The sequence below is a fragment of the Meles meles genome, chromosome 15, assembly GCF_922984935.1.
Source record: "Meles meles chromosome 15, mMelMel3.1 paternal haplotype, whole genome shotgun sequence".
NCBI lineage: Eukaryota > Metazoa > Chordata > Mammalia > Carnivora > Mustelidae > Meles > Meles meles.
In genome coordinates this window covers 60,601,079-61,177,794 of record NC_060080.1, presented here as the reverse complement: position 1 = coordinate 61,177,794, position 576,716 = coordinate 60,601,079, and the positions used below count along the sequence as shown (strand labels likewise).

The following is a 576,716-nucleotide window of genomic DNA, read 5'->3' as shown; positions in this document are numbered from 1 at the left end:
GAGGAGGGTTCCCCTTTCTCCGCATCCTCGCCAGCATCTGTCATTTCCTGACTTGTTAATTTTAGCCATTCTGACTGGTGTGAGGTGATATCTCATTGTGGTTTTGATTTGTATTTCCCTGATGCCGAGTGACGTGGAGCACTTTTTCATGTGTCTGTTGGCCATCTGGATGTCTTCTTTGCAGAAATGTCTGTTCATGTCCTCTGCCCATTTCTTGATTGGATTGTTTGTTCTTTGGGTGTTGAGTTTGCTAAGTTCCTTATAGATTTTGGATACTAGCCCTTTATCTGATATGTTGTTTGCAAATATCTTCTCCCATTCTGTCAGTTGTCTTTTGGTTTTGTTAACTGTTTCCTTTGCTGTGCAAAAGCTTTTGATCTTGATGAAATCCCAATAGTTCATTTTTTCCCTTGCTTCCCTTGCCTTTGCCGTTGTTCCTAGGAAGATGTTGCTACGGCTGAGGTCGAAGAGGTTGCTGCCTGCATTCTCCTCAAGGATTTTGATGGATTCCTTTCTCACATTGAGGTCCTTCATCCATTTGGAGTCTATTTTTGTGTGTGGTGTAAGAAAGTGGTCCAATTTCATTTTTCTGCATGTGGCTGTCCAATTTTCCCAGCACCATTTATTGAAGAGGCTGTCTTTTTTCCATTGGACATTCTTTCCTGCTTTGTCGAAGATTAGTTGACCATAGAGTTGAGGGTCTATTTCTGGGCTCTCTATTCTGTTCCACTGATCTATGTGTCTGTTTTTGTGCCAGTACCATGCTGTCTTGATGATGACAGCTTTGTAATAGAGCTTGAAGTCCGGAATTGTGATGCCACCAACTTTGGCTTTGTTCTTCAATATTCCTTTGGCTATTCGAGGTCTTTTCTGGTTCCATATAAATTTTAGGATTATTTGTTCCATTTCTTTGAAAAAAATGGGTGGTATTTTGATAGGGATTGCATTAAATGTGTAGATTGCTTTAGGTAGCATAGACATTTTCACAATATTTATTCTTCCAATCCAGGAGCATGGAACATTTTTCCATTTTTTTGTGTCTTCCTCAATTTCTTTCATGAGTACTTTATAATTTTCTGTGTATAGATTCTTAGTCTCTTTGGTTAGGTTTATTCCTAGGTATCTTATAGTTTTGGGTACAATTGTAAATGGGATTGACTCCTTAATTTCTCTTTCTTCAGTCTTGTTGTTGGTGTACAGAAATGCAACTGATTTCTGTGCATTGATTTTATATCCTGACACTTTACTGAATTCCTGCACAAGTTCTAGCAGCTTTGGAGTGGAGTCTTTTGGGTTTTCCACATATAGTATCATATCATCTGCGAAGAGTGATAGTTTGACTTCTTCTTTACCAATTTGGATGCCTTTAATTTCTTTTTGTTGTCTGATTGCTGAGGCTAGGACTTCTAGTACTATGTTAAATAGCAGTGGTGATAATGGACATCCCTGCCGTGTTCCTGACCTTAACGGAAAAGCTTTCAGTTTTTCTCCATTGAGAATGATATTTGCGGTGGGTTTTTCATAGATGGCTTTGATAATATTGAGGTATGTGCCCTCTATCCCTACACTTTGAAGAGTTTTGATCAGGAAGGGATGCTGTACTTTGTAAAATAGCTCTTATTAATACCATAATTTTAAACTTTCTCCTATTTTTGGACATTTAAGATTGTTTCTCGGCAGATTCTTTGTGTTGGAGTCCAAGAATTATTACTCCCTCTTCAGGATCTTGATCTTTAGGTTTTAAATTCCTTATTTTGAAGTTTATCTAGGCTGATTAAACCTCAGGGCATTGATTCATAAGGGCTGATTAGTAAATCAAAAGGCCAAACTGAGCAATACATGTATCGGTTGCTTAGAATGCATTATCCTTAATATTTTGCTGAAAGCACACTTACTGATTCTTGCTTTGTGAGTCTTTATTTTTAACGTTGTATTGTCCATTCCCCTTCAGGTTGTATTGATCATGAGTGATGTCACCACGGCCATGGACTATTTCAGAATAGTGTAATAGTGTAGTGACTACACAATGGGATTGTGTAGTCAAACTGCAATGCGGAATCATGTTTCTGAGATTTCTTGTTGAAAATCAGTACCATCTGTATCAGTCAGGATCCAGGAAGCAGATGGCACCGTCAAACCAAGTCATTAAGGAGCATTTAATAAAGAGGTTATTTATAAAGACAAGATTTGGGGGGAAAAAAGAAGGGATGGTGTAGTGCCCCAAGGCTAGTAAGAGTAGGGAGCAGTTTCCACACTTTGAAAGGGCAAGGGGAAGGAACGGTTGCTGAACCTTTGAGGGTGAACTTCGTTTGAGGGCAACATAACAATGATTTTGGCAAAGGGAAACAGTCAACCTATGGCAACATGGAAAGGAGGGAGCCAGGGAAATAAACATCCCTTCCTCACTCCCTCACTAACTTCCTACCAGTCCCAGCCCCGCCCCTTCCATTCAGTGAACACAGATAGAAATTGGAGAGCAGGGAGCCCAGTGCTGCAGTCCATACAGGTCAGCCTCTCAGGGCACAGAGGAGGCAGCAGAATGAATCTGAAAGGAAAAATAATCTCTGGTGCATAGATTCTCATTAAAATTAATCAAAGTGTCACTTTCCAGGCCTGAGTATTTTGGCTTTTTCATCCTTTTTTTTTTTGCCTCCGTCGTTACATTTTGGATTTTAGGCTTACCTTCTTTTGCGTGAATAGCCCTCTGTTCTACTAAAGTCACCCCCGCCAACCTCCCCGACTCCCCACCTTGGAAGAGTCAAAGTATAATCACCTCTGAGCTGCTGTTTATTCCAATCAAAACTACAGCTGCCCCTGGAACGGAAAGCTGGGTCCTATAAGAAGGACAAACATGGTTTCAACATGGTTGCCATAATTTAGGTAAAGTCCTACAGGCCTGTGAGGAAACCACCAGACCCCCGAAGCCAGCCCTCCCCCAACTGGAGAAAGTTCGCTTGCAGCAAACCTATCTGAGGGGGTTATCATCACTCGGACAGATAGGTGGAGGCTTCATTCAAATTTCCACCCGAGCAAAACTATCAGAAAATAATTAAAACTAGCTAAATGGAAAGGATACTCCATTGACCATTTTCTGCTGCTTTTTTGGCTTTGATGGCTTTTTCAGTTTTTGTCCCTGGCAAAGTAAGAGACCTGGTCTTCTTTGTAAGATAAATTTTGGTGCTGAAGATTGATCGATAAAGAACAAGCTAACTGTATTATTTGTGGTATCTAAATGCGGTGGGAGCCCCCAAATGTGGGGTGTCGATCGGGTGGAGGCCAGTGGCACAGGACTTGAAAGAATTTACCTGAGGCAGAACAAAAGAGATGGAAGGTTATTGAACACACCGCAAGGGATTCCCAGACAGAGAAGAGGACGTCTGCATCCAGATAGTGGGACCAGGGCTGTTTTTAAAGGGGAAAGAAGGAGATATCGCGAGTTATGGAATGTTCCCTTTTTTGGTAACAGTGCCTGGTTGTAAGTAACCCATTGTTTAGTTAGGACCTACAGATATTTTGGCTCACCTGATGGGCTGGTCTGTATTTAGCTGGGGGAGGTAGGGTCACTGTGGGCCTTTCGACATTCCATTGCTCAAGCCTGTTTGCGTAAAAGTGGCCTCTGCATTACTGACACATTAAAATTGCCTTCTACCAATACATCCTTTCATTAATATTAAAAATCAAGAGTTGAAAAAAAATTTTTAAGTAAAAATAAATAAATAAATGCCAACAGTTGTTGTAATTGTGGAGCAAGTAAAATGTAGAGTAAGTATGATGTAACTTCTTTTTGTCAATAGCCTTTTTGTGCACAAAAGTGTATACAACTTTTGTAATTCTTTTCCTTTTTCTGTTATGTTTGTTCTGATTATACTTATTGAAATGCAAAAATAAAAGTCAACAGCTGATGTTGAATGAGAATTTATTATTTTATTTTATTTTTTAAAATAAATCTCTCTCTTTTAAAAAAGATTTTATTTTATTTATTTGTCAGAGAAAGAAAGAGAAAGTTCAAGAGAGCTCATAAGCAGGGGAGCAACAGGCAGAGAGAGAAGCAAGCTCCCTTGCTCAGCAGGGAGCCTGATGCAGGACTTGATCCCAGGACCATGGGATCATGACCTGAGCAGACCCTTAACCACCCAAGCGGCCCGTTGAATGAGATTTTAAGAAAATCCTGGGTGCCCAGGTTAAGCATCTATCTTCTGCTCAGGTCATGATCCGAGGGCCCTGGGATCAAACCCCACATCAGATTCCTCACTAGGAGAGAAGCCTGCTTCTCCCTCTCCCACTCCCTCTGCTTGTGTTCCCTCTCTTGCTGTGTCTCTTTTTCTGTCAAATAAATAGAGTCTTTATTTAAAAACAAACAAACAAACAAACACCAAAACCCCTGAGATGTTTCTGATTCCTCTTGAACATTTTGAGTTGTTTGAATAAATCTCTAATAATTTTGATGTACAAAGATTTATATTCCAAAAACAGATTAGAAAAAGATAATCTTCAAGATACATTATTTCTGATGATTTCAAGTTCCTGGGTAGGTTTTACAGTGCTTAGGAAAAGAATACATTTCTCAAATCATAAAGGCTTACAGTACTATTGAGTGAGAAAAAACATTATTTTGTCTTTTAGTTTCTATACATAATTTTAAACTGTCTCTATTTAATTAGTCATATTTGGAATCAAAATTGTTAGATAGTTCATTGCTACATGAACCTAGACTAGAAAGAGAATGATATCCAGAAGAAATTATTCTATCTATTGACCAAAAACAGCACCATCACCCTTTCCGTGCTGGCATTTAATTTCTTCCCTTTTCTCTACTGGCAAAAAAGCAAAAGGGTATTTTGTTCATCGATATTAATGTATGATTTGAGAAATATTCAAACTTCTTTTTATAGTATCTCCACATATTAATAAAAATCTTTAAAACTAGTAACAGATATTATCATTTTTAAAAAGCATTAAATATTGTGTCTTTTCTTGGTTGATTTTAAATTACAGTTTCCCTACGCACTCAAATATTTAGCACAAATAGCTCCATGGAGATGACAAAATGCAGCTCAAACACAATTCAATTCTTTTCTTCTCCAGTGTGTGTGATCTGTTTCCATGGAAATTTCATGTTGACCAGGAACTGTAAAAATACTATATGCAAACATATCTCAGAGGCAAACCTTTTTGAAGAATAATTGTGATTTAATTTGAGCCACTCCATTAAAATTGTTCAAATAATAGAAAAGGCTATTCTTCTCTGGCAGAGACCATTCTGCTCTTTCCCTTAGCTCCATATATTAGTCTAATAGAGTTAGAGATTATAGGGACTTTGATTTGCCTTTTGATAAGAGTAAAATTAAATCTTAATGATTTAGATAAATTTGTTCATTCAAAAAAGATGAAGGTCTTAGTATGAGCCAAGTATTGTTGGGGTGCTGAAAGGAATACAAAGATGTATACCAACACAGTACTGGTGTGAAATGGAATGAGAACACACTCTGGGAGTAGAGAGGAGGAAGGGGAAGAGCAAGGAAATCTTGGATGAAAAGACATTTAAACTGGTCTTGAACAATGAGAACGTGAGGAGAGGACCTTTCTAGTGAGGGAACCATCTGAGCAAAAGCCGAGGTCATGTTTGGGGAATGATGGTGAGAAATTCATCTAGGTGGATGGGGAGCTGGGGGAGATGAAATGAAAAGCTAGGCTGGGGCTAGGTTTTGTAGGGCCCTGAATACCACGCTAATTCAGATACTATGGTCAACAGCAGTAGTGTTCAGGAAGGAAATAGATGTCTGGACTGTCAACAGTTGCGTACTAGGTGGTGAGACAGTGGGGGAAGGGAGCGATCCCTGCTTTGAGAAGCATGGCAAAGAAAGGAGTAAGGAAGCAGGGGGGTAGCTTGAAGAACTAGCAGGCTTTTTGTTTGTTTGTTTTAAAGATTATTTATTTGAGAGAGAGAGAGAGAGAGCATGAGAAGGGAGGCCAGAGGGAGAAGCAGGCTCCCCACGGAGCTGGGAGCCTGATGAAGGACTCAATCCCGAAACTCCAGGATTACAACCTCAGCCGAAGGCAGTGGCTCAACCAAATGAGCCATCCAGGCGCCCCAAGAACTAGCAGGTTTGAAAGAACAGTTTGAGGACACCTAGGTAACTCCCCCAGATACGCATCTGCTTTTGGCTCAGGTCATGAAGCCAGGGTCCTGGGATCGAGCCCCAGCTTGGGCTCCCTGCTCAATGGGAGTCTGCTTCTCCCTCTGCCCCTTCCCCTCACTTGTGTGAGCATGCTCTCTTTCTCTCTGTTGCAAAAATAAACTCTTTTTTTTTTTTAAAAAAACAGCTTGAGAGATGTGGTAGGTTTAAAATATGTCTACAACTTCTTTGATATTCCTTTTTCGGAGAGATAGAAACAGTTCTGCTCCTTTGAGTGTGGGCTGGATTTGGTTACTCACTTCTAGTGAATTGAATAAGGTAGAAGTGATGATATGACCCTTCTGAGACCAGGTCCTAAGTGGCACTAGGACTCCCTCTTGCCTTCTTGGATCACTTGCTCCGGGGGAAGGCAGCTGCCATGCTGGGAGGAAACTCAACCTTGGAAGTAGATTCTGTAGCCCCAAGACAGGCTCTTGGGGACATTGTGATTGCAGCCACAGGAGAGGCACAGAGCGAGAAGGACCACCAGCTAAGTTGATCTTATATTCCTGACCTACAGAAACTGTAAGTGTTGCTTCAACCTGCTAAATTTTGAGGAAGTTTGTTATGCAACGATAACTAATATAAGAGGTGAGGGAATAAGGCAGTCTTGAACATGTTTGTGGGTTGAGAAGAAGCAGCCAACAGACCCTGGGATTCTGCAGATTCTGCAGGAGAGAGAAAATCATGGTTATGTCAAATTCTGGAGGAAGTTTGTAGGGGAGAGAATCATCAGGGAAGGACGGAGACCTTATTTTTGGAAAGGAAGAGCAAGGATCAGAAAAAAATTCAGATGGGAAGGATGGAAGGTACAATCTCACCAGACCTCCTTGATTCTTGTACAGGAGGTCGGGTCACCTGCAGAGATGAGGGAGCTTCTGGGACCAGGAGCTCCAGGAGAGTAGGAAAAATTGGAAGAGCCGCTATGAGACACCACACAGAGAATCAGGTAAAGCAAAGAACATCATTCTCTTCAGGATGCTTAGCACCCCAGGAGAGTAAGCTGAGAAAGCAGACTGTGGCTTTTACCAGGATCAAGGAATGATAAGGCAGATATGAAAGATCAAGTGGGCAAAGGATTCTGAGATGCCGATATAATTGAAGTGGCTAGACCAAGTACAAGGTCAGGTGAAACTCTAAGGGGGTTAATAAACCCAGACCCTGAAAGGGTGGGTCTTCTATAGCAACCATCATCTGTACCACACATTTCACATTAATTCAAAAACTACCTCCTGATCATGGAACTTCTTGGGTGTGTACATCCAGTTGCCCCGGTGAGATCACCGGCTTAGGAGAGTGACCGCCGTTTGCACGTTCTGCACTCTCTTAGCAACGAGTGATTGCCTCATAGGGCCTCACGTATTTGTTGACTCGCCGAATAAAATCATTCTAGCATTCTGTGTGTTTTCTCCTGAGTTGTTTCTTCCTTCACAATAAGCATCTGATTGAAGCTAAAGGTCTGCTCCTTTTAGATGGTTGAATGTGTTCCATCCTTTTCTCTAAGAGCCGGGATTTTGGGATGTTTTTAAGAAGCATTACATAATTATGAAAAGGGGGACAATACCTGGTTGGCTAAAAATAATAAGCCTAATTATGCCTCTGTGAAGCAACCTTGAAATAAACCTTGCGTGATTTAGATCTGATAGAAATGGGAATAAAAGTGAAAAGGTTTAGAGGAAAAAGAGAGAGAGAGAGGCGATCATTCTCTTGGGAAAAATGAGGGGAAGCAGAGGCCTCTATTTAGAGGAACCTCACAGAAGCTTGAGTCTTGAGTGAGAGCTCTGAGCGGGACATCTAGTTTTCAGAGATGACCGGTACAAATGGCTCCCTAGCCTCAGCGGACATTTATGTATTCTTACCCAGTGCACTCTTCTCTCATTGCTTCTCTGGGAACACAGATTTGTTCAAGTCTGGCCAATCTCTTAAGAAAACATTGAAAATAGCCTTCTCAACCCCAGACTAGGGTCACTGATTGCAATGCTATATACATGGTTCTTCATATTTTTACCCCCATCCCTCTATGTATTATAGTCACACCCCCAACCCACCGTTTCTTCAGTTCAGGTTCTTAAATATCAGTTAATGAATTGATATTTTGAAATATTATATGGTGAGACAGCCAAGAGTTTCGTTTCAGTTTTGATAGTCACAGTCACTACCTTTGTCGATGAGTCTGTATAATCATTTGAATATTTTATTGCATCTTGTCCTTCTCTTATTAAAATGAAGAGAAACAGAGGTGCCTGGGTGGCTCAGATGGTTAGAGGCTGCCTTCACCTCAGGTCATGATCCTGTAATGGAGCCCCAAGCGTCAGGCTCCCGGCTCAGCAGGAAGTCGGCTTCTTCCTCTCCTTCTGCCTGCTGCTCCCCCTGCTTGTGCTCTCTCTACTGAATAAATGTTTTTTTTTAAGCTTTTATTTATTTATTTGAGAGAGAGAGACAGCGAGAGAGGGAACACAAGCCAGGGGAGACAGAGAGGGTGAAGGAGGCTTCCCGCTGAGCAGGGAGCCAGATGCAGGCTTGATTCCAGGACCCCAGGATCGTGACCTGAGCTGAAGGCAGACCCTTAACAACTGAGCCACACAGGCGCCCCTCTACTGAATACATTTTTTTTTTTAATCTTTAAACTGAAGGGAAACAAAAATGAAAGTGTGGGTCCCAGTGAAACCAAGTTTAGGTTTCATACACTTAGTACAATTAAGACAAAGATGGAAATCACTCAACTGTCTAAAAGGAACAGAACTTACGGAAACCTGGGTGGCTCACTCAGTTAAGCATCTGCCTTTGCCTCAGGTCATGATTCCAGAGTCCTGGGATCAAGCCCCACATCAAGCTCCCTGCTTGGTGGGGAGCCTGCTTCTCTCCTTCTCCCTCTGCTCCTCTGCCTGCTTGTGCTCTCTTTCTTTGTCAAATAGATTTTTAAAAATCTTAAAAAAAAATAAAGAAAATAAGAAAAATAAAGGGTAATAGGCGCTTTATAGTAACTTTTAAGTCTTAGATCATGTAGTTCTACTTGCAGATGGTCAAAGATATTTGAGGACACATTGTTAGAAAGAAGGGAACTGCCTCAATCGCTTTGTGGCCCAGGAGGCCGCCTGAGCTGCTGCAGAGGCTGAGGTGAGGGCCAGGCCAGCCGAGCTGCAGGCCTCCCACCTGGGTATCAGCTTCCACCCAAACAAAGCTCCTTTTCTGCTTTACATTACTGATTCCGAAAAGGATTTCTTTCAAAGAAAGAGTTCCCACAGTACACAAGTTTGAAAATCACTGCCTTAGCTGGATACAGTATTTATACAAGAATATTTAGTGGTTCCAGCCTTTGGAGGGACTCTTTGACAATATCTGTTAAAACCCAAACAGTCATACTGTGGGACTCAGCAATTTTACCTCCAGCAACTGATCCTCTGTAAATAATCATTCAAGAGCACAAAGATCTATAGATACAGGATAGTTATTGCAACAACGTTTATGATAGCAAAAGATTGAAAACAATGCGGGTATCTATAAATGTGGAATTGGTTAGCATCATGATATTCATGTATTGAGATACTACACAGTCTTTTAAAAGAATGACACGGAAAGTTGTCCAAGATATACTGGTAAGTGGAAAAAGTATTATAAAACAGTATGATCCCTGGGTCCCTGGGTGGCTCAGTGCATTAAGCGTTTACCTTCAGCCCACGTCAGGATCCCAGGGACCTGGGATCAAGCCCTGCAATGGGGAGTCTGCTTCTCCCTCTCCCTCTGCCTGCTGCTCTACTTGTGCTCTCTCTCTCTCTCTCTCAAATAAATAAATAAAATCTTAAAAAAAACACCTCAAAAACCTCTAAAGACATTCCACTGGGAAACATAATGGTTTTACTTGCCTCCTTCTAATTAGAAAGATTCCTGTCTTATTCTATGTACTGTTGATCCCCAGAGAGATTACAATTGTGAGACTGGACTGCCTAAGGAACACTCATCATCTGGAAAGCAACTTAAAGCCTATGCTGTCATCAACAGGGCTGAGGTAAATTTAGTGTCACAGACAAAGGAACAGGCTTTACTGGGAAAGTGGCAAGGCACGAGTCTGCAAGAGAAGGCACAGGGGATACACTGGGAGCTCTGTTGGACATGTCATAAGGGAGCATTCCAGAGAAGGAACACCTTCTCCCTTTTGCTCTCTCCATGACCAAAGCTGTGAATATTCTTGTCAGTGGGGTCCACACAGACTCTTTGGTATCAGGCTGTCAGGGTTTGATGTCAACTGTCAGGAGTTATCTGAGAGAACCAGCTGCCTGTGTCTAGACTCTGGGGGTGGGGATGGATGGGGGTGGGGGGTTGTCTTTGGGAGGTCGCAGCCTCTTCCGCTGGGAAGGAAAAAGCCACTGGTGCTGTGGGAAGCTGAGTTTGGAAGAAACAGGGAAGGGAGACCATTGGTCACAGCTGGTTCATTGTCCAGGAAACCCACAGTGATCTTCTGGGATCGTCTGCAGACTGGTCACCGCTAGCATTGGTTAATAGCGTCATATTTTTATATTAAAAAAAAAAACAAACAACGGGAACTTTAAGATTCTGTTTTTATAAAATGTTGAGGTGCTTGCTTCTGCCACAATTATTTGTAATCCCAAGGACCTTATGTAGGCCTTCCATTTTGTGCCAATGTTGGCATTTAGTTAAGAATTTTACACATTTAGTGCCCTTCTGGCTTTGGCTATGAATGGGCCTCTTTGGAGTTTTGTCGCTTACATGTTGCCACCTGCCGGAGAAGAGAAGGAGTGCAACTGAATGCTTTGCATGGAAATCATACTTGCCCTCAAAGAAGTAGCCCCTTATTGTCCCAAGTGAAGGCAGAGGAATGCATATGGTTGGACTCCGAGAGAAGGAGCTTCTCTGACCTTTCAGTTCCTGAGAATGTGCTGCAACCTGCATCCATCCCTTTACCTCAAGAGAATGGAAGGTGTTGGGAGTGCGCTACTACTAAGGTGAGCCAGGAAAACATCAGGGAAATTCACCTATGGGTTCTGAAAGCCAAGAGAAGTGCCAGTGGTAATATTATTGGCTGCTTCAATACCTATAGTTTTGGGGATCATAGCAGCTTTGATACGTTTCTATACTCTGTGGGAAGGTTAGGTTTACTTATTTAGGCTTGTGTCAGATGACTTTGGAATAAAACTTACAGAAAGCTCTTGTCCATCACATTCTTTACATATAAACTCATTCACAACAGACCACTAAAATTTTTCACGGTTCCATGAAAGTATTTAACTTTATTGTTTGTTTTAAGAATGTTACTAGGTGAAATTATTTCTCAAATCTGCCGACTTCCTCACAGAGCTCCAATTTAGGTAAGTAGGCTCTCCCATGGACCCCCCCCATCCCCACCCCACCCTGCCCCCACTCTCACCCCCGCATCCTGACAGAGCTCTGCTTCCAGTCTTGCCAACCTCCAATCCATTCTCTCCCTGCAACTAGAATGATCATTATAATATACAGATCTCAGCATACTACTGCTCTTCTTTAAAATCCTTCAACGGTAGGGGTGCCTGGCTGGCTCAGTCTGTAGAACATGCACTCTTGACCTCAGAGTCATGAGTTCAAACCCCTTAATTGGATATAATGATTACTTAAAAATAAAATCTTCAAATTAATTAATTAATAAAATTAAATCAGAGAAGTCCTTCGATGGGGTTTGAAGTCCAGGCTCTTTAATAAGCTTAGGGGCCATGGAGGGGCTGGCCTCCCCTCTTCTTTTAACTCAGCCCTGCCCCTTTCAGGTCTAGCCAGGAACTACCTCCATTTCCCAAGACCTAGACTTTCTCTTACTTCTGGACCTTCACACCCCCCACCCCCGTCACTGCGGTCTCTTTGAGCAACAGTCTGACTTTTACCCAGTCTTTCGGCAGAGCACGGGCACACTCTGGGAGGAACAATATCCTTGTCTCCATTCCCTTTACACCATAGGCTTTCTGAGGGCAGAGACTAGGTCTTGTTTACCTTGGTATCCCCAGTGCCTGGTACCATCACCGGCACATAATGTGTGTTCAAAAAATAAATGCCCATGTGAATAAATGAAACAGCATACTTGAGAAATTTTTAATTCTTGAGAAAAAACACATATGCTGTCAATTTTATGGACCTAATTAGAATCAAAGTCTTTAAAACTAGGTTTTCAGGTCAAGGAGAAATTCACAATTTACTCTCACAATTTTACTTTGAAAAGTACTAACGCAAAAATAAAGTTAAACAAAATTAAAATGCTCCTCTGAATTCATTATAAATGAAATAAAACTCATGAGAATCATTCAAATCTTTTTTTAGTTAGACCTGACCTTCTCAATAGAATATATTACTTAATAATGAGATTTTTACAACAGCAAAATACTATTATGAAAAATAAGTGTGACTTTATACACTGATTAAATTTGACCATATTTAAATAAATCTAACTAAGAATATTCTTTCCCACTAAAGAAGCAGTGAAAATATTTTGAATAAAGTATAGGAGAAAAAAATTTATAGAATACTTTTTTCCTCTTAAGAAACCAAAAAAAACAAGGCAAATATAAATTCTGGGCTTGCAAATCAAATTCCAGAGAGGCTTGGGGCATCTGGGTGGCTCAGTCGGTTAAGCTTCTGCCTTTGGCTCGGGTCATGATCCCAGGGTCCTGGGATCCAGTCCTGAATTGGGCTCCCTGCTCAGCAGGAGCTGAGCTCATGCTCATGTTCTCTTTCTCTCTCTCTCTGTCAAATAAATAAAAAATCTTTATTTAAAAAAAAAACAAAAGCAGGGGGGCACCTGGGTGGCTCAGTAGGTTAAAGCCTCTGCCTTCGGCTCAGGTCATGGTCCCAGGGTCCTAGGATCAAGCCCTGCATCAGGCTCTCTGCTCAGCGGGGAGCCTGCTTCTTCCTCTCTCTGTGCCTGCCTCCCTGCCTACTTGTGATCTCTGTGAAATAAATGAATAAAATCTTTAAAAAGAAAACAAAAACAAACAAACAAAAAAACCAAATTCCAGAGAGGCTTAATTGCATCAAAATGGCTTTATTTGTGAATGATGCTTGTTTGTCCTTTATCATAGGGGCTCCCAAACACACCAAAGGCTGCGGGGCTCCAGCTCACCCTGTGAAGCCAGACCCCTACTCTGTTCATTGGCATTTCTCAAGCACCCTAAGGTCACAGCCTGCTTTTGTGAGGTGGAGATTTTGACTCTAAGTAGTGAATGGTAAGGATTTCATATTCTGTCTGCAAATCATAATGAGATCTCATGGTGCAAGGTATAAAACAATTTGTTCTCAAATATTGCTTTGCCACCTCCACTGTTCATTAACTTAATTTTGTGGGAGTTTCTTGATGGAAGACAATCAAACACATTTATGTGTGAGTCACAAATACGACTCCACTGATTCTCTGGAAAATAGAATTCTATTGTGAAGATGAAAATAAAGAGTCATCGCCTTTCTTAGTTTTCCAGAAATAAACATGTTTTCCAGGAAGAGGAGAAGACAAAAGCATAGAGATAAAGATACGTCGCGGTATTCTCCTGACAGGGACTTCCCTTCATCTACGAGAACGTTAGTGTGGTAGGCTGAATGACGGCCCCCAAAGACATCAGGTCTGTTCCGAGCAACCTGCAGACGTCGTCTTATCTGGGAGAAAGGTTTTTGCAGATATGATGTTTTTCAGATGGGGAGATTATCTTGGATTATCGGGTGGGCCCCGAAAGCCGTCATATACCTCCTCACAAGAGAGAGGGAGACAGATTTGTTGTAGGCACAGAGGAGAAGGTGATGTAAAGACGGAAGCAGTGATTGGAGTGATAGCCTCACAAGCAAGGAGGGCCAGTAGCCTCCAGAAGTCGGAAGGGGCGAGAAATGGAGTCTCCTGACCAAGCCTTTAGAGGGAGAAGGCCCGGCTGACCCCTTGATTTGGGCCCAGTGACATGATCTCCTACTCCCAGCCTCCAGAACTGTGAGAAAATAAATTTGTGTTGTTTGAAGCCACCCAGTTTGTGGTCATTTGTTACCCAGGGCACTAGTATGACGAGGATCTCATTAACATGCATTATAATGAGCTTAGGGGGCAAAATGTTTATTTTAGTGGATTGATTGTAATCTTGAGGATTGAGGATTTGCTCAACAAATATTAAATCAAACACTTACTCCATGCCACTAGAATATAAGCTCCACCGAGCAGAGATTTTTCAGTTTTGTTCACTGCTATATCCTTATCATCTCGCAGAGGCTCGGTAAGTTTTTGAAAGATGTTTGCTAACCACTCCTCTAGGACCTGGGATATAGCAGTGAACAAAACAGATGATGTCTCTGTACTTGTGGAGCTTCCATTGGTGTGGAGGAAAGATAATAAATAAGCAAATAAGTATATTACATAATGCTTAGTAATGACAAATGCTATGTGGGCAAAGCAGAATAAAGGGGTAGAGAGAGACTGGGATTGCAAGGTAGTGCCGTTTTAGACATGGGAGTTAGGAAGGCTTCCCAGAGGAGGTGACATTTGAACAAGGGTCTGAATGAGGTGAGACAGCAGCTCTGGTGACTGAGGAAAAAGTATTCTAGGCAGAGGGAAAGCTATGTGCAAAGGTCCTGTGATGGGAGAGGGTTTGGTGTATAAGAAGAACTGGAGGAACAACAAAAAGGCCAGTGTGGCTTTGGAGTAGAATGTGTAACAATGGAACTGTGGGAAATTAGACCAGAGATGGGCAAGGCAGGAGCAAGATCATAAGGGACCATTTTTTTGGTTAGGACTTGGCTGATATAGAAGGGGAAAAAACACACCAAGTTTCTACAAAGAATTTGTAAATGATCCCAAATTTTCTGAACTTCATTTAGCTAAAAGAAACAGGGAGCTTTTACATATCTACCTTTCTCCTCACTCTTTTTGTCTTCCGAGTTCTCAGTTTTTAGTGTGCTCTTCAGTTTTATGAATGGATAGAGAGTTTAGGTTTTTCTTCTAGTAGGAGTGGAGCTTGGACTTACTAACGATTGTAGTGGTGTTGTCTTTAAATGAGTAGTACTGTTGTTCATCGTGAGACGTTAAAGATGCATGAAAGATTCTGCCCAGCCCATGCTTGCTCACTTTGTTTAGAGATTATTTAGGAAGACAGGAACTAGAAAAGACTTGCTCTGTGGGATAATTTGTTTCCAGAATTCATTGCGAATAGAACATATGGTTACTTGCAAAGGTGTGAAATGACTTCCTTTATATAGAAAACACTACTATGCACAAGACTTTTCTCTGTGGCCAGGCCAATGGAAATAAAACATTTTTTATTTCCATTATTCAGCGCATTTTTTTAGAAGCCCTAATGATACGATTTTTTTTAATCTACCCAGATTATTAATGGTAGTCTTGAAAAGAGTTAATATCTGTTCCTAAGAATCCAGCATTTCTGCTTTAGTGGATATATGTATTCCTCTTCTAAAGATTCAATTTTACAAGATCGCTCTCTAAAAATCATTTGGACTTAGGGGGAAAATGGATCTGGTGCAAACTTTTAAAATTCTATGCAATGCTGTAACCAGAACACTAATGAAAACAATAATAATTCTGATAAAAAAAAATTAGCACATCCAACCTGCAGATGCAGCGGCACCCACATTCATGCCCTGTCAGGTCTGTTTGTTTGTTTTTTTTAAAGATTTTATTTATTTATTTGTCAGAAAGAGAGAGAGAGTACAAGCAGGGGAGTCGCAGGGAGAGGAAGAAGCAGGCTCTCTGCTGAGCAAGGAGCCTGACGTGGGACTCAATCCCAGGACCCCGGGATCATGACCTGAGCTGAAGGCAGACACTTAACTGGCTGAGCCATCCAGGCATCCCTACCCTGTCACTTTTTGCAGCACCAATCCCTAGGGCTCGCATGGCCTCCTCTGGGATATACATGATGAAATGATGAAATTAAAGATCTTCTCTGGAGGGAACAACTCTTCTGGAATTAAATGAATTATATGTAGGCCCAGCTTCTTCAGCTGCCCTTTGGTTGCCTTGTCCAGGACAGTTTAACACTGAGGGAAGATTGGCAGTTCTTAAGGCCACTGAAGTACCACTACTTGCATTAAAGAAAGGCATTTCTGTAAGATTTTGAGTTTTTCCCTTGAGACTTTCATGAGTTGCTTCAAAATATGAATACGCTGTGAAAAACAGTGTATAACTCAATGGGACTTCCATGTCATGCTGTTCTTTTTCCCCTATCTGCCAATTGCATGTAAGCTAATGACTGTCACAGAAACACATGTCAGAGAAGAATGAATTGTAGTTAATAAGTTGGGCAGGGGAAGACTTCCTATAGTAATGGTCCTGTTGTTTAGTCTTCTCAGTGGAGCTTTAAAGAATGCCAAAAATGGAAATACCCATTAACGAATGGGTCTCTCAGGCATTGCATCTGGATGCATGCAAATAGAAGACCAACTACAATGGCTTCACCAAATAGGGATGGTGGCAAGAGGGCTTCTCCACTATCAAGCATTATGTCCAGGAGTCAGGCAGGAAGAAGAGGGGAAAGGCAATGGGTATGTTCCCAGAAGCTCCACCAACCCACTGTTTATAGAATTGAGAATTGGCCAGAACTATGTTATTATAGGGTATCCACAACTACCAGAGAGGCTGAGAGTTCATTATTTTAACTGGACACTCTGTGCCTAGAATAGGATTGTATTCTGTGAATAAGAACAACGGCTATTGGGCAAGCCACTTGCAAGGTCTGCCACATTGGCATACTATGTAACTTAAGGACGCTAATCACAAATCTGATATTTATTGAACTCTGTAATTTCTTAGGACGACAGGGTAGAAGCTCATAGGAAACATTAATGCTTCTGTGTGGGGCAACATTAAAGAACACCACTCCAAAAATTATTAGAATACATTCTCCAGGGGCGCCTGGGTGGCTCAGTGGATTAAGCCACTGCCTTCGGCTCAGGTCATGATCTCAGGGTCCTGGGATCGAGCCCCGCATCGGGCTCTCTGCTCCACAGGGAGCCTGCTTCCTCCTCTCTCTCTGCCTGCCTCTCTGCCTACGTGTGATATCTCTCTCTGTCAAATAAATAAATAAAATTTAAAAAAAAATACATTCTCCAGACCCTCTTAGATAATGTTACTAAGGGACTCAGAATAGCACCACCAGAAGTACTCAAGGAATGTAATACAACTTTAAATTAAGGCTCAAAATGACAAACACAAAAACTTGTATAATTTGCATTCTCCTCACAACTCTTTATTTATGAACTGTATTAAGCCGAATCAAAATACATAAGACACATAAATCAAATTTAACTTTCAGCCAGAATAAAACTGCTGATATGCTCTCAGGGTAAAATTTATTAATCCCTGAAAACATGCTATAAAATGAACTTGTAAAATACAACTTTGTTACAGCATGATCCCTTAAAAAAAAAAAAATTCGATTTTAGGATAGCTGGGTTTGAGTGCCATTTGGTGACCACAGGGGACATAGTACTGACCCAGGATGCACTCCCACATTCTTACATTCCAGTAGGACCCAGTCTTACTCAAGCATCATCTTGCCCCACCAAGCCCTGGCATTTTAGGAGCCGCTGACCCCATCCCCCACACCACAAGTAATCCCCCTTCTCTTGACAAGTAGTTTGGTCAGAAATGGGCATTAGTCAGTATAACTTAGGATTTCTATTATTAGTGGCCAAAAATATTCTAATTAATAACATGAATGCTGAACAAATTACTTAACTGCTTAGCATCCCAATGTTTAGTCTATAAAATGGGGGTGATATTATCTTCCCTATCTATCCAACATAATCACTGTAAAAGTGCATTTTATTCAAGAGGAGTCAAGAGGCGGAGAAGTAGCAGGCTGAGACTACATCAGGTAGCAGGAGATCAGCTCGATAGCTTATCTAAACATTGCAAACACCTACAAATCCAACGGGAGATCGAAGAGAAGAAGAACAGCAACTCTAGAAACAGAAAATCAACCACTTTCTGAAAGGTAGGACTGGTAGAGAAGTGAATCTAAAACGATGGGGAGATAGACCGCGGGGGGAGGGGCCGGCTCCTGGCAAGCGGCGGAGGAACGGAGCACAAAATCAGGACTTTTAAAAGTCTGTTCCACTGAGGGACATTGCTCCAGAGGCTAAACCGGGGTGAAGCCCACGCGGGGCCAGCGTGGCCCCAGGCCCCGCAGGGTCACAGAAGGATCGGGGGTGTCGGAGTGTCGGAGAGCTCGCAGGTATTAGAACGGAGAAGCTGGCTGCAGAGACAGAGCCGAGGACTGAACTCTCAGCTCGGGGTTACCTTGAACTGGTCGCGGGCTGGGTGAGCTCGGAGCACGGCTAGAGGCTGGGGATACGGGAGTGATTGGGTGCTGTCCTCTGGGGGCGCACTGAGGAGTGGGGCCCCAGGCCCTCGGCTCCTCCGGGCCGGAGACTAGAAGGCCGCCATTTTCATTCCCGTCCTCCGGAACTCTACGGAAAGCGTTCAGGGAACAGAAGCTCCCAAAAGCGAACCCGAGCTGATTACTTAGTCCGGCCGCCGGTAAGGGCGGTGCAATCCCGCCTCGGGCAAAGACACTTGAGAGTCACTACAACAGGCCCCTCCCCCAGAAGATCAACAAAATATCCAGCCAGGACGAAGTTCATCTATCAAGGAAAGCAGGTTCAATTCCTAAGACAGCAGTGCAATTCCAGAGGAGGAGAAAGCAAAGCACGGAACTCATGGCTTTCTCCCCATGATTCTTTAGTCTTGCGGCTAATTCAATTTTTCTTTTTTCAGTTTTTTTTTCTTTTTTTCTTTTTTCTTCTTCTGCTAAATTTTTTAAAACTTTTACCCTTTTCTTTTTTAACGTTTTTTGACTAGTTTATCTAAATATATATATATTTTTCTTTCTTTTTTATATTTTTCTTTATTTGTTTTATTTTTTAAAATTTTTTCTTTTTTTTTCTGAAACTCTTTATCCCCTTTCTCCCCCCCCACAATTTGGGGTCTCTTCTAATTTGGTTACAGCGCATTTTTCTGGGGTCTTTGCCACCCTTTTAGTATTTTATTTGATCCTTCATATCCTCTTATCTGGACAAAATGACAAGGCGGAAAAAATCACCACAAACAAAAGAACAAGAGCCAGTACCAAAGGCTAGGGACCTAATCAACACAGACATTGGTAACATGTCAGATCAAGAGTTCAGAATGACGATTCTGAACATTCTAGCCGGGCTCGAAAAAGGCATGGAAGATATTAGAGAAACCCTCTCTGGAGATATTAAAGCCCTTTCTGGAGAAATTAAAGAACTAAAATCTAACCAAGTTGAAATAAAAAAAGCTATTAATGAGGTGCAATAAAAAATGGGGTCTCTCACTGCTAGGATAAATGAGGCAGAAGAAAGAATTAGTGATATAGAAGACCAAATGACAGAGAATAAAGAAGCCGAACAAAAGAGGGACAAACAGCTACTGGACCACGAGGGGAGAATTCGAGAGATAAGTGACACCATAAGACGAAACATTAGAATAATTGGGATTCCAGAAGAAGAAGAAACAGAGAGGGGAGCAGAAGGTCTATTGGAGAGAATTTCCCTAATATGGCAAAGGGAACAAGCATCAAAATCCAGGAGATGCAGAGAACCCCCCTCAAAATCAACAAGAATAGGTCCACACCCTGTCACCTAATAGTAAAATTTACAAGTCTTAGTGACAAAGAGAAAATCCTGAAAGCAGCCCGAGAAAAGAAGTCTGTAACATACAATGGTAAAAATATTAGATTGGCAGCAGACTTATCCACAGAGACCTGGCAGGCCAGAAGAGCTGGCATGAGATATTCAGAGCACTAAATGAGAAAAACATGCAGCCAAGAATACTCTATCCAGCTAGGCTATCATTGAAAATAGAAGGAGAGATAAAAAGCTTCCAGGACAAACAAAAACTGAAAGAATTTGCAAACACCAAACCAGCTCTACAGGAAATATTGAAAGGGGTCCTCTAAGCAAAGAGAGAGCCTAAAAGTAGTAGATCAGAAAGGTACAGAGACAATATATAGTAATAGTCACCTTACAGGCTAATAATGGCACTAAATTCATATCTCTCAATAGTTACCCTGAATGTTAATGGGCTAAATGCCCCAATCAAAAGACACAGGGTATCAGAATGGATAAAAAACCAAAACCCATCAGTATGTTGCCTACAAGAAACTCATTTTAGACGCGAAGAAACCTCCAGATTTAAAGTGAGGGGGTGGAAAACAATTTACCATGCTAATGGGCATCAGAAGAAAGCTGGGGTGGCAATCCTTATATCAGATCAATTAGATTTGAAGCCAAAGACTATAATAAGAGATGAGGAAGGACACTATATCCTACTCAAAGGGTCTGTCCAACAAGAAGATCTAACAGTTTTAAATATCTATGCCCCTAACGTGGGAGCAGCCAACTATATCAACCAATTAATAACAAAATCAAAGAAACACATCAATAATAATACAATAATAGTAGGGGACGTGAACACTCCCCTCACTGAAATGGACAGATCATCCAAGCAAAAGATCAACAAGGAAATAAAGGCCTTAAATGACACACTGGACCAGATGGACATCACAGATATATTCAGAACATTTCATCCCAAAGCAACAGAATACACATTCTTCTCTAGTGCACATGGAACCTTCTCCAGAATAGATCACATCCTGGGTCACAAATCATGTCTCAACCGGTATCAAAAGATTAGGATCATTCGCTGCATATTTTCAGATCACAATGCTCTGAAGCTAGAACTCAATCACAAGAGGAAAGCTGGAAAGAACCCAAATACATGGAGACTAAACAGCATCCTTCTAAAGAATGAATGGGTCAGCCAGGAAATTAAAGAATTGAAAAAATTCATGGAAACAAATGATAATGAAAACACAACGGTTCAAAATCTGTGGGACACAGCAAAGGCAGTCCTGAGAGGAAAATATATAGCCGTACAAGCCTTTCTCAAGAAACAAGAAAGGTCTCAAGTACACAACCTAACCCTACACATAAAGGAGCTGGAGAAAGAACAAGAAAGAAACCCTAAACCCAGCAGGAGAAGAGAAATCATAAAGATCAGAGCAGAAATCAATGAAATAGAAACCAAAAAAAAAAAAAAAAGAAAAAAATCAATGAAACTAGGAGCTGGTTCTTTGACAGAATCAATAAGATTGATAAACCCCTGGCCAGACTCATCAAAAAGAAAAGAGAAAGGACCCAAATAAATAAAATCATGAATGAAAGAGGAGAGATCACAACTAACACCAAAGAAATACAGACAATTATAAGAACATACTATGAGCAACACTACGCCAACAAATTTGACAATCTGGAAGAAATGGATGCATTCCTAGAGACATATAAACTACCACAACTGAACCAGGAAGAAATAGAAAACCTGAACAGGCCCATAACCAGTAAGGAGATTGAAACAGTCATCAAAAATCTCCAAACAAACAAAAGCCCAGGGCCAGACGGCTTCCCAGGGGAATTCTACCAAACATTTAAAGAAGAACTAATTCCTATTCTCCTGAAACTGTTCCAAAAAATAGAAATGGAAGGAAAACTTCCAAACTCATTTTATGAGGGAAGCATCACCTTGATCCCAAAACCAGACAAGGATCCCACCAAAAAAGAGAACTACAGACCAATATCCTTGATGAACACAGATGCAAAAATTCTCGCCAAAATACTAGCCAATAGGATTCAACAGTACATTAAAAGGATTATTCACCACGATCAAGTGGGATTTATTCCAGGGCTGCAGGGTTGGTTCAACATCCGCAAATCAATCAATGTGATAGAACACATTAATAAAAGAAAGAACAAGAACCATATGATACTCTCAATAGATGCTGAAAAAGCATTTGACAAAGTACAGCATCCCTTCCTGATCAAAACTCTTCAAAGTGTAGGGATAGAGGGCACATACCTCAATATTATCAAAGCCATCTATGAAAAACCCACCGCAAATATCATTCTCAATGGAGAAAAACTTCCGCTAAGGTCAGGAACACGGCAGGGATGTCCATTATCACCACTGCTATTCAATATAGTACTAGAAGTCCTAGCCTCAGCAATCAGACAACAAAAAGAAATTAAAGGCATCCAAATTGGCAAAGAAGAAGTCAAACTATCACTCTTCGCAGATGATATGATACTATATGTGGAAAACCCAAAAGACTCCACTCCAAAACTGCTAGAACTTGTGCAGGAATTCAGTAAAGTGTCAGGATATAAAATCAATGCACAGAAATCAATTGCATTTCTCTACACCAACAACAAGACAGAAGAAAGAGAAATTAAGGAGTCAATCCCATTTACAATTGCACCCAAAACTATAAGATACCTAGGAATAAACCTAACCAAAGAGGCTAAGAATCTATATGCAGAAAATTATAAAGTACTCATGAAAGAAACTGAGGAAGACACAAAGAAATGGAAAAAAATGTTCCATGCTCCTGGATTGGAAGAATAAATATTGTGAAAATGTCTATGCTACCTAAAGCAATCTACACATTTAATGCAATCCCTATCAAAATACCACCCATTTTTTTCAAAGAAATGGAACAAATAATCCTCAAATTTATATGGAACCAGAAAAGACCTCGAATAGCCAAAGGAATATTGAAAAAGAAAGCCAAAGTTGGTGGCATCACAATTCCAGACTTCAAGCTCTATTACAAAGCTGTCATCATCAAGACAGCATGGTACTGGCACAAAAACAGACACATAGATCAGTGGAACAGAATAGAGAGCCCAGAAATAGACCCTCAACTCTATGGTCAACTAATCTTTGACAAAGCAGGAAAGAATGTCCAATGGAAAAAAGACAGCCTCTTCAATAAATGGTGCTTGGAAAATTGGACAGCCACATGCAGAAAAATGAAATTGGACCACTTCCTTACACCACACATGAAAATAGACTCCAAATGGATGAAGGACCTCAATGTGAGAAAGGAATCCTTCAAAATCCTTGAGGAGAACGCAGGCAGCAACCTCTTCGACCTCAGCCACAGCAACATCTTCCTAGGAACAACAGCAAAGGCAAGGGAAGCAAGGGCAAAAATGAACTATTGGGATTTCATCAAGATCAAAAGCTTTTGCACAGCAAAGGAAACAGTTAACAAAACCAAAAGACAACTGACAGAATGGGAGAAGATATTTGCAAACGACATATCAGATAAAGGGCTAGTATCCAAAATCTATAAGGAACTTAGCAAACTCAACACCCAAAGAACAAACAATCCAATCAAGAAATGGGCAGAGGACATGAACAGACATTTCTGCAAAGAAGACATCCAGATGGCCAACAGACACATGAAAAAGTGCTCCACGTCACTCGGCATCAGGGAAATACAAATCAAAACCACAATGACATATCACCTCACACCAGTCAGAATGGCTAAAATTAACAAGTCAGGAAATGACAGATGCTGGCGAGGATGCGGAGAAAGGGGAACCCTCCTACACTGTTGGTGGGAATGCAAGCTGGTGCAACCACTCTGGAAAACAGCATGGAGGTTCCTCAAAATGTTGAAAATAGAACTACCCTATGACCCAGCAATTGCACTACTGGGTATTTACCCTAAAGATACAAACATAGTGATCCGAAGGGGCACGTGTACCCGAATGTTTATAGCAGCAATGTCTACAATAGCCAAACTATGGAAAGAACCTAGATGTCCATCAACAGATGAATGGATAAAGAAGATGTGGTATATATACTTAATGGAATACTATGCAGCCATCAAACGAAATGAAATCTTGCCACTTGTGACGACATGGATGGAACTAGAGGGTATCATGCTTAGTGAAATAAGTCAATCAGAGAAAGACAACTATCATATGATCTCCCTGATATGAGGACATGGAGAAGCAACATGGGGGGTTAGGGGGATAGGAGAAGAATAAATGAAACAAGATGGGATTGGGAGGGAGACAAACCATAAATGACTCTTAATCTCACAAAACAAACTGGGGTTTGCTGGGGGGAGGTGGGATTGGGAGAGGGGGAGGGGGTTATGGACATTGGGGAGGGTATGTGCTATCGTGAGTGCTGTGAAGTGTGTAAACCTGGTGATTCACAGACCTGTACCCCTGGGGATAAAAATACATTATATGTTTATAAAAAAAAAAAAATTGGAAGGGGAGGCGAACCATAAGAGACTATGGACTCTGAAAAACAACCTGAGGGTTTTGAAGGGTCAGGGGTGGGAGGTTGGGGGAACAGGTGGTGGGTAATAGGGAGGGCACGTTTTGCATGGAGCACTGGGTGTTGTGCAAAAACAATGAATACTGTTACGCTGAAAAAATAAATAAAATGGTATATGAAAAAAAAAGGCTATGCCAAGGCTATGACATAAATAAACTCTTCAGTCAATGAAAAAAAAAAGTGCATTTTATTTTATAAAATGGGCTATATCTAGAAGAGGGTGTTATGCCAAAATAAATAAAATTAGACCGAATAGCTTGGGGCATTTCCTATAAACTATCAGATTATTATTGGGTTTACAAATTATGGAAACTATTTTGAAAAACAACTATTTTAGGGGCACCTGAGTGGCTCAGTTGGTTGGCCATCTGACTCTTGGTTTTGGCTCTGGTCATGATCTCAGGGTTGTGAAATCGAGCCTGCATAGTGGCCCTGTGCTGGGTGTGGAGCCTGCTGAAGATTCTCCCTCGGCCCCTCCCCTCCCAGACAAAACAAAAAACCCCCCACAACTATTGCAAATATATGCATTAAATGAATTTCAGGTACTTTAAGTTAGTACCCCTGTGAACGGTTGCTTTGATTAATTCATCCAACCAGTGTTTATTGGACACCTGCTGTGTACCAGTCACTATAGTAGGTGTTGGGGTACAATAATTGGGCAATTGGTCTCGGTCACCATCCCTAGGGAGCTGTAGCTGCCAGTGATGCTGCAGTGTCCGGAACACTTGGGGCACAATGGACTCGTCTCAGAGGCAGCGTCTGAGCAAGGCGGGAACACCTGTCTCATAGGCTTTTTTTGCTAAGTCAGTGCCAACCGTTATGATCGCCCATCTTATTCACTAGACTTATTATCAAATTCTTTTGATCGGTTTTTTAAAAAAGTAACCAGTTCTCAAAGAAGAAATATTTGGCACTATTGAGATACTCAGAAGAATATACCCTGGAGGGCATCTGGGTGGCTCAGTTGGTTGAGCGACCAACTCTTAGCTTTGGCTCCGGTCTTAAACTCATGGGTCATGGGATGGAGCCCCATGCCTGCTCCGTGCTCAGTGGGGAGTCTGCTTGAGATTCTCTCCCTCTGCTCCATCCCCCACTCTCCCTCTCTTTCTCTCAAAAAAATAAATCAATAAATCTTAAAAAAAGAAAAGATATACCCTGAGCTCAGAAAGCAATTTCAATCCAGAAAGATGGTTCTAAGTATGTTTTGCTCTCCCATGGCTCAGAACATATTCAGAACCATTCTTCTGAAGGAGACATCACCACTTATCTAAGTGCATGTTGAAGTTCTACTGAGAAACTCCCATTATTTTTTCAGTCGTGGTGTACAAACCTGGCATTACTTGACCATGAGCAGGCTTCGGGAGTGGCGGTGACTACACTGGGCTCCTATTATCCTATCACTGTCAGTGCGAAACGTTCATTTTAAACACCTAGGAAACAGGAAAATTAACCATGCCTTAAAATCAGGGAAAAACCCAGCAGCCTTGGAAATGTAATACTAAGTCTCAGATTCTATTTAGAAGTAACTGTAGGGAAAGAGGATTTTTTTTTATCATGAAAAAATTGTATTTAGATTTAGCCAGCTGGACTCAGTTTAGATGATTCCAATTTTGTTGGCAACATCCAAAGCATCATAGTCAGGGGCCAGTCGAACGTATGCCTTCTTCTCTCCATCAGGCCTGATTAAGGTGTTGACCTTGGCTACATCAATGTCATAGAGCTTCTTCACAGCCTGTTTGATCTGGTGCTTGTTGGCCTTGACATCCACAATGAACACAAGTGTGTTGTTGTCTTCTATTTTCTTCATGGCTGACTCAGTAGTCAGGGGGAACATGATTATGGCATAGTGATCAAGCTTGTTTCTCCTGGGGGCGCTCTTTTGAGGGTATTTGGACCTACGTCGTCAGAACGTAGGTGATGTGCGGATCTTTTTTTTTGTGTGTGACGCCTTTCAACACCGCTTTCTTGGCCTTCAAAGCCTTTGCTTTGGCTTCGGCTTTGGGAGGGGCAGGGGCTTCCTTCTTAGCTTTCCGCGCCATCTTGGGGAAAGAGGATTTTTTACGAGTAATTGATATTAAACAGCTTAAATCATGGGTCTGTATTTCTCACATGAAAGCAGTTTTGCCTTTCACATCTTCTTGTTTGAAAGAATCAAAGCTCACATTTGTCAGATGAAATTGCTGCCTGAATTATCGAAGATGATTTTCACATTCTTTTGTGGAAATCAAATTTGGTAAGGTCTTAGAATTAATTTAGAAATGACAGTGGTATGTGTTTTCTTCCAGGAGAGCGTTGCTAATTACAGTTGAAGCATTAAATGTCCTCCTGAAAACACTCAAGCTAATGAGGTAACAAAAGCCCGGAGGACAAAAATTAAGCAAAGCAAGTTAGTTCTTGAAATGAGACTCTTGAAACCCCAACTTGAGAAAATAGAGAAGCGGGAAGAGAAGAAATTAGAAAGAGAAAAAAAGGACAGAATAGGAGGCACTTATGAAAGGAAATATTTTTTGTTAAATTATCTGTTTGGCTTTTTCAATTACATGCATTGCAGAGATTATACTGTGGTTTTGAAGTCGTAAAATGTGTGTTGGGGGAGGGGGTGGTGTCCAGGTGGTTCCACGGTTCAGCGTCTTGTTTTCGGCTCAGGTCATGATCTCAGGGTCATGAGATGGAGCCCAACTTGGGCTTGTGGTTGTAGAGCCTGCTGAAGATTCTCTCTCTTCCTCTCCCTCTACCCACCCACACCGTGCACACTTTCTTGCTCTCTCTCTCTGTGTCTCTCAAAAAATAAAAATAAAGATAAAAATAAAAATAATAATAATAACAGAAGTTGTAAAATGCATTCTCTTGCTGCTTTAAGATGTGAAAAAGAGGGGCGCCTGGCTGGCTCAGTCAGTAGAGCACTCAGCTCTCTACCTTGAGTTTGTAAATTCAGTCCCCACATTGGGTGTAGAGATTTTTTTTAAGTAATTAAAAAGAAAAAAAAAGATCTTTTTAAAAAAGTGTGAAAAAGAAAGACTTCCCCCTACCTGTGTCTTAGGTGTGCAGGATTGCAGACCCAGATGGCTACCCGGTGGATCCCAGAGAAGGCTGCTCCAAATGGAGGCACGGGTGTCCTTGGAAGGGTCAGTCGCTCTGGGCTCCACTGTCTGTGGGCTGGGGAAGTGCGGGCCCAGCGCTACTAGACATTTCAGATATTCAGAAGGACGCTGTTTGGGCTCTCCCCCAAACCAGCCCTGAGACAGGGATTTGGGAACAAGGGTTTATTTAGGAGGGGGTTGCAGGAACTGATGGCGAAGTGGGGAAGCCCTGCAGCCCCAGCCATCTGGCAACCACCGGAAAGAGGGACTGGGGAAATTGCCTCATCTTGTCAAAGGAACTTTTTGGAGGTTTCATTCATTAACAGTACAGGTACTGAAGGCTTCTTAGTAATTGTTTGCGGACAATGGAAAATGTTTTCTGAATGTGCCCTGAACCCAGGATTTAAGGTAGGGTCTTTTTCTTTTAGGCATAGGATGCAGTATTCGGGAAATTAGAGCATTATTGTATCTGGAATGCATGACAAGAATAAGTTCTGGAAGACACGGAGGGGGAAAGGTAAATTATTACTCCTGAGGGAAGAGGACAAAAACACTTGAGGCCCGCAGGGCACCTGGGTGGCTCAGTTGTTAAGCATCTGCCTTCCGCTCAGGTCATGATCCCAGGGTCCTGGGATCAAGCCCCACAATGGGAATCCTGCTTCTCCCTCTCTCACACCCCCTGCTTGTGTTTCCTCTCTTGCTGTGTCTCTCTGTCAAATAAATAAATAAAATCTTTAAAAATAAAATAAAATGTGAAATACTTATATATTTTTTAAAAATGAGGTCTATAGCTGGCTGGTTAGCTCAGTTGGAGAGAGTGTGACTCTGACACCGCCAACATTGTGCGTTTGATCCCGTCCCCAAACAGACCAAGAAAGGCATTAGCTCTGGTGTTTAATAAAAATTAATTAAAAAATAATAATAAAGTGAGGTATGAATAGCACAGCAGAATTGGTTTGGGGAGACAGTTGGTAATACCTGACCACCAACTAACTGTAAACAAGAAATACAACGCTGCTTTCCTTTTAAGTGTGACGTTTAAAATGGTCTGATCCTCTAGCTCCTTTGGAGAGCCGGCAGTAATTCCTGTATGCAGGACAGGGGTACTCTGCTGCGTATGTGCCCTTTGCCCTCCTTGGCTTCCTTCTCGACTCCATCTTGATTTACACACCTGCCCCAAAGGCACATGTTCTGCTTACCTCTGTCTCTGAGTTGCAAAATAATTTTTTTCAATTAGCAATAATTGCGCCTCGGATAAACCTCATTGGCTACGATACTGCCACTGCGCAAAGCTGCAAAATAATTTTTTTTTTTTAAAGACTTTATTTATTTATTTGAGAGAGAGAGAGCAGGAAGAGGGGGAGGGGCAGAAGAAGAAGGAGAAGAAAACTCGGTGCTGAGCAGGGAGAGCACAACCATGGGGCTCGATCCCAGGACCCCGAGATCATAACTTGAGCCAAAGCCAGGCATTTAGCTGACTGAGCCACCCAGGCGCCCCGCAAAATAATTCTTAAAAGTGAATGAAGAAAAAAACAATGAAGATGGATGTTGTTAAGTAATAAAATTCAATCAGGTAAGTTTGAAGATGTAATTGGCTTTATTAAATGATTCATGAATTGGGCAGCATCCCATCAAGCAGATAGAGAGGCACTCCAAGGAGTTACACAAAATGGAAGGTTTTTCTAGAAAGAGCGTGGGGGCAAGAAAGTTATTAGGAGAAGAATAGAATTAGGAGAGGGTGCTCTTTAGGGAGGAAACCAAGGTGTTTTATCAAGCAGATGACTTCATCTTCTTTGGGGGAGGGAGGGGCCCAAGAGGCAGACTCATCCACAGGGACTGAAATATTCCCGGCCAACAGGTTCAGACTGTATTTCTAGGGGAGGTTGAAATTAAAATTCGATTACATATTAAGCATCAGTTTGGGAACTCAGTCTAAGTAACAGCATTTAAGGCCTGTGGTTTTTTTTAAAACAATATAAAATGCTGACATAAATGAATCAGTGAGCCCAGGTCACTTTATACAGACAGTATATGGAAGCTCCCCTCATCACTGTTTATCTCTCAGATACACTCTTTCCTCAGCCTTCAGGACACCAAGGCTACTCCTTCTCAGCGTCCTTGGCTGACCCCTTACCCTCTCCTTAAATACTCATCACTGGTAGCTCAGGACTCAGTCTTCTGACCTCTTCTCTTTACACATGTTCTTTATATGCTTTTATCCAGGTCTATGACTTTCAATATTTATATCTACTTCAATGACTCCCAAACTGAGTATTTCTAGCCCAGACCTCTGTTCTGAATTCCAGACTCATATATCCAAATGCTAATTCAAAATCTCTCTTTGGCTTTCTCCAATAAGCATCTCACAGTTTGCATACCCAAACTAGAGCTCTGATGCCTACCCATGCCCATCTTAGTTTCTGTTCCCCAAAGAGCAGACTCTGAAACAGGGAGCTGGAACAGTGGTTATCTTGGGGAGTGGGGGAGATGGGGAGATTGTGTGCAAAGACAGCTAAGGTTTCCTCCCTTCCCATGTGCACAGGCAAGAGGACCCTAATGTCCCTTCCAATAAGAAGTGGGATTTATCACTTCACCCTTTGATTCAGGCCCTGCATTGTGACTAGCTTTGACTAAAAGAATGCGGTAGAAGTGACAGTGTGGGACTTCTGACCCCAGGTCCCAGGATGCTTTATGACTTCTACTTTTGCCCCCCTTAGGATTCAGCTCTGAGACTGCCTTGTAGAGCCCCAGTCTATGCCAGGGGAGGATGAGAAGGCTGGGGGAGTAGATGAGCCCTTCCATCTGAAGCCTCTTAAATCAACCAGCTGACAACTAGCATCTACCATGTACCAGCAGAGGTTATCTCAAACCATTCAGCACAGTCCAGCTGCCAGTTGATTATAGCCACTAACTGATGTGGGCAAGGCCAGCAGAAGGATCACCCAGGGGGTGCCTGGGTGGCTCAGTGGGTTAGGCCTCTGCATTCAGCTCGGGTCATGATCTCAGGGTCCTGGGATCGAGTCCCGCATCGGGCTCTCTGCTAGGCAGGGAGCCTGCTTCCTCCTCTCTCTCTCTCTGCCTACCTCTCTGCATACTTGTGATCTCTCTCTGGCAAATAAATAAAATCTTAAAAAAAAAAAAAAAAAGAAGGGACCCCCAGCAGAGTCCAGACCAAACTGCTGACCCACAGAATCGTGAGCAAAAATAATAGTTGTTTGAAGCCACTACCTTTTGATTATACTTGTAATAATAGAAATAATAGTTGGTTATGCAGTGAAAGCTAACTTATGCGGAAGGCTACTCCAGAAAGTCTAAGCAAAGTTCCCCAGCCCTTCAGTTTGGCTGAACAAGTCTCCCAGCAATGGAGGAGTCCCCAAGGCAGGGAAGCAGAGGGATGAGGGTGAACTGTTTGCCGAGCTGCAAGTAAACTCAGAAGTAGGCCAGGGGAAGGTGGGATAAGGCACAAATAGCATTTGGTAACTCCCCAAACCCATTTCTTCCCAAATCTTTTCTTTCTTTCTTTTTTTCTTTCTTTAAGATTTTATTTATTTATTTGAGAGAGAAAGAATGAGAGAGAAAGAGAGGATGAGAGAGCAGAGGGTCAGAGAGAGAAGCAGACTCCCCGCTGAGCAGGGAGTCCTGGTGCGGGACTCGATCCTGGGACTCCAGGATCATGACCTGAGCCAAAGGCAGTTGCTTAATCAACTGAGCCACCCAGGCACCCCACCCCCAAATCTTTTCTAATCCAGGGCTAACTCCATTCTCTTCTTGTTCAAGGTAGAAACTCTATCCTTATACTCATCAATTTATTTCACACTCTACAGTAAAATCCTTCTAATGTTATCTTTAAAATATGCCCAGAATCCAAATATTTCTCATTATCTCCCTCATGACAACTTCTAGTCGAAGTCCTCATCATCTCTCAGTTGAATTGTGGCAAGAGCCAGAATGGCCATTTAAAGATGAGCCTGGGGGTGCCTCAGTGGCTCAGTGGGTTAAAGCCTCTGCCTTCGGCTCAGGTCATGATCCCGGGGTCCTGGGATCAAGCCCCGCATCGGGCTCTCTGCTTGACAGGGAGCCTGCTTCCTTTCCTCTCTCTCTGCCTGCCTCTCTGCCTACTTGTGATCTCTGTCTGTCAAATAAATAAATAAATAATCTTTAAAAAAAAATAAATAAAGATGAGCCTGGAGCAGGGAGGGACAGTCGCATGCTGACTCTTTCTAGGGCACAAGTCCCTTAACATTCCAATCAACATTTTCCTTCCCTCTGGGGATACATGTGGGATTTGCCCACTATGGCTATAAATTATTGTTATCTAGTAAATCACCCCAGGTTCTGGGAGGACCTTTCTCAGATTGTACATAATTATAAAGTTATGTGGAAAAAAACTTTGTCTAAAAGCTGTATTGGCAAGCTGCTTCACGGGGTGCTGGGAGAGCAGAAGGGAACCTGCCCCAGAAGGAGCCTCAGGGTGGGGATGAGTCAGGACTACTGACTCATCAGGCCACTCCGGTGGCCAAGTGTTCTTTTCCAGGAGAGCAAACACTAGCGGATGCAGAAGTCTCTCTCCTCAGAGGCCAACTGTCCACCCTCTGAAAATGGTGTGAGTGTGTGTATGTGTGTATGTGTACACTTGAAGATGAGCCGATCTTACTGCAGTGGAAACCAGGTGGTAAAAGCGAAACATTATGTACTATATTCTGTACAGACAAGGCAGAGCAACTGATTACTCCTTTGATTGGTCTCTAAGTCTCATGTCCTGAAAATTCCACCATATCATTATTTCCTCTCAAAGGGAAGGTGTGTGTGTAGAGGGGGCGGGATGGGGAGAAAGAACTAAATTAGGCTTACCTGAGGAATTCTGGCAAGTGTCTATAGTTTACCTCCTTACTGGGAAAACACACAGAGAGAGCCCCTGACAATGTTTAAGAGGTTCTTTCCCAAGTAAAGGAGAGCGGGCAATGGAAAATTAGGCCTTAAACTCTACTCTTTTGGATCCATAAATGCTGGTTCTCCTTCAGTTCTCCTCTCCCTTATTTCCCAAAGTCCCTCCTTTAACCTCTCCCTATTTTCTGTCCCTTCTTCCCTACTACACCTTCCGTTACCACTACCAGGGGTAACCAATACTCCCAACAAAAATAATGCAACCCTTACCCCCTTCTTTCTTCTGTCTTGCAAATGTTGCATCCTTGGGCTTCTACTGAAAATCAGCATCTTCTCCTGAGCCCTTAATCCCAGTTCTGCTGGCTCTGCAAAAAGGAAAGGGAAGCTGAAGCTTTGCTTGCTTCTCCCACCCCACCTCTTGAGGAGTGATAAGCTCTGGATCCTAGGGGGCCAGTGAGACCTCCACTCCATGCTGGCTTCCTTCCAGAGCATAAAACCAAACACACCTCCACAGCGAAGGAAGCATGTTCTTCGGAAGCCCTGCATGTCTTCTACACAAAGAATCTTACTCCTATTCACACATTCTCTCACCTCATTACCTTATATCTGCCCTCCCCCCTGCCTGGGTCACATTAAAGCACGATGACCTGGAATGACACCATGACAGCAAAAGCATCCCTTCACTCTTTGCCCAAATCTCTGAGGGGCAGGAGCAGGGGTGGACGGAGCTCAGAGCTCTGGTTTACTCTGCCTCTATGCTGCCCAGTTGTAAAGTGGGTTTAACAACAGGTTTGACAATATGTGCAGCCACCTTGACTTAGAACACGTGGCTCTTCATTCTCTGTCCCACTTGCTTCGCAACCACATTCTTTTTTTTTTTTTAAGATTTATTTATTTGACAGACAGAGATCACAAGTAGGCAGAGAGGCAGGCAGAGAGAGAGGAGGAAGCAGGCTCCCTGCTGAGCAGAGAGCCCGATGTGGGCTCCATCTTAGGACCCTGGGATCAGGACCTGAGCCAAAGGTAGATACTTAACCAACTGAGCCACCCACGCATCCCTATTCTTTTTTTTTTAAATTTAGATTTCATTTATTTATTTGACAGAGAGAGACACAACGAGAGAGGGACCACAGCAGAGGGAGTGAGAGAGGGAGAAGCAGGCTTCCCGTGGAGCAGGGAGCAAGATGCGGGACTCGATCCCAGGACTCTGGGATCATGACCTGAACCAAAGGCGGATGCTTAATGACTGAACCATCCAGGACCCCCTTAATTTTATTTATTTATTTATTTTTACTTTATTATTTTATTTATTTTTTTCTCTTTTAATTTTTATCTTTTATAAACATATAATTTGTTATTAGCTCCAGGAGTACAGTTCTGTGAATCGCCAGGTTTACACACTTCACAGCACTCACCATAGCACATACCCTCCCCAATGTCCATAACCCCACCACCCTCTCCCTCCCCCCCCCCAGCAACCCTCAGTTTGTTTTGTGAGATTAGGAGTCTCTTATGGTTTGTCTCCCTCCTGATCCCATCTTGTTTCACTTATTCTTTTCCTACCCCCCAAACCCCCTACGTTGCATCTCCACTTCCTCATATCAGGGAGATCATATGATATTGTCTTTTTCCGATTGACTTATTTCGCTAAGCATAATACCCTCTAGTTCCATCCACGTTTTTTTTTTTTTTTTTTTTTTAAAGACAACACTTTATTGTCACCACTGGGAGCACCTGGCTCCCCCCCACCCCCGCAGTCTGCCCTTACTAATCAGAATACTTAATTTATAGTCAAATATCAAGTAATTTTAAAGCCTGTGTCCCTATCCCTGGCTAGGGTTCTATCCCCAGGCCCAACATATTCCTTGAGAGTCCGAGTCGTGGATAACTGCATAAAAGTGGCAGTATCCCACCTCAGGAGGCTGTAAAGACGGGACGGAGAGGGAGCGTGGCAGCTGAAGGAAGCCACAGGCAAAGTCCAACAGTCAGTAGAGGGCAAGACATGCCCCAGATGTCAATAATCACAGCGAAACGGAATCACTAAATATAAAATCTGGGGGAGAAGAAGAGGTGGTGGGTAGAGGCCTGGGCCAGGAGGCATTCCTGGTCAGGAAAGAGGTTGGCCTGAGTCAGGAACCCTGCAGATTGTGCAGTGCAAATGGCAAGATTTCATTTCTTTTGATGGCTGCATAGTATTCCATTGTGTGTGTGTGTATATATATATACGTATATACATATACATATATATACATATATATATACATATACATATATACATATACATATATATATATATATATATATATATATATATATATACACACACACACAACATCTTCTTTATCCATCCGTTGATGGACATCTAGGTTCTTTCCATTGTTTGGCTATTGTGGATATTGCTGCTATAAACATTTGGACATTTGGGTGCACGTGCCCCTTCGGATCACTACGTTTGTATCTTTAGGGTAAATACCCAGTAGTGCAATTGCTGGGTCATAAGGTAGCTCTCTTTTCAACTTTTTGAGGAACCTCCATGTTGTTTTCCAGAGTGTTTGCACCAGCTTGCATTCCCAAAGTATAGGAGGGTTCCCCTTTCTCCGCATCCTTGCCAGCATCTGTCCCCTTAATTTTATTTTTAAAAGTAATCTCTACACCCAACATGGGGCTCCAACTCACAACCTTGAGATCAAGAGTCTCATGCTCTTCCAACTAGGCCAGTCAAATATCCTGAGTAGGATCTATTCTAAGGACCAAAAAAATCCTGTGCTTTCCTTGAAAGAAACTACTGTTTGGTTTCTGAGTCTACTTAGAACATAAACTGATTATGTCTCGAAGGTAACATTCTGTAAATTGTAGGGGGAGTTGGGAGCAGTTGAACCAGCAGAGGACTCTGAGCCTGCTTTTATCATTAAATAGTTGCACAATATAGCTTTTTTTTTTTTTTTTTAACAGTATAGCCTTTGCCTGGGATATTTAATTCCTTCCTTTGCAAAATGGAAAGGATACTCTACCTGCCCTCACAGGTTGGATGGGAATCCCCAATGATACGATATGTAATACATTGAAAACTACAGTGTTACACAAACAAAAGATTCTTATTATTTGCTGTTTTTAAACTTTCCTCCTTTCCTCTTTTTATCACACATGTACTTCCCAAGTGATTCCAGAAGTGATGATAGGCCCTGGAGAGTCTTCTTGTCTAGTGCACTTGCCCATCTGATCTGGAGATGCTAGTTCACGGTCTCCTTGTGAAAGAAAGAAATGCTGAGGCAAAATACAATTTCTCTCTACTCCCTAGAGAGCAAATCAAACTTACAAGATCCTATCAAAAATATAGGAGAAAGAACGTCTGAAAATTTCTTGATGAGCAAGGAAAATAACAGAATGAATAGTATGGTACTCATTATTCATTACATATATATATCCATAATGCCATCGATACAACCCTTATTTAGTGGGCTGTTTTATAATGGTGAACATTTTTAGAAGTGTACTTTGTTTGGCTTCCTCTTGGCCTATTTTGGTTCCTGTCTCCATCTTTCTCATGAAGTATTTCAGTCCCTCAGCCACACTTTCTTTTGGCATAGTTTTCAAGAATATAACGTTTAGGGTTGGCAAAAGGACACTGTAGTTTACTCAGCCCATCTGAGTGCCACAGGGTAGCTTATTTTCATAATAAAGTATACCATGCTTCTTTTTGTTAGTAATTCAGGATGAACAGGGTCCCTGACTGGCTCTGTTGGTAAGGCACACGACTCTTGACCTTGAGTTCAAGCCCCACACTGGGCATAGAGATTACTTAAAAAAAAAGAAAAAAAATTAGGATGAACAAAAGTATTTGAGAAGGGCTCCATTGTTTTTCTTTATAATGTTGATTCCCCATTTTGCATTTCTTCCCTAATAGACAAATGCAGGGGATGTTTTTCTTTTTGGAAAAAAGTGAGCGTTTTTCAAGAAGTAAAATACAGGCCTCAGTGTACATGTTTAACATCACAGGCACTTGTAGCTTGTGGAAATTCAGAAATGTTACTTCTTTCCGAAGCATGTTTCATGATGGGCTGGGTGCCGCTGTTGAATTGAGAACTGTGTTCTGGCACATGTGAGTAAGTGACTGAGGCTTAAACAAGAAACAGGAAAGCTCAAACAGATTTAACACAAGAGTTTGGATGTTAGCCTTTGCTTTGTCGATTCTGTGGCTCAAAGTTGTGAGGGCCATAGTTTCTCAGATTTCCCTCAGGCTTTCCCTCATGCTGATGACTACTCTGGTTCTAACCCCCACATTCAAGTTCCAGGAAGGAAGGAGAAGAAAAGAGAAAAGGCAAAGACCAAAAGTCCAAGCCCCCCAAATCTTTCCCTCCTGAAGGCCTTACCTGAAAACCCACTTACCTCTCTCTGCCCGGGATGGTATCACATGAACTCCTAGCTGTAAGGAAGTTTGGGAAGTACAATTTTGTGTTGTTTTGTCTTCACCTGGGCGAATTGCCACCTCCGGCAAAAGTAGGGGACTAATAATAAGGAAGTAAGAGAAAAATAGTTTCGCCAAACAACTGACAGTTTCTGCTACACTCTTTTCCTGGAAAAATATCACTATCTCAAGATTATGTCTACAACCTAATGGTTATTTTCTAATTATAAAGAGCAACATAGGAGTTGTAAGAGCCGGTATGAATTTCTCAATGCTATCACTAAAGCAAGTCAGTTATCTTGTTTGGGGGGAGTAGTTTCTAATGGAAATATTATAGACCCAACACTGTAGTTGGTGGGTCTTGAGAGGATTTTTGGTTTTGTTTTGAAAGGATATTTTTATGGCTTGTTTGCAATAGAGTGGTTTTGAGGAGAAAATAACTACCCATACATCGTAAGTATAGTCTCCCTTATGACTGCTTTAGTACACAAGGTGTAATGGACGGAGAACTGGCTTTGGAATTAGACACACCTGGATCTGCCCTATGGGCTATTTTTAAAAGTCTCTTAAGTGACCTTCCTGCTTTCGCTCTTGCCCTTACAGGCCCTTCTCATCCAGCTGCAGAATGACCCTAATGCTGTCAGATTATTCTCCCATCTCACCAGAAGCCCAGTCCTTGCAGCCGCTTTCAAGATCCCCTCCTTCTCTGCCGGCCCCCACAACCCGCCCCATGTCTTTCTGACCGTATCTCCTGTCTTTTCCTCGTCTTCTGCTCCAGCCGCCACGGCCTCCTCACCGTTCCTTAGACATCGGGGCACAACCCGCTCGGAGCTCGGCACTGGCTCTTCTTTGTCTGCCGCGCGTTCCCCACTGATGGCCACTGGGGCCACCCCTCACCCTTTCAGGCCTTTGTCGGAAGCATGAGGGGCCCCTGGTGGTGTAGTCAGGTAAGCATCCGACTCTTAACTTTCAGCTTGGATCGCGGTCTCAGGTGAGATGGAGTCCTGGGTCTGGCTCCGCCATCAGTGTGGAGTCTGCTCAGGATTCCCTGCCCTTCCCCTCATTCGCATGCGCTCTCTCGCTCTCTCTCAAATAAACGAATAAATAAATAAAATCTTAAAAAAATTTTTTTGCAGCATGAGCTCCCCCCCCATCTCCCTTCTCTGCTTCATTTGTTTCCTATAGCACTTGAATTTATCAGCACCATCTTTTCGTTTCCTTTAAGTGGTGGAAGGGAACTAAAACTTTGGCTCCTAGTCCAGTATCTTCTTTTTTTTTAAGATTTTTATTTATTGACAGAGAGAGACACAGCAAGAGGGGGAGTGGGAGAGGGAGAATCATGCTTCCCGCCGAGCAGTTAGCCTGATGTGGGGCTAGAACCCAGGACCCTGGGATCATGACCCTAGCTGAAGGTAGACAATTAACGACTGAGCCACCCAGGCACCCCTCCAGTATCTTCTTTTAATTAAGTTATTTTTTTCTAAGTAATACAAGGAAAAAAAATTCAAACAGTTCCAAAAGTACCCAGGCAAACTGTGTGAAGAAGAGGCAGAGTCAGCAGCCTAGTGTTGAAATTGTCCCATCGCCACCTATCGGAAAGGACAATGACAAAACCAAAAACCCTCAGCTAACATCTACAAGGGATAAGATAGAGCCACAAATATCAAAATGGAAAAATAAGACCCTCGTGGTGTCAGGGAGAATGTGAAAGGAAGTGGAAAAGTCAAAGGCACTTTAGGAGGCACCGAGAACCCGAAAGCCCTAAAATTGGCAAGAGTGGAGGAGGATGAGGACAGTAGCAGAAACAGGGGCATACTTCGTCATCTCCAATACACAGTTGAGTAGGAAGAGTCTACAGGAAGGTCTGAGAATGCTGAAGTGGTCTGGGGCCCCAAAAGAACCAAAGCATCCTCCCAGGAAAAAGTCCCACACTGAGGTGACATTTTTTGTTTGTTTGTTTTTAAGTAAGCTCTACCCCTGATGTGGGGCTTGAACTCACAAACCTGAGCTGGATACTCTACGTACTGAGCCAGCCAGGAGCTCCTGGCTACTCAGCTACTCTGAGTAGGGACAACAGCAATAATAATCAATATGGGGGCGCCTGGGTGGCTCAGTGGGTTAAAGCCTCTGCCTTCGGCTCAGGTCATGATCCCAGGGTCCTGGGATCGAGCCCCACATCGGGCTCTCTGCTCCGGGGGGAGCCTGCTTCCTCCTCTCTCTCTGCCTGCCTCTCTGCCTAGTTGTGATTTCTCTCTGTCAAATAAATAAAATATTAAAAAAAAAAAAAAAGCTCATGGGTGAGCAGAGTAGAAAAATCTCAAAGTTCAAGCCCTTATTTTATTTTAATAACATCATACAAACAGCAAAGTTTAAAGCTGATGGAGAAGGGGTGCCTGGGTGGCTCAGTCAGGTAAGTGTCTGACCCTTTTTTCCCCCCAAGATTTTATTTATTTATTCACGAGAGAAAGAGAGAAAGAGGCAGAAGAGAAACAGAGTCCTCGCAGAGAAGGGAGCCCGATGTGGGACTCAGTCCCAGGACTCAGGATCACAACCTGAGCTGAAGGCAGACAATCAACGGACTGAGCCACCCAGGCGCCCCAGGTGTCTGACTCTTGATCTCAGCCCAGGTCCTGATCTCAGGGTCCTGAGTTCAAGCTCTATGTTGGGCCCCATGCTGGGTGTGGAGCCTACTTAAAAAGGGGGGGGGAGCGGTTAGAGGAGGTAACCTGCCACAGGCCCAGAGAATCCAAACACATTCTTGCTAGATAAACCAGGATGCAAAGTCCTAACCGCTATTTACCCGGGGTCATTTTCTCAGGGTTTTTTTTGTAGCAAGCAAGCTTCAGGGCTGAAGTAATGTCTCTCCCATCTCCACCTCCAAATTACAGTCTTGTTTCCACCTCCTCGAAAAGTTGCAACTCCCCCCGATCTCAGTTCTTCTCTTACAACACAGGCCACCCCAATGTGAAGGCATACATACACGATGGTCTCTTCGCATCTCCCCCGTGGAACTCGGGGGACGAAGGGAACCAGCTCAAATAGACAACATGCTGACACGTCAGCTATTGCTTTTACTATAACAGTCCTTTGTCTTTGACACAGGAGTCTCATGTTTTCTGCCAACATCCATGAGACTGAGGCATGCTAACTCAGGAACTGACAAGTGTAAAGTCCTAGACCCTGAACAGTTCGGAACAGAAGCTAGAAAAGCTGTCCTGGGCTGCTTCTAACTCATTTCACTAAAACATTAGCAAAGTAAAAGGATCACAATTGAATCCTATTTTAAAAAATTGTTTTTAAATTTTTTTAGAAGATTTTATTTATTTATTTGACAGAGAGAGTATATAAGCAGACAAAGCAGCAGGCAGAGGAAAGGGAGAAGCAGGCTCCCTACAGAGCAGGAAGCCTGATGCGGGGCTTGATCCCAGGACCTGGGATCATGACCCAAGCCGAGTGCAGATGCTTAATCAACTGAGCCACAAGGGCACCCCCAATTTTTTTTTTAATAAGAGAACAAGAGAAGAATAATGTCTCTTTGGGCAATGAAGGCACAGAAGAAAAAAAATACACACAAAAGAAATTAAAACTATAGCCATCATATTTCAGAATGAGCTAAAAGAAAATGCTAAAAACTGTAAGAGAAAATTTGTGAGAAAAATTTGAAGTAAAGTGATTTGAAAAAGATTTAAAAAGAGAAGAAAAAAAAACCCCAGGAAAGATCAGAAGTAAATGAAAATAATCATTTCAAAAATGAAGACTGGAGAGACTAAAACACAAAAAATAATGTGTTAAGGGGTGCTGGCTGGCTCAGTCAGAAGAGCATGGGACTCTTGAGCTTGAGATTGTGGGTTCAAGCCCTACGTTGGGTGTAGAGATTACACACATACACACACACACAAAGCTTAAAAAAAAAAAAAAAGACACAGCGTATTCCTGGGGAAACTGGGTCAGGAGGCCAACACTGAGACACAGTCTATTGATAAAGTACTGGCCTTCAAAAAAAGAAAAACTTTGGCTACACCAAGTCACTTACAAAAGCAAGAAAATAAGGTTTCTATCAGACCATATGATATTTTACGCCCGAAGACAATAGAGATATATTTAAGACACTTAACATGAGGTAAAGCTTTTATATCCAACCAAACTGATTTTCAAATACAAAGAACATAGACAAACAGTTATGAAGTTGTTAAGGAATCAGGGACTATTCTCTCCCTGAGCCCTTCCTAAGGAATCTACTTAGAGAAGGGAGCTTCAGATAACCAAAGTGAGTGGAGAGATACTGGCAGGAAGAGTGGTAGCAATGTTCAGCGATAGCAGATCATGTCACCAAAAGAAAAATCATTAAACATCACTTCCTGATAGAAATGCGCACCACCACCTATGAAACGACCCTGTCAAAAACATCAAATACGAATCTGATCAAGCCTAGATCTAACTACTAATTTACAGGAAATACAAAGAACAGATGAACACATTAAATGACAGAATTTATAGTGGGATACTGAGCAGGACAAAGCACCTGGTCTCTTCAACAATAAAATTGCAAGAGAAAAGAGATATATTAAAAAGAGACTTCTGATGGGCACCTGGGTGTCTCAGTCAGTTGAAGGTTGGACTCTTGGTTTTGACTCGGGTCATGATCTCAGAGTCATGAGATTGAGCCCCGTGCTGTGCTCCATACTTAGTGGGGAGTCTGCCGGAAGATTCTCTCTACCCCTCCCCCCACATACGTGTATGCACATATGTGTACTCTAGCTGTCTCAAATAAATCTTTTTAAAAAAAGAGACTTCAGAGGCTTGTTAACCAATTGCAATGTTTGGATCCTGATTCAAATAGACTGTATAAAATGTATAAGACAACAAGTTAAATGTGAACACTAGTAAATAACTGGTATTAAGGAATTACTCATTTCATGTGTGTGTTAAGGCAGGAGAATTTTACCTTTTCAAGATATATACTGAAATGCGTACACATGAAATATGGCTATGATTTGCTTCAAAACAATTAGGGAGCAGTGGATAGAAGTATAGAGGAAATAATTGTGATTTGATAATTACTGACATTGGGTGATGGGTATATGGGGTTCATGATCATTCATTCTGCTTTTGTGTATGTCCAAAATATTTCATAATACAGTTTTCTTTAGTACCAAGAAAAAAGTGTTTTTCTCTTTTCTTGCTACCAGGATACTATAAATCCATGAGTAGAAAATAACTTCCAACAAGACTCATTTATATATATATATTTAATATATGTTGAAAAGGAAAACAAAAAAGCAAAAAAACTAAGTCTTCCACTGCCCTCTCCCAGACTGTCCCAGAGGCAAATTGTTACCATTTTGTGGTATTACCACCTTTTCAGAGTTAAATATAAACATGCATATTATTCCTTGACTTCTGACAGTTATATAATAGATTTTACTATTTTTATTCTCAAATTTTTATCCCCTCTTATTGAGATTCAGAACTTGCTAAAGAGCACAAAGTCTTGGTAGTTACAGAAAGGATAAAAGTTATAGAAAGGATAAAAATTGGGAAAGCTGGTAAAAGGTACAAACTTTTATAAATAAGTACCGGGGACATAATGTATATGGTGACTATAATTAACACTACTATATGGTATATTTGAAAGTTGCTAAGAGAGTAAATCCTAAAAGTTCTCAACATAAAGAAAAATAATTTTTGTTTGTTTGTTTGTTTGTTTCCATACGAGATGATGAGTGTTAACTAAATTTACTGTGGTAGTTATTTCACAATATATGGGGGTCATTATGCTCTATACTTTAAACTCACACAACGCTCAATGTCAACTTTATTGCAATAAAACTGGGGGAAAAAACCCTAAAAGAATTAAGGAGAGGCACCTGGGTGGCTCAGGTCATGATCCCAGGGTCCTGGGATTGAGCCCCACTTTGGGCTCCCTGCTCAGAGGGGAGCCTGCTTCTCCCTCTGCCTGCCACTCCCCCTGCTTGTGTTCTCTCTCTCTCTCACTCTGTCTCTGTCAAATAAACAAATCAAATCTTGAAAAAAAAATCAAAGCTTAAAAAAATAAATAAATCAAAGAAATAAGGAAAAATAACTAGAGTAAATATTCTAAATATTAACATATCTGCTTTCAGAGTTAGGAAAGCTCATAAACCATGGTTTGTTTGTTTGTTTTAAAGATTTTATTTATTTATTTGACAGACAGAGATCACAAGTAGGCAGAGAGGCAGGCAGAGAGAGAAAGGGGGAAGCAGGCTCCCTGCTTCCATGCGCCCCAACCATGGTTTTGTTTTTTCATTTACTAGTTGCTAGACAGATTCTGAATATTGGGATTTTTTAAAAATAGAATTTAAAAAACATACCATATACTGGTTTTTTTTTTTCCCTCTGTAGAAACAAATAAAAAAAATTCCTATAAAAGTTATTCCTATAGCTTTTCTAAAGGATGATACAGATAAATTGGCCAACCACAGGCCACATTAGCACAACTTACAAGCTATAAGAATTGAGAATGCCTAGAGCATTTGGATAAAGTAATCACTTTCTTTAGACCATAATATATTGACAAAGCTTTACTGACCAAAACTTCATTTCACAAAACCTTGTTTCCTTCTATAACAACCACCAAGAACACACATCTACACACAGGCATATGAAGGTTGAGAAGGGTAAAAACAATTTTTTTTTTTTAAGCAGTAAGGCAGCATATTAAGGCTGATGATTTTTATTGCTTATGTCTAAATGTTGAAATCTTTGCTACTCTCAAATTATTAGAATTAACTTAAAAATATCATCCATGAAAATAATGCCTTTGAGGCATGTGAATTTTATTGTGTAGACTAAATAAATGTGATAAAAGTAATTTCTAGGGCCGCCTGGGTGGCTCAGTGGGTTAAAGCCTCTGCCTTCAGCTCAGGTCATGATCCCAGGGTCCTGGGATCGAGCCCCGCATCAGGCTCTCTGCTCCTCCGGGAACCTGCTTCCTCCTCTCTCTCTGCCTGCCTCTCTGCCTACTTGTGATCTCTTTCTGTCAAATAAATAAATAAAATCTCAAAAAAAAAAAATCACTCATACTTAAAAAGTAATTTCTGGGGCGCCTGGGTGGCTCAGTGGGTTAAGCCGCTGCCTTCGGCTCAGGTCATGATCTCAGGGTCCTGGGATCGAGTCCCACATCGGGCTCTCTGCTCAGCAGGGAGCCTGCTTCCCTCTCTCTCTCTCTGCCTGCCTCTCTGTCTACTTGTGATCTCTCTCTGTCAAATAAATAAATAAAATCTTAAAAAAAAAAAAGTAATTTCTAAAATTTTCTATCATATACATACATATACTTGTATGTGCTTATGTAGTATACATAATATATATCTTATATATACTATATTATATGAAGATAAAAATTTAGTATATATAGTTAAGTATATTAAAGTTATTACATTAAGTGTATTTATCTATGTAGAATATGCATACATATATATGTAGAATATACATATTAAGTGTACATGTATGTGTGTGTATATATTATATATAATATATATATAATAAATAAAATCACTTAATCTCTTAATCACTTAATCCTTCAATATCCAGATGATTTCTTCTGAAGAAATATATGTTTGAGGCCACTAGGTAACCCAGTAATATTTTCTTATTTAAGGGGAAAAAAGCATAACCTTCTTCTTGATGCTAAGCGAATCTTGAATAACAGACAATCCCATAAGTGAAAAGAATTATGGAGCAAATTCTTTTTTTTTTTTAAAGGTTTTATTTATTTATTTGACAGAGAGAGATCACAAGTAGGCAGAGAGGCAGGCAGAGAGAGTGAGAGGAAGCAGGTTCCCTGCCGAGCAGTGAGCCCGATACGGGACTCGATCCCAGGACCCTGAGATCATGACCTGAGCCGAAGGCAGCGGCTTAAACCACTGAGCCACCCAGGCGCCCCTATGGAGCAAATTCTGATGATACTAATGCACAACATTCTCAGTTACCGACCACCTGAAATCTATATTTGATTTAATCTTTAAGACTGACTTCTGCCCATCCCTATGTAATGCCACATGATAAAGAAATGCTTCAGTTACCAATCTGATATCTTCTAAAAGAAAAATTTTGATTTTGCATAGAAAGGTTTGAAACTGCCAGTGTCTTATAAGTTTGGCTCTGAGTTACCAGATCACTGTCTTTAAAAAAAAAATTTTTTTTAAAGATTTTATTTATTTATTTGACAGAGAGAGAGAGACAGTGAAAGAGGGAACATGAGAGGAAGACTGGCTTCCTCTTATGTTCCTCTTCAAAAGGAGAGGCAGGCTTCCTGCTGAGCAGGGAAACCAATGCCGGGTTTGATCCCAGGACCCCAAGACCATGACCTGAGCCGAAGGCAGCCTCTTAACTGACTGAGCCACCCTGGCGCTCCTTACCAGATCACTGTCTTTTAAAAAAGTGGCCTGGGGGGCGCCTGGGTGGCTCAGTGGGTTAAGCCGCTGCCTTCAGCTCAGGTCATGATCTCAGGGTCCTGGGATTGAGTCCCACATCGGGCTCTCTGCTCAGCGGAGAGCCTGCTTCCCTTCCTCTCTCTTTGCCTGCCTCTCTGCCTTCTTGTGCTCTCTCTGTGTCAAATAAATAAATAAAATCTTTAAAAAAAAAAAAAAAGTGGCCTGGGGTGCCTGGGTGGCTCAGTTGGTTAAGGATCCGACTTCGGCTCAGGTCATGATCTTGGGGTCCTGGGACTGAGGCCCATGTGGGGCTCTGAACTCAACAGGAAGTCTGCTTCTCTCTCTTCCTCTGCCTCTCTCCCTGGTCATGCGCTCTCTCTTTCTCTCTAATAAATACATAAAATCTTTTTTAAAAAAGTGGTTCAAGGGGTGCCTGTGTGACTCAGTGGGTTAAGCCTCTGCCTTCGGCTCAGGTCATGATCTCAGGGTCCTGGGACTGAGTCTTGCATTCGGCTCTCTCTTCAGGGGAGAGCCTGCTTCCCCTCTCTCTCTGCCTGCCTCTCTGCCTACTTGTGATCTCTGTCAAAAAATAAATAAAATCTTTTTTTTTAAAAAAGTGGTTCAAACATTCCTTCTTTCTTTTTTTTCTCTCAAAGATATCTATTTATTTATTTGAGAGACAGGGAGAGAGCATGTGGGAGTGAGGGGTAGGGAATAAGGAGGGGCAGAGGGAGAAGAAGAGAGAGAATCTCAAGCAGACTTAGTGTTGAGCACGGAGCCCAACTCGGGGCTCCATTCCACGACCCTGAGATCATGACCTGAGCCAACTGAGTAACCCAAGTGCACCCAATTATTATTTTTAATACAATATTTAAATCACTTTGTATCTCATTGAAATACAAGTATGGTTAGTTAACATTTCTTCGGAATATTCTGTCCTCTGACATTAATCATTCACATAGCCTAGTTTCCAAAAAGTTTTTTCCCATACATGATATCATTCAATCCTTCCTACAGCCACCCAAATAGGTACTACTCCCATTTTTAAAGAAAAGAAAACTGAACATTGGTCCTGAAACCAAGTCCCACACTGTTCTCATGAAACTCAGAAGGGACAGAATGAGGAGCAAATCCTTGGAAGCAAGTCACATTTTAAATATTACAACTTGTGAACTGTGTTTCACAGGCTTTCAATACATTAAAAGGGAGATAATTTTAATCCCATGTGTACTCATTCTGAAATATAATTAAAAACCATATTCACCTACTTACAGATCTAAGCCTTTATTAAGTGCCAACCACATACACAATCCTGGGCAAAATATTAAAGGAACACAAAGATGAATTTTAAAATGGATCCAACTCCCAGAGAGTTTAGAATCTAATTACAGTGACAAGTAGTTTTAACACAAACTGTAGGAAGGAATTACAAGGAAACATGTGCCCTTGAGAAAAAATCAATTTCTTAATTTAAAGCATAAATTTCCACCTGGGAAACACTGCTATTATAAACACCTTAATTAGTTCATTCTCTTTAGAGGAGGTTGTTTTTAGAAAAGAAAATGTCTTATCCTATCACATCTTTATGTCTGGTTTGAAATTTTTAAAAGCAAAAATTTGCTTAAAGAGGAAAAATGATAGATTATACAAATTACCATCATGCACAGAAAGACAAGATATATCCACAATAATGTATAAAAATTTGAGCACAACTGGGTCTACTATTAAAGAGTTAAATCTGAATTACTTTGGAGATTTGCCTTGGACAAATTATTATGCACAATTTCATCATATATACAAGTGTGGATATTTACCCCCAATTAAGATTTTAACACAGATTTTTATAATTACCTCTGTCATAATACACAAGGTTAAAAAAAAAAAACCTGGTATAAAAACTTCTCTAATAATTTACATATCAAAAATAATTTGGAATAAAACTAGGGATAAAAAGAAAAAGTTATGATAGTGTCGATAATTTAACAGCAAACAGTACAGTAATGAATGCAAATTTGTAAGGACCTTTTTTTTCTATATTTTATTACTTTTTTTAAAAAAGATTTTATTTATTTATTTGACAGAAATCACAGGTAGGTGAGGGGGGTGGGTGGGAGGGTGGGGAAGCAGGCTCCCTGCTGAGCAGAGAGCCCGATGTGGGGCTTGATCCCAGGACCCTAGGATCATGACCTGAGCCGAAGGCAGAGGCTTTAACCCACTGAACCACCCAGGCACCCCTATATTTTATTACTTTTTAAGAAATGGCTCAGATAAGAAACATTAAATACCCAATAAAACAAGTGTGAGGATTCATTTTGTGAGATGTATCACAGAGGAAAAGAATGGGCAAATAGTATAATTGGAAGATTTATTGATTGACTTTCCAGAAAAAGATTTTTGAATCACCAAAAGCCAATACTTCTTTCTGCTCTCAATGACACGCCATTTGTTTCCACCTCAAATACAGAAGTAACATATACTTTTCTAACCAATCGGTTTGTGACAACTATGATTTTCAAATGCTTTTTTAAAAAATACAAGTAAGATCAAAGTTGCAAACCTATCAGGAGCGATTAAAAAACCTGACTAAGCCAAGCCTTACCCTAACTGACCCGACAACCATTTGGCTGGACTTGGCCTTTTCAGGTTACAGATGACTTTGCTCAAGAGCCCCGTACCTATTGGAGGGCTCTCATAGATGTTCTTCACGCAAGCATGGATGCTTAGGCCCACGGTCGCCATCGACGGTGCAGGCACAGATGGGAGATCCACAGGTACTCTGTTACTCCTTAACAGATTTCTCTTCTCCGCTCTCTTCATCAGCTTCCTCTTCTTCCTTGTAAGAATCCTGGCTGTTCGTATCAATAAAATGATTTTCCTCCCCACTCTCTCTTTCTTCTCCTTTTTCTTCTTCCTCAAAGCTGGAGGAAGAAATTTATTAATCTTTCCAAGGAAAAATGATTTGGTTTAAAGGTCAACAAACCCTTTGCAACGTATGCTATCGTGCAGTCTTCCTTCCTCAAGAGTATGAGCTCTGATTTATCAAGAAAACTCTATAAAAGGGCCAATTGGGAACTTATCTATTTCCAACCTTGAGTGACTCTTTAAACTTCATTTGAAAACATCTTATTATTTTCATCTTTCATATCAGTCAGAAAGTTAAATTATTCTCCTTTAAAAACAAGATACTTCACCACCATGTCATTTTGAATGTGCCAAGTGTTAAAATATCAATGTTTTACAAACAGTTCACATGTATTTTGTTAGGTTAAAAGAGCTTTTAAAAATATAGGACAGAATTTTATGCTTTCTGGCAGGTACCTTTTTCAAAGGTAAACCATTTAGACATCTTATATATGTTACCTTTCTTTATCTTCAGCGAAACTCTTCATCTCTTGATTGCTGAAGTACTCAATTATTTTTCCACTTTGGCCTTTCTTTGAAACAAACTCATCAGACAGTCCTAGTGCTTTTAGGGTATTAGAATAATGCTTTTCTGCTGCCATTCTTGCATTTTTCTACAGGAAAGACAGAAGACTTTTTTAGAGAACAGAAGACTTTAAATTTCCATTAAAAACGTATGGGTTAAAAGCTCCAATGAAAATTAAACCCAATAATCACAATACGCAGACAATACGCAGACCTTCTGACCAGCAATCCCACTCCTAGGCCTATACCCAGAGAAGCGCCTACATATGTGCTCCAGAAGACCTGTACCAAAATACACAGGACACCACTGTTTGGAACAACCCCAAACATCTCTCAACAAGAGGATGGATAAATCGTGGTCTATTCATACAACAGAGTAAAATAAAGCAATGACAATGAATGAACTCTAGTTGTACATGACCATATGGACAGATCTCATGAACATACTACTAAGCAAAAGAAGCAAAACACAAGAGAATACATATAGTATGTATGATTCATTTACATAAAGTTCCCAAATGGGCGAAACTAAACTATACCGTGTGGGGATAGATACTAAACTAAACTATACCGTGTGGGGAGGGTAAAACTGCAAAACACAAGCAACAATAAAAACAAAAACAAGGAAGAGTTAATCTCAAAAATTAGAATGGTGATTACCTCTGGGAGAGTAGGAGAGGGTTTTGATCTGGAATGGCACAAGGGGTTTCTGGGGTGCTGGCAATGTTCTGTTTATTAACCTAGGTAGTAGTCACATGAGTTTTGGTCTATAGTTATTCTTTGCACTCTACCTGTTTTATATACTTTAAAAAAAATACACCATTATGACTATTGAAGACTATCTAGAAACAACAGGAAGAAAATAAGTTTGTGATAGGTGTCAGAGGGTTCTTTTAATTTATGTACCTACTGTAATTTTTATTCTTTACATGCTATATCTCTAATCCCTCAAAGATGATAAATTCATCACTGTTGTTATCTTTAATCAGGAGGAATCAATGGATACAGAAAAAAACAAACAAACAAGAATTTAGCACTTGGTTCAAATCTCCAGAATGTTGTTTCCTGGCTTTGGCACCTGTGAAACTGTGATGAGTCTCTCACACCTGAAGCAAGACAGGAAGGAGTCAACACAGTTCCTAAGACCACGGGCTTCCCAGGGTCACAGGAGGACTGGAGTTCACACCAGTGTCTCAGCTTTGGTCACCTTTTACCTCCTATGAGTATAGGGCCAAGAATTGCCATCTTGTCCTCCAACTGAAGCAAGGTGACTAGGAATGGGCTAGTTCCAGCACACCAATGGCACCCCATATTAGAGAGGGTGTGGGAGGGCACCCCGTCTTACCCCCAAATTTAACAAATAAGGAAACCGAAACACTCCCTCCACTCCCACTAAGGTTAAGCAGTTTGCTTAAGGTCACAAGGATAGTGAGTGGTAGAACCAAGTCTCTTGACCATTTCCTGGGTCTTTTCCATGGCACCATCCTGCTTTCTCTAAGTAGTAGTGCTCATCCTGGAGTGTGAAGGTAACTTAAACCTGACTTCAGCAAAGCAGGTGTCAGATATTTATTTGGCTAACCTAGGGACTCCAGCGTCATGAGGGGCCATGGCATCTAGTGTTTCACAGGAGAAACCAAAATAACATATTGATTACAATGGATAAACTGTCACCGGTGATTCCTGATGCTCTGGAAAACTGAAAACACACTCAAATTGTTGCAAAATGCACCCACTATGAATAACAACAATTTTCAGAAAAGTTAATAAAAATGCAGCCAGGGGGCACCTGGGTGGCTCATTCAGTCAGTTAAGCTCAGGTCATGATGGCAGGGTCCTGGGATCAAGTGGGACATCAGGCTCCCTGCTCAGAGGGGAATCTGCTTCTCTCTCTTCCTCTCCCCCTCCCCTCCTGCTCTTGTTCTCTCTCGATCTCAAATAAATAACATCTTTTCTTAAAAAGATGTTATTTATTTATTTGACAGACAGAGATCACAAGTAGGCAGAGAGACAGGCAGGTGGGGGGTGGTGGTGGAATGCAGACTCCCCGCTGAGCAGAGAGCCCTCCCGTGAGGCTCTATCCCAGGACCCTGAGATCATGACCTGAGCTGAAGGCAGAGGCTTAACACATTGAGCCACCCAGGCGCCCCTAAATAAATTAAATCTTTTAAAAAATGCATCCAGAAGCTATGAACACCAATACACAAGCTTTGAGAAACTGAAAGTCATGGCAAAGTGAGAAAATAAGAACTGCTCGACAGACAGTAAAGCAGAATAAAGAAAACCCAGACCCAACTCTAAATGCATTAAGAACAGTATATTCTGATGTAAGCAAATTAAATATAAAAGAGATTAAAATGATACCCAAGTCGGTGCTCATAAGTCTTCATTTGAACTTGGTTTAGGATTTAGAATCTACTCAATTAATAAACGCTGTGATTTCCAAGAAACAGGACAACATGGTTTGTTCTGTCCCAGATCATAGGCTTACTCTGCTAGAGAACAACTCAACAGCAGCAAGATCACAATTAACACTAATAAATGGATAATGCACAAAGTTGTGAGTGAATTTATCAAATAACAGCTGCTAATTAGCAGCAATAGTCACAGCAAAACAGACTGCAAGAGAAAGCTGCACTAATTTGTGTTAACAAAACCAAAGCAATGGTGAGTCACTGCCAGTCACTCTATAGACAGAATTAATTACTTTTACATATTTTCTATCAGGGCGAATAGTATATAATTACTTAACTGAAATATACATTTCCTCCTTGCATTTCACCATGCAAAGAATTGCACAGACTATGAGATAAAAGGAACAATTAAAATAACTGTATGATTATTTGATTTTACTATCAAAGATTGCAAAAAAAAAATTAGTGTTACTTCTTCAGGAAACCAAAATAACATGCAATGATGAAAGTTTTTCTACAATCGGGGAAAAAATACTTACTTTTCATAACCATAAGTTTCATTTGTAGTAATTCTTTTACTTATTTAATTACTGAATACTTCTTGGGGCATCTGGGTGGCTCAGTGGGTTAAGCCTCTGCCTTGGGCTTAGGTCATGATCTCAGGGTCCTGGGATTGAGCCCCTAATAGGGCTCTCTGCTCAGCAGGGAGCCTGCTTCTACCCCCAACCCCCAACCTCTCTGCCTGCCTCTCTGCCTACTTGTGATCGCTGTCAAATAAATAAATTAAATTAAAAAATCTTTAATTACTGAATACTTCTTTTGTAACAAGTCCTCATGGGAGGTGGGGGGGGTATATATGGAGAAAGAAGTATTTTTGGACAAAAGGACCAGTATATGTGAGGGCCAGAAGTGGCAGAAGTAGAAATGAGCTGTGATACTGATCTATGCTTTCAACATTTAAAATTTCTCTCTGTGTTTAATTTCACACACGCTACATATTCAGCCTCATTTTCTCTGGTGCTTAGAAGCAGCAGGATTCACAGCATGGCACAAATGCTCACTCCTGCTGAAACTCATCACTAAGACGGGGGAGCTCTCACCCCCCCAACCCCCCCCCCCCCCACTCCCTACCACTAATCCCAGAAAAAAAGCAAGACGTCACAGTCTGGCTAATTTGATCCTGACAGTTCAGTTTTGGTTCAATAAATGTTTATTAACATCTCCTCGTGCCAGACGTTATCCTGGATGCTAGGTGCTGGGAATACAAAGATTTGAACACAACTTTTAAAAGGAACTATCTAGAAGGGAAGAGAGATCCTGAAACAGGTAATTCCCACACAGGGCGGCAGGAGTGAAGACAGAAGTATGCAAAGGGTAATGAAAAACACAGGAAACACAGGAAAGGGCACCCAATCCCACGAAGACTTGAAGACTTTTATACGAAGACTTGAAAGATCAGGAGGAAAAACAGGAAGAGGCTCTAAGAGTGTTCAGAAACAGCATGAATAAAGATTGCAAGTTTGAAACTAGTGGTCTGGTATGGTCTGAAAGTAAAGGGTGTCCATGGTGAGGGGGCGGGGGCAGTGCTATGGCTGATGTATTTGGTTTAGAATTTAGAATCTACTCGATTAAAGGTTAACAGGGATCAGAGTGTAGAGGGGTCTACTCACTACACTGAGACTCGTGGAGGTATCTTCTGGGAGAAGGCAGGACAGCTTAGTCTTAACTGTTTGGAAGCAGATGGACTTGGGTCCAATCCTAGTTCCATTACTGACTACCTATAAACCTTATTAGTTACTTACCTTCTTTGAACTTCAGTTTTTTCCTCTGTAGTACAGGGATACCCACTTTGTAGTATTGTTTGAAGAAGTCAGTGACAAGACCTCTTGATCCCATTCATTGAAAATGAGAACGAGTACAATCAATGAAAATGCACAATTGTCACCATTTCCAAAGGTTATTTACTACCTACTCAGGGTTAACATTTTGGCAAGGGAATGGGAATGGTAAAGAGAAAATATAATGGGTGGCTTTGCAAAGAGCAAGGCTGGAAAACCAGTCAAACAATTACAAAAACTCAGAGAGAAGACAATAGAGGCTTTACAAAGCATTTCACCTTCAGGAATGGGAGATAGGCAGATTCAAAAATTATTTAGGAAGAAAACTTGTCAGGTCTCTCAGCGGCAATTGAAAGAGGGAGGAAAAGTGGTTCCCAGCCACCAAAATTGTGGCCCAACAAAAACAGGAAATCAAAGAGGAAGATCTAGTTTAAGGCAAGATAAATGTAGATGTCTGTGGGAAATCTGTAGATATAACCACCAGACAGACAGACAGACAGACAAAACAACCTGCAGCTGGGAGCTGGAAAGAACTACTTTGAGCTTAAAGTCAATCACTTTCCACTAGGTAATACAGAATTTTTCTGTATTTTTCCCTCCAAAGTTGAAACTGAGATATTAAAAAAAAAAACCCCACCCTTAAAATGAAAAGTGTTACATAAAATTATATCCAAATTTTAGTATATGTGCTGCCGAAGCGAGCACGAAAATTATATCCAAATTTGTAGGTAAAGGGTTCCCAAAACTTTGAGAGACTGAATATGTAAGTTCACCTGAATATGTAAAGCCTCGTCCCTGTCCTCGGTGCATTGAGAAGGGTGGTCCTGCAATGCTGGCAGGAAGCTCCAAATGCAACAGCTTGAAAATCACAACACAGCACCTGTAACCTCCAGGGATCCTGTCTATTGTTAAGCTATGTTACCCAAAAGAACACCTACCTTCTGAGTACAAAGGAGAAGATGATGCGAAATGCACAGATATCTCTTAGAGGAAGATCGTAAAACCAACTATAAATTTAGTAAAATCAGGACTCACTGTCCATAGGACCAAATTATTTTCCCAATGAAAAGGAACTCCTTTCAGTAATTGTAGATAAGAATGAAAATTATAGGCTCGCTTAAAAAAAAAACCGATCAGCAAAATGAAAAGGCAACCTACTGAATGGAGAAAATATCTGCAAATGATATATCTGAAAAGTGGGTTAATATCCAAAATATATAAAAAAGTCATAGAAGTCAATAGCAAAAAATGAAATAATCCAACTTAAAATGGGCAAAGGATCTGAATAGACATTTTTCCAAAGAAGGTCAAATGGCCAACAGGTGCTCAACGTCACTAATCGTCAGGGAAATGCAAATCAAAACCACAATGAGGTATCACCTCACACCTGTTAGAATGGCTAGTATCAAAAAGAAGAGATAACAAATGCCATGCTCATGAGGATGTGGAGAAAAGGGCACCCTTGTGCACTGTTGGTAGGAATGTAAAATAGAACAGCCACTATGGAAAACAGTACAGAGGTTCCTCAAAAAGTTAAAAACATAAATATGATACAATCCAGTGATATCCAACTTCTGGGTATTTAACTGAAGGAAACAAAATCACTACGTTGAAGAGATATCTGCACCCCACATTCACAGAAGCATTAGTTACAATAGCCAAGAGAGGGAAACAACGTAAGTATCCATCAAAAGACGAATGGCTAAAGAAAATGTGGTGTATGTGCAAGGAATACTATTTGGCCATTAAAAAGGAAGTTCTGCCCTATGCAATGATATGGATAGACTTTGAGGACTTTATGCTAAGTTCAATAAGTCAGACAGAGGAAGACAAGGGCTACAGATCTCACTTATATGTGGAATCTAAAAACAAAAACAAACTTGTAGAAAAACAGATCAGATTTGTGGTTACCAGGGGAATTGGATGAAGGCGGTCAAAGGTATAAGCCTCTAATTATAAGATAAATAAGTACTGGGAATGTAATGTACAACATGATGACTGTAGTTAATACCACTGTATGGTGTATCTGAAAGCTGCTGAGAGAGTAAATCCCAAAAGTTCAGATTTTAGTAAATCCTAAAATTTCGGTATTATATGAGGTGTGGGTTTTTTTTTTTTTTTTTAAGATTTTATGTATTTATCTGACAGACAGAGATCACAAGTAGGCAGAGAGGCAGGCATAGAGAGAGAGGGAGAAGCAGGCTCCCCGCCGAGCAGAGAGCCCGATATGGGGCTCGATCCCAGGACCCCGAGACCACGACCCGAGCTGAAGTCAGAGGCCTAACCCACTGAGCCACCCAGGCGCCCCCCCCCCCCTTTCTAAAAAAATATTTATTTTTCAGATATGGTTCAGTGAAATACTATCAGTAAGATATCTGAATTATTTTTTTTTAAGATTTTATTTATTTATTTGACAGAGAGAGATCACAAGTAGGCAGAGAGAGGAGGAAGCAGGCTCCCTGCCAAGCAGAGAGCCCAATGCGGGACTCGATCCCAGGACCCTGAGATCATGACCTGAGCCGAAGGCAGAGGCTTAACCCACTGAGCCACCCAGGCGCCCGAGGTGTGGATTTTTAACTAAACTTATGGTTGTAATCATTTTGCCATATATGTATGTCAAGTCACATGCTGTACATCTTAACTGTACATGGTGCTCTAGGTCAGTTATATCTCAATGAAACCGAAAAAAAAAACTGGCAGAAAGAAATCTGATTCCATTAACATTTTGTTTCATTTTTTTAATTCTTCAAGGACTTCCAAATCATATAGCAAAGACTCACCTTAATATATGACTAAGTTGGTACTAAAAAAAAAGAAAAGACCAGCCATGAAAAACAGGTTATGAAACTATTATTTTGACTATGACTGCTCAGCAGCACATTCTGTATCAAGCTGACATGCCTCCTTGACTAGCTTTGATGTTCAGATTTAAGCACAAACTTACTTGACTGATTTGATGAACCTGTCACAGAAACAATAAGATGTCTCAATAAATTATATAACATGTAAGAAAAACGGACTGTAAGTTAGGAGCTAGAGATGTTTAAAAAAAAAAAAGGTTGACTGAAGCTCTTAAATTCCAACAAACACAACCTGAGCAACTCTTTCAAACAGTAGCGGCCTGTGTTTTAATTTTTCTTCTCTTTCTTCTAGTTCTCGTTGGTATTCTCTCATCCTTTCCTTTTCACTCTTTCTAAAATCAAATAAAAGGAATGGAATTTTAAAAGAAATAACAGCTTACATATAGAACATTTAGCTTAGATGACAAATCAGAAATTACTGATTACAAGCATGGCTTACAGTTTACCACAATTCCTTTCCTAGACTGGTAAATTTTTATGGAATGCAGAATAAAAACCCTAGGTTGTGAGAGCACACGTTTTACATCCTGGGAACTGTCTGGACACTCTGATTTTCTGAAATTTTCAAAATATAATGTATTAAATTGGCTTGAAGAGATGAATAAATGCCCTCTTAACTCAATTTTAAGTGCAGAAAACCAAGAAAATTTAGTCTAAAGATCTCCTATAAGTTGGTGGCAAAGTTAATTAAATTCGAGCAGGTCAGGGGAAAATAGAGAATAAGGGAATAGGACATAGGGAGGAAAAGGAACCAAAACACATAAATTCACTGTAAATGTACTTACTATTTGCAGAAGATCCTATAGTGAAAAAAAAACGCTTTTTCCTCTATGTAAAACATACTAACTCTACTAAGATAATAAGATTTCATGGATTAGAAAAGATAATTGTACTACAGAATGATAATTATGCTTAATTAAACACAAAATTGGTATTATGAAAAATCCAGTTTACTTTCTTAGGGTGAAGAGTATATTTCTAAAAAATTTTTGCTCAAGTTCATCAAATTTCTCCCTCTATCACGAATTACACTGATATACATTATAAGGAATATAAACATAATATATATTATAAAGGAATATAATTATTATTATAAACACTACATATTTTAAAAGGAATAACTCATAATTAAAAGCAAATATAGATCTGGGTGGTACTTATAAATCAGATTAAAAATAAATCATATTACTTACCCAGCTTTGGGGGGAGATATTTTCCTATTTAAACATGAACATTTTTACAGAAAAATGTTCCTCTGGAACACTGGTTTTCAAACTTTGTAAAGCAGAATTCCAGTGCTCTGTGAAAGGGTTCTGCAAATATTTTTATTTATTTATATTTCTTTATATTAAAACTACAATGAAATGCAACACACATGCTGAACACACACACGTGTTAACTGACACATCACATAACTGATGTTAATTGACATCGTGTTCATTTGTGTTATCAGATTTCATGCAGACCTTAGAACAAAGCTCTCTGACAGATCAATTTATTGAAGAATATTCTGAGATTACATGGCAAGCTATTAAAAAAGACCTTTATCTGTATGAATCAAGATTTTTCTGTTAACTATACTGGAATTACAAGAAAAAAACTTAAGGGGCGCCTGGGTGGCTCAGTCATTGGGTGTCTGCCTTTGGCTCAGGTCATGGTCCCAGGGTCCTGGGATTGAGCCCCACATCGGGCTCCCTGATCAGTGGGAAGTCTGCTTCTCCCTCTCTCACTCCCCCTGCTTGTCTCTCTGTCAAATAAATAAATAAAATCTTAAAAAAAAAACAACACTAAAAAGAAAAAAGATTTTTTTTCTCAATATTGTACTGGGCTATCAAAAATAGTATAAAGAAGGGGCCCCTGGCTGACTCAATTGGTGGAGCATAGAACTCTTAGTCTCAGGTCGGGTCATATTGAGCCCCCACATTGGGCACGAAGCCTACTTAAAAAAAAAAGGTAGTATAAAGTAAAAGAAAAGATTAGATACTGACATACAGTTACAACTATTAACTATGGCCATGATATAAAACGTTTCAGTTCATCAACATGGCATTATAGTCCTCACCATGAGGTGAGGTGAGTGAGTGACTGTGAATGTGTATGTGTCTGTGTGTTGAGTGTAACTGATAGCAACTTGAATCCAGAAACTAAAATACTAATTAATCTGTTCATATACTGTATCCGCTGATTAAGAAGGAAAGTTTGAAAACCAATGATCTGGAGGTTCAGGATTTTTTTATGATACCTGAGAGATTTGACTCTGGATTTAGACATTTGAGCTAAACTTTGATGTGAGTCATAAGCCTTAGCCCGGATTGTCAGGAGTTTCTGCAATTCTTTCATTCTTTGCTTCTGCTTAGTTAGGATCCGATTTCTCTCTTCTTCCAACATTTTCTTTTCCTCAAGTGATCTCCTGAGGGCAACAAACTAAGGCTTAATTCACTTTAAGCCGATGAGAATGTGATTTAGCAAAGATTTAACATGGGGAAACTTAAACACTGAAAAAAGGCTCTGACGTGTGCAACTGGAAATCAACAGGCTGACTATCTTTTCTATCCCCGGAGATTCATAAAATGGAAAAGATACTCATTTCTTAGAAGGACACTCTCTGGCAAAATGCTCTGCTTCATATAGTAAAATATATTACCAAGTCTATTTCTTCCTATTTTCCGACTGACCAACACAAAAATCAATAGAGCTACAACACTCTTTTAGCAGCCGTGAGTCGGCTGGCGCTATATCCTAGTCATTTACCTCGTGGCTTGCTCTCTTCCTCTGGAAGACACTGTGGGCATGGGAGGGTCGCAGTGACAAGGCACAGGCTTTGCACTTGCACTTCTTACTGTCAGTCTGTGCCTTGGAGAGACATTAGGCCGTGTTTCTTTTAAATGTTCTTCATCTGCTGCAATGTCTGCCAGAATTTTCTCTCTTTTAGCGGATGCGTTAGAGGCCGCATGAAGACCAGACGGTTTACGGCCAACGGTTAGGAGTTTTGAACACTTCTGTTCTGAGAGGTGTTTCCGGTATCTCTCAGGAAGGTCTTCCAAACTGGCAGTCTGGCATCTCAACTCGTGTTTACACTTCAACTTTTCAACCTGTTCAGGACACTTGAGCTTCCTCGGAGCACAGCTTCTGTGACCTGACCTACAAGGCAGAGGAGATGAAGACTGTAAAAGCTCTTGGGCCCTCAGCTGCGTCATAATCTCTCTATAGAGCTGCTCTTCTTTTAACTTTTCATTAGAGGTTGAGCCATAAGTAGATCGAGGTATAGGTCTGGCCTTAAATTGATTTGTTTTCTTTTTAGACTTACATAAGTCTCTCAGCTGCTTCTCCCGGATTGCTTGTTTCTGTTCCTCCCTTGCAATAAACTTAAACGGTTTTTGGGAGGCCAAAAGAGCTTCTTTGTTTTTTTCCTTCAAACGCCTCCTGCGTTCTTCATTTTGCTTGACTATGTCATGATAAAGGGGGAGGAAGACAAATGCAGGAACTGGATTGGCTCGGAATTGTTTCTTACACTCTGATTCTTCTTCCTGTTCTCTGAGCACTTGGTGTGCCATTTCAATATCTGATTTCGATTTCATGTTCTCTTCTTTTTTCCTCTGTTCCCTAATCATCATTTGAAAAGGCTCAGGTACTGTAATCCTTGGCACCCATTCTCTTGGTTTCTTCTTTGTTTTTTCAACTGCCGGGAAATCAGCGTCTTTATACCGAATATAATCTTCAACAGAAAAATTTGTCCACATGTTGTTAATGAGTTCTTTAGCATAGCTCATCACCCTCTTCTTCTCAGGATACTCTTTTTCTGAGTTCGGCAACTCATCTTCAGAGGAAGACATAATCAAGGAGGAAGCCTGCCCTAAATCAGGCTCTGAAAATGATGTTATTAACGAGATAGTGTGATAGGAGTTCTTTTCTGAATCAGACCTGTATGAGAAGAATAACAAAGTTACACTCTCAGTTGCCTGTGACCAGATATAAAAATTAAGAACTAAAAGATCAAGGTATACTCAGAAGATAGGTGCTGGATAGACAGGCCTTATAATTATCACTTTTATTTAGAACAGAGCTAAGAGATGCCTATAAATTATCTAATTCAACTCTCTCATTTTACAGGGGAACCTGAGGCAGCAGAGGCTCCTTGTGGCTAACCTCTATTAAATTCTCCACATGTTTTCCAGAGTCACCATCTTAAAACATATATCATGTCACTCCCCTTCTTGAAACTTTTCTATGATTTGCCATTGTAACAAAGTTTAGATTATAAAGTCCTTCAAGACTCGCCCCTGTCTGGGTCACCTTGGTGGCTCAGTTGGTTAAAGTCTATCTTTGGCTCAGGTCAGGATCCCAGGGTCCTGAAATCAAGCCCTGTGTCAGGCTCCCTGCTCAGTGGGGAGTCTGCTTCTCCTTCTCTCTCTGCCACTCCCCCACTTATGGACTCCCTTTCTCAAATAAATACATAAAATCTTAAAAAAAAAATATGGGGTGCCTAGGTGGCTCAGGTGGTTAAGCATCTGCCTTCAGCTCAGGTCAGGATCCAGCGTCCTGAGATCAAGCCCTGCATCAGGCTCCCTGCTCGGTGGGGAGTCTGCTTCTCCCTCCCTCTGTCCTCTCCCACTTATGCTTTCTCTCTCTCTCTCATTTTCTCTCTCTCTCTCTCTCTCTTAGATAAATAAATAAATAAATAAAGTCTTAAAAAAAAAAAAAGACTAGTCCCCTTTTACCTTTCCTGTTTCACCTCTTGCCTCTCTCTACCTTCAGTTACCAATCTTGAGTCATATCCAACTATATGAAGTTCCTCGTATACACCATGAAGTCTCATACTGCCATGCCACTGCACACATGGTTTCTGTGGCTTAGAAGCCCATTCCTTACCTCCTGCATCTGCTATAGCTACTTCTCCTTTAATACTGAACTTGGATATGACAGTTCCATAGAAATTCCTGCTTGCATCCCTCTACCAACACCATGACATGATCAGTTGCTTCTTCGGTCTCCATAACACTGTTACATAGGTTCTATCACAATTTTTGGTTCTCAGTTAGTTTTTGAGCTCAAGGGCAACTTGATTTTTGACTCCTCAGTGTCCAGGCAAGTTCTGGCACACAGGAGATGCATAATTAGCACTGACCAACTGGATGAGTTAAGAGACCTGCCTCTAGTTTCAAAAACAAGAGAGTTCATAGGAGAAATGGGTCCAGAAATTACAGACTATTTTGAAACCTGAATCAGATTTATGTCTTAGTCCTGAACTGTTTGTGTGTGGGAGTGTGTGTGTGTAATTTATTTTTTTACTTAATTATCTTTTCAAGTAACAGAAGCAGGAAAGTTTATCAAAATGAAAAGTACAGGGCGCCTGGGTGGCTCAGTGGGTTAAATATCTGTCTTTGGCTCAGGTTATGATCTCAGGGTACTGGGATTGAGGCCCGCATCGGGCTCTCTGCTCAGCAGGGAGCCTGCTTCCCCCTCTCCCTCTGTCCCTCTACCTGCCTCTCTGTCTACTTGTGATCTTTCTCTCTCGGTCATATAAATAAGTAAAATCTTAAAAAAAAATAAAAAAGAGAAAACGAAAAGTACACTCTTGAGATATAAGAAGGGGAGCACTCAAGAGAGAGAGCTGTTCCTATACTTTATATGTTTAATGACTTGTGTTTTTTGTGTTGTTTTTTATAAGCAGGCTCCATGCTAGGCATGGAGCCCAAAGGCATGGAGTTCCAACATGGGGCTTGAACTCACAATCCTGAGATCAAGACCTGAGTTGAAATCAAGGGTAGGATGCTTAACCTACTGAGCCACCCAAGTGCTGCTGAGCTCATGTTAATCCACATAATATAAAGGATTCTTAAAATGAAATTTTAATATTTATCATTTAAAAATGGCCCAGACTAGGGGAGCCTGGCTGGCTCAGCTGGTACAGCATGAAACTCTTGATGTCGGGTTGTAAGTTTAAGTCCCATATTAGGTGTAGAGAATACTTAAAAATCTTTTAAAAAATAACAATAAATAAAAATTAAAATGGCCAAGACTAAATATTTTGATACATATCTATAGTTCTTTGAGTGGCAGGTCAGCGAGAAAAGACTAAATGACTCTCAAAACAAGAAGCTATTGGTGGATAAGCCATTACACATTTTGAATACAGTCCAACCTCTGTATATCATTAAAAGTACAAAGGGAGAGTTGAGAGAAAATATTCTGAATAGTTTGGTTCTGCACTTTTAAGTATACATTTTACAGCCCACAAATAACGTTATGTACAGACTTACCTGGAAGAGACACTAGAAGCTTCTTCCCTGATGATCACTGGCTGAACTTCTTTTAAATTTAATTTATTCTGGAACATCTTCTCTAACTTTGCCATAGTTTCCAAGTGGGCAGCTTTCAGTTCTTCTAGCTTCCTAAAATACTCTTCATTCAAGTGGTATATATCAGAAAAGTCCACAAAGTCCTCCTTGCTTGTATGTGTTTGTTCGTCCACCTCAGAAATGTTGCTGTTAAAATCAGCCTGGTAGGAAGTAAAAAACCTGTTATATGGTGTTTAGAACTGAAAGATGAATTAAACTGACACTGATTCCCAATGTTGCTTCTTAAAGCATACACTTAATTAGGTTATACGTTACTTGTAGGCTACATACACATAATGGATTATAAGTTACTTGTGGACTATCCCCCAATGATATTTTATTAAGAATGAGAGATGGGGAGCCTGGGTAGCTCAGTCAGTTGAGTGTCTGACTCTTGATTTTTGGTTCCAGTCATGATCTTGGGGTTGTGGGATCGGCCCTGAGTCAGGCTTTCTGCCCAGCAGGGAGTCTGCTGGAGATTCTCTCTCCCTCTGCCCCTCCCCCCTTTCTCTATAACAAGTGAATAAATATTATTAAAAAAAGAAAGAAAGAAAGAGGGAGACAGACAGACACCAAATTGCCAGAAAATAAATGCTATTTAATTCATTTTATAAAGGATGGTTAAATTCCCAGTTCATACACCATAACAGGATAGACCCAAACCACCCTTTATAAAGAACCTCCTTCTGAGTTGTAAGTTTTAACTGAGATGAAGAAAAACAGTTCTTCCTGCTGCAAACTGGCCAAACACAGCCCAATACCGACCCCTAGCTGGGGTCCTGAAGTGTGGGCCCCAAAGGTGTGCCACTGGAGAAAAGACAGGGAAAGAGAGAAGTCAGGGAAATGGGAGAATGGGGACAGGGGAATAGGGGGAACAAATTTCTCACTGGGTCACCAAGGGGTCAGGGAGAAGGCCTCCTTGATGCCTCAGGAGGGAATAGGAGGGTGTGGGAGAGGGTAGGAGGGACCATCAGAAAAGCCACTTCTGTGGCAACAAGAGCCAAGAGCTCCCTTGGGTGACAGAAACTTTGAGGACGACAAGAGAACAAGAGCAGTACAGTACAGAGACTGCACACAGTACAGCTATGTTATAGACAGACCATGCCTATACCTCCCTCACTCCTTCCACATACCTTTCAAAGTTTTTTTTTTTTTAATTTAAGATTTTATTTATTCATTATAGAGAGAGCGAGAGACAGCAGAGGGAGAGGCAGAGGCAGAAGGAGAAGCAGACTCCCTGGTAAGCTGGGAGCCCAATGTGGGGCTCAATCCCAGGACCTGGAGATCACAACCTAAGCCAAAGGCAGACACTTAACCATGTGAGCCGCCCACGTGCCCTCCTTTCAGAGTTCTTTAACTGAAACAACTAAGGAGGTAAAATCCCATTTTCTCCATAAATAAAAAAATCTTAATAGTTTCTCAGTTGAGAAACAGTTTATTTATGATGGGGTGCATATAAAAGGCTGCTGATCATGGTTTTAAATATAATCTACTGCCTGAAATAGACTCAAAATGAGAAAAGCTTATTTGCCATAGAAAATTATAAATATATAACAATCTGGTAACACTCTAGAAAATAAAACTGAGAAGCTTCTCTTAATAGGAAAACTCAGAACACCAACTGTATACAAATACTTACAGGTGTGGTGTTTTTGTTTTTTAACAGACTAAAAAGAGTATACAAGAGGCAAGTGTTGCACCACTTGGGGTAACTTAAAGAAAGCAAATGAAGAAAAACAAGTTTTTCTCAAAAGAACTCGTATGCAGAAATTTATTACCAACAAATTTGTGACTCAGAGAATTGCTTTATATATGTCCTACAACTCAAATAAAAATTTTTTCTGATTCTTCTGTTGTTTCTGTATGTGTTCCTCACCATTACTTTCTCAGCTGTGGGGATAAGAACTTTGTTAACTTCCTCATCCATTAAATATTTAGAGACATCCAGCATTCAGCTGGCTCCTGAAAGATACAAATCAGATAAAAACTCTACTTTCCAGAAGCTTCCAGCTAGTTTAGCAGAGGACATGTAAATAAATCAATAGTAGACTTTGAATAAGACAGAACTCCTGACCACAAGCTGCTCCCAGCTGAACAGGGAGACAGATAAGTGACCGTGTATGTCATGATATAAGACACCATGAGAACTCAGAAAGGATGGCTAATTCTAACCAGGGAAAAAGAGGAGGCAGAATTTAGAGAGATGAGCCAGACTGGAGACATAAGGATGGGTGAGGAATGTGCCAAATCAAGGAAGTGGTGAAAAACAAAGAAATCTGAGGCACAGTGCTAGAACACTCATCATGTCACCTCATGACAATGCAATTAGTAGGTAGTGTCATCTCAAGGAAACTGAGGCTCAGAAGAGTTAGGTGACCTGTCTGCAGTCACACAGCTTATAAGTAGCAGAGCTGGTATTCAATCCCAAATCTGTTAGCTCCAAAGGCATACCACACTCCTCTCAAGGGCAGGAGGGTTTTTTTAGACTCAAGCAGAACAGGCATTATGTGCTCAGAGAGAGGTAGTCTGAGTGGCGGTGGGGAACAGGGTATATGGAACCCAGAAGAGGGCGGGAAACAAGGTGAAAAAGGTAAGTCAAGAGCCCTAACCAAGAGCTCAGGCCATAGCCAACAGGAACATTGAAGGATGTGAGCAGAGGAGTGATATGGTAATGCTCAGAAGGAATCTTCTCATAGGAGAGAGGGAAGAAGGGTAAGTTTGGCAGTAGTTAATGGGCTACCGCAAAGGTCTGAGTTGGATATCCTATGGGCAAAATGAAGGGAGCAGTGTCAGGAACAAAAGAAAGGAGGCTGCCTTGGGAGACTAAGGAGGCTGAAGTTTCAACTTGATGATGGCCTGGGTTGTGGGCAAGAGAGTAAAAAGATTTCTGTTTGGAGTGCTGTCTGTCTAGGTAGATGGTGCTGCCATGCATCAATATAGGGAATACAGCGGAAAACTGTATAAAAGCGGAAAGGAAACTAATTTCTTAGGACACACTGAGTTTGAAGGGATAGTAGGGGCAGCTAGATGTCCAGGAAATGGGGAGTGGAGGGGGAGAATGCATTTGGAGAGCTAGTAATAAGGCTGGGCTGGAGAGGGAGATATGGCAGGTACCAGTGCACACAGAAGTGACAGGTACAGCTTTGAATGTGGGTAAGGTTGACTAGGGAGAATGGAGTAATGAGAGACAAAAACCTGAGGATGGAAACGCTTGCAAACACCAACATTTAAATAAACAGGAAGAGGAGGACTGATATGAAGGAAAAAGTGGTCATGAGAGATACAAAGACCAAGTGATAAGGATATTCAAACAAAAAGAGCTTTAGTTTGATTTGAGTTTGGAAGATAAAGGAAAGCTTCCTAGAGGAGGTGATATTTGAGATGAGTCAAAAAATGGAAGAATCTGGGGGTTCAGAGAGAATGTAGGGGGCAAAAGGAAAATACTCCAGATAAACTTCCAGATGAAGCTGAATGACATTAGTAAAAGCAGCAGGGGTGGACAATATGGTGGGGAGGAAGGTGCACAAAGTTGCAGGATAAGAGGAGAGTAAAATGCATAAAGCAATTTGGGGGAGGAAGCAGGATGGTTCCCATTTCTCATCTAACTTCTGGCTCCCCACCACTCACTGGTTAACTGGTTTTACCTTCCTTATAATCTTAGAACCCTTCAATAAGAAACACCCATATGGAAGCTAAGTAACTTTTCAGTTTGGAGCGCTGTCATGGCTTGGGAGAAAGATTACAGGCATGATGTTAGAATTTTCATTTAAGCCTAGGTTCTGCACTTCTTAGCCGTGTGACATGGGCACTTACCTTGTGAACATTAATTTTATGACACATAAAGTAGGTGCGCCAGGTGTTAAACTATTGTCTCTTCGCTCCAAGGCCACCCTTCTAGGCCCTGTTACGTGATACTAGGGATGGGATTCTGCAGTGTTTCTGCTTTGCCAGCTGTTCCCCGCTGGACTCTGCTAAAAGTAACACTAGAGGGAAACTGCATGGCTGGAGAGGAAGGGACTTTTATACCTTCCTGTTAGTTCTCTGTCTGCTTGAGCCTTCCCAGCAACGGTTCTTCCCTTGGGCAGCAGCAGTAGTTCATTTTAGTAGCAGAGGTTGATTCCAGTTTGCAGTTTTTCCAATGCTCAGAGAATCAGGAAAATCACCTCAGGACCTTTGCACTTGCTGTTCTCTTTCCCTGGGATGTTCTTCCTCCAGATATCTGCACGGCTCACTTGTTCAGTCCTTTAGATCTTAATGAAATGTCATCTTCTCAACAAGGTCTTCACTGACTACCCTATTTGAAATTACAACCTCTCCCCCACTCATTTTCAGCCTCCCTTTTCTGCTTAATTTTTTTCATAAATACTCACCACCAACTGACATTCTACATGACTTTGTGTATTTTGTGTCTGTCCCTACCAAAAAAGAAGCATCACAAATACAAGGATTTGTCTGCTTTGTTTATGGCTGTGTTCCCAGTGCCTAGAAAGTTCTTGGCCAGTGGCAGATACTCAGGAAATATTTGTTGGATGAATGAATGTAAGCTAAAAAAATATTAAGTTTCCACATGCAGAAGAAGAAAGGTATTCCCTCCCAGAAGACTGAATCTTTTGAAGAAATACTGGCTGCCCTAAAGAGCTATATTCTACTCAATATTAAGGAAAGTGCTTATTTTCCAAAAACTACAATAAAAACCAAGAGGATATTCCAAAGAACTGTTTTTGGCAAAAGCATCCATACACTCTTCATTCATTCCTTTACAACATCCCTTAAAAGGAGGCCTTATAAAAATCATTTTCACAAAAAGGATAAAATGTATTTGGACCTGAAAAACTGAAAAATTATAAAAGGATGAGTAGCTTCTGATGAGAGGCACAGGTCTCACAAACTTTAGTTAGGTGCTGACTTTTGCACAGTATCCATTCCATTTCAGCTTAATACTTCTAATTTTTCAGATAAACTGATCTCAGTGTTTTCTTAAACAAGTGAATGGTTAATAAGCAACTTCCAATTCTAATTTCTTTTTTAAAAAGATTTTATTTATTTATTTGACAGACAGAGATCACAAGTAGGCAGAGAAGCAGGCAGAGAAAGAGAGAAGCAGGCTCTCCACGGAGCAAAGAGCCCATGCGGGGCTCAATCCCATGACCCTGGGTTCATGACCGGAGCTGGAGGCAGAGGCTTTAACCCACTGAGCCACCCAGGCGCCCCTCCAATTCTAATTTCATCTTTTATTATCTCCACACAGAAAAAAATATTCAGTAAATCAAATAACATAGGCTGAGGACATTATTTTCCAAAAACCTAAAATAGTACCCTTTCCCTTTAATTAATTCTTCAGCTTTCTACGGAATGTTGTGCATGTAGCTACCAGATTAGAGGATAATCTTTCCTAGATTGGCTTGACCCATTTAGATAATGACTCCTTCTGGCACATGTTGCTTCATCAGTAACAAGCACTCATAATTATTTGTGTTCTAGCCTATGTAGTACCATCCGCAGTTCTGGAATTTTTATTTAAAAACTTCTTTGCGGGGCGCTGGGGTGACTCAGTTGGTTAAGTATCTGCCTTCAGCTCAGGTCATGATCCTGCGGTCCTCGGATTGAGACCCGCTTCCACCTCCGTGGAACAGGGAGTCTGCTTCTCCCTCTCCCTCTGCCTGTTGTTCCCCCTGCTTCTGTGCTTGCTCGCTCTCTCTCTCTGTCAAATAAATAAATAAATTTTTAAAATCTTAAAAAACAAAAAAACTTCTTTGCATTGAAAAGATTTCTAAAGAATAAGGTAGATTTATATATACTAACATGGATAAAACCCCAATAAATGTAAGAGAAAACACCAGCTACAGAAAAATATGTATATATAAAATGTGACCGGGATGCCTGGGTGGCTCAGTCTGTTGAGACACTGCCTTCGGCTCAGGTCGTGATCCCAGGGTCCTGGGATCGAGTCTTGCATCAGGCTCCTTGCTCGCCAGGGAGCCCGCTTCGCTCTCTCTGCCTCTGCCTGCCACTCTGCCTGCTTGTGCTCGCTCTCTCTCTCTCTCTCTGACAAATAAATAAATAAATAACATCTTTATAAACAAACAAATAAATAAATAAATAAAATGTGACCATACATTAAAATACTATGTACACAGGAAAGAGAAAAAAGCCCAGAGACTATATATTGGCAAAAGAGTGGCTACCAATGTGGGGGAGGCAGATTTTCTTTCTGCGGGGAGAAGTGGTAAAAGGGCCTGTGCCTTATTTGTAGTATTTAAAATTTTTTAAGATTTTATTTTTAAGTAATTTTAAGTAATCTCTATACCCCAAATGGGCTCAAATTCACAATCCCGAGAGATCAAGAGTCACATGCTCTACTGACTGAGCCTGCCAGACACCCTTGCAACATTTGATATTTAAAAGGAAAATGTGCTCATATATTATTTCCACAATTAAAATATAAGTTAAAAAAATTTAAAAAGGGGTGGCTGGCTTAGCTGGTTAAGCATTTGACTCTTGGTCTCAGCTCAGGTCTTAATCTCTGGGTCATGAGTTCAAGCCCATTTTGGGTGTGGAGCCTACTTAAAATTAAATAAATTAAATTTAAAAATAAAATAAAATAAAAAGAATGTTTTGTGAATATTGATACTAAATTTAAAACTGAACAATTTCTGGGGTGCCTTGGTGGCTCAGTCGATGGAGTGTCTGGCTGCTGATTTTGGCTCAGGTTCTGATTCAGGGTTGTGAGATCAAGCACTGCATCAGACTCCCAGCTCAGTGCGAAGCTGGCTTCAGAATCTTTCTCTCCCTCTGCCCCTCTCTCCACTTCCTCTCTCTCAAATAAATACATAAATTTAAAAAAAGAGAGGGGAACCTGCTACCCCCCAAAACTGAACAATTTCTTTTCTTTTCTTCTTTTTTTTTTTTTAAGATTTTATTATTTGAAAGAGCGAGCACAAGCTGGCAGAGAGGCAGAGGGAAAGGGAGGAAAAGACTCCCCACTGAGCAGGAAACTCAAAGCCAGGAAACTCAAAGCGGGGCTTGATCCCAGGATCCTGGCATCATGATCTGAGCTGAAGACAGATGCTTAACCAACCAAACCACTCAGGTACCCCCAAACCGAACAATTTCTAATGGATACTTGGTCTGCCTAGCACTTCCCCCATTCCTTTTCGAAGGTGGCTCTCACTTTCCTCTGCTCTTCTACCTGCTCCCACCCCCACCCCCAATTACCCAAGAGAACTCTTTTCATTTCTTCAAGAAAATAGAAACCATCAGGGGGAAGTTCACTCATATTCCCATCTACAAAGCTGCCTACTTTTGCACCCTTTCTCTCCTTCTCTCCTGTTTCAGAGATGAAATATTCCTTTTCTTAACAGCATTTAACTCTTTTCTTCATCACTAAAACCAATGAATGGGAAACTTAACCCCTTCTACTACCGTAGCTGGTCCTTAATCTCTTCTGTTCCCTTTTTCTTTACTTTACTTTTCTTTTTTTTCCTTTAAGATTTATTTATTTGAGAGAGAGAGAGAGAGCATGAGTGTGAGGGGTGGGGGGCGGGGAGCAGAGGGAGGAGAGAATCTCAAGCAGATTCTCTGCTGAATGCAGAGCTGGATGGGGGGAGGGTGCCTTGAACTCAGAACACTGAGATCACGACCTGACCTGAGCCAAAACTGAGTCTGACACTCTACTGACTGAGCCACTCAGGCACCTTTTTTTTTTTCTTATTTGACAGAGAGAGACACAGCAAGAGAGGGAACACAGCAGCAGGAGGGGGAGAGGGAGAAGCAGGCTTCCTGCTAAGCAAGAAGCCTGAAGTGGGGCTCGATCCCAGGACCGTGGGATCATGACCTAAGTTGAAGGCAGACACTTAACGACTGAGTCTCCCTGGCGCCCCCTTTTTTAAAATACATATATTTTTAAATAGGTTCCACACCCAACATGGTGCCTGAACTCAGAACCCTGAGATAAAGAATCCCATGCTCCGCCTACACAGCCAGTCAGATACCCCTTCAAGGCTAGGTTCTTCAGAGTTTTATAGTAGACCCTTTCTCCTCTTTCTCTAAATTCTGTCCCTAAATGACTTCGTTCATTCCCATTGTCTTAAAAAGGCTGGAAACTCCCAGACAGAAGTCTATGGTCCAGACTCCACAGGACTATGGTTTCATAGGCCCAACTGCTTTCTACATATTCTTACTTGGTAGTTTCATAGGCATCTCAAATTTATCATGTTAAAAACTGAAATCCTGGGGGCACCTGGGTGGTTCAGTGGATTAAGCCTCTGCCTTCCGCTCAGGTCATGATCTCAGGGTCCTGGGATCGAGCCCTGCATCGAGTTCCCTGCTCAGCGAGGAGCCTGTTTCGCCCTCTCTCTGCCTGCCTCTCTGCCTCCTTGTGATCTCTCTCTCTGTCAAATAAAATCTTAAAAAACAAAACAAAACAAAACTGAAATCCTGGGATGCCTGGGTGACACAGTCTGTTGAGCATCTGACTTTTGTTTTGGCCCAAATACTGATCTCAGGATTGTGAGATCAGGGTCATGAGATCAAGCCCTGCTTCGGCTTCGTGCTCAGACAGAGTCTGGTTGAGATTCTCTCTCCCTCTCCCTCTGCCCCTCCTGCTAGTGCTCTCTCTCTCTAAAATAAATAAATCTTTAAAAGAAAAGAAAAAAAAAACACCAGGTGGCTCAGTGGGTTAAGCTGCTGCCTTCGGCTCAGGTCATGATCTCAGGGTCCTGGGATCGAGCCCCACATCAGGCTCTTTGCTCAGCAGGGAGTCTGCTTCTCTCTCTCTCTCTGCCTATTTGTGATCTTTCTCTGTCAAATAAATAAATAAAATCTTAAACAAACAAACAAAAAAACCTCAGACTCTGAATCCTACCCAGCTTGTAAACCTATTCCTCCCCTAGTTATCCCCAATTCAGTAAATGGCATTACTTTTCATACAGCTGGTCAAACCAGAAGCCTGGGCGTGAATATTCTTCATTTCTTCTTCTTCCTTGGCCTTCACATCCAATCTAACAGTAAATCTTATCCAGTCTAAAGAAATCTGTCCACTTCTTGCCACCTCTCCTAGACTAGGACCAAGCTACCACCACTGGCCCCTGAGTCACTGCAACAGTCTCCTAACCAATTTCCTTACTTCTGCTTTGTCAAAGCCTCCAAGCATTCTCCAGAGAGCCATCAGTCATCTTTTTTTTTTAAAGATTTTATTTATTTATTTGACAGAGAGAGATCATAAGTAGGCCGAGAGGCAGGCAGAGAGAGTGAGAGGGAAACAGGCTCCCTGCCGAGCAGAGAGCCCGATGTGGGACTCGATCCCAGGACCCTGAGATCATGACCTGAGCCGAAGGCAGCGGCTTAAACCACTGAGCCACCCAGGCGCCCCATCAGTCGTCTTTTAAAAATGTAAACAGAAACATGTCTGATCTCTTAAAGTCTTCAAGGACCTCCTGTTATACCTGTACCAAAAATAAACATAAACTCTTTATCTTGGGGGCGCCTGGGTGGCTCAGTGGGTTAAAGCCTCTGCCTTCGGCTCAGGTCATGATCCCAGGGTCCTGGGATCGAGACCCGTATCGGGCTCTCTGCTCTGCAGGGAGCCTGCTTCCTCCTCTCTCTCTGCCTGCCTCTCTGCCTAGTTGTGATTTCTCTCTGTCAAATAAATTTTAAAAAAATTAAAAAAGAAAAAAAAAACTCTTTATCTTGGTCCAAAAGGCCCTGAATGTTCAGGCCCAGCTCACCTCTCTAACCTCATCTTCTTCCCTTCCTCCTCTCTTTTCAGACCCTCAATCACACAAAACTCTTTCTCTTCCTATCTTAGGACCTCTGCATATGCCGTTCCCTCTGCTTGGAACGCTTTTTCTACCCCTAGTCTTCAAATGGTTGCTCTTTCTCATCTACCAGACATCGTCTTCAAATTTAATTCATTTAAGTAGGTTCCTAGCTACTTTTTTTAATCATAGATGTCTGTTCATTTCTTTCCCAGCATTTCTCATCTTATAATCATCTATTATATATCTAATATATCAAATATATATTGGATATATTATATATATGCTTATATATAATTATATATAATATATTATATAATATATTGGATATATTAGATATATATCCAATATATTATAGTCACTATTCATTTTGTATTATCTAAATTCCCCACCAGACTGGAAGCATTGTGACAATGTGCTCTATGCCTGCTTCACTCACACTGAATGAAGTAACCAACTCTTAATAACTGCTGGATATTTGTTGAAAAAGGTCACTCCATTAGGAAAGTCAGTGAAACTTTAACAGTGAATTAAAGAATACTGCTTTACCCATGTCATCATCAACCACATAACAAGGCCTATGGAGCGCTATCTTTAACTGAGGCTAGATTCAAGGAACATGCCTCAGAACCCAATATGGGCTCAGAGTCCTGCAAGGGGTGTGTGGGGGAGGGGGAGGGAGGGTGGCTTTGGCAAAGCAAAGGACTGAAAGGAACACTGTGACAACTGGTTCTCTAATTAGTCTTTTTTAAAAATTAGGCTCCATGACCAGCATGGAGCCCAGCGTGGAGCCCAGTACAGGGCCTGAACTCACAACCCTGAGATCAAGGCCTGAGCTGAAATCAGGAGTCAGACACCTAACCAGCTGAGCCACTCAGGTGCCCCTCTAATCAGTCTTGTGTGGCACACATAGTATCTGAGTTTCCTACTGTGAAGAACACAAGCTTGGCTCCTGAACCCATTCCTGCCTTTTCAGGGCTTCTTCCTCCAACCGGTACCCTCTATCGGGTCTACGCACAGCTCATCCAGCTTTGCTTTTGGATCCTCCAAGTGTGGTAGTCTTAGAACAGTGTCAAACCCATAAGACTTAGCTCCCTTTTCTGTTTGCTTGGTAGGATCCTGTCCCTTTAAAACTAGCTTATTAGATAAACTAATCCCTCCTAAGGTACTAAATTTCTAATACAAATCTGCAGTTTCGCAGGGCACTCTGGAAGTATGCCTGCCACTACAGAAATGACGCACTCCTCTAGCACAGCAAAGCCAAAGGAGATTTAATCTTTGGGTGAGCTGTTCAAATCACTGGCAGTTATTATTGTTACGAATTTATATAAACTGCTCTTAGATATGAAACAAATCTACTCATTTGGTTCTCCTAATATCCTGGTGAAACAAGAGACATTTATTACAGTTCTTTCACATTTAAGGAAACTGAATTTGAAGAAAGTTACATCTTAGTAGCACCTAGCAAATGGCAGAGAACGGATCCCAGTCCTCTTCCTCCATTCAAATTTTTTTCCTCTATCACTTTGTCTCCTTTGTTGGGTACTGAGATTTGTGCTGTGGGAAGCTTTATCACAAATGAAATTGTTCTTAGGACTCCCACCCTGGTTCATGTTCAGGGTCTCAATCTGCCTTACTCTGGAGGACCTCAGGGAGTTTGTCTCTTGGTGAAATTGTGACCATAAAAGGCTTGCTACAGACTTTCTCATTAACAGTTTTAGTGTAAACAGGTTAGAATTCCAAAATATCCAGTGATTTTATTAGCCATAGGCCATAATGGTTTTGTATCTGAGCAGCTTTGGACAAATGATATTAAGAATCTTAACTGGGGGTAAGGAGATTTATACCTGCACACTGCTAGTTAAAATTCAATGTTCCCATCTTTTAAATGAATAGAGTGGATGGCAGACTCAGCCCTCTACTTGATGGGCAGGTGTTCACGACACATTTGACACCAAAAATTGATCAGTGAAAAGGCTTTCTCACCCTGAAGAGTCGTTTTGGAAACTGGAACCTCAGTAATTTGCTTCTCTGGATGCCTAACTTTAATCTGTGTATCTAACTGCCCACTGAACTCTTAAATGATTTTAAACACCACCCCTCATGACAATGTATTAAAATGCACTAATAACCAAGACTTTAAAGTGACAAATAAACACATAAACGACAATAAAACAAATAAATAAACAAATAATAATAATAATAATAAATAAAACAAATAAAACGACAGCACAGCTGATTCACCTGAGTTTTATGGGTTATCCACTATGGGGTACATCAGTTTTTCCCAAGTTGAAAAAGAAAAAAGCAACAGCTACTTCCAACAGATGCTGAAGCAGAAGGAGTAAACTTCTGTACCTTATACCCTCTAGAAATGCTCTCCAAGAAATTCTTACAATCTCTTCGTTGAAAATTAAAAGATTTTCCAACGCCTCCGTTCTGAGTATCTTCATGGGGGCAGAGAGAAACCTGGCGGGCCACGTTTACTGGGTAGGGCGGAGGTGGACAGGGCAGCCAGTTTCCCAGCGGGTCCCTCAGCCCAGCGGGGACGCAGATCAGCCCTCAGCCCGCGCCCTGAGGACACCCAGCTCCAGCCTCCGTCCCGCCCCTGCATTACCCGCGCCTGCGCCGGCAGCACCGCCTTCTCCTTCTCTTCGTCGCCTCCCTCCTCCTCTAAAGCCGCCGCCACCGACGCCGCCAGGGCCTCCGAAGAATCTTCGCGTTCATTCTGGGCGACCTGCGCTCCGATGCTGGGATTTTCCGGAGTTTGGAGACTGGAGGCCTCCAGCTTCGCCGCTCGGTGCGAGGCGGCCATCACCGCGCCGCCGAGGCCTGAGCGCCCGCGCTGGCCCCGGTGGGTGGGGAAGCTGGCGCCGACTCTGGCCAGCCAGCGGCTCCTGGCTTGGGACAGGCGGTTACTAGGGGCACAGTAACCAGGGACGCTACAGGGGCCGCGAGGGGCCAAAAGTCACTCAAACTCCTTCCGCTGCGGGAAACCCGAGATGGGCGCTTCCTGAACAGTGGGAGTGAGTCCTGAATCTTCGCTAGTTTAGAGGGTTGGCAGGCAGAACAGCACATCTCTTCGCCAGCTTCGCGCCTCACCGCCTAAACGCACACTTCTCACATTGTATCAGTTAAACAACTTGCTTTGTACACAAAAAATAGCGCATTTTCATTCATTGAAATATTTGTTGAAGCCGGCGGCGGCAGAGGAAAGCAGGGGATGTTACTGTGTGGAGATCTCAGAACAGTGGCGTGGTTTTCATGTTACCTAACATGGCTCCCCTGAGAGCCAGCGAACGGAAAGGAGTGAGGTACATTCTACTTTGATTGACTTGAGAGCTCACAGGAATCAACCAATCCGAAGGAGTTTGCTAGTTATCGCACTCGGTTTTTTTCTTTGTTTGACTAGTAAAAGCCCAGAGTTGGGTGGAGCCGGACCCACCCACCAGTGAGTGACACTGCAGTGTATGAACAGGGTGTTTGTGGTTGGGTCCATCAACTTTATAGTGATGGGGTTGAAGGGTGCAAGCGCCCGACAGTAACCACAGACACACCCCATCTCCACCATAACCCATCAACAGCTCCCTCCTCAGGATCTGGGCGTTTCAAATGGCGCCTTCCCTCTACAGCATTTCTCTGTGGTAGTCTCAGCCACCTTCTAAGTCTACTACCTCAGGCGGAAGCTGCCGAAACCCTCTCCTCCCCATCCTTTGGCCTCCTCTGGCCCCTGCCCTACAACCAGCCATTGCCACCCTACCTAAAGTTAAGGTGTGTAGTGTGCATTTCCTAGAACCTATCTGTGAGGTCTGAGCCCTTTTCCTTTTTAAATCTTTTCTTTTAACCGAGCCCATCATGGAGACTGAACTCAGGACTCAGATCTAGTCATATGCTGTTCTGAGCCAGCCAGGCACCCATGAGCCCTTTTTACCAAGCCTTTCTTGGTCACGGGGCTGGAGTGTGAGCACCTGCAAAAACCATTTCCCCACCTCCTTCAGGCTGTTCTTTTGCCTGAGACTTGCTTTGCCTACTGGAACAAATAATGGCTCAATTCCGAGCAGAAGGCAGAACCAGAAGTTCATGAGGTATGGGTGCCTTAAGTGACCAGTGTAGGGACTTCTAGTTATGCACATACAGATCGTTCTGTGGCTGCAGGTCGCCCTCTTGGGATTCGGTGTAAGCCTGACCCTAAAACAGCAAGACAGGCCTACATGCTGAAGCACCACAAATTGAAGATTAGAAGGAATGAGTTTGAAGAATAAGTTCAAGGACAGACACATCGTGTGTCTGTATGTGTGTGTGTAGAAGAGCAGACAAGCTTTCATTCACTAACACCTAAAATCATGATAATGCAGAATTATGTGAGGGAAACCATAGGACTTGTAGTTAAGGGCACAACACTCAGGTTATAATCCCATGGTCCTGTTTCAACACCTGATGTGGATGAGTATAGCTTAACAGTGAATTGATGTACCAACCTATACACTTAATTATTGACATTATGGCATACATACTGCTCAGCTTCTCTCCCACTCCCCCTGCTTATATTCCCTCTCTGTCAAATATTGTAAGTTGCAGGTGTCATTGCAAAGTAATGTGGTAGGAGGAGGGCTCCATCTCACAACCCTGAGATCATGTGAGCCAGTCAGACACTTAACCAACTGAGCCATTTCTGCTTTACATACTTTGCAGCTCTATCATTAGATATCTGTAAATATAGAGGATAGTTTTGTGTCCCAGTGGGGCAGAGATTTGCATGCTTGTTTTTTTTCCTCTTGAGTGTTATTTTTAACCTTTAAATTTTTATTATGAAAATTTTCACAAAAAGTTTGAAGAACAGCATGTATCACTTTGATTTGCTATTTTAAAAGTTAACACTACAGGGGCACACTTAATGTCTGAGCCACCCAGGCACTCCTATCCGTTCATTTTTCAGGGTGATGAGCATATTGGGCCATTTAAAATTTCTCAATACTTCTGTTTAAAAAAAACAAAACCCACAAAACTTAAAGCACTCAGGACTGAGACTTAACAAAGTCAACAGGCAAATAAATATGAACTCATTCTCTTCTTACATAGCTTTTTCAACAATATGAGAAGTAACTGAATGTTGGGAGGGAAGAGCCAATAAATTAATCTGCTTTTTGAAACCAAACATTTAATATTTTAATTAAGTTTTGTCAACACAATTTTAAGCAAGTGCCACTGGAAGACCAGGCCCAGGAATTCACAAAGGAAACAATCTTCCAAACAGCAAGGAACACCAAGGTGATCTTCCACTCCAGAAGCACTTTAGGGGCCACAGTCATGCCAGTCGGCCAGTGTTCATCCAATTACCGAGTGTTTACCTGACAAGAAAAAAACCCGAGTTCAACAACTTATAATAATAGAATTTTAATGATCAAAGAAGTTTCGTGCAATTACCAAACTGCCCGATTACCAAATCCTATTTTCACAAGTGAGAAATGACTGTAAAAAGTATGAACTGTTGTTATCCACCTTGATGGCCAACAAAGTAGTATGTATCGCCCTGTTCCCCTCCCAAAACCCTTTAAAAAATATACCTTTTTGACCCTGTAGGGAAAATTCATAATCTATACTTACCACATCATCGATTTTCAGAATGCTCCGGACAGTTTCAGTTGCTAGAGTCAGTGCACTGACTGAAACCAACAAAGGTTGGACAACCAGTTCCTCCAAAATGTTGGAAATACCACCCTGCCAAATAGCACAATTGCTTTTAGTGTCTGTGATTACATACCTCACCAATTACACTGTTACCAGTATGACACAAGGCCTTTCGAACCTAGTTTTCCCTTGTTCTAGTCAAAAGTAAAATACTCTATTAAGCTCTTCTCTATATTGGATGTTCTATTTAAAGAAAATTTGGAAAAACTGAATTTTTAGTTTTGGCGGAATTCTGGATTTCCCCAATCCTAGACCCCAAACAACTCCTAATTATCTTGGGAAAAAAAAAATTTTTATTTAACAGAGAGACAGCGAGAGAGGGAACACAAGCAGGGGGAGTGGGAGAGGGAGAAGCAGGCTCCCTGCTGAGCAGGGAGCCTGACTCAGGGCTTCATCCCAGGACCCTGGGATCATGACCTGGGCCGAAGGCAGACATCCAACGACATCCAGGTGCCCCAACAACTCCTAATAATCTTTAATTTAAAAATACCCAGGCAAAAATTCTAAGATCTTTAATGCTCAAATTATCCCTGAACCCTAATTCTGAATATGGCCAAGGCTGGTCTGCCCTGCCTTTACATCTAAGATCTTTAATGCTCAAATTATCCCTGAACCCTAATTCTGAATATGGCCAAGGCTGGTCTGCCCTGCCTTTACATCTCCCTCAAATCCCACTTTTAAATTGTTACTGCAACTATCTCAGTCTCCCTTCTCTCGGGATTGCTGCATTATGTGATGATGGCCATAGGCAACCATGCCTCCAGTCTTCCCTCCTAAAAATACTTTATCATCTTAGCCTCTTGGTTAAAAAAAATTAGTAGTTCCCAACTACTGGAATAAAAGCAAAATAAAACTCCTCCACAACTGCCCCAATACTCAAAAGGCCTCCTCATTCTAGCTCTTGTTAAAGTCCACTATATGACCAGCGTATAACCCTCTAGACAAAACAAGTAGTTTCTTGGTTCCTTTCACCTATAAAACATTTGTTTCCCCACCTGAAATTTCCTCATCTCCTACCAAAGTTGTACCTTCATAAAGCTTTCCCTAACCAGGCAATGCCCTTCCTTTTGAGTTCGGTATTATTTAAAAAAATAATAATAATAAAAATAAATAAATAAATCTATTTATCCTTGGATTGTCAGTTATTTTACATTATTTATCATTCGTCTCTTCAATAGAGACATTAATAAAGCACTAATACAAAAGGGAAGATTATTAGTTATGTTTACGCTACACAAGTATACTAGGCTACTGGTCACAAAAGCAGCAACAATTAATATTTATGTAATGTTTACCCTATGCCAGGCAACTTAGTAAGAGCCTCCTACCTGGTAATAAATTTAATCCTCACAACAGGCCTTTGAGGAACTATTAATTGTCCCTGTTTTTACAACTGAGGAAACTGAAGCACAGACCAAGTAACTCACTAAGAGTTACACAATCAATAAGTAGTAGAGTAATGAACAAACACTACTTTTCACTCAAGACATCCTCTTCATTCTTACTCAATGGCATACATTATTTGACCTGCGGTTCTCATACTTGGATCTGAGATTACTTTTTTTTTTTTTTTAAAGTAATCTCTATGCATAATGCAGGGCTTTGAACTTACAACATGAAGATCAAGAGTCATATGCTTTTCCAACTGAGCCAGGTGCCACTAAACCCAAGATTACTTTTTTTAAAAAGAAGATTTATTTACCTGAGAGTGAGTAAGCACGGTGGGCAGGGGCAGAGGGAGAGGGAATCTTGAGCTCAACTCCCCACTGAGCAGGGAGCCTGACCCCACAACTCTGAGACCATGACTTGAGTCGAAATCAAGGGTCAGACATTTAATCAACTGAGCCACCCAGCTCCCCCACAAGATTACTTTCGATTAAAAAGCTTTTCATCCAGGCAACCCTCTCAGGTCCCCTTCCTCTCTGGGAGCTTTGTACTCTACCATTCAATAAACTTTACAAATTGCTCAATAAATCTTGCTTTGCTGTCCACCAAAAAAAAACCTTTTTTTCAATAGACAATTATGAAGTTGTTAACATTCTGATCAACATTTTCTGTAATAATTAAGGACTAAATTATTACTTTTCGGACATTAATGCCGGTAGTTTTTTCTCCCTGGGCGTGCCGGTTTCTTAGTTCTGTTACTGTAGAAATGGGATTCAGGCCAGCATTTTCAGCTAGTGTAGATGGAATGACTTCCATAGCATCTGCAAAAGCACGAACGCAGTAGGATTCCATGCCACTCAATGTTCGTGAATATTCAGTTAACCGTAGGGCCAATTCTATCTCTGGAGCACCACCGCCTGCAATAAGAGCTCTGAAATTCACAAATATATTTTTAGCTTATTGTATCCAACAAAAAGCTATTTTTAATAACTTACTATTTATACCTTAAAAATAGTCCAAATAAAAACGTTAACATTCAAAATGTTACTCAGTGACTTGTATTACCTCTTCTTCACTAAACAGCGAATAACACACAGGGCATCATGAATGGAGCGCTCAGCTTCTTCAATCACCAATTTGTTAGATCCACGGACAACAATTGTAACTGTTTTTCCAGGGTTTGTACATCCTGTAATCTATAGTAAACACACTCCGAATTAGGTACAGAAATAAAGGTTAAAACAAACAAAAACCCAAGTAAATAAAAGCTTTATTACAATACTATTACCTTGAGTAGTTTGCCAGAACCATTTAAATTGACCTCCTCAGCTAACTCAGCTGATCCCAACATGTCGGCAGTAAATTGGTCAATATGAGCAACTGGCTTGGTTCCAATTGTCTGGGAAAAATATCAAACCCACAAATTAATACAACATTTGATTACTGGATATTTTCACACAGAAGCTACAAATATTTTACCTTACAAATGAATTCGATGTCTTCTCTTTCAATATCCTTAACCACCATAATCTTCATTTTGTTCAGGAAATGTAATGCAAGATCACTAAGAGCATCTCTAAAACACAAAATCAGTGATTAGGTCAATGCTAGATTAAATAAAAATGCTGTTAAACTGTTTTTTAAGCTGTTCATCATTACTGTTTAAATGATGAATAACTCAGTTAGTACAGGAAGACGCTTTAAATTTAGTTGACCAAGTTTATGAGCTCAAAACTCTTTGAAGATTTCCAATGGATCATATTAAAATGTACCCCAGGCAACACTATTTGTAAAGAATACAATAAAAGGTAATTACTGTCATAGTTTTTAATACTAAATGAGTGTATCTTTGATAATTGAAACTTTATTGATATTTGATGAATTTAGACATATGATTAATTCAAGACTCCACAAATTTATGCTTTCTCACAAATTATCTGAACAAAGCTCCTGACAACCCTGTGACACTGGAAGAGTGGATATTCTGATCCCTGTTCTACAGATAAGTTAACTAAAATTTTGAGAAGTTTACTTAAGGTCACTACCTATAGTATGACTTGGTAGGAGAACCAGGTAATCAAACTCTTCATCAAGGTTTCTATATAAAATAGTCACTCCTAGTATTTTCTCACATAACATTTATTAATGAGAGTACAAGGGACTACATCTACTTATTAGAAGAAAACACTGAAGGAAATAAAAGGGATCAGTTCAAACTTTGGAAAATTCTTTTGATCCACGAACTATCTTGCAATCCCCCCAAAAGAACTGCTAAATTTCAAGGCAAGCCAATTCCATGGACCTTTAAATAAACGCCTCTTTTAGCTAGCTAACCAATTCTAATCCAAACGTATCAAAAACAAAGCATTCCATTTGCTCAATATTTAGGAACTTGGTCTAGAAAGAACATACAGCTGACCCTGGAACAATGAGAATTAGGGGCACCAACTCCCCCTCTCCAGTAAAAAATATGCATATAACTTTTGATTTTCCCCAAACTTGACTACTAATAACCTGCTGACCAAAGCCTTACAGAAAACATAGCTAGCCAATATGCTGTATTCTTAAAATAAAGCTAGAGAAAAGAAAACATTAAGAAAATCATAAAGGGGCGCCTGGGTGGCTCAGTGGATTAAGAAAATCATAAGAAGGAGTGGCTGGCTGGCTTAGTTGGAATATGCAGCTCTTAATCTAAGAGTCATGAGTTCTGAGCCCCATGTTGGGTGCAGAGATTACTTAAAGAGAACTTAAAAACAACAAGGAAAATACATTTATAGTAGTGTAAAAAAAAATTTATGTACTGTAAAAAAAAAAAAAAATCCACATGTAAGTGGACCCACATAGTTCAAACCTTGCTCAAGGGTCAACTATATATCCCACACAGTTAAATCATCACAGTGGAAAGAGAACCCACTTTAGAAGATTTATCAGAATACAATGTCCCAAAATGCAGATTCATTCTAGATTTCTAGTGATCTACCCACTCCAAATGTTTCTTAAAAAATTGCTTAAAAAAAATTTTGCTAAAATGAACTTGTCATTCAAAGCTGAACAAAATAAATAGCTCCCACACCTCAGAATAGACTTCTGTATGAGAAGGACATTACATCCTGTTTTTTTAATTTGCTTCACTAAATTGAGAATATAGGCTCTCTCCTCACGCAGCACTCGGTCCATCTGGACATAGTCAGAAACTACTATCTGATTATCCATCTGTTGAGAAAAAAAAGAACATTGTATTAATAAACTGCATTCTTAAGAGTTTTGTGGTCGGTTTCTTGGGGTTTTTTTGTGTGTGTTTAAAAGAGTTTTTAAGTAAAAGGACAGACTTTTAATGAAAATATTACATATCATAATAAATTCAACCAAAATCATGCCTAACAACAAATTAGAGGCATACATAGAAAAGGTCTAGGAAAATGAATATATATACCAACTGTAACTCAGGTCTTTAACTTTCATCTATATACCTTGCTGTGTTATTTATATTTTTTGCAAGTACACTTTGGCAATTTTAAAATGGTTATCCTTATTCCTGAATATGTCAATTTTTTTCATAGAAAGATATGCATTACTGAAATTTCAGTTGTATCCTTTTAACTCTATGGCTTATTAGAAAAACTGGTATGCTAAAAGGTGGTATTAGGGACAAATCTTATTAATTAAACGTGTATAAAACATTAATTTTTCTATGGGTTTAACATTTGGGAAACACATGACTCAACAGGAAACCTATATGCCAATACAATGTAAAAGAAGAGCAAATCTGAGCAAAGTGACAAGATCAACCACTCCCTTTTGGAAAAAGCACTTACGATTAAAAGATAATACCTTAAAAAATATTTCTTTAGAGTATAAATAGTAAGCTGGTTTCAACTTTCATTTGTGTAAATATAGGACAAAAGATCTGTCTGCTGCTACAGGATGGATGGCGATTTCTCAGAAACCTACCAAGAAACTGGAAATTCCACTTACTCTGTAACTTTTAGATAACCTAATTTTATTATTTCATACATAGGGCCCCTACTGTTACTTGCCTTCATCTATGAGGCAACACTCAATTTCAATGACAGCCAACTGAAGCCATAGATCTGTCATGTCGCATCCAATAATTTCTTTTGTCTCAATCCAACTAATTCTTTCAGAATCTATGATCTTTACCACTAGTATCACTATACTGTATTTTTATAATATTGAACAAAAATCCAAGCTATTAGAAAGTTACATACATAAGGAACTAATTTCATTTCCTTTTACTTACATCTGTTTTGGGAGCAGATAAACAAAACTGAATAAGTCCAATCTTAGCCTTTTCAACTCTGGTTATGCCAGAATTTGCCACCTTTTGAGTAAGTACCAGCCCTTCCACCAGCTCACAGTCATCAATTGTGCCACTAAGAAAAAAGGAAACAAGGAGGACACAGTTAACAAAGGGTGGAAATCTGTAAGTTTAATAGGTTGCTAACAGATTAAAAATCATCAGTCCAGTAGAATACAAGTCAGTCTCACATTTATTACTGCCCCAATTCCTAAAATTCTTTGATCATACTAATGCCTTGCCATCATAACAGAATACAAATTCTTGAGATTCCCACATAAATAAAAGTTCTTAATTGTTAAAAAAAATTTATTTGTCAGAGACAGAGAGAGCACACAAGCAGGGGGAATGGCAAGCAGAGGGAGAAGCAGGAGCCTGACGCAGGACTTGATCCCAGTACCCTGGGATCATGACCTGAGCTGAAGGTAGAGGCTTAATCGACTAAGCCACCCAGGTGTCCTTTTAATTTTTACTAAAATCGTAATTAGAAATGCTTACCCAAGTTTCTTAACGATTTTAATGTCTCTAAGATCTACACTAGTAGCTGTGGCTGGATCAATCACTTTCATCACTGCATTTACACTCATTGGAGAAAGCAGACTGGAATACTGAGAGACAACCTAGAATTAAGAAAATTAAATAAAGTCACTTTCTCTCACACACACACACACACAAATCCTAGTTCTTTAATAACTAAGATCTTCAAGATGAAATCTTAACCACTTTTTTGGGGTGACAGGGAGAATGGGAACACGACACAACATTCCATACAAACTGTCTTCTCCACTCAGGGGTCCATCACCAAGGGCACAAAATATGTAGGGTTCTTTTCCTAGTTTATTAACCTTTTAGATGGGACTGTCTAAATTAGCAGCTCGATAGAAAATCCAAAAATCAAATTATATGTAGACGTTTCTTACCTAAAATCAATCTGTGAGCAAATGCTCTGTATGTGCACACATAATACTGAGGGACTAATAAAAATAACTTCTGGCTAACACTTTACTAAGAGCTTATTGTATGTGAGACAATGGTCTTAGCCCTTTATGTTTATTTACTCGCTCAGTCTTCAGATGAAGAAATTCAGAGTCACACAGCTTAGTCAAGTGATGAGCCCAGCAATAAACCAAGCAATCTAGACTCTGTGACCCTGCTATTCTGTCCATATTAGGTCTGAGGACATTCAATAGTTATCATGTATGTCACTAACACTATCCAGCTCACTGAAAGAAGATGAATGTATCAATATAATGCTGATGAAAAAAAATGGGGGGGATGACACAGAACATGACAGAAAACAAGAACGTTAAGTTTGCAGGAAATTAAAAAAAAAAAAATCAATGCTTTACACTTGAAAACTAAAAAAGCAGCACTGGCTATGAGTTAAGAGGGACCACGGACGGGTAAACCTGTCCTGGGTTCCAATCTCCACTTATCCCTTACTGATAGGTCTTGGATTAGTTACTTAACTTCACTAGATCTATTTTCCCGTCTATAACATGGACGTACAGTTTATCTGACAGCCCTGAAGAAAATTTGATGTTAACTAATTCAGTTGTACAGATTACCTCAATTACCCAGACACTCCAGACCTTACGTTTATGAACTTCACAGCATCAAAAATCACAACCTAAGAGTTACAATTCTTAACAAGCTTTAAAAAGTAATTTAAAAACGATCCCTTAGTACTGGTCTCACCTTTGAGTTCAGGGAAGTGGTGGCACTATTTAATAAGGTTTCTCTGTCACTCAGTTCCACAGGTCGAGACATGTCAGTCAAGACTTCTATACCCTTTTCCAAAGCCTTCTGGAATGACTCAGAAATGATGGTTGGATGAATCCCTGTCATTTGTTAAAATTTAGTTATTACAACACATAAACTAGGTATGACACCCCTTAAGATTTTTTTATTCATTATAATTTCATAGTAGTCATAATTTTTTAAATGAACTCTATTAACTTAGGCTTCAGTTATAAATAAAACAGTCTGAACAACCTTAACTGCTATTATGGCAAATAACTTATTTCCATTAATCTGGAACAGTCAATTCTGCACTCATGCGATATTTACACTTTTCAAAACCACAAATCTATGTTATAAACAGAATAAGTGACTGGAGAGTCTCCACTATGATTAAGCAGCATTTACCAGAAGAAACTATACTACCTTTCCCAAATCATCATTCTCATCTAGAATCTAAGATCAGTTCCACCACCACAGCTTATTTTAGAAAAGCAAAAATTTTATCAAGTTCCATTCAAAATGAAGGCTGGTTGAGGGAAAAAAAAAAAAATGAAGAAACAAAAAAAAACAATGTTCTTATTCATATAATAAACACAGCAAAATTTAACCTAAAAATTCCTAACACAATTAGTTATTCCAAATCAAATACCAAATCTATTACTCAGTAACTTTTGGCCTTTATTTAGTAATAAAACATGTCCTATGTCCTACCTACCTTTCTGAAGAAGCTTGGTACAGGAATCTAAGAGAGAGCCAGCAATGATGACCACTGATGTGGTGCCATCTCCTGCTTCTATATCTTGTGCCTTAGACAGCTCCACCAGCTAAATAAAAGAACACGCTAAGTTGGTCAGTGAGGAACGTGAGGACCCAATAACGTCTAAGTGAAATATAAATAAATGGCCTTCATATCAGTGTCAAAAACAATTTATTATCAACACTGTAAGATTCAATATAATTCTTTTTTTTTTTTCAAAGATTATTTATTTATTTGACAGATAGAGATCACAAGCAGGCAGAGAAGCAGGCAGAGAGAGAGGAGGAAGCAGGCTCCCTGCTGAGCAGAGAGCCCGATGCGGGGCTCAATCCCAGGACCCTGAGATCATGACCTGAGCCGAAGGCAGAGGCTTTAACCCACTGAGCCATCCAGGCGCCCCGTAATATAATTCTTGACTTCTTGGGTTTCATTTTATTTATTTTTGAGTTTCATTTTAAAATGATTGATATATTTGTGACATGCAAAATTTTGCTCATATACTCTCTATTTTTGGTTCAGACTATGGTTATACATTTTTTCTCCCCAGCTATTAAAAGTTCCTGTCAGAAAATGTAAATGATGTTGCACCAAAGGTACCCTGTAGACTTGGAAACTAAAGAACAGGGGATTCTGGAAGACACACGTGTCAGTTTGGAGTCCTTTGGTAGTTTATCTGAATTGACCCCGGATAAGCCTAATCTGATTCATCTTAAAAGTCACCTTTACGTAATCAAACGTAACTTTTTGACAGGAATTTCTTTTTGCAGATATGGTGACTTCTCACTTATACTAGAATCATCATCACACTTAAGCTGGATTGATAACTGTTTTTAATAAACCTCAGTATTTTAGACACTTGATTTTGCACACAATTAAGATTACACTGCTCTCTTCCAACTAACACCCACTGAACTATTAAAGCCATTTCATGTTTTTATCTTCTTCTTCCTCTACTATACAGTACATTCCTATGGACAAGGAGAGTCATGTTTTATTACAACCTTGCACTGAAGAGCACAATGTTAGGCACACAATGTATCCTAAAAACATGCCTGTTTTAACACAAAAAAGAATTTACAGTGTTTAAATAATACAATGTGATCAAATAAAACAGCATTAATTGTTTACAAATATCAAGCAATACACTTAAAAAAAAAGCAACCTCATCTAAAATTATACTTACCATTCTGGCTGCTGGATGTAACACTTGCATTTGTTTCAGAATGGTGGCTCCATCATTTGTAATGGTCACATCACCTTTTCCATCTTGAATCTGTAAAGTTTCGTTTTTTAAAAAAGCTGTTATTTAAAAAATTGTTCTTTACCCAGCACAATGACACCCTAAAAGCTCTATTAATTTTAAAGTTTCTTGGTAGAGAAGTTAATTTATGTCTGCATAGTTTACAACTGTGCTTAATTTCAAATTTTCTTGCATTACTATAGTGATTTAAGAAATATGCAGCGTCTAACTTTACAAATGGAAATACCTGGCTTTACTCCAGCTATTTTTTTTCATTTGTTTCAAAGTGAAGGAAATCTAGACACACACAACACAAAGCAGAAATACTACTAAGAAGAATTACTAACACTACTGGGTTCATATCCATCATAAGAAATGATACCATGGAACCCTCCTACACTGTTGGGGGAAATGCAAGCTGGTGCAGCCACTCTGGAAAACAGCATGGAGGTCCTCAAAAAGTTGAAAATAGAGCTACTCTATGACCCAGCAAGGAATGCAAGCTGGTGCAGCCACTCTGGAGAACAGCATGGAGGTCCTCAAAAAGTTGAAAATAGAGCTACTCTATGACCCAGCAATCGTACTACTGGATATTTACCCTAAAGATACAAATGTAGTGATCTGAAGGGGCATGTGCACCTGAATGTTTATAGCAGCAATGTCCACAACAGTCAAACTATGGAGAGAACCTAGATGTCCATCAACAGATGAATGGATAAAGAAGATGTGGTATATATATAATGGAATACTAGGCAGCCATCAAAAGAAATGAAATCTTGCCATTTGCGACAACGTGGATGGAACTAGAGGGTATTATGCTGAAAAAATAAGTCAATCAGGGAAATACAATTATCAAATATCTCTGATATGAGAAATTTGAGAGGCAGGGGAGAGGGCTGTGGGGGGTAGGGAAGGAAAAAATGAAATAAGATGAGATCGGGAGGGAGACAAACCGTGACAGACTCTTAATCTCACAGAGCAAACTGAGGGTTGCTGGGCGGCGTGGGAGTAGGGAAGGGGTGGTTGGGTTATGGACATTGGGGAGGGTGTGTGCTATTATGAGTGCTGTGAAATGTGTAGGCCTGATGATTCACAGACCTGTACCCCTGGGGCACATGTTATTAACATCTTATGTTAATAAAAATAATTAAAAAAAAAAAAGAAAGAAAGAAATGACACCATGGATTTTCAAAAAGCACCACAAACACAGTAAATACAATTCTTACATTCAAAAAAGTAACTTATGTCTTAGTATTTTCAACAAAAGGTAAACAGGCTCACTAGCAGGGACAGATTTTAAAATATCTACATGGAATAATAATCTCTGTATCATCCAGATAATCCCTCATATGGTTTCTCTCTCATTTTGGATGTTAATTAGCACTGAATTTGAGGGTATAATTCTCAAAACTGGATGGTCTGGAAAGCACTGCAATGTTTTATGCTGCCTGTCAATCACAATAGAACAACTGAAATTCCACAGAACCATGCAGGGTCACAGTTACAGCAATAAGAACACTGAACTCAAGCATGTATAGCTACAGCGTTACTCTACTTCCCATGTAACAACACAATAGATAACAACTTTTGTGTATGTACTTTCATTGTTTAAAGATCATTAAAAAAATATGAATTATACTTAAGTCCTGCTCATCCCAAAGCAATCTATTAGTCTTCTAAACTCTCAAAGTACCCTTCTAGCACTTTTTGCTCTTTAGGCAGCGTATCTTAACCCACTATTGAGAATCTGCAGTGTGGACAGCAGCACCCAATATGTAATGAATAATCCGCTGGGTTTTTTGGTTTGTTTGTTTGTTTGTTTTTTACCATTTTGTCCATTCCTTTTGGTCCAAGGCTTGTTCTAATAGCATCAGCAACAGCTGTAAACAGAAAGAAGAAATCAGGACCTCTTGAAAAAAAGCAACATATTTCTCCTCTCAAATGATCATCTGTCCTTATTAGGATATGGTGTGCAACCATTTATTGTGTCTATTAAAGAAAATTTACTGTGTAATAATAATCTACTGGAAACACAGTAATTTATTCCTTTAATTGTATGACACTCACCTTTTGTTGTTAAAGTCACTTTACGTAATACTTTGTGCCCTGCCTATGGTAGAATAAAATTTGAGGATTTACCTAACCTTCCTCTAAGTATCAAAATAAGCACAATGTAGGTATGAGCTCAAAATGGAGACTGCATTTCTTCTCCATTCCTTAAAAGAACACAAGCAACAGGAGAGGCAAGACTTCCTACTATATAATTCCCCTTATTTGTCTATTCTGTCTTCTCCAAATAGTGTAATTTTTGAAGGCTAAGACTTGTCCACCAATGGGAAGCTGGTATAAAGATGGCCCGTCTTTACATACCCTGCCACCCACTAAACCAAAACAAAAACCCTAGCTTTCAGTCATCATCGGTACATTATGAAACACCACTGGGTATATAGTTTACCATTCTGAAACTACTTACTCTTATTTACTTCCCTACGAACGTTTATTGGTCCACTGAAGGGAAACTGGATTTGACTAACAGTCAAGACAAATACCTTTTCCTTGAGAAGCCCAAGACAAATAATTAGACCCTCCCCTTCCTCACATACCACCTCACCCCATATACACAGGGCTGAGATTGTGCCCTAATCATCATATACTCCACAACCAGCATACTTCCTTTTACTGCACGAATAATACATAAAGACCTCAAGGACAAAAAAAACCTGCTATAATTTAAAGTTATTTTCTATTTAATTGTCTCATAATTTTGGACTGCTATTTCTAATTATCCAGTCAATATTAGCCTCTCAGGAGATTTTAGTGGACCCCATGGCCATGATTCTACCAATAGACCAATTCACTTTAAGAATGCCCTCACACTCATCTACATGAAGTTAGGAAAACACACCCTATCCAAAAAATAAAAGATTTTAGACTGCTTACATCTCAAGAGTCTGATGTTTAAAATACAGTATGGCACACAGTAGGGTCTGTTAAAAGGACCTCCTCAAGATTACTAGAACTAGTATTACTTTTCTGTGTTTATGGTTTTTACATTATCAACCAATCTGGGGTGGGGGCATGTTTTTGAGATAACATCCAAATAAAAAACTGACTCCCTGAATTATCCTGAAAATGCACCTAAACTAAAGCAACTTTTCTCTATCAAGTTTGCTGGGTTTTGTCTAACTTGGAAAGACTAGTTGTGCCCCTATGAGTTCTCATTTAAAAAGGTCAGGTTCTAAACAATGAATTCTGTTACACTTAAAAGAAATTAAATAAAAAATAAAGAAAAAAAAATGGTCAGGTAATTCAGGTGGCCTCTGCTCACCAGGCCCTTCAAGATTTGGCCCCATCCTACCCTTTCAATCTTCACCTCTCAGGTCTTCTTGCACTTTAATCTCTAACTGTAATGAAATACGCACTATATTTCAATACTCAATATTCATCAGCTAAGATCTCTAAGTCTTCGTTCTCATTTTTCCAGGCTCTTCTGTCTCAACAACTACTCTTAATTCTCACAACTCCGGGGCGGGGGGGGGACGCCTGCGAACACTTATCTTTAATTTTATGGGTGAGGAAACGTTGGCTAAAGGTCGAAGGTCACAAAGCCACTCAGTAATGGTAAGAGAACTGTAACTCAGATTTTCATTTCTATCATATACAATTATAGAAAACAAAGAAACACCAACAAATCGTCCATATTTCTAGACTTTCTTGGGTTTGGCTGCACACGCAGGGAGAACGTAAATGCACAACCTGGCTTTCCACATGCTCCATCAGGACGTGTGAGTCTTCCCCACAGTCCAGTACAAAGGGCCCCGCCCCAATGTAAGCGCGGAGTTTACCAAATTCGTTTCATCAGTTGCGCCAGAAGCATCTTTAAATGATATTTTTATAGGAACATTTGAAAACTAAAATGTATTCTGCAAACAACATTCTACCACCAGTGGAACCCATAAGCAGATAAACGGCAGCGCTTATGTGTCAGATCCCAAGGGACGGCTGCTTGCGGTCCTCGGCATCTTTCTCCTGAAGCGTGATCAGAGACCGGGGATGAAAAATTACGGGCGTGTAAGACCCACAATAGGGCCAGCCCCAAGGTCTCCATACTTGGCCTTGGGAATAACGGCAGAAAACAGTAAAGATCCCTGCAACTGAGCTGTCATCCCTGGAAGGACAAGATTATCTCAAGTAACAGAAAAATGAGCTTTAGCAACCCAAGTTCAGGATGAGAGTATAAGCTCGACCCCGCACGGCCTCGGGTCGGACTCAGGGAGCGATACCTTTGGCCGCGGAGATGTTGCTGAAGCGGATTTGGGCCGGCTTGTCACGGTCCTGATAGGCGCTTTTGCTGCGGCCGCCGGCAGTCCCGCCTGGCGCCCCGCTTCGGGGTGCCACGTTCTCGGGCATGGCAAACTTGGCTGGGTCTGCGTGGGCTCGGGAAGGACGGATGGACCCGGATTCCAGCCGGCCGCAGGCTAACGGAACGCGCCCACCGCCTTCACGAAGCTTCCAGAAAGCGGCGCGGACGCCGGGAGGAGGAGGTGGAGAGGGGGCCTGCCAAGCGGCGCGGCGCCGACGTGACGTAACAGGCTGTCCGCCGCGCGCCGGTTGAGGTGGCTGTGGCTGCCAACTGGGGGTTTCCTGGGAGTGTTGGCCCCAGGCCCGGGGTGGAGGCGCGCTGAGGGAGGACGTTTGCGAGGCAGCCAGGACAACCCATGATTTTAAAGGCGGGTGTTGGGCACCAAAATCGCCCAGTGCCCTGGCCAGGGTCGTGAGGTCCCTTCCGTTAATTCAAACCCTACGCTTCTCAGAGGTGTTGTGGGCTTCCGGATTACACCTGAGTGGTCGGGGCTGAGCTGGTTTTTGCTGGGCGGCTTAGTCCTGTATTTTGTTCAATTTTGTTCGTTTTGAAAGAGAGTTGGAAGAGAGGTTTGGGATGGGTTCCTGTTTTCATTTGGCATAAGTGTTGTCTCCTATTGATTGTTACTGAGGGGTAGTTAGAGATATAAATACTTCCTTGTTAAATTGCAGAGACTTTTGCTTTGAACCTGTGATTGCCTGCCAAACCAGGACTGCCTGTCTTACAACGCCCTCGTTGTTACTAGTTTCTTTCTTTTTTTTTTTAAAGATTTTATTTACTTATTTGACAGAGAGAGAGATCACAAGTAGGCAGAGAGGCAGGCAGAGTGAGAGGAGGAAGCAGTCTCCCTGCAGAGCAGAGAGCCCGATGCGGGGCTCGATTCCAGGACCCTGAGATCATGACCTGAGCCGAAGGCAGCGGCTTAATCCACTGAGCCACCCAGGCGCCCCTGTTACTAGTTTCTTACACGTAACATGAGACACTCACTCACGGGGAACCAAAGTATTTTAGTTAAATTGTGCGCTAGGTGCATTGCCAACCCCTTTAGATATTTTTTTTTTTAAGATTTTATTTATTTATTTGACAGACAGAGATCACAAGTGGGCAGAGAGGCAGACAGAGGGGGTGGGGGGGAAGCAGGCTCCCTGCCAAGCAGAGAGCCCGATGCGGGGCTCGATCCCAGGACCCTGGGATCATGACCTGAGCCGAAGGCAGAGGCTTAACCCACTGAGCCACCCAGGCGCCCCCCCCCTTTAGAGAGTTTATCTCTTTTAATCTTCACTATAATTTTATGAAGTGTACGCTGTAATAATAATAATTATTATTATTAATTTTTAGTAGATAAGGTAGCCAGCCAAAGCACAAAGAACTTACAGGTAAACCTGTAAGTAGATTGAAACCGTATTTCCATTCAGAGCAACGACTCCCCAGATCATGAGCTGAACTGCTGGGCTCCTGTTACCACTTTTCATTATGGAATTTCATGTAAGTTAAGTTCATTTAATGTTCTTTCACAAATAAATATTAAGCGCTCATAAAGCAGGGATGTCTGGGATATACTGAGTACTTAATCCTGTTGATCACTAGGCACTTTTACACACCATGAGGAAATGAACATTAGAGGATGACCCTTCCTAAGTGTTTTCTACTCATATGCCTCTGGTGCTGACTTTTATTTTATTTTTAAAGATTTATTTACTTATTTTAGAGAGAAAGAGCATGAGTGCGTTAGCGAGTAGGGTTGGGGGGAGTGAGGAGTGACAGGGAAAGGGAGAGAGAAAATCTAGCAGAATCCCTGCTGAGTGCAGAGCTCATAGGGGGCTCCATTTTATGATCCGCCCCCATCATGAGGCAAGCCAAAACCAAGCTGATTTCTATTTTAAAAGGACCAGACTTCTTTGATGTAGCTCATAAATATCATATGATTACTTGTTAAGACAACTGATGTGCAGTCGTGGAAACAGGTGTGTGATGCTGGAAATCCTGGCTTCAGAGTTCTACTCTGCTACTTATTAACTATGGGATCTTGGGCAAGTCAGTTAAGTTCTTTGGGTCTCATTTTCCTCACCTGTATAATAGGATTAAAAAACATGATCTCTAAAGGCTGGTTAGACCCTACTAGTTTTATTAGTGTAAGTTGTAGACCTATTAGCCATAAAAGAGCATAATTTGGAAGATGCCATTACTGGCTTTTTTGTCCCCATGGGGTAACACAATTGCTTTAATTAAAGTTTTCAAGTTCTAAAGATATTTTTTTCTTTTTCTGTGACAAATTGGAATTACTTTTTATCCCCTCAACTTACCCAATAAATAAGTGCTGAAAATTTGATTGCTTAAAAGTGTCAATATGCATTACTTCCCCATTAGAATGGGATTACATTAAGTATTAAAATGTGCAAACTTGTGTATGCTATGCAAAGCACTGTTGCTAGTGAAGAATGGAAATATTGAAAAAAAAATCCTGTCAGATCCAAGCAGACACAAAGCATATGTGAGAATGTTGGCAATAGCAATAGCCTTATAGAGTTTCTTTAATGATTTGTAAAGTAGGTTTTATAAAACAGTAATACTTGGCCATCCATCCAGGTGAGGGTTGTCTTGCCTGGTGGATGGTAAACCACTTGCTAAGCGTCTAATAGCAAAACCGAGCTAGGCTGTGCTTGGGTTGGAAAAGGGGAGAGGGATGTGTATATGTTTTCTCAATTTTCCACAGCAAAGACAATGTTTTTATTGTTATTATGTATAATCTGTTTTTCTTCTCTGCATTAGTTTATGTCATTGAGACAACAATTTGGCCCTATTTTTCCTAAGCCATATTGCTTGCATCATTCATTTTTTTGTTTGCCTTGCAATATTACATGAAGCAGAGCCCTGTTTTCCTTAAATTTAATTTGATTTTCCTAATTTTCCCTGAAATATTCTAGTTGACATTTTTATCACTTTGTAAGCTTTCCAGTGAAATGTGTCTGAAGATGGGAAAAGGAAAAACCAAAAGAGGATGCTGGCAAACTTAGAAGCTTCATGATCTGTTTTTGTTTTTTTCCCCCAAGATTTTATTTATTCACTTGACAGAGAGAGAGAGAGAATCACAGGCAGGCAGGCAGAGAGAGAGAGAGGGGAAAGCAGGCTCCCCGTCAAGCAGAGAGCCCAATGCAAGGCCTGATCCCAGGACCCTGAGATCATGACCTGAGCCAAAGGCAAAGGCTAAATCCACTGACCCACCCAGGCACCCCACTTTGTGATCTGTTTTAGGTAAACCAGATTTTCTATCTAAAAATAGTAATTAACTAATATTAATTACTGCAAATTTGTAGGCAAAATAAATTATTGTTGTTTTGGAGGTCAAGTTATGGGGCACAACATAAGAGAGGCAAGCAGACATTAGATACTTCCCAATGGAAGAAAAAAAGAATTGAACCTAAATCTAATGAAGTTCCTAGATCTAATTTTTAATTTACAGGTTTACAGGACATACAGGATAGAGTATGGTTTTTAAAAATGATACCCCATGAGGATACAATCAATAAAACATAGAATGTGGGAAACTCTTTAGGATACATGACCTGCAAATACATTGTAAGAAAAGAAAAACAATAGCAAGATGGAAGGGGAACGTACAGAGGAAACTTCAGATTTAAAAAAAGGAATGAGTGTGCATGACTGGCTTAATCAGGGAGTGGTCTGACTTTTTGGTCTTGGAGTCATAAGTTCAAGCCCCATGTTGGGTATAGAGATTACTTAAATAACTAAATAAACTTAAGAGAATTAAAAGAATGATGCAAGCAATATGACTTAGTAAAATAAGCTTGAGGCACCTGGGTGGCTCAATGAGTTAAGCCTCTGCCTTCTGCTCAGGTCATGATCTCACGGTCCTGGGATTGAGCCCCACATCGGGCTCTCTGCTCAGCGGGGAGCCTGCTTCCCCCTCTCCCTCTGCCTGCCTCTCTGCCTACTTGTGATCTCTCTGTCAAATAAATAAATAAAATCTTTTAAAAAAATAGGCTTAATGATGCTCTCAATAGCAAAATATACAAGGGAAAACAAAGCTAATCGTTCCTTGCTGGTTAATTAAGTACTTAAATATTCAGACAGGGGGCACCTGGGTGGCTCAGTGGGTTAAGCCGCTGCCTTCGGCTCATGATCTCAGGGTCCTGGGATCGAGCCCCGCGTCGGGCTCTCTGCTCAGCAGGGAGCCTGCTTCCCCCCCCCCTTTCTCTCTGCCTGCCTCTCTGTCTACTTGTGATCTCTCTCTCTGTCAAATAAATAAAAAAAATCTTAAAAAGAAAAAAAAAATATTCAGACAGACAGTTAAAAAATATGAAGTTTGTGAGAGAAGTTTGAGTATGGATTTATAGTTGTTGAGTGTGGATTTATATTTTATGTGAATAATTATGGTTTTTAAAAATATCTTTATCTTTTAGAGAAATATAATGAAATATTTACCGATAAAGAGTTTATTTTATTTATTTGTCACAGAGAGAGATAGAGAAAGCAGAAGCAGAGGAGGTGGCAGGCAAAGAGAGAAGCAGGCTCGCCACTGAGTAGGGAGCCGGATGGGAGACTCGTTAGTCAGACCCACATCATCACCTGTTTGCTTTCAGTGATAGTCTAGCCTTGGCCTTCCTTGTTCCTTCACAACTCCTTCTGGTGGGTATGTGCCACCTACACACAGAGGAATCTTAAAAACGCAAATGTGATGGGTCACCTGGGTGGCTCAGTTGGTTAAGCCTTCTGCTCAGGTCATGATCTCATGGGTCATGATCTCTTGGGTCCTGGGATGGTGCCCCATGTTGCGCTCCATGCCTGGTGGGGAGTCTGCTTGAAGTTTCTTTCCCTCTACCTCTCCCCCAGCTTCTGTGAGCTTGCATGACCATGTACTCTCAAATAAATAAATATCTTTTTTTTTTTTAAGATTTTATTTATTTGACAAGGAGAGCACAAGCAGGGGGAGCAAGAGAGGGAGAAGCAGGCCCTCTGCTGATCAGGGAGCCTGATACGGGGCATGATCCCAGGACTCTGGGATCATGACCTGAGACAAAGGCAGATGCTTAACTGACTGAGCCACCCAGGCAACCCTCAAATAAATAAATCTTTAAAAAAAAAAAAACCAACACAAATCTGATCTTTTACTCCCCTGCTTACAACTGTTCAGTTACTCCTCAATGACTAAGTATAAAAGCCAGCATTATGTGTAAATTCTCCGCTTTATGACACAGACTCTGTTCATCTTTCCAGACTTATTACCCTAGGCTCCTCCTTCTATTCATGCTACAGTAGGGGAGGAAAAATCTTTTCCCTTCTGCACTTCAAGCTTCTTGGCTGGGGCTCTGTAACAAAAGACAGATCAACAAGAGAAAAGCGTACAAATTTATTTAATATAAGTTTTATGTGACATGGGAGGCTTGATAAAGAGAAGGAGACCTGAATAAGTGGTTAAACTATGTTAGATTTGATGAACAGTGGAAAGTTGTGGGAAAAAAATGTGATAGGACAAAAAGATAAAGAGCTGAGGGTTGTAAACTGGGAAAACTCAGCAAGGCCTGTTTGTTCAGTTTCCTCTTGGCGTCCTCCATCTTTGGAGATAATAATGCTCAGGTACAGGGAGAGCAACTCTCACATGAGAGTCTTCTGATCTACTTCAGAAGAAGGGGGAGATCATGGAGTTCTTCCCGTACCTGTTATTTCTTAGGTTTTGTTTCTCGTGTTTTGTCACATATTCACTATGCCAAGGTTCTGTATTTTGGTGTGGTGTGTCCTGTACCCCATCATTACACCGTGGAGTTCATAGTGTACCTCAACATCCCACTCTTTCATGTCCCCATACATAGGAACATGCTATTTCCCCTGCAACATGTCAGGTTACTTGTTGGTTTGAAACCTCACAGATTCCTGGGTGAAATCTGAAACTAGGTCCTGTACATGGAGGGCAGGAAAGACTAAAGAAAGGCATACCACTCAAAACTGGCAGTAGGTAGTTTTATTTTTTTAATTTTTAATTTTTTTTAAAGATTTTATTTATTTATTTGACAGAGAGAGAGAGGAGAGAGATCACAAGTAGGCAGAGAGGCAGGTAGAGAGACAGGAGGAAGTAGGCTCCCTGCTGAGCAGAGAGCCCCATGCGGGGCTCGATCCCAGGACCCTGAGATCATGACCCGAGCTGAAGGCAGAGGCTTAACCCACTGAGCCACCCAGGCGCCCCTTTAATTTTTAATTTTTTAAAGATTTTATTTATTTGATACAGAGAGCTCACAAGTAGGCAGAGAGGCAGGCAGAGAGAGAGGAGGAAGCAGGCTTCCTGCCAAGTAGGGACCCCAGTGCAGGGCTTGATCCCAGGACCCTGAGATCATGGCCTGAGCCGAAGGCAGAGGCTTAACCCATTGAGCCACCCAGGCGCCCCAGTAGGTAGTTTTAGTAAGTGAGGAAATTTACTTATGAGGCTTTTCTTGGGTGGCTCGCAAGATGAGTAGATCTCTGGACCTATCATCTTAAAGTTCATATAGAAGCTATAAGTGAGCTCAGTCACATATACCATCCAGATGGTCTCAACAACACCTCTCTACAGACCATGTCCTTGGAATAGATCCCACTGTGGGAACTGGACAGAATGTACATTTCAGGGATGGGAAGGGGTGAAGAGCCTCTGATTGCCCAGCTCCAGTTTATGGGTCAACTAGTGTCACGTCCTCTTGATTACCTCCTTCAACACTATTCACCATTAAGCTACTCTGACCTATACAAGCTGAGTTTGAGTTAATTTTTCTTTCTTCTACCACCAAATCTGATAGTTACTTCTAGGTACTTAGTAGTAGTAACCCTTAGTTCCTTGTATTTTAATCATTTGTTTAAGTAAAGGAAGAAAAAATAATTTTGTGTCTAATAAGTTCTTGGCAGGGACCCCTAAACAAAAGATAGACTAATGAGAAAAACAGAAGTTTATTAACATGTATATCTTATATATACATGTGAGGTACCCAGGGGAAAATTAGTAACTCAAAGCAATGGCTTAGAGCTCCAGTTTATATGCCATTTTCAGCGGAAGAGAAAGAAAATTCAGGAAGACCAGTCAGTTATGGGGTGATGACCAGGAAAAGCCCAGTAAACAAGAGATTTGTTGCACAGCAGTTTTATTTCCATGCCTTCTTCATTGGTAATGTTCTAAAGTTGTCTCCTGGGATTAACTCTTTTCTTTCTTGTAGACAGAGGAAGGAGACCTTTGAAAATTTTTGTCCTGCTTTTAGGTAAATAGGAGGGCCAGAAGCTTTTCTTGTATCTGCTTCTCATTGCCTTTAGCTCAAAAAAAAATCCTTATGCCAAAGTGGCACATTTTAAGGCAGCATATTCTGCCCTTCATTTACATATCATTTTCCTTTACCAGAATGTAAGATTTTAGTACAGAGACTGTTTTGTTCATTTCTGTATCCCCTGGAGCCTAGCAGAATGGCATAAAGCTCTCCACTAATAGCTGCTGAGTGGCTAGCTGAATGGAGTGCATGGTAATTAAAATAGAATTTGAAAAGGTAGAGACAGGGAGCAGGAAGAGTTTATTGCAAAACTTTGGGCCATTGTGTTTGCACGTTATTTTGGCCCACATTTCTTATTTTAACTTTTTCAGAAATGGAAAATCTTAGAAAAACTCCTATTTCTGGCCCTGGATCAAACAGCCTGTGAGCCATAAAAGGAGGAGTTTAAAAGAAGTGACCAGTTGGCTAATGGAACTTAGAATGGAAACCTAGTTTCTGGGAAGGCTGTATTGGTGCCTGTATTTTCCATTTGAGCCAAGGCTTCTGGATCTTTTCTTTGCTGCTGCCTTGCCTTAGGTAATCCTTTTAATGGGACTGTGCCAAGGTTATCTGTGAAACAGGTTGTGTTTTGAAATTTAATAAAATAAAACTTTGTGTTTTAATACTTTCATTTGGAAGGCACTCCAAAATGCAGCTATTAACCAACCTTAATAGCTGCATTGGCAATAGCAGCTCCTGATGGCACAGGATGATTTTCTTGTATTGATCACATTGGTATTTTGGAACTTGCTGTAGGCTTAGGCAGGCAGTGGTATGTCCAGGTATTACATACAATAGGATAAGAGTTAAATGGTGGTAGTGATGTACAGTAGTTTCCATTGTTGGTTTTTTTTTTTTAAAGATTTTATTTATTTATTAGAGAAATCACAAGTAGGTAGAGAAGCAGACAGAGTGGGAGGGAGGGCTCCCTGCTGAGTAGAGAACCTGATGCAGAGCTTGATCCCAGGACCCTGAGATTATGACCTGAGCCAAAGGCAGAGGCTTAACCCACTAAACCACCCAGATGCCCCAGTTTCCATTGTTTTTAAGCCATCTATTTCTTCTGAGTTTTAATTAGACCTGAGAGCGCTGAGAGGGAGTTCTTAGGGCCAGTAAAAAAAGTAGGTTTATAGAAAGACTTCAGAGGGGTAAATTAACCCCTAGATATTGTAGGCTACATTTGGTGTGTATTTTGGGGGGAAAGTATCTGAGGTTTCTATTGGATTCTGAGAGCATGTTCTGTTATCAAAACATTCAAGACACACTATGTAAGGTATATGGCTTCTCTCAGTCATGTAGAACACATATGTTCTTTTTTAAAAAAATATTTATTTATTTGAGGGAGAGAGAGTGAGAGAGGGAAAGCATAGAGGAAGAATGAGAGGGAGAAGCAGACTCCAGGCTGAGCAGGAGCCTGATGTAGGGCTCGATCCTAGGACCCTGAGATCATGATCTGAGCCAAAGGCAGAGGCTTTAACCCACTGAGCCACCCAGGTGCCCGAACACATATGTTCTTTAAAGGTTTTTATTAAAAGGATTTTAATTTTAGGACATACTACTTATCTTTTCATTATATAACCTTTTATTACAGTAGTATTGCATGTGTACTCTAGACATTTAGAAAAATTAGGTAAGCAAAAGAAGCAAATAAAAACCACTCTCGGGGTGCCTGGGTGGCTCCGTAGTTTAAGTATCTGACTCTTGGTTTCTGCTCAGGTCATGATCTCAGGGTTGTGAGATCTGTGCTGGGCGTGGAATCTCTTGGGATTCTTTCTCCCTCTCCCTCTGACCTCTCTCCCTCTTTAAAAACAAAAACAAACAAACAAAAAAACCATTCTCAATTATTCAGAGATACACTCTATAGCAAGTTGTGAATAACCTTCCAGACTTCTATGCAGGTTGACAGATCCAGCTATCTAAACCTAGGAAAATGTCTCAATATAGGTGAGAATCATTCATATTCCTAGTGTATAAGAGCTCTACTGAAATGACGGAAACTCTATAGAGAAGTGTCAAGAAAATCGGAGGAAATACAAGTAGTCAATAAATATATATTAAAAAGTATTCGTTCTCAAATTTAAGAAATACAAGTGAAAATAAGATAATACTTCTCATCTATCAGGTGACAAAGATCATAGAGAATAATATCAGACTGTTAGGAAGGTTTCATAGAAATAGAAATATGTGGTACTTTCATAGAAATAGAAATAAATGGTACTTTCTGGTAGGTAATTTGGAAGTTATGCTTGGAACTTGCTGTAGGCTCAGGCAGGCAGTGCTGTTTCCACTCATAACCCTTTCCCCCCTTATGTTGACCATTTTCTGCAATTCCTGTAGGCATACTTAACACAATGTATAATTTATCTCTAGGTTTGCTTTTCTTGGAGCTGTGAAAGCATCTCTGAATTTGCCTTTTAGAAAACTAATTCCTCTAGGGAAAGAAATACATCTTTTCTATTATAAAGAATGCCTCTTGATTTCATACACTGGATAAACATTAGATCAGTCTAGATCAGTGATTCTCAGCACTGCAACAAGGTGGCACTATGCCTTGAGAAGAGATGTCAGTTGTCCTGACAACAGAAAGGGAGGGATGGCCTAGGCTGGACAGGGCCAGGTGTATAAGACATCCTGCTATGCATGGGGATATTCACTTAGGTGGAAAACCTACATGTTTATTATTGTCTGAGTCTGAAATGGAACTCAGCTACACCATTGTTTTTATGTTCTTAACATGGTTTTAATATACACAGAACATTCCTGGTTTACAGTTACTGGGTAAAGTGAGGAAAGAGTGTTTTTGTTCTGAACAACTACCAACATTTGTTCACATTACAGAAGATCAAGTTACCAGTAGCAGCTTTTCGCTCTGGAATCACCAATACAGCATACCTCTATCAATCTGTATTTGTCACGGAAGGTTCAACATAAAGCTGCAGGGATTTGGCTATCCCATATATCTCCTAGTCACCTACTATAGTTATACCCCAACACTTAACACATTGAAACACATATGCTTAAATTAATTTCCTTTTGTTTTTATTCTAAATTATAATTAGGTCAATATGTTGACTTTTTTAAAAAAATTAATTAATTAATTAATTTGACAGAGAGAGAGATCACGAGTAAGCAGAGAGGCAGGCAGAGAGGAGGAAGCAGGCTCCCCGCTGAGCAGAGAGCCTGATGTGGGGCTCGATCCCAGGACCCTGAGATCATGACCTGACCTGAAGGCAGAGGCGTAACACACTGAGCCACCCAGGTGCCCCTATGTTGACTTTTAAATTGAAATATAATTAACATTGTGAAATTCATCTTTTAAAGTGTATAATTCGGTGGGTTTAGCATATTCACAAAGTTGTGTAGCCATACCAATATCTAATTCTAGAGCATGTTTGTCACCCCTGGAAGAAATCTATTACCCATTAATCCATTCCCCCTTCCTCTAGGTGTCTGGCAACCATGAAGTATTTCTGTCTCTATGGATTTATCTTTTCTGGACATTTCATGTAGATAGGATCTTTTTTTTTTTTAAAGATTTTATTTATTTATTTGACAGAGATCACAAGTAGGCAGAGAGGCAGGCAGAGAGAGAAAGTGGGGGAAGCAGGCTCCCTGATGAGCAGAGAGCCCGATGCAGGGCTCTATCCCAGGGCGCTGGGATCATGACCTGAGCCGAAGGCAGAGGCTTTAACCCACTGAGCCACCCAGGTGCCCCTGTAGATAGGATCTTACCTTATCTCACCTTTTGTGTCTGTCTGCTTTCACTTAGCATGTTTTTAAGATTCATCCATGTTGTAGCATGTATCAGTACCTCATTCCTTTTTATAGGCAAATAACATACTGATTTTTTGAAATCATATGGGTAGAAAGTTACATAACCTGTGCATTTCATTTCAGGATTGTAGAGAAAGTGTTAGCAAAATCTTTATTATAGAAAGGAGCATTGGATCAGAGCCACACTGATTTAGCCAGAAAGACAGGACCCATAATTGTAAAAAGGCAAGTAACAATCCTAGCAAACACATTATGTTATCAGGGGATAGTTAAATTTTCTGGGACAAAAGGTGGTGAGGTAATGATTAGGCAGAGATTAGATACAAGTGATAGATCGATATGAGTGATCCTATTCAGTTAGCGAATTGGTAGGGCCTGGAATGAGATGCCACCGTTCCAAAGTTAAACTGCTACCTTCATAGGATAGTTCCCCATCTCAAGTGATCTCCATTAAGTAGACCTTTCCTTTCAGCAGACCCTGCGGTGATGAAGGGAATCAGTAAGTAGAGTGATTCTTCTGAACTGAATGGATGGCTCCCTGGTGGCAACCTAAGGGGATGAGTTTTGCGAAGCAAAGCTGATAGCTGCCAATACCGACCTCTGGTGGAACTTAGCCGCTATTTGTCTTTGCCCAAGCCATTTAGGCCCATCTCGGGTGCCGTACTGGGGCCCCTCGCTCAGCAGTTGCGGGGCGGGGCTGCTGCTGACCATGGCGGGCGAGCTTGAGAGCTCCAAAGCTCTGAGTGGATTGCTGAACGGCCTGGCCCAGGAAGCTTTCTATGGGCACCAAGGCATCACAGAGGAGCTGCTGCGGAGCCAGCTCTATCCCGAGGTGTCACTCGAGGAGTTCCGCCCCTTTCTGGCGAAGATGAGGGGGATTCTTAAGGTATCCGTCCTCCCTGCAGCTGCGGTCGCTGAGCTCAACCCCTTCCCCTCCGCTCTCAGATTGGGCACCCCAGAAGCTGAGAAAGCTTTCCTTCTTACACCTCCAGTCCGTGGGCTCTACATTATACTCCTTCAGATGCGGGGCGCTCGCTCCGTCGCCGCCTCTCACTTTCTTAAGGGTGATCCCTTTCTGCTCAAGTTCCCTGCCCCGGAGCAGACGCGAACAGGCTGGACTCTGAGCTTTTTCTCGATTTTTTTCTCTATTGTTGTGTGGGCAGCAATTTCGAGTTGCTTTGGCGAATCTGTGCGCTCCAGATTAAAATTAAAATTAAAGAGCTGTTAAGTCTAGCTTTCCGAGGTTGTGGAAGTGGGGAGTGTTAAAGTGAGCCACTGCATGCTGGGATAGCGGGTGGAGGGTTCGCGGGAGTGAACCCGTGTCAAGTAGTGCATGGTATGGTTAAAAGAGCGCATTTACGGGGCACCTGGGTGGCTCAGTGGGTTAAGCCGCTGCCTTCGGCTCAGGTCATAATCTCAGGGTCCTGGGATCGAGTCCCACATCGGGCTCTCTGCTCCGCGGGGAGCCTGCTTCCTTCTCTCTCTCTCTCTGCCTGCCTCTCTGTCTACTTGTGGTCTCTCTCTGTCAAATAAATAAATAAAATCTTTAAAAAAAAAAAAGAGCGCATTTACTAGCTTAAAGTCAAAGTTAGCCTGTCCAGTAAACATGTAATTAGAGTTAAACGTTTAATTAAAAATTTTCTAAAAGCCACATTAAAAAAGTTAAAAAGAAGCAGATGAAATGAATTTTGTTACACTTAACCCAGTGGATCCAAAGTATTATCTCTTTTCATGTAATCGACATACAAAATGTTAATAAGGTATTTTATTTTATTTTTTTCGCCGAGTCTTTGAAGTGTATATATTTTACACTTAAAGCACATGTCATTTTGTACTAGCCAGATTTCAAGTGACCAGTAAGTTACCTGTGGCCATTGAAAAACACAGTTTCAGACTGAGAGAGCTAGCCACCTGAATGAATCCAGTGCCGAAGTATACTCTAGAGATAGACAATAAAAATGATTTTCGATTTTTGTGGGCCTTCTGCAAGGAACTGTACTAGGTGGACACCCATTTTAAAGAATAGGAAACAGGCTCAGGGCGTCTAAGTTTAGCTAGTCTAAAATCACACTTTGATTAAAGATAGTTTTGAAATTTCATCTGTTTTTTGCATCTGCTATTTGTTTTGAAACTGCTTAGGCTTTAAGAGGCATTCTTTTTTTTTAAACTGCTTTTGCTTATAGGATTTGAATCTGGGAGCGGGGGGAAAGGCAAACCAGTTATTTCACAAAAAGTTAATGGACTGTCTTATGGAAATATTAGAGGTATTATCTCAGGTGTGATCCTAGACATTCTGAGTAATTTTATTTTATTTTAAAGATTTTTAATTATTTTTTAAGATTTTATTTATTTATTTGACGGAGATCACAAGTAGGCAGAGAGGCAGGCAGAGAAGGGAAAGGGGGAAGCAGGCTCCCTGCTGAGCAGAGAGACTGATGGGGGCTCTATCCCAGGACTGAGATCATGACCTGAGCCGAAGGCAGAGGCTTAAACCACTGAGCCACCCGGTCGCCCCTATTTTAAAGATTTTAAAGAAATCTCTATATACCCAGTGTGGGGCTTGATCTCACAAACCCAAGATCAAGAGTTGTGTGCTGTACCGATTAAGCCAGTCAGGCACCCCTATTCTAATTTTAATTGATATCATAAAGACTAATGAATGTCTTTTGTTTCTATCAAATCTTATTCTCCAAGTGGTCAGAAAAGGTTTCCTAGAGAATTTGACTTCTTACCTGGGCTTTTGAGGTGTTTGCTAAGCCTGTAAGGGGGATGAGGATGAGGGACTGTAGGCCAAGAAGTAAGAACAGCACGTGTGTAGGCAGTATCTTAGGAACTCCAAACACTGGGGGCTACTGCTCTTTAGGTGGACAGTATGATTATTTTGCTTGGTAGTGAGGTAAGAATTGCAGGCCACCCAGAGAAGACATTGCCTGGAAATGCTCTCTTACTTACTTTTGAATATATTGACGAATAGTATCCAAGTATTGCTCTTTCTGCTTTCAGTCTTCTGTCCGAGGATGGAATACTTCAGTTTTCTGAGTAATTTTGAAGAGCTGAAGTAATTTTGAAGTAGTTGAAGAGCAGGCATGGCTCAGTTGGTGCTGGGAGTAGAACAGAAGATTTATTTGCCTGTGCTTTGCAGAACAGCCTCTGTATAGCCAATTGAGATACCAAGGGGAAAAAAACCTTTGATTTTTTGACCTAGGCCTGAAACTATGGGTTCTAGATGACATCTGGTTCCAATCTTCACTTACCTTTTAAGCAACACTGAGTTACAAACATCTCTCTAATTTTTGAGAAAGCATAAAAAGCAAACAGGATTTTTATATAGAAGTCTTCGAGCATGTTCTTCTGCAGTTAAAGAGAACACACACAAGCAGTCATGATACAAGGTTGCTGTAGTATTTGGAAATAGCTGAGTAAGATACTGTGGACAGAAAGAGGCAATAGCTCTTTTGGGCAGGTTCTTGGAAATGCCATTTTTACTGCTCTTGAAGAAAAGTGTAGAATATTTTAGACTGAAATGAGGGGCAACCATATAGGGCATTCTAGGTTAAGAAAATAGCAGGAGTAAGGCAGGAAAATGGTAACTAGTCCAATGGAGCAGGTTCAGGAAATAGTAAATATGTTCAATTTGATGATAGCATGGTGGTATCCAATATGTATTGGTGGTGGAGCCAAGAAAAAAATGAAGAAACCTTTTATTTCTTTATTTCTGCTAACCATAGGTTCTGCTCTCAAGCGGGGCATAATTTTTATTTATTTATTTATTTATTTTTGCGGCAAAATACTTAATAACAAAATTTATCATTGGGGGCACCTGGGTAGCATAATCTGTTAAGTGGCCATCTCTGGGTTTCCGCTTGGGTCGTTTTCTCAGGGTTGTGGGATGGAGCCCCATGTTAGGCTCTCCACTCAGTGGGGAGTCTGCTTGGGACTCTCTGTCCTTGTCTCCTTCAACCCCTCTCCTCCTGCTCATGCCCTCTCTAAAATAGATGAATAAATCTTTAAAAAAAAGAAAATTTTTTATTGTAACCATTTTGAAGTATACAGTTCAGTGGTATTAAATACATTTATAATATTGTGCATTCATTACCACCATCCATATCTTTAACTTTTTTTCATCCTGTGAAACTGGAATTCTGTACCCGTTAAACACTAACTCCCCATAACCGCCATTCTACTGTTTCTATGATTTTGACTACTCTTAAGAATCTCATGTAAGTGGAATCATAAAGTATTTGTCTTTTTTTGTGTGTGTGGCTGACTTACTTTGCTTAGCATAATGTCATCAAGGTTTATGTTGCATAGTCAGAATTTCCTTCCTTTTAAAGGTTGAATAATATTCCATTGTATGTATATCCTACACTTGCTTTATGCATTCGTGTCATTGGACACTTGTGTTGCTACCATGTTTTAGTTGTTGTAAATGATGCTGCTGTGAACACAGGGTTGCAGATACCTCTTTGCGACGCTGCTTTCAGTTCTTTGGGGTAGATATGCAGAGGTGGAATTGCTGGTAATTCTATTTGTAATTTTTTGAGAACTGCCAGCTATTTTCCACAGTGACCATACCATTTTACATTTCCACCAACAGTGCATTAGAGTTCTCATTTCTTGGGGCGCATGGGTGGCTCAGTGGGTTAAAGCCTCTGCCTTCAGCTCAGGTCATGATCCCAGGGTCCTGGGATCAAGCCACACATCAGGTCTCTCTGCCCAGCAGGGAGCCTGCTTCCTCCTCTCACTCTGCCTGCCTCTCTGCCTACTTGTGATCTCTGTCAAATAAATAAATAAAGTCTTAAAAAAAAAAGTTCTGATTTCTTTACAGCCTTGCCAACACTTGATACTTTCTGGTTTTGTTTTGATACGAGCCGTCCTTATGAGTATAAGGTGAGCAGGGTATACATTTTTACATGTAGATAACAGCAGAATGAAAAACATTTTTTTCTTTTGTCTTTGTGGAGTCGCAGCTATCTTGAATTCAACATGCAGGCTAGAAGAGCAGAGAAGAAAGTAAAAAAATGAAGGAGTCTAAGCAAAGTGAAACAAACTGAGGATAAAAGTGGAGTAGTACCTCATCTCATTTGGTTGCCACACCTTTCAGTCATCTGTAGAGAATCAAGTTCTGTGAAGAAAGTGAAAGTGAGAGGAACAACAGGAGTAGGAGGAAAGGATGTCTAACTCCCAGCAGGGAATAGGATATACATGTTAGGTTCCTTATTGCATTCATTCATAGGCTGTGTTTCAGATATCCCGAACTGCAGTCTTTCCCTCTGACCTTCACATTGTGTGCCCAGATGTACTGATTGTGGCATTTGTACTAGTCTCTGTTTTCCGTTTGGAAGTTTTCCTATCCTACTTGGCTGGGACATGGATCCTCTCTAGCCTTACCTATTGCTCACAAGAGGGCACACCTTTCATCAATTTGTAGATACCTGAAGCTGGCCATTTGTTTGCTCCAGTTTTGTTTTTGGTAGCTCCTGAGGGGCAGTGAAACCAGTAACCGGGGAGTGATGTGTTTAGTTACGGAGATGACCTCATATATAAATTCTCTGCCATTTTAACCCATCTTTTGGTTTATTTATAATTTCAACTTATTCTAGATATGCATTTGCATATTCTTTATTTCTTGCCTCTGCTGTTAACCTTGCAAGGGATGCTTCTTATCCTAGTTTACTGGAATTCTAGAGAAATATTACTTAACTGAAGCTACATCACCTTTTGTACTTACCTTCTGTACTCACCACTGGCCTATGTCTGTATTCACTACTGCCCTCTTTTGGTGATAATTTTATTTTGTGTCCCCTCACTGAGGTTTTATATTGAAAATTTTTTTATTAAGTTTTTATTTAATTTATTAGGGAGAGCGTGCGCACGAGCAGAGGCAGAGAGAGGCGGAGAAGCAGACTCCCCTGATGAGCAGGGAGCCTGATGTGGGGCTCGATCCCAGGGCCCTGGGATCATGACCTGAGCTGAAGGCAAATGCTTAATTGACTGAGCCACCCAGGTGCCCCAAAACCTAACACATTTTCTGTCGGAAGCTTTACAGAAAAAAATGTGCTGATTCCTGTCTCAAACATCTGATTTTAAACTCAGGTTTAATATTTGGAAACACTATAATATATAAATTATGTTTAGAAGTTGGTTACTTGATAAAAATCCGAAAGCTGGAAAGAGGGATTATTTGGTGTTTTATCCTCTGAGGAATTTTGCTGCTTGTTCTTTAGGTTCATGAGGTCTGTGGTAAATAAGAAATGAGCTTTAATGTTTCTGTGGTACTCAGTGTATGTTCTTCATAAGACATAGAATTTGAATTTTATTTCATATTGAATATGTGAAGTTTATGTGTTTATTAATGTAATATAAGGTAATACACAAGTATTACCAAGGAAAAACTATCAACATGAAAATTGGTTTAGGGCGCCTGGGTGGCTCAGTGGTTTAGGCCACTGCCTTCGGCTCAGGTCATGATCTCAGGGGCCTGGGATCGAGTCCCGCATCGGGCTCTCTGCTCTGCAGGGAGCCTGCTTCCCTCCCACTCTCTCTGCCTGCCTCTCTGCCTACTTGTGATCTCTCTCTGTCAAATACATAAATAAAATCTTTAAAAAAAAAAAAAAAAAAAGAAAATTGGTTTAAACTTACATAAGAAAATAACTTACCAATAACATAATAATGTTTAGGAGCACCTGGGTGGCTCAGTCAGATGAACATCCACCTCTTGGTTTCAGCTCAGGTCATGATCTCAGGATTGTGGGATTGTGCCCCTGTTGGGCTCCACACTCAGTGGATAGTCTGCTTGAGATTCTCTATTTCCCTCTCCCTCTGCCCCTACTCCCCCCAAATAAATAAATAAGTCTTAAAAAAAGAAATATAAGGGGAACCTGGTGGCTCAGTCGGTAGAGCATGTGACTTTTGAGCCCAGGTTTGTAAGTTAGAGCCCCATGTTGGCTATAGAGGTTGCTTAAAATCTCTAAGGGATACCTGGCTGGCTTAGTTGTAATAGCATGACTCTTGGTCCTGAGATTATGAGTTCGAGCCCCACATTGGGCGTAGAGATTACTAAAACAAACAAACTTAAAGAAAAGATTTATTTATTTTTAAGATTTTATTGATTTATTTAATTGACAGAGAGACAGTGAGAGAGGGAACACAAGCAGGGGGAGTGGGAGAGGGAGAAGCAGGCTTCTTGGTGACCAGGGAGCCAGATGTGCAGCTAGATCCCAGGACCCTGGGATCATGACCTGAGCTGAAGGTAGATGCTTCACGGACTGAGCCACCCAGGCGCGCTGTAAAGATTTATAATAGTAAAAGGCTATAAAAATATTTCTGTTTTAAAGATTTTATTTATTTTAGAGAGAATGAGCAGGTGTGAGTGAGCAGGGGAGAGGGGCGGGGAGAGAGGGAGAGTAAGAATCCTAAGCAGTCTCTGCCCTGAGCATGGAGCCCCACAGAGGACTTGATCTCATGACCCTGGGATCATGACCTGAGCCGAAATCAAGAGTCAGATGTGGGGTACCTGGGTAGTTCAGTTGGTTAAGCATCGGCCTTTGGCTCAGGTCATGTTCCCAGGGTCCTGGGATTGAGTCCCACATTGATCTCCCTCTGCCTCTCTCTCTCTCTCTCTCATATTTCAATAAATAATATCTTAAAAAAAAGAAGCGTCAGATGCTTAACCAACTGAGCCACCCAGGTGACCCCCAAATATTTCTATTTGAAATACCTGGTTCTGTTTCTCTTCTTGAAGCCATGAAAATTTGTAATTTGTTTGAGAATTAGATTGATTGGAAAGAAAGGACCTGTGTTGATATGAGTTCCGTGTGTTTTGTAATTCAGGTATATCATCTGAAGAATTCTGGATTCAAATTTTCTTTTTGTTTGTTTTACAAATATTTAGCTACCTATATGCTTTCCCTTGTTAATTATTATTTTTTATTAATTATTTTTATTAACATATAATGTCTTATTTGCCCCAGGGGTACAGGTTTGTAAATCATCAGGCTTACACACTTCACAGCACTCACCCTATCACATACCCTCCCCAATGTCCATAACCCAAGCACCCTCTCCACACTTCCCCTCCCACCCCCAACATCCCTCAGTCCCTTATTTTTATAATAAGCGTTATTTAGAAATGTGAAATGTATAAAAAAACTCATAATACGACATGCTGACATAACCAGTATTAATGTTTTTGTGCACTTATTTATACCACGGACATTTTAAAGCATCTCAGTACATGCCATGCCCTATGCTTGGGATGCAGCAGTAAACGTCACAGCTACAGTCCCTGCCCTTGTGGAGTTTAGAGTTCCTGAAGAATACAGACAGTAAGTCTGTGGTTAGCTTTTGAAAAGGCAGTTAGAAGGTGCCAATTTATGCAGACTTAGGTAGTTTAGAGTGGTTCCTAGCCCACTCTACAACATGAACAAAGAATGAAAAGCAGGGAACGGCCTACTTATTAGGTACAATGAACTGAAAAGAAAGGACAGACAGCACACAAGTAATTTTCCTTCCTTTAGTTGTCTTCCGCTGGTCCCAAGGTAGGGGTTTCTCATGAATATGGTTGATTATAGTCATGGTAATGTCTTTCCTGCATGAGGATTTGACTTCTTTGGGACCTTATTTTAGGTTTCTTGACATGGTCTTCGGGCCAGATTGGCTGTCAGAAGCATCACCTGAACAGTCCAAGATGTACACTTACAGTGGCTCTGTCTTCTTGCTGGTTTCTCCTTACTGTCGGGGTCTCTTCACAGAGCCTGAAGCATGTTTTCAAGTAGCTCCTTAAGAAAGGGTCACTTTTTTCTTTTTTTTTTGTTTCAAAAATTAATTAATTAATGTTTAAATTAACTTATAATGTATAATTTGTTTCTGAGGTACAGGTCTGTGATTCATCAGTCTTAACACAATTCACAGCGCTCACCATAGCACATACCCTCCCCAGTGTCCATCACCCAGCCACCCCATCCCTCCCACCCCCCTCTACTCCAGTAACCCTCAGTTTGTTTCCTGAGACCAAGAGTCTCTTAAGGTTTGTCTCCCTCTCTGGTTTTGTCTGGTTTCATTTTTCCCTCCCTTCCTCTATGATGCTCTGTCTTGTTTCTCAAATTCCTCAAATCAGTGAGATCATATGATAATTGGCCCTCTCACTTTTTTCTTTTTAAGTTTTAAAAAAGTGTCTTTATTCTAGTTCACACTTAATTGCTAGTTTGGTTGAGAATATGTTTCTAGGTTGTGATAATTGACTTAGTTTTGAAGGCATTGTTTCATTCAATGTGACCTTTTTCTCTGAGCTTTTAGGATTTTCTTTCTATCCTTTATTTCCGTGAGTATCCTTTGTGTGTGGTTTTTATTTCATTATTTCATTATTTTGGCCACTGTGGACCCTTTGAATCTGGAGACTCATGACTTTTAGTTCTGGGAAAAGTTGTATTCTTACTTTGATTTTTCCTCTAGTCTCTTTCTAGCACTCTGATTTCATATGTCAGACCTTCTAGACTGAATTCTTGGTTTTCTTTTATTTTCTCTATTTTCCATTTTTTGGTTTTTTTTTCCTTTTTGATAGATTTCCTCAGCTTTACTAGCATTTCCTCAATTTTACTACTGTTTACTTCCGCTAGCATTTTAATTGCATTTTTCACTTGGTCATGTTTTAAATTTCCAGGAATTTTCTTTTGACATAGACAGTATACTATGTTTAGTCACTGTAAGGGAGGAAAAGGTTTCTTCTTGATCCTCATAGGGTCCCTGGCCATGTCTGAAAATAAACTGACAAAGACAGATTAACAGGGGAAAAGCATACAAATATATTTCTTATAAGTTTTGCGTGATACTGGAGCTTTCGTAAGGAAATGAAGATCCAAAGGAACAGAACTGAATATTTTATTTTGGGTTTGATGAAGAGTTAAACGTAGTAAACTGGGGAAAACTTATCAAGACCTATTTGTAGGATTCTTCTTGGTATCTCTGTCTTTGGAGATGAGGATGCTCCTTTCTTCTGGAGGCATCTCTCACAAGTGGGTTTTATGACCTATTTCAGGGTAAGGGGCTGGGGGAAAAGGTCAAAAAGACCTTGCTCTGCCTTTTTTCCAACTACTTCAGTTTCCAAGAATCTGTATGCCAAGATGCTGTATTTTGGGGTAGCATGCCCTGAACCCCATCACCAACAATCTCCCCTTTCTTTCTTAAAACACGAGGTGGGGGCATAGACTATATAATTTTCTGCATTTGGCTTTTAAAAAACTTATTTATCTTGAGTGGTTTTTGTGTGCTATTTTCAGTATTAAGAATTTGATATACTTGTACTCAGCCCTTGTGAAAGCTTTTTTTGGCGACTTTTAATAAACATATTGCTGAGATGTTTTGGGATATGATGAAAGTAGAAGATGTTACATTCTCCCAGAGAACTTAACCTTTTTAATATTCTAATAGTTTTATGTTTTGCAAATTGTGGTGTATGTTTTTGGTTTTCTATTACTTGTTCATATTATTTTATTTTTTTAAAGATTTATTTATTTACTTGACAGAGAGAGACCACAAGCAGGGGGAGCGACAGGCAGAGGGAGAGGGAGAAGCAGGCTTCCCGCTGAGCAGGGAGCCCGATGCAGGGCTCCATCTCAGGACTCTGAGCTGAAGGCAGATGCTTAACCAACTGAGCCACCCAGGCGCCCCTATTTATATTATTTTAAAAGCACAATTTGATCCTAGTTTCTGAAAAACCAGGAAAATTTTGTGAGAAGTGTCTATAGTAAAAGCAGAAGCTTTAAAGTACATTTGGTATTAAGTTTATAAAGGGATTTAAGTTGACTGCCTATTAGTAATAATTCTTTTTGTATTGTCAGAAAATGGTATTTTCAGCTTCCATTTGAGATTTATCTTGTGGAATGTATCTAGTGCTTCATTCTTGTGAAAAAGCCAGAGTAATTTTTAGTTTTATTTAAGTTTATTTTTTTTCAGAATGCTTTTAATATTGAACTTTCTTGTGTTACAGTAGGGTTTCTGCATTTATTATATACTGTAGAAAGATTTTACGGTGTAAAATTTTTTAATATGTTATTGGTCTCTCTTTGCAATGAAAATGTAAAGTGATATCTTTTGAGCACTGTAAGAATGAACTCCACCCTTACACATTTCAGACAGTAAATATTAAATAATAAGAAATTATCTTGATTATAAGAAAAGAATGCAAAATATCTTGTCTTTAAATGTGTAGATTAGAAGAGACTGAAAACATTGATTTATTCTGCCATACTTTCAGGATTCATTTGTCTTCTGTCTACATTATTTTAACTATAAGCACTAGTAGTTGTGCTTTTCTACGCTAGGTGGCAGTAGAACATTGGCTTGCTAACACTGCAACTTGGAACGTGATACTTGAAATGTTCTTGAATGTTTGAGTTCAGAAAACAAAGTTGGCTACTCAACAATAAGAATTTCTTATCCAAAAAGAAGTCTAAATGCTTGGTTTGATATTTTGAATTTAGAAACTCCATTTTCTGGAAAATTTAAAGCTCTATAAACAGATTCCTTTTGCTGTAGTTCTCTGGTTTTTGTATAACAGAATTTTACTAATTTCATTGAACAGTTTTGAGAATTTAGATGATAACTTGTGAGATACATTTCTATTTCTCTGAAGGATTGGCAGGCAACTTTTGGTAAGATGTTACATGGACATCACAAGATAGAGTAGCAATTACAGATTACCAGCTGGAGTTTATTTTAATGGGCTCTGATGACTTATATAAAGGGCACTTGGCTGGCCCAGTCAGTTGAGCATGTGACTCTTGATCTCGGGGTTGTGAGTTCAAGCCCCACCTTGGGCATGGAGCCTACTTAAAAAAAAAAAAAAGAAAGAAAGAAATCAAATGACCAGTATGAGGTGTTCTAAAAGTCTGACTGGCTCAGTTGGAGGAGCATGTAACTCTTGATCTTGGGGTTGTGAGTTCGAGTCCCACACTGAGTGTAGAGATTTTTCAAATACATTTTAAAAAACCCCATGCCTTAACCCCTCTCCCCCATATTAATTGAAGATCCATTTTTGGTTCTCAAAGTGTTTTGGATCTGCAGACTTAACTTAATTTGAAAGAGTTCCTGGGAGATTTTAAGGAGAAAAAATTTTTTAGAAGATTTTATTTACTTATTTGAGAGAGAGTGAGTAAGACAGAGAGCGTAAGAGGGAACAGGGGAGGGCTCAGCAGGAGAGGGATAAGCAGACTCCCCGTTGAGCAGGGAGCCCAGTGTAGGTCCTGATCCGAGGACCCTGGGATCATAATCTGAGGCAAAAACAGATGCTTAACCAACTGAGCCACCCAGGTACCCCTAAAGAAAATTTCTATCTTTGATTTATCTATCCAGTACTTACTGAGCCCATAATTGTACTGTACCTGGCTCTGTACACAAAGGTGAATATCACGGTCAAAGAATCCTTTATTGTATGGTAAATGCCATAAGAAAGGTATCGATGACGTCTTCTAGTGAAGTGGATCCTTATTTTAAATTATGGACACATGAAAAATAATTTTTTTGTCCTAATAAAGTACCTTCATTTTTGGCTTTGTATTAACTAAGTGAACAGTTAACTTAGAATGTATTTTTTTTTTAAGAATAATTTTTGTACATTTTGACTTCATTATTTGTTTTAACTAATCCTCTTAAAAAAAGCCATATTATACTAAATTGAAGATATTTTGGTATGGGTTGTGTTATGTGTACTTTATATGTGATAAACTTTAATATTGCCAGTATGGAATTATCTCTGAAAGGTATTCTGTATATTATTCTCTGTCATGACATCTAATTATGGTATAGCTTTCTTGCACAGTTCTCTACAGAACTATATCTAAACAAAGGTACCATTTATGAAATCCTTAAATTTCTATTATGTTTATCCTGAGGGTATGTTACTTGAGAAGAAATGAAATCATTTATCATATGTTTAAAATGTGTTTATTTTTTTCAAATAAACATTTATTGAGCACCTACCTGCCAGATCTTGTGCCTGGCACTGGAAACATCAGTGGACCAAACAGAAAATTTTCCTATCTCCTCGATGTTATCATTTGAGGAGGGCAGGGGTATCCTTTTTTTTTTTTTTTTTTTAAAGATTTTATTTATTTATTTTACATCGAGAAAGAGAGAGAGAGAGCACAAGCAGGGAGAAGGGGCAGAAGGAGAAGCAGACTCCTTGCTGAGCAGGGAGCCCAGTGCAGGACTCCATCCCAGGACCCTGAGATCACGACCTGAGCCAAAACCAGAGTTGAAGGCTCAAGCAACTGTACTATCCAGGTGCCTCATTCCACTTTACTTACTTCTAATACTATAGTTTAGTTCCACCTGTTTGTGAACTTTATATAAATGTAGTCTTATAGTATATACTCTTTTGTGTCTTTCACTCAAGACACATATACTTGTGGGATTCAGCATTGCATATAGTTGTAGATCATTCATATTGCTGTGGAACACAGATAAGCAAACTGTGACCCACAGGCTAAATCTGGCCCCTGTGTGTTTGTTTGAGAGAGGGAGAGAGAAAGATGGGGGGGGAGGGGCACACGGCACAGGAGAGAGAGAAGCTTAAGCAGGCTTCACACCCAGCATGAAGCCTGGGGCTCAATCTTAAAATCCTGAGATCATGACCTGAGTGGAAATCAAGTCATATGCTTAATCAAGTGAGCCACCTAGGTGCCCCATGGCCCCTGCATATTTGTGTACAGCCCATGAGCTACTTTCTTACATTATTAAGTAGTTAAAAGAATTCATAAAAATATGAAACTTAAATGAAATTCAAATTTCAGTGTCTATACTAAAGTATATGGTTAATTTTGTTCTACAAGGGCAGAGTTAAATAGTTGTATCAGAGAAGAGATGGCTGGCAAAACCTAAAATAATTACTCTTGGCCTTTTATAGAAAAATTTTGCTAACCCCTATTGAGTATATCAGTGTTTGAATATATTACAGTATGCTTATCCATTCTACTATTGATGGGGAACTGAAAAGTTTACAGTTTTTGCTTTATTATGGGTAGAGGATACTGTTTTTTCTTCTCAAAATTTAGCCACCATTATTTTCTCATTAGGTTCTTGTATTGAATAGAGAATTGTATTTTTTTAAAAATTTCATTTATGTATTTTGAGTGAGAGGTCTGAGCTGGGGGAGAGGCAAAGGGAGCAGATCTCAAGAGCCACCCAAGCACTCCAAAGTAGAGAAGTATTTTAATTCATTTTTTAGTTTTACTTTATTGTGGTAAGACTTAATAATAAAATTTTAAGTACAGTATTGCTCACTCTAGGTGCAATGTTGTACAGCAGATCTCAAGAGCTTAGTCATCGTGCGTAATTGAAACTTTATGTGTACTGATTAGTGATTCTCAATTTTCACTCTCTTCAACCTCTGATACCATCAGTCCATACTGGGATTCCATGAATTTGACTATTTCAGATGCCTTATTATATAAGGGGACTCATGCAGTGTTAGTCTTTTTAAGACCAGCTTATTTCACTTAGCATATTGTCCTCAAGGTTCATTCATGATGTTGCATATTTGCAAAATTTTCTTCTTTTTTTAAAAAGATTTTATTTGTAAGTGATCTCTACACCCATTGTGGGGCTCGAACTTAAAACCCCAAGAGTAAGAGTCACATGGTCTACCTATTGAGCCAGCCAGGTTCCCCAACACTTCCTTTTTTTTTTTTTTAAAGATATTGTTCTTATTTATTTATTCATTTATTTATTTTAGATTTTATTTTTGAGTAATCTCTATACCTACTGTGGAGCTCAGACTTAGTACGATGAGAGCGAGAGTTGCCTGTTTCTCTGATTGAGCCAGCTAGCCACTCCAAAATTTCCTTCTTTTAAAAGTCTGAATAAGGGGTGCTTGGGTGGCCCAGTTGGTTAAGTGTCTGACTTGTGATTTTGGCTCAGGTCATGATCTCATGTGTCATAGGATTGAGCCCTGTGTTGTCGGTGTCCCTACTCAGTGGGGAATCTGCTTGAGATTCTCTCTCCCTCTCTCTTTTTCTCCCCCAATTTGTATTTTCTCTCTGTCTCTAAAATGAATAAATAAATCTTAAAAAAAAAAAGCCAAGGCTGAATAATACTCCATTGTACAAGAACCACTCTGATCCACTCACAAGTTGATTTGACAAGTTTTTCTATATATTTTTTTTAGGGTCTGTTTTATCCTTACAAATAGTTTGGAGGTAAGAACCGTGCCCTGAGTTTTATTTCTTTTGAACTCCAGTATACATAAGACACATTCTGCTTTGAGGGTACAAATAATGAAGTAATTATTCTTCTCCTCAAGCTTTATACCTCTGCTCTCTTTCGTCAACATTTTATAGCCAGCCCAATAGTTCTCTAATGGTCTTTATTAACTGGTACAGCTAGTTTGGCATTTTTCTTTGTGTTTTCACTCATTCTTACTTTTCTTTATTTTAAAGTTATTTAAATTTCAGCAGGCTCAGGACTTCCTCTCCTATTGCATACTTTTAAATTTAAGCTGGCAGTGGGGCTCTGGTTATAATGAGATGACCTCTGAGCAGTTCTGTTTCTCAAACAGTAATTTTTTTTATATATATAAATGTTAATTTATGCACTTGAGTTGGATGCTACACTAATCTTGTGCTCTTTCCCAAGAGAAAGGTTTATGGTCTGTCAATAGTACTGCAGAGGAAGAGAAGAAGGGGTATTTTTTTACTTTGTAATTGCTTCTGGAGACTTTCCCACACTATATCTTTGAGCTGGCCACAAAATGTTCTTTGAGAAAAAGCTAAATTCTTTCTCCATTAAGTTAATGGCTGATGTGTTGCCTGGAGTGTTCAATAGAAGGAAACATTCATTGTGCTTCATGGATTTTTTTTTCCCCTTGCTAACTGAGATAGGAATCCTTCCTACCCAAATCTTTTTTTTTTTTTTTTTTAATATTTTTTTTATTTATTTGACAGAGAGAGAGGTCACAAGCAGGCAGAGAGGCAGGCAGAGAGAGAGGGAGAAACAGGCTCGCCACTGAGCAGAGAGCCCGATGTGGGGCTCGATCCCAGGACCCTGAGATCATGACCCGAGCCGAAGGCAGAGGCTTAAACCACTGAGCCACCCAGGCGCCCCCCTACCCAAATCTTGAAGAACACAGATGATGAGTAAGGTACTGCATTGAAGTAATTTGACAGAATGAAAACCAGTAACAGTGAGCTTCTACTACTCTTGTAATTTGGAAATATCTTGAAATTCAGTGCTCTTCTTGTGGCATAAATAGCCACTTAACAACAGATTCAAATAATTTTGATTTTCCAGAGATAGAGGGAATCCTAAGGCTAACCGGAGAAAATCTGGTTTTACTCAAAAATATACTTTCTTCAGTTATACTTCTGTGAGGTAAAGATTTGTAATGAAAAAAAAGTGTTAAATTCTTGAGTTTAGTCATTTACAGAAGTATTGAAGTGTCATGTAAATACATCCTGTTGGTCATTGTTTCTGAGAATTAGTGTAACCAACCGTATTATTTTGGGACAGGAAGGGTGATTGATTAATTTGCTTTACTTTTTTTTTTTTTTTAAAGATTTATTTATTTATTTGACAGACAGAGATCAGAAGTAAGCAGAGAGGCAGGCAGAGAGAGAGGGGGAAGCAGGACCCTGCTGAGCAGAGAGCCCGACGTGGGACTCGATCCCAGGACCCTGAGATCATGACCTGAGCCAAAGGCAGAGGCGTAACCCACTGAGCCACCCAGGCACCCTTGCTTTACTTTTCTTAACCTACTTGTTTTGCAGGAATTTTTTTCATCTTGGTCTCTAAGAAGCAGTCCAAAGTTGGCAGTTCTGCTGTTTCCTTTATTTCCTTTATGTACTATGTTTTCTTAATTACATAGGTACAGACTGGAAATTTAGTTTTTGAACCCTTATTTATTATTTTAAAGATTTTATTTATTTTAGGTAGAGATAGAGAGTGGGAAGGGGGAAAGAGAATCCCAAGCTGACTCTGTATTGAGCGTGGAGCCAGATAGGGGGCTTGATTCCAGGACCCTGAGGTTATTTCCCGAGCTGAAATCAGGAGTCAGGCACTTAACCAACTGAGCTACCCAGGCACCCCTTGAGCCCTTATTTATACAATTTTTTTCTTGTGATGGGTTCTACAGAGCATTTTGGACTTGAAGATTATATTTGTTAGCTTTTTACTATAATAACAGACTATACAAGAAGAAATATAGATGATAATAATTAGGTTTTAGCTCTTTTAAGACAGAAAATGACCAGGCCTTATTTTATGTTTTGTATTATGACATTAGAAAACTTGGTGAGTTTTGGCATTTAAAATTGACATGGGATTATTTTTTGGAGGAATCTGGCCCAGTGCAAGAAGCATTCTAAAGATTTTTCCTGAAGACAGTATCTTAAATTCTCAGTCTGTGTTTTTTCATTTTTTGTTTTTTTAAAGATTTTATTTTTGAGATGCCGGGGTGGCTCAGTTGGTTGAGTATCTGAATCTTGGTTTCAGCACAGTTCACGATCTCATGAGTGGTGGGATCAAGCCCTAACTCGGGCTCTGCGCTCAGCGGAAATTCTACTTCAAGATTCTCTCTCTCTGCCCCTCCCTCTACTTGTGTGCTTGCACACAAAAGCCCTCTCTATCAGATAAATGAATTTTGGAAAAAAAGATTTTATTTTTAAGTAATCTCTACACCCATTGTGGGACTTGAACTTAACTTAAATTCATGGTCTGGTTTTTTTTTTTTTTTTTTTTTTAATTTTATTTATTTGACAGAGAGAAATCACAACTAGGCAGAGAGACAGGCAGAGAGAGAGGAGGAAGCTGGCTCCCTGCAGAGCAGAGAGCCCGATGCGGGGCTCGATCCCAGAACCCTGGGATCATGACCTGAGCCGAAGGCAGAGGCTTTAACCCACTGAGCCACCCAGGTGCCCCTCATGGTCTGGTTTTTAAGGTTCTCCTTCCACCTTATTTTTTATAGCTTTGTAATTATCTTATAAAAGTCTATGAGGTTTACTTTTTTTTTCCTTCTTTCTTTCTCTCTCTTTCTTTCCTTCCTTCCTTCCTTCCTTTCTTTTATTCATTTTTTGACACAGAAAGAGCACAAACCGGGAGTGGCAGAGGGAGAGGGAGAAGAGACTCCTTGCTCAGCAGGGTTGTGGGGCTTGATCCCAGGACCCCAGGATCATGACCTGAGCCAAAAGCAGACATTCAACAGACTGAGCCACTCAGGTGCCCCTAGTTTTTTGTTTTTTTTTTTCCTTTTAGAATTTTAGGGAACTTAAATTTAATTAAAATAGACAAATGTTTGAGGGTTCCAGAGGTACTATTAATTGTAACTACTTTAAAAGACTCTTTATAGGCCTCTAGTCAAAGACTGTGTATTACCCATGTAGGAGAAGGTTAAGATGGGGATAGACATCCACTTGGAAGAAAATGATTAAGAATCAAATTCATAGAATTACCATTGACTTTGCTTTTATGATTTCTGGGATAGCATGTAAATTTGTTCCAGAGTGACTGAGACTGTAGGTCTTTTTGTTGAATAACAATGTAATTTAATATAATCCTAATGTTGATGTTATATAATTAGACTTTGGTAATATGGAAGGCAGCAAATTGGTTTCAGGATACATAGCCTCAAGAGATTTCACTGAAGGAGATACTAGGTTGCTCTTTCGTCTGAAAGAATATTAAGATTTGAAAGTTGGCTTAATTCGTGGACTTGAAAACAGAAAACATCACTTTTTATAGAATATATGCTGAAATTTTGTCATTATCAAATTGTAAACCCTTTTAGTACTCTGTGAGCTTAGGCCTAATCATTATTTTTCTTCTGTCTAGGTGGGTAAACTGAATGACAGATGATACAGTGTTATTCATTTTGTTTTTTTTATTTTTTAAAAGATTTTATTTATTTATTTGAGAGACAGAGTACAAGCCAGTGGAAGGGGCAGAGGGAGAGGGAGTAGTGGACTCACACTTCCTGCTGAGCAGGGAGCCCAACAGGGGGCTTGATCCCAGGACCTTTGGTCATGACCTGAGCCAAAGGCAGATGCTTACCCACTGAGTCACCCAGGTGCCCCCAGAGTTACTCATTTTAATCAGATGATGAAATAAGTGCATTCTTTCATTCATTCCTGTATTCATTAAACTGTGTGAAAAGTATTGTGCTCAGTATTTAGGGGAATATAAAATGAGTAAAGTGGTTTGTGTTTCATAAGGAACCTATAGTTTACTGGGTAGGTGAACATGTATGTAAATGATAAGAATTAAAAGCAAAATATATAAAAAAAAAAAAAGAAAAAAACAAAAACAAAAAAAACACCAAAAAAAGCTAGCAAAATATAAAACCTAATCAATGAGTTGTAATTAATTTGAGTTATTAGGATGTAACAACATTTAAGTTTGGTCTAGAAGGTGATATTTCCATAAGCAGAGTAAGGGTGTCTTATGGTGTCTCTTCTTACAAAGGCATTAATACCATAATGAGGGTCCCACTCTTGTGGCCTCAGGTAACTCTGATTACCTCAAAGAAGCGCCATCTCCAGATGCCATCACATTGCAGCTTAGGGCTTCACTGTATGAATTTTGGGAGGATACACACATTTAGTTCATAGCACACTGAAGACATTTTCCCTCTATAATAATAAATTGTTTTGGTACCATGGGTTTGAGGAAGAAATTAATCTTTATGGTTACTTTTTAGTTTATATATAAGTTTCTCCCCGGGAAGTTAATAGCCATCAGAATCTTTTAGCTAATGAGTTTGACATTTTTCAGATTCACATAGTCAAAACCTGTGGGATGCTCTCATTCTGAAGTCTACTAAGTTTAAATTGTTTTACCTGCACAGAGAGAACAAACAGTAAACAGAATAAGAGCTAGATATGTATTTATGATGTAGTGCCAGCTTGTTCTTGTCTTTTGACTTTGCTAGAGGTAGGTAATAATGTCAGTTCCTGGGAAACAACTGTCTCCTGCTCCCTTTTAAAAATGAAACCTTAGAAATTTTTCTTTTAACCCTGTGAGTCTCCTGATATGAAAGCATGCATTTAATGTTTTTGTGGTAACAGATTATTGAAACAAATTACTGTTACTTAAAATGTAACTAGACTTAATTTTTAGAGTAGTTTTAAGTTCACAGCAAAATTAAGGAGAAAGTACAGCGTTTTCATATATTCCCTGTTCCCACACATGCATAGCCTTGCCCATTCTCAGTATCCCATTTCTGAGTGGTACATTTTTTCCAGTAGATGAACCTACATTGACACATCATAATCACCCAGATACTATAGTTTATATTAGAGTTCATTCTTGGTGTTGCACATTCCATTATGGTTTTGTTTTTAAAGATTTTTATTTATTGATTTGACAGACAAATCACAAGTAGGCAGAGAGGCAGGCAGAGAGAGAGAGAGGGGGAAGCAGGCTCCCTGCTAAGCAGAGAGCCTGAGGCAGTGCTGGATCCCAGGACCCTGGGGTTGTGACCTGAGCCTAAGGCAGAGGCTTTAACCCACTGAGCCACCCACGCACCCCTGTTTTTTGTTTTTTTTTTTTTAAGATTTTATTTAGTTATTTGACAGAGAGAGACACAGCGAGACAGGGAATACCAGCAGGGGGAATGGGGGAGGGAGAACGGTGGTGGATCTCAGGACCCTGGAATTGTGTCCTGAGCCTAAGGCACATGCTTAATGACTGAGCCACCCAGGCGCCCGTTGTTTATTTTATTTTATTTTTTTAAGCTCTACCCTCAGTGTGGGGCTTGAACTCACAACCCCAAGATTGAGGGTCTCATGCTCTACCAACTGAGCCAGCCAGGTGTCTCCCTCACCTCCCTGCCCCGCCCTTGGTATGGGTTTTGACAAATGTATAATGATGTGTATCTAGCATTATAGTGTCATACAGAATGGATTCACTGCATTAAAAATCTTCCGTTTCATCTATTCATTGCTTCCTCCCCTTTTTCCTTTGGCAACCACTGATCTTTTTATTGTCTTCACAGTTTTGTCTTTTCTAGAAAATACAGAATTGAAATCTTACAGTATGTAGCCTCTTCTGATTATTTTCTTTCACTTAGTAATATGCATTTACGTTTCCTCCATGTCTTTTTGTGACTTGATAGCTCCTTTTTTGGGATGGATGGATGGATGGATTGATTGATTTATAATGTGTGTGTTGTGGGGTGGGGGGAAGCAGCAGAGGGAGAGAGAGAGAGAAAAACTCAAGCGCTGATGCAGGGCTTGATCTCAGGACCCTGAGATTATCACCTGAGACGAGATGAAATCAAGATTGGGTGCTTAACTAACTAAGCTACCCGGGCTCCCATTTTTTGTTTTGTTTTATTTTATTTATTTATTTTTTTAAAGATTTCATTTATTTATTTGACAGAGAGAGAGATCACAAGTAGGCAGAGAGGCAGGCAGAGAGAGTGGAGGAAGCAGGCTCCTCGCAGAGCAGAGAGCCCGACGCGGGGCTCGATCCCAGGACCCTGAGATCATGACCTGAGCCGAAGGCAGCGGCTTAATCCACTGAGCCACCCAGGTGCCCCTTGTTTTGTTTTGTTTTAAGAGGAAAAGGATTCATTTGTTTTTAATATTAAATAATATTCCATTATGCTAGTTTGTTTATTCATTTACCTACTGAAGGATTTCTTGGCTGCTTCCAGGTTTTGGTAATTACGAAAAAGCTGCTATAAATGTTGCGTGCAGGTTTTTGTATGGATATAAGTTTTCATCCTATTTGGGTATATACCAAAGAGTGTAATTGCTGGATCATATGGTAAGTGTATGTTTAGTTTTGTAAAAAACCACCAAATTGTCTTCCAAAGAGGCTGTACCATTTTATATGCTACCAGCAATGAATGAGAGTTTATGTTGTTTCGCCTTGTCCATGTAGTAGGTACGTTGCTGTTAACTTTTTGATTGGCAGTTTGTTTCTGAAAGTCCTGGGGACTGCTTGATTGTGTGAAAGTGTTATTAATATCTTACATGACATAGACAAGTATATTTACCCAGAGTAGAATCTAACTGCAAGTGCCAAAAAGTCTGGAGTTGTGTCTAAATGTTTATATTGCTTTAAAGTATATCTATGCTACGATTGTATGTAATATATGCATATAGATGAGCTGGAAGGGAACTTTATTTTTTTAAGATTTTATTTATTTATTTGACAGGGAGAGAGAGATCACAAGCAGGCAGAGAGAGAGGAGGAAGCAGGCTCCTTGCTGAGTAGAGAGCCCGATGTGGGACTTGATCCCAGGACCCTGAGATCATGACCCGAGCCGAAGGCAGAGGCTTAACCCATTGAACCACCCAGGCGCCCCATGGAAGGGAACTTTTTAAAAACGTGATTTGTTGGCCTACCTTCTGTTTTCATTAGAGTTCTAATGTTTGTAAAGGAATGTAAGGGAAAGCTTGAATAGTTTACCTTTTAGGATGTGTTTTAAATATTTGATATTTGAGTTGATTTTAGTTACAATCCAGGCCATTTATGAAGTCTTTGTGACATTTGTTTTGTTAGATACACATTTGCAAACTTTTTAAAAACTTGGTCATTTTTTACTGTCTGGTTTTTTTTTTTTAAGATTTTATTTATTTATTTGACAGACAGAGATCACAAGTAAGCAGAGAGGCAAGTAGAGAGAGAGGGGGAAGCAGGCCTCCTGCCAAGCAGAGAGCCCGATGCGGGGCTCGATCCCAGGACCCTGGGATCATGACCTGAGCCGAAGGCAGAGGCTTTAACCCACTGAGCCACCCAGGCGCCCCTTTTACTGTCTGTTTGATTATATTCCAGAAATATGACAACTTGAGAGAAAATGGGATATGGGCTACCATGGATTTTAATGACTTTCTACATTTAAAATATTAATGATGCCTAACATATCTAAAATATTGTACCCATGGGTGTAATTCAGGTTGTTAATGACTTCTCATCTTAAAATTCTTAATCCACTCTTACATGTATTTTTAAGTTCCTTTGAGATTTGACAAATGTTCTACTGGATTGTGTTTTTCTTCAAACAAAGCAAGAATAAGACTTGAAAATGAATTATGTCGTCAGTGTATTAAGTCTTGTTGAAAGAGAAGAAGATCACAGATTCACAATTTAAAAATAAAGATTTTGCTATTATAAGAATTGGATTGCAGGAAAGAAGGAGGGGAGTGCTTACCAGTTACAAGTTGAAGATTTCCACCCCATTTCTTTAGTACATCAAGTTATATATATATATATATAACATCTTTTTAAGTATTTTAATATATAAAATCTTTATATATATACATCTTTTTAGGTATTTTAATTTATTTATTTGTCAGAGAGAGAGAGCACAGGTAGGGGGAGTGGCAGGTAGAGGGAGAAGTAGGCTCCCCACTGAGCAGGGAACCTGATGCGGGACTTGATCCTAGGACCCTGGGATCGTGACCTGAGCCCAAGGCAGATACTTAACTGATGGAGCTACCCAGGCATCCCAAATTTTATATGTATATGTGTGTGTGTGTGTGTGTGTGTGTGTGTGTGTGTGTGTGTATTCATATATATGTACACACATATACATATATACACACGTATATATGTTTATGCATATATACGTATATATGTGTACATACACTCACATATATATATATATTTTAATTAACATGTAATGTATGATTTGTTTCAGGGGTACAGGTCTGTGATTCATCAGTCTTAACACAATTCACAGCACTTCTCATAGCACATACCCTCCCCAGTGTCTATCACTCAGCCACCGCATCCCTCCCAAGCCCTTCCCCTCTAGCAACCCTCAGTTTGTTTGTTTGTTTGTTTTAAGATTTTACTTATTTATTTGACAGAGAGATCACATGTAGTCAGAGAGGCAGGCAGAGAGAGAGGAAGGGAAGCACGCTCCCTGCTGAGCAGAGAGCCTGATGTGGGGCTTGATCCCAGGACCCTGGGATCATGATCTGAGCTGAAGGCAGAGGCTTTAACCTACTGAGCCACCCAGGCACCCCCTCAGTTTGTTTCTTGAGATTAAGAGTCTCTTATAGTTTGTCTCCCTCTCTGGTTCTGTCTTATTTCATTTTTCTCTCCCTTCCCCTATGATTCTCTGTCTTGTTTTTCAAATTCATCATATCAGTGAGATCATATGATAATTGTCTTTCTCTGATTGACTTATTTTGCTTAGCATAATACCCTCTAGTTCTATCCACGTCATTGCAAATGGCAAGGTTTCAGTGTCTGATGGCTGCATAATATTCCGTGTGTGTGTGTGTGTGTGTGTGTGAGTGAGACATTTTCTTTATCCATTCATCTGCTGGCTCTTTCCATAGTTTGGCTATTGTGGACGTTGCTGCTGTAAACATTGGGGTGCAGGTGCCCCTTTGGATCACTAAATTTGTGTTTTTGGGGTAAATACCCAGTAGTGCAATTGTTGGATTGTAGGGTGGCTCTATTTTCAACTTTTTGAGGAACCTCCATACTGCTTTCCAGAGTGGCTGCACCATCTTGCATTCCTACCAGCAGTGTAGGAGGGTTCCCTTTCTCTTCATCCTTGCCAACACCTGTTGTTTCCTGATTTGTTATCAAATTATGTCTTTTTAATAGTTATAAAACTATAAAAGACATAATTATGTCTTTTTAATGTGTTTAAGGGGTCATGGAGAATGAATTGATTTCCTTCCTGACCCTCAAGTAAGAAAGAGGAGACTTGAATCTCTGGTAGGGGATGTGAGATCTCATGATACTCAGCCTTGGAAAAGGGATAGAGGTGGAGCCAAGAGTCTTATCTTAGCAAATTTGAAAAAGACTATTTGTTAAGCAGACTGACAACAAACATTTGGAAGAAAAACTTTTGTTTTTGTCTGGTAAAACATTACAGGTTTATCTGCTGTTTAATTCCTTTTCTTTTTTTAACCATTGAAATTTTGCTGTTTTATTATGGAAGGCCTGAGTTTTTCATGTAATTCAGGCAGTACTAAAGTTTTCACAGACTACAGACCCTTCAAGTTCCTTCCCACTCCCTCCCCCATCTGGTTATTTTTTGGAAAAACAAAAAGCGTTTGGTGATCAATTATCGTTGAAATATGCTACATACTATATTCCTTTCTTAGAGATGGGCATTAACATATGAAAACACCAAGACATTCTCATTAAAGAAGCATGTTTAACTTTCTTAGGGTTTCTCAAACTTATTTTGATCCATGGAACCTCTCTTCTTCTCCCCCTCCTCACCCCCAACAGAGCAGTCAGTTTTCTGTGGAACAAGTTGTCTATAATAGTTAATACTTGTATAGTTCCTACTGTATGCTGGGTGTTGTTTTAAGTGCTTTGCATATAATTACCTTCTTAATCTTTGCTATACCTAGTCCTTTCCTCTTTTTCTCCCTACCCCAGGTACTAGGGCCTCAAAAACTGTGATCCATGAAACTAGAGGCAGTGTAGTATAAAAGGCAAGTACCCAGATTTGGAGCTAGGCCCAGATTCGGATTAGAATCCTAGCTATGCCATTTACAGTTTTTGATCTTGAGCAAGTCATTTAATCTGCATTTCAGTTTTTTAAGGATAGAAACAAAAAAATTTTGAGTCACAAAAATCTGTTAAACAAAATTCAACCGAGTAAATTTGAAGATCTAATTAGCTTTATTCAACAATTCATAAATTGAGCAGCATTTCATCAAGCAAATAGAAAGTTACTCTGAGGAGCTGTGCAAAAATGGAAGGTTTTTATAGGCAGAAGGGGGCAGTAAAAGGAAGTTTCTAGCAAAGAGTAGATTGTTTCAGATAAGGTTACCTTCCTGTGGGGTATGGAAGGGGTCTGTTGAGTGGATTAGCTTACTGGTGTTATCGAGGTAATACCAGATTGACTGGTTAAAAGTTACAATTCTGGGAGAGGCAGAAGCTGCAGTTAGGTTATATATTAAATCTTGATGTGGGGCGTAGTCCAAGTGACTCCATTTTGTGCCTGTTTCTTTTTTTTTAAACAGTTCAGACATAAGAAAAATAGAGAATGGTATACCTTTCATTAAATTAACAATTGTTAACATTTTCCTACATTTTCTTTCCCTTTTTTTACTGGAATATTTTAAAGATATGTCATATTTCACTTTAACTTTAGTGTGTATTTTAAACTACATAACCACAATATGATTATATAACTTAACACAATTAACAATAATTCCATAATATTCAGAGTTCCCCTAATTGCCCCTGGAGATGTCTTTTATTGCTGATTTATTCAAACGAGTATCCAAAAAAACCAAAAAACAAACAAACAACAACAAAAAAAATACCCCCAGTATCTGAGCACAGATTTGGTTGTTATGTCTGGAAGGAAATTTAGAAGTAGAAATCAGGTTGAGGGAGCCATTTTTAGATTTGATATGATTTGATTTTTAAAATTTTACTTAGTGAGCACATTGTGCACACAAGTTGGGGAGTGCGGAGTGGGAGGGAGAAGAAGAGAGAATATCTCTAGCAGACTCCAGGCTGAGGGTGGAGCCCAATGCAGGGCTCCATATCATGACCCTGATATCATGACCTGAATCAAAACCAAGAATCAGATGCGCAACCAACTGAGCCACCCAGGCACCCTAGCCATGTTTGGATTTTAGCGATGAAGTTGTACCTGGATTCCCTGCAGTGATTGAGGAGAAGGAAGGGGGATTTGGAGTTTGGAGAAACTGGAAAAGATTTAGAATAAATATAGTTAGAGATGGGGAAATAGATATTAGGTAGATTTGGTGTACAAGAAATCCAAGCAACAGAAGCTCTGAGAGTCAGTAATCAGATGTTCAAAGTCAGCATCCTCAAGAGACAGAGTGACATCTCTGCTTCCTACACAGTATTTCTGCTCAAAAAAAAAAAAAACAAACCAAAAAAACAAAACTGATTCTAATGAGGAATAATCCTTGCACAGCAGCATACCTAGACTCTTCAAAAAGTCAAGGGAAGACAGGATCATTGGGAGTAATCGTGGAGGCTGGCTACTGTAAGGAGGAACACATTTTCTAAGTAAAGAAAACCATTTATTTTGGGATAGTCAAGTGAAGATTCTAGTGGGTTTAAATACAAGGAATACTAAGTTTAGGAAAGATCAAGATTGGAAGTCATCATGATAACAATGATGATAGTGATGTGGGAAACAAAGGCAAAAGAAAAAATTTCCTTACTGCCTATAGCCCATTGACAAGCCTTTGAACAGGCAGAGTGACATTCCTCTAGGAACTCTGTTGCCTGAATGTTCATAGTTTGCTAAGGGCAATAGGCAATCTTAGCCCCCCCCCCCCCCCCCCCCAGGATGCTGAGTCTATTCAAATTTTTGAGTATTTTGAGACTCAAATTATATTGAGTCTACTACAAAAATTACTTTGGAGGGGCGCCTGGGTGGCTCCGTGGGTTAAAGCCTCTACCTTCGGCTCAGGTCATGATCTCAGGGTCCTGGGATCGAGCCCCGCATTGGGCTCTCTGCCCCGCGGGGAGCCTGTTTCCTCTTTTCTCTCTGCCTAGTTGTGATTTCTCTCTGTCAAATAAATAAAACATTAAAAAAAAAATTCCTTTGGAAACTTCCTTTATCTCTACCCCCACAAGACAGATGTTAGCAGTCATCTTCCAAGCATATGGCCCCCTGATACACATCTGAAGGGTGTTATGGTTAAGGTTTCACTAGACAGTAATAAATCACCTTTTCCTAACAATAGCTAGCCCCCTCAAAGTCCTGGAAACCTTGCTTCCAAAATTACCCTTAGAGACTTGCACTATCCCTACCCACTCTCAGCTCTTTCTGCCCATGGGTCCTGTCCCTGTGCTTTAATAAAGCCATGTTTCTCCACCAAAGATATCTTATGAATTCTTTTTTGGCCATCAGCTCTGAACCCCAACATTTCCTACATCATTAATAGTGTTAAAATGTAATTTTCCAAAAAAGTTCAAAATCGTGACTCCAAGCTACAAATGTAAACACATCTTAAAGAATTTATTTTATTCATATTAAATAAAGCAATCAGACAGATATTCAAAGGAATAAAATAAAAATATCCCACATTTTTTTAAAAATGTTTTTTTAAAAAGATTTTATTTATTCCTTTGGCAGAGACAGAGAGAGAGATCACAAGTAGGTAGAGTGACAGGCAGAAGGAGAGGGAGAAGCAGGCTCCCTGCTAAGCAGAGAGCCTGAGGCAGGGCTTGATCCCAGGACTCTGGGACCACGACCCTAGCTGAGGGCAATGTCCAACCAACTGAGCCACCCAGGTACCCCATAACAGCCCACATTTATATAGAGTAAAGGAATGGAGAGGAATTGCTAATTGAGGCCAGACAAAGCTGATGCTTTCCTACTCCCTTAGGAGGGAGATGTCAATTAAATTAGTATTTGACAGGACATAATTTATATATCTATCAGTAATCTACCACATGGAAAGAGTTGCTAGATAGCTCAAAGGCATTGAACTGGACTAGAATCTGATAGCTTGGCAGACTGGGTGGTAGAGGATACATAGGGTACATAGGATTTGCTCTGTGTTCCTCAGTTAATTCTCACTACAATCCAATAAGGGAGATGTTCTTATTTCTATATAAGAAATGGCAAAATTGAGGTTTAGAATAGATAAATAACTTGCCCAAGGTGTTATTTAGGGAAGTGGCGTTAGTACTGAACACAGATTATTTTGACTCTTAATCTCTAGTTTTAATCACTCAAAACGATGTGGAAATACTGTGTAGATAAAGAGGAGGAAACCACCCATTTCCTGAGCTGTGTTCTAAGTGAGTTGGAGACAAGATGAGCGTTGTAGAGGGTATCACAGCCAGAAGCAGCAGCATGAGCCACAGCATCGAGTTGTAAAAAATCATGGGATATTTGGGAAACAATAAGTAAAAAGAAATGTCAGAAATTTCCATTTTCCTACTTATAAAAAGATACACCCCATTGGTGACTGGAGAAGAGGTTTGGAGACCACCTAACTCCTTTTAATGAATTTGTGAATTTTACGAGGCAGTTATTATGATAATAATAGGATCTAGGAACCAGAAATACTTTAGTTAAGAATCTCAATACTATAGTTTACCACACAAGCAGGGAGAGCAGCAGGCAGAGGGAGAGGGAGCAGCAGGCTCTCTGCTGAGCAGGGAGCCGATATGGGACTCAGTCCCAGGACCCTGGGACCAGACGCTTAACTGACTGAGCCACCCAGGTGTCCCTTGCTTAATCTTTCTGAGCCCCAGTTTCTTCATATGAAGAATAAGAAAAATAATTTATGACTCAGCTGCAATTAGTAATATATGTAATATATACATAATATATATGTACTTCCTAAATAGCATTTGGCATACGGTTTATATTTAATAATTGCATCTCTTATTGTATTAAAATTCTGTGTGGTAAATAAACAAAATTCTGTGTGGTAAAGTGTTAATTTTCTTTACTCCTTCAGGAAAGTCATTTACTTCAGAGATCTGTATTTAGATCCACTGGATCCATAATATATTACAAGGGTCTTTGATAACTAAAAGAAGAGGTCAGTTGTAAAGTTAGTGTTTTTAAAATTAAACCTAAGCTTTGCATAAATGTACAAGTAAGACTTTCCTCATTATATAGTTAGATTTTAGTTACTTGTCTTTGAGAGCCATGTCTGTCTTCAGTAGCATACAGTTTTAGGCACAATGGTAACAATCCTATTAGCAGTTAATACTCAAAGGCTTTTAAATATCTTTTTTCAGTATCCTAAAGAGATAACTAAAATGTTCAATTTTGGAGAAGAAATTTGTCATGTATTACTCATTTTTGGGGGGGTACTGCCTTATCTATATAATCATGACCACATATTATTAAAATTACAAGTGACTGCTCTTGAAGTTCAAGAAAAGTAGGACCCCCCCCCAACAGACAGAAGCTAGCTGACTTCTATGACAGTCATCTTTGCAGGGCAGAACTTGAAGAATCACAAGGATTCAGCCTTGATGCTCTGTAGACTTTTCTCTTTTGTCCTGGCATCCAGAACTCGTCAATTTCTCAGAGAATGATTTTTTTTTTTTTAAGATTTTATTTATTAGAGAGCAAGAGAGAGCACGAGCAGCAGGAGGGGTAGAGAGAGAAGCTGACTCCCCGCTGAGCAGGGAACCCCATGCCAGGCTCGATCCCAGGACCTGAGCTCAAGGCAGATGCTTAATCACCTGAGCCACCCAGGTGACCCGATTATGATTTAAGTAGACTTCTAAGGGACTGTTAGATAAGCTAGAAGGCATTTTTGGCACCTTTGGTTGAACTCACCTGTTCATTAATTAAAGTATTTGTGTCCATCATTTGAGACCCCTCTTTCTTGCATTATGTTACATGGAAGGTTAAGATAATAATTTGATGGTTGCTTGCATTGCAACAGAGGGAATTGAGGCACTGTGGGCCTTTGGGGTTCTTTAGTATGCTGAAGATCTAGGAGACTTGGTTGAAAATTAAAGTTCCAGAAGGCTTGGTGAAAAATGTTAGTGTTAGTTAGTAAAGGCAACTTGGGGAATTAAAATCTTGAGAAGATAATGTGCCAAAGGAACTTTGGTATCTGAGAATGTAGCTGGGTATTGCAAGATTTCTATCCTGATTGTGCATCTCTAAGACCCTTGAAGCAATCCGTGGTCTTTATCAAGCTCAGTGACTTGAACAGCAGGCGTATTCAAGCATTTGTTAAATAAATAAACCTTTTATTTTATTTTTTTTAAAGATTTATTGGGGTGCCTGGGTGGCTCAGTTTGCCTTCTGGTCAGGTTGTGATCTCAGGGTCCTGGGTTGGGCTCCCTGATCAGTGGGGAGCCTGCTTCACCCTCTCTTCTGCTTCTCCCTGCCCCTTGTACTCTCTCTCTCTCAAATAAATAATCTTTTTAAAAATATATATTTGTGAGAGAATGAGAGGGAGAGAGTATAAACGGGGGAGGAGTAGAGGGAGAGAGAATCCTGCAGAGAATCCCTGCCAAGCAGGGAGCCCTTCTCGGGGCTCGACTGATCCCAGGACCCTGAGATCATGATCTGAGCCTGTATCAAGAGTTGGCCGCTTAACCACCGGAGCCAGCCAGGTGCTCCTAAACATTTTAATTTGTAGTAGATAGTGAAATATTCATAGCTTCAGGGTCTTCATTGGTTCAGATAACCCTCTCTTTGTCTTCCATTGTTTCTGTTCCATGTCAGTATCTTGGGGTCTACTGGTGTAGTTCTAGAGGTAGACCATAGGCCTCCAGGTCCCCAAAACTAGGTTCTCCATTTTCCTGAAATAAGGCCCTAAATTTCAGTCTGGACAGTCGCATTTGACTGTGTAGTTATACTCAAGTTAAAGTTTAGTAGATTATAAATAAGACAGAAAGCACTCTCTTTCCCCATTTGTTTATTATGGTTTAGAATTTCCTTCTTTTATCCATTATATACATAGAAACTCCAGGTAGCATTGCAGAGACTGTGCTTGAGTCTTTCTTTTACTATTTACTTTTTGAAATTTGACATTGATGAGAATGAAAACCACCTTCTTTGCAAATCCTGACAGTTTGAGAGAGCATGTTTCCTTTGTCAGAAAAATGACTATAAATATTTTTTTTCCTTTTCTGCTGACATTCTTAATTCTTATCTGACAGTAATGTGTAAGTCTGCAAAATTCTTTGGATAAAACGTATACGAAAGCCACAAGTGGATTTTTGTAAGATATAGTACACTCATTCTTGGCATAGTCTTGTTATTTCAGTTTGTCTGAATTGCTAAGAGATTAAAATACAACCCATGTTTTATAGACCCTTCAAATAGTAAAACAGGCAGCTATATTTCATGTGCAGAACTCAAATGAGACAGGTGAAGTAAAAATCTATTGGGTTTATGGTCTCTGCTCCCTCTTTTCAGTTCTTAGTTCACAGACATTGCTGAAGCTGGCACTAAGTCTGAGTAATGTGGAAATGTTGGGGTTTGGAGCAAATGGTCAAGAAAGAGGCATCTTGAGATGCCCTTGGTACAGAAAAGTGGTTTTATTAAAGCACAGGGACAGGACCCATAGCAGAAAGAACTGCACTGGGATTATGAGGAGCGATTGATTATATACTTTCAAGTTGGGAGGGGGTTAGGGATAGTGTAAGTTCTCTAAGGAATTTTGGAAGCAAGGTTTCCAGGACCTTGAGGGGGCTAGCTCTTGTTCGGAAAAGGTCATTTATTACTGTCTAGTAAAACCTTAATCATAGATCCTTCAGATGTGTATCAGGGGGCCATATGCTTGGAGGATGATTGCTAGCATCTGTTTTGGGGGTTGGAGATGAAGTTTCCAAAGGAATTTTTATATGTTAAAGTAGACTCACAGGATCCTGTGGGGTAGGGCTGAGCAAAGTTACTAACATCCAGGCAACTGAGTTCCTAGAGGTATGTCACTCTGCCTGTTTCAAGGACTTGTCAATGGGCTATAAGTGGCAAGGAAATTAAAAGCTGTCTTTTGCCTTTGTTTCCCAAGGCATAAGGAGCAAAGGAAAACAGGGAAACATTGCAACTTTTGTTTTTCTTTTTTGGTATAATGCTAAAATACCTAAGTCCAGTTTAAGCTTCAGCAACTATACATTTAAGAGCAAAATGAATTGGTGGGGTGTTTGTGTGTGTGTGTGTGTACATGTGTATATGTGAGTGTGATGGATGTGATGTGAGTGGAAGTAAACTGAAAAATAAGTTTTCGTTATTAGTAGGCCTATCCCTTAGATGGAACAGTTGGGCAACCTACCTTGGAGGGGCTGTGGGCGTGCTGCTTTGTAAAGAGAGCTAGGATATATTCATCCCTCACACATTAAATGAGTTTTCTCTCAGGCTTGTGCTCTTCTAGGCTAGCAAATGAAGTAATAAACTCATAAATAAGACTTATTTTTGTCTTTTGAAAGGCTTAACAAGTTATGGATTGAAAGTTTCAATTAAGGGAGAAGGTCAGGGACATGAAATTGAGAAGTAAACAAGATAGACAAATGACTAGTGTAGCAGTTACTGGTTTATCAGTTAGGTTTTATGAATTTGTGAAGGATCCGCCAGAGCCACATATTATTCTCCGGAGTGTTCATAGCCTTCAGAGTGTTGAGGTTATTTGTATCTACTAGACTGTATTGAGAAGAATTATCTTTCCTGTTTCATTGCTTGATGTTGAGAGTAGAACTTAAACTTGGGTCCAGTGGTTGGGCCCTGCAGATTAACTGACAGTAGACATAGCAATAGGATGGAAGACTAGGTTTATGGACCATCTGTCTCCATGGCAGCTGTATTTGTAGTAAACTTGGGGGGAGGGTGGTGGTGAGAGCAGGATTAATGGCAGCTATGTTTGTGGGAGGCTCTGCTTTGAGTCAGATAAGGACAGTTCAGATCAGATTTCTTCATCTTCTTTAGCTCAAATGCTTTCACTTTAATATAAGCTTTCTATCAGTTCTAAGGGTCTGAGAGAGTTCCTGCATTTCCTCCATCTGAAACTTACCTAGAACTTTCACCAAAATAAAGGTACATTGATTGATGTGGAGAGAAGATTTGAGTTAGAAATTGAGAGGTAAGAGATGGGCAAAGAGAAAGAAAACCATAGATTAGAATGGGGAGACGAAAAGAAAAACAAAGATTAATGGTTGGAATAGACTATAGTCCGCTTTTTGAGTCCAGAGTGCAGCCAGTTGAGAAGTTATCTAGATGTTGGGTTCAAAGCATTTTTATTTATTTATTTCATTTAAAAATTTTATTTATTTATTTGGCAGAAAGATCACAAGTAGGCAGAGAGGTAGGTAGAGAGAGAGGGGGAAGCAGGCTCCCCGCTAAGCAGAGAGCCCGATGCCGGGCTTGATCCCAAGACCCTGAGATCATGACCTGAGCTGAAGGAAGAGGCTTTTACCCACTGAGCCACCCAGGTGCCCCTCAAAGCATTTTTAGACAATAGAGAAGACATCAGCATCTAGTCATTTCCCAGAGCAGAGCATGGAAAGTATGGGTGTTTGAAATTCCTGAGAGGCCCAAACTGTTGTAGTAACAAAAAAAAGCTATATGAAGTTAATACCAAATCATCCAACATTGGTATGCAGGGACTTGGGACAAGACAACTTAAGAGTCTGAATAAGAATCTGGGAAGTCAGGTTTTAGTTCTTAGTGATGTCAAGTCAGAGAGTGAGAGGAAAATTGTAAACATTAATTACTGACAAAACGTCGAAAATGGCATGATCCATTTTACAAGGGGATGAAAAATAGCTCAAAGACAATGAACAGAACCAGTATCTGATATAACCCAGTGGGTATACTTTCCTATTGAAAATTTTCGTCTCTGTAATCATAAAATTTCCCTCTATAGTCACTTCCATTTTGATCAGTGATATCAAACTAAGATAATCCTTGTTTATAAAGTAAATCTAGTCTCATTAAATTTGGACTAATTATACATAGAAATACAGCAAGAATGGTAACTGATGACAAAGGCCTTTTAAAATTTGCTTTGCTGGGACTTTTATAAGGAATCTCAGATTATATTTAAAACTCTCTCAAGACTAGGACGTCAAGCCAAGAACTCTTCATCAGACCTTACCTGCAGTACACTATAGATTTGGATGAATTCCTCTTTTCTTGAGGTCCCCGTAATATCCTAAAGTTCCTGAGTTTGCCAGCATGACCTTCCCTTAGTTACCTATAAGGTTGGAACCCCATTAAGTAAGGTACTAGGCTGTTTTTTTTTTTTTTTTTTTTTAAGATTTATTTATTTGGGAGGGAAGGAGAGAGAGACAAGAGAGAGGAAGAGCGAAAATTTGTGCGAGTAGGAGGGGTAGAGGGAGAAGGAGAGAGACTGTTAAGCCGAATCCATGCTGAGCCTAGAGTCTTGGATGCGGCTTGATCTCACAACCCTGAGATCAGGAATGAACTAAGCCAAAACCAAGAGCTGAACTTTGAACCAACCTGTGCTACCCAGAAAACCTAGGCTGGTTTTCTCAAGAGGACTTTATGAGCCTTAGCTCTCTAAAGTCAACTGTAGTTCCTTAAAACTGTCTGGTCATATCTGATTCTATGCACATCATTCTTGAGCATGGCATTCCAGTCTAAGCCTTGGTAATATAACTAGTATTCCAATTGTGTCCTGATACAAGGATAACAAATTTACTGAGCTTGTGAAAATAGCTATATTGCCATGAAAATAAGAACATTCAATAAGACTTGCCAAAATTTGGAGGGATCATTCTTATTTACAAAGGTATAATCTACTAAATTATTTTGAGTTATTGGTAGCTTAAGAGAAAAGAGAAAAGGGTTGTTCAGATCTAGAGAATAAAACATTAAATAACCAGCAATGTTCCAAACAAAAAAAAGTCATAAGGATTATAATAATTGTTTGTCAGTTGATTTAGTTCCATGTAATTAATTTTCATTTTAAAAGCATAATCTTGGATTATTAGTTTTATGAACTCATCAGCTCCTCCACTAAAATTCTCAAAATCCTTGCTCAGTCCAGTGGTATGATCTCAAAATTACTGAAGCAATGCCATCAAAAGCCTGTATCTCAGATTACTTGTCCTAGTCTTTTCCATAGATCTCTGAAACAATCCTCTTATTGAAGATGAAGCATTTTGGTTTGTAAGTGATTGAAGAACTTTTTTTTTTTAAAGAATTTATTTATTTATTTGAGAGAGAGGGAGAAAGAGTGCTTGTGTGAGTTGGGGGAGGGGGATGCAAAGGGGAGGGAGAGAGAAAATCCCAAGCAGACTCTATGCTGAGCATGGAGCCAGACCCGGGGCTCAGTCCCACGTCCATCAGATCATGACCTGAGCCAAAATCAAGAGTCAGGCGCTTAACTGACTGAGCCACCCAGGTGCCCCTGAAGAACTTTGAAGAAAGCATCAGAGGGGCGCCTGGGTGGCTCAGTGGGTTAAGCCGCTGCCTTCGGCTCAGGTCATGATCTCAGGGTCCTGGGATCGAGCCCCGCATCGGGCTCTCTGCTCAGCAGGAAGCCTGCTTCCTCCTCTCTCTCTCTGCCTGCCTCTCTACCTACTTGTGATCTCTCTCTGTGTGTCAAATAAATAAATAATAATCTTAAAAAAAAAAAAGAAAGCATGAGAATAAGAGAAATTTTTGTGAATGACAAAAGACTGTTTTAAGCCATGGTTAAAGATTTGATGAGAGATCATTATAAAAATAATGCAGTTGACAAGAAATTTGGTTATTTCTGTGACATAACCATGCAGTTTAACATATCAAGTAAGCTGAATTATTTTAAATTATTTATTATTTGAGACAGAGAGAGAAAGAGCATGCACACATGCACGCATGCACAAGAGAGGGGAAGGAACAGAGGAAGAGGGAGAAGCGGACTGCCCACTGAGCAGGGAGTCTGATGTGTGGCTTGATCCCAGCGTCCTGAGATCATGACCTGAGTTAAAGGTAGATGCTTAATTGACTGAGCCACCCCGACTCCCCAAGCTGAATTACTTTAAACATCTCTCTTTTTGAAAGGTGAAAGAACAAGCCCATTGAGATTTTCCAGATGTTCTCTTGGATATCTCAAAATCACTTCAAGATGAAGATTTTATTTAGGGTTTGATTTTGGGAAGGCAAAATATCAAAGTTGTCAAAAAGTTTGAACTGTTGATTTAATAGGATCATAGATCACTTTTTATTTTTTATTTATTATTTTTAAATATTTTATTTATTTATTTGACAAAGAGAGAAATCACAAGTAGGGAGAGAGACAGTAGAGAGAGGGGGAGAAGCAGGCTTCCTGCTGAGCAGAGAGCCTGATGCAGGGCTCTATCCCAGGACCCTGAGATCATGACCTGAGCTGACCGCAGGGGTTTAACCCACTGAGCCGCCCAAGCACCCTAGGATCACAGATCACTTTTTAAAAAAGAAGACTCCATTTTCCTAAATGACTGGGGACATAATAAAGCACTGGAAATTATTCTGGTAAGGTAGAGAATCTTCGTTTCATTGGGCGAATTACAGAACAGCTCAAGAAAAACTTTTCACATTCTCTTAAAAGGAGACCAATAATCCAAGAAACTGTCCTTTCAAGAGAGAAAAAGCAAATTCTGACTTGCATCTGTACACTACTGTTAATCAAAGCTCATTTTAAAACCTTATAATAAATCCATTCAATCTTAGCCAGCTTGACCATGTGTGATAAATTTCTCTTGCTCTTGCTTTATTTTTCTACAGAACCTTTACAACTTTTTATATCAATTTAAGTTTTTTTTTCCACTTTCCTCTTTCTCATTCTGGAAGAACATTTGTTTGTTTATTCATTTAGTGTAAAAGGTGATTTTATTAAAGCCCCATTGGCAGAAAGAGCTGCTGCCCATTTTGGAACAACAACTTTTAAACAATCTCTAAACACCTGTTTTAGGACAAAATAATTCTTTTTTCCCTCTTTACAGAATCATAACCTAAATTCCTTGAATACTTTTTATCCAGATATATTGTCGTAACCTTTACTGTTTCTAGTAATTTCATTTACATATAAAATGGATTATATTTTTTAACTACTAGTCATGTTTATTTTACAGTTGCAGTAGACAACTGAATTGCCTGTCATATTACCAGCATTTTTGTAACAGATTAGCACATTTTATGAATATATTATCTTACAACTTCTATGCATATATTCTTCATAGTACAACTTAACTTCTCAGTGTGGGAAAAAGAACATGTTTATTAACAGTCCTAAGTATCTTTAGTCTCACAGTAAAAAATTTGAATCCCAAAACGTAGAAATTTAAACATAGGGGCATCTGGCTGGCTTAGTTGGAAGTGCATGTGACTACTTTTTTTGTTTGTTTGTTTGAAGATTTTATTCACTTATTTGACAGACAAGATCACAAGTAGGCAGAGAGGCAGGCAGAGAGGGGGAAGCAGGCTTCCTGCTGAGCAGAGAGCCCCATGTGGGGCTTGATCCCAGGACCCTGAGGTCATGACCTGAGCTAAAGGCAGAGGCTTAATCCACTGAGCCACCCAGGCGCCTGGGAAGTGCATGTGACTCTTGATCTTGGGTTGTGAGTTTGAGGCAGACAATGGGCATATGTAGAGTTTACTTAAAACAACAATCCCTCCCAAATCTTAAACTTATATTTAGTAATTAATGTTTCAGTGTTTTATTTTATTTAGAAATGATCTGGATTTTTAGTAAATATCTATCATTAAACATAACTTAGGATAACTAAGTTTCAAGTCACCAAAAATATTTTGGAAACTACTTCTAAGCAGCTATATTATAAAATAATTTTTTTTTTAAATTTATTTTATTTGACAGAGAGAGAGGTCACAAGTAGGCAGAGAGGCAGGCAGAGAGAGAGGGAGAAACAGGCTCCCCACTGAGCAAAGAGCCCGATGCGGGGCCCGATCCCAGGACCCTGAGATCATGACCCGAGCCGAAGGCAGAGGCCTAAACCACTGAGCCACCCCGTGTTGGAGCTCCTAGGTGACTCAGTTGGTTAGGTGTCTGCCTTCCACTTGGGTTGTGATCCAGGGTCCTGGGATCGAGCCCTGTATCTGGGCTGGAAGCCTGCTTCTCCCTCTGCCTACTGCTTCCCCTGCTTGTGCTCTCTTGCGCTCTCTCTCTCTCTCCCCCGTGTCAAATAAATAAAATCTTAAAAAAAATTATTGTTGAAATAAAATTTGTCAGAACTATGACTCGGTTTGATTAAAGTAAAAACTATTATATTTAATTTAATTATTTATTTATTTTAAAAAGATTTTAATTTATTTGACAGACAGAGATCACAAGTAGGCAGAGAGGCAGGTGGAGAGAGAGGAGGAAGCAGGCTGCCTCTGAGCAGAGAGACTGATTGGGGGCCCAATCCTAGGACCCTGGGATCATGCCTGAACCGAAGGCCGAGACTTTAACCTACTGAGGCACCCAGGCACCCCTTTATTTTTTAAAAAGATTTGTTGGGGTGCCTGGATGGCTTAGTTGGTTAAACGTCTGCCTTTGGCTGAGGTCATGATCCTGGGGTCCTGGGATTGAGCTCTGCATCGGGCTCTCTGCTTAGTGGGGAGCCTGCTTCTCCCTCTCCCACCTGCTTGTGGTCTCTCTTGCTGTCTCTCTCTCTCTCTCTCTCAAACAAATAAAAAAATCTTTAAACAACTCATTTAAAAGAGAGAGAAGACCCAAGCTAGGGGAAGGGCAGAGGGAGAGGGCGGGAGAATCCTCAGACTCCCCCTGAGCATGGAGCCCAACACGGGCTCAATCCCAGGACCCTGAGACCCTGACCTAAAGAGTCAGACACCTAATCAACTGAGTGATGCAGGTGCCCCCAAACTTTTAGTTTTATAATCTTAAACATCTAACTTATTTGACTACTAAAGCCAAGTAGAATAAAATATATGTATGTGCCCATTAAATGGACTCAGTCCTAATAACTCTGAGGACATTCTTGTTTTACTAAACCAACAATATTAAACTAGTGCTGTTTACCAAAGCTTTATCCAAATCACATGAACTTGGGAAATATTTAGGTTAGTGCCCCTATTTCTGAGAATTTTATAATACTTTATATGAGCATTTTTTCTCTAGGCCAACTAGAATAGTCTTTTATTAATTTGGTAATACTGGAGGTGGGGAAAATATATATTTTACATATATATATAAACATTGTGTATGTATATATATGTATATATTGTATATACACACACCCAGATGCAAGTAGAGATTTTAAAATTTTACCCATGAGTCAGGCATAAATATGGTAATATGGAATTCAGTAGTTTATATATGAGTTGGTTCTCATCGTTGTCCTGCTTTATATTTTAACCTGAATTGTGTTTGTAGTGGATGGAATAAGTTGTTACTTGTTCAGTGTAAAGGCTACGGTTTTTATCAATATTTGTGAAAGAGATTTTTAAGATTTTCTTTTTTCCTAGTGTATAATCTTATGGATACTGTGGACTAGGGTTTGTTCCAGTTAACCTTTTTACCTAGGCTACTGCTTTTGGGGGGATCCCTGAGTCCCTTGAGGGAGGGGCCACGGCCTAAAGTTCCAGTGATTTTACAGGTTTGAGGGGCTGGAGCAGGGAGGGAGAGGTCTTGGAGGAGCCAGCTTAAATTTTCTCAAAGAAGCTATTTAAATTCTAAATTATTCTTAGTAAAGTCATGCCGACAAGATAGGAAGCAGGCAGAGTTAGTTCTGTGGTGACAGAGAATGGATCAAGAAGGGAGAACGGAGAGGCCTTAAAACAAAAATCCCAGAACTTGGCGGCCTGAGAGAAGAGAACAGAGAGGCCTTGACCAAAGCCAGGGAAGAACTTTTGAGCCCAAGAGTTAATTCCAAATGAAGCAGCCTTGGACTGTAACCCAGCTTCAGAGAGTATACTCATTTAAAATGTGACTGAAACCATAAGCCTTTTTTATTTTTGTGGCTTAACTGTGGATCCAAGAAGCATACTCAAGGTACAGCCACCATGATCTAGTCATTCTCAAAGACAGCCAAAGAGAGAAAACAGAGACCCTGGTGCCAAAAGCAGTAAGAATGGTATTTGAGAAAACTTGTCTCCATTTTCCCACAAAAGTGAGACACATCTGACCACTGATCTTTTAATCTGTGACACTGGGCAAGTGATACTGAGATGGGACTTCTCAACAAGGAGTGAGAGGATATAGTTCCTCATGGGCTGAGACCCTTTACCTAGAAAAAGTCTCCTCAAAGCTAGCGCAGTTGGTGGGAAAGTGTTTTGGGCCCCCAGCTGGTGGCTGGCTGCTCATAGACACATGCCCAACAATCTGCACCTGCAGAAGGTGGAACATCAGTGAGTTCTCTCAGTGGATGCAAGCCGTGCTCTCAGGACAGAAAATAAAACAGATGGGACACAGTGGTTATCTCTGGGAGGTAATGGATCTATAATAAGATTACTCAGACCAGGAATCACAATACCAAAGAACTAGTTTCTACCAGTGTTTCTAAAGGCTTTTGCCACCCTTGCTCACTGGACCCTGACCTCTTTGGTCAGAGGGCTTGAGATCTCAGCTGTAGTTTCCAGAGTAAGCAAGGAGTTCCAGTAATCCCATCCTCATTGTCAAAACTGTTGGGAGGAAAACTTTCCCTCTTCCAACATTCCAGGTTGGTCCATTTCTTGGAGGTCTGTAAATTAACTGACAATTGGTGGATTAACAGAAGACACAAATTTTATTTGCCACTGATAAGGTAGTGCTCTGTTGTAACTTACTCAGTAGCCACAGATTAAAAAGTTTATATACTAAACAAAGTTGGGGAGCTGTTTAGGCTTCAGTGGGAAGATACAGAAGGTTCTCTTGGGCTTTTTTTTTTTAAAGATTTTATTTAAATTCCAGGTAGTTAACATGCATAGTACTATTTTAAGGCATATAATATTGTGATCCAACACTTCTGTATAACTCCTGGTGCTCATTGTAATGAGTGTATTCCTTAATCCCCATCACCTCCCCCTCTGATAACCATCATTGTGTTCTCTAGAGTTAAGAGTCTATTTCTTGGTTTGCCTCTCTTTTTCCCTTTGCTCATTTGTTTTGTTTCTTAAATTCCACATATGGGCGCCTGGGTGGCTCAGTGGTTGGGCCTCTGCCTTTGGCTTGGGTCATGATCTCAGGGTCCTGGGATCAGGCCCCGAATCGGGCTCTCTGCTGGGCGGGGGGGCCTGCTTCTCCCTCCCCCTCTGCCTGACTCTCTGCTTACTTGTGATCTCTCTCTCTCTCTGTCAAAGAAATAAATAAAATCTTAAAAAAAATTCCATATATGAGTGAAATCATATGGTATTTATCTTTCTCTGACTAACTTATTTAGCAATAATACTTTTTTTTGGTTAAGACTTTATTTATTTATTTGACAGACAGAGATCACAAGCAGGCAGAGAGGCAGGCAGACAGAGAGGAGGAAGCAGGTTCCCTTTTGAGCAGAGAGCCCGATGTGGAGCTTGATCCCAGAACCCTGGGATCATGACCTGAGCTGAAGGCAGAGGCCTAACCCACTGAGCCACCCAGGCACCCAGCAATAATACTCTTAAACTCTATCCACATTGTTGCAAATGGCATGATTTCATTCTTGTTTATGGCTGAATAATATTCCTCTGTGTGTGTGTGTGTGTGTGTGTGTGTGTGTGTGTGTGTATCTATACCTATATCTCCATTATCAAGGATGTTTTTGGTTTTTTTCCAAGTAAAAACTTGCATGAGAAATTTTTATGTCATTGCAAAATGGATGGGAAAAAGATGGCTTTTAAAAATTTTAGTTCAGATCTGTTTCACAAGGTCAGAAAATAATTTAATTTTTACTTCAAGAATGAAATTATTTAGATTTCTTCCAAATATTTATTCATCTAATATTAATTCAGATCCATAAAAGAACATTAAGGGAGGACATTAGGAACATTAAGCATCTAACGCTTGATTTTGGCTCAGGTCATGATCTTAGGGTCATAAGATCAAGCCTGATGTTGGGCTCTATGCTGGGTATGGAGCTTCCTTAAGATTCTCTCTCCCTCCTCCTCTCCCTCTGCCCAGCACCACCACCTCCTCCCAGCATGGGCATGTGCCTTTGTGCATGAATGGCATACTCTCGGGGAGGGAGGCGGGGAGATTATTAGGGGAAGGGACGCTAGGGAAAAGTTTTAAATAGTCCCCTTAAGCTTTGCTATTTAAAAAGTAAAACAAGCAAACCTCCCTCAAAAAACCATCTCTAATATTCACTTTAAGATTATTAGTGAAGAAAATTAAAAATGAAGGTAGAAGCACATGTTGAAGCCCCCCTCACCCATTAAAACAAAACACATAACTTTCTAGATTCATTCCTGTGATAATACCTTTTCTTTTTATTAGAGCATGGTTTTTGTTTTACTTCTTTGTACCTCTTTGAACTACCTTCTGAAATATTTTAAATTGCCATCTAGGTTTGAGTAAAACGGTCTTTTTCCTGTGTAAGGACAGGATTTGCAGTCTTTTTTGGAGACTCATTTTCTATTTTTGCCAAAAACTTTTACCTCAGCTTTTTTGGTTTGCTTGCTTAGTTGGCTGAGTTGAAATCTCCATAAACTAATGTCATCTTTAAAATCTTGATCTTAAAATAAAAGCAGACCAATAAAAGATTTGAAACTTAAAGGGCATTCCACTTGTCAACATTTTACTGTTTCTTTGACATTAAAAAACCCAACTTGCCTTATCATTTCTATTTTAGAATTTTGATTTTATTACTGAACCCTTTCTCTAACAAGCCCAAATGACTGTAGTCTTTTCTTCAGTTGCCATTAAGAGTTGTGAGTAAAGATTTCTTTTTTTTTTTAATTTTATTTTATTTATTCATTTGAGAAAGAGCAAGAGATAGCATGAGGAAGGGAAGGGTCAGAGGGAAAGGGAGAAGCAGACTTTCTGCCAAGCAGGGAGCCTGACACAGGACTCGATCCTAGGACCCCAGGATCATGACCCAAGCTGAAGGCAGATGCTTAACCGACTGAGCCACCCAGGCACCCTGTAAGTAAAGATTTCTAAAGAATTATCTGCCCCTAAGAAACAGGAAACTGCTCATGGAATAACTGTAAATGAGAAAGGGAAGCAAAAAAGAAAAATGTTTCTTGAGTGCCTGCCTTGTGCTGGATGCTTTTATATATTATCTCTTTTAAATCTTGCAGCTGTCCTTTGAGATTAGCATTACAAATTGCATTTGAAAACAGAAGAAATGGAGTCTCAAAGAAATTTGTTAATTTGTTTAGGATTTTGCATTTGGTAAAGAAGAAATCTTTTTAATCCTGAAGCCTGTGTTCTCATTCTGGGGTATTCTCAGGCTGAGTGTTTTTTATTTATTTATTTATTTATTTATTTTTAAAGATTTTATTTATTTGACAGAAATCACTAGTAGGCAGAGAGGCAGGCAGAGAGAGAGAGAGGAAGGGAAGCAGGCTCCCCGCTGAGCAGAGAGCCCGATGTGGGCTCCATCTCAGGACCCTGAGATCATGACCCAAGCCGAAGGCAGAGGCTTTAACCCACTGAGCCACCCAGGCGCCCCCGGGCTGAGTCTTTTTTTTTTTTATATATATATATATATTTTTTATTTATTTGACAGAGAGAAATCACAACTAGGCAGAGAGGCAGGCAGAGAGAGAGAGAGGAGGAAGCAGGCTCCCCGCAGAGCAGAGAGTCGGATGTGGGGCTCCATCCCAGGACCCTGGGACCATGACCCGAGCTGAAGGCAGAGGCTTTAACCCACTGAGCCACCCAGGCGCCCCCGGGCTGAGTCTTTTAAACAGAGTTGGAGTTTGGCAACAAAAATTGAAGTTGGGAAAAAGAACAATTACATATTCAATCCTGTTTTCCATGTTGTGTTTCATGTGCTTTATTTGAAAAATTGGAACAAACAAATGGAGGCCAGTAGTTTGCTGTTGAGAGTACTTTCAGGTAGTTTCATTAGTAGTTGCAGCGTTTCTGCCCACTTCACAAGTTACTGTTGATACTATAATAAAACTAAGAGGAAATCTAAAACCTGAACCTTTTGTCCCCACATGGCTCATGCCTGTACAGAATACTTATTTCTATTCTGACCATTTTAGAAATAATAAAGCAATGGAATAATGAAGGTATCTTGCTTTCTTTTTCATAGAAAGCACACACAAATATGTGAATGTGTGTGTGCTTGGGTGCACACACAGAAACGTACACATACACAAAGACAGATTAACTGCTGTTAAAAGATAAGCTGAGGCATATTAAAAATTTTAAGAGTTTAATTGAATGAAAACTGATTCCAGTTTGGCAGTGCCCAAGCTTGAAGTAGTTAGGAGTACTCTACTGACAGAAACTAGGGGAAAGATATTCATAGAGAAGAGGTGGAAGCAAAGCAGGGAAATTATTTGATTGACAATGGCTTAAGCAGTTGTGTTATTTGGGAAAGCCTTGTTGGCTGTTTGTGATTTTTTGTTCTTAGGTTTTGATGTCTTAGACTTGAGGCATTTCAAACTTAGATTTTGGTTTGCTTATGTAGGCTACTAAAGGCATTAAAGCCACCTCAATCTAATGGCCTCCTTATTTCATTAAACAGTTCCTCCTTTTTGGTCATCTTCTCATACATGAGAGATTGAACAGTAATTTGGTATTAGAGTTCTTTCTTAGTCATGATCATGGTTAAGCTGTTCTTGTCATGAAAGTTATAGGTTATGATGTTAGGTCTGTGGAAGAATTTTTTAGATTGTATTTTAATTCCATTGTAGTTAACATACAGTGTTTAGTTTCACGTGTACAATGTAGTGATTCACCATTTCTATACATTATTCAGTGCTCATCACCATAAGTACACTATTTTTTCTATGTTTTAAAAAGATTTTATTTATTTATTTGACACAGAGAAAGATCGTAAGTAGGCAGAGAGGCAGGCAGAGAGAGAGGGAGAAGCAGGCTCCCTGCTGAGCAGAGAGCCCCATGTGGGCCTCCATTCCAGGACCCTGAGATCATGACCTGATCCTAAGGCAGAGGCTTAACCCACTGAGCCACCCAGGTGCCCCATAAGTGTACTATTAATCCATTCACCTGTTTCCCCTATCTCCCCACATACCTCCCTTGTGGTAACTATCAGTTTTCCGTAGTTAAGAATCTGTTTTTTGGTTTGTCTCTTTAATTCTTTGTTCATTTATTTCTTAAATTCCACAGATGAGTAAAATTATAAGGTATTTATCTTTCTTTGACTAACTTATTGCACTAAGCATATGCCCTCTGTCTCCATCCATGACATTGCAAATGGCAAGATTTTATTCTTTTGGTTTTAAAGATTTATTTATTTATTTGGGAGAGAGAGTAAGTATGAGTGGGGGTAAGAGGCAGAGGGAGAGGAAGAAACTGACTCCCTACTGAGCAGGCAGCATGACCAGGGCTCGATCCCAGGACCCTGAGATGATGACCTGAGCCAAAGGCAAACACTTAACTGACTGAGCCACCCAGTTGCCCCTTCATTCTTTTTTTTTATGGCAGAGTAATAGTCCTCTGTGTATCTATGTGTGTGTGTGTTTGTGTATCACATCTTCTTTATCCATTCATCTATTGATGGACATGTGGGTCATTTCTATAATTTGCCTGTTGTGAATAATGCTGTAGTAAACACTGGGTGGCATAGATCTTTTTGAATTAGTATTTTCAGATTCTTTGGGTAAACACCCAGTAATGGAATTACTGGATCATGTGGTAAATCTGTTCTTAATTTTTGGAGGAAACTTTATGCGATTTTCCACAGTGGTAGTACCAGCTTATATTCCCACCAACAAAGCATGAGAGTTCCCTTTTCTCCATATCCTTGCCAACACTTGTTGTTTCTTGTGTTTTTGATTTTAGCCATTCAGACACATGGGAGGTGATGTCTCATTGTGGTTTTGATTTGCATTTCCCTGATAATGAGTGATGCGAAGCATCTTTTCATGTGTCTGGTGACCATCTGTATGTCTTCTTGGAGAAATGTCTGTTTATGTCTTCTGCCCATTTTATAACTGGATTGTTTTTTGATATTAAGTTGTATAAGTTCTTTATATATACTTTAGATACTAGCTTTTTATCAGATATGTTATTTGCAAATATCTTCTCCTATGCAGTAGGTTCTTTTAGTTTTGTTGATTGTTTTGCTGTGCAAAAGCTTTTTATTTTGATGTATGTAGTCACAGTAGTTTATTTTTGGTTTTGTTTTCCTTGCCTCACGAGACATCTAAAAAAATGTTGCTATGGTCGATGTTAGAGAAATTATTGCCTGTGCTCTCTTCAAGGATTTTTATGGCTTCATGTCTCACATTTCATTTCTTAATCTATTTTGAGTTTATTTTTGTGTATGGTGTAAGAAGGTGGTCTAGTTTCATTTTTTGTCATGTAGCTGTCCAGTTTCCCAACACCATTTGTTGAAGACAATCTTTTTTCTTGTTTCCTTTGCTGTAGATTAATTGATCACATAATGGTGGAATTATTTAGAGCTCTCTATTCTGTTCCATTGATCTGTGCATCTGTTTTTTGTCAGTACTGTTATTGCTTTGATAACTAATTTTATCATATATGTTGAAATCTAGGATTGTGTTACCTCTGGTATCTTTCCCAAGATTGTTTTTGCTACTTGGAGTCTTGTGGTTCTATACAGATTTTAGGATTATTTGTTCTAGTTCTGGGAAAAATGAGGTTGGTATTTGGTAGGGATTGCATTGTAGATTGTTTAGGGTACTATGGATTTAACAATGCTTGTTGTTCTAATCCATGAGCATGCAATATCTTTCCATTTTTATGTGTTATCTTTAATTTCTTCATCAGGGTTTTTCTTTTTTCTTTCTTTTTTTTTTTTAAAGATTTGTATTTATTTGACAGAGAGAGATATCACAAGTAGGCAGAGAGGCAGACAGAGAGAGAGTGGGAAACAGGCTCCCTGCTGAGCAGAGAGCCCGATGTGGGGCTCGATCCTAGGACCCTGAGATCACGACCTGAGCAGAAGGCAGAGGCTTAACCCACTGAGCCACCCAAGCACCCCCATCAGGGTTTTTCAACAGGACTTTTTATCTCTGTGATTAAGTTTATTCCCTAGGTATTTTGTTATTTTTGGTGAAATTGTAAATGGGATTGTTTTTTAAATATCTCTTTTTGCTGTGATATTAGTGTATAGACATGCAACAGATTTCTGTATATTAATTTTGTATCCTGTGATCTTATTGAATTCATTTTTCTGTTATAGTAGTTTTTTTGGTGGAGTCTTTAGGATTTTTAATATGAAGTATGACGTTATCTGTGAATAATGAAGGTTTACTTCCTCCTTATCAATATGGATACCTTTTGTTTCTTTTTCTTATCTGATTGCTGTGGCTAGGATTTCCATTACTATGTTGAATAAAACTGGTGAGAGTGGATGTCCTTGTTTTGTTCCTGATCTTAGGGGAAAAGCTCTTAGTTTTTCCCCATTAAGTATGGTGTTTGCTGTGGGATTTTCATACATGGCCTTATTATGTTGAAGTATGTTCCCTCTGAACCTCATGAATGTATGTTGTACTTTGTCAAATGCTTTTCTGCATCTTTTGAGATGATCCCACCGGTTTTATCCTTTATCTTGTTGATCTGATGTATAACATTGATTGATTTGTGAATATTGAACCACCCTTGCATCTCAGGAATAAATCCTGTATGATTGTGGTGAGTAATTTTTTAAAAATATATTGTTGGATTCAGTTTGCTACAGTTTTGTTGAGGATTTTTACATCTTTTCATCAGAGATATTGTTCTATAGTCTTCTTTTTTTGTAGTGTCTTTATGTGGTTTTGCTATCAGGTTAATGCTGGCCTCAGAATGCATGTAGAAGCTTTCCTTTCTCTTCTGTTTTTTTGGATTAGTTTGGAAAGAATAGGTATTAACTCTTGTTCAAATGTTTGGTAGAATTCACTTGTGAAGCCTTCTGGTCCTGGACTTTTGTATGTAGAGAGGTTTTTTTTGATTACTGATTTGATTTCCTTGCTGGTAAATGGTCTGTTCAAATTTTCTATTTCTTAAAAAAAAAAGAAAGAAAAAAAAAAAAGAAAGAAAGAAAAAAAGAAAAGATTATTCCTGATTCAGTTTTGGAAGGTTATATGTTTCTAGTAATTTATCCATTCCTACCCAGGTCATCCAATTTGTTAGGATGTAAGTTTTCATGATATTTTCCTATAATCCTTTATATTTCTGTTTTTGTTGTCGTCTCCTCTTTCCTTTCTGATTTTGTTTGAGTTCTCTCTTTCTTTTGATGAGTCTAGCTAAAGATTTACTAATTTTATTGATCTTTTCAAAGAACCTACTCTTGGCATTGTGTTTTTGTTTTTGTTTTGTTTTAGTGTCTCTTTTGTTTATTTCTACTCTAGTCCTTATTATTTCCTTCTTTCTACTGGTTTGGGGTTTCATTTGTTCTTTTTCTAGCTCTGTTAGGTGTAAGGTTAAGTTGTTTATTTAACATTTTCTTGCTTGTTGAGGTAGACCTGTATTGTTACAAATTTCTCTCTTAGAACTGGTTTTGCTGCATCCCAAAGATTGTGGACCATTGTGTTTTCTTATTTTATTTTATTTATTTGAGAGATAGTGACAGAGATAGCAAGAGAGAGCAAAAATGGGGTGGAGAAGGGGAAGTGGGTTTCCAGTTGAACAGGGAGCCCTTCACGGTATTTGATCCCAGGACCCTGAGATCATTACCAGAGCCAAAGGCAGATGCTTAACCCACTGAGCGACCCAGGTGTCCTGACCATTGTGTTTTCATTTTCATTTATCTCCATGTATTTTTTGATTGCCTCTTTGTTTTCTTGCTTTACCCAGTCATTGTTTAGTAGCATATTATTTAACCTCCATATATTTGTACTTTTTCCAGATTTTTTTCATGCAGTTGATTTCTAGTTTCACAGTGTTGTAATCAGAAAAGATGTGTGGCATGACTTTGATCTTTGAATTTGTTGGTATTTGTTTTGTGGCATAATGTTGTGATCTCTTCTGGAGAATGTTCCACATATACTTGAATGTGTATTCTGTTGCTTGAGGATGGAATGTTCTGAATATATCTGTTAAATCCATTTGATGCAGCGTGTCATTTATTTTTTTTAATTTTTTTTTTAAGATTTTATTTATTTATTTGACAGAGAGAGAGATCACAAGTAGGCAGAGAGGCAGGCAGAGAGAGAGGAGGAAGCAGGCTCCCTGAGGAGCAGAGAGCCCGATGCGGGGCTCGATCCCAGGACCCTGAGATCATGACCTGAGCCGAAGGCAGCGGCTTAATCCACTGAGCCACCCATGCGCCCAGCAGCGTGTCATTTAAAGCCACTGTTTCCTTGATTTTCTGTTTGCATGATCTGTCCATTGATGTAAATGGGGTATTAGAGTTCCCTACTATTCTTGTATTATTATGGATTACTTTTTTCTTTTCTTTAAAGGTTTCGTTTTATTATTTTATTTATTTTTTAAAAGATTTTATTGATTTGAGAGAGAGAGCAAGCAAGCGAGCATGAGTGGGTGAAGGGGCAGAGGGAGAGAAGAATATCCAAGCAGAGTCTTCCTGAGCAATGAGCCCCACATGGAGCTTGATCTTATGAGCCATGAGATCAGTATCTGAGCCGAAACCAAGAGTCAGACGCTTAACTGACTGAGCCACCCAGGCACCCCTAAAGATTTTATTTTTAAGTGCTCCCTATATCCAGTTTAGGGCTCAAATTCACAACCCTGGGATCAAGAGTTGCTCACTATACTGAGTTAGCCAGATGCCCCTTGCTTGCTTACTTTATTTTTTTAAAATTTGTCCTCCTAGAGTCTTTTTTTTTTTAAAACTATGATTTTATTTATCTGATTGTCAGAGAGAGAGAGCACAGCAGAGGGAGTGGCAGACAGAGGGAGAAGCTGGCTCCCTGATGAGCAAGGCACGCACTGTGGGACTCCATCCCAGGACCCTGGGATCATGACCTGGGCTGAAGGCACTTAATTAACATCACCCCTTGATTACTTTCTTTGTGTTTGTTATTAGCTGTTCTTATTTATTTGGGTGCTCCCATGTTGGGTGTATAAGTATTTACAATTGTTATAACTTCTTGTTGGAATGTTTTCTTTATGATTTAGTGTCCTCCTTTTCTTTTGTTCCAGTCTTTGTTTCAAAGTCTGCTTTGTACTCTACAAGTATTGCTACCCTGCCCTTCTTTTCACTTCCATTTGCATGAAAAATGCTTTTCCATCCCTTCACTTTCAATCCGCATGTGTCTTTAGGTCTGAAAAGAGTCTCTTGTTGGCAGCATGTTGATGGGTCTTACTTTTCTATCCATTCCATTACCCTATGTCTTTTGACTGGAGCATTTAGTTTGTTTACATTCAAAATAATTATTGACAGGTATGTACTTACTGCCATTTAAAAACTTGTTTTATGGTTGTTTTTGTAGGTCTCTGTTCTTTTTTTTTTTTTTTTTTTTTGTTCTCTTCTCATAGTTTTCTGGCTTTCTTTAGTGATATACTGGGATTCCTTTCTCTTCATTTTTGGCATATGTATTACTGGTTTTTAATTTGTGGTTACCATACTGTTCTATATATAACATCTTATGCATATAAAAGTCTATTAAGTTGATGGTTGCTTAAGTTTGAACCCATTCTTTACTCTTCTCCCCCCACGTTTTGCGTTTATGGTGTCACACTTTACATCCTTTTTTTTGTGAATCCTTGGGCTGATTTTTATAGATATAATTTTACTGCTTTTGTGCTTCCTACATTTCTTACTTCTGTTTATGGTCTTTCCTTTCTACTCGGAGTCCTTTAATCTTTTTTTTTTTTTTTTTTAAGATTTTTTATTTTTAAGTAATCTCTATACCCAGTTTGGGATTCAAACTCACAACCCCAAGATCAGGAGTTGCATACTCCACCAACTGAGCCAGCTGGGTGCGCCCCCACCCAGCCCACCCTTGACATTTCTTGTAGGGCTTGTTCAATGGTGATAAATTCCTTTAACTTTTGTTTGTCTTGGAAACTCTATATCTCCTACTCTGATAGCCTTGCTGGATAGAGTTCATTTCAGGTTTTTTTCGTTCAGTACTTTGAATATGTCTTGACACTCTCTACTGGTCTGCAAAGTTTCTGTTGAAAAATCAGGGGATAAAGTTTAAGGGTGTGTCTTTTTTTTTTTTTTTCTTTTTACGATTTTATTTATTTGACAGTGAGAGAGAGAGAACACAGGTAGGAAGAGTAGGCAGAGAAAGAAGGCTCCCCACTGAGCAGGGAGCCTGATGTGAGGCTCGATCCCAGGACCCTGATATTGTGACCAGAGCCAAACGAAGGCAGCCACTTAACAACTGAGCCACACAAGCGCCCCAAGGGTGTCTCTTTTATGTAACTGTTTTCTTTTCTCTTGCTGCATTTAAAATTCCCCCTTTATCACTTTTTGCCATTTTAGTAACTATGTGTCTTGGTGTGGACCTTTTTGATTTTAACTGGAGACTCTTTGTGCCTACTAGATCTAGATTTCTAGATTTGTGTTTCCTTCTCCAGATTAGGGGTGTTTTTCAGACTTCAAATAAATCTTCTGCTTCCTTTTTTCTCTTTTCTCCTTCTGGGATCCCTGTCATACAAATGTTACCATGCTTGATGTTGTTGCTGAGTTCCCTTAGGCTGTTTTCATTTTTTATTACTCCTGCTCAGCTTGAGTGCATTCCGTTACTCTGTCCTTGAGATCACATATCTGTTCTGCTTCCTGTAATCTACTATTCATTCCATCTAATATATTTCTAATTCCATTTATTGAGTTCTTTATCTCTCTTTAGTTCTTTTTTATGTTTTCTGTCCTTTTTTTGAGGTCTCACTGAGGTCCTCCACTCTTCTCCAGTCCAGTGAGTATCTTTATGACCATTGCTTTACATTCTCAGTCAGGCACATTATTCATCTGTGTTTTGTTTAGCTCTTTTGCTGCAGTTTTGTTATGTTCCTTCATTTGGGACATATTCCTCTGTCTCCTCAATTTGTCTATCTCCTTGTGTCTGTTTCTGTGTGTTAGGAAATTCAGCTATGTCTCCTGCTCTTGAAAATTTGGCCTTATGAAAAATAGGTCTTGTAGTAATCTGCAGTACACGGTCCCCTGTTCATCACAACCTGGCACTTCAGGGGTGTCTCCTGTGTGTATTGCATGCTCCCTGCTATTGTTACTGAGCCACATTTGCATTCAGTCCAGTCTCTGCAATGGCTCTTTTTGCCTGTGCTGGGCAGGGTTTGGTCCCTGTATATTGTTAGTGGCCTAGTCTGGGGCTGCCTTGGGTTTGAGTTGAGTCATGCTAGGCATTTGCCAGAGACATAGTAGTACTGAACTGTATTGTTTCCCTGTGTTGTTCCCTGAGAAGCTTCCACTGGTGGGCCAGGCCTGCAGGTGTCTTCCCCAGCTTCTGCCAGTACTGCAGTCAGACTAATGTGTGTGATTCTAACCCTTTCCCCAGGGCAGAAGTTACTTTGGAGTGGTGCTGGACCCTGTCTGGGCTGCTTGCACACGGCCCAGCTTGTTACACCACTTTGGTTGGGCTCTGACCAAGGATGTATTGGAGGGAGCAGTCTGCAGGAGAATGCGGGGGAAGGGCTTGTTTCCAGGAAGGTCCCTGAAGGTCTGCTATGGGAAAGGGCCTTCAATTGTCAGGGAAATACCTGCAGACAGCTAGGTTAGAGGGGGCAGATGCACAGAAGTATGTAAGGGTGGTATGCGCTGTTTGTTAGTAAGCTAGATGGAGATTGTTGGTGCTGTGCTGTTTCCTGCAGGTGTTTGTGTATCTAGCCTTGAGGGTGAGGCAGGGCAATGACACCTGCCAGCCCTTTTGTTCTTGGAGAATTCTCTCAAGGATCCTGCCCCTCCAGCACACACTCTGAGATTAGTAAACAAATCTCCCTCTTGTGTAACCCAGGTGTTTTTCACACTACTGCTCTAAGCTGTGTCTCAGCAGGGCTGTTTGTTGTGCTGTATCTTTAATGGTAGAGACTCAGTTTCCTATTACCCTCCTGGCTCTCCTAGAGCACTAATTTTTAAAGTTCTAGGTGCTAAGTCCCACTGATTGTAAGAACTTGCAAAGTAGGTGTCTGTGGTTTTTGAAGCCACATGTTGTGGGTATTCATTTTCCCAGTGCTGATTCCCTGTGCTTGGGGTGCTTGGGGTTTGTTTCTGCTCCTTTTCCCTATGTGCCTGTCATGTCCCTCCCTCCTGCAGACAGTCCTTTAGGTCCATTTTGCTCCTGACTATATCTCTGCCCTTCCTATTCTCTTCAGTGTGGCCTCTTCTCTTCATTTAGCTGTGGAGAGTGTTCTGCCAGTCTTTTGGTCATTTTCTGGGTTATTTATACTGATGTGGATATAATCTAGTTGTATCTGTAGGACGAGGTAAACTTGGGATTTTTCTACTTGGCTATCTTTCACAGAATTGTTTCTGTTCTTCCTCTTATTGTCCATCCTGTGTCTGTTTCTCTAAGTGCAGTGAGACCATCTCGTGGCTGTGAATATGTGTTTAAGACCATTATTTTAAAAAATTTTTAAAAGATTTTATTTATTTAAGAGAGAGAGAGAACAAACGGGGGGAGGGGCAGAGAGAGAAAGACACAAACTCCCCGTTGATCAGGGACCCCAGTGTGGGTTTAGATCCTAAGACCCTAGGATCATGGCCTGATTCAAAGGCAGATGCTTAACCAACTGAACCATCCAGGTGCCCCAGATTTAAGACCTTTGAGAGAACACTGCACACCAGGGAGAATATACAATGATGACTATCAGGAGGATAATATCAAGAGACTGAAGTATGCTCTTTAGTCATAACCCTCATGAACCAGACTAGTTGATATGAAATAAATCAATGTGACAAGTGAATTTTTTGTTGCTTTCTTCTGTTTGTATGACACCAAAGGTACTAGTCTTGTATAGCAAGAGGTATTTGTTATGGTACAGGCTCCTCTTTGTTCAGCCAAAAGACAATCTGAAACAATTCTGTTATCTAATACCACCTCATCCAGGGAGTCTGGGGATTTTTATTATATATCTGTGGACTTAGGGGTATATTCAGTGATGGTTGTCAGAGTTAAGTAGCATTGTCTCCTTGTGCGTTAACAGAGTAGAGAAGTGTAGTGGAACAGCAGATGAGATGCAGTTTCATATTGGTCATGAAGATCTTGATCTGTTTTGTTGGGAGAACTTTGTACCTTAAGGTGTTGTTTGCTTTGGTAGTGGAACCCATCCAGTCAGTTTTAATTTTAGATCTCCAGTTAGTGTACAGTTTTTATAGTTTGGAGGAACCCTTTGTAATTGGGAGATGTGGACCCAGTGTTCAAGGTCCTGTAGTTAGGGCTGTTCTCTGGGTAGTTACTGGGTATGATCCCTTCCAATGAGGTTTGAGGGCTGTCTTTGTTTTTAGTGATTTCAAGTTAGAGTGTGGGAGAAAATTGGAAGCATTAGCTTAGAGAGCTGTAGCCAGATATTCCAGGAAACTAAGAATTCAGTGTCCAGTCCAGTTTACAGGTAGATAGCAACGCCTCAAAGACAGTGAACAGGACCAGAACCTAATACCACAAGGGTGTGCTATATTTTTCCATTGAAACATTTTTTTTCTCTGTATCGTTATCCCCATTTCTATCAGAGTTAATCAAAAAGTAAGACTCGTTTGCACAAAAGTCTAGGCTCCTTACGTGTCCTGATTATTTTCTAAGAATAAGAATTGACCACAAAGGTTATATTTAATCAACTTTGCTCTAACTTTTCATAAGAAATCCTTGATTTGGGGATGTGAGGGTGATCTGTCTGCGACATCTGTCACCCCATAGATTGCTAGGGTTGATTTGGCTGATCTGGCTGGCTAGGCGGGTGTCCCCTTCCTCCCTCACCGCTCCATGTGCATCCCTCCCGAAACTGCATGCTTGGTTGAAGAGGACGACCTTCTCCGATAGAGGAGAGGACCATTCTTCGGTCAAGGGTATAGGAGTAGTTTTGCTCCCCTGCTAGAACCTCCAAACAAGCTCTCAAGAAATCCTGGGTTAGACTTTTAAGGAGACTCATGAAGCTAGGAAGGCAAGGCAAAGACTTACCATCTGGCATTGTCTAGGATACCTATAGATTGGAGTGAATTCCTCTTTTCTGCAAAATATCCTGCTGTTACTGGGGATGCCAGGAAGTGACCTTTCTTACTTACCTAGTAAGACTTGGAAACCAAATAGTCCAAGCAAGGTACAACACAGTTTTTTCCAAAGGGCTTTATTGGTTCTATAAAGTCAACATTAGGTTTTTTGTTTGTTTGTTTGTTTTTAAAGATTTCACCTATTTGACAGAAAGAGACACAGCAAGAGAGAACACAAATTGGGGGAATGGGAATGGGAGAAGCAGGCTTCCTGCTGAGCAGGGAGCTTGACATGAGGCCTGATCCCAGGACGGATCCCAGGAACGATCCCAGAACCCTGGGATCATGACCTGAGCCAAAGGCAGATGCTTACTGACAGAGCCATGCAGGCGCCCCCAACATTAGTTTCTTAAAAATGTTTGGACATAACTATTTTGTGAACATTGTTATCAAAGATAATGTACCAGTCGGGGCGCCTGGGTGGCTCAGTGGATTAAGCCGCTGCCTTCGGCTCAGGTCATGATCTCAGGGTCCTGGGATCGAGCCCCGAATCGGGCTCTCTGCTCTGCAGGGAGCCTGCTTCCTCCTCTCTCTCTGCCTGCCTCTCTGCCTGCTTGTGATCTCTCTCTCTGTCAAATAAATAAATAAAATCTTTAAAAAAAAAAAAAAGATAATGTACCAGTCAAAACCTTGGTAACATATCGAATGTTTCTAATTGTGTCCTGTTATAAAGAAAATAGATTTTCCTTGCATTTATGCAAATAACTATATTGCCATTAAAATAAGAGTAAGTTTCCAAATTCTGGAGGGATCAGGTATGGAGGAAGAGTAAATGTTTCAATTCTGTTTGCAGAAATACACTTTACCAAATAGCTTTATGTTGTAAATAGCTTAAGAGGAAAGAGAGAAAGTTTTCCTTAGATTCACAAAATCAAAATATTGAAGAGCTGGGTCAAACAGAAAGTCATTAAAAATTATAACTAACCCTATCACTTCATTCACTCTCATGTTATTCTTATTTTAATTGAAGCTACTTTTTCCATTAGAATTTTATTTTATTTTTATTTTTTATTTAAAATTTTTTAAAGATTTTATTTATTTGACAGAGATCACAAGTAGGCAGAGAGACTGGCAGAGAGGAGGAAGCAGGCTCCATGCTGAGCAGAGAGCCAGATGTGAGGCTCGATCCCAGGAACCTGGGATCATGAACTGAGCTGAAGGCAGAGGCTTTAACCCACTGAGCCACTCGGGCACCCCTCCATTGGAATTTTAGAAATTACTGCCCAGTTTAGTGGTATAACCTTAAAGTTACCAGAAACCTGTATTCTAGGGTACTTTTCAGTCCTTTCCATAAATTTTTCTGAAGATGAAGTACTTTGGCAAATGCATCAAAGTAAAAACAGTAACTGTAAATGATAAAAAGACTTAGAAAATGGCCATCTTAAAGATCTGATGAGAGTTTATTTGATAAAGAAATTTATTTCTGTGACATACTGAGAATATTGACAATGTCTATGACCTTAAAACAATTTCTGAAATACCTATACATGTGTATATATATATATATATATATATATATATATATAAATAAATATATAAACAGTATACTTCCCAACTAATTTAACATGGAAATAAACCTAATTAACATCTCTTTTTTCAAAGGTGAGAGAGAAATTCTTTGAGATTTTCTTGGGACCTTCTGGGAAATCTAAAAGTTAGTTTGAAGTCAGAAGAACTCTACTTAGAATTTGGTTTGGGAAGTTGTCAACAGCATTAAAGGTTTGAACATTTGATTAAATATGATCATAGATCATTATGAAATAATAATTATCTGTTTAGGGATGCCTGGCTCAGCTGGTTAAACATCTACCCTTAGCTCAGGTCATGATGCTGGGGTCCAGAGATCAAGCCCCACATCAGGGTCCTTGCCCATCAGGGACCCTGCTTCTTTCTCTGTCTGCTGCTCCCCCTGCTTGTGCTCACTCTCACCCTCTCTCTCTCTTTGACAAATAAATAAATAGAAAAAAGAAAATTGTTTAAAAAATAATTATGTGTTTAACTAAAGGGATAATAGATTTTAAAGGCAAAGATAGATAGTTACAAAACTTTGCTTTTTTAATATTGAGAAGACTTCATTTTTCCAAGTGATCAAAGATTTGATAGACAACTTAAACAGAAAATGAACTTGGTAAGACACAAAAATCTTTGCTTTCCAGGCAGATTACCCAAAAGTTAACGAAATACCTCTCGTAATCTCTTATCAAGAGCATACCAATAGTCCAAGAACACTTTGTCCTTTTACAGAGAGAAAACCACATTCTAATTTTGCACTAATGTACATTAAATCTTTATTCTTTAGGGCATCTGGGTGGTTCAGTCATTAAATGTCTGCCTTCGGCTCAGGTCATGATCCCAGGGTCCTGGGATTGAGCCCCACATCAGACTCTCTGCTCTACGGGAAGCCTGCTTCTCCCTCTCCCACTTTCCCTGCTTGTGTTCTCTCTCTCACAGTCTCTCTGCCAAATAAATAAGCAAAATCTTTAAAAAAAAAAAGGAAAAGGAAAAAAAAAACCTTTCTTTAAAAACTCAGAGAAATTCTTGTCAGTCTTGGCCTTCTTGACCACACATAAATTTCTTCCTGAAGATTCCTTCTCCACCAACTTTCTGCAGCTTTCTTTTATATCCATTTGGGTTTCGGCCTATATATTTCCTCTTTTTCATGCAGTCATTCTACTTTAGGACAAAATTACTCTATTTTCCCTTCACAAAAACATATTTATAAATTTCTTTATCCCAAATACTTACTCTACTTTCTTTACCAACTTTTTGTACATAGTTGTTTCTTTTCACCCTTATTATTTCTAGGAGTTTTAATTACATATATTAATTAGAATCTTAATCTAAGAAACCTTAATTCCTAGTGAAAACTAGGATGCAAGTAATTGTCGAATGAGTTATACAAAGCAGTCTGTGGATTCACAAATTTTAAAATACATTTCATAGTTTCTAGAAGTGTGTCTTTCTCATAGTAAGTTTTTCAGTGTAACATTATGATGTATTTACTAATAGACCCAAATATTTTTAGTTCCTCAGTAATGAACCCGAAGTAGATAAGCTTATGTTTAGTAATTAATGCATTACTATTTTATCTTATTTGAAAATGATTTAGATAGTCAAATATTTATCACTTCACTTGATTTGCTGTAATTTTAAGGTTTCAAGTTATCAAAAAGACTTTGGAAACTCTTTTTAAGTGGACATACTATAAAACATAATTGTTGAAAATTTCATTTATGAATTTTTGTCTTCCATCTTTTTAATATATTTGTTCTTAAGTTATGTTTAACTTAATCGTGAAAGTTTTATCAGACATTAAACAGCTAGCCATCTTCTTAAGTTGTATTTCTTGCTTAAAAGTTCTGTAACAGTTTGCATGGACTTATTCAATTTTTAGTAAACCAGGTAGAATAAAAATTGTATGTCTACTTATGTTTAATGTTAATAAGCCTAAAGATATGCCTGTTTTAATTAAGCCAACAAACATAAACTAGCCTTTATTTACCAAAGATTATTGTAGATCACATGAACTTGAAAAACATTTGGGTTAGTTTCTATATTTCTGAGACAAAAATTTATAAGCACTTATTTTTCTTCAACCCAATTAAATAGAGCTCTTTTATAAATTAATTTTGGCAATACTATTTGGAAGTAGAAAAATGCACACATCTATTACATACATAGATAGGCATACATAAATATATATACATAGGCATACATAAATACTCAGACACAAGATATTTTATAGCTTTTGTTTTAAAATTTTAGCTAGGGGTAGGTACAACAATACAAAACTAAATAGTTTATAGAAGGACACTTGGATCCAAATTTTATTTCTGTCAGATGATGTAAGATTACCTGCTCAGATTGCTTAAGCTTTTTACTATTATTTGTAGAGAAGACCTGAAACAGTTTTAATTTGCCTGGTTTCCAGATAGCTTCCTTTTTGTCTGGATAAGAATGATCTCCCTGAAGTTTGCATTTCAGGGAGATGGCTTTTGGTTTGTACAGAAGACCAGGTAGAACACTTACATCTCAAAGGCACAGGGAAAGATTGTAAGTTTTCTCCAAAAAAGGAATTTTGTTTTTAATGGCCAGATCTTTTACAATATCTGCAAGCATTTTGAGATGAATAGGGGAGGTTTGGGATTGAGAAAAAGGATAGGTGAGTTTGAATTGCTTCTAGAGTTGGATTTCTGTTCTTATAAGGGTACAATTTGTAAGAAAAGAGCAGTTGTTTTTAATTCTTCAGAGAATTGGGTTGCAATCTGAGTGATATCATGGGGCTCACCCACTCTCCCAACTACATTATGTTCAATTTACTTCTTTAAATTTGGGAGATTTCCAAAATAGGGAATTCATAAGATTTCACTGTGTATTTTATCTTAGGGGAGAAGACCTAAAACAAAACTTTCTATCAGTATCTGAATATCCATTTCCAATTTGGCCACTTCTGTCCATAGAACTCATTAAAAATCTTTTCAGATATCTTATTATCAAATTTTGGCCAGACAAACAAAATATTCCTTGTAGTACTACACTCTTTTTAAAAAATGATTATTTTTCCCTTTTTCTTTTAGACCACAGGCATGTCTGTGACTCAAAACCAAAACTGATAAGCCTTTTATGGCCTAACTGTGGATACAAGAGGTGTCCCCAAAGAGGGTCAAAGATGCAGCTCTCTGAAGATCCAGAACCATTCCCAAAGATAACCAAAATAAAGAAAGACTTATATCTTATGAGAGCTGGAAGCAGTTGATGAGTTACTTGCTGCAGTTGTGTTGCTTCCATCTGGTCAAATTCTTGGGGGCCCCAACTTTGTAGTTAAGCTGCCTATACAAAGAAGAATTACTGGCCTACAAGCCCAGACACGTGGAAAGTTAAACCAAGTTCCCAGGACATAAAACAAGACAAACAAGAAAGCAACTGCTGTTTTTAGTAGGAAAGGATCAATAAATAATGAATATACCCCCAAACCAAACTCACAAAGTATGAATTTGGAAAGAAGGGACATTGTGAAATTTTACCTTCCTCTCATGACTGGTTACTATAGACAGAGATCAAGAGAGCTTCTTTGATAAGAGTTCTTACCCTTTTCTGGCTTCTGCCGGTTTTCCCAGGATCTCATTTGCAGTCTCCAGAGTGACTTAGGTATCTTAATAGGTCCCATCCTGGTCATCAGAAAATATAAAGGAAGAAAAATAATCTCTTTACCCTGGCTGAGACCTTTTTATCTCTAAAGTACCTCACAAATGAGTAAATTTATCTAGGTTAAAAGTTTTCCACTCTGGTCACTGTAATTCATGGTTATCTTTGGTAAATGTAACCTACTTGTTCAGAAAAACACAGGTCTAGGCCTATAATTTATTCTTATTTATTTATTTATTTATTTGTTTGTTTGTTTATATTTTTACTTATTTATTTGACAGAGTGAGAGAGCACAAGCAGGGGGAACAGCAGAGGAAAAGGGAGAAGCAGGCTTCTCGCCAAGCAGTGAGCCTGATGCAGGGCTCTATCCCAGGACCCCGGTACCACAACCTGAGCTGAAGGCAGATGCTTAACCATTTGAGCCACCCAGGCATCCCTAGGCCTGTAATTTTTAATATTTACAGTTAGCTGGAGTCCCAGATAGAAGAGACCTTAGACTCTTTGGACTCAGAAGAACTTGTTTTCTCTCTTTTTCTCTCTTTTTCCCTAAAATTTGATTTTCCTGAGGCCTCATACTGGATCCAGTCTCGTTTATTAGTCACAGTGTGACTCTGGACCTAGTCTGGACAAAGAAATGCTCTAATAGAGCCTGAAAGGTCATAACACAAGAGCTATGGAACCCAAATATCCCAGAGGGACTTATTGAATCCCAAATTCAAGGAGAAAGCAGTGAGCATATGGGCTCAGTGGGTACTTAATGGTTTCATTGTTTATTGTTCACTGGGACTGTCAGTGATCTCTCTTAGGTTCCTCTTTTGATACCCAAAGTGTTAAAAGATAAACTGAGGCATATTAAAATTTTTAAGAGTCTGAGCAAAAATTGCTTAGAAGCAGACAGCAATTCATTAAATTTGTTCTATTAAAATCATGAAAACTGGTTCAATATAGCCCCTTAAAACTATTTATGACAATTTTGGCAAAAGATTAACTATTCACAATTTCTTTTTTGTTGTTGTTATTTTTTTATTTTTTTAAGATTTATTATTTATTTAAGAGAGAAAGAGAGTACACAAGTGGGGAAGTGGGGAGGAGTAGAGAAAAGCAGACTCTTCTCTGACCAGGGAGCCTGACTTTGGGCTCAGTCCTTGGACTCTGGGATCATGACCTGAGCCAAAGGCAGACATTTAACTGACTGAGCCACCCAGGCGCCCCTAACTATCACAATTTCATTGTTCTACCAAAGCAATTTTTTAAAGGTTTTATTTATTTTTAAAATTAGTTTATTTATTATAGAGAGATAGAGTGGGGGGAGGAGCAGAGAGAGAGGGACAAGCAGACTTGTTGCTGAGGACAGAGCCCAACGCAGGACTTGATCCCATGACTCTGAGATCATGATATGACTTAATCAACTGAGCCACCCAGGCATCCCTCTACCAAAGAAGTTTTCATTTTAATAATTCTTTCTAGGGGCGCCTGGGTGGCTCAGTGGGTTGAGCCTCTGCCTTTGGCTCGGGTCATGATCTCAGGGTCCTGGGATCGAGCCCCGCATCGGGCTCTCGCTCAGCGGGGAGCCTGCTTCCCCCTCTCTCTCTGCCTGCCTCTCTGCCTACCTGTGATCTCTCTCTCTATCAAATAAATAAACTCTTTAAAAAAAAACAATTCTTTCTATTCTTTGTTTACATGTTAACATAAAGTTTTATGTAGTAACAGTCATAATATATACATTGTAAACTGATTTTTTTCAAAAGATTTATTCATTTTAGAGAGAGAGTACACATGCAAGAGAGTACCTGTGGGGCTTAGGGGCAGCGGGAGAGGGAGAGAGAAATTTAAGTAGATTCCATGCTGAGCACAGAGCCCAACTCAGGCCTCCATCTCATAACCAGAGCCAAAACCAAGAGTTGGATGCTTGACCAACTGTGTTACCCGGGCACGTCCAATCTGATTTTTATACTAAAATGCAGGGTCCCATCTTAGATATTTCTGAGGACAGGCCTTATTTTTGTTATCCTCCTGTCAGAATATTAAATTAGAAATTAAATAATCTTTTGGTTTAGAAATACTTTTGATCATGTTTCTGTTAGTGTTAGTAATTATTTTTACTGACCATTTAACATTTTATTATACTTATATTTTACTTGTTTAGTACATGTTTGAATTATGTCTAGAATTTCTTATGGATAACCTTTCAATTTGTGTTTTTATACATAGTTTTTACTTCTGTTGAATTTTGTATTTGGTTTATTTCTTAGGAGTGGGTTATTAGATGAAAGCTCATGAACATACTGTGTTTTGACATGTTACTTTCCATCAGGTTTTTCCACTTTATAAATAACTCAGTGTACTGGCTTTACTGTTTTGGGTCAGAATTGTTTAAAATTATTTTTTGTGTGTAGTTTTTGTTCATTTAGTGTCACAAGGTATCTTAAGATTTTGTAAATCTGTGTTGGAGTTCAGGACATGCTACCCCCAAATATGGCATGTTGGCATATTGATTTTTTTTTTTAATATTTTATTTATTTGACAGAGAGAAATCACAACTAGGCAGAGAAGCAGGCAGAGAGAGAGGAGGAAGCAGGCTCCCTGCGGAGCAGAGAGCCCGATGTGGGGCTCGATCCCAGGACCCTGGGATCATAACCTGAACCGAAGGCAGAGGCTTTAACCCACTGAGCCACCCAGGCGCCCCCATATTGATTATTTTAAGGAGTTTGAGACAAGGAAGAGCAGGAAGCTTACTTTGACCTCTCTTGCCCTTCTTCCTTGAAACAGGCCATTAATCCTATTGTGATAGGTGCCCTTTTTAAACCCAGAAGAAAGGAGCATTCTTGTATCCACAGACAAAAGGATACCAAAAAGAATCCTGACAAACAGGCCTTGCTAAGTTACCAACAGTTCATTGCAGTTGCTTCTTACTCCTTAACATATCATATTCCTCCATGAATGTCCACTCTTCATCAAACCTACTATAAAAGAACACAGGTCTAACTGTTCTCTTTCTTTGGGCTTTCATTTTTTTGTCTTCTCTTTCTTTTTTTATTTTTGCAGGGGGAGGGGGGGCCTTCATTTTCTATTTTTTTCTTTTTTTTTTTTTCCAAAGGTTTTATTTATTTATTTGACAGATAGAGATCACAAGTAGGGAGAGAGGCAGGCAGAGAGAGAGAGAGAGAGAGAGAGAGAGAGAGGAGGAAGCAGGCTCCCTGCCAAGCAGAGAGCCCGATGCGGGGCTCGATCCCAGGACTCTGGGGTCATGACCTGAGCGAAAGGCAGAGGCTTTAACCCACTGAGCCACCCAGCGCCCCAAGGCCTTCATTTTCTTATGACGCCTCCAACGTTACTTAAAACTTAGTTAAATAAATTTGTGCTTTTTTCTTCTGAATCTGGTTTTTTTTTTTTGTTTGTTTTTTTTTTTAGTTTAGTTTTCAAATCCAGCCAGGGAGCCTAAGTGAGTTAAGGAAAACATTTTTCTCTCGTATTAATGCTTTGGTCTTAATACTGTTGAGTATTGTTTCCCAAGTGTTTATTATTTGTATATTCTCTCATGTAAATTGTCTTTTCATATCCTCCCCCTCTTTATGTATTGAAATCTTAAAGCCTTACCTAAAAATGGGATATTAATTTTTTTTTTAACTTCTAAAGATTCTCAGGAAAACAAATGATCCTAGGGCAAGGAAGAGATGTATGATACGTTAGAAATCTTATATAGGCTATATAACATACTATGAGTATTGGAAAAAGAAAATTTTTATTTGTAGGAAATAATGCATGATTAATAGGAATAAGGCAGGGCAATTAATATTTTTTTGAAACCCCAGTTAAGTTGAACCTTAGGGCAGACCCTATAAATGTTATTTTGTTTAATTCTTATAGCACTGCAAGCTTGATATTTCTCAGTTTTACAGGTGAGGAAACCAAGATTTAAGCAGCTTTCTTTAGCTTACATAAAAGCACTATTAGTGAATTGGTTAATTTATTCATGGCTGAGAAATATTACCCATAAGCTCTACACTTTGAATCTAGAAATGCATGTCCTTTGGTTGTAAGAAATCTAATTTCCTTCACACTATTTCTTTTCTAATTTTGGAACTCAGGGTTAGGGCTTCTTGCCAGATTCCTTTCATGTTCTTAATCTTTTTTTTATCTTCTGTCTTTTTAGATCTTTGCCTTTTTCAGGAGTTTTCTGAAAATTTTCTCAACTGTCCTCTTTTGAATTTTCTATTTCTGCTTTTTAATTAATTTCTAGGAATTCTTACTTCTTTCTTAATGTTCCAAAAACAAACAACCAACCAACCCACGAAAAAGGAGTTAGTATTTGTTATATGGGGAGTTCTTTGTGTATTTGTGGTAATTTTAATAATAGGCTATTTTTTTATTAAAAAAGTTTACTGAATTTTCTGGTTTTCTGAATGTCTTTTTTCTCTGTTTATTTTGGTCTCTGTCTTTCATGTGAGATGCTTTCCTCAATTTTTAGGTGTGTCTTTACTATTGTTAATATTCAAGAGTGATGCATTAAAAGATTGATTGGAAGGCTTGAGAGTATGAGTAGGGCTATGTCCTACTGAATCTGGTTATAAGGTGCTCTTGTATGTACCCTGCAGTCAGTGTCTATAAGTCAGTTTTTAAAAAAATATTTTATTTGTTTGAGGGAGGGAAAAAGAGAGAGAAGGAAGGAGGGAGAGAGAAAATGAGCAGAGGGAGAAGTAGTCTCCCCCATGAGCAGGGAGCTCAATATGGAACTTGATCCCTGGACCCTGGGCTTATGACCTGAGCTAAAGGCAGAGGCTTAACTGACTGAGGCACCCAGATGCCCCTCTTTTTTTTTTTTTTTTTTTTTAAGATTTAATTTATTTTTTGAGGTTATCTCTCTACCCAGTGTGGAGCTTAAACTCACAACCATGAGATCAAGAGTCACTTGCTCCACCAACTGAGCCAGCCAGATGCCTCTCTATAGGTCCATTTTTTTGGTCAGGTTGTTCTGTAGAGAGAAATTTTCCAATACTCCAAAAGTCTTACTGCCAATTTTCTTGGAGCCTGTTGTATAATGAAGTATTTGATTGGTCACTGCTCTTAGTTTTTGGGAGAGAGGTCTTAAATCCTGACATTTCTAGAGTGAACGGAGTAGTGTTTTTGTTATTAATAGTAGGGGTGTCAGACCAGACTTGATAGTTTTTGCTATCAAGGTGACTCATGGTGAGCCCCTAGATGTTTATGCTGAGGTGACTCCAGACATGGGCTTTTAACTCCAGAAAGACCAGTCACTTGGTTAGAGAAGGGCTTTGACTCACCAGATATCAGCCCCACCTTCAGGGAGGGGGAGGGAGGTTGGAGATTGAGTTAAATCAAATGGCCACTGATTTAATCAACCATGTCTCAGTACTGAAACCCTAATAAAAACTCTGGAGTTTTTATCGTAGGGTGAATTTTTCTGACAAACAATACTCTATGGGGGTACCTAGGTGGCTCACTTAGGTATCTGACTTTAGCTCAGGTAGTGATCTTGAGGTTCTAGAATCAGGGCCCATGTCAGGCTCCTCACTCAGTGGGAGCCTGCTTCCCCTCCTTCTCCCTCTGTCCCTCCCCATTTGTGCTTTCTCTCTTTCAAATAAATAAGTGAAATCTTAAAAAAAAAGAAAAAAACCCCAATACTGTGTGTATCTTATTATACATTGATGTGCCAGGAGGGTGGTGCATCTTGATTCCCTTGGGAGAAGACATGCAAACTTTGCATTTGGGACTCTCTTAGATCCTGCCCTACGCATCTCTTATTTTGTCCAGTCTTGATTTTCTATCCTTCCTTTATATAGTAAAACTGTAAAGTAGAGTGCTTTTCTGAGTTCTGTGACTTATTCTGCTAAATTATTGAACTTAAGGGGGTAGTGGGAATCCTCAAATGCGTAGCCAGTTGGTGTGAAGTACAGGTGGCTTGGAATTCTCCAGCTGCATGGCTGGTGTCTGAAGTTGTGTCCTCCTCATGAAGCATTGTGCCATTGTGAAGTTTGGCCTGCCTTGGGTAGTTTGTGTCACAGTTGCATTGCAGTCAATGAGGGAAGGAAGCTGGGTACCCCATTATTCAGATGTAGAATTACACTTCGTCTCTCAGTTTTCAGAGTGAGTCCCTTACCCTGAGTTGTGCCTAGAGTCCTTGAGTCCAGAGCCCTTTGGGTCACTCTGTAGAATGGAAACTCACAGTCTTCCACCAGGGTTTGTTGATGGGGTGCTGGCTAGATGAAGTACCCATTATTACTTGAATTTTCTGCTTTCAGCTAGTTGGCTTTGGAGTGTTCAAGATGTAAATAAATGTTCTGTTAATATTTAGAATAGCAGGTGGCTAGGTGTATTTACTTTGCTGTAGGTGACTATAATTAAAAATTCTGAAATTACTATGATTAGGTTTTTATAAATATGGAAACATACATTGAAATAAATTTCACATAAAAATGTTCTGCAATATTTTTTCTTTAATTTCTGTAATTTCAAGGTGATAGTTTTACTTAATAGAGAAGACTTTTTTTTTTTTTTTTTTAGGATTTTATTTATTTATTCGACAGAGAGAGAATGGGAACACAGGCAGGGGTAGTGGGAGAGGGAGAAGCAGGATTCCCGCTGAGCAGGGAGGCCAATTTGGGATTCAATCCTAGAACTCTGGGATCATGACTTGAGCTGAAGGCAGATGCTTAACCTACTGAGCCACCCAGGCACCCCGATAAGACTGTATTAACAGTTTGATTTGTTTGCCATGTCTAACTAGCAAGTGAAACTGTTTCAAAAACCAGAGCTAAAACTATTTCAACACAGAAAATCATGGATAGGATCTGTAGGCCTTCTACTAGGCTATAAACATAGTGTGAGCAGGTATTTTAACATGATGTCAAGCATTAGTAAATAGTTGGTTATCAGTTGGTCAATTCTGAATAAAGTTTAAAAGTCTTGCATATGACCAAGAAAAAAGCCAGATGTAGTATTTTCAGTATCTTTAAGAATTTTCAGGCATACAAAAAGGTAAATTGCTGATAATGAAGTATTAAGACTTGATTTTATTAAGGAAGAACGTAAATTCCATAAAACTGCCCTGAAAAATGCCAGGAAGTTGACTAGGTTTGCTTACTAGCTAGTACTACCTACCTCCTCCTCCTAAGATACGTGTTTAAAATTCCTATCTGAGCAGAGACCAACTGCTGTGTATCAAAACCTTCCCAGTTGCTTAAGGTTGTTTTGAAATTGTGGATGTTCAATCTTTAGTTGTCATGAGTGTTCTGTTACATGCTATGTGAATGTATTTAACCAGATCCACATTCTTTTTTTTTTTTTTTTAAGATTTTATTTATTTATTTGGCAGATGGAGATCACAAGCCGAAGGCAGAGGCTTAACCCATGAGCCTCCCAGGCGCCCCTAAATTTTGAAAATTTATGGGAGAAACATTAAATAATACACAGTTTCAGAGTAGTATTGTGACTGAGCTATTTGACTAAAGATGGACTTAACACAGCTAACATAATGCATTTGTTTAACAAAATTTAGTTTGTGCCTCTATGGACAAGGCATTATACAGTTATAGTGTATCAAGCCAAGCCTGGCTTATAAGGCATTGTGAAATTACGTAAGATTTCATCAGAGGATGAATTAATTTATTTTCTTGTTTCATTATTTAGTTTAAATTTCTTTAATTATTTTTATTATTTCCCACCATGAAATTAAATATTTAAGAATTAGATTCTAGTTATTGATACAGAATTTGAGTGACATGGAATTTTTAACAAGTAGATTTTTCTGATACTTAATATTTGTAAAAAGGATATTTTTGTTCTTTTAAAGAGCTTATTCTCATCCCTGTCATTGAGGACCCTTTTTGAAAGCCTATTCAGTGGTTAATAATCATTGTTTTTTTCTGTCATTATAGTCTATTGCATCTGCAGACATGGATTTCAACCAGCTGGAGGCATTCTTGACTGCTCAAACCAAAAAGCAAGGTGGGATCTCATCTGACCAAGCCGCTGTCATTTCCAAATTCTGGAAGAACCACAAGATAAAAATTCGAGAGAGTCTCATGAACCAGAGCCGTTGGGACAATGGGCTTCGGGGCCTGAGTTGGAGAGTTGATGGCAAATCGCAGTCAAGGCATTCAGCTCAGATACATACCCCTGTTGCCATAATGGAGCTGGAAATAGGGAAAAGTGGACAGGTAAATCAAACTTAATTTCCTTTTCTAAACTATATTTCTCATTACATGTTAGCTATATATTCAGATTGATTTTATGTAACAGTCTTCTTTGCAAAGATAATAAGAATAATAGGAACAGACCCTGTTTCCTAGAATCCCTTTTCAGAGATGGAATCATCTGAAAATTTAGATATTCCCAGTTTTGGATAGAATCTGGACACCAGCCTCATGGTCCTGGCAGCTATCTCAGAAGTACGAAATGGGTCATTGAGGTGATTGCACAGAAGTTGGCTGCTGCTCCATTTTGGTTAGATTTCAGAATTCTTGGCATTTGGTCAGAATCTCTAAAGCGGTGATAGAGATGCTGAATAAAGAGCAGAAACAGATTAAACAACACAGAATATAACTGTCTCACCCAGTCATCTTTATCGGCAGTGTACCTTAATTACAGTAATGTATTTGTTCCTAAAGACCCTAAGTGTGCAATCTCTGTCCTTGAGCCCACAAATACTTTTTAATTTGATCTTGATTATTTGCAAAACAGTCCTCTTTTTCTTGCATTTCCAATAGTCATTATAGCAGATAATTTTGGCATCTACATTGTTTTTTTAGAAATCATTTAGTTTGTGCTTCAGATGACTGCCAGATCAGACTTTTAATGACCTGGTATATGCCTTTTGGGAAAAAAGGAAAAGAAAAAAGCAGCAACCCATAATTAGGAAGAGAAAACCCAGATCACTGGATTAGCTAACCAGATGTATTTTCAGATAAATAATCAAATAAGTGCTTCTATTACATCCTTTAATAAAAATTTATTTTTCTTCTACAGATGAGAGTATTTTTTTTAGCTGTCAATTTCCGTCACATATTCCTTTCTTAAGTTTCTTAGGATTTTTCAGTGTTTGTAATTCCAAGATGACATTAATTTTAATTTAAAAGGTAATTCGTTTGAAAAAAATAATTCTTTTTAAAAATGCATTTGGAGGGGCGCCTGGGTGGCTCGGTGGATTGAGCCGCTGCCTTCGGCTCGGGTCATGATCTCAGGGTCCTGGGATCGAGCCCCACATCGGGCTCTCTGCTTCCTCCTCTCTCTCTCTGCCTGCCTCTCTGCCTACTTGTGATCTCTCTCTGTCAAATAAATAAAATAAAATCTAAAAAAAAAAAATGCATTTGGAGAATCTTTTATACAGTTATTGTGAAATAATGCTGTTGCCTTAATTGACTTTGGTTTTTCTGACCCTGAAGTCTTTTCTCTTAACCATATGGCTTTCTTCCTACTGTTCATAGACCAAAAATGTGACAGATTAGAAAGGTGTGGTAAACATACTTGCATATCTAAATTTCACTAGCCATTTGTACAGGCTGTTCAATTTTTATCTGGCAGTAGTGATTATTTCATTTTGTCTTTAAGTATTTTTCATTTGGGCAGGAATATCAAAACACGTATATCTATTTTAAGACGTTCCTAGAGAGCTACTATAGTACTTCTTTAACTTGATACTTTCCTGTTTTTTCTTGGACTCAGTTTATAATGTGCCTTTTGATTTTAGTGACTTACATGTCATCTGGATTTATTGGGTATCACCACAGGGATTTTTAAATCTACTTTAAAATCTTTAAATTTTTTTCTTTGATTTTGTTACCCAAAGTGGCATTCAGCTGTTTGTTTGTTTGTCTTTTGGTTTTTAGTGTAGAAAGATTCTGCCAACAGTAAATCTAAACATCACTACAAATAATTTGCTGGCTAGCTTCAGGGACATTTTGTGATCAATTAGAACAAGTTGGTGTAAGGACCTATTTAGCCAGAGTGCTTCCATCCATCTGTTAAACAATAACCTTGTTGTTTAACCTTTAAACTGTCCCTGCCCCCCCCTTCCCCCAAGGGACTTACTTAAAAACAAATCCCGGAATCTAGTCCCAGGTAACAAAGCCCAAATGAAAGGGTGGGTCTGGCCAGGTGGAGACATCCCATCAGTGGGGAGTTGCATACTGTCTCCCTAGTTACTAAGGAGTATGGGCCCTGCCCTTAGGGAGCCTTTGGACGCCAATTCTGACCAAGGTGATCGGCTAATTCAAATATCTACTAGGGTAAATTGTAATTCAGTTGGTCACTGTGCAGCTTTCTCTGTGTATTACAATTTCATTGGCCACCTGTGCATGGCCAGGCCCAACCGCATGACCTTTTCCCTTAAAAGCTAGTCTGTGAAACAGAGAGAGGTCGCCCTCTCTGTAAGACACACGGCCCTGGCCAGTCAGTTTGGTTCTTGATGCTTGGTGCAAAATAAAGCTTTGCTTGACCTTCGCTTTCTATCAGTCTCGCTCCTTTAATCACGGACCCATTATTGGGGGACCTAACAGTTGGCAAATTTTTTTTTAAGTGGCCAGATAGTGTGTGCTTGACAACCATATAGTTTCTGTCATAAGTACTCAACTTTGTTGTTGTAGCTCAAAAGCAGCAACAGACAATATGTAAATAAATGGACATTGATGTTTCTAGAAAGTTTACCTATCACAGTGTAATCAACAGGTATTAGAAGTCAGAGTTCTTAAGCACTTACCTGATGAATTACACAGGTGAAATAGTCTATCCCCATTTTCTAGAGAAGGTGTCTGAGATAGATATGACTTCCTTTAGACAGAGGTACTACGTGGTAAAATGAAAACTAAAATGGAGATTACCAAATTGATTTTTTTTCCAAAAACTATTGACACCAACTTTTAGGAGCCAAAAAAACGTGTTCGTAATACAATATGGTAGTTAACAGCATTGATACTGAAATTGCTTTTCAACCCATAAGTCCTTTGAATTCTTAAATTAATATATCAATATATAACCTAGGCTGGCAATAAAATATACAGCCCAAATCCTATAGGAAATATTTTTGTGAGACCTGGATCCTTGGTTAGTACTTCTGTCAGCCTCTAAGTGAATATTATTTCTGAAGTACTCTACTATATCAAATTCCCAGTTTTTAGAACATTTATAGGCAACAAAGTCAAAGTTATTTTCATATGTAGACACTGAATGAACTTGTGAGAGGATTAATGATTCTAGGATACTGAGTGGTTGCTTCCAAGAAGAATGACCTACTTTTTTGAACTCTGTATATGTTATGTGTGTATTGATATACCCCAAAGTAACTAAATTACTGTCTTCAGTTTATGTCGTTTTAAATCATTTGTTCTCGGGCGCCTGGGTAGCTCAGTGGGTTAAGCTGCTGCCTTCAGCTCAGGTCATGATATCAGGGTCCTGGGATCGAGTTCCGCATCGGGCTCTCTGCTCAGCGGAGAGCCTGCTTCCCTTCCTCTCTCTCTGCCTGCCTCTCTTATGATTTCTCTCTGTCAAATAAATAAATAAAATCTTAAAAAAAAAATCATTTGTTCTCAATGATGGCTGCACGTAAGAATCACTTATGGGGCTTTAAAATTTTTCATGCTTAGGATGGTGTTGAGACCAATTAAATAAGAATCTGTGGGGATGGGACCTGGATATCAGTATTCGTAAAAGTTAATGATTCCAGTATTCATCCAGAGTTGAGAACCACTGTATAAAAGGTAGCCAAACAATGTGATTTGAAGTGTAAATAGGGCTTGTATCAAATTTTTATAGTGAGAATTCAATGTATGTTGGCATAGTACTTCTAGTTACCGTAATATATGGAGTGCTTGGGGACTGTCTTCAGGAACTAGATGTGGTAATGGTGGGTTTTTTGTTTTCCCTTCTGTATTTAAATTGCTTTCTCCTGCTAGTTTGTCTGTGTTACTTATTGCTTTGGTCCAGAAAGTACATTTGGTGATCAGTGGCCAAGTACATGCATTGACTTTTTTCTTTTAACACAATATAGTACATTTCAGGAAGATGAAGAAGCCAAAGTAATAGAGAAGTAACTAAAGCAGTATATGTTTATGGAAATCTACAGAATTAAAGAAAATGAGTGTGAACTGGTGAACTAATTACTTTTCTTAGAATGAATGTTTTTCTTCAACAGAAATAAAAAATTTTGCAAGAATAAATCATGAATTCAGTGGTGAGAGGACACAAAACTTTGAGGTGAACATTTCATGTACAAAGGAAAGAGCAAGTACTTTACTTGTATGATTGAGATCCTATCATATTTGGTCATAAATCACCGAGGGTCCCTAAGCCTTGAGGACTGTTGGACTCTGGCAGATGTCTTTACGAAAATTTTGTTGTTTAACATACTTAATTAACTCCATGTTATGTTTTTCTTTTCTGGAACTTAATTATCATAGAATGTTTTCTCTTTAAAATAGTAAATTTTGGGGGGGATAATTTGTATGTTTAGTGGAGTCTCATTAATGGTTATTTTTTAAAGACTGAATTTTGGTATTTTATAAAGATGTGTTGGTTTTTCTTTTGTGACTTTTTTTTTTAAAGAGTTTATGTATTTTTTTTATTTTTTATTTATTTATTATTTTTTTTTTTATTTTTTTTTTATTATTTATTTTTTAAAGAGTTTATGTATTTTGTTAGTAATCTCTATACCCAATATGGGGCTCAAACCCTGAGACCAAAAGTTGCATGCTCTTCTGAATGAGCCAGCTAGGCACCCCTCTTTTGTGACTTCTTGTTTTACAAGACCAATAAGACATTTTCTGAGAAAACATCTAGCCACAACCTCAGTGCTAAACTATTCAGTAGTAAATTGTTCCTCTTATCTTCTAACAAATTGTTCTTTCGTATATATTTTGAGGTACCCTGCCTATAGAGGTCATAAATATAAAGCTCTGTTTCTTTTTTGTGTTTTAAAAATGGCTAGTGTTACTGCCTTTTCTAGACTAGGTTTTAGTGTGCCAGGCACTCCTCTAGGTTGGAGTGTGTTTACAGCAGATACAGGGAAGAAAATAGTGTCTGTCTTTATTGATCTGATTTTTTTTTTTCTGACCAACTCATCATATGTTTAGCTCTGTCATTTGTATGCAGTTAGATAATAGGAATATGCAGTGGTCTACTCACTCTCATTTACAGAATCAGGACAGGTTTAGACTCTGGATTAAAAAGTCAACATTTTATCTGAAGGCTAGGTAAGCATCTAATCTCTGAGGAAAGCATTCACTTATATTTAATTTCCATAATTCCTCCTAGAACTAAATGTACTGGGGTGCCTGGGTGGCTCAGTTGATTGGGCATCTGCCTTAGGCTCAGGTCGTGATCTCAGGGTCTTGGGATTGAGCCCAGAATCGGGCTCCCTGCTTAGTGGGGTTTGCTTCTCCTTCCTCTGCCACTACCCCCTTTGCTTGTGCTCACTCTCTCTCTCAAATAAATAAATAAAGTCTTTTAAAAAATAAAATAAAACGAAATGTACTGATCTGTGTGTGAAATTCTGGCTAATGAGGAGTAAGTACCTGCTAAAACCTGTGGTTAATAATCAATTTAGGGACGCCTGGATGGCTCAGTGGGTTTAAGCCTCTCCCTTCAGCTCAGGTCATGATCTCAGGCTCCTGGGATCGAGCCCCTACATCAGGCTCTCTGATGCCCTGCAGGCTTCCCCCTCTCTCTGCCTGCTTCTCTGCCTACTTGTGATCTCTGTCAAATAAATAAATAAAATCTTTAAAAAAATAATCAATTTAATTTTTTGGAGAATTCACATTTATTGAATAATTATGATACAACATGGAATTTCTGAATTCCAAATAAATAAATTTCACTTTACAAACATTTGTTACTTTTTAGTACCAACAGGCTTGGTAACAGCCTCAAGTTGACCTGACAAGGAATGACAACCTCCCCTCCTTGGCCTTCTGTCTACTTAATAATAAGTCCTTTGCCTCTTCTGTGACTCTTCTAGGGGATAGCCTACTATTCTCCTTTCTGTACAGTGTGGGCATACTAACTGGTGATAGTAGTGTCAATGAAGCAGTCCACACAACTAGAGAGACAGTTTTCAGTGGGAGAGTCTAGGCGATTCCCTGGCTTCTCCACACCTTATTTCCAGCATAGCTCCAAGATGTGATACACCTGTGCAGTGAACTGCAGGTGCCTTCTGCTGTTTGGCTGCCCCCAGGTGCTGCAGCTCCACTTCATCTGCCTCCAGGTCTGCCATTATCCTCCTTAAGCTTGGGCGATTAATTTATTATTATTTATTATTACTGTTTAGCAGCTGAGCTCTGTTATGCTCCACTGTAGCTTCACCAGCTTGAGCAGTGCCACCACAACTCCCTGCTTTGTGTCATAGGAAAAGAAAGATTAAAACACACACACATTCTCTGACATGCTCTTTCTCACTTATATAGAGACATATGTACATACCTACACTTTATGTGTGTGTGTATAAATATATGGAAAAATATAAGGATGGGGCACCTGGGCATCCAACTGTTGATTTCAGTTCACGTCATGATTTCGAGGTCATGGGATCAAGCCCCACTTGGGGCTCCACGCTTGGTATGGAGTCTGCTTGAGATTCTCGCGCACTCCCTCTGCTGCTTCCCCTGCTCATGCTCAATACATACATATATACATACATAATTTTAAAAAAAATGAAATATAAGGCTAGAATACAGAGAATAAATAAAATGCCATTGTTTTTGTCGGTGCTCAGTCACCATTTTAAGATCATATTGCCTTACTCCAAAAATCTGCCAAGGGGAGCTTAGATATCTCATTTGGTTATAAAAGCTGTAATGGTTGGCCTATTTCTGATAATTCTTGTATTTAAGCTTGTTTTCACTCTTAGCAATGTAATAAAGAATAACTTCCGCAGAAATTAGTGTAGGTAATAAACCACTCTTCATCACTAGGGATTGATGAAATTTAACAGTTTGGGGATTATTAAATCAGTTTAGAATGCATTTTTTTTCAAATAAATTTTTCATTTTATATTTTATATCAGGTTTAGAACATGGAGTTTATTTAAACTTTAGTTCTGAACGGACCAACCCTTTTTTGTAGCTCTAAGGTATGTTTCATAATAGTTCATGTTCTAAAGTTGTGGTCCTGAATTTAAACTCCAAGATTTCATTTATAGAAGACAATGTCTAGAGTCTGTAGCCACACAGAAAAGAAAAAGAGTAAGAAATTTTATCTCCCTCGAAAGCCTTTGTGATTTTTACTGAGTTCACATTTGCTGAAAAACAAACATGGAGATCTAAAATTCAGTATTTAAATTCTGACTACCTCTGAATTAGCTGTTTACAAAAAATACCTTGTACAGAAGGTAATGTTTACCAAAACAGAAAAAAAGATGCAAAAAAAGCTTTTAACCTTTTAAATTAAAATGGATAGTTACATAACAGAGAATAGGTTATAGTTAATGGGGGAAAATGTAAGTTTAAAGTGGTCATCTAGTTATGAAAGATTAAAATCAGAATTATTCAGTAGCTAATAATTTACCAGTTGAAAAGTAGACATTTTGAGTATGTTTTATGTATTACACTTCTTATTGTGTAGTAAGTGGTATTTCATATTTTTGATGTGTTAAATATTTGCTCTATTATTAATGTAGTACTTGGTTTTCTTATTCAAGTCACTGTTTAAAAATTTATATAATGTTTTGCATGTATTTTGGTCTTAAGTAATACCCTTTTGAGATTGCATTGAGGTTGAGATTGACCAATAAGCAGTATTTGACATATCTGAGTTCTCTTTCCTTTGAAACACTTGTCCTTCCGGGATACCACATTTGCCTGATTTTCCTCTTAGCTATCTATTCTGTTCTTTCCTTTCCCCTTTTTAGATATCTTTTGCTGGCTCCTTCCATTTCCCTAACATGTAAATGTTGGAGTGTCTCTGGCCACAAGTCCTTGGTCCTCTTTTCTTCTTATGTACAACACACTTCCTAGGTTATCTCATCCATTTTCATGGGTTTAAATACCATTTATATGCTGACAGCTCTTGAATTACATCTCCAAACTAGATTTTCCCCCTAACTTCCAGATAGATATTTATGACATATTTGAGAATTCTACTTAAATATGAGAAGGTATGTAGTTCCCCATACTAAGTTCCCCATATGCCTTCTAAACCTATTCCTTCTTCATTTTTTCATCTCAGTTAGTGACACCTCCATTCTTCCAATTTATATATCCTTTCTTTTTCTCACACCCACATCCAGTCCATCATCAAATCCTGCTAGCTTTAATTTTAAAATATGGTTTAAATTGTACTGTTTCTCACTAACACCCCACCTCACTATTCTGTTCAGGTCACCAACACTTCTTTCTTAGATCGTAACAACATCCTCCCAGCTGGTCTGTTTGCACCTGCTCTTTAACTTATTCTCAACACACAGTAGTATATCAACAGAGTATCTCTCTTAAATTGTAAGTCAGATCATGTATTCATGACTCTTACATCACTAGTGGCTTCCTGTCTCAATCAGATTAATAGCTAGCTCTTTCCCTTACTCAGTCTTCTCTAACTACACCCAATGGCCTTCTTATCAATTTGTGGAACATGTCAGACATGCTCCTTTTTAGGGTCTGTATATTTGCTCTTCTTTCTCTCTGGATTGATCTTCCCTCAGATATCTACAGTAAAAGCTTTTCCACTTTTCTGACATCTTTTTTTTTTTCTTTCTAATTCACCTTCTCCATATGCTTTCACTGACCATCTTTCTAAAAGTTCATTCCTCTATTATCTGCTTTATTTTTTAAAACTTCATTGAGATATAATATCCATATATAATCTATATCCATTTGAATTGTCTGATTTGATTAATTTTGGCTGGTATATACACTTGTGAAATTACCACTTAGTCAAGAGGCAGAATGTGTCCATCATCCCTCAGAAATTTCCTTGTGCCCCTTCATAATCCGTCCCTCCCTCTACCCAAATTCCTAGGCAACCAGTAACGTCCCTTTTGTTATCATAGATTAGTTTTTCGTGTGTGTTTTTTCTTCCTGCCACTTACTATAACTACCATACTATATATTTTGTTTTATTTAGTAATCTTACCTGTGCTCCTCATCAGCATATAAGGGGCAAGGATTTTTACTGTTTTGTTTACTGACGTATCCTCAAGGTCTAGGATGCTGTCTGGTACATGATGTTCAGTAAATATTAGTTGAATGAATAAATGAATCACCGAATTCAGTATTTACTAAGCACCTACAATGTGTTAGATTCTGTAGAGGTATTGGGGATATGTCAGTGAACAACACAGACAAATCCTTTATCTTACAGAGCCAACAGAAGAAGAAAAACAGCAGTGATTAATGTAAGGAAGTATATCAGAAACTGAAGAACCTTACTAAAGCTCAGAGTTAGGGAATGCAGGTGAGCAGGTAACATTTGCATATGATTTCTCTGACAACTTCAGCTCTTCTGTTCAGAGCTGAGAGTCATGAACTAAGAAAAGTTGGTACAGGCAGTACAGATTCTTTAGAGTTCATGAACATACCCCTTGCATTTAACAGATAGCTACGACCTTTGGTGGGGTTTAGTACAGGTTCCTGATGATTGTCATTTCTTTTTTTATCACGTCCTACATGCTGGTTTTCCAGTTTCTCAACCCACAGGCAGTACGAAATAGCAAGAAGTAAATTGGCAGAAAAATTATTGCAAGCAAAAGCAAGACTCTTAGTGCACTGGTCTTAGCATCACTGAGTATCAGACTTACCCACGGATCTTTAAAAAATTATGGCTGCCAGATCCCACCTCACAGTAAAGGGCTACTGCTTGAGCTTGAGTGAGGAAAGGCTTTCTAAGGAGGCAGGCTGATTTAGAAGTGGAAAATGCAGAAGAAATAAAAGGCAAGAAGTTGGTTTTGGTAAGAAATTTGGATTTTTATTCTAAGTGTAATAGGAAACAGAAGGTTTCAAACAAAGGAATGATGCAGTGTGATTTATGTTCTTATAGGATCACTTTGACTCATGTATGAAGGATGGATTATAGTATAGTCCAGAGCGAAGCTATGATACCAAGGACCACCCCCCCAAATCACTGATTGGTTTTTTGCACATTAAAAGCAATGCTCTTTTTTGTTTCCAAATATCTGTGTGATAATATATAGGTAAAATGGGATCTCAGGATGAAAACAAAGCAAAAATCAAAACACTCCATCCTTCATTATGTTAGCAAGGCTAAGTATCCAGAATAAACAGAGCAAAATTAATACTCTACTTCCAAATGGGTTATGTAAACCTCTGATAATCTCCATTCCACATTTCCACCTCTGTTCCACAATTTTGACAGTTCTCTTCCTTTTTAAAGGAATTAGTAGTGATGGGAAATGAAAAGGAAAATTCTTTTTCATTGTAGCATGTTCCAAAATTTGTCAAGCCCAGGGATAACTAATAAAACAGTATTGTTCCTCCATCCCCCCAAAAAATTAAAGTCAGGAGAACACTTAGAGCTATTGTAGTGGTTTGGGTGAGATGATATTAGCAGAGCAGATACAGAAATAATTTTAACAGTCAAGGTGGAAAGAAGTGAGCAGACAGAAGAAATGTTTTGACTGTAGATGGGTTGCTTTGAGGTAAGTTAGAAGGCATGTGGAACAGAGAAAATGAGAAATTAGAGGTAACTCTGGATTTTTTGCATGAATATGTTAGTATAAGTAGATGAACTCAGTCTTTAATAATCTTACTGCTAAGTTGACCATCCAGTACACAACTTGAGCTTTTCAATAGCTATGATTAGCCCTTCGATACAGAAAAAAAAATTAAAAGTAATGATTTAATATTTGTCAGTTAAGAAAATGCTGTTTGTGCTGAAGTAATTTTATTTTTAAACTCCAGATTTATAAAGAGATGCATTTGAGATTACTGAGCTTAAATTTTTCCTAATAGGTTTTAAAAGAAATCATTGTTTCTTATGATGTACCCTTTTCTGTATGTATATTATACTTTAATAAAATGACTTAGAGAGGGAGAGAGAGATTTGAGTGTTTGTCTTTGTAAGCTCATTGACCCTGCGAGAATGGGGCTTTGGCACTGCTGAAATCCTCAGCTTCTGACTAGAAGCCTGCCAACAGACAGCCTCTGGTGTTGGACTTCTTTCAGCTTGTTGCTGTTCAGACTCTCTGTATTCTTGTGGACAGATGGGGTGCTTGAAAGGAAGCCAGGAAACCAAGCCTTACTAGGACTTGGAAATAATTTTTAGATTTAAGTTCTTTGTGCTGAACTCAGAGTGACAGTATATCCTTCTCAGCAATGTTGAAACTGCTTGTGTTTGGCTAGTATTTGTATATTGGCTGGTTGGCTGTGGGCTTCATTCCATGTATGCCACTGCTCTGCTGCCAAGATGAATGTAGAAGGCCTCTGGCCCAAACTCATTCTTAGCTCTTGTTTTTTTACTGTGTAAAATATACGTAACATAGACTCTATCATTTAACCATTTTTAAGTGTAGAGTTCAGTGATATCAAGCACATTCACAGTGTTGTGTGACCATCACTACTAATCCCAAACAGAATAATATATCCATTAAATAATAATTCCCTATTCCTACCTCTCTCTGGCTCTTAGTAACTTCTATTTACTTTCTGTATCTATGAATTTCCCTATTCTAGGTACCTCGTATAAGTGGAATCATGCAATATATGCTCTTTTGTGTCTGGCTTATTTTGCTTAGAATAGCATCTTAAGATTCATCCATGTCATAGCATGCGTCAGAATTTCATTCCTTTTAAGGCTGAATTATATTCCATTGTATGTATTGCCAGATTTCATTTATCCATTAACATACTGATAGACGTTTGAGTTGTTTCCACCTTTTGGCTATTGTGCATAATGTTACTGTGGACATGGATGTATAAAATTGGTTTGAATCCCTGCTTGTAATTCTTTTGGGTGTATACCTAGGAGCAGAATTGTTGGATCATATGGTAATTCTGTGTTTACATTTTTTGAAGAACTACCAAACTGTTTTGCACAGTGGCTGCACCATTTTACATTCTTTCTAGTAATGCAGGAGTATTCCAAATTTTGCACATCCTTGTCAACACTCCTTCTTTCCTTCTTTCCTTCCTTCCTCCCTCCCTTCCTTCTTTCCTTCTTCCACTTTACTTCCTTTTTTTTTTTTTTAATAAAATTATTTATTTATTTATTTGACAGAGAGAGAGAGACAGCGAGAGGGGGAACACAGATGGGGGTGTGTTTGGGAGAGGGAGAAGCAGGCTTCCCGCTGAGCAGGGTGTCTGATGTGGGGCTTGATCCCAGGACCGTGGGATCATGACCTGAGCTGAAGGCAGAGGCTTAACAACTGAGCCATTCAGGCACCCCACTTTCTTTCTTTTAATCAATTGCCATCTGTGCGTGAGCGGCTCAGTTAGTTAAGCATCCGACTCAATTACTACTCAGGTCATGATCTCAGGGTCTTGAAGACCAGGCTCTGTGCTGGGCATGGAGGCTACATAAGATTCTCTCTCTCCCTCTGCCCGCCCCCCCCCCACCTGCTTGCATGCTCTCTCTCTGTCTCTCTCAAAACTATAAATAAGTAAATAAATAGCCATCCAAATGGGTGTGAAGTGGTATTGTGATTTTGATACCCTAATTATTAGTGATGCTGAGCATCTTTACATATGCTTATGGGTCATTTGTAGATCTTTGGAGAAATAGCTATTCAAGACCTATGCCCATTTTTAACCTGTTTTTTGTTGTTGCTTTTGGTGTTACTGAGTTGTAGGAGTTCTGTATGTATTCTGGGTATCAATCCCTTACAGATACATGATTTGCAAATATTCTCTCACATTCAGTTGGGTTCCTTTTCACTTTTTAGATGCACAAAATTTTTAATTTTAATGTAGTCCTATTTATCTTTTTTTTTCTTTTGTTTCCTGTGCTTTTGGTGTCATATCTAAGAAATCATTGCCAAATCCAGTGTCATTGAACTTTTTCCCCTGTGTTTTCATCTAAGAGTTTTATAGTTTTAGCTCTTATATTTAGGTTTCTGATCCATTTTGAGTTAATTTTTATAAATGGTATAAGGCCATTCTTAGCACTTTTGTGTGGATTTTAATAAAACAATTTCTTAATTGAGGAAGGAGAAAGTGGGACTTTTGAACTTGGAAGCTAACTTGAACTTAGCTTTTCTGAACTTTCCTGATAGCTCTTTGTGTAATTAATTAAAGAGAACTTAGTAGTATCACCCAAAATGCAGGTAGCAGTAAATGATGAGTGGTAGTCACTAGGAACCAGCTCAGAATAACTGCTGAATAAGTTCAACTTGCTATTTATTGCCAGGGTTATTATTGTAAGTAGATTAGAGGAAGTAAAAAACAAAGGAAGTATATCTAAATTTTAATAAGTCATTTAATAGTATTATGGATACAGTAGAGAAGCATGAACTGAATTATGATGATATAGCTAGTGAGTACATAGCTAAGTGAGTGGTCACATCCAAACAGTATTAATCACAAAATGAATTTGGTCTGTCATCCTGTGATATCGCCCCCTCATACACTCTTAGTTTAAAGAGAACAGCCTAGTTGTCCAAGTTGTCCATTTTCTTTAGGCTTCTATGCTCAATCACTTGTTTGTATTGTACAGTCTGACTAAGCAGGACTGTGTTTTCGGTACATGTATATCCTTTCCTCCTGCTGCTTGGAATGTTCTTTATCCACTCCCCATTTTTCACTTAGAAAAATCTCTCTTCCTCACAGTCTGTAATACTGAATACCTCTGTTTTGAATTTCTCTCCAGTTATGTCAGCTGGCTCTGATAATCTGAATTCTCAGGATATTTTGAACTTGTCTTTAGTATTTGATACAACTTAGATTTAAAAGACAAAACAAAACACCTATATTATTGTCTAACTTAATTAAACAAAAAAGGAGGTTAGTGGGTTATGTACTTAGAAAGCCCAAACGTGGTTCCTGGCTTTAGGTACCTCTTGGCTTTGTCCATGTCATTCTATAAACACGCTTACCCCCCATAGAGGTAAGATAATGGTTATCAGTCCCAGATTCATCTTTTCAGCTTGGAATACCAGGGGAAATTTTGTTTCTTTCTTCCCAGTATATGTGTATTGTTTAAAGACTGATCCTTATTTTTCCTGCTTAGGTCACATGGCTACCCATGGAGAAGCCACTATTTACAGGAATTAGGGTATTTTTTTTTTTTAAGATTTTATTTATTTATTTGACAGAGGGAGAGATCACAAGCAGGCAGAGAGAGGAAGAAGCAGGCTCCCTGCGGAGCAGAGAGCCTGATGCGGGCTCTGGGATCATGGCCTGGGATCATGGCCTGAACCGAAGGCAGAGGCTTTAACCCACTGAGCCACCCAGGTGCCCCAGGAATTAGGGTATTTTAAGCTTGTAGTATTTGTCCAGCTTTGTCCAGCTCTTTGACCAAGGGCAAGGTAATTTGTAGGTTGACAGCTCTTAGTATATGGAATAGGTGAGGAGTAGTTTCCCAAAGGAATTAGGCATTCTGAACAAGCTAAATCAATATATGTCTGCTACAGTGTCTTGTTAGTTCATACCTTCAATAAATTTTTGAGTGAATTAAGGGAGAGGATCCACATATTAGTTATCTACTGCGATTTAACAAATTACCCCTAAAATTAGGGTCATAAAACAACAAAAAAACTCACATAGGAGTTGGGATAGGAATTTGGAAGGACCTTAGTTAAGTGATTCTAGCTCAGGGTTCCTGTTGAGTTGCACTGGATATTGGACAGAGCTATAGCTACGCCAGGGATTGGGGCTGGAGGATATGCCTCCATGTTCACTCATGTGGCTGTTGAAAGAGGCCTCGGGTCACTTTTGGTTGTTGGCCATAGAGTGACATAGCAACTGGTTTCCTCCCTGGTGAGTGATCCAAGAAAGAAAGAGGAAGCAGGAAGCCACAGTGCCTTGTATGACTTAGTCACTGACTTGTATACCATTACTTCTGCTTAAAAAAAAAAAAGTATATGTCATAGTTTATTTTTGCTGGGAAATAAAGAGGAATGGAACAGTATAACATGTATGGAATTAATGAATTTAGCTTTTGTTGGTTTGTTGTTATGTTTTAATATTCATCCGTTTAGCAAATGTCTACTAATGCTTAATATAAGAATAGTAATTGCTTTTATTTAATGCTCCAAGCATATGCATTGATTCATTCAGCCCTCTTACCAACCTCTGAAATAGGTATGATTTGGGGGGAGGGGGTGGGAAGGTTATAGATTAACTTTATTTTTTCAATAATTTTAGTTTTACACTGAAGTTGTAGAGATAGTACAATGAGTTCCCTTATTCTCTTGTCTTCATCCAGTTTCCCTGTTAACATTTTGTATTACCACGGTACATTTGTAAAAATAACAAAACTGGCCCATTGTTACTAATTAAACTACAGATTTTATTTGTATTTCACCAGTTTTTCCATTAATGTTCTCTTTCTGTTCCAAGATCCAATTCAGGGTACCACTAAGTTGCTGACTAAACTACCTAAATGCATTTGGTTGTTATATCTCCCTAGTTTCCTCTGGTCTGTGTTAGTCTCTCATCTTTCCTTATTTTTCAGGACCATATAGTCTTGAAGCATACGGGCTAGATACCCTGTAGAATGTCCCCCAATCTGGGCTTGTCTGTTTTTTTTTCTTTTTTTTTTTTTTTTATTTATTTATTTGACAGAGAGAGAGATCACAAGTAGGCAGAGAGTCAGGCAGAGAGAGAGGAGGAAGCAGGCTCCCCGCGGAGCAGAGAGCCCGATGCGGGGCTCGATCCCAGGACCCTGAGATCATGACCTGAGCCGAAGGCAGTGGCCTAATCCACTGAGCCACCCAGGCGCCCCTGTTTTTTTTTTTTTTTTCTTATGGTTAGACTGGACTTACAGGTTCTGGGAAAGATTGCAACAGAGGTGAAGGGCCTTTCTCGTCACACCATATTGGAGGATACATGCAGTCCACATGACCTGACTGTTGATGTTAACTGTCATCACATCGTAAGATAGTATTTACCAAGTTTTTCCATTGTGAAGTTAACCATTTCTCCCTTTTCCTACTCTGTCCTTTGGAAGTAACTTTTTTTATTTTTGTTGTCACTGAGTCACTAAGTCCAGCCCACACTCAAGGGGAAGGGACCTAGGCTCCACCTTTTGAAGGCAGTGTCAAAGAATTTTGAACATATTTTAAATCACTGCAGTACATTCCTGGCCAAAATTATTGATGTTCCTCTCATATGTAAAATATACTTGCCCACTTCCCAATATCCTGCAAGTCTCTCCTTTTATAATATCACCTTGTGGTTCAAGATATCATTATCTAAGTCAAGTCGAGGTTTGGATAAGGCATAGGTATAGGCCTCATTAGGTGTGGTTCCTTAATTTCAGCTCCTTGAGTACATTACCTCTCTATCTGAGGATCTGTGAAACCGAAGAGGCAAATTGTCTGTTCCCTATACATTCAGAATACAGTGGTCAGGCCAGACAGACTAAGATAACCCCAATAGGCTGTCTTGTTCAAAAAGAGGGAAAATGTCATAAAGGTGCCGTTACTTCATACCACTTCTCAAATTCCACTGAACACAAGTTGGTAGTTCTTTGATTAGAATTTGAAGTCTGGGAATTTTTCCATGGCTCTTAGCTTTGTCTTCTGGGCTTTTGGTTCTACACTTTGGGTTATCTTTCCTTTTCTGTGAAAGGTAGCCTGTTTATTTACAGTTGTGTAGTTTCTTCTAACCATTTCCTGCCTGCAGATGTTTGGAAGTCTAAAGGACTCTTCGTTTTATACTGTTTGTGTTTCTTTTAGTCCAAATAAGCAGTGTTTCTGCTCGTATAATTCTCTTAAAAACTTTATGGATCTTCTATAAATTCTTATTTGAGCTCACTCCATTAGTTAGAAGCCACACTTAAAAATCTCTATAAGATAATCCATTTTCTATCTTAGGACTCTGCTAAGGGACAGAGGCTTTTAGCTTATTGGAAACTCTAGTGCTTGATTAAAAGAATTTGTGAGTTGTACTTTAAAAATCTTTAAAGGCCTTTTGTTTAATTGAATAGTACTCAGAAGCACCATCTCAGAGCTTTCTGAAGTATGACAAAGAATTTTATAGCTACATTCTCAACCTTATCTTTTAGACCATGTTTTTTTGGCAATTCCTTGGATTTGGATTTTGCTTGGAAGCCATTTCTTATTTTAATATTTTTTGCATCTAGAGAGACTGAGAATCTTCAAAAGCAACAAATTCTGGCTACTTTTTTGGAACTGTTCTTGCCTATTTTTATGAGGAGTTCAGAAATCTGTGGTCTGGGTTTCAGTGGTATAGGCTTGGCAAAAGGAGAGGTCTGGAAATTAAGAGCATTTTTTTAGTGGTCATTGAATTCAGGAGAGTACTGAGGAACAGAAGGTAGGCCAGGAGCAGAACTTTGAGAAATGTGGACCTTTAATGGACACGTGAATAAAGACTGAGGGAGGTAAAGTTGGAGAGGGTCAGTGATAGATTAGAGAAATGAAGAGTATAGGATTGGAGAAGTATTGACAATGGCATGGCCTTAGTTATTTTACATGCTGGATGGTGAGAAAATTTTCTGTTTCCTCTTTATATAAACTGTTGTTGTTGTTACTGTTATTATTATTATTATGCTATGTTAGTCACCATACAGTACATCATCATTTCTTGATGTAGTGTTCCATGATTCATTGTTTGTTCATAACACCCGGTGCTCCGTGCAATACGTATCCTCCTTTTTTTTTTTGTATATGTGTTGCCGAAGCGAGCACAATATGTGCCCTCCTTAATACTCATCACTGGGGGGCGCCTGGGTGGCTCAGTGGGGTTAAAGCCTCTGCCTTCAGGCTCCGGTCATGGTCCCAAGGTCCTGGGATCGAGCCCCGCATTGGGCTCTCTGCTCAGCAGGGAGCCTGCTTCCCTCTCTCTCTCTTTCTGCCTGCCTCTCTACCTACTTGTGATCTCTGTCAAATAAATAAATAAAATCTTAAAAAAAAAAAAAGAATTCTTTAAAAAAAAATACTCATCACTGGGCTAATTCATCCCCCCCCCAATCAAAACCCTCAGTTTGTTTCTCGGAGTGTATAGTCTCTCATGGTTCATCTCCATGCTATTCCTTATGTTCCACAAATAAGTGAAACCATATGATAATTGACTTTCCCTGCTTGACTTATTTCACTTAGCATAATCTCCTCCAGTCCCATCCATGTTAATGTACAAGCTGGGTATTCATCTTTTCTGATGGCTGAGTAACAGTCCATTGTATGTATGGACCACATCTTCTTTATCCATTGATGAAAGGCATCTCCGCTCTTCCCACAGTTTTGCTATTGTGGACATTGCTGCTATGAACATTCGTATTAACTCTTTGAGTCACAGAGATTAATACCTTTTATATCATAAAGTTTATAACATTAGCCTTTCTATTAAGGTGAAAGATAAAAACACAGACACAACTTGGGTTCTTTCCAGTTTACCTAGTTTTTCTTCTGTTATTCATGTTTTGATGTCACACCTAAGAATCCATTGCCAAATCTGTGTCACAAAGATATATATATATATTTTTTTTTTTTAAAGAGATTTTATTTATTTGACAGAGAGAGAAAGACAGTGAGAGAGGGAACACAAGCAGGGAGAGTGGAAGAGGGAGAAGCAGGCTTCCCTCCCAGCAAGGAGCCCATTGTGGGGCTCTATCCCAGGACTCTGGGATCATGACCTGAGCTGGAGGCAGATGTGTAATGACTGAGCCGCTCAGGAGCCCCACAAAGATATACTTCTGTGTAACTCTTACAGTTAGGTCTTTGATCATTTGAGTTAATTTAGTATATGGAATGAAGTAGGGTTTGAGTGAATTTTTCTTTTTGAAATATACTTTAGGTAATGGAACCCCAGCCTGTGGATGTGTAAGTTTGCTTTTATACATGGAGTACAGGGAGTGTCTAATTCAGGGTGTAGGTGTTTATTAATTTTTTTCTATAATGTAGTTTTTAATTCTTCTGTAGGTCCCTAAGAAAGTTGTTAAAGGTAGTTCTTGAAATTCGTTTTTGCCCTTTTTTTTTTTTGGCCTTTTGAATTTTGATTGTGAAGGAGGATGGTTCTAGAAAGTGTAAGTCAGATATTCTAGGATCAGTTTTCTACTATTATTTACCAGTGCTTCCTTTCCCTTCACATGATATGGGGAACAGTGTACTTGGTGAACAAATCATGAGGGTAAAGTATTTCTAGCAGTATATTTAGCCCTTATCTTTGGAATGCTTTAATTCAAGTCTCCAGTTTTTATTTGCTTTTAACACCTGAGTGGAGGATACTTAACCTAATTCTTGTAAATATATACTTTGCACCCCCCTGCTCTGATAGAAGTGACAAATAAAATAAAAAGTAGAAACTGAAATGACATAGTCACATTAAAAAAAGATAAACTTCTCTGTGAACCTGAAATGGAATCAGAGCAAAGTGATGAGTGGGGCTAAAGCCATGCGTTTTTTGATCTCCGTTGTAAATGCTGGTAAGTGATGGTTTGATTTCTATGTAGTCAAGGGAAGTAGATGCACTTCATGAGCACCATTTATGTGAAGTTTTGAAAAATATCCAGATCACTTAAAAATATTCATAGGAATGTTAGACAAAATTCAGAATAGTAGGTACCTGAAGAATAGAGAGGAAAATGGGACAAGAGAGGGGAAAAAAAAATTGTGGTGGCTTTAATGTGTAAAATTTATTACTTAAAAAACATGAGCTGTGCGTGTGTTGTGGGGGTAAAGTGGACTCATAGGAATTTAGCCTAAGAAAACAAACTGAGATTCAACAAATATTAATGTAAATATTTATGAAAATTACGTGGCAGAAAATTAGAAAGAGCTGAATGTCCATTAACAGAGGAGTGAATGGGCCAGGGAGGGAAAGTAAAGGAATAACCATATAAATGGTTATACCCACTCTACAAATAAATACTCTAAGCATTAAAAAAATTAATGTTTTTACAAATTATTTAAGGAACAGTTATTTATAATTTTTTATTAGAAAATATGTGTGAAATAATGTTCAATATGGGGAAAAAGCAAGATAGATAACTGTATACATAGTATAATCAAAGTTAAAATTTTTGTTCTGGTAAAGTGCACATAACAAAATTTAACCATTAATGACATTTTAGAACATTCACAGTGTTATGCAACCATCATAGTACAAATTTTATAAATACATTTGTACTTGAACAGGGAAAAATTACCAGAAGAATACACAAAAAATGTTCTAGAAGATTATTTTTGGGTGAGGAGATACCTGTGTTTTTTATTCTTCATCCTAATTTTTTTTTTTTTTTTAAGATTTTATTTATTTATTTGACAGACAGAGATCACAAGTAGGCAGAGAGGCAGGCAGAGGGAGAGGGAGAAGCAGGCTCCCCGTCGAGCTGAGAGCCCGATGTGGGGCTCGATCCCAGGACCCTGGGATCATGACCTGAGCCGAAGGCAGAGGCTTTAACTCACTGAGCCACCCAGGCGCCCCCTTCATCCTAATTTTTTGTATTTTGTGGTGAAAATGCTTTGTTTTCCTATTCCTTTAAAGTCATTCTAAGCTTAAATAATAATGCTTATTTCTCTTATTTTTAATCTTTTTTTTTATTTTTTTAAGAATTTATTTATTTATTTGAGAGAGAGAGGGAACACGATTGGGGAGAGGGGCAAAGGGAGAGGAAAAAGCAGACTCCCCGCTGAGCAGGGAGTCCTATGTGGAGCTCAATCCCATGACCCTGGGATCATGACCTGAGCTGAATGCAGATGCTTAACTGACTGAACCATCCAGGTGCCACTTATTTCTCTTATCTTTAATCACTTTAATAAAGTGGTTATTTTCATTTTGTTTTATTAAAATGTTGCAGAAAAGACTAGAGGGCTTGAATAATTTATTTTTGACTTGTGTCCAAGAAAATGCTTTACTGCATTAGGTTAATAATAAGCAGAAAGGTTAATTGAGAAGTTCAGTGAGATTTGGGATTAGACTTTGATAGAACATTTCAGATTTTTTTCTTGGATGTTGGACATTCTAAGAAGTTAAGATTACTATTTCATTGAGTTTTCAAATTTATCAATACTTGTGATATATATATTTATGTATGAAATACTAATAAATGTTTTAATACTTCTTGGTCATAAAATGCTCTCCCTTTATGTTTTATATTACAATTAGCAGTAGTTAAGTGATGAGCTTATGGAAGAAATCTTTGCACTGTTTTTGTATTTAAATCTGCTGGAGACAGTAGTTTATTTTACTTGTAATCTGCACAAGGAAAAGCCAGACCTATAGTCTTTTTCAAATAAAGGGAATGCCTACAAATTTTAAATTACAAGCCTAGTCAATTTCCTTATAGTGTATGTGATTGTACTTATACATAAGTAAATTATACATAGATCCTTTGCTGTTGATGGTTACAAGATGGTTACAAGACAATTTGAATAGGAATTTTGTATTGAATCTTTTGGGAAGAACTTTGAAGTTTTATTTTCTGTATATGTCAGAGTATCTTCTTCAGGGCCTGTCAGCTCTATATCAGCACAGTATTTTGAAAATTTAGAATATTTACTATATTTACTATAATATTCTTTTCTACCCAAACTTATATAATACCACTCTGACCTGGTATTTCTCTTCCTGTCAATGAAGTTCTCTTCTCCCAATTTTATTGAGATATTGACTTAATTTAAGGTGTCAACATGATGATTGATACCCATATGTATTGTAAAATGATTATCACAATAAGGTTAGTGAATACCTCTACTCCCCATAATTACCTTTTTGGGTATATATGGTGATAATACTCAAGGTATACTCTTTCTTAGCAACTTTTGAGTCGATAGTACATTATGTCGTATATACTTTATTCACCATGCGTACTTTAGATCCCTAGAATTTACTTATCTTGTAGCTGGAAGTTTGTACCCTTTGACAAACATCTCTCTATTTCCCCTACCTCCCAACCAACATTCTACTATTCTACTACTCCCTATTTTTATGAGTTTGGCTTTTGTAGATTCCTCATGTAAGTGAGAACATACAGAATTTTTTTTTTATTTCTGACTTATTTTACTTAGCATAATGCCCCCAAAGCCCATCCATGTTGCAAAAGGCAGGATTTCCTTCCTTTTTTTGTGACTGAATAGTATTCCACTGTGTGTATGTATTTGTATATACCATATTTTCCTCCTCTGTTTATCCATTAGTGGCACTTAGGTTGTTTCCATGTCTTGGCTATTGTGCATAATGTGGCAATGAACATGGGGGAGTAGGTCTCTATCTCTTCAAGATAGTGGTTTCATTTCCTTCACGTATATACCAACTTCTATGAGATTGTTAGATTATGTGGTACTCCTATTTTAATTTTTTTGAGGAACCTCTGCTGTTTTCCAGTAGTGGCTCTATCAGTGTATGTTCCTACCAAGAGTGCACAAGGGTTCCCTTTTCTCTACAGCCTCTCCAACATCTGTTCTCTTGTGTTTTTTTTTTTTTTTTAAATAGCCATTCTAACAGGTGTAAGATGATAGACACCTCATTGTGGCTTAATTTGCACCTCCCTGATGATTGGTGATTTTAAGCATCCTTTGATGAACCTATTGGCCATCTGTGGAAAAATATCTATTTAGATTTACTGCCTATTTTTAAAATGGATTGTTTGGGTCTTTTTTTTTTTTTGGCTGTTGATTTATATGAATTCCTTATATATTTTGGATACTAACCTTCTATCAGAGAGATGGCTTGTAAATATTTTCTCCCGTTCTATAGGTTGCCATTTCATTTTGTTTATTATTAGAGACTTTTGACTTTGATATGGTCCCACTTGTTTGTTCATTCATTCAAGGTTTAAAAATCCAAAATAATTGGCACACGTGGGCATTTAACAGGAAGCAGTCATTAATGCTGTTATAAAGTCTCTTACTTCTGTTCTTTCGCTCTCTGAGCAACCTAGAATTTTCCTGTTTCCTGTGTAATACTGATACGCTTTCTTTGTTTTTTTTTTTTTTTTTTTTTTAATTCAGCCCCAGGGAAGAAAGTAGAGGAGGGTACTAAGCCAATAAGTTTTAGAATATTATTTGCTATTTGGCAGATTAGCAAAAGCCCAGTACGGATGTTTTGTTCTTATCCCTCCTTTGCACATGGGGAAACTCAGGCATGAAGAAGTGAAGTAACTTGCCCAGGATCATACAGCTAGTAGAAGAGAGAACCAGAATTCAGACACGGGCCTGTTTGAGTCCAATCAGACTATATGTTGTAACTCAACAATCCATTTAACTGCCTGTTCCTTTGTGATCAGTTATCTTTCTCAATTTTAGTCATCCAGGACTCTCTTCTTTTGGAGGTAAACCTCACCATTTGAGACCAAGGGCAGTGTGTTCTCTAGGGAGATGATACTGTGAAAGATACAGGAGAATGTCACAGATCCTGACATTCCTGGATTTAAATTCTACCTCTGATCAGCCACCTGGGTGGCTCAATTGGTTGAGTATCCGACTCTTGATTTCGGCTTAGGTCATAATCCAGGATTGTGAGCTTGAGCCCTGTGTCTGGCTCCACACTGGGAACGGAGCGCTTGAAATTCTCTCTCTCTCTCTTTTTTCCCTCCCTCTCTGTCTGTCTCTACCCCCTCACACACACATACACACACTATCAATCATTTCCACCTCTGATACTTAACTAGCCAAGTCACAAAACCATTATGGCACATCTCTACAGTAATTTGATTTAATGAGTTGACTGTGTTATTACTAATCTTTAGAAGAGCACAGGTACTTAATCCACTAAATGATTATTTGGGGGAGGGCACCTGGCTGGCTCAGTCAGTAGAGCATGCAACTCTTGATCTTGTGAGATCAAGCGCCACGTTGGACATAGAGCTTACTTAAAAATATTAAGGGGTGCCTGGGTAGCTTAGTCGGTTAAGCGTCCAACTCTTGATTTCAGCTCAAATTCTGTAAAAATTCTGATCTGTAGTTCTCATTCTGTAAAAATCATGATCTCATGGTTGTGAGATTGAGCCCCATCAAGCTCAGTTACTCAGTGTGGAGTCTGCTTGAGATTCTCCCTCTGTCCCTCCCCCCACTCATGCTTTCTCTTTCTCATGTAAATAAATAAAATCTGAAAAAAGAATGATTTTTTTTTAAAGTAACATACCCTATATGAGGTTGTCTTCACTCACATATATCAAGTAAAATTTAAAGACAACATGGAAGTACTTCCTTTAGAACCATGTAGAATTTGCTTTGCCTATTTTGGAAACATTTAAATCTGCAGCATAATTTGGAACAGAAAAGAACATCAGTGTTTTCAAGTTCTGTGCCGTAGTCTAAAAATGGGTAGTAATAGCAACTAAGTTAATTTCCCAATTTTGATAGTCCATGTTAGCCACTTTCCGGCATTAAAGGAAACAGCAGAGTGGAAAATCCTCTTCAGTTTAGAATAGTTTACCTTAGAGGCCTAACGATCATACCAGAGTACTCAGGAAGAACATAGTATGAATTAAGAGTTACTAGAGACAATTCTGCGGCTCAGATGACTTCATTGATTATGGCTTTCTGGAAGAATCTTTGCAGAGGGAGGTTTCCAGCATCATCACTCTGTCTTTAAGTTTCTGCACAGGTGTGCAGTAAGGTCTTATTTTTCCAGTAGGAAGGGCAGGGAAGGGAAGTCATTTTCTTTTTTTAAAAAAAGACTTTATTTATTTGAGAGAGAAAGAGCATGAACAGGGGAAGGGGCAGAGGGAGATGGAGAAGCAGGCTCCCCACTGAGCAGGGAGCCCAGCGCAGGGCTCAATCCCAGGACCCCAAGATCATGACCTGAGCCAAAGGCAGCCATTTAACTGAGCCACCCAGGTGACCTGGAAGTCATTTCCTGAGAGAAGAGAGATGATCTCTTTCTCTGAACTTTTATAGAGGCTTGATCTCCAGTTTTGACACACTTCAAGGTATGGTAATAATTTAGCAAAACATTACTTTTTAAAAAAATAACTTTTAGTGCTTTACCTAAACTATAAAGTATGTATCTTTTATAATTCAAGAATCCAGTAGTTTTTTTGGCACAGTTATTTTGATAGATTTTTTTTTCAGTTGACTGATAAAGCTTTTTGGTTTTCATCAAAATTTTCAGGTGGATTATTTTGAAGCAAATTCCAGAAATCATTTATTTTGTAAAAATTTTATACACACACACACACACACACACACACACAACCACAACACCGTTATGACATCTAAATAAAAAATTAGCTGTAGTATCTTATCAGGTATCTGGCCATTGTTAAGATTTTTCCAATTGTATAACTTTTTTTTTTAAGTTGTTTTGTTCTAGTCTATACATTACCTTTGTTTGATAATGATTTTTTAAGAAGATTTATTTACTTATTTATTTGAGGGATGCTTGGGTGGCTCAGTCAGTTAAGTGCTTGTCTTCTTCGGCTTAGGTCATGATCCCAGGGTCCTGGGATCTAGCGCTTCTTGCTCAGCAGAGAGCCTGCTTCTCCCTCTGCCTGCTGCTCCCCTTGCTTTTTTTTTTCTCCTAAAGATTTCATTTATTTATTTGACAGAGAGAGAGAGAGGGAGAGCACACAAATATGCAGAGCTGTAAGAAGACAGAGAGGGAGACGTAAGCTCTCCACTGAGCAGGGAACATGATGTGAGGCTGGATCCCAGGATCCTGAGCCGAAGGCAGCCACCTAACTAATTGAGCTGCCCAGGTGCCCCTCCCCCTGCTTTTAAAAAAAAGATTATTTATTTATTTATTTATTTATTTGAAAGAGTGAGAGTGAACAGCGGGGAGTGACAGACAGGGAGAGGGAGAGAGTCCCAGGCAGAGTCTGCCTGGAAACATGGAGCCCAGCATGGGACTTGATCTTACGACCCTGAGATCACGGCCCAAGCTGAAACCAAGAAGCAGTCGCTTAACTGACTGAGCCACCCAGGCCCCCAGTTGATTTGAGTTTTAAGTCTCTTTTACTCCGTAGATCCCTCTGTCCTGTTTTTTTCCCTTGTAATTTATTTGTTAAAGAAATTGGGTCTTTTGTCCTTTGAAGTTTCCCAAGTTCCAGATGTTGCTGATTGCATTCTCATAAAGTTCTTAATTTGCATGTTTCTCTGACCCCTTTATTTCCTGTTAGACCTAGGGAAGGGTTTCACAGTCTCCATTCTTGCTATTGATTGTTGATAGATAGATGGATGGATGGGTTATTTTTTGTTGTGGGTAACTGTCCCTGGTCATTGTAGGATGATGTTTAGCAGATTGCTTGTCTCTAACCACTAGAGACTCCCTGGTTGGAACAACCAAAAATGACTATTGACATTGCTTAATGTCCCCCAGGGGCAAAAATTCCCCCCATGGAGAACCACTAATATAAGAGGCTTGATCAGATTTGGGTTCACTGTCTTGGGAAGAATTCTTCATCTGTGGTGGTGGTGTTTCCTCTCTTTCCTGAGCACCATTTTTTCTTGTTTTGTCATATACATAGTCTTTTAATAGAACATATACTGAAAATATTCCCTGATGCTTTAGCAGCCTTAATTTTAACATTTGGCATTTATTTGAGCATATTCTTTACTAATATCCAAAATATATTGTTTTGCCATTTATTTTGACCTTTAGAAAGAACCAGTGTATTTTACAAGCCTCCAGGATTTCAGTGTATGTTTACAGTTTATATATGCAGATGATTCTTTTTTTTTCCAGTATTACCTTAACAAAGACCAGTTATTCAAAAAGTGTTCATATGTAGTATCATTAATTAGAATTCCAAATTATTAATAAAGGGGAGTATACAGGCTAAGTTTATCTTTGAGGTGTTATGAAATGTTTTCTTGGTGTTTCATCTCCTGGCCATGTTGGTCATTGCCTCACTACTCTTTCAGCTTTCTTAGCAATTGATCTTGGTTTCTTGACCTCATAATTGACTATCCCTTTCATCTTTTATAGTACTGAGAACTTGCTTGTTCCAGTAAAAAAGTAAAAATTTGAAAAAAAGCATCATGTTCATCTCATTATCTGCCTCTGTTTGCCTTTATCTTTTCTCTAAGGATCTGTACTCAGTCTGGCCCCACACCTGCCAACCCCAGCTCTGGTTGGGTTGCCTTTGTTTTTGACTTCTTTTTTTTACTACCCTTTGTAAATCCTTACAGTAATTAGACACAACCAACCCGATTCTAGTGAACAAGTCCTCATAAAATAAAATACGATTAAGTCCTAAATGAATGCTGCTGTGTTAATGAGTACTTTTTCTTTTTAATCAGGTTTACCTGGAAAATTCAAATGCATCCAGTAGATACTGTTTCATATTTAATCCTTTAAGTACCAGATTCTATTATTAAAGATCTTAGATATTTTTTAATCCCAATTGTTGGCCTGACTGAAATATTTTTAAGAAGCCTAATACTCAGAGCACCTGGGTGGCTCAGAGGGTTAAGCCTCTGCATTTGACTTAAGTCATGGTCTCAGGGTCCTGGGATCGAGCCCCGCAAGGGGCTCTCTGCTTAGCAGGGAGCCTGCTTCCCTCTCTCTCTGCCTGCCTCTCTGCCAACCTGTGATCTCTCTTTGTCACATAAATAAAATCTTAAAAAAAGGCGGGGGTGCCTGGGTGGCTCAGTTGGTTAAGTGAGTCCCTTTGGCTCAGGTCATGATCCTGGAGTCTGCTGCTCCCTCTGAACTGTTCCCTCTCATGCTCTCTTTCACTCTCATTCTCTCTCTCTCTCAAATAAATAAATAAAATCTTAAAAAAAAAAAGAAAAGGAAGCATAATACTCACTGGTAGGGTGAAAACAAGAAAACACAACTTATCCCTAAATGTGCTTCACCATTGCAAGTTGTTGGTAATTAAAAATTTATCAATTCATATCCGGTTTTTCATTTTTACATTAAACTGAAGAACCAGGGTATTATCTTTCATCCACTTTATGTTAACCTAAATTTATTTAGTTTATGTTAAACTAAATTTTATTTGGTTACTTATTTTAATAATACTACAATTGGGGGCACCTGGGTGGCTCAGTGGGTTGAGCCGCTGCCTTCGGCTCAGGTCATGATCTCAGGGTCCTGGGATGGAGTCCCGCATTGGGCTCTCTGCTCAGCGGGGAGCCTGCTTCCCTCTCTCTCTCTCTGCCTGCCTCTCTGCCTACTTGTGATCTCTCTCTGTCAAATAAATAAATAAAATCTTAAAAAAAAATAATACTACAATTGTACTGAATTTTGTTTTTGAAGTCTTTTACGATTTTTGATGGGTTTTAAAATAAAAATGGTTTTGTGTTCTGAGAAACAGAGTTTAATCTCTAGTGAGTTATGAAGAAAGGGCTTAGATGGTAGGACTCCATCCTTCCTTAGTGATCATTTGACATAGACAGAAATTGCATTGCTTTAGCTTCCTTTAAATTTGCTTTTAAGAACATCTGCTGTCACACTGATAATAGTCAATTATTGCTGCTGTGGAAAGATCTGTTTTACTACATGTTTCATTTTCTCTTCACAGTCTCCAGTGCCTATATAGGCGCTTTGGTTTGTATTGACACCATCTAACACTTAGTTACATGTCCCTTTATAATTTGTGAGTTCTTCCACCACAGGGTTTCTTACTTTTCCAGTTAAATTAAGAATTTTTTAATTAAAAAATTTAAAAAAAAAGATTTTATTCGTTTATTTCACACAGAGAAATTGAGAGAGTGTGCACACAAGCAGGGGGAGTGATAGAAGCAGGCAGGGAGCAGGGAGCCCGATGTAAGGCTTGATCCCAGGACTCTGGGATCATGACTTGAGCTGAAGGCAGATGCTTAACTGACTGAGCCACCCAGGCACCCTAAATTTAAAATTTTTGAGCACAGGAATTGTCTAATACATATCTTACACTGAACAGATAGAAAATACTCAGAATATGCTTTTGATTGATTGGCAGATAATTTAAAACTGCCCATAATATGCAGATTTTGTGAAATTGGTTTTAAGAAGAATTACTTCAAATTTGATTCCTCTAAAAACCATTGACTCATATTAGTAAAAGTGCTATATCTGCTTTCCAAAGCCCACAGTACGTTCTTTGAAATTGAAAATTGTTTACTTCAGTGGAACCTAATAGATTCATATAGACTTCCCCTTTTGCTCTTTTTATATTGGTTTAGCCTCTTTAAAACAGGGCAGAAATAAAAGTATATTACCTTAAATTTTTTTTTTTTTATTCTTGGGTCATTTGTGACTTCTCTGTATTTAGTTTTTGTTCTTTTTTGTTTGTTTTACTGACTTAAAAAAAAAAAGATATTAATATAGCAGGACCCGAATTTTTACTTCCCTATTTCTTTAGAAATAAGAATATCAAACTATAAGATACCTAGGAATAAACTTAACCAAAGAGGCTAAGAATCTATACACAGAAAATTATAAAGTACTCATGAAAGAAATTGAGGAAGACACAAAGAAATGGAAAAATGTTCCATGCTCCTGGATTGGAAGAATAAATATTGTGAAAATGTCCATGCTACCTAAAGCAATCTACACATTTAATGCAATCCCTATCAAAATAACATCCATTTTTTTCAAAGAAATGGAACAAATAATCCTAAAATTTATATGGAACCAGAAAAGACCTCGAATAGCAAAGGAATATTGAAAAAGAAAGCCAAAGTGGGTGGCATCACAATTCCGGACTTCAAGCTCTATTACAAAGCTGTCATCATCAAGACAACATGGTACTGGCACAAAAACAGACACATAGATCAGTGGAACAGAATAGAGAGCCCGGAAATCGACCCTCAACTCTATGGTCAACTAATCTTCGACAAAGCAGGAAAGAATGTCCAATGGAAAAAAGACAGCCTCTTCAATAAATGGTGCTGGGAAAATTGGACAGCCACATGCAGAAAAATGAAATTGGACCACTTCCTTACACCACACACGAAAATAGACTCCAAATGGATGAAGGACCTCAATGTGAGAAAGGAATCCATCAAAATCCTTGAGGAGAACGCAGGCAGCAACCTCTTCGACCTCAGCCGTAGCGACATCTTCCTAGGAACAACGGCAAAGGCAAGGGAAGCAAGGGCAAAAATGAACTATTGGGATTTCATCAAGATCAAAAGCTTTTGCACAGCAAAGGAAACAGTTAACAAAACCAAAAGACAACTGACAGAATGGGAGAAGATATTTGCAAACGACATATCAGATAAAGGGCTAGTATCCAAAATCTATAAGGAACTTAGCAAACTCAACACCCAAAGAACAAACAATCCAATCAAGAAATGGGCAGAGGACATGAACAGACATTTCTGCAAAGAAGACATCCAGATGGCCAACAGACACATGAAAAAGTGCTCCACGTCACTCGGCATCAGGGAAATACAAATCAAAACCACAATGAGATATCACCTCACACCAGTCAGAATGGCTAAAATTAACAAGTCAGGAAACGACAGATGCTGGCGAGGATGCGGAGAAAGGGGAACCCTCCTCCACTGTTGATGGGAATGCAAGCTGGTGCAACCACTCTGGAAAACAGCATGGAGGTTCCTCAAAATGTTGAAAATAGAGCTACCCTATGACCCAGCAATTGCACTACTGGGTATTTACCCTAAAGATACAGACGTAGTGATCCGAAGGGGCACGTGTACCCGAATGTTTATAGCAGCAATGTCTACAATAGCCAAACTATGGAAAGAACCTAGATGTCCATCAACAGATGAATGGATAAAGAAGATGTGGTATATATACACAATGGAATACTATGCAGCCATCAAAAGAAATGAAATCTTGCCATTTGCAACGACGTGGATGGAACTAGAGCGTATCATGCTTAGTGAAATAAGTCAATCGGAGAAAGACAACTATCATATGATCTCCCTGATATGAGGACATGGAGAAGCAACATGGGGGGTTAGGGGGATAGGAGAAGAATAAATGAAACAAGATGGGATTGGGAGGGAGACAAACCATAAATGACTCTTAATCTCACAAAACAAACTGGGGGTTGCTGGGGGGAGGTGGGATTGGGAGAGGGGAAGGGGGCTATGGACATTGGGGAGGGGAGGCAAACCATAAGAGACTATGGACTCTGAAAAACAACCTGAGGGTTTTGAAGGGTCAGGGGTGGGAGGTTGGGGGAACAGGTGGTGGGTAATAGGGAGGGCACGTTTTGCATGGAGCACTGGGTGTTGTGCAAAAACAATGAATACTGTTACGCTGAAAAAAATAAATAAAATGGGAAAAAAAAAGAAATAAGAATATCAGGTATCAGGAGTAATTCACCAGAGATGATGAGGAAACCATAGTTCTTAAATGATTTCTGCTGAGAGGATATGCTTTAGTTACACTTCTCACTTTTCTTTTCTTCTTTTTTTTTTTTAAGATTTTATTTATTTATTTGACAGAGATCAACAAGTAGGCAGAGAGGCAAGCAGAGAAAGAGAGGAGGAAGCAGGCCCTATGCAGAGAACCCTATGCGGGGCTCTATTCCAGTACCCCAGGATCATGACCTGAGCCGAAGGCAGAGGCTTTAACCCACTGAGCCACCCAGGCGCCCCTCAGCTCATCAATTTATAATTGGACCATATCTAACCTTGACCAGGAAGTTGTTAAGAGTATAAAATACATAGCAGTTGCAATATAATAATGAGTCCCCAAAGATATGTTTCATGGATCACTGGTAATGTTTTTTCAATCTACACAGCACTGGAAGTGCTTTGCCCTTTGATTTATAAGGAGAAATTGTTAAAAAAAAAAGTCTCATCCTATGATTTTGAAGGCTAGACTGAGAGCTCCAGTTTAACCATATACTGCGTAAGAAGTCATACTGTAGGCAGTTAGCACATGAAACCCAGTTCACATGCTTTATCATCATTCTTTTTGTTCTCAAAACAGCCAAAAACTGTTGTGTGTAAGACATTTCACATGTTTAATTCTTTCAGTTCTTCTAACAGGAAGCTTAGAACAAGATTTCAGTATTTAGGTACGCGATAACAGTTTGTGTCTGGGGTGCCTGGCTGGCTGAATTGGTGGAGCATGTGACTCTTGACCTCATCAGGATTGTGAATTCAAGCCCTAGGTTGGATGTGGAGCCTACTTTAAAAATTTGTGTGTGTGTGTGTGTGTGTTAAATTGCTTGCAGGCCGTCACTGCAGCACAGACCTCTACAGCACAGGACCTTGGACAGGGTGGAGTAGGAATTCACTGCCATGCTTGAATGAGTTGTATCATTTTGTATACTGATAGGCATTCTTTCAACAAGATAACACCTCTCATTTAATGCTTTCTCTGAAAGTTTTCATTATATCTCCCCGCTCTTACTTTAATACATAATTTGTTATGTGAGAATTGAAAGCTCAACTGAGTAATTGCTCAGGCAATTGAAATAAGTTTTTATTGACATTGACCTCTGGTGAAGATTTTCAGTTCTGTATCTATAATGCTGAAAGAAAGCTGAAGTTTGTTATACACAAGCTATCTTGGCTATTAGGATAGGACGGTTTCTCAGCATAAAGGTATAGGGATTTTTCTTCTTTAGTTAATGGTAAGTTAGTACGGGATCTTTTCAAGTTCAGTTAACAGATAAATTACACCTTCTGTTTGCAATGACTGGTTGGTAAAATGGGTATTTTTCACAATGTACAGGTTACGTGATATTTAGGATTTTAAATCATGCTTTGATGTACATTATCAGATAATTATGATAATACTATGAGGTAAGTGGTATGTTTGTTAGAATCCCTTATTAACAAATGAAAAGGCTGCGGGACAGAAAAAAGTATTTGCTTCAGCTCCCATGGGTAATTTGTAGCACAGGCAAGAAGAGAACAGTTACTTTCCAGTTTGCTATCCTTTTTGGAAGACCATAGTCCTTTAAAGTTTAGGGTGTTACAACTTTAGGAATATTAAATATTACAACTTTAGTGAATATTTTTGGGTAAACAGCTGGTTTATTGGACATAATGTATTTGGTAGTAAGAAGGGAGTGGAGCTGATAGCTTCTCTGGAGCTGATACAGGGTGCGTAGGGGTTTTTGTTTACTTTGTATGATTTAAACTTTGACATCATCAGCTCTTCCCTGATGCTTTTTGTATATGTTGTTCTCATTGTTTGGTGTTTTTGTGTATACACTATTAATCATCTCCATCCTGGTTCTCTTCTGAATTTAAGTTTTATTTTCAAAGGTAAAGTAAGTTTGAGGTTTGCTTTCTATCTGGCACTTGCAATTAATAAACTTGACCTGCTGGTTGATTACTGCTTGAACCCTGATAATTTTTAAAAATAATACTTCTTTGTTTTATGAGCCTTGTTTATGCTTTTGGCAAGTAGTCCTTTTGCAGAAGCTTACAAAGAAGTGGTATTATAATAGTTTACTCAGGTGGGTGTGGACAAGAAGTTTATACTCAAAGCTCTACCTTGCTCTCAAGTACATTTATTTATGCCTATTGTTGAGAAAGAAAAGTTTTCCCTTACTCTTGAAGGTTCTTTTGGGTGGTCTAAGAATTAAATTGACATGAGATAGGTTAACAGGAAAGAAAATCAAATTTAATTACTTCCACAAGGGGACTTCATAAGAAAATGAAGCCCACAGAGAGTCAAGCACATGAGGCTTATATGGCACCCATAGCTAAGGAGAAAGGGGTAGGGGTCTGGGACCTCAAGGGAAGGAAACAATTCACAGAAAGATGAAAACGATTAAATGTTTGGTAAACAAATGTTTGCTGGGCCATACAGAAACAGTGGGACAGAGAGAGGACTTTCAACAGACTCCTAAATTCTTCCGTCTACCACACCTGGTCCATATTATGCTGTAGTCAGTCTGTGGTGATAGCTCCCTTCTTGGAGGAGGTCCTCTATCTAAATTGTTTTAGAAATTTAGGGGGGGGACGTCAAAGTTTGGTTCTTCCTAAGACTTTTCTTTCTTAAAAATAATCAGCCTAAAGTAATCCACATGCCAAAGAGACACATTTTGGAGTGGTAAATTTGTTCCCCTACACTGTAAGTGGTGTTGCCTCTGCTTCAGATGTCAGTCCATCAACAGCGTATACTGGTCACCATTTATATTTCAGGTTTTGCTCAAAAACCTTAAAATAATCCTTAACTTTTGTTAGTTCTTCCTCCATTTTAGGGTTCCTACAGCCTTCGGTTGCTTTAGAAAGGCTTATTAGCTGACTCTTCATGCCCCACACTTTGCCCCCATTTAGCTAGAATAGCTTATAAAATGCCTTCATTATAAGATTTTATCTAAATTGTATTTGAAGAAAGGTATCTGTATTGGAAATAAATAGCTTAGTGTTTTCATGTCACAATTGTAAATGAGGCAATAGTTATGCTAAAGCAATGAAATATTCCTCCCTTCCTATCGCATCATAATAGTGCATGAGAGTAGTTCAGTAATTAGTAAACCCTATGTGCCCTTTATCTTTGTGTTGTGCCTGAGTTTTTGCGTCCGAGAGACCACCAAGGAGCCAAGCACTGATGCAATCACACGAGGGTTTATTCGACAAGCTTAAGCTTGGGCCCAAGTATACTCGATGCAACAGAGTAGGAACTTGGACCCCAAGCTTAGTTAAGGCAGGGGTATTTATGGGCTCCTGTTACTAAAGCAGGGTGGTGGGGGGGGTGGGGGGGCGGGGGTGGGTGGGGGGGGTGGGGGGAGCGGGGGTGGGGTGGGGGGGTGTCTCTGGAACCAAAGCAGGGTGGGGCTTCCTGGAACTAAAGTAGGGTGGGGGTCTTTAGAACTAAAGTAGGGTGGGTCTTCCTGGAACTAAAGTAAAGTAAGGAGAGTTCAGCCCTTGGGCACAGGGGTCTGAAATGGCTGTACATATGCTAAGGCTAAACCTGAGGTGGGATGGCCTTGATTTTTCTCAGCCTCCACATTTGGATGGTACAAATGGAATGTAACTTTTACTTTTACTTCCACCAATATATATTTGTGACTTTAAAAATCTTACATATGGTAGCTATGACAAGTGTTATTTTATTAGTGATTAGTCTTGTTCATGTTTGGATTCGAATTTAACTCTATGGATTTCCCATAGGTAATGAGTCAGAAGAGATGATCTTTGATGGTGGTATTTTTCCAATGTGTTCTTTGGAGTTATGATGATCCCCAGAAATGCCTCAAAGTCTATTGTGGATGAGGAAAGGGAGAGCTTAGGTATACAGGGCTCTAGCCCCAGTATCCACTTCATTTGGAGCAGCTACAATTACATCTGTTCAATTAGTGGAGTTCCACAAAAGATATAGTTTGAAAGAGGATTCTGGGGCTAAAATTTGAAACCATCAGATTTTTAGTAAGACCTAGGAGTCAGAGAACCTAGGGTCCATTCCTGGCTATCCCGGTAATTAGTTTTATAGTATAGGCAAATCATTTGACATATTTTTCTCAGCTTTTCATAAATAAAATAAAAATAATTTTGTCTCAGAACTGTTTTCTGATAGTGATTTTAATTTAAAAAAATAATAAAAATACTATTAATAATGTCAGCAATTCCCAAGAACTGAGAAATCTGAAGTGGTTTGAATTTTGTTGTAGAATTTATAATAATAACTATAGGTTTTCTTTTTCCAATTTTCTGTGATCTAGGCATTGTTATTCTTTTAAAGAAACAAAATTTGTTGGCAGCTTTCCTTACAACTTGATTTCTAAAAACATATACACAGTATGTGTATATTTTGAAAAACTTTATATTGATTTTCTTCTAGTTTCTAAGAACATAAGTAGATAAATAAAGCTTATTTTGGAGAAAACTTTTAGCTTTCCCTACATTTCTAAGAGAAATCAAGTCCAAGATGCTTGTATTTATTTACAGTCCTTGAAAGGGTAGAAAACTGCACCTGACATTGGATTAGCACATTTCTGCATCTGATGTTAAGTTACTCTGCATGGTTGGGTTGGATACCATTTCTTTTCTTTCTTCTTTCCGTTAAGCAGAGAATTTCAGTTTCTTCAGGAACCCCTCCCTAGCCTGTATGTTTATTTAAATCCCACAGCTTGTGAAAAAATCTCTTGGGACAAGCATAAAGATAGAGCCTATTCGGAAAAGGCTCAGTAATTGTGGCCTCGCCTTGAGGAGAACAAGCCTTTGTTCTTCTCTTTCATCTGTTGGAGTGTTAGAATGGCCTCTCTTTAAGGAGTTAATTAGCCAACTTGATTCAGAGAGGAAGTAAGAATAACACTGTAGAGTTACCTTTAGATGACTTTTTAGCTCTTCCAGTATATACATGTTAAATATCGAGCAAATAAACTGCTCCTTGTATTGCATCACCTGAGTTGGACAGCCCAAGTTACAATTTTGAGCATAGCTGGTCAGTTTCTGGTAGGCAATTATGACATATAGGAAAGCACAGGAGAGGAATGTATCTATCTGCCTATAGATTATTAAATGTGAGATATGTCAGAAAACTATGTCCTATCTTCTGGAAGTTATTAACAAAATTAAATATCTGAAATGAAATATTATTTTTGTGTATTCCCTTTCAACTGAACCAAAGAAATCCTAGAACCAGGAATCCATAGGAGTTAAGAAACTTTTAACTGGTCACTTATTTTTTGGCATAGTGTAAGGGCCTATTTAGCCAGAGTGGTCCCACCTTGGTTGAACAGCCATTTTGTTGTTTATGCAGTAAAACTTAAATTGACCCTGCCCCCCCAGTGGAACTTACTTAAAAGCAAGTCCGGGAAACCAGTCCTAGGTAACAAAGCCCAAATACAGGGTAGGTCAGGTCAGGTGGAGATAACAGCCCAAATGCAGGGATGAGTCGGGTCAGGTGGAGACCTCCCATCAGTAGAGCGTAGGTACTGTCTCCCTAGCTACCAAGGAGTGTGGGCCCCGCCTTTTGGGCGCCAATTCTGACCAAGGTGATAGGCTAGTTCAAATAGCTACTGTGGGGTGAATTGTAATTCAATTGGCCACCCGTGTGTGACCTAGCATGACTGTGCAGCTTTCTCTGTGTGTTACAATCTCATTCACCACCTGTGTGTGGCCAGGCCCAACTACATGGCCTTTGTTCTATAAAAGTTAGTCTGTGAGGCAGGGAGGGGTCGCCCCTGCCCTAAGGGGTGGCCCCAACCGGTCTGGTTGATGGTGGGTTTGATTCTTGATGCTTGGCGCGAAATAAAGCTTTGCTTGACCTTCACTTTGTATCAGTCTCGCTCCTTTGACCATGGACCCATTATTCGGGGACCCAACAATAGTAACCTGTAGTTTTATTGACCAAAAGTTCTCCTGGGAAAAATTTAACAATTCCATAATAATTTCTTTCTTTTCTTTCCTTTCTTTTCTTTTTTTCTTTCTTTTGGATTTTATTTATTTATTTGACACAGAGAGAGCACAAGCACAGGGAGCAGCAGACAGAGGGAGAAACAGGGAGCCCAGTGTGGGGCTTGATCATGACCCTGGGATCATGACCTGAGCCAAAGGCAGATGCTTAACTGATTGAACCACCCAGGCACCCCCATTTCAATAATTTCAATAATAGCCATTTGTTGAGTACCTCCTATGGGCCACTTCTTAAAATAACGTATTCTTTTTTAAAGATTTTATTTATTTATTTGACAGAGATCACAAGTAGGCAGAGAGGCAGGCAGAGAGAAGGGGGGAAGCAGGTTCCCCGCTGAGCAGAGAGCCTGATGCAGGGCTCGATCCCAAGACCCTGAGATCATGGCCCAAGCCAAAGGCAGAGGCTTAACCCACTGAGCCATCCAGGTGCCCCTTGAGATAATATTTTAAGGTATATAACTGAGGAGTTAAGTTTCAGAGATGTTAAAATAATGTACTGAAGGTTGTTCAACTCAGTAGGGGGAGAGAGTTGAACACAATGCTCCCCAGCTGTACAACTCCTATTCTTTCCCTAAACCCATGTTCTCTCTCACTGAAGACTCATTTAGGAAATACATCTCTTCTTTTCACAGTACAAATTCTCTTTAAAATAATTTATGTCAAGTGAATCCTACTTTACTTTTACTTTTCACGGTGAAATTAGACATAATATACTTAAAAATTAAAATCCAAAAGACTAAATTATTTCAAGAAGAAAGTAAGGTTGGCATCCTTGAAATTATATATGCCCAGTATTGACTTGCCTTACTGAGAGTTGTAGTACATCCATGTCAGCCTGCTTCTTGTTTGTGTTAATGTTCTATAGTATGAGATTTTTCCTTGGCCATTGAGCACCATCTTCCTCTTCACACTGCTATACTCTCTACTGCTATGAAATTTTGGGGATCTTTTTGGTCCACACTGTGGTGTCTCTCCCGATTGGGTGGGATGGTGGTGATCTAGGCTGTGAAAGAATTCACCTGAGGTAGAACAAAGGAGATAGAAGTTTATTGAATACACTGCAAAGAAGTGGGGGATGGGACAGCAAAGGAGAGACTGTCTGCAAGGAGGCAGTGGGTAGGGGCTTTTTTAAAAGCGGGTAGGTGAAGAGGTATGGCACGTATAGAATTGCCTGGTTGTAGGTAACCCATTGGTAATTTAGGGCCTGTGGATATTTTGAGGTGAGTTGCCTGACAGCTTGTCTCTGTTTAGTTAGGGTCACTTTGGGCCCTTTCTACATTCCATTGCTCAAGCCTGTTGCCTAGAAGAGACCTCTACACACACCACCAAAAAGTGCTCTCGCTGCAGGTACCCATGACTAATGCAGTGATGCAATATTACATTTAGTCAGTAGGTGCCATCATCTAACGTAAGATGTGCTTCACCTGAAATTTCTTTTATTTATAGCTTTAGTTTATTTTAAGTGGACCCATTTCTATTCTCTGGATCAAACATTTTGGGCTTTTGATTTGTTTATAATGAAAGATCTTCTAAATTTCTTTGGTAAGTTATATTTGTAAAATTGATGTGTGTCGTCTTCTTCCTGTTTTTTTGTTTTTTTTTTTTAAGATTTTATTTATTTATTTGACACAGAGAGAGAGAGAGAGAGACAGCAACAGAGGGAATACAAGCAGGGGGAAAGGGAGAGGGAGAAGCAGGCTTCCCTCCAAGCAGGGAGCCCAATGCGGGGCTCGATCCCAGGACCCCGGAATCATGACCTGAGCTGAAGGCAGACGCTTAAACTGAGCCACCCAGGCGCCCCTCTTCTTCCTGTTTTATTAATAAAAGGAGTTAAGTAATCCTGTGCTGCTTTTATATATTTTATATGTTGGCATTGGGGTAGTGGTGCCACTGGTAAGAATAACCCTTGAATGAAGGTGAGATATTAGGCCAGTCAATGTTATTACAGTCTGAAGGTATTTAGGAGAAATTAAAATACCTCATTTTATTTTCAAGGCCAAACAGTACTCCACACCCATTTTTCTTTGAAGATTTAGACACTGGAGAAGATTGTCAAGTATCCTTTAACTTTGATTAAAGGAATACTGAATGTTCTGTCTTTTACCTATGAAACACACACAGTTTTATTCAAAGAGGCTAATGCCCTGTCATCCATCATCTTGAGGTTTGCCTATGAGTCAAGAGCCTTTGGGATACTAGCTAAGCCAGTGATACTGGTTATAGTTTTAGGCAAAGGGAATAGTTCATATCTTGACCAGTTGGAGGTTAAACAAGAGTAGCAGTTGCTGTTCACTGAAGATGCCTCTACTTAATAATGGCTCAGTGATCTAAGGATGTCTCTTTAAATTCTCAGACTTGAGTTCACTGCTTTATTTCATATTTGTTACCTGTCCTCTCTTCAGTTCTTTGCATTTCTATGCATTTTTAGAACCAATTCTCTTGGAAATCAATTTTAAATTCCATAAGGGAAGATTTTTGGATGTTTTTGTTATTTATTATTATATGCTGAAAGTATGTCCCTATTTCCTCTGTCCTTTACCTCTAAATTTAAGTTAACTTGAACTTTATTTCTGGAAGTTAGGTCCTACTAAGTCTACCTACCAAATGATTGGGAGAGTGGCAGAATAGACTTTTCTTTTTAAAAAAGATTTATTTGTTTATTTGTCAGACAGAGAGAGCGTGTACAAGCAGGAGGAGCAGCAGGCAAGGGGAGAGGAAGAAGACTTCCCGCTGAGGAAGGAGCCTGATGTCGAACTTGTTCCCAGGACCTTGGAATCATGACCTGAACCAAAGGCAGGCGCTTAACCCACTGAGAAACCCAGGCATCCCAGAATAGACTTTTCTGTAGTATTCTCTTTTCTGCTCATATGTACAAGCTATCAGGATGTCCTAGGGTTTGAAACACCATGAACCTGAAACAAAGATGGCAAACTGGTGTAAGAGAGAAAGTGAAAGAGTACTATTACTCTTCATATGAATAGCAAGGAGGAAGTGTATTGCTTATCCTGGGAAACTAATTCTTTTTTTTTTTTTTTTTTAATTTTAGAGATAACAGACTTTATTGTCCAGTAATTAAAAGTATTCAAACATGTATTTTTCTACATAACTTATTGTGAGGTGATTGATGTTAAATGAAATAGTAATTTTCATCATCTGCTTCAATTCATGTCTTTTTTTTTTTAAAGATTTTATTTATTTATTTATTTGACAGATCAGAAGTAGACAGAGAGGCAGGCAGAGAGAAAGAGTGGGGAAGAGGGTCCCTGCTGAGCAGAGAGCCCGATGTGGGGCTCGATCCCAGGACCCTGGGATCATGACCTGAGCCGAAGGCAGAGGCTTTAACCCACTGAGCCACCCAGGCGCCCCCAGTTCATGTCTTCTTGACGAGTTCTTCATTTTCCCTCACAACTGCCTGCCTTTGAGGCAATAAAGAATTTTTAACCACCATAGTTATGGATTTGAGTATTCATCTGCGGCTACTGATACGCTCATTACATGTGGTCGTGCTCCTATTGGTTTTGTTATAGCTATCCTCTGTGAGATATGTTTTTGGAAAATATCAGGACAATCTTCATCTCAATAGACTCTATTGTACCTCAGAGAGCTGAATGACTGGCTGGCAAGCGCTACTGCCCAGCCCGCATGGCCCGTGGTACCTCATGTGCCCTCATTCAGAAGCACGCACAATAGCCCTAATTAAGTCGTTTTCATCCTTCATATCTCAGATGTCTCTTGATTATGGAGATGTTTCCTTGACTTCCATGTCTCGATTAGTACCCTTATACTACTTCCATAGTTCCTCCCTTTCCTTTTTTTGTAATGCCTTGTCTCATTTGTAGTTACTTGTTTACTTTGTCTCACCAGACTTGAAGGGCCACAAAAGTAGGAATTATGCTATTCTTGTTGCTTGTTGAATCATGGGTGCTTATGACATCATCAGACAGAGTGATGCCAGATAGAAACTTGTTGCACTAAATTAGAGTAGAAGCATGTCCAGATATTATGAGAGGCTAATAATTTTGGGTAAGGACTAGCCTAACTCATTCTCCCCAGAATTTTAGTTCCCTAAATGAAGAACTCCCCGCCAAAATTTTAGAACTACAGTTGACATTTGAACAAGGTTGGGGCTCTAAACCCCCATACAGTCAGTTATCTGGGTATAATTTCTGACTCCTTAAAAACTTAACTGCTAATAGCCTACTGTTGACCAGAAGCTTTTCCAATAATAGTTGATTAACACTTATTTTGTTTTATGTATTATATATTGTGTTCTTCTAATAAAGTAAGCTGGAGAAAAGAAAGTGTTATTAAATTCATAAGGGAGAAAAAAAGTGCGATATGCATATTTGTTGAAAACTATCTGTATTCACACTACTATACTCTCTAACCCTATGAAATTATGGGGATCATTTTGGTCCATACTATGGTGTCTCTCCCGATTGGGTGGGACGCCAGTGGTCCAGGCTGTGCAAGAATTCACCTGAGGCAGAACAGAGGAGATAGAAGTTTATTGAATACACTGTAAGGAAGTGGGGGGCAGGACAGCAAATGTCAGTTTTTTGCTTTGACCCTTTTTTACTGATTTCTTTGATAGCCTCATTTTTAAAAAGTACCAATTTAAATTGGAAATTAGGCATAGAATTTAGAAATGTGAAAGTAGCTCTTTAAAGATTTTGTTTGCATAGTGCAAACTCCAAAGTACTTGCTGATTTTAAGTGTCTTCTTTGTTTTCTTGGCATCTTTGCAAAATAGATTTTAAAGGACTGGAATTATTCTGTTTCTTTTTTTACATTCTTTTTTTTGAAGCCTGAGCCAAGCATTGTGATAAAGCAACCAGTGTCAAAGAAAAGTGAAAAGAAGTGACAGGATAGGACTTTAGTTCCATTCCTTCTTCCATTGTCTACCAAAGAAACAATCTGGTGAGAGAGTGGGCTTCTGCTTATTTGTATATAGGACCTCCAAGGAACAGGCTCCTGACCATGAGAAGAATGGCCTCTATTTTTTCCTATCTAAACTATCAGAGGCCTTCTGTCACCCTGTGCACATTGATGTGATCCATCAGACATTAGCGTACTGGGATTATTGGTACTGTTTTTATAGAAGAAGAAATTGAGTCCTAGATTAGTTATTTAACTCCATTGTATTTCAGCTGTCCTTTAGCAAATACTAAATATGTATCTAATCTGTGCTTCACAGATACACTACACAGAACCTGGTTTGGATAAGGAGATAAGATAGGGGACTGTGTATGCAGTTTTAACCAGTAAAATTTATGATAACATGTCTTGAACAACTATGGACAAAAATACTACACAACTCAGTCAAGGGAAATGAGGCTAGTTAAAAAAAAATGGTGACTTGACCTGGGATCCAAAAGAGGGTAGGATTTTCCAGAGCTCCTTGTCTTCTAATAGAACTGGGTTTTACTTGATGTTTACCTTCAAAATAACACAGCCACTATTGATTTATTTGGAAATAACAGAGTAACTGCAGTTCAAGATATGTAAGCTATGGCAAACCATAGGCAAGTCCTGAGAACAAAGGGTAGGACTGCTCTTTTATAGAAGACAGGAGGGAATGGGGAGGAGGTTTACAAACAAAGGTTGCCTGGAAAGCTTGAAGTGTGGTGGCTTTTCATTGGATGAATTGTGACAATTTCTCATTGGCTGGACCGTTGCTAGGCAAAGAGAAAATCTTCATCTTACTGGGGTAGGAAATTGTAGGCATCTTCCTGTTGGGATCTGAATTGAGGGTGAGGGGTAGGGTGAGAGAACTTCCCCTTCTGGCTTCCTGACTTCATTTTAAGTGAAATTTCCCTTATTCAGTTGCTCATGGAATTACTACATTTTATGGTATTAACAGCAAATACTAATGGGCATGCAGGAATGAGAGAAACCATTGTCCATCAAGATTTTAGGAGATTCATGAACTCCCTGAAATTATGCAGTAACCTTTGTATATGAGTGCATTTTCCTAGGAAGAGTGTTCATTGGATTTTTTTCTTTTTTTTTTTTTTTCCTTCAGTTGATGTATAATAATAATAGCCATTTATTTAATCAGATTTTGAAAGTGAGTTCGTGGCTCCAAAAAGAGTTTTAAAACTATTTGACTAGATTATTTGGAGAACACTGAAGGGAGTGAGGCCTTGAGATGAGATCTGAATAATAAGCCAAGCAAAGAGAAAGCATTTGCACAAAAAGGTGACAACACCTTAAATTTCTTCTTTCTCCTTGATTTTTAAAAGCTTTATTCTTTTTAGGATTTTATTTATTTGTCAGAGAGAGAGTACAAGCCGGGAGAGTGCAGGCAGAGCAGGCAAAGGGAGAAGCAGGCTCCCTGCTGAGCCAGGAGCCCAATATTGGACTTGATCCCAGGACCCTGGGGTCATGACCTGAGCCAAAGGCAGATGCCTAACCAACTGAGCCACCCAGGCATCCCTCTTTTCTTCTTTAAAGGGATTCCCTGAGTTCCTAGATTTTCACAGATTCTAGATGGGGCTTACTTTCTCTCTTACACTAATTTTCCATGGCATTGTTCCTGCTTCCCTTTCCTATCTCCCATGCTCCAATTGGTTTGGATATAGTAGTTACATAATAGTTCTTAATAATTAGTTTTTAGATGTGACATGATAAGTATAATTTTTTTTGTAATTAAAGTGAGTGAAATACATTTAAGAAAGGACAATACATAGTAGAAATCAGGAGAGTTTAATCTGAAAATTTAGTAGTAATTGCCCAATAGGGAAAGTATAGTATCTACATGTTCACTTCATTTAATAAACATTGTCAAACACTACCATGGGCCAGAAACTGCTGTGAATACAATATCCAGGAGAAGAAAAACAGACTTAGCCCTTCCTCTCATGGGACTTTCAAAACAAAGCTCATAAATTTGTCCATAATTTATAAACTCGGTTATACTTTTCAGTGTATCTTTTTGGGAAAATCCCAGGTAAGATCATTGACCTCTATTGAAAGGAACTTTCTGATGATTGTTGTTTCCCTAGACCAGTGATTCTCATTGGGGCTTGCAGCAGAGGGGTTGCCCCCATAGGATATCTGGCAATTTTGGTTTTGGAAGATTTGGCTGGGAAGATATCTAGTAGGCAGAGGCCAGGAATGATACTAAAACTCCTACGATACACAGGGAAGCCTCCACAACAAAGAATTAACCAGCCGAAACTGACAATAATGTTGAGAATGAGAAACCTTGCCCTAAATGGATATTTCAAAGTAAATGAACAGTCAATGTTGCTGAAAGGTCTTAGTAAGAAAGAGGCAGGGCTTACTAAGGCATTCTGGTACTGTAATATTATGCCACCCTAACTACCCTCTAGTGTTTCCTCATTAGTGGGTTTCAGCCTTTATTAAAGATTCTCTGGTAAACTCATATCTGTTTTTGGCTCATCTCAGTAGATGTAGTTAATGTAATAGGGAATGATGGCTTGGATTTGAAATTTGGAACTATGCTTTCCTTTAAAATGTTACCCTGATATAGTGGCATAATTAATATATTCCTATTTTCATTATCTCTTATTGTCAATATTTATTGAATTGCATGAATGAACCTAACAGGTAAGTCCAAAAATGTCATCATTGTAGACTAACATATAGGAAGAACTTGGGAATTGACATAGGTGTTTACTTTTAGATAAATTCTCTGTAACAGTGCTTCACTAGCTTAATGTGCATATAAACATCTAGAAATCATATTAAAATGTAGGTTCCGGGGCGCCTGGGTGGCTCAGTTGTTAAGCATCTGTGTTCTGCTCAGGTCATGATCCCAGGGTCCTGGTATTGAGCCCCACATCGGGATCTCTGCTTGGTGGGCAGTCTGCTTCTCCCTCTCCCCCTGCTTGTGTTCCCTCTCTCACTGTCTCTCTCTGTCAAATAAATAAAATCTTAAAAAAAAAATGTAGGTTCAGTACATCTGAGGTGAGGCCTGAGATTCTCAATTTCTTTTTTTTGTTAAGATTTTATTTATTTATTTGGGAGAGAGAAAGCACAAGTGGGCAGAGGGGCAGTGGGAGAAGCAGACTCCCCACTGAGCAGGGAGCCCAATATGGGGCTCGATCCCGGAACCCTGGGATCATGACCTGAGCTGAAGGCAGATGCTTAACCAACTGAACCACCCATGCACCTCTGAGATTCTCTATCAAGAGTTTGGTTTGCCATACAAACAAGCCTAGATGAAGCATTAGTTTGTAGCACAAAATAAGTATGCTTAAAGTACCACTGTTCTCCCAACAGGAGAAGAAGATTAATTTTTAAAAGGCTTTTCCTGCTTTTAAGTTATTTGTAATTTCACTGTTCAGTTATAAAAGTGATAAAACTAATGTTGGAGAAAAGCTGAAATACAGGAAAAAGGGAAATCTCTAGTTCTGATTTCTACCACCCCAATGAAGTTGCTAGCATTTTGTGTATTTTCTTTCAGTTATTTTATCCTAAGAACTTCAGAAAATATACTTAGGGGTGCCTGGATGGCTCAGTTAGTTAAGCATTTGCCTTCCCCTCAGGTCATGACCCCAGGATTCTGGGACTGAGCCTGTATCAAGCTCCCTGCTTACTGAGGGGTCTGCTTGTCTCCCTCTCCCTTTGCCCTTCCCCCTCTGCTCGTGCCTAAGTAAAAAATATATTTAAGCAGAATGTATGCATTATACAGTTTTGCATCTGTTTTTATTGAAAAAAAGGAAGGGGAAAACATTCTTTATTTTTTTTTTCTCACTTTCCTTCTCTTCTCTCCTAATGCATTTTATCGTTGAGCTTTGAATAATTCAGTTTAGGAAAGAATTTATCACTTAGGAAGAGGCCTGCTGAGAAGGATAAAGGATCACATGCTTTGCTGTAAAGACTTCATTTTGTAAGATGACTTATGTCACGCGGTGGTTAAAAATATATTTCTTACCGTTGGAGAAAACAAAGCTGAGGAAAGTCTGCCTCTTCTTTTACATTTAATTTTCTTTCTCCTTGGAGATGTATGACCGATACTTTGGAACTTGACCTAGTCAAAGAACATGCCATTTCTATTTGAAATTGGACATGCCTTTTTTCATTAAGGAACTAACTTTTCTTCCTTGTAACTGGAAGAGCAGCAACAAATGTGAAATTTAAATATAGTTACTGAAATATGCAGTTACTGAAAATCGGTGAGTTGAATATTTGTGATTGTGATTCTTATTTTCCATTTACTTATGTTACTGGTTCAGAAACACTCTAGTGAGAAGATTATAAAGAAATTTACAGATTGCTAGAGAAAGTACCCTCTGCTGTATGCTTTTGATGCAGTTTATTTATATTAACCTACTCACCTTAGGTAAGCTCAGTATATCTCTGATAGGCTTCTAGATTGACAAAGTTTATACTTTGGAGTTTTTTATTCTTTTTTCTTTTCTTTTTTTTTTTTTTTTGAGATTTTATTTATTTGTGAGAGGGAGAGTTTGAGAGAGACTGAGCACAAGTGGGAGGAGGGCAGAGGGAGAAGCACACTTCCCACTGAGCAGGAAGCCCAACTTGATGCCGAGCCCATCACAGGAGACTGGGATCATGACCTGAGCCAAAGGTAGATGCTTAACTGACTGAACCACCCGGGTGCCCTGATTTTTTGATTATTTTAAAAGTCCATTTAACTTCTAAACATTTGAGTCCTCTGAAGCTTCAGTGATTCATATAGACTTCTCTGATCCCAATTTGTGATTTGTAGAAAGCATAAGTTTTTTAAAAATTGTAGAGTCATTTTATAGAGTTGTAAGAAATTTTATTGCTATGCTGGAAAGTTCACCATTTTTTCATATTGCATCTTGTTAGTCTAAGTCAGTGATTTATAAAAAAAAACTTTCTTCCACTTTTAGCTTCAGTCTTTGTTTTCTATGACATTTGAGTCTTTCAAGCCTCTTGATACTTTCTTTAAATTGACGAATTTCTGAAAGTGATTACATACGTATACCATTGGTTGTTTAGCCCTGTTATGCTGAGAGTGATTTTTTTTTTTTTTTTGCAGATTTTCTTAGTTGTGGCTCTTTCAGAAATTGATTTTTATGTCTCCTATGGTTATATCATAATTGGTTCCGTTTGAGCCTCCTGGAATTGATTAAAGCCACACTGTGAATAGTCCAGAGGTTTTTAAAGCCATATGTTCTGTAAAGCCTGTTAATGGTTTGGTAAGCTCATGTACTCTGTCAAATATTCAACATGATTAAGCTTCATAGCAACTATCAGCATTCTGTGAATATGCCAAAGACTTAAGCTCATTCACTTAGCTGAGTTCCCTCTTTAAAGGTCTCTTAATTTATGCTATACAAACAGCTCTTCAGATCTATTATACTGAAGGAATAGTAATTAAAGATTCTTCATGTCCTTTCCTAGAGAATATATCATCTCATTCTTTAGGGGAATGACTGTACAGCTCAATGAAAAGGAATGTCAGGGTACCTCTGTGGCTAAGTCGATTAAGCATCCAACTCTTGATTTCGGCCCAGGTCATGATCTCAGTGTTGTGAGATCGAGCCCCACATCAGGACAGGACATGGAGCCTGCTTAAGATTCTCTCTCTCCGGGGCGCCTGGGTGGCTCAGTGGGTTAGAGCCTCTGCTTTCGGCTCCGGTCATGATCTCAGAGTCCTGGGATCGAGCCCCGCATCGGGCTCTCCACTCAGTGGGGAGCCTGCTTCCCTTCCTCTCTCTCTCTGCCTGCCTCTCTGCCTATTTGTGATCTCTGTCAAATAAATAAAGTCTTTAAAAAAAAAAAAAAGAGTCTCTCCTTCTCCCTCTGCCCCTCCCCTACAAAAAAAGGGGAAAAAAAGGAACTTCTACTATTCTCTTTTTCCTAACTTATTCTGTTAGTTGGTATTAAGTTCAGCTGTCTTTCACAGAAATCCAAATTAACAAAAGCTTTAAAAAGAGAAAAGTTTATTTCTCTTTTATGTGGAAGTCCCAAGATAGGCCCTGTTCTTCACAGACCTCAGAGTCCTGGACTTTTCCATTGGATCATTCCATTGTCCCTTGGGTGTGATCCTTGTTCTCATGACCCAGGAAGCTATTATATTCACATCGCAGGTAAGGGTCAAAGAAGAAAGGGGCAAAGGTACATATTTTCTGGCCTTTACGTAGGATTCTTTGAAGCTGCCACAGCTGTTTTTCCACTTACATCCTCTTGGTTAGAACTTAGTCACATGGTCATTCTTAGCTGCAAGGAAGAAGGGAAAGACAAGTTCTTTTTATTCTGGGTAGCTACATATCCATTTATTACTATGGAAGGGACAGTGGATATTGAGGAACAACTAGCAGTTTGTCGCACTGTTCATGATTTCTGTGTCATCCACTGTCATCGAGTAGAAAAAATTTTAAGACAAATATCCCAATTTTAGCATAATATCTTTGGGATATTACTAATAAGTTTGGTTATGGTAGACTAAGATACGGGGGGAAAAACAGAACTGACAGAAGCTTTGTAAGTGTATTCTTACAGCTCTTCTCTTTTCTGATTTTCATATATCAGTGCAATATGTTTTCTCACTAATCACTACAATTTCTTAATTGTTGGTCCAAAGAGACAGCTGATCAGAAGTCATATTAATGGAAGATCCTTCTACTAGTCTTCAGACTCCTGGGCATGAAACCTAGACTTACTTAAAAGTATCATTCTCAATGTTTAAATTCCGATGCCCACCTCACCTCCTTAGAAAGGTGTGTGCTCCTGAATGCACCAGAGCATTAAAATAAAAGTCACAAAATAATGAGAGGAGATGAGTGTGGGAGCGATTACAGGGGGAAAAAATGACACAAATAGTTTTAATAGAAAAGTTTTCCTTGTAATGCAGGGCATGTAAGGCAGAATACTATCCATAGAAACAGAATATGGAATCAAGAGAAATTCGGATCCCTGGAAAAGAAATGAAAACCAAGAACAGCTAATGGGAAATAATTTGTCCCTGTATTTTTAAAAAGTATTTTATTTATTCATTTGAGAGAGAGAGAGAAAGAGAGATAGCTCATGAGCAGCGGCGGGGAGAGGCAGAGGGAGAAACTGGCTTCTCATTGAGCTAGGAGCCTGATGCGGAGCTTGATCCCAGGACCTAGGAGTCATGACATAAGCTGAAGGTAGATGCTTAGCCATCTGAGCCACCCAGGCACCCCTGTCCCTGTATTTTGAGAAGTACTTATATTTCTTTTTAAGTGTCATATTTTTATTAATAGGGCTTTGTACAAAGAAAGGAAATGGGCTGATGCTTCCATTTTGCTTTTCCAGTGGATGAGAGAAACAATATTCTCAACTCCTGATGATCTGAATGTATTTTGGAGACTAACAAGCTGACTCTGAGATTGGGACTCTGAGTAAAAAAAATAGAGAGGGCCAGTCCTGCCTTTTCAGTTGTCTGAATTAGCTCAGTGAGATCATAGGGAATTGTTTCAGCAATTTAATTTCAAGGAAGAATGAAGTGGTTGATTTGGCCATAATATAGTGCAGCAAGACATTGGAAACACATTTGATCAAATTTCAAGAAGCAATGGTCATGTCTATGGATATCACATTGATATACCCTTGACCACAGAGAAAAGAGCTCAATGTGAATGAGGTATTATGGTTGTCATATTTTTTATGTCCCTAGAGTAGTTACATATTGAAGAATGTTTCATTTTAATTTCTGTTCATTTAAAGTGAGGCCTTGGGGTGCCTAGGTGGCTGTCAGTTAAGTGGCTGCCTTTGGCTGTGGTCATGATCTCAGGGTCCTGGGCTTGAGTTCCTGCTCAGTGGGGAACCTGCTTCTTCTTCTCCCTCTTCTGCTCCCCCTACTTGTGCTCTCTTACTCTCTGTCAAATAAATAAATAAAAATCTTAAAATAAATGAGGGCTAGAAGAGTGTTTGACTGGCTCAGTCTGTGGAGCATGGGGCTCTTGATCTCAGGGTTGTGAGTTTGAGTCCCACTTTGGGTTCAGAGATTACTTAAAAATAAAATCTTTTAAAAAGATAAATAAAATGAGGCTTGGAAAACCAAGCATTTTAATGTCCTTTATTAAATTGTGGATCCTTTAGAAATACTTCTAAGGCAAGCTGAAAGGCACATTTCCTACTCATGGAGCACTTTTCAGATATCTCTAAGTGTTTTAAAAGTAATTTTGTATTCAGAAATTTAAATGAATTTAAATAACTTTCCCAAGACAATGCAGAGTTATTGTACCTAAAAAATGAAAGACAACACATTATAAATCTAAAATAAATCCAAGGAACTAGTGGACATGTTAACCAAATTTTAAGAAACATAGTTCTGTGTATCATGAATGGGGTAGAAGAATGCAAACCTGTCATTAGGTCTTTCTACCACACAGTTAAGTCTACATACCACAGATGGCTGCCCATCTGCCTTGATTTTTTTGAAAGTAATTTCCCCATGAATTTTGTTATGAAAAAATTTTAAACATACAAAAAAGTTGAAGTATGCTGGCAACACCTGTATACCCACTGTGGAAAACATTTTGCTGTTTTTGCTTTATCACTCTCTCTCCACCCATCCACCTTTTTTTTTTTTAATTTTTAAAATGTTTTAAAAGATTTTATCTATTTACTTATTTGAGAGAGAGAGTGTGTGTGAGCAGGAGAGAGAATCCTAAGCAGACTCCACACTCAGCATAGAGCCTGATGCAGGGCTCAGTCCCATGACTATGAGATCTTGACCTGAGCTGAAACCAAGAGTGGGAGGAGGCTCAAAGGACTGAGCCACCCAGACACCCTTCCACCTATTTTTTAATGGTTTTATTTCTATATTTTAGAGAGAAGGACAGAAAGAGAGAGCATGCATGAGCGGAAGTAGGCGCAGAGGGAAAGGGAAAGAGAGAGAATCTTAAGCAGACTCTTCACTGAGTGCAGAGCCCAGTGCCGGGCTCAGTCTTAGGACCCTCTGATATCACCTGAGCCAAAATCAAGAGTTGGATGATTAACTTAACTGAACCATCCCAACACCCTGACTGATTTTTTAAGTATTTTTCAAAAGTCAGTTGTAGGGGGCGCCTGGGTGGCTCAGTGGGTTAAGCCTCTGCCTTCGGCTCAGGTCATGATCTCAGGGTCCTGGGATCGAGTCCCACATCGGGCTCTCTGCTCAGCAGGGAGCCTGCTTCCCTTCCTCTCTTTCTGCCTGCCTCTCTTGTGATTTCTCTCTGTCAAATAAATAAATAAAATCTTAAAAAAAAAAGTAAGTTGTAGGCATCAGTATGCTTCCTAAATTCTTTTGTATATGTTCCATTAACTAGATATGTTTTTTGTTTTTTGTTTTTTTTAGGTAGACTATGCATGCACAGAAGTGCTTAAGTCTTAAATATAAATTACACTTGATATTCCCTATCAAAATACAGATTTCCGTCACATTAGAAAGTTACTTTGCCTCTTTCTAATTATTTCCAACCCCCCAAAACAATTGCTATTCTGATTTTTTTAAAAAATCATAAATTCACCTAACATAGAACTTCATTTATCATAAACAGATATCTGTATATGTATATGTGTGTGATCTTTTTTTTGTAATTGAGGGTGATACTATTTTTTTTTTGAAGATTTTATTTATTTATTTGACAGAAGTCACAAGTAGGCAGAGAGACAGTCAGAAGAGGGGTGGGGGGAGCAGACTCCCTGCTGAGCTGAGAGCCAGACGCAGGGCTTGATCCCAGGACCCTGGGATCATGACCTGAGCCGAAGGCAGAGGCTTAACCCACTGAGCCACCCAGGCGCCCCTATGTGTGTGATCTTATGTTAAACTACCTTGTATTCCTAGCTCAAGATATATTACCTTTTTAATATATTGCTGAATTTGCTTTGCTAATGTTCCATTAAGGTTTTTTGCATTTGTGTTTATGAAGAATTCCATTTAAAGCTATTATTTTCTCTTTGAGCTTTGTTTTAAACTTTAACATAAAATTTCGTATGTTGCGTTTTCATTATTCAGTTCAAAATACTATTTTTTCAAACTACTGTGATTTCTTCTTGATTCATGGTTTATTTAAAAATATGCTTAGGGATGCCTGGGTGGCTCAGTCAGTTAAGCATCTGCTTTCGGCTCAGGTCATAATCCCGGAGTCCTGGGATAGAGTCCCACATCAGGCTCCCTGCTCAGTGGGGAGCCTGCTTCTTCCTCTACCTGCCACTCCCCTTTCTTGTTCTCTTGATCTTTCTCTCTCTCTGACAAATAAATAAGTAATATCTTTAAAAATACTATGCTTGACTTCCAAATACTTGATGTTCTGTTAGGCATGTTATTAAATACTTAATGATTTAATTCAGTTTATTCAAAGAACATATTCTATATAATTCTAATATATATTTTCAGTAAATCCTCTGATATTTAGTGAAACTCAACTTCTGGCTTGGTATTTGGTCTATACTGTTGAATTAGACCATGCACACTTGAAAAGACATGTTGTCTGGAGTATTTTACAAATGTTATTTAGATTAAGGTGGCTAATAGTCCTGTTCACATCTGTATCCATAACTGATTTTTTTTTGTCTAGCCATTATTTCAGTTACTATGAGATTGGTGTTAAGTTCACATTCATAGTTGAGAGTTTTAAAAATATATATATTTTTTCCATATAACTCTTTCAGATTTTCTTCTTGTAGATTGAAGATTTGTAACAGACATATACACACTTATAATTATATCCTTCTGATGAATTGCCCATTTTTTCATTATGAAATGTATCACTTTCTATAGTACTCTGAGTCTATTTTATCTGATATTAATATAGCCACCCCAGCCTTGTTATGCTTATTTTTTTGCATAAAAACATTTCTTTTGACCTATCTTCATCTTTGAAGATGCATCTGTTGTAAACCATGTATAGGTTAGTTCTGCTTTTGAAGTTCTTATTCATTTTTGTTTAGTGTTTTGCTTTTTCCCCCTGGTTATCTCCATCTGTTGGGTTTTTGTTATTGTTTTTTTTTTTTTTTTGAGAATTCTAATTTCTCTGTTGTCTTTTTAGCTACATCTCTTAAAGGGGTTATAGTAGGGATTGCATTATATATCCTTAACTTTTCATGGTATATTTAAAGTGAAACTGTACCATTTTGTATAGAAAATGACTTACAACTATAGAATTCTGTTCGTGTCTCATCTTTTATGCAGTAGTTAGTATAGCTTTTCATCTTCATATGTGGTAAGACCCATATTTCAATATTTACAACTTTTGCTTTAAGTAGTCACATGTATTCCTAAGAAGGAACACTAAAACATAGCCTTATATTTAACCATATTTTTACTACTTCATTGCTCTTCATTTCTTTTTGAAGATCTATTTCTACATCTGGTTTACTTTCTCATTAGTTTGAAGAATTTCCTGTAGCATTTTATATTGTGCAGGTTATGTGGGCAATGAATTTGCTTGGGTTTTGTTTGTCTGAAAATATATCTTTATTCATATTTATTTTCGATAGATATTTTAGCTGAATATGGAATTTTGTGTTTTTCTTTCAGGACTTTACATCTATTGTTCCATTGTTTTAGATTCCATTCTTTCCAGTGTGATGTCAGTTGTCATGTGTATTATGTCATGTGCCGTTTTTCATTGACTACTTTCCCAATTTTTCTCTTTATGTTTATCTTTCCACATTTTGAATATGTATATATACATATATGTATGACATATATCATACAACATGATATATGTAGGTATGGATTTCTTTGTAGTTATTCTTGCAATTTATTGTTCTTCTTGAATTTGTTATTTATGTCTTCAAAAAATTTGGGAAACTTAATTTTTTTTCAAGTACTTTCTCTGCCTCATTTTTCTTATGGAAGTCCATTTACACATATGTTAAAAGTTTTAATGTTGTACTATTTGTTCCTCTGTTTCTTTCTTTCCCCCCTCTTTTTTCCCCTCTGTGCTTCAAACTGGATGTTTTCTATTAATCTGCCTTCAAGTTAACTGACTCTTCTTTTATCTCCAATCTGCTGTTTTGACCATTTATTGAATTTTTACTTCAGTTACTAAATTTTTTAGTTTTGGAATTTCAGTTTCTCTATTTTATAGTTTCTGTTTCTCTGCTGATTTTCTATCTCTTCGTTACTTTCAAACATCCTTTTCTTTACATTTTTAAGTGTAGGTATCATAGTTGTATCTGCTAATTCCAGCAATTGGGCTTTCCAGTTTAGTCTCTATCCACTGTCTTTTCTTTTGAGTATGTTACATTTCCTGTTTCTGGAGAAACCTCTTGTTTCTTCATATGTCTAATAATTTTATTTTATAATGGACATGTGAATAATGTATCATAAATACTGTGGATTTTATTATGAGTCTCTGAGGAATATTGATTTTGTGTGTGTGTGTGTTCTTAGGCAATTAACTTGGCTGTATCCAACATCAGATTCCCCTGCAATGGGTAGCAGCTAAAACTTCTGTTCAGATCTTTCAGCTTTCTCTGAGCTGCCTAGATCTGTCCCGTGCATGCAGTTTACTTGTCAGTGAGTTCAGTAATCTTTGTGTGCACAATGTAGGACTTTTCTCTCTAGTTGTCTTTTTATTTTATTTTTTAAAAGATTTTTATTGGGACGCCTGGGTGGCTCAGTTGGTTGGACGACTGCCTTCGGCTCAGGTCATGATCCTGGAGTCCCAAGATCGAGTCCCGCATTGGGCTCCCAGCTCCACGGGGAGTCTGCTTCTCCCTCTGACCTTCTCCATGCTCATGCTCTCTCTCACTGACTCTCTCTCACAAATAAATAAATAAAATCTTTAAAAAAAAAAAGATTTTTATTTATTTGATAGAGACACAGCAAGAGAGGGAACACAAGCGAAGAGGAATGGGAGAAGGAGAAGCTGGCTTCCCACTGAGCAGGGAGCCTGATGCAGGGCTCCATCCCAGGACCCCAGGATTATGAATTGAGCCAAAGGCAGATGCTTAATGACTGAGCCACCCAGTTGCCTCTGTAGCTGTCTTTTTATTCGTTCACCTGATGAGGGAGAGAGAGAACATAAGCAGGGGTAGCAGGAGAGGGAGAAGCAGGCCCCCTCCTGAGCAGGGATCCCAATGTGGAGCTTGATCCCAGGACCCTGGCATCATGACCTGACCTGAAGGCAGATGCCCAACCAACTGAGCCACTCAGGCAACCTGGTAGCTATTTCTTTTTTTGTTTTTTTTTTTTTTAAAGGATTTTCCCTTAATTTCTGGGTGTTATGATAACCTCAAACTCCGTCCTCTTGGTTCCTGAAGCCAGAAAAACTGAAGATTTCTGAATTTTAGCTTCCAACCCAGCATTTACTGGAGCCTACCCTCAGGGAAAAGCTGTTTAAAATTTAAAAAGAGGGTTGGGACACAACAAACTCTTTCAGCCATTCTTAGATGTTGACACCCCAGCAATTTCTGTCTGCTGTTGTTTTTCATTGCCTTCAGAAAGTTAGATCTTGTTGTTTAGTTTTGGCCAGTTTTTTTAATTCTCATCTGTGAGATGGTAGGTTAAATAAAGGAACTCCACCATTAGTGGAAGTGGAACACTTTCTTTTTTTTTATAAAGATTTTATTTATTTATTTGACAGAGAGAGAGATCACAAGTAGGCAGAGAGGCAGATAGAGAGAGAGAGGGGGAAGAAGGCTCCCTGCTGAGCAGAGAGCCCAATGTGGGGCTCGATCTCAGGACCCTGAGATCATGACCCGAGCTGAAGGCAGAGGCTTAACCCACTGAGCCACCCAGGTGCCCCGGAAGTGGAATACTTTTATTTGGTTTGAACAAAAAAGGGGGAAGGCCAACTAAAGCTATTTTTTGAGAAGAGCATGGGTTAGAGGCCTCCACGCAATAACTTAGGCTTCTTCTCCTTGACCATTCTAGGCACCAAGACATAGTCTTATTGATATTCTATACTCATTACTAAAAATTAGAAATGAGAAGGCAATATAATATAGGGGAAAAACCTGTGTGTGAGTGGGATGGCAAGAGACCTATAGTCCAGCTCTTACAATGACCAGGTGTTTTTTTTATGATTCCAATATGTATTTAATTTTTCATTTCCTACTTAAGAAAAAAGTGTCCCTGTTCATTTATATTTTTAGTTTTATCAGTATTCTCATATGGCTTTGTCTAGCCCTTCTAGTATTACCAGATGTGTTTTTAAAATGTTTTATGCAAGTAATGTTAGTATTTGAAACATCCATTTGAGTCCATAGAATTTAAGTTGTGAGAATAGAAGAAGTAACATAGCTCGATGAAAAACAAAAAATAGTACTTAATGGAAAATTGAGACTATTCCTTGAACAAGGAAGAAAGTAGAACAGTGTGCTTGATACTTACAGTCTCACCTTTCAAAACACACATTCCAACACTATTAATATCAGTAAAATTAATCTCTATAATTAACTCAATTTTTAGACTTAAATTATTTGAATCTCATCAGAGGTCAACAGAAAAAATGTTGCAGTTTAGATTTTTACATTTTTCTCATCCTATGGAGCCTATGAATTTATGAGACTTCTTAAAGTCTTCAAACATTATCCTGGTGCTGTTATAACATATCTGTTACTTGTGGTATTTGTGTCATCATGACCCAGTAGTAAGATAATACATTGCCCACCAATTGTCTTCCATTTACAATACAAAACAACAAGCAACAGAGGCACACCTGTGTAACCAGCTGCTGTTGAGTAAAGGTGAATCTCATAAACACATCACACCTGAACCATCCCTGGATAATCAGCTCACTCTAATTGACACCGGCACTTTTGACTTGTTTTTCCAGTAGCAAACATGTACTTGTATACATCTCCTGTATAATTTTTTCTGAAGTAGGCTCCACACCCAGTGTGGGTCTTGAGCTCACAATCCTGAGGTCAAGAGATGCGTGCTCTACTGACTGAGCAAGTGAAGCACCCCTCCTCTACATTTTCTTGCATCTGGTGGCATGTGTTTATGAGAAAAGAATCTCTAGCTAATAAGGTTTTAGAACGTAATAACTTCACATTTATATGGTTCTTTACACTTTGCTTTTCATGGGCTATTTTTTTCTATTCTAACAACTCAAATTCTCTGGACCTAAAAGAATGTTTAAAATACTAACATTAGTTGCTTCCAGTATTATAAAAACATTTTCTTCAAAAGAGCAAAGGAAAGCCAGGGATAAGGAATTTAAATCCTAAATATTTCTGTTCATGATGAAATAATGTAAATAATGTGTGGGGTTAGCTCTGCTGAAGAGTTTTGATAGGTCTATAATACTGAGTTGGAAGGTCACCAAAGACCATTTTGGAGCAGAAGAATACAGACATTTGAATAAATTGTTCACTATGGCACATTTGGATTGCTACAAAGTTAGTGAACACAAAACAGTGTGTCCCAGTATACTTGAGTGTTGTGCTGCCTGAGGAATACCAATTACCGTGATTCTTGTCTCCCAAGAATGGTGAAGAGTCTGAGATTTTACCCCACTTGCAAACTAACAAGTTAATCTGCTGCAGTTCAATGGTTGCTGGCAGGTTCCTGGATCAAAGACAAATGATTTTATTTACTCATGGTAGTAGGGATTGTAGCCAGAGCATCAGCATTTGCACCATTTGCCCAAGTTCCAGTTCTACCAGAGCGATGCTAAGGGGTCAGGTGACACCTGCACATGCAGTTGGTTATGTTGTTGGAGAGAAACCCTGAGCCCTAGGCATGTATAATAAAGAAAATACTAGATAGTAAACAAGCCTGCTGTCTCTTCCAAAGGATGAATATCTACCAGAGCTGTTTACTCTACTATCATTTTTGAAAGATGGTCTAGAACAAAGGAAGTCAGGGCTTTGGCTGATAAGACGTTTAGAAATGTGAGAGACCTATGGAGAATTGTCTCCCAATGGTTTCCTTTAGGATTTTCACTTGAAACATTTTAGATGATCCACCAATAAAGGACAAATCACATGAATAACTCTTTTATTCTTTTACTTTTAAAATGTTATTTGACCGGTTACTTCTATCCGTATAGCACATTTAGGCTTATTTACTTCTATTTTTGTGTTAGTATAACAGTTTCTTTAGGAAGTTAGTAGAGTGAGCAAAGTACTTAGATGAGAAATTGAGAGACAGTATATCAGTGACAAAAGTATTCTGATTGCCAGTCATGCATTTCTTCATTGTTTAGTCTATTTGAACCTTAACATAAAAATAAAATTCTTTTACAATCGCAAGCCAAGTATTACCTCTTTTCATACTGAGAGTTGTTAAAACTTACTTAATTTTATGTATTATCTGCCAAGCACATAGGAGGTCCTTAGTAAATATTTCTTAAATAATTAGATGAATGATCAAGACAGCTCTTCTTACAGTAAAATCAAATTATTAAGTTCTAGAGCATGGGACTGTATTCCTTAAAGTAGTGTTGCTCCATTAATAACTCTAAATATTTTGGGGTAAAGAATTTGGTATGTGTGTTTGCTAGAATTTTTTATGCACAAATTAAATTAAGAATCTTTTATGTAAATTTGGACATCAATGTGGGCATTTTTAACATTTTCCTTTGAAATTAGAGCAGCCACTTGAATTTAGTGATTATATTTCATTCCTAGAAATCCTATTTGGATCCTTTTCAAGGCTGTCTGGTCATTTAAAATGATACATTGTTCTTCATTCTGTATCTTACTCCATTTTGTGAAGTTCTTGAAGACCTAAATTCTATGATTTGTTTCTGCATACTCTCACTCATGGTTATTGTATTAGTCAGGGTTCTTTAGAGAAACAGAACCAGTAAGATAATACACAGCTATGTGGATAGGAGATTTATTACAGGAATTGGTTCATGTAGTTATGGAGACCCAGAGTCCCATGATCTGTCATCTGAAGCTGGAGAACCAGGAAAGCTCATGGTATATAATTCAGTCGGAGTCCAAAGATCCAAGGAGCAAGGGAACCAATGGTATAATTCTCCATCTGAGGCTGAAGGCTTAAGAACCATGAACTCCCATGTCTGAGAGCAGGAGAAGATGGATTTCCTAAATCAAGACAAGAGTTAGAGAATTCATCCTTCTTTCTCCTTTTCGTACTATTGGACTCTCAGTGGATTGAACGATGTCTACCCACATTGTTGAAGGACTATCTTCTTTACTCAGTCTGCTGATTCAAATGCTAATTTCTTCCAGAAACACCAGCACATACATACCAAAAATAATGTTTTACCAGCTATCTCTTAGCCCAAATTGACACATAAAATTAAACATCACAGTGGCTTTTTTCTTCCTGTGTTTTATAATTTGGAATTGGTATCTCATGCGATCTCATTGTTCCCTTCTCTTAGGTAGAGCAGATTTTTTACTTGTTAACCCTTTTGCTGAGGAGGACAAGTTCTGAAAGTTGTAACTTTATCCAGGAGTCTCAGTTCCCTCCCTGGTTTTTTAACGGATGGACCTTTCTTCTCTTCTTCTTCTCCTCTTCTTCTTCTTTCAAGATTTTATTGTATTTATTTACTTGGGAGAGAGAGAGCGTGCATGAGCAAGGGGAAGGGCAGAGGGGGAAGGAAAAAGAGAGAATCTCATGCAGACTCCATGCTGAGCCCCACTTGGGGCTTGATGTCCTGACCCTGAGATCATGACTTGAGCTGTAACCAAGAGTTTGGTTTTTTTGGGTTTTTTGTTTTAAAGATTTTATTTATTTATTTGAGAGAGAGTGAAAGTGAGAGAGATTATGGAGGGAGAGGGAGAAGCAGACTCACTGCTGTGCAGAGAGCCCGATGTGGGCCTTGATCCCAGGACCCCAGGATCATGACCTGAGCCGAAGGCAGCTGCCTAACCATCTGAGCCACTCAGGTGCCCCTAGTTGTTAATTTGTTTTTAATAAAAGCCCACTGAGTAAAACTTTTGATAGATTGTAACTCAAGGCAAAAATTAACCTAGATGTTTCTGTATAATTCAGAGGAAGAGGAACTATTTAACCAGAAAATTCTTTGTGAGAATTTGAACTGTGTTATGTAGTTTGATTATTAAATTAAAATTTTAAAACACTGTGAAGGAAAATAAGAGAAAAAGAGAGAAGAATGAGAAACAGCTAGTCACCAGGAAAGGAGTGTATGTGACAAACCTGGTGGGTTGGTGCAGTGTTTGGGTCTTTCCATATACCACCCTAGAAGTACAGCAAAATTAATAGCATTATTTCCTGGTCAGTTTGACTGGTTTTTGGCAATTAAACTGACATCACTCAGGCTTAATTTGATTTTTTTTTTAAGATAAAGTTGGTAAAAGGATATTGGATTCTTGAATTATTTATCTTTTCTAATTTCACGGTTATTTCCTAAAATTGCTAATTGAAAAGAAACTCCCCACCCCACCTTTCCACCCCCCCCCCCGCTTTTTTTTAATGAGTGTTCCTAACTCTTAAGATGATCTTTGTTTAACATTTCAATACTTATACTATAGACTGAGGGAGAAGAGTGCAAAATCTGCATGGAAGTTACTATGAAAATGCCTAAATTCCCAGGGAACAGTGAGGGGAACTTTTGACTGCATGTGCTTTACTCCTATAATGAATTTTCAGGGATGCAGATCAAGACCAGATTTATACAGATTTTATAGACTATTTGTTTTGCTTAAAGTCCTAGGTTAAAGTTTCAATATTCAGATGTGGAGAAAATGATAGAAACTGGTATTTACAAGTACTTAAAATTAGACTTCTAAATGAAAAATTAGAAAAAGTATTTTTTGTAGCCCATTCAAGGAATTTTTCTGTTTTCTCACTTGGCCTTCAACAATCACATGCAATAGGTATCATTATCCCCAAGACACATAGAAGTATGTGATTTCAGTTCATTGATGATGGCACTTGTACTAGAATTAATTTCTATTGATTCTTAATCTCGTGTTCTATTTATAGGATGCTGATTACTGTCTCTAATCCCAGTTAATGCAGAAACACACTGATCACAATATAACCACCAAATCAAAATCATTTGGTTTATAGTCCCAGTTAGTTGAAAAAGAATAAATACACAGGTCAATGCAAGAAAACGGTCCAGAAAAGACTCACATGTACATAGTCAATTGATTTCAACAAAGGTGCAGGGGTGATTCAACAGAGAAATAGTAGTCTTTTCATGAAAAGAGCAAAGGAGCATTTGATATTAGAAGTGACTCCCAGATGAGAGGAGTCCACGATGCAGAGGAGTAGGACACCTTAATTTCATCTAGTTCCAGGAATTCAGCTGGATCAAATTATTCTGAACACCTGAAAATTCAACCGGAGATCAAAGAGAATAATAGATGCAATTCTACGAATAGAGAAGTGACCACTTTCTGCCAGAATGACAAAATGGAAAAGCTCACTTCAAAAAAGAAGAATAAGAGGCAGTACTGACTGCCAGGGACCTAATCAATATGGACATTAGTAATATGTCAGAGCTAGAGTTCAGAATAACAATTATAAAAATACTGGCTGGGCTTGAAAAAAAAGCATAGAAGACACTAGAGAATCCCTTTCTGGAGAAGTAAAAGAACTAAAGTCTAACCAGTCCGACTATAAAAGGGCTATTAATGAGGTACAATTAAAAAATGGAGGCTCTAGGGGCGCCTGGGTGGCTCAGTGGATTAAGCCGCTGCCTTCGGCTCAGGTCATGATCTCAGGGTCCTGGGATCGAGCCCCACATCGGGCTCTCTGCTCCGCAGGGAGCCTGCTTCCTCCTCTCTCTCTGCCTGCCTCTCTGCCTACTTGTGACCTCTCTCTCTGTCAAATAAATAAATAAAATCTTAAAAAAAAAAAAAATGGAGGCTCTAACTGCTGGGATAAATGAGACAGAAGAAAGAATTAGTGATATAGAAGACCAAATGATGGAGAATAAGGAAGCTGAGATAAAGAGAGCTAACAACTACTGGATCATGAGGGGAGAATTTGAGTGATAAGTAATACCATAAAGCAAACAATATTAGAACAGTTGGGACCCCAGAAGAAGAAAGAGAGGAGCAGAATGTATATTGGAACAAATCATAGCAGAGAACTTCCCTAATCTGGGGAAAGAAACAGGCATCAAATCCAGGAGGCACAGAGAACCCCCCTCAAAATCAATAAAACTAGGTCAACACCCTGACATCTAATGTAAAACTTATAAATCTCAGAGACAAAGAGAAAATCCTGAAAACAGCTTGGGACAAGAGGTCTATAACCTACAAGGGTAGAAACATTAGCTTGGCAGCAGACCTCTCCACGGAGACCTGGCAGAGTAGAAAGGACTAGCATGATATATTTAGGGTGCTAAACAAGAAAAAAATGCATCCAAGAGTACTTTATCTAGCTATGATGTCATTCAAAATAGATGGATTGATAAAAAGCTTCCAGAACAAACAAACTAAAAAAATTTGTGATCTCCAAACGAACCCTACAGGAAATATTAAAAAGGGGTCCTCTAAGCAGAGAGGCCCCAAAAGTAACATAGACCAGAATGGAACAGAGACAGTATACAATAACACTTTACAGGCAATATAATGGCACTAAATTCGTATCTTTCAATAGAACTCTGAATGTAAATGTGATAAATGCCCCCAATCAAAAGACACAGGGTATCAGACTGGATAAAAATGCAAGACCCAGGGGCACCTGGGTGGCTCAGTGGGTTAAAGCCTCTGCCTTCGGCCCAGGTCATGGTCCCAGGATCCTGGGATTGAGCCCCGCATCAGGCTCTCTGCTCAGCAGGGAGCCTGCTTCCCCTCCTCTCTCTCTGGCTGCCTCTCTGCCTACCTATGATCTCTGTCTGTCAAATAAATAAATAAAAAAAAAATGCAAGACCCACTGATAATGCTGTCTATAAGAGACTTATTTTAGACACAAAGACATTTCCAGATTTAAAGTGAGGGTGTGGAAAACCATTTATCATGTTAATGGACCTCAAAAGAAAGGTGCGGTGACAATCCTTTTATAAGACAAATTAGATTTTAAACCAAAGACTAGTAAGAGATGAGGAAGGACACTATATCATACTTAAAGGGTCTGTCCAACAAGAAGATCTAACAGTTGTAAATATTTATGTCTCTAACATGGGAGCAGCCAATTATATAAGCCAATTATTATTTTCTTTCCTTTTTTTTTTTAACGTAGAAAAGCAATTTATTCCATTATAAGCACTTACACAGTTAGTCATGGAGAGTAACAGGCCTGCTGGTGAAACAGGTCACCGAAAATAGAGATGGTACCAAACTAGTGGTCAAGGACTAACTCCTAAAAAAAAAAAAAAAAAAAAAAAAGCAACTCTTACCTGGGATTAATTTAATTTTAAAAACAAATACAAGCTATCAATTCACTCTTCTCAACTCAACTGGACAGTCTACCTGTGGTATGTCTGTCAGGTAAAAACATACATCTTTACAACTTGGTGGTCCCAAGTTTTTAAAAAAAAACATTTCACAGAAAGGAAAGAAATATGAAAACAGCTCAAGAAATACACTAACAAGCAAAAATGTATGGGGAAAGAGGAACACATAGTTTTGACTTAACTGAAGAAACTGAGAGGAGACTGGTCTACATAGGGAAATGTGCATCCTGGAAAGTCAGGTGTGAAAACTTTAGAATAGGAATTTATATGACTTGAATCTCCCCCATTTCCTGAATAAAAATGACATCTTGTGGTATTTATACTTCATGGCTCAGACACCTACCTCACTTGGCTCTATCCTTCCTCACTTTAGCCTTTACTTAAAAGGAGTCTGTAAAACTTGGGGATATAGCCTAAGAAGAAAAATAATCACACCCAATATTCCCCTTTCTGTGGCTACTTTAGACCTTTGTTACTAGAAAATTCCTGAAGAAAATTTAAATATAAGTCTGTGGCTTTACTGAATCAATTCCCCCAGTTAATATTTAGAAAACACCCTCTGTTTGGGCTAGTAACATCGTTGATGGTACCTATCATAGAGGGATAGCCAAACAAAGTCTGTGTCTCAAAACCAGTGTTAAATCAATCTCAGGGTTGAGAGGGGGAAAAAAGGGGAGTCTAAAATCACAAGAAGTGCAGACATATCTAGGACCCTTGTCCTTCTGGATCCACGCTTCTTCAGGATCTTCATCATTGTAAATGTTCTCTGCCATTTGCCACACTTGTATGATATTGTCTTCTGATACAGAACAAATCACCCAAGGATCATTGGGATTCCAGGAGAAATCAGATATCTTGGCAGTGTGACCGCCATGAATAAACAACAATTCTGGTGGCCCATCTTCTGCATCTTCCGGGGATTGTTCCTCTCCAATTTTACTTAAATCCCAAACATTCAGTCTGCGATCAGTACCACTGGAAGCCAAAATGGTCTCATTGTGAGGTGACCACTGAACCTGGAATATTTCATCCTTATATGATTCAAAGGAATGCAACTTCAGTTTCAGATTTCTCAGATCCCACAAGGCAACAGTCTTGTCAGCTGATCCTGTGGCCAGAATGAACTCACTGTAAGGATTGAAAGATAGGCAGTTTACTTCAGCAGTGTGAGCATCAACTGAGTGGCTTGGTTTGGAAGTATTGTTTGAATGAGTATCCCAGATCATAAGTTTCTGATCATCAGCAACTGACCCAAACAGAGACTCATGGAGCAGATGCCAGGAAACATCTTCTACTACTGCTGTATGCCCTGTAAAGATGGTCTTCGCATCCACAACTTTTCCTTCCTTTGGAACAGCACTGATGTCCCAGAGGCAGATGGTGTGGTCGTCTGAAGCGCTAAGTAAATGCCCACTGAGATTTGGGTTCCAAGAAAGTCCATAGCCTTCCTTCTGATGTCCACGGAGACGCAAGTCTGGGTTGCACTCTCCAGAAGGGTCTGGTTTGGAAGGATGTTTTGTATAGTCAAAAACAAGAACATCAATGGATGGAGTCTTTGTCACAATGATGCAAGGGTTCTGGGGCATATAACGTGCCCGGTTTACTTCTCCTTCATGGTTGATCTTGATCTCTATTTCAATTTTTCCACTAACTGAGCCAAAACCTCCAAATTCTCCTTTCTCACTGTCGTAGTGTGAAGCATCAAACTGAGCATCATCGTTAGGGAGCTGCACACTGGCTATCACAAGATGGTTTTGTTCATCGGATGTGTGTGTTCCCAGGACAAGTCGATGAATGCTGAAGTCTTTCCCTTCTGGGCTGGTTACATCTGGAAGCCACTGCACAGTTAGGCTAGGCCACTCCAGGGCATGGGTCATCACCAAATCGTAAAGAAAAGGGGTGTTCTTTTTCCATATTTTGTACTCTTCGTTGATCACACATTCTTCTACTGCGTCATCAAAGGCTGCTTCTTTGTCGGCCATGACGGGCAGGCAAGCCGGGGGGATCCCGGGGTCGAGCGTTGCAGGAGGGGTGGGGAGGCTACGGGCCCAATTATTATTTTCTAAAGATTTTATTTATTTATGACAGAGATAGTGAGAGAGGGAATACAAGCACTGTAGAGCTGATGTGAGGGAGAAACAGGCTCCCCGCTGAGCAGGAGGGCAATATGGGGCTCAGTCCTAGGATGCTGGGATTATGACCTGAGCCAAAGGCAGACGCTTAATGACTGAGCCACCCAGGTGCCCCCGTATAAGCCAATTAATAGCAAAATCAAAGAAACACATCCATAATAATAAAATAACAACAGGGGACTTTAACCCCCCTCAGTGCAGTAGACAGATCATCTAAGCAAAAGATCAACAAGGAAATAAGGGGTTTGAATGACACACTGGACCAGATGGACTTCACAGATATATTCAGAGCATTCCATCCTAAAACAACAGAATACACATCCTTCTTGAATGCAGATGGAACATTCTCCAGTATAGATCACATACTGGGTCACAAATAGATCACATACTGGATTGCGTATCTAAATATTGGGATCATTCCCTGCATATCTTCAGACCATAAAGCTTTGAAACTGGAACTCAAATCACAAGATAAAAGTTAGAAAAAACTCTAACACATGGAGGCTGGAGAACATCCTACTAAAGAATGAATGGATCAACCAGGGAATTAAAGAAGAATTTAAAAAATTCATGGAAACAAATGAAAATGAAAATGCAACTGTTAAAATCTTTGGGATGCAGCAAAGACAGTCCTAAGATGGAAGTATATGGCACTACGAGCTTTTCTCAAGAACAAGAAAGGTCTCAAATACAGAACCTAACTTACATCTAAAGGAGTTGGAGAAGGAACAGCAGCTAAAGCCTAATCCAAGCAGGATAAGAGAATTAATAAAGATTAGAGCAGAAGTCAATGAAATAGAAACCAAAAGATCACTAGAACAGATCAACGAAAGTAGGAGCTGGTTCTTTGAAAGAATTAATAAGATCCATCAACCCCTGGCCAGGCTTATCAAAAAGAGAAGAGAAAGGACCCAAATAAATAAAATCATGAATAAAAGAGATCACAACCAACAGTGAAGAAATACAATTATAAGAACATATTATGAGCAACTACGTGCCAACAAATCAGGCAATCTGAAAGAAATGAATGCATTCTCAGAGATGTATAAGCTACCAAAACTGAACCAGAAAGAAACAGAATACCTGAACAGACCCATAACCAGCAAGGAAATTGAAGCAGTAATAAAAAATCTCCTGACAAACAAGAGCCCAGTGCCAGATGACTTCCCAGGGGAATTCTACCAAACATTTAAGGAAAAATTAATACCTATTCTTCTGAAGCTGCTCCAAAAAATAGAAACGGAAGGAAAACTTCCAGACTCATTTTATGAGACCAGCATTACCTTGATCCTAAAACCAAAGACCCCACCAAAAAGGAGAATTACAGCCCCCCCCCCAATATCCCTGATGAATATGGATGCAAAAATTCTCACCAAAATACTAACCAATCCACGTACATTAAAAGGATCATTCACCATGACCAAGTGGGATTTATTCCTGGACTGCAAGGTTGGTTCAACATCTGCGAATCAATGTGAAACACTAAATAAATAAGAGAAAGGACAAGAACCATATATATGATCCTTTCAATAGATACAGAAAAAGCATTTGACGAAGTATAGCATCCTTTCTTGATTAAAACTGTCCTCAGTGTATGGATAGAGGAAACATACCTCAGTATCATAAAAGCCATCTACAAAAGCCCACAGCAAATACCATTCTCAGTGCAGAGAGCATTTCCCTCAAGATCAGGAACATAACCAAGATGTCTACTCTTACCACTGCTGTTCCACATAGTACTAGAAGTCCTAGCCTCAACAATCAGACAACAAAAAGAAATAAAAGTCATCCAAATCGGCATTCTTTGCAGATGACATGATACTGTATGTGGAAAACCCAAAAGACTCCACTTCAAAATTGCTGGAACTCATACAGGAATTCAGTAGAGTGGCAGGATATAAAATCACTGCACAGAAATCGGTTGCATTTCTATACACCAACAATGAAACAGAAGAAAGAGAAATTAAGGAGTCAATTCCATTTAGTTACATGCAACTCCATAAGATACCTAGGAATAAACCTAACCAATGAGACAAAGGATCTATACTCAGAAAACTATAGAATACTCATGAAATAAATTGAGGAAGACACTATGAAATGGAAATACATTCCATGCTCATGGATTGGAAGAGCAAATATTGTGAAAATGTCTATGCTATCTAGAGCAATCCACACATTTAATGCAATCCCTATCAAAATACCATCAACTTTTTTTCACAGAACTGGAACAAATAAATCCTAAAATTTGTGTGGGACCAGAAAAGATCCTGAATAGCCAAAGGAATGTTGAAAAGGAAAACCAAAACTGGTGGTATCACACTTCTAGATTTCAAGCTGTATTACAAAATTGTAGGCATCAAGACAGTATGGTACTGGCACAAAAACAGACACATAGATTACTGGAACAGGATAGAGAACACAGAAGTGGACCCTCAACTCTGTGGTCAACTAATTTTTGACAAAGCTGAGGTGGGGGGCAGGACCCATGGGCAGAAAGAGCTGATGAACAGAGGTTTTGAGGGATGGCTGATTATATACTTGGGAGTTGGGGGAGGTAAGGACAAAGGGAGGTGTCCAAAAGGACTTTCATATGCTAAAGAAGATCCTCTGGAAAATCCAGGCTTGGCTATTACCAAATTAAGGTTGCTTTTCCTTCTAGTAAGGAATTAACATTAAGACAGTTGGGAGCTTCCTGGGGGAATATTATGCTCTGTCTATCTTAAGTCCTTGTCAATGGGCTGCAGGTCATGAAGAAATGTAATTTTGTTTACTTTCCCTTTTGCCTCGGTTTCCCACATCACTCATGGAAGGGAGGGTGATGTTGGGGCTCCAGAAAATTGAGTTATGGGTCTCTGGAAGTTAGGCTATTGATAAGGATGCTTTTTCCTCGTAAATCACTAAGACATTGATTGGTACACTATGGAGACTCATCTCTTGCAGGACTGTGTTCTCTGTTAGTTAAACATTTGTTTTTCCCTTCCCTTAGTTTTAGGACAGTCCTGAATCTCTGAGGAATGTCATACATTTCCCACCTGGGAGTATGTGTGGGGGAGAGTTAGCAGGGGTATCAGCTTGTGCTTTGTCCTCAGCTTGCCTTCCGCTCCCTTATCAGAAGGGGGATGCAGGAGCTTCAAAGATGTTGGTATTGTATTAATTCTTCAGTTAGGTGATAGGATACTGTGCTTTATTACTCCTTAAGTCCTACCTATATGTTGTATGTATTTCCAGAATACATGACTAAATTTCATTAAGAAATACAAATAAAAGTGAATTAATTTTGTAAGACTACTAAAGACTTATAGAAAATGAGAGTACCACTGTCAAAACCAGTTAGTCCAACTTCATTAAATAGTTTTTATCTAGAGCTGTAATATTTGGGATTTAGGAAAACTTGCCTTTGTAATAACAGACGCCAGATATTTTAGATTCTGGCTTTCCTTTTAATTTTTCTGGTGTTGACATCAAGTTTTAATATGATACTAGCTATGTGTTTTAGGAATCTGCAGCAGATTCCTAAAGGACAGAGGCAGATATAGTTGAGTTGGAGATTTTCAGTAAGATAGCTAAAAGAATAACGGTCTGATAGTGAATGATATGACAGGAAAGCCCTCATTGATTAAGGCCAGGCAGTATGACTTGAGAAAATAATAAGAGCTTGGGTGGTGTTAGGAGTAAAAACTCAGACAGGAGGCCTATCATATGAAGGAGTAAGGGGCTAGTGGTAGTGGTGGGAATGGCAAAGACTAAAGGTGAATGAAAATAAGTAATAATACACATTGCTGGGGCATGAAGGACAAACCCTTTTTGTTGTATTTCTTTCTGTAACAAGTTTTCAGTGGGTAATAAATGTTAGTTTTCCATTTTGCTTTAAAAAAGTGATAATTTCCAATTTGACTTTGTCTTCTCATTGTAACATATGACATCTGCTTTACTAACATCATCATTTATGGCTGAAATACAAGCTTTTTAGAATATAAGTGAGTGGTTGGTTCCTGATTACTCCAGAAATTAGAATTTTCTCCAGCACCAAGAATTAAGAACTGCCAAAATATATATGTAGTGCTAAATCTTATACCTATGAAATATTCTCTTACAATAACCACAATTTTCAATTCTGATACTAGTAATCACCCAGAGTTAACACAGACCTTACGGATTCAAGGCATAGTCCCCAAGAGACTGCCTTCACCTCAGCCTCTGATTGGAAGTTTTGAGGTCCCAGAACACCCACATTTCTAATGAACTGGTTACAAATATGGGGGGTTTCCCACAAGACCCTCTCAGGTTCAATAAATATCTGGAAGCTAGAACAATTCACAGAATTCAGGAAAGCTCTGTCCTCATAGTTTAATTATACAAGATACAAATCAGGACCAGCCAAATGAAAAATTACATACGGTGAAGTCTATGAAGGTTCATTCCCTCTGCCCTTAGAATCAAGGCATGCCACCCTCCTGTACAAAGTCCTCATAGCTTCTGTGTCCAGAGTTTTTATTGGGGTGCATTATCTAGCCATATAAGTTATATCATTGGGCACATGACTGAACTCGATCTCTAGCTCTCCTGCCTTGCCCAGAGGTTGGGCTGATATTAAATGGCTCAAAACCAGCCCCAACATGGTTGGGCTGTGGTCATGTGGTTGGTCTTTCTTGCTTGGCTTGTTCCCACCCTGAGCCATCTCTTTCTCGCATTAGCTATCTAGAGGCCCACAGTGAGTGACCTTATTAGTGCAAACTGTCATAGCCCGCTCATGAATAAAAAGACATTCTCATCACTGGGGGAAATCCAAGGGTATAGATGTTCCATCCAAGGAACCAGGTACAAAGACCAGTCAAATTTTGTGTTAGGCAACACTCTGGATCCAGAAGGTTAAACAGTATTCAGGGATTTTGCTTTCTATGTCTGGCATTGTCCCTGGAGAGCCGGGTCTAATTTGTCTTCTTTATTTTGTTTATTATCAGTTTCTCAGCACAAGTAAAACTAAGAACCACATGATGAAACCAAAAGCATTGGTTACCTTCCACTCCCTTGAAGTTTCTAGCAAGAGAACTGTGTTTACAACTTCTGCCTTCCCTCTGAGCCATTCAGGCGTAGATTACAAATTGGTGACTTGCAGGTTTTAGCAGATGTTTTATTTGGTGGACACATTAAAACATTTTTTTTTAAATTACATTCTAGTGTTTTAAGAAACTGGGGAGTTCACAAGTCAGAAAGTGAACTTTCTAACTTGTCTTAAACTCAAAAACATGGCAGGACCTGTGTTCCTATTTAGCGGTACTTGGTTGAAGTGGAATAGTGGCCATCCCCTTTAAAAAGCCATTTAGAAATTTCTACAGCTTATCACAATTCTTATGTTCCTGCATTAACTAAACTTATCCCACAACTTGATCTGTAAAGAATCTGAGTTAAAAAGAAAAATTTTTAAAAGCCCATGCATAATATATCAGCCTCTGGCTAGAGCCCTTTGTTGATGTCCTCTCTGTTAATTTTGGATATAATCCTATGAGATAAGCATTTTAACTCCCATTTTATAGTTGAACAAAATGAAACTGGCTAAATGAATTTCTGAAATAAATTTTCCAAGGCTTCATAGTACATGGAAGAATTAGAATTCATACCCCATTGTTCACTGGTTATAGTTCTGCTAACCTGGCCCCATACCCCTGGCTCTTAGCCCATTCTTTAAAGGCAGGTTCTAAGCCTTACTCTTCATTGTATCCCCATACACATTAGCACAATGCCTACAAAGGTAGTGGTTTTTCCATAGGTGAGTATTGATTTCAGTTGGATTTGTTTGGGCAGAATTGAAATATTTGGCAACTAATTGTATGTTAGCCATAAGGAAAAGGAAGATGTCAAAGAGGGCCAAGGGAATTTGAGGTTGATGACTGGAAAGATAGTGATACTCTTTGGAGAAATAGAAAACAGAGTAAAGAGCAAATTTGAGAGACAAATGGCTAATGCATTTTGAATGATTTCTGTGTGTGAGTCATTATGCTCATATATCTTTACATGCATCACCTTATTTAGACATAATAAGCTTTTGCTAAAGGAACTATTCTTTTCTGCATTTTATAGAGAAGAAAATAGGCTCAGAGATTTTAAGTAATTTATCCATTGTCTCATAGTTAGTAAAGTGGTGGAACCAGGATTTCAACCCAGGATTATGTGGCATGAAAGTTCATTTGGGGGGGACATATTTATTAGATTCAAAGCACTAACATGGTGGCTTATGGCAACATCTAGCATATAGCTGAAAATAAGGAGCTGTGCTCCAGAGATATGTTGGGCCAAAAATTATTCATCTGAAAGTAATCTGCAGAGAGTTGATTGTCACAGTGACTGGTTTGTTCACATTTATCCAGGGAAGGAGTAAGGAAGCTAAAAGATTCAAAGCCAGAAAATTGAACATCTGTTTACTGAGTAAGGAGTGAAGATCCTTTTTACCTTTTGGAGAATAAAAGTAATTTTGCATGTATTACTAAGAATAATTCTTATGAGGCAAGGTCATTTTCACTAGCTAGCAGTACATATTTAATTTGGTTTAAGATAGGGGAAGTTATTTTCATTGTTCCAATTTTGTAATAAAGTTACAAAATTAATTTTACTTTGTTAAAGTATACTTAGAGTTAATATTATAAAAGACATAGTAAACTTTTAAAATTGAAATATATTTAACATATAACATGTAAATTTAAGGTATATAACATGTTGATTTGATTTATATGTTGCTTATATGTTTATATACTTATTTATATATTGTGCTTTCCAATATTCTGTCATTTAGGTCACTGATCTGTTCTTCCGCTTCCTCTGTTCTACTGTTGATTGTATCTAGTGTTTTGTTTTTTTAAGTAGGCCTCATGCTTTATCTAGTGTATTTTTAATCTCATTTATTGAATTCTTCATCTCTGATTGGTTCTTTTTTTTGAGGGTCTCACTGAGGTCCTCCACTCTTTTCTCCAGATCAGTGAGTATCTTTATAATCATTACTTTAAATTCTCTATCAGGGATATTAATAATTGTCTCTGTTTCCTTTAGTTCTCTTGCTGTGATTTTGTCCTTTTCTTTCGTTTGGGACATATTTCTTTGTCTCCTCAATTTGTCTACCTCTGTGTTTGTTTCTGTATGCTAGGAAAGTCAGCTATGTCTCATTCTCTTGAAAGTAGTGGCCTTATGAAGACTAGGTCCTGTAGTGCCCTGCAGTGCGCTATCCCCTGTTCACCAGAACCTGTTGCTATTGCTTCAGGGGTGTCTCCTATGTGTGTTGTGTGTGCCCTTCTGTCGTGGCTGTCCAGTCATCTGCAGTGGCTCTTTTTGCCTATTATGGGCAAGGTTTGGTCCCTGTATTATTAGTGAGCCAGTCTGGGGCTGCCTTGGGCTGGAGTTGAGTCAGACCAGGCAATTGCTAGAGCTCTGGTAGCACTGAACTGCAGGGCGCTTTTTCTGTTTCGTGCCCTTAGAAGCTTTCATTGTTGGGCAGGCCTGAAGTAAGACCAGGTGTCTGCCTGCAGCCTTCTGCTGGCGCTGCACTTAGACTGATGTGTGTGGTTATCTTCCCTTCTCCCCTGGGCAGTCACTTTGGGGTGATACTGGTTCCTGTCAGGACTGCCTCCCCACTTCCAGCCTACGGCCCCACTTTGGATGGACTCCTGCAACACTCATGTTGGAGGGCAGCAGTCCACAGGAGAATGTGGAGGGGTAGAGTATGGCCCAGTGCCAGCAAGTTTCCTGCTGGTGTGCTGTGAGAGGGGACCTTCATCCACTGGGAAAACTCCTGCTGAGGCCAGGTGGGTTGGAGGGTCAGATCTGCAGAAGCCTGAGAGGGTGGAATGCTAGGTAGAGAGTGTTGGCTCTGTGCCAGTGCCCATGTATTTAGTGTGTCTAGCTGAGGGTTGAGGGAGGGAAATGATTTCCCCCAACTCCTTTGCTCTTGGATAAGTCTTCCAAATATCCCGCCCCTCCAGCACACACTCTGAGATTCGTAAATAAACCTTCCTGTATACCCCTTGCATTTTTCAAACTGCCACTTCTGTGCTGTATGTCAGTGGGGCTGTTTGTTATGCTGTCTCTTTAAGTGTGGGGACACAGTTTCCTATTGCCCTCTGCCTCTTCTAGAGCAGAATCCTCTGATTTATGAAGTTCCAGATGCTAAGCCCCACTGATTGTAGGCCTGCCCCTCTGATTTTCATAGGCAAATGTTATGGGGATTCCTCTTCCCAGGCCGGTCCTCTGTGCCTGGGATGCCTGGCTCAGGGTGTGCTCTTCTCCCCTCTCCGCATCTCTTCCTCCCCTGGACAGTCTTAGGTCTGTTTGGCTCTCTACAGCATCTCCAGTTTTCCTGTCCTCCTTTATGTGGCCTCTTGTCCACATTTAGCTGTGGAGAGTTTGTTCTGCTAGTCTTCCAGTTGTTTTCTGAGTTATTTACACAGATGTGCGTGTTAACCTAATTATTTCCATCAGACCAGAATCTTTCCACTCGGCCATCTTCCCTGGAAGTTCTGTATTTTAACTTTAACTCTTTTTTTTTTAAACATATATCACTTTTTTTTTTCTTTTCAGCATAACAGTGTTCATGGTTTTTGTACCACACCCAGTGCTCCATGCAACACGTGCCCTCACTAATACCCACCACCTTGTTCCCCCAACCTCCCACCCCAACCCCTTCTAGACCCTCAGGTGGTTTTTCAGAGTCCATAGCCTCTCCTGGTTCACCTCCCCTTCCAATTTCCCTCAACTCCCTTCTCCTCTCCATCTCCCCATGTCCTCCATGTTATTTCTTATGCTCCACAAATAAGTGAAACCATATGATAATTGACTCTCTCTGCTTGACTTATTTCACTCAGCATAATCTCTTCCAGTCCCATCCATGTTGCTACAAAAGTTGGGTATTCATCTTTTCTGATAGAGGCATAATACTCCATCGTGTATATGGACCACATCTTCCTTATCCATTCGCCCGTCGAAGGGCATCTTGGTTCTTTCCATAGTTTGGCGACCGTGGCCATTGCTGCTATAAACATTGGGGTACAGATGGCCCTTCTTTTCACTACATCTGTATCTTTGGGGTAAATACCCAGTAGCGTAATTACAGGGTCATAGGGAAGCTCTATTTTTAATTTCTTGAGGAATCTCCACATTGTTCTCCAAAGCGGCTGCACCAACTTGCATTCCCACCAACAATGTAAGAGGGTTCCCCTTTTTCCACATCCTCTCCAACACATGTTGTTTCCTGTCTTGCTAATTTTGGCCATTCTAACTGGTATGAGGGGTATCGCAATGTGGTTTTAATTTGAGTCTCCCTGATGGCTAATGATGATGAACATTTTTTCATGTGTCTGATAGCCATTTGTATGTCTTCATTGGAAAAGTGTCTGTTCATTTCTTCTGCCCATTTTTTGATATGATTATCTGTTTTGTGTGTGTTGAGTTTGAGGAGTTCTTTATAGATCCTGGATATCAACCTTTTGTCTGTACTGTCATTTGCAAATATCTTCTCCCATTCCATGGGTTGCCTCTTTGTTTTGTTGACTGTTTCCTTTGCTGTGCAGAAGCTTTTGATCTTGATGAAGTCCCAAAAGTTTATTTTTGCTTTTGTTTCCTTTGCTTTTGGAGACATATCTTGGAAGAAGTTGCTGTGGCTGATATCAAAGAAGTTACTGCCTATGTTCTCCTCTAGGATTCTGATGGATTCCTGTCTCACGTTGAGGTCTTTTATCCATTTCGAGTTTATCTTTGTGTACGGTGTAAGAGAATGGCCGAGTTTCATTCTTCTACATATTGCTGTCCAGTTTTCCCAGCGCCATTTGTTTATTTTTTTTTTATTAAAAGGTTTTATTTATTTATTTGACAGAGAGAGAGATCACAAGTAGGCAGAGAGGCAGGCAGAGAGAGAGGGGGAAGCAGGCTCCCTGCTGAGCAGAGAGCCCGATGTGGGACTCAATCCCAGGACCTGGGATCATGACCTGAGCTGAAGGCAGAGACTTTAACCCACTGAGCCACCCAGGCTCCCATCCCAGCGCCATTTATTGAAGAGACCTGTCTTTTTTCCACTGTATATTTTTTCCTGTTTTGTCAAAGATTATTTGACCATAGAGTTCAGGGTCCATATCTGGGCTCTCTACTCTGTTCCACTGGTCTATGTGTCTATTTTTATGCCAGTACCACGCTGTCTTGGTGATCACAGCTTTGTAGTAAAGCTTGAAATCAGGTAACGTGATGCCCCCAGTTTTGTTTTTGTTTTTCAACATTTCCTTAGTAATTCAGGGTTTCTTCTGATTCCATACAAATTTTAGGATTATTTGCTCCAGCTCTTTGAAAAATACCAGTGGAATGCCCATTCTCACCACTCTTGTTTAACATAGTACTAGAAGTCCTAGCAACAGCAATCAGACAACAAAGAGAAATAAAAGGTATCCAAATTGGTAATGAAGAAGTCAAACTCTCTCTCTTCGCAGATGACATGATTCTTTATATGGAAAACCCCAAAGACTCCACCCCCAAACTACTAGAACTCATACAGCAATTCAGTAACATGGCAGGATACAAAGTCAGTGTACAGAAATCAGTGGCTTTCTTACACACCAACAATGAAAATACAGAAAGGGAAATTAGAGAATCGATTCCATTTACTATAGCACCAAGAACCATAAGGTACCTGGGAATAAACCTAACCAAAGAGGTAAAGGATCTGTACTCGAGGAACTACAGAACACTCATGAAAGAAATTGAAGAAGACACAAAAAGATGGAAGACCATTCCATGCTCTTGGATCGGAAGAATAAACATTGTTAAAATGTCTATACTGCCTGGGGCAATCTATACTTTTAATGCCATTCCTATCAAAATTCTACTGGTATTTTTAACTTTAACTCTTAACAGTTATTGCTTAATTACTTTTCAAAAGGTTTTAAGAATTCACACCTCTCGAGGCGCCTGGGTGGCTCAGTGGATTAAGCCTCTGCCCAGGGTCCTGGGATCAAGCCCCACTCCTGCACTCTGCTCAGCAGGGAGCTTGGTTCCCTTCCTCTCTCCTTTCCTCTCTCTCTGCCACATCTCTGCCTAATTGTGATCTCTGCCTGCCAAATAAATAAATAAAATCTTTTTTAAAAAAAAAGAATTCACACCTCTCCCAGCAGTACGTAAGATCAGTCCATTCCTACATCTTTACCATCCCTGAATGTTACCACTCTTTAATTTTTTTTATCCTGGAATTTAATAAAAGATACCCCATTATTGCTTTATTCAGCATTTCCTTCCTCACTAGTGAGGTTGAGTCTGTTGTTCCAAATGTCTATTAGGCATTTAGATTTCCTCTAAATCTAAATCACACACTGCCTGTGTGCATTCTGTGCCTGGTTTTTCTTTTTCTTTTTTTTCCTTAGATTTTATTTTTAAATAAACTTTACAGCCACTGTGGGGCTTGAACTCATGACCTCGAGATCAAGAGTCTCATGTTCTTAGGATTGAGCCAGCCAGGTACCCCGTGCCTGTTTTTTTTCTGTTGGATTTCTTTATCAATATAGAGAAGCTTTTGTATTAGAAATTTTAAATCAGTTAAGTGGTATAGTTGCTATTCTTTTTTATTTTGTTAATGTGATTTTTTTCCTTTGAAATATTTCAAATTTCTATATATTCAGATAGGTCAGTCTTTTTTAGATGTCCTGATTTTTGTTAGATCTCCTCTAAAAATTCTCCTATTTTTGTTTTTATTTTTGTTTATCTTTTGACATTAACGTTAAGTTTGTAACCTATTAGGAATTTGTGTATAGTATAAGTGAAGGGTCTAATTTCCCTTTTCTGGTAGCTTGAGAAGTGTCATTTAAACCTATATACTATACTTAGTCGGCCTCAAAATTAACCTGTACCCACTAATTTTATATAATTTATCACTAGATCAGAGGTTAAAAATTGGATGTACAACCCTTTAAAAAAAAAAAAAGACAAAATTCCAAAAGTTTGTGTGAATTTGTGATTTGTGATGCTGAAGAACGGAACAAAAACTTTTTTGTCCAGTTCTGAACATGTATATACCTTACTACTACTTGAACCAGGATTAAATAAATTTTCTCATATTGTATTGTGTTGTGTCCCTTCTATCTCTGTTCATTTAGAGCAGGGGTTGAATTTTTTTTTTTTTTTTCTGTGAAGACCTGGATAATAAATATTTTAGGCTTTGGTGGGCCATTTTGTCTCTGTCACAACTGTTCAGCTGTGCCATTGCAGTGCAAATGCATCCATAGATAACATGAAAAGGAATCGACCTGTCTTCCAATAACACTTTAATAAAAAGAAAAGAAAAGAAAAACCAGGGGCAAGCCACATTTGGCCCATGGGATGAGGTTTGCTAATTTTTTAATCTAATGCATTACTACCACCTTTTCTTTCCTTCTCTTTTCTTCTTTTTCTTCTCTCTCTCTCTCTCTCTTTTTTTTTTTTTTTTCCTTTTTTATCGCCCCTCCAAGAGTCTAAACCAGTGTTCTTATAGAACGGCTCACTTTCTGGATATCTTCTATTCCTTGTGTGTCATTTAACTTATTTTTTTCTTTCTGTGTTCCCTGTAAAATGAAAATTAAGTCTAGAGATTTGATTTGTTTCAGATTAAACTTTTTTTTTTTTCAATTCGTATGTGAAGTTCTTAGCAGAAGTTTTGTTCAAGGGGAGAAAGGAAAAAATTTTTTAGGTTATAGAGTTTTGTGGATTGACACCCAAACTCTTAAGGGATCTAGCATCTGTGAAAGGTTGGTCAGAACACTAGGAATAACAGAAAATACCCCTGGGTACTGGAGACAAAGAGCTTTTTAGTTTTTATGAAGCCATTCCTATATATTGATTATTCATGAATGGACACGTTACACTCAGTATTCAGTCTGATTGGCTACTGAAATTTGGGCATTTAAAAACTTAATTAAATACCTCTATTCTTGGGACGCCTGGGCAGCTCATTGGGTTAAAGCCTCTGCCTTCGGCTTAGGTCATGATCCCCGGGTCCTGGGATTGAGCCCCACATCGGGCTCTCTGCTCAATGGGGAGCCTGCTTCCCTTCCTCTCTCTCTCTCTCTGCCTGCCTCTCTGCCTACTTGTGCTCTCTGTCAAATAAATAAAATCTTTAAATACCTCTATTCTCTCCTGAGTGAAGCACATTTTAAAACGTGGAATGGTTTCTGGATTGGTCTTTTTTTGTTTTCCTTTATGGGATCAGCTTTAAACACAACTTCTATTGTCCTAAGTCAGGAAAACAGATGACTTCAGCAGTGACTTTCTAATTCGTTATTAAAATGTTCATTTTTATGTGTAAGCCTGTTGATTCACAGACCTGTACCCCTGGGGCAAATAATACATTATGTGTTAATTTAAAAAAATAAGAAAAAAAAGTTCACTTTTATGACCTCTCGAAAAGGTTCATTTGATCTTTTTTGTAATTAGGTAAAATATGCCACCATCAGTTTTCTTTTTTCTTTTTTTTTTTTAAGATTTTATTTATTTATTTGACAGCGAGAGAGATCACAAGTAGGCAGAGAGGCAGGCAGAGGGAGAGGAGGAAGCAGGCTCCCCGCTGAGCAGAGATCCTGATGTTGGGGGCACAATGGGGGGCTTGATCCAGGACCCTGAGACCATGACCTCAAACGAAGGCAGAGGCTTAACCTACTGAGCCACCTAGGTGCCCCAGTTTTCTTTTCTAAGTGGTTTTCTGTTCTTTAAATGGCAGCCATTATTTCTATATATATCTTATCTAAGTAGTAGTCTTTTAAATGCTGTGCATAGGCTCCATAATAATTTTAACTGGTCTATACCTAGATTAGACAAGTAAAGACTTCTATCTAAAGTTTTGTTTTGTTTGTTTGTTTTTTAATTTAGTAGCCTCTTCCAATCACAGACTTTAGGTAAACCTGAGGTAGGAAAAATGACATCAGAATAATTCCACTGATCATTGATAATTAAGGCCTTTCATTTGTGCTGTTCAGAGAGCTACAAGAACATTGTCTCATAATTCTCTGAAGTGGACAGGGAAATGCTTTTACCCTAACTTACAGATTTAGGTTGTGGTCTTTAAAAAGTTAAGAGAGTTTAAAAAAAAAAAAAAGGGGGCGCCTGGGTGGCTCAGTGGGTTAAGCCTCTGCCTTCAGCTCAGGTCATGATCTCAGGGTCCTGGGATCGAGCCCCGTATCGGGCTCTCTGCTTGGCAGGGAGCCTGCTTCCTCCCCTCTCTGGCTGCTGCTCTGTCTACTTGTAATCTCTCTCTCTCTCTCTCTCAATCTGTAAAAAAAAAAAAAAAAAAAAAGTTAAGAGAGGTGTTTCACATAGAATTAAAAGCAAAAGTAGGGATGAATTTTAAAAACTGTTTCTTCATCTTTTCTAGATGACTCTAAGTCCACCGTTGCTCTTTTCAAAATTACAAGGATTATTGTAATGTGTTTGAGATTTTTCTAGTCAAAAGATAAAAACATGAAATGAAAATTTCAGTCTGTTCTGGTTAGTGCATTTCATACGCAACTAAACATTTCTAGTGGATGCTTACTAGATAGTTAATGATGCAGTCTCTTATCAAAAATACTTAAGACTTTACAGAGAACAGTGGACACATTGTCATTTATTATGTATCACCTAAACATTTTCAGTGTTAATAACTTTTTGTTCTTAAATGTTCCCTAGGACTACAGAATATACCAAGCATCCAAAACCAGTTTGGGGTGCAGGTTATTAATATTATTAACTTTTTAAAGAAGATTTTATTTATTTATTTGAGAGAGAGAGAGAATGAGCAGGGAGGAGGAGCAGAGAGAGAGGGAGAAGCAGACTCCCTGCTGAGGAGGCAGGGAGCCTGATGTGGCGCTTGATCCCAGGAACCTAGGATCGTGACCTGAGCCGAAGGCAGACGCTTAGCCAACTGAGCCACCCAAGTGCCCCAATATTATTAACTTTTGAATAGAGACGTTTCTACATAGGAATGTATTACTGTTACTTCAGACGTATTTCTTTCTCTTATTTCCTGTTTGAGTAAATAACATTGCCATCATACTTTTAACCCAGCCTAAAAATACCAGTGATCTTCATTACTTTTCTCTTCCTTACCTCCTGTCCAATTGGTTACCTGGTCCTATATGTTTGTATTACTTTGCATACCCATCTATCATTCATTCCCATGGCCACTGCCCTAGGTCAGGTCCTCTTCTGGCTTCTAATCTTTTGCTTTTCTAGTGTTTCATACTGCTTCCTGAAATAAATATCTGACCATTTAACTCTTTTTGAATGGCTTCTATCACCTGAAATCCTAATGCTTTATTATGAAATCTTATCTTGACTGTATCCCATCCTGATTCTCCTTCCATCAGACTAGACTTTTGAACTTCATGTAAACACTCTTTGTACTGTTTTTGTACTTGTACTGTTCCTCTACTCAGAAATACCCCTTCCTCTATTTCTTTCTATAAAAATCCTAGTTGAAATGCCCTCTAACTTTACAAACTCATTCAGGTGCTGGAAGAAATTGACATAGGGTAACATTTAACTTGAACAACACTTTAAAAAGTCAACTTGAATCTTAATTGAAATACCCTATATTTCACATTGGATATATGACCCAATTCTAGCCTTTTGTTTCTTTTTTAAAAAGCAAAGGCAGTAAAGCATTACATTGTGTAAGACAGCAACCCTTAGTGTGTTTCCTAAGATTGAGTCTCTTATGGTTTGTCCCCATCTGGATCCCATCTTATTTCATTTTTTCTTTCTCTGCAACACTTCTTTTTTTTTTTTAATTAAGATATAATGTATTATTAGCCACAGGGGTGCAGGTCTGTGAATCGCCAGGTTTACACACTTCACAGCACTCACCATAGCACATACCTTCCCCAGTGACCATAACCCAATCACCCTCTCCCTACCCCCTTCCCCCCAGCAACCCTCAGATTGTTTTGTGAGATTAAGAGTTTCTCATGGTTTTTCTCCCTCCCAATCCCATCTTGTTTCATTTATTCTTTTTCTTCCCCCTAACCCCCCCATGTTGCCTCTCAACTTCCTCATATCAGGAAGACCATATGATAATTGTCTTTCTCTGATTGACTTAGTTCACTAACCATAATACTTTCTAGTTCCATCCATATCATCGCAAATGGCAAGATTTCATTTCTTTTGATGGCTGCATAGTATTCCGTTGTATATATATACCACATCTTCTTTATCCATTCATCTGTTGATGGACATCTAGGTTCTTTCCATAGTTTGGCTATTGTGGACATTGCTGCTATAAACATTCGGGTCCTGCAACACTTCTTAATTTCACTCTTAGAAGATAAATCATACAGTGCATAAAGCATATCAAAATAATACTAACTCATAAATAAGGAATAACAATAATAAATAATATGTATGTAGTCCCTCTTCTCTTGAAGGCATATGTGTGGAACAAAGGCTAAAATGTGTGTGTAAACTTTTAAAGGCAAATTACAGTTACTTTCACTGTTACTCTTATCCTACACCTTTCTATTTTTTTAGCAGACAGTTTTGCAAATATTTAGTATGAGTGCTGACTTTTTTTTTTTAACTATAGCTCATTTTTTTGGAAAGAGAATAGAGACGTTGTATTTCAAAACCAAGGAAGGTTGTGACACTTAATTCATGGTATTGCCATTTTAGTGGAATCTCAGTGAATCTCATGTATATAAATAAGAAAAAAAATAATAGAGACTTTCAGTGGTCCAGTATGACCCATACTGTCTCACTCTGTAAATCCTTCAGGTCAGAAGGAGAACTAATGGTATTTTGAAACAAGTGTACACATCTAAAAGTACCTTCCAGAATCCAGTGGTCTCAGATTGAATTAGAAAAAGAAAAGGTTCATTGCTTGCCAGGGGCTTATTCCCCATTTTTCATTTCTGTTTGTAATTCCTGTCATCTTTGTTTCTTATGCTTTGGCTAAGAAAGGGCAAGTCATATTTATTGGAACTGGGTTTCAATAAACATTATGCATTATGGTAGAAAAAAAAAATCCTAGCTGAGATGTCATTTCCTTCATGAATCTCTTTAATTCTTCCAGTGAGGCTTAATGTCTCTTTTTTATATACATTTATAATACCGGGCCTAAACCTTTTCTATTATATCAATGGAATTTATTCTGAATTGTAGTTCATTGTATACATACATCTCTTCTATTCTACTGTGACCTTACTATGGGTGGAAACTGTATATAGAACAGAGTCACACCTTAAAAACTTTGTATGTAGGGGCACCTGGGTGGCTCAGTGGGTTAAAGCCTCTGCTTTTGTCTCAGGTCATGATCCCAGAGTTCTGGGATCGAGCCCCGCATCAGGCTCTCTGCTCAGCAGGGAGCCTGCTTCCATCTCTCTCTCTCTCTGCCTGCCTCTCTGCCTACTTGTGTTCTCTGTGTGTGTGTCAAATAAATAAATAAAATGTTTAAAAAAAAAAACCACTTTGTATGTAGTAGTCTTTACTTTCAACTTTTAATTGAATTCTATAATCCATTGAGCAGATCAATTGAGCATTTTTTATTTTAAAGATTTTATTTATTTATTTATTTGACAGAGAGAGATCATATACTTAACCCACTGAGCCACCCAGGCGCCCCGCAATTGAGCATTTTTAAAAATTGATTCATCTTTATACTACATACATCTTTATACTACAAAATTATTAGAGTAAGTTTGTTTCACAGCTGGTATAAGATTAGGAAAAGGTTGCTGTCTTTGTACATGTTTCCTGAAATCAGTAAGTGTAGATAGAAATGGACTCTTCTGTTATCTATAAACATTCTAAACAATTAAAATTTTGCAGTTATATGTATTCTACCTATCTTCTGTGAAATTGTTGTAGGACATAAATAAAGACTGACAGAATTCAAAACATCACTTAGTTTTTTCCATCCTTCCCACTGGCCATTCATTTATCATTTAGAATTGCCTACTGTGGGGGTGCCTGGGTGGCTCAGATGGTTAGGCATCTGCCTTCAGCTCAGGTCCTGATCCCAGGGTCCTGGGATCGAGCCCTCCATCGAGCTCCCAGCTCAGCAGGGAGTCTGCTTCTCCCTCTCTCTCAGCTGTTCTCCCTGCTTGTGCTCTCTTGCTCTCTCTGTCAAATAAATAAACTCTTAAAAAAAAAAAAGAATTGCTTACTATGTTCCAGGCACAATTCTAGATGCTAGAGATACAACTATAAACAAACACAGTCTTGGTTTAGGAAATGTATAAAGAAAATAAATATATACAATACAGTAGTAAATTAAGAGTTGTACAAAATGGTAATAGTGCTAATGCTGTTTCTATACAATTGTCAGAATCTGGGCTAATGGTTTGCTTTGAGTTTAAATTTATATTTAAATATTTTAAATAAATTTATATTTAAATCCTTACTTGTGTATCACTTCCCTTGCTTGTGCTAAATTTTGTTAGGGTTTGTATTTTAGGTTCTAGATTACATGGTGATGTATAATTATTAAATCTAAATAGAATTTATTAAAGTTAAATATAATTTTTTGAAATGTGTGATTCATGTTAAGTAATATGTAAGCTCCTAGAAAACATTGTATGAACATCAAATTTTTAAATTTTTTTAATTAAAGGTTGTTTTTTTATTTATTTGAGAGAGTGAGAGAATACAGAGGGAGAGGAAGAGAGAGGAAGATTCTCCACTGAGTAGAGAGCCAGATGTGGGGCTTAATCCCTGAGATCATGACCTAAGCTGAAGGCAAATGCTTAACTGACTGAGCTACCCACGTGCCCCATGAGCATCAAATTTTTTTTATTTTTTTTTTCAGCATTAGAGGATAAGTTTTTAAAAGATGTTGTTTATTTATTTGACAAAGAGAGAGAGATACCACAAGCAGGCAGAGGGGCAGGCAGGAGGGCGTGGGGGCAGGGAGCAGACTCCCTGCTGAGCAGAGAGCCCTAAGCAGGGCTCAGTAGGGGACTTGATCCAGGACCCTGAGACCATGACCTCAGCTGAAGGCAGAGGCTTAACTCACTGAGCCACCCAGGCGCCCCAGAGGATAATTTTTAAAAGACTGATAAGAGGTGTCCACATGGCACTGTCATCTAGGCGTCTGACTCCTGATTGCGCTCAGGTCATAATCTCCAGGTTACAGAATCGAGTCTGGCCTCTGCCTCTGCGCTCAGCATGGAATCTGCTTGGGGTTTCTTTCTACTCCCGCAGCCCTCACCCCCAAATAAGTAAATAAATCTTTAAAAAAAAAAAAAAAGACTGCTGAAAATCTTTAGATGTTAAATAGTCATTTTTCATTTCTGTAACATAAGTCTTTATATATGGTATGCTTGAATGTAGGTGCACACATATACATACATACATACATACATACATACATACATACACACATATCATAGCTAGATTAACAGTTTGTTTCCAGTGGGTACCACTTAATTTTACATGTTTATAATCTTTTTTTTTTTTAAGTAGTTTGTATTTTTTTTCCAGTTCTATTGAGAGGTAACGTGTTTGCTAATTTTAAAACATCCATCTCAGTTATTTGGCTGTAAACGTTCTCTGTGCTCTACCTAGCATAGCTTACTTTTTGCTATAGCAAAATATGTCTGTTGTTGCTGGGCCTACCCTGGGAATTGACCTAAGATAAGCTACTTTCCCAGCAGTCCTTGCTGTATGACTAGTAAATCATTGCCAGCTTCTCAGTCTTACCCACTGGCCCAGCTCATTAGATCAGAGGGAATGCTGGACAAGGGTTGCTTACCATTCACAGGCTAAACAGGTATTTGTGACATGATTTGGTGTGACGGGCTCTGCTCAGGCAAAGATAGTAGTTTTGGGGTGAAACAGATTCTCCTTAGGATTTTCAGTTTATTGATGTAAGGAAGTTGTTTAATGGTGCTAAGCTCTGTAACTGAGAGGTCACATAGAGCTTACATTAGGGTAGTATTTACTGGCTGTCTGTGTACGTAGAAGTTTTCTGGGAAGGAGAAGAGAAGAGTACTGATGGACAGAGGCAGACACTGTGTGTGGAATACCCACATGCATGTGTATGAAAGTTTGTATGTATGTAAGAAAAAGGCACATACCTGATAGAGTAACAGCACTTCTTGATAGTTTCCTAGGCCCTGTGAAGCCCAGTGTCCTCTTCACCCTCCTATAGACTTACCATGCTCATTCCCAACTCCGTGCATTTGCTTAAATTGGTCTCCCCACTTTTTGTCTCTTTCCCCCCTCAGCCATCCTGAACATTGCCACCAGGTTAGCATTCCTTAAAATCTGCTCTGATCATGATATTTACCTGGCCAGAAATCATTATGTTTCCCATACTACCTTCATAATAAAGTTTAAGTTCCTTATCATTGTGGATATGACCTTTCTCAACTGTGCCTTATAGGATATTTTTTGTCTGAAAGAACAAAGTACATTTAATACATTTGGTATTTTAAAGATTTATTTATTCATTTATTTTAAAGAGTGGGGAGCAGAGGGAGAGAATCTGAGGCAGACTCCCTGCTGAGCATAGAGCCAGATGGTGGACTCGATCGATCTCATGACTCTGAGATCAGGACCTGAGCTGATATCCAGAGTCAGAGAGGCTTAACTGACTAAGCCACCTAGGTGCCCCAGTACATTTGGTGTTTTAGTATCCCAGCTTTTAGTGAGAGTCAGTAGCTCAGTTCTTCTGGCCATTTGTCTCCAGGAATTTTACTGAGAGTATCCCCTGGACTAAAAGCCCCAGAATCATTTGTTGCAGAAGAAAACAGAAATGGTTCTGAGGATGAAATAAGAGCTGCTAGAGGCATGTGTCTACATTTTGAATATAGATAGTAGTGCATTCTGGGCTTGTTCCCAGTGGAAGACTTTTCTGAGACCAGCCTTGTCAATCCAGCTTTTTGCCCACTGATAAGCAGTCTGATAAAAGCTCTGTCTGCTGATTAACTGACAGTGTGCCAAACTGTCCAGTAACCTTCTCTTTGAGTTTTAAATTCTAAATGTTTTTATTGATTAGAAAGAAATAGCCCTTTAGAGACCATTTAATTTTTTTTTTTTGCAAGTTTTGACCACCACAATGCCAAGGCAGTTGACTTATATAGTGTGGTTGGTTAAACTGGCATTCAATTGGGAATTTTCCAGAACTCCCATGTTTCATGAGTCAGCATCCAGCCTTATCCTCTGTTTTGAAAAAGAGGGGAAGAACAGCAACATACAACTTTTGGCAAGTGATCCTCCTCCTCATAATGGCTCCTCATTATCTATAGATTTTCTCTTTTAAAGATTATCCATAAAAATCTTAGCCCTTCACTCTAGAATTCAGTGTCTTTTACAGTTTTTTCCCATCTGTGTATTATTCCTTCTCTAAAGGAATTCTTCAGCCAAACTAGCCTGTACATTCTCCTTCCTTCTCCCAGCAAGCCAGGCATATTTCTACCTCATTGTTTTTGCACATAATGATTGCCCAGCCTGAAATATCCTCTTTCCTATCTCTAGTTTGCAAGGGCTTGCTTAATATTTATTTCCTCAAATCAGAATATTGGTAAGTTATTTATCAGCACAAATAACTCCATTTTAAATAAATGGTCTACCTCTTCACTGGCAGAAGAAATCTGCACTATGAATTTATAGTAAGCTGTAGGTGACTGGGCGTTTTGCAAATAAAATTTCAGGGGTATCACACAAAAATGTAGTTTTTGGAATCTTTTGAAATAATAGCTCCATCAACACTAGGCCCACTTATCTACAAATAACAGACTAGAGCTGAGAAATGATTATCCTCCCCCCTTTTTAAAAGATTTTATTTATTTATTAGGCAGAGAGAGGGAGACCATAAGCAGGGGAGCAGCGGGCAGAGGGAGAAGCAGGATCCCTGATGAGCAAGGACCCCAATGTGGAACTTGATCCCAGGACCCTGGGATCATGACCTAAGCCGAAGGCAGACCCTTAACCAGCTGAGCCACCCAGGCTGATTATCCTTTTGAATGCTACTTATATTTGCCACTTCAGCCCCATCATTCCTCAGTCTGTCCCCATATTGCCCCAGCCTCCACTGGTTCTCTTTTTGAACTTCTGCATTTGGGCAACTGAATTTAAGCTGGTGGCTATAGAGATACCCACGGAAAATGAAAGACTAGTTTTCCAAGGAAAAAGGAGATTATCAAAGTCCTTGATGGCCTGTGTTTTAACATCTAAGAGAGGTAACTTCATATTTACTTTCTATCTTGTAATTGTTAATAATCAGCGAGAATAACTCATAAAGGATATTTAATCATGGGTTAGGATGCCAGGAAATGAAATACCTTTAAGAAAGTAATTATTTTCATCTTGTCTCAAAGGAGGGAGAAATCGCCAAGAAGGGCTATTTGAGCTCTGACATCTTTTTTAGGACCCATTTCCTCCACAGGGTGAGCCCTTTGGAATAACAGAATGGGAGCGAAGATTTCAAAACAGCTAATATAGAAGCAGGAATTCGTATTGTTCCCAAATGTAGTTATTCCTGTCTCATTTCTGATCTGAGTCTTCCTATAAATATTTTGATTTGGCAGTAATAGTTAGTAATTGTCCAATGTTTTAAATATTTTCAAGTTCTTCTTTTATAGTGTCTCATTTAAATTCTAAAAAACCCTACGAAGTGAGATAGAATAGATGAAGAAAGACTCTAGGAGTTTCAGTAAATTACACAAGTTCATGTGAATATTATTTTTTTAAGATTTTATTTATTTATTTGCAGAGAGAGATCACAAGTAGATAGAGAGGCAGGCAGAGAGAGAGAGAGAGAGGGAAGCAGGCTCCCTGCTGAGCAGAGAGCCCGATGCGGGACTCGATCCCAGGACCCCGAGATCATGACCTGAGCCGAAGGCAGCGGCTTAACCCACTGAGCCACCCAGGTGCCCCTCATGTGAATATTATATGATAGAATTGAAAGTAGATCCCACATCTTCAGATTTCTTGCCTTGTGTTTGTAATTTTATCTGTCCCTGTCTTCATTATCTTCCTCTGAGTGATCTCATCCTGCTTTTGTATGTGCTACCAAATGACAGAGGCAATGACGCTAAGCCCATAGGAAGGAGACAGTAATGTAGGAATTGAATTTTGAAACTGGGTCAACCTCTATCTGTAATTTATTCAGTATTCTTTAACTCTTTTGAATAAACTACCTGCAAGGTGACTAAAGTTTATTCATTATGCCAGAAGTTTTGTTCTACATCTTCACTGCAGATAAAAAATAACTGATCTATAAGACCTACTGAAATTACCTTTTAAATTGTTTTAATTTATTGTCTTTTTTGTGTTTAAAATGTGAGCTTCTTAAGGGAAATAACTTTTGGTTTGTTTGCCACTGGACCCTCAGCATTTCGAATTCTATACCTGGCCAGTATAATACACTCAGGTAAGTATTTGATACCTAATTTGCTGATTTAGTGTTTAATGATCCTCCATGGAGGACCTGCTGTTCCAAATCAAATGTTTGTTGCTTTCTGAGATTCCCTTTCTCCCTTAGGTTCAGTAGGGGTGGTCAGCCCTGTGAAGGAGTGTGAACATTGCCTGGAGTTGAAACAATTACCTTTATGTGGTAAAAGTCTCTGAGTAACGTGGCAAATCGGTTTAATCTTTGTATACCTTTTTCTGTCAGTGCTGCTTATCCTTTAGCCATTTGTAACCATCAGTACTTTCAAGTCCCTTTCGCATAGAGGTGTCGTGTGTTGCGGTCAGTCTATACCATGAAGTGGGAGAAGTTGGAAAGCGTTGCTATTTAGATTGTAGTCAAGAGTTTAAGATTCTAGACTTCCATAAGAAGTTTTGTACGTGGTAAGAGTTCTGTGTTGATGTAGTTGAGAGAAATACACAGACGTGTTCGAACCAGTGCATCTGCAAGTCTGCTATATCCAAGAACCGAAAGCACACAGAAGTCCAGATTCTAAAAGGTTAAGAAGGGCTTACTGTTTAGTCCCCAAATTTTGCCAGTTTCTACATGGTTGAACCTGGCCTTTTCTGATTCCTAGTATTCGAATCCATTGGGTGGTCTTGTTGAATAAAGACCTCTGTTAGGAAGGGAAAACAGGGCAAAGGAGAGAAAGACTTTTGAAAGAGCACAAAGCTCTCAGGATGTTAAGTAACACTGTAAAAACATGCAGGAGCTGATTTACTGTTTGGGGCTTGTCATAGCCTGAAGCAGTTGGTGCTGTTCCCCAATACAAGAAATTTTTTGTTTCTCTAGGACATTGTCAGGCCCCAGGGGTCTTTCACATGACTGTTTGTCACTATTAAGAGCCAAGGGCCTGTTTTGAAGAAAACAGAGCTGGTAGTTCAAGTATTTAGCAGAACTCCTTATTATTGTCAGAGGACAGGATGTGTGTAACAGGATGGAAAGAGAAACTAATATTTATTGAGAGTCTGTTTCACGCTGGACACGGCGGTGGATGCTTGCGTGTGTGCCATCTTATTTAGTCTTTACAGCAGTCCTGTGAGATAGGTATTATTTTTTCATTGTCTAGATTTGGAAACCACGACTTCAAAAAACTTGAATGACTTTCCTAAAATCACACAGCTAATAACTGAGCTAGATATAAATCCAAATTGTCTAACTCTCATACCAATAATTTTTGCCCTATAATACGTCTTTGGGTTCCATGGGTAATAATAGAGAGAGCTCACTTCCTGATTTTCCTATATAGGGAGAGGGAAACAGTATAAAATGGCAGAATTTACATGCATTTACATATTCCTTTCTAAACCTAACCTTCAAAATGTTTTAAATATAGTGAGCTTTGAAACATAATACTGACATCTCATGAGTGATGCAGTGGATGAGAAGTGTTTTTCTCCTCAAATTAAAGGTGATTGCAAAAGTATATGCGATTTCTTTGAAATTTCCAATAGAGTCATTATGTCCTAAGGAAAAGAGGCTCCTAATGACTTACAGGGTATATAGCATCTTCAATGTCATACGTTTACATTTAAGCTCTAGTTGAGAATTCCCATTTTTAAGCAGCTTTATTTTTAATCTAAGTATTTCTTGAAGCCTGACTCATACTTGGGGTCTCTGTCCTATAAATGACAGAATTATTGGAAGTTCTTTCTTAATGCTCACATTATAGAATTTTTACTTTTCATTAATGAAGAGAAAATAAAGGCTTTGCATTAGAATTTTCTTTTCCCTTTGTCAGAGTATAGATGTAACCTCTCATTCAGCACAGTGATGAGAGTATAATTTTCTATTTGCCTTGCTGGAGGCCCCTTTTCACAATTTGAAATGTGGGACACAGGAATTTTCTTGTTTGTTTCATTTTATTTTCTTTACCCTCAGGGATCATTTGACTTTCATTTGAAGTTCTAATTGACAGAAAGGGGAAAAACAGAAAAATGCTGGAACATTGGAGTTAATAACATAGAAAAACCCAAATTAAATTAGATTCCAAATCTCCAGAGTGAGTTTGTACTTCTGTACTTAGAATTGGTACAGTTGTTATAATCCTTTTTGGTTTTGTTTTGTTTTAACCTGTGTCATACAGTACTGAATTAGCATAAGTAGAATAATTTTATTGGTGTTTTCTAAGAGAAGGTATGGAGGATGAGATTATCCTACTAAGACAATGGATTGAAAATGCTGTGCACACCAGCTCCCTTGCCCCCTTGGAGGGGCAAGAGATTTATGGAAATGAGTTGTGGACTTCCTCATTTTTTTCAGTATTGTTGCTGAATATTAAAATAAACTCTCAATTTGACTTTAAGAAAATTGCTTGATTTGGATATTCCCTCTTCTTTCTTTGGATTGACAGGAAGGACAGAGTTTGCACCTGAGCTCCTGACTCAGTTTTTAGTCAGAGTACTCCTTAGCAGTCCCGTAAGCTGGTTCATGTTCTTGGCAGCCCTGTCCTGGAGTCTTCGTGTTCAGTGCCTTTGTCATACTCTTCCACTCCACTCCACTGGCCCGCGTCCTGGCCTCAGCAGGAAGGAACGTGCTCTGTGTAGTACTTCTGGTATTCTTCCCCGAGCCAGTGCTTGTGTACTCCCTGGGCTAGGACAGGCGGCAGCAAAATACCTGGAGGCAGCCTCTAGGAGCATCCAGACAGCTTAGATGCTGCTGCCAGTTTCAGGCTGGCACTGAAGTACCTTAGCCAGACTAGATTACTACAGACAGTGTGTGTGTCAGAGTATAGTACTTTTTCTCTTTGGGAAAGTAAATTGAGATGCTGCTTCATCAATTTTATTTCATTGTTGCTGGGTGTAAGATAATGTGGTAAAATCAAGAGAGGTGTAAGATAGTTTTACAGCCACCCCAAAACTGTGTTAAATTGCTTTAGATGCATTATCTCATTAAATCTTCACAACAGTCTTACCGGTTAAATCTGTTAAAATCACTATTTTACAGAATAGAAAGTTTTAAGCTAGCCAGCCACACAGCTAGGAAGTGGTTATTGATTTACATTTGCATTTAAGTTTGTATGACTTCAAAGACCATGTCCACTAATCATTGGGGGTAGGTTCTTAGTAAATAGATTGACATTCCCTCATACATAGAATCTCACCATGAGGAAACATCAGACAAACCCAAATTGACCTTTTGTAAAATAGCTTATACTTTTCAAAGATGCCAGCATCAAGAAACACAAGAAAGGCTGACTGAGAAGTTATTCCAGCTTAAAAGAGACTAAAGATGTATGATATCTAAATATAGTCAGTGTGTGATTGTGAATTTGATTTGGGAACAGGGGAAAAAAAAAACTTTATAAAGGGCACCATTGGGGCGTTTGCTAAAAGATAGTAGCATTTATCATTATCCTATAACCATGGTTATTTAAGAAAATGCCCTTGTGATTTTTTTTTTTTAAAGAATTTATTTTATTTACTTATTTATTTTGGAGAGAGCCAGCATGAGCTGGGGGAGGGACAGAAAGGGAGGGAGGGAGGGAGAGAATCTCAAGCAGACTGCACACTGAGCACAGAGCCCCCATGTGGGGCTTGATCTCATGACTCTGAGATCATGACCTGAGCCAAAACCAAGTCAGACACTCAACTGATTGAGCTACCTAGGTGCCCTGAAAATGCCGTCGTCTTTAGGAAGTATGCACTAAAGTTTTAGCAATAAAAGAGCTGGCATCCTCTACTTACTCTCAAGTAGTTGTGAGAGAGACAGAATAACAAAGTGAATGTGGCAAGCTGAACAAATGGTGAATTTGGGACAGGAGTATAAGAGAGTCATATTTTTGCCAAATTTGTGTACACTTGAAATGCCTTGTGATACAGGAAATAAAGACAAAAGGAAAAATTAAGTTTCCTTACTGCCTACAGCCCACTGACAAGTCCTTAAAATAGGTAGAGTGACTATCCTCTGGGAGCTCAGCTGCCTCCATGTTGACCCTATGCTCGAGACAAAAGACAATCTTAGCTTAACATTATCCCAACCTCTAGGATCCTGTAAGTCTTCTTTAACATATAAAAATTCCTTTGGAAACTTTATCTCTACCTCCCAAGATACATGTTAGCAACCAGTCTTCAAGCATATAGTCCACTGATAGACATCTGAAAGGTCTCATGACTGAGGATCTCTATACAGTAATTAATGATCTTTTCCTAAAAACACCTAGCCCCTTCAAGGTCCTGGAAACCTTGCCTTCAAAATTCCTTGGGGACTTATGCTGTCCCTAGCCTCCTCCCAACTTGAAAGCATATAATCAGTCATCCATCACAAGCCTAGTACAGCTCTTTCTGCCTGTAGGTCCTGTCCCCATGCTTTAATAAAACTACCTCTTTGCACTGAAGACATCCTAGGAATTCTTTATTGACTGTTGCCCAAAACCCCAGCATTTCTACATCACCTTACATTGTACAAATGAAGCTAAAATGCTTCAGAAACCAGGAATCCAAACGAAGGCATCACAGCCAGCAATTAGGTACCATATTCTTCTCTATTCATGTTTCCTCTGGTGGCCAAAAACTTGGCAAACCAAGTTGAGGAAATAAACGTGGACTGTTATTTCATTGAGGAAATGTATGTCATACTGTCAAAATGTTTTTCTTATACTTCCATTGGGGACATACCTTACTTTTCTTCAAAATAGTTATTGCTCTTTTTTTTTAAATTAACATATAATGTATTATTTGTTTCAGGGATACAGGTAGTTATTTGCTTTTAACTAATATTTTTGTGCAGTTTCTTTTGACCTCTTTCTGATAGTTCATATTTCTGGTTTGTTTAGATATCATCTTGGATAGAGTGGCAAATGTATTCTCTCTAATGAAAGGATAGACTGCAAAGTAGAGTAAGCATTATTTGCTTTTACAAATCATTTATGTTTGTTTATTTTTATTTATAACAGTGTATATGCTGCCTATACCATCTTTCTGTTTTAGGTGGTAATCATCAAGCTTTGATTATGCATGAGTAAACTATGCTATTTGGGGCATTTTATCAAGGGCTCTCTTTCCCTTCACACCACCCAGTCCTAGTTACTCTTGGCTTGGCCAGAGAATAGCTATAGGCCAAATACGAAGGATGTTAAAAATTTGAATCCATAATTGGATATACTTCTCAATATTTTTTCAATATTTTTTCACTCTTTTTTTAAAATGTAAGATATAATTGACATCTTTCAGGTGTACAACATGAAATGATCATATTAATCTTTTTGCATTCCATAAGTGCCGATATATGTTGATGTGACTTTTTTTTAAAGATGAATAATATGGTGTTCTTGGGTTAGCAAGGCAGAAAGGAGAGTTCCTTCTGATTATAGATGGAAAGAACATCAAGTTTAAACAGGTATTTTGTTCCTACTAACTATGATTTGGGAGCAGTCTTAAGAAGTTCCACACAGGGGCATCTGGGTGGCTCAGTCAGTAAAGCAACCTACTTGATCTTAGCTCAGGTCTTGATCTCAGGATCCTGAGTTCAAGACCTGCATTGGGCTCCATGCTGGGCATGGAACCTACTTAAAAAAAAAAAAAAAAAATTCCACATATTAGTCAATTGACTAAGGTAAACATTGCTTCTACCTTTCCTGTTGATGGGGAGATGTAGCTGTATGTAAAACTGACTGCCCTCCCCTCCCACAACCTTCTCCTCACAGAAAGAGGAGGAATAAAAGGTCATCTTGCCTCAGAATAAAAACTTAGTCTCTTTATAATATGATTCTCTGCCCAGATCTCACGCATATATTAATTCAACTATTCTGCCATCCCATTACACTTAAAAAACACTAGAAATCTTCCACGGCGGCTAGGATGTACTCATTGTCTATCCAGATGTTTTTACAGGCCACTTTAGATTGATTTTGGGTTATCATACAGTCAACACTCAGGTTTCCTTTGAGTCTTTGTTAAAGTTAACTGAATCATAGAATAACTTTAACATGCAGGTACTTAGTGACTATTAATGATGGTGTTTATCTTATATACAAATGTGAGTCAGGATTGCAAAATGGTTAAGTGCTCAGACTCTGAAGCCAGCCAGACCTGGGTTTAAAACCGGCTCTGCGACTTACTACTTGAGTGGCTGCAATAAACAAGTTTTTCATCTTTCCTTACTTTCCTCATCTGTAAAATGGGATAAAATTATCCTTATCAACATGAAATGATGCATGTTAAGCACTTAGTATGCAGTGCATGACATTTTGTATATGTTCAATAAATGTTAGCCATTGACGGTTATTATTGCTATTATCATTAGTGTAATTTCTGTAACCCCCTGAATTTGCTAATGTTTTCAGATTTGTTGCACTTTTCTTGAAATTTCTCCTACTCCTGTCTTCCAGGCTAATTTCTTTTCAGTTGTGGCATTTCACTTTTTAGGCATTTCATTTTTCCCCAGAGTCCAGAGGTGATCCTCTCAATATCCTCAAACTTTTCTATTTCTTCTACTGTTTCCAGAGTCTACTGAATAAATGGTGACCAAGTAAGAAAATCTATTTCTATGCCAGTTAGGACCTGACTGCCTGTTCTGTCTCTTGCAGAGGACTGAACTCTAATCTCTAGTCTTTAGAACTCTGGGCAATTTTAAGAAAATGAGGCCTTTCTTTCTTTTCCTCCACAAATTGGACCAGAATTATATCAAATCCCATAAAATCCATTGTATCATCTGATGAAGTCTCTTGCTGGATATAGCTGAAAAGATCTGGATCAGATAGATAAGATCTATCTGTCACTTCCATAGTTCTTCCAAGTACCTTAACTCTGGCTTGGTTTCTTCCTAGTTAATAAAACTGTTCTAAGGATCAGATGAGGTCATTCATACAAAAGGGCTTTCTAAACTGTAAAGCACCGTGTTAGTGTGAGGGATGATTGTTGTATATGAACAAAGGCCCCAGCAACCTAAGTGATGTCAGAATGCAACCCTAGGTAATAAAGATCCAATCTCCTCTCTTCCTGCCACTTCAGAAGTTTGCAGTAAATTATTTGAGCTAAAAAGGCTAGTGACTAACTTCATGCACTGACTACAAATCCTTTCTTCTTCTCTCATCCCCATATTCTCTCACGGAATGGTGTGCCAGATTCTGAGTCAGTCTTCGGGCCTGGACTTTGGGACACAGCATGGCAGGCAAAGTACTTCATAGGATCTGGGAATGAGGATTAGCAAAGCTTTCTTTTGTACCATTTTCCAATCCCCTTCCTGGCAGCTTTTATCCTGTCAGCCCCCACAGATTAAATCACATCTCAAAATTGAGTTCAGTGAGAATGAAGCCAGATGAGGCTTCTGCCAAACTAGGCTGGCAGACCTGAGTAATCAGCAGATAGTGTGTGTGCATGTGTGTGTATGTGTTTCTGGGATATTATAAATTTCTTTCTGTATAATAAGAACAGCAAGCCTAGAATTATGTGTGAGATCATCATCATCATCGTCAACCACAAGCACATAATGCTTGATAAATGCGACCCTCCAAGCTGTTGTGATTATTATGGGCTGAATTCTGTCCCCTGCCAATTCATATTAAAGTCCCAACCCCCAAAGCCTTAGAATGTAACTGTATTTGGAGTTTGTTGGAAACCCAACAAAATTAATCACCTTTCCCCACAGACTTGACAAAAATAAAAAATAAAAAAAGTTTCCAAAACTTTTTCTCCCCAAATCAGCATTTTCTGAATCTGAAAGCTCTGCTACCCTTAGTCATTTCATCCTTTACCCTCTTTACATAGTTTTATTTTGCTTTCTCAAGAGAGGAGTAAAGGGAGATGCTTACTTTTTAACTATGCCTATTTCTGTATAATTGTGCTGTCATGAATGACTTAAAAGAAACCACATTGAGACAGCTGGGACATAGATAGGTGGTGCTGTTGGCAGAGCAGGTTGATGATCCCTCTGGCTGGAGAAAATCTGCAGTCCCAGAATGGGTTTGATTAGTTTCACTTCTGTCTTCCTCCCTTGCCCAGGAGTTTGTCATTCATTGCTGCACTCTGGTCTTTTTAATGGGTAGGTATATTAAGGTGTTTCCCCCATCTTAATCTGTAGATTATCAAGAACCCCTTAAAAAACAAGTGCCATTACATACTTTGTTTCTGCCCGCCTAATGGTATTACCTCAACAGCTCAGGTTGAGTTTTGTTTTGTTTTTAATCTTTTTTATTTCTTTCATGTAAACATATTTTAGTTTGTCCAAGTTGTTTGCCGATGAGTTTGCTCTGGAGTGTATCTCATTAGGAATGATGAGGGAGCCCCAGTTAGAACTTCAAATTAATATTAGCAACACTTTCTTTCTCGTGTGTTAAGAGTTCTGTCAATTTGTTTTCTGTAAGATTTAAGTGAAATTTCTTTTTTTTTTTTTTTAAGATTTTATTTATTTATTTGACAGACAGAGATCACAAGTAGGCAGAGAGGCAGGCAGAGAGAGTGAGAGGGAAGCAGGTTCCCCACTGAGCAGAGAGCCCGATGTGGGGCTCGATCCCAGGACCCTGAGATCATGACCCGAGCCGAAGGCAGAGGCTTTAACCCACTGAGCCACCCAGGCGCCCCATCTTTTTTTTTTTTTTAAGATTTTATTTATTTATTTGACAGAGAAATCACAAGTAGGCAGAGAGAGAGGGAAGCAGGCTCCCTGCGAAGCAGAGAGCCCGACGTGGGGCTCGCTCCCAGGACCCTGAGATCATGACCTGAGCGGAAGGCAGAGGCTTAACCCACTGAGCCAACCAAGCGCCCCTGATGTGAAATTTCTTTATCCTTCACTATGATTTGCATTTTCACTTGTTTACCAGTTGTTCCTCGGGTTCTTTGTCCATTGTCACTTGGGAACTAGTTCTACTTAGCCAAAAGCCAGTATGACTTCTTGCAAATCAAACCAGAGCACCTAAAAATAGTCTTTTTATCCAAATATTTTTTTCACCAAAAGTTTTTCAAAATACAGAAAATCTTAAAAACTAAACATTAAATCCTGCCAAATGTAAAAAAAAGTTATAAAGTGAACTGGAACACAGTGTTTTGAAAAAGGTAGAAATCAGCCAATGATCTCATTGTATTGAAATTTTAGTGTTTATATAACTCAGTTTCATTTTATTTCCTTTTGTTGTATGCTTTAAAAATAGTCTTTGTAAATGCTTAACTCCTGGTGCTTATGTAAATCAGTACAAAATCATATATCTTTTTTTTTAAGATTGTATTTATTTATTTGACAGACAGAGAACACAAGTAGGCAGAAAGGCACAGAGAGAGAGAGAGAGGAGGAAGCAGGCACCGTGCTGAGCAGAGAGCCGGATGCGGGGCTCAATCCCAGGACCCTGAGATCATGACTTGAGCGGAAGGCAGAGGCTTTAACCCACTGAGTCACTCAGGTGCCCCCAAAATCATATATCTTTAATTATTTCCCATTCTACTCTGTTAAATATACAGTAGTTGGTCTTGAAAATGTCTGAATTCAGAGTCACATGTGGGTATTAGCAAGCAGTGGATTGAATCAAAGAGCTAGGAATTCTAGCCTTCACATAACTGGGGCTAGTCTCCAGGTTTCTTGTTTTTTCTAGTGGTAAAATGGAGATCGATGGTACTATTACCTTTCATTATATCTACTGACCTGTAATGGGAAGCAGAATATGTCAGGCTGCTTTGAAATCTCTAAAGGAAAAAGAATAGTGATAGTCGTGGGTTAGCAGTACATAATTCAGCCAAGGACAGAACCACTCATTCTTGCAAGGTCAGACTATTTTCTCCCTTTCAGAAACAAGTCAGGGTTGCTTGTGCCGAAATACATGTTCCCTTTGACAACATATTGGCAAGACAGGCATGTCTAGTTTCCTCCTAAAGCATGGCTCTAGATTTTTTCCAGCTAAGAAATCTTAAACCAAAAGAATCGCAGGCTTCTGTTCTTGACGTTTTTGGTCTTTGTAGAAATTCAAATAACTTTGTATGGACAGAGTTCTTGGAATCTCATTGCCTTGTTGTTCACAGGCCCTGAGCATGCAGATAAAAGAGAAAGCAAAGCAGCAGAAGGATGTGTATGTGTTTATGTATGTATAAATTCAACTTTGGTTCATTGAGGATTATCTTACTAATGCCCCCTTTCTAAAATTCCCTAGGTTTTCCTGGTGCTTAGCAACCTTGGTGATCAAATGATTAGAAGGACTTCAGAGAATAGTTTAAGATATCACATCTATGGATCTAAGTATCTGATGTGGGTTACTGAGTAAAGAGAAGGATTTGCCTTTGGTATTTTCCTAGTTCTTTTGTGCTTTGTGTCCTATCTATATACACCCCACCCTCCCCTCCTCCTTCTGAAATGCTAGGCATCCTGAGTTTAAAGGCAGGCTGCTTGGATTCATTCTTCCTGGAAGAAAATAAATCTTATGATTTAAGTAATAGAAAGGTGTTAATGACTTTTTGTCTTACCTCTCCTTGAGAGTTTTTATGTTCTAAAGACATTATCTGGGCTGAGAACAGTTGTCTACTAAAGGAAGGGACATATCTGGAAATAAGATCTTTCAGAGGTGAATAGACATTTTTCAAAGAAGACATACAGATGGCCAACAGACGCACAAAAAGACACTCAAAAATCACTAGTCATCAGAAAAATGCAAATCAGAACCACAATGAGCTATCATTTCACACTTGTCAGAATGGCTAAAATAAAAAAGGCAAGAGGGGCACCTGGCTGTCTTAGTCAGTAGAGCATGGGACTCTTAATCTCAGGGTCATGAGTTAGGCCCCCACATTGGGCATGGAGCCTCCTTTAAAATAAACAAACGGGCGCCTCAGTGGCTCAGTTGGTTAAGCGACTGCCTTCGGCTCAGGTCATGATCTTGGAGTCCCAGGATCAAGTCCCACGTCGGGCTCCCTGCTCGGCAGGGAGTCAACTTCTCCTGCTGACCTCTCTCCTCTCATGCTCTCTTTCTATCTCTCTCAAATAAATAAATAAAATCTTTTTTAAAAAGCATTTTAAAATAAACAAACAAAATTAAAAAGACATAAGTGTTGGCAAGGATGTGGAGAAAGAGGAACCCATGTACACTGTTGGTGGGAATGTAAATTGGTGCAACCACTATGGAAAACAGTATGAAGCTTCCTGAAAAAATTAAAAATAATTTAATAAGACCATATGACCCAGTATTTCCACTTCTGGATATTTACCAAAAGAAAACGAAAACACTAATTCATAAAGATCTATGCACTCCTGTGTTCATTACAGGATTATTTGCAATAAGCCAAGATTTGGAAGCAACCTAAGTATCTATAGATAGATGAATGGATAAAGAAGATGACAGACACCTGATACATATACATCGAATATTACTCAGCCATAAAAAAGAATGAAATCTTGCCATTTGTGATAATGTGGATCAACCTAGAGAGAGTATTACGCTAAATTAATTGTCAAAGAAGACAAATACTGTATGATTTCAATATATGTGGAATCTGAAAAAAACAAAGCAGAAACAGACTCATAAATACAGAGAACAAACGGTGTTTGCTGGAGTGATGGGAATAGGCAAAATAAGTGAAGGGGATTAGGAGTATAGACTTAAAGCTATAAAGTAAGTCAGTCATGGGATGTAAAGTACTGCATAGGGAATATAGTCAATGATACTATAATAACATTGTATGGTGTTTGATGGTGAGCATTTCTTAATGTATATCAATGTCAAATTAAATGTTATATACCTGAAACATATATTACTGTATGTCAGCCATATCAATTTAAAAATAAATAAATTGGGCAAATAGATCTTTCTGTCTTAAATTGCACTATATGGGTATGATTTTCAAAAGTTGTCAGATGAAGGTACAATTAAAGTTCCTCCCAAAAGCTCTAATCTCCTTCTCTATAGAACTTTTTATGGAGCTGCTGTGATTTAGTCAGATTAACCAGTTTAAATTTCACTTCATTTTTCTATCTTGTGGAAATAGTTAAAAGATGGACCAAAACAAGGAGGAAGAAGTAAAGTAGGAGAGACCCAGATAATAGGTCTCTGAATGTTTAAGATCTGAAATATAAGATTTATTTATTTATTTTAGAAAGAGCGCAGTGAAACAGACTCCATGTGGAGCCTGACATGGGGCTCGATCTCGTGACCCTGAGATTACAACCTGAGCTGAAATCACGAGTCTGACACTTAACCACCTGTGCCACCCATGCACTCCTGAAATTATTATATTTTAAAATGTTGTCACTTTATAGAAAACCTGTGTATAGAAAGTTAAAGTTAAGTGGTGCCTTACATGTAACTTCAGTCCATGGTAAATCTGCAACTTCCTTTATACTCAATGTCTCTCTTCTCCCTTGAGTTGAGAGTTAACTAATGAAAAGTTCATATTTTCTTTTTTTTTTTTTTTTAAGATTTTATTTATTTGTCAGAGTGAGCACAAGCAGGCAGAGAGAGAAGCAGGCTCCCCGCTGGACAAGGAGCCCAATGTGGGACTCGATCCCAGGACTCTGGGATCATGACCTGAGCCGAAGGCAGCAGCTTAACCAACTGAGCCACCCAGGTGTCCCCATATTTTCTTAATATGATAAGAATTAGTGGGAGTTGTCAGGTTGTCCTCACAAAACTCCTTTGAAATACCTGAATGACAAGTCCAGAAAACTCAGTAATTATTGTCCAGTGATGGTTAATGCTTTTGTAATACACTGGTAATACTCTGTCCTCTTCTAGGAGATTTTGGGAATATGGATAAGCACTTCCTCTAGAAGCTACCCTGGCATGGAAAGTACCTGGTATTTGCTGAGGCAGTGTGCCATTTCATCTGTTAGAGTGGATTCTTAGTTCTTGAAGACCCTGTCTTAGTCCCATTAGCTTAGTCCCATTGTGTATTATGTATTATGGACACCTTATTGAGTTTTGGTGCTCTGAGTTTCTGGTGCTCTTTTTAGTTGCTCTGTCATTAAATATCAGTCTTAGCCTCACAAAGAGTCTAATTTTCATCTTTTCTCATCCCCAGTAGGATGATTTGCTTTGTGATTTTTTTTTTCCATTTTGAAAATTGTGTTAGCAAGCCCTTTACACAGTAGGTGTAGAACTTGTCAGCTTTTGTATTTGAAATGAGGATTTCCTCAGGGCAAAAACGGTCTGAGTAGGGACCATTGTTTGTAATATGTATTGCTAACAATTTTTGTTTAAAAAAAAGGATTACAGGAGCACCTGGGTGGCCCAGTGAATTAATCATCCGACTCTTGATTTTAGCTCAGGCCATGATTTCAGGGTCCTGCATCACGCTCTGTGCTCAGCCCAGAGTCTGCTTGTCCCTCTCCCTCTGCTCCTCCCACCATGCTTTCTCATTCTTTCTCTCTCTCTCTCAACTAAATAGTAAACAAAATCTTTTAAAAATTTGTAAAAATTGGGCGCCTGGGTGGCTCAGTGGGTTAAGCCGCTGCCTTCGGCTCAGGTCATGATCTCAGGGTCCTGGGATCGAGTCCTGCATCGGGCTCTCTGCTCAGCGGAGAGCCTGCTTCCCTTCCTCTCTCTCTGCCTGCCTCTCTTGTGATTTCTCTCTATCAAATAAATAAATAAATAAAAAATCTTTAAAAAAAATTTGTAAAAATTAAAAATAAAAAAATTATAAACTAAAAGCTTTAAAAAGAGATTATAAATCACAAATTTTCTTTTTTGAAGTATTGTTTTAAGGTGCAGAGTAAACTATCCATTATTTTAGATACAGGGTATAAGAGCAGGTTGTAGAAATGAGCCCATGTTTCTGAAATCAAGATCCTTGATGCAAATTCTTAATGAAATATGATCTTCCACGGTTGTTTTTGCTGCTGTTGTTGCTGTTATTTTTATTCTTCCTTAATATCAAAGTACTGCTGTACAGAATTTGAATACAATGATAGTAGAAGAAAACCAGATATTGGTTTCAGATAATAAGCACTTGGAGGTCAGCCTTCCTATCAATTTAGGCATGATGAAAATCCTCGCTCTGCTAATCTTTGGAGTTTGTGTTCAGTAGTATGTACTTCCGCATTCTGAAGAGACTCATCTTTATGTTTATACTGAAAACAGTGATTGAGGCCAGAATGTAAAGTAGGAAATGAAGAAACAATACCTGCACATAGTACGTATGGGAAATATCAGAGGAGAGGGAATTGGGGTTTGGGGAATAAATACCCTGACCTCTTTCCTCTCGCTAGAACCCAGCTATAAGAATAAGGAAGTGACATAGTCTTAGAGATCAGCTCCATAGGACATGACACAAGGCAGAGAAGGGTAGAGAAATGGATAAGAAAGAGAAGTGGAGAGTAGTCACAGTTTTTATGGAACTATAAAATTTTAGTTTTGGATAAATGGTTCCTTAAGAAGGAACATGAAAGATCGTTTGCTACAAAAAAAGCTCTATCAGGGTGTCCTAAAAGATTTGGGAGATGTGTCAATATAATTCTGAAAAAGCCACATGAATTATGGGTACCTTCATTATAGATATCTATATTAACAATTATTATATAATTGCTCTTAAAGAAGCCATTGCCAATTTTGACTTTTGCTGCATGTTCTTTTTCTCTGTCAGGTTGTTAAACATGGAAGACACAGAGTAACAGAGATGCAGGTCAGAGATTAATTTAAGTTTATGAAAGGACAGCCTAAATAGAAGGATAGGCTTCATGGCTAAAGTTTAGGCTTAGCCAAGATTCCCTTTGTGTTAATAAACGTAACCAAAAGAAAAACTGGGGGAGTAAGCCATATATATGGTTTCTGGCTAGTGGTATGTGACCTTCTTGAATCAGTCTTGGTTAGGAGATCCTAGGTCACCTTTTCCTACTCTCACCTTCTGTCACCTAACTTTAGTACTTTTTAAAGAAACTGCAACATGTAGAACTTGCCAAAGTTGTGTTATAATACTAAATGCAACCAGTTAATTGAGGAATAAAGCTTTGTGGCAGTTTTGCATGGGAAATAATAATAATATAGAAAATTGGATATAGGACTTCTTTTTTTTTTAATTTTTATTATTTTTTAAGTTAAAAAAAAAACAAACCTCTTTATTTTGAGTAGGCTTTACACTCAACGCAGGACTTAAGCTCACAACTGAGATTGAGTCACATGCTCTACCAACTGTGCCAGCCAGGCACCGCTCTATTTTTTCTGATAAATATTATTCTAAATGGTTCCACTCAAGTAGTTGATAAGCCATCGTTCTTTTTATTTTTTTTATTTTAGCATTTTGTGACTGTAGTATTGTTTTGCCAAAGAATTTCTTGGCATGCTTATGGGCCTAGATATCAAAATCATTAAAGTAGACATTATACACAAGGAAGTTTTAGCATGTAGATGGAGAAAACAAACGCTTGCTGAATGGCAGCCTTCAATTATTATATAAACTAATAATTAGTTATATTCTCTGATCGTGCTAGGAAATGAGTTTAAGCTAAAGCACTAAAGATCTAGGTTTGGCAAGTAAGAGTTTCCTGAAGAAGGGTACCTGGGTGGCTCAGTGGGTTAAGCCTCTGCCTTCCTCCTAAGTCATGATCTCTGGGTCTTGGGATTGAGCCCGGCCTCGGGCTCTCTGCTCAGCAGGGAGCCTGCTTCCCTCTCTCTCTCTCTGCCTACTTGTGATCTCTCTGTCAAATAAATAAGTAAAATTAAAAAAAAATTTTTCCTGAAGAATATTAGAGTGATTACCTGGGAAAGGAGTTTCTTAGGAACCTGTGAGATATCTTTCTCTGAAGTCATTAAGGGTAGCTTTGGTTTTTCTGTTGGTTTGGAGGTGGTGGCCTCTGAGAGCACTTAGGATTTTATAACCTTTTTGGCTTTTGCACTTGGAGAGAATATTTTAATATTTTACCTTTGCTTTCTTTTCTAATTTGGAATAGGTATTTAAACCCCGAGTTTAATACACTGCTGTATTCCCCCATGATCACAGACTACATATTCTTAATGATGTGCTTGCTTATTCATCTGCTAACTGATTTGATTCCACCACATGCTGTATTTACACTCTGTTAAAAAGCAGCAGGTTCGGGGCACCTGGGTGGCTCAGGTCCAGATTCCAGATTCCTGGGATTGAGCCCCCACATCGCATCTGGTTCTCTGCTCAGCAGGAGCCTGCTTCTACTTCTCCCTCCCTCTGTCTGCCACTCACCCTGCTTATGCTCCCTCTTGCTCTCTCTCTCTGTGTCAAAAAAATAAAATCTTAAAAAAAAAAAAAAAAGACGAAACAGATTCTAACTCTTGGCTCAGATACTTAAATCCAGGAGTTTAGTCTTGTCATTTCTTGTTATCATAATCAGTTGGGCCCAGACCTGGATGGATGGTTTGGGGGGAAAAAACCCCAGATGTTTCAGGAGTGCATGGCTGGCTTCGTTGGAAGAGCATGTGACTCTTGATCGTGGAGTCATGAGTTCGAGCTTCCTCTTGGGTGTAGAAATTACTTTAAAAAAAATAAAACCTTAAAAAAAAATCAGATATTTCAAATTGTTCTTATACTTTGTCTCTGGCTTGATAAGCATCATCTGCATTCCTACAGATATCTTTAAGTGCATTAGATGTACTTTCTGTAGTCTTCCAGCCAAATGCAAAAATCTGAATAGAGCCCCATGTGTTAAGCCCCAGTTTAAAGGCTCTTGAATACCTGATAAAATATTTTGGTAGCATAACTAGGTAAAGCTAGGCCTTTTTAATAGTTTCAAATAAGCTGTTTCTTCAAGAGTCATAAATGGTTACATGTGTCTTTCTAACATTGTTAATGTGCATTGTTTCAAGGAGAGAGGGAAGGTTGGGAGTGGATGGAAAATTTAACTTTGGACTCTGTTTTTCTAGCCTGCTAGTCTCTCTGATAGTTGATTTCCCTTAAAAATAAACAGCTTCAGGGGTGCCTGGGTGGCACAGTCAGTGAAGCATCCAACTCTTGGTTTCACCTCAAGTAATGAACTTAGGGTCATAAGATTGAGCCCCATGTCAGGCTCTGTGCTTAGTGCAGAGTCTGCCTAGGACTCTCTATCTCTCTGTGTACCCCCCCACTCTCTCAAATAAATAAATATTTAAAAATAAATAAATAAACAGTTTCACTGATACTTAGAGGTCTGAGCAAAGGTAATTTGAGTACTGAAATCTGTAAAAAGTAATGACCCCTAGTCAGAAAAGATCCTGGCTTTTTTTTTTTTTTTTTTTTAAGATTTTATTTATTTATTTGACAGAGAGGGAGATCACAAGTAGGCAGAGAGGCAGGCAGAGAGAGAGGGAAGGAGGCTCCCCGATGAGCAGAGAGCCTGATGGGGAGCTCAATCCCAGGACCCTGAGATCATGACCTGAGCTGAAGCCAGAGGCTTTAACTCACTGAGCCTCCCAGGCACCCCAAGATCCTGGCTTTTATTGATAAACTCTGCTCAGGTATTCCTATCTCTGTGATCGAAGTCCTTCATAATCTTTTCCATATAAATGGAAAACCAGGTGATTTGTTACTGTTACTGACTTTCACTGAGATAGAACATGGTTTACATATTTTCTGCCAATTTCCCAAATATATATGTTAGACTGGTAATTACTGTTTTCTCTAGATCATTGTTTCAAAGGGCAAATGTTCAAAATGTTTTAAAGTTAGGATAAACTAAATAAAGAATACTGAGGCTTTCTAATCTGAGACCTGTTCTTAATTTAGCTAACTGAATTATCTGATTTGCCATAAATTTGTTCTTCTTTCTTAAAGGAGGTGATCCCTCCTGCAGCTCGTCAATGCGAGGACTATCTTTCTTTTCTTTAAATTGGTTTTTGCTTCAACTAAATAAAAACCTGGCAGTTTCTTTCTTTCTTTCTTTTCTTTTCTTTTTTAAACTTGTCAGTTTCTAAGTTCACATATTATATCCCTCTCCTATCCAGTTAGCAATAATCGCGCCTCAGATAAACCTCATTGGCTACGATACTGCCACTGCGCAAAGCTACCCCTCTCCTCTCCAAATACATGTTTGAGGAAAATGTTCTCTGTATTCAGGGAAAGCCTTTTCTACTCTTTGGCAAGTTTTCATCTGAGAGGCCCTTCCTTTCTTCCTTCTGCACTTGTTTCTCCTGCAGTATGCAGTGCCATCAGTGAACACTCAGCATAGCAACTTAGCAACAACAAGGGTACCTTTCCAAAATCTCCTAAAAGTTTTTCCAGCTAATGACAGAGTAACTTGGTCCCACTGAAAAGGCTTATTGGTCTTCCTTCTACCTGCCACTTTGGGGATAGGGATCGGAAAGATCATGTATTTAGAGAGGAAAATGTATATAAAAGAGCATTGGATCTGGTGGTGGCTCTGCCATCGACAAGGGACAGTAGGCATGGCATTTATAATGCCTGGGGCCTTGATTTCATTCTCTAAAAAACAAGGTAGTTGAATTATATGATCTCCGAGAATTCATACTGCTTTAAAATACATGATTATTGTTCTTAAGAATCTTGACTATAATCACTCTTGGATACATATAGTTTGCCTTTGTCACTTGTTCACTGTACATGAAATTTCTGTCACCACACTTCAAAGGCCTTTTTCTTTGCTATCTACCATCTACCTAGTCTAGCACTGATTGATCCTAACAGTGTTTGAAGGGAATGTGTCTGATGGAAATCTTGGAGAGTTGGCTTGCAGCAAGTGGGAAGGCCTCAGAAGTGTTTGATGCCATTTCAAGACCTGGTTATCATTCAGTTATCTGGTTGATGTTTCCCAAGCAACTTGGTCACAACTTGTTCCAATTTCTAGTATAACCACTAAATCCAGGGTAGCTCAATTACCAGGCTAACACAGACCCAGTCCAAATCTTCCTTCCATTGTTAGAGTGCTACAGAGACCGTATGGACTTTGGAGTCAGCCAGAGCTGGGAGTTCACAGTCTGACTCTGCCTTTTTCTGATTTTGTGATAGAGATTAATCCCTCTGTGCCTTAGTGTTATCATCTATATAATAGCAATACTTAAGTACTTACCTTAAAAATTGTTACAGGGTCAAATGTGATGAGCGACAAAAAGAGTTTCTCACATGCCTCATTGTGAGAACACCTGACATTTGTATACCTCTTTACCATTTATGAAACACCTCATCAAAGTAGTTTTATTTAGGGAACGAAATGTGTGATTTTCTTTGCTGGCTATTATATCATTTAGATATTGAGGCCTGAGTCAGACTTACTAGGTAGGGGTCCCTGGACCTTTGGAACTGGGTCAGGCCAGGTCCAGAGCCTTGGCTATTTTGTGGGTCTCTCATAAAAACATTCTTTTATGTTTTCCAGGAATCTGAATTTCTATGTTTGGAATTTGATGAAGTCAAGGTCAATCAACTCCTAAAGAAGCTCTCAGAGGTAGAAGAAAGTATCAGCACACTGATGCAGCCAGCCTAGCTGAGATGGAGTTGTTGAAGCAAAGGTGTTCATGATCCCTCCCCAGTGACCTGGGTTTTTTTTGTTGTTGTTTTGTTGTTTTTTAAAAAATCTTTTCCCCCATTAGTATTAAATCCTCAAATTCAAATCTTATCTGTCTTTGCTTTCTGGCATTTCTTTCTCTTTCCCTTTCATTCACTCTTACAGTTGTACTACTTGCAGAGGTTCTAATACTTCAGCATGCAGAGATGCTCATAAAAGCATTTTATTTCATTTTAAGATTTTATTTTTAGGTAATCTCTATACCCAGCGTGGGGCTCGAACTCACAACCCTAAGATCAAGTCACCTGCTCCACTGACTGAGCCAGCCAGCTGCCCCATCATAAAGGCATTTTAAACATAAGGCTTCTGTGACTTGGTGATGGACATTGGGGAAGTTATGTGCTATGGTGAGCACTGTGAATTGTGTAAGACTGATGAATCACAGACCTGTACTCCTGAAACAAATAATACATTATATGTTAATTTAAAAAAAGAACTGATAAAACCCAATACCTCAAAACCCCAAATAATCCAATTAAAAATGGGCAGAAGACATGAACAGGCATTTCTCCAAAGAAAACATCTAGATGACCAACAGACGTGTGAAAAGATGCTCAACATCACTCATCATCAGAGAAATACAAATCAAAACCACAATGAGATAATCATCTCACACCTGTCGAATGACTAAAGTCAAAAACACAAGAAGCAATAAGTACGGGCAAGGATGTGGAGAAAAAAGAACCCTTGTGCACTATTGTTGGGAATGCAAACTGGCACATCCACTGTGAAAAACAGTATGGATGTTCCTCAAAAAAATGAAAATAGAATTACTTTATGATCCAGTAATTCCTCTATTGGATATTTACCCTAAGAAAATGAAAAAACTAATTTCACAATATATATGCACCCCTATGTTTATAGCAGCTTTATTTACAATAGTCAAGATATGGAAGCAACGTAAATGTTCATCAGTACCCGAATGGATAAAGAAGATGTGTGTGTGTGTGTGTGTGTGTGTGTGTGTCTGTGTGTCTGTGTGTGTATGTGTGTGTGATATTACTCAGCCAGAAAAAAGAATGAAGTCTTGGCCATTTGCTACAAAGTATTTGGAGAATATAGAGTATAATGGTGAAATAAGTCAGTCAGAGAAAAACAAATAGCATATGATTTCACCTATGTGGAATTTAAGAAACAAAACAAATAAAGAAAAAAGACAAACCAAAAAAGCAGACTCTTACCTGTATGGAGAGCAAACTGGTGGTTACTAGAGAGGAGGTGAGTGGGAAGATGGGTGAAACAGGTGAAGGGGATTAAGAGTACACTTATGGGGGGGCCTGGGTGCCTCAGCAGATTAAAGCCTCTGCCTTCGGCTCAGGTCATGATCCCAGGGTCCTGGGATCGAGCCCCGCATCGGGCTCTCTGCTCAGCGGGGAGCCCGCTTCCCCCTCTCTCTCTACCTGCCTCTCTGCCTACTTGTGATCACTTTCTGTCAAATAAATAAATAAAATCTTTAAAAAAAAAAGAGAGAGACACTTATGATGAGCCCTGAGTAATGTAGAGAATTGTTGAATCACTAATTATACACCTGAAACTAATATAACACTGTATGTTAACTATACCAGAATTTAAATTTTTAAAAATTAAAAATGAACAAAAAAAGTAAAAACCTCTGGGGATTGGGTAAATGAAAGAACTTTTAAGACTAGGGATGTTCAGTTTTTAAAATTTTTTATATTGGCTATATAATTGCCACCATTATGCCTTCTTCCCCTCAAAATTTTATCGGATCTTTAATAAAGTATTTTTTACTGATTAAAAAATAAAAATAAAAAATAAAAAGAAGGCTTCCAGGACTGTATCCTTAGAGACTTGAATTCAGTAGGACTTTAGAAACCCTTGCTATGGTGATTTGTTCCTGGAATAGGATTTTTAGGAATTTATACATGATAAATCATAGAAGAATTAGAAAAGGGGGAAGAAAACATTTTATTCATGCAAATACAAGGCTGACCAAAAGCCATGTGTCTTGAGCTGAGGCTTAGAGGAGCCTGCCTAACCTAGAAAAGGTCTACTGATCCTGGTAAAACTGCGATACTCCTGGAACTGATTCAGGCATTTGAATTCATTCTCACTAAATCTGGGGGGTCTGGTTTGATCTGAACCACTGAGAAACTTGAGCTGAACGGTCCTTGTCACAAAGAGACTCGCTTCACTTACCTCAAGTCAGGTTTGTATGAAGGGAAAAATGTCTGTTGGGCTGATGTGAGGTCTTCATCATCATCAAAACTTTCATCAGAAAGTTTTACTTGGGTCATCAAATAAAACCTCTTCAAGAAAACTAATGTGGGGACACCTGACTGGCTCAGTCAGTAGAACATGTGACTCTTGATCTTGGGGTTGTGGGTGTAGAAATTACTTAAAAATTTTTAAAAATTGAAAAATTAAAAGAAAGCTAGTGTAAAAACTAGGTCCTCAGAGAGAAGTTACACCAAACCCCAAGAATATTCTATAAGGAGGAAGCTGTCAACCAGTATAGGGAGGCCATGGCTGTTGTTTAACAGGTTTTATCATCTGATACTGATAACATTTAGAAACTTCAGGTGCCTTTGAGAAATAATGTGTTCCAAAAATGTAGTTCCCGGGGCGCCTGGGTGGCTCAGTGGGTTAGGCCTCTGCCTTCAGCTCAGGTCATGATCTCAGGGTCCTGGGATCGAGCCCCACATCGGGCTCTCTGCTCAGCAGGGAGCCTGCTTCCCCCCCTTCTGCCTGCCTCTCTACCTACTTGTGATCTCTCTCTGTCAAATAAATAAAACATTTAAAAAAAAATTTTTTTTTTAAAATGTAGTTCCCTTGGTTAGTGGTTACACCATATGTCAATTCTAATGAGTTTATTCTAGGGCAGGAATAAGTTCTCTTCTGTTAAACATTTCCTCCTAAATCAGTTTGCAGACATTTTAGGAACTCTTCCAACACTCAAGCTGAAAATATTGGCTTCCTCTCAGATTAAAACCATCCCAGCAGTTAGCAAACAATGACCAGAAGGTCTTAAATGTAGCCCCTGTGGACCCTTGAGAAAACATCTTGAAACAGTATGGTAAATAGATTCAGAGAAGGCGTGTTGTTTGGCTTAAAAACTATTAAAACTTGCTTTCTGTTTCCAGGGCTACTGTCATATGATCCAGGAGAATTTAGATAATGTCTTCCGCTATAAAATGGAGAAAGAGTATCCCATCATGTAATGGGATTCCAGATGTCATTGGAAGGAAGAACTGTAGCTACCACATTAGTATTGACTCACCTATCCAGTGAAAGTCTGTGAAAACCTAAAAAAACAATCCATGGGCTCACAGGGAGAGGAAATCATTGTTGTGGTTTGAAGCTCTGTTGAGGTCATCCTATAAAATTAATAGCCACAGAAGTGGATATGGGCTTTTTATTATACCCCCCAAACCCTAGGTCATTGAAACATCTGTTAATGTATACTGAGTTTTTCATAATAATAGGAGTAAAAGAAACTGGTTGCTGAAGGTGGTCCCACATTTAACACTAAACACTTTGGAATACAAGTGATTTTAGAAAGGGTGTGTTTTTGTGTGTGTGTTATATTTAGTGGTAATTTTTAAAATATCTGATTACCAAAGGAATATATGTTTTTTATTGTCTTTTGTGAGAATACAGACCCACACTAAGGACAGTTAAATGACCTATTGGCCTGACCTACAGAGATAACAGAAAGAAGGCTGGAACTAGGTGAAGTGTTGCCTTTCCTTGAATAAATTTCTGGAAGTGGAACACATGGTTTTTAAGACTTTGACAAATATTACTGAATTGTTCTCCAGAAACATTATATCAATTTGTATAACCTCTAAGAAAGCATGAAAATAAATCACTCCCTTTCTTGCCTAATTGGATATTATCTGCTTTTTGGTTTGTTTTATTTTGTTTTAATTTGGGGGGAGTAACTTGTTTTTGTAAATTTCTGCAAGGAACGCTTAACTTAAACCAGAAATTCTCCCTGGGAATAGGGCAAGTGTGGAGAAAGGACCAGGAAAGAAGAAAACTGGCATAAGGGTCCCAGCAGATGCCACTTGATTTCCTACCTCGATAATCCTAGGTTAAAATCACTTTGAGTTCAAGAAATGTGGGGCAAAATTAAAATAGGCTTTATCCTGAATTAGTCCTTATAGAAATTGTCCCTACTTGAGCAATAAGCACTCTAACTTCAGTCTGTTTAAAAACAGTCCAGACAAGCCAAAATTTGCTCTTAGAATAGAGTCAGAAAGAAACTTAAGCCTTTAGTAGTTTCAGGTTGATAGGAGCAAAGGATTTTCCTTAATCTCAGGCCTGGCTTTTCTTGGAAGCTCTGGTTTCTTTTGGCTTCATCAGGGAAGGCTTAAATTTTACCATTATAGCCCTCGCCCCCCTTTCCTTTACTTAACCTCCCTTCCTCAAGTGTTATTATTTTTTTATCCCTTTTATTTATTTCACTCATCCTGTCCACCCACCTCCCCTCTGGCAACCACCAGTTTGTTTTCCATATTCAAGAGTCTGTTTGTCTTTTTTCCTTGTTGATTTGTTTTGTTTCTTTAATTCCGCATATGAATGAAATCATATGATATTTTTCTTTCTCTGCCTGACTTATTTCACTTAGCATTATATTTTCCAGATCTATTCACGTTGCTGCACATGTCAAGAATTCATTCTCTTTGATGGCTGAATAATATTCCTGTGTGTGTGTGTGGGTGTGTGTGTGTGCACGCGCACGCACACCGCATCTTCTTTAACCATTCATCTATGGATGGACACTTGGGTTTCTTCCATATCTTAGCTATTGCAAATAATGCTGCAGTAAACAAAGGGGTGCATTTATCTTTTTGAATTAATATTTTCTTTTTCTTTGGGAAAATATTTAGTAGTGGAATTATTAGATCATATGTTAATTCTATTTTTAATTTTCTGAGGAACCTCCATACTGTTTTCCATAGTGGTTGCCCCATTTGGCATTCTCACTGAAAGTACAGGTTTCCCTTTTCTCCATATTCTTGCTAGCATTTGTTATTTCTTGTCTTTTTGATTTTAGCCATTCAGACAAATGTGAGGTGATATCTCATTGTGGTTTTTGATTTGCATTTCCCTGATGATTAATGATGCTGAGCATCTTTTCACATATCTGTTGGCCATTGTATGACTTTTTGGGAAAAGATGTCTATTCAGGTCCTCTGCCCACTTTAATTGTGTTATTTGGGGGTTTTGTCTTCTTTAGTGATGATTCAAAAGGAACTACCACACTTAATTTCATTTGACTGAAGTCTCTCCCAAATGCAAGAAGGTGGTGAAAAGCAAAGGATGACACTGAGTATCTGAAATCTTTAATAGCTGACTTGGTGTCAAGCTATTGGTTACTGAAATTCTTTTTTTAGACCTGAGTGAAATTTTGGAAAACAGAATATGAATGGAAATTTGAGGAAATTAAATGTTAAACAGATGTTAGAAAATAATGTTTTCTTGAGTACACAATAAATATCTAAATTAATGAAGGGACAAGGATAAGAAGAAGCCTTCTAGAGTCAGCTCAAAAATGATTGGATATTTTCCTAAAAGAACAGGATGCTGGAAGGGATGGGCCTTAGTAGGACAATTGCCGTCTTATAATTTCAGCTATCTCAACTTTCCAGCCAATTTTTTCAGTATTTTATGTGATGATTTAGCTGGCAGAAGGGAAAAGTCAAGCAGAGCATAAGTAGTTTGCACTTACCTCTAGCTGTAAAGTATATAGTTTTTTACCTCAAAATTTGAGAAATAGCAATTTTTTAATCTAAGTTCAGTCAGATCTCAGTTCTCCCTTACTTGGGGATGGTCATGATTGTCATAGCATCATGACTGAATGCAACACTGAAGTAACTTTTATTTTAAAGGAACCTGCCTAGGCCTGCTTCCTAGTGCAAACTAACATATCTTGCAAGTTTAGTACATATATTATCAGAATAAAATACTAAACCTATATGTGAGCACATAGCAAAATATGAGTATATCATTTACTCACCAAGGACTATAATTGGGCTTTTTTTTCTCTTTTATCTATCTACTCTTGGCTAGTTTTCTTTTCTTTCTAAGTAGGCTTCAATGCCCAAAATGGGACTTGAACTCACAACTCTGAGATCAAGAGTTACATGCTCTACTTTCTGAACCAGCCAGGTGTCCGTTGGCTAGATTTCTGTTTCAAATTCTGTTTATTCAGAGGAGACAGACAGGGAAGAAAAAGAAAGTGGGGAAATACAGATTGCACAAGTGCAATAAGTATTAAACTATTAATTGAAAAGAAATTTAGGCTGAAAAATGAAAATAGTTAAAATCCTTAATACTTTTACTATACTGTTTTTACATTAAAGAAATAAAAATAAATTGGGGGGGTTATGATTCATAATGGCTGTTTTTAGAATCATGGCTAAGATTTGGCACTGATCTCAAGATGACTGGGAAGCCTTTGGTAGAAACCCTTTTTTGCCATCTTTAAAAAGGGAGGAAATATCTGGACAGATGGGCAGAGGACTTACATAAGGCCATGGTCAAGAAGAGACCTCAAGGCAGTATCTTCCATTTCCATATTCTATCTGCCAAACCCTCCAAAAAGAATATATGCTTGAAAAACATACCCATGTCCTTGCTCATTGTGTTTACATAATGACAGTTCCTATAGTGATTGCTTTTGTATGCAGATGTGACCTAGGGGATGTAGGGTCCTATGTCATTTGCAGCCTGCATCCATGTTAGACCTGCCTCTGTGCTGAGGCTGCTGAGGCTCTTTGTAGAACCTAATGATGTTTCTGATGACCTTGGCTACACTCTCCACTCAGTGTCACTCATTTTTGGAAGCAATGTGCAAGATGAGTCTATTACCACATGGGGCTTCCTGGCTGTCCTCAGTACCCAGGTAGGCAGCAGATTGTCTTTATCCTCCCTGGACAGCCATGATCCAAGCTTGCTAAATATAACAACTCTTGGCCATTCCTTCATTGTAACAATGTCTGTAGTGAATTTTGTAGTAGCTGCTTCCTCACTATTATGATTTTCTCAACATGGTCTACCCATGGTGCCATAGGACAGAGATCAAAAAAAATTTTTTTTAAGATTTTAATTTAAAAGTAATACATGCTCATTAGAGGCACTGGGGTGCCTCAGTCAGTCATCTGACTATTGATTTTGGCTGAGGGCATGACCTCAGGGTCATGAGATTGAGCCCTGTGTCAGGTTCTGTGCTCGGCGTAGAGTCTGCTTAGGATTGTTTCTCTCCCTGTCCCTCTGCCCCTCCCTTGCTCTCTCTCTCTCTAAAAAATATTATGCTTATTAAAAAATTACTCATAATTTTTTATTTTTTCATAATTTAATTTTTAAATCAGTACAAAACTTGAGCAAAACGTAATTCTTGATTCTCCCTTGCTTTCTACTTTAAAAAAAAAAACCTCTCTTTTGGGGTGCCTGGCTGGCTCAGTCTGTAGAGCATTCAACTCTTGGCCTCAGGGTTATAAGTTTGAGTCCCACGTTGGGTGCAGAGATTACTTTAAAAATCTTTGGGAAAAAAATGAAGGTAAAAAATCTCTTTCCCTAGAAGTAGTTGTTATAACAGTTTGGTTTATTTCCTTCCAGATACTCTCTATGCACACAAAAATATATTACTAGTTACACTTTGAAAGCATCATTTTAGAAACATCGATCACAGGTGAAAGATACAACAAAAACGAAAAAATACACTACAGGGGAAAAGTAGAGATTAAATGATACAGAAGAATGGATCAGTCATCTGAAGGAAGGGTAATGGAAATCTCCCAAGCTGAATGGCAAAAAGAAACAAGAATTTTTAAAAATAAGGATAAGTTTAAGGGACTTCTGGAACATCAAGCATACTAACATTTGAATCATAGGGTCTCAGAGGGAAAAGAGAGAGAAGTAGGCAGAAAACGTATGTGGAGAAATAATAGCTGAAAACATTTCTGACCTGGGAAAGGAAACAGACAACCAGGTTCAAGAGGCAAAGAGAGTTCCAAACAAGATGAACCCAAAGAGATCCACACAAAATACATCATAATTAAAATTCAAAAATAGAAGGAATAACAGAAAAGCAATTGGTTACATAGAACCGATTGTCCATAAGTTTATAAGCTGATTTTTCAGCAGGAACTTTGTAAGCAGAAGGAAATGGCACAATATATTCAAAGTACTGAAAGGAAAAAACTTAAAACCAAGAATACTCTACCTGGCAAGGTTATCATTTGTATTGAAGGGGAGATACACAGTTTCCCAGACAAGCAAAAGCTGAAAGAGTTTGCTACCACTAAACTGGCTTTGTAAGAAATACTAAAGGGAGGGCGCCTGGGTGGCTCAGTGGGTTAAAGCCTCTGCCTTCGGCTCAGGTCATGATCCCAGGATCCTGGGATCGGGCCCCACATCGCATCGGGCTCTCTGTTCAGCTGCTTCCCCCTCTCTCTCTGCCTGCCTCTCTGCCTACTTGTAATCTCTGTCAAATACATAAATAAATCTTAAAAAAAAAAAAATACTAAAGGGAGTTCTTTAAGAAGAAAAGAAAAGGCTGTAAATAGAAATAAGTAAATATTTTTTTTAAAAATCTCACTGGTAAAGGCAAACATATAGTAGAGGTAGTGGATCAACCATTCATAAAGCTAGTATGAAAATTAAAAGAGTAGTGAAACCAACTATATCTACAATAATGAGTTAAGGGACACACAGAATGAAAAGATGGAAAGGATGATGTCAGAACATAGAGTGGAGCTACAGTGTAGTGCTTTTAGAATGTGTTTGAATTTAGGTGACCACCAACTGAAAATAGATGGCTGTATATAACATTGTTCTTTGTGAACTTCATGATAACCATAAGAGAAAAACCTCTTAAGAGGCAGACCAAAAATAAAGAGGAATCCAGACGTAACACTAAAGATAAAGTCATTAAATCACAAGGGAAGCATGCAAAAGAAGATGAAAGGAACAGAGAAGAACTATAAAAACAACTAGAAAACAATCAACAAAATGACAATATATACGTACCTATCAGTAATTACTTTAAATAGAAATGGACTAAATGCTTAAATTGAAAGGCAAAGGATAAAATACAAGACTCATTTATATGCTGCCTATATAAGAAACTTACTTCAGTTCTAAAGACCCACAAAAGGTGAAAATGAAGGGTTCAGAAAAGATATTCCATGCAAATGGAAATGAAAGTTGGGGTAGCAATACTTTTATCAGACAAATAGATTTCAAAACAAAGCCTATAACAAGAGATAAAGAAGGGCATTGCATAGAGATAAAGGGCTCAATCCATCAAGATGAAACTCTTGCAAATATTTCTGCACCCAATGAAGGAACACCTAAATATATAAAACCAGTATTAACAGACAAAAAGGGAAAAATTGACAGTAATACAATAATAGTAGGGACTTTAACTCTCCACATACATCAGCAGGTAGATCATCCAGACAGAATTGTGAAGGATAAAGAGAATATCTTTGGATCGGGAGGTGGAATGGAAACACATTTCCAGGAATGCGTGGGTCACACCTCTTCATAGAAACGGTCTTTCTTTTTTCTTGGTGGGTGTTTACAAACCTGGATCGTACCTGGCTCATTATCTGGGGCTCAGGTTCTTGGTGATGAGCTGTTAGAAATGGAGAGCTGAGAAAAGGGAGATGAATGCAGCTGTGTTCCCATGGAAGACAAACAAAGCTAAACATAGCCTGAGCAAGAGAACCTATGACTGCTAACAGACATGGGACTGTGCAAGTGAACAAACCCCAAAGCTCACGCCCTCCTTGGGGAGCTGAGGCCAGAAGCAGTTTCTGTAGCATCCCTAGCAGAGCTGTGGACCCGTTCTGACTTGGAAGGGAGATGAGGTCTGTTGTTCTTTCAAGGGTTGCTTATCTTCCTTTTGAAGAGAACCCCTGGGGCCTAGATTCTAGAAAAAGAAGGTTCTTGGGGAGGGAAAATTTTACTCCACTGTTGAAGATTCTTTTGGCTGGTCTAAGAATTAAGTTGACATATTAGCAGAAGAAAATAAAATTTAATTATGTATGTATGGGGATTCAATAAGAATAGGAGGCCCACAGGTAGTCAGACAGTTGAGGTTTATATTGTCATTCTCAATGAATGAGAACAGGATGGGGTCTGGGATTGCAAAGGGAAGGAAGACAATTCACAGGAAGATGAAAAAGAGTAAATATGTTTGGTAAACAGATGTTTGCTAGGCCATACAGAAACAGTGGGACACAGGAATTTTAACAGACTACCAAGTTCCTCCCTGTCCACCACCCCCAGTTTATGTTATGCTGTGGTTATCTCTGGTGATAGCTCCCTTCCTGGAGGAGGTCCTCCATCTAAATTGTTCTAGGCAGTGAGAGGGAAGTCAAAGATTGTTCCTGAGCCTTCTGTTTCTTAAAAACCCACATTTTCCTTCCCTACAGTACTGCGTTTAAAACTTGTCCAAGAAGTTTATAGTCTACAAGTTGAGTTAGTCCTTTAGTCCAGAGAATAGGTCAGCTCAGTTGAACTCATTTTAGCAGGCTGTGATGCAGGTACACTTCCAAAGTAGGCTTGTGGTTCAAGTAAGCAGGTATTAAACAAGAGGCATTTCTAAGGAAATTTTAAACAATGGGTAATGATTGGAGCAAATTATAAACCATTTTCTGAGTTTGGATGGCAGCCAATTTAGAAGATTTTTAAATGGCCAACTTGAGGTATCTTAAGGTGGAGTGAAGGCAGGCAGTGGCAATCTGCTAGATTTTCCTGGGTTGCAGTTTGAATACCCTTAATAATCATTCTGAGTGGCCACACAGCAACTGGCACAAGTGTTATCCATACGTGAGCTGTCGTAGTGATTTCTCGAAGTTTATATCGAGGCATTTATATTCAGTTTATAGGGCTTCAGGGAAAAGGACACTTAGTTTTCAATGGTTCCAAGTCAGAAGGGCAGGAGAAAAATTAGAAACAGAATTTTGGAGGGTTGTAGCCAGATATTGGAAGAAATAAGAATTAAGGATTTAGTCCAGTTTAAAATGAGAATCGAATATCCTCAAGGTGTTCTATTGAAACAGTTTTTTTCTCTCAACAGTCACCCTCATTTCTACCAAAGATAGCCAAACTAGGACTAATTTGTTTGCAAACTAAGCCTTGTTTCAATAAATTTGGCTTGATTATTTCTGCTTAAGTGCAACAGGAATAGCAATTGATCGTGTAGGTTCTTTTATTTTTTTTAATTTTTAAAAAGATTTTATTTATTTGACACAGAGAGAGAGGTCACAAGTAGACAGAGCAGCAGGCAGAGATAGAAGGGGAAGCAGGCTCCCCGCTGAGCAGAGAGCCCGATGTGGGGCTTGATCCCAGGACCCTGAGATCATGACCTGAGCCAAAGGCAGAGACTCAACCCACTGAGCCACCCAGGCGCCCCAATCACGTAGGTTCTTTTAAATCTACTTTGCTGGGACCTTTCAGAAGGAATCTCCAGATTGAACATTTAGATGCCAAATACTTGTCATTGGACTTTGCCTGCAATACTATAGCTTTGGGTTAGTTTATCTCTTTTCCAGGTCCCCAAAATATCCTGAGGTTCCTGCACCTGCCAGGAAGTGACTTTTTTTACTCACCTGGTAAGGCTGCTGGAAACACTGTAAGCAAGGCATCAGGCTGCTATTTCCAAAGGGCTTTATTGGCTCCATTAAGTCAACCTTAGTTTCTTAAAGCTGTCTGGTCACATATGAATCTATGTACATCTCTCAAATATGACATTCCAGTCAAAGCCTAAGTAATATAACCAATGTTTTCAGTAGTGGCGTTACAAGGAGAACAGATTCTTACTGAACTTAGCAAATAAATGTGTTGCCATAGAGTAAGAATATTCATTAAGAGCTTTTGAGTTCTAGAGGGATACAGTAGGGAGAAAAAGATAAATGTTTCAACTCTGCTTGCACAGATATAATTTACCAAGTTGCATAAGGAATAGTTAAAGAGGAAATTTTCCTTTTATCTGGAAAATTAAAAATTAGAGAACCGCACTATTACAAATAGAAGTTGATAAAAATTATATTCATTTTCCTCAGTTTATTCAGTCCCGTATAATTCATTTTTGTTCTCCTTGAGCAAGTTCCTGTTTCTCTATTCTAGAAATTTTTGTCAAGCTCAGATTTATGATCTTAAAGTTATCAGAAATCCAATAGAAGCATTTTTGCAGGAACACTTCTGTAAAAGCATTAGAGCAAAAGAATGACTGTAAATGACAAAAGACTTTTAAATGGCCTGGTTAAAGGTCTAATTAGGATTCATTATAATGCAATTGACAAGGAAATTTTGTTATTTCTGTGACATACAACATTTTAAGATAATAACTAGGATTATGACTGATGACATGCCAGTACTTACCAGAATTTTTAGGAATTTTGTGCAATTTCTAGAACACTTAAATTAATATTTATCCATAAAATATAATCTGAAAAGATTATTCACCATTTATTTGACAATGTTTTTCATGTACTTTAACATATCAAATAAGCCTAGTTCATTTAACATCTTTTACAAAGAGAGATAAAAATCTTGCGATTTTTTAGGAACCCTCTGAAAAATTCCAAAGTTATTTTGAGGTTAAAATGGCTTCATTTTGGATAGTTTGTCAACATGTCAAAAAGGTTTTAAAACACTTGGTTATATAGGATCAGAGAGATCACTGTGAAACATTACCCTAGTTATCCACTTAACCATGGTGACGAAGACTTTGCAGACAAATACAGAAAGTTAAATGATCATAAAAAAGAAAAACAGCTCTTTTCATATTGAGAAGATTCTATTTTCTTCGGTAATGAAAGGCCTGATAAAGACAACATGAAGCATAGGACGTTATTTTGATAAAACACAGAATTTTGTTTTCTAAATAGATAATCTGTCTTGATAATTTCTTATTATCAAGAGCAGACCAATAGTCTAACAACACTGTCCTTTGAACACAGAGAAAATCCAAATTTTAATTTTGCACCAGCTTACTTTTGATATTAAAACTCATTTACTTAATTAAGTTCATTCCAATGTTAGGCAGTCTCTACCATACGGAAAATGTGTCTCTGAAGATTCCTTTTCCATAAACCTATAACTTTATTTTCTACATCCAGATTTTGTCCCTTTTTCTTATATCCAGATTTGCTTTAAGACAAATTTACTTTCTTTCCCTTAACAAAAACATCGCCATGCCTCATAACTCATCTTACCAAAACATACGCAACTTTCCTTATATACAGTTTCCCTTGCTATTTCTCGTAGTTTCAATCACATATATTAAAAATTCTTAACTCTTAGAACCTTTAATTTCTACTGAAAATGAAGTAGTAAGCAATTGTGAATTGTCTATTATACCAGCAATCTGTAGATTGGCAAATTTATTAATATATTTTATAATTTCTAGAAACATATGCCTCTTCATAATACAGTCTTTCATCATAGCTTAACAAGACATATTTACCAACAAACCCAATATCTTTAGTTCCTCTGTATTAGTGTTAAAAAAAATTCAACTAAGTACATTTGAAGATCTAATTGGCAAGATTCATGAATAGAGTAACATTCTTTTTACCAAATAGAAAGGAGCTCCAAGTATCTGTGTAAAATGGAAGGCTTTCATAGGCAGAAAGGGCAGTAATTAGTGTTCAGTATTTTATCTTATTTGGAAATGATTTAGGTACTTAATGAATTTAACTTATTATTTAATTTAACTTAACAAACTTTTAAAGTTTTAGATTCCCAAAAAGATTTTGGAAACTATTTTTTTTTTAAGATTTTTTTTTTTTTTTTTTTTTTTATTTGACAGAGAGAGAGATCACAAGTAGGTAGAGAGGCAGGCAGAGAGAGAGAGGAGGAAGCAGGCTCCCTGCGGAGCAGAGAGCCCAATGCGGGGCTCGATCCCAGGACCCTGAGATCATGACCTGAGCCGAAGGCAGCGGCTTAATCCACTGAGCCACCCAGGCGCACCTGGAAACTATTTTTAACTACACATACCATAAAGCAAAAACAATTTTTTAAAGATTTTATTTATTGAGAGATAACAAGAGAGAACATGAGCAGGGAGGAGAGGGAGAAGCAGGCTCCCTGCTGAATAGGGAGCCCAGCCCAGGGCTGGATCCCAGAACCCTGGGATCATGACCTGAGCCTAAGGTGGACGCTTAACCTACTGAGCCACCCAAGCACCCAAAACATTTTTTTTTGTTTTTTGTTTTTTAAAGATTTTATTTATTCATTTGACAGAGGGAGATCACAAGTAGGCAGAGAGGCAGGCAGAGAGAGAGGAAGGGAAGCAGGCTCCTTGCTGAGCAGAGAGCCCGATGCAGGGCTCAATCCCAGGACTCTGGAATCATGACCTGAGCCGAAGGCAGAGGCTTTAACCCACTGAGCCACCCAGGCGCCCCCCAAAACAGTTTTTTAACTTTTTTTTTTTTTAAACTAAGCTCTAACCCCTGGCGAGGCCTGAACTCATGACCCTGAGATCAAGCGTTGCATGCTACATTGACTGAGCCAGCCAGGCACCCCCCATAAAGCATAATTTTTGCTATAAAGTTCACTGAAGATCTCTTAGCTCATTTACATACATCTAAATCATTTGCCTTCAACAATTATGTTTAGATTACCTATGAAAATTTCATGAGACATTAGACAAAATCAGCCACCATTTAAAGTTAGAGATAACATGAACTTATTTGATTAAGAAAGCCAGATAGAATAAAAAGTTGTGTGTCTGGATTATATGCAATTTTGGTAAGTCTAAGACATGTCTATTTTAATCAAACCAGCAACCTTAAATTAGCTTTAATACTGAATATTTTTCTATATCATGTGAACCTGAAATTCATTTAGATTAAGTTTCTATTTTATTTTTGAGAATTTTTATGAATGCTAAAGTTATATAAGCCCTTTTCTTTAAGCCAATCAAATGAACTCTTTTTCAAACTATTTTTGGCAATACCATTGGAGGGAGAAAAACACCATATCTAGATCTAGCAGAAATAGACATACATATCAACAAATACAGAGATCTTATAGCTTCTCTTTTAAAACATTATAAAACTCACTATGTTATAAGTAACAGTTGGAATAATTTATGTTTATTTGCTCAGATGACCTAAGGTTTCTTAATATTTCTGGAGAAGAATTTTAAGGTTTGTATTTGTTCCTGAAAGAACAAATGCTGTGGTCTATAGTCTTAGCCCTTTTTTGCAGTTTGTGTTTTTAAAAGGCCTCAATTTCTTTTCTTTCTTTTTTTTTTTCTTTAGTCTTAGGCAAGTGTGGGTATTATTTTAGCTATCTCCTGGGGTGTTTATATTTCAAAGACATGGTAAGATTTGTATCTTCAAGGGACAGAGAAAGAATGCAAGTTTCTCCAAGAGGGACTTTGGTTTTCTAAGGCCAATAATTTGTGAGTTATTTGAGATAAATAGAGGAGGTTTTAGGATTGGAAAAAAAAAAGGAATAGATGGACGTTTGATTTCGTCTAGAGTTGCTTTTTTTTAGTTTTGCAAAGATTTGTAAGATAAGGACTGTTGCCCTCATTTTTTTTTTCTTTTCTTCTTACATGCAGGACAGTTGTATTTCCAATGTCCTAAGGTTTTTTTACAGTATCCGTAAATGTCTGAAGGCAAGTAGGAAGGGGTCTGAATGGACTTTTTTTGTTCTTAGTCTATTTCTGTTCTTTGATCTTGTTAAGGGAGTCCCTAAGGCTAGCTATGATACCAGTAAGACAGTGAGAGATCTCTAAAAGGATTTTTTTTTCTTTCAAATATAGCCAATTTAGAGGACCATCATCTGGCCATTGACAAGTAGGATCTTCTATTAGTCTCAATAGTGATTTAAACCAATAAGGCTTTTTACAGCTTAACCGCGGACCAAAGAGGCATCCCCAAAGGAGAGTGCAAAAATGGACCCCTCACAAGATCCAGCAAGCTTAGTCCCAGAATTAGCCTAAGAAAGATCTAGCTGCAAATGGGATGCAAACCGCGTTTCTTTCTGGCCAAATTAGTGACAAGGAAGGTTGAGATGACAAAGTCCCCTTAGGGACCAGAACCCCTTACAACAAATTCCTCTGAGAACTGGCACAGTCGGACAAAGACAATGCGGGTATTTGAGCCACAGCCTAGTGGGCTTGTTGCCAGATGCATGCTGGTTTGTGCATCCAACAGTTGGCAGAGACCAGAGAATATTCTCATTGGTTATAAAGCTCAGCTTTTTAAGACAGAACAAAATGAGAGGAAAGCCTAGTCAGACCTATGGTTTTCCATGCCTTATGACAAATGACTCCAAAGTCAGAGGCAGGGGGCAGGGGTGGCTTAGTTTGTTAAGTGACTGCCTTTGGCTCAGGTCATAATCCCGGAGTCCCAGGATCGAGTCTCGCATTGGGCTCCCCACTCAGCAGGGAGTCCGCTTCTCCCTCTGGCCCTCCCCTCTCTCACTTTCTTTCTCAAATAAATAATAATAATAATACAAAAAATATAAAATCTTAAAAAAAAAGAGGGGTGCTCAGTCAATTAAGGATCTGCCTTGGGCTTCCTGCTCATTGGGGAGCCTGCTTCTCCCTCTCCATTTGACCCCCACCCCCGTTCTGCTCTCTTTCAAATAAATAAATAAAATCTTAAAAAAAAAGAGAGAGGCAAAAGAAAACAATGACCATCTTTGGGAGGAAAAGGATAGATTGAAAACAAGAGTACTGAAGTTGCTATACCCCATGAACTAGTTTCACACATATTTTCCCCACTAATCTAAATTTAGATAAAGAAAAGATCTCTCCCCACTCTCACTTTCATTAGAGCCTGCAGGCAGAGATCCAGGAAACTGAGGTAATAAGAATTCTTATATTCTGTCAGCTTTTTGTCAGAAATCCCAGGATCTTCCAGCTATAGCAGTCCCAGGGTAAGTAACATCCAGTCAGTTAAAATTTATCCTCTGAACTACTCCAGATGCTGGGAAGGAAAATGTTCACTCCACCCTTCAGGATTCTTTTGCCACCTGCCCTGTCCCTCAAAATAGAGTTCGGTTGTGGAAGATTTAAAGGGAGGGAAGGTTGTCAATATAAAACTGAACTTTGCCAAAAGGGTTTATATTTACGGTTAACCAGGATCGGCCAAAGAAAGGCACAAGAAGACAGAGGGGACATGTAACATTTTTTTTCTTCCTTGGAGCCCCCATCTGACTTAGACTTGCTGACCAGGCCAGGGGATAGAGGTGAGGTGCCAAATCCTGTGGGCACAGAAGGACCACTTGGCTTTGGACCTCATCCACCTTCAAGGTGTCTATCTTCAGATCCCCTCCTGAGCTGAATGAAAGCAGATCACTTTATAGGTTACTATGTGGTCCATTAAACTATAGAAATAGCCATTTGCCAGTTAGTGTACCACCACTTCAAGTATGACTTAAAGAGAATTTAGAGAAAAATCTTTCCCCCTCATATTAGGAAGTAAATAAATAAATAGTAAACAGTAGGTATGTAAATAATAATAACCAGACAGGTGGGAAGAGCCGATCCTTCTCTTCATTGATGCTTTTGCATGTGATTTTAGTAAATGGAGAAGAATAATGTGAAAGTTTAACAAAGAGTCCCTTTCCCTCTCCCTGTATACATAGGGAACAGTTGAATTAAAAGCTAAGGGAGGGGCACCTGGGTGGCTCAGTGGTTTGGGCTGCTGCCTTCGGCTCGGGTCATGATCTCGGGGTCCTGGGATCGAGTCCCGCGTCGGGCTCTCTGCTTGGCGGGGAGCCTGCTTCCTCCTCTCTCTCTCTCTCTCTGCCTGCCTCTCTCTCTACTTGTGATCTCTATCTGTCAAATAAATAAATAAAATCTTTAAAAAAAAAAAAAAAAGCTAAGGGAATTTGGTTCTAAGGTCCCTGAAGAGCTGGAGAAATCTCTTCACTGGGGATCTGATCCCAGGAGAATCAGCTTGCAGCTCCTTGTGGGCAAGCAGCCAGGGAACCAATGCTGGAGGGGCAAGACCCAGCAAGTCCCTGTTGCCTTATGGGAGTCCCAGGACAGAAGTGGTTGCAGTGCCTGACAGCAGGCCCCTTCTTTGTAGATAAAATACCACACCTAGTTTTTTTTGTGGTTTTTTTTTTTAGATTTTATTTATTTATTTGACAGAGAGAGAGAGAAATCACAAGTAGGCAGAGATGCAGGCAGAGAGAGAGGAGGAAGCAGGCTCCCTGCTGAACAGAGAGCCCGATGCGGGGCTCGATCCCAGGACTCTGAGATCATGACCTGAGCCGAAGGCAGAGGCTTTAAACCACTGAGCCACCCAGGCACCCCACCACACCTAGTTTTGCACCTGGAAGTTTAACCAATTAACTGTGTGTGTGGTTTGTTAAGGAGTTAGTTTCAGGAGACACACAGTGATTAAATATTTGTCCTTCTCTTCCATTTTTTAAAAAAATCTTATACTGGAGAAGGAGTGAAGATTGCTGGTGACTTGTTCCATTTCTCACCCTTACGTTGCCCATCACCCAGCTGTTCAGAATTAAACACATGCTCCCAGCTAAATCTCAGAGTATCTCGAGAGACCTAATTTTTCAATTATCAAAAGCATCATCATAATCATAGGAAAAATCAGAACTCTAAGGTATTTCTTTACTTTCATAGTATTTTTATTTTTTTTTTAAAGATTTTATTTATTTATTTGACAGAGAGAGATCACAAGTAGGCAGAGAGGCAGGCAGAGAGAGACAGGATGCAGGCTCCCTTCCGAGCAGAGAGCCCGATGCAGGGCTCGATCCCAGGACCCTGAGATCATGACCTGAGCCGAAGGCAGAGGCTTAACCCACTGATCCACCCAGGCGCCCCAGTATTTTTATTTTTAATTATAAATGCAGAGAAGGGAGGAGAATCATCATGTTCTCAGTGCCTTTCAGAGGCCATTAGGAGTCTTAATCAGACTTGATATGCCACAAAGTTACCAGAAGGGGGAGGGCAGAAGTGTAAGGTCCCCTAGAGGCCTGGGCCAGCAAAGGAGGGATTGAATTCCAGGAGTAAGAGGGCGCCTCTGATTCCAGGAGCTCAGAACCCTGATCTTGGTTTCCGTTGGCAGCTTGTGGACATAACTATCTTCAAGGAGTTATTTTGTTTTAGTTTTAACTTTATGCAAATAATACATGGATACAGTGCCCTTAAAAAGCATTTAATCCTTCCGAATTAAAACTAAGGTCCCCTAGGACCAATGGCATCCATCCTGGTGTCCTCCTCTTCCCCAGCAGTAACCCCTGTGGTCATTTGAGTGTAAATCCTTCCAATTTTTTAATCATCTTTACCTATTTACACTATATGCCCATATTTACAGTATTGTTTTGTATGTTTCTGTGACATAAGTGCAATCATACTGTACGTATTCATGTCCTGCAGATTGCTTTACCTCAACAACATGTCTTGAGACTCACAAATTAGTACTGCAGAGACCACCAACCTATGAAACTGGTATAAAGAACTTTTTTTTAGGATTTTATTTATTTCACAGAGATCACAAGTAGGCAGAAACACAGGCAGAGGGAGACGGGGAAGCAGGCTCCCTGCTGAGCAGAGAGCCTGATGCAGGGCTCCATGCTAGGACTCTGGAATCATGACCTGAGCTGAAGGCAGAGGCTTAATCCACTGAGCCACCCAGGCACCCCTGGTATAAAGAATATGATCACACTGGGCGCCTGGGTGGCTCAGTGGGTTAAGCCACTGCCTTCGGCTCAGGTCATGATCTCAGGGTCCTGGGATTGAGTCCCGCATCGGGCTCTCTGCTTGGCAGGGAGCCTGCTTCTCTCTCTCTCTCTCTCTCTCTCTCTGACTGCCTCTCTGCCTACTTGTGATCTCTCTATGTCAAATAAATAAATAAAATCTTTAAAAAATAAAAAGAATATTATCACACTTTTTACCAGTATAATGAGTCAAAAACAGATTTTCATTTTGCCTTGCATTTTCTCAGTCATCAGTGAGGTTGAGCATCTTTACTTTGCTGTTTTTATTTCTTCTGTGAAATATTCCATATCGCTTGCCTGGGTTTTTTTGGTTTTGTTTTTGTTTTTTTGACAGAAAGACACAGCGAGAGAGGGAACACAAGCAGGGGGGAGTGAGAGAGGGAGAAGCAAGCTCCCCGCTAAGCAGGGAGCCCAACATGGGCAGTTCCCAGAATCCCTCAAATGCTGAATGCAGGAGATAGCCTGTTCTTACAAAGGCAGGGCCGTGTAAGTAGGAGGAAGCAAAATAGAGGTGTTACCTTTGATGGGGATGATTATCTGCAAAATGCAATTTTGACGGCTTCTCATTTGCTACTCAGGGTATTTTCATACTTGAACCAGACATTAAAGTTTTAACTTGAAGGGATATTGAAATAGTACCAAGTGATAGTGTAGATGTTAGGGAGGGCCACTCTTGAATTTCTCAGTTCCCTGGCATTCTTGCCCTTCCTCCTTTTCCCCACCACAATGCCCAGTACTGGTTTTAGTGAATTCTGAAAGAGGATCTTGATTCTTTGGATTTGGACCAAGCTGCAAATAGTAGCTTTGGCAACATGTCAGAATAGCAGTGGTTCTTAACCAGGGATGGACATCAGAATCCCCTGGGAAGTGTCTATTAAACATGTCAGACCTGCTGAATCAGAGTCTGGGTGGAGCGCAGGCACGTGTATTTGGCAAAAGTTCAGGAATGATTCCGATGTGCCCTCATGACCAGAGCTACTAGTCTATACTAGTGCCATTCCGTGACAAGATTCACTCTGAAGACAGACACTCAGAGTAAGTGTTTAGAAACATTTTCAGCAATTTCCCAGAGTATGTCTGTTGATTGTAAGTTTGGGCTTGTATTGTGCATATCTTTTCTCATTTTATATTTTACAAAATTATGTATCTTCCAAAACTGTCAAGCTGTGATAGATTGAAATTTAAAAATTGGTCCTTCACAGATAGTTTGAGAAGCACTGTTCTGGGCCAGTTTATCTGTATCCAAATCAGACAGGTACAATTAAAAATTTTCTGGCTAGGCAGTTTTGTGACCTTAGGTGAGTAAGTCTCAGTGACCTCTTCTGGTGGGCTGTTGAGAGGATTAGAGATAATGAGTGTATCTAAAGCACTTAGCACAGTGCCTGACAATATTAGAAGTTATTGGAAGCCCACCATGGAACAGTTCCTAACAAAACCATCTTCCAGCTGGCTGTTGAAGAATACACAGAATCACGGAGCGTGGCGAGTGAATCTTTTTATTCAGCCTCATGTATCATATTCTAACCAAACTAGAGTACACGGCATGACAGAGATTTGAGTAACTTCCATAAGCTATACAACCAAGAGTAAGGGGCTTATTGGCCATGGCAGTTGCAGAGCCAAACTCTGGTTAGCAGACTTCCTCTCAAGCTCTCCTTGTCTCCTCTTTCATATTCCCCTTCCCCATAGTCCTTTTCTCTATTCACCTCCCACCATCCCAACTGCTTTTTATTTCTTAAAAGCACAATAATTTTTGTTCCTGTTGGAGGGTAAGGAGGGCGGGGGGTGGAAATTTCTGGCCACTTTGGTCTGGCCTTCCATTCAAGCATCTAAAAATAACCAGATCATTCTTACTGAGCCAATTAACCTCCTGCTGGCAGTATTCCTGTGTCCTTGTCGTGCTAAAAGAACATCTATCTGTCCGGTTTTGAGTTATATTACAAAAAACACCTTTCCTTTAGCTTCACCTTGATAGTTACCATTATCGTTATTTCTGGGGAAATCGTCATGTCATAGTCGAATACAGGGGCTTTGTAAGGTGCCAGCAATTTTGGACTGAATTCTGACTCTGCTGCTTGTTAGTTGTGTGGCTTAAGGAAAAAGTTATTTTTTTAAAAGCATCATAATTACTATTAGAAGCAACAAAAATTTGAGCCCTTTGGTCTAACCTGAATATTCAGAAAGGTAGAATAAAGTCAAAGGCTTTAACAAACCATCTTTTCTTGCAGGATCCACAGTTTTTGGATGACAGCATAGACCACTGGTTCGGTCTGGCTTTTTTTGTTTTTTAAAGATTTTATTTATTCATTTGACACAGAGAGATCACAAGTAGGCAGAGAGGCAGACAGAGAGGTGGGGGGAAGCAGGCTCCCCACCGAGCAGAGAGCCCGATGCGGGGCTCGATTCCAGGACCCCAGGATCATGACCTGAGCCGAAGGCAGAGGCTTTAACCCACTGAGCCACCCAGGCACCCCTTGGTCTGGCTTTAATTCTGAACTTCTCTGGTTAGGGTTTTTTAATTCAAGGCAATGTGATTTAAAATTCCTCTGTCCCCAGTATTTCCTATAAACCAGAAGTTAGGCCTAGAATCTTGATTAGCTCAGATTAAAATTTTTGCCCATCCTTCAGTCCTCAGCTCAAATGGTGCACTTGTTAGGTCAAGTCTTCCCATTATACAGAGTCGTATTCTTCTGTGTTTTTCTTTCATAGCGTTTATCACAAGTTATTTCTGGATCTTTGTGCTTTGTTTTGTTCTGTTTTTTTCATGAATGTCTTTCTCACTTACTAGACTATAAATTCTTTGGAGGCAGGGACTATGTTTGTATTTGTTTACTGTTGTATCCCTACAACCTAGCATGGTACCTGGATCCTTTAGCAGTTGGTAAATATTTATCAGATGAGAAAGGGTGCTATTCATTCATTAATCTCCTTTAGGGCAGGAACTGTCTTACTGATGGCTGTGGCCTCAGTATGTCGCTGGTACTAGTCCCTCCGCAAGATTTTGTTGCATAGGTACTCAAGTCCTATTGGTACGAGAAAGAAGGGCAGGAAGATAGGTCTACAGAGAGACCAACCAGATGGAAAAATAGATCTCTATCACCTGTGAACTGTTCTTGCCAGAAGTGTTTAGGCTGAATCTATCAAGCTTCCAGCCCTAACTTCTAGTTTATAGGAAATAAAGAGAAGAAAATTTGGTAACACTGTGAGGAAATAGTCAGACAAATCCACAAATTGTAGAATATTCTGCAAGACTACTGGCCTAGACAAAAGGTCATCAAAAGAAAAAGAGGGGAAGATTATCCTAGATTAAAAGTGAGAGATTGAGGAGACATAACATCCAAATGTATTATATGGTCCTCGATTGGATCCTGGTTAGAAAAAGGCAATTACAAAAGACATTTTTAACTACAATTGGAGAAATTGGAATAGGGACTGTATATTAGATGATACTTGGGAATTATTGTTACTTTCCTTACATATCTTATGTAGAAAAATGTTCTTATTCTTAAAAGATATATGATAAAATTTTTAGGGATGAAGTGTTATGATGTCTGCGACTTATTTTTAAATGATTCAGCAAAAATAAAATACATATATAGATAAAGCAAATGTGGCCAAATATTAACAACCACTGAATCTGGGTGGAAGATATACAGATGACCACTGTATGATGGTTTTGTTGTTTGTTTGTTTATAGTTTATGAATTTTGGAGGATCAGCTTTATTGAGGTATGATTTACATAGAGTAAACTTCAAAATTTTAAAATTTATATACTATAAAGTTTTATGAATTTTGACAAACACGTGCAGTCATGTAACTACCATCACAGTCAAGATCTAGAATATTTTTATCACCCTCAAAATTCTCCCTTACTTATTCATAGTCATTCCCTCATCCTAGCCCCAACCTTGGGCACCACTGATCCATTCTCCATCCGTGTAGTTTTGACTTTTCTAGAACGTCATGTAAATGCCCTTGAGTCTGTTTTAACTAAGTGCAATACTTCCCTGGTTTTGCTGTAACAAGGTACCACAAAGTAGGCAGTTTAGAACAACAGACATTTATTATCTCACAGTTCTGGATGCCAGAAGTCCAAAATCAAGGTGTCAGAAGGGCCACACTCTCTGGATAGCTTTGGGGAGGAATCTGTGCATACCTTTCTCTTAGCTTTGGGCTTCACCAGCAATCCCTGGCATTGCATATCTTGCAGCTGCATAACTCCACTGTCTCCCTCTGTCATCCCGCGGTGTTCTCCCTATGTGTTGCTTCTGTCATTGCATGAGTTCTTCCTGTGTGTCTCTTATAAGGACACCAGTCACTTGGAGCAAGGGCTCACTCTATTCAAGTATCTTAACTAATTGTATCTGTAATGACCCTGTTTTTATTTTTAAATTTATTTATTTTATCCAATATTGTTTCAGTAATCACCCTGTTGTTGTTTTTTTTTTTTTAAGATTTATTTATTTGACAGAGAGAGATCACGAGTAAGCAGAGAGGCAGGCAGAGAGAGAGGAGGAAGCAGGCTCCCCGCTGAGCAGAGAGCCCGATGTGGGGCTCGATCCCAGGACCCTGAGATCATGACCTGAGCTGAAGGCAGAGGCTTAACCCACTGAGCCACCCAGGTGCCCCAATCACCCTGTTTTTAAATAAGTTCACTATTTGAGGTGTTTAGGGGTTAGGACTTATTTTTTGATGGAGAAACACAATGGAGCCCATAATGCCTAGCATAGAATGTTTGAGATCCATCCATGTTTTCTCATGCATCAGTAATTTGTACCATGTTATTGCTATTTAGTATCCCATTGTATGGAGGTACCAAAATGCTTATCTATCTATCAGCTGAAGGACTTTGGATAGTTTACAATTTTAGTCAATTATGAGTAAAGCTGCTTATAAATATTTGCATATGGATTTTTGTGTGAACACAAATTTTCACTTTTCTTGGGTAAATACCGAGGAGTGAGATACTTAATTCCTCCATAAAAGACTGCCAACCTTTTCCAAAGTGGTGGTACTGTTTTCCATTTCCATCAGCAACATACAAGAGTTTCTGTTCTCCACATTTTTAACAAGGCTTGGTGTTGTTAGTTTTTCTGATTATAGCCATTTCAGTGCATTATCATGGTATCACATTATGTGTTTTAATTTGCATTTTCCTAATGACTTATGATGTTCAGCATCTGTTCCGTGCTCACTTTCCATTTGTATATCGTCTTTGAAAAATGTCTGTTCAAGTATTTTGCCCATTTTTATTAGGGTATCTGCTGTCTTATTAAGTTGCGTGAGTTCTTTTTATATTCTGGATGCAAGTCCTTTATCAGATAAAAATATTTTCTCCCAAATTATGGCTTGTCTTTTTCTTAGCAGTGTCTTTTAAAGAGCAGAAGTTTTTAATTTTGATGAAATCCAGTTTATTTTTATGGATTTTTTTGATTGTCAATGTACATGTTTTTCAACTATTCTGTGGGTTTGGAATTTTTCTTTTCTTTTTTTTTGGGGGGGGCTGCTGAAGAAATGAACTTTTTATAATAAAAAGTTGGAAGAAAAAGGAAGGCAGAAACAGCTTTATAAAAAAGCAAACAGTTATTAAAAGGCAAACAATAACAAAAAGATAAAGTTCTTTTTTTTCAGCCTCCCAGTTTGCTCCTTCTCACCCTTGAGTACTGCACAGATGCATCCCTTTCAAACCCTCTGTTTCTCTTTCAACCTTTTTTTTTTTTTTAAGATTTATTTATTTGAGAGAGAGCGCACAAGCGTTGTGGGGGGGGGCAGGAGAAGGGGCAGAGGGAGACTCTGCTGAGCAGGGAGCCCCACAGACCTTAAACTCATGAGGTCACCTGAGATCCTGAGATCACAACCTGAGCCGAAACCAAGAGTCTGTTGCTCAACCGACTGAGCCACCCAGGCGCCCCTCTTCTTCAATTTCTTATTTAATCAATCTCTGAGAGTTAGCAAGAGAGGGTGGAATGCTTCCAGAACATACCAGAGTTCATGACAGGGAGCTTTAGACCTGTCCTTGGAAGTATCCCTGAGGCTGGAGTGGTAATGACTCAGACTCCTCAGCCTCAGCAACTGAAGTTCATTTTGGCTGTAAAATAAATACTCAGTTCTCATTAAAAGTAAACTCTGAGATTGCAGAGGGTCAGTCAACTCTGCCGGTCTCTGGGGTCTGATTTGGTGCTCCCTCAGCCATTATTCAACCTCAGGCAATTGCCAGGCCCCCTGCCTCAGCCAGACGAGAAACTTAAAGAAGCTGCAGAATCTGTGGCCTGAGAAGTAGCCTGCAGGATAGCAACTAGTAACTATTCATCTTGTTTGCATGTAGAAGTCCCCCCCAAAAGGGAATGAGGAATGGGAAATTCCAACCTCTGAACTGGCTTTCTCTACACCTGTCTTCCACCTGTCTTCCTGCTGTATACATCTGCTACACATATCTCTCCTGGGCAGAGATTTGTCTATCACATCCCATTCAGAGTTGGCCTCTTCTGCAGCTCACCATCTCTATGGTCCTTTGGAGTTGCTTCCAGGGGAAACGAAGAATATAGGACAGACTCCCCTCTAAGGTGTTTCCAATGTAGTAACCCAGGCAGAGAAAAACCTAAGACATTTTTTGGATTCTATGTCACAACCCTCTGGTCTCTCCCGTTTTCCCTGCTACTGCACTTACTCTGCCAGAGAGAAAAATTTGCAAACAGATAGAAGGTTAACTCAGTTTGGGTCCTAATTTTTTGATTGCTGGCCTGAACCTACAGCAGAAGTCCTGGGTTGGCCCTGTAATAAATTAGACTCTGGATGATCTTTGGAACAGGTCCTTCTGGATAATCTTTGAAAGACACCAACCTACCTAAAACCATTTTGGGTTTTAAGCCCAACATTGTGTCTAAAGTAGTCCAGAAGTAGGCCTGTTCCCGGGAGAAGGTGCCACTCTTCATCAGGGCCGAGCTAGCCTGGAACCCTGCTGGCTGCCTTCAGTACATGGGTGATAGACAGACGGAAAGGTCCAGTCCCCTCCTGGTGGTTTTTGTGTGTCACTGGCTTCGCAAAGTTTTTGCGTTGTAAATCAGTCACATCCCATCTCATACCTACTTCAGCCATGCTGGAGTTTCCCTGTGGCCCATGTTCTCTCTTCCCCAGTCAGCTTCAGGTATTTCCTCAGCACCACCAATTCCTGATCCCGCAGCACCTACCTTGGACAGCCAATCTCTACCTCACTGTCGGTCCACGGATGCTGCTCCCATTTGAACAGCTGATGTTGGCACAGCGCTTTTAGAAAGCACCGTTAGACACAATCTTTTTTTTTTTTTAAAGATTTTATTCATTTATTTGACAGAGAGAGAGATCACAAATAGGCAGAGAGGCAGGCAGAGAGAGGAGGAAGCAGGCTCCCTGCAGAGCAGAGAGCCCGATGCGGGGCTCGATCCCAGGACCCTGAGATCATGCCCTGAGCCGAAGGCAGCGGCCCAATCCACTGAGCCACCCAGGCGCCCCGTTAGACACAATCTTACTTAATGCTCACCCTAACCTCGTGAAGTAGGTACTATTATTCCCATTTTTCAGGTGAAGAATCTGAGGCTTAAAGAGATCAGGTGACTTATCCCTGATTGCACGGCTCATTTTGAGAGGGACAAAAGTGGGCTTCAAACCCAAGCCCTTCTAAGGAAAGTAAGATATATGTCTGTATTTGCTTTTATAAAACATCCACCTGTTGGGAGAAGAGCACCGGGTGGTAGAGGGACAAGGATGCCAGGGAAGCTTCCTACTATATACAATTCTGTGAACCGTGTTACTGTATTGTCCATTTGGACAAACAGGAAAATCTTGTCCCTGCCTTCCTTCTTTAGCCCGACCTACTGACTCCTCTGTCAGTGCCCAGCTTAATAAGCCACACAGCCGAGCCGACAGAGACAATGTACCACTGCAAGTGGCAGTATTTGGGGGTTAAAATTCAAGTATCGGTTTCAGTCTTCTATCATGAAGCCATTTTACGTGATCTAACATATCCATTCTCCCTTAGGGAAAAAAACAAAAGATTTATTTTCCTAGTCCAGGCAGACTAGCCCCCAGTTGTCTGGGCAGCGCACCTCCACCAGCCTACTAGGTTGCCAAGACGGCAGGGAGGCACAGCACATCCAGTGTTGGCAACGGCCACGGGGGCCTTGGGATGATCTACTCTTGGAGGAACTGAGAATTCTTTGGCAGGCAGGGGGATTTCCCCCTCTACCAGATTCTTGGTCAGATCAAGAGTCAAGCTTGAGGGGTTGGGACTTCCAGAATGGCAGAGTAAGGAGCTCAGCAGACCTTTTCCCCAGCAACCTGCAATTTGGTAAAAATTCAAGTCTCTGGAAATTGTCCTAAGGGCATACTGCAGATGAAGAAACATTCATCCAAGAAAATCTACTAAATCTCAGTAAGAACAGAAAAAGGCTATGGCATTTGAGACATGGACAAGCTCCTCTACCCCTTCTCCCAGCTTCACGGTCTAGAAGTTCTACGCCGGGCATTATACCCCATACAAGTACAGCCAAGAAGACAGAGGCTCCTCCCCAGAATCTCTCAGTCTGGGATCACAGTTTAACCCCAGGATGGACAGGCTGCCAGTTTTCTCACCCCTGTCCCACGGCCTCTTGTTGCAAAAGCTCCATAGCAGGCAAACACAGAAAAGAGGACAGGGTCTCCCCTCCCCCACTCGGTCTTCACTCATAGAAACTGGATCACTCGTACATTGCTGGAAGGAATATAAAATGATAAAGGCACTCTGGGATTCGGTTTGGCAATGTCTTAAAACCTAAACATATAACTACCAAACAACCCAGCAATTGCAGTCCTGGGCATTTATCCCAGAGAAATGAAGACATATGTTCAAACCAAAACCTGTATACACATATGTTTATAGCAGCTTTATTTGTAATAGCTCAAAACTGGATACAACCCAAATGTCCTTCAACAGGTGAATGGTTAAACAAACTGGTATATCCATACAAGGAAATATTCTTCAGCAATAAAAGGAAATAAATTATTAATCATGCAACAATCTAGATGAAACTCCAGAGAATTATGCTAAGTGGAAAAAATCCCAAAAGGTTATATACTGTTCTCGAAATGACAAAACTATAGAAGTGAAGGACAGATTGGTGGTTGCCAGGGGTAGGAAGGCGGTAGGGGCAGGAGGAAAGTGGGTGTGGCTATAAAAAGGCACATGAAAGGTCAGAGAGACAATAGAAATGTTCTGTGTCTTGATTGTATCAATGTCAATATCCTGACTGTGGTATTGTAGGACAGTTTTACAAGATGTTACATGGGGAAAACTGAGTAAAGCATATACAGGATCTCTCGATTTTTACAGCACTATGCAAATATACAATTACTTCAAAATAAAAAGCTTAATTATTTGAAAATTGAAAAAGATTTGAAAAGACATTCATCCAAAGAAGTATACAGATAGCTAGTAAGCACATGAAAAGATGCTCAACATTATGAGTTATTAAGGAAATGCAACTCAAAACCACAATGAGACAAGATAACTAAAGCAAAACCAGACAATAAGAGTGGAGGATGCAGAGAAATTGGAACCTTCTTACACTGCCAGTGGGAATGTAAAATGGTACAGCCACTTTTGAAAACAGCTTGGTAGTTCTTCAAAATCATAAACAGAGTTATCATATGGCCCAGTAACTCTATTACTAGGAATGTACACAAGAGAAATGAAAATATAGGGACACCTGGTTGGCTCCATTGGTTAAGTGTCTGCCTTTGGCTCAGGTCATGATCGTGGAGTTCTGGGATCCAGCCCTTATCGGGCTCCCTGTTCAGCAGAGAGTCTGCTTCTCCCTCTGTCCCTCACCCGGGTCATGCTCTCTCTCTCTCTCAAATAAATTAAACTTTAAAAAAAAATGAAAATATACATTCACCAAAAACTATTTTTCAGCAATAAGAAGGAGTGACTGATGCATGCCACAGCATGGATGAGGCTTGAAAGCATACCAAGTGAAAGAAACCTGCCCTAAAAGACTACATATTACATTTAAATTTATTACATTTATAATTACATTTATATTCATTTGAAATGTCCAGAACAGGCAAACCTATAGAGACAAAGTAGATTAGTGGTTGCCTGGGGGCAGTCTGTGTGACTGCTAATGGGTAGAGGATTTCTTGGGGTGAGAATGGAAATGTCTGAAATTAACTGTGGTGATGGTTGCACAAACCTGTGAACTTACTAAAGAACATTGACTTTTATACTTTAAATGGGTCAATAATATAGTATGTGAATTATATCTCAATAAATCTTAAAAAAAAAAAAGAATTGAGCTTGAACCCATCTATCTCTTCCGAACTATTTTTTAAAGCCTTTTTAAAAAAAAAAAAAAAATTAAGTTTCAGAAAGTTGCAAGATTCACCAATTTTTGAAATTCTGCCTGTTTTTTTTTTTTAAAGATTTTATTTATTTATTTGACAGAGAGAGAGATCACAAGTAGGCAGAGAGGCAGGCAGAGAGAGAGGAGGAAGCAGGCTGCCTGAGGAGCAGAGAGCCTGATACTGGGCTCGATCCCAGGACCCTGAGATCATGACCTGAGCCGAAGGCAGTGGCTTAATCCACTGAGCCACCCAGGCGCCCCAAATTCTTCCTGTTTTTAAGATCAAATTCCATCATCAGCTTTGGGTTGATGTATTCATTGACTTTCTTTGTAGGTCTTGGTTTTGGATTGTGTTGTTTACTCTATAACATAGTTCTCATTTAGGGCATTTGGTCATATTTAGAGACAGTCGGGCTGCCACTGTCATCTAGTGAGTACAGACCCAGGACAGTGCTAGACATCCTATAATGCACAGGGTAGCACTCCCAACAAAAACTTATCTCGGGGTGCCTGGCTGGCTCAATTGGTAGAGCATGCAACTCCTGATCTTGGGATCATGAGTTTGAGCCCCACGTTGGGTGTAGACATTACTTAAAAATAAAACCTAAAAAACAAAACAAAACAAAAACCCAAACTTATCTGGACTAAAATGCTAACGGTACCAAGACTGAGAAAATTTATCAAAAAGAGAAATGTTATAGTCTGATCAAAATAGTCTGGGGATTCTACTTACCAGTTAGGGTTGTGGAGCATAGTTTGTATATCTCATATGGTTTATTTATTAGTCTTTCAATTGGTTCTCCCACCATAAACATTTATTTGCCTGTTGTCTAAGAGGGCAGGAGCCAGACATAAAGTGCTACAGCATGAGCAGCACTATAAGCTAATGGGCACTTAAGTATTTGGAAAAGATGACAGGGCTGCAGCTGAGAAGTCAGGTGGCAGCATTATCATTGCCCGGGGAGGGGGGGGGCAATAAAGCCTGGAGCTTGGGAGATCTGGGATAAACCACAACCACAAAACTTAGAGAATCCAAGAGTCCATTTCAAACATATCTTCTTGCTACTGTGTTCCCTTCATGAAATGGTGGCACTGTTCCCATTTCCCAGAGGCTGAGTGGTCGAGGGGGTGACTAAATGCTAGACTGTGCCCGCATGCAACTGGCCGAGGCTGTTCAGTGGATATTGCTCTCCTACATTCCCATGATGGACCTGTGCGGGGTTTCTATGATCTCCAGAGAAGATGGAAACCACAAAGGGAAGATTCGTTCTCCTGAAAACCCTTTGCATAGGAAGTTAAAGCTTTTACCCACCATTAAATAGATATATATTGTCATAGGACTGGTCATGAACTCCAGGATCCATTACTTCTGCATATTCCCAGAATGTCTGAGAAGAGCCTCCTATGCAAAGAGGGCACTCAGTAATTTCTAGTAACCATTTGGATGTCTATTATGTTCCAGGCACTGTAAGAGGCACATTAGTGGACAAGAGAGACAAGGTCCCTAACCTCAGGTAGCATATATTAACAAGAGTACCTCAATATGTATTTATTCTTCAGTTGATTTTTCTCTCTGAAAAACTGGCTTCATCACATCTTTGCAAATTATTGTCAGAAAGTTTTTCAGCTGAATAATGCTTGTCTATGGGAGCAACAGAGGGACCATCTGTTGAGTTTTCTAGGATTAATAGCCATCAGCTGGAGTCATAGACCACTGGAAAATACTTTTTAAGATGTTTATTTAAGTGGATAAGCCACTAAAAGCTCAATAATTGAAGAACAAAATAGTGAAATGGAAAATAAGGGCATATAAATTGTACCTAAAATTTTGAAGACATCATATGCGAAATTCAAATGATGGCTTTCTAAAAGAGTATTGTTGCATCTGAGTATTAGAGGCTAAGAGCATTCTTTGTAAAGCAAAATATAATTGTTGTGGATGATAAATACAAACCTGGCCATATCTGTTTTTTTCTGTTCCTTTTAACTAAATAGTTTTGGTTCTGTTGTTCCTTTTTTTTTTTTTTTTTTTTAAGATTTATTTATTTGACAGATAGAGATCACAAGTAGGCAGAGAGGCAGGCAGAGAGAGAGGAGGAAGCAGGCTCCCAGCTAAGCAGAGAGCCCGATGCGGGGCTCAATCCCAGCACCCCGGGATCATGACCTGAGCCGAAGGCAGAGGCTTTAACCCGCTGAGCCACCCAGGCGCCCCCTCTGTTGTTCCTTTTTGTTGTTCTGTTTTATATAGGAAAATATTTTAATTTTTAAATTTCTTCAAAGTCTTTTTGGAATACGGTGAGGTATAAATAAATACTTTTTAGCAAAATCAGAGCAGAGTATAGACAATAGATGTCCCCTGGGGTGAAGGTCAGGAAGGGAAGGGGTGGAGAAAGGTATGCCAGGAAGGACAGAAAGTCCCCTGATAGTATTATTCCTCTGTGCAGTCCTGAGCATAGTGTTCTGTGTCATTTCAAAGTTGACTTTTTTTTTTTTTTTTTTTTTTTTTAAATAGAGAGTGGAGGGGCAGAGGGAGAGAAAGAGAATCTTAACCAGGCTCCATGCCCAATGTGGAGACAGATGTGGGACTCCATCTCACAGCCCTGAGATCATGACCTGTGCCAAAATCAGGAGTCAGACACTTAACACTGAGGCACTCAGGTGCCCCTAAAACATTATTATTTTTTTAAAGCTAAATATTTTGGGGGTGCCTAGGTAGTTCAGTAGGTTAAGCATCTGCCTTCAACTCAGGTCATAATCCCATAATCCCAAGGGGCTGCAATCAAGCCCCTTGTCAGGCTCCCTGCACAGTGGGGAGCCTGCTTCTCCCTCTCTCTCTGTTTCTCCCTCCCCCTAACTCCATGCGTCCTCTCTCTCAAATAAATAAATATAATCCTTAAAAAAAAAAAAAAGCTAAATATTTTTGATATATCAAGGTCATCTACTCCTTAGATTACTGAGATCCAGTAACTGCACAGGCCGTACTCACAGTTCTCAGTAAATGGAACTTAATACCCTCGGCTTCATACAATAGACAGAAGCTGAGGAAAATGAGAACTTGGATGATAATCTAGGACTCTTCTTTAACAGCTACTAGAAAGAGATAGGATGGTCTCTCAGGTTGAAAATCAGTTTCATTTTGCCACAGGTGGGCCTTTGTTAGCTTTGTCCTATTTCTTTGCAAAACACAGGCAGAATCTGAACCTCTTTTTGGAGACCCTGAGAGTAAATGCCATTCTTTTTACCTGGAGTTTCAAACAGCCAAACTGGATCCAATAATTTCTTTCCCCTACCCTTTCACAGAATTGTTGGTTTTGGGTTTTTTTTTCCCCCCTTCTGAACTCCATGGAGATCTCCTTGACACAGGTTTCTGTTGGGGACTCAGGGTTTATTATCCAACACCCGGCATTACTGATGAACTCAAAGGGTTTGTCAGAATGACTTGGGAGGAACTGGCCTCCTCCCCTACTCTGGTCTTGCCTCCCCAGTCCTTGTATGTAAGCTGGGTTTCCTCCGTATGCAAAGAGCCTAACCTGGAACTGGGCATACAGGCAATGTTAGCCAGTAGGTACTGGTTCAATTGTTTCAAAATATTTATGGCTTTCCAAAAAAAGTATGTACACATCTATCAGAATGACTGAAACAAAATTAGTGATAACACCAAATGCTGGCAAGGATGCAGGAAAACCCAATCACTTATAAATCACTGGTGAGAATGTAAAATGACACAGCCATTCTGGAGACCAGTTTGGCAGTTTCTTACAAACCTAAACATGCACTTACCATATGACCTAGCCATTGCACTCCTTGAATATTTATCCTAGAGTAATTAAAAATCTGTACTCACACAAAAACTTGTACATGAGTGTTTATAGCAGTTTTATTCATAATAGCCCAAAAGCAAAAACAGCCCAAATGTCTTTCAACCAGGTGAAATCGTTAAACAAACTTGAGTACTTCTACATCGTGAAATACTATGGAACAATAGAAAAGTAACTGACTACTGATACGCAGAACAACTTAATGGATCTCAAGGAAATGATACTGAGTCCAAATAAAAGCCCATCCAAAATACATACTGAATGATTCAATTTACATAATATTCTTAAAATAACTAAGTTTAAAAATGGAGAACAGATTAGTATTTGCCAGTGATTAGGAATGTAGGGAAGAGGTGATGGATGGAAATGGGTATAACTGTAAAAAGAAGCAAAAGAGATTCTTGCGGTTCTTTAACTCTTTTGTGTCTTGACGTAGTGGTGGATATAGAAACCTATTCGTGAGATTAAACTGTATAAACACTCAAATGAGTAAAAAGTTAAAGAAATCTGAGTAAGATTGGTGGATGTATTAATGTCAATATTCTGGTTTAATATTGCTTTGCAGGCTGTTAGCACTGGGGTAAACTGGTAAACAATACATGGATATCTCTGAATTCCTTCTTTCTCCTTCCTTCCTTCCTTCCTTCCTTCCTTTTTTTTCTTTCTTTCTTTCTCCCTAGATTTCATTTATTTATTTGACAGAGACATAGCAAACAAAGCACAAGCAGGGGAGCAGTACTGGGAGAGGGAGAAGGAGACTCCCTGTGGAACAGGGAGCCAGACCTGGGGCTTGATCCCAGGACCCCGGGACCATAACCAAAGGCAAGGTAAAGACAGGTGCCTAACCAACTAAGCCACCCAGGCGCCCCTCTCTGTAGTCCTTCTTTCTTCCTTCTTTCCTTCCTCCCTCCACCCCTCCTTGGAGAAAAGTCTGATTCTAGGAATGGGACAGGAAATGTGCAGTTTGATCCTAGAGCATCTTGTAGTGTCAGAAAGTAGTAGAGTGCTAAAAAAAAAAACAAAAAACCAACCTCATAGTGATAGTCATATGGGGACATAAGGGCCAACTGGATGAGCTCATAATGGCCCAAACTGGAACAATGTGAAAAACACAGTGAATAAAATAGTATTGTATTGTAACCCTAAGTATAAAATAAATATTCATGACTCCATACAGATATAAGTAAGAGATTAAGTAAATAAATACACTGAGGATATTAGATATATCTCCCATGCAGAACTGCAAATAATTGATGAATTGATGTAGATGTTCTACCCTTAAGGGTAAGAAATATAATTCCTCATTCCTTAAATGTGGGCTGTGCATGGTGACTTTCTTCCAAAGAATATAGTATGGAAAGAAAAAAGAGAGAAAGTTTACAGTAGAGAATTCTGACAACTCTATCCCAGTCAGCTGATCAAGGGTAAGTAACATCAGTAGTGATAAGTCATGTTGATAGTATGTCCCCTTGATAGGATGTGATGATTATGGCGCCTCTTCTCTGTGGTCTTCCGCCCCAAAACACATTTCCCCAGTCTAATCATGAGGGAACATCAGATAAACCACAATTGGAGGACCTTCTACAAAATATCTCACCAGAAGTCCTTAAAACTCTCAAGTGTTGTCAAAAACAGGGTAAGTCTGGGGCGCCTGGGTGGCTCAGTGGATTAAGCCGTTGCCTTCGGCTCAGGTCATGATCTCAGGGTCCTGGGATCGAGCCCCACATCGGGCTCTCTGCTCCGCAGGGAGCCTGCTTCCCTTCCTCTCTCTCTGCCTGCCTCTCTGCCTACTTGTGATCTCTCTCTGTCAAATAAATAAATAAAATCTTTAAAAAAAAAAACAAACAACAACAAAAAAAACAACAGGGTAAGTCTGAGTAATAGTCCCAGCCAAAAGGAGCCTAAGGGGACATAACTGCAAACATCATATAGTATCCTAGATAGGATCCTGATACAGAAAAATGGCATTAGGGGAAACCTGAGGAAATCTAAAATGCGAACGTAGGTTACTAAGAATGTATCGAGATTGGCGCATTAATAGTACCATACTAATGTACTAATGAAAGATGCCAATGGTAGGGGAAACTGGATGTGGTGTATATAAGAATTCTCTGTACTATCTAAATAATAAGTCTGTACATCTAAGACTGTTCTGAAAATAAAAATTTATTTTAAAATAAGGGAAATAGATGTGTCCCCTCTACCACCCCCAGGGAGAGAGGTCTGGTACAACTGTGCCGGGGCTAGAGGTACCTCCACACTTTGGCCTTTCAGTTTTCTCTCTTTACCCCCTACCCTCTGCAGTGTTTGAACAGAGAACTTAGTGCTGAGACTGTCTGATTGTCTAAACCCACGAGGGAAATGGTGGAAAATTCACTATCATCTCTGCCAGAAAGAGTGATTTATGGCTTTACTCTTGAGCTCCCCGTTTGGCTTTATACTATATCTTGTATGGACTATTATTCCTGAATCTTGACTAGACTCCTTAGGCTTAACCTTTTGGCCTCAGAAATACTGGGCACTTGCATTGCCTGTTTACCTCCTACAGTAATCAGCTATGTACTTTAATTTGGAGTTTACATGATGAGTACCTCTTTAGTCAACTCCATTCCTATAGGCACAGATAACTATGCTAAAAATCAACAGAAGAAGAAATACCAAGAGGCTATCTCAGCATTAAGAGAGATTGCTGTTAGTGACATAAACCAAATATTCTTTTTTGCAGCCAAAGACCTTTATGCCAAAGACTGAATTGTATTATAATGTATAAATACCCAGTATTTATTTGTGATCTTTGCTATAATGATTTTGACCATCATTATTTTGACTATATTTTATTAACACCCAGTATCAAGATGTTAAAAAAAAAGTAAGCTGAACTTTTTTTTTTTAAGATTTTAGTTATTTGACAGACAGAGATCACAAGTAGGCAGAGAGGCAGGCAGAGAGAGAGGAAGGGAAGCAGGCTCCTTGCTGAGCACAGAGTCCGGTGTGGGGCTTGATTCCAGAACCCTGGGATCATGACCTCAGCTGAAGGCAGAGGCTTAACCCATTGAGCCACCCAGGTGATTAAGTTCTGCTAACATTGAAAATGTTCTTAAATATTAGTTATTAACAGAAAGAATAAATAAAATGCTGTATTACCAAAGAAAAATGAAAAACTGAGAATGAACTGTGGATACATGTAACAACTTGGGTAGATCCTAAGGGATTACGCTGAGTGAAAAAAGCCAATTCAAGGGGCGCCTGGGTGGCTCAGTGGGTTAAAGCCTCTGCCTTCGGCTCAGGTCATGATCCCAGGGTCCTGAGATCGAGCCCCGCGTCGGTCTCACTGCTCCGCGGGGAGCCTGCTTCCTCCTCTCTCTCTCTGCCTGCCTCTCTACCTGCTTGTGATCTCTGTCTGTCAAATAAATAAATAAAATCTTTTTTAAAAAAGCCAATTCAAAAGGTTACATTTATGTTATGTAGCAATTTATATTAAATTTGGAATAACAAAATTATTGAGATAGGAAACAGATCAGTGGTTGGCAGGGGCTAGAGATGGAGGAGAGGGAGGGCATGAGTAAAACAGGTAGCAGGAAGGACACCTGTGATAATGAAACAGTTTTTATCTTAATTGTGGTGGTATTTGCATGAATCTCCACATGATAAGATTGCATAGAACTACATGCATACACAAACACACACACACACAATAATACACACACACTAAATAAGCTTTTTGCATTGTACTAATGTCATTTTCCTGTTTGTGATATGACATATGGTTATACACCACTGGGTGAAGGTAAATGGAATCTCCCATCACATATTTAAAGGCATTAGTTGCTGCTTTTATTCATTCTGTTTTAAATTGACATATAATTTATATACCACAAAATTCACCCTTTTGAAATGTACAATTCAATGGACTTTGGTATATTCATTGTCCAATTTAGTATGTTGGTCACATATATGTAACAATAGCCACTAATTCTCAAACACTTTCATCACCACAAAAGAAACGCTATCCTCAGTAGTCACTCCCCGTTTCCCCCTCCTTTATCTTCTAGAAACTACTAAGCTACTTTCTGTCTCCGTGGATTTGCCTATTCTTGAAACTTCACTTACATGGAAATACAATACGCGTTCTTTTGTGTCTGGCCTTGTTCACCAGCATGTTTTCGAGATTCATCCACACTGTAGCATGTATGAGTTTTACATTCCTTTCTATGATTGAATAATATTTCATCATATAGATATACCACATTTTGTTCATTCATTACCTAATGGACACCTAGGTGGTTTCTGCTTTTTGACTATTATGAATAATGTCGCTATACACATTTATGTACAGGTTTTTTGAAAACATTTTCAGTTTTCTTGAGTATATACCCATGAGTGGACTTTTTGGGTCAAATGATAACTCTAATTTTTTGAAGGACTGACACAGTTTTCCAAGATGCAGCCCCAGTTTACATATCCACCATCAGTGTATGAGAATTCTGATTTCTCCACATTCTTGCTAACATGTTACTGTCTTTCTTTTTTATTATGTCTATCCAAGTGGGTATGAAGTGATATTTCATTGTGGTTCTGATTTTCCATTTCCTTTTTTTAAAAGTTTATTATTTATTTGAGAGAGAGAAAGAGATTGAGAATGAGCAGGGGAAGGGACAGAGGAAGAGGGAGAGAGAGAGAATCCCAAGCAGATTCCCTGGTGAGCACAGAGCCCCACCTAGTGCTTGATCCCATGACCCAGAGATCATAACCTGAGCCCAGACCAAGAGGGGGTTGCCCAACCTACTGAGTCACCCAGATGGCCCTGATTTTCTATTTCTTAATGACTCAATTTCAGTAGCTTTTGTCTTTCTAGGAATTTATCTATGGCATCTGTGTTACCTAATGTTGGTATACAATTGTTCTTAGTTTTTGCTTACCGTCCCTTTTATTTTTGTAAAGTTGATAGTAACGTTCTCTTTTATTATTGATTTTAGTAATTTGAGTCTTCTTTCCTTTTATCTTCATCAATCTAGCTAAAGGCCTATCAATTTTATTGATTTTTCAAGAACAAACTTTTGGTTTTACTGATTTTCTCAACTGCTTTTCTATTCTATATTTCATTATTTCCTCTCTAATCTTTTTTTCCTTCCTTCCTCTTGCTTTGGGTTTAATTTGCTCTTCTTTTTCTAGTTATTTTAGGTGCGAAGTTAGGTTACTGATGTAAATTTTTTTTCTTATTTTTAAACAGGCATTTATGGCTCTGTATATTTTTTGCAACTTCATGTGAATCAAGCATTACTTCAAAATAAAATTTTTAAGGAAAAAGTATTTCTACTTTGCCAAGGGAGCTGTGTGTGGCGATGACTTGGCCATTGTATCTATCCTCAAGGAGGTTAGTCTATAGTGGAGCAAGCTACCAACAGAATGATCTGGAAGATGAGGAGATGCTGCTTGCTGCAGAGATGAGAGAAGACACTGAAGAATATCCAGGAAAACCCTCACAAAGGTACAATTGAGGGCTCGTATGAGTTGAAGAGCTATGCTTCTAGCACGGGAATTCCATTCTTAGGCCAATCCCTGACAAGGTTGTCACTTCTGTCTTCTCAGATCTTCAGGGACCACAGCTGAAGCCATTTGGGACAGGGATGGATGCACACCCTGATTAAGGCTAATATTCCTAGCTGACAGCTTTTCTCTGCAGCTCAGAATTCTTAGAGATACCCTCTCTCCTACCAAGTCATTCAAAATGTTCAAAATGTAGCTATTGACTTCCTTTATAAAAGATAGGAAGAATGGTGTTAAAACAGGAAGGGAAGGCTAGAACATTTGTTGGGGTTACTAATAATGAAAACATTTCAAAGAGTTTCCATATACCTTTAACAAACCTCCTCAACTCTACCAAACATTCACACTTTGCTTTGGGGTTCTAACACTCGTTTAATGTTTATTTTAAATCTTTTTGATTGGACAACACATTCTTTTAGTTTATAAAGAGAAATTGTACAAAGAGGTACACAGATGGAAAATCTTGTTCTTGCATCTGCCCTTTCTTTATTTCTTCCCTTTTCTTTTTTCTTTTTTTTTAAGATCTAATTGACTTTTTAAGTGAATCATGAATTGGGCAGCATCCCATCTAGCCAGTAGACGGAGCCCACCTCCTCTGCCCTTTCCAGCCCATTATTCTCATACCTCACAAACACTTACAGGGGACCATCTGTGTTTTTCTTTATGCAAACATAAACAAAATATTTTCATACCTCCACCTTTTCTCCTTCTTCCTGCCCCCCCCCCCCAACCAGCATCCTATGCATACTCTTCTGGACTTTGCATTTATCACTTAACAATGTAGCTTAGAAAGATTTCCAAATCAGAATATAGTAATGCTTTAAAAAAGAAGAAGAAGAACTTCAGCCCCCTGCCCTCCAGCATCACCTCAGACATTGCTCATGTTCCCTCTCTTTCCTATCTAACCTCAATTGTTTGAATCCCAAATTCCCCAAGCGTACCATGTTCTCTGTGCTAACAAGCTCAGGGCTTTCATAGACCCCAGGCTGTGTGACTGGAGCAAAGCCACAAACCCCCTGTGCCATCAAGACCACAGGGACACATTCAGGAGCAACAGCAACAGGGTGATGATTGCCTTAGCATGAGCGACACCCCGAAGAGATCACTCTGGGCCAAGGAGGAGAGATGATCTGGAACTAGGCCTTGTTGCCAAGCAACCCCAGAGGGGATGAAATTAACTCAGTCTGTTTTTCATGTAACTGCATCTCAAATGAAAGCTGAGGCCAGAGTTGATCCCATGCAAAATTAATAATCACCACATGATTCTTTCTTTCAAGTGGCTGTTGCCGAAAGACAGGGAACTAAAGAAACCAGTATACCCCTTTTTAAAGGGGTAAGGGGGGAAGAAAGAGAACAAATACATACAGATCCCATGTTTTTCCATTTGAGTCTTAGGTAGGAAATCAGGCCTTTCTCTCTTAGACTGCTGTTGACTCTCCCTGGTAGGAAACCTGCTTTAAAACCAGATCCCAAGTAGATGAGATAATATGCACCAAAGAGCCTATTTTTCCTAGAAGTGAGAGAAAGCTTGGATCACATGAGACCCTTTTAGTCTCCTTTTTTAGAAAATTTAAAATGCACTTTTCCCCATTAGTATGTTCAGGGAAGATAAATTATCATAAAAATAAAAATAGCTCTTCCACCTACTCTCCTTAACCCAGCACTAATGGCTGAAAGAGGAGCCCAGCTTGATATGCTCACTAACTCTTTCCCTTCAAGGGCTTATCAAATTAAAGGCAAAAGGACAGAGAAGAGTGGATTCCCCCATCCGCTGCCCCCTACTTCTGCTGCATTAATTTGGGTAAATTACCTGTTGTGGTCAGGGAGGAGCAGTGGCCTTTTCCCCCAAAGAACCTTTGATTATTGTTTTGTAGTTGTGCCATAAAGCGTAATTAAAAATAAAGCTTTTTTTAGCCAAAGAAACTAGTTTTATCTGAGAAGGAAAGCTTTCTTGCCCAGCAGAAGGTGAGACTTTGTGCTGGGCAAAGCAGCGACCAGTGGTCTTCCTCACTTCACTCTTATGCCATATATTTGCTAGTGTTGGGACAGGATATTCCTTTGTTCCCTTCTGCCACTCCACCATGTTCACAGTATACTAGGCCAGTTTGGGCAAGCCTCCTCCTCTGTGAAGCAATGAGTACCCACCGATAGAGTGGGGCAGAATGTGCTGGTACATAGAGAAAACCAGAGAGCAAAATGTACACAGTGGAGTTTTGGAAACTCAGTGAGGGTCTCAGCAGGAAACAGATGCCAAACAGATGCTTGGTGGGGAAACCACAAAGGACGGGTATTACCTGGGGCTGATCACGCTGGGTTGGAAGTCACTCCCATGCCTCAGCCTGCAGAGTGAGAGAATTGGCAGGCAGAGGGATGGGATAGAGCGGGCCACCTTACACAGTATAGCTGTCATTTGGCGGAAGGAGAGCCCTACGTCATTTGCCTCCTTTCCTCTGATTTCTGGCAAGGGCTCACCATTTGACTGAAACCCACTGGAAGTCAGAGGATCAAGAAATCCTTGAATGTAGAAACGTAACACACAGAAAACAGGAAATGCTAAACCTAGCTTCATCTGCCTGGCTTCTGGTCTATTCATTCATTCAACCAGCACTTATAGATCACCAGCTCTATGCAGGCACCGAACTAGGAGACGCAGCAGTAAGCAAGGCAGCCCTCGTGGAGCGGACAGTCCCTCTGGCCATGTCAGGCCTAGGCAAAGCTGCAAAGTACATCCAGACTGAACATTCAAGATCACAAGCCTTCCAACGTGTACCATGGTTATTGCCCGACTTTTCTTATCCCACTTCCCTCTTGGTCAGGAATAAAGATTTTCTTGTTCTATGTGTTAATTCCAGTTTAAATAAATCAACAGGGGCACCTGGCTGGCTCTGTTGGTGGAGCATGCCACTCTTGATCTCAGGGTTGTAAGTTCGAATCCCATGGGGTGTAGAGATTACTCAAAAAATAAAATCATAAATAAATAAAATGTCAAACAAGCAAAAAAAAAAAAAAAAAGAAAGAAAAAAAGATTCTCTTGTTACCATAACTACTGTTAGCATGTCTGAGTAGGCACGTGTTAAGGCATGGGTGTTAGAAGGGCACTTACGGAGGAACCCAGAAGAAGGAAGATAGCTGGGCCTGAAGCAAGACAGGAACAGAGGTAAAGTCAGGTCACAGGAGTTTCTCTGCAGGGCATGGCCTTCAAGCATCCAGTTCCTACCCATGCCTGCCTTCTGCCTCCCTGTGTACCCAGATCCTAGCTCTTCTTCCTATAGGTTTGGCTCCGCCCATCTTTCTATGCTGGCCCATTGAGGCACTGCCTAGCCAATGCAGGTGGCCCTTGGCCTAACCCCCTGTCCCGTGCTCGCTTCGGCAGCACATATACTAACCCCCTGTCCCCAGCCTAATAGTGGCCATTCCTGGGTTAGAACAGCTTGGTGCTATCTCTGAGCAGAGCGCTCTGGGGTGGGGTGGGGGGGCATCTCCCCTCTGTAGGAGACCCTGGCTATTGGCAGAGCCCCTGGCTGACATTCCCAGGGCTCCCAGTACCAGATGGCAAACTCTTAGCAGTCAAGGATCTGAGTCTTACATTGGTTTTCCAGTAGCACATGGCATTATTTCTTTTAAGTCAGTCACTTAGTCACTATTTACAGAGTAGACTGGGCATAATAACCCCTAAGTTGCAACTAGCTACCTCAACTACATCTGTTCTTGGGAATCTTAAAGCACAAAGCCATTTGACATTTGTTGAGAAGGACTTTGTTGATCCATAGGCAGCAAAGCCAACCTGTGCTGGGCTGATGAATAGACACACTGGCGAAGTGTGCATCCTGTTGGGGACAATGGCTCCCTTTTTCCTGAAATGCTTCCCAGCTGTGTGTGGCCAAGCCAGGGCTAGGTTCAGTTCCTTGTACTAAGAAATCTCTTAGTGTAGCCTGAGAGCAAGTGAGGGCACTGCCTTCCTGCTATGGTAACTCTCTTGTTCCATTTCAGCGATATGAGCTTACTGCCATTGTACAGAGAGACTGACGCCATCACCTCTTCCCAGAGCAAAGCTAGCCCTTCTGATGCAAGCATCGTACTCCATGCTGTGTATCAGAGAGTTTTCCCCTGTGATTGTTTTTGAGGGATAGGAGTCCTTTGGCTGATAATTGGCGGTATGAGCTAGAGTAAGATTGCTAGTGGCAATGTTTTTGAGGGGCACTTGGCTGGCTCAGTTGTTTAAGCATCTTCCTTAGGCTCAGGTCATGACGCCAGGGTCCTGGGATGGAGCCCCACATCGGGTTCCTTGCTCAGCGGGGAGCCTGCTTCTCTCTCTCTCCCTGTGCCCCTCCTCTAGCTCATGTTCCCTCTCTCTCTCTTTGCGAAATAAATGAATAAAATCTTTTAAAAAATGTTTTTGCGTTCTCCTACACTTCTTGCCTAGAGATTTTAAGGCAGAAAACAACTGTTTCCCTTGCAGGGGCGGTTGGCACTTTCCACATGGCATACCTTTCTAAACTAAATCCACCCATCCTTGGGAGACTTGCTCATCCAGAGACTCGGCTGGATAACAAATTGAAACAGCAGGATTGACCCTTAGGAGAGGGGAAGGTTTTAATTAACTTCATCCGAGAACTTTCCAAGGCCTTTTCAACTGTTTTTAGAATGTTGTGTTCTAAGCTACAGAGGTTTAAACCTCCTTTCTCTGGCATCTGAAAGTACTTTTAGAAGCAAAATACGAACAGCTTTTGGCCCCTGATACCAACACACACATCAGCCAGGCCTGAACCTGCCACCGAAGAGGAGAAACTGTCTCTGGGGTCTTTTTAGGGCCAGAATGGCATGTTTGACCTTAGACTTGAGAACCTGGAGGTCTTGGAACAGACTGCTTGATTGCCATCAATGCTCGAGTGGGCTCTGGGTCTTTTCCTAATGCCTAGGACTTTGGGAGACAGTCCGTGAATGTAATAACCAACCGGGCAGTATTGAATATCTAGAGAGAGGAAATGGTACCATGAGGCCTGGGCTTCCTGACGTCTTAGAGCAGAAATTACTTGTTGGGACTAATGGATCTAAAAAAAGCTAAGGGAAAGGGCACGAGAACTTTTTTTCCACCTGAAAGGATGTGCTGTACCTTTTCTCTTTTTTTCTTTTCTTTCTTTTCCTTTCTTTTCTTTTCCTCTTCTTTCTTTCTTTTCTTTCTTTCTTTTAACAGAGAAAGAGAGAGAGAAAGCACAAGCAGGGGAAGGCGCAGGCAGAGGGAGACGGAGAAGCAGACTCCCCACTGAGCAGAGAGCCCAACATGGGGCTCCATCCCAGGACCATGGGATCATGACTGGAGCCAAAAGGCAAATGCTTAAGCAACTGAGCCACCCAGGCATCCCAGAAACAGTCACATATTTTAAGAGTGAGCACCATGTTGTATCTTCCTTAGTCTTGCTTGTAACAGGCACTCGGGCATTATTTCATTAAAGTGGTTCTCCACCAAGTCATATGACTTCACCCATTCCCCAGTGTTCATTTTCTCTCTGGTTTCTGTCCTTTAACTGATCTCCCATCTCACCAAGTCAAGAAAATGCTTTCATTGTCTTTTCTATGCAAGCTGCTGCCTTGCACAGACGTTCACTTATAAACCACCAAAGGAGAACAGGAAGGGTAGGGAAAGTAGAATTGGTTTCACTTGGCATGACCTGATTCTAAGTCAAACTGGCAAAAAGCCTGTTCTACCCTAACTCTTCCTTCCCAACTGCCCACTCTCATTTAAAAATGAACAAACAAATATTTAAGAAAATTAATTAATGTTTTCTGATTATAAAAAAATAAATCCCACTTGGAAAAGAGAGTAAGACACTCTTCTCCACCCTAATACATTTAAAAAATTAATTTCCATGGTGAATTTCTGAAGCCATGCTTGGTTCTTCCTTTCCAGGGGTTTCCAGCCGAGGCAAGTGAGTAAACCTCTCTATCTGGGTCCTTGATTCCATAATTCCATCGTGGTTCCTGTAGCCCATTGAAAGTGCTTCAGTCCCAGGTCTGTGATTACATGCAGATGCTGTAATCTGTGAAGTTGCCCAGATGTTTACTTTAACCAGATTTTACTGATGAAAGTAAAGAAAGGCAGGAAATGGAGAGAGGGGCCCAGGACTGAATTCATTCTCTCTCTCTCTCTCTTTTTTAAAGGTTTCTTATTTATTTTACAGAGAGAGAGAGATACAGGCAGAGGGAGAGGGAGAAGCAGACTCCCCACTGAGCAGAGATCTGTATGCTGGGCTCGATCACAGAACCTTGGAATCATGATCTGAGCTGAAGACAGATGCTTAATGGACTGAGCCACCCAGACAACCCAAGGCTGCATCTTTTCAAGAATGGACATCTCAGGGGTGCCTGGGTGGCTCAGTGGGTTAAAGCCTCTGCCTTTGGCTCAGGTCATGTTCCCAGGGTCATGGGATCAAGACCAACATCGAGCTCTCTGCTTAGCAGGGAGCCTGTTTCCTCCTCTCCCTCTCTCTCTGCCTGCATCTCTGCCTACTTGTGATCTCTCTGTCTCTGTGTGTCAAACAAATAAATAAAATCTTTAAAAAAAAAAAAAAAAAAAAAGAATGGCCATCTCATTCTTCCATTCAGGGAAGGTTGATTGAGTCCTTTCTGCCCAGGCACTGTGCTGGGTTTTAGATGATAGAGTAGGCAACAGTCCCACTTTTTTTTTTTTTTTTTAAGATTTTATTTGTCAGAGAGAGAGAGACAGACAGAGTGCAAACAAGGGGAGCTGCAGGCAGAGGAGAAGCACACTCCTCTCTGAGCAGGGAGCCTGATGCGGGACTTGATCCCAGGACTCTTAGATCAGAACCTAAGCCCAAGGCACACGCTTAACTGATTGAGCCACCCAGGTACCCCTTGTACTGAGGTTCTATGTTTAATATCAAATAGCACTGGACTGGACCCAGAGCCCCAAGTTTGACTCCAGTAACTAGCTGTTCCCTTAAAAGAGTATCTCAGACTCTGTTTATTATATCATTTGTGAAATAATTGTTGATTTGATTATCTCTAAGTTTCTATAAATTGCCCTTACCCATAGTTTAAGAATATTTATTTGGTTAACCTATTTTCTCTCTCCACCATGGTTCCTACTCTTTCTACCTTAAAGACTTAACCAATTTTACTGTTTCTTGTTACCCAGCCCTACTGTTCTTCCCTGTAGAAAGGAGTGAAATGTTCTCTTTTCCAGTTGTTGCTGTTTGAGCAAATTCACCATCTCACTCCTTTGTCATTTTTCCTGCTCTTTCTCTGTACTCCTTCTGTTGTCTTCCCAGGCTTTTATCTGCAATGAGGCCTCACAAAAGCAGGTTTGCCTCTCTGATCTAGGGCTTTTACTGACATAATAAATTAATTAACAAGTCTTTATTGGGCAACGACAATGAACAAAGCACAGCTTAATGCTGTTTAAAAGAAAATATGAATTTAAGACATGTTCTCAGACTTGCAGAAGACAAGATCTCTGAGGCTTAGCAGCCTTCTGGTCCACCACCGACCCCCAACGCTGGTGCTGATAACCGCCCTGCCAGGCCGAAACCTTCTCTTCTCTGGGCTGTGGCATCGCTGCTCCTCGTCTTCCTCCTTCCTGTCTCACTGCCTCTTGACTTCCTTTGGCCCTTTCATTATATCTGGTTCCCAGGTGCTCTGTCCTAGGCCCTCTTCTCTTCTCAGTCTCTTCATTCCCTGACCATCTCCGCCACTCCCATGACTTCAGTTACCATCTATATGCTGATAATTCCCCCAAAATATGCATTATCATTCATATTAATGTGTCTGCAGCAGCACCTACGATCAAACACATTAACATATGGGTAGTGAAACACAGAATAAATAAAAACTAGAACTACCTTCTCAAAAATTCTAGTCAGATTTTGCCATCAAGTTAGTTTTAGTGCCTCCCATTTTCCAGAGCTACAAGGATTTTGGATTTGCACAGGATTACGGACCTGTATGAGGAGGGATGGCCTTTATCACTCCAGAGAGGGAAAAAGGATAAAGAGCTGTTTTGTACTTCCCCTTCTACAGAACAATGAGTATCTACAAGAGGTTTCTACTGCTAGAATGAGGAGTAACTACAAACTTGCTTTCTCTTGTTAAAGTAATAATAATAAAATAATAAAGTTCTGTCGCATCTTGGCTCCCCACCACACTAGTGGCATCACTATACCGGGAATTTCTCACTTAGCTGGAATGCTTAGTGTTCCTGTAACACACAGTCTCTGTACTTCCTGAATTCATATACAACACTCACACTTACAGCTTTAATCCTTCGGTATTTAATTAGGTATATAACAATGAACAAAGTAAGTTTCCCAGCTCCTTTCAGTGATGACTATTTTCATACCCTAGCATAACATTTTCTATGAGTTGGCCCAAGAGCCAGATTAGTAATGGAGTTAGAGAATGTTCAAGAAGCTAGGGGCGAGGGATGGTGGGACAGAGCAGCACTGGGAGGCTGAATAATACGTTATTTTAGTATTTTCAAGGAAAGAGAGAAAAAAATTCATGCAAATATCTCTACACCCCCCTCTTTTTGTTTTGCAAAGCCTTTTTTTGTCCAAGTCTCATTTTTGGATTAGACCCTTGTTGACTATGTCTGTTGAAGTCCTAGATAAAGGCTTATTTGTTTGACCTGTCGTATCCAGAATTGCTCTAACTGCTCGTTTTGATTTTCTTATTGTGTAGACTGCACTAAGAAGCTTGGCAGGAAGCACACTATGGAAATGTGGAACTGAACAGCTTAATGTGTGTAATTTGGGAAGTTCAGCAGATGCCAGGGCTTAGCAGGCTCCCGGCTTGTTCAAGACTAATCCTGTGGATTTTCATTCTTATGGGCATCATGCCCCGTACGTCTGAGGGCTTAGGTCCCACCCAAAATCAGTCCACACAGCCACCTCCCAGCTGTCCCACTCTTAAAAGCTAGGTTGGGAGCTGACAAAAGCTTTCCTATCACCCCTTCCTAAGAAAGTGGAAGGGTAGTGAGATCATTGGGTTCCAGGGATGGTCCTGGTAAAGGCTGATATACAGCATGTTCTCTGGACATGAGTATGGACTCCTAGCTGAGACTTTCTAGGAGACGTGGGGACTATAAATGCACATCCATCCAACCTATAGTGGATGGCATGTTGTGCCCCCCAGGTCCCTCTCCAAGACTGAAGCACTTGTTTCCCCATCTACTGGAAGGGTTCATAGCAGCCACGGTCAGCTGAGTCCTTTTCTGAGACTTCTCTGCTGAAAAGAGTCACCTTGCCCATGGTCATGTTCCCTTTCCCAAGGGCAGCTCACATCTAATATCTGGTTGATGCAGGAGTGAAAAGGCCCAGGTTTGTCATCCCAATTTCAGACAACTCTGAGACATCCCAGCACCAGAGCTCCCTGAAAGATTGAGTAGGCTTCTTTTTTCTTTTCTTTTCTTTCCCCTTTCCTTTTACTTTCCTTCCCTTTTCCTTTCCTTTCTTTTTTCTTTTCTCCTTTCCTTTTTCGCTTTCTTTTTCTTTTTTAAAGTACATGCCATGCCCAACATGGGGCCCAAACTTATGACCCCCTAGATCTATAGTCATATGTTCCACTGACTAAGCCAGCTAGGCACCCCCTTTCTGAAATGTTTGATTGTCAAGATTCTTCCATAAAGTTTCCTGGTGACCCAAACATTTTTTTTTTAACTTCTAATGCTCATTAATTTAATTTTGGCCAATCAATTAAACTCTGCTTCCTTTTTCTACAGCTTCACGGGCACAAAGTTTTTAGAGTTAATGAAATCCAAAAATGTCTCCATGCAGCTAGGGAAGGTGACTCCTAAAGGGTGCTGCCTCAGGAAAACCATGCCCTGGAATGGCTTTAGATGAGAAGCGAAGGAAATGTGATAAAAAGCATTTTAATTTGCAGAGGAACAAGGGCTTAAACCTAATGTTTGGCTCAGAAGAGGATACTAATTTTTAGAAAAATGTATTCTCTCCTTTCTGTAGTTGATTTGGAAATGTCAGTTCATAGCTGTCCCAATTTGGTGCTGAGGAAACTGCCCAGCATGGTTGTGGGTGGGAGCCTACTTGTCTGTAATTCCCTCCACCTACATGCTGTTTCTTCCTCCCTCCCTTCCTTCCTTCCTTCCTTCCTTCCTTTCCTTCCTTCCTTTCTCTTCTTCTTTCTTTCTTTCTTTTGCTAGTTGAGGTCTAATTTATTAAAGTGCACAAATTCAAAGTGTACAGTGTGGGGGTACCTGGGTGGCTCAGTCGGTTAAGTGTCTACCTTCGGCTCAGGTCATGATCCCAAGGTCCTGGGATCAAGTCCCACATCAGGCTCCCTGCTCAGCAGGAAGACTGCTTCTCCCTTTGACCTTCTCCCCTCTTGTGCCCTCTCTCTCTCTCTCTCTCTCCCTCTCTCTAATAAATGAATAAAATCTTAAAAAAAAAAAAGTGTACAGCATGGTAAATTTTGACAATGGTGTGTTCCCTTTTAGCCATCATTCCAATCAACAGATGGAATATTTCTCTCATCTCAGAAAGTTCCCTTACACCTCTTTTAACTTAATTCCCTTCTTGTCCCTGGGGCAACTGGTGTTCTGATTTCTATCACCATAGGTTAGTTTTTACCTGTTCTTGTACTTCATGTCTATTCTTTTATGTATGACTTCTTTCACTCAACATGTTTTGAGATTTATCCACCTTGTTACATGTATCCTGCTTCCTTTTTAAGACAATCCACGGGCATGCTAGTTTTTTGCCTTAAGCATCTTTGCTGCAAGCATTTCCTCCATATGAGTTATTGGCTGTAAGACAATTTTGACATAAAAGATAAAATGGCAAAAAATAAAAGGACATCCATTAAAAAGAACATAATGAAACTTGGAAAATGAATAGATTTAAAAGACTTTATTGCAAAATATGAGATACTTGAATACATTCAAAATGTATAATGTTGATTCATGGCAATACTGCACCAACAACTGATTTTATTTTGAGGATTGTACCTAAGTAGTTGTCTTCAAAGTCTTTCATTCGGAGAATTATTATTATTATTATTACTATTTTGCTCGATTTGTTTCCCGTTTTTTGCTAAGATTTCTCCCTTCATTAAGAGAGGCATCAGATTCCAAGTACTGTGCATGGGCAAATGCACATCTGTAACTGGGCTTCCTATGATGTGGTGCAAGCCTTCCATACTGCTGTTTGTTCTTGGTATACTGTCACTTGTCCACGATTAGAGGTCCCAGAGTTCTAGGGAAATGTGGGTTCAAAACTATATGCCACCATATAGACCATATAGACCATTATGCCATTATGAGAGCTAAGATTTACATCATGTAAAAATGGTAGGGGCGCCTGGGTGGCTCAGTGGTTTAAAGTCTCTGCCTTCGGCTCGGGTCATGATCCCAGGGTCCTGGGGTCGAGCCCCACTCAGGTTCTCTGCTCCACAGGGAGTCTGCTTCCTCCTCTCTCTCTCTCTCTGCCTGCCTCTCTGCCTACTTGTAATCTTTGTCTGTCAAATAAATAAGTAAAATCTTAAAAAAAAAAAAGAGAGAGAGAGAGAGGATTGCCTCGAGAAATGAAACCAAACTGTCAAACAAACCAGACTGTCAACCAATTACTTTTTTTTTAATCTTTTTAAAAAAGATTTTAAAAGAGGGGCACCTGGGTGGCTCAGTGGATTAAGCCGCTGCCTTCGGCTCGGGTCATGATCTCAGGGTCCTGGGATCGAGCCCCACATCGGGCTCTCTGCTCAGCGGGGAGCCTGCTTCCCCCCCTCTCTCTGCCTGACTCTCTGCCTGCTTGTGATCTCTCTCTCTGTCAAATAAATAAATAAAATCTTAAAAAAAAAAGATTTAAAAAGATATTTTATTGGTTTATTTTAGAGAAAGAGAGAGAGAGAGGGAGGAGGGGGCAGAGAGGAAGGGAGAGGGATAAGCAGACTCCACACCCAGCATGGGGCTCCAACTTACAACCCTGAGATCAGGAGTCATATGCTCTACCAACTAAACCAGCCAGGTACCTCTACTTTTTAATCTTTAATGGCAAAATTGCCTTATTGCTACTTAGTTATTTGACAGAAATGCTCACAACAAAGATGTCTACAGCAAAGACGCTGACAGTGAAAGTAACTGGAACCATCTGTGGGGTCCACTGCTCTCTGATTCCTCTGTCATACTTAAGATAAAGGCCCTGCCCCTCCTGGTGATGGTTTTGCTGACACATCTTGCCAAGTGAGTTTCAACAGTCACTGGGTCCTAAAAGACCAAGCTGGCGGCTCCTCCCAGGTAGAGCCCATTGATTTTCTTGTTCTCAGTTGTGATGCTGGTTAATGATATCCAAACACTTTGGAATGAAGATAGAGTAGCCATTCCTCTTGTGGGCTCCCAGGACAAATGTTGATAATCCCTAAGATTTATGCCAAGATACCACCTGTACTTCATCCTGATGAAGCCTTGGTCCCACTGTCAAGGCCAAGGGTGAAACAAACTTAGTAAGCACCAATTATCTATAGTTACTTGGTCATAAATAAACTTATTTTCCCTTCTTGGGAACTCTTCAAGATAGATTTTGCTCTATCCATGAGGACACAGAGTGGGATTTGAACTTGGGTTTGCAGATCTCCATATCATGATTTTTCGCCACCAGCAGCCAAGACTTAGGGTCCTGTATCCATCTGAGGTGGCACCTGGCTATCTGAAGGTAACAGACCTCACCGTTATACCCGTATCTGGATGGCTGAACAACTGGGAAGGACTTGAAGCTTTGCATACTTTCTTTTTCAGTAAGAGCCAACTGGAGTTGGCAGACGAATCTTCATTTTTCAGAAATGTTCTCTGTTCTCCTTAGCCAAGCAGCTGTGACCTTTGGTAAAGGTCAGCAGATCTTTGTTATGCCCCTTGCAAATCACTGTTTTGTAACAGTTGTGTTTACAACTGAGCCGGTTTCCAGACCTGGGGTAGCTAGCGGGATGATGCCAGCAATGAGGCATTAGGCTCTCTAATAGGCTTATGCCTTGATAATCATTTTAATGGCACTGTCTCGTGCTTGATGCTTCAATTATGGGCCTCTCCTCTTGAATATAATTTTGCAGTTTGATAATAATTACAAGTATGATTTTGCATTTCTCTTTAATGAGAGTTCCATTCCCCAAACAATATTATGACCCTAACAGAGATGGCTATTTGTGCCCCTTCAATTTACTGACCTTATACGACATCATGCACAGGCTAGTCTTTACTCACCTGGAAATTCTAGATTCTTCTAGCATCAGGATTCTGTGGGAGATGGAGCAAATCCCCAGGGAATCATAACATTGATTTCTGATATCTGCATCTGATAATGAGGTTTTATGTCTTTCTGCTGTTGCAAAGTCAAAGTAATCTTGGGATACAAGGTCTGCTTCAGGCTGGTGATTTTTAACCTGTGACTTAACTGACCAACATTCAAGAGATTATCTCTAGTATCAGGTGTTTGGCCTCCCAAAACCTACTTTTCAGACCTCATTTTTTCTCATTTGTCAGTTTCAAGGGATTTGGACTGGAGCTCCAAGAATTCTAGTGCCAAGATTCCATACTTTCCATCAGTAATTAATATTTTAGCTATTGACAGAGGGGCCTGTTGTTTATGGCCCCAACTGGGACTAACAGATTCACAAAACACTGCTGTCCTTCTGGAGCAACCCAAGTCCATAGCATATACAACATTTAGGGATTTCTGCTGTGGCTGCTGCCGTGTCTGCCTGCCCCTGAAGCATGATGGGATCTTTTCCAGATCTGTGCGAAAGGGAGGAGGGAACTACAGAGCTTGGGCACCAACCAGGCTAGTTCCTGAGGAGGGAGGCCTTCGTTATGAACCATGTCCAGAGGGCTTCAGGAGTTGACTCCCGTGGCTCTGATACAGCCACAGAAGCTGAAGTCATCTCTGGCCTGCAGGTCTCGGGCTCTAGGGCGGCAGCTCTGTGGGGTGGTATCCGAATGGTGGGTTTATGGGTACTCCTAGGCCATGAAGCAGAGGCAGTAAAGAGTAAAGGAGACAGGTGTGGGGCCGGTGCTGGGCTTTGATTTGGTTGTCATGCAGGTCCCCCAGGCTGGCTGGGTACAGTGAGGCAAACAGCAGCATTTCTATTCCAAAGCCTGTGGTCTGGCCAGGCAAAAATGCTAGACGCGTGCTGGCACCAAGGATGGTCCAGGAAATTTGCTGAAGATCAACCTCTGTTTCTTCACCAGGCAAACAGGGGACAAGGGAGACCTAAACATGAGAGGCCCAGGGCAAAGAACATAAGTGTTGCTGTGTCGCCCAGACTGCCCAGCCACCCTGGGGGGCGGGGGGGTGGAGGCGCACACACAGGACAGTAATTGAGAAGGTGCATGACTATCGGGGTGACAACAGGCTGGGCAGCAGGGGTGCCAAAAGAGCATCTGTGACCTAGAAGATTTTTGCAAACCCATGTCAGACTGCCAGACTGACAGGCTTTGCAGCCACAAAGGAACGGGCACTTGCCAGTATTCTCCACAGCTTCAGTGAGTAGCCTGGGTGCCTTTCACCCCACCTTCTCCAGGAAGCCTCCCAGACTTTCCCAAGTCTGGCTAATTGTTCTCTTTTCTGATCTCAGAGTTCTTACTGTCTGCACCTTACAATTTAGCACTTAATCAGACACAGCTGTGCATTCCTCTCTAATTGTTTTGGGTGTGTTTGTCCTGTCTCTGGGCAAGATTACAGCTTCCTCCAGAGCAGAGACTCACAGTCTTTTGGGGAGGGCTCCTGGGAGAGATATGGATGTAGGTGAGGGCGTTCTGGACAAGGGAAATCACTCACATCCCTACAGTGATTTACAGTTTAGAAAGGGCTTTTTTTTTTTTTTTTTTAACTAATCTCTACACACAACATGGGGCTCAAGCTCATGACCCCAAGATCGAGGGTCACGTGCTTTACCAACAGAGCCACCAGGTGCCCCTAGAAAGTGCTTTTACTTAAGTTTTTGTCTCCACTCTTTATAATTGCCCTGAGAAGTGTGTGTGTTTTAGCGTCTACAGACAATGAAACTGAGACAGGAGAGGTCAACAACCTGCCTGAGGAAGAGGCAAGGTGAGTAGCAGAGGTGAGATAAGCCTGGGATTCCTGACTTGTGGCCAGAGTCCCGTAAGAGCTCGTGTGTTGACAGCAAAGTCTCTAGTGGAGAAGAGGAGGAAGGAAAAGGGAGGCCTCACATGCCTTTTCCTGATGGAAATCTTGAGGCAAAACAAGTGAGGGGGATGTTGCCTTGGCTTATAGAGCTATGGGGTCGGGCTTCACAGAGACCACTCATTTCTCTTTCCATTATCATTCTCTCATGGATCCTCTAAGCCACCATCCGGTACAATCCTTTGCTTTTCCTGGCATCTGACCTCCCACTTCTACTCACTCCCACCCTCCAAATCTTTTTATGTAATCCTCTGGGACTGTAGACTTCAACAAGCAAACCGAATTGAAGGTTGCTCCATCTACCCTTCCATATATCTTTAAGCTCTACTCAGAATGAAATCCCACCTTCTTTGCTTTTCCTGAAGCTCTAGGAGATGAAGGTGTTCACTTTTTCATCTGTGTGTCCCCCAGGGCCCAGAGGTGGGGTTAGTCCTCTCTCTCTGATTATTTCTCCTCCACCTCTTGTAAACACTCTTATTCCTCCACTTTTGAGGAGAACACTGCTAGCCATATTCCCTCTTCCTTTTTGGTGGTTCCCATTTCCGACCTCCTGGTCCCTCCTCCTTCTCACTTTCTTAAGACTTTAGCTCCCAGCTCCATAACCTTCACACTATGACCCTGACTTTAATTCCTGCCCATATCTTCCTGGGTGGCTTCACTGCCCACATGGATGACCTATCCAATACCCTGCCTCTCAGTCCCTTGGTGGCCTCATATTCTCCAGTGACTTTCTCCTCTACTCTCCCCTATCATATCCTGGCCTCACCATGATCTAAAGCTCTCCATCTCCTGAACCACTAACTTAAGCATCCAGACTGCTGACCCAAGTCAGCAACCTCCTCTCCTTCCAACATGACTAAACATTGACTCCTTTGACACCTCCAGCCCATTGATTTCTGTCCTTTCTCTCTTATCATTCATCATGTCAACCTCACCTTTGCCAAGGTTCTCAATTTCTTGGCAAAAGGAATTTGCTCCTCTTCCCACCTGAGCAGACACCTGAGCTCTGCTGGAGGAAATCACACAGGGGAGCCAAAGGGTACCTTATAAGTTCACACCACCAACCTCAAGTGGGTTGCATGCTGCCTTGCCATGCTGCCTTATCATCTTGCCACCTCCCAACCTGCCCACTTTCCGCAATGACTCTGTCACACCTTCTCCACTCTCTTCAAATCTGTCAGCTCTCCCTGCCCAGCCCCAGCCTCCTGTGTGTCACAGAGCAAGAAAAAGTTATCCTGTGGAAGGATTCTATGTCCCACACCAAACCTGCCTACTTCAGTCCTCCTCTAACTTCCTCCCTCCCGTTAAAATAGGGGAGGTAGCCTCCTGCATGAGGTTAACCTTCCCACCCATACTCTGGTTCTGTCCTCTCCCATGGTCACAGGAAACTTTATTGTCCATTGTTCTCTCACTGCTATACCTTCATCTTCCTCTTCTCTATAGGATCCTCCATATGGGCATTTAAATACACTCAAGTGATTCTATCCTAAACCCACTGCTGACGTAACATTTCCTCTCCAGCTGTTTCTCTCTCTGACCCTTCAAACCTTTCTGTCTGCATGAAGTACCTTTCTTCATTTCTTCACCTCTCACTCACTCCTCAATCCACTACAGTCTATCTCTTTGCCCTTCACTGTACGAGTCACTGCTCTGTGAAAGTCCCAGTGACACCAAGGTCAGTCAATCTAGTGGCTGTTTAGTCTTCATTTCCCTTGGGTCTCTCAGCCATTTTGAGTGTTGTTGACTACTGCCTCCTTATTATATGTTCTTTCCCTGGGAAATCCCTACCTCCCCAAGCTCCTAATTTTCTTCCTACCTCTCTGGCAACTGCTCCACTTCATCTGCCAGTAGTTTGCCTCTGTCCAGTCTTTAGGTAAATCCTAGACCCTCTTCCGGTCAAGCTCTATACTCTCCTGGGAGACCACCTTATTCTCCTGGCTTGATTACCAGGATTACTACTTCTGTTTCAGCCTCCCCTCAGAGAACAGGACCCTACAACCAACAACCTTCTCAGCATCTTCCCTTGGACACCTCACAGGCACCTCAGACCCACCTTCACCAAATGTGAACCTTGGGAAGGTTCTCTCAATTCTCTTCCCTGAGAGTCCCCCAACTGAGAAAATGGCACCACTGTCCCTCTGGTTGAAGAAACAGAGAAGTGGGAGTTTTCCTTGATTCCTCCCTAATTAAGCAATCACCAAATCCTGCTGGTATTCTTCTCTCCATTTGCTTTACCACTTAAATAAACAGCCCTTTCATTTATATTTTAGCAACAGTCTCCCAATTATCCCTCAACCCCCTTTTTCCCCTCTACCCTATTCCTTCTTCACATCTGGTCAGAGTGATCTTATAGAAAATGGTATTCTAGGCCCTGCAAAATGCAGCCCCTGCTTACCTCTCCAACTTCTCCCTCAACCACATCCCCCTTGCAGTATAAACCAGCCAGGAACTCTGTTCCACTCATCTCTTTGCCTGAGTAAATCCTGCTCACCCTTCAGAGCTCAACTCAAATGTCACCTCCTCCTGGACTCCCCCAAATGGTCCCACCACCGCGTACTTCTGCAATTGTCAGTTATATAATTGACAGTGCATTGAATTGTGAAGCTGTCTCTCTCCAGCCAAACTGTGAGCTCCGAGAGGGAAGAGTTTGTCTCATGGTCACCACTCCAGTGTGAACACATATTTGTTAAATAAATAAGTAATACATCTTTACCTACTGACGATGGACCCAGGCCCCAACCCAAGAGTAAAGACTACAGCCAAGTGGGTGTGGATCTTAGTGTTGAGTAATTCCCCCAAAGGAACAGTGTTAACTGTTATAGATAACACTCCCAGCTGCATTAATTAATGGCAGGATGGAGAGAATGCCCTTATTTTTAAATTTTGGGACCTGGGCAGGTACAAAGGACACGAGCTTAATTTCCTTGTTGGATCCCAACTTACGCTGTAGCAGTTCCTTTACTAAAAACTCCTTGGCAGGCAGCTGAAGGTATGTCTGTGGCTACCCGGTACCCATTTAAAGGGAAGATACACGTGCATGTAGAAACAGTATGTCAATCTGACAGCACAGAAAAATTCTCAGATGTCAGGCTTGCCCCACCACAGCATGTAATCAGAACAGCAGCCTAGAGATATCTTTATTTAAACCAAGGAACATGTACTCAGGAATAATTACTTTGCTGTAGAATGAAAGCAGAGGCTTCATTTGTTTATTAATTTATACTTTCTCCAGAGTTCTTGAAGGATTTTTAATTTCTATATTTCTTTAAAAATGTTTTATTAGCTTTCTAAATTGTGATAGTTAATATAACTGGAAAAATACAAAATGCAGAGTCAGTATAAGGGTATAAAATTCATCTCCCTCCTTCCCACACTCCAATCCCACACTTGGGATACCCGTGGTTCGCAGTCAGTGTGCATCCTTTTTGTTTTTCTATGAATATCCAAAATCCAATTTGTATCTTGAACTTTCATGTTTCAGTCTTAGGAGAATCATGGGATCAACATAAAAGCAAAAAGGTCTGAAGGCTGAAAATAAAAAATTTCCCAGGTCTGACTCCGAATCCCTGTTTCTAAAAGTGTGTACCCACGCGGCTCAGTGCATCCAGCTGCAAGATATTCTTTTGCTCGGAGCTTGGATCAGAGTAAGGGCCCACAGTCGAAAAGGCTGAACTCCTAGGTGCCCCAAATCCCTATATTTACATTTCTTTCCCCTTCGGCTAATTCCTCTTCAGAAAGCCTTCTGAAAAATGCACATATTTGAAGGTGGAGTGTCCTTAATTGCCGGGTCTGGTCGGTCTGGTCATGTAAAGGGGATCTCTTTCTTCCCGAAGAGATAAGGACGAACAGACGGAGGTGCTTTCTGATGGGCCTCGGGCCAAGCCTGCCTCCCCACGGAGCACGCGCGTGACAAGCCCGACCTTTCAGACCTGCGCAACCTCCCCATCCGGTTGCGCTAGGCTTACCTGGGGCCCCCAAACTTGGGTTCAGAGTCAGGGACTCACCTTAGAATGCAGTGCTCTAGAGAGCCAGCAGGGGCGCTGGGCTGAGGGTGCGTCTGTGGTTCCAGGTGTTTCGACCGGCGGGTGTCTTAGACGCCAAGTCCTCACCCGGTAGTGGGGAGCCGAAGGTGTGTGTCAGAGTTCAGCTCCTAGGTGTCTGCCCTGCCCCTCTGGGCGGCGGCGCGGGTTGAAGGCGCAGCGTCTGGACACCTTGCATTTCTGGCTTCCAAGACGCGCGTGGAACCTCGAGGAAATTCTCTGTAAGACACCACAAGGAGGAGAACTAAAACTTCCCCTCACCAGTTCCTGGGCAGCTTCGCAAATTCGAAGATCGGGTGGCAGTGCCAAGTAGGGCACCAGTGTAGGCCTTGGGCTCTACGGCGTTATTTGTGGGATCTAAGAGGTGGCGGCAAGTATTGGGTGGGCAGAGAGCAATGGTCAAGTCCCACTTTGGCCCTGGTTCCCCCTTCCCCAGTGGAACTCCGGGTTTTGCAGGGGCGCACGCACCCAAACACTGGAACGCCGGCTGTGGTCCAGTCTAGGCCCAGTCACAAACTGGTTCTGACTGGAAAAGGTCACTGGGTCCTACCCAGGCTATAGGCTTAGTCCCCCAACATTAGGCGCACCGCAAGAGGGGCGACCTGCAGTTGGAGAGGCTTCGGTTAGACCGGGGTTGGAATAGGGTCGACCTGTCCTGTTCTTCCGAGGAGGTCTACTTCCTAGGGGTCCCTTCCCCCAGTTTAACCCTTTACTTTCCACGTGTGGACCTGGAGGCGCCGGAGGGTCTCTGGAAGCTAGGAGGAGCACCAGCCTGGGCGAATCTCGGGCGCCAACTGGCAGACAGGCTGGAGCTCGGCCTTCCCCAAACTTGGGGCGCCGGGCTGCGGGCCGGGCTGGGCGGTGACGTGAGGGGTGGTGCCGGGCCTGATTGGCGCGCCGGGCGGGGGCGAAGGCGGGGCCGGACCCGGGCGCCCAGAGGCGGCGGCGGCGGCGCCGGGAGCTGGAGCCGGGAGTGAGAGTCGCAGTGGCGGTGGCGGCAACAAGTGCCGGAGACAAGCGGTGCCGGTGACTCCCCCGCCGCCGACACCCCCGGGCCGCCCGTCGCGGAGCCACGTATGGAGCGGGAGCGGCGGCGGTCGCCGGGCTGAGCCGCGCCGAGCGGCCGGGACGTGGATGCGGCCGGGATCTCCCGCCCCCGCCCCGCTGAGCAGGAGCTGCTCCCGGACAAGGTAGGGCCGGGGCGGGTGTGCGCTCGCGCCCCCTCCCGCCCCTCTTCCCCTACCCCAGCGTCTCCCCCAGCCCGCGCCACCTCCTTTCCATCTCTGCTTCGCGCTTCCCCCTGCTCCGCACTGACTCCTCTCCCGCGCAGTCCCGGTCCTCGCCGGTTCCGGCTTCGTACCGGCGCGCCCCAGGAGAAAACCGTTCCCGGGTGGCTCCCGCCGCATTTAGGCGTCCCCCGCTTCCCTCCAGCTTCCTTACCCAGGAGGAGGATAGCGAAACCAGGAGCAGTATGTCTTTTTAGTCTCTTGCCCTGTTTCACCCCCACCCCCACGGGGCCCTGGGACATCCCCCCTCCTCGCTGCACCCCAACTTCCGGGGGAGCCCGCGCGGGGGTGATGCAGGCATCGGGAAGGGGCGCCCGCCTGGGGCCGGCGTCCTCACCTGGCTTCCACCGGCGTTTTGGGGAGGGGCCCGGCTGAGATTTCTCACTCGCACCCCGTCACCCCACCCTCACACTGCGCTGGTCTCGGTTGCCGCATGGGGAGATCAGGTGTTTTGTGAGCCAAAGAGCCGCCCGCCGCCGCTCCCCACCCCCATCTGCCTACCGCTGCCACCTCCGGGTCCCCAAAGGCTGGTTTCTGTGCAACTTAGGGAGAACCTTTCGCGTTGACCTCTAAAAAATTGTTTCACGCCGCCGGCGTTGAATGATTAACTAGGCTGCTTGTCTGAGACCTGGGGAGGGGGATGGGTGGGTGCTGCCCGGAGCCGGTGAGGCAGGCCTTGGCCAAACACCTCGCTGGAAGGGTGGGCGTGGGGGCGCTCGGTGGGACCCCGCGGCCGGAGATCCTGGAGGCTGTCCCGGAACGGCAGGTGGACCCTCCTGGAGGTAGTAAAATCAAGTCACCTTAATATTCAGGCCACGGTATTTTTCATTTAGGACCGGGGAGCCCCAGAACCCATTACCTCCCTACAAGTGTCAGGGCATGAAAGCTTATCTCTGAGATTAATACATTGTAAGCAAGCCCGGGTGGCGAGGAGGCTCCCTCTCCCGCTTCAAACTCAGGGATGGGGTGTTTGTCTTTGCTCCCCTATCACTCATGGCCTCGTGAACCTTCCCAATTTCGTAGAAAGATAGTTTAGAACAATTATACCATATTCTTCTGCCCCTCCCTTGTTGGAGCCTTGCTGGAGACGGTAGATTGCCAAACCAGTTGGTGAATATGGGCGTCTACTTGTTACAACAAATTCTTCCGGTGTATTTTGCTTCGGGAGGTGGTCAACAGGGTCAGGATCGGGAGCAGGAAGTTGGGGGTGGGGTGGGGGGATCGGAGCCTAACCCAGTCTGAGGGCTCCCGAGCCCAGCTGTCTTCTGGTTGCGCCCATGCGGATCTGACAGCTTACCCTGGTGGGAGGACAGGCTTGGGCGATCATTTCTTCCTACTGCCCTAGTTCTCACTTCTCTTTCTTTTCAATAGAGGTTATTAAGCCTGGTGGAATTTGGAAGAGTGTTACACACACAGTCCCTGGTCTCTTAGATTAGATTTTAAAACCAGGGAAGTACAGAACACTATAGAATTCTCTACAGAGGTAAACCTATCCCCTTGCCCAGCTTTGTGAATGTCTGTATCTTTGGCTCTAACGTTTGAAATAACTTGTTCAGTTTGAAATACTGCTTTTCCCCTTGGCCATCTCCCAACAGCGGGGGCTCACTGCTCTTAATTTCATGTGTGTTGATGAAAGGCCCAATTCTCCATAAAAGTTCCAAGTTCCCACCCTCACTGTTCACTGGTCTTGAATTTGCCACATACGATTCTGTGACCTCGGGCAGGTTGATCATCCCAGCCTTATTTTCCATAACGGGGGTTTTGGAAGCGCCTGCTCTGCAGGATTGTTTTTGAGGACAAATGGGATAATGTTTGTTAAACTCCTGGCTCTGCATCATGGGAATTAAGAAGCACTTAATGAGTGGTGGTCATTGTGTAATCAGTATGGAAGTTCCTCTAGGCATCAACTTCCCTTTACCAAAAACAGTAACTGGGAACCTTTTAGATTGGTCTGGCTGAGACTGAAATCAGCCAGATTTGGCAGATGCAGATAAAGTTTTTAAAATCAAGAAATGAAGTAACCTTTTCATGAAAATAAGCATAATATGCTTGTAACAATTAATGATTTTTTCCCCCTGGGTTTCTGATGGATAGCTGAGTAATGGCTTGTAGTTTTGAAGAGTTGCTTGTTAAAAAACACAATTTAAATTTCTCCAATTCTAATATACTGCAGTTTTGCTAAAATAGGAGAGTGGAACTGATAATTCATGGTTGATTTTTCATTATACAATTTGTTCAAATGTGTACCTTTTTAATTTTAATTTATTATTATTATTATTTTAATTTTATTTTTGGGGGGAGAGAGAATGAGAGAGGAATCACAAGCAGGGGGAGGGAAAGGGAGAAGTAGACTCCCTGCTGAGCAGGCAGCCTACCAGTTTGTGAACCGATGGACTGAATGACTGATGGACTCACTGATGGACCGACAAACGGAGGACTCCCTCCCAGGACATTGGGGTCATGATTTGAGCCAAAGGCAAACACTTAACAGACTGAGCCACCCGGGTGCCCCCAAATGTGTGCCTTTTTTAGAGATGCGTTAGAAAAAAGGGAGTTATAGGGGCACCTGGGTGGCTCAGTGGGTTAAAGCCTCTGCCTTCGGCTCAGGTCATGATCTCAGGGTCCTGGGATCGAGCCCCGCATCGGGCTCTCTGCTCCGCAGGGAGCCTGCTTCCCCCTCTCTCTCTGCTTGCCTCTCTGCCTAGTTGTGATTTCTCTCTATCAAATAAATAAAATATAAAAAAAAAGAAAGAAAAAAGGGAGTTATATTAGGAAATGAAGAGAATCTTAAAAAAAAAAAAGGATCATTATGCTTTACATATGTGTTGTTGGTACAAAGCTAGGATGTTCTGGATAGAAATGTATGAGGCTTTTTAGCCGATGCAGGATATGAAAAAAGATAAGTCCATTGTTTCTTAAAGAAACTTTGAAACTTCAAGTTTTTATGCTTTCTGGTAATGCTGGTTTGTTTTGTTTTGTTTTTTTTGTTTGTTTTTGAACCATAATTCAGGGATCCTGACCAGTGCTGTGAATGTGCCTGACGCGTACTCTGTTCTTAACATACTGGGTCAGTGCTTTTCATTCTTTCTAACTTGCTTAATAGCCACAATATTTGACTTTACTTAGCTTTTTGAACAGTTTTATTGGACAGTTTGTTAAAGACTTTGACAATTAATAAATGCCAATGGTTACTTTTATAAACATTAAGATTCTTGCACCTGGGATAGTATTTGGTTATATAATCTATTGCAACATGCCCAGTTGTAGTGTATAAGTTATAAATACTGGAAAATTCTCATAAAGGCCTTTGGGTCTTATATGGAGATGCTCAAGAGGGAACTAAAATCATTGCAATCAATTGCCTGGCAATTTTAGTGTATACAGAACGTTAAAACATGAATTAAACTGGGCTCTGACAGTTTGAAAGTTGGGTTTCCTGGCTGACATAATCAAAAGTACCCAGGAAGGACCACAGCACATACAGCCAACAGGTGTGTAGGAACAGCTCTTTCCTCCTCCATACCTCCTCAAGGTGGGTTAACTGTTAACTAGGTGCTTGCCAAAGATGTCTGCAAATTGTAGGATGAATAAATTCCTCTCTCCCTGGAGAGGCAATTACTGTTCGAATAAGAGGTATAATGTACATGGTATAAAACTTTAAGAAAATTGATGTAATGATTTCATCATCACCTGGTGATGAGGCTTTGCTAGTCTGAACAGAACTTCGGTGGGAAGAACTTGTACTTGATGGAGAATTTGTTATTAGGGCATATGTGGTACAATTACATTACTGCTGGAAAAAGTTAATTGTACCAGTTTTCTGTATGTTAAAACTCTGAGCTGAGATTTTGCATGTATTGTATGTTGCCACTGCTGTGAACTTTATGTTCTTTGCCCATCAGCTTTGTCTCCTTGACTTTTTAAATTTTTGTAACAGAATTCAAATTTCCTTTAAAAAATTATTTTTTAAAATAGGCGCCATGCCTAACGTGGAGCTTAAACTCAGAACCCTGAGATCAAGAGTCTCATGCTCTACTATCTGAGCCGGCCAGGTTCCCCTAAATTCAAATTTCTTTTGAGAACATTGTTGATAAAGTTATACCATGTCTTTAAATATTTTGTGTGATTTTAGTTTTAGGTGTTTCCATAGATAACTTTGTTACAAATTATTTTCTGTGCATCTGTGAACATTCCCTTAGAGCAGGGTTTAAAATTGTATTCTGATGTGGCTACAGAGGGGAAATTCCCAGTAGCCAGGAAGTTGATACTTTCTACTTTTCATTCTGTGGCATTTAAAAACAGTTTTATTGTTCCAGTGTTTTCACTCTGATGTGATTAGGATGTACGTTGCTTCCCAGAATACTTTTAAAAAATGATTATCCGAAGGAATCAATTCTAGAGTGTGGCCAGGTTCTGTCAGAGTGGTGGTTTAGCGGTTAAGAGTATGAACTTGGAGTCCATCTGATGAGGAAGTTTTTTTTCTTTAACTTGAGCTATAGCATACAGTAAAGTGTGAAGTGCTGTAATGTTGTGTGTGGCTCCTGAATATCTATCCACCATCCCGCTCCAGAATTAAACATTTTCAGTACCCCAGAAGGTGCCTGTGCGCCTTTTAGTCAATATCCACCCAGTAGAGGGAAGTTTCATATCATCTTAGATGTGACTCCTTTCGTACAGATTGGTTTTGCCTGCTCCTGAACCTAATAGAAGTGGAATTACAGAATCATACCGTGTATAGTCTTGTGAAACAGACCTGGTTTTGAGCTGGTTTTTGCCACTATGTGACTGTGGTTACTGTGACTAAGTTACTTAACCTTTCTGAGCCTCAATTTCTTCATTTGTGAAATGGGGGAGATGAAATTCTTATCTCAGATTTACTAGGAAGATTATCTATCACTGTGCTTGACATGCGGTTTCCTTGTCCCCCTTTAACAAAAGGGATGCCTGGAGGGCTCAGTCGGTTTAGCGTCTAGCTCTCAGTTTCAGCTCAGGTCATGATATCATGGGTTGTGAGATGGAGCCCCACTCAGCAGGGAGTCTGCTTGAGATTCTCTTTCTTTATCCCCTCCTTCAACTCATGCATGTGTTGTCTGTCTCTTTCAGAATAAATAAATAAATCTTTTTAAAAAGTGGTAACTAAAGCAATGATCTTTTCCTTTTTTTTTTTTTTTAAAGATTTTATTTATTTATTTGACAGGCAGAGATCACAGGTAGACAGAGAGACAGGCAGACAGGTAGGGAAGCAGGCTCCCTGCTGAGCAGAGAGCCCGATGGGGATCCCAGGACCCTGAGATCATGACCTGAGCCGAAGGCAGAGGCTTTAACCCACTGAGCCACCCAGGCGCCCCTTTTCCTTGTTTTAATATGCTGTTTCACTCTTAAAGTTATGTTGGTCTTTTGCTGAAAGTTAGAAGCCAAGTCTTTGTTGATTCATTGTTGATGTAGCTTTCAGCTTAAATAAGACATATTATGTCTCAATAACTGATCTCCTATTATTTATTTATTTTAATTAATTACTTATTTTGGAGAGAGAGAGGGCAAGTGCGTGCAGAGAGTGGGGCAGAGGGAAAGGGGGAGAGAGAGTCTCAAGCAGAAATCAAGTCAGACGCTTAATGGACTGAGCACACAGGTGCCTCTCCTATTATTTTTAATTGGCATTTTCTTTGTAAGTCATGAAATGACAGTCATTGAAATGTCCTGTTTAGAGCCAACCAGTTGCTGTCTCCTGCAAGTATATAAGCTATAAGCTAGGATGCTTATAAGTATAAGCTAGGGTGCAGTGGTGACAGTTTCAGAGGGTTTAAATAAGAGTTTAAATAAGAGGCAATGGTAAGTGGCTGGGGTATCCACAGTGTTTTGTGAAATAATTATTTCAGAAGGGAAAGCACAGGGCCAGTTGTTAGGCTCAGACCATTGCATGCTCAGACAAACCTTTTAAAACATTTGCAGCTTATATATACTGTAAGTAGTAGTGTATATTCAGTGGTCTCATATTCCCAGGGTTTTGGTGGGCTTTTTGGATACTTTCTATTTTTGGAGCCATTCTTTAACTGTAACTCGGGTGGTCCTGTGGCATTCTTTCTTTTTCCTTTTTTTTTTTTTAAAGATTTTATTTATTTATTTGACAGACAGATCACAAGTAGGCAGAGAGGCAGGCAGAGAGAGAGGAGGAAGCAGGCTCCCCACTGAGCAGAGAGCCCGATGCGGGGGCCGATCCCAGGATCCTGGGATCATGACCCAAGCCAAAAGCAGAGGCCCCAACCCACTGAGCACCCAGGCGCCCCTGTGGCATTCTTTCTAAAAGACTTTTTTTCTTATGGTGTTTATTTAGGGGGGAAAATCAAGGTAAGGTAATGGAAAATAACACTGTAACTGTTCTTAACTTGGTTTGGGTCCTTCCAGGTTCTTTTCCCTATATCTGTACACCTCTAGAATAGGCTTAGGAAAAACATATTGCAGATGCTTTAGGCAAATTTAAAATGGATTGTGTGGGGTGAGCGTGCCTAGAGATATATCTGGCTGAGAGGGCATGAGGCTTTGAAGGTTTGGGTTCAAGTCCATCCTCACTGTGGCCCCTACTTGTGACTGTACCATTGTCAGGAGTGCTGGGCATGTAGTCCCCCAACACTCCCCATCAGGACCCCAGTCTTCCAGATTACAGTGACTGAGAGAGAAAACCCGTTCCTTGGGACCACTTCCCCCTAAGACCTGAAGTCGATGTATAATCAGATGAGCATTTTGTTCACTTAGCCAGCATGCATTAATTGAACATTTACTGTATGCCTAGCACTGTGCTTGGCCCCATGTGTGTTCCTAGATAGGTCAGGCACAGTCCTGCCCTTGAGTTACCAGTCTCTGGAAACTCTAACCCAGAACTGATGAAAGTGTACTCTCGTTGAGGTGCAAGCAATGTGCAGTTTGGGGGGCAGCCAAGAAAGGCCTCCTGAGGAACTGGTGTTTGGGCCTAGTTCTAACGGATGGATTAATAACTTTTCGGAGGGCAGAGGCAGGTATCGCAGGCTTGTGGCAGTGTGTCAGGGAAATAGCAGGTGATCCTGCTGGTTTGGAGGTCAGGGTGTTTGGGAAGGGGTAGTAGGACATGGTGCAACCCCAGTGACCATGCATCAGATGGCACTAGATAGTCATGGAGGTCGTGGGAGCCATGGAACATTCCCGCAGAGGGGATGTGGTGACATGTCAGGATCAGACTTGCATTTAGGAAGGTGAGCTTGAGCCTGATAGGTAGATGCAAGACAGGTGTGTTCAGGCCCTGTGTCATTTTACAGCCTCCTGATGGAGGACTATTTCCCATTGCCCCTCAACAGTCTCTTCTCTGAAAGAATGTGGAGGAGTATGTACAAACTGAAATTACTTTGTATACTTCTCTGCTCAGAAACCTCCAGTAGCTCTTCCTCTCAGACTGAAGTCAGACTAAAGGCAGGGACCTTCTGTCACCTCCCCGGCCCTTGGTTCCGTTGACTGTAGCCACACTGGTCTCTGCACTCTCCTGCTGCTGGCATTTGCAATGGCTGTTTACTCTTCCTGCCCCACTCCTGCCACCTTGTTCTTACCCTTATCATCTGTGCTGTCCTTTGTATTTTGTCCGAGTTCTTACCAACTGTATGATGATTGGCCATGTAACTTAGTTCTTGGTTGTCTGTTTTAAACACCGCACAGTTATCACAGGTGCTTGATACCTGTTGAATTCGGTCACTTTCTGGGGGAAAACTGGGTGCCCAAAACCAGGACAGGGATGGTACAGGATTAAAGTGTATGTATTTGATTTATTTGAAAGAGAGTGAGAGATAGGAGGACTGATGTTTGTGGGATGGGGTTTGGAAACCAGTACAGAAATGTGTGAAAGGGGATGATCTACAGATAGAGGTACGCTGGGGATCTTTTTAACATTTGGAACGTTGGAGGTTGTAGTGGTGTCTCAGAGGGTCCAGGGGATGGGAGCAAGGGAAGACCCAGGAATAAGCTTGAGCCCAGAACTGTGGAGAGCACCCATTTGGGGGCATGAGGCCAGGAGCAAAGCTTTGAAGATGCAGGAGGACAAGGAAGAGAATCTGGGTTCAGTGGTCTTGAATTTGGGATGGGTTAGGTGCCCAGGGAAGTTAGGAGAGGTCAAGGACTAGGAAGATTCTAGAGGATGAAGGGAATTGGAAAGATCTGGGCATGATAAGGAGCAGAACCTTCTCAGTATGTTGACAGAGAAGGGAAAGAGGGCCTTGTGCTTGGAGCTACTGGGAGGAGGGAGAGCTTTGAAAGTGAAGGAGAATGGAGATCCACCCTTGATACTGGACCCCAGGGGAGTATACAGTGCTGTCCCATGGCACGGTAATCTTTTGAGGGCTGGGGAGTGATTTACTGGAAAGAGGAGAGTGGTCCTTGTGGAGAACTTGAAGTAGATTTTGGTGCTAAGAGCTGACTTAAAAAAAAAAATGACAACCAAAAAAACCTTTGTAACCATGGCAACCTACTTGGCTTCTTTTGCCTCCCCCACCCCGGCAAAATAGGGGAAACCTGCACAGCCATCCTCACTTGTTGATTGTTTAAATCCAATGCAGTCATGAATATGAAAGTGTTAACACTCCAGTATGAAAGAGACTTACTCCAGTAAGGTTATTTCTATGGAGCATAAACTTGCTAAGGTTTTTAATTTGTGCTTCAGAATTATGTTGTTTTTTATTTTCTTTGGAAAGCACTTAACATCCAGATGCTTCTCTGAAGTGCTTCTTTTTTGAGTCCCGATCAGAGAGTAATAGAGTTATGTTAAAAAAAGAAAAGCAAGACAAAACAAAATAAAACCTTCAAGTCTAGCTCTAGATTATTCATTGGGAAGCCTAGTGATGTTTGCAGAATCAAATGTATTTATTTAGCATTGCAAGGATCTAATTGAGTTGGTTACAAATACCATCTTTTCTGAATATTTAACATTTGGAACTAACAAAATATATTTTACATTTATTATTTTATGGCTGAATTTGATGTTTGTTTAAAAGGAACTTATGTAGCTTTTATTCTTAAAGTAAATGAGATGCAGCCGTTTTATTTTTCTTCTCTTCACCACATAAGGAATTATTTTCTTCAAATGAACTTAAAATATCTCTCATGAATACTCCTATTTTTAACCGAATGTTTGTCTCTTTTAAATTTTTTTCCTTAAGGTTCTGAGGGATCCTTTAAAAAAAAATCCTCTTTATAATGGAAATTTTCAAGCCGGTAGAGAGAGAGAGGTATAGATAGGATGAAGCCTCAGGTGGCTGCCGCTGGTGTCAGCATGATGCGCCCTTTGGTTTTGTCCCTACTCCACACCCGAGTAGGAGGCTGTGTGGGCACCACCCTGAGTGGGAGGACACATCCTGGTGGACCTCCAGGCCACCAGTTGGAGAAACAGAAACTATGGGGGTGTTTGGACCCCCCATGGGGAGGCAGAGGTGAGCAGAGGGTGGACACTGGGCGATCACAGATTGCTACAGCCCCTGATATTTCCAGGTAGGTAATAGTGAAGGTGACATTCACAGACATATTTCGAATTACATGATTTAAGCTGCTTGGTAAAAGAGGCCCGGTTTCTAAGCAGCTCTGTCCTATGTTCTTATGTTGAGCAAACATAATCTCTTTTATTTTGGCAACATAAATTTTTCTTGGCAGGTGGCCAAAGAAAGAAGTGTTCCCATTTCATCTCTTCAAATATGTGGACATACATCTTGGTCAAACAGCCTCCTTTTTAATAGAACATCTGGATAAAAGGCCAAATGTCCATTTTGAGGATGTATATTTTCAGTCTATAAGATTTATTTTGATAATTTGAAAAAGCAACTTAAAAACAATCCTTAAGCTGCTTTTAGTAACTTCTTGAAATTTGCCATGTGAGGAGGGGAAAAAGAGTCAGGAAAGGGAAAGGAGTCTAGGAGAAGGGACCTGGGGTGGGGGCAGTTTGCTTGTTTGGTACCCCATTCTGAAGTTGCCACCCCAGGGTCCCTTGTCACTAGACAGGTTGTCTTCTGGGATGAGGATGGTCCCTGACTGGAGGAGAGGTGGCATCCCAGGGGGAGTCCCGTTGTATTGGATACTCGGCATGTGTGAGGAGCGGTGGCTGGCACACGGGTTGGAATTTTCATCTCTCAGCTACAGCCTGTGGGGGGGCGGTGTCTTGGTTCTACTCCCCCAGGGCTGAGGAGAGGGGGATCTTGGCTCACTTGGAGCCGTTCCGGCTGGGAAGCATTGCTGGGGGTGAGGGGTAGGTTCTGGGTAGCTAGCTCTTGGCATTCCTTTTGAGAGGTCCAGTTTTGGGGGGACCCCGAGTGCTGGCAGGGAAGATTCAGTACAGGGCACTGACGGAGTAGAGGTTGTCCTCCTGGAGGAGACTGCGGCATTTGAACCCAGGTCTTCGAGGATGAGGCTAGGATGGAGAAGCTGGAGAATGGCCATGAAGCAAAGGTGGGGGAGGGGAGGACGGGTTGTTTTTATGGGGTGCAGGTGCTTGGGAGTTCTCTGGGATGGGATTGGGAGGGTAGCATACTTGGATCTAGGATGAGGTCTCTGTGCGAGTGCTTAATGAGGATGGGGGTGCCTACCTCCCCTGTACCCTGACTGTGCCCACCACACAGCTCCATGCTTGTCTTTAAGTGTGGTAGCAACAGGGATGGGAACCCATCCGGCATCCCAGTTCCTTCCTCTCTCCTTCCGTTCAGTGTCCATCTTGGGAACCTCGGGCCAGGTTTAGAAGCAGGTGACTTAACTGTAAAATGAGGATACCTCAGGAACCATTTCACAGGACTGAGTACCCAGTTGGGACCTTGGCATGCTTACTGGCACATGGACAGGCCCTCCGTGAGTGGGTAGGGTCTGGCATGTGCTTGTTAGTCTTGTTATAAGGAGTGTCCCTGTGCTGCCTCCATCCCAGTCCTTCGTTCCTTGTCTCCCCACTCCCTGCAAGGTATTAGCTGTGTTGAGTCTTTAGATTTTAATATAACATGATTTAAATCTCTGCACATGCCAGTTCTGCACAACTTTCCATGACTTTCATGCATGTTTTCAGAACAGTGAGTCAGGCAGTTAACTCAAGGCTACTCCTCTAAGGGACTCTAAATGGGTATGACTGGAGTCCTGGAGGCTGAGGCTGAGGCGTGGTACCTCATGCCCCTCGGTGGCACCTTCATTCTAACTAAGAGTAGGTGCTCTTCACGAAAACGTGTCCCTGGGAACCTTCATCCTAACAGCCAAGAAATGGAGACTTCCCAAGGCAGTTTATTAAGTCACTTAAGGTAATGAATGCCATTGGTGTTGATTTAAATATTAAAGTTACAAACGGAGTCTAATACGCTATGTGCAATTTCAGTTTGCCGCATGTTCAAACAATATTTTCTTGATTTGGGGAGGTTATATTTTTATTTTAGAAGGAAGACGAATGGAAACTTTTATTTTGCAGGAAATTGATGGACATGCTCTCAAAGTCTACATTTCATAGAGTCAAGAACTGCGAAATATAATTTAATAAAATTGGGAAGGGCAGTGGTTGCTTCCAAAGTTTGTCTGTGGGGCTTGTGGGAGGTGATATAGATAAATCTCTATGCCAGAGAAAATGGAAGATTGGATTTGGCTGTCCAGGTGCTTAGCAGTAAAGTGATTGTTTTAAAATAAAAAGGTTCTACGACTTTTTGTGGTCAATTATCACAACCCATGGAATTAAGTGGTGGGGGTATGATGTAATTTTGAAAGTCAATTTTAAAACTTTGACGATAGTCAACTTTTAATTTTGTTAACATGTTGGTCTTTAGGTAAAACTTGCCTGTATTTTGACTATGTAAAAATGACAGTAATCTCTTTTCCAGTACTTCTATGAAAATGTTCTCTCTTACTGATTTCATCAGCTTTTCCTTATAAGTGTCTGTAGACAAACAGAGCCCACATAGCAGGCACCAAATTACCTCCCCCCTTCCCTGTCTTTTTACACTAAGCCATGCTGATGGCCTACTTATTTCCAGAAGCATTTATACAAGGTCAGTTTGATAACTTAGCTTATATAATGGGATTCTTTTCTAGTCCAGTACTATAATTTATGCTTGTGCATTTTTATTAGTTTGTAATTGCCTTCCAACCCTTGGGCCCATGTTTCCTTATAGATTTATTTAATCATATTAGACTGTTTCCTGAGATGTCTTTAGGTTATGTACTGCATGGAGATGACAGCCACTAATGCTTCCGTGATGGCTGAGGGGTGACACACTGAGGGGGAAGGCACTGGAATTGGAAAAAGCGAAGGGCCCTTGGGAAGAGGAGTGGCCTAGACTGACAAATAGCCAGGGGCCAGGTACGGGACTCTGGGGTGGGGGCTAGAGATGGATGGCCTGTGTGTGAAATTATTCAACAATGACTTGTTTAGAGTTGTGTGTACTCTTGATCAAAGAGATAAAAAAAATAGGGGCGCCTGGGTGGCTCAGTGGATTAAGCCGCTGCCTTCGGCTCAGGTCATGATCTCAGGGTCCTGGGATCGAGCCCCACATCGGGCTCTCTGCTCTGCGGGGAGCCTGCTTCCTCCTCGCTCTCTCTGCCTGCCTCTCTGCCTACTTGTGATCTCTCTCTGTCAAATAAATAAATAAAATCTTAAAAAAAAAAGATTAAAAAATAAACATTTTAGTTAGTCCTTTTTTCTTTACTGCTCCTCCCCTTTTACGTCTTCAGGTTCATTATATTGTCTGAGCAGCAGAAATAGGAGATACAGAAATGCATGTGGATATGGCCCAGCCCCTGTCCTTGAGGCCCCCCACATCCTGTGGGTGTGTCAGATTTGTTAACAACAAGCGGATAAGTCAGATAAATGTGTGTGTTAGGTGTTCCAGCAGCAGAGGGAAGTAATACAAACACACCCAGGAGAGGACAGGGTTCGGGGAGGGTGCCCCTCTGGGCAGTGCTGGAGCAGCTGGTCTCTTCGCCTTTTTGTTATTTATGTTGAAGGCCTAGAATCGAAGCTGCAGACTGTGAGGAAAAGACTTTGTCACTAACAGTGATTCTCACTGCTGGACTCACTGTCCTGATTCTGCCCCTGGCAGGGCATCTGCTAAGACTCTGGGCTTCCTGGTACCTTGGTTTCGTCTTCTGCAAATGAGATGATTGGCGTAGATGAGCTATGAGGCCCTGGAGAGGAAATCCTTATGGCTTCTTTTTGATAATAAGCTTGGTCTGTGATCTGTGTGTGTGGAAGTGTGTGTGCTTGTGATGGAGAAAACCAGTGAAAGTGTGAGATGATATGGTTTGTGGCCAATGCTTACTCTCTGGTCATCTTTTCTGACATGGGCTGGAGTCCTCTCCTTTCCTGACTTCCGGGCCAGCTCTGCACCGACCTGGAGCAGGGTATAGGGCCTTGCTGGGATCCTTTGCTTCAGGCTGCACTGCTGGGATGAAAAGGCAACATTTTCTCTTTGTAAACAGATCTCACAAAGGGGTTTGCCTGGGTGAGTTTATAGTTAGGTCAGTTTAGGTCCCTGTCTCTCGTTCTTTAGTGTGGATAGTACCTGACCCCCACCTGCAGGGACTCCAACCCTGGTTGGGAAGGCACCTGCCTTACCCGACCAGGACCTCCGGCACCGGGAACCGGTGAACAGTTCTCAGCACGGGATTCTGTCTACAGGATTCCTTTCTCATGCTGATTGAGATTTTCATTCCTAAATTGTTTTTTTAAAGTCCAGCTTTATCTGGGGATTCTGGAAGTCTTGAGCAACAACATTAGGTGGTAGAAAGAGTGAGAGCTTAGTCTTGGGGTCAGGGTCCAGGGTCCAAATGCTGGCTCCCCACAGATTAGCTCCATAACCTCAGACTAATTGCTTCATACTTTCGAGCTTGCAAAGATTAAATGAGAGAACCACCGACATAGAAAAATGGAAAAGGGCATGAAGAGTAGGAAAATCAGGAAAGAAGCATGTGAAAAGAACAGTGTAAATTAAAACGGGGAGATAGCCTTTCTTTGTAAAGATTAAAAAGAAGGACAGCATCCACAGTCAACACATGGGTAGCTCCGTCTGGCCTTTCTTTTTGGTGGGGGATGAAGGGGAGGAGAGGAGAATAATTGGATTGTTTACTTTCTCTCTGTAGTTTCCCAAAGGAAATAATAAGACAAAAAAATGCATTTATGAGGTCCTTAATCAGTTTTTTTTGGTTATGTGGAAAATCACCAACAACTCATTAGTGATGATTGATAAGCCAGAACAAATGCCTGTGTCCCAGCAGAGATGCACGAGAGCTCTGCTGATAGGAGACAGACTGCTCAGATCATGCTCTTTCCTCTGTGAACTAAATCTGCTTTACAGAAATTAAATCTCAGTGGGGCACCTGGGTGGCTCAGTTCATTAAGCATCTGACTTGATTTCAGCTTTTGGCTCAGGTCATGGTCCCAGGGTCGTGGGATCAAGGCCCACATCAGGCTCTGTTCTGGGTGTGGAGCCTACTGAAGATTCTCTCTCTCCCTCTGTCCCCTCCCCCTCCCACTGAAACTAAAAATCTCAGTGAATTCAGGAGCCAGCTGTGTTTGTTGTCAACACAGACATCCGTTTGGAGTTCTTTATTGTCCCTTATTTTATATTCCTGTATGATTTAATCCATTTTCTTCTCTTTACTTTTTTACATAGAGGGCCTGTGAAAGAAAGAGAACGCATTCCAGCAGCCTCTCTGGTGGCTGCACTTGTTCAGTGAGGCACAGATACCGGTCCTCTTCTGGGTAGAGGTCCTGGGCCCACCAGCACTCACTTCCTCTTCCCAGTGTGTCCTCCAAGCCCACAGACTGGCCGGGTTACCTCTGCCTGCAGACACCCTGTGCCCCTTCAGGTCCTGCCTTCACCTCTGCTGTCTGCTAATGGGCAGTCACCTATATTCACTGTATCAGATTCATGTTTTATAATAACCCTTTCCTCTTGACTTCAGACTCAGAAAAAAGTATGCTTGGAGATGCAGTTGGGTTGGTGACTTAACAGATGGAGAACGTGGGCCAGTTTTTGACTGTTGCATCTCAGCTCTAAATTCACCCTGTGTTGCCTGATACATGAAAATGGATTAGGGACTTCAGATGTTTTTACCTTCGCCTTCTGTAAGTGGAGGCTCTGAAGAGGATGTTGCAGAAGTATGGGATATCCTTCCTGGTCTGGAACCGGGTTCCCGTAGAACCTGCTGTACTATACTCCTGGGGACCTGCAGGGGGGTCATGGCTTTTTCCAGCTCTGGCAGCAGTGCTGGACTGGGGGAGCCTGGGCTCACCCGAGGTCACTGCTTCTCTGCTCCTGCTTGTTAGTTAGCCCCATGTATAGTCATACTGGAGCCCCCAAACCCTGGCCATTTAGTGATCTGGCCTGATCTTTGTCCCAGGCTGTGGCCACAAGCTTCCCCTGTCTCAGCCATACACTGACATGCTAACCTGCGGTAGAAGGGGGTCTCCCCACTGCCTGGTTCCGGCAGCACCTTTGACTCCTCTGCACGCACACCCAGCAGTTTCTAAGACTTGTTTTCTCTCATTTTCCTGATGGGGACCTGTGTATGCCAGGCTTTGTGCCTGCACCCCAGAGAGTTGTTCCTGCTTTCCTGGGCACTGGCCTGTCTCTGGCCTGGGAATGCAGGAACTTTTCTGCCATCCATATCTTCTCAAATAAGCTCTGAATCTCTCTTCTGCGTTTGTCCTTTTTCCAGTACTTTTCATCTGCCAAAGCCTACTTGTTAGAATTCTGTTCCATCTTTATAGTTACTCACCAGGTTCTGAAACTGGTGCTTAAATTACTGTGTGATTTCTGCCTCCTGGTTGGACCCAGACTGAAATGCATCCCATGGGACCCCACTAAACAAACAGAAGGATGGATCAGAGAGAAATCCCAGGGTTTCTCTGAAGGGCTATTAAGAGCCTGCCAGACTGCACTGTTTGTACGTAGGTCCCGGAGCTTGGAATGGAAACACTTACCAAGGCATAGCCATGTACAGCTCTTAGCATGGGCTTCCAACACACATTAAGCTCCACAGGAATGGGGTGCCTGGGTGGCTCAGTCATTTAAGCATCCAACTCTTGATTTTGGCTCAGGTCATGATCTCTCAGGGTCATGAGATTAAGCCCCACATAGAACTCTGCACTGGGCAAAGAGCCTGCTTAAGATTCTCTCTCTTTCTCAAAACAAAACAAAACAAACAAAAAAAACTCCATAGGAAACAACTGCCTGCCTTTCAGCATTTCTTTTCTAAGATGATAGCCCACCTTAGGGAAGTGGGTACCCTATGGATTTTCAGTCTGTGCGAAGGCCCTTCCTTCCTTGAGGCATGTTTGCCCTGGGCCTCTATTGTCATGGTTTTGACGGGGTAGCAGTTGCTCAAGGTCCTCCCCTTGCCAGGAAGGAGGTGTGGAGGCTCCCCTATTTGGGGATAGGACAGAGGTGGGATCTGCTGCCAGAGGAGGGTCGGAGCCCTCACCTGGAAGCACGTGCACTCCCCGCACATAGGGCACGCCCAGTCAAAGCACACCCAAGTGTATTGCCTTTGGTGGGTCTGGGCTGACTGTGGGAAATGAGGGCCTGGGCCATAGTGTCCATCCCCATTGACTGCTTCAGATCTTGTCCCCAAACTCCTAGATTTAATACAGACTCACTACTCCTGAAATTCATCTCTCTCTTAACACTAGAAAAAAATCCTTTAAATCTCTTTCTATTGTACTTTGAAAAGGGGACTTTATGTAAATATGTGTGCGTGTCATTTGCCAGCACTAAGTGATTTTCCAGTGTCATATACACTCTGGAGAAAAAGTGTATATGTTTTAATCCAGTTTCTACTGACTGTCTCACTGTATTCAATGAACTTGACCAGATGACCAAAATGTCTGTCCATTTAGCAAATGCAGAATGACTCTCGGGTGCCGTGTGCTGGAGTAATGGTGGTATTGTGTGAAGACCTCGATTATGGACTGTGCCCAGGTCTAGGCCAGCATGATCAGGAGAGGATGCCCTAACCTTTGGGAGCTGAGTGTACTAGCCAGGAGGTGACATTGGAATGAATTTGTTTGGAAGGAATAGATGCTCGAAAGCCTAGCAAAAGGAAGGCACTCTGCAGATGGCAGAGCAAAGCTGAGATTTTCTGGAAGAGAAATGTGTTTGCTGTGTTTACGTGTTCAAGTGTGGATGGTGTGGAGATGGGGGATGTTGGCTGGAGAGGGTGGAGGGAAGCTCAAATCATTATGATGTGCCCTGGCTGGGACCAGAAGGGCATGTGAGTGAGAGGACTGAGGCTGGTGTTTAGGCTGGGGCATATCACTGGGCAGGAGACCTTGTAGAAGAGGGGAAGAGGCCATGAAGCCCTGAGCTCTGTGGAGAGGAGCTTTAGAAGACAACACAGGTAGTTAACGCTTTGAGTGAGCAGTAGCCTGCCGGTGGTTGTCAGACCAAATGAGGGGACAGCATGAGCAGGAAGAGCGTGTGTGCACAGGGGACTAAAGACTGAGTAGTTGGGGAAGACGGTGTATCTGGGAGTCTGCTGGGAAGTAAGGCAGTAAGGCTGTCACAGTAGCCAGTGTGGCCGAGCCTGAATAGAATAGAGGAGAGGTGACAAGGAGATGCGTGTCACATGGGAACACGAGATTTGGCTCCTGGTTGGACGGGGAGATCATGGTGAAGCAACAGTTCAAAGTAATTCTGGGGTGTACATCCAGGTGCCTGTGAAATTGACCCATTACAAATAGGGGACCTAGGAAGAGGGACCCTACAAAACATTTAGTGGCTAATATTTGGAGTTAACTGGGTCAACCTGTGGTATTACTTTTGGAGGTGATGTTTAAGATAGTGGCTAGATGGGTTTATAGAGAGAGAGAATTTATAAAAGGTGCAGTGAGCGATAAAACTTGAGAAATATGCTTAGTCTTGGAAAAATCAGTACCCTTGGAGGAGAACTACTGAATGTCCATTGAGTGGTAGACAGCAGACTGGAATGGTATGTTATATCTTCCCCATTTTACAAATGAGGAAACAGACTCAGAGAAGTCAAGTAACTTGCCCAAGGTCACACAGCTAGTTGGTAATGTAACCAGAATTTAATTCTGGGCTGACTTCAGATACCTGGCTGACCTTCAAAATGAAAATGGATCTGGAACATTTTTATCCTCAAACATCTACTAGGCTTGTTTTATAACTCCAAACTCTTTTACACTAAACATCTAAAACTCTTGTCAGTTTGACTAAAGGCAGGGTCAAGATGGCCTCTGGGAGGATTAGTTCCCTGTCATCATTTGCTAAATTTTCTTCTTTCCCCTTTTCTGAAAGTTCTGTGCATGTTTATTTGAAGAATGAACTCAGTGATAATTTTATCTTAAGTGATATATACTACTTAAGAACATCAGCCATGCTGGGCTTTGGGTAACTGTAATCAGTTGGGGACGAGAACATGTCCTGCCAGACACTTTCATGTATAATGTTGCCTGTGGGGGTGTGTGGGTGAGCAGATTCATTATATGTTCTTTTCCCTTTTAAGTACTAATACTCATACTAATGACTATGAACCAGATCCCTTGCATGTAGCTGGTAGTTGTTGCATGACTTAGAGATTAGAAAGCAACATCAGAGATACATGCATGTTCTCTCTCTGTGTCAGCTTCTAGGGGAGGTTAAGGGGGAAGTCCTGGGCTTCCCTGCCCGGCCCTGGCAAGGACCCAGGCCAGGCTTCTTGCTCCTATGAAGGAACAGTTCTAGGTATGGCCCAGCTCTTCCGGTCCCACTGAGCTGCTTCCCTCATACCCTGATCTCCCCACTGTCTGCATCAGTGCTTAAAGCTGTTCTCTCCCCCAGAATCACTTAACTGCAAACTGTCCATGTCTCTGTTTATCAGAGCAGAGTCTGGAAAGGTCTGGCAGGGACCAGGCAACAGATGGGAGCAGCCTGGGAAATAAGGATTTAGGAAAGCCACTCTCCCCAGGCCGCTGGAGGGTGGGGGAGAGAAGTGGTCTGCGGAAGAATGTGCTCGTTCTCCAAAGCGTGTACGGACGTGTTTCCCCTGCTCTCGTGGGATGGCAGTGGGCTTGGGCTCTTTCCCCCTTGAGGATTTGTGTGTCTCATTTGTGGGGGAGGGTGAGCAGGAAGCAGGAACTCCTCGACACAAAGGCTGCTAACCTTACCATGGTTGAACCAAGAGCTTGGATTTCCAGCCTCCTTGCCTCAGCCTGACGGGACAGGGGTGGCTGCTCATCTTATGTAATGGTCACAAGAAGGTCCTGCCTTTCTTTTTAACCTTTGCAATACTGCAGGGTCGTGCCAAGCACAGGTTTTGGGTCAGGCCAGGGATGTTTGCTGGCTCTGTCCCTGACTAGCCAGTGGTAGTCACCTGAGCTCCTTGGCTCTGTGTGTGTGTGTGTGTGTGTGAGAGAGAGAGAGAGAGTGTGTGTGTGTGTGTGTGTGTGTGTGTGTGTGTGTAAATGTCCGGGAGTCAGAGTTTTGAGAATGAGTTCTCCTGGCCACATTAAAATGTTTTCTGGCCAGCATTTTGTTTCAGTGTTTCTAGGACTTTCAGAATTGGAGGAGACCTTTTAGGATCATCCCATTCCATGGTTCCCACTATAGTCTCCCTGAATGAAATCCTGGAATTGCCTGGACTGCATATTGGGAAGCAAAATGATGTATGTGAGGTGTTTTGCCCAGAATTTGGCTTATACATAGTCATTAATCAAGTTTACTTATTTACCACCCTGCCTCCCATAGCTGATTTTGACTCATGGTAGTTTTGTAGGTTCAAAAGTATAAATGCAAAGCTTTAAAATATTTAATAATTTTAAAGGAGATTAGCCATGGACAATAAGACTAATGTCCCATTAGTCATAACCTTGTGCAGCAGCGTTCACTTGTAGCACGGTTTAAGCTGCTTGGGTTTGAATCCTGGCTCTGCCATTTATCAGCTGTGTGACCTTGGGCAAGTTAAATCACCTCTCTGAGAGTACCTGCCTCACGGGATTGCTGGTGCCTGGCAGGTACCACAGTTTTTATTAAAACAGGGCATATGTGTTCATAGTCCTTTCTAATAGATGGCTTCAGATAAATAGCACAGGCTCAAGGAAAGCTGTCGGGTGGGCTAGGGTTGGATGTTGTCCCCAGAGCCTCTTCTGAACCCTGCGGGGTCCATTACAGTGATGGAGAGACTGTGGGACTGAGGCCATGACACAGGCAGTAGATGTGTGTGGTCAAGGCTATTCAGGGACGGACATGGTATGGCAGCATTAAAGAATGTTCAAATAACCTACAATCCTACCACCCCGATTAAACCAGCTTTGGTTTTGTGTGGTTATTTTATCTGGATTTTCACATAGTTTAAGCATAACATCTGTGCTATTTTGTAATCCATTTTCAGCTAACAAGTGTATTTTTCCTGTTTCTACCTCGCTTTTCTAAATATTTTAATTGCAAAATAAAGAAGGAAGTTCTTTTCCATTAAACAGAACTAACTGAAGTGTTTTAGAAATTTCAAAACTGTTCAGTCCTTATAAGGGGCGGGGAGACCTCACTCCCAGGCATGAGGTGAAAAGCTAAGGTTATTCTTTGTTTGCATATGGGATTTTCTCCTCTTTCTTTTGCTCACCATAAAAATTCTGTGTTTCACAGTAATGGTTGTATAACAACTTCCCCAGCTTTGGGGTAAGTTTTCTTACTCAAATTCTTTTTAAGCAATGTAACTTCCTGCTCAGAAAAGGACACGTATTGGTTTTATGTCTGCAATGGGAATATTTAGTCAGATATTCAGAGAGCTTTTTCCCACAGATATTTTTATGGGGTCACTGTTTCATCCTCCTTTCCATGAACTTTGGTTTGTTGTAAGAGCCTGCCAAAAGCCGAGTTCTCATGTGAGGAACCGTGCCCAGGTCACAAATAAAAGACGACATTTAAACTAGATGGAAATGTATAAATTGAGAATCTCGGTTTTCCCATCCTTCCTTCTCAGGTTGGAAGAAACACACTGAGCAAGTAGTGGTGAGAGTTAGCCTAAGCTGCATGTTTGGGAATTTGGACCTGGGAAGGTTGGCCTGTTCTCAGAAGGGGTGCTGGGAGCTTCTAGGCACTCCCATTTCCCTTTCTTTGGAGAGTCTTGGTAATGATCAAATGTACCTTGGGTCCATTTGAGCTAACAAAGAGTATTTTCTTGTGCTTTGGGTTTTTGTTTTTTTTTTTATTCTTGAGCCAGCCCTTGAGACTTTGCTATTGACCTACCTGGTCGGGTTACAAGAATGTGGCCGTGCCTGTAGAAAAAGGAGATCCAAGGAGCCCTGGCTTGGGAACCAGAAAGCTGCATCATGTCACCCTCATGTATTTATGAAGTATATTTAGGCAGCTCAGTTAACCATCTCTGGGCCTCCATTTTTCTCCCTGTTAAGGGGCTATCCTTTCAGCTTCCCTTAGGGGATGCAGATGAGAATTGCACAAGAAAATGCTCTGCAGTCTGGAATCCTGGAGCAGATGGAAGGTGGGGACCCACAGAGCCCTGTGTTGGCCGAGGTGATGGGAGGTCCTGGCTGGGTCTTGATCATGGAAATAAAAGCCTGAATTGCAATGGATGAAGTTGGAAATCTTGCCAGAAAACATGTTTTCTTCAAAGTATTCCCCAAAGAAGGATTGGTGCTTTCCATGAGAGAAACTTCAGACCATCACTTAAGACAGTTACGGTTGGATTCCTGCCCCTAACCTGAACGCACTACCAGCTCATTTATCTGGAATCATTTCACATATTGTTCACCTGGAATCTTCCCCTAGGAAGATCGGCTCACAGGTTCAGAACTCGTTATGTAGAGTACTGTGCTTCCCTTTTTTCTTCCTTAAGCTGATCTCTCTTACTCTAGAAATTTCAGAAATAGTCTGCTGATAGCCATATTCCTTTTCTGAGTTGAAAATTTCAGTAGTTAGCTGTTCACAGTGTGTGCTGTTTTTTCCTGAGTACCTTCCAAAGCTTCCTCATTGTGGGCTTTCTCCATTCATCCTCATACTTTTCCTTATTGCCCTTGCTTCAAGCTGTTTATATGAAGCACCCGAGACATAGAGATCAGAGATACGGGGTCAAGAGCTAATGTAGCTTTAGGAGAGTTAGCAAAATTTAGAGAGAATCGGTTGTTTTTGAAAACCATTTTGTCACATCTAGAAGCCAAAAAAAAAAAAAAAAAAAAAAACCCAAAACCAAACCCTTAAAATTATGATTTATTTTCTTTTTTTTTTTTTTAAGATTTTATTTATTTATTTGACAGAGAGAGATCACAAGTAGGCAGAGAGGCAGGCAGAGAGAGTGAGAGGGAAGCAGGCTCCCTGCCAAGCAGAGAGCCCGATGTGGGACTCGATCCCAGAACCCTGAGATCATGACCTGAGCCGAAGGCAGCGGCTTAAAGCACTGAGCCACCCAGGCACCCATGATTTATTTTCTTAAAAGATGGCTGTTTCTTTACCTGTATGAAGTACCCATACCAGTACATTCTAAATGTCCTCTTGAGTTCTCTTCTCCTTGTAAGTAAGGCCCAGAACAAAAAAGTTTAAGTTGCCAAAGGTGTATGGGACTGAGACCTTCAGTTTATTCTTAGGTTTGCCCAAAAGCTCATTTGAAAGGAGCCTGACCTAAGGAGGGTGCAGACCCTAGACTTGGGTATGCGTGTTTGAATTATTCAGGTTGTGTGTGCCTTGGGGCCCTTTCAAACTGGAGGTAAGGAGTAGGAAGTATCTTGTGGGTTTAACTGCCTTCTCTAGAGGAAGTTTAAGAAGGCCCTTTCTTGGGGCACCTGGGTGGCTCACTCAGTTGTGTCCAACTCTTGATTTCAGCTCAGGTCATGATCTCAGCGTTGTGAGATGAAGCCCCACCTTTTGAGAGTCTGCTTGAAATTCTCCCTCTCCATCTTCCTCTCTCCTTCCACCCACCCCGCCTCACCCCTGCTTGCTCACTCTCTAAATATATAAATACCTTCTTTAAAATGGCCCTTTCTTGGTGGCTCAGTGGTGGGTTTCTTCAGGGGTGGAGATAGGTAATGGTTGAGAAGTAAGGGGAGAAATGGGATGGTGATGGGGACTGCTAACTGGGTGAGCTGAGGGCACTCACATAACTGTCACCTGTCATGTTTTCTAGTTATGCAAAAGCTTTAGGAGTAGGGTACTATGGAATGGGACTTGTTTTTTTTTTAAATATTTTATTTATTTATTTGACAGAGATCACAAGTAGGCAGAAAGGCAGGCAGAGAGAGAGGAGGAAGCAGAGAGCTCGATACGGGGCTCAAACCCAGGACCCCGGGATCATGACCCGAGCCGAAGGCAGAGGCTTTAACCCACTGAGCCACTCAGGCGCCCCCCCCCCCCTTTTTTTAAACACTGTGTCTATAGCTTACTGCTATACTGCTGTGTCTATAGCCAAAGCTATTTAGCAGTGGTAAACACAGGCAACTAGATAGGGATCTACTAGACAGATCTTAAGGGACATAAAAGAATTTGTGAATTCCAACCCATCTAATCTGGGCTGTCAGGCATGTGATAACTTTACAGCATTGTTAGCATGCCAAATACTTCTACCTCAGGACTGTTTGTTAAAACCCAGTAAACTTAAAAATCCTCTTATATTAAAGAAATAATAAACACTATCCTTAATTAAAATGGGCAGCCATCTTTGTTTCTAGAGGTCGGAGGAGAGTGGCTACCATTTGACTAGGTGACCTTGGAACCTCATTGACTTGGTGGCCTTGGAACCCAGCTCTGCCCTTAAGAGCGACTTCTTTAAATCTGTTTTCTCAAGTATAAAATGGGAATAAAAGTAATAACACCTACTTCATAGATTTACCATATCAAGGAGGATACTATACCATGCCTGGAATGCACCTGTTCTTAGGAATTCTTTTTTTTTTTTTAAGATTTTATTTATTTATTTGACAGACAGAGATTACAAGTAGGCAGAGAGGCAGGCAGAGAGAGAGGGAAGCAGGCTCCTGCCGAGCAGAGAGCCCAATGTGGGGCTCGATCCCAGGACCCTGAGATCATGACCTGAGCCGAAGGCAGAGGCTTTAACCCACTGAGCCACCCAGGCGCCCCCGTTCTTAGGAATTCTAAGTATAGATTCTCAGTTTTAGAATTAACCTGGTAAGAAAATTCCCTATAGTGTATTGCCATTCCACATTTTTGGGTTGTCTTTTAATGTCAGGCTTGGGGCGCCTGGGTGGCTCAGTGGGTTAAAGCCTCTGCCTTCGGCTCAGGTCATGATCCCAGGGTCCTGGGATCGAGCCCCGCATCGGGCTTTCTGCTTGGCAGGGAGCCTGCTTCCGTTCCTCTTTCTCTGCCTGCCTCTCTGCCTACTTCTGATCTCTGTCTGTCAAGTAAATAAATAAAATCTTAAAAAAAAAAAAAAAAAGATTTAATGTCAGGCTTATCTATTTTTTTTTTTTTTAAAGATTTTTATTTATTTGACAGACAGAGATCACAAGTAGGCAGAGAGGCAGGCAGAGAGAGAGAGGAAGAGAAGCGGGTCTCCGGCTGAGCAGAGAGCCCGATGTGGGGCTCGATCCCAGGACCCTGGGACCATGACCTGAGCCGAAAGCAGAGGCTTTAACCCACTGAGCCACCCAGGTGCCCCAATGTCAGGCTTATCTAAATGGTTCCTCTTGTTGGTCATCGATCTCTATACTGCTAGAACTCTGGAGCTGTATCCCCCACAAACTATTTTGTTCCTCTCTCTTCTTTTCTTCTGTTGGCCACAGCCTGGAATCTATTCTTGGCCTTTGATATTTCACGAAAATGCCATTTTCATTTCCCTTTTTCATTTTGCTATAGACAGCAGAGCTCTTAAGTATGTAGTTTGAGTTTTGACGTATGTATACATCCATGAAACCCTCATCCAGGCCAAGACATACACAGTACATTTCTATGCCCTGGAAAGTTCCCTCCTGCCCCTCTGTAGTCAAAATGTCAATCCCTATCATTTTCACATTTCTAGGTCCTAGATTAATCTTGTCTTCTTGAACCTGACATAAATGGAATTTCAGGTCTTCTTCTTTTGTTTCTAAATTTATCTGAGAGAGAAAGAGAGCATGAGCATGAGGGGAGGGTGGGGGTGGGAGAGTGGCAGGAGAAACAGACTCCCTGGTGAGCAGGGAGCCTGCTGTGGGGCTCCATCCTGGGACCCTGGGGGAGACTCTTAACACACTGAGCCACTCGGCTGCCCTGAGGTGGTAGTCTTCTTCTCCTTCTCCTTATTCTTTTATAAATACTTCTTTATTTCTTTGTTTGAAGTAATCCCTACACCCAGCTTGGCGCTCAAACTCAGGGCTCTTGTGACTGAGCCAACCAGGCCCCCCAGAGGTCTGTCTTTCATGCACAGTGTTGTGGTATTGCTGCTAGTATAAGTCATTTCCTTTTTATTGCTGAGGGTTACTCCACTGTATGAACATACCACGGTTTGTTAATCCATTCCTCTGTTGATGGTATTTCAGTCGTTTTCAGTTTTGGGCCAGTCGGTTAAAGCTGGTATGAGTCTTACCATTTTCCGAATATTTGATAAGGTTAGTGTCTCCTCCACTTATGGAGGGTTGCCCTGCAACCCTGGGCAAGCATGTTAATCCTTCTCCCTTGACTTGTTTTCATCTGTCAGATGGTGGGTTGAGAAACAATTCAGGGTGGGGGCCACCATTTTCTAAAAAATGAAGTAGAAGGAAATGGAGAATTTTGTGAATTACATGGCAACTCATACATTACAATGCACCTATAAATACATGTGTGTACCGGGTCACAATATAAAATATATTGGCTATGAATTGTGAGCAAATCAGTTTGCAACACACTGATTTGTATGTGTGTCCTTGTAAGCAAGGAAGTTGGACACCCGTGAGGTTTTTAGTAGATGCGTATGTTTGCCCTCAGGTATCTCACACAGCCACACTATTTACAGTCACTTATGTACTCCTTGCTATGGACCAGCCACTGTTTCCAAATCTTTACATATAAAATCGTGGCGCCCTTACAACCATCCTGTGAAGTGGGTTATTGTCCCCATTTTATAGATGAGACATCATATCAACTGAGACATCAACTACACAACTTTCCCACAGTCACAGAGCTAGAATGGTAGGGCCGTGATTTGAACCTAGGCAGTACAGGTCTAGAATCTGTGTTCTAAACCACTGTTCCAGAGAAGATAAAGACAAAGAGTCAAGTGACATATGTCCACAAATGCAAACTAATAATTACCTAATTAATACAGTGCTCCTCCTTTTTATTACAGATATGAGAAATGAGTGTTGGACGTCGAAGAATAAAATTGTTGGGTATCCTGATGATGGTTAATGTCTTCATTTATTTGATCGTGGAAGTCTCCAAAAGTAGCAGCCAGGAAAAAAATGGAAAGGGGGAAGTAATAATTCCCAAAGAAAAGTTCTGGAAGATCTCGGACCCCCCTGTGGCCTACTGGAACAGAGAGCAAGAAAAGCTGAACAGGCGGTACAATCCCATCTTGAACACATTGGCCAACCAGACAGGGGACATGTACGGGTTTCCCAACATAAGCCATCTAAATTTTTGTGAACCTGACCTCAGGGTCATGTCAGTAGTTTCAGGTTTCAGCAATTTGCCAGACAGATTTAAAGACTTTCTGCTGTATTTGAGATGTCGAAATTATTCACTACTTATAGATCAACCGGATAAATGTGCAAAAAAACCCTTCTTATTACTGGCGATAAAGTCCCTCATCCCGCATTTTGCTAGAAGGCAAGCAATTCGGGAATCTTGGGGCAGAGAAACCAATGTGGGGAACCAAACGGTAGTGAGAGTCTTCTTACTGGGTCAGACCCCGCCGGAGGACAACCACCCAGACCTGTCCGACATGCTGAAATTTGAGAGTGAGAAGCACCAAGACATTCTTATGTGGAACTACAGAGACACTTTCTTCAACTTGTCCTTGAAAGAAGTGCTCTTTCTCAGGTGGGTGAGCACTTCTTGCCCAAATGCCGAGTTTGTTTTTAAGGGCGATGACGATGTTTTTGTGAACACCCATCACATCCTGAATTACTTGAATAGCTTACCCAAGAACAAAGCCAAAGATTTGTTTATAGGTGATGTGATCCACAATGCTGGACCTCATCGGGATAAGAAACTGAAGTACTACATCCCAGAAGTTGTTTACACTGGCGTCTATCCGCCTTATGCGGGGGGAGGCGGCTTCCTTTACTCTGGCCACCTGGCTCTGAGGTTGTACAATATAACTGACCAGGTCCTTCTCTACCCCATTGATGATGTTTATACTGGAATGTGCCTTCAGAAGCTCGGCCTCGTTCCAGAGAAACATAAAGGCTTCAAGACATTTGATATAGAAGAGAAAAACAAGAATAACATTTGTTCCTATGTAGATTTGATGTTAGTACATAGTAGAAAACCTCAAGAGATGATTGATATTTGGTCTCGGTTGCAAAATGCTCATTTAAATTGCTGAAATATATACAAACGAAATTTTGCCTAGAAAGACCTATCTTGAATAGTTCCCATGTTGTGTTCTTTCACATTAGGGGTAACTTCTATGTTAAACCATCAAAATTGCCTTTATTAGTAGTATCCATTTGAGGGCCTCTCAACCCTCCAGTGTGGTACTTTCTGAAGAGGGAAAGCAGATTATAATTTTTTTTATGGAGGATGTGGTGGGACGATTGGTTCTGATCCTTCCTATGGCTAATGGCCATTATTTTCTAATTTGCCTCCCTTCTCATCTGAAATCATAAGCTTCTGGAATTTGACCATTTTAGGTTATTTATGTTTTACCCTCATATGATCATATCCCAACTTTCCATTATAATGAGTGAATTATCTGCAATTTAGGTGTTTATAAACAAACATCTTGGCTACAAAGACTTTGTTGTATGTGATCTAGTGGTTTTTGTTGGCTGGAACTCCATTTATTTTCATGAAATCTGGATGAGTTTTTTAAATTGCCTAGAAAAATTAACTTCTGTCAAAATTTTCCACCACCCCAACAGTATTTTCTTGTGTTAAGTTCAGTTAATTTTGAAGAATTAGAATCACTGTGTGACATTTATCCGCTTTACCTTGTTATGTCTTAGGGCCATAATAAGGAGAAAGTTTAACTGTTCTTGTATTTGTTTTGATGGGTGGTATCATGATAGTTCTCAGATTTTAGTGTTTGACGGTAATGAGTATGATTCTGTAATGGTCAACTGAAAATTGAATGGACCCTGGCTACCATATTGTGCTTATGATTTTTCAGTGTGGACCAGGAAAGCGTATGTCATTTCTGAACTTAAAGTGAAAAGATGGAAACTGCAGACCTTCTCATGAGTGGATTGTCAGTTTAAAACTCCAGGATTCTATTCTTGCCATATTTTCACATGCCGCTTACACAAAATTATTCTGAGTAGTGACTGCTTCCCTGTCTCAGTGTAGAAGTGCCTGTGTTTTTATTTATTGTTCAGATCAAAGACCAAAACATTTTCTTAAATATATTTTGTGTAATATTTTATTTGTATACAGTGTTGTTGATGAAATATTTAACTAGAGCATGGTATTTTAAGTGTTAAGGTGTAACATATGTTAAATAAAGCTAACTGTTACTTTTGAATTTTAAAACTTGGCTTTTTTTGTGGGGAAGGGGAGCTACAATCTACTAGAGTTGATAAAATTCTGCCAAACTGTTGCTTACGTATACTATCTTGTAACATGCTTTATTGAAATATTTTTGTGTTTATAGAGATGATGCTTATTACCACATGTGATAGTGGAGACTGTAAGAAGATGGAAATAAAGTCACTGTATTTTTAATTTTCACGTGTAATGTGTAATAATCTATGATCTCTTTTTGTTTCCTGTATTTGATTACATTTTCCCAAAAGAGACCGTTCCCCCTGCCCCGAAACTATTATAGTAGCACTGACCTATAACTTTTTCTCTGTCTCAGTGGGTTCTTTGTCTTTGCCTTTAAAATTCTTAGAAGTACTTCCCATCTGGAGCCTTTAGAGGAATATAAATATTTATTTATGCTTCCATTTGTGGTGAGTAGAAAATTAATTGGAAATAAAGCAGCACCTTTAAAAATTTTGGGGAGTATAGTTGACATACAGTGTCATGTAAGTTTCAGGTGTACAACATAGTGATGAAACTTCTCCATACATTATGCTGTGCTCATCACAAGTGTAGCCGCCATCTGTCAACTGTACAACACTATTATTATATCATGGATTATATTCCCTGTGCTATACCTTTTATCTCTGTGAATTGTATTCATTCCATAATTGGAAACCTGTATCTCCTTCTCCCCTTCTCCCATCTTGCCCATCCTCCCACCTTCTTCCCTCCAACAACCATCAGTTTGTTCTCTGTGTTTATGGGTCTGTTTCTGCATTTTGTTTATTCATTTTTTTTTTAGATAGTGCATATAAGTGAAGTCATATGGTATTTGTCTTTGTCTGACTTATTTCACTTACTGTAATTCTCTTTAGGTTCATCCATGTTGTCATAAATGGCAAGATCTCATTCTATTTTATGATTGGGTTATATTCCATTGTGTGTACTTACCACATCTTTACCATTCATCTATGCACTGACACTTGAGTTACTTCCATATCTTGGCTATGGTAAATAGTACTGCAGTAAACATAGAGGTACATAGATCTTTTCAAATTAGTGTTTTTGTTTTTCGTGGGTAAATACTAGTAGTGGGATTACTGGATTGTATGGTATTTGTATTTGAAATTTTTTAGGAACTTCCATACTGTTTTCCACAGTGGCTGCACCAGTTTGCATTCTCATCAGTGGTACATGAAGGTTCCTTTTTCTCTACATCCTCGCCAATACTTGTTATTTTTTGTCATTTTGATTCTAGCCATTCTGGTAGGTGTGAGGTGATCTCTTACAGTTTTGATTTGCATTTCCCTGATGATTATGATGTTGAGCATCTTTTCATATGTCTGTTGGCCATCTGTATGTCTTCTTTGGAAAATGTCTATTCCTGTCTTCTGTGCATTTTTTTAATTGGATTGGATTTTTTGTGAGTTTTTGTTTTTGTCTTTGTTTTTTTTGGTGTTGTAGACATTCTTTATATATTTTGGATACTAATCCCTTACTGGATATATTGTGCAAATATTGTGCAAATATTGTCCTATCCAGTGGGTGGTCTTTATTGTTTTGATGATGATTTTCTTCGCTGTGCAAAAGCTTCTTATTTTGGTGCAGTCCCTGTAGTTTGTTTTTGCTTTTCTTTCCTTTGCCTCTGGAGACCTATTAGAAAAATGTTGCTATGGTCAAAGAAGATGTCAAAGAAATTACTGCCAATGTTTTATTCAAGGATTTTTATGGTTTCAGGTCTCACATATAGGTCTTTAATCCATTTTGAATTTATTTTTATGTCTGGTATAAGAAAGTGGTCCAGTTTCATTCTGTTGCATGTAGCTGTCCAGTTTTCCTAGCACCATTTGTTGAAGAGACTATCTTTTATTGTATATTCTTGCCTCTAACGGAGCATCTTAAAAACTCTACTGTCCTAATCCATGTCCATTTTGGGGTTCATGTCCTTTTTAAATGATGGAATATACTGAATTTAAAGCTTTCCATGTGCATTGGGCTCCACTATGGTTATCAACTGATCTTTAAGACTATGAAGCCCTCTCTTTTTTTTTTTTTAAATTTTATTTATTTATTTGACATACAGAGATCACAAGGAGGCAGAGAGGCAGGCAGAGAGAGAGAGGGGGAAGTAGGCTCCCTGCTGAGCAGAGAGCCCGATGCAGGACTTGATCCCAGGACCCTGGGATCATGACCTGAGTCGAAGGCAGAGGCTTCAACCCACTGAGCCACCTAGGCACCCTTATGAAGCCCTCTCTTGATGCCTATGAGATGGGTTCTCCCCTGAGCCTCCACTTCATGGATGTAAGCATCACAGTCTAATTCATTAAGAACTGCTCAATTTAAGGCTTCAGCAGAAACACATTTGAACCTTTTTCTTGGCTACTCCCAAATACTGATTTTAAGTTTGAAGGTCAGGCCGAATGAGCATTGCCGGGTTTTAAATTTTCATAAGCCCAGGCAGGTGTTAAGAGGAAAAGGATGAAGGAGACATCCTTGACCTTGGTTTCCTTTCTTAATTTTGGCCAAGGGAGAATGGAAAGAAAGGGCAAGAAGTTGAGGGAATACTTTGCATCCCCTGGAGGTTGAATCCAAATTTAAAAGCCTCTGCAAGTGTGGCCATCTCCTACTACCTGTGATTGACAATGTTCTGGGTGGTCTTGGTCCCCTCCCAATGCAGATAGGGGAAAATGCATTTATTTACTTATTTAAAGATTTTATTTGTTTATTTGACAGACAGTGAGAAAGGGAATATAAGCAAAGGGAGAGGGAGCCCGATTTAGGGCTTGATCTCAGGACCCTCTGATGATGACCTGAGCCAAAGCCTGCCGCTTAATGACCAGGTCCCCTGGAAAATGCATTTATCAAGGCAGAGGATGTCTTATTCTCACTTCTAGGAAAATGAATAAAGCCTTTACTTGGGCCAAATGTTAATTCAATGTGATTTGCCTTCTTAAGAAAAATGTCAGATGAAGTAAAAATTCTTGTTTGGAACAGATGAAACATGCTTCATGCTCTAGGCTGTGATTATTGAATAAATTCGGTTTTTCCTTAATGTTAATTGTATATTGGTTATATATTTTTTAAATGCTAGAGACATCTGCCAAGTAATTTTGAAACTGAACTTCACCTTGTTAGAGTTAACAGTAAATCTGAAAAATTGAAGTATTTGTCCAGATTCATTCAAGTTTTAATACTTTGGAAAGGTAGAGGCCACGGGCATTTTTAATAATTAAGGAGCCAAAAAATCTTGCCACATTGTATATGAATTATTAATTTTAAGATGTAATATTTTATCTACCATTAAAAGTTCAATATGATTTATATTGTATGATATACCTCAATTGCAAAGATATTAAAATGTGAAATACTACATCTTAGAATAATTGAAATACAGCATTAGTGTGTGTGTGACATGCATATATATGTAAAATTTAAAAGCTCTTAAATTGAAAAAATAGAGTCTTGTTGAGGAATATTTCCTGCTTCTCTCACTTCCCTGTGTGACTTACCCTGCTTAGCGGTTTCCACCCAAAAAACCATGGTGACTTTCAAGCTTTGGCAGTTGCTTTCTTCCCGCCTAGTGTGCGTTGCGAAAGGGGAGGTTTAATTGCTCTGAAGCAACAAAAATAAGAGTTTTTAATTTGATTGTAATCCAAGGGCTTATTTATAAGTCAGAGGCCTGGCAGTTGGACCATGGTGCTCATGGCTTCTGGACAAGCTGCCCTACTTCAGGGGAATGCTATCGTCCTCGTCCTACTCAAGCAGTAAGCCGCATTAAGAAATTGCATCCTGAGTGCTAGCAAGGACTTCTCATTGCCCTGGTGACCTACCATCCATGATATGTCTTTTCCTGGTCTGTCCTCAACTAACATTCCCTTCCTGTTCACCACGAAGCCCTTCCCCAGACTGGTTTTCTTGACCATTCATTCTATTGAAATGTCATCAGTAACCCTGATTCTGGCACCAGCTTGACCATGTGCTCTTTAACTTGAAGCAAAATGAAAAAATACTCTGCCCTTGGTTTGGGTTCTTCCAGAAAGAGACCTTAAGAGAAGGAGTCTACTATAAGTAGTTTCTTGGGTACGTGGTTAGGTGAGGAGGTGATGTTGGGAAGGAAGGCAACCAACTGCCTCCACAGCGCTGGAACTCAGCCCAGGTGAGCCCAGCTCACTCTTGAGAACAGTGTCAAACATGCTCCAGAATGATCCCTGTTAAGGCTGAGGGGGCTGGGCTATTGGTTTATAACCACTTTATTGAGGAATAATTTTCCCACCAAGATAGTGACCCATTCTGAGTATACAATGATTTTTAGTCAATTAGAATGTGCTGTAACTTGCACCGCAATCCAAATACAAAAATAATTTGGTTTTCGACAGTGCGCTCTGAGGTCCTGCGAAATCTGTCTCTTGCTTCAGTAGTGTTTGGAGAGAACAGACCCAGGGACTCCCTTCTACCAGCCTCCAACCCCCTTCCAAACTTTTTCTCAGTGACAACCTTTGAAGCCGTCTTCTTGGCCATCCTCTGCCTCTAGGACCAACCAACTCGCGTTTTTGAGTTTAGCTCCTTATTATCCGTCAGATGTGAGCTCCCAGTTTCCTCAGAATTATTCCACTGAGGTAGGTGGAGGCCACTGTCCACTCCCACCCCCCTATGCTCAGCAGGCCTCGGCAGGCCTCCTGCATCTGCTTCTCTCCCGGATTCTACGTTGACCTTGAAGATGTGCCTCTGGAGGGCCCAAGCCACTTCCTCTGCGTGCTGGCGGTGGAGGTGGTGGGGCGGGGACGAGGGCGCTTGAGAGTCTCTTGAGGATGCGAAATCGGCAAAGAGGTCCTGCCCTTTCCTGGGATGTGCGGAAGCGGTCCCAAGAGGAGCGTGGTAAGACCCTGGATGCCACGGATGTCGCCCCTGTTCTGGAGAGGAGCCAGAGCCCTGCCGGTCTGGATCTGCATGCCCCAGGTTCTGCGCACACAGGCCCCATCTCTGGGACTTGCTGGAGAACCACGATGAGAAGGCGATCAAGCTGTGCGGCCCCCTAACTCACCTCCACAGGCTGGCTGGCCCCCCAGGCTAGGCTGGGCGAGGATCTCGGGGAGAGGATCAGCCTCCAACATGAGGAGGACCCCAGCAGCCTTTGAGGGGCCCCACTGGCGTCCCGCCCACCCAGCTGGCGCCTGAGGCAGTCCCTGCAGCCGGGAGGCAGCTTTTATCCACCCTGGAGCCCTCTCCCAAGCCTGGGCCAAGTGGAAACAATAAAGCGTTCTGCAGCAGAAAGAAAGAAGAATTCGTTTCCAGGCTTAACCATTCTTTTGCTTAGCCCTCTAAAGAAATTATTTTGGCCACCTTTTTTCTTTTTTAATTTCCCAAACTCTATCTTGTTCTTTTATTACTCTTCTTTCCATAGCAGCCTGTTCTTTGTGGATGCAGTGACTTAGATGAATTAGCTCTGTTTCATCTTGGTAATTCTTAATGGCCTTAGTTATGCTGTTTTTCATCTTAACTTTTTTTAGCGATATTATTTATTTGGGGGAAAGAGAGAGCACAGCAGGGGGAGGGACAGAAGGAGCACACTCCCCGCTAAGCAGGGAGCCTGACCTTGGGCTCAATCCCAGGACCTGACTGGACTCTTAACCAACTGAGCCACCCAGGTGCCTATTTTTCACTTTAATTTTCATGGAAGAGAAAACTAAGTGATCCTTGGCCATTTCTGTGAATGAATGTACTGAACTGACTTGTATAAGCTCCTGGGGAGGGTTTCTTTTCAAGGCTCTTGGCCCCAAAGACTGCTTGCCTGAACTGGAAGGCCGAGTGCAGGTCTGTATCGGCCCATATCCTTGCAGGGATTGAGCTGGTAGACTGGATCCCAGATGCTGGAGCTGCCTTTTCTCCTTTTTGCTTTGAGTCTATTTCAGGGTGTTCTACTCAGCTTCTCCTCCCAACCTGAACATTATGTCTGCTCAGTTTAGGAAACATTTCTTGGCACGTGAGCATTGTGCTCATGATCACCCCGTTATGTGTGTGTGCGTGTGCGCATGTGTGTTTGGAAGGGTTGGTGCAGCTGCTGTGCAGCCAGGCCCCCAGTAAGTCATCCCCACTGCCTCCTCCAAGCTGGGAGCCTTCGTGGGGCTCCCCTGGGAAAGCCAACCCATATCCCTGCAGTGTTCTCTCATTCGTGTTCTGGTCCTGATCCAGTTTGTCCAGTAATACAATTGCATATATTTCCCATCTTTCTGTTGATGGTAGCATCCTTGTTGCCAGTGCTGTCTTGGGTTTCTTCATCTTTATATACCTTTATTGTCATTTCAAGGTAGGAGGCATTTCATTTCAGTAGGGGGCAGAGGCCAGCATTTCCAACTGCCTGCTCTTCTGAACTGAGCTAGGAGGCTCCAACCCTGTTTCTCCTCTTTCCTGACCTCTGTAACATTGACCTCCTCCCCTCGATACTGCCCTCTCTGTGCTGTGAGACAGGGCAACGCTTATCATCTCTGTTAATCTGCTGGTGGCGACAACTGGAAGCAGTCTGGAAGGGCCTGGGCCAGAGCTGTTTTCTTCTGTCTTGGGCTTCATGCAGCCCTCTGTGCAAAGCTCAGTAGCCAGAGAGGTGACCTTGGAAGGGGGCTCTGGGTATTATTCACAGATAGCTGACCTTGCCCAGGATGCACCCCTTTAGCTGCCAGACATTCCTGGGTGGGTGGGAAGTGATCAAGCCCTCCCAGCCTCATTTGGCCCCACCCAAAATGTCCTTGGACACTGGAGGAAGGCCTAGCCCTCACCTCCTTCAAATCAATAGCCCCCTGGGCTCTGCCCCCTCTTGTTCTAGGATTCAAGGCACTAGGGTCAGAATTCCTTTCTCCACTTGTCCCACCTCCTTGCAAAATGTGGCACAAGAATGAGCTGTTAACTCATCATTGGATAATTTGTTTCCAGTCTGCGGGGTGGACAGAAGGGAATGAAAACAGAACTTGGCTGGCTCAGCACAAAGACAGCCAAGGGGCAGGCATGCAAGGGCCTAGCAGGAGACCTAACTGGGCAGCGACCCAGCAGCCAGATGACAGGTGCCAAGGTCCTGCATAGTGACAAGGTGCAAGTACCACCTGTTTTGCTCATTGGAAACTTGGGGACTAATGTGCCTGCCCCTAGAGCTGCAGTCAGCCCGAAGGCCAGGCCTGAGGATTCTAGCAGCAGTCTCTGATCTGCTGTTGCCCTCCTGGTTGGTGAGATGGGAGAAACCCAGAGAAGCACAGAGAACGGTAAAGAAGACAATCGAATGTAGGCAGATGCCAACTGCTTAGACAGCAGTAATGTCACACTGAGTTTTCCTCTGTGGGATATGAGAAAGGAGTGGGGGACGTTGACGGATGATGTTGTGCAGCTTAAAGTTGGTGGGAAATGCCTTTATTTATTTGATTGTGAAAGCCTCCAAAAGTGAGTCACCATGGAAGGAATGAAGAAGGAGGGCTGTGATGCGCTGTCAAGAAAGCTGAGAACTTTCTCACTCCCCGAGTCCTGCTGGGTTGAATAACAAGACAAAAGATGCAGAACAACCTCATTGTGAGCCTGTTGGTGCACAAGGCTGGGGAGGAGCGTCTCATCCTAAGCAGCCGTCTTGCGGTCACACCTCCAGAAACTGCAGAAATGCTTCTCGAAACGGGTGCTGGTACAGTCCTTGCACCCGAGGACCTGCTTAACAAATAGGGGTTATTAGAGCTGTAAAATCCTAGCTGTGGTGAATTTCTGACAATACGGAAGACAAAAATACTCTCTGCCTTATCCAAGGTCTTGGCATTTTTCACTGCGGTAGACCAGTCCGCTAACGTTACTCTTCTGGGGGGAACTGATGTGTTTGGAGAAAAGTTTACATTCAAAAATAATTAAACATTTTAAATTTTGACTTCATTTTTGACTTCCAGAGAAGTTGTAGTACAAAGAGTACCCATCTTCCCCCAGCGAACTTCCCCTAACTGCGTTGCAATGGTCACAGTCAGCCCTGGACGAACCGACAACAGGAAATCAACATTCTGTTGCCTACACTGTTTTCTGTTCCAGAATCCTGTTCAAGGTCCCACATGGCAAGAAGTTATTTTTCCTTAGACTCCTCCAACCCATTGCAGTTTCTTCACATTTCCTTGCCTTTTATGACTTTAATACTTTTGAAGAGTTGAACGTCCTTCAGTTTGGGTTTGTTTGACATTTTCTCACAAAGAGAATGAGGTTGTGTATTTTGGGCAAGAAGACCACAGTAGTGATGTTTTGTCCTCAGTGCATCATGTTGGGGGTTTCTGGTGCCGTAATGTCCTATTCCTGGTAATTTTCCACATGTTCAGCGGGTTTCTCCTCTGTCAGTTACTGTCTTTATCTTTGTAGTTAGAAAATATCTCGGGGAACATTTGTACATTTAAAAGTTTGTATATTTAAAATGTACAAATAAATAAATGAGTTCACACTTGCGAAGTGCTTAGAGCCTGGCACGTAGTAAGTGCTCAGTGAGTGGTGGCTGTTGCTTTTTTTCATCACCACTGTTGCTCTCTCTGTCCCTGTTATTTCTCTGGTTCTCCTCCTCTGACTACTTTTATTGTTCCTTCATTATTGTCTTCATCCCATGCTGATCCACCTCTCATTGGTCACTTCCTACAGTGCTGTTGGCACTCTCATTCAGAATATCTGAAGCTTTGGGGGTGCCTGGGGGGCTCAGTCGGTTAAGTGTCTGACTCTTGGTTTGGGCTCAGCGGTCATGAGATTGACCCTGGCTTTGGGCTCTGTGTTCAATGTGAAATCTGATTCTTTTTTTTTTTTTTTTTTTAATTTATTTATTTGACAGAGAGAGATCACAAGTAGGCGGAGAGGCAGGCAGAGAGAGAGGAGGAAGCAGGCTCCCTGCCGAGCAGAGAGCCCGATGCGGGGCCCGATCCCAGGACCCCGAGACCATGACCTGAGCCGAAGGCAGAGGCCTTAACACCCTGAGCCACCCAGGCGCCCCTGTGAAATCTGATTCTTTTCTCCCTCTCATACTCGCTCTAACACAAACAAATAAATCTTAAAAAAAAAAAATCCAAAATTTTAAAAAAGATTTATTTATTTATTTGGCACAGAGAGAGAGAGAGATCACAAGTAGGCAGAGAGGCAGGCAGAGAGAGAGGGGGAAGCAGGCTCCCTGCTGAGCAGAGAGCCCGATGTGGGGCTCGATCCCAGGACCCTGAGATCATGACCGGAGCCAAAGGCAGAGGTTTAACCCACTGAGCCACCCAGGTGCCCCCCAAATCCGAATTTTTAAGAAAGAGAGCTGAATGCTCCTCAGCACGTGGGGATCAGGGTGGGGCAAGAGCCTGCCATTACTGAAGGGTAGGGGCAAAGACCCTGGACTGAGAGGAGGAAAGGTTCATCTGTTTTTGAAGAATGTGTGTGTGTGTGTGTGTGTGTGTGTGTGTTTTAAGATTTATTTATTTGAGATAGAGAATGTGAGCAGGAGGGGCAGAAGGAGAGGGGAAGAGAATTTCAAGAAGACTCTGGGCTGAGCACAGAGCCAACCACAGGGCTCGATCTCACGACCCTGAAATTATGACCTGAGCCAAAAACCCCGAGTCAGATGCTTTATCAACTGTGCCACTCAGGCGCCCCAAAAATGTGTTTACTTCTGAAGTAACCATAGTTGCAGGGGAGGCTGTCCCATATCCCTTGTGGTGGGAGTCTGGACCAGAACCTGAGGACCATAGTCACTCTCCTTGTGGACCTGGAACGGGCCAGAGGTGGACCTCCTCCTGTAGGGGGTGGTGGAGTTTTCTCTGGTGAGGGGGTGGGTTGCAGTACTGGGCAACCTTGAGGGGTCACACTAGAGGAGGAGAGTCAGGTCAGGGGTAGAGAGAGCATGTGGGAGAGATATGGGAGAGCCCTGCCCTTTCTTCCCACACTGGGCAAGGCTGCCCAAGTTCAAGGAACCTTGTTCCTTCTACATGGGCATGGTCAGGAGATTCCAGAGTGCCCAAGGACAGCCTGTTACCAATTGCTTTTCAGGAGGTCCCTTGTCCTACTCTAGCACACAGTGCTTTATTTACAGAACGGCTGTTCTTGGCAGCTTTCTTGGCCTTCCAGACTCTTCCTCTACTTTACAGCATTTAGGCTCTATTTTTACTCAGAGAGGAGAAGTTTCTCATGTTTGAAAACAGCTGCCATGTAGAGGACTGTTGTAGCTACTATTTTTGCCTGCCCAGAATACTTTCCTCTGTCCGAGCTCTAGGACTGGAGGGCTGGGCACGTGACTGAGCAGGGACTGTCGGAGTTCCCTGGGGCTAGGAGAGGGGAGCTGCTTTTTCTCGGGGTTGCTAAATGGGGCTGACGAAGTTACCTGTCAGCTCCCTGACTATCTGCACCAAGTTTCACATTGGCCAAAGAATAAGGGAACATGTGTGGAAGCAGAAAGGGGGAAGTAGAGACAGCAAAGGTGACCCCTGGGGGCATGGAGCCCTGGATCCAGCGCCACCCCTGCCTCACAGGCCATGTGAGCCAAGACATCCCCCCCTCTTGCTGGAGGTTTGCTGGAGCTGGTTCTCTTGGTCCTGGCTGATACCACGACGGCCTCACTCCTTCCCCGAGTTTTAGGTTGAGGCCAGCCACGAGTGCCTCCAGATTCTTCCCCTGAGACACTGGTAGGCAGCTGGGGATGAGAGTTGATAGACTTGTCTTAGGACCAAGAATTTGGGCAGAAAAACCTCAGGAAGCAGGGTAGTCCTTCCTTTCTCCCAAAGTGTATTCAGTATAGGTCTGGAGATCCCTGGACAAGTGTATAGCTTTTCTTTCAGGTTCAGGGTAATAGGTTCTGTTTGTGTTCGCTCTGGTGACACAGGAAGGGCCAGCGACAACAAAGGGAGATGGTGTGCCTGTGTGTGTTTGCACATGTAAAATCCTGTTCCTTGGGAGGAGATGCTGGTGGTGGGGGAAAAGATTGGGCAGGGGGAGGTGCTTAGCTGACCGTGCAACCTGAGTGTGGGGTGTGGGTCCCCTGTGTGTGGGGTCCTACTGTCCAGACCCTGGCTCCCCCACAGCGGGGTAGTGAATAACCTGGCCCAGCTGTGAGAGGGAAGGCAGGTGGATGCTCATTAGAAAGTTCTGTGCTCAAAGCTGCCCAGGATTCTCCTGGGCCTGAGCAAACTGGGGCCCAGCAGCACGGCTGCAAAGGTTGGAACAGCCAAAGGACAATTCCCTGCTTTCATAATCATGGGGTCCTTCTTTCAAAAATGCTCTTGGTGTTGGCAGATGTGGGGAGGTGGGACCTGCGTCCCTCACTGGGGGAAGGGTTGGGGGTCTGGCTGTGTGTCAGACACTCGGCTGTAGAGGGGGCCGTTCTGTGAGTCTGAACACTGCAGTCCACCTCTCCCAGTCCCGGTTTCTTTCTCCAGTTTGCCAGTGAGAAAAGTGAGGCTTGAGAATTTATGTCAGCCCAAGTGCACACAACTAGCAAGTGGGGAGCCAGCATTTATGCCTGGGGTCTCTGACTCCAAAGCCCAAGGGCTTTATTCCACTGTGGGACTGTCTCCCTGGGCCTTCTAGACGGTGATCTGGGAGGTTATCATGATCCACTTGTACTGTGACATTTCTGCCAGTCCCTGGCATGAACTCGTACTTACTCTTCCACCTTTGACCCTTCTATCCAGGGATTTTTTGCCTCCATCAGCTGCTTCATCCAGGCTTTGTCATCCCAGAGTCGGACCCACACCCCGCCCTGGTGACTCACCAGGCAAAAGCCTAGAGTTCTACTCACAGACTTACCTGTTTGTCCAAGGTTTTTTGGCCACTGAGAAGAAGTGTTATTAGGTGAGGTAACTGAGACTCATAGAGCGTGTTGGCCTTTTAATTTTGGATAGGCAGTGAAAGGTAAAGCAGGCTAGTGATTGCCTAGGGCTTGGAGGTGCTGGTGGAGGGAAATGGGGCATGACTACTAAGGAGTGTGGGATTTCTTTGGGGGATGATGAAAATAATCTAAAATTCGTTGTGATAATTATTGCACAACTCTGTGGGTATACTAAAAACCATTGACTTTGTACACTTTAAATAGGGGAATTGTATGGTGTGTGTTATATCTCAAGAAACCTGTTAAAAAATAAAATTGCACTGAATCTAAGGGGGGGAAAAGCTATGGCAGGAACTCAGTTCCAGTTCTTGCCCCCAAACCCCAGACCGAATCAATCAGTTCTGAGCTCCCCCAATACCAGTAAAAGACAAGGCCTTCACATGAGGCTATACTGGATTTACTGCCCACTCTAAAAGGAGTGTCCTTTTGATGCTTTCCCCCCACATCTGGAGGCCTTCCCTGAATTGTCCATATACTTCCCAGTGCTGGTGATAAAATAATGGTCTAAGTCCTCTCCTGATGCTGAAATTCCATAATTCTGATCCCATGACACCATGAGATCCCTGCCTGTCTGCGAGCCTGAAATGGCATCTCCCAAGCACTTCTGTGTACATTCTTACTAAGTTTTTGCTGTCCTGATGTAAAACATTGACATAACATCAAAGATATATAACTCATGATAAGCCATGATGAAGATATTGGTGGCAAACTGGATAGGGAGTGTAGTCAAGTTGAAGACTAAGATGAGTCACTGAACAAGAAAACTTGAAAGTCTCTGAAATGATATAGCTCCTATATGAAATGAACTTGACAGTTTTCCACAAGTTTGGGAAAAATCCAACAATATACATGATATTACAAATAATGAATTGTGAAGCTGAGCTGGAGAAGTGGAAAGAGGCTTTTCTCAATGGTCAGGGAAAAGCAACTTTTGTTCAAACATGGTAAAGGAAAGACTAAATTATCCTCCCGCTTTTTCTATGAAAAATTATTTCACAAATTTATTTGTATATGAAGAAGCAACCAGAGAATGTGTGGATCAAAAAGTGTAGGGATGGGGCACCTGGGTGGCTCAGTGGATTAAGCCGCTGCCTTTCGGCTCGGGTCATGATCTCAGGGTCCTGGGATCGAGCCCCGCATCGGGCTCTCTGCTCCACAGGGAGACTGCTTCTTCCTCTCTCTCTGCCTGCCTCTCTGCCTACTTGTGATCTCTCTCTCTGTCAAATAAATAAATAAAATCTTTAAAAAAAAAAGTGTAGGGATAAAGTGTTAAAGAGATGAATCAAACAATTGATGAAAATATATATTTTTTCTGGGATTCATGATCCTTGTATTTCTAAAGTTTATATAGTTTTTAATTTGTTGTGATTTTCTTCCTTAAGAAAAAAATGATGTGTATTTGGAGCTTTGTATACTTTCTCTTAGAGGGCCACAAAATTGCATAAGCTTCAGGATCCACTGAGCCTGGATCTCCTCCACTTCCCATCAAATAGGAAAAAAACTCCTTGCTGCAGAGATCAGAATTTCTTCTTCATACTTTTCCACCTCTGAGTCCAGCTCTATCTTACATATCCTTAGTAGGGCTCAATAATTTTTTTCTACGTTTCATTCAACTAAAAACATTTTGGTTTTGAGGAGAGAAGGCAAAAGGGACACATGATCAAAGATGTCTGAAGGGTGGTTGGATGGAGGGGAAAATGTGTAAATTGAGAAGTTCGCAGAATTAGAAGCTCAGGTGGAAGTTATATTCAGAGACACTTCAATTAATTGAAACACTAATAGTTGACCATATATGGAGGACACTGCGTGGGTGGGTAGGTGGATTTCATCCAAAGTCTCCTCTTTCAACACCTGGGTGGTGATGGCAACTGTTCAGGCCCAACTAGAGGACCTGGTCCCTGGAGATTGGACTTGCCAGTGGGGCAGGGTGGAAACTGGGGGGGCAGACCCTAGCGTAAGTCTCGTCCAGCATGCAGACCACTGGCCCTTGAATAGTGTCGGGGAGACCTTGTAAGGAGTAGCAGAGGGGAATCTGGTGTGGTAAATGTGGAGAAGGCTACTGGTCTGACTTGTCACTATGACAGGTATGAGGCTCCAGGTAAAACAGAAGGCTGGCCTGGAGGAGGGGGTTGTGCTCAAAGGAGTAAAATCAAATGTCAGACTTTGGGGCAACCAGATTGGGAATCCTGTGGTTCAAGAGCAGCTTGCAGGTCTGACATGTGGTCTTGTGGACAGTATAAGTTCCTGCTGACACTTTCCAGCTTTTGGCCTCCTGCCAGCTATATGACCGGGTAACCACGGCCAAATAGCACATAAAATCTCATTTACATAGTTCAGCATTCTGAAATTTCAGTTATTTACTGGTTGCTCTAAGTGATAGTTCTTTCTTCCTTAACATAAGGACAGCTACTTGGGGCCATCAGGAATAGTAGGTTTAAGGAACACCTGGGTGGCTCAGTCGGTTAAGCATCTGCCTTCAGCTCAGGCCAGGATCCAAGGGTCCTAGGACCGCGTCCCGTGTTTGGCCTCCATGCTCATCAGGGAGACTGCTTTTCCCTCTCCCGCTCCCCCTGCTTGTGTTCTCTCCTGTAAATAAATAATAAAATCTTAAAAAAAAAAAAAAAGGCATTAGGTTTACGAGGAAGGTGGTGTCCTTAATCTCATCTTTGTCATTATGCTGGCTCTCATGCTTCTTAACACTGGCTGGGAAATACTAACAGGAAGCTCTTGAGAAAGTCTTGGGGCCCCAGGCATTTTCTGACTCTCAGTCCCAATGCAGATTGCCGATCACAGGCTGAGAAAGTCTCCCTTACGGCAGGGCTGTATTCCTAAACATCTCAAAAGATAATTGACAGTTTAAACAAAAATAATAACAATGTATTGTGGGGTTTACTAACATATGTCAAAGTAAAATGCATGAAAACAATAGTATAAAGGCTGGGAGGAGAGAAATGGAAACATACTACTGTAGGGTTCTTATATGATATGTGAAATGGTATAATATCACTTGAAGGTAGATTGTGATAACTTAAAGACATATGCAATAAACCCTAAAGCAACCATTAAAATAAAGAAACAGGGGACGCCTGGGTGGCTCAGTTGGTTAAGCGGCTGCCTTCGGCTCAGGTCATGATCCCAGTGTCCTGGGATCAAGTCCCACATCGGGCTCCATGCTTGGCAGGGAGCCTGCTTCTCTCTCTGTCTCTGCCTGCCACTCTGTCTGCCTGTGCTAGCTCTTGCTCTCTCTCTCTCTCTCTCTGAAAAAAAAATAAATAAAATCTTAAAAAAAAAAAGAAAGAAACAGAATTATAGCTAATAAACTAGTAAAGGAGTTAAAGTAGAATCATAAATATGCTCAGTTGATCTACAAGTAGGCAGAAAAAGGAAACAAAGGACATATAGGACTAATGAAAAACAAATAGGAAGATGATAAACTGAAAACCTAATTATGTTGGGATACCTGGGTAGCTTAGTTGGTTAAGCATCTGACTCTTGATTTCAGCTGTGGTCATGATTTTAGGGTGGTGATATCCAGCCCTGGGTCTAGCTCCCCACTGTGCTTGGAGTCTGGTTAGAATTCTCTCTCCCCCTCTCCTTCTGCTCCTCAACCCTGCCACATGCATGCTCTCTCTCTCTTAAAAAAAAAAAAAAAAGACAAAGAATGTCAGATTAGTTATCAAAACAAGACCAAATGAAATGCTGCCTACATGAAACACACTTAAATATAAGGTTGCTTAGCAGGGGTGCCTGGGTGGCTCAGTTGGATAAGCATCTGCCATTGGTCCTAGTCATGAGCAGGGACTCAGGATCCTGGGATCAAGCCCCTGCTCAGCAGGGAGCCTGCTTCTCCCTTTCCCCCTGCCATTCCCCCTCCTTGTGCTCTCTCTCTCTCTCTCTCAAATAAGTAAATAAAATCTTTAAAACACACACACACACAGACACACACATGGCTTTTAATTAATAAATAAATAAATAGATAAAATTACTTAGGGTAAAAGTAAAAGGATGGAAAAAGACATACATGCAAATTTTAGTCAGAAGAAAGCTAAGGTGGCTATATTAGTATCAGACAGAGTTGATTTCATAGAGATAAAGTTACTTTAAAATGACAATTTGTCAGGGGCGCCTGGGTGGCTCAGTGGATTAAGCCGCTGCCTTCGGCTCAGGTCATGATCTCAGGGTCCTGGGATCGAGCCCCGCATCCGGCTCTCTGCTCCGCAGGTGAGCCTGCTTCCTCCTCTCTCTCTGCCTGCCTCTCTGCCTACTTGTGATCTCCCTCTCTGTCAAATAAATAAATAAAATCTTAAAAAAAAAATGACAATTTGTCAATTCATCAAGAAGATATAAAAATCATAAATGTTCATATGCCTAACAGATCTTCAAAATACATAAAGCGAAGACTAAAGCAGGGAGGAATAAACAAAGTGTGGTTGAAGATCTCATTACCATTCTACCCAGGAAGATAGAAAATCCTTAAGGATTTAGAAGATTTGAACAACATTATCAATGAACTTGACTTAAAACGTTCCACCCAATAAGAGCAAAACACACCTTTTCTTTTTTTTTTTTAATTCAAGTATAATTAACATAGTTTATATGTGCCCCTTCAGATCACTACATTTGTATCTTTAGGGTAAATACCCACTAGTTTGACTACTGGGTCGTAGGGTATCTCTATTTTCAACTTTTTGAGGAACCTCCATACTTTTACAGAGTGGTCTGCATCATCTTTCATTCCCATCAACAATGTAGGAGGTTTCCCTTTTCTTCACATCCTCGCCAAAATCTGTCATTTCTGACTTATTAATTTTAGCCATTCTGACTGGTGTGAGGTGGTATCTCCTTGTTATACCGACTACTATTAACTGAGCTCAAACTCTATACCAGGCAGTGGACTGGGGCTGTTGGTCTGTAATTCTCCTTTTTGATGGGGACTTTGTCTGGTTTGGGGATCAAAGTAATGCTGGCTTCATAAATGAGTTTGGAAGTTTTCCTTCCATTTCTATTTTTTGGAGCAGCTTCAGAAGAATAGGTATTAATTTTTCTTTAAATATTTGGTAGAATTCCCTTGGGAAGCCATCTGGCCCTGGGCTCTTGTTTGTTAGGAGATTTTTTAAACTTCAATTTCCTTGCTGGTTATGGGTCTGTTCAGGTTTTCTCTTTCTTTCTGGCTCAGTTTTGGTAGCATATACATCTCTAGGAATGCATCCATTTCTTTCAGATTGCCTAATTTGTTGGCATATAGTTGCTCATAATATGTTCTTATAATTGTTTGTATTTCTCCAGTGTTGGTTATGATCTCTCCTCTTTCATTCATAATTTTATGAATTTGAGTCCTTTCTCTTTTCTTTTTGACAAGTCTGGCCAAGGGTTTGTCCATCTTACTAATTCTTTCAAAGAACCAGCTCCTGGTTCCATTGATTTGTTCTACTGTTCTTTGGGTTTCTATTTCACTGATTTCTGCTTCTGATGTTTATGCTTTCTCTTCTCCTGCTGGGTTTAGACCTTCTTTTCTGTACTTTCTCCAGCTCCTTTAGATGTAAGGTTAGGTCGTGTACTTGAGACCTTTCTTGTTTCTTGAGAAAGGCTGGTATGGCTATATACTTTCTTCTCAGGACTGCTTTTGCTGTGTCCCATAGATTTTGAACAGTTGTGTTTTCATTTTCATTTGTTTCCATGAGTTTTTTCAATTCTTCTTTAATTTCCTGGTTAACCCATTCATTCTTTAGTAGGATGCTCTTTAGCCTCCATGTATTTGAGTTCTTTCCAAATTTCCTCTTGTGATTGAGTTCTAGTTTCAGAGTGTTGTGGCCTAAAATTATGCAGGGAATGATCCCAATCTTTTGGTACCAGTTAAGACCCGATTTGTGACCCAGGATATGATCTATCCTGGACATTCTGGAGAATGTTCCATGTGCACTAGAGAAGAATGTGTATTCTGTTGCTTTGGGATGGAGTGTTCTGAATATATCTGTGATGTCCATCTGGCCCAGTGTGTGATTTAAAGCCTTTATTTCCTTTTTGGTCTTTTGCTTAGATGATCTGTCCATTTCATGGGAGGAGGGTGTTAAAGTCCCCTACTATTATTGTATTATTGTTGATGTGTTTCTTTGATTTTGTTATTAATTGGTTTATATAATTTGGTGCTCCCATGTTAGGGACATTGTTAGATCTTCTTGTTGGACAGACTCTTTAAGTATGATATAGTGTCCTTCCTCATCTCTTTTTATGATCTTTGGCTTAAAATCTAATTTGTCTGACATAAGGATTGCCACCCCAGCTTTCTTTTGATGTCCACTAGCATGGTAAATTGTTTTCCATCCCCTCATTTTAAATCTGGGGGTGTCTTTGGGTCTAAAATGAGTTTCTTGTAGACAGCATAAATCGATGGGTCTTGTTTTTTTATCCATTCTGATTCCCTGTGTCTTTTGATTGGGGGCATTTAGCCCATTTACATTCAGGGTAACTATTGAAAGATATGAATTTCGTGCCATATGAATGTAAGTTACTGTATATTGTTTCTGTTCCTTTCTGGTCTGTTACATTTAGGCTCTCTCTTTGCTTAGAGGTCCCCTTTCAATATTTCCTGTTAGGGCTAGTTTGGTGTTTGCAAATTCTTTTAGTTTTTGTTTGTCCTGGAAGCGTTTTATTTCTCCTTTTTCAATGACAGCCTAGCTGGATATAGTATTCTTGACTGCATTTTTTTCTTGTTTAATGTTCTGAATAGATCATGCCAGCTCTTTCTGGCCTGCCAGGTCTCTGTGGATAGGTCTGCTGCCAATCTAATATTTCTACCATTATATGTTACAGACCTCTTGTCCTGAGCTGCTCTCAGGATTTTCTCTTTGTCACTGAGACTTGTGCATTTTACTATTAGATGATGGGGTGTTGACCTATTTTTATTGATTTTGATGTTTGTTCCCTTCACCAAATTAGGGAAATTCTCTGCTATAATTTTCTCCAATGTACCTTCTGCCCTTCTCTCTCTTTCTTCTTCTTCTGGGATCCCAATTATTCTAATATTGTTTCATCTTATGGTATCACTTATTTCTCAAATTCTCCCCTCATGATCCAGAGTTGTTTATCTCTCTTTTGCTCAACTTCTTTATTCTCCATCATTGGTCTTCTATATCATGAATTCTCTCTTCTGCCTCATTTACTCTAGCACCATTTTTTATTGTACCTCATTAATAGCTTTTTTAATTTCAACTTGCTTAGATTTTAGTTATTTTATTTCTCCAGAAAGGGATTTTATTTCTCCAGAAAGGGATTCTCTAATATCTTCCATGCTTTTCTTGAGCCCAGCTAGTACCTTGATAATAGTCCTTCTGAACTCTAGTTCTGACGTATTACTAATGTCTGTATTGAGTATTGATTAGGTCCCTAACCATCTCTACTGCCTCTTGTTCTTTTTTTTGTGGTGAGTTTTTCCACCTTGTCATTTTATCCAGATAAGAATAGGTGAATGAGAGAACAAAATACTAAAAGGGTAGCAACGACCCCAGGAAAATATACACTAACCAAATCAGAAGAGACCAGAAACCAGGGAGAGAACAAAGGGGGAAAAATGAAAAAATATATATATAAAATATTTATAAATATTTATTTTAAATATTATTAAATTTAACTATTAATAATAATCAACAAACAATTATTCAATTACTAATTATTATTAATTAAAATTATTAAATAATTAACAATGGTTCAATAACTATTAAAATTAAATAATATTAAATTTATATATATATTGTTTATATATATATAGATATGTATGTGTGGGTGTGTGTGTGTGTGTATATATATATATATATATATATATATATATATATATATCTCTAATTAGACTGGTGAATAGAACAGAGTCACTCACTTGATTTTGGGTATATTTTGGTCTGTTAGAAGAAACTACCTTCCAAAATTTTAAAGAAAGAAAAACACATATATACAAAAATAAGGTTAAACACAATTGAGGGATGGAATATGACTGTACAGATGAAAATTTAAAAACACTCTAAAAAAGGAATTGATAAGAAGTTGTTTGAAAAAGGTAAGAAAAGAAAAAAAAAGTAAAGAATGTGGTCAGGCTAGAGACTAGAACAAAGCCATATGCTAGATTTAGGGTATATTTTGATCTATTAGAAGAAATTGTATCCCAAAATTCTAAAGAAAAAAAAACCTATATGTATACAAAAAATAAGGTTAAATACAATGAAGGGATAAAATATGACTATAATAATGGAAATTTAAAAAGATTTTTAAAAAGGTATTGATAAGATGAAATAGTTAAAAAACTTTAAAATAGGAAAGAGGAAAAATTTTTAAAATAGAGCAAGAAAAAATTTAAAAAAGTTAACTTTGAAAGACTAAAGGATCATGGGAAAAAAGTCATGAATTCTATGTGTTGCTTTCCCCTAGCAGTTCTCATTGATCAGTGAACTTGGTTTTGACTGGATGTTCTTGCTGATCTTCTGGGAGAGGGGCCTGTTGCAGTGATTCTCAAATGTGTTTGCCTAAGGCAGAATTTCCCCACCCTTGCCCGCGGCCAGGCTAAGTAATCTGCTCAGGTTCGTTCTCAGAGCTTTCGTACCCTGAATGCTTTCCACAGAGCTTTGGAGGACTAGAATGAAAATGGCGGCCTCTGACCAATCTCTGACCCCGTAGGAGCCTAGAGTTCAGGGGCCCCACTCCTCAGTGCACCCTCAGAGTAAAGCAGTCAATATCTCCCGTCTTCCTGGTCTCCAGCTGCACTCTATGCTCAACCGGCATGTGACTGAGCATTTCTATCTCTGGTGCACGCCCCTGTTTGGAGTCTCCAAACCCAGCTGATTTCTGCAGCGAGCTCCTGCACCGCTCCTCCCGGAGGAGGAGGGTGAGTCTCCCCAGATCTGCTGCTTGTTGGGTCCCTGCTCGAAGAGTAGTAGCCCAACTGTTCCTCAGATTACAGTTTAAGGTAACTCCTCAGCTCTGTCTCTGCTGCCTGCGCCCTCCGATACCTGGGTACTCTGCCACACTGAGACACCAGTGGTCTTTCTGTGACCCTGCAGGTCCTGAGACCACACTGTCCCTCCGAGGGTTCCACCACCGCTTAGCCCCTGGAGAAATGTCCCTCAGTGGAGCACACTTTTAAAAGTTCTGATTTTGTGCTCTGCTGCTCTCTCACATGCCAGGAACCAGCCCCTCCCCCTGCCGTCTATCTTCCCAAATATTGCCTAGGATTCACTTCTTTGCACATCCTACCTTCCAGAAAGTAGTCGATTTTCTGTTCCTAGAATTGCTGCTCCTCTTCTCTCTCCTGTTGAGTTTGTAGCTGTTCAGAATGGTTTGATAACTATCTAGCTGAACTCCTGGGACCTGGTGATATTTAGGTCTCCTAGTCCTCTGCAATCTTGCTCCTCCTCCTTGGTAATTCTATTTTTAATGTTTTGAGGAACAACCATACTGTTTTCCACAGTGGCTACAGGAGCTTGCATTCCTACCAATAGTGCACAAGGGTTCCTTTTTCTCCACATCCTGGCCAACACTTAATTTCTTCTCTTTTTGATTCTAGCCATTTTGACAGGTGTGAGGTGCTATTTCATTTGATGATTAGTGATGTTGAGCATCTTTTCTTGTGTCTATTGGCCATTTGTATGTCTTCTTTGGAGAAATGTCTTTTCATGTCTTCTGCTCATTTTTTAATTGGATTATGTGTTTTGTGTTCAGTTGTATAAGTTATTTATATATTTTGGATATTAACCTCTTATCAGATATAGCATTTGCAAATATTTTCTCCCGTTTAGTAGGTGCCTTTTTGTTTTGTTGATGATTTCCATCACTGTGTGGAAGCTTTTTATTTTGGTGTAGTCACAATTGTTTAATTTTGTTTTTGTTTCCCTTACCAAAGGAGACAAGAAAAAAGATGTTTCTATGGCAGATACCAGAAAGATTACTGCTAGGAATTTTATGGTTTCAGATCTCACATATAGGTCTTTTATCCATGTTGAGTTTATTTTTTGTGTATGGTGTAAGAAAGCAAAACATACATTTTCAAGTGCAAATGAAAAATTTACCAAGTAGGCCATATTTTGGGCCGTAAAACTAGTCTCAATAAATTTTATAAGATTAAAGCCATAATAAATATCTTCTTAATTATAGTGAAATTAGATTGGAAATAAATTGCAGACTTCTGGAAAAATTCTCAAATAACTTATATACTAAATAACATACTTCTAAATAAGCCATAGGTAATAGAAGAAATTAAAAAGGACATTAGAAATTCTTCTTTGAACCGAGTGAACATAAAAACATGATAGAATTTTTTGGATGTTGCAAAAGGAGCAGTAGGGGGAAATTTGTAGCATTAAATGCCCATCTTAGAATAAAAGAGAGGTCTCAAATTGATGACCTCAGTATCCACCTTAAGAAACTAGAAAAATGAGACGAATTAAAGTAAAGGAAGCAAAAGAAAGGAAATAATGAAGATCAAAGCAGAAATAAATGAAATGGAAAGCAAAGAGAAAATCATTGAAATCAAAAACTGGTTATTAGAGATTAATAACATTGATAAATCTTCTGCCAGATCGTAAGGAAAATAAGCGAAGATACCAATTACCAATCAGGCATTAAGGAGGTGACATTACCACTTAGTCTGCAGATATTAGCAAGAACGTAAGGAAGAATGAACAACTTTATGCCAACAAGAAGCTTTTGGATAATGTGTTCATCCCACTGGAGAGATCCACTCTAATGGCTAAATTCTGACCCATCGATAACATATCAAGGCCAGCGGATGACAGAATTGCTATTTACCAAGCACTGATTCAATTTTAGTGACATTGTATCGATGCTGCCCTCCACTCCTGGATGAAGAAGACAGTCTTTGCTGTTTAAAATGTGAAAGGATTTGGTAGCCAACATGTGCCCTTTTGTTCTCTCTCAAAGCTGCCAGTGATGGCAGTGGGGGCTTCTTTATGTGCGTCTCTTCTGTCTGTGCCCACTACTTCCTAGCCCACACTGCTTTTTCTTTTCTTTTCTTTTTTTTTTTTTTTTTAGATTTTATTTATTTATTTGAGAGGGTGGGGGAGAGAGAGAAAGAGCACAAGGGTGGGGGGTGAGGGCCAGAGGGAAAAGCAGACTCCCCACTTAGCAGGGAGCCTGATGTGGGCTCAATCCTGGGACTCCGGGATCATGACCTGAGCTGAAGGCAGATGCTTAACTGACTGAGCCCCCCAGGAGCCCCCCACACACTGTTTTTTTCAGAGACGTTTTATGTGTGTGTATTAGTATAAGAGCATTCTGTGCACTGTATCAAGCTATATCACAGGGAGGTCACATTTTACTTTCACACCCAGATAAGATGATTTTAAGCTACCCTGCAAATGGGTATTTCTGGGAATGCCCAGGGTTAGGGCCCAGATTGCAGCCGGTCTGTTCACACTCTTTCACTCAGTTTGAAAGAGCTTCTGTGGATGGTGCCCTCATGATTACTTGATAAATACACACATACTGTTTCTTGGGGTGCCCCTTCCACTCCGCTCCACCAGAATGAGAAACAGTTTTCAGGTGCAGAGAATTTTATAAAAATATTTATTTATTTTTAAAATTTCTTTTCAGTGTTCCAGAATTCATTGTTTAGGCACCATACCCAGTGCTCCATGCATTATGTGCCCTAGGTGCAGAGGATTTTTAAACCATGGTTAAGCAACCCACACACATGTCCCAAAACCAAACCAAACCAAACAAAACAAAATAACGTTTCTCATAAGGGAACAAACTCTGAAGAAATATGACTATGCAAAAGCATAGGCACCCTCTTATATTATAACAAGCAATTTAGCTCAAACATTTCCTGTTGAAAATTTACATAACATTAATGAACTAGGCAAGTGGTTTCCCAAGAACTGAGGGAGATTCCAAGTCTTCACTTACTGCAAAACAGAAAACTGTTCTCAGGTTTGAAATGACAGTTAAAAAAAAAAAAAATGTTTTTTCTGCCTTTTCCAAAGCTCTGGGCAGCCTCCTCCGACCGTCTCTGAAAAAAGGCAGCTCCTCCCAAGCACTTAGTATCGGTCTGGAAACTCAGCCTGAGGCATCAACAGAAAATTTGTTACCCGCGTCAATACCTGCTCTGGGGATCCCTACCACCATCTCCTAGGGCTGCAGGGTCTCCATTACTCCAGAATAACCCATTAAAGGAAGTAACTTCGTGAGATCTGGATGCTTGTGCTCAACTCTAGTTTGTAGAGCCGAGGTAGAACTCATCCACCTTTTGGGTGTGGCCTGTGATAGGAAGTGAAAGCTACAAAAATGAGCAAGGTAGAACAGGGTGTCACTCCACAAGGTCTTTACTCATTGCAAATGGTCAGCTGATCAGCCCTTCAACCATGCAGTTCAGCCTCATCGCTAAGAGTGGGACACCTGATGTGTGCCTTCTGATGACGAGCTCTATGACATGTAAAGCATCACCTGGGAAACAATTTTACCAAAAAGTTTTCATCTGAATCACCCAACCTCAGTATTTAATAGGAAACACAGAGGGTAGAAGGACACATTACACTGCATCTCTCTCTCTCTGTCACACACACACAATCAGGTAGTGGAACATCCTGTAAGACATAGATATGGATTGTACTTTTAAAAAGTAAATATCATAAGTAATTAACGTAATTGAAGGATTGTTCTATATGGAAGGAAGCTAAAGAGAAATAATGAAATGCAATGTATAAACCTTGATTAGATTCTAATTGAATAAAACAAAACAAAATCTAATTGTAAAAGACATTTTGGGGGTAGTTGGGGGAAATTTGCATTTGAATTGGATAATGTTAAGAAATTATTTTATAGGGGCGCCTGGGTGGCTCAGTGGATTAAGCCGCTGCCTTCGGCTCAGGTCATGATCTCAGGGTCCTGGGATCGAGCCCCACATCGGGCTCTCTGCTCCGCGGGGAGCCTGCTTCCTCCTCTCTCTCTGCCTGCCTCTCTGCCTACTTGTGATCTCTCTCTGTCAAATAAATAAATAAAATCTTAAAAAAAAGAAATTATTTTATAATCGATAATATTATTATGGTTATGTAGGTGTATGTTCTTATTTTTAGGAGATGCATACTGAAATAATCACGTGGTATCTGGGTGTACAATTTATTTTCAAATTGTTCAGAAAAAGGGCAAAAAATGTTAGCAACTAATGAATATAGATGAAATTCATTCTGCCATCTATTACAACTTTTTGATTCAACTTTATGATTCAACTGTTTGACAATTTCCATAATAACATTTGAAGAAAAGGCAATAGAACATTACCCCTCAAAGTTTTCTTTCATTCCTTATGTACTTAGGTTTTTGGTTTTTGATATATTTGTTTGTTGTTGTTACTGTTATTAAAGAATAGTACCACCAGAGTAGCTACCGGAGTGCTCACAGAGGAAAAATCCAGTTACATTCTCAGGTCCATCTGGTTCAACTGTTAGGTGGTGTAAGGCAGGGAAGAAAACCTTTTCGATCTACGTCTACATTCTTGGCTGGGGCCTCTGTTGTGAAAGACTGATGAACACAAGAAAAACAAACCAAAGTTTATTAACATGTGTATCTTATATATATGGGAGAAACTCAGGGAAGAATTGTTTAAAGAGGTGGCTAGAACTTGAGCTTAAATACTATCTTTAGCTAAAACAAAGGAAGTGTGTGGAGGCAATTTATGGGAAGTGACCAGGAAGAGTACAGTCAGCAAGGATAAGGTTTATTAATATAGATTTAAGGCAGAGCCTTCTCTATTGGTAAGTCTCTTGTGATCTAAAGTCTTCATTCTCTTTCTGGTATACCCTTACAAGTGGAGATTTCCTTTATAAATGTAAAATTCCCTTATAAAATGGTAACTTCTAACCTGCTCTCAGAGCTTCTTCTCCATCTGCTGTGTCTTAAAAACATAAGCTCAAAGTAAACCTTAAGACCAAAGAGACATATTTGGGGTGACATATTCTGGTCTCTTACAGTGGTCCTTGCTCTGGGCCTCAGTCAGCTCCCCTATGTCAGTGACATAGCAGTCACTGTGCTCAAGCTTTATACAAGCATGCATTCATTAAAAACAAGTCAACAAACAAGCAAATGATGCCTGTCTTCAGAGAGCTCATAATCTACTTAAGAGGTCTTTTATCGGGGCGCCTGGGTGGCTCAGTGGGTTGAGCCGCTGCCTTCGGCTCAGGTCATGATCTCAGGGTCCTGGGATCGAGTCCCGCATCGGGCTCTCTGCTCAGCAGCGAGCCTGCTTCCCTCTCTCTCTCTCTGCCTGCCTCTCTGTCTACTTGTGATCTCTCTCTGTCAAATAAATAAGTTAAAAAAAAAAAAAAAAAAAAAGAGGTCTTTTATCAACAACCTGTAAACCAAAGAGGAAGAAAATCAGAATCATGATCAGAGAATCCAAAAAGAGCCATTAATCCTGTTGGAGAATTTGGGAGGCATTTATCGAAAAGAAAGCTTTTGATTCTCCCTTGAAGGATTTTCATTAGTGGCAGTGAGGGGAGCATTCTTGGATGAAGGGCCAGTATGAAAAAAGATCCAGATGGTTAAAAGTGTCAGTTAGTGTTGGAAAATCGTCTTGTCAGATACCTGTTGTGGAATCAGAGAATTTGGGATTTTTGTAATTATTAGTGAGATTGAACACTTTTTCCTATGTTCATGGTCTGCTCACCCATTTATATTTTCTATATTTGGTCTAGATCCTAGAACTTGTCCTCAGAGCTCGGTCCTGGAGCTTGATGTTTCTCTGTTTCTGTGAATCACAGGAAGGCTTCCCTTTTGTTGTCTCCAAAACAAAATGTTTGCTTAGTAGAAGTGCAGAATTTGCTTTGATTTTAGACCCTCCCCCCCCCCCCCCGATGAATAGTCAGGTGTTTGGCCATCCTACCCTTATACAATTAAAGATAATTTGAAAAGAGAGAGGAATTCTTGAGCCACAAAGCCCAAGTCATGGTTTCTCACACTTTGTTCCAGATGGGATAGGGACTTCTGAATCACAACAGTGTATGAATGATGTTATATAAAGCTGTTATTTTTTAAAAAGACTTTATTTATTTACTTATTAGAGAGAGCAGGGGGAGGAGCAGAGGAGAGGGATAAGCTGAGTGTGAGCCCCACAGAGGGCTTGAATCCCATGACCCTGACATCATGACTTGAGCCAAAACCAAGTCATATGCTCAAATGACTGAGCCACCCATGCACCCCTAAAGCTGTTATTTTTTAATTCAAAGGTTATTTTTGTTACTAAATACAGGTTTAGTAGAATGCTGGCCGACTATTGACTATTAATTAAAAAGTAAAGAACACAGGTTTGGGAATCAGGCTGACTTGGTTTGGAAACTTGGCTCTCCATTTATTAGCTGTGAGCCTGGGGGTAAGTGACTTAGCTTCTCTGAGGTTCAATATTATCTGTAAAATGCATGTAACTAAAATATAGTCAAGCCTTCCTGGGCAGCTCAGATCCGACCTCACCAAATAATGTTGGATTTAAAAAAAGAAGAAAACCCATACACTGAGAGAGGATTACAAAATAATCTATTGTGTATCTTTGAAATCAGAACATGTTTCCAAATGAAGTGAATGTGTACTTTCTCCTTCCCTCCCTCCCTCCCCTCCATCCTTCCTTCCATCCTTCCTTCTTGCCTTCCTTCCTCTCTTAATTTCTTTCTTTCCTCCCTCCCTCCCTACCTTTTTGCTGGCACATAAAATAATGATGTACCCTGCCACTGATTATATCTTATAGGCAGTGGTGTCTTAGATTAGATGAAATATGGCAGAGTCTATATTGAGACTTTCTTGGAGCTATGAAGAAGTAAGTTGTACTTTGTGTACCTGACCTTTGAAAATCCTCTCCAATTCTCCACTGTTTCCCCAAATTCCTTTCCTCTCTGTAGTGACCATGGCATGTGTCTCCCTTTCTCTCTAGCCTCCTCTTGCAGCCTGCTGGCCCTTGCCAGCCTCCTGCTATCCCTCCTAGCCACCCTCGCTTTCTCTTCATTCTCCCCTTTCAGCCTGGCTCCCTCCAGCCCCACAGAGTCTCCAGCTCTTTATTTCAAATTAGCCTACTCTCTCCTGGCTCCACCTTTACTTTCCCCCAACAGTACCGACCAAGGAAAATAAAGAATCCTCCGAGGAAACTACCTTCCTAGGAGTTGAAGAGCAGGGAGGAAATTAGAAATACTTAACATTTAACTTTTTGTGTGTGGTTTCATAGATAATAACAGTATCTACCTCGTGGGGCTCTTGTGAGACTTTAAAGGGATAGGCAGTGTGAATACTTGGCATGTCGCTGCTACATGCTAAGAATTCAACCAATGTTAGCCATCATTATTTACTATTGTTCAAGAAATAAATGTACAATTAACATTATAAGAACATGGGAAAGAAAAAAAAGACCAAAGGGGAAAGAATCACCCACTGTCTTAACACTGCATATTTTCCTAGTAGCAATTATAAATATGCCATGGTGATATTTGATTTTTATGCTTTTCCAGTGACAGAGCATTCTTATGTATGAATCGCAGTCCATAAATGGAGATAAAAAGAAAACCATTGTGCATTTTTAATACATTTTAACATGCGGCATTCTATACTATTTTTAGACCACAACAAAGAGGAACTTACTGTCATCTTCTTCCTGTATCTAGCATGAATTTCTCTTTCTCTAGTAGAAGGACATTTGGCAGAAACTTGTTGACATTCAGAGGAATGCTACTACCTACTATTCTAATGAAGTATTTGAAGAGGATTTAAAAAAAAAAACTTTTAAAAATGAGGGTAATAATTTTAAATACACTTTCCTATTTATATATATAAAATTTATATATATTTTAATATACTTAATATAAATTGATATATTTAATATAAACATATATATATTTATATATAGTCATGGAAGCTAAAAGGAGAACTGTGCAGAGTTTAAGAGGCAACCTGTGGCCTTGGTTGTCATTTTACATCACAGGATTAGGAATTGGGGAGATTGCCCCAAAGTCTGAGAACCTACTGTAGACTAAATGTTGTCTCCATCCCCACCCCAACCACCACACCCAGATTCATAGTTTAAAGCCCTAATGGGCAATGTGATGGTATTTGGAGGTGGGGGTCCTGAGGAGGTGTTTAGGATTAGATGAAGTCATGAGGGTGGGGCCCTCGAGAGGGGATGAATGCCCTCAAAGAGACACTGGAGAGCTCTCTCCATCCCTGTGTGCACAAAAGGAAGAGAGCTCGCAGGAAGAAGGCAGCCTCCTACAAGGCAAGAGAAGGAACCTCAGAATGAAACCTACCTTGCTGGCACCTTGATCTTGGGCTTCCCAGCCTCCAGAGCTGGGAAATAAGTTTCTGTGGTTTAGACCGTGCAGTCACTGGTAATCTGTTACAGCCGCCCAAGGAGACTAATACAGTCTGGTATCCTCCCATACTGAAGGTCAACAGGAAGCTTTCTGAGGCCAGTCTCTCCACACAAAGGGAAGTTTCCCAAAAGCAATAAGAAAGTTGAGACAATGTAAAAAGTAGGGCGCACATATGTAACGTTGCAAAACCAAACCTAAGGCTTGGTGAAACTCAAAATGAGGAAGTTTTATTTTTAGAAATTGCAACATGCAACCTAACTGCGGGGACTTCTTGGCTGGCTAATGTACGGAGATCATAAATCGATACCCAGTGAGGGAGTGTTTTGCTGTCTTGACAGGTGCTGCTGTTTCAGGAGTGAACAATCTCATAGTTGCTGAGAGCATCTCCTTAGGTCCCCATCATTTTGTGATAGAATGCAGAGCCCTTGGACTATGTACCTGGGGGAGGACACAAACGATCTGTTCCCAGAAGATTTGCTCTGCCTTTAGGAAAACTATGTTCTTCCTTAAAGGGCAATTCTGAATCCAGCTCTTGTTTTGGGCTCTGAGAGAGAGACAACATATAAATATGGCAAATTTAGGAACAATTTCCCTGAGAGCCACATAACAGAAAAGAATTCCCTCTTCCCTCCCTCCATTTCACTATATATTTGTATTATTCTCTCCCGTGTATGGTGGGAGAAGAAAATTGTACTTTTTAAAACAAGAACCAACTGCTGCCACCTTTCCTTTGTAGAGAAATGTCTTATTTTGTCCAAAGGGACCACTTGGCTGGCCTCTGTGTTAAAGGTGAACACTCAGTCAGATCCAGGTTGGAAGCTCAGGGCTACACTTGCCCCAGAAAGAGCCCTGAGGGCTTGGGAAGAGAAGGGAGGAGGCGGCAGATGTTTAGAGAAAGGAGCTGGGAGGGACTTACCATCCTGGGAGCACAGCAGGAGGCCCCAGAACGGAGGGCTAGGGCGACATTCAGAGGGCAGGAAGGCTGGTGGGCTCTACTCAGATGTGACCCTGGCAGCTGTGCACTGTTGTGACATAACCACCTCCAAACCTTTATGAGGATCTGCTGCACACAGCTGCTTAGGCAGGTGATGGGAAAGCAAGAGGGCCCTGGGTTCCCGGGCTGGGACCAAGAGAAGGAAACAGCCACAGTGCATGACACAGGCTTTCAGTGGGAACGGAAAATTAGAATGAAGTGGCCATGAGAAGGAAAACCCTGGGAAGGCACCGCTTGAGCCACTTGGATGGAAAGGTTAAAGGATAAGGGTGATTCCCTGAAGCTGAGAACTTCCCAGCCCGCCCCTGAGACATGTGAAGTAAGGATGCAGTAGACTGTTGGGTGTTGGAAGAGTCAGAGTCCTGTCCAAACAGGGTGGGAGAAGGGGTACAGAGGAGGGGGGACACAGCCACGACCAGCATCTTCAGTCCGGCTCGACATCAGGGGGAAAGAAGTCCCAAATCACAAAGCAGGGTCCAGACATGAGTGGTAGATTTTGATGTTCTCACAGCCTGGATTTGGGGGTGCCAGAGGTCCTGGAGTCGGCAGCTGGCCAGATGTCCCTATCTTTGTGGGTGGTGTAGGGCTAGGAAGGAAACGCAGGAGGGTCACCAAGGCCTTCTGCAGCAGCCACTTGTCAATTCTGGGGACTAGGCGTGAAGTAGGTAACACCTTAACTAGGCTAGGATCAGAAGCCAAACTTTTTCTGCTTCATAAATTCCTCCTGTTATTCCCTTCCTTTCATATTTAACAAAGTCATTTTGAAAGCCCATGACATCAGGTCTAAGAATGTCCAAGTATGATTTTCCAAAAGGTAAAGACATATTCTCATACAAACATATTGTGAGCCCTTGTCAGAGATTTATTTAGGTCACTAATGGGGGAACCAGCATGATGACAAAGCTAGTTCCAAGGAGAATGGACAGAAGTGTATCTGGTCAGTGACGAGAACGCCGGGGTAAGATGGCTGAGTTAGAGACAGAACAAGCTGATGACCTCACAGGGCAACCAAACTGTGTCTCTTTTCTACCAGACAGAAGTCATTTGCATCTCTACGAGGGAAAAGGTCATTTGCAAAACATGCCAGTCTTTTACCCATTCGATGTAACTTTACAGAGCTCAGCCTAATCAGGTCAAACAGTTACCTCCTTCAGAAAATCAGATGAGTTGTAGGCCAGTTGTTACACAGACTCATAGTCATGTGGCTTTGAAAGAGTATCCGGTCATCTTTTTGCTGAATTTCCGATTTTTGGATAATTTTTCTTAACAGAGGGAAGTGAGGGACTAGACTGTTGTTCTTTCTCACTTCTGTCAGAGAGCTAAAGTGTCAGAGTCCCGGAGCAAGCACAGTGGGGTTGGTCAGACCTGAGGAGAGAAGCCCAGAGCTGGTGGCCACTCCAGGCCACCAAAATGAGGGAATGCCTGCTCAACCCTCCTCTCCCAGGGATTCTTTCAGTCCTAAGACTGCACGTTTCTGTTGCTGATCTTAGAAAGACATCGCGGGTCTCTTAAATCTACCAAGACCCTCACTGTCACCACTGGGGGACCCTTGATCTAGCACTAGGTGCAAAACATGGAGAATCCAAGCACTGCCCTATCCACTAAGGGGTGGGAGAGTTAAATGCTAAAGCCTCTTTGAGGACAATTTAGCAATATCTACCAATATTTGTTTTATTGTGATTAATCATACGTAACCTAAAATTTACCATTTTAACCATTTTCATGTGTACAGTTTAGTGGTATTAAGTTTGTTCACGCTATTGTGTAACCATCACTGTCATTCATCTCCAGAACTTTTCATTTTCCCCAGCTAAAACTTTACCAGTAACTCTCCATTCCTCATCCCTGTAGATCCTGGCAACTCCCATTCTACTTTCTGTCTCTACAAATTTGACTACTCTAGGTACCTCATATAAGTGGAATTATATAATATTTGTCCTTTGGGGTCTGGCTTATTTCTCTCAACACAGTGTCCTCAAGATCTGTCCCTGTTGTAGCATATGCTGGAATTTTATCCTTTTTAATGCTGAACAATCTTCTGTTTTATGTGTGTGCCATATTTTGTTTACCATTCATCCATTGATGTCTATCAGCATTTTGAAAGAACAAACTCTTTTGACCCAGAAAGTCTCTTGCAGAGACTTTGTCCAATGAATATACTTGCATATGTACGTGCCGCTGGATATGAGTGTTAGTGGAGGACCCTTTTGGTTGCCATCCAATAGACATTTCTCTTTCTTCTTGCTGATAGGACCCTGAGTTGGTTCATGTATCAGGAAACACCATGCTCAGGAAGAACATGTCCTTTTCTAGCCCTGGGGAATCAGTCTTGACTGGAATAAGCCAGTAGTGATAGTTCTTTTTCCCCTTTGGCAAGGACTGGTTTATGGCTGGCACATTCTAGTCAATGATACATGAGGGGAAATCCACAGCGTGGCTTCTGGGAAGAGTTTTCCTTCTGGAGAAAAGGAGATGTGTAAGGAGATATTTACTTCTCTTTGGACAGAGTTGGATGATGGTAGAATGTCTGGAGCTGTGGCAGTCACCTTACTTCCAAATCCAGGGCAATCGATCAATCACTCAATATGTACATACATACATACATACATACAAACCTCATCACTCTGCAGATGGCAAGAGAAAAGGGAAAGCATCTGGTCCCTTAATGACATTTTGTGCCTCTGAATTAATCTACCCTGAGACCACCTAGCTCTTGATCTCTTGTTACATAAGATAATCAGTCCTGTGACTTACACAACCTTTAGTTGGGTATTCTGTTACTTTCACCCTAAAACACTCCGATTAAAACAGTGTTTATTGCATTTGTAATGGCACACACCCTGTTACTCATTAGAGGATTCATTAAATAAATTATGGTACATCCATACAATGGAATGCTACACAGTTGTAAGAAAGAAGGAAATAAATTCCTACGCAGATATGGAACAAGTTGTAGAAATAGTGAGTGGGAATAATGAAGTACCTACATATATGCAAGTAGTCTCCTATTTATGTTAAATATACAGAGAGATCTACACCTGCATACATACATGTGTGTTTGTGTAGGAAGAGAAAATGTATGCGAAATTATGTGACAGATTTTCTTTTTTAAGGTTTTGTTTATGTATTTGAGAGAGAAAGAGCATGAGTGGGAGGGAGAGGGAGAGAGAAGCTGAAGCAGACTCCACACTGAGCACAGAGCCAGACACAGGGCTCGATCGCACCACCGTGAGATCACAACCTGAGCCAAAACCAAGAGTCGAACTCTTAGCCGACTGAGCCACCCAGGCATCCCACAGAGTGTTAATAATGTACCTCTGGGGGCGCTAGGATGGAAGAGAGACTCACTTATTATATTATTTTTTTAACTTTGTGAAGTTTGCATTTTTATACCTATACCATGTATTACTTTTTAACCCAATGAGCCACCCAGGCGCCCCTTAAAGATTTTATTTATTTGACAGAGAGAGAGTAGGCAGAGAGGCAGTCAGAGAGAGAGGAGGAAGCAGGCTCCCGCTGAGCAGAGAGCCCGAAGCGGGGCTCGATCCCAGGACCCTGGGATCATGACCTAAGCTGAAGGCAGAGGCTTTAACCCACTGAGCTACCCAGGCGCCATGTATTACTTTTTAAATAATTTTTTTAAAAAACCCAACAGTTTAAAATTACTACCACCACAATGATTGCAGTTCAGTGTAAAAACTGACAGCTCCTAGGTACTGTCGTTGAGTTGAACCAGCCACTGACCCACTTTGAGCTGATAGAAGGCTTGGCTTCAAGAAGGTAGAGCCAGAACCTTCAAAGAGGCACACTGTGGGAAATCTGGTCCAAGAAAATTCATCCTCAACCAGGTTTAATTATGTCTCCCAATTTGCCTTTTGTAACTATTCTGTGCTGATATTCAGCTGGGCCACACTGGCATGGGCATATCAATTATTTATGGCTCATGCTCATTCTCGCAGGGCCAGTGCCCTTCCCGATTTCTTTGTGTCCATGATGGACCAGTTGTTAAATATTTAAAATATCATCTCTGACTTATCCCATTGAACGTGACTTTTCCTAGCTTTTCTAGTGGCTTCAACCATCTGACTATATCCTCAACTCCTGGTTTCTAACCTTATCTCTTGATCGTGAATATCTAGGATGTATTTGGTAGCAGATAATAGAATATGAACTAAAATAGCTTCAACAATATAGAGTCAATTATTTCATATAACAAATCTGGTAGTGGGCAGTTTCAGGGTGAATTTGCCGGCTTAGTAATGTCATTGAAGATCTGAAGTCTTTTCATCTTTTTTTCCTGCCATCTCTGCAATTTGGCCATGTCTCTGTCATGGTCAACAGGATGGCTGCTGTAGCACCAAATATTATCTTCATAGGACAGCATCCTAACATGAAGGCTAAGGACAAGGTCATAGGGGGGCTTTTCCTTTTTTTTATTCTCTCTCTTTCTTATTTATTGTTTAAGTAGGCTCCATGCCCAGTGTGGAGCCCAACACAGGGCTTGTGCTCACAACCCTGAGACTGGGACCTGAACTGAGATCAATAGTCATATGCTTAATGGAGTGAGCCACTCAGGCTCCCCTCCTTGTTATTTTTAACCAAAGAGTAAAATCTTCCTTAACAGCTACCAGCAGTCTTCCACTTAAGTTTTATTGGCCAGAACGCAATCATGTGCCTACCCTTACACCAACTACTGACAAAGGATGAGCTTTGGACCAATTATAGTTAATCTTCTTCAGCTGGGCATACTGATCTTGAATCAAATCAGTTTTCTATTAACAAGAGAGAAGAGGAAATGGTAGCTGAGTAGCAACCAGCAATGATTGCCACTCATAGCTCTTTATTTGGTGTTCTTTTTAATTTGGAATTCTGCCGACAGTCTATTCCTCTGTTTTCTTGTTTCAAAGTAATGTCTATGTGTTTCTTATTATAAAAGTAATGTATGCTGATTGCTCACTGGGGGAAGAATATAGAACACACGGAAGAAAATAAAAAGCACTATGTGTATTTATGTATGGATATATATAGATTACCCCAAATTGGGATGTATTATATATAATTTAGTTTCATTTCCTATCTATTTTCCTTAACATTTTGTGATAAACTTGTTTCTTTTTCCCTCTTGGTCCCAGCCCTTCTCCAAGCATGTCCAGAGGAAGAGAAAAGAATCGTATCCTGAGTCTCCATGCAGTGATTAATGAGCTAAAATTCCCTTTTGATTTGGGAAGGTCCTGACTTCCTAGCTCCTAACTGGTCTACATAGGGGGCCATACCATCATACTCTCCACCCAAGAGTTCCCTCTCAAACTCCCAGGACATTAGGACACTAGATTGAGAAAGAAAGAGACAGAGAAAGAGAGAGAGAAAATATACTCTATTCTTCTCCATCTGACTAAGGCTTGACACTGGGAGTGACCCCACACTTTTGAGGATCCTAGCCTCACCTTTGCTGGTCTCAGCAGGACACCTCTATCTTCATACAACCCGTGGGTGAGAGCACCAACTGTTGTGCGAGGAATAAATATACCTAGTGTTGGTGACAAGGATAATCTCTATCTCTGTAGAGCATTGCTTATACCTTTGTCCTGAGGGTCATAATGTTGACAATAGGGAGGCATATATGGGAAAGCCTCTCCTGGTGAACTGGACCTCCAGTTGAGAAGCCATTTGTCCTTGACGAAAGCTTCCTGATTGCTCACTATATCCACAGCACATTATTAACCTCAGGTGGCCTTACTTTAGGAAAACATTGTCTATGGTGGTGCTATGGAGTATCTATTATCACTATTTGTAGCTTCTTTGGTCATAATATCAGCAGAGATGAATGCCTGTTGTTAATAGAGCTTAGAGCTCCTATTTGAGGACAGTTGGTCTCAAAGCCCAACGTGAATAAGAAAAAAAATATATAAAGATGGTAAAAGAGATAATTTTTCTCAATTCTATCCAGCCAGGTCATAAAACTTGAATGCTATCAGGGCGCCTGGGTGGCTCAGTGGGTTAAAGCCTCTGCCTTCGGCTCAGGTCATGATCTCAGGGTCCTGGGATCGAGCCCCGCGTCAGGCTCTCTGCTCAGCGGGGAGCCTGCTTCCCTTCCTCTCTCTCTCTGCCTGCCTCTCTGCCTTGTTGTGATTTCTCTCTGTCAAATAAATAAAATATTAAAAAACAAAACAAAACTTGAATGCTATCTTTTAGGTGGTAGAGAGCCATGAAAGTCTCTACTGAACTTTGTGAGGAACACATGGCCACAGGTGATAGACTGTATTTCCCAAAGATGGCCCCAACAATATCTTCCATCCCACATGCTCTTCTGCAATATGACCTTGATACTCCCTCATCAAGAGATGGGTCTAGGGGCACCTGGGTGGCCCACTGAGTTAAAGCCTCTGCCTTTGGCTTAGGTCATGATTCCAAGGTCCTGGGATCGAGCCCCACATCAGACTTTCTACTTCCCTCCCCTCTCTCTGCCTGCCTCTCTGCCTACTTGTGATCTCTCTCTGTCAAATAAATAAATAAAATCCTAAAAAAAAAAAAAAAAAAGAGATGGGTCTAATGGGGTCACCTCTCCTTGAATCTGGCTGGCCTTAGTGACTCCCATGTGAGGCTTAGCAAATACCCAGTTAAATTTTAATTTCAGATAAACAGTGAATGAAATATATATATATACATATTTATATCCCATGCAGTGCTTGTATTTTATCCAGTACCCCTCTCTGCAGGTAACCAAATAGAATGTGGCAGAAGAGAGGAAGGCTAGGTTAGAGGAAGCCTTGAAGCATCTGTCTTGGTCTCTTAGAACACTTGCTCGATTGATGCTGCCTCTTGGGACACACCCTCTTGGAAACCATGCTGTGAGAAGCCTGAACCTCAGGTAGATTCTCCACTCAAAGATCCCAGCCTAGGTGCTAGGCATGTGGGCATGCCTCCAGAGCGGGCTTATCAACAGGACTTTCTATGATAGTGGAAATGTTTTATGTCTGTATTGTCCAATATGGTAGCTGTTAGCCACACGTGTGTTCAGTACAGTAGCCACTTGTGGGCTTAAAATGTGGGCAGTGGCACTGAGTATCTAAATTTAAATTTCTTTTAAAAGATTTTATTTATTTATTTATTTATCAGAGAGAAAGCACAAGCAGGGGGAACAGCAGTCAGAGGGAGAAGCAGGCACCCGCTGAACAACCAGACTGACATGGGACTTGATCCCAGGAGATCATGACCTGAGCTGAAGTAAGACACTTAACCGACTGAGCCACCTAGGCACCCAAAATTTTGAATTTCATTTTATTTTAATTAATTTAAATGTACACCTAAATAACCACATGTGGCTACTGTTTGGACACTGTAGTTGTAAATGATTTTGGTACCTAGACCTTGGGGTCACCCCTACTTGTTTGAGTCTTTCTTTTTGAGGCCCCAGATCTTTGGGTGTAGAACAAAGACACCTCAACAGTGCTCTGTCCAAATCCCAACCCATAGAATCCAGGACATTAATAAAAAAGGTTGTTTTATGTTGCCAAGTTTGGGGTGGTTTATTTTACATCAGTGGATTATTAGAATGAAGTGAAATGTACTAAGAAAGCCTATCTAGAGGAGGGCTCCAAATCTGAAGGCCCCAGGGCCAGGAAGGAAGCAAATGAAGAGAACAACTCCAGGTGATTGTAGCCAAGACCCATGAAAAGGGCAACGATCAGTAATCTAGATTAACGGTGTTCTCCAGTTCCTGGTGTCCCAGAAAAGCCTCAGGCCTGGAGGGTAAAGAGTTCTGCTACCCAGACTCGATTTACAAGGGGTGAAGTCTCAAGTCACTTTTAACTTTGGACCCCAATTTCTTACCCTATAAAGTAAGGTTAAAATGACCTACATACACAGGTTGGCTTAGCATGTTGTTGGAAGATTTAAGGAGCCTGTGAAATGAGGGCCCAGGGTTTGCTCTTCACACTGGAATCCATCCTGCAGATACCTCCTCTGTCCTCCGCTCCCTAACAGCTTTGCAAACCAACTACAGCAGCATGGGTTTTCCTTACTGGAGCTCTGTGGTCTTAGGAACCAATCTTGTTAAACACACATTGGTCTTAAATTGACTTGCTCAGGGGCGCCTGGGTGGCTCAGTGGGTTAAAGCCTCTGCCTTCGGCTCGGGTCATGATCCCAGGGTCCTGGGATCGAGCCCCACATCGGGCTCTCTGCTCTGCGGGGAGCCTGCTTCCTCCTCTCTCTCTCTGCCTGCCCCTCTGCCTACTTGTGATCTCTGTCTGTCAAATAAATAAATAAAAATCTTTAAATTGACTTGCTCAGGAAAATTGCCATCTGCCCCAGAAAAATCAAAATTTGAGGGCACAGTTTAGATGAAACCTCACTGTGAAAGAAACCTCATGGTTTTTCTAGGTATCTGGGCAGGCCTCCGTTTTTGTGGGGGCTTTTGACTCTGAATTGCACACTCTGCTAAACCTGGTTTTTGATGATGATCATCCAAGTGGACCTGGGGTGTAAGGCCCCCATAAGCCCAGAGGGTCTCACCTCAGAGCCCAGACATCTGAGGGTGGGTCTCAGTGTTCTCCCAGATGTAGGGGATGTCAAGGGAATTGTTTGGAACTAAATTCTGGCCAACAAGGAGCAGTGAGCCTGGATATGAGATCTAGGGAAGAACATGTGGCATGTGTTTAGTCGGTGTGCCCTAGACTTCAGGAAGGGAGATTTCAAAAAAGTTCAGGGGAACGATGGGTATGATCCCATGTCCTGAGTGGAAAGAGGGGAGACTTTAGCATGAGACAGCATGGGTTTGAATCCAGGCTCTGCCACTTATGGGGTCAATAATTTCTGAGACTCAGTTATCTTATCTGTGAAAGCTGGCTTAGGAGGGGGCTTCAGAAAATGGTACATGACAACTTTGCAGCAAGTTCTCTGGGCGCCGAATGAAAGAGCATGTTAGACATCAAACAGGGATGCGCTCCCACTTTTCTACCTGCAAATAAGCAAAGAGGAAAATGAGTAGAAGAGCCCATTTGGGAGCTTAGATTCCCTTATATTTCCCAGTGGCAGGGAAGTTGCCCAAGCTTGTGGGGGGTACTTTAACAGTTTCTCCATAACTTAAAAATCCAGCATCCCTGCCTCTTGAAATTTACCTTAGGGCAAATGAGATTAAGTATATCAAGAGGTAGATTTGAGCATGCTGTTAATAAGGAGTAACAACTGGCAACAGCCTAAATATTGAGTAATAAGAGATGGCTCAATAATTGTTGTAACCCCATCATAGCCTGTATGTAGTATAAAAGTAGACACCGTAGGTCTATGTATATTGCCGTGGACAAATAGTCAAAAAACGTTTTGTGACAAATGCATGTTAACGAATAGTGTAAATAGTATAGTCTCCCCCTTTGTAAAAATTTAATTTAATTTTATTTAAATTCAGTTAATTAACATATAGTTTATTACTAGTTTTAATGGTAGAGTTCGGTGATTCATCAGTTGCATATAGCACCCAGTGCCCATTACATCACGTGCCTGCCTTAATGTCCATCACCCAGTTAGCCCATCCCCCCACCCACTTCCAGTGACCCTCAGTTTGTTTCCTAGAGTTCAGTTTCTCTTATGGTTTGTTGCCCTCTCTGATTTTGTCTTACTTTATTTTTCCCTCCCTTCCCCTATGATCCTCTGTATTGTTTCTTAAATTCCACACATGAGTGAGATCCTATGATAATTGTCTTTCCTGGTTGACTTATTTCGCTTAGCATAATACCTTCTAGTTCCATCCCCCTCATTGCAAATAGTAAGATATCATTTTTTGATGGCTAAGTAGTATTCCAGTGTGGTGTGTGTGTACCACATCTTCTCTATCCATTCATCTGTTGTTGGACATCTGGACTCTTTCCATAGTTTGGCATAGTCTCCCTTTTTAAAGAACATAGCATTTATGTAACACAGACCTGGAAAGATATCTATCTAAATATTAAGTGCCTGTGATTGCTTGGTTGATTGGACGTGAAATAGGATTCATATAACATAAACGTCACCATTTTAAAGTGTACAGTTCAGTAGTTTTTGTATATTCAGAGTCATGCACAATCTTCACCACCTAATTCCACAATATTTTCCTCACCTGAATGTTTCATCACCCATATCCATTAGTGGTCACTCTTCTCCCCAGTCCTTGGCAACCACTAATCTTTTCTGTCTCTATGGATTTGCATATCCTAGACATTTCATATAAATGAAATCTTACAGGATGTGGCCTTTTGTGTCTGCCTTCATTTAGCCTAATCTCTTGAAGATTCACCCTTGTTATAGCACCGGTCAGGGCTTTCCTCCTTTTCACTGCTGAATATTATCTGGTAATACTACATATGCCACATATTATTTCCATTCATCAGTTCCTGGACATGGGGTTGAGTCCCTTTTTTGGGCTATCATGAAGAATGCTGCTATGAACATTTGAATACAAATTTTGTGTAACATAATTTTTCAGTTCTTTTGGGGGATATGCTTAGGAGTGGCTCTGCTACATCATATGATGATTCTGTCTTTAACTTTATAAGAAATGACCAATTTGTTTTCCATGGCAGTTGCCCCAATTCACATTCCCATCAGGAATATAGGAGGTTTCCAATTTCTCCATATCCTCATCCTCGCCAACACTTGTTTTTGTTTGTTTGTTTTTTTAACCATTTTAATTGGTGTGAAGTGGTATCTCACTGTGGCTTTGAGTTGCATTTCTCTAATGATCAGTGATGTTGAGTGTCTTTTCTTTCTTTTTTTTTTTTTTAATATTTTATTTATTTGACAGAGAGAAATCACAACTAGGCAGAGGCAGGCAGAGAGAGAGGAGAAAGCAGGCTCCCCGCGGAGCAGAGAGCCCGATGCGGGGCTCGATCCCAGAACCCTGGGATCATGACCTGAGCCGAAGGCAGAGGCTTTAACCCACTGAGCCACCCAGGTGCCCCTTGAGTGTCTTTTCTTGTGCTTATTGGTATCTTCTTCAGAAAAATGTCTATTCAAATCCTTTACCATTGGTGGGATTTAGGTTGTTTTCTTTCTGTTTTTCCACATTTCTGATTTATAGGCAATGATGACTTTCTTGTGTAATAATGAATGAAAGCCTCAGGATAAAGTCTAGTGTGGCCGCACAGTGGCCTTTCCCCTTGAAGGCAGAGCGACTAGTTTGGGCCTAGGCACCCTGGCAGGAGTCCTCTCACTTAGTCAGGGGTGACTCTCCTGGGGGAGCAGAGGCCGGTCTGGCCCTGGCTAAGGAGCATGTGATCAGGTGGAAAAGACACTAATCAGAGGTGGGTCCTGATTATAGAGAGAAGATTCAGGGTCTGACCAAGGGTCCTGGGGGCAGAGGGAACAAGATCAGGTCTGGGGGTGTCCTGCAGCCGGGATGGGTGTAGCCATGGAGGAGACCTTCCTCTGAGGCACCTGTGGGAGCTCCAGCCTAATGTGGGCCAGATGTGAGCCGCACTCTCCAAAACAGTGGAGGCATCCCTCCTTCCATTAGAATTCTCATTTTGAAGGCGCTCCTACAATAACTATTCATTTTGCCTAGAACAGTTTCCCTCCTCTTCCTTATGATGTGAACTGTCCTAAGCTGATTTGGTCATCTAGCCATCCTCAGGTTCTTTTGGTTGGTGTGGAATCCTTTAAAAGTCACACCAACCTCCTACTGGGATGTTTGCTTCACTGAAAGCAAGCCTGACACGGAAGTCTACCAAATACATACATGTGTCCCAGCAAATTGCCACCCAGACAGTTGATACAACCTGTTCAGGGAGTCCTGCTTTCTGCCCTGAGAACACACGTGACCCTGTTATTGCAAGGTCCTCTCTGAGATGATGTCACACGCTCTAGGCTCCAGGGTCAGCTAGCCTTGTGGTTGAGGCAGATAATAGGCTCCTCAGTGATCTGGGAGGACTCAGGACCACCAAGCCTAGGCCTCAAATGCTCAGTGAAGGTACACAATAGAGGCTGGCCTAATAGACTGCTATGACTCCTCCTTGCAGCCTGTGCTACTTCTTAGCCATCTGTAGTACCTTGACTGACTACAGTATGACTTGATGGGACCATGATCTGGTGTGTCTCCCAAAAATGCATTTCTAACATCTTTAGTCCAGTTGACAAACCCTCTGGTGTAAGATTTTTTTTTAAGGTTTTATTTATTTGACAGAGAAAAATCACAAGTAGGCAGAGAGGCAGGCAGAGAGAGAGGGGGAAGCAGGCTCCCTGCTGAGCAGAGAGCCCAGTGCAGAGCTTGATCCCAGGACCCCGAGATCATGACCTGAGCCAAAGGCAGAGGCTTAATCCGCTGAGCCACCCAGGCACCCCTGCTACAGCTGAATAATCACCTCTGGACTGTTATTCATAATTAGTGTATTTCAAATATTAGTGCATCAGCCTTGAAGTGTGTTCAAGTTGAAAGTAAGTAACAAAAATGTGTAGAAGCCAACAGGATAAATTTATAAACTTGTGATAGGCAAAGCCTCACTTGGCAGGACACACAAAAAAACACTGCCATAAAAGAAAATGGACAAATTGAAATTCGCTAAAATAAAAGATGTCAAAAAAAAATCATCTGCTCTTTGGAAAAATGCGTTTAGAAAACCAAAAAAATACATTGGAGACTGGGAGAAAACATTTGCAATGCATATATCTGACCAAGGACTTGTATTCAGAATATGTACCAGATTCTTACAGGTCAGTAACTACAGGGAAAACAGCTCAATTTTTTAAAAAGATTTTTATTTATTTATTTGACAGAGAGAGAGAGAGATCGCAAGTAGGTAGGCAGAGAGAGAAGGGGAAGAAGGCTCCTGCTGAGCAGAGAGCCCAATGCAGGGCTTCATCCCAGGACCCTGAGATCATGACCTGAGCCGAAGGCAGAGGCTTCACCCACTGAGCCACCCAGGCGCCCCTACAGCTCAATTTTTAAAATGGCCAAAAGGGGGAAAGATATATTAGAGCTTTTGAATATTAGCTTTACAACTTTTCCATAAATCTGAAGTTATTCCAAAATAAAGTTTATTTTAAAAATATGAACAAAAGATTTGGCCAGACACTTTACAAAAGAAGGTATATGAGTACCCAATAAGTATGTGAAAAGATGCTCAATGTCATTAGTCATCAGAGGGATGCACATTAAAATCACACTATTACACACCCACTAGAGTGCCTAATATTAAAGAGATTGATAAGACCAAGCGTTGGCCAGGACTAAAACAAATTACACCTCTCACACATTGGTGGTAGAAATAGAAAAAGCTAAAACTGCTTTGGAAAATAGTTTGGCAGTTTCTTAAAAAGTTAAGTACATATTTATCATAGGACCTTTTAATTCTCCTTCTAGATATTTACCCAAGAAAAATGAAACCATGTCCCCCAAAAGACTTCTACGTGAATGTTTATAGGAACTTTATATATTATGGCCCCAAACTGAAAATAAGCCAAGTTTCTAACAATAGGTGAATGAAGAAACAAATTGTGATGTAGTCATAAAAGGGGTTACTACTCACAGTAAGAATGAACCATCCACGCTGAACATGGATACATCCCAGAACATCATGCTAAGCGAAGGAAGCCAGAGACAAAAAGAGAGCATGCTGTGTAATTCCACTGATGTGAAATTGCCTGGAGCTGAGGGCTGGGTAAAGGCATTGACTGCACAGAGGCAGTCAATGATGGGGATGATGTGAATATTCTGTAACTTGATTGTGATGGGGGTCACATGACTCGCTAAGAACTAACAAAACTGGACACTAAAAAAGGTGCATTTCATTTGGTGTAAATTACACCCGAAAAAGTTACTTTTTAGAAGAAATGGTAGAATAAGAATAGGAAAAAGGAGAAGGAGTAGGAGGGAAGAAGGAGAAGAAAGAGAAGAAAGGGCAGGGGGAGGAGGAGTGGGAGGAAGACGGTTAACACTCAGAAATGATGCTATTCCCATCAAGCCATCGTCTACTCTGTGCCTGTCACTGTTAAGTGCTGGGGCAGGAATATAAAAGTTCAAGACCTGTCCCCCGTCTATAGGAGCTTATGGAGAAGTGAAATTTTCTTCAAGATAACCCAAAGTGTGAGGAATGACAAAGCAAATCTCATCTGGTCCCGCCCACTGGGATTGGAAGGAAAGAGTCTCTGTGGTTTGTTAGGGTTCTGTCCTTCCTCTCCCACACGACCCCACAACCCTCCTCACCCTCCCACCCCTACAGGACCCCGGTGCACAGGCTTGGGAAGAGCCATTTCTAATGCCGCGTGGGCTGGTCTCCCAGTGCCCTTGGTCCCCAGCCCGGTGATCTCTCCCAGGCTGTGACTCCTGCTCTTTCAAACTGAGCGAGGACATGGCTTTGCGGGGCTACTCAGGTCACCAGCCTGGTGCCTCTGTCTCTCACCCTCAAGGCACCTCTACTCCTGAGATGCAGATCCCCGTGCGTCATGGGACCTGTGAAACCCCCTTCCTTTCCTGTACCAGGGGCAGCTCCCCTCTCTGGCTCCTTCTAAGCCTTCCGACCAGCCCTTTTATCTACTTGATAAAAATAATACAGGCTCGCCCCTCTGAGACAGGGTGACCTAAGCCCACAGGGGTAAACCCTGCTGATCCATTAGAAGGAAAGGGGATACTTTATTTCTTATGACGAACCTATAGCCCAGAAAACAAGGGCTAGGTGAGTTTCTCAGCCTGGTTTTTCTATCATACTGCTGCAGAGGACCTCTTCTAAAACAAAAAGGAGAGAGAGAGAGAAGGTGCTGGATGTCTGGAGGGGTGAAGAGCCCCAGAGCATGGTCAGTGCATGTCAGTGAAGGGGGTGGCTTTTTGAGGGTAGGGCCGGTGGCAGGCAGCCTGACCTCCAGAAACCGATGCCACCTCAGTGTCCTGGCACTGCGCCTGGCCCAAGGCCAGCATCTTGCTGCCTGACGTGTGTGGTGACAGGAGAAAGGCAATGGGGTTGGGTGACTGGGTAGATGGTTTTGGAAAGTTGAGTCCATGGGAATCCCAGCTTGGAGGCATTTGAGGGAAGAGGCAGTAGCAACGAATCAAGAAGGTGGCCCGTGATTCAGAATCAGATGAGGGAAGGCACCAACTGGATGGGAAGGGGAAGCAGGTGTATTCCTTGTTGTATGTAACCTGCCCGCTCCCAGGGTTTCTAACAAATGCTTGGCCTGTATTTCTTGGTTCTCCTGGGAGCCAGATGTATAATAATTTGGGTACATTTTAACCTGCAAATGCAAACACATCCTTCCAGCTGCATCCTCCTTTTCCTTCCAGGGCCAGAATAGTGTAGGGGGAGAGCTTGGTTCAGAAATCAAATAGAAAGTGCTTTTGTTTCTGGAAAAGAATCATCAGAGCCAAGTCCTCATCTCTAAAAAGAAAACGTAAATGTGCTCTAAGTCCTGCTTAATAATTCAGGCACCAAACTGAGCCAACTAGAAGCTGAAATGAATGATTAGATAGACCCATACTCTTCCCTTTTTATCAGCTTGTACATGTCCTCCTTGGCCCCTGGTTGGAGAGAAGCAGTCATTAACTAATGGAGCTGGACCATTCATTCATTCATTCATTCATTCAATACAATTTTCATGATTTCTTGCCATATACCAGGCAGACACAACTAACAGCTGAGGATACACATTGGAACAAGGCAAATGTCCCTATACCTCGGGGACCTTAGGATCTTTGCCATAGTTCTCAAACTTTAATGTGCTCCAGACTCCCCTAGATGGCTGAAAACACAGATTGCTAGGCCCTATCCCTGGAGTTTCCAATTCAGTAGATCTGGGGTAGCCCAAGCATTTGCATTTCTAATAAGTTCCCATGTGGTTCTGATGCTGCTGGTCCTGGGACCACCCTTTGAGAACCACTGGTCTAGTCAATCATTTCACCCAACTATTATTTTTTAAAATTTATTTATTTCTTGGTGGGGGCAAAGGGAGAGAGGATCTTTATGCAGACTCCCTGCTGAGTGGGGAGCCCTACTCAGGGCTCAGTCACTTGACCCATGAGATCATGACCTGAGCCAAAACCAAGAGTCAGATGCCACCCAGGTGTCTCTCACCCAAATATTTTTACCTCTTGGCACAACAGGGCTTATTTGGGGAAACTGGAGGAAATTTGGAACCCTAGGCAATCAGCCTGAGGTTACCAACCCAAGAGCTGTGGCTATTCCAGGTCCCACAGAGCAAAGGGAATCAATGTGTTAGGGCACACTGATGTCCAGGGATACCAGCCAAACATCTTGGCACCCACGCTGAGGTAGGAGGACAAGCAGTTTTGAGAGATCTTCTGTTGACTTCTCTTAGGAAATGAAGGTCTCATTTTACCGTTAGCCCAGTGTAAGCCCAGAGCTCTGGGTGGCCAAGTCTGGGATAGGGTGCAAGGTAGTCTTCCTTAGTTCCCTCCCCCTGGAACCTCTGCTGATTTCCTGTCACATTCTTGACAATCCAGGAGAGCTCCTTTCTCTTCCACCCTCACAGGCAGAGCAGGCCGGCGAGATGCCATTTCAGCCCTTGTGATCTTTTCCATGTGAGTGGACATAGGAGTGCCAGATGGAACTCTGTGGGGCTGTGCTGCCCCTGAGGCTACTATACCTGCCAGGAGTAAGGGCAAGGAACCAGGGTGAGGGTAGATGACAGCAAACCTTCACTCCAGGAGCTTTTAAAATGCATCCAAGGAGGGGTGCTCGCATGGCTCAGTTGGTTAAGCATCCAACTGGTGATTTTGGCTCAGGTCCTGATCTCGTGGGACCTGAGATTGAGCTCCATGTCTGACTCCCTGCTCGGGTGGAAAGTCTGGAGAGTGTCTCCCTCTGCCCCTCCCTGCCTTGCACATGCATGTTCTCTCTTATAAATGAATAAATCTTAAAAAAAAAAAAAAAAGTAAAATGCATCCGAGGAGGAGGGCATGCTAGTCAGAGCGACATCTGGCCTGAGAGTGGATGCAGAGCCCATACCCCAAATGGCAAATCATTTTATGAATCAAAATCTGTCAAAATTATTTATTTCCTGACAGCGTTATTGAAACATAATTCATATCTATCTAAATTCACCCATCTAAAGTATGTAAGAGAGGGGTGCCTGACTGGCTCAGTTGAAAGAGCATGGTAAAGATTATTTAAATAAGTAAATTCAAACTTTAAAAAAAAATAAAGTATATAGTTCAATGGTTTTTAGTATAGTCAGAGTTGTACAACCATCTTCCCAATCAATTTTCAAATATTTTCATCCAAAAATGAAACCCTGTACCCTTTAGACCCTCAACTCCCCCAACCCTTCTCCAGCCCTGGGCAACTACCAGCCTACTTTCTGTCTTTATAGATCTGCCTATTCTGGACATTTCATAACAATGGAATCACATTAGAAGTGGTCTTGTGTGATAGGCTTCAAAATTACCTCTTACCAGGGGAATATGACAATCTACATTTTGGGTCCAAAACGTAATTAGCAGAAACCCAAGTTGGAGAGAGATAACTTAGAAGTCATTGCTTAACCTTGGAGCCTGCATTGCCTCAGGCTGCCAATTCCTGCCTCCCAAGGCTGTGGTCAGGATGTGAAGGCCTGGCTCAGGCCCGGCCCCCAGCGGCTCAGCAGAGAGGGACTCTCTAGTGAGAAGGAGGCCAGGTGATATAAGACCAACTGTGGAGCAGCCTCAGATAAAGTAATCTTATGAATCAGTGGTCTGCTGTGGCTTTCAAAAAGTTAAATCATAAACTAAGTTATGTAAGAGGTATTTTCCCTGCCTCCCACCCAGGAGGTTCTGTCTGGGTGCCAAAGTCAGCAAAGCTGGGCTCTAGGCTCTTTCTTGTAGCAGAGGCCCAGAAATGTTCAGTCCTCTCGAGGTAGCTCCTGCTGCCCAAGAGAGAGGAGATGCTCTGGGGACCCCGTCTCCTCTGCATTCCCACATTTCTCCTGACTGTTGCCCAGGCCTCTTCTGATTCCTCTGTAGGCCTGACTTGCCGCCTACCAGGCCTCTGCTGGCAACTATGCGTGCCAAGGCAGAAGGCTTCTTACCTGTTCCACGGAGCTGTTTGTTTTTGTTGTTGCTACAGCAACAGCTTTGTTTCGGCTCCCTGTGAAGAATTCCACCAGCCAGGGATTCTCTCCTGCTCTGTTCAGACCCCTGCTTGTCCCCAGTATGGTGCATAGTGGGGAGCCCAGAACTCAGGTCAGCAACTGACCCTCTGCCACTTTCAATGGCTACTTTTCCTGGCTCAACCCTTAACAGGAATGCTAGGAACCCGCCCCTGCCCCCACCTTCTGTGGCCCTCCCTAGAGGGAATGAGGTCCCACGGGGATCCTTCTCAGCTAAGCCCACACTCTCAGGCCCCAGGACCATCGCCCCTCCCCACCCCCATCACATCAGGAGTCTGGGGCTCTCCTGACAGTTGCAGAACAGAGTCTGGGGTCTCAAGTGAGAGGAGGAGGAGGAGGACTGGAGGCCTGCCCTCTGCCTCGTAGGCATATAGCAGTGAGCTCAGGTCTGGGAATTGAGGAGGCTGGCGGGGGGGTGGTGAGGTGAAGGGGAGCCTGAGGAGGAGAGGGAGAGGGGTGAGTCATGAGAACTTCCCTTCCTTGAACTGCATCCAGTGAGGTGTGACTCCAGCATCCCTGGGGGTTGGGCGGGGGGGGGGGGGGGGGGGGGTGAGAGTGGCCGCCAGAGAACAGCAACCAGAGCTGTGGGACGGCACCCCAGCGGGCCCGGAAAGCAGGCTGAGACCAGGGCAGAAGGCTGGCAGAAGGCCAAAGGCCAGTCGGGGCTACCCTCGGGCTGGTGGGTGTGCCAGGGGAGGGTCTTTTCAGGGACAGCCTTAGCCTGAGACCTCCCCCCCACCCCAGCTCCCACAGTTCAGTGTGGGGAGGCAGACCCCGGGAGTTCGTGCAGGAGGCAGCGAGGGAAACAGAAACCACAGGCCTCAGCTCACAGCTCTGCTGCAAGCCTGAGGCCCACTAGGTTGACAGACCTGAATTATTAAGGCCCAGGAAGGAGGCTGGCAGGCGTGCATGCCAAGGGGGATCTGATCCCCTCTCTCGTGTTCTCTTCACTGTTGCCTGGGAGGTGAAGAATTCAGCTTCTAGTTCCAGCTGCCCCAGTGTGACCGGTGTGTAAACAGGGCATCTGACTGCCCTCGGAGGAACCCTGGCCTGGGCCGTCCCCAGTCCTACACCCTGAAGTTATCAGGGCATTTGTTTAGGTTCTCCAGCCCCCCTCCCCCTGTCTGTCCTGGGCTCCCCTGCCACACATATTTTTGCGTTCCCCTTCCCACAAAGCAGCTTTGCTTCTTCCCTTCCCCCACAGAGGGAGACCCTGCAGCTGCCCAGGGGCCCTAGTTTCCAGAGCCTTGGATTGTGTGGAGCTAGTCACAGGGATCCGCCTGCACTTAGAGGTCAGCCTATAAAACTCCCTTGTGCCATCCCTGCAGAATCACATTTACATTGCTGTACTTTCTCGTCTTGCAGAACAGAAAGCCGCACTCCATGCGTCTATGAACTTGACTATTTTAGATACATCACGTAAGTGGAATGATACAGGATTTGTCCTTTTGTGACAGGCTTAGCTCCCTCGGCGTCGTATCCTCAATGTTCATCCATGTTGTGCCATGTTTTTGACTTTTTGAAAAATTCTTCTCTGGCAATTGCTGAAGGATGTCAGTGACTACGGTGTTGTTGGCCTGCCTGTCTTCCTTCCTATGGGGAGTCTGTCAATCTGCCCCTGTCCCGGGGAAAGGCTTGGGGTCTCGGAATTTGGCTCTGCCCTGTCACCACCACTCCCTGCTCTCCCACGCAAGCCTTGCAGGAGCCTCTAGAATTAGACTTGAGAACACACTGGAAAGCCCCTTAATCAGCAGGGTGCTTGGGGGACATGTCAAGATATGAGTGGGGCTAACCACAAGCCGGGTAAATAACTGAACTGAATATGGGCATCCAAGCCAGATGCCCCATTAGCTCTTATTTTAGACAAAGGCAGACCCTGGGGGCAACAGAGCCTTTCCCTGTTGCCTTTGCACTATAAGAACCCGGAACGTGACACGTGGGAGGAGTTGGGTGAACCCTGGGGGGTGAGCACGTGCGTAGCAATGACAGGCGGGCACTGGGGCTAAGTGTCCCTGGACAAAACTAAGTAATTTACTTGGGCCTCTAAAATGTAGTCAGATCGACATGTACATCCTCTCTCTCTCTTTCTCCCTCTCAATCTCCTTCTCACATACACAAAGACCCTAAGCACCTTTTCACTCAGCATCCAAATCTGTGGTATGTGTAAATGCCAAGTAGTCCTCTTGCTTTAAAATCCATCACTCTCTCTAGTGTGCCCTTAAAAATTTAAAACCCTTTTATTTGTCTTTATAAGCAATGGAAGCAGACTTTCTTGGGGTTCACTGTTTCTGTCCCCATGTTCCCCACCCCCATCCTCCAGAAGCCCCATTTTCTCTGCTGGGAAGGGTGTGCAGAAGGCTTGGTAAGAAGTAGCCTTAATACTGGTTCCAGCCGTTCCCAAGAGGCCTCATGGTCTGGGAAGCCACGCAAACACTTAGAGCCTCTGTTTCCTCCCTAAGGAGCCTTGTGACAAGCCCTTTTTAGCACTTGATAGCAGTTCCACCCTGGATTTCTAAGCTCTTTTTTCATGTAACTATGTCTTATCTCCAGGTGACTGGTATAATTCTTAGCCTCCAAACCCGCATTTTAAGAGTGAAAAGCAATAAAAATGCTAATTACACTGGGACAGGATGTGTAAACTGGGATGGTGGCAAACAGCAAAGTATGGTGACTATTCTTTCCTTTTTTTAAAAAAAGTATTTATTTATTTATTTATTTATTTATTTGAGAGAGAGTGAGAGCAGGGCGGATGAGGGACAGAGGGAGAGAATGAATCTCCAACAGACTCCATGCTGGGCACAGAGCCCGATGCAGGGCTCAATGTCACAACCCTGAGATGGAAACCTGAACTGAAATTAAGAGTTGGATGCTCAACTGACTGAGCCACCCAGGCACCCCAGTATGGTGACTCTTCTCATCTTCCAGATTAAACCGGAAAGCTTCTTCCATGAATAGGCCTTGACTATCCACCTTAGGTCCCCCTCTGTGTCTATCCTAGAGCACATGAAGATGCCCAGTGAACACTGATGTCTTCTTTAAGATGATCTTTTCCCAACAAATCTACACCAGTGCAAATGGGAGGGAAAGCCTTCTTGGTTTAGTGTAAACATCTTATTGTAAGGTTGGGTTGGCTTTGCTTGTTAAATAGCATCCATTGTGAATAGGAGTAGCCCATGGTTGGAAGGGAACCATTTCAGAGCAGGTCAGGATTAGGCTGCTGAGGGTAGGGTATGTCTGACACGTCCCAGTCATGTGGCAGAGGCTCCTGGGACCACAGCTGTATGCAAGGGAAGTGATGTGTGTTGGCAGACCCAAATGGGATTTCAGCTATCTGCTTTGGTGCTAGGACTGCCAGAAGAAATGAAAAGAATTTTAAGGATTCACTGCTGGACCCTGGGAGAGCAGGTTTACATCTCTAGGGGGAAAAAAAACAACAACAAAGGTGACTTTGACTCCTTAACAGTATGCCTGGTGGGCGAAAAGTTCCCGTTAATTTAGAAGGCTATGGTTTGAAATTATGGACCGGAATCTTCTGAATGTTCCTCTGGATGGTGGTTGACGGCTGATAAGCTGTGACCCAGCCCTGGGTGAAAGACGCAAGAAGTCTTAAGAAAATGGAAGGAGCAAGGCTGTTCCTTTTGGAGCTGTATAAACTAGCTGTGGATATTGCTTAAGAGAGACAGCTCCCCAGAGGGTGGTCAGAGAACTGCTGGCTGTGCTCCGCTACGTCCAAGGAAGCACATTCACATAACAGACACTAGAGACCAATCTTCACAGCAAGTGGCAGCCAAGTGTTGCATCCTAATAAAATCAGAATGTCATGATGGTTTCTGATAGAGGAAGTCCAGTGTCTTGAGGAAGGGTACCTTTTGGTCTAATTGGCACAAGGGCACAATATGGGGTAATGGAGGCCATGGTCAGAATATGTGGTGATGTCCTCGCTGGGCAATGATGGCAACTGCAAAAAACTGGGAGTTGTGCTGCTCATGGCCAATGTCCCAGTGACATGTGGAGATAACAGCATTGCTCTGGGAAACAGCCAGGTTGGCATTCATAACTCTCGTAGCAAAGCCCTCTGCTGGTCCCATTGAAGCACAGAGGAAAAGGACCCCAAAGAGAAGTACAGAAAGGTTTCATCAGCTGAAGTGCTGTTGATGAGATACCAGAGTCCTGCCAGGAGAAGGAGAGAACCATGGGCTGGGGCCTGGAGTAGATTTTTCTGTCACACTGCAGTTGTGACTCATTCCCTTAGGATGCTGTGTCCAGGGAAAACACAGTATACTGGGGTTGGAAAGCATTTGTTTAGGTTATGTTCTTTAAGTCATTCTGATTTACTACTGGTGGCCTTATCTAATGTTGCTCATTAGTCATCATTAAATAAACTTTGTTTCTCCTCACCCACAAGACAACCATGTTGAAAGGCAGTTTGAGTCCCACTGAGGGCTTGGAGTTTTGGTCACCTGCCTCTGTGACTTTTGATGTGTGACTCATAATCAGAACTACTACAGTTGACCCTTAAACAACACAGGTTTGAACTGCACTTGGAGATTTTTTTCAATAAATATAGTACGGTGCTGTAAATGTATTTTCTCTCCCTTATGACTTCTTCTTCTTCTTCTTTTTTTTTTTTTCATTTGACAGAGAGAGAGATCACAAGTAGGCAGAGAGGCAGGCAGAGAGAGAGGAGGGAGCAGGCTCCCTGCGGGGCTCGATCCCAGGACCCTGAGATCATGACCTGAGCCGAAGGCAGTGGCTTAATCCACTGAGCCACCCAGGCGCCCCTCTCCCTTATGACTTCTTAATGGCATTTTCCTTTCTCTAGCTTACTTTATTATAGCAATATAGTATATAATACATTTATATAATACATTTAACATTCAAAATATGTGTTAATCAACTGTTTGTGTTACTGGTAAGGGTTTGTGTCAATGGTAGGCTATTGGTAAAGTTTTTGGTGAAAAATCCAAATTCTATCTCCCAGATAACCAGGGAGAATTCCACACTGGGGGAGTCAAAATGTATACACGGATTTTCAGCTATGTGGATGTTGGTGCCCCAAACCCCTGCATTGCTCAACTGTACATATTCTTATTATAAATCACAATATTGTACTATCTTCAAAGTGAATTATCTTGGGTATGAATTTAGTCTGTATAAAGGCAGACTATCCCATATATATTCTAAACATTTGCCCCATATTTAGTTAACTATTTTCATGTGATAAAATTTTATTAATTTCTCATGGTTTAATTCATGATTATCTTATACTTAGTGACATAGGTTAAACCAGATACCCTGCCAACACCCCATTATTTTAAAATTAAAATGTGTCAGGGCTTCTGGGTGCTTCAGTCAGTTGAGTGGCTGACTCTTGATTTCAGCTCAGGATCATGGGATTGAGACCCACATCAGGCTCCATGCTCAGTGAGGGGAATCCACTTGGGATTCTCTCTGTCTTCCTCTGCCCCTCGCCCTGCTCATGTAGTCTCTCACTCTCTCACTAAAATAAATAAATCTTTAAAAAAATTTAAAAACTAAATTAAAATAAGTCTTGTTGATTTTTTTGGTAGAAACATTACATATTCACTGTAAAAAAAAAAAAGAGACATAGATAGCAGAGTTTGCAGTTTACAGAGTTAACTGCTATTCACAACTTGATATATATTCTTCCAAATCCTTTTCTGTGTTTGTGCATGTGAATGCTTGAGTAGAAAACAACACTCATACACCTGGAAAACACAAATAAGGCTTTGTCCAGTTAATAACTACATTACTCATTTCTGATATTTCTACTTTGGAGAATATTTACCTGTTTTTATTTCATAAGTACCTGTTCTTATTTATGGTAGCTATGCTTTCATTTAGTTCTCTAAAGTTTTCGTTGTTTTTTTTTTTTTTTTAAGATTTTAAACCAGGTGCCCCTAGTTCTCTAAAGTTTTATATACATTTTTATTTTTTTTTTATTTTTATTTTTTAAAGATTTTTTTTTGTTTATTTATTTGACAGAGAGAGATCACAAGTAGGCAGAGAGGTAGGCAGAGAGGCAGGCAGAGAGAGAGGAGGAAGCAGGCTCCCTGCGGAGCAGAGAGCCCGATGCGGGGCTCGATCCCAGGACCCTGAGATCATGACCTGAGCCGAAGGCAGCGGCTTAATCCACTGAGCCACCCAGGCGCCCCTTTATATACATTTTTATTTAAAATCTCTTCAAGAGGGTGCCTGGGTGGCTCAGTGGGTTAAAGCCTCTGCCTTCAGCTCAGGTCATGATCCCAGGGTCCTGGGATCGAGCCCCACATAGGGCTCCTTGCTCAGCAGGGAGCCTTCTTCCCCCTCTGCCTGCCTCTCTGCCTACTTGTGATCTCTGTCTGTGAAATAAATAAATAAAATCTTTAAAAAAAAAAAAAACTCTTCAAGATTGTCTATTATTTCTAGTTCCTAAAATGTAAATTTTTCTTGATTAGGAGGGTCTAAAAGCACCTTTAGTGTTCTTAGACTTTCTTACAGATTTCGTAATTCTTTTTTTTTTTTAAAGATTTTATTTATTTATTTGACAGAGAGAGAGATCACAAGTAGGCAGAGAGGCAGGCAGAGAGAGAGGCAGGCAGAGAGAGAGAGAGAGAAGGAAACTCTCCCCGCGGAGCAGAGAGCCTGATGCGGGGCTCAATCCCAGGATCCTGAGATCATGACCTGAGCCAAAGGCAGCGGCTTAATCCACTGAGCCACCCAGGCACCCCAGATTTCGTAATTCTTGATCATGGCTCATCTTCCATGAGCATCATCTTTCTTGGGACTTCTCCTTCGTGTGCTCTGGGTTATGGAGGAAGGACTTCCTTAAGGGAGGTTTTGGTGTTGTCCCCATGGGGTGTGATCTTGCCTCCAGACCATGGCTTAGGCTGGTGGACCTAAACTATTGACTCTATTTCTGCACAGTACTGGGCAGATGGCTTGTGTTTGGCCACACAACCTTTGATTCTTTGGTCCTTTGGCCATTTGGCCCCAAAGCAGGAACAGCTGCTCTTCCAGACCCTGCTGGTTTCCTTGATGGGGCTCTAGGGCAGGCCATCCCCAAATGTGCACTTTTGGCATATTGATTATTTTGAATTAAAGTTACTTAAGAAACAGCCAGTGTAAGAAGAACACTCAGACTTCCCCTACCTTTGTCTCCAGAAAGCAGGAAATAAATCTCCCATGTGAAAGGTACACTCTCTGAACCAGGAGATGAAATGAATGAAAGGACATTCTATCACAGGGCCCCCAGACAGGCCCAGGGACTCCTTCTCTTCAGGATTTCTCTTTGACTTTTCCCAAATTGCCTGTGTAGCCTCTCAGCCCTTTTTGTGCTGAGGTTGAAGTATTGGTGACACTTCTTGGGATCTTAGTTTTTAACCTCCTCCTCTCGTTCAGCTCCAGACGTGTATGGGGGGAGAGACAACTAACATTCCATTCTGGGATCCTGTTTCTTTCCTCTTGACAGTTTTTAAGTCTTGTGTGATTGTACTATTCTCTATATTTGGTTGCCTCTGGCTAACTTTTGGCTTCTTCTTTTTTTTTTTTTTTCCTAAATTATTGATTACTTTAAGGAGTGTGGGCTAGAAAGAGGTTGTGTACCACCTTTCCCCAAAGTCTCAGCTGGTGCAGCTCTCAAGAACTCGGAAGCTCCCAGGGTCCCCGGTCACTGCTACTATCAGAGGGTGGTCCATGCAACCTCAGGCAGCAGATCTTCTCATAGTCAATCTGTCTGTCTGTCTTTCTTTTTCTCTCAGGTCCTCAACTCTCAGTTTCTTCATCTGTGAAATGAGTCTGTTGTAATATGCCAGTAACCTATGTTGAAACTCTCTCTCTTTAAAATGAAGTTAAACTTCCTTCCCACATGAGTTTCTGGGGCACAGCCTGGTACAAACTCTAGACATCTCTTCTACTCCAGCCTTCTCATCTTACTGCCATCATTCGGCCTCTGTAGCTCATGAGACTAGTGATTTGGTGGCTGCCAGGCCTCAGGAAGAGGATAGGGCCCTCCTTACCCCCTCAGCAGCCCATCTGAAGCCAGGCTCCACTGACTGGGGAGGAAAGAAAACAGGCTGAGGAGAGTAATTTCCGTCTGCCTCAGAGGAGAAGTGACTGATACCACAGGCCTCATCTGGCAGGGACCACGTCAGCCCCCAGCAAGGGCAATCCCCAGGCCTGCTTACTCCCCAGAGAGAGAAGGAAATCCTTCCCTCCCTCCCATGACAGATAGTGAGAATACCCCTTTCTGTTAGGGGCAGTCTCCTACTAGAGAAGGGCAAAGACTGCCCCTTTTCTCACCTATCTGGGGTCTCTCAGAACATTTTAACCACTGAAGAAAGGCAAGAACAATGGGTGATTCAAGGCCAATTAAAGTTTCAACCCAGCTCCGCACCACCTGACCCATTACCACCTCTACAAATATTACCTGCTGGGACAGAGGTGGGCAGGAAGGGGTTGGCTTAGGTGTCCTATGGCTGCCTTGGAGAAGCTGGTGTGGCTGTCACTGACTTCGTCCTGGGCAGAGAAGGAAGCTAAATACCTGAGCCAGATCTTGGTACACTGACCAGGCGAGGGGCTTCAGGCCCCCTCAGGGCCTTGAATCTGGACTCAAGAGCCAAAGAGCATGAGGAACAGTTGTGGGTCCTCTTGGAGTTAGGACCAGAAAATTCTCTTTATAACAAGAAAAATTGGCATTCCAGAGGAAACTGGAAATCGTCTTCAGGCCTGAACCTCTCTGTTCCTGCCTCGCTTCAGTGGTTGGCGTTTCTGCAGCGCTGACCTCAGGCAGGTGAGAAACATGGCAGCCCCATCAGACACGGAGCTCACAAAAGCCAGACGGGAAGGGGAGACCTGAGCTCCTGGGTCTTGTTATCCTACCGGTGGGTGGGGGTTGTGGGTGTGCGGTGTGGATGGGATTCATGCCTATCTGTGAAGAGGCCTCCAGAAATCAACCTTATCCTGACCTTTCCTATGAGCCAGGAACCCCTGCATCCAAATTTCAACAAACATCATGACCTTTACTTAATAAAGCCCTGGAGAAAGCCAGGGCAATTGTCCGCACTTTGCAGTGCTGCGTAAATGATGTGGCATCTTCCATATATGAGGATGACACGAGTAGCCCACTGTCAACTAAGTCATTTTTTCCAGACACCGTGAAGGGAAGGCAGCCAGCTGGTGTCATGAGGAAAGTGCTGGATTTGAGTCTCCGTTGGAGCGCTAGCTAACCACAGAGCGCGGCTATGACTAGCCCTGTCCCCTCGCACTGCCAGCTCTCCTGGGCCATGGGGAGATGGAGAGGGGAATGAGTCGTGCCTGGTGTGTCTCAGCTGGGCTGCCTGCACTCCCAGAAATGAGAGCCCTTGAAAAGACCATATGCCAGTGACTTGACAGACAGGCTGTGTAGGGGAATATACCCTGAACTTATGGTTTAAAGACTCAGGTCAGATCTGAGCGACTTCTTAGCTATGTAGATTTAGGCAAGTTACTTAATGTCACAAGGCCTCAGTTTCTTCACCTGTCAAATGGGTAAAATCACCCTGGCGCTGATTCCCTCAAGAGGTGGATTAAGTGGAGATGCGCAGGAAGTGCTGTTCTTTGATGCTGTCATAGGTAAAGTTCTCTTATTTGGGCCAACAGGGCAGGGTATACCTTGACTTCCCTCCTCTCTCAAGGGAGAAGAGCATCTGCTGGTTGTCCCAGTCACCTGGACCAAGAGCTGGCTTCCTGCAGGGGCTTTCCTACCTGTGCACAGTTTCCGTTTCCCCTCTGCACCCCTGCCAGCAGCTGCAAGTGTGGCGCGGGAGTGCAGATTGCTCAAGCAGACGGAGCTCCCTCCGCTGGCCCTGCTTGCCACAACTTCTCCCTGCTTTGTGGAACAGAAAAGAGAACCTGGTTACACATCTCACTGGTTTTTCTGCTTTCTTTTCATGACTCATTTTGGGGGGTATTTCAGGTAAAATATTTGTGGTGAAGATACTTGTTGACTCAGTTTTCTCCTCTGTTTCCTCTCCAACAGGCTGACCCATCTTCCTTCCACTCCAGTCTACCCTCCCCAGAAAACAGGCCCGGCTGTCTGAGATCACCGGTCGGTCGCCTGGATCAGTGGGGACCGGAAGGGATTTGGGTATGCCTGCAACAGTAAAATTCACTCACTGGGTGTCCTCAGTGAAGAGGAAACCACGTGTCTCCTTTCTGACTTTCCTTCCAGGCCACTGACACTGACTGAAATCTCTTCACTGGTGACTCGCTTCTGTGTGTCTGAGACCCATATTCAATGCAAAAAGTCCCAGATGTCACTACAGTCTTTTCAGGAGTAACTATTCCCAGAAAGTCAGGGACCAGCCTGAGAGGGCTTTGTAACTTCCCCAGAGTTGCTGTTTTTATCATCCCGTGTTTCCTATAATCATTAGCTGTGAAACCCATAAAACAAAAAAGACCTGTGTGTTTATCTATGGGGCAGCATAAAAAAAAGTTTGAACCAGAGTCCTCTGTACATGCAGGTTTTCTTGATGGGTAGGTAGACCAGCAGACTGCTGAGCCCGAGGAGGCAAGGAGTCCTGGAGCTCTGACAGGGAATCAGGTGGGGCCTCTCAGACTGACATGTATGGAGGCTGTGGGAGAATTTTTGATCTTTCCTAGCCAGGTACGCCTAAAGAGCAGGGAGCAGTTCCCACTTAGGTCGTTCTTGTAGGAATGGTCTCCGAGATTCGTTTGAGAGAACTTTTATCTTGTGATCAGAGAGCTATCAAAACTGACTCCTCACATTAAGACTGGGAGGTGGTACTGTTCTGTTGTCTTCATTTTACAGATAGGGAAACCAAGGAGCAACAACCTGGGTTAGGAATCTCAGATTCAACTGTTTTTTTACTAGATGTTTCCTAAGGACTACCTCCTGTAATACTCACTAGAGCTTGGTAGGGTAGGCTCTATTTTCCCCATTTTACAGGTGAGGCCCACATAGTCCTGTGATACTGTGGTTTATAATAATAAATATATCTTCGATCTTCATCATTTCTCTGAATCATATAATGTTCTGTTGATTCCCTCTACTATATTTTTCATTTCACTTATTGTTTTCTTTATAGATCTGATTGGTTCTCTCTTATATTTTCTATCTCTGTTCAAGTGCTCACTGTGTTCATCTGTTCTTCTCCCAAGTTGGGTAGTATCTCTATGTCCATGACTTTGAAGTCTTTATCTGGTAGATTGCTTATCTCCGTTTCATTTAGTTCTTTTTCTGAGGTTTTGTCTTGTTCTTTTGTTTGGACTTTATTCCTCTCTCTCCCTATTTTGCCTAACTCTGTTTCTATGTATTAGAAACCTTGTGTCAGTTGTGTCCCTTGGTCTTGAAGGACTAGCTTTATGTAGAGGGTGTCCTGTGATGCTGAGTAGTGAAAACCCCCCTTTATCACTGGAGCAGGGTGCCCGGGGGGGGGGGTGGATATCCCCTGTGTGGGCTGCATGCATTCTCCTGTTGTAGCCAGGCTGAGATTGGTGCCAGCTGGCTGATGCCAGGGGCTGTCCCCCAGCTCAGCTGTCTATAAGGATTGACTGCGACCGCCACCAGTGTGCTGGCAGATGGGGCAGTTCTTCAGTGCAGCTAGCAGGTGCTCCAGTGTGCAGGGCTAGCTTCCCCTGCACTGGAGCAGGGTAAGTGCTGCTAGCAAGGTAGATGGATGGTGGCGGAACTGGCTCCCACCTGTGCTGGCCTGGCTAGGTAGAAAGGGAGAGAAAAAAATAATAGTGCCTACCAGTGCTTCTGTCCCCAGAGGCTTTGCCAACAGATACCTGCTTCTCCAGCACATGTCCTAAAATTAGTAACTAAATCTCCTTCATGTACAACCCAGGTGCTTTTCAGTCTGCCGCCTTTATGCAGGCACTCCCAGCGAATGAGGTTGTATGTGCCCCTCAAGAACAGAGTTTTCGCTGCCCACCGCACTCTGGCTCTCCCAGACATGAGCTCTGGTTTCTCAAAGCCACCCTACATACGGGGGTTCATCTTCCTGGTGCAGGTACCCTGGGCTGGGGAGTCTGATGTGGGGGGCTCAGACACATCATTACTCAGGGAGGCCTACAGCTGTCGTGATACCCCCTCCTGCTTGTGGGTCTCAGTACCGGGGCTGTGGATCCCGACTGGACCACGTCTCTGCCCCTCCTATCCCACACTGTGTGGCTTCTTCTTTATCTCCTCTGTTGTGTCAGATCTGTTCTGCTGGTCTGCAGTTCATTCTCAGAGATCACTGTTCTGTGTGTAGTTATACTTCTGGTAAGTCTGGGAAGAGGTGACCTCACGATCTCCCTGCCCCACCATCTTGACCCTGCCTCAAGACGGATTCTTACACTGACTGAAATCTACCATTAGAGTCTCCTTCAGGATGATTTTTACTTTTTGTAGCTAAGGTCTTGTCAGGTCTGATGAGGGCATCGTATTTTTAATAATCATGAGAGCTAGCTTTTATTGAGAGTTTGTTTGGTGCTAGGGCTGTTGCCAGTGTGTTACTGCATTAACTCACTTAATCCTCACAATGACTCTCTGAGGTGGGAGCCATTATGCCCATTTTACAGCTAAGGAAACCAAGGCCTAGGGAGTTAGTTAACAGCTCTTACAGCTGGAAAGAGGCACAGCCGGGAGGAACTCTGGCTGTTAAGCTCCAGCGCCCATTCTGTAGCCACCACCTCTGCCCCCTTGCCTAGCTAGGCTTCATGTCAGAAATACACGCTCATATAATCTCTGTGCTAAGGGTGCGGACCAGCTTCAGGTGCTCCCCTGAGCTCCTGCCTGCTTCTGGTTCTGAGCTAGGCAGAAGGCACTCTCTTTCTTAACGTGGCCATTTTGCTAAGGCTCACCAACGTCTCAGTTTTATCGTTTAAATCAGCCTCTCTTCAAAGGGTTGTTGTGAGGAGGAGAGGAGAGATTTCTGCCAAGCACTTAGCAGGGCTGGTGGGCAGAAAGCATTTGATGAGGAGGCAGCAAAGCTCACGGGGCCTCAGTCCACATGGCTCGTTTCCTGCTGAGCTCCCATGCTGCCAAGAGACCATGAAACCAAAAGTAATTTAAAAATAACTCGTCTTTCACTTGCGTTTCTCATCACTAAGTGAGCACATAGTCCTCAGCAATAATTTTGATTTCTCCTAGTGGCAGTGCGAGATTCTCAGCACTTCTTACACTTCCCTTTCTGCCTGCTCCCACCATTGCTCTTACTTGTCACAGGTGCTCCTGCTCTCTGCTGGCTCTCAGACCCTCCTGCCCCTGGCTCTTTCCAGTCCCTCCTCCCTTCCAATGCTTTTTATCTCAAGAACGGCTAACAGAGCCAGGCTCCTTCCCTCAGAGGAGGGGTCTAGGAGAGACTAGAGAGAGTGGAGCCCAGACCCTCAGGGGGATGAGAAAGTCTGACAACTTGTCCATCATTGTTATCCGCTTGCACTAACCATTGCTATTGTCTGGTAAGGGCTAGAAGTCAGAAATCAAGTTGGTAGCAGGGTGGTGGTCTGAAGGTTCTAGAGAGGATCCTTCCTTGCCTCTTTCTAGTTTCTCATGGTTGTTGGCAACCTTTGGCTTGTAGATACATCACTGCAACCACTAACTCACTCCACCTTCACATGGCCTTCTCCCCTCTGTTCCTGTGTTCAAATTTCCCTCTTTTCCAGAATACCAATTGTTGGATTAAGTCCCACTTTAATCCAATATGACCTCATCTTTTTTTTTTTTAAAGATTTTTTTAAATTTTTTATTTGTCAGAGAGAGAGAGAGAGGGACCACAGGCAGACAGAGTGGCAGGCAGAGTCAGAGGGAGAAGCAGGCTCCCCGCTGAGCAAGGAGCCCGATGTGGGACTCGATCCCAGGACGCTGGGATCATGACCTGAGCCGAAGGCAGCTGCTCAACCAACTGAGCCACCCAGGCGTCCCCAATATGACCTCATCTTAACCCAATTACATCGGCAAAGACTCTTTTGCCCAATAAGGTCATATTCCCAGATTGAGAGACTAAGACATATCTTTTTAAGGAACACAATTCAACCCAACCCATGACAGTGCCCTATTGTTCAGACTAGCCCCTTCCCAGACTAGCATCCCCAGAACTGGTTCCCCCAGATGTTTGAGGTTGTCTCTGACTTTAATCCAGATGAACCTGTGAGTCCTCAGCTGGCCAATAGCAGATCTTCTCCCTAGCTCCAACCTCTGGTGGACCAATCAGGTGCTTGCCTGATGCTGTAAGGAAAGCTGAGGAGGAAAAGGACCAGAGGCATAGCCAATGAGGAATCCATTTTCCACAAGTGATGACTTTTCAAGAGTTTTTTGAAAAGATAATATGTTGACATAATGTTTTACAAGTAATATGCTAACATAATGTTTTATTAAGACTAAGAGTGAAAAGTGTCGTTCTCCTATGAAGAATCAGTGTGAAGTACAATATTAATAGCTATGTCATATTAATGGGGAAAAGAGGAACGATTCAATAACTGGAACTAGAAAAACATACAGATGAATAAAAATGAAACAGGATCCCTATTTAACGCCAAACACGAGGTCAACTCTGGTGTCAAAACATTGAACACAATGGCAGAGAAGATGTCATAGCTGTTGTCATTGAGGGGTGCCTCCTTTTCAATTAAAGGATTTGTGGGGCGCCTGGGTGGTTCAGTGGTTTAAGCCGCTGCCTTCGGCTCAGGTCATGATCTCAGGTTCCTGGGATCGAGTCCCGCATCGGGTTCTCTGCTTGGCAGGGAACCTGCTTCCCTCTCACTCTCTCTGCCTGCCTCTCTGCCTACTTGTGATCTCTCTCTGTCAAATAAATAAATAAAATCTTAAAAAAAAAAAAAAAAGATTTGTGGTGGGCCAGCAGAGAAACACTTGCCAGTTACTTAATCATTTGTACTTGATCTTACATAGTAAGGCTTTCCCACACCACACATGCCTGCTGAGCCAGGGCAGAAGGGAACAGGAAGGAGGCCCTCTGAGTGCTGTGATTACAGCTCTGCGACCTGCACCTGTGGCCACACCCACACACTGAGATTGCATGGAAGGGGTGGAGGATGTGGTGATGAAGAGACAAGAGAACAGAAAAGTATTGCTATTATCTACAGACTTTTCCCCAAAATATGAGATTTACAAGTGACTCTGGGGCCCTATTTTTTTCCTCTCCCCGTGCCACTCCCAGGCCTAATAGGCTTAACAAGATGAATGATGATGGTTCTTTACAATTTGCAAAATGCTCTGTATACCATCATCACATTGGGTCCTCCTTAAAAAAGAAAAGACCAAAAAACCCAACAACCCTGTGAGGTGGTTGTGGTTGTTACCTTTATTTTGCCAAGGCTCAGAGAGGCACAGTGACTTGTTGGAGGTCACAGATTTAGTGGCAGAGCTGAAATAAAGACCTCTGACTCCAGTAAGAACACTCCGGTGTTCTTATAACATGTTTCTTTTTCACTAAGATCTTTGCAGTTCCCAGAAGGAAAGGTAGGAAAGCATGTCATCTCAGCAGGGAGCGGCTACCTCCCCCTTCATCTGGCACCTGGCCCTTTCCCACTGAGGCAGAATGGAAACAGAGGAACAGGGGCTACATCCTGGTCCTCTGCAGCTGGGAGGAAGTGGTGGCTCTGAAAGGAAATATCTAGAGAATGGCCTTCCTGCCACCTGAGCCAAAGACCAGGACTGAAGAAACTGTGTCCTTCGGAGAGCAGAGCTCTTTTCTTTTGTTGTGTGAACCTTCCAGACGGTATCCCCCAGTGCCCCTGAATGCTGTTTCCTCTGTGAGTCTAGAAAAGGGTCTCTCAGGAATCATCACACTGTCATTTAAAAGAATTATTTAAAGGAAATTCTTCAAAGTTTAGTGTTCTAGTTGTTTCCATCAAGTAGTGATTGCTCACTGTAAAAATAATTTGGGAAAATAGAGCCAGATAAAAAGGAAGGAAAAAGAGTCACAGAACTAATCCAGAACTACACTTGCCCACTACCGACTTACCCCCTGGCAGGAAATCTGTCCCCAGACACAGCATTCTTGCCTCCCCTCAATGCCCCAATAAATTCTAACAGAAAGAGTTACATGTTTCAGGGTGTCTTGGTGACTCAGTTGGGTGTCTGACTCGTGATCTCAGCTCAGGTCATGATCTCATGGGTCATGAGATCCAGCCCTGGGTCAGACCCGCACTCAGCCAGGGGGTCTGCTTGAGATTCTCTCCCTCTTCGCCTCCCCCGACTCCTGCTCTCTTTTTCTCTATCTAAAATAAATAAATAAATCTAGAAAGAAAGAAAGAGAGAAATAAATAAAGGAAGGAAGGAAGAAAAGAAAAGAGTGAGTTATGTTTCCACTTAGGATGTAGAAAACTGCCCCAGCCTTTGCCATTTCAGATGCACACGAAAGGAATAATCCCCTGTCTAGAAGTTTCCAGTTCATGCAAGGGGGGGAAAGGGATGACAGGACTACACAAAGACTCTTAAAAACTTGTTTTCAGAAGCGGCCTATGTGGGTCCTACTCACATTTCACTGGCTAAAGCAAGTCACCTTTCAAGTGTGATGTCAATGGAGTAAAAAATGTTAGCACCTTGCAGAGAGGAGCAGTGAATAATTGGGACCAGTGATCCGATCTACCCCATGAGCATTTAAGAAGATAGAGATATAGCATTAAAATTTTCTGGAACTAAAAACATGATGTTCTAATTAAAAACAGTAGATTAATCAAAGAGCATAATGGCAAACTGGAAAAATGAATTAATGGTCTGGAATATCAAGTGGAAGGAAACCTCAAACCATAGCATAGGACACAAAGATATGAGGGAAAACAATAATTGTATTATTATCAAAACTTACATATGTTAACACATATAGTTTCTACTAAAACCTAGGCATTAAGTACTATTATTTTTCAACCCATATTACAGCTGAAGAAACTGAGGCCCAGGAAATAAGGTCCATCCCAAGATCACACAGCTGTGGGCGGAGTCTGGTTTCTGTTACCGTGCTGTGAGGTACTGTTGTTAACCACATTTTCTGCCCTTTTTTTAAAAAGTAGGCTCCACACCCAGCATGGAGTCCAACACAAGGCTTGAACTCACAACCCTGAGATCAAGATCTGCTCTGAGGTCAAGGGTCAGACACTCAATCGACTGAGCCACCCAGGTGCCCCACATTTTTTCCTTCTTAATGGCCATCTATTTTGCCATGACACGACTTGGAGAATAGATCTAGAACACCTAATGTGAGAATCAGGAACTCACAAAGGAGAAAAGGAATTTCTGGAGTTGATACAGGAATTTAATAAACGGTAAAAGAAAATACCTCTAACTTTAAGAAAGACTTGCAATTCCGTAAGACTCACTGAGTTCCAGGATGAGATTGAGAAAGAAGACACACATCAAGTAACATCCTGTAAAATTCCTCAGTTCCCAGGATTAAGAGAGTTTGTACAAGCTGCCAGACAAAAAGAACAAGAAACTTATAAAGCAGCCTCAGACTGTTCATTGGGCTTTTCATTTACAACACTGGAAGCTAGAAGACTGCGGATAACATCTAATCACAACTGAAAGTAAGTGACCTTGGCCTAGGAATTCTGCAATCCCACCTGACAAGTCTCACCCGTCAGGGTGAAAGTTATTTGTGGATTTGATGTCGTGAAGAAAGTATATCACCCACATACTCCATTTAAGGAATTTATTCAAAAGAAGAGCCTCTTTCTAAGCAACAAATGAATCAAAGTGAAAAATCTCAGGAGAGGGGAAGATGAAGAACAAGGAAACAGTAATAGTTAGAAATAAGGCTAATATATAATCTACATTTATACACCTAAATCTAAATGAATAATGACAGAGCAACTAGCAATTTATCCCCTAAGTTTGTATGGATAATTATGATGGAGATTTAAAGACACTGCTTCTTAATCAGACAGGTCTAGCAGGAAGAGGAAAATTGAAATCCTAGAAAAATGGATTATTTCTTTAACAAATTGCAGTGCAGTAATGTAACGAGGCACCCTGTGATTCCAAAGAGGGAGCCAGGAAAAGAGCAGCTCTTTGCAGGTAGAATAGAGCCCCATCATTTCAGGGATACCGAATGCCTGTCTCTGCAAACATTCTTCTATCTGCTCACTGACCTTTCAGTCAAGATGAGAAAGGAGTTCTTTGCTTTGAGACGTTGTTCTCTGCTCAGAGATCTCCTACGACTTGGGAAGGTCTTTATTTTAAATGATAGCAATCACTGCCCCTCAGCAGAAGTTTGTTGGTTAAATTTTATCATGAGAAGAATTTTAGCAAGGAATTTACAGGGCAGAGCATGAATTCCAGCGAAGGATGCATGAGACGCTAAGAGAGGTGGGCAAAGGGCACGGAAGGAATGCAAGGAGGTAGTTCCGCTCCACGTCAAGCCTACCAATCTGCCTCACACATCAGGGTACCAACTCCTAGCCTTTCCCTTCCTCTCCTCTCTTCCTCTCCTTTGCCATCATTTTTTCACAACAGCATTGAAATTGTTAGAAACATGGGTGATGGAACAGAGCATTTCTTTTTCTTTCTTTCTTTTTTTTTTTAAAAGATTTTATTTATTTATTTGACAGAGAGATATCACAAGTAGACAGAGAGGCAGGCAGAGAGAGAGAGGAAGGGAAGCAGGCTCTCTGCTGAGCAGAGAGCCCCATGCGGGGCTTGATCCCAGGACCCTGAGATCATGACCTGAGCCGAAGGCAGCGGCTTAACCCACTGAGCCACCCAGGCGCCCCCATTTCTTTTTCTTTTTTAAAATATTTATTTGAGAGAGAGAGAGAGAGATCGAGAATGAGCATGCCATGTGCTTGAGCAAGCAGAGGCACGGGGAGAAGCAGACTCTTGACTGAGCAGGGAGCCCTGTGCGAGCTCAATCCCAGGACCCTGGGATCATGACCTGAGCCAAAGACAGACGCTAAACTGATGGAGCCACCCAGGTGCGTCACCATTTCTCTTTCTTTCGGCCTAATTCCTGAGAGAAGCAACTGCTACTCACGGAATTTCTCAAGCTCAGAGCATGATTAAATGTGACTTTTAGCCCTGAACAGTTACACTGGGGAGCTCCTAGGTAAGCAGTCTCCTTGACCTTTGGAAGTGTGAACCTTATCTGGAGCAGCCCTTTGCAGGCTGATAGACGTACTGCTGTATTGAACTTAAGCCATTTCAGCCCCACCATAGCTATTTCTCATTTCTGTTTTTCAATTACACAGCAGCACAAGATTCAGTTTGAACATAAGGGCTTTTTCTCAGTAATTCAGAGAAACAACTTTAAGCTTAAGTTGTCATAGTTTACAGAGATCTAGGGAAATAAATACTGCATTGGTCTTCTTGCTTGTATTAATCTCCTCCTGTTATTATTGATATGCAAGGAACACAGACTTGAGAGTTCTCTCAGGTCCTCAGACCTCAGCTCCAAATGTATCTTGTTCCATGGTTCCTCGGCTCTGCTGTGACCTTCAGTAGCTCCAGTGTTCAACCAGCTGTCCCTCTTTTTGCCTTGTTTCCTGGCCACATTTGTACTGATTACAAAAATGACCTCATTGTAGGTGTCATTTATTTTTCAGTTATAAAAATTGCTCCATTTGGATGCGATTACACAGACATATCATTTTTATTACAAATATTTACTATAGAGTGCAAAAGCCTTGTATTAGCCATTTTATACACATTATCTCTGTTCTCATGCAACCATGTAAACTTGGTATTGTTATTCCCATTTCACAGATGACATTTTGGTTATCCATTGCTGTGTAACAATCACCCGCAAAACTTTGGTGGATTAAAATAACTATTTATAATTAAATGCTTAGACTTCGTTGGTTGGGATGGTCAGCTGGCTGGTTCTCTCTTGGACTTTCACACGTGAAAGATGTAATGGTGCCTAGGACTAGAGTCCTTGAGACTGCACATCTTAGACTGCACATCTTAGACTAGAAACCTTAAACTGGACATCTAAGGTGGCTTCTCTACTCGTGTGGCTGTTGTGTCAGCTCAGATGACAGGACAGCTGGAGGCTGGCTAAATATCTGTATTTCCCAAGTCTCTCCCTATTGGGCTTCCTCACAGCATCATAGTATTAGGCCAGCTGGACTTCTTACATGACCACTGGCTTCCCCAGAGCTATTATTCCAAGAGACCAAGGCTCCTTATGACTTAGCAGCCAAGGTCAGTGTGGGTTTACAGAAGAATGTGAGACAGGGTTCACTGTTGAGTGGAGCGCATCTTTGCAGACTAGCTACTGGAGGTGAGGGAATTGAGGGCCTGATGGATGGATTATGTAATCATATATATATATATATATATATATATATATATATATATATATATATAATGTGCCCCAAATTGAGATTTGAACCTAAGAGGTCTGTCTGACCCCCAAACTCTTTTTCTTTATCATTCTATTTCTTGTGTTTGGCTACTCTGTTTCTGTAGTATAGCGTATCAAATGCTGTCTCTAGGATGGCCTCTTAAGTTTTGCCAGGCTGCTGACAGCATTAAGAGTGGCTTTGCTGAGTTAAAAGGAAGATACAGGTAAAATGAATAGCACAACTATTCAGAACTCCTTGGGGGCTTTATTTGTGGGATGAAACCACTCAAATGTTCTTCAAATCCAAGATATTTCAATAGTGGCTGGTCAGTTTTGCTGCCACCCCCAAAGGAATCCAAAATCTCTCTCTTTTAGTTATACTCTGGGGACTGTGCAAATGATCAGATTCCTATAGTTGATCATTGAGACGTTGACGAGCAATCATCCATTTAGACAGAATATAATTGTACCAATGTGAAGACACTGGCAATGTCAGGAAAAGCTAAAGTAAGAGTATAACTGGGTTAGTGACAATCCCTTGTATTTGTAAATGTCCTGTGGCTTTTAAAGCATATCCACGTATTTTATCAGTCAAGATTGGCTGGGTTTGGGTGTAAAAAAAACAAAAGAAAAAAAGATTTATTTCTCACTCACACTACAGGTTCATTACAGATTCATTAGGTACTCTGTTCCCGTGCTTTTTCCTCCTCACTCTAAGGCCTGGGGCAATGGAGCAGCCACTCTTCAGAACACTGTTAGTGGTCATGGCAATGCCACAGTAAGTATCACTCAGAAATTAAACATTTGGCCCCGAAGTGCCATGAATCACTTCTGCTCAAAATTTATTAGCCAAAGAAAATCATTGGCTGTAACTGGTCACGTGGCTTTCCCCAACCACAGGGACACCAGTGTAGGATTTCAGAACAAAAACCCTAAGATGTGCCCCTTTGGCCTGTGTATTATTTTGAGCTGAAAAAAAATCAAGGCCCAAAAGACTCAGGAAGAAAGTGCCCTTCCCCCTTACTGCCTGAAGGGTTTTAGATAGAGGGCCTGTTCCAGGAAGGGAGCTATTGCTATAATGACTATGGCTAACATGAGGTAGGGGTGGTGGACAGGGAGAAAATGAGCATAATCTGTTAAAATTCTTCTCTCTGTCCCACAGTTTCTGTGTAGCCAGCGAATATCTGTTTGCCGAACATTTACTCTTTTTCATCTTCCTGTGAATTTCTTCTTTCTCTTTGAAGTCCCAGAACCCTACACCCTTCTCTTTTGCTCAGAATGGCATATGAACATACTTCTTCCTGTTTTGGGAATCTCTCATGTTTATATGGATTCCTCTCATGTACATTATTAATTTGCTTTTCTCCTGTTACTTTGGCGCATGTCAATCTGATTCTTAGATCAGCCAGAAGAATTCTGAAAAGTAGTGGAAAATTTTTCCTTCCCAAACCAAGAAGTATAAGTTAACCTGTCTAGACAGGGATCAAACAAAAATGACTATTTGGCAATAGCACTGATAATTACCACATATAAATGGCCTTCTGGTTTTTCTTAACAATCCCATGATGGCAGGAGTTGTGAAATTATTCTCACTTTCCAGAAGTATGGAAAAGGCAGAAATGATAAAAGAGCCTGTTACATGGTATGTGATTTTATGTCTCAGTGAAGATTATAGGGGTGGAAAACTTTTCACTTCTTCCTTTCTAGTTTCTTTGGGTTGTCTAATAACTAAATTGATATAAGACAGATTGACAGGAAAAAAACAAATTTCACACAGGAGGCCCATAAAAATATGACACCAAGGGACAATCGGGTAATTGAGGTTTTCATAGCATCCTGAGTTAAGGAAAAGGGTAGGGGTTTGGGAATACAAAGGGAAGGTAGGCCACTCACAGAAAGGTGAGAGGAGACATTTGTGAAACAAAGGTTGCCCTGTTATGCAGATAAGTTTCTTAGGTAAAAAAGTATCTCTGGTAATAGCTCCCCTTCTGGTACGGGCCCACTTTCCAATGTAAATTTAGGCAGTGAGGGGGTTGTAAAGAACTTTCCCTGAATCTGCTAGGTTTTGTTTGTCTTTAGCTCAAAATAATTCTTATGCCAGAGAGACATATTTTGAGGTAGTAGAATCTGCTCCCCTTCAAGCTGTTATAAAAAATTAAAAGTGGGTGAAAGATGAGGTAGAGTGTATGACTTAGAAGGAGAATAAACCCTCTCTTTTACAAGCTTGGTTAATGTACAGTCATTAATGACATCCTGCAAGGATGTTACCACTCTATTCATAGCCCTGCACATGAGAGAGGCAGAGGGTACCATGCAAGGGCTCTAAACTTGGGGTCTATAGATACAGGAGGATGGTTCACAAATTCACCCCCAAATTATAGGGAAAATATATGTGTATAGATGTTCATTTTGGGAGAGAGAGGATCCACAGTTTATATCAGCTTCCCAAAGAAGTCTATGAACCCCAGGGGTTATTAGAAAGAATAATGAGCCAGGAGTCAAGAAACTGAGTCCTAACTGTGCCTGGCTCTAACTAACTGAGTAAACCTAGACAAATCACTTGTCTTCTTCATTTGCAAAGTGAGGGACAGGCCTCAAGCTCCCTTCAAGCTAGGTGCACAAGGGGCAGGCCATTTTGTGGTCAGACAGTCTGGGTTTATATCCTGGCCCTACCTCTTACTAATTGCATGTCCTTATGCCAGTTCTAAAACCTATGTCAAAGATGAACACCAAAGCAGAGTTCTTGGGAAGATTAGCAACCATGAGTGGAGAATACCCTGAGGTCATTATTATTAAATGATACTTTCTATGAGTCTATGTCTGGCTTAAGTTCTGCTGAGCATTAAATATCTTCAGTGAATGGGCATGGTCTACAGGAAACTCAAGGGCAGTTGTGCCAAATCTTCGCCCTTGGCTAGTTGCTACTCTAGAAAGGAAGTCTGGGTGGGAGCTTTGCCCAGCCTCATGCATGTACACACCATGCTTGTCTCATCCCCTTCCTGAGCATCTCAGCAAGGCCAGCTCCTGCCTCTGCTTGCTCCTCTAGGCAGGCCTGGGGTCTTGCTGAGTCATCATTGGTTGAATCATGACTTGGGCTGATGGCATCTCTAGAAGACGGAACTCATAAAAAGCACCTATACTGACAGAACCACAAAACTATCCGCTTGGCCATTCTAGCTTTCATCACAGGGAGTTTCCCGTGTTGTTACTACAGCCATTATATCCCAAATTGACTCATTGCTTCCTGCTATAGTCAGGGGAGGAATTATCACATGTAGTTTAGTCTCAAGATGTCTGAAACCCAAAAGAATCAGGTAATTTACCACAGTGAGCTGGTGTTAGCTCCTGATCAGGTCTCCTGTCTCCTGGTTCCTTGTGTCTCCTTGCAGGCTGTCATTATCATTGTTTTCTATTGCTACCATAACAAATAACCACAAGTTTAGTGACTTAAAACAACACGAAGTAATTAAGACAACAATAAGATAAACAATGTGATACTACTACATACCTATTAGAAAGGCCAAAATCCAGAACACTGCCAACTACCAAATGCTGGTGAGGATATGGAGCAACAGGAACTCTTGTTCATTGATGGTGGGAGTGTCAAATGGTATAGGAAGACAGTTTGGCATTTCTTACAAAACAAAATGTACTTTTATCATATGATCCAGCAATGGTCCTCCTTGGTGTTTACCCAAATGAGTTGAAAACTCATGTCTGTACAAAAACCCTCACATGGATGTTTATAGCAGCTTTATTCATAATTGCCAAACTTGGAAGCAACAACAATGCTTTTCAGTAGGTGAATGAATAAACTCTGGTACATCCAGTCAATAGAGTATTCGCACTATAAAGAAATGAGCTAGCAAGCCATGAAAAGACATGAAGAACCTTAAACACATGTTAGGAAATGAGTGAAGTCAATCAGGAAAGGCTACATACTCTCTGATTCCAGCTATATAACCCTGTTAAAAAGGCAAAACATTGGAAACAGTAAAAAGATCAGTGGTTGCCAAGGGTTGGGAAGGTGGTGAACAGGAGGAGCACAGAGGATTTTTAGGGAAGTGAAAATAGTCTCTATGATACTATAATGATGGGTATATGTCCTTATACATTTGTCAAAATCTGTGGAAAGTACAACACCAAGAGTGAATCCTAATGTGAATTATGGACTTTGGGTGACTATGGTATGTCAATGCAGGTTCGTCAATAGTAACAAATGTATCACTCTCGTATGGAATGCTGGTAATGGGCAAGACTCTTCCTGTGTGAGGGCAGAGGTATGTGGGAAATCTCTATACTTTCCCATCAGTTTTGCTGTGAACCTAAAACTTCTCTTAAAACTAAAGTTTTAAAAAAGGTATCATTCTACCAGTTGTGGGGTCAGAGATTCATTGGACTGGAGGCTCATAGGGAAGAATAGTTTTTCTTGTCTGTTGCAGCTTCTAGAGACTTTCCTCATTCCTTGGGTCGTGGCCACCTTCCATCCTCAAAGCTCACAGTAGCAAGTCAAGTTTTTTCTCATCACGTCACTTTGAGACTCATTCTTCTGCCTCTTGCTCCCACATTTTAAGGGCTCTTGTGATTGCGTTTGGGTGCACAAATTCTCCGTATTTTAAGTTCAGCTGTTTAGCAACTTTAATTACACCTGCAACCTTAATTCCCTCTTGCCATATACCCTAACATATCATAGGTTCTGGGTATTAGGATGTGGAGATCTTTGGAGAGTCATTAGCCTTCCTATCAGGGTCATGAACCAATGTCCTATGGTAGGAGATGGTGGTAATAATGGCACCGGTCATAGTTCAGCTGAGCCTCACTTGAAGCTGCAGGTTAGTGCCTTTCTAATTTTCAACTGTGGTTGAGCCTCCTTAGCCCTGAACTTGGTTGGTGAGCCCATATTTTCCAAGCTTCCAGCAGTAGCCTTTAACTTAAATATTTAAAGAAAATTACTCATGCACTGAGGCCAGGGTGATGCCCTCTCAAATACTGCCAAGAATTCCTGGATGTGTGTTCACCCTTGTGGTTTGTCTCCCCTCAATCCATACTGCTCCTGACTTCTGGATCTTTCCAGTTCCCCAGCACGGGTTCTACACGATGCCTACAAATTTGCTCCCAGACAGGGACCTGCCCATCATTCCTGAAGCAAGGCTGTCTGGAGAGAACTAGGATAGGATACCTCATCAATTCCATTTAAGATCTGAAGATCCTTGTAAGAGCTTAACATGCAGGCAAGGAAAATTCTCTGAGACCTTAGTATAGACAGCTCCCAGTGCTCAAGAGAGGCCTTTACTGAGGGTTTCCCTCCTTGGGTCCCCACAAGACCCCCTTCCTCTGAAACCCTAGGCCCAATGTTGCTTCTTCTAGGATCAAAGGAAACAGAAACCCTTGAATATTGACTTTATCAAGCAGAGTTTAGCCACTTCAACCTGGCCTCATACCTTTGCGTAACCAAAGAGCCCATTAAAGTGTTTTCCCAAACAAAAGATAAATTCTTTGCCTAGATGAATTCTTCTCCCACTCTTGGAATGTGAAAATGCTGCAGTTAAAAAAATACAGCAAGGCAAAAACAGCTCCCTTTATTTCTAGTTTCATTATTTACCATAGAGATAAAGTGTTAGTATGTGTGTTGTGTTATAAAATCTGTTTTACCTCACAACACATGTACTAACACACACACACACACACACACATATGCACACATACAACGTAATAAAAAAAGCAATACCTACCCTTATTACTTGGGATGCACATTGATATTTTCTATTCTATTCATGTTTTTAAATGTGTTTTTTTTTAAAGATTTTATTTATTTATTTGACAGACAGAGATCACAAGTAGGCAGAGAGGCAGATAGAGAGATAGAGGAAGGGAAGCAGGCGCTCCACTGAGCAGAGAGCCCGATGCGGGGCTTGATCCCGGGACGCTGGGATCATGACCTGAGCCAAAGGCAGAGGCTTTAACCCACTGAGCCACCCAGGTGCCTGATCAGAACTTACTAAATTTTTTTCACAATCTGCTGATGGCTCACAACTTGCTCTTTGAAAAACATTGCACTAAAACATAATAGCTCCTTCTCTTACCTTCCAGGCCTAGGATAAGTACTGGTATAATGTTTTAATGCCTACAAAGTGGGTTTGAAAGTTGGGCGCCTGGGTGGCTCAGTGGGTTAAAGCCTCTGCCTTCAGCTCAGGTCATGATTTTAGAGTCCTGGGATCCAGCCCCACATAGGGCTCTCTGCTCAGCAGGGAGCCTGCTTCCCCCTCTCTCTCTGCCTCTCTCTCTGCCTGCTTGTGATCTCTCTCTGTCAAATAAATAAATAAAATCTTTAAAAGAAAAAAAAAGAAAGCTCACATTATTCCATTTACTCATGCAACGCTAAGAATGACAATAACTCCGTTTTGATACGTGGGGAAACTGAGGTCTGATGAAACAGTTCGTCCAAAGTCAGGAAGCCAGAATGCAAAGAGTGTGGGTGCAGATCTTTGAATCTAAACCCAGTGTTCTTTTCACCAAGACCAGACTCCCAGTTTCATTTTATACACCCTTTTTAAATAGGAAAACTCTGCGTAAATGTGAAGATATAATGGGCTTTATTCAATGATTCATGAATTAGGCAACAATAGCGAATAGAAAGGAGCTCCAAAGAGCTACAGAAAAGGGAAGGTTTTTAAAGGCAAAGATGAAGTGGGGCAAAGAAGTCATAAATGAAAAAAAGGATTATTTGGGGCTAGGTGACCTTCATTTGGGGGGACAAAAAGGGTTTTTAGACAGAGTACCCAGATTGCCGCACTAATGCCGACCAGAAAATTCCAGACTGACCAGTTAAGATAACAGTCCTGGGGAATGTTGAAACTACAATTAGATTAGGTAACAAGTCTTGGTTTGGTGATGTGGGCTTTGCACAAATTATTCTACTGTGGGCCTCTTTTTTTTAACAACTTTCACTCATGATATGGTTAAGTTAAATTGGGCAATGTAAACCTCTTTTTGCATATGCTAGATCCTAAGTGACCTTAAAATCTTCTGCTTTGTCAGCCTAAAGTTGGCATACCAGCCCTCCTCCCTTCCCCCAGCCCAGGTGTACCTGCTCCTAGGCCAAAAGGCCCTAGCACATGGCCTGGCCTTCACTGTGGCTGGCCTTCAGACCAAAGGATACCTCTGAGTGCAGCAGGAGGGTTCGGTCCCTGCCCTGGGCCTAGAAGGACCTTACCCTAGGAAGCTGAGAGATTAGAACCAGGAAAGATATCCTATGGACCTAGAAAGCCCTGATGAGGGCTGATCTGGACCTGAGGACAAGGAGCTCTGGGCTGAGGGTTTCCTTCAGGGATATCGACGGATAAAAGGAACCAGGCATCATACATCTAGAAAATGCTGAGCAGGTAACTAAAGGGAAATCTGGGGTTTGGGACACCTGGGCGGCTCAGTTGGTTAAGCATCTGCCTTCAGCTCAGGTCATGATCCCAGGGTGCTGAGATTGAGCCCTGTCTCTTGGGCTCCCTGCTCAGCAGGGAGTCTTCTTATCCTTCTCCCTCTGCCCCTAGCCCTGCTTGTGTACTATCTCTCTCTCAATGAAATAAATAAAATCTTTAAAAAAAAAGAAAAGAAAAGAAAATCTGGGGTTAGGAAAACATGGGTGCTAGTTTCCAAGTTCAGACACTGCTTCTCCCTCTTTCACTCTTTGACAGTTCTGTTTCCTTGGATTTTCTATATAAGGCAATTGTTAGAAGGGGCTTATAAACCTTTTTTTTTTTAAGACTTTATTTATTTATTTGACAGAGTGATATCACAAGTAGACAGAGAGGCAAGGAAGAGAGGGAGGGGGAAGCAGGTTCCCCGCTGAGCAGAGAGCCCGATGCAGGGCTCAATCCCAGGACCCTGAGATCATGACCTGGGCCAAAGGCAGAGGCTTAACCCATTGAGCCACCCAGGCTCCCCGGCTTATCAACTTTCAAACATATGGGCTCTTTGTTTATATGGAAAGCTATCAATGTTTCGTTTTCTTTCTTTCTTTCTTTTTTTTTAATTTATTGGAGATAAAGAGATGGAAAGCAAGCACAAGGCAGGGGGCAGGGGCAGAGGGAGAAGCAAGGTCCTTGCCAAGCAGGGCTTAATCCCAGGACCCTGGGATCATGACCTGAGCCGAAGGCAGAAGCTTAACCCACTGAACCATCTAGGCGCCCTGCTATCAATATTTCTAAACACTGACCTGTCCAGAGACTGGTAAAGAAAAGGTTTCTAAGTGAACTGTTGGGCTGCATAGGTCTGTGAGGTGACCCCTGAGCTCAGGGAGAGGCTCGTGATGGCTAAGAGGCCTGGCTGGGAGACTTGTTTCTCTTTTCCCTGGATCCAGTCCTGAGTGCCTTTTGCATTGAGCATTGTGCCTCCTTCAAGCACTAACAATGCCCCTCAGGCCCTATGTGGGCTGCTGGGCCTTGATTACCTGTGTTTCACCCAGTCTGAAACACCGTGACCTATATGCTGCGCCATTCTTCTGTGTAGCACTAAGCACGAGGGGAAGTTCTGGAGAAGTAGGTTCTGTGTAAAAGCTGGGACACCAGAGATGAGGAAATCTTCCCAAAGAAGAGACTGGCTGGAAATGTGAATGTCTTAGTCTTGACACCATGTGGAGTGAGAAAAACAATTCTCTCCTGACAAGTCAGACGGCAAATTCAGAGAGGTCTGAATTTGCACTGTCTGTGTGGTCTAAAAATGTCGAACAGAAAATGAATGTAGGGTGATCTCAGGTTGCTGGTGTCCCAGAAGTGACTAGCAGACACATATTCTGTCCCGAACAACTCAACTACAATCCTGGCTAACAGTCACTGCAGGACACTGTTGATTTTAAGACACATCCTGACTGCACGCAAAGAAATGTGCTCCTCAGAATTAATGCAGGAGGGGGAGCACCTGGGTGGCTCAGGGGATTAAAGCCTCTGCTTTCGGCTCAGGTCATGATCCCAGGGTCCTGGGATCGAGCCCCACGTCGGGCTCTCTGCTCCGTGGAGAGCTTGCTTCCTCCTCTCTCTCTGCCTGCCTCTCTGCCTAGTTGTGATTTCTCTCTGTCGAATAAATAAAATATAAAAACAAACAAAAAAAATTAAAAAAAAAAAAGAATTAATGCAGGAGGGACATGAGACCGATGTGGCTGTTGGTGATACTGGTGATTAACTCCCCTGGGCTTGGTTGCGACGTTCCTGGGTTTAGCCCTAAAAGTCACACTTCCAGTGACATCTCTCAGTCCCGGACAAAGGTTGGTCATGCCATCTAACTCATTCCTCTCCTGGGAGCATCTTCTCTGGCCAAGGGGCCTTATTTTACAGCACATGCCAGGAGTAGACTGACAGCACCAGGGCCTAGACTCCTGACCCAGCCAGTCAGCACCTGGGACTTGAGGCCTCACCTGGGAGGATAAGGGAATTTGGAAATTTAGATATGAGCATCTGAAGAACTGAGAACTCTAGGACAGGCCTTGGCTACTCAGGTTCTCTTGGGTTCCAGTGCATTGGAGTAATTTCAATACACTCCCTTTTACTTATTTACCTTTTGAGTGGGGAAGGAATTAACTTCAGTATATCTTTGGCCCTTCTGGCTAAAGAGGCCCTAACTGAAACAGGAAGGCTATCCCACCAGGCTTTTTAGAGGCTACAGACTGTCCTAGGTGCTTCCAAAAAGGGACAAAGCAATGCCTGTCAGTGGGTCTGCACATCCAGGGGACAGGCACTCCTCAGGCTCAGATGTGCCCATATCTTTTCTCCTTGGCCCCTTGGCCCCTTAGCCCCCCCTGCCAAATGCTGGGCTTCCCTGAACATCCCTGCTTCCTTGCCAAGTCCATGAGGGAACCAGCAGCTAGGAATGGGATCTCCAATGGGATAACCGCTAAGTGGCCTTACAGCTAAGTGCAGGATTCTGAGCCAAGGTGGCTTTTTTTTTCTCACTTAGAATGTTTCCATATTAAATGCCTCATCCACAATTTTTAAATTGACATGTACTCACTGTAACCAATGAAGCCATTGAAGGGAAAAAATGAACACCCTCCTCTGGCCCTAGCCCCTCAGGAGATCAGTGCTAACTGCTTGTGGGTCACCTTTCACAACTTTTTCTGTACTCACCATTATGGACTAAATTGTGTCCCCCGTGCTGACCCAGTTCAGATGTTAGATCCCCAACCCACCTCCACCCCCACTGTCTATATTTGGAGATAGGGCCTGTGAGGAGATAGCAAGGGTTAAGTGAGGTCATAAGGGTGGGGCCTTACAGAGAAGAGCCTTGTCGAGAATACAGCAAGAAGACAGAGGTCTGCAAGCCAGGCAGAGAGGTCTCACCAGAAATAACACTGATGGCATCTTCACCTTGGACTTCTGGCCTCCAGAATTGTGAGAAAATACATTTCCGTTACTGAAGCCACCTGGTCTGGGTATTTTGTTACTGCAGCCCTAGCTGATAAATACACTCATATAACTGCCACACAAAGATTCATGCATAGGGTGGAGAGGGTGCTTTATTTGTTGTTTATTTGAACAAAAATAGGATCATGTCAGGCTCACATTGCTCTAAAGCTTGCTCTTCTCATTAACAGCGCTTAATGGCCGCCTGGCTCCTTGCTCACACCCCACATCCAATTCCATTAGGAAATCCTGCAGGACCCCCCTTCAAAACCTATGCAGAATCTGACCACTTGCTGCTTCACCATGGAGTAAGCTCTCCTGTCTGTCATGGCAACAGCCTCTTCACTCTCCTCTACCTCCTCTACTCTCTTGAGTCAGTTATCATTGCAGCTGGAGGGATTCTCCAAAAATCTAAGTCAGGTGATGGTGCTTCTCAGTTCAGAACCTTCTGGTGGCTTCCTGTCCTACACAGAGAAAAACCCAGAGTCCTAGCCAGGAACTACAAGACCCTACGCATACACACAGACACACACACACCAACTCTACAGCTCTCCTCCTGACCTCACAGCCCCTGTCCCCGGCCACCCTGGCGTCCTTGATGCTCTCAGATCTCATCAACCATGCTTCCAAGTCATGGCCCTTGTGGTTGCTGTTCCTGTCTAGACTGCCCTTCCTCCTAAATGCCACAAAGTTCTTTCCCTCACTCCCTTCCAGACTTTATCTCCGGACTCACCTTCGTTTTTCTTCACAGCACCTACTTACTAACATCTGATGTTCTACGTACTTATTTGCTTGTCTGTAGTCTTTCTCCTTTAAGATGTGAATTCCATGAACAACAAACCTTGTCTTATTCCCTGCTGTGGCCCTAGTACTTAGAGCAGCACCAGGTTCATAGCTGATGCTCGGTAAATGTTCGATGAATGAAATAATGCATAAATCTCGCTAAGTGAGATCTAAGTCCAAGTCAGAGATGTCAGGATACAACAACCTTTTCAACAGCTGCATAACATCTGCTGATGTGATGGACCACAGTTCACTTAACCACCCCCTATTAATGAAGTTTCTTCCTACCTTAAACAATGCTTGTGCTCAACACTTTTGCACAGCTACTCTAATACATTGGTCCTTTTATTTCTATAGGATATTTCCCCTAAAGCTGGGTTGATGTATGAAGAGATTGGCATACTTAAAAATTTTTTTTTAAGATTTTATTTATTTATTTGACAGAGAGATCATAAGTAGGCAGAGAGGCAGGCAGAGAGAGAGGGGGAAGCAGGCTCCCCACTGAGCAGAGAGCCCAATGCAGGGCTCGATCACAGGACCCCAAGATCATGAGCCACTCAGGCGCCCCTGGCATACTTAAAATTTTAATAGCCTTTACCAATTTTCCTTAGTCACTGTTCACAGGCAAATCCTGAAACAAGGTCTTAACCATTTTCCTAAATTGGGGCTGGAGTAATATTGCCTTTAGATCAGTCAAGGGGGCCTCCATCCTGTGCCCCACACTTTAGAGGGCCCTGCACATCACAAACACAAAAAATTAAATGTAGGGGCGCCTGTGTGGCTCAGTGGGTTAAAGCCTCTACCTTTGGCTCGGGTCATGATCCCAGGGTCCTGGGATCAAGCCCTGCATCGGGCTCTCTGCTCAGCGGGGAGCCTGCTTCCCTTCCTCTCTCTCTCTGCCTGCCTCTCTGCCTACTTGTGATCTCTGTCTGTCAAATAAATAAAATCTTAAAAAAAAATTAAATGTACTAAAGATCACATGGGAGCTTTTCTCCCATGGGATTCTGCATTCAGTGCTGGGCTGGTACCATGTGACCTATGACCCCGAATGTAAAAGTTTATAACTAACACCCAAAGTCTCCACATTTCCTCCTATAATTCTCAAAACAAAACACTGCTGAGTCCAAATGCTGTGAAGGTTGTGCACCTGCTGACCTTAAAGATAGTCACTGCTTTGGAGGGAGAAAGAATTTAACTGGCTGATGTGGGTAGATAAGAGAAAGGACAAATCAATTTGTTCCTCAGTTTAAAACCTTCTAGTGCCCTAAACTCTTCTCAGAGAGCACGAATCCAGTGGGTCTTTGTGTAACTAAATATTATTTCTCAACATTGTCAAGGGTCCATTTTCTTTTGTTTTTTGGTCTCATTTTGATTCTAGAGGCATTCTGGGATTAGCTGGTATTCACAATAGTTGCATACCATATCAATGTCAGTTATCTTTTGCTGTGTAACAAACCACATTGAAACTTAGCTCGTGGCTTAAAACAGCAGTTTGCTCACAATTCTGGGCTAGGCCAGCTGGGCCATTTTTCTGCTGCTCTCCATTGGGGTCACATATGTGGCTGCAGTCCACCAGCATCTCGACTGGGCCCGGATGGTCTAGGATGGCTTTATTCAAATGTTTGGCAGGTGTGCTTGCTGTTGGCTGGGATGCCTCAGTCCTCCTCCAAATAGTCCTGTACTCTGTAGGCTAGCATGGGCTTCTTTACATAATGGTGTAACTGTTCCTAGAGGACAGAAGCAAAAACTACAAGCTTCATAAGGCCTGGCCTTAGGAGCGGCTCAGTGTTCCTTCTGTCTCATTCTATCGACCAAATGAAGCCTTGAGGGACACCCAGATCCAGTGGGTGAGCTGGGAGGAAGAGTCTGCCTCTTGAGAGGAATGGCAAAAATCGTATTGCAAAGGAGCTGGACATGGAGGCATGATATATTGGAGACAGTTATATAACAACGTACCTCTGTGTCTCGGAAACTTTTTGCCATACTAAAGAATTCATGTTTTTCTTACATTTGTGTGCATGTAATTGTAGTCATAAAATATCTGAAGTGTGGTACAGATTCTTTGCCTTGCTTATTAAGTGGACATCAAAACTCTAATATTATGAAGTTTTATTTTTATAGCAATATTTAATTAAAAATTAAAAAAATAGAAAATTCAGCTTTATTTAAGTACATTTAATTTAAAATTTTTATATTTATTAATTAAATTTTGTGTAGTTTGCTTTTTAATATTAATAATTTTGAATGCTTTAGAAGAAAGACAACTTTATTTTGTAAACTCAGCCTATTGGGAATGAGTACAAATCAGGCTGGGATTGATTTAGAAAATATGACCCTGGGGCGCCTGGGTGGCTCAGTGGGTTAAAGCCTCTGCCTTTCGCTCAGGTCATGATCCCAGGGTCCTGGGATCTAGCCCCTCATCGGGGTCTCTGCTTGGCAGGGAGCCTGCTTCCTCCTCTCTCTCTCTCTCTGCCTGCCTCTCTCCCTACTTGTGATCTCTATCTGTCAAATAAATAAAATAAAATCTTAAAAAAAAAAAAAAAAAAGAAAATATGACCCTGATGCTCAGAAAAGAAAAAAAGGCAAAAAAAGAAAAATATTCAAAAAAGATGATCTGCTTCAGTTTTTAAAAATCAGAAACACTGAAAGTGAGCAGTCTTCCATTGAGCAAGTTTCTCAATTTATGAGCAGAGAACTTCACAGGTTGTTTAGTTAGTGAACTTTTAATTACTGATAAAAACTGAAAATGAGCAGGAACATTTTTCTCCTCAAATTCATGACTTGAACAGGTTGAATGAAATGCCCGCAACTTCACGGTTTTTGCTAAATGAAGATTTCAGTACAGATCCACGGACTAAGAATGTACACATCCTCCTCTTGCACTTCCCGTGGTTGCGGTGGTGAAAATATGCCCATCAACTTCTCTCCCAGAGTCTGTTTTCAGATTGGGCAGAACTGGGAGGAGACATTCCGGGAAGCTGCTGCCTTGTCAGATTTTTCAGGAGTGAGGGCCTCCCAGCTCCCTCTGGGCTCCCCGAGTGGAGAAAGAGCCACGAAGGACACTCAATCAAGACAGCCTCCCTGGCTCCTGCCAGAGCCACCCTCAAGGGGCTGGGCCCTGATGCCCCATTTCTGATGTTCCCACCCTCTACCCCCGTACCCCCGGACTTAGCTGGGCCTCTGCTCACCTGTCCATCAGAATAGGTTCAGGACCACTTCTGGAAACAGAGGCAGCTGCTTTTCTGTTTGCTTTGCCCTCTCAATGCAGTGCATGAATTCCCAGCCACCCAGTGCCCGGTTTGCCTAGAGAGACCACCACAAAGTGCCAGCCTACCACACCCGCTACATCTAAGGGCTGCCCCAAGTCACCCAGGGTAGTGTTAGAGAATCAGTGCAGTGGGAGGGAGTAAAATGAGGCCCTGTCTGAAGGGGCAGAGCCATCAGGGAATGAGGTGATGGAGGCCAAGGGAGAGGGAGGTACATCTCCGGGCGTATGGCTCCTCCGTACCAGGACCGGAACTCTCAGCTTCCAGTCGGGACTTTCTCCACTGTACAAATTAGGAATACTGAGCTGTCTTCCCATCTTGGTAGGAGCTTCTTATTCTGTCGTCCCCCTCTCTTTTGTAAGACAGCCCTATCTCGGTAAGTTAGTGGAATGTCTTCAGGCTCAGGGACTGGGCGAGTTTATCAATGAGGATACAAAATGTTTGTTTTTTTGTTTTTTTGTTTTAATTTTTATTTCTTTGACAGAGAGAAATGACAACTAGGCAGAGAGGCAGGCAAAGAGAGAGGAGGAAGCAGGCTGCCTGCCAAGCAGAGAGCGCGATGCGGGGCTCGATCCCAGGACCCTGGGACCATGACCTGAGCTGAAGGCAGAGGCTTTAACCCACTGAGCCACCCAGGCGCCCCGAGGATACAAAATGTTTAATGAAGATAATTACATTCTCCCTTTCCCAGGACCCTCTGCTTCCTGAGGCGGCCCCACTTCCAGCCATCAAATCCTGTAGGAAACTTTTGTTTAGTCTGGGGTGTGGATGACATTTTCAACTGCAAATCTTTAGAACCAAAGTTAGGGGGTCTTAAAAAGACCTCAGCACCCTCTTCGTTAGGACATGTGAAAGGTAAATCACCAGACTCTCTCATGTTTAAAAGCAGAAATTTGGAAATAATCATCCACCAAAAGGGAGCTGATGAAATGCAGCAGCACACTGTGAAGCTATAAGAGAGAAATGACAGGAGACCTTTCCTTTTCACTTCTAAATTGAAGTTTTAGGTAGTTAATGATCTACAGGTCTAGAGCAAAGCCTCCCTCCCATTGTCTGCCAGTCACCGCCAGGCAACCAGCCCGACCTATTTCTTCTGTAACTTTTTAAAGCTATGTCATGCCCATAGGACCAGTTACATGGATAGTTTAAAAAAAAAAAAAAAAAGAAGCATGTTAAAAATCACTTCCCAGCATCTTGCTTTCTTCACTTAATATATTCATTTATTCAGTAAATATTTAGTGAGTACCTACTATATGCCAATCACTCTTAGGTGTTTGGAATTTGGCAGTGAACAAAAGAGATGCGTTCTTTGCCCTCTTGGAGCTTACATTTTCGTGGGAAATAAATAAGCAAGTAACTATATAGTGATAAGGGCTAAGCACTATGGGCAAAAGCAGGACAAAGGACTAAGGAGTATGTATGTGTGTGTGTGTTGGGCAGGAGGGTTGTTGCTATTTTACATAGAGTGGTCAGGGAAAGCCTTGCTGATTAGGTGATATTTCAGGTGAGGGCTAAAGAACATGAGTGAATGAGCCCTGTATATAATCCGGAGTTGAACCTGCAAAGTGGAGGAGACATCCTGCCCTAAGGCCTTGAGACCAGGTGGCGCACTTCATGAGGAGCGACAAGGCAGCCACTGAAGCTGGAACTGTGTATATCTCTCTCAGACATATTCTGTGTCATGAGAACTCTCTTAATTTTCTTCAACATCTGCCTCTCATTCTGTTGGAAGTATGTACCAGTTTAATTCAGCTTACTGATGGAAATTTCGGAGACTTGTGGTATCTTGTGATTATAATTAATAATTCTATCAGGTGGCCCTTTGCACATGTACAAGTTATCTGCAGGATTAATTCCTAAAAGTGGAATTTCTAGGTCAAGGGAATGTGTATTTGTATGTTTTATAGATTTTGCCAGACTAAAGCTAACAAGGAAGTTGTACTCTTTCTGGCCCCTTGCCTACATTATGTTGTGGGGTCTTTTTTGGTCATTCAACAAAAATTTATTGAGTACCCACCAGGGACTAGGTAAGTGCTGAAGATTGAGAACTGAAACAGAAACCACAATTTGTCAAGGATATCTTGACTCACAAAATAGGTAAACTGCACCAGACTAAGATATGATGTGCTTCATACACTATCAATACTCAATAAGTACACCACTTGGCTCAGATTCAGAGTTCCAAGGTAAGACCACGGACACTTCTGTTAATTACCTAGTTTACAAAATCTAACCAAAGAGATTAGAGCAAAGAGCACCCCATGTCTAAACACCATCTAGGACAAAATGCACCCGGCAGTTAAGAAGATTGTTTTATTCGGGCTGGTGCAAAGGGGGAGATCATAGATTAATGAGGCAAGTCTCAAGGAAGAGGAAGAGAACTTGAACTTTGCTGAAACAAGAGTCATTACGGGAGAGTAGAGGCAGGTCTTATCTTGGATATGTGATTGTGAGGTGGTCCTTTGTGGTTAACCTTTTCTCTGCCTTGTTTCAGTTTTAGCATCAGTGCTGTTGAAATGAGCACGTGTTAGCCTTTTCTCTGAACACTGAAATGTGGGGGATTTCTGAACCATTAAAAAAATGCTATCTCACATCGTTCTATTTCTTTAAATAACAGCTTGAGACATAATTTACCTACCATACAATTAACTCATTTAAAGTATATGGTTTACTGGTTTTCGGTATTTCACGTAGTGGTATAACCATCATAGTGATCAATTTTAGAACATTTTTTTATCACCTCTAAAAATCCTTTAAACCCCTTAGCAGTCACTCCCCCATTTTTTGTTGCCTGGTCCTAGGCGACCTCTACTTTGCTCTCTGCCTTTCTGCTACTTGCATTTAGCATAGTGTCCAAGTTGAGTATAAGTACTTCATTCATTTTTATCACCTAATAATATTTTACTGTATAACACTTTTCATTTATCCATTCATCAGTTGGTGGACATTTAGGTTGTTTCACTTTTTGGCTATTATGAATAATGCTGCTATGAACATTCAAGTACAAGTTTTTGTGTGAACAAAGTCTTCCATTCTTTTGGCTATAGACCTAGGGGTAGAATTGCTGAGTCTGATGGTAACTGGGTTTAACATTTTGAGGATCTGCCAGGCTGTTTTCCACAGTGATTGGGCTTTTACATTTTAATCAGCAGTCTACGAAGGTTCCAATTTTTGGACATCCTGGCCAACACTTTTTTTTTTTTTTTTTTAATAGCTATCCTAGTGGGCATAAAGTAGGGTCTGGTGGTTCAGAGTGGCATTTCCCTGATGGCTAGTGATGCTGAGATTCTTTTCCTGTGCTTACTTACCTCAATATAGTTTCAAATTGTGTCAGTCTTCTTAAGAGTAAGGTTAGACACCCTTTTGTATGTTTAAGAACTTTCTATATGTTCTTCTTAAAGATTTGAGAGAGAGAGAGCACACATGAGTGGAGAGGGTTGCCAAGAAAGAGAGAATCTCAAGCAGACTCCCCACTGAGCATGGAGCTGAAGTGAGGGGGACTCGATCTCAGGACCCTGAAATCAATACCTAACTAAAATCAAGAATTAATTAACTGACTGAGCCACCCAGGTACCCCTATATGTTCTTTTCTGTGAATTGTTTATGTCCTTTGTTTCTCTTTGGGGATGATGTTTTGTTTTTGTTTTTGTTTTTTTCTTATTTCCTTTCTTCCTTTCTTTCTTGGCCTTTTCAAAGAATCAGCTAATCAGTTTTTTAAAAAATATTTTATTTATTTATTTGAGAGAGTGAGAGAGTAAGAGAGAGAGTGTGGGGTGAGGGGCAGATGGAGAACCTGACTCCCTTAGGAACCTGATATGATGGGGGGCTCAATCCCAAGACCCTGGGATCATGACCTGAGCTGAAGGCAAGCAGATGTTTAACTGACTGAGCCACCTAGGTGCCCCAAAGAATCAGCTAATCAGTTTATAGTGATGTAATTTTTATGTGTTCTAATTCATTTATTTCTCCTTTATTACTTTCTTCCTTTTGCTTTCTTAGGAATAATTCCCCATTCCTCAACTTCCTTGGGTTTTATGTTCTTTTTTTTAAAAGATTTTATTTATTTATTTGTCAGAGAGAGAGAGAGAGAGAGAGAGAGAGCACAGGCAGACAGAGTGGCAGGCAGAGACAGAGAGAGAAGCAGGCTCCCCGCCGAGCACGGAGCCCGACGTGGGACTCGATCCCAGGACGCTGGGATCATGACCTGAGCTGAAGGCAGCCGCTCAACCACTGAGCCACCCAGGCGTCCCAGTTTTATGTTATTAATTTACTTATTTTCTCCCTTACTAAGAAGTATTTTTAAATACATTTTTCCCTCTGAGAACTGGTTTAGCTATATCCTGTGGCTTTTGATATATATATATAGTTTTCATTAATATTATTGTCTAAATATTCCACAGTTTCTTCTTTTTTCCCCCTTCTTCCTTCTTTTCCTTTTTTGCACCAAGGGAGAGTTATAAGTATTCAAGCAGTAAGATCTTATTTCCTGGCTCTATTATTAATTTCTAGTTTTATTACATTGTGATTAGAGAATGGTATCTGTTAATGAGGGAGCAGAAGGCAAGCTGAGGACCAAGCACAAGCTGACACCCTGTACCTACCTTGTACCTGATTCCCAACCCCCTGGGAAATGTTTGACATTCCTCAGAGACTCCTGACTGCCCTAAAACCAAGGGACGGGAAAAACAAATGGTTAACTGATAGAGAACACAGCCTTACAAGACATGAGTCTCCATAGTGTACCAATCAGTGTCTTTGTGATTTACAAGGAAAAAGCATCCTTGTCAATCGCCTACCTTCCAGAGACCCATAACTCGATTTCCTGAAGCCCTACCATCATGCTCTCTTCCATGAGTGATATGGGAAACCGAGGCAGAAGGGAAAGTAAACAAAATTATGTTTCTTCATGATCTGAAGCCCATTGACGAGGACTTGAGATAGAGCATAATATTCCCCCAGGAAGCTCCCAACTGTCTTAATGTTAATGCCTTACTCAACCTTAGCTTGACGATAGCAAGGCCTCCACAATCCTGTGTTTTCTTTGGCATATGAAAGTCCTTGACACTTCCCTTTGTCCTTACCTCCTCTAGCTCCCAAGTGTATAATCAGCCATCCCTCACAACCCCTGTTCAGTGGCTCTTTCTGCCCAGGGGTCCTGTCCCAGTGCTTCAATAAACTCACTTTTTTGCACCAAAGACATCTCAAGAATTCTTTCTTGGCCACGGGCTCTGGGCCTCACCAACATTCAAAAACTACATCATCTATTATTCTTTTTAGAATTTATTGAAATTTTCAATGAATTCTTTTTTTTTCTTAAGGTTTTATTTATTTATTAGAGAGAGAGAGTACAAGTAGGGGGAGAGGCAGGCTCCTCTCAGAGCAGAGAGCCGGATGTGGGGCTCAATCTCAGGACCCTAAGATCATGACCTGAGCCGAAGGCAGCCACTTAACTGACTGAGCCACCCAGGTGCCCTCGATGAATTCTTTCTGAAGAATTATAAACAGTACCAGAATATGTCACCCCAGAATATGCCACTTTAGCATATAAAGATCATTTTGAGCTAAAGATAATTGAGAACCAGGAGAGCTGGGTGGGAAAGCTCTTTACCTCCCCCAGTTACCTAAAAATAAACTATAAATTTCTCCTTTTGTGAAGGAAATTTACATTTATAAAGAAAATTTCCATTTGCAAGATGTCTCCATACCAGGAAGAGAGCTACTGCTGGAGACATCTCTTAGGACCTGGGAGACCCTTAACCATGCAACACAACGATCTTATCTACCATATTGCTCGCTTTCCCTAAACTCTTCCCCTACCCCAAATCTCCAAACCTTTTTTTCCCTTGTAACCAAACCAACGTGAGTTCACTCCTTGGTGAGTCATAGATACTCCTGATGGGGTTGTTGCACTGAGTAAACTTTATTTGTAGCAAATAAGGAGATGTTGGGATATAGCTTCCAAAACCGTGACTCCCCAAAGAGGGTGAATGGGTACCTTTTGTTTAGGGTTAGGATGAATATTAAGATAGGGAAGTTTTGTCATCCTAAGTAGAGGCAGGCATAAGGTCATGCAGGTGCCTTAAGGAAATATGCCTATACATGTTATGTAAATGAGGCTTGTTCTCCTCCTCCAGCTGGAGAGGTTAGTATTATAATGAGGAAAGGTAATTGCCGGTCATTCCACAGCCCATCTGCACAGGCACAGTTCAGGGTTTTAGCTGAAATGGTCTGGGTGGTGTGGAGGTGGTGGGGGGTGGGGATCTGGGGTTTCATCTGCCTGAGTTTAGAGGTAAGCCAGAAAGAAGAGCTTAAGGAAGAATGTAAGACAAAGGTTAGTAAGTACAAGCAGTGGGCAGTAAAGGTCAGGTCTTGGAGTTTTGTTGGTGACACCTTTTTTTGGCCTAAGGTTGTATATAAATCTCAATCATACGGCCACCTCCCTGGGTCACATATCTTTGTGAAATTTCCATGCATTGCAACTAGTAGGGGGCAAGGGAAGAGATGTTTTCCTCCCCTTCAATTACATTACTTTTGGAATTTATTGAAGTTTCTTGTGACCAATAATGATGGCAGAGTCCACTAATTTTGAAAATGTTCTGGAGATACATGAGAATAAAATAGATTTTTAATTTTCAGATTATAAGCTTGATATATCAGCAGCTCTATTTTTTTTTTAAGATTTTATTTATTTATTTGGAAGACAGAGATCAGAAGTAGGCAGAGAGGCAGGCAGAGAGAGAGAAGGAAGCAGGCTCCCAGTTGAGCAGAGAGCCCGATGCGGGGCTCGATCCCAGGACCCTGGGATCATGACCTGAGCCGAAGGCAGAGGCTTTAACCCACTGAGCCACCCAGGCACCCCAGCAGCCCTATTTTTAAAACTATGTCATTTAAGGTCTTACCTTATGACTATAACCTAAAGGAGAGGTAAATTAATCTCCCTTTCTTATGTGTCTCTGTTTCTCCTTGTATTTCCTCTAGCGTTCACTTTGTTAATGTATATTAATTGTTACATAGATATTCATAAAAGTTATATCTTTTGGGACTCTCATAATCTTACTATTTGAATAACTCTCATCTCATTTAATAATTTTGTCCAGAATTCGTTCTAGTCAAGTATTAAGATCATGATGTCTGGGGCGTCTGAGTGGAGCATCAGTTAAGCGTCTGCTTTTGACTCAGGTCATGATCTCAGGGTCCTGGGATCAAGCCCTGCGTTAGGGTCCTGGGATCAAGCCCTGCGTTAGGCTCCTTGCTCAGCGGGGAGCCTTCTCCTCTCCCTCTCCTTTTGCTCTCCCCCCCTGCTTCTGCTCTCTCTTTCTCTATCAAATAAATAATTAAAATCTTTAAAAAAATCTCAAGCCCCACAAAAAAATGAAAAAAAAAAAAGATAATGATGTCTGCTAAACTTTTATACTTACTTTGTAAAAACACCTTTTCTCATCCTTTTCAATCCTTCTTAATCATTTGCTTTATCATTAGGTTTTAGTTTGTGATCTTATATGAGTCTCTCTTAACAGGTGAATTTGGCCTATTTATACGTCTTGGTATGACAGTTACGTTTGGGTCTGTTGTATGTGTTTTATTCCTGTGTTTGTGTTTTTAGTGATAATTTGGAAGGTTTGGTGATATTTGGAAGGTAACTACTAGAATACCTTTATAGCCTTCTTGAAAAATAATTTTCAGAAAAAAAGAAAAGCTTGACTGTTGCTCAGATACAAGAATGAATATGTGTTAAAGATTTTATTTTACTCCTTAATTAGCTGGAGAACCAGACAGGTGTTATAACAAGTTCAAAGGAAAATTTAAAGGAACACAAATTTAAATGAAATAAAGGGATTATATTATAATTGGAGGCAAAACTGTTTTTTTACAGGGGAGTGTGGCTGGCTCAGTCGCATGGCTGGCTCAGTCGATAGGGCATGGGACTTTTAATCTCAGGGTCATGAGTTCAAACCCTATGTCGGGTGCGAAGCCTACTTAAAAGCACATAAATAGGGGTGCCTGGGGAGCTCAGTCGTTAAGTGTCTGCCTTCGGCTTAGGCCATGATCCCAGGGTCCTGGGATTGAGCCCCACTTTGGGCTCCTTGCTCCACAGGAAGCCTGCTTCTCCCTCTCCCACTCCCCCTGCTTGTGTTCCCTCTTTTGCTGTGTCTCTCTCCGTCAAATAAATAAATAAAATCTTTATTGAAAAAAAAATACAGTTAAGTCTTCTGAGGATCTAAATTAACCTCAAGTTTCTAAATGAAAACAAAACAAACATAAAGTCCCCTGGTTTTTCCAGAAGGGGAAGGAAGTCAAAGGAAACGACCAAACAATACAGATTTGCATAGCTATCATTTACCTGCAGTTTACAAGAAGTGCGGAACTGCTCAAAGAGAACGAGTCTGAATCTCCTGGGGAACAGCCAGGAGTACTTCAACAGTACTGAAGTACAACATTTCTTTCTATAGTCTTAAAATTATGTGATACCCTTTTAATCCTCTATTTCTTTAGACACATGTACCAATTTTTTATAGGTTGAGCAGTTCATCCTGGCTTCAGCACTGTAAGTCCCATGTCCTGGGAAAACCAGGACAGAGGGTCACCCTAATTTTCTACTACAAGCAATGAGGGAATTATTCTCTTTCCTCTTCTTTGCTGAGGAAGCTCTTTCTGTCTTGGTGGTAAACAGCCTTGACTACTCTTGAAGAAGCTTTTAAAGATCCCGATGCCTGTGCCTCATCCCCCCATAGATTCTCATTTAATCAGTCTGGGATGTGGCTTGTACATCTGGGAGTTTTAAAAGCTACTGAGGTAATAATTCTCATGTTTGGAATCAGAGACTGGGAACTACTGATATGTAAAGGTACGGAACTTTCTGCAAGATGTACTAAGTGCAGAACAATGTATGTGGTATGCCACCAGCGTGTCGAAGATGGAAAAGAAGAGGAAAATATTTCTGTATATTAGTATGCATATACTGTCTTTGGAAGGATGCATAAACTATCTTTGGAAGGAATTGTTAACATTGGTTACTGCCCGGGATGTCAGCTGGGCATTGGGAAAACTTCTCACTGCCTACTTTTTGACCATGTGAATTTGTTATCTATTTTTAACTGTTATTTTAAAGTTCTACCTCTTTAATCTGGAAAAAGCATTTACTGTCCTGAAAAAGTAGATATATAATTAAATAGGCCGTATGATCTTTCATTTTTTTTTTTTTTTTTTTTTTTTTTTTTTTTTCCCCTCATTTTATTTATTTTTTCAGCGTAACAGTATTCATCTTTCATTTCTTTTAAATGCTCCCAACACATACAAATTGAACTTCAGCCCAGCAAAGAGCTATGCATAGAAAACGTTTTCTACGGAAGGAAATTTAAAATACACTACTCCAAAATTACATGAATATATCACATTACAAAATTTAAAAACACACATATATGCAAATACACATACGTATACACACACACAAACACATCCAACACAGCGTGTCTCAGTGGTAGAACTATGACTTTTGTTTCTTGTATCTTTTTAAAACGTAGAAGCCATCTTCATTATTTTTATAATACAAATAAAAAATAGAAACTTAATAATCATGTTTTTATCTAAAGGCAGGGCTTTGGCTCCCCTGGAAGGAGTCAGCTTTATCTTGCTGGGGTAGGGCCTTTTGTTCTTCTTCCTTCCTTCCTGTGCCACGTGGGATCCTTTCTCACCAGAGAGGAAGCCCAACTGCTGAGGCTTCAAAATCAGCCCGACTGCCTCATGGCAGCACCTGGGGAAGGGCTAGTCCTGGAGCTGGGCAGCCGCCAGTCGATGCCCAGGTAAACTTTCTTCATTGCTTCCCACACAGTGGACACTGTGCTCAGCTGTATGGGGGGGCAAAAGGTCAGCAGACAGGACTTTCCCAGCAAGGCCTTGCCTGTCAGAGGTGGTGGCCTGAACATGTGCACATAAACAGGTTTGTCCTAATTTATGGGGCCAGGATGAGAGTATCAGTGGAAGCCCACATTCCATATATCTAATAATAAATCATATATTAAATATAAATTGGAAAGCTGTCACTCGAGTGAACACACTGTTGACTGACATATTATCTATTCTATTTCTTTGATAAATGTGACTTCAACTGACCTGAGAAGACCAGGTTTGAGTGTAGAATTTCCTCTCATTCCATGGGGTTCTGTGTTTGGACATAGCTGCGGTGGGTATCTTCTTGTATCCAACCTCCCACTCCCAACCTCTTGATATCTACACCCTTGTGTAATCCCCTTCTTTTGTGTATGGACAAGACCTGTCAGTGCTTCTAACCAACAGGATGTGGCAAGTAGGTTGGGATTTCACTTCCGTGTTTAGGTTAAATAAAATAGTGGCTTCTGTCTCATTAGCAGACTGTCCCCTTCTGGCTTTGATGAAGCAAGTTGCCATGCAGGAGAGGCCTATATGACAATAAATGTGGGTGGCCTCCACATAATAGCCAGCAAGGAACCAAGGCCTGCAGTCCAGTGACCCTTGAGGAATAGAAATTCTGCCAACAGTTGTCCCAACTTAGAAGCATGGGGCTCTTGGGTGGCTCAGTTGGTTAAGCATCTGCCTTCAGTTCAGGTCATGATCCTGGAGTCCTGGGATTGAGTCCCACATGGGCTTTTGGGTCAGTGGAGAGCCTGCTTCTCCCTCTGCCCCTCACCCCACTCGTGCTCTCTCTCTCAAATAAAATCTTTACGAAAAAAAAAATAAATTTAAGAATTAAAAAAAAATGAATTTAGAAGCATATCCTTCCCCAGTCAAGTCTACAGATGAGACTCCAGTCCTGGACAACACCTTGTGATAGATCCTGAAACTGAGGACCCATCTAAGCCCTGCCCAGATTCCTAACCCACAGAAACTGTGAGATGATAAATATGCTGTTTTAAGTTGCTAAGTTTATCATAATTTGTTACACAATAGAAAATTAATATAATGGCTCTGATGGAAGAGTTGGCCTTCAGCCGTGGCTCTCAGGTAGTCACTTACTCATTTTCTCTTCCCAGCTCCTCTTCATCTTGAATCTTGAGGGGCCTCACGTTCATTTCTGTAGATATCCTGGCTTTCACATCAGTTCTGTCATCCCCGCTCTCCACTCCTAGATAACCTTCAAGCCCAGAGGTGTGCACATACTCAGCTAGTGCTACCCATGAGAGCAGCGCTGCCCTTGGGAATACAGACCAGGGGGAAGTTTCTATCAAGCCCTGAGAATGGCTCAAGGTCATTTGTGCAGGGAATTCCAGGGTCCTAAGTACTCAGAACATCCTAGGAGAGGGGCTTCAGGTCCTTGCCCCACACCCCACCCAGACTCTCTACCCCACTGGAAAGGGCATGGCTAGAGAATGAACAAAGCAAGGCTTACCAAAGCACAGGCCAAGGCCAGGGACCCTTCTTGCCCACTCTAAGGCCAGCACTGTGCTCATGAGAAGCACTGGCTGGGCCCAGGTAGAGTGGATCAGACTCGGCGAGCTGCCTGAGGAGCATAAATGAGCAGACTGCTGCACATCTGAGGGAAATCTTCAAAGGAAGCTGTTGGTTGAGCAGAACCATATACGTGGGAGGGCTTAGGGATCAGGAGAAATGGGAAGGTCTCCAACAGAGCAGCCAGAACTGAGTTGTTGGTTCCCAGTGATGTGGTTTCTTTAGGGCAGAGTGATGAAGAGTTTGGACTATAGAGTCAGAGTGCATCTGTTCAAATCCTGCCTCTGCACCCTGGCTGTGTGACATTAGTCAAATTACCCAAATTCTCTGAATATCAGTTTCCTCAACTGTAAAATGGGGATAATAATAGTATCTATCCCATAAGTTTGCGGAGAGGACCAATACAGGTAAAATGCCTGGTAAATGCTTCATGAATATTGGCTACTGTTAAGGAAACTGAGGCTTAAAGCAGATGAAAGATTGTCTTTCTGCTCCTCAGTGCTACTTACCTTGCTTCAGAGGTTAGAGGGAGAAGCAAGGAGGGTTTTATTCAGTTCTTAGGATACTCATTTGTGTAAGAGGCATTTATAGTGAGGGCCGGGGGACTGACCTTCAAGATGGGCCACTTTGGTGTGAACATTATTTTGAGTTAAAAGCAATCTAAACCCAGCAGATTCAGGAAAAGCTTTTTACCTCCCCCTCAACTGCCTGTTTGTACCAGGAAGAGAGCTATTAATAGATATTCCCTTTTACCTAAGAAACTTAACTGCATAATATGGCAACTTTTATTGTCCAAACATCTGCTAATGATCTTTCTCCCCTTTGTATCTTCAGACTCTACCCCTCTCCTTAGTTCATATAAGCATCAGGTTGCCTCACTGTCTTTTGAATTTCCATGACTGTGTGGATTTCTGTACATATGCTATTAAATTTGATTTTCTACTGTTAGTCTGTCTCATGTCAATTTGATTCTTAGTCCACCTAGAAGGACCTTGATGGATATAAGAAATTCTTCTTCCTCAACAATGGGAACTTTCCAGCATGGTCCTAACTCACACCTTCCTTCCTCAAACTCCATGACAGTCACAATGGGGGGAAAGTGCTGCTGGAGTGAGGGGATCAGGGTCCTATGATTTCTATCCTTAATAACTGTGTGCCCTTGGGCAAGGCACCTGGGCTCTGTTGTCCCATCTGTGAAGTAAAGGGGTTATCAGTGTGCCTTGAAGTGTGGACCACAGACCTGTAGCCTCGACATCACCTGGAGCCTGCTGGAAGGGCAAAATCTCAGGCTCTAAAAAAAAAAAAAAAAAAAAAAAAAAAAAAAAAAAAAAATCTCAGGCTCTACCTGGACCTTTTGACCCAGAATCTCTGGGGCCAAGGCCTGAGAATTTGCATTTCTAACACACTCTCTTGGTAATTTTTTGCTCACTGGAAGTTGGAGGATCACTGGGGTGGACTATCAGAATTCTTCACGACCTGGCTTGGCAGATCCCTCTGGGCACTGATGCAGGAAGCCCAATGGGCTGGGCTTCCTGGCGCCAAGCCTGACCAGTACTGGTCTCCACCAGAGACTCCGCTTTCACAGAAACCCATGGGGTCCTAAGGAAACAGGTGCTGTGCTTCTACTCAGTAGAGTTTAGAAACTGCTTGTTATGGTCTGAATGTGTGTGCTTCCCAGTTTGTAACTTGAAATTCCAACCCTTGAAGGTGATGATGCTAGGAGCTGGGCTTTTGGCAGGGGCTTAAGTCTTGAGGGTGGAGCCCTCGCGATTGGGATTAGTGCCTTTGGAAAAGAGGCCCTGGAGAACTCCCTACCTGCTTTGCCACGAGAGGTTGCAATGAGAAGCTGGCAACTCAGCAGCAGAGGGCCCCTCACCTGACCGTGCTGGCACCCTGATCCCGGACTTCTAGCTTCCAGAACCATGAGGTAGAAATTTCTGTTGTTCTTAAGGCACCCAGTGTGCGATACTTTGCTATATCCGCCTGAAAGGACTAAGACACTGCTGGCTTGGCGGGCAGGGCTGGCTATATAATTTGTGGGGCCCAGTGCAAAATGAAAATACGAGGCCCCTTGTTGAAAAAAACAGGAGATAAGCTTTTTTTCTTGCTTCTGCTGTCTCCCTCTTGACTTTTCATGTGTTTTAAAGTTTGCTATTTCATGTCATGGCCCTTCAGGCACGGGGGCACTTTCAGGGTGAGTGCAGGTCCAGCCCCCACCCTCCCTGGCTTTGCACCCAGGCCCTTGCCGTGGGCCTTGCAGTTTGCAGGTGACCTCTGAGCTCTGGTTGAAGCAAAAGTGATTGCCGCTGGGAGAAAGCAGAGCAGCTAGCAGCAACCTGGTACTTGGGGTGATTAATGAATGCATTTGGAAATTTCCTTCTGCTTTGTCCTGAGCCTGCACCTGAACTGTGGTTGATACAGCAGTACATTTCTGTATAATCTCTTTTGACAGCCAGGAGGAGGGCAAACCCACAAGACTAACCCAATTACAGTAAAAGAGAGATCTGGCTGCTCCCTGTTGGCAAGGTCAACCCAAGGGCATCCCAATTCAGGGATCTAGTGCTTCTGGACCAGCTAGCTGCCAGCACAGAAAGTACTTTACTGTCCAGCTCCTTGACATATTTTTACTTCGTGACAAATGGTGGCTGTCACTCCTGGGCTGTGTCAAATAGGGTGGTGTGAAGGGAGCCCCATAGCTGGGCCTGAGCTACATCAGCCCAGGAGGGGATGTACAGTGGTGAGAGCCCTCCTCAGGGACTCAGAAAAACTGAGGTCTCTTCCTATTCTATCTCACAGAGTGACCTTAGGTAGACTTTCACCCTCCCTAGGCCTCAGTATTCTCATCTGTAACATAAAGATACTCAGATTATTTCCCAGCTCTGCCTCTCCCTTATTTAACATATCATCTGGTTAAGGATTTAAAAGTGGTATTTCAGTCTGTGCAGTTAATTTTATAGGAAGGGTGTGAAGAACATAGGGCAAAGTGAGATAGAAACTGTAAGGTGGGTTGGTTACATCGGGAAAGACTAAAATGTCATTAAAGAACTTGATGCTTCTTTTGTAGGCAAGGGGGGACCATTGAAGGCATATAAAGAGGGAAAGGGATATCTTCAGAGCTGATGAAGTGGAATGTCAAGTTTCAGAGGAATTGAGGATTAAAAGAAGTTAGTTAAGGGGCTATGCACAGGTGTTTGTCCTTACCAGACAGTATCAAATTGCCTTCCTGAGGGCTGTCCAAATTTACACTCCTCCCCAGCAGACTAAGAGAGTTTTTATTTCCTTACAAACTCATTGTTATTTGACATTATCAGACCTCTACATTTTTACCAACTAACGGGTGTGAATTGGCATTTCATTGTGATTTTTCTTTTTCTTTCTTCCTTTCTTTCTTCCTTTCTTCTTCTTCTTCTTTTTTTTAAGATTTTATTTGTTTGAAAGAGAGAGAGAATATAAGCAGGGGGGAGTGTCAGAGGGAGAGGGAGAAGCTGGCTGGAGCCCCGGACCCCAGAGATCAGGACCTGAGCTGAAGGCAGACGCTTAACTAACTGAACCACTCAGGTGCCCCTGTGGGTTTATAGGATTTTTAAAAAGTAATTTCTGTACCCATTGTGGGGCTTGAACTCATGACCCCAAGATCAGGAATTGCAGGCTCTACCAACTGAGCCAGCCAGGCGCCCCATATTTACTGGATATTTAGTCTTCCTTTTCTATGAGTTTCCTATTCAGTCTTTTGTCTGTTTTTCTTTATGTTCTTTTAAAATTCCCCCTCCCTCATTGATTCTGGATACTAATCTTTGGTCAGTTACAAGCAATATGAATGTATTTTCTCAGTTTGTAGTGACTTTAGAAAAGCAACCAGATCATTGTAATAGTTGAATTTATCGACATTTTTAGTTTGTTCTTTGATATCTTTTAAAGAAATCCTTCTCTGAAGTCCTAAAGCTGTTTTTCTATTTCTCCTATATTATCTAAAAAAAAAATTAATGTTTTATTTTTCATTTTTAAGCCTTTACACATTGAACTTAGGTTTGTATATAGTGTAGGACAAGGAAAGATCATATTGGATATAATTTTCTCTTTTTCCGTGTGGATACCCAGTTGTCCCAGCACCGCATACTGAACGGTTCACTTCAGCCAGGAAAAGGGTGGGAGTAGCCAAGCGCCAACTCCTAGGGTTGCAAGCAACTGAAGCTGAGAGTGAGCACCTTCATTTTTGTATCTTGGGCACCGTATTTGCCTCAGTTTATCCTTGCCTTGCTGTCATTCTCCCCTTCCAGGGAACCCAGCCCATGGCAAAAATGTTTGTCCTGATTATAACTCATGAAACTCTGGGTCTCCTGTTTAGGATTTTAGGTTCCTGAGACAGACAAGTCTCCCAGCCCCCCACTCCATGTTAATTTCAGTACAGTTAACACACAATGTTATATTAGTTTCAGGTGGACAGTATAGTGATTCCACAGTTCTATACACTGCTCAGTGCTCATCACTGTAAGTGTCCTCTTAATCCCCCTCACCTATTTCTCCCATTCCCCCCACCTCCCCTCTGGTAACCATCAGTTTGCTCAGAGTCTAGTTTTTGGGTTGTCCTTTTTTCTTTGTTCATTTGCTTTCTTCCTGAAATTCCACATATGAATGAGATCATTTAATATTGGTCTTCCTCTGACCTATTTCCCTTAGCATTATATCCTCTAGATCCATCCATGTTCTTGCACAGGGCAGGATTTCATTCTTTTTTATGGCTGAGTAATATATCATTGTATATATATATATTGCATCTTCTTTTTCCATTCATTTATTGATGGACACTTGGGTTGCTTTCATAATTTGGCTATTGTAAATAATGCTGCAGTAAACATAAGGGTACATTTATCTTTTCAAATTCATGTTTTCTTATTCTATGGGTAAATACCAATAGTGGATCATATGGTAGTTTTATTTTCAATTTTTTTGAAGAAACTCCGTTCTATTCTCCAGTGGTTGGACTGATTTACAGTTGCACCAACAGTCACAAGTGTTCCCTTTTTCCACATCCCCACCAACACCTGTTGTTTGTTGTGTTTTTTATTTTAGCCATTCTGACAGATGTGAGGTGATACTGTGGTTTTGGTTTGCATTTCTCTGATGATGAGTGATGTTGAGCATCTCTTCATATGTCTGCGGGCCATCTGTATTGTCTTCTTTGAAGAAATGTCTGTTCAGGGCTTCTGCCCATTTTTAAAGTGGATTTTTTTTTATTTATATATTGAGCCCCATAAATTCTTTATATATCTTGGCTACTAACCCTTTATTGAGTATATCATTTGCAAACATCCTTTCCCATTCAGTAGGTTGTTTTTTTAAGCTTTGTTGACTATTTCCTTTGCTGTGCAGAAGCTTTTTATTTTGATATAGTTCCAATAATTAAGTTTGCTTTTGTTTTCCTTGCCTCAGGAGACCTATCTAGAAAAATATTTGTATGGCTGATATCAGAGAAATTACTGCTTGTGCTCTCTTTATGGCCTCAGGTCTCACATTTAGCTCCTTAATCCACTTCGAGTTTACTTTTGTATGTGGTATAAGAAAGTGGTCCATTTTCATACTTTTGCATGTAGTTTTCCATTTTTCCCAACACCATTTGTGGAAGAGACTGTTTTTTTCCCATTTCATATTCTTACCTCCTTTGTTATAGATTAATTGTCCATATAAATGTGGGTTTATTTCTGGGCTCTCTATTCTGTTCCATTGACTGAGATCACATAGGTGTCTATTTTTATGCCAGTACCATACTGTTTTGATTAGTATGGCTTTGTTGGATATCTTGAAATCTGTGGGACCTCCAGTTTTGTTGTTTTTCAATATTTCTTTGGCTCTCCAAGGTCTTTTGTGGGTCCATACAAATTTTAGGATTACTTGTTCTAGTTCTGTGAAAAATGCTGTTGGTACTTTGATAGGGATTGCATGGAATCTGTAGATTGCTTTGGGTAGTATAGACATTTTTAACAATATTTGTTCCTGCAATCCATGAGCATGGAACATCTTTCCATTTGTTTCTGTTGTCTTTAATTTCTTTCATCAATATTCTATAGTTTTCAGATAGATCTTTCATCTCCTTTGTTAAGTTTATTCCTAGGTATTTTAGTATTTTTGCTGCAGCTGTAAGTGGGTTTTCTTAATTTCTCATTTTGCTACTTCATTATTCGTCTATACAAATGTAACAGATTTCTGCATATTGATTTTGTATCCTGTTAACTTACTGAATTCATTTATCAGTTCTAGTAGTTTTTCGGTGGAGTCTTTAGGATTTTCTATCTATAATATCCATATCATCCACAAATAGTGGAAGTTTTATTTTTTCCTTACCAATTCGACTGCCTTTTATTTCTTTTTTTTGTCTGATTGCTGTGGCTAGGACTAATACTATGTTGAATAAAAGTGGTGAAACTGGACCTCTTTATCTTGTTCCTGATCTTAGGGGAAAAACTCTGTTTTTCATCATTGAGTATGATGTTTGCTATGCGTTTTTCATAGATGGCCTTTATTATGTGGAGGTATGTTCACTCTAACCCTACTTTGTTGAAGGTCTTTATCATGCATGAATGGATGTTTTACTTTGTCAAATGCTTTTTCTGCATCTATTAAAATGGTTATATGGTTCCTGTCCTTTCTCTTATATTTATGTGATGTATCTACATTGATGAATTTGCAGATACTGAGCCACACTTGCATCCCAGGAATAAATCCCATGTGATTGTGGTGAATGTTTTTTTTTTTTTAATGTATTGTTGGATTCAGTTTGCTAATATTCTGTTGAGGCTTTTTGCCTCTATGTTCATCAGAGATATTGGTCTATAGTTTGGTTTTCTCTTCCTTCCTTTCTTCCTTCCTTTCTTTTTTGGTAGTGTCTTTATAAGGTTAGCAGAGGTTACCTTTATAAGCAGAGTAACACTGGCCTCATAGGATGAATCTGGAAGCTTTCCTTTCTCTTCTGTTTTGTGGAATACTTTGAGAAGAATAGGTATTAACTCTTTAAGTGTTTGGTAGAATTTGCTTATGAAGCCATATGGTCCTAGACTTTTGTTTGTTGGGAGTTGGTTTTTTTTTTTTTTTTTTTTTTTTTATTACTGATTCAATTTCATTGCTGGTATCCAGTCTGTTCATATATTCTATTTCTTCCTGTTTCAGTTTTGGTAGGTTATATGTTTCTAGGAATTTATCCATTTCTTCTAGGTTGTCCAATTTGTGGGTGGATAATTTTTCATAATATCCTCTTATAATTCTCTGTATTTCTATAGTGTTGGTGGTTATTTCCTCTTTAATTTCTGATTTTGAGTTCTCTCTCTCTTTTCTGATGAGTCTGGCTTAAAATGTATCAAATTTGTTGTTCTTTTCAAAGAACCAGCTCCTGGTTTCATTGATCAGTTCTATCCCTTTTTTGGTTTCCATTTTGTTTGTTTCTGCTCTAATCTTTATTATTTCCTTCCTTCTACTGGTTTGGGGTTTTACTGGTTCTTCTTTTCCTAGCTCCCTTAACTGTAGAGTCAGGTTTTTTATTTGAGATTTTTTTTGCTTCCTTCAGTAGGCCTGTATTGCTATAAACTTCCCTGTTAAACCACTTTTGCTGCTTCCCCAAAATTTTGGGCAGTTGTGTTTTCATTTTCATTTGCCTCTATGTATTTTTGGATTTCCTCTTTGATTTCTCAGTTGACCCATTCATTGTTTAGTAGCATATTATTTATCCTCCATGTATTTGTGCTCTTTCCAAATTTTTTTCATGTTGATTCTTGAGAAATCAGATGATTTCTTCCTGATTTCTAGTTTCATAGTGTTGTGGTCAGAAAAGATCCATGATATGACTCCAGGGTTTTCTAATTTGAGATTTGTTTTGTGGTCTAATACGTGATCTCTTCTGGAGAAGACGTTCCATGTACATTTGAAGAATGTGTATTCTGTTTTAGGATGGAATGTTCTGAATATATCTGTTAAATCCATCTGGTCCAAGGTGTAATTCAAAGCTACTATTTCCTGTTGATTTGGGATAATCTATCCATTGATGAATATAGGATGTTAAAGTCCCTTACTATTGTTATATTACTATTGATGACTTTATGTTTGTTATTAGTTGCTCTATATATTTGGGTGCGCCTATGTTGGATTCATAGTTATAATGATTATATCTTCTTGTTGGATTTTTCCCTTTATGTTTACATGGTGTCCTTCTTTGAGGCAGGAGAGTCTTCATGAAGAAGGAAAAGGAGGCTTGAATCTTCTATCTGCTCCAGGCTGAGGAAGGAGGGATGCCTGGGTCTAGAGGAGGAGGGGTAAATAGGTCTATTGCCCTTGATGTGCTATTAGAGGCTTTTATGGTTTTCTGACACTTCTGGGGGCAAGGAGCTGGTGCAACAGGACCTATCCCCCTCCACACTGTCTTGAGTGGACCCTGAAGGGTCTGACAATTGTGGATTCTGCCCTTTGCATTCTCTAGAGAATGTGGGAAGTTCTGGAGGGCACCCCAGACAGTTTAAGCTACTACATAGATATGGGACAGGGAATATTAGAAGTGGACAAAGATTTATTTCTTTTAATTCTCTTTCAGTCTTTCTAATTGTGTCTCAGAGAAAGCCTCCCTTTGGTGTAACTGGTAAAACTTCTCTAACAATTGCTCACCTCCTTTTTAACTCCTAGAGGTTGGGCTTTGGGCTTTGAAGCCTTGGGGGCTATGGTATCTGACTAAATATTTAATCTCATTGTTTTATTTTCATTGTATTCATTTTTGGAGGGTTGCCTTCTATTCTGTCAAGTGATGGCAGTTTGCTATTAGTGATGCTAATGGCAAGTTCCTATTAATTAATTAATTAATTAATTTTAAAGTAGGCTTCATGCCCATTGTGGGATCTGAGGTGAGATCAAGAGTCAGATGCTTAACCAACTGAGCCACTCAGGTGCCCCAGAAAGTTCTTATTTATTTATTTTAAAGATTTTATTTATTTGACACAGAGAGAAATAGAGGGAGTGAGAAAGATAGAGAGCACACAAGCAGGGCGGCAGCAGGCAGATGGAGAAGCAGACTCCCTGCTGAGCAGAGAGCCTGATGTGGGGCTCTATCCCAGGGCCCTGGGATCATGACCTGAGCTGAAGGCAGAGGTTTAGCTGACTGAGCCACCCAGCCATCCCAGAAAGTTCCATTTTAATACATGCATTTGAGCAATGAAGTTCACTTTATGTATGTAAAGTCATATGGATGTGTGCATTTGGATAAAGAGATGTAGGAGTCACCAAATGTTGATGGTGGTTATGTTATAGTGGTTTTTGTTTTCCTCATTTTTGTGTGTGTTGTTTGCATTTTTCATAATCAGCGTGTGTTATTTATATAATCAGAAAATAACTATTTTTGTTATGGATCAAGGTATATATTCTATATATATTATGCAAAATGTACATATATTATATATAATAACGCATACATAATAATACTAGGAATATGTGGATTTAGCTATATATTGACTACATATTGACTTAGCCTGATGTAGGGCTCATTCTGGGAGACTGTGAGGAATTAGGAGCTGGCTGAACCCAGGCTAAGACCAAGGACGGCTTTCCTGTCATGGGAAATTAGGTGCTTGGCTCTCAGGGGCCGCTCTTTGTCCTTCCAGTATTGTTCAGAAGGCTCCATTTCAGAGTCTCAGTTACAATTTTGGAATCAGGTAAAGCACTGATCCTTTCTGGTGGGATGGGACCAAGTTTCTGTGGTGTGTGAGATCTTTGTCTAGCCTGCATTTATATATACCACAGGTGGGGGTGGGCAAAGGGAACCCGGCCAGAGTCTAGATGGCTCAGATTTGTGAGTGCTGCCCGTTGAATGGTCTGCTGTACCGGAGCTGACAGATGATAGCCTTCTCCCTGCTGGACTGTTCCCTGCCTGCAGAGTGCCCACCATCTGGTTCTCTTCCCGAAGAGTCCTGGCAGTTCGTGCCAGGTCATGGTGCAGGCCTTTCCCTGGGGAGGAGAGCAGGATTGACTAGGAGTCCCTCAGGCAAACATTCCTGATGTGTAGCCCTAGGAATTTACTGCCCTCAGGAAAAGGCTCTTTGTCAGATCACACCCCAAGTTACTGTTTAATCTTTAGTGGAGCCAACATTGTCCAGACACAACAAGGAACAGACAATCCCAGAACTTCCTTGGGAATTTACCTAGCTTTATGGTCTGATTCCTGTTCTGGGTATCTGATTATGGGATCAACAGTTTGGACTGATGGTGTCCTCCAGTCATGAGATAATACAGACCTGTAGCCCCTCATCAGTAGGCACCGTAATCAGGAGGACCAGACAGTCACAGGCCCTGCTCTCCCGGAGGTAGCCGTCTGAAGAAGCAGGCCAATGAATGAGGCAGGTGTGAAGAGGGTTTGTAGTGCAGGAGAGGGGCTGCCACAGCACATAGCCGTGATCTCTGAGAGGGGGCGGGCGGGGTGTCTGCGGGACAGACATTTAGATGGAGACGAAAAGAGTTTGCCAGGTGAGGAGATGTAGAGTGATGCTGGAAGAGGGAGCAGTGTGTGCAGAAATCTGGAGGCCAGAGGAACGCTGCTGGCTCCAATGAGAGGTGTCCTTGAGGTGGTTAAAGAAGAGAGAGCGGACATCCAGATGGCCAACAGACACATGAAAAAGTGCTCCACGTCACTCGGCATCAGGGAAATACAAATCAAAACCACAATGAAATATCACCTCACACCAGTCAGAATGGCTAAAATTAACAAGTCAGGAAATGACAGATGCTGGAGAGGATGTGGAGAAAGGGGAACCCTCCTCCACTGTTGGTGGGAATGCAAGCTGGTCCACCACTCTGGAAAACAGCATGGAGGTTCCTCAAAATGTTGAAAATAGAACTACCCTATGACCCAGCAATTGCACTACTGGGTATTTACCCTAAAGATAAAAACATAGTGATCCGAAGGGGCACGTGTACCCGAATGTTTATAGCAGCAATGTCTACAATAGCCAGACTATGGAAAGAACCTAGATGTCCATCAACAGATGAATGGATAAAGAAGATGTGGTATATATACACAATGGAATACTATGCAGCCATCAAAAGAAATGAAATCTTGCCATTTGCGACGACGTGGATGGAACTAGAGCGTATCATGCTTAGTGAAATAAGTCAATCGGAGAAAGACAACTATCATATGATCTCCCTGATATGAGGACATGGAGAAGCAACATGGGGGGGTAGGGGGATAGGAGAAGAATAAATGAAACAAGATGGGATTGGGAGGGAGACAAACCATAAATGACTGGGGGGAGGTGGGATTGGGAGAGGGGGAGCGGGCTATGGACATTGGGGAGGGGAGGCGAACCATAAGAGACTATGGACTCTGAAAAACAACCTGAGGGTTTTGAAGGATCAGGGGTGGGAGGTTGGGGGAACAGGTGGTGGGTAATGGGGTAATGGGGAGGGCACGTTTTGCATGGAGCACTGGGTGTTGTGCAAAAAGAATGAATACTGTTACGCTGAAAAAATAAATAAAATGGAAAAAAAAAAAAAAAAAAAAAAGAAGAGAGAGCGGGGTGGGAGGATGGTCAGGACCCAGATACTGCAGGGCTTCCTTGGACACAGGAGTCCTTGACAAAGGACAATTTTCCTCCTTCAGGGATATCTGGCAAGGTGTCACAACTTGGTCGTCACAAGAGTGTGGGGGGTCGGGGGTGGAGGGTAGGGGTATTACTGGCATCCAGCGGGAAAGAGGCTGCCAAACACCCTGCAGAGCACGAGACAGCCCCCAGCACCGAAGGGTTAGCCTGCCAGGATGTTTCTAGTGCTGAGGTTGGGAAACCCTCATCTAGGTCCACCAGGACCACTTGGAAGACTTTGTTCCTTATTCTAAAGCCAAGGGAAACCATGATGGGGTTTTACACAGGAGAGCAACATGATCAGATTTCTATTCCATAGTGGTAAGTCTAGCTGCTTGGAGGATATTTTAAGGTCTAGCTCTTCCAGTCTTGGGCAACTCTTTTAGTAGTTCTGGACTATTCTCCAGCTTGGGAATTTGTAGCCTCTATGATCCCCACTCCAACACCCCGCCAACCCCACCCCAAGTGCTTACCTTTAACAAACTTTGTGGCCGTTTAGGTATCTATTAGAGCAGGAAAAGCAATTCAGAGGCATAGTAAGAGCTTAGGGAGGCCGGGGGGTGGTTTCTACTGGGTATAAAAGCACTACACTAGGGCCTACAAAATGTTTAAGGCCAGTATGGCAGGCAGAAAATGGCCCTCCAAGATGTCCATGTCCGAATCCTCCAAACCTGTGAATATTGTAAGAGGGATTTTATAGATGTGATTAAGCTAAGGAACTTGACATGGGAAAATTCTCCTGGATTGTCCAGGAGAATGGGCAGTGTAATGGGTCAGTGTAATCATAGGACCCTTATAGAAGGGAGACAGGAGGTCAGATTCAGAGGAGATTTGATGACAGAAACAGAGGCCAGAGTGAGAGAGAGAGACAGACAGACAGACAGAGAAAGAGAGATTTGAAGATGGCATGCTTTGGCTTTGAAAATGGGGGATGAGACCTGGAGTACAAAATAATAAATTTATGTGCCACTAAATAGCAACAAGCCGAAATAGCAACAGAAAACTAATCCAACAAGAAACTAAAAAAAGTTTCTTGTGTTTTCATTTTTGTTTTTAGGTAAACTCTACCCCCCAGTGTGGGGCTCAAACTCACAACACCAAGATCAAGTCACGTGCTCTACTGACTGAGGCAGTCAGGTGCCCTGGGCCTGGAAAAATTTTAATTAACTCTGAAATAACAGAGGAAAACTGCAAAATAGAAACTAATAAATGTAATTTATTTTAATATTTGTTTTATAATATTTAATATACACAAAAAGATATAAAGACCAACACAATACACAACCAGGTATTATCCACCCAACTCAAGAAATGAAGTAGTTCTTTTTTTTTTTAATTTTATTTATTTGTCAGAGAGAGAGAGTGGAAACAGTCAGGGGAAGCCACAGGCAGAGGGAGAAGCAGGCTTCCAGCCAAACAAGGAGCCCAAGGTGGGACTCAATCAGGACCTAAGCCGACTGAGCCACCCAGGTGTCCCAAGAAATGAAGTAGTTCTAATAGAGCTGAAGCCTCTTGCAGACCCATCCTGGAGTTCACTTCCCTCTCTTCCAGAGGTAATAAGTATCCAAAATTTGGTATTTATTAATCTCATACATTTTTTTATGCCTGTCACCAAGCAATATATCATATTGCTTTGCATACTATTTTATACACATGACATCCTAATGTATGTTTTTTTCTGCAACTTGCTATTCATTTCTAAAATATTTTGAGAATCAAGTGTCTGGCACCATCCTTACCTAGAAGATTTATAATCCAAACATGTACAATTCTATCTAAAGTAAATGAAACTCGGCGTGCCTGGGTGGCTCAGTGGGTTAAAGCCTCTGCCTTCAGCTTAGGTCATGATCTCAGGGTCCTGGGATGGAGCTCTACATTGGGCTCTCTGCTCAGCAGGGAGCCTGCTTCCCTTCCTCTCTCTCTCCCTGCCTCTCTGCCTACTTGTGATCTCCCTCTGTCAAATGAATAAATAAAATCTTTTAAAAAAAAAGTTAACATGATTTTAGCGTTTATTAATCCAGAATTTCATTTAATCCTCCTATAACGATCCTCTGAAGTAGGTGCTGTTATTATCCCCAGTTACCAATGAAGAGACAGAGACCCAAGAGAAGCTTAGTAATTTGTTCAAGGTCATAGGGGAGTCCTACCCGGGAGGAGTCCCGAATTCTGCAAAATGATCTGATGGAAGAATGGGAAGGTTGACGTAGGGAGAGAGAAATGCTTTTCAGCAAAACTGTAAGTAAGGCCTCTTTACTAGTTGGGTAATTTAAACATGTATTTACAAATTCTTTAATACTCCACCCCGCCTTTCAAAAAAATGGAGCCTAATTACCTCACCTTGAGAGTGAGCTGTCTTGCTTATAGAATAGCATGTGACAGGAGTGACAATGTATGACTCCTGAGACTAAGTCCTAAAAGGAGTGACTGTTCTCTCAGTCACACACTCTGGGGGAAGCCAGCTGCTGTGTTGTAAGGACATACACATGGCCTAATAGGAGGCCCATGTGGCAAGGAGTGGAGCCCTCCTGCTAATAGCCAGTAAGGAACTGAGGCCTTTTGCCAACAGCCATGCAAGCAAGCCATCTTGGAAGCAGATTCTCTGGTCCCTGTCAAACTGTCACATGATAGCACCCCCAGCTGACTTTTTTTTTTTTTTTTTTTTAAAGATTTTATTTATTTATTCGACAGAGAGAGATCACAAGTAGGCAGAGAGGCAGGCAGAGAGAGAGGAGGAAGCAGGCTCCCTGCCAAGCAGAGAGCCCGATGCGGGACTCGATCCCAGGACCCTGAGATCATGACCTGAGCCGAAGGCAGTGGCTTAACCCACTGAGCCACCCAGGCGCCCCCCCCAGCTGACTTCTTGACTACAACATCACAGCAGACCCTGAGAGTCACTCAGCTAAGCCACTAAGCCACTCTTCCGTTTCTGTCCCACACAACCTGGGAGCTCATGTTAGCTTTTTACACTGTAAAGTTTGAGGTAATTTGTTTATATAACAGTAGATAAACTAAATTAACCTCTAAGGGAGTAATTCTAATTTGGGGGGTTTCACAAAGCCTTCTGAGAATCTGATAAAAGCTATGGATCCTCTCCTTAGAAGAATCTACAGACACAAAAACACATTGCTCACAGTTTCTGGAGAATCATATATTTTGATAAAGCCCATTTATGGACCTCAAGTTCAATACGCTTTCTATAAATACTAGACTAGTCCAAGTGTGAATTTTTCCCCCCACAAAATCTCTTTCCTGTGGGTGAATAACATAAAACATTTATTCTTTCCTTTAGTTTATTTTTCCTTGAGATGGAAGAACCAGTTGAAGAAGAGCTCCCCCCAACTCTCAGCCCATTCCCCCAGGCTCTTTCCACCCAGCACATTTCAGGGAGCAAAGGGGTCAAATTAGCTTTTCTCATGGTTCTATTTTTATGACTCAATTCTTTTGGAGGAGAGAGGATGACTGGAGGGATTTCCAGAAACACCAGAAACAGTAATTACTAGAAATACAGGAAGGAAGTGTGTTCTTGAAAGATTAAAGCTCCAGCATTCAGAGCTATGTGAGTTGGCTTGAGTTGTATTTTCAGGACACATTGGAGAATTCGGGGGAAATCCTACTGCATTCATTCTTCGTCCACTTGAGCTCCTCCATCCTTGTGTTCACATATACGCATCTCTAGATTGACATTACCAGTGCAAGGGAGATGCAGAGTTATTCTGCCACATTTTCTGCCTGGGGGGATAAAGAACTTGAAGGGGACACAGATGCAGGAGGAGGAGCAGTCAGACTTCCTCTCTGAGGTCAGTATCTGATAAATCCCTTGAGGTCATGCTTCCTGATCAAACCAAGTGCAGTAATTGAAGCTCGCAGAGTGCCTCTGCTTTGGGAACCCAAGAATGGTTCTCACTTCCATTTAGAGCATATTCCCCTGGGCTGCAGAAATGTAATGTAATGCAGTGTATATAATCTAGGAAGAGAGTTTGGGGCATGATCATGCATTAACTCAGGGCGAATTAAGATCTCCTCTAAGAGTTGGATAAATGGGAATGGAAACCTGGAGAGAGCTGGGTTTGGAGACCTCTCGTACTTAAAACCTGAGGATGGATGAGCTCGCTCACTGAATATAGAACCCTGACCCCTTATGGGTGGAGGAGGAAGAGATGCCCTTTAAAGTGTGAGAGGAACTATGGGATGGCTTGCAGAAAGAACTGGGAGAGAAAGGTGTGAGAGGAATCAGTGGAATGGGAGTTTAAAAATGGAAGAAATGTGGAGTGGTTTCATATGTGAGCAGAGGGACTAGGCAAACGGCAGGTGAATCCTGTTGCTCCTTGCTGGCCTGAGTAGGGACTCAGTCACTGGTGGTCTAGGAAAGAGCCTTAGCACTAGAGCAGAGGGGGAAGAAGCCTGATGAAACAGGCTGAGGCCTGAATGAGCTGAAAGAGTGGTTCAGCAGAAAAAGACTAAACATAGTCACCCAAAATCTGACATCAGATAAGGCAGAGACGTCAGCCTCCACGGTGGGCAGTGGTTCTGAAAGGCTGCAGGAAGGCTGTGGTGAAAGCAGATTTATTTTGCTGCTTGTTCATAACCGACTTTCAGTGAATGACTACAATTATATTTTTAATAAACTCTGTAGCTCTCTAGAGATGTAAACTTTGATGTGGAGAAAATGCAGCTCACTGAGCAGAAGTAAGTAGAGCATAAGCCATCTGCCCAAAGTACAACTAACAGAGAAGAGCCTTGCCCAGGCACAGGGACACACATGAGAAGCTGGTGATGAATCCAAGATCTCCAGGGGGAAGGGTGTGAGAGGAGACCCAGAGGTCACAGTGGCAGGTGAGAAGGTGGTCTGTGCTGCTTTGTCTAAATGGATATAAGCTCTGAGACACTCCACCTCTCTGAATAATTAACACCAGCCTTAGATGTCCATAGGGAGCAAAGAGGAGGTAAATAGATTGCGACAGACAATTCTAGGACCTAGATTCTGAACAACAGAGAAGGGAAGACTTGTAGTACTGTTATTTGAAATACATTGATTTCCTGGATGTTTAAACAAGTAATTTTCTGTCTGTTGATGATCTTTCTAATTAAAAAAAGTGAGTATAGACAACATTTTCCAAGAAGCTTTCTGGGCTGCTGGGGGGGTGCTGCCCTCATAGCTCTTGGGTTTCTCTTTGCTCGGTGTTCACCAAAGACCTCTACCCACCTCTCTAGCTGTGTTACTGGGCCAGCCTCTCCGGGGATTCTGTCCCTCGGAGACCCTGGCTACATGAGATCTTTAGACTTTTGGCAGAGTCCAGTGAGCAAGTCCTATGTGCCACCAGTGTGTTAGGTCAGGGTTCAGGTTTAGATGACCATCTTGGGGTCTCAGGCCCCACAAAGAGTGCTTGCCCAGGCTGGGACCCCGTTCATGCTGTAGATAGCCTACCACCACCCCAGGGCTTGTCCTTGTACCCCCTGCTGCAGAGCTGGTATCTCCTAGTGGGACACCTGTCAAATTTTAGAGGTTAAAAAGCTCCAATGTGAGGGCCAGCACCAACTTTCAGGAAATCAGGCCAAAAACCAATAACTTTTTTGGGATGTCCTCAGCCTTACAAAGCCCCAGCTGCCTGCTTGTTGTATCCACAGAAACCCTCAGCATTTCCATTAAAATACAGGAAGAGAAGTAATAAAAGATAAATTTCCTGCCAAGCATTTGGGGGCAACCAGATATAAGAAGAGGAACAATAAAATATGAATATGATGATGACCGTTATGTGCCCAGATGCCTTTCCTGTTGAAAAAGTCCAGCTTTCAGGATGGAGTGGGGGACCTTGATCACACAGCTGTGAGCTCAAGACCATTCACACAGGCAACTCTGATGCTTGGGGGTTGAGAAGGATAGAGCCCACCTCCAGCTTGGTTTCTGGAAGCACTGGCTTCCCTGATGTCACAGTAAAGTGAATGTTGGACTTTCTCAAAGTTAGAAGGCAGCTCTGCCTCATGTTGCTGACCTTAAAGGATGGTGGCTTCTTTGGGAGCTGGGTCTGACTGTGGAAAATCCTTAACACATGTGGTGGCATTCGAGTTGGGGAGTTTTATGCCACAGCAACTGCAAAAAACAGGACCCCCAGGCACAGAAGGACCCCTTAACAGCCCAGGGACCTTGTGTTGGCTGTCACAGCTTCCTCGGACCCCAGCTTTTGCCTCACAGACCCACCGCCTCCTAGAAGCTGAAGTTGAATCCCACCCGCCATTGCCTGCAAAGAGCTTTTAGGAGAAAAATGTGAAAAATTTTACTCTTTTTGTTCAAATAACATCTATTTATTATAAAAATTCAAGAAATACAGAGAAGTACAACAGAGTTAAAAAAAAAAAAAAAGAAAACTCACCATAAATCCTACTGCTCAGAGACAGCCATTCCCAACATCTATAAAACGTCCTTAAAGATTCTATCAATATGTGGAGAGATAGAACAACGATAAAATTTTGTGAGATAGGATCTCACTCTGCAGACTATTTTAAATGAAAAAGTAATATTCAGTTGAATTTATTTTCAGAAAAAATGAAGACAAACTTGGAAATGACTAAATTGGTTATTCACAAGTTTTCAAAAGATGAATTGTTTTAGAATTAAGAGAAAAGAAAACCATAAGAAACTGAATTTGCTAGGCCTTTTTTTTTAAACCAAGTTTGTCTGTCAACAGTACACACAAAAATTTTTTTTAGTAAAATTTAAGCTTAAAAAACAAGACAAGTTTCAGTGTTAAGGGGCATCTCTTGACTTCTGCTAACGATTAAGGAATTACTCACGCTTGCACTTTATCCCACTCCCCTATTCTGTCTCTTGATTTTTATTATGTTCTGTCATGCATGTTTACCTCCCTTCATTTTGTTTTCTAACCATACTTCTTACTGCTGGTTAGTTTTAGCTCTATATTTAAAACAGACCCAGTGCTCACTCCTTTCTTTTACCCCAGCGTTACAGGTTCAATTGTATCTTCTCCCCAAAAAATGTATGTTGGAATCATAATTCCTAGTATCTCAGAATGTGACCTTATTGGAAAGAATGTTTACAGAGGTAATCAAGTTAAAATGAGGTCATTAGAGTGGGCCTTAATCCAAGACTTCTGGTGTCCTTCCGAAGGGGAAATATGGACACGGACAAGCAACAGAGAGAAGATTGTATGAAGAGACATAGGAAGAATGCTATGTGAAAATGGAAATTGTGCTGCCACAAGCCAGTGAACATGTGGGGCTTTAAAATGCTGGAAAAGGCTTGGATCCATCTCTAGCTTTTCCGGAGGGAACATGGCCCTACTGACAACTTGACCATAGGCCTCTAGACTCTAGAACTGTGACACAATAAATTTCTGTTGTTCTAAGTCATCCAGTTTGTGGTTCTTTGTTGTGGTGGACCTAGGAAATGATACACTTAGGTTTTCTATTCTAGAATTTATTTCGACTCATCCCGTGGTTAGATAGATTTCATTCATAAGTTGTTTTTCCAAGATGGTTTTCTGGGTGCTTTGGTCCCTATGATTTCACATGTCTGAGAATGCTTGTCTGTTGCCTTTATGCTTGAAGGTAATTTGGCATGTACACAATCCTTAAATCATGTTTTTTTTTCCCTTTACACCTTTTTATATGTTGGTCTGCTGTTTTTTTGACATTGAGGTGAAGTCTAAAGAAACTTGATTTTTCTCTCTGCACATGGTTTATTAACTATATAGCCATCCATGTGAAATTTTCTTTATCCTTGGTGTTGCATAACTTCATTAGCTTATATGTTGATGTTGAACAGTGTATATTAATTTTTCTTGGGGTGTATACTTCCTTTTGATCTATAGATTCAAGTCATCCTTATTTTAAGAAAGTCCTCTGCTATTTTTGAAAATAATATATATTTAACCCCTTTTATTCTCCTTCAGAAATTACTAATCTCCTTCAGAAATGCCAAGGATCCCTATTAATGATCTTCTATAACAATAGCCATTTTCTCTAGAATTATGTAAAAATCTTGTGTTTTATTGTTCATTTCATGTGATTTCCCCGAATCTTTCCACTGTGGTCTGAATTACATAGTTATTTGTATCCACTTTTTGTTGCTTCTGATGTAGGTTCCATCTCTATCATGGTTTATGCTTCCATTTTTTTATCCTTTTTAGTCTTCTTTTTTCATTTTTTAAATCTCTTTTTTTGAATTCTTACATCTTTGGAGTCTTTTTCTAGATAGTGTTGACTGAAATTTCTCTGAGAATTTGGAGACTTTTTCTGAACATCTTTGAGTAATACCGTGCCTTGGGTAATTCCTCTTGTGGTTTCTTCTTCTTCTTTTTTAAAATCAGCCATTTAGGTAATATTCCCTTCCCCTGTAATTTCTGTGCGTGAATCCCATCATGGTTTGAATGGGGATCACTACTTGCTGACTAATGGTATGACAAGTAAAGAAGTTGGTGAGATTGGAGAGCATCTAAGAGCCTTAAATTTTATAGGTTTTGTTATCTCAAACACCCTTTCTGTTATTTCCTTTTCCTTGGGGACCATCTCCCTTCAACTTTAGGTGTTTTGGAAATCCATGTGGCTCAGACTTCTAGGCTCGAGGTGGTGCAGTCTTGTGGTTCCTGCCTCCACTTCCTCCTTCCTTTGTGTCATCCCCACATATCTCCCTCTCCAGAGATAAGTTTGGTAAGTTGCTTCCTGCAGCCCCACCACCCAGGACACTCTGTACTGTGAGTCCTACTCTCTATGGGACATTCCCCAGTCTTCAGAGGTAGCCCATGCTACCACACCTTGTACATGGAGTAAAGGTGTCATCAGCTAAACTTCCACCATGGACCTTTGGAGAGATCTGGGTCCTAATGTGGGTCCAAGGAAGCACCTGGCATCTCTCTTTCCTTTTCTAGTTCTTATCCCACAGTAACCAACTGGTTTGCTTCATGGTTTCTGCTTTGGTGTTTCCTTGCCTCATTGAAAATGGAGGCCTTCCTCCTTTTATTTTCCCCCCTTCCATTTCTTTTGATATGTTCAGTGACTTTCATAAGAGGAGAGTGGAATAAAAATTTTAACAGGAAATTTCTTATTTTAAAATGTTAACTGTAGTATAATAAATCCATTTATAGCTTGGGAAAGTTTGTCTTTATTATATTTATATGTGAATATAAATTAGAAATAGGAACATGATCTGGGGTACCTGGGTGGCTCACTTGGTTGAATGTTTTACTCAATCTCAGCTCAGTGGTCTCAGGATTCAGGCCTCATGTTGGGCTCCAGGTTGGGTGTGGAGCTTACTTAAGAAAAAAAGAAATAGAAACATGATCTATTTTTCCATTTGTTTATATCCTTCTTAGCTTTAAGTGTCCTTGTATATGTCATGAACAACACTCTTTAGGTTTTGCTTTTTTCTTTCCCAAAGTGATACCTTCATTACTTTTTTTTTTTTAAAGATTTTATTTATTTATTTGGCAGAGAGAGAGATCACAAGTAGGCAGAGAGGCAGGCAGAGAGGGGGGAAGCAGGCTCCCCGCTGAGCAGAGAGCCCGATGTGGGACTCGATCCCAGGACCCCGAGATCATGACCCGAGCCGAAGGCAGCGGCCCAACCCACTGAGCCACCCAGGCGCCCCCCTTCATTACTTTTTGTTATAAAAATAGCACATGCTTATTGTAAAACATTAAATAACACTAAAAAGAAAAATCACAGTGAAAATCATCTGAAATTCCATTATCTATACATAACTGCTATTAAGTTTGTATAATCATCTTTTGAGACATAAATGTGTACACGAATGTATCTATAATTGATAAAGTGGGATCATATATGTTGCTTAGGATAGGTTTTTAAAACTATGTAAGTACAGAGGCACCTGCATGGCTCAGTTGGCTAAGGTCATGATCCCAGGGTCCTGTGATCAAGACTCACTTTGGCTACCTGCTCTGTGGGGAGCCTGCTTCTCCCTCTCCTTCTGCCTGCCACTTCCCCTGTGCTCTCTCTCTTTGTCAAATAAATAAAATCTTTAAATAAGTAAGTAAAATAAAAAATTATATAAGTACTGTGTTGCTATCTTACCATTGTAAGAAATTCACAGGAAGCAGAGAAGCCCTTTCTTACTTTCTCTCCATCTTCTTCCCCTCTTTGTCTCAGATTTCTAGGCCTTTTAAAATCCATTTACATACATATACATAAACATATGAGCATACATGATTTTTGAAAATATAAATTATACTGAATACAATTAAAATTCTCATTCACTATTTTATTTTTCATTACTATTGTGGGTGGGATCTCATTTTTAATTAAAATTTCTAATCAGTTTAAGGGAATTATGCTGTGTTTTGAATTATAGTGTATCTTATATTCATCTACTTTATTTAGCTGTTTTAATTTTTTTTTATATTTTATTTATTTATTTGACAGAGAGAGAGGTCACAAGTAGGCAGAGAGAGAGAGAAATATTTAGCTGTTTTATTAATTCATATGAATTAGAACCCATGACTCTCCTAAGTTCCCATTTCTGTTTGCATATTCTATTTTTTGCATATTCTGTTTGAATACTTATTTTTTCCAATATTATGTTTCAGTAATAGTGCTGATGTAGAGAAATGTTTCTAAGACCTTATTGTGCATCAGACTCACCTGGAATGCTTATTAGGGATAAATCAGACAAAAGATGTGTAAGGTCTGTAACTATAGAATCTGAAAACTACAAAGTATTCCTGACAGAAATTAAAGAAGACCTAAATAAGTGGAGAGGAATTCTAAATTCAAGGATTAGAAGACTCAATATTGTTATGTGTCAGTTCTCCCCCAAACTGATCTGTAGATTCAATGCAATCCCAATCAAAATCCCAGAAGGTTCTTTGCAGAAATTTAAAAACCAGTTCTATAATTCATCAGGAAATCTGAAGGACCTGGAATAGCCAAGACAACTTTGAAAGAGGAAGAACAAAGTTGGAGGACTAATTCCACTTGTTTTCAGAATTACAGAGCTACAAAAATCAAGACAATATTGTATTGGTATAAAGACAGACAAATAAAAATCTCAGTAGAACAGAACAAAGAGTCCAGAAATAGACCCACACATATGTGATCAATTGATCTTCAACAAAACTTTCAAGGCAATGCAATGAGGGAAAGGATAATCTTTTTCAAGAGATGGTGTGGAATAATTAAAGAGCCTTATGCAAAAAGAAGAACCTTGACTTTTACCTTATATCTCATATAAAAATTAAGTTGAATGTCAAGGAAAGAGGGGGCGCCTGGGTGGCTCAGTGGTTTAGGCCACTGCCTTCGGCTCAGGTCATGATCTCAGGGTCCTGGGATCGAGTCCCGCATCAGGCTCTCTGCTCGGCAGGGAGCCTGCTTCCCTCTCACTCTCTCTGCTTGCCTCTCTGCCTACTTGTGATCTCTCTCTGTCAAATAAATAAATAAAATCTTTAAAAAAAAAAAAGGAAAGATTGAAGAATCATCATAGATTGGAAGAGACTAAGGAGTTGCAACTGGGCTAGAACAAAAAAAGAACAGTAGGGGTAAAATGGGTGAAATTTAAATAAAATCGATAGTTTAGTTAATAAATGTTAATTTCTCTCATTTGGTAGTTGCACTATGGCTTATGTAAGTTGTTAACTGGGTAAAGCATGTACTATTTTTGCAGCTCTTCTGACCTATATCAAAATAAATTTTCTTTAAAAATTAGCTTTAAATGGATCATAGAGCTAAATTTAAGAACTAAAATCTATAGAAGAAAATTTAGTAGGAAATATTAGTAGGCTTGGTTTTAGCAAAATTTCTTAAATATAACACAGGAAGTACAAACTATAAAAGAAAAATATTGATAAATTAGATATCATCAAAATTTAAGACTTTTGCTCTTCAACAAACACTGTTACCAAATGAAAAAACAAAAGAGAAGCCACAGACCGGGGGAAAATATTTGCAAAATATTATTGGACAAAAGACATTTATCTAGAATATATGAAGAACTCTTGTAACTCAATGACACAGACAATCCAATAAAAAAATGGGTGAAAGATTTGAATAGATAGTTCACCAAAGAAGATAAGCAGATGGCAAGTAACCACATGAAGATGCTTAACAGTGTTAGGCATTAGGGAAATGGAAATAAAAACTCCAATGAGATACCACTACACACTTTTCAGAACGGTTAAGATTTGAAAAGACTAATGACCTTATCAAGTATGGAGGAACTAGAAGCGCATGGTAGGAACGCAAAAAAGAACAACTACTTTGGGAAAAAGTTTGGCAGTTTCTTTAAAAGATAAACATACTCCTATCATATAATCCAATCATTCCACTTCTAGGTATTTACACAGAAGAAATGAAAGCCTATGTCCATACAAAGACTTGTGCATGAATGTTATAGTGGCTTTATTTATAACAGCCCCAAACTGGAAACAATCCAAGTGTTTATAAAGAGGTTAATGGTGTTAGGTCCCCCAATAATGGGTCCGTGATTAAAGGAGCGAGACTGATACAAAGCGAAGGTCAAGTAAACTTTATTTCGTGCCAAGCATCAAGAATCAAACCGAACGTTCGGGGCCGCACCTCTTACAGAGAGGGTGACCCCTCTCTGCTTCACAGACTAGCTTTTAAGGGCAAAGGCCATGTGGTTGGGCCTGGCCACGCACAGGTGGCCAATGAAACTGTAATTGTAACACACAGAGAAAGCTGCACAGTCATGTTAGGTCACACATAAGTGACCAATTGAATTACAATTTACCCTAGTAGATATTTGAACAAGCCTATCACCTTGGTCAGAATTGGCACCCAAAAGGTGCCCAAAGGGCAGGGCCCATACTCCTTGGTAACTAGGGAGACAGTATGCGCCTCCCCACTGATGTGATGTCTCCACGTGGCCTGACCCTCCCTTGTATTTGGGCTTTGTTACCTGGGACTGGTTTCCGGGACTTGTTTGTAAGTAAGTCCCCTGGGGGAAAGGGAGGCAGGGACAGTTTAAGGATTAAACAACAAGGTTATTGTTTAACCCGATGGAAGCCCGCTCTGGCTAAATAGGTCCTTACAATGGTTAAACATATTAAGTATATCCACATAATGGAACACTACTCAGCTACAAAAAGGAATGGAATTGACACAAAATACAACATGGATGAACTAAAATTTATTATGTTGAATAAAAGAAGACAAAGGAGTACCTGGCTGGCTCAGTCGGCAGAGTGTGCGGACTCTTGATCTTGGGGTTGTGAGTTTGAGTCCCACGTTGGATGCAGTGATTACTTAAAAAAATACTTTTTTTTAAAAAAAGGTTTTATTTATTTGACAGACAGCACAAGCAGAGGGAGCAGCAGGCAGAGGGAGAAACAGGCTCCCCTCTGAGCAGAGAGCTTGATTTGTCCTGGATCCCAGGATCCTGGGATCATGACCTGAGCCAAAGACTTAGATCATGACTGAGCCACCCAGGTACCCCTAAAAAAATAAAATCTCAAAAATAAAAGACAGGAATAATACTGTGATTCTATACGTGTAAAATTATAAACATTGCAAACTAATCTAGAGCAACACAAGATCAGTGGTTGCTTTAGGATGTTGGGAGTGTGTGTGGAAAGGGGAAGGAGAGAGAGGACAATGGGGGTTGAAGAAATGTCAGGGTGATGAATATGTGCATTATCTTGATTGTGGTGATGGTTTTATGGGTATATACATAAGTTAAACTCATTGAAGTGTGAACTTCAAGGTTAATTTATTGTATGTCAATTACACCTCAATTGAGCTATAAAAAAATAAAAAGGAAGAAAGGAAGGAATCCCCTGGAAGACTTGTTAAAAAGTTTGCTGGGTCCCACCCTACCATTTCTGATTCAGTATATCTGGAGTAGGACCAAGAATTTACATTTCTAAATTGTTCCCAGGAAATACCCATGACTGGTGTTCCATACTTTGAAGACCACTGTGAACTGGATTTGGCGAACAGCTTAGTGAACATTTGTTTTGTTTGCCATGATAGTTTTATGCATTAGCTTGATTGGGTAAGGGATGCCCAGACAGTTGTTAACACATTATTTCTGAGTGTGCCTGTGAGGCTGTTTCTGGAAGAGATTAGCATTTGAATCAGTAGACTGAGTAAAGACCAATGAGGTAGGCATCATCCAATCCATTGAGGGACAAAATAGGACCAAAAGGTAGAGGAAGGGTGAATTGTTCTTTTTGTTTAAGCTGGGACATCCATCTTCTCCTGTCTTCAGACATTGGCACTCCTGGTTCTTAGGACTTTCGACTTAGACCGGGACTTCTTCATTGGCCCTCCAATTCATGGGCTTTTGGATTCAGACTTATCAACTTCTCTGGTTCTCAGGCCTTCAGACTTAGACTGAATTTATGGTTTTTTGTTTGTTTTTTTTTTAGCTTGCAGATGGCAGATTGGGACTTCATGGTCTCCATAATTGTGTGAGCCAATTCCTACAATAAATATCTTCTATTTATCTATCTGTCTAATCAGTCTATTATCATTGCTCATCTCTTGGTTCTATTTCTCTGGAGAGAAATCCAGAACATCTGTCCATCCCAACACCCTTGTTCTGTGAGAGATTCTTTATATACAGTGGAGCCAAGACTGCTTCCCATGACAGAAAGAGAGAGCTCAGTCTGCTTTTTCTTGCCCCTTAGCAGCTAGAGTGTGAGCTTGTGGCCCAGACTTGGACAGTCAGATGCCTCACTTGGACTTGCATTATAAGGGGCTGTATAGGAATCTCGAGCCTGAGACCCCAGCAGGGAGTCCTAAGGACCTGACCTGGCAGAGCAGCTGTAATGACCAGCTGCAATGAGGTTAGCAGCAGTCATGGCAGATGTGCCCTCTTGGCGAGTCCCAGAGTTCTAGGCTGTCTGCTCCTGATGCATCATCTTGACCATCTCTTCCTTTGCTCCTGTTCAAACCTACTCTGGCCCTGGTGCTAATCCTATGAGCTACTAATAGCATATCTGTTAAGAGTTGAGTTGTGTCTCCTAGAAATTCATATGTTGAAGTCCTAACCCTCAGTACTTAAGAATGTGATCTTGGGCGCCTGGGCGGCTCAGTGGGTTAAAGCCTCTGCCTTCAGCTCAGGTCATGATCCAGGGTCCTGGGATCGAGCCCCGCATTGGGTTCTCTGCTTGCTGGGGAGCCTGCTTTTCTTCCTCTCTCTTCTGCCTGCCTCTCTGCCTACTTGTGATCTCTCTCTCTGTCAAATAAATAAATAAATAAATAAATAAATAAAACGTGATCTCACTTGCAGATGGGGTTTTTGTGGAAGTAATTAGTTAAGATGAGGTTGTACTGGAGTAGAATAGGCCTCTAATCCTATATGACTCTTGTCCTTTTAAGAAGAGGAAATTTAGACACAGATACATACACAGAGAAAGTGCCCTATTAAGATGAAGGCAAAGATCTACAAGCCAAGAAATCCAAAGATTGCTAGCAGACCACTGGAAGCTAGGGGAGAGGCATGAAACTAATTCTCTCACAGTCTTCCAAAGGAACCAACCTTGCCAACACCCTAATTTCAGACTTCTAGCCTCCAGAATTGAGACAGTTTCTGTTGCTTAAGCCACTGCTTAAGTACAGTGGGTACTTTATTATGACAGCCCTAGCAAACTAATGTGATACCCTATGTAAATTTTGTTTCTGCTTAAGTTAGTTTTTGTTGTTTGCAACTAAGATCCATGACTAGCACAAGCTCCCAAAGGGTGTTGGCAAATTACCAGCTATGGAAGTACGTACAAAGAAACAGAAGGTGTAAGGGAAGGAGTCTGAGTGAACAATCTTCAAGAGTAGTACAGTCTTGTTGAGGTCCAAGAGGGAGTGACAAATCTATAGCAGATGGGAACAACAGGGTGGATGGGGGGGACCAAAGCCCTGATCAGGGTTGCCATCTGTCTGAGGCCTGGTGTGGAGATCTGTAATTCCAAGGAAACTAGATGATGGATGCTTGAAGATATGTAAGGATGGAAGCAGGGTTAAGCCAATGAGCTTGGTAAGACTATAACAAGAGAAGTCAGACTTCCCAAGGATTCAAGCACCCAGAGAGAGAGAAATGCCCAGGTGCCAGAGATTCAGAAAGCTGCCATAAGAAAAGATTCCTAGTTTGGAGGTTAATGTTGACCTCCAGCCCCTCCAGATGAAGGACAGTAAGTAGCCGAATAGCTACAGGAAGACTTGTAGGTGGGAGGAAGCCTCTTCATGGCTACAGTCCCGGATGATCTTTTAGGTGGCTGGGGTCAAGGTTTCTGTTTTATTCCTCTTTTTAATAACAATGCTTCTGTTTGCATGAAAGATAAACCAGCTCTGTTTTAAATAGCTCTATATTTTGCTATTGTAATATATTTCTATTCTCCCTCTTTTTTAAATGAGAAGTACCTAGTGAATTTTATCAAAGGTTTTTTCAGCATCTGTTGAAATCATTGTATTTTTCATTATTTAATCCAGTAATGTAGGTGGTATTAATTACCACCTGTAATGTAGGTATTATTAATACTTGCCTTTGTGTCAAATATTTCCATCATTCTTAAGATAAAGTCTCTTTGGTCATGGTATAATGTTTCACATAACATGTTCATAAGAAACATTTTATGTATATATTTTTTTCTTTTTAAAAATTGAATTTATTTAAACAAAAACAGTTTACCCCTTTTCCCTACCTCCATTCCCTGCCTCTGGCAACCACCGATCCCTTCTCTGTGTCTGTGAGCTTGATTATTGATCGATTGATTCACATACAAGAGAGATCATATGGCATTTGTCTTTCTCTGTCTGATTTATTTCACTTAGCATAATGCCCTTGATAAAATGTCTTGTATATATTTTTTAAAGATTTTATTTATTTATTTGACAGATAGAGATCACAAGGAGGCAGAGAGGCAGGCAGAGAGAGAGAGAGAGAGAGAGGAGGAAGCAGGCTCCCTGCTGAGCAGAGAGCCGGATGTGGGGCTCGATCCCAGGACCCTGGGATCATGACCTGAGCTGAAGGCAGAGGCTTTAACCCACTGAGCCACTCAGGTGCCCCTGTCTTGTATATTTTAATGTAAGATTTGTGGATGGCATCTATCTATAGGTGAATATTTCCTGGAGTAGTGCTGCTCAAATTTCCTATTATTTCCCACCTAAAGAGAACTTTTAAACATTTTTTTCCTTAACTGTACCTTCATGTAATTTCAATGCCACAGAAATGCTATATATCAATATATCTACTATATATACTCTATATCTGCACTTTCTACATAAAAAAGAGCAAGTCTTTTTTTAGCTCCCTCAAGAACCAAATGACTCCATTGGAATGCATGGTGCTATCGCTCCACTGAGAACACATGGCCACACAAGCCTATTCTTTATTTGTGCATTATATTCACTAAATTTCCGGGTCAAGTCATGGGGAGGTTTACATCCTAGAGTGAACTATGCATAGTTCATAGGTCATATTTTTCAAGGTTCCAAAATGAGGTAGAGCAGAGATGCTTTAAGGCCCATCAATACATTTTAGTAAAGACCAAGTCTGTTCATCAGCTCCTCTCCGACCATCCTATAAAAACAGACCAAGAATTACATCTGGTCTTTGTCAGCACTAACAAAAATCAGCCTCAGACCTTTCCAGCTCCAGCTCAGTCCATCCCTAGAGAGCTTCTGCCAAGCAAGACTTGATCAAGTGTAGCCCACGATCCCATTCTTCACAGCATCAACCATAGACAGGCCCTTCTGTATGTGACTCAGAATATCTATAAAAGTTTTGCAAGGGCAGCTTATAAGACAGGAGGGGAGACCAAAGGGCAAGGGCCTAAAAAGTCACTAGATCCCTAAAGCTGAATGTATTGCACATACGGCCTTCACAGGAGAGCGTGACAGTCGGGGAGAGAGCAGATCTCCACTGAGGCAGCTCCTTGTCAACCCAAGGACTTGACAAGCTCCTTGTCAAACCAAGAGTAAAGCCAAGGACTGACAGTACAGTAGCTGGGTTTAAATTGAAGGAAAAGAAAAGGAGGGCCAAGGTTGGAATGACAAGGTGAACTGTAAACTGGGATATAGCGATGAGTGCCTAAGGATGAGAGTCTGAGGCTTTGTTCTTGAAGGTTTATTTTGCCTGCTGCACGTGCCTCTTTGGGATCTTCAGCCTTGTCTTAAGAGACAGAACTTCTGCTTGCCACTTTTCAAGGTCGGTAATGAGCCTTTGAAAGTGTAGGAGGGTTTAGCCTTCACCCATATTGTGGTGGATGCATCGAAGGTAACTTCCAATGAGTAATGTTCTTGGATAATCAATCAATCGTCTCCCATTAAATGCCAGTGGAACCTGTGATTTGCTTCTAACCAATACAGCATGGCTAAGGTGATGAGATATCCGTATTTGATCACATTCATCATATAAGACGGTCTAAGTGGACTGGCAAGATTCTTTTGCTGGCCTTGCAGAAGCAAATTGCCATGTTGTGAACTACCTATGGAGAGGACCACATGGAAGGAACTGCAGGTGGCCACAGGACATGAAGATAGCCAACAGTCTGTGAGAAGCAGGGCCCTCAATCATATAGCCACCGGGAAATGAATTCTGCCAACAACCAACAACCTAGAAGTTGATTTTTCTTCAGTCAGGCCTCCAGATGAGAACATGGTGCCTCCAACTCCTTGAACATCACCTGGGAAACTCTGAGCCATGGGCCCAGCTAATGTACCTAATCTCCTGAGCCAGGAAAACTATAAGATAATAACTGTGTTGTTTTAAGCCAATAAGTTTGTGGTGATTACACAGCAATAAAAAACTAACACATGTATATATGTACCTGGACACTTCAAGTTGAATAACTTTCCACATGTCTTCCCCCTTCTCAAGTTATTATTTTAATATATATTAGATTAACTTTGGAGTTTTATATTATAAAAAATTTTTTTTGTTCATATGCTCAAATGTTATGAGCATATATTTTTATGTTCTAATTTATATTTAAAAATTTTTAAAAAGATCTTGTTTATTTGAGAGAATGAGAGAGCACAAATAGGGGGAACAGCAGAGGGAGTGGCAGAGGGAGAGGGACAAGGAGTGGGAGAGGGAGAAGCCAATTCCCTGCTGAACAGAGAGCCCAGTGCGATGTGGGGCTCAATTCCAGGACCTTGGGATCATGACCTAAGCTGAAGGCAGATGCTTAACCAATTGAGCCACCCAGGAGCCCTTATATTTAAATTTTTATATAGTGGTTAGTGTCTCCTTTCTCATTTCAAATGTCATTGAATTACAGCTTTTAAATGTCAATGAATTATAGCTTTTAATACTTGACTTTTGGTTTATTTATTGAGCCCATTGAAATTATTTTTTACTTTCAAAATGATCTCCTGTTTTTATCATATTTTCCCTCTTTTTTTTTTAAGATTTTTATTTATTTTAGACAGAGAGCATGCGCACATGTGTGGGAGTGGGGAGAGGGGCAGAAAGACAGAAAGGGAGAAAATCCCAAGTAGATTCTGCGCTAGGTGCAGAGCTGGAGCCTGAGGTGGGACACCATGTGGGGGGCTGGACTGGGGCCCAGCGCAGGACTTGATCCCACAACCCTGAGATCGTGACCTGAGCTGAAACGAAGGGTCAGACACTTAACCGACTAAACAACCTAGGTGTCCCTATTTTTTTCCTCTTTAGTTTGGCTTGTGTTCCTATTCCTTTCTAATATCTTCAGTTGAATTATTTATAAAATGTTCTCTTTTTATCAACCACCAAAAAAGAGAGCACTTTAAATTATAAAGTTTCCTGAAAGTACTGCTTTGAACACATTCCATGGAGATTACTGTGGTGTATTTTAATCACTATTTTCTGAATAAACTTCTTTGGTGTTCTTACGTTCCTTTCCAATTCAATTATTGATTCAGGAAGAATTTTTAGATATCCGAGTAGTCAGTTTCTTTTTATTTGTTTTGGTTGTTGCTTTGTATTTCATTTTATTGTGGCCAGAGAACTTAGCATGTATCATGTCTGATCTTTTTGAACTAGTTGAGATGATGTCTGTGGCCTGGTATGTGATATATGAGACCATATGGGCAATTGCTGTTGACAGTTGGAAATCATACATAGTACAAGTTATCCATTAACTCTATCTCAAGATACTTTTTCTCAGCTGGGACAGCCTGGAGGTCCAAACTAAGGGGTGAAGAACATCTCTGAGTACACTTACTAGGAGGACACTGGTTCCAGGCAGAGTGAACAAGGGCACCGCTCAAACAACTTACAAGTTACTGAAATAGTTAAGATAATAGCTGGTATGACAGGTCAGAAATAAGGAGAAATAGTGCATCACCTGCACAATGAGTCAAGAGTCTAACCCTAAGCAAGCAGAGAAGTCAAAGAGGGAATAGAGAGAGGTATGGATCTCACTGAAAATCCTTACACCATGTAGGATTTGGGTTGGCTGCATACAGCAGAAAATTCTAATAACAGTAACTTCCAAAGCTAAGGGTTCTGTCTCTCTAAGACATCTGGCAGCCTAGGGCTGGAACCGTGGCTTCCCAGAGTCACCGGGCACCCACATTCTTCTCTGCCAGTCTCAGAATTGACTATTCGAGCTCAGCTGCCATATCTGCTTTCCTGGAATAGGAAGACAAAGACAAAAAGGACAAAAAGCTCTCCTTCCAGCTGAATCAGCTCCCTGCGGAAGTCCTTCTGCAAGCTTCACATTTCCTTTCTTTGGCCGTAGGTCATATGACCAGACCCAACTGCAAAGAAAGCTGGGGCATGCCATCCTTTAGCTGGGTGCATTAGTACCCTGAACAAAATCGAAGTCATCTGTTCCTAAGGAAGAAGGGGAGACAAGATAGTGGGTGGGCAGTCTCGGTCTCTGCCATATTCCCCAAAGTGGAAACCATGCCTGGTCTACCTGGGCTTCTCCAATTCCAGGCACACTGTGGGCCATTTGTAAATATGTATTGACTTAGACTGGAGAGCTTTAGAAAGTTAAGTCTGAATTCATTTTGAGTAGAGCAGACACAGCTCCTGAGAGCCGTACAGTCCTGAGTAGACATACATCCCAGCTACTATGAACTGAGCTCCAACTCTGTACAAGGCAGTGGACTGAGGCAACCGATATAACCTTTGCAACAGTCCTATGCAGTAGGCATCACTCATGTTGTCCTGGCATACTCTGGAAATACAAGGGTTGGAATTTGGCTAAACTTTCCCAGAGTCCCTCAGTGAGCATGTGGTGGAGCTGGGGCTAGATTAGGTTTTTCTGCTTCTATATTCTGAATGTCTCCACTGTACCGCCTTTCCTCATTTGCTTTTGCTGGTTGTCTTAGCTCAGGTTGCTGTAATTACATACCGTAGACTGGGTGGTTTGAATAACAGATGTACGATATTCACAACCCTGGATGCTGGCTAGTCCAAGGTCACGGGGACAGCAGATTTCAGCGTCTGGTGAGGACTGCTTTCTGCCTTGCAGACATAGCTCACTGTGTTCACATGGCCTTTCCCTGGTGAGTGCTCATGGAAAGAGAGATCACTCTCTTCCTCTTTTCGTGAGGGGCACGAATCCCAACCTGAGGATTCCACTCTCATGATCTCATCTCAACCTGATAACCTCCCGAAGGCCCCCATGTCCAAATACCATCCGACTGGGGGCTGGAGCTTCTGCACATGAATTTTGGGGTGGGGGAAACACAAACATTCGAACTCTTCGTTGACACATGTGGGGCAGATGCTGCTACTTGATATGTTATCTGATATTTTCTCCATTTTCCTTATTAAGATAACTACTTATTAAGATAACTGTTCAGGATGGCAGTGCGCCCTGGTAAAAAATACTACCTCACTTGCAGCTGGTAGTGGCCCTGTAAACTAGTTGAGGCCCAGTGAGCTGCAAATGAGAGGCTATTGGGTGGAATTTCCAGGAAAGCTGTTGCTTTCCTAATTCAGAGAGACTAATTTGGCTGTCACATGACTTCTTACTACAAACTTTCCCCATCTTCCTGCCTGGAAGGCAGAATCAGTGGTTGGAGGCACAGTGGCCACCTTACATACTGAGCTTGTAGAGGAGGAAAAAAACTGTCTTATCCTCCTACCTCCTAGGTTCTCCAGGTGGCGCCTGATAAATTTGACAAAAGAGAGAGTCACAAGGGAAATGCCATCAGAAGTCTCTTAGCACTTGCTTCATGCATACACATGGGAGTAATTCAAAAGAGGCAGTTATAACTTGGTCTTATATAACATCTCAAGAAAAGAACAATACATTTTTAGAGAAGTGACAAGAGGAAGGAAGAGGACTGTGAGTTTCTAGGACCGCAAACGGTGTGGAGGTAAATGTACGAGGGAAAGTAACGGAAGATAAGGGCTAGTTAGTAGGGGTGCTATATAGATTCCTCCGGGGCTGTCTTCAGGCAGATAAGGGTTTAAGTTGTCTCCAGTGATTAACTTCTGTACTTGTGGTAGAGGGGACACCTTTGCAAGTGTCCTGTTCTTTTGTCCTGTTCTTAGGCAAATGGGGAGGGCAGGGGACTTTTCTTGTATTTACTTCTCAATTGCCTTTAGCTCAAAATAATCTTTACGTCAGAGAGGCCTATTCTGCTACACTTGAAGGTCAAGAACAGCCCGCTGTAGCAAAGCATGAAGTTAAGAGGGGCCTGGATACTTGATAACTTCCACTGCCTCTGCACGGGCCCTGGAGGCCTCATGCTAGACTTCTTGTTACTTGGGGAAAATATTCCATTCGGTTCAGCTGCCATGTTTACATTTCTGTTATTGTGCAACTGAATTCAAGCATAACTGAAGATAGCACAGCACAATCTCTTACTGCAGTGGTGTGTTCTGGAATGACATTTTCTTGTGTTTATACCCATTTTTGCTTTACTTATTTTATAACTATGCGTTGGGGTCATATATACTCAAAGTCCCTAACACTTTATTATTAAACATATCTTTTCCATTTTATGATGATCTCCTCATTCTTTTGAATAGTTTTTGCTTTTTTTTTTTTTGATAAGGAGTGTAAAGCAAAAAAAAAAAAAAATGTTTTTCCATAGAAGAGAGTTTAAAGTTCTGAGTGTTTTTAGGACTAAATATAGAAAAAAAAGGGTTTTTTGTTTGTTTTTCTTATTATCTATCTTTAGAAATGATAATTGAATGAAGAAATAAATGAATGGATACCCAACTAGCCAGATTTCCATTTTAACAGAATTACTAAACGAGTAGATACAGAGAATAGCAAATTACGATTTACTGTAGTTTAGCAAGAGATTGGACAGACACTATTCTTTGGACCTGATGGAAGAATGTAAACCATATGATCATGTGCTTTCATGCATATTCAGCTGATTTCCTAGATAGTTCTGGACAATATGGATTTCTGGGAAACAAAACTTCTAACTTCATTTCTTTATCGACCCAGGATGCATGAACTTCCTATGATCCTGGATCCAAACTTAATCTGCCACAAATATTAAGACATTTAATAATTGCCCTTTCAGAGAAATCAGTTACTAGAGGAAAGGATGTGTTGTATATACACTTGAAAAGTACAGTATAAAACACACTTAAAGAGTGATCAAAGCAAGCATCAGTCAACTAACCTAAGAAATTAGCCATAAAGGGAGTGCCTGGGTGACTCAGTTGATTGAGGGTCCCGCTCTTGGTTTTGGCTCAGGTCATGATCTCACGACTGAGTTTGAGCCCCACATCGGGCTCTGTGCTCAGTATGGAGTCTACTTTGGATTCTCTCCCTCTCCCTCATGTTTTCTCTCTCTCAAATAAATAAAATCTTAAAAAAAAATTATCCGTAAAGAAATGGAATTTTTTCCCCTTCTTTCTTTTTTTTCCCTAGTTTTATTGGGAAATAATCGATATCATCACTATAAGCTTAAGGTATATTGCATGATGGTTTGATGAAATGATTGCCACAATGGGTTCAGCTAACATCTCTCCTCCTCTCATATAAATACAATAAAAAGTAAGAAAAGAAAAAAAGGAAAACAATTTTCTCCTGATAATGAGAACTCTTAGGATTTACCCTCTTAATAACTTTCTTATATGTGTTATATAGCACTATTAGCTCTAGTCATTGTGTTGTACGTTACATCCCTGGTGCTTATTTCTCTTATGACTAGAAGTTTGTACCCTTTGATCACCTTCCCCCAACTCCCCCGCCCCCACATCCCACCTCTGGTAACTACAGGTCTGATCTCACTTTCTCAAGTTGACTTTTTTTCATTAAGTTAGTTGCCCATGACTGCTGAAAAAAAATATATATATATATGACTTACCATACATACTTACTTGCAGAGTACAAATAAACAAAATACTTAATGGAAAAGAGACAAGGAAATACAAAAATTGAAACAAAATATGAACCCAGGAAATGACTAAACATAATGGTAAATGAATGTAGTCATAATTCTTCTACTAAAAACAAGAGCCTCAGTTCAGACTGAAAAAAAAACAATCCATTAGTAAATTAATTATGAAGTACACTCAAATGTTTTTTAAAAAGACAAAATCCAGAAAGTTAGATGAATAATTCCATCAAAATCAAGCAGAAGGAGAATTTCCAGAATCAGTAGTGGTCTCTGAGTGATTTTCTCCTCTGTCAAGTTTTCTCACAAAAAAGAGACCACTGCCCCCCAGTGCTCAGCTCTGAGGTGTGGTGCAAGGGGGTTAAGGGGTCCCCAGAAGCTTCCATGTGTGATGGGTACAAGACTCAGTCTGCAAAGTCGGGTGTCGAAGAAACCTAAACTACTCTGTTTGCCTTACTACAACTGGACTTCTTTTTTTTTTTTTTTTTTTTTTAAGATTTATTTATTTGACAGATAGAGATTACAAGTAGGCAAGTGGGCAGAAAGGCAGGCAGAGAGAGAGAGAGGAGGAAGCAGGCTCCCAGCCAAGCAGAGAGCCCGATGCGGGGCTCGATCCCAGGACTCTGGGATCATGACCTGAGCCGAAGGCAGAGGCTTTAACCCGCTGAGCCACCCAGGCGCCCCTACAACTGGACTTCTAATACAGGCTTCCATTCCAAACAAGAAATCCTGATCTTCAGCCTAGCCATTTGGAATCTGCCTCCTTTTCCCTGGGTTGTCCAGTTCTGGAGGACTTCCCATGGCATGGGGGTGGAGCCAGGCAGATGCTCCTTAGTTGCTATGGAGATGCAGGCTTTCTCAGCACAGGCCATCTCTCTAGCCCTGTGTGCCCCGCACCTGAGGGCCGGCAAAATCCCTCCGCCTGACCTCGACAAGCCGCACACCCTCCTCCCTTCTCTGGGGTTTTGCCACCCCTCTGACTGCGATTCTCTCTGGAAAGTGAGGCGCAGGTCCTCCTGCTCTCAGATCCTACACGTTCTTTTGGGATGCTGCTCTCTCCTTGGGGCTCAGCTCAGGACGGAGGTCCCCGAAGCCTTTTGTCCACCATCACTAACATCTAAGCCAGAGGAAGCAAATCAGTAGCACGCAGGTCAAATCCAGTCCAGCAGGTATTTTGTCTGACCCAGATGTATTTAAAGATTCTTTTCAAAAGATGACGCACCTTTTTTTTTTTTTTTTTTTAAGTAGAGCTTTAGCTTTTCGATCCAAGTACCAGTTATCGGGAAATGTATAAAACAGAGAAGCATGTGAAATGACCCCAGCAAAACCCAGACTGTAGGGGATTATATGACAAAAGACCTCGCTTCTTTAACGAATACATTGCAAGGGACAAAAACATGGGGTTCAAACCTGTAGATGAAAAGAAACTTAGCATCACCAATCCCTTGCAATGCATGTACTTTGGATCCTGCTTCAAACAAACTGTAAAAAATAAAGCAATAGAAAATAAATATTTATGAGCTTCCTGAGAAAATTGTAACTTTTCACATTGACAGGCTATTTGATGTGAAATTATTGGGGTTTTATTTAGTTATGATATTGTGTCATAGTTAGAAACATGAGTCCTTATCGATACGAAGAGAATGGTGTGTCTGGGATTTACTGCAAAATAGTCAAAGGTAAGGGGGAAGTGGGTGGCGTAATAGATGAAACAAAATTGGCCATTATGGAAATTTGGGGATGAGTACAAGGAAGTTCATTAAACTAATTTATTTATTTTTAAATGTGTCTGACGTTTTCCACAGTAACTTTTTAAAGGGGAGCTTCCACATAAAAAAATCTGGTTTTGGAGTCTCTTGAAAAAAATGGGAAGATCTGGCAATGCCGGGGTAGACCTCCATATTGCAGCCAGAGCGGAGAAGTGTTAGAGGAAGGTGGCATCCAGCGAAACACGGTCCCTGCCACTCCCCATTGACCTTAAACCTGGCTCATTTTCTGTGTTTATGGCACCTGATTCAGCCATCACTGTTTGACAAGGTCCGTAGGGACTTTCCTTCCAATGCTCTCCTCACCCTGCTTGCTCCCTGTTGGTCAAGTGGGGCTGGGTCAAAGGGGACGCCTCCTTTCCCTTCTCCTTTTCATGATGTTTTTCCCCCCGCAAAATCCCTTTTCTGTGCTATGAACCCTTTTGGGGCCTCCAAGAATCAAGGATTTTGAAACCCCAAAGCCAGAAGGAAACACTTGTCCCTCCTCCCCATCTTATGCTTTTGGCCATTATACCCCTTCCCCACAGGAGTGAGAACAATCTGACACTGAATGGGGAAACCACAGATGGGGTTGGAAAGGAAAAATTGGGGAAAATTTCGTTATGATGTATAGGTCTTGGCACATCAGATTGGCAAATATTAAAAAGTTGGATAATATCAAGTGCTGCCGAAGGCGAAGGAAAACAAAGTCTCATGGGAATGTTGACAGGTATAACTTTCTGGGAAGCAGTTTGGAAGTATTAAGTGAAACAATACAGGTCGATCCTACAGCCGGGCTCTCCTGGACGCTGAACCCAGAGAAAGTCTTGCCCAAGCCCCCACAGAAACACATGTGAATAAGTTCTTATAGAATCATTTGTAATAGTGAGGATTTGGAAACACCTAGAAATTTATTTACACCAAAGAGCCAGTTAAAATGGAAAAAAGCACCATAACACCTAGAAATTCATTAAGAGGAAAGCAGATAAATGTTCTATGAAATGAGTACTATTCAGCAGATAAAAGAAATGCTCTGGTCCATGTTTATTCAAATCAACTTGGTGCCATCTCAAAATCTCATCATGCTGACTGGACAAGACTGAGATATAGATATATATATATATATATATATATATATATATATCCCCTAAAGACTGCTCCAGCATAGTTTTAAAAAATACACACAAGGGGCACCTGGGTGGCTCGATCATTAAGTGTCTGCCTTTGGCTCAGGTCATGATCCCAGGATCCTAGAATGGAGCCCCACAACGGGCTTCCTGGAGCAGGCAGCCTGCTTCTCCCTCCCCCACTCCCCCTGCTTCTGTTCCCCCTCTCGCTGTGTCTCTCTGCCAATAAATAAACAAACAAATATATAAATTATTTATTTATTTTTAATTTTTTATTTCACTTTTTCAGTGATCCAAGATTCATTGTTTATGCACCACACCATGCAATATGTGCCCTCCTCAATACCCACCACCAGGCTCAACCATCCCCCAACCTCCTCCCCTCCAAAACCCTCAGATTGTTTCTCAGAGTCCATAGTCTTTCATGGTTCATCTCCCCCTCCGATTTACCCCAATTCACTTTTCCTTTCCTTCTCCTGATGTCCTCCACAAGTAAGTGAAACCATATGATAATTGACTTTCTCTGCTTGACTTATTTCATTCAGCATAATCTCCTTCGGTCTCATCGATGTTGATACAAAAGTTGGGTATTCATCTTTTCTGATGGCTGCATAATATCCCATTGTATATATGTACCACATCTTCTTTATTCATTCGTATGTTGAAGGGCATAACTAAATCTTTAAAAAACTACACACAAAACAATACCAATAATACCAATACCAATAATACCAATACTGGGTCTGGATATAAGTAAGAATATGGATTGGCAGGACACAGAATCACAGCAATGGTAAAAGGAAAAAATGAGGCTGGGGATAGGACAAAGAGAAGGAAAAAAAAGTGAAATAAAAAGAGCCCCACATATGCTAATAAAGATGGTGTGCCTTGAACCAAGGAGTATCGCTAATTCACTCTCAGCACACAAGGTTTCAACAAACAGAAAACCAAAGCAAACCAAAACACGCCACCAGTTAATAGATAGAATATTAACCTGATGCATGTGGAAAGAGCATGTGAGTGAGTGGCTATGAATAACCAGGAGGCTAACATGTGCCCCGGGCTGGCAGAGAGAACTATCACTTAGGGATCTAGGCAGAGTGGAGCCAGAGAGTGGCCTTGGGCTACTCTGGGGTACATCAGGTGTCCCCACTCTTTCAGTCCTACAGTCGAGCTCATTCTGGGGTCACCCTGTTATGCCCTTCAGTCACTTAATCATAGACATTCCCCAGTCAGCACTATTGGCTGCTTTCAGGGAACCTGGTGGGTCACCAGGTATTGTCACCATGGGGTGCTTTCCACCTGTAGGTAGTCTCAAGCTCCTCTAGTAAAGTCAAGATATTCTGGGAACAAATACTGTTGCAGCTCCTCTCTTTTCTGCATGCGATTTCTCAAACAATGTGTTGGATGGTAGAGACTAGAACAGCCCAGCTTACTTTGGTTGGGCAGTGGAGGGATAGAAGAAAGTGGTTTGGGCCAACGGCTCTGATATTGCTTGAAGCCCTACTCTTGAGAATGAAGGGGAGGAGGAAAGATGATACATTATTGCTCTCTCCTGAGCCTATCCTCCTTCTCTCTCTTCCTCTTGTGCATTCTCCTTTTCTTTTACAAACCTATATTCAGTGTGAGTATGCACCAGGCACTGTGCTAGGCACCATATGATATGAATCTGACATTGTTGCCTCCCCTCAAGAAGATTCAAGTCTAATGGGGAGCAGGTGGTGAGTGGAGTGTAGTAGAGATCTGTGGGAGGTAAGCATGCTTTGGGACCACAGTGGAGGGCAGCTACATCAGATGAGAGGGTATCAGCGATGGCTTATTGGAGGCAGTGCTCCTTGAGCTGGTCTGAAAGGAGAAATGGAGTTAACAAGAAGGGGAGGAATGGGGGAAAGGGATTTCTGCTGAAGGAAAGAGTATATGCAATGGCCGGGAGGCATGAAACAGCAGGAAGCAGTGGGAAGCTGTCCGTAGTTCCCCATATCTGGACTTGGGACTTAGGAAGGGTCTTGGGTGATAGGACTTAATTCATGTCCTATCTCCTCCTTGAAGCCTGCAGAAGTGCCTCAGTCCCATCATGTCCCCTCCTCTATGATCTTGAGCCAACATCTTACAATTAAAAAATTGCATGGTTTTCTCCCTCCTCTTCCCCTCCTTCTCCTCCTCCTCTTTCTCCTCCTCCTCCTTCTCCTTCCTCTTTCTCTCCTCCTCCTCCTCCTCTTCCTCCTCCTCCTCCTCCTCCTTCTTCTTCTTCTTCTCATTACTACCACCACCACCACCATCATCATCATTATTTTCGAGTGAAGGCTTTATTTCCCAGTCTTGACTCAGAGAGGGGTCCTTGAGCCCTGTGCTTCTTCCACCCAGTGCCTTGCATGTAGTCTTTACTCCACCACAGGGATGACTCATGACCCAATTCTGAGTGGGTATGCTTTTCAGTGAGGAGGCAGACTAAGGCAGGGGTCAGCAGCACCAAATCCCACCCTAGTGCCCTGGATTTTCATCTGAGAGGCTTCTGTAAGGATGTACCTAAGCTGGGCTGACATCTGGACCAGTGGCAAGGTGAACATTCTTTTGGGGCGGTGGGGTAGATAGCCTCTAAGACAGTGTCCAGCGATCCCCATCTCCTGGTTTTTGTGGCCTGGTATAGTGTCCCACCTTGTACCAGCGTTGATCTGGATGATCAACAGAACAATGAAAGTGACAGTACATGCCTTTAAGCCCAGCTCAATAAAGACATTATGACTTCTGCATTCCTTCCTGTCTGGGGCTGCTCACTCCGGAGGAAGCTAATGCCATGCCGTAAAGACACACACGCAGCCATATCACAGGTTCATGCAGTGAGTAACTGCGGTCTCCTGCCAACAGCTGTGACAGAAGGCATCTTAGATGCGGATCCTACAGCCCCCAGCCAAGCCTTCAAATGACAGCAGCCCCATTTGGCATACTGATTGATTACAACCTCCCGAGAGACCTTGAGCCAGGCCCACCCAGCTAAGCTGCTTCCAAGTTCCTGACTCTTGGATACTGTTAGAGACGATAAACATTTATTGTTTAAGCTGTGATGTTTTAGGATAATTTGTTACCTAGTGATGGACAACTAACACAGTGCAGTTGGCAACTCTGAGTGGCTTTTCCTGCTTGGGTTTTGGGAGGCTTCCTGACTAGGGTTTTGCTTTCTCTAATAGGCAGAAGTGTTAGGGCTCCCAAAAGGCCACATCCACTCACCCTGATTCCTCCCCTCACTCCTTCTCCCTCCCCAGGTACTTCTGTTGTTGAAGGGACCAACAACAGCAGATGCACAGAAGCCTCATCTGGACTTCCCATATCTGACTAGCACAGAGCTTTTGGAGAAGCAGCTGCCACCCCCACAACCATCGCCCTTACCCCTCCAGGGGGGCCTCAGTCAGGGAGGCACTGATGTGGGGCATAGGGACATTCCCAGAGAAATTGTGTAAGCCGGCCTCATCAGAACCATCCGTCCTTTGAAGTTCTAAGCCCCTCCCCCCCTTGGTAAATTGGTATGTACACACTTACCTCTGGTTTTTCAGTAAGTTACCCATTCCTTGGTGCTCCCGCACTCAGTGTGTGTACACACGTCGTCTTTTCTCCTATTAATCTGCTCCGTACCCCCACCCCTCCCACCTAAGTTGGCAGAGGGAAAGGTTGTCCTCCCAACACTCTCAAATCAAAGAAATCCCCAGGGGCCGTCAAATGGGAAGTTGTGAAGCCGTCCACACTGAGTTTTCCGTCTGGTCAAAGGAACTTAACTTTAAGAGCAACTGCCTCTGTTGGGGGGGGTCCCCCAGGGGTTCATGACCCCTTCAGCCATGGGGCAGATGGCCAGGGGCCCACAGGAAATGCAACTGCTGGGCCTGACGTCACAGCAGGGGCAAATTCTGACTTACAGAGAAGCCTGTGTCTCCTGGTCTGTAGCGGTTTCCTTTTGGGTTCGGACTTATTAACAGACCCTGAGTACTTGCCATGTGCCCGACTCTGTTCTAAGTACTTTACAAATAATACATCGTTGAAACCTCCTAATGAGCCTATGAGGTAAATGCTCTTGTTGTCCTCATTTTACAGATACCGCTCCTAAGGCCCAGAGATGTCGAGTGGTTTGCCCAAGGTCAGCGAGCATTCTGGGCCTCTGGGGCACTTGGCCAGGGCTGCTGGGGCTGGACAGGATTATGTGTCTGAGCTTTGGCTATGGGCCACCCAGAGGTACGCATCGAAGCAGGGCACTGTGTCCCGAACAACCGGGCCCGTTCTGAATAGAGAAAACCATGGGGCTGTTCACCTTCCAAGGCTAACCTTTGTTCTCAACTCTGAAGTCTGCCTGTGCACTGCCTTGGGCAGGAGAGTCTCTTCTCTGATGGCGCTCCTTCCTGCCCCCTCACCTTAGCTCCACCGGGCACCTGGGGGAGATGTCCACACTTGCCAATCTGCCTAGACCAGTGGTTCTCAACTAAGGGCAATTTTGCCTCCCAGGGGACCTGTGGTGATGTCTAGAGACATTTCCAATGTCACGACTAGAAGGCTGCTACTGGCACCTAGTGAGAAGAGGCCTGAGATGCTGCTAAACATTCTAAAATGCCTAGGATGACACCTCCCTACAGAGGATTACCTGGACGGAACTGTCAATGGTGCAGAGGTTGAGAAACTCACCTGGGCCCATCTCACAGACTCCTTAAGGCAGAAGACCCCACCCCCCACCCTAACCCAGCATACAGACACACGATGGTCTGATTCCTATTACAACTGGGCAGTAGCTGTACGGGGTCCCCCATGGGGCTCCGTGCATCCTACGTCATCTCCTAGAGCACAACAGAACATGAAAGACATAGTTTGCACAGCTGCTACAAGTTCTTGAAAACGAAATAAGGATTTTGAGGTTTTGACAAATTATTTTGTCCCAGGCTCTGCGCTAAAGCATTTTACATATTTTGCCTTCTGTCATTCTCATAAGCCAGACTTAGATGCAATTACCATCCCTATTTCACAGATTGGGAGGCTGAATTTAAGTAAGTTGCCCAAGGTCACACAGCTAGTAAGTGACAGGGCCAGGTTTGTAACCTAGCACTGATCCATATACCGAGGCAAAGCGAAGATGAGGTAAGTTTCCAAGGAGAGCCCACTTGATGCCCCCCAGGGGACAGAGGCATCGGCCTCATTGACTCCACAGCTGCAGCCAAGACCCTCAGAGCTGGGCAGAGAACAACTGGACCTGCCGTGATTCTTCAAGAGGAAAGAACAAAAGTAGAGATAAGGGAGAGGCGGGCTGGTTTTTGTACGAGGACAGTTAAGACAGGACCAGCAGGAAAGAGATGGGTAAGGAAGAGGGCCCTGGAGCCTTTTATTTTTTATTTAACAAGGGAAAGAATGGGAGATTTGTTTCTAAGCTATAAATACCCTCCTTTGATTCCTGTGCATATCAGAGATAAATGAGTCACTTAGGCCTCAGAAATTAATGATTGTCCTAATTATTACCTCAAATGACCTTCTGGCATTCATAATTCTGATTACTCCCTGCAAAGTAGCTGTGTCAGACTTTGACCAGGTTTGGGAAGGAGGCAGGGCAGGTGTGGGTGAGTTTCTGTGGCGACAGGCTCAGTCTGCAGAGATCAAACAGGCCTCAACTCTTAAGGCCAGAGAACTTTTAGAACCAGACCCCAGCTCTAGGGGGCCCTGCCCTCCCTGTGTTTGCCTTCAGGGCCTGGGTGAATCCTGAGTCTGCTGAGCTGAGCAGGGACCTTCGGGCTGTGTTTGAAGAGTGGCAGGCCCAGCTCAAAACAAGAAGGTGGTTCCTGCAAAGCTGACAGCCACCTTCCGCAGGGCCCCTTCCCATTCAGATTCCCGGAAGAGCTTTGAAGTTTCCTCTGTGTTTTCAGAGTCCTGATCCTACTGTACTGGAATTAGCCTGCAGCCCTGCCCTGTCCCTGGGGATTGATTCCCCAACTGCAAAAATCTTGGAAAAATATTGCAAGCTCCACCCACCATCCCCAAGCTGGCGGCTTTGTCCTTAGGCTAAAATAACAAAGGAGACCACAAAACCCTCACCAGGGGACATTCTCTCTGCGTTTATAGTTTCTCCGGAGACATTCCAGTGATGACCTCTGGGACAGGATCCCAGGGCAGGAGCTTCCAAGATCTGTGTGTGTGTGTGTGTGGTGGGGTGAGTGGGGGACGTTTTATTAGGGGGAGGGGTCTTGATGGGAAGAACACAGTAAGGGGAAGAGTGAGAGAACAAGATTGTCCCTGAAAGGGGCGCCTGGGTGGCTCAGTGGATTAAGCCGCTGCCTTCAGCTCAGGTCATGATCTCAGGGTCCTGGGATCGAGCCCCACATCGGGCTCTCTGCTCCGCAGGGAGACTGCTTCCTCCTCTCTCTCTGCCTGCTTCTCTGCCTACTTGTGATCTCTCTCTCTGTCAAATAAATAAATAAAATCTTAAAAACAAACAAACAAACAAAAAAAAACTGTTAAGATTGTCCCTGAAGGCCTCCCAAGGCACAGGCGGGTTCCAGGGCAGTCACAGCAGGATCCGGAGTGCCTTTCCAGCCATGGCCAATGAGCCAAGCTCTGTGCTTCTGTAGCCAAATACCAATCTCAGGGATCCTTGTTGCTCCCAGCTTTGCACAAGGTCCTCTGCTGTCATATTGGGCCACCAGAAAGTCATGAAGTCAGGACTGAAGAAGAGCGTTGTGGGGAAGAGGAGGAAGAGAGGAGGTGGGGAAGAAGAAAGACCTAAGACAGACAGATGGGCAGAGACCAAATACCAATCTCAGGGATCCTTGTTGCTCCCAGCTTTGTACAAGGTCCTCTGCTGTCATATTGGGCCACCAGAAAGTCATGAAGTCAGGACTGAAGAAGAGCGTTGTGGGGAAGAGGAGGAAGAGAGGAGGTGGGGAAGAAGAAAGACCTAAGACAGACAGATGGGCAGAGACCGGAAGAGAGGGAGGAGAGCTGGGAACCCCAAACCCCTGGATTGGCTTTTCAGAGGAGAGTCTGAGCAATGGTGCCATCTTGTGGCTCTGAGGAGACATTACTACCAGGACACACCCGACCACGCTGTCTCCCTCCCTCTCTCTCCCTCTCCCCCTCCCTCTTGCCCTCTCTCTCTCCAATTTAAAATGTAAAATTCACTTCCTCAGTCACACATGCTCACTAGCTCCATGTGATGCGGGGTTTCTGTACTGGACAGCACAGAAATAGAATATTTCTATTGTTGTAGAAAGTTCTGTTGAACAATGCTGTTATAGAAAAGTCCAGAGTTGTTGTTTGATAGCGAATTGTAAAAATTCAGAGGAAATATTGTTTAGAGTCTGCTTTCTACCTTTAGAGTAGCCACTGGTGAAAGGTTTACAGAGCAGTTTTCCTGGGATTCTTTCCTCCCACTGTTGGGGTGGCAGTGTTGCATTTTAGAGAGAAGAGTTGACTTGGTGTTGGATAGACCTGAGCGTGAATCCCTGCTCTGCCACGTAAGCCTCTCTGGACATCAGTTTGCTCATTAGTCAAAAAATTCCTCTAGACTTTTCTAGTTCTAACCAGGCTGTTCTCTGCCAGGGTTTGACGAGAGCTGCTACCAAACACAGCGCCTGGGCTCTGTCCACCTGTGCTGTCTACAACTGTGGGGCCACTAGCCATGGCTCTTGGCACTCTCCCCACCCCATCTTATCCCCAAAGCCACTTCAAACCCTGCTTCTCTCCAGCATACCTCTCAGGTGAGTCCCTATCTGTCTGGTGAAAGACCGGCTGTTTGGTGTTTGCCTCAACCTTAACTTTAAGATCCATTCACTCATTCAACAAATATTTATTGCACTCTTATTAGGTGCCAGGCACTGTCCTTAGACTTGGGGACCTGGCTGTAAATACAAATGTCTTACATTTCAACTGGGGGGACAAGGTATTAGGCACTTAAATATATCACATAAAGGAGAGTACTAATGAAGTGTGACAAAGGGAAGTCAGGCAGGGGGATGGTAGGGCTACTTCTGATAAGGTAATTCATCAGGCAAAATTTTATAAGCAGGTGATATTTGTGCAGAGACCCGAGTGAGGAGAGGGAGTAGGTCAGTGGATATGTGAGGGGGAAGGAATTGCAAACGCAAAGGATGCAAAGGCCTGAAGCCAGCTGTGTCGGTCTTCTCACCAGGGTCAGGACCTATAACAGATGACACCCATATGGGAATTTAGGAGTCGAGGGCCTAGGAGCTAAGAATAGGTTGAACATTTATCCCTTCTCTACCTAACCCTATCTTTAGCATCCGAAGATATCTTTATAGAAATCCACTGGAAGGGGCACCTGGGTAACTCTGTCAGGTGACCACCTCTTGATTTGGGCTCAGGTCATGATCTCAGGGTCTTAGGATCGAGCCCTGAGTCAGGCTCCACTCTCAGTGCAGGGTCTGCTTGGGAGGCCATGCTGTAGGTCTGGATTCAGGACCTTCTGGCCCCATCCTTCTGAATACAGAAGCTGATTTTTGTTGCAAGGATTCCAACACACTTCACCTTCCAGGTCAGTGTTTTCTTCTTCCAAATTGCTGGGGCTCTCTTTTGTGGCTGGTGGTGATTCCCAAACTCTGCTTTTGCTTGTATCAAACAGCCTAGATCTCCAAATGAACATCTGCACTAAGACATCAAATTTAAGAAGAACAGTTATTTCAGAGGTAATGTCCCAGCTTTAGACATCTAGGGACTGGCCAGTCCCCGCTCCAGGCTAACCGGCTCCGCCTCTTGCTCATTTCACCAACAGAGCCCAGTTTGCCATTTTCCAGCTTGACAAACAGAGCACAGTTTGCAGGTATGCTTACAAAATGTCACCGGGAATGTTTTCCTTTGTTTCCGAAGGCTTACATTCTCTCTAAGCAGCCAGCCAGTTGCTTACAAGTGAAACTGCTCCAGAACTAGACTGCTACCAGGGCCCACTTGGGTTTGTTCTCCAGCCCATGAATCAACAAGAATGAGTCAAATGTCATCTGAATGGCCTCTGGGTTACTGGACTCAGAGAGTCAGAAATGTCTGTGGCAAGAAGTCCGATGACTTGCTTTCTTGTCTCCGTGTCTGCGTTCACAATACCCGTTTTCAGTCTCTAGAAGCCGAGCCAGGCTCCTTGGTGCATCCGCCTGGGTCTTTGCCCAGAGAACATTTGGTCGTCTTGGTGGCCTGATTCAAGGAACCTCTACTAAAATTAAAAAACAAAACAAGCAAATACAAAAAAGAAGGAAAAAAGTCCCCATTTGAATGTTAGGAAACATCTTCACAATGAATTTAGGCTTTTAGGTTTTGTGGTTTCAGCAGCCGCCTTATTTGAGTGTGTTCTTGACAGTTGATGGTTTCCGAGGGTTCTGTCCAAAAGGAAGTCCTCTGATGAGAAAGTGTAACTTGGTCCTTGAAACGCTCTCGCTCTCCGTGTAGGAAACAGACGGCAGCTTCAGGCTCTTGTTCCTGGCTTCAGGGTCCGTGTCTCTTGCTTAGGCAAGTTTGTCAGTTGAATGTGCTCAGAGAATACTGTCCTGTTGTAGGGCTCCCCGGGGACACCGGCCAGGGCCTGGGGAAGCTTTGTGGGAAGGTGTCTCTTCTAGCTGAGCCCATACCTGCCCCTTTGTGTAGGGAGGGGAGGTCGGTTACCACTGCCTTGAAGCTGATCCAGCCTGTGCTCCATCCGGAGCCAGGATAGACTCACCTTAAGGAAAATCATTGGGAATGAGGGCCAAGAATGACTTGGCTCTCCTCTCCCTGCCGTAAGAAACAGGCCTGCGACTGCCACCGCTCCAGTGAGAGTTACAGTGGCATTCGCCCCTGTGTGGTTCTCAGTCTTGGGAAGATGCAACTGGGGGCGGGAAGAGGACCGTCAGTTTTGGTTAGGGTTTAGAGCAAGGATACTTGGGGGCTGCTGGTGGGAAGGTGAATCCTTGCAACATTTCAGGAGGCGGGGTGGGGAATATATATTGTGCCCCCCTCAGTCCGGGCTTATTGTTAATTATTAGTGACTGTTAATTTTTAAGATCACCCTTTTCCATTCTCAAAAACATCCCACTTTGCAGGACAAATGATATGACTGGTACCCAGCATTTAGGGAATGGATCCTAAGAATGTGTTTAAAGATGTAGCTTTAGGGGTATTTGCCACAGGGCTATTAGGCATAAGGAAAAGTTAGAGATAAATTATGTGTCTTGCAACAGAAGATTAACTAAGTTAAATTAGAGGACATCCACGTAGTAGAATCCTAGATAGCCATTAAGAAATGGAATGTAGCAAAATATTTAATAGCATGGAAATATATGTATATTATTAAGGAAAATTATTCAATACCGTAGTGTTATCCAAATCTAGTTCACAAAGGAAAAAATAAACCACACACGGAACAAAGGACTGGATGAATATCCACTAAACTTTTGGTTATCTCTGGGCAGTGGGATTGGAAGTGGTTTATATATTCTCCTTTATACCTTTTCTTATTTCTAAATTTCCTACAGTGAACATGTATGTTGTAGGCAGAATAATGACCTCCCAAACATGTCTGCGTCTGAATCCTCAGAGTCTGCGAATATGTAAGCTTACATGACAAAGAGGAATTGAGTTGAAATTGATGTTGTTAAACAACTGACCTGGAGAAAGGGAGATTATCCAGGTGGACCCAATGTAGTCACAGCGCTCTTTAAATGTGGTGTGGGTGGGGCAGGCACAGAAGATTGGTGCCTCCAAGAAAGACTCCACCAGACATTGAAGATGGAAGGGGGCCAGGAGCCCAGAAATGCTGGAAAAGGTAGGAAAATGGGTTCTGTCCTAGAGCCTCCAAAAAAGGAATGGGGCCTTCCTGACACCTTGGTTTTAGGCCAGTGAGAGCCACTTGGACTTCTGACCTACAGAACTAGAAGATGATAAATTTGGATTTGTTATAACCCACTGAGGTTGTGGTAATTTGTTACAGCAGCAATAGGAAACTGATATAATGGACTTCTTTTTAAATAATAATAAAATAAGAGATGGTGATAACAAAAGTCACTTAAAAAGAAAGGATTAGAGGGTCACATAGGCGGCTCAGTCAGTTGGGCATTTGCCTTCGGCTTGGGTTGTGATCCCAGGGTCCTGGAATCAAGCCCCACATTGGGCTCCCTGCTCCTTGGGGAGCCTGCTTCTCCCCATGCTTGTATGCTCCCCCTGCTTGTACTCTCTCTTTCTCTCTCCCTCTCTGTCAAATAAATAAATAAAATCTTAAGGGGAGAAAAAAAAAAGGAAAGGATTAGAAATCAAAGAAATCATTCCTTGTAATTTAAGCCAACAGCCATGCTAGGAAGAAGCCTGGTACAGTCTTCTTCCTACCAATAAATAAATAAATTAATTAAATAAATCCAGGCTCGTAGCTGGTTGCTGTTTTGTTATTAGTAGAAAATAATAATCAAGGGAAAAGTAAATGAGCTGACTAGCTAGCAGCCCGAGAAATCGTCCTATAGTGGTGTATAATTAATTACATAAAATGAGGCAAGAACGATCAGTACTGTGGGTCTAGAGGAGGGAGAAGCAGGGAGCTGTGGCTTTTGAGAATTCTGGGACTGGAAATGGAATTGAACTTGAAAGGAAACCCTTTCCAAGTAAGTGGAAACTGCCAGGTTGTTCTGCTGGTTTGTGCTAGCAAATCCCATACTGGCATCAATAAATAGAAGAGAGTGGTGGCTTTTCCAACCCTCTCCCCTGGCCCCCCCACAGGGGCAGGGAGCCGAGCGTGTTTGCAGTCTGGCCCATTCTGAACTGTTCACTGGAACAATCTGCTCAGGTTGGAGAGTTGCAGAGGATTCTTTCTTAAATAAAATCCTTGCCTGTTTGCTTTGAAAGAGTTCTTAGGGAAACCCCAGATTCTTAGCAAAGGCTACAGAGAATAAAGTATCCAAAAATGGAACCACTATTTTTTTTTCTTTGCTAGAGGGTCCAAAAGCACCTCTTCTTTCATTTAATCTGTAGTAGAGACTCCCTAGCAGACAGGGTTATCGCAGACAGGGCTCTCTGGAAGCAGGTGCTGAGCTGGGGTTTGGTGAGCGGGACATTCATTGGGGATAAACACCTGTGAAGGTCAGGGAGCCGAAGTGGGACTGGGCACAGAGGGTGGTGATGCTGAGATGCAGGCCTGACAAATGGGCAGATGTGGGGCTCGTGAGGGGATGCTGTGGCTGGCTTTTAGACACCCTGCCGGTGGTCACTGGTTTCCGTGAGGCAGCTCTTGGCCAGCCCCGACCAGCTGGAGGCTGTGTGCTGACAGCAGGAAGTCCTTCTTTGAGATGCCGTCAGGTTGGCACATCTTTGGGTCAACCAAAGCATCCCCCTATCGGACCTTGTTCTACTTATTGGCTGGAACCCATAACCCTGCTAACCTGGTGGGTCCAGAAGGGACTTGGCTAATTTTGCATAGCTCCTGAAAGCAGAGATGACTCAAGTGGGGAAATATGCCAAGGAGGCTGAAATTCAGCTACGAACAAAGGATTAGATAAGAGAGCATGAATATTTGCAATGGGACAGAACCCTCCAGAAGTCCTGAACCTCTGAAATAGTCAGAGCTTGGAAGTATGCGACAGGTTGGAGAAGGGATTTCTACACTGAGCCACAAAGTGGACAAGTTGCTTCTAAGGTCGCTTCTGTCCCTGGAGGGAGAGGGGCTGTGGTTATTGGGGCCAGCTCAGGTTCTGCCCTGGGGGGCTGCTCTTGGCCATCTGTGGCTCTGTCTACTAACGTCACCTTTGGGGCAGACATCCACCTTCACGTCAGGTCTGCTTCCAGAAGGTTGCCACAGACCAGGTCGCCCTTAGTCCCAGAGGGAGCCCGTATCCAGCTCCGAGAATTCTTACAGGCTGGCGCCTTTGGATTACCCCCTCTCACTCCCGCTCCTCTGGTCCCACTTGCTTGGTTTCCAGTCTGAGTTCCTCTGTCCCATTTTGGCTCCTTTGGATTTACTGACCCTGGCTTGTCCCCTCTCCCTCTAAGACCTGGCTCTGCTACGTGGCCCTCAGCCCAAACCCTGCGGTCCTGGACACTGTATTTCCTCTCCTGATCAGGTGCCCAAGACCTCATTTACCTACACATCCCTGTCCCAGAGGCAAGATTAGTCAGTATCAAGTGCGGGACACCCACAGTCCCCTTGGTGAAAGGGACTTCCTTTTATTCACTCAAGTGCTACCGGCCCCAAATTCCACAAGGGGCTTCCTTTTCCTAGTATTTCAGTTTGATGAACAAGTCATGTTCATAGTCATGCTGCTCCCTATTGCATATGTATGTTTTAAAACCTTCATATATCATCTGTGCGAAACGATGTGCGTTAGGTCCCTGTCACCACATCTGAGTGCCTGCCCACCACCTGCTTAAGAACTGGAAATGGATCAGTACCTTTGAGGTCCCTTGTCGTCCCTGGTCTCACTGAGGTAGCTTAGGGGACCCACCTGGATTCTAGGGCCATCATTCCTTTATGCTTTTTACAATGTCATGGCCTATGTATGCATTCCTATGCAATATGCTATTTGCTTCTGCTAGTTTTCAAAAAGTCACATATAAATGGAACTTACTGTTTGATTCTGCTGTGATGCTTTCTTTCACTCAGTATAATGTTTTTGAGATCCAGCCCTGCTGTGGCATGAGATTTTATATTGCCGTCAGGCCCCTCATCAGTCTTCATCTCTCCTGTGACCCCACAGGCTAACGGGTCTTGGGCTCTCAGTTTGCCTGAAAGACAAACCCTCTTCTTTTCTCATTACCTTCCTCTTGTGTTCTCCTTTGCTTCTTCCTTCATAACTTCCTTCAAGGGCAAAAACCACCCTCCACCACACCCCCCCCCCCCCACGCACCCCTGCGTAGGATTTCTGGAGACAAATACAGGACCATTGCGACCATTGCTCTCGTGGGAAGGTGGTTTAATAATTGTGCTACTTGTGCTGAAATATGAACCGTGGGACAGAAATGAGTTTTCTCTTCCTGTTCTAGGAAAGGGAAGCATGTTGAATTTACTGCTGTGGGACTGGGCAGGCAATGCTTTGCCAACTTTAGTGAGCACAAGAATTACCTGAGGGGCTGGGTGGGAGCTTGTTAATTAGGGGGATTTATGGGCCCCCATTCTCCAGAGGTTCAGAATCAGATGATGGGATTATCCAATGGGGTCCAGGAATCTGTGTGTCAGCAAACAAGCCCCTCTCTGCCCAGCAAGTGTGAAGCTGACTGTCTTTGATTACTCTTAGCAAGGAGGAACCTCTGCCCCAGCCAGAATCAGGAGCACTTGACTTGAAATACCATCAACCTCCAAGCATTTCTCCTAGCCAGACAGTCAATGAAGGCCTGTCGCCTGGGCTTTCAACACTGGGCCTGAGTAGAAATCTCCACGAGGCTTGAAGTTCTGGCAAGGACTGTTCCCTCCGAGAGAGAGGTCAGGTTCCAGAACTGGTAATAGGAAACTCACTGCCTCTGTCCAATGTTCGGTGTCCCATTGCTGCATTTCCATCCAGAAAGGTGGAGGACATGGTCGAGGCTTGCTGCTCACACATGAGATGCCTCAGCCACTGGCCTGACACAGGAGTCCACGGGGCTGGGTCATGACGGGGACAGTGGTGACAACAGCAGGGCATGAGCGGAGCCCACAGACCACCCCAGAGCCAGCAGGTACGGGCTGGCCTGAACTGCTCTAGGCCTCACTTGGACATTTGCCTACTCTCCATCTTGGCTAGGCTGGGGAGAGGCCATGAGCACCGCTCATCTTTGGCAGCATCTGTGGACCGTGGGCATCTTGTCTGCGCTTCCCCTACAGAACACAGATCTTGCCCGGTGGCCACACTTAAGTCACCAGTCATGCTTGCTGGGGGAGAAGCCGTGTAGGCCACTTGGGGACATTGCAGAGATCCCTGGGAGGCAGCTGAACTGTTCTTTCCCAATGTAATGAAATGAAAAAACAAAGGTTTTGAGCCCAGGGCCGTAGAGAGGTCCGAGGTGGTCAGGGGGATCCCAGGACATCTGTGGATCTTTGACTGGTGGGGCTGAAGAAGAGATGGGGACATCATTCAGTTAATTAGCCCAGCTCTGTAGGGTGTGAAGGCTTTGGTGAGGAACAAAAGGCACAGGGGCTCCCTGGCCTCATGGAGCTCTGTCTCAGTAAGTAAATCATTGCAGGTATGTGCAAACTAAAGTATTTGCTAGGTCAGTGGGAACGCCAATGGGTCGGAGGGAGATTATGAACTTGACTTTGATAGTTAAGGAATGCTTCAAAGGAGGAAACACACTGGGTCTTAAAAGATGAGTGGGAGTCCGAGAGTCAGGAGAAGGCATTGCAGACAAAGGAGAGGTCAAGGTCAAAACTCGAGATGTTTAAGCAGGCTTCAGGTGATTCCGCTTATGGGAAGTACCTAAAACAGTCAATCTCCTAGAGACAGAGCATAGAAGGGAGGTCGCCCAGGGAGGAAATGGGAAGTTAGGGTTTCACGGGTACAGAGTTTCAGCTTTGCAAGATGAAAAGAATTCTGTGGGTGGGCGTGGTGGTGATTGCCCAACAAGGTGAAGCACTTCATGCTCCTGAATGAACAATGTGCCACTTAAACCTGGTTAAGATAGGACATATATGAAAATGGCACCCGGGAGTGCAGGGACTTTAAAAGCTCTCCTTGCTGAAAAGGTTGCCCAATAGTTTCTCAGCGTGATAATTATTGGTGACAGTCAACGAATTGAGGCCTCGTTACTGATTCTTTATATTAAATTCATGTTTAAAAAGCTAAAAACTGGGGCACCTGAGGGTCAGTGGGTTAAGCCTCTGCCTTCAGCTTGAGTCATGGTCTCGGGGTCCTGGGATCAGGCCCCCGAGTCGGGCTCCCTGCTTGGTGGGGAGCCTGCTTCCCTCTCTCTCTCTGACTGCCTCCTGTCTACTTGTGATCTCTGTCCATCAAATAAATAGAATCTTTTTTTTTTAGATTTTATTCATTTATTTGACAGAGAGAGAGATTGCAAGTAGGCAGAGAGAGAGAGAGAGAGAGAGGAGGAAGCTGGTTCCCCGCTGAGCAGAGAACCCGATGCGGGGCTCGATCCCAGGACCCTGGATCATGACCTGAGCCGAAGGCAGAGGCTTTAACCCACTGAGCCACCCAGGCGCCCCCAAATAAATAAAATCTTAAAAAAAAAAAACAATTAAAAACCAAAACTAAACTTATTTGGGATAATCATTTCTTTTTTTCTTTTTTCTTTTTCAAAAGATTTTATTTACTTATTTGACAGACAGAGATCACAAGCAGGCAGAGAGGCAGGCAGCGAGAGGGGAAGGGAAGCAGGCTCCCTGCCGAGGAGAGAGCCTGATGTGGGGCTCTATCCCAGGACCCTGGGATCATGACCTGAGCCAAAGGCAGAGGCTTCAACCCACTGAGCCACCCAGGCGCCCCTGGATAATCATTTCTAAGCAGGAAAACCATGCACAAGCGCTCCCCAAAGTCAATTTGAACATACAATATTACCATAGGCAATTGAGTGTTCCAGGGCTCTAACTAAGGCAATGGCAGAATGGATGGAGAGGAGGAGGGTATAGACAGCAGGTTTCAGGCAGGAGAGCAGCTGTGGGAAGCAAGGGAGAGTCCCAGGAGGCCAGGATGGCTCGTGGCATTAGGTGTGGTAAAACCAAGGAGGATGGGAGTACTATTGATCAAGCTCTGGAAGAAGGAGCAGAGCCATAGGGACTGGGAGCTACGTGTCAGTTAGAAACCAGCCCGCTACTCAGGCACGGTGTTCAGGGACCTCAGGGAGGAGCTAAGGATTTGAGAATACCAAGCATGGATGGTGATAGAAGCACTGTATGCTGTAGAGATGACCCTGGGAGAAGCGTTGGGGGAGCAGCGACCTTGACCGAGGACAGAGCTCTGAGAAGTGCCTATCCTTCCAGGGGGGGGCAGAGCCTGAGCTGACAAGATCTTCTTAGATGATACAGTTTCAGCGCCTTTGGATGCCTTTGCATCCCGCACCCCGTTCCCATCCCCATATCTCCTCTAGAGTTTCCCCATGCCTGGAGCTCTTCAACTCAGGAAAAATGTGACCATGGGGGACGCCTGGGGGGCTCAGTCAGCTCAGGTCATGCTGTCCCAACAAGAGGCCCAGGCCGTTATTGTGGGAGAAGTGACCTAAGGGCTGAAATCACACCAAGGCGCCAACAACTGATGCCCCTCGTTTCCTGTGAGCAGGTTCCTGTGGGAGAGGAGAGTATCCAAATGTCTCTGAGGAGAGCTTGTGGATGAGAGGGCCCTGGGCAGGGAGGAAGGGGCACAAGTGCCTCTCTGGTCAATCAGTAGATCCCTCTTGTTGTCATTCCAGAGGAGTCCCCAGCCTTAGCCCCGCCCAGTCCGGGTGACGAGATTGCTGAGAAGTCAGTGAGGAGGAGTCTGGAGCTGGTCTCCTCTGCCCTCAGGCTCTCGTGAGGGCTGGCAGGGTGGGGGTGGGAAGAAGGGACTCCACCAGCTTTGGCGTCACCCCCCCCCCCCCCCCACTGATTACATCCCGCTGTTGTGCAGCACCCTGCCCTTTACTGTGTGGTGCAGAACAGGTGCCTCGTCAGCCACCCCTCAGGCCAAGGAAGCCCAAAAGGAAGAGGCCTTGGAGGCTGGGTCTGGCCTCAGGCCCCTGCTGCTTGGAGAGGGAGGGCAGCTCATGTCAGAATAGGGCCCCTACCCTCACCCCACCCTTATTCCCCTTGGTTTCCCTCTCTGGCCTGATGCTGGAATGAAGTTCCCCAGGGCTTACATCCACAATCAGGTTTCTGGTCCAGCCCCACATGGGGCCCGGCTCTCAGGCCCTGCGAGAAGGTGGTGACTACTCAGGTACCATCCAGTTCCTGGTGTGAGGAGAGCCCGCCTGCCCCCCAGCGGCTCACAGGGACCTAGGGAGAAGGGGCTGGCCAGGAGTGGGTTGCACACAGCTATGCCCATGTTGGGGTGGGGCTGGCCTCAGACCCCCAACCAGCATATCAGCAACTTGTTCAGAGCCCCTTTGGGTTCCCTCAGGCAAGGGGGTGAAGCAGAGGGGTAGGTTCCCGGGGCTGTTTGCTGGGTGGATGACCGGTGTAGTGAGGCAGAAGGGGGCCATGAGAACAGTCCTCTGTGGAAAACAGGTGCTTCCTGTTGCTACCACGAAGCATGTGTCCTGCAGACTTGGGGCCGCTGGCTAGTGGTGAGTGACACTCGCAATAGATACTCCAAGTGGAGCTCTTGCTGCATGTTGCCCACCGTGCCCTTAATCATGTTTACTTCTCAAAAGAGACCTGAGAGGGGAAGAACAGCCTTCCTCTTCTCTGAACATTTCTACCTGTGTTTTTTTTACCAACCCATCCATGTTCCTGGAGACTCTGCAGGGTTGTGGCCACAGGAGGCTGGCTGATGGCCCAGGAAGGCTTAGTCACTGACCTCAGGACACCTGTCATCTGTGGGGGAGGCTAGGCCAACACGTCAGGCAAAGAAAGAGTGACCCAGGCGGAAGAGCTCTGGAAGAACAGGAGGATGACATACGGACAAGTCAGAGGTGTTCACAGAATGGGTGCCATCCACACTCTGGGACTTGGGCCTTTGAGGAAATGAGCAAGGGGATGGTCATCCAATCATGACCGCTCTAAGACCAGGAATCATTCTTTGATTCTGGGGTCTTCTGTCTTTACCCCCAAACTGCAGGAAATCAAGAGGGATTAAAATCAGAGCCCTGCTAAGCTTGCTGTGTCCCCAGAGAAGCTTCCACCTGCTTCCCACACAGTGTTACCTCCAACCAAACTCGGTCATAAGGGTCAGGGCTGGGGGCATGGTTCTTCGCCTTCTTAGAAACTCAAACCTGACAACACGATTCAATGCAGAGATAAAATCTTGAGTTTGGCTCCGCGATGTGTATGGGGAGGTGGGGGGAGCCCATTGGCCTGGTAATCGAGCTCTATTTAAGTGTTCTTATCCCCGAAGGGAGTTGTGTCTGAGGGATGAGCAGCCTGGGACAGTCGAGCCCTAGGACCAGGATCCAAATGAATGATCCACGGAGAACTCTGTCATGTCTACACTGACATTTCTAGGGGCCTGAAGTTAGGAGAGAATATGGAAACTTTTCTCAACTTTGGCTAAACATGGGGATTACCTGGAGAGTTTTGAAAATACCAAGGCCTGGGTCCCCTGACCAGAGATCATGATTTAGTTTGGGCCGTGGGCATTTGGATGTTGACACGCTTCCCAGGAGATTCTAAGGTGCAGCCAGTGCTGAGAACCACCGCAGGAACACCTGCTTGGCCACCTGGTAGCTCCATGGGAGTGGGGCTGACCCCCAACTGCATGGCTTCTGGTGCATAGTCTGCCCTTGACTGTTGTGTTGGTCCTAGGAGAAGGGACTAAAGAGAAGGCTGCTCTTGGTGTATTTCTGGCAAGCCTGGATTTAGAAGCTTTGGAGATGAAGGGTAAACTTTCCACTGCCCTTTCCTTCTTCTGTCTCCAGCTGGCCCAGAATGATATCCTGTCCTGAGATGCCCTGAACCATGGCAATGATGTAGTTTGACCTACACGGATGGTTCTCAAAGTGAGGTACCCAGACCAGAATCATTATCCCCTGGAAACTTGTTAGACTTGCAAACTCTCAGGCCCCACCCCAGACAGAGTGAATCCAAGCTCGGAGGTAGGGCCTCATAATCTTTTCCACACCCTCCATCTGCTGCTTCTGATGGTCACTTGAGTTTGAAAGTCAATGTCCTCATCTTCATCTATGTCTGCCCAATAGACTCTGGTTATTATCCTCAGAAACAAAAAACGTGTTTGATCTGAGATTAGTGTAACCCATGTTGTAACCTCTCCTTGTAGGTCCCTCCACTGGTCTTATGATTACTGTCCTCATGTCCTGTCCAAGTGATATAGCATCAGATCATTGACAGACCCTTATTCATGTACTCAGCCTGCCTTTAGTGAGCAGCTGCCATGTGCTGGGCACTGTTTTATTCTTTTTTTTTTTTTTTTAAGATTTTATTTATTTATTTGACGACAGAGATCACAAGTAGGCAGAGAGGCAGGCAGAGAGAGAGAGAGAGAGGGAAGCAGACTCCCTGCTGAGCAGAGAGCCCGATGTGGGACTCGATCCCAGGACCCTGAGATCATGACCTGAGCCGAAGGCAGCGATTTAACCCACTGAGCCACCCAGAGGGCCCTGTTTTATTCTAAGCCCCAGGGATGCAGCAATGAAAAAATCGGAATCTGTTCTTCCACCCAGCTTATGTTCTAGTGGGGGTGATGATCCCTTCATTAAACATAAGAATATCTAGTAGTTCTAAGTTCTGGGAAGAAGAACCAAAGAGAGCGATGGGGAGGGGACTATTTTTAGCTGTGGTTAGAGAAGACTTCTCAGGTCATATTTGAGCAGACACCTGGTTGAAATGGGGGAGAAGCCACAGGAAGAACTTGAGGGAGAGTGTCCCAGGAAGGTGGAATGGAAATGCTAAGTCCCTGAGGTGGGAATGAGCTTCGCGTGTTCTAACAACAGAAAGGAAGCCAGGCAGCTGCAGAGGAAGGAGCAAGTCGGAGAGAGGCAGGTCCAAGAGACAAGGGACAACGGCCAGATCATAAAAGGCCTTATAGATCCTGTTCAGGTGTCAGGATTTTGAGTGAGGACCGGCTTCTGGAGAGTCTAGAAGATGTAAAGGATGTGATATCTCTGAACAGAAATTACTCCACAGAATGGACCATTCTCTAAGAATAGAAGCAGGGAGATGAGTCAGGAGGTGGACTCCTCCCCTGCTCCCTGAGCCCAGCCATGCCCCAGGGTTTAGCCAGCCATGGAAAGAGCAGAGTGGCTGCTGGTCTCTCTGCTGAATTCCCCGGAGCTGCAGTCCAAACTTTCTGCAGAGCTTGCTGGCTTGTCGCCTCTTTCCAAATCTGGCTGGAACAAAGCTAGCTTCTGGAAGTTTAGTGCGTACTTCCTGACCCGAGCCCAAGGACACAGTTTCTAGTGTGGCAATGCCTGGTCCTCACTACGTAAGGTGAAGTAGGAACTTATTTTCAATCTTCTCCTACGACAGAGCACAGAAGTAACAAACCTGCTTGAGGGAAGAAGACTGGATGGTCCCTTGCACACTTTTGCTTCTGAATTATTCCCAGGCTTTCATGGTCTCTGGTTCTTCCCCTGGAAGTGAAGCTCCTTCAGGACCAAAGTCATTTGTTACTCTAACTGCTTAGTCAGTCTCAGAGCCACAAACCAGCTGGGCAGTGGCCTCCTCTGGGGAGACCCTGAAGGAACATGGCTAGTTTGTGGGCCCCTGCTCTAGGCCTAAACTGGAATGTTTGCTTTTAAAGAAGACACACTTTAGGTCTGTAGGCTGATAGGCACCGGCTGCCCCAGGGCTCTTCTCATGACAGGAGTCCCAGACTCATATTCCCTTCTTGCTGCTGTTCCAGGCCTTCATGTCCATAGCCACTCTCAGGTCAACATGTCTCAAGCAAGTTCTTGCTGTTCGAACTCCCTCCTGGTTTTCTTCGGAGAGTCAGTCAGGGAAGGGGCATAGAGCCCTCCTCCTCCTCGCAAGGGAGAAATTGGGTGTATGCACGACCCATGGTCCAGTTTTGTAGGAGGGAGTCCTTTCGCGCTCCTAGTCTCCCAGGGTGCCAGAAGCAGGTATTGGCTCACAATATTTTCTTGCCATGTCTGCTTAAACCTGGCAGTTCTAATTTTTGCAGAAGTGAATGAAACTCCCGGTCTCTCTAGGGAGTTAAGTAGCCAACTTTCTTCAGGGTGCTCTGCCTCAGTGTTCTCTGGCTGTCTGGGGGTACCATCCTGGAACCCTGGTTCGCTGGAGGGGAGAGAGGGGCTCTCACAGAACCTAGATGGTGGGCCTTGCCTATTCACCCTCAGCTGCTCGGTGTCAGGGTTAGCAGCGCTGGTCTGTGAGAACTGAGGCCATCATGAGAGGCTCCAGGGAAATGTGACAGGGGCAGCAGAAAGGAAAAGGCCAGTGGCAGGTGAATAAGGGGAATCTTTGTCTGTTTTAAAAAGATTTTATTTATTTGAGAAAGAGAGCACTAGAGAGCGAGAGCAAGCAGGAGTGGTGGGCAGAGGGAGAAGGAGAAGCAGGCTCCACGGGAGCCTGACATGGGGCTCCATCCCAGGACCATCAAGACCAGAGCTAAAGGTAGACACTCAACCAACTGAGGCACCCGGGTGCCCAAAGGGTGTCTTTGTTGGCTCACATGCAACCCAGGTGGTGAGAGGCTGCCTCAGGCTGATGGAAGACTCCTTAAGAGACTCTCAGAGACCTGGCCGGGTAGTCCAAGTGTCAGCATGGCCTTACTTGCTGATAAACTATGCATGGCTGGTCGGCTTCCTTCATCACCTTCCCAGGTCTGGGGCAGGGTGGGGATCGAGTGCGTATTCAGCCCAGGTGATCTCTGCCTCTCTCTCCCAGAGCAGAGACGTGAGCACTGCACGACTCCACAGACCACACTGCTTCTGGCAGGAGCCTGAGTGTGCTGTGGGGCAGCAGCCACCAGGAGGCAGCTGGTTTCTAGAATAGTTGCTCAGGGTAGGGTGTTAGAGACACACCGCTGATGGCCAGATGCAATGAGACAAAGGCCGGGTATGACTCCTATTGGAGTGCAAGGACTCACTGGACCCTGTGGTCAACCAGAGAAGGGAGGATTTATGAGGAAGTAGGTGGGAAGTTTCCCCGACGTGCCAACACAGGAGCTGAGAGCCACCCAAGGTGGGTCTTCTTTCTTAGTTGGGGGTGACTAGAGTTGCATTTGTAGTGCTTTTCTGTTTGACTTTTTAGCTGGGTCTTCTACAACCTGGTTTCTTCTTCATCCTTCCTCCTTCCTTTCCCCTCCTTCCCTTCTCCGCAGAGGTGAGACAACACAGCAGAGTGGTATATGTTTCCGTCTGAAGGTGCCATGTGGTTTGGAGAGGCCCATTTGGGGAGTTCTGGTTGCCACAGAAACTGTCCAGTCAGCTGCCAAACATCCGGGGCAGCTGGATAATCTGGCCCGGGCCCAACAGGAACATTGTTGTTTACACCCCTGGACTGTGGCCGTGAGGACTGCCGAGAGCCAGGACAAGGTCATGGCCCAGGGAGTCTCTTCCACTGAGGAGATGAAGGTTTCTCAAGGGTGCAGATACTTCGGGAGTCTGAAGTTTGGCACACTGGTACTGGCTGTCCGTGTGGTGCTATTTTCCATGAGACTGATCTCCAGGCCCACCAGCAGTGCATTCCAAGGCCAGCACTCTGTCTTTGCTGAGCCCAGGAGAGAATCCCCTATAAGCAGAGAATCCCTTGGTAGTAAGCAGCTTCGCTCTGGCCTGGCCCCAAAATGGCGGCTAGAAACCATCTCAGACCCGAGCATCACCCATACGGGTCTGGAAAGCAGAAGAGCAGAGGTTGAGGAGACTGTTGGGATGAGGGATGAGGAAGCCATAGGAGCTAGAGGGCATCTGTCCCCCTCCTTCCCTTATACCTGATGGGAGAGAAGAGCCTTTGTTTGTAGATGAAACCTTCATAGCCCCAAGGCTACAGCTAAACAAGCCATGGGATGGAGGAAGGGGTCTAAACAAAGCCCTAACTTACTATTGCTTTCTGGAAGCCCAGATTGCAGAGTAAACCTGGACTGGATGGTTTGGTGAATTGTCTACTGCTCCGCCCCTTCAGAACAGCCCTCCACATCCTAGTGGTTCTTTCCAAGCAAGGAGAAGACAGCATTGGGGTCTGCAGCTGCCCTTGAAAAGAAAGCTAGAGAAATGGCTCAGATGTTGTACAGGGCAACCATGGGAGACAGCCTGGACTCCTCACCTGACCCCTGGCGGAGCAGATCTCTCCCAGAAGAGCACCTGGATCGGGGAAGTGCTGAGGAAGTCAGGATTGAGCCTCAGACCATCCAGGACCCTCCACCAGCTGGCCCTCACCAGGCCGTACCTTCAGGTAAGAAGGGTGAGAGTCCCAAATACCGGGTTGTCACCCAAGCCCATGGCCTTCCCCCAGGGGGCCACAGGTAACCCCTCAGCAGTGCTGATCCCAAACAAGGCCAGGACACAAGGCACAAACCCCCAGAGTTTCCTTCTCCTGCTGAGTGGTGAAGAGTTCTACCATTGATGGCCTTTTCATTTCAACCTTGGTTATGGACAGCAGCACGGGGGAAGGACTGACCACAGGAGGCTGCCATCCTGTCGTGCAGGATTGTAGAAGGGTTACTCGAGTATTGAAACCTCAGGTTGGGTTGTGTTAAGTGCTACTTTGCAGTGAGGCAGGCCTAGAGGATGAGGTCTGAGGTTTGCCTTCCCTTCCCTTCATGGATACTCCACTGTGCTGTATCCCTCACTGAGCCTAACTTCCTGATTTCTGCAGTGGCTGTAGCCCTTGACCTGCCTGACTCCTTTTCGTCCTGCTAGCTCTCAGCTCAGAGGTGACCCAATGCTAATATCATGTCACCCTGCTGAATTCTCTCAGGACACTCATTGCTATCAGCGGTTTCTTGTTTACTGTGTGTCTCACTGGAATGTGTCACGAGGACAGGTCACGTGATGTGCTCCCTAGTGTATCTATTGCTAGAGCCCAGAAAGTTCTTGGTACCCAGCTTCTGTCAGATGAATGTCACCTCTCCTTGAAGTATCTTTTTAGGAACTTCATACATTTCTGGAAATACAATAATAAATTGAACTGAACAAGAGTTTATGACTAGACTTTGTGGGATCCTGGTGAGGAAGGGCTTAGAGTGAGGGGAAGTGACTTTAACAAAGGCTCTAAAGACATTTTCTCAGTAATGGATACCTTATTTCCATCAAAGAGATCCAATGAGTTCACAAGTACCAGCCATTCCATCCTAAATACCTTACAGGAAAATAAGTACTCCCCCCCCCCCGCCCCCCGCCATCTTTTGACTGACTACCCCCTACCCTACTCTGGCAAAATATTAGTTTTTAGAATCCTACCAGGTTGAACTTAAAACTTGTTTTCCTCAAAGTTGGGGAGTTAGAGGGGCAAGGGGGGAGCCCAGGCAGCTTATTCTACTCTAGGTAAGTAAGTGCTGAGGACCCTGGGGCCCCCAGGCATAGGGGGGTGGAGGGGAACTAATGGACAGGAAGGCTGGCAAGCCCCACACAGGCCTGGGACTTGGGCATACTGGGGACTCTGCAGGGCAGAAAACAAAATGAGAGCAACTTGATAACTTTTCAGATAAGTTTGCACTATTCCTTTCTGTCATGGCCTATGTCAGAACAGTGATGGTGCGTCTGTAGCCTCTGCTGGGAGCCCATCGACAAAATTTCTCATTTTCTGGGTTGACTCTGCAGTGAAGTTATTTCACCCAGTGGAGAGCTGCTCCTAGGGAGAGCTTGAACCTAATGGCAGGGCCTCACAGAGTCTCAGTTCATCCTTGACAATCTCTCTCTCCCTTTCTTCAACTACCCTTTCTATGCTCTGGGCTCATGGGTTGGTGGCCCCTTCATCTCTGAAGCTGGAGGGTGGTGGGGCTTGGGGGGTGGTGGTCACGGAGGATGGGAATAGCCCCTGTTGCTGCCTAGCTTCTGGAAAGAGCTGTTGTCTCAGCAGGAAGAGGTTTTCTTTGCGATTTGTCAGTTGGGCTTCTATAATCCCGAGTACTTTCACTTCAAAGAAAGTTATTAAGTCTAATCAGGAAAAAGAAGGAAAAGGATTGGGTGGGTGTCGGCTCAAGAAGGATCTAGGAAATGTTGGGGGGCAACTCCATTCCTTTCAGGAATTCAATAAGGGAGTCAGAACCCATGAAGTTATACTGTGGTAACAAATACTGCCAACATTTCCTCTCAGTGGCTTAAAAATAAAGGAAGATGTATTTCTGACACAGGCTGTAGTGTGTACATTGGCAGGTGGTTCTGCTCATCGTAGGCCCTCAGGTACCCAGCCTGATGATGGCCGTCGGTTGCCTTCCTAGAGAGGGAGAGTTCTGGAGGCTCTGTCTTCGTGTAGCACTTAAATGCTACCATCCAGAAGTGACAAGCAAGCATGCCCAAACACAAGAGGGTTAGGACGTATGATCCTAGAGAGTCTGCAGGTGGGAAGAGCTGGAAACACAGAGCAGCCTCAAAGTTAGCAGCAGGAGTTGACTAAGTTAGACTTTAGGGCTCCATCACAGGTCAAACCTTGAAGCTTGGACACTTTGACTTGGGATTGTTTTCATCATTTATTGGGTTTGAGGGTCACAAAACCTCAGTTTCATGGCCACGTTCTGCTCTGGCCTAGAGATTTACCACTGTGTTTATTTTCTTTAAAGCCGCTTTTTGGTCAGTCAGTATCAAGAGGCAACTTTAGAGGATGGAGGGGAATTGGGATTAGGAGTTGAGATTTGGTGTCACAGGTATGGCTATTTTTGCACTGTTTGGAGAACACAAACAGGCCATTTTAATAGAAGTAAAAGATGTAAATCAAGGGAGGTGATAAGCGTCCTTTATTTTGCTGTACTTATACCCTGCCTGACAGAGCTCTATTGTGAATATCATACTTTGAAGACAAGCTGGACAAGCTTTGTCAAGTTGGGACGCAGTATGAGTTATCAGAGGGGAGGGGAGTCTTGAAGATTATTGAAGGGGATAACTTGGCAGCTGCTATATTTGAAAAGCTCTTTAAAGTTTTTCTTTTACCATTGAGAAAGCTACCTCCCTATTTTGAGATGGATTAGACTGCACTGTGAGCAGCATACTCATTGCTCTAAGTGACCAAAGAAAGCAGAGAAGGGAGTGCGACCCTCCAAACAAGACAGGAAGGATGGTTGTTGTAGGCAGCTTGTTGGGTCCCTTCCAAGTTTATCTTGATGATTTCTCTGACTCAGTTTTTTCTCAGAAGTAAAAATAAGTCTTTGGCCATGGGAGAAAGGATGAATGCCAGTTGAGACCCCACTCTGTAAAATGCTGCGAATCCCCCAGGCATCTTGACACTGATGATCGGATCTCCATTTGACAGGTGAGGCAACTGAGAAGGAAGTCCAACACACATAAAATCTCACAAGGTATTTTGGTTTAAGTGCAGACAGCTTGGTTTTAAATTCTGGCTCTGCAGCCTTCTAGCTGTGTGACCTTGGGTAAGTCATCTAAACTCTCTGTTTTATGCTCGGTAAAATGGAAATGATAGTACCTCATAGGGCTGTGAGGATTAACTGATTTTTTTTAAAAAGATTTTATTTATTTGAGAGAGAGAGAGAGTGTGTGTGGGTGTGTAGGAAGAGGGGAGTGGCAGAGAGAGAGGAAGAGCTGGGAGCCTGACATGGTGCTGACCTCATGACCCTGAGATCAGGACCTGAACTGAAACCAAGAGTCGGACTCTCAACTGACTGAGCCACCCAGGAGCCCCAAGGATTAACTGATTAAATTATACAGGCCGTATTGAACATCAGTACCCTGATGCAGAATACGAGCTGACTAGGTTTCATCTACGACTTAAATCATTATCAATGTCTGCCTTAAGTTTGAAACACTAGGAATTTGATTCATAGAAGCAGGAAAGCAAAACTAATTTCTCTTTTACTTTCTCTTGTAACTCATGAAGATACAACAATATTTTACCCACTTTTCTGGAAATGGCTCTTTTCTAGCATTTCAGTATAACCCAAGAGGTGAGATTTCATAATCAGAGAGCACTAGATATATTCTAAACCCACTAATCATGTTTACAGACCTGAATCCTCTGAAGCCATCTTGTGAGCCAATAGCAGGAGAGAGGCTGTATATTTGGGCATATTCACAAAGTACTGTTTACCTTGATCCCATCAGGAAATGGATCAGAAATTAGCCTTTCTGATCCAGATTTCAAGCTATGTGCCTCTCTAACTTACAAATACTCAAACTCAATACCTTTTTAATATATTGTGTCGAAGGTTTTGGATTTTCCAGGCTTCACCTGAATAGCAGCATGGCCCTGGGGCCATTGTCTAAGAACCCATTACCCAGTCTAGTGTAAACACAAACATAAATGCAAGCAAAAAGAATGCGTTTCAGGTCAGGTTGGGGTAAAAGTCCCAAAGATGCTTGTGAGACTAAAGCCTTATCAGTGCACTTTGTTGAGAAGGGTTTCTTCTCTCCTTTCTCTTGGCAGATGTCTTACTTAAAGTTACGGTTAAGGGGTGCCTGGGTGGCTCAGTTAGTTAAGCGGCTGCCTTTGGCTCAGGTCATGATCCCAGGTTCCTGGGATTGAGCCCTGCAAAAATAATTAATTAATTAATTTTTAAAAAGTTACATTTAAGTCAGAGCACCTCAAGGAGTCTCTCTGAGCAGGGTGTGGGCGGGGGTGGGGTGGGGTGAGGCTCTTTCCAAATCTGTGGTGAGAGAAACTCAACAGGAGGTAAGTTGAGGACAGGGCTAAGTACCTGTGTGCCCACAGACCCTTCTTGTTCTAATGACGAGGTCAGCAGTCCTTGGTGGGAATCCCCACCGCTGTACATTTGCGTTTTCTCTTTCTTCCTCTCTCCACTCCATCCTCCTTTCTCCTCTCTACTGCCCTCCCTCGCCCACCTCCCTTTTCTCCCTCCCCTTGCTTTTGGCCCTTACTCAGGTGGAAACTGTCCTCTGTACCCTGACTTGCTGGTCTGCCTTCTGGTGGGGATCAGGGAACACAGCTGAGGGGCAATAGGCGTGAGAGAGGGCTGTCAGACTGGGGTGTAGGTGATTAGGATCTACCCCAGCCGAGTTCCTAAGAGAGTTTTGGACAAAGTCCCCCCTCAAATCTGTTTTCTTAGCTTTATAAAGTCCTCAAGGATTCTAGTTCTAAAAGTTTCTAACTTGCTGAAACCTAATTGACTGGGATATTACTACTATTTATTTGCATTATTGCTGGATCTCTGAACTGGTTGATGATTCAGGGGAAGGAGCGTAGCTACTTAAATGGTACAGAGGAGAGACCCATCCCCCACTCCTTGTGTCCTCAGAGTTCAGATGGATACAATCTTAGGCTGTTAACAAGCATCAGTAATTGTGGTAAACCTGCTTCCCCTCAGTGTTCACCCTAGGTTGACAATAGGATTCTCCCTCAAACTAATTTTCTTCCTGTAGAAAGATCTGGCATAATTTCTGTGCCTCAGTTTCTTCTTCTATAAAATGGGAATAATAATACTTACTTCATAAGGTTGTTATGAAGATTAAATGAGTTAATACTGAGAGCTTAGAACAGTTTGTGGCGTGTAGTACAATCTAGCAAGTATTAGGGGTTATGAGGCATTGTTTAGAGGGCTATAAATTATCATGCACCTTCTGGAAAACAGGGTAACAGACATATCAAGACCTCAAAACAGGGGTGCCTGAATGGCTCAGTGGGTTAAAGCCTCTGCCTTTGGCTCAGGTCATGATCTCAGGGCCCTGTATCGAGCCCCACATCGGTTCTCTGCTCGGCATGGAGCCTGCTTCCCTCTCTGTCTCTGCCTGCCTCTCTGCTGCTTGTGATCTCTCTCTCTGTGTCAAATAAATAAATAAAATCTTAAAAAACGAAACAAAAAAAACCCCCTCAAAACAAATGGCTTTCAGGCTCACATATCCCACTTCTAGAAATCCCAGAAAGATAGAACTTGGACAACTCATATCCCAGGATTATTATAATAAAAGTTAAAAATATGAGTGGTTAACAAGATCAAATAAATTATGGTACCCTCTACTTGACTCCTTTCTAGCCATTAAAAGACTATAGCAATACAAATCTCTGAAAAGATACAAACCTTTGTGCATCCAGCATAATTCCAGGTGAAAAATGGAGTGCACTCACTGACGTGTGAGGGTTATGTAGCATTGCAGATTTTCCTTTTCTTTCAAAAAGGAGATCTGTAGCAAATGCTACAGATAGACAAAAAGTGGGAACATAAGATAATAAGTTTCTTTCCTCTTTTTAGGAAGATTGATCATGATGATAATTGCCACTTAGCAGTTCTTTTCTGGAATTAGTTTTAATTCTTTAACTTCTGTTCTTAAAATTTATTCAGAACAAGACACTCCATTTGAGATAAGCAACAGCTATCTACCTAGGGCTGTGGTGCACCAGACCTTTTTTGGGGGGGTGGGGGGCAATATTTTCTTGTGTTCTGGGGCTGAAGGCAGCCTCCACAATCAGCTGGTAAGAATGCGTTGAGTGTTGACAAGCTGTAGTAAAGAGCAAAGGTGGTCTCTTATGATCTCTGCTTTTGTTTACAGATCTTAGGAGAAAAGGAGTACTGTTCATCCCAAAATGATGAGGGCAGGCTGCCTGGAATGGAAAAGTGCATATTCAGGAAGTTCGGTTGTTTATTCAAGATGTGTTAATATGTGGTCATTCCATTTTTGGGGGGAGGGGGAGCCTAATTCATTTATATAAAGTCCAAGTACTTGAAATAAAGGAGGGAAATCATATCAAGTGTTAAAACTAGAGTATCAGGGGGTGTCTGGCTGCTCAGTCAGTGGACCATGTGACTCTTGATTTTGGGGGTTGTGAGTTGGGAGCTCTACCTTGGGTATAGAGATTACTTAAAAATAAAGTCTTAAAAAAACAAAACTAAACTAAACAAGATCTTGACACACCTTTCCCTTGCCTTGTAAATGGAGAACAATTTGGTAACTTAGAGCAAACTAGAGCAGCTAACATCCTAGGGAGAATATAATTAAAAACCACCTCCTCAGGCTAAATTTTCATGTAAGAGAGAAACTTTTTTTTTTTAAAGATTTTATTTATTAGTGAGGTGCCTGGGTGGCTCAGTGGGTTAAAGTCTCTGCCTTCGGCTCAGACTCCAAGGGTCCTGGGATCAAGCCCCGCGTCGGGCTCTCTGCTCAGCAGGAAGCCTGCTTCCTCCTCTCTCTCTGCCTGCCTCTCTGCCTACTTGTGATCTCTGTCTGTCAAATAAATAAATAATATTTTTTAAAAAAGATTTTATTTATTAGAGAGAGAGCACAAGAAAGCATGAGCTGGGGGAGTGGCAGAGGGAGAGGGAGAAGCAGATGAAAAAGGATACACAGGTTCCCCGTTGAGCAGGGAACCTGATGTAGAGCTTAATTCCAGGACCCTGAGATCATGACCCAAGCTGAAGGCAGATCCTTAACCAACGGAGCCATACACATACCTCAAGAGAGAAAATTTTATATAGACAAGAACCAAGACTTGTTACTTGATGGAAAAGACCAGAATTTGGATAATAAACTTAATTAATGGGTTTGCCCATCTATGATACAGTATTGTAACTATATTATTTAATCACATGCTTTTCAAAAACTAACATTTCTCTACCAAGAGGTATCTGGATTGTGTTTTCTTTTCTTCCCTTCCAAAACATTCCTAGAAAAGATGCTGTGATCACCATATACATTTCCTGGTTACACTTAAGATCTAGGCAGTGAGTGTGCCTGGTTCTCTATCTTACTAGCCAAGGAACCTCATTGAGGTTGCTCTAGGAATCCATGAGGTGGAGAAAAGAGGCCCCTTTCTTGAAGGTATGCATGGGTCTCTTGGCTGCAGGTGGCAGTTGGTATTTACTATGCTTGGAAGATTAGGCATGATTCAGCCAGGATTCAGTAAATAGAAAAAGGCCCTGGTGCTAATGCATGTCATTTCCCATGGGTAGCAGACCCCTTCTCAGTCTTCATCGTGGTAAAGTTATGTTTGCCTCTGAGTCCTGGCTATTAGTTCATCTATTTATGTCCTGTTTTGTTACACTCCCATTATGGTATTGTCCTGGGTACTCAGCATTTAATAGTGAACCTAAAAGTCTAATTCCATCCCTCTGTACTTTCTAGTCTAGCCAGGGACAAGCAAGAAAACTATAGAGTATATAGTTGATAAGTTGATATGTTCTTTTGAGAAATGCAGTCATTATAGTAGTTTAACGTGGTAAGGGAAAGCCTTGTTGAGAAGACACCTGAGAGAGGGCCATGCAGATAGCCAACAGGGTGAGGAGGCCTCCAGATGGTGTTGAGGCTCTGAGGCAGAGCTGTGCCTGATGTGTTCAAGGAACAGCATGAGACCAGCAGGAGTGGGAAAAGGCAGATGATGGGTCTTTGGAATAGTCTGGAGGATAGTATGGCAGAAGGGACCAGATAGTGAGACTAACCAGAGTAGTCTATTCTTCTATTTTTAGATGTGAACAAGTGTGAAATTGGCCTGGAGTTCTGTGATAATGGAGCAGAATGTGTGAACAGATTTGGCTCTTACTAATATCGCTGCCAAAAGGAGTATGAAGACCATACCCCCCGCAGCCTGGCACGCGGTGTGTACACACTCCTCACAAAGGCACTGGATACTCAGATGCCCTCTGAGCTTGCACACTTGTGAGCTGCTGGTATCTCCTGTGAGATCTGTACCATCCTCAGGGCAGGGTTGAGCTCTCAATCTGATACCCCGGCCATGAAAATCAAAGCAAACATTCCCTGAAGGGTACAAACTCCAGAAACTCTTCTAGAACTTGGAACATGGTATCAAACCATGTACTGTAAGAATCTTCATTGTACTGATTTTTCTTTTGCAAACTTAGTTTTGGAGCACTTCCATACGAATGCCATTTCTGACTCTGATGAAAGTAGGTGTGTGTAGAATTTACCTTTAACATCTATCTGGTTGTTTCCCCAAGGCTCTGTCATGCCCTTGCTTTTAAAGGTTTTCTTACCAAAGATGGAATTGGGCAGGGTCTTCTTGCATGGGTTTGAGCGAGCTTCTTCTGAGCAGGTTCGGCATAGAGCAGTTGTTAATGAACTAGCCGATGCCCTTAGCTTATTAAAGTTGTTGTTGGTGATGGTAATTCACTTGGTACAGTTACCTCTGAAATAATACAAACTGCCTGGTGCCACCACAGCAGATCAATAGACATAATTTCTCTTTCTCATCTTGCTAACTTGCTGTGTGACCTTGGTCCTCGTGTCTTGAACACCCCTATGAAACGAAGGGTTCAACTAGACATCAAAGTTTTGTCTAGCTCTTTGAATATTAGATGTTGAAATTCCAGCAAAGATGCTATTGGACTCTAAGGGCAGCTGAGTGACCTTGCAATGCTCTTCATAGTTCTTCAAGATTTTATGTGTGTGTGTCTCTTAGTTTTTATATTTCTAAGGAAGATTGTGTTTGGCACAAAATACAGGCTCAGTATGTATTAACTGAATATCTTATGATTAGGAATCTACTTGTGACCGACAAAATGCAATTTTTCCATCTTTTTTCTCTTTCTGTGCCCTCCAAGTGTCCAGATGAGGTGATGTCTTTGTCCGTTTGGTCTGTTCTTAAAGAATACAATAGACTGGGTGGCTCACAGACAACAGAAACTGTTCTGAAGGCTGGAAGTCCAAGACCAAGTTTCCAACAAATTCAGTGCCTGGTGAGAACCTGCTTCCTGCTTCTTAGACAGCCATCTTCTTCCTATGTCTTCACATGTTGGAAGGGGGCAAGGGAGTCCTTTGGGCCTCTTTTATAAGGATACTAATCCCATTCATGGGGGCTCAATCCTCATGACCTAATCACCTCCCAAAGTTTCTACCTTCTAATACCATCACCTTGAGGGGTAGGATTTCAGTATATGAATTTGGAGAGGACATAAACATTCAGTCCATTGCCTGCAGTGACAAGAGTTAAGCTGAAATAAGTTCTGTGAGGCCCCCATCTTGAAGTTTCAGAAATCTGGCATCTGTGGATTTTGCTCTAAAGATAGTTTCTAGATGGTATGCAAAACTAGTTATAGTTCTTTGGATCTACAGTAAGTTACATGATGATAGAATACATTTTGGAATACAGCTGGCTCTTGTGCTTCTCTTGGTGAATGGTCTCAAATTTAAGTTTCTGTCTTTTTAAAAATAATTTTTAAATTTTTTAATAAACATATAATGTATAACAGTTTCTGTCTTTTTAAAAATAGACTAAATTAATTTCTGATATGCCTAAGATGGAAGACTTTTAATCATTAGCTCATAGGAAATTTAGAATCCACATCACAAAAGGACGTGGGACATTTTTCAAAGTTAATTCTGTATGTGAATAGGGTTCTTGAGGGAGCTGCATAGCTAAAGTTGGTAACAGGTCTTTACATTACCAGGTTCATTTTGCTCCAAGTCTGGCTTTGGCTTTGATAAAATATTAGCAGTTAGTTCATTTGTTTATTCTCTTGAAAAATAAGTACGTATGAATGTGCCAAGCAATATGCTAGGGAGCGGGGACAAGAGTTTATAAATCTCTGAAGGTGCTTTTGAGAGACTGTTAGGTAATGAAATATAAGCCTGACATTTGGTTCTCTTTAAAAAAAAAAAAAAATGTTTCTTTGTATTTCAGGAGCTGAGCTTCCTTTAATAACCTGGACCGGCTGGTTGGAGTTGCTGTGCTCACTGCAGTCTTGCTCATGTTGGCTATTGGCCCCATGTGGCTCTTGACAAGAACCTACATTAAGAAGGAAAATTCTCTGAGTCAGAATGTGACACCACAGAAGCACCTGCCTGTACCTTTTGATATGATGGACTTCTGCAGATGCCTTCCCTTCAACCCCTCCCAGCCTTAGTTCCATGCCAAGGGTCCAGATGGTGCTCAAGGCAAGAATATACCTCGAAACAGGGAACTGCAAATGTGGGAGGAGCAATCAGAGAGGCTCTGGGGATAGCTGTTGCCTCTAGAAAGGAGGGTGGGAGGAGAATTGTCCTTTGGAGGTAAAAACCTCACCGTGCCATCAAATCACACACTCTTAATTTAGGAAGAACTGCCTTGAATCTGATCTTGCCTGTCACTTCTGTTCTCTCTGAGTTCTCTCTGGTTCCTGACTCTCCCTGGGGAGAAGGCCTTGTGTGTGTGTCTATGTGGTGGTGGTGGTGGTGATGGGGAGCTTGCCTCAGGACTCAGCCTGTAATCCTGGCAAAGGGCTGAGGTAGACTTCTGGTGACCCAGACACTCCAGGTGACGAGTGTGGTCCACAGAAGGTGTCTAGCGGAGGAGGAAGCATATGGCACCAACTTACAAAGTTGAACGAGTTTTTCAGTAGAGTTTAACATGGTCTAGAAAACGCAACCTCAGCACTTCTCTGTCTTTTTAGGGAAAAAGAAACTCCCCTAAAAGTAGAGAGTGAGAACTCTTGATTCTTTCCCCTCGATACTTGGTTGTATTTTATTGGATTATGAATTTGTTGTTATGGAGACATTCTGCCTTCTGTTCCATTTCCACAACCACATGTGGCAGGTTGTATCAGAGCCCTATAGCTTTCCCTAAATAAAAAAGAAACACTTTTGTGTATTAAAAGAAATACAACTCTGTGGCTTATCTTTTTAAAATCTACCTCTAGGGGGCGCCTGGCTGGCTCAGTGGTTTAAAGTCTCTGCCTTCGGCTCAGGTCATGATCCCAGAGTCCTGGGATCAAGCCCCACATCGGGCTCCCTGCTCCATGGGGAGCCTGCTTCCTCCTCTCTCTCTCTGCTTGCCTCTCCACCTACTTTTAATCTCTGTCAAGTAAATAAATAAAATCTTAAAAAAAAAATAAAATAAAATCTACCTCTAGTGTTTGGCTCTTAATCTTTTTTTTTTAAAATTAATTTATTTTTTTCAGTGTAACAGTATTCATTGTTTTTGCACAACACCCAGTGCTCCATGCAATACGTGCCCTCCCTATTACCCACCACCTGTTCCCCCAACCTCCCACCCCCGACCCTTCAAAACCCTCAGGTTGTTTTTCAGAGTCCATAGTCTCTTATGGTTTGCCTCCCCTTCCAATTTTTTTTTTTATAAACATATAATGTATTTTTATCCCCAGGGGTACAGGTCTGTGAATCGCCAGGTTTACATACTTCACAGCACTCACGATAGCAAATACCCTCCCCAATGTCCATAACCCCCTCCCCCTCTCCCAACTCCACCTCCCCCCAGCAACCCCCAGTTTGTTTTGGGAGATTAAGAGTCACTTATGGTTTGTCTCCCTCCCAATCCCATCTTGTTTCATTTATTCTTCTCCTATCCCCCTAACCCCCCATGTTGCATCTCCATGTCCTCATATCAGGGAGATCATATGATAGTTGTCTTTCTCCGATTCACTTATTTCACTAAGCATGATACCCTCTAGTTCCATCCACATCGTCGCAAATGGCAAGATTTCATTTCTTTTGATGGCTGCATAGTATTCCATTGTGTATATATACCACATCTTCTTTATCCATTCATCTGTTGATGGACATCTAGGTTCTTTCCATAGTTTGGCTATTGTAGACATTGCTGCTATGAACATTCGGGTACACGTGCCCCTTCGGATCACTGCATTTGTATCTTTAGGGTAAATACCCAGTAGTGCAATTGCTGGGTCATAGGGTAGTTCTATTTTCAACACTTTGAGGAACCTCCATGCTGTTTTCCAGAGTGGTTGCACCAGCTTGCATTCCCACCAACAGTGTAGGAGGGTTCCCCTTTCTCCGCATCCTCGCCAGCATCTGTCATTTCCTGACTTGTTCATTTTAGCCATTCTGACTGGTGTGAGGTGATATCTCATTGTGGTTTTGATTTGTATTTCCCTGATGCCGAGTGACGTGGAGCACTTTTTCATGTGTCTGTTGGCCATCTGGATGTCTTCTTTGCAGAAATGTCTGTTCATGTCCTCTGCCCATTTCTTGATTGGATTGTTTGTTCTTTGGGTGTCGAGTTTGCTAAGTTCCTTATAAATTTTGGATACTAGTCCTTTATCTGATATGTCATTTGCAAATCTCTTCTCCCATTCTGTCAGTTGTCTTTTGGTTTTGTTAACTGTTTCCTTTGCTGTGCAAAAGCTTTTGATCTTGATGAAATCCCAATAATTCATTTTTGCCCTTGCTTCTGTTGCCTTTGCCGATGTTCCTAGGAATATGTTGCTGTGGCTGAGGTCGAAGAGGTTGCCGCCTGCATTCTCCTCAAGGATTTTGATGAATTCCTTTCTCACATTGAGGTCCTTTTTGAGTCTATTTTCGTGTGTGCTGTAAGGAAGTGGTCCAATTTCATTTTTCTGCATGTGGCTGTCCAATTTTCCCAGCACCATTTATTGAAGAGGCTGTCTTTTTTCCACTGGACATTCTTTCCTGCTTTGTCGAAGATTAGTTGACCATAGAGTTGAGGGTCTATTTCTGGGCTCTCTATTCTGTTCCATTGATCTATGTGTCTGTTTTTGTGCCAGTACCATGCTGTCTTGATGATGACAGCTTTGTAATAGAGCTTGAAGTCCGGAATTGTGATGCCACCAACTTTGGCTTTCTTTTTCAATATTCCTTTGGCTATTCGAGGTCTTTTCTGGTTCCATATAAATTTGAGGATTATTTGTTCCATTTCTTTGAAAAAAATGGATGGTATTTTTTTTTTAATATTTTATTTATTTAACAGAGAGAAATCACAACTAGGCAGAGAGGCAGGCAGAGAGAGAGGAGGAAGCAGGCTCCCTGCGGAGCAGAGAGCCCGACGCGGGGCTCGATCCCAGGACCCTGAGATCATGACCCGAGCCGAAGGCAGTGGCTTAATCCACTGAGCCACCCAGGCGCCCCTAAAATGGATGGTATTTTGATAGGGATTGCATTAAATGTGTAGATTGCTTTAGGTAGCATAGACATTTTCACAATATTTATTCTTCCAATCCAGGAGCATGGAACATTTTTCCATTTCTTTGTGTCTTCCTCAATTTCTTTCATGAGTACTTTATAGTTTTCTGCGTATAGATTCTTAGCCTCTTTGGTTAGGTTTATTCCTAGGTATCTTATAGTTTTGGGTGCAATGGTAAATGGGATTGACTCCTTAATTTCTCTTTCTTCTGTCTTCTTGTTGGTGTACAGAAATGCAACTGATTTCTGTGCATTGATTTTATAACCTGACACTTTACTGAATTCCTGTACAAGTTCTAGCAGTTTTGGAGTGGAGTCTTTTGGGTTTTCCACGGCTCTTAATCTTTTAAAAACGAGGCAGTCACCATTTATTTTAAAGGTTCCCAAACCACAGAGTCCCTGGGTGGCTCAGTTGATTAAGCTGGTCTGGTCATGATTTCAGGGTCCTGGGATGGAGCCACATATTGGCCTCTCTGCTCGGCAGGGAGCTTCCTTCCCCCTCTCTCTCTGCCTGCCTCTCTGCCTACTTGCGATCTCTCTCTCTCTGTCAAATAAATAAGTAAAATCTTTTTTAAAAAAATGCAAATACTCCTAAGACATTTGAGCCCTCATCAACCTATGTACTTGGAGCTGTACCTTCTTTTTAAATAAGTTTTACTGAGGTATAATTTACATACCCTAAAACTCACCTAATTTAACTGAGCTCTGCACCTGTCATCACAGTCCCATTTTACAGTACTGTCATCACCTCAGAAAGATCCCTTGTGTGTATATTGTTGTCATTCTCTTTCCACCTTCAGTCCCAGGCAACCACTAACCTTTCCAGTTCTTTGAGTTTACCTCTTGAGATTTCATGTAAACGGAACTCTACGATATGTGGTCTTGTGTGTCTGCTTTTGCTTAGTATAAAGTTTCTGAAGTTCATCCATATTACAGCATGTCAGTAATCTGCCTTTTTATTGATGAATAATATTTCATTGTATTTACCACATTTTCATTCACTGTTGATGAACATGAGAGTTATTTCCAGGTTTTGGCTATTATGAATAATGTAGCTGTAAACATTTGCATACATGTCTTTGGACATAAATGTTGACTTACTTTTTTTTTTTTTTTTTTTTTTTAAAGAGAGGGAGAGCACACAGGAGCAGGGTAGGGATGCAGAGGGAGGGAGAGACAGAAAATCTTAGGCTCCATGCCCAGCATAAGCCCGATGTGGGGCTCTATCTCACCACTCCGAGATCATGACCTGAGTGGAAATCAAGAGTTGGATGCTGAGTGGAACCAACTGAGATATCTAGGCACCCCATAAATGTTCACTTATCTTGGATAGATTCCTGGGAGTGAAATTGCTGAGTCATATGGTAATTTTTGCTTAACTTTTAAAGAAACTGCCAAATTATTTTCTGAGGTGGTTACACCATTTTGCCATCCCACCAGCAATGTATGAGGATTCCAGTTTTCCCACAGCCTTGCCAAAACTTGTTAGTGTCTTCTATTATAGCTATCCCAGCGGGGGATGAAGTGGTATCTCCTTGTGTGTGTGTGTGTTTTTTTTAAGATTTTATTTATTTATTTGTCAGAGAGAGAGAGAGAGAGACAGTGAGCACTGGCAGATGGGGAAGCAGGCTCCCTGCCGAGCAAGGAGCCAGATGTGGGACTCTATCCCAGGATGCTGGGATCATGACCTGAGCCGAATGCAGCTGCTTAACCAACTGAGCCACCCAGGCGTCCCCTCCTTGTGGTTTTAATGATTCCTGCCCTTCCTAATGCTACAGATAGAGCATCTTTCGTGTGCTTATTAGTCATTCATTTTCTGTGGTGAAACATCACCTCTTTGGCCATTGCTTCTGAAAATCCCAAGAGAGGGAGATTATAAATTTCCCTGAGGGTAGAGTAGGGGGCTTTCTTGTTTTTTTAACTGCCTGATCTCAACTGCCTAATACAGGAGTTGAGAGTAGAAGACCATGTGCTAGTTTCTGCTGGCTGCTGTAACCAATTATTACAAACCTGATGGTTTAAAACAACACACATTTATTCTCTTACAGTTCTGGAAATCAGAAGTCTGAAATCTGTTTCACCGGGTCAAACTCAAGGTATCAACAGAGCCTCCAGGGGAAACATCCATTTACTTGTCTTTTCCAGTTTTGAGAGCTGCATTCTTTGGCCTCTGGCCCCTTACCCATCTTCAAAGTAAGCAGTAGCCTCTTAAATCCCCCTTCCCCCCTGTTCCTTTGTAATACCGTTTGCTTTTTCTCTTGTAGTAAAACCTCCCTCTTGTAAGGAGGCTTGTGATTACTTTTAAGACTCACCTGAATAATCCAGGATTATCTCCCCATCTCAACTCCCTTAATTTAATCACACTTGCAAAATCCCTTTTGCCATTTAAAGTAACACTCACAGGTTCCAAGGATTGGGACCTGGATATCTTCAGGGGCAGGGATTCATTCCCCCACCCAGTCAGTAACCAACCGCCCGGCCTCACCTGCGCATGCCCTGGACTTGGCGGCTCCTGAGGAAGACCTGACCTGGGAAGCCTTGGAAGCACAGGTAGGCCCTGGAGGGGTACCAGAGCTATTTACACCTCTTACTTTTTCCTTCTTACTCATCTAGAACTTTTGAAGAGTTGACAGCATTTTAGGGGGGAGAAGGGCTGAGGCAGCCAGAACTGCTACTATGAGGGTGTGGGGGCAGAACTCGCACTCAGGGCTTCTGATGACCACTACCCCTGCCCTCCAGACGGGGTGGTGGGGCTGTGGCCGCCCGGAGAACTCGGCCCCTCCAAGGTCGCCGTCGCCGTCGCAGTCCGGGCTGCAGCCCCGCTGCGTCCTCACCTGCGGCCAGCAGGGGTCAGCATCCCCCGCGCAAACCGTCGCCAGGCGGCCGCCGCCAAGAGGTGGGACTCTGCGCTCTTCGGCGTTTCTTCCGGCCGCCTTCGTTTCTCGTCGCGTTGCTGGTAGCGGTCTGAGCCGAACGGCCCGCTCCGTCGCCGGCCCGCCTGGCTTCTAACCCTAGAGAAGGCCGAGAACCATTTTGGGGCGTGGCAGCCATGAGTGGCCAGAGGCAGGGCTGAGAGCGAGGGGGCTTCCTCCCCACCAGGGCGCGGAGGAAGGGCGCCCCTGCCTGGAGGCTAGAGGAAGGGAGGGTGTGCGCCTGGGTGTGGTGGTGCCGCGGGGAACAAAGGCAGGAGGGTCCGAGGCGTCGGTTTCTTGACGCATCGAAAGCTCCGAAAGGATGTCTTGATGGCTATGGGCTGTTAGATTGCTCACGGAGCAAGCACATCAGATTGCCGACCAGTGTGGTTCCCAAGTCCCGGTGGTTCCAGGTGGCAGAGCTGCCATCTCTTCTTGCCGATCTCTTCTGTTGTAGCTGTCCTCTTGGCTGCGAAGTGGTATCTCACTGTGGTTTTAATGAGATAGGTGGGGGTGTGGACGGGCTGCCGGGATGCCCAGGACGAGGCTGCTGTAAGCTTTTGCTCCTAGGCTCTGAGCCAAGTTTGTGATTAAGGCTTTAATCTTACTGACTTCTCTGCCACTTACTTGTGGTCTTACCTGAGGGGTTGCTGCCCTAGTAGCCTCTGGCTGATCAGGGCTTTGCCACTGCTAAGGAGCTAAGACCTTCATTTCTTGCACCAGCATTTTCCCTCTGGCTTATTCCTCCAACCTCAGGGAAGACCGATTAGAGCCCAGATGTGGTGTCAGAGAAAGACCTGGATGGTAGATCTGACTTGGCCGCCTACTAGCTGTGAGAGGATGGGGAAGTTTCCTCACCTCTTTATGTTTCTGTCTTCTCCGTGAAATGGGGATGCTAACAGAACCTACTGCATAGGGCTATTGTGAGGAATTATTTAGTACTTGTAAGATGCTCAGGTTAGAACCCAAGACTTTTAAAACCCTATCTCTTGGTCTGGGCATCCCAGCAGGGCATCCAGGCTGGCTGATAGGTCAATTGTGTTTATGAAGGCCTGGTGAGCCCACACTGCAGGATAGGAAATAGAGCCTGGCCGAGCTGATGGAACAGTATGCAGCAGGGGAAGCCTGCATGGGCTAAGACCGTCATGCTTTGGTGCAGCTCAGAAATCCTCTATCTCCAGTAGTTCACCCCGCTCATGACAGGGCAACCTCAGTAACTGCAAGAACCAGAGCACCTGGGTTCAATCCCAGTCCAAGATGGACCAGCTGTGCAGCCTTGGGCAGGTGACTTCACCTCTGTGGGGATTGGTTTCCTCATCTGCAAAATGGGTATAACATAATCTCCTATCTTGACACCTCATAAAGATCAAGAGGTAATGTGTGATGGTGCTAAGCCAGCCATGTGGCCTTCAGCAGCATGGTACTGATGACCCAGATGATGAACTCTTGGATTGTGATACTAAGGCCAGAAGAGTTTAGAGTAGAAAACTCGGGAGAATTTGGGCCTTTTGGAGAGGTTTTTCCAACTGCTTGTCAACATACTTATGTCGGCAGCAAACTCGGGGCCAGGTTGGTGCAGTTAGGGTTCTTAGATATTTGTGAGCATGATCGCTGACCCCAAAGAGTCTCTTTCAAGAGGCATCCTCAGACATTGCCAGCATGGAATCCTGCAGACAGTTTGAGGAGAAACTAAGTTCTGGTTTTGAAGTAAACTTAACATTAGTTTTTAAGGAAATGCACAACCTATTATGAATAAAGCTGCTATGAACATTCATGTACAACTTTGCACAACTTCAGTTCTCTCAGGTGAATACCTAAGGGTATAAAATTTTGAGGCCCTGTAGAATTTCTCACTGAAAATTGTAAGCTAGTTGAATCTTTGCTTCCCTTGTGAGGGAGGTCTCAGATGTGACAGTAGGGAGAATCACTGGGAGTTAGTGGGTTTTTGTGAACAATAGCTTATCTGTGTGTTGGTTGATGAGAGCTAGGACACTACAGCTGTGGAACAGCTGTCTTTAGGACAGCTACAGCTGTGGAGAGGCAAGGCCTCAGCATGACCCCTCAGCAGCCCCTGATTATATATCACTGAAATCTGCTTCATCTTGAGATTAAGGGCCTTTGGGAACTTCCTTATTGTCCCCAGAGGTTGAAAGTAAGTTACTAGGAATTTAGAAGCCTTCTACTACAGATTGCCCTTGGGTCATAGACACGTGGCATTCAGGCAGTGCCCATGTTTCTGCTTCTTGACTAATTCTCTTGGCCAGTCACTATGTAGAACATAAACATTCTCACTGAGTTCATTTTCCAGCCTGTCACAACAAGAGACTTCTGTAAGCAGTCAACCAGGGCTAACGTTTCATTTCCACAAACAATGCCAAAACGGCTTTACACACTAACAAACTTACCAAACAAACTGTACTGCTTAATCAAATTTTCATGTGGTCAGCATAAACTCCTAACCAGAGGGGAAAAGAGCATGTTCACAGTCAGCCCCAATGTCACTATAACCTTATTTTTAAAAATCTTACCATAAACATTTTTGAGTACTAGGTTTTGTTTTGTTTTTTGTTTTTTTAAGCCTTTTCTGTATGGACTACAGCTGCTCCTCTCCAGTCTCATTGACTCTAGGACTCCCATTAGCTTGCAGAACTCTGTGTCTCAAAACCTTCCTCGCTTCTGGGGACCACCTCACACCCAGATGTGAATAGGTTTTGCCTTCTACCAGCCCTGCTACGTCATGGTTCTTAACTGTCTCTGTCTTTTGTGGGAGAAATGAGTCCTTAGAGTCAAAGGGAACTCCTTTATTCTTAGATTGTTCTTCCAACATAATTATAAGCTATGTGTGCAGTTGTGTGACTGTGCACCCACCCACCTACCTACCTTCCTTCCTTCCTTCCTTCCTTCCTTCCTTCCTCTCTTTTTAAAGGTTTTTTTTTAGAGAGGGAGCTCGAGTGAGTTGGGGAAGGGACAGAGGGAGAAAATTTCCCTGCTGAGTGCGGGGCCCAATCTCACCACCCATGAGATCATGACCTGAAATGAAATCAAGAGTCGGATGCTTAACCAAATGAGCCATCCAAGAATCCCAATTCTATTTTCAATTTGCTAAACACCTGCTAAGGCTCTCTGGGGGTGGGTGGGGGGGGGATGGGACAGTCCCTACTTCCAGCTGGTGTTGGAGATGGGCACTAGAATGACTAGCCAACTTATAGAAGAGGAAGCAGGTAATTATGGCTGGGGGTGTAGGGACAGTTTTATAGAGGAAGAAAACCTTGAAAGATGGAGCTTTGAGGACAGATTCAGAGCTATCAGTTGGTGAGTATGTGATTTCCCATAAAGGAACTGGGTCCTGGGGTCTCTGGTTAGCTCCTCAGACACCTGTAGACCTGTAGGTCTCCTCAACTTGTTGATTTCCTGGAGTCTGGGGAAAACCTTCAGGTCTCAGGTCCTGAACTCTGCTCTCTGGTAAACAAATATGTTCAAATGAGCTTTGGTATGGCTGGAATTTAACGTCACCAGGGAATGGGGCAGATGGAGGTAAGCACGATGTCTGACACCTGAAGAGACAGCAGATTGTGCCCTCATCCTCAGGTTCTGCCACTTCAGCTTCCCGAAGCTTGACTGTGGGTTCTGGTTCCCTGGAGGCAGGTGGCCTGCTTGGCCACCCCTGCCTGGTCAGTTGGAGAAGACAGGCCCTTCTGCTGGCCTATCCCACACTAACAGGGAGCCCCTGGAAAGTGTGGCCTCCTCTCTACTTGGCCCAAGGCACCTGGCTTGCCCAAGAAAATGCTGCCAGGGAACACAGAGGTGACCAAGCACACTGTTAGTTGAAGTGGGGCCCAGGCTTGAGAATGGCCCAGAGTTCCTTGGTGGTATTTGCTACAAGGCATGTCCCCAAGATTACTTCCAGGCCTCCTGTACATCATCTCTGGTATGGGCCTGGGATCTACTTTAATAATTTATCTGGTGATTCAGATGGAAAACCTCTGAGCCTGCCTTCCTTCAGCATCTAGTGAGTGGACTAGAGTCTGACAAGTGAAGGGCCAGATACTCTGGCTGAGCTAGGAAGAGACCCCAAGACCACTCCTAGTCCAGGACTTGTCACCACACTCAACACTGGTTGGTTGGTTTTCACCTACCCTGTCCACTGTGAAGACCTGGGATCCAGGTCCTGGGCATTTGGCCTGGGTAGCCAGATCAGTGGGCTGACAGTTGCTATAAGAGCAGAGAACCCAGGAGTTGGAAACTGAAGCCTGAAACTGGCTCCTGAAGGCTATTTCTCAGGGTTTTCAGCCTGTAGTTTCATTATGAGCAATCCCCTGTGCCATTCAGCCCCAGTCCTTCCACATGTCCAGCTTCCTTGCCTCTGCCCTGGCCCTAGCCCTATGTGCATGCCCATCATTAACACCTGCACTGTGAGACCGCAGTCCTCCTCCTGCTACCTTCTGCCTCCTGCATCAAAAAGTGAATGAAGATGGGTGTGCCTGGGTGGCTTAGTTGGTTAAGCATGGACTCTTGATTTCGGCTCAGGTCATGATCTCAGGATGGTGAGATCAAGCCCTGCATCAGCCTCTGTTTGTCCTCTCCCTCCCGCACTGCCCCCCCATCAAATAAATAAATAATAATAAAATCTTTTAAAAAGTGAACAAAGATGAATGAAGAACATGTTGGCATAGGGAAACCCCTGAAACTGGCATTGTAAGACCTAAGTTGCAGCTCCATGGGAACTTAAGCAAGTCCCTGACCTTTTCTCCAGCCTGTACAAGACCTCATTTAGTATGTTTGTTGCTCTGGCTGCTGCTTCTAGCTTAGTTACCCCACCCACAGCCCAGAAAAGACTGGACAAACCAACCCCTCCCCACTGCGCCAAGGGGACCCTGGTTTTGCTCATGACTGTATTCCCCATAGCTCTCACTGTGGTGCCACATGGAAGGGAGGTGGTCGGTAAATATTCGTTGTATTATGGACAAATGTGAACTTAGAGGCACAGAGATGCTAGTAATTAGGGGAAGCACTTGAGCTTCCAGGCTGTACTTCCTACCAGTGAGTTCAGTAAATTCTCCTGAATAACTTTGCTCTTGATGGCCTGATATGAACAAATAAAACCCTAGAACATGGAGTTAGCCATTTCATCTGTAAAATGATGAACCTGGTACTATGAGCCCTTCTTTCTCTGCCTTTTTCTCTCAAACTTTCTCCCACCCCTGTCCCATCAGTGAGCCTCAGGCTTATGCCCTCTGCCCCTCACCCTTGTTCATAGATCCAGGTGTGTGTGCAGCCGCAGTACATTTCAGGCTGGGAAAAAGGAAAGAAGCCAGACATTTTTTGGTTCTAGCTCCTCCTCTCGATACGCATGAGCTCTTCAATCTTCCAGGACCACGGGGTTCGCAAGTACTTGCTGAATACCGCTCCTCAAAGAGGAGAAGAAAGAGCTTAGTGTCAGAAGCAGGGCTTTGGTGCCTGAGTTCTGACCCTGTGCCAAAGAGCATTAGGACCTTGGTCAAATTCCTGTATAAATCTGAGCCACCGTGTTGTCCTCTATCAAGGGGGTCAAACAGGGACCCTCATGAAATACGAAATCCCCTTTAGACCCACATCACAGTAGCAGCTGCTGCCAGCAAGATCCATGGTGGGTGTGAACTCTGTGGTCAGGAATCAGAGGAGAAAAAGGATGTTTGCATAGTCTTGAAGTATCTCCCCCAAGGTACTTGTGAATTGTGAAGAGAGGAAGAGAAGCTTTACCATGGAGGAACCTGGCAGACACCACCTTCATCAAGGGCTCAAGGTTAACTGGAAGCAGACCAGTCAGCATCATGAAGCCTCTGGTATGGTTCTGAGGACACAGCATCGCTTCTGAGGCATTCTTACCACAAGCACAGATCCTCAACCATGCATGAGAAAAACCTCAGACTAACTGAGATTTAGAGACTTTCTTCAGAATAACTGATCAGCACCCATCAAGTAAAGCAAGGTCATGAAAGACAACAAATGATTAAGGAACGGTTTACAGATTCAAGAACGAGAAGACACAACAACCAAATTTGGGATCCTTGACCAGAAAGAGGGCATTAGGGAGGAAAAAATATAATTGTACTATGGTTGTATAAGATGTTATGGTTGTATAAGATGATTGTCCATCATCCCCCTTAAACATTAGGGGAAGCTAGGTGAGGGGTACACAGAGTTCTCTGTACTATTCTTTGCAACTTTTCTGTTTTCTGTAAGTCTAAAGTTTGTTTGCTTGTTTTTTTTTTTGTTGTTGTTGTTGTTGTTTAAGTAACTGAGGAGTAAGTAAAATGATGCATAGATGGTGCTTAGCACTGTTGGCACAGGTTCAAAAAGTTTTAGCCTCTATTATTGTTGCTTGGTTTGACAGGTACTAAGGATGGCAGGTAGAGAAAAGGGCAATCCATTTTTCAAAGCAGGAGGATTAGCCTCAGCAGAGACTTAAAAGTACAAGGAACATTTGGGCGACGTAAGCAGACCAGACAGACCAAAGCAGAAAGCTTAAAAAAAATTTTTTTTTCTCTTTTCCAATAGCGAAGTAGTGGGAAATGAGACAGGAAAGGACTTAAATGCCAAAATTGGAGAACCAGCTTCAGCAACAGAAAAGTCGGTAAGAGGCACCTGTGTAACGAAGTAGTAATATAACCTAAGAAGTCCTTGTATTGTAGAAAGGCCCAGGCTCTCCCCTGCAGAGCTGATGGGTCGTTAAGAAAGGACAAATGGGGGGGCACCTGGGTGGCTCAGTGGGTTAAAGCCTCTGTCTTCGGCCCAGGTCATGATCTCAGGGTCCTGGGATCGGGCCCCGAATCGGGCTCTCTGCTCAGCAGGGAGCCTGCTTCCTCCTCTCTCTCTGCCTGCCTCTCTGACTACTTGTGATCTCTCTCTCTCTCTGTCAAATAAATAAATATATTAAAAAAAAAAAAAAAAAGAAAGGACAAATGGTCTAAAAGAGAAGGGGAGGCTTCTGAGGAGTTTGCTAAGTCTGGAATGTAAAGGTCTGTACCAATGTGGAGAGTGAAGGGAAATCCAGCCTGTCGGATTGGGTGGCCGAGGGTGAGGGGTCCAGGGGTCTCCAGTCGGTGTTCTGGAATGATGGGGTGGTGAAAGAAGGTGGAACCTCTCCGGGGCCCTGGGAAGCTGCACATCCTGAGGGGAAATCCAAACTGAGCGTGTTTGCTGCTGCTTGGTCCCAGACGCTGAAATGTATCAGGTAAAGAAAGGATGCTGGGAAGCCATCCAGGAACATTTAGTGTCTGCTGGGAAGTCAAACCAAATGCAATAGGAATGTGATTTGCTTGGCCACACCAGGAGACTGAAAATGAGGCTCCAGTTCAAGCTCATTATAAAAGGTGAGGGGGATCGGTCCTGTCCAGAACTTCCCGATGCACCTGGAGGGGCACTCCCCCATCCTCCCTGAGCTGACACAGGTGGCCCTGGAGGCCTTAGGAAGCAGCCAGTTTGAAGGTTCAGCATTCAGGGCAGAGAGGACGAACTGTAACCTGGGGTTACAGCCTAACCGGGGTTCCCTATTCTAAGTACAACTGAGGGCCTTTGTTCAAACCCTCCTCCCGTCTTGTCCCCTCTGAGAGGAGGGGCTCCAGCAGTGGGCAGTTAAAGCAAATGAGATCTGAATGTGACTTGCTATGTCTGATTGAAGATATGGGTGGCTCGGGCTCAGCTGCATGTGGGAACCATGGAGAGCATCTAGCTAGTGCTCTCGATCCTGGATGCATGCAGAATCACCTGGGGATTCCTTTTTAAAACCCCAAGCTAGGGCCTCAGCCCCTAGACAATCCAATTTAATAGATTCCAGGTGAGAATCAGGAATAGGTAGTCTTAGGACACTAGTAGTTTCGTTTTTTTAACTTCTTATTCAGAAACAGTCCACTAAACAGAATGATCTTCTCCCTCCGTTTGCCCATCATGTACAAGTCTTGGCCAGTTTTGGGACAGCGCTCCCTCCACTGATACTCCCAACACCCGGCTCCCCGGATTACTTGGAAGCAATTGCAGAATTCACAAGCTCATGGTCATGGCATCCCTAGGTCGTTCCCATGTGCAGACAGAGTTGAGACCCATGGACATTGTTCAAGGCCATTATTGTCTAGCTAAATATGCTAAACAGAACTGTGACCCACAGAGGAGAAAAGACTTAGAAAAGTCCCACAAAAGGTCCCTTCCCACTTTAGCGTTCTATGGACACGTGAACTTGGACCTATCCTAGAGACTTCTGGAGTCCTGGTGCCAAGCCAAGGACTCCCAAGGGCAGAATGGGCCTCTGCCCCAGGTGCCAACTGAAGGTTTATGTTCTGGTTCCTGGCAGAGTTCTGTCTCACTTTGCTCTGCTTAGTCTCATTGGGAGACTGCTCCTTAATGGCCCTGCTTGGAGCCTCTCAAGCCCTCAGCCCTGTGGCTAAAATTTAGTGGTTCTCTTTCCTGCCTACAGGGTCAGGTGAGACTGTGATGACTCAGGCCTGGGAGAGTAGGGGAGTTTCTGGCCCACTGGGCTCCCCCTACCCCAGCTCCATAGACTCCCACTTCCCCAAGGGCCAGGTGGCAGGGCCTCAGGCAGTGTTCGAGTTTCTCCGGGGCCTGCTGGCAGTGACAGGTATGTCTGCCTGCTACTCGGCTTTCCACATGCCCTATCTGTTATCTTTTCTGATCAGAGAGCAGGTGCTCATTGCGAAAACAGGTGTTTGTGTCTTGGGACCTCTTTGAGAGAAACCGAGTTCTCAGCACCATGGTGGTCACCTGGGTCTGGCTCTGAAGGCTCTGCATCCCTGGTGTTTAACGGGGACTCTGCCTCAGAGTTGGGCAGACTTGGGCTTGAAGTCTGGTCAGTGAGTAAGGGCTACAGTTATTTCCTTTCCTGCCTTTATGACTGTTCTTTTCCACTTCATCCGTGGCTGGGCTGGGGCCCAGTTCTGGTGCTCTTCCACGCGATTCTGTGAAGACAGCCGGCCCCACCGCCTCCCTACTCTTAAAGAAGCTGCTGCGGGGGCTGAGGCTGCCCGGGGTAGATGGGAGGGGTGTGTGAGCACAGTCACCCTGGCTCTTGTGCTGCCAGGGTTTCCAGGAGGGACAAAAGAACCCCTCAAATGAAAGAATCATTTGACATTTAATTGAAAGTCCAAAGGACAGTCATTTGTCACCTTAAAAAACCAGGGGCTTCCAGTAGAACTGCAAGTGGGGCCCTGACTTGGGCTATTCCTGGGTTTGTCACCACCATGTTTCATCTTTAGTTTGCTGGGTAGAACTGGTGTGTACGTGCATGTGGGTGTTGTGGGTAGGTGGTTGTCAGAGTGGAGACTGTTCATCCCAGACCCACCTGTGAACATGGGAGAACTAGAGAGTAAAATCTTCTAGTCCAGTTGATGAGGCAGGACAGGCAAGAGATCCAAAGATGCTCCTATTCATACTCAGGGACAGAGCTCCCTGAGTATGGTGCTAACAAGCTGAACAGAAGGGCCATCAGAGGCAGAAGGGGACTAGCTGGGCTGGGGGCGGCAGGGGAGTCTAATGGAGCGATGTGTTATCCTTGGAATAGGATAGGAGGCAACCTGGGACCCCAACAGCCATGCCTGGATGTGGGCCATGGGGTCAGCCAGAGGAGACAGTCAACTCTTTCACCTTTGTCAGCATAGCACAGGAGGGCCAAGTCAAAGAACACCTTTATTGTTCCGAAAACGTTCAGATGAACTTTGTTATGTCAGGCACACTTAATTTTTAATTTGCATATGCTATAAGGCAACTTTTTTTTTTTTTTTTTTAAGATTTTATTAGAGAGCATGGGGAGGGAAGGGCAGAGTGAGAAGCAGGCTCCCTGCTGAGCAGGGACCCTGATAAGGGTCTCAACCCAGGGATCATGACCTGATCATGGGATCATGACCTGAGCTGAAGGTAGCCGCTTAACCAAATGAGCCACCCAGGCGCCCGCAGGCAACTTTTAATATACAAGAGTGAACTTGTCTAAATTGGCTAGTGGCATATTCCAGCCTCAGGCCAGGCCCAGAGTGGTTGGGCTTGTAGAGACTGCTAAGCTCTTCCCTCAAAATGGGCCCAGAGTTGGGTGATGTGGTGAGAAAGGCTGGGCAGCCACTGGCCCTGTCCCACCAGCGATCTGGGGAAGTGAGAACTTTGCTAGGGCTTTTATCTTCATTATCAAATTTAGCTTCTTGCTTTGGTCCTTTCCAGTTCATTCCTTCCTTCCCGCTCTCCCTCCTTCCTACCTACTTTCCTCCCTCCCTTCCTTCTTTCCTTTCTCCTTTCTTTCTCTCAAAATCCAGAGACTGAATTGCTCTGAAATATGGAAACATTCAATGGCATTGCCAAATTGGGATTTCTTCTCATTTTCAGAGCTCTTTCTAAGGAATTTTATTTCAAGAAAACAAAAATTAAAGGTGATGGTTATTCAGTCTGCCTGTTGCCTGTTGCCAGATGATGGGAGGCAAATAGCTTTTGGAGAATCTCCAGCTGTTCTGCTGAGTGTAGCTGAGGTCAGAGAGACAGAAGGAAGTGGCACATTCCTGGCTCCTGAGAATAAGAAAATGCACAAGGAGGCCCAGGTGGATTTTCTGTTGGCTGAGACCTCATGGTCTCTGGGAAGAGGCGGTGTCTGGTGCCCTAGAAGCAGGCTGTCTCCTGGCTGTCAGCCACCCAGGCAGCCTGGGTCCTGCTGACGGGCTGCAAGTCTGTCTCAAGGTGTCCTTTCTCTTTCCCATTCCCTGCCCTTGAGAAAGCCCATCCCTAGCCCAGCTCAGGACCTCCCCCTTTGTATCCTGATGTTCTCAGTGCCTTGAAGAGACTCTTCCAGAATGTGTCCCCTCCTTTCCCTGGTCCCTAAAACAAGGTCATCTGTGGGTGGCTCCTTCTCCCTGGTCTGAGCTCTAGGAAGATGCCTCTAAAGTGGGTTTGTTTCCCTTTGGCACAATTAAGCCTTATTAGTCAGATTCTCCCACCACACCGACCACCTCTGAGTGCGGGAACACCTTGTCTCTTTACTGTGAGCACTTCCCTCCCTGCTTCTCTAACCCCAGGATTTCATTCTGAGGTGCTGAGACCTCTCTCCCAGCTCCCCAGATTCTAGAGGTGGCTCTGGAGAGATGGACATTTAAATTGCTGCAAAGACATCAACCAAATCTTCAACGAGGTTCTGACCTGAATCCCGAAATCTAAGAGTTCCCATGCGGAGTCCTCATTTCCTGGTTCCTAAATTCCCCCACCTGTTCTGGCTGCCCTTAGAGGGACAAACTCCTGTGGGCAGTCTTTGGCCCATAGCCTGTGGATCTCAAGTGAGGCTGTGTCTATGGAGGAACATTTCCTGGGCACAGTAGCCTTTGGCTGGTGATAACCAGGCCGACCTGTCTTGGCCAGAGGCCCAGCCCACAGGGTCCTCAGTGACTTCACTGTGGCTGGCCGGCCATCGGGCAGGTCCACTGGAGTTTCCTGCACAGTTCCACTAATCCCTCCCACACATTGTGCTCTCCTGGCAAGACTACACACAGCCCCTCATAAGGAGCTGTCCGAGAAGTTTCCTCAGGAGGAAAATTCAGTTTTCTTCATTACGTCCCATTCCTCACAAATGGCTCGTGGGAAAAAAGAGACCAGAGTAATGTGATTTTACTCAGAGGAAGAAGACTGCAACCAAGACCCTTAATCAAGTAAACCTCTCCCATCTTGAGGGTTTCTCACTATGGCCTGTCTTGAGAACAGCACCTTTGGAACAAGTAAAAGCTGTTTGTAAACAGTGAGATAGGCAGGTTCACTTCTGGAAGCTGAAGGCTGCTGCTTCTCACAAGGAGGCCGCACCACGGGAATGTGAGCGTGAGGCCAGAACAATGGAGAACAAACATAGCCTCTCAAGATGCAGGGTCTGGGCTGTGGGGTCCCCTGCAGAGCAGCCCTGTGACCTCGGACTGGCCCAAGGGCAATTACCAGGTAATCAGCCTTTATTGGACTCTCAATGCGTGCAATGGAGTTGGCTGAAGGGTAGAGAAGTTAAGGTGTCTTGTCCACCTCCTTGGAAGTTTGGAGGCCAGTTGGGGGAAATAAGACCAACATAGAGATAGGTGGAGTCCTTAAGAACTACCAACTGACTCTGTGACCTTGGACAATGCTCTGAACCTCCCAGGGACTCATGTAAATCCATCTCTAAGTTGGGGATGATATTAGTGAATGCCAAGGCTGGACCAACCAGATGATGTTCACAGGAGTACAAAAAAGGGCATGTGCTTGGGGCTGGTGTCATTAGAGAAGGCTTCCTAGGTTGAGCTCCTTGCAGGAAGGTCCTGTGTGTTTCATCTTCATACCCCCATCCCTACCCTACTCCCTAGAATTCAAGTGGTGTTCAATAAAGGCACCCTAAATAAATGGGTAGTAGAGAGGGAGGAGCTAGGGCTGACTGTTGAAAGATCCTAGGATTGTGATGTGTCTAGGAGAAGGGAGGGCCTTTCAAGCAAGGGACAGGCTGAGTCTGGATGCCCAGGCAGGAATATTATGTGCATGGGGGCCCAGGGCTGGTCTGTTTCACTGTTGGTTGACAGTTTCTGCACAGCAAAGCATTTAAGGTCTGGCCTCTCCTCCAAGGGTTGCTGACTGCAGTTAGTCTATGGTGTTTCATCCCATCTGCCAGAAGGACTCCTGGCCCCATCAACATGACAATATCTATATCAGAGCAGGGCAAGGACTCAGACACAGCAAGGAGGACCCTGGCCAGCATGCGGGACCAGCCCACAGCTCCAGGAGCAGTAGTGCTAAAGCAAAATTTGGTGGGGTTTTAGCCTTCACAGCAGGTAGCTCCAAGTGTGGGAGAGAATACAGATGTTTTGTTCAGACAAGTGGGGGAAATTTAGAGTTCCTTATGGAAAATAGGTTAGCTCACTTATTACTCAGACAGTGTTTTCAAGGATAACACAGCCTTAATGCTAATAGAAAAGCATTTTCCAACAAAGGCTCTAAAATGCCAGAGGGACCTGAGAGATGTCACAAACAGCTCCTTTTCCAGTAAAAGAAGGGTGGCCTGGAGGATGAGCCTTGGGGCTTTCCCTGCAGCCTACAATTATAGCCTCTTCATGGCTCATGTCTGTTTTATTACTGCAGACTCTAGGCTCAGCTTTATTACAGTGCACTGCTGAGGAAATAAAACTGAGGGAGAGAGGATGTCTACTTACTGACTTTGGCTGGTAGCTTCCCTGTCTGCCTCCCAATATAGCTATCTGGGCTTATTCTAAATCTCAGGGAGTAGACAGGGGCTAGGGCTGGAAGTTCTCCTAATTGTCCCTCCACAATCCCAACTGACCAAAATACAAAGCAAGTATTAACTCGCCTGTTCCAGATGACGATGTGCAAGATTAACAAGGCAGAGTAGGGGGCTCCCTTTAGGGTTGTTTTTGGTCTCATGGACCTCAGGCAATGTGGGTAGAAAATTGCTTTTGGGTTCTCCCAGATTCTAATGTGTCACTCAACCAGTGCCTAGAACTATGTTAGGCTTAGTTGGGAGATAAAGAAAGTGCATGACACAGAACTGCTTGCCTCAAGCCCACAGAGGTTTGAGAGATCAAAACTAGCACATACAAAGAAATTAGAATAGACTATATCAGCGGCAATTAAAGGAAACTTTTTTAGAAATTGGCCCTGGCTAGCCTCTTTGAGAGGTATAGGACAGCACAAAAGAAACCCAGGAGTGGCTGGGGTTAGAGGTTCTTAGAGAGACTGGAACTGCCTCTAACAATAAGAACTAACCCAAAGATGGAAGAACTTTGGGAGATAGGACTCACCTTAACCGGGGGCCCCTCTCCCTTCCATTAAAACAATATTAAATAATAGCATTTGTTATGTCTCAGGTATGGTTCTAATTGTTTGAACAAAAGTGGGTCACTATTTTTATCTCCATTTTATGGATGAGAAAACTAAGATCCTGGGAGTATCTAACCATACACACAGAACTCATGGTAACTGACTCCAGAGTGAGGCCGCTGATGGTGTGCTCAGCTACTCTCTGCGGGGCTGAGCTAAGGATCTGGCCAGGATTTAGGAGCCCAGAATGCAGTGGAGGCTGCAGCTGAGATGGTAGACAACCCATAATCCTGGAGATTGTGGAGGGAAGCCCACAACACAGAAGCAGGGAAGGCCACCATGTGAGAAAACTCACACCCAAGGCTTCATGGCAGCAGAGTCAACACTATGCTCCCCCCTCATCACCCCAACTATTTTCCTATTGATTAGACACCATGGTGAGCAGGTGGGCAGACCACAGCCACCCAGGTTTCCACATAGTCCCAGGAATACAAGACTGAAGTATGGGGGCAGAGCATATATATCAGCAAGGGAGAAGTTGGCAGAATAAATTACCTGGTTACTTCCAGAAGGGAACACAGAGGGATGCCGGGCAGTGTGATACGGACTGTCTGCTTTAGAAATGTGCAGAAGAGAGAGGAGGAGATAGGACTTCCCAGAGTTGCATAGGCATGAGCCAGCCATTGCAGGAGTAGAGGTAAGAGGGGCTGGGTAGGAGCCTCCTAAACAGGTGATGAGCAGGACCCTGGCAGGTCTCCAGGGCTGTGCAGGAAGCCAAAGTGGCTGCATGAAGGCTTGGAGGGGGCTGGTGTGGTGGGATGGGGAGGTCCTCACTATTAGTTTCTGGAAGGTCTGCCTGTCAGACTTTGACAGTCCTCAGAATGCCTGAGAAGAAAGCTACAGTGTTCTCCACAAAGCTACCAATCCTCATTTTACCCTCTTCATGTAATACTGGAGGAGAGAGAGAGAGGGAGACTATATCTTGGTTTTCCTTCTATAAGAGACAAAAAGCTCCAAAATAGTTAATTTTTATAATCCGGTCCCTTTGATGGGAATTGTGTGCATAGGGATATTTAAATGAGTTCTATATCGATGCTGAGAATAGCTCCATTTCTCTGCAGTGTTTGCAGCCACAGCATTCTGTGTCCACAGGCTTGCAAATACTCTCCCAAAGCCAGCCTACAACCTGCTCTCCCACCCACTCGGAAGCTGCTTCTCTCTTGAGAACAAATAACTCTGTCTTTCTCCTGGCCATGGAAGCATGGTAACATTCCCACATAAACTCTCAGAAGCCAAGGACCTTTGTTGTATTAAATAGGAGGCAGCAAATTTGAGAACTAGATAATGAGCACCTACTAAATGGCAGGTCCTAATGAATGAAAACAGGAATAATACCCCATGCCCACCTTCAAGAGGCTCAGGGACCCCATGATCAAGGAAGTCCAGGGTCCCCTCGGGTCTAGTAGGGTCACTGACTGTGGGAGTTTTAGCTCCCAAAGATCCACATCCAAGGAACACTTCCCTAAACCCGTGCTCCCAGTCCCCGTCAAATCAGGATGGTTGGTCACCCTAGCAGAGGGCTGTGCCTATTGGAATGTTAGGAGTTTGCTTCTCATTTCACTCCTTGCCTCCAGCCCCACCCCGATAAACAGCGTTCTGAAATGAGGTAGTATTTAATTTACAATAATGCAACACCACAACAATAATCTATCCTTTACGGTAGTTATTGAAGGAGTTAGGACATGCCACCCCAAAATATGTGATTTTGGAATAAGTATTATTTTGAGCTAAAAGCAACTGAGAAGCAAGAGCTGCAGGAGGAATTCTTGGCCCTCACCTTATCCACCGAAAAGTGGGGCATAAACTTCCCTTTTGAAGATGTACTCCTCTCCCATACCAGGAAAGAAAAACAACTCTTATCCCTGGAATCAGCACTAAGATGAGTCTGCATTAACAAGCCTTACTAAAACTACTTGTCTTACATTCATTTTCCCCCCTATCTTTCCTAGTCGCTTCCCCATAATTGATTGTCCCTTAAAGCCCAAACCCTCTTTTCTTTATTAAGAAGGGCATATAAGGGGCGCCTGGGTGGCTCAGTGGGTTAAACAACTGCCTTCAGCTCAGGTCATGATCTCAGGGTCCTGGGATTGAGTCCCACATCGGGGTCCCTGCTCAGCGGGGAGCCTGCTTCCCCCTCTCTCTCTGCCTGCCTCTCTGCCTACTTGTGATCTCTCTCTCTCTGTCAAATAAATAAATAAAAATCTTTAAAAAAAAAAAAAAAAGAAGGGTATATAAGGGGCACCTGGGTGGCTCAGTGGGTTAAAGCCTCTGCCTTTGGCTCAGGTCATGATTCGGCTCAGGTCATGATCCCAGAGTCCTGGGATCGAGCCCCGTGTCTGTCCGTCGGGCTCTCTGCTCAGTGGGGAGCCTGCTTCCTCTAATCTCTCTCTCTGCCTACTTGTGATCTCTGTCTGTCAAATTAATTAAAAAAAAAAAAAAGGGTATATAAGCTCTGAGTCTAACTGCTTCTTTGAGTTTAACTTCTTTTATGTGAGTTACCCTGCATGTAAAATATGAATAAACTTGTATTGCCTTTCTCCTGTTAATCTTTGACAGTTAAATTTGCAGTCCCTCAGTTACTGAACCTAAGAGAGTAGAGGAAAAGTTTCTCCTTCCCAACATTCTCAACATGGGCTGGCTCATTAGAGTAGCTTTTATAACAGATTAAGACCCAGCTCCCTCCCCAGGACAATTGAATCAGACTGTCCCCCAAGTGCTTTCAATGTACAACCAGGGCAGAGAAATAGTCCAGGGTTTAAGATGCCAGGGAGAGGCAGCAGGAAGAGGGCCATGAATCCTGGTGTATTTCTAGGAGTGGTTTCTACCTCAGGGCCAGATCAGAGTCACTCGTGGATGATGCATGAGACCCTACAGGTCCTATTCCAGGTGCTTACTCTGCGGGGACGCTTTGGTGGGAAGCAGAACAGCAGGTGAGGCAGGCCTGTACATTGAGTCTCAGTGCATCTTTCTGGAGGGATGTCTTCTTCTTGGGACTGGATCCCAAGATGCCCCTCCCCCACCTCACAAACGCACACACTTGCAGTCCCTGCCTTGCTTCAAGAAGTCTCTCCGAGGCAGTTTTCCAAGCTGCTACTCCTTGGCGTTTCTGGTTTTCCCATTTGTCACCTCTGTGAGAGAAAGTAACAGTTTTGCCAGACCCCATATAAACAGGAAGGCAAGCTGTTAACAAGAGCCTCCTGCCCCGCTGCCAAGCCCAGAGCTCATGGTTTCCTTCCTCAGAGCCTGTCAGTTGTGAGGAGGGGAGAGGAGAAGAATGGGCTCTCTTTGGGCACTGTGTGGGCTCTCCTGTGGCCACTTGAATGGCAGTGTCGGTGCTCGCGGAAAGCTGGGTCTGCAGCTGGCTAGTTCGGTCTGTTTTTTGAGGGATGGCCAGGGACAGCTACTGATTAAACTGGGAACAAAGCAAGCCTCCAGTCGTGGCCGTGCACACCAATGCTGCGAACAGCAGAGAACAATTAATTGCCATGTTGTGGAATGTGTGGATGGGGGCAGGGAGGCTGTTGGGAAATGTAGGAACGTACAGGAAAATGTCAAGCAAGTGCTTGTGTTTGATCGAAGCGGAGAGAGAGAGCCAGCCAGCTCTGCATGTGTTCTCAGGACCTACCACAGTGTGGAGGGCCTTGGTTACTGCCTGCACACCCCACAGCTTTCCCCAACTAGGGGGTCTGACACACTGCAAGTGGAGGACGCTGTGCCAAGCAAGATAGGGAGCCTGTTGTCCTTTGGGATGGCAATGTTATCCATTTAGCTGAGTATATGGTATAAGAATGCACACTTCCGTGTGTGTCATGACAGGAGAAGGGCTGTCTCCCTGCAGGTTTGCTGTGGGCTTCTATCCAGGCACAGTGTAGACCAGTGTTTATACCTTCGTTTATGCCCTGGAAGCCTGCAGTCTAACTGTTATCCCAGAAGCAAAGGGGGAGAGGACTGGGAGGGGAATAGGAGTCTCTAATTCCTTCACCACCACCAGCAAAGAAGATTGCTGCTTGCTTTTCTGGGGAGCTGGATTGGAACAGCTTCTGTAGAGAGATGGAAAGGGGGTGTGTATGTATGACTGATTTAAGCCAGAGAAGCTAAAAACATTCATACCATAAGAGAGATGGAAAAGAATAAGGGCAATAATGGCAAGCAAAGGGGTCTGGAGAAGCTGTGAGATGGTTTGGGGCCCAGATAAGGAGAATGTAGAAAATGTTAGATTCTCTTTGGTGCATCTTTATACATGCTAAAGATTGAAATTCCTTTTCGTGATGCCACTTTTGTTTGCTGGACTGTGCGTTGGACATCCTGCCAAGACTGGGCCTCATGGGGCCCTGGGATTTATTGGGATTACACAGAGAAGTTATTTTTGCTATCCTGGGTCCCCTCTCTAGAAAGCTGAGCCCGAGATAAGAGATTGTGTGCAGGTAGTTTATTTGGGAGGCGATCCTAGGGAGTAGAATTGAGGGACTGGGAAAAAGGAAGGAAGAAAAGCCTGTATGGGTGTGTTATCAAGGTCATCACTCTGCAGGTGGAGCTTAATCCCACCCAGGACATTTTGAGGAGCGTGTAAACCTAATCTCTCAGGATTGTCCACCCGAAGATCAGCCAGAAGAGGCATTCATCCATCAGCTCCCTTCACCCACTGTTTGAAGATTCAGTGGGGCATTCACCCCCCCTAATGTCAGGGCTATGCACATGGGAGACATAAGTGGGCTCCCACTAGTGTCTACAGCATCCTAGAAATCCCCAGATAGAGGAAGAAAAGGACATGGGCAGCCCTGGAGACAAGCGGCTATGAAGGTGAGCCTGGCACAGCTGTGGTGAGAATCAGAGAAGAAGTGGAGGGTGGGGAGCGGGAAGCCAGAGGCATCTGACCTATCACAGAGAACATGGGCCAAACCCCTGATGTGACCCTTGAAACAACGGAGATACAGGAAGACAGGAAGGGTATGTGGAGGAAAGATATGTAGGCCTAGTTGTAGCTGTGGCAGAGGGAAGCTCAGAGCCTTTCTACGTTCCTTTACACGCCCTCTCCTACCTTGAGGGGCTCCTTGACCTCTAGCCACGCACACCAGTGAGCAATCCACGGCACTCATGCTGTGGGGGCTCATGGAGCTACCATTCACTGTCCCCTCTCTTCAGAGCCCCCCTGCCCTACTGCCTGGCTCCTATTATCTACCACCCTCTCCCAAAACCTCACCAGCTGCCATTAATCCTCCCACTCTTTGCTGGAAGCATCTCTACTTACTGTTACGAGGAAAAAAAAAAAAAAAAGATGATCAAACTATCTTACATGCTTGTGACTTGAGTCCACAAAATAAATTAGTCTAGTGGTAAATTTTAGGTAGGGATAGCCAAGGAGGAGAGATTTGTGGACAGAGTTGGGAGGGTGGGGGTGGGGAGTCAAGAAGCCACGGAGCTTCCCTGGCACCTGAAGGGTGCCTTGATGTAGTCCCAAAGTGAACTCACTTTTTCCGAAACTCACCTCCGTTCATGTGACAGGATGGGAATACTTCCTTTCTTAGCCAGCATTGTCTGTTATGAGTTCCCTCCAGAGCAGAGAAGGGAGCAGCATGTACTGCTTTGTTGTTTCCTGTAGAAAGGGAGGGAGTGAGGAAGTCCAGAGAACCCCATCCTGGGCAGCTGCCCCTGGGAACCCAGCCAAGTCTTTAAGCGCAGAAAGGTACATGGTGAGAAATTCTCATGGTGCATATACATGGGTGTGATGGACACCCTCACTCACTGGCCTTAAGCTTATATGTAAGTAGACAGAAAAGGATTACTGCTTGATTTAAGTAATTGAGCTCCTCTCCTTGGCCCAAGCATCTCATTGCCTCTTGCATGGGTTTTGTGCTTCATCCTGTGCAAGTATGAGCTAATAATCAAGATCAATAATAAAGGCTGCTGGTCCTGTTTCTTTCATCTACTGTGCCTCAGGGGTGCAAGTTAGAATGCGGTTGGTGCTATGGTGTTCCCTCCACCCCAACTTTCTTTTTTTTTCTTTGATTATTATTTTAAAGTTTATCTTAATCATCAGCTCCAGTTTTAGCCTAATTTGTGTTTCTCAAGAAGCCATTTCCAAAGCCTTATTTCCTTTAAGCCCAAAAGAGGGACTGGGGGAGTTCAGAAAAAATGAAGTTCTGGTTTCATCAGTCAGGGTACAAGGAAAGAGGCAGAACCCCTTAGAGGGGAGTGTATGTGACAGGGATGTGGCCTTATGCAATTATGGGAGCTGATTAAGGAAACTCTGTAAAGCTGTTTTCTTTGTGTCTAATGCTCAAGTTTGAAGTCCCCAGGGAAGATAGTTGGGAAGGGCAGGTGGATATAAAGTAGAGGAGAAAAAACAAGCTGGAACCCACAAGCAAGAGGTGGGACTCAAGAAGGGCTGAAACCCAAGCTAGTTTACACTGCCTCTGACTGGTGGTGTGAGCATGCTACAGGAGAAGATGGCGCCCTCCACAGCAGAACTAAACACACCTGGCCCAGGAGAGGAGGAAGGTTCCAGAAGACTACTGTCTCACACCGACAAGGTGAGCTAGCAGATAAGTGACATGGGTGAACTACAAAATGGCTGTTGCTTCACTTTTACCCTCCACATCTCACAGAAGAATCTCTCTTGCAGCTCAGTCTAAGCAGAAACATATAGGAAAGGGAATTCTGGGAAATGTAGTTCAGCCCAGCCAGGTTGACAGACTATAAAGCCACCCAGTGTCCTAAACAAAGTAATAGTAAATTATTGTTTGGCAAAAATATAAGCTACTATCTTTTGAGCAATGTCCCAGATGCTTTATAAGAATTACTTCATTTAATCTCTTAATAGTCCTATGAGAAAAGCACTTATTCCCATTTTGCAGAGGGGAAACCAAGACTGAGAGTGAGCACATTCTTATGGAACATAAGAGAGTACTCAAGATGCCTCTTTCCTATGAGGAACTCTTTCCTTACAGTTGGGTACTGATTATTCAGTCTATTTTTAGGCCATGGAACGGCTATGTGACCTGACCTGCCCAATCAGAGTACTCTATCCTCTTGGTTACAGTGTCCATAAATGGGCTTTGACCCAGGCTGGGCTAATCATAAACTTTCCTGGGACTTGTCGACCAGGAAAGGTATGCTCTCTGTCCCTAAGGGGTTGTTCAAGTTAAATATAGGTCTTGGCTTCTAGTATTCATCTTTTCATATAGAACATACTTATCTGAGGATGGAAAGATATCATTTGGACCTCCAGATTCCACTGTGTCTGAAGTTCTCTGTACTTGAACCACCCAAGTTACATGAGCCTCTAAGTTCCCTATTTACGTTACCTAGTTTGGGTTGGAGTTTTGTCAGTTGCTACCAAAAGAGACTAATAAACAAAATTGGTAATAGGAGTATTTTAAGTGAGAGATCCTAAAATGTAGTTTCCTTTTTATTTTTTTTAAGATTTTATTTATTTATTTTGTAAAAGATTTTATTTATTTATTTGACAGACAGAGATCACAAGTAGGCAGAGAGGCAAGCGGAGAGAGAGGAGGAAGCAGGCTCACTGCTGAGCAGAGAGCACGATGCGGGGCTTGATCCCAGGACCCTGGGATCATGACCTGAGCCGAAGGCAGAGGCTTTAACCCACTGAGCCACCCAGGTGCCCCAAGATTTTATTTATTTATTTGAGAGCGAGAAAGCATGAGAGGGGAGAGGGTCAGAGAGAGAAGCAGACTCCCTACTGAGCAAGGAGCCTGATGTGATCCTGGGACTCTGGCATTGTGACCTGAGCTGAAGGCAGATGCCCAGTAGACTGAGCCACCCAGGTGCCCAAAATGTAGGTTCCTTATATGTGGGGAGCAGACCCTTGGGTTTCTCAGGTACATAAACCAATACGTTTTCAATTTTTTAAAAGAAAATGTTACCTGCAACCAAGAGAGAATGTCTAATACAAAGGTTAAATGACTGGCAAGGTTGCCCAGCCAGTAAGAGGAAGTGTTGGAACTCAGGTCTGGGGCTGCTAGGTTCCAAAGCCTGGGCTCTTACCCACTGGGTCATACTATAGCCGTGCCAATTTAGTCAGTGCATCTGAGGTCACCACAGGCTCTGCCTCTGTAGCTTCTCAAAGAAGATGGAGGGGCTGCTCAAAGAAAAGGCCAGGGTGAGCTTTTCTAATTCCCTTTGGAAACAAAGGAGACTGTAGGGGGAAGAAGAAGTGGCCAGACTTTGAGGTCAAGATTGAAGGCTGTGATTCGGGATTACAGCCCCCAATGGTATGAGAGACCCAAACAAAATCTTCTGAGGATTCATGCAGCAACTCTTAGCTGTGGTGGTATTTGATTACTCTATGTGCTGGACTGGAACCGATCAAAGCAAACTGATGACAAAGTTCACTCTAGTCAATCCCCTAATACAAAATCTGGGATGCCAGGTCACTACTCTATTTTTACATCTTTCCCAGGATACAAATTTGAGTGTTCCTTCCTATTCTCTTCCGTTGTCCACTCACCTCACAATTAGAGGTTTATGATTAATCTAAAAGCTTCCTGCTTTGACTCTTCAAACAAGTGGAAAACATCTGGTCTTTGCTCAACAGTTATAATAGCTTTTTTTTTTTTTAAGATTTTATTTATTTACTTGAGAGAGAGAATGAGAGAGAGTGAGCATGAGTGGGGAAGGCCAGAGGGAGAAGCAGACCCCCCGCTGAGCAGGGAGCCCAATGCAGGACTTGATTCCCAGTGTCCTGGGATCAAGCCCCACATCAGCTCCCTGCTCAGTGGAAAGTCTTCTTCTCCCTCTCACTCCCCCTGCGTGTGTTCCCTCTCTCGCTGCGTCTCTTCCTGTCAAATAAATAAATAAAATCTTAAAAAACAAACAAAAAACTTAATTTAGTCTTTGTTGTCTCTCTCAATGATTCCATTGACCCAGCTGTCCAGATTATTTCCAGGGCTCCTCTCTTTCTGGAGTAGCAAGCTTTCCAGTAGAACTTTCTGCAATGATGAAAACATGCTCTATCTGCTGTCCAATACAGTAGCCACTGACCACATGTGGCCATTGAGCACTTAAAATGTGGCCAGTGTAACTCAGGGACTGAATTTGACATTTCATTTATGTTTCATTACTTTAAATAGTCACATGGAGCTAACCCCCCCCCAACTGTATATAGCACATATATGTCTAATCTTGTTTCTGACCTCCCAAGTATTATCCTTGTCCTTTAAACACCTGCCAACTTTTGCTCATTTTGTGGTCTACCATGACATTTTAGTCCCGGTGACCTCTGTGTAGTTTCCAGCTTCTGTTTGAGTGCTTTGATATTTTTTTTCATCTCTCCAAGTTCCTATTTATCACCACTGAAATCTTTTTTTCTACCGCCTTTTCTCATTGTTCAGAATAGTCTGACCAAAAAGGATGGCCATACTGCAAAGTCATCTGGTGGAGAATTATGTAAGAATTCCTCCAATGAGCACAATGATGTAGAAGAGTGGTCCTGACTTTCCTAACCGACTTACCATGTCTATTATAGGGGATGCCTATTGCTGCAAAAGTGGGGAAAAGATAATATTGACTTCTTGTTTCCCTGAAAACCAGTTTGACTGATCTTCCTGATATTTATATGTATGATTTTACTCCAGTGTTTGGAAATATTCTGTCACACTGATCTTTCTCATTCTCCAGGGGAGGGGCTTGTAGGGGGTGGGTGGGGGGAGATTACAGAACTTCAACACAAATGCTCCTGTGCTGGAAGTGGCTCGAAGGACCTGATAGTGAATACATTGCCACCGCCACTTGCTACTCTCTGTGGCCCTCTCATTGTTTCATTGACCTGTGTTTTTGACCTTGTGTTATGTAAGAGGGTACAGGCTTTTACATAAGATATGTGTTCTAAGGTCCCAGAGATCAGGGACTATATTTTTCATTTCATTACTCCAGTGTATCCTTTCCACAGTTCCAATGCTCACGGTTAGTAAAATGCTAAACCCTGCCGAAAGCTGACTTTAGGAGATGCCAACAAAAGATGACTGGCTATTTGGTCTCATTTTCTGGTACTGCTAAATTATATTTGTCTCCGTGTTCAGCATCTGTTTCGATCAGATGATGATTCTCCCCAGCGGCCCCAGGAATCCCAGTCCCTCCACCCCTCATACAGAGCCTGTGTCTCTCTGTGCCACCCCACGCAGACTTGCGCAGAATTAACCTTACACAGTTAATGTTTAATTTTAAAAGCTGGACTTTTTTTGCATTTCCATTTTGGTGAGCAGACCAGATGCTTTGCCAAATTTACCCTCAGCTAATTGTGTAGTTCAGTGTCCTGAATGTGCCCTTGTTTGCTTAAGACCTGCTGATTTGCAAAAGAAATTGTTCCAGGAACATGGGTCAGAATGGATGTTCACGTGGCAGCTGAGTTGACCAGGAAGGAGCTCTGAGGCCTGGCTAGGGTGCTAGGTGTGTGCAAATCTGCAGGCATAGAGGACTCTCCAGGGCAGGATTTTCATTTTAATGATACGGCTGCTGTAGGTGGGGGAGAGCTGGGGCCTGGAGACATGGGCAAAAATCAGTTTGGCTCTGATCCACCTTCAGAAGCCCCTCAAGCTTTTCATCTTGAGCAGGCTTTGGGGCAAGATTGAAATAAAATATTAATGCACAGCTGGAGGGAAATAATTTTAAAATCTGGCATTTGCTCTGCCTCTGTCCCTGGAGCCCCCCTGATAAGATGTCTGTGAAACCAGAATGATCTTCCAGCAAGAACAAAATAAGGATAAAGTTGCTCTGTGATTCTGCCCAGTGCCTGAATCTGGAAACCGACCTCTAGAGGTATTCCCGGGGATTTGGCTCCAGGGCGGATCACAAACCATGCTCCAACTCCTGCTTCAGGGGTGTGAGTTGAGAGCAGCCCTGAGGGGGTTGAAAAGGGGAGCAGGGACCCAAAAGAGACAAAATGGGTGCAGCCTGGGGGATGGGATGTGGGGACAAGGAGAAGATCATCTGCCTACCTTGGTGTCAGCCAGGGTCTCTAACTTAACAGTTGAGATGGTTTGTCATCTCTTCTCATTTTTACTTTATTTTTATTTTATTTTTTTCAAATATTTGTTTTATTTATTTATTTATTTATTTATTTATTTATTTATCCTCTTGTCATTTTTAGCACATCCCACCCCGCCCCCCTCCCTGGGCATCCCGAGGCAGCTACAGTCTGCGGCTGACACTCCCCGGCTGGCTGTATGCTCCCGCTAGCCCTGTTGTCTTGCTGGCTCTCTTACGAGTTTTGTTTTGGTGACCTACAAGGCAGACACTGTGCCAGCAACTCACTGTATTTCATTCAGCTCTCTTAATCCATCTAGAACTTGTTTCAGTTCTTAGAAGTTCACTCATTTTGGTAACTGCATTAGTTTCCTGTGAGTACATAACAATACCACAAACTTAGTGGCTTAAACACCACAAATGGATCTCACTGGACTGAGATTGAGGTATGGACAGAGTTGTGTTCTTTTCTGGAGGCTCTGGGAAAGAATCTGAGAATTCTTTTTCCATTTTCTAGAGACTGTGCATATACCTTGGTTTATACACCCTTCTATCCTCAAAGCCGGGAAGGGCCGGTTGAGTCTTTCTCACAACACTCCTCTGACAGTCTTCTGCTCCCCTCTTCCACATTTAAGGACCCTTGTGTTTACTTTGGATCTACCTGTATAATCCAGGATAATCTCCCTCTTTTAAAATCAGCTGACTAGCAACCTCTTTTTTTTGGCCAACTAGCAACCTTAATTCCAATTGCAAGCTGAATTTTCTTTTGCCAGGTAACCTAACCTACTCACAGGTTCCAGGGATCAGGACATGGATGTCTTTGGGGGACTGTTGTCCCCCATATTACTAATGAACCCTAACCTTTCTCCAAGACATTCACAGACCCTGAAAATGCCTATAAAATAGGTGAGTGGGTGAGATTGTGTTTTAATGGGTAAGGAAGCTGAAGTAGGAGTCAAAACACCAAGGTAAACCAACCCAACTTGCACAGATCTCACCCCGAGTTAACTTTGAAATAGAGACTGGGACATCATTAAGATGCAGGTGATGGTATTCAGTTCATTTCCAGGCTGTAACTCCGGATGACAGTACTTAGGAAAGAGAAGGAGTAGGGGTGTGTGGGGGAGGTGGGGGAGTGTGGTCTTGTAGGACCAGCTGTCAGACCTGGCTTCAAGTTTTGTGCTCAACGAACTTGACCTGACTATGTCATTTCCTCATCCCAATTCTGTGATGCCCTGTTAAGTGACCAAGATGATAGTTTTAACACAGATAGCTACTCTAGAAAGGTGGGACCCAAATGCAAAGCTACTCATATTTATTAAGATGGTTGTCAGAGAAAGAGGCTGAACCAAGAATAAAAACCACGGCCCGGGTACTGACCTTGTTGAATTTTCCATGAAGGACGAATAGGCTATTCAAGCAATCAACATATGGACAAAATTTTTTTTTTTTTTTAGTAACAAATGAACCTTATGAAGAAGAATTAAAAAGCTTACGATATTTAGAGTACTTTTTTTTTTTAGTAACAAATGAACCTTATGAAGAAGAATTAAAAAGCTTACGATATTTAGAGTACCTACTTGGCAAGGAGGAGTTCTACCTCCATTCCGTGACTGCCGTTCAAATACACAGGACCTGATTATGCAGTTCTCCTAACGGCTAAATTCCTTTTGTGGTTTAGACCAGGGAGTTCAGGAATTGAATCCTGAGTCTGGGGAAATCAAAAGAAACAGAAAGTCCCTAACCTGTAAGAGGTAGGATTTAAAAGGTTTACACTGAGTTCCTGTTTGCTGACACTTCCTCTGTTTTATTGTTCCTTTTCTTTTCTTTTCTTTTTTTTTTTTAGTAAAATTAAAGACTTTCCCCAACATTAACACAATTTCTCTGCTTAGGATCCAAACTTGAGAACAACACACATGCACAGGCACACACACACACACACACACACAGAGCTGGGCCACCTTATTGGGATATTTGGCTATATCTGTTAGTCAACAATACAGAGGCTTCTACTGCTAAGGCAGGAATTAAACTGTGTGCTTTCACAGACACCTGTACCAGGTGATTGGAGGTTGGCAGCATATATCACCCTTCCTCCGGAGGCTTGGAAACCGGTAAATGTACCCTGGAGCCGGCCAGCATCTCAGAGAGCAATTAGAGTAGGACACTCCCAGGGTGGGTTTGCCCCAGGGACAGTGTGACTTGGCTTCCGCATCTTCTAGCTCCAAAGCACAGTGCTCTCAAACAGTTAAAACGAAAAGGGAGGAAATGTTTTTGTTGGAGAGCCCCAACACAGGTTCCAGCACATTTTCCATTTGCCTGACTTTGCTCTTGGCCCTAATGGGGTAGAAGGTGGGGTTTTCTCTCCTGAAATCATGAAAATCTCTTCACCAACGTGGTGCGTTCAGATCTGCTCTTCATATTTGTCACGTTATTAACTGCAGCTGCGTGGGCTGTGAGCAAATTGTTTTTGTCTTCCGTGAGGTTCAAGTTGGCTTGTGATTGCCTGTGCCCTGCAGTTGCAGTGGGCATTTTTGTGAGGGGCTTGATTATTCTTCTACTTTTGTTGTGTCTTTGTCACTCCTCAATTCGTGTGCTGATTTGGGCTTGTCTGCAACGGGAAGAAATATTTGGCTCATTCCATTTCATGCAGTAAAGGCAGCAGCTTGCTGAGAACTGGTTTTATCACCTGGAAGACTAGAAATTGGGCAAGACGTGAGTGCTATTAGGATCGTGTTTGATATGGAGCCACACGATAACACCCCAAGTGCACATATGCCTTACCCTTAACTCTATTTTTTTGTTTTTTTAGAAGTTTAAAAATCAAAGCAAAACAGAAACTCTCCCTCAAAATGTTTTCAGATAAGCTTGCACATTTGAGCTCCATGGTGTTTACATCTATGGAATCTAAGACTGGTGAGTTCTTTTTTGTTTCTGTAGGACCAAAAATTGTCAGAAAATATTTAACTCTGATATTTAAAAAACAAACTCATAAATGCTGCGGTAGAAACACTGAGTAAGATCTGGCAACTCCTCATATTTTTAAGATTATAATTTAAAAACACTGAGTAATAAATTCATAGGACTCAAGTTAATTTTAATAATCAACCCATTACTCAGAGAAACAAAAGTACGTGGGTCCCTTGACTGGCACAGAACCACCAGTGATTCAGATCGCCTTTCAGAATCCATTTCCGACTACCCCATATGACCATTTTTCTTCTTTGTCAGCATCTGTATGAGCTCTCAGTTTGCATTGGTAGGAATTTTGCTTTATAAAATGTGGCTTTCAGGTTTATTCTAAGGGAAGAGAGAAAAGGAAGCAAATGTTCATGATCAGCTGCTTTAAAAGCCCTGTTGCTTTCTGGCTCCAAAGTGGGTTCGTGCTCTGGACCCCCTTGGTCCTTTGAAATGGGATAGAATTCGCTCCAGTAGGGCCCAGAGTTTCCCCCATCAAGCACCTCTTGATTACTCTCTCCTCACTCCCAAGTGTTGAAAGCTCGTACTAGACCGTAAGTATCCTGAACAGTGTCTAACTGTTCAGAGCCCTCCATGCCTGCCCAACAACAGGACCACAGCGGATCCGTAGAACTGTGTGAGAACGCTTTGGAATCAGATGTCCTGCGATTTGAATCCCAGTTATTCTAATTACAGGCTATGTGACCTCTCTGATACTCCATTTTTCTTATTTGGAAAATGGTATTATTACTATATAATGTAACAATACAATAATGCAGTTCTTTTTAATTTAATTTAATTTATTTATTTTGAGGGAGAGAGAGAGAATGAGAGCGAGCATGAAAGGGGAGAAGGTCAGAGGGAGAAGCAGATTTTCTGCAGAGCTAGAAGCCTGATATAGGACTTGATCCCAGGACTCTGGGATCATGACCTGAACCAAAGGCAGTGGCTTAACCCACGGAGCAACCCAGGCACCCCACAATAATGCAGTTCTTATAATCCCTTGGAGGGGTAAATAAGATAGCACATGAGGGGCACCTGGGTGGCTCAGTGGGTTAAGCCTCTGCCTTCAGCTCAGGTCATGATCTCAGGGTCCTGGGATCAAGCCCGGGGGCCTGCTTTCCCCCTTCTCTCTCTGCCTGCCTCTGTGCCTACTTGTGATCTCTATCAAATAAATAAATAAAATCTTAAAAAAAAGATAGCACATGAAAAGTGCTTTCGCAAGGATCTACTTCAGAAAGTGACCGTTCTTTTAATTCTTCTACCAAAAAGTGTTCCTCATTTAAAAAAATTAATCAAATACACGTACATCCCTGTAACTGCAGTCAACTTTGTCCTGAAATGATCAAGGCTGTACCTGAGTGCAATTCTAAGTAACATTTTAAAACCCAGATTTTTAGCTGGCCTGATTAATCAACCTTTCTATAGGTAAACATGTTATTCGATTAAAAGAAATGATAGTAATTTGTGGACCCCACCTTTTTTTAAACTACTTTCCTTGACCCCTAGAGGTCTACGGGTGCAAGGCTAAGAAATAGTGTCATTGTTCCTGCTTTGGCTTCTAGATTGGACAGGCCTAAATCAACTGAAATACATCTCCTGAGCATGTGTTTGGAGAGAGGGAGAATTGCTCAGTGAAAAAGCATGGTCTTTAGAGCCCAACAGGCTTAGATTTAAATCCTGTCTTCTGTTTGCTTGTTGTGTGAGTTGGGACAAGTTCCTTAACCTCTCCCAAGTCCCAGTTTCAGCTTCTATAAAATGGGAATAATTCCTGCTTTACAGAGTTGTGAGGAGAATCAAATGAGATTATGATAAAGCCCTAGCGCACAGCATCTGATACATAGCAGGCCTTCAATTAAATGATGGCTCTTACTTGTATTAGTTTTGGGAGTCCAGCCAAATTTGCAAGTTTATTCTTAGTGTGAGAGTGGTTGCTGGTTTTAAAATTAGAATATTTTTCATGCCCCCAAAATAGGTATGAGTAAATGTGGCATTTCTAACTTCTAGGGAGTTTACTGATGAAAGAAATTACTGTATATTAAGGCCAGGAGGCAGGAGCTCTGAGTTCTACCATGCTTGGTTTATTCATTTATCTGTGTGTTCAGTCAGTATTATTCAAAGCCTACAATGTGCCAAGCATGGTCTCCCACCCTGGGGATACAGTGAAAAAGACCTGATTCATGTCCTCAAGATGTTTTTGAGACAGGTACTCATCGAAACCTCTGCCCTACCCTTGTCTGCTGATTATCCTTCATGATTCCACTTACCCTTCTGTCTAGTAGAGATGCCATGGTTCATTCCTTGTACCACCCTCAGCAGCCCCTGGAAATCTGTGTTGTTGTTTTCCCACTGCATTTACTTTATATATGTCTAACTCTGGGTCAGCATAATAATCTACCTTCTGTCCAAGATTACCCAGATAGCTATAGAAAATGATGCAATTACATAGGTTAGAATTACTGCACATAGCCCAGCCCAGCTCTCAGAGCCACTTGTTAAATCCTTGTGATCCTGGCCACTCCTTTTTACTGGTCTTTACATCCCATGATCTGGTCTTGTTTACCTCTTAAGCCTCATCTGTATCTCTCTTCCTCTCCCAATACATTGAGCATGACACACACTGCTTGCAATTCTCTACACACACCATGACATCTTTGCTCATGCCAACACCCAGTCCTATGGAAGAGGAAGGGGGGAAGCCCTGATCAGCATGGATTCAAGTAGCCAGTTTCTAGGCAGACACATCTCTAGAGTAGAGGTGAGTACCTCAAATTAGCATAGCTAGATGATATGAACATCCATTTCTTCCATTTAGTGATTAATAAGCAACTTTGATTATAATTTGGCTTTTTAAATAGATTTATTATAGGAAGGAAATATACTGGCAGTGGTAGTTTGCCTTACAAAGTGCTAGACCCTGGTTTATACATCAGTCTTCTATGAGTTTAGTTGTGTGGTCACTCCTTCTGAGTCTCTTAGTTAAAATTGAATTTCTGGACAGAAAATCCCAGGATAAAACTGCTAAGCCCACATTGAGAACACCAAAGAAATTAGCTGTCCTCCTAAGACAATGGATTTAATCTCACCTCCCTACATCAACAATGACTCCTAAAGACTTTTACAATTTTGAGATCATCACTGCCTCATGACAAAGGAAAAGAAAAACAACAACCAAAAACTGGAATGTGACCTATTCTAGTGAAATGTCCCTAACAGATACATATTCGCTTGTTTAAAACATCCTTGTTGCCTTGTTTTATGTGTTCTACTTTTTTAAATTAAAAAAAAATGGTATTTTTGAGCTTAAAACAAAACAAACATCCTCATAACAATATCTAATTTCCTTTCTTTTGAGGCTTTCCAAGCAACCTCTGCAATTATCACTTGATCTCCTAAACGAACCTGGCCCCATAGGAAGGGCAAGCTTTATGCCTGTGCCCAGTGTTTAGGGTACTCAGACCTGATATAGCTCCTATTATATAATATCACTAAGTCTCTTACCAGTTTACAGGAAGGTAATCAAAGCCTAATGGAGCCTGAGGGTAAAGCTTATGGTCCTATAAAGCAACAAAGTGAGATGAAAGAATTAGCAGAAATTCATTTGCACAGGAAATTTAGAATATTAAATTGTAATAAGAATATATACCATTTATGAATGCTTATCATGATGTTTATCTCATGTAATTCTTAAAAAAGCCCTTTGAGCACCCATTTTAAAGATGAATAAATTAAAGATTAGGTAAGTTAACTAACCTGACCAAGCTGATAATTGGAAAAACATTTGAGCATAGGTCTTTCTGCCTCTGAAGCCACTTTTAACCTTTCAAGCCACCTTTTAACCATTGTGCAACACTGACTCCATCAACTAAGTCCATTTATTCACTTATTCACCAAATATGTATTGGACCCTTATACTGTGTTGAACATTAGAAACACAAGGATGAATAAAAACATTTGCCATGAGGAACTTATAATTAAGTAGCAGGAGTATAATATAAAAATACATAAATTGTTTTAGATGCAGTCATAAAATATGAGCAGCAGAGATACAAAAAAGTGTACACAAGTGTTACCTAGCAGTAGGTAGGGGACAGTGTGAAATTTCCAAAGAGGATATGACCGTGGAGCCAGGCCATTAAAAGGTACAGACTTTCACCATGTGGGTAAGATCACTTCCAGCAAAGTTTGCTGTGTGCAGGGGAGAGGTCCATAGGCGAAATCCAGAATGGTGCACTGGAGGAACTGCAGATGTTGGACTGGAGGTGTGGCAAGAGGAGGCCAGACAGCTGGGAAGAGGCCCCTTGTGCCACACTAAGGAGTTTGGGTGTTGTGTGGCAGGACATGGAGAGTCTTCTGGAACTTTGAGGAGAGTAGCAACATGACTAGATTTGATTTTATGTTTCTCAGTAAGCACAACTGGAGGGAAGGTACTGCGAAGTGGAGACATTTACTACTGCAACATGGAAGACTACCGTGAGATTGCTACTCTGTGTGAGTTGGTCATTTTATTTCTATTAAGACAGTACATGCTTGTGCTCTCCTTAGACCATCAGGATGTCTTCCCTTGAAAAAGAGCACACAACAAGCTCCTTAATTATGTACCAGTGGACTGATCTTCTGAGAAATGTATATTGGAGGGTGTGTGTGTATGTGTGTGCACATAAAATGTAGTCGTGTTTAACATTTCAGCCCGTTAGGAGGTTCTTTTAAAATGATACTGTATCACCTATCAAATTAGCTCTCCCTTTCAATTTTCGATCATTTTCAAATACAGCAACAATGCCTTCTAATTCTGTTTTAATATAGATATACTATTCACTGTCTATAGTATAAAGTTCAAACTATTATAATACATAAAAGACTGATAACATTTTGATGCCAATATTTCCAGCTCATCTCAAGACCTTTGCTGCACACCTTATGTTTTATCCACACCAAAGTATTTTTGGTTCTGTTCAGGCCTTAGATTTTCAAATGTCTGTACCTTTGCCCATGCTGTTCCATCTATCTTAAAGATCATCCTGCCTCCTGGACAGGATTCCTCACTTATCTTCATATTTTATATTGCTCTAATGCAATATTATCCTAAGCCATTATGATCACCTTAAATTTGTCTCCTGTGGGCCTTGGTTAGAAGGGTAGGACTCACTCCTATTTCTCTTTTTGTCCTAAAATATCAAACATAGTTGATGGTATATTGTTGGAGCTAACTAAATTACATTAACTTTGCAGAATTAAATCACAGCATACTAAAAATAAAAAGCATGAACATCCTTTGTTGCCCTGCTTTGTAAATTCCTGAACAGTCAACAGTTAACTGCTTGGCTGCCTTCCTTAGCAAGGGTTTATTGACCATAGGGAGCTCTAGCTTTTAGAACAGCAAAATAATTGACTCTTACCAGCTCTTCCTTTTTTTTTTTTTTTTGGAAAACTATTGAAGCCTAGTCCTAAACTTCCACCCTCTGTAGTGATCATTTTAGTCCTTCTAGGCACTAGTGAATCAAGCGTTTATAAAAACAATTAGTGGGGCGCCTGGGTGGCTCCGTGGGTTAAAGCCTCTGCCTTCGGCTCAGGTCATAATCTCAGGGTCCTGGGATCGAGCCCCGCATCGGGCTCTCTGCTCCTCTCTCTCTGCCTGCCTCTCTGCCTAGTTGTGATTTCTCTCTGTCAAATAAATAAAATATTTTTAAAAAATAACAAATAAAAACAATTAGTAAATGTACATATCAAACTTTTTTTGGAGTTTGAATTTTGATTTTGAATTTGACTATCAAACATTTTTTCTCTTTTAAGCTATAATATTTTTTTTTAAACATTTCCAAAGCATTTATTTTTTTCAGGTTAGTTTTAGGAGCCAATATAGACATTTCTACATGTCCACAGGAAGTACAAAAGCCATCTTCATTTCAACAATACAATATTCCTGAAACTCTTAGCACCAAGTCTTACTTTAAAAAGTAAAGACAACAGAGTGCTCTCCCACATATTGTTGACTTCCTCTACACACTGCATGTCATGAGATTTTTAAAAAGTTAGCTGCCACAAGTTTTGGAAAATGCCAGTGTTTAAAAATAGGTAATTGTGCTAATAATCAAAAGTTTAGCAGAACAGACATTTAAGGAGTTCAAACCATTCAATGTTATAAAGAAAAGTGTGAAAATACCATTCTTTGGTCTAGATAAGCTGTTCCCTTTAACATTCCAATGGCTTTTGAAAACTTTAAAATGCTGAAACTCACTAGGCAAGAACAAAATTATATATACATATGGATGTATAAGCTATAACATTGAGCAGTATCTCCAACATGATTTCGATTAGAATAACTCAGGGTCAGGAACTAGAAACCTTTAAAAATTAATCAATGATACCACTTCCCTATCAGCCGAATATAGTGCTATGACAGTTCTGAAAAATAAAGAGAACATTCTTGGTGTTTTTAAAAATCCACATTTTTAATGTAACCTAGTGCTAAACACTTGGGTCTGCAGAGCAGTGAAGGACTAGTAGCCGTGATACATGCACTGTGATTTCATATACCTCACGAGGTTAAAAAACTGCTTCTAGCCTCTTGCTTAGATTGAGCATGTTGATAAGATCAATTTCCGAGTGTCTTTGGTTTTTCATAGAATATACATTCTGTCTATCCTCAGGTTTTTATCTTGTTTTTGAGAGTTCTATACTCTCTTGACTGGTCTCATTTTTAGAAAGATGTAAATCTATGACAGCACCAGGACAAATTTAAACATTGTGTTAAATACAAAACATTGTATTTAAACACATCTTTCCAGGGCCTGAGTGTTTTTAAATGCTTCAACACTGGGAGGAAAAGATTTTTAGAATCATTCTTACAATTAACAATTTTTAAATTGAGTTAAAGCCTCCAAATTAACAATCTTTTAAAACTGGAATAAAGATGTATATCCATAATAAATTAGTGTTGTTTGCACTTTTAAAATGCAGCATTGAAGTTTTCTGAGGAGCATTTTCTAGGACCAAAATCTAGTATTTTACATTGTAACAAATTTACAAATAGGGTACACTGTTCCCCTTGCCTCCTTGTTTTCTGCCTCCATGCCTATTTTGCTATGCAAAAGCTTTATGTCAATTTACTTTTTGAGCCGTTTAAGACTAAACCAAATTATTCCTTCAGCACATTTTAAACAATCCCTTAAAGACCTCTTTTTCTTGGCTATGTTTCCAATCTTGGCTTATCACTATAATATTTCATGCTCCATGCTTCTGAAAAAATTCAATATTCAAGAACAAAGTAATCCAGAGCTTTACTTCATTTCAGTCTTTTTATGTCCTAGGGCTGTCCCAACTCAATGACCCAGTTTTTATTGTGTCACATCTCACTGTCTGTTGCTGACTGCAACCAGCTTGCCTAATCCTTTTCCTGTCCCTTATCAGTTTTCCCTTAATTCAAAAATATATTTTTTTAATTCTTTGCACTTCTTCTTTCACAGCTTTTAGTTTTTTGTTTTTTGTTTTATTCCCTCCTTAGGAGATTCAGTGTACCTGTGGTAGCTACTTAGAAATACAAAGATGAATGGGTAACGAAGGTCCATAATTCTGTCCTTATCAAATTTTCACTGTGCTATCTTTAGAAGTGTGAGGGGTAAATGGCAGAAAGTGGATATTATAATTTGGCATCATGCACCAAGAGTCCTTAAAAATATTCATACCCTGTGATCCAGCAATTTCACTCCGG

General features: G+C 41.5%; 4 protein-coding genes, 1 long non-coding RNA gene and 5 pseudogenes across 12 annotated transcripts; 4 read left to right on the top strand and 6 right to left on the bottom strand.

Annotated features, from left to right (window-relative positions):
* Window positions 1–28,642: 28,642 nt before the first annotated feature.
* On the bottom strand, window positions 28,643–28,728 carry LOC123926232 (annotated as a pseudogene).
* Window positions 28,729–47,302: 18,574 nt separating this feature from the next.
* FAM161A (FAM161 centrosomal protein A) lies at window positions 47,303–74,978 on the bottom strand. 2 transcript variants are annotated; one of them, XM_045979985.1, is made up of 7 exons: window positions 74,381–74,978; window positions 61,931–62,169; window positions 58,422–59,591; window positions 57,913–58,080; window positions 55,903–56,002; window positions 48,495–48,649; window positions 47,303–48,052 (listed from the first exon to the last, which is right to left on the bottom strand). In XM_045979985.1, exons 1-7 carry the CDS (start codon window positions 74,576–74,578, stop codon window positions 47,914–47,916), a joined length of 2,169 nt encoding a protein of 722 aa, XP_045835941.1. In that variant the 5' UTR covers window positions 74,579–74,978; the 3' UTR covers window positions 47,303–47,913. The 2 variants fall into 2 exon arrangements, with proteins under 2 accessions (XP_045835941.1, XP_045835942.1); XM_045979986.1 differs by lacking the exon at window positions 57,913–58,080.
* A 1,926-nt stretch (window positions 74,979–76,904) lies between these two features.
* On the bottom strand, window positions 76,905–91,451 carry CCT4 (chaperonin containing TCP1 subunit 4). The gene is made up of 14 exons (XM_045979658.1): window positions 91,179–91,451; window positions 88,723–88,775; window positions 86,839–86,928; window positions 85,614–85,722; window positions 84,854–84,996; window positions 83,654–83,775; window positions 83,099–83,231; window positions 81,911–82,050; window positions 80,317–80,413; window positions 80,126–80,236; window positions 79,903–80,033; window positions 79,534–79,768; window positions 77,368–77,481; window positions 76,905–77,111 (listed from the first exon to the last, which is right to left on the bottom strand). Exons 1-14 carry the CDS (start codon window positions 91,303–91,305, stop codon window positions 77,097–77,099), a joined length of 1,620 nt encoding a protein of 539 aa, XP_045835614.1. The 5' UTR covers window positions 91,306–91,451; the 3' UTR covers window positions 76,905–77,096.
* An 11,557-nt stretch (window positions 91,452–103,008) lies between these two features.
* On the top strand, window positions 103,009–321,558 carry COMMD1 (copper metabolism domain containing 1). Of its 4 annotated transcripts, none has more exons than XM_045979843.1 (4): window positions 103,009–103,198; window positions 170,859–171,140; window positions 279,111–279,243; window positions 318,399–321,558. In XM_045979843.1, the coding sequence occupies exons 1-3, from the start codon at window positions 103,022–103,024 to the stop codon at window positions 279,216–279,218; spliced, it is 567 nt and encodes a 188-aa protein (XP_045835799.1). In that variant the 5' UTR covers window positions 103,009–103,021; the 3' UTR covers window positions 279,219–279,243; window positions 318,399–321,558. The 4 variants fall into 4 exon arrangements, with proteins under 4 accessions (XP_045835799.1, XP_045835800.1, XP_045835801.1 ...); XM_045979844.1 differs by lacking the exon at window positions 318,399–321,558 and adding an exon at window positions 282,404–283,229; XM_045979845.1 differs by lacking the exon at window positions 318,399–321,558 and adding an exon at window positions 264,706–264,768 and having other exon boundaries at window positions 279,111–279,177.
* Window positions 176,941–177,184, bottom strand: LOC123926142 (annotated as a pseudogene).
* LOC123926094 lies at window positions 234,380–236,410 on the bottom strand (annotated as a pseudogene).
* On the bottom strand, window positions 277,677–277,786 carry LOC123926236 (annotated as a pseudogene).
* On the top strand, window positions 315,396–315,919 carry LOC123926098 (annotated as a pseudogene).
* Window positions 321,559–338,063: 16,505 nt separating the features above from the next.
* Window positions 338,064–426,735, top strand: B3GNT2 (UDP-GlcNAc:betaGal beta-1,3-N-acetylglucosaminyltransferase 2). Of its 4 annotated transcripts, XM_045979840.1 has the most exons (3): window positions 338,855–339,103; window positions 342,210–342,266; window positions 365,423–367,968. In XM_045979840.1, the coding sequence occupies exon 3, from the start codon at window positions 365,432–365,434 to the stop codon at window positions 366,623–366,625; it is 1,194 nt and encodes a 397-aa protein (XP_045835796.1). In that variant the 5' UTR covers window positions 338,855–339,103; window positions 342,210–342,266; window positions 365,423–365,431; the 3' UTR covers window positions 366,626–367,968. The 4 variants fall into 4 exon arrangements, 3 of the variants coding, with proteins under 3 accessions (XP_045835797.1, XP_045835796.1, XP_045835795.1); XM_045979841.1 differs by lacking the exons at window positions 338,855–339,103; window positions 342,210–342,266 and adding an exon at window positions 338,064–338,134; XM_045979839.1 differs by lacking the exon at window positions 342,210–342,266 and having other exon boundaries at window positions 338,856–339,103.
* A 106,136-nt stretch (window positions 426,736–532,871) lies between these two features.
* On the top strand, window positions 532,872–536,023 carry LOC123926099. Its single transcript, XR_006815155.1, has 3 exons — window positions 532,872–532,999; window positions 533,963–534,097; window positions 535,042–536,023. It is a non-coding gene; the product is annotated as an uncharacterized LOC123926099 (long non-coding RNA).
* Window positions 536,024–576,716: the final 40,693 nt, after the last annotated feature.

Coding starts and splice junctions, on each gene's coding strand:
- B3GNT2 (XM_045979841.1), top strand. CDS start 365,432: ATGAGTGTTGGACGTCGAAGAATAAAATTGTTGGGTATCCTGATGATG.
- COMMD1 (XM_045979843.1), top strand. CDS start 103,022: ATGGCGGGCGAGCTTGAGAGCTCCAAAGCTCTGAGTGGATTGCTGAAC. Junction 103,199..170,858: donor AGATGAGGGGGATTCTTAAG/GTATCCGTCCTC, acceptor CTGTCATTATAG/TCTATTGCATCTGCAGACAT. Junction 171,141..279,110: donor AAATAGGGAAAAGTGGACAG/GTAAATCAAACT, acceptor TATGTTTTCCAG/GAATCTGAATTTCTATGTTT.
- FAM161A (XM_045979985.1), bottom strand. CDS start 74,578: ATGGCCGCCTCGCACCGAGCGGCGAAGCTGGAGGCCTCCAGTCTCCAA. Junction 58,081..58,421: donor GGAAGAGAGCAAGCCACGAG/GTAAATGACTAG, acceptor TGTTGCCCTCAG/GAGATCACTTGAGGAAAAGA. Junction 48,650..55,902: donor TGTTTGAAAGAGTTGCTCAG/GTTGTGTTTGTT, acceptor TCTTTCCTGTAG/AAAAATGCAAGAATGGCAGC.
- CCT4 (XM_045979658.1), bottom strand. CDS start 91,305: ATGCCCGAGAACGTGGCACCCCGAAGCGGGGCGCCAGGCGGGACTGCC. Junction 80,414..81,910: donor ATACAGAAGTCTATTCTGAG/GTGTGGGAGCTA, acceptor TTTGTGTTTTAG/AGATGCTCTTAGTGATCTTG. Junction 80,237..80,316: donor ACATCGAATTCATTTGTAAG/GTAAAATATTTG, acceptor TATTTTTCCCAG/ACAATTGGAACCAAGCCAGT.